This window comes from Myodes glareolus, chromosome 17 (genome assembly GCF_982192425.1).
Source record: "Myodes glareolus chromosome 17, mMyoGla1.1, whole genome shotgun sequence".
NCBI classification, from domain to species: domain Eukaryota; kingdom Metazoa; phylum Chordata; class Mammalia; order Rodentia; family Cricetidae; genus Myodes; species Myodes glareolus.
In genome coordinates this window covers 19,116,161-19,688,063 of record NC_142042.1, presented here as the reverse complement: position 1 = coordinate 19,688,063, position 571,903 = coordinate 19,116,161, and the positions used below count along the sequence as shown (strand labels likewise).

At 37.9% G+C, this 571,903-nt stretch overlaps 1 protein-coding gene, 1 long non-coding RNA gene and 1 pseudogene across 2 annotated transcripts; all 3 read left to right on the top strand.

Moving 5' to 3' along the window:
* The first annotated feature begins 2,951 nt into the window (after positions 1 to 2,951).
* LOC125414801 (uncharacterized) lies at positions 2,952 to 22,648 on the top strand. The gene is made up of 5 exons (XR_007236380.3): positions 2,952 to 3,037; positions 3,344 to 3,503; positions 16,036 to 16,131; positions 21,779 to 21,832; positions 22,362 to 22,648. It is a non-coding gene; the product is annotated as an uncharacterized LOC125414801 (long non-coding RNA).
* Positions 22,649 to 108,453: 85,805 nt separating this feature from the next.
* Stpg2 (sperm tail PG-rich repeat containing 2) lies at positions 108,454 to 536,075 on the top strand. Its single transcript, XM_048456939.3, has 14 exons — positions 108,454 to 108,680; positions 114,423 to 114,535; positions 118,976 to 119,104; positions 121,859 to 122,023; positions 136,988 to 137,100; positions 139,294 to 139,405; positions 189,917 to 190,024; positions 192,692 to 192,848; positions 207,064 to 207,227; positions 219,857 to 219,949; positions 271,623 to 271,782; positions 353,977 to 354,095; positions 528,623 to 528,768; positions 535,648 to 536,075. Coding segments are annotated over exons 1-14 (1,689 nt in total). The 5' UTR covers positions 108,454 to 108,571; the 3' UTR covers positions 535,649 to 536,075.
* On the top strand, positions 143,299 to 147,288 carry LOC125414785 (tubulin alpha-1A chain-like; annotated as a pseudogene).
* Positions 536,076 to 571,903: the final 35,828 nt, after the last annotated feature.

Below are 571,903 nucleotides of genomic sequence, written 5' to 3'. Positions count from 1 at the left end.
GCTGCAAGCATGCTATGGCCAAACTATAGATGGACATCTTTGTTTCTTTCTGAATTAATTGCATAACAATAAATTTGCAAGCTGCATCAGTTTTATTAGCACAATTTGTCAAGTAACCCTGATTTTCCCTTGATTGCTGGGTGTTGCTAATATGTTATTTAATTCCAATTTTAACTAATAATTGTAACTCTGATCCGAAATATCCTCTACAAATCTCTTTCTTTCTTTGTCTCTGTCTCTGTCTCTGCGTGCATGTGTGTGTATGTGTGGGTGTGTGCATGTGAGTGTGAAGGCTACAGAGTGGTTACCAGAAGGTTAAACAGTGCACTGCAGAATTTAGAGAGTTCAGGGACCTTGTTGTAGACGCATCCAGAAAGTTAATAGAGATGGAAAGAAAAATCTCTGCAGGCATTAGATAGCTAATCCTGTTGGAGATGGGGGTCAGCAGTTTAAGTCAACAGAGCTTTAGGGTTCAGTTGAGCAGCAGAAGCAAACTGTGGAACTGTGGAGGCCACGGAGGCAAAACATCGGACCAGTTCTCGCCAGACAGTTGACCATGTGGATGAATGATGTCATGGTTAACTTATTTTGTCTACTTGGTCCAGATCTAGAGTGAGCTGGGAGGAAGAAATCACAACTAGAGGGGCTGGAAAGATGGCTCAGAGGTTAAGAGCATTGCCTGCTCTTCCAAAGGTCCTGAGTTCAATTCCCAGCAACCACATGGTGGCTCACGACCATCTATAATGGGGTCTGGTGCCCTCTTCTGGTCTGCAGGCATACACACAGACAGAATATTGTATACAAAATAAATAAATAAATATTTTTTTAAAAAAAAAAAAAAGAAAGAAATCACAACTAGAAGCATCGCCCTGGCCAGAGTGTCCCATGGCTATGTCTGTGAAGTATTCAATTAATTACTAGTTGATGTAGGAGGGTCTGGCCTACTATGGGAGGTGCCACCATAGGCAGATGGGCCTGAGCTCTATAGAAAGCTATCTCCTCAAAACAGGGGAAGCAAGCTAGTAAGCAGCCCTCTTCCACGATCTCTGCTTCAGTTCCTGCCTCCAGGTTCCTGGTTAAGCTCCTACCCTGAGTTCCTTCCACGATGTCTGTCAGTTCCTTGACCCATCCACTTAGAGGTCAGATGACAGCACAGTATTAGGCATCCCTCCAGTGAAGGTGTTACACTTTTTCTTGCTGTTGTGTGTTTGACAAGTGCCTGGGGATTTTGTTGTTGTTGTTGCTTTGTTTTGTTTTTCTTTAAATATAGGCACAGGTGCTGATATGGTCTCAATCTATTTTGATAAATTTATAGGGTGGCATTTTTTCTTTTAGGACTACCTTCCTTATCAGTTTATGCCTCGGTGCAGACAGAGGTGCTTCATGTGTGTTTCCGGTTATCCTGTCTCCGTATTTGTCTCCAGATGGACTCAAATGCTGCTTGCAAAATGGAGTGTCTCATGGCAAGGCACAGCCTGAAAACTCACTGTTTTACACAATATTGGGACAGTCTGATTTCAACATGAGATGCCAGGGGAGAGGACTCTACCCATCTCTATAACTAAGGTTAAATTTAGTTTTGTTTCGTTACATTTTTGAAAATTAAAAGCCTACATGTATAGAAATACCTAAGTGAAATATATGCAAATTTACTTGACAAAAATAAAGTTTTCTAACATGATGAAAAATATATACCTCATTTTATATGTGTACTTTAGTTATTTCACTTGTACACATTTTTATTTTTTCAAATCCAACATAAATGTCTTTATGATATTCTTTCCTTCTATAAAAGTTCTGTTATAAAGAGGTCTCCATGGGGATGGGAATTCAACTCCATAGTAGAGTGCTTGCTCTATCTTCACTATTAAAAAGAGTTTTATATGCATATATTATAAAAAAATCATTGAACTGGGGTTATTCTTGTTAAGGTGCTGAGGTCAAAGCTAGGGCCTTGTGCATGCCAGGCAAGTACCTGAGTTACATCCCCAGTTCAATTAAGTATTCTTTTTTAAAATAAACTTTATGAGAAAGACACTTGGAAATAAAAGACATCACATACTGAAGTTAGCCAAACAAAAGACTATACATCTCAATGAACTTCAATGAGTAAGGATTCTTAAAGCAAGCATCTTTCTAAGACATTTGCATTCAGGGAAGTCTATTTTATGGTTGTAAAAGGTATTGCTTTGTCCTGCACTCAGGAGGCAGGGGCAGGAGGATTTTTATGAGTTTAAGGTCAGCATGACCTAGTCTACAGAGCAAATTCCAGGACAACCAGAGCCACACAGTGAGACTCTGTCTCAAAAACAACAATCACAAATATTAACAATAATAAAACAGGCATGGACTGCTTTGTAAGAACAAAACAGTTATGGGAATGAGACACTTTCACGTGGAAATCAACTGAAGCAAACGCTTTGTAATTATCAAGTCAGCAAGCTACTTCCGTGTGATCATTCTAGCCTGTGACTGAAACCTGACGGAAACGCTAGTGAGCCAGGTTCTGTTTCCTCCCCTTGACCATTTCAATGAGGATGGACTATAATAGCACGGATGGCACGTACAAGATGTCAGTACTGCGAGGGATGCAGACGGGGGGACCCAAAGAGCACCTGGGAAGCAGCGCAACTTTGCAAGAGGAAAGGCCACTCTCCGATAGTGATACTGAAGATCAAGGAGTTCGTCATAGAAGGAACCCGAAGAGGACCGTTTCAGGCAGAGTTGAGCTCAGTCAGGAAACCTGGCTATTTGGGGAAAGGGGAGAAGGCCAGAATCCCTGAGACTAATAAATATGAAAGTAACAAAAGCCAAGTTCATAGGTGTGGTGATTTGAATGGGGGGGGGGCACAAGCCGATAGGGAGTGACACAATTAGGGGTGTGGCCTTGTGTCACTGTGGGGGCGGGCTTTGAGGTCTCTTCTCCGTATCACAGTTCACTTCCTGTTGCCTTCTGATCAAGATGTAGCCAGCATCATGTCTGCCTGCAAGGTCCCATGATCCCCACCATGATGATATTGGACTGAACCTCTGAACTGTAAGCCACCACCTCAATAAAATGTTTTTCTTTATAAAAGACACTGTTTCCTTTATGGCCACGGTGTCTCTTCACAGCAATAGAAGCCATAACTGAGAAAATGGGTAATAAAAGCTTAAATACATAGAATTGAGGGTGCTGTTAGGTGCCAATAAATAACCAAGTGAGAGAAATGGGACTCAGGCCTCAGCAGATGGGAATCAGAACAACATTGCTTCTGCTGGTTGAGATGCTAAAGCCAAATAGTCTTCCATGCATCCCTCACTGGCATCAGTGTGGAAAAATTTCCCTCTTCTGTTCACCTAGGTGGAGCGGATCTGGATCTGCGGCCTCACCGTCACCACTTCCAGAGGCAGCCATGGCTGAAGAGAATTAAGCCCTTTGTGAGAATTCAAGACATCTCGGAGTCAAGTGTACTGCCTCTGTTCCCATCTTATCAGTGAGAATTCCCTCCTTCCCTAAGAGGGTAAGAGGGGAGTCCTGAGGGATGAAAAGAGAGATACAGTTGCTGAGAGAAGTTAGAAATAGGTTCGTGATATTCCTCCTACGGAGAGAGCATTGTCTCCTTTCTGTGAAGTTCATAGAGAGGAAGATAAATGTTAACCGGACATTCTCACAAGATGGATCTTACTGGTCATAAAACTCTTCATATTTGATTATAACTGCAAACAATCCCTGAAAAAAATCATTGGTGGAGTGATAAAAACAGATTTACGGTTTGATAGACTACTCTGCTGTAGAGACAAAGGGGTAGGAAGGTGACATCTAAAAGACTCTTGCCTCATTTATCGAGGTGAGATATGCTACATGTGTGCCAGGGTAGCCGCAAGAAGAAAAGCCGGAGATAAAGGTGTCTACAGTGAGAAAGGGTGAGCTGGACTTAGGGAGAATGTCAAGGAGGAAGCAGACTAGACATGAGATTTCTCATTTAAAGAAGCAGTTAGATGGTGATGCCATGGGTGGGGGAGAATAAGACAACAACAGAATCATTACACCTTAGATTTGGTAACATAAATACTGTCGGTGATTCAAGAATAGCTTTGTGCCTAATAAGAAGGAAAGACAAAGACAAAAACGGTTTTGTAAATGATTGTTTATATACACACAATAGAAATCTTCCATTGGAAGTGAGTGGAGGAATAACAAGGAAAGGGGTAAGGACTTAAAGTTTGGTTTTACATTGAAGTGGATGATCCAGTGGCTTCAAAAGAGGCAGAATAATGGCAGATAGAGAACTTTAGGAGAGGCGAAGGGGACTGTGACTAAGAACTGTTGAGGGGTGCTGACCCATGGAAAGAGCAGCTGGTGTGAACCTCAGATCTGAAGGCAGGAATAGCCAATAACAACTTCATCTCAGAAGCACAGGCAGGGTCATCAATGGTGAATCAGAGGAAGGGAAGGGGGCGGGTAGCAGGAAGAAGAGAACATGAAGCAGTTGAGTCAAAACATGAAGTGAGGACGGGAGAGATGGCTCAGCTGTATCTGGAAGTTTCGCTGCTGACTGCCAATTCCCAGATAACCGTTCAGAGGCTTAATATTAATTACATACTGTTCTGCCTATTAGCTCAGGCTTCTTATTAACTAGCTCTTACAACTTAAATTAGCCCATTTCTATTATTCTATATTTTACCATGAGGCTTGTGGCTTATTATGTCACATCTTGCTTCTCTGGCGACTACCGGTGTTTTCCTTCTTTCTCCCTGCATCCAGTTTGGCTTTCCCACCTAGCTATATTCTGCCCTGACTTAGGCCAAAGCAGCTTTATTTGTCAACCAATAAAAGCAACACACATTCGCAGCATACAGGATATCCCACATCACTCAACCAGTAAAGGCTAGACTCATAACCAAAAAAATTATGAACTGAGACCTAAAGCACCAAGTACTGCTGCTGGGCAGCATTGACTGTCCATCTGAGGTCTATAATGACTGAAAAGTGAGCTGTTTTAGCCTGGCTGTGTCATTGTCTTCAGTGACACAGTGACAGTCATCCAAGAGGCTGATGTGCTCAAGAGTAGTCGCAGAGCAGGTAACAGCACAGGTTAAACAGAAATCATCAGCATTTAACATTGCACTGCAGAAGTGGTAACGTTTATTACCCTAAGGCATGATGGTGGTAGAGGTGGCTGGAGATGGGTGGAAGGGTGGCTAAGAAATGGGAAATGGAGGGAAAGGACATAGGTGTCGTCCGTGTGATTTCTGAAAGCACTGGGTATGGTGAAGAAAGAAGGAGAGCGTATGGCAGGAGTCAGGTTATCTGTGAGTGAGGAAGAATGGCCAAGAAACTTGCAGGTGGCAGCAACAAGATTTAGAAGACCAGGTAGCCAGATGGCATGAACTCTAAGAGATCCGAGGTCTGTACAGGAAGACATGGGGAGCAAGGAGAGCAGCTGTGCTCTCCATGGGTCCTGCGGGTGGTGAAGGATGAAGCACACGTCCCCTGATGGGGTCTGGGATAAAATGTCCTTCAGTAAAAAGTTCCTCAAGGCAGAAGATTGACATATGCATGAGGAGTTTGTTATCTATTGCAGTTTGAGATACGAGAACAAACAGTGATTATTTCTCAAAATACTGTAGGCTGATTGGATCCAGCTGAATGAGTTTTGATTTGCAATATTCAAATGCAGTTGAAATATTATGGAGCTTTGAATGGGTTAGGGTAAGAGTCATATGTGTGTCTGGTGGCTCTGTAGAGATGACTCGGTTTTCTGATCTCTTCGTCCTGGAGGCCTCCCCCTCCCCACAACATATACACACTTTCTGGGAGTATACCTGAGCATTCTACCTGGCAGTTGAGCATCCTGTCAGCACAGGAGCAGAGGCCACTAGGCCTTCCTCAAAACTTTAGGCTGGAGTTGGAACAGGTTAGTTGTGTCATTTCCTCTTTGTGAAGTGAGTCAAGGGACCAAACAGAACCAAGGAGAGGAACTCACAAAGACAACAGGAAAGGAGGGACCATGGGACAAATGTAAGGACAGTAGCTACAAATGGAAGAATTTTGTTCTTGGTGACAGAATTTCTGATAGTAGAGTGGAAAGATGGAGGCGGAAGTACAGATTCCGCCGGTTCAGAAAGCGGCAAAGGACTCTAACCATGGAAGAACAGATGTACGGGATGAGAAAGGGACCGTAGGGGTTTAAGGCAAGATGAGACTAATTCTAAGAGAGCAGTGCTCTCCAAATCCCATTTTAATCATGTATTCCTAAGGAAAACATTTTAAACACTCCTCCTCTTTAGTAATTATAATTTTAATTGTGTGTTCAATAATGTTCTGCTGTGAAATGCACTTTGTAAAACGAATGGGAAAATAGAAATAATTTTTGTCAATGCCATAATAACTAATTTTTGACCTGTCTAGAAAGAACAATTTGCTTCAAAATGCTTCATCCATTAAAAGTTTATAAGTCAGGTCTGAGTTATAGTGGATCAGAGGCTCTGCTTTAATAAATCAAGGCTGAGTTATAGTGGATCAGAGGTTCTGTTTTAAAGCTCAGGGTTCCGGCCATGCCATTTCTGACGAACACTTTAGTTCAAAGAGCAATCTCACAAAACAAGTACGGCTAGATGGAGAAAGGTACCATTGCTGAATTATAACAATCATTTTCCGGTATCATCCCCATCATAGAAATTCATCTATTAACAGTGCAAATGTTGAAATTCGAGCAGTGAATATATATTAATCTTCATACCCGTTCTGGCAACGAATTAGAAACTGCTATGGTTTAAGAAAAATTTTAAGGAAGTGGATTCCAAACCCACTGAAAGAAGATTTTTTTTTAAGTTTTAAAAATGACATTCTCAGACTTTAATTATGTAGGTATTAAAAGGTTTTCATTTTTAAGTTGTTTTCAACAACAAAATGGCATAATGAGGGAACATTCCTATTTTTAAAATGCTGTTTTTGTAGCATAAGTGTCCTGAAGAACAATTGTTTTCTCCATCTTTGTCAGAAGTATTGCCTTGCCTGAAGGAACCCATTAAGAATATTATCGTTTTAACAATATGGCAGTCACTTGTGTTTATAGCAAATGTCAGCATATTGGGAGTACATTAGCTCTTGGGAAATAGAAGCGTTTCTTAGCCTTTAGTTTGGGAATGCTTTCTCCAGGAGGTCAGTGAGCTGGTTATCACGTGACTTTCATGGTCAGCCCACATCTCTTTACAAAGTCTCTGTTGTTATTTGAAAAGATCTTATTTTAAACGTTTGCCTCACTGGCAACATCCTGCAGAACATACGGCACTGTATAAGACACGGGAGGATGATAGACTTCCGCAGGCGTTGCTGCCAAGCTCCTCTGGGGCTGGTTTACATACCCAATTTCTGAACAAGTGAGGAAAGCAGTGGTTTTTTTTTTAAAAATATATTTAGTGGCATTAGTAAAGCATAAATCTATTCTTATAGAGTTAAGCAAATATCACTATAAAGCATTTTTTTCCCTTTGATTCTCGCTGCTAATTTTAGATACTCTGTTTTGCCAACTACGTTCTTTGAGGAGAATGAAGAAGGATGTAGATGCATTGCACTAGTGATGGGTGTGACTCCAAGTACAATGGCTGAATGACAATGTCAAGGTGACTATCTTCTGAAGACATTTAGAGAGGTGGGGGATGTAGTAAGATTCATAAAGATACATATATGTGTATCTTTATGTATATATATAAATTTATTAAGGGGTGTGAAGGAGAACAGACTCATGGAGTTGAGGGTCAAGGCAACTCAAGAAGAAAGCAATCGAATGGCTATGCAGTTGATTGAAAATATTTTAAAAGACAGAAGAGAGAGAGTATAGCAGCATCAGATACAGATACAGAAACAATGGCAGAGTTATTGAGAATCTGTAAGCGTGATAGACGCAGAATTGCAACTTTTATTGCTTACAAAATGGTTAGGAAAGGTGAGGGAAAAATGACCTTTGGCCCAAGAATCACCAACTTACCGCTGAGATTGAGGAGCCATGTGAGCACACCACTTCACACCTCCTCACTCACTGCTCAACCTAAGGGAGCGTTTGACTTCTCTCTCTCTCCTTTTAAGAGATCACTTGACAGACAAGAAGCCACACCTTAAGGCTGCTACCCCAAAGCTATTGGTGTAATGAATTCCCACCACAGAGGGATTCCTACCAAAGAGCTTCAATGCAGCCCAATTATTTGGTACCAACTATATGCCAAGAATGGTTTTTGCAAGGACTTTGGCACTGAGTGACAGAAGCTGGAGAGGGGAATGAAGAGACAGATATCAGTAGTGCATGTTTTCTCACGTGAAATTTGTGACTACCAAGTGAGAGAGGAAGGAAACTAGGAAAGCTGAGGCCTGGGAAGACATCTCAGTGGGTAACCCTGACTGCTGTGAAAGACAGAAGGCCTGTTTGAATGAGCAGCACCCACATATCAGCCTGGTGAGCCATGTCTGTAACCCCAGCATTGGCAACTACAGAGCAGAGATAAGTAGATCCTGGGAGTTCATTGACCAGTCATTCTAGCTGAACCTAAGAGCTTTGGGTTCAGAGAGAGATCTTGCCTAAAACAAACAAACAAACAATAATGAGGTAGATATTCTGAATCTGATATGGGAGAAAGTACAGAAGATGCTTCAACTCAGGCACAAGAAAGGACTATCCTGGCAGGACTCTGGTAGAGCAGGCGCTAAGACAAACAATTGACGATTAGGATCTCATGATCCTTAAAAGTGTCTCTACAGCAAAGGATGCTATCGTTTGAGGGAAGAGGCAGGCTCAAGAATAGGGAAGTATCTTTGCTAGCTATACATGTGACAGAGGTTTTTTGTCTAGAGTATACAAAGAATTCAAAAACCCAAATACCAAGAAAACAACCCAACTTAAAATGAGGCCAGGAACTGAACAGGAAGTTCTCAAAGGAAAAGGTACAAATAGTTGAGAAATCTTTTTTGGAAACATCCCAGCAATTGGGGACATACAAATTAAAACTACTCTGATATTTCAACTAATAAATTGGCTAAGATTTAAAAAGAGAAAAAGATAGGGCTGATGTAGATGTAGGAAAAGAAGAACACTCTTTGTGGAATTTCAAACGTAAGCCACAACCCTGGAAATTAGTGTGAGGCATCTTCAAAGGCAAGACATAGATCTGCTATATGATCCAGCTATACTATTCCTGGGCATCTTCCCCAAGGTCTCTATGTCCTCCACAGAGATACTTGCTCATCCATGTTCCCTGCTGATCTATTTGCAACACACAGAAAATGGAAACAGCGTAGATGTCTATCAACTGATGAATAGATAATAAAAATATGGTATTTTATGCAACGGGCTATAAAACATAAGTTATAGAAAGAAGAATGAAGTTGTGAAATTTTAGGTAAATAAATGGAGCTGGACATATTTATTCAGAGTGAGGTACTCACGATCTAAAAAGATAAAGGCTACATGCTCTCTCTCATGTGTGGAAGCTAGCTCTGAATCTTTAGATCGATGTGTTTAAATTAAGATACCCATGGAAGGCAGGACACTAGTAAGGGAGCATGGGGAGGGTACCTCAAGAGAAAGGGCAAGGAATGCAGGTAGTATGGATGGAAAAAGAGGAATAGTGGAAGAGGGAGTGCTGAATGGGGTGAGGGACTAGGAGAGTAGGGCAGAACATTGAGTGTGCAGAGGGATAACTAACACTAAAGACATTCAAAAATGCCACGTGGCAACCTTTTACTCTAGAAGTTTCCTAGAATATATACATGAACATATATAATAGAGTTTAAGTGATAGTACATATAACAGGGGGACAATGCCTCCCACACACACCATAAACTATCAAAAAGCCCAATTATAGGTAGGGGCTGCCTTTTCTCAAGTTATTGGTTGGTGGGGTTCCATAGACCTCTGCAAATATTACAAGATCTTGCTATTGCTTTTGGTTATCTGTGCAAACTTAACGCTAAGACCCTATTGCTGAAGACACCATATACTTGAGTCATAGAACATGAAGAGATCATGCTGATATGGACCTAAAAGTTTCATCTCTGCTGACTAGCTTTCATGGTGCGAGAAGGTGCTAGGCATGCTGGGGGTGGGGTGGGGAAATCGACAGTGTTACCCAGTTGTGAGCCGTGCAAGTCACAATCATGACTAGCTTGGTAAAATAGGCCCCTTTGTACAATAGTGGCATATATGTTATGGGAGTAACCAAGTACTTTCTGATTTAATTTAAATTCTACTTTACAGGATGATTTTAATTTAAATCCTACTTTACATATCTGAGTCAAGAATTCATGGATGGCTAGATCATAGTACCTAAGTGAGAATCTAACACTATTATTTGGCTTTGTGGAAACCATAATAAACTGCCCCTATGTTCTCATCCTTATGCCCATAGATTTACATATGTCTTAACCTTCCTCAAAGAAGTATCTCTGCACAGCAGATAGCAGTTCATCCAGAGACTCCCAATGGTCAACATGCAGAAAATAAGAGGCTGTGGAGCGATCAGATCTAAATGGGACATCCGGACTATACCTTCTTTCCTCAAGGCTCAGGAATAATTGTGGAAGAGGGGGCAAAAAGACTGTAAGAGCTGAATAAGTAGACATCTGCCGTGAAAAAGTATTTCCCCAAAATAACAGGGGTCACAGTGGCTGTGACTGCATGCATAAGGCATGTACAAGATCGAGTCAGCCAAAATCTCAGCATTTGTGGGGGAGGAGTTCATGAAGTTCCACCCTTAGCTGAAGAGTTATTGACAACTGATGGCTGTTGAACTTGGATGAGAATCAGTTTTCTTTAGAAAAGTGGCTCCTGAGAGGCTACCCAGGCCCCAGGAGGTGGTGTTACTCCTATGTACATACAGAGACACAAAGTGAACTCAGAAGGATTAAGAAAAGTTTTTAGAAAGAACATATGAACCTGGGAGAGAGGCAAAAATGGTCATGGGATAGGGAGAGAATTGGAGCGGAGGGAATGGGGAGTGAATTTGTTCAAAACTCATTATATACCTGTATGAAATCCCTAATCAATAAAAAGGCAGCACAAACACACACACACACACACACACACACACACACACACACACACACACACACATGTCCATGTCTTTTTGACAAGACTTTATGTGAAAAAAATACATATCAAACCCACTTATTGCTTTGGTTTTCCCCGCCCCCAGGACTTTGCATATATACATTTTAGAAGTGAGACAAATGAGCTTCTAGCACTTACCAAGTTTTACTGTGTCTGTGGTGCCACTAAGCCAAGCACCCCAGTTTTCTATCCAACACCCATCTTAAGAAGCACTTCAAGTCACTGGGATGGAATTTAATCAGGCTTGAAATGCTAGGAACAAAAAGAAAGCATATATATCCTCCTCGAAGCAAAAGCCCAACAGGATATACACCACGGGGGAAAGTCTGAACATCTGAATGTCAAAGCCAGATAACAGTGTGCTGAGTTCAGAAATGATGGGTGGGTGGTTTGCAGCACAGGCAGTACCGTTTAAACGAAGGAAGTTGTCAGAAACATTTGTCTACTTGGAACAAGAAAGCACGTTGAACCAGTGGCTCCCAGTGTGGTCCTGGGATTTCTAAACAACAGGAAGACAGGAAAGGGGATCTCGCTGACTGATCTAGGGTGGTTATCAAACTGGCAATGGACAAAGGTGTGGGAGCTCAGAGAGGAGCACTCTTCCTTCCTCAGAACCCTGAGGTGCCTTCTGTATTGAACTCTGATGTTGGTGGCCCCTTCCCTCTCCTTTTCCTCTTCCTTTCTCTGCAGATCTCCTTTGACTAGGTCTACTTTGTTTCAAGGTCATAAGCCAACTTCCATCCGAACATAATTCCAACTGTGTCTATCAGTTGCCTGTAAGACTATTTCCTCTAGATGTCAAAGACTCAAAATGTATGTGATTTGAACAGGAAGTCTGATTATTTTCCACCTCCCAGTTTGCTCTTGCCCTACTTTTTATGATCTCATTTCGTTCAGACAATGACCTGGAAGTTGTTGGTTCCTTTCTTCCGTCCTTTGTTGTCTCTGGCCCCCTCTAATCTACCACCTTCCAAAAATATTTTCACAACATCCACATCTACCATGACGCTATCTTTATACAAGCCACTTCCTTCTCATCCCAAGACTTCAAGTGCTTTCTAATCATTCTCCTTCCTTTCCCCATTCTGTCCTCTTCTAGCCGTGGTCTGATCACTACTCACCAAGCCATTGTCATCATAAGAAGTAAATTAGACCTGTTCCTGTAATGCTTCAGGTCTCCCCTATATGTCCCAGCATACACAGAAGAAACTCTAAACTTTGTGCCCTGCTTCCAAGAGCCCACATAATCTACCCCACACTTACTTTTGTGTCATCTTTGGAAATCTTTCTCCGTAGATCCCTACTTTGAACAACCTTTTTGTTTCCTTACATGCCAAGTTCATTGCTGTTCTTGCAGTCATGGAAAGGGGTCTTCCCTCAGACAGCAATGCCTTTTCCTCCTACATTTCTATAATCCTCTCATTGTTAAAGTCACAGATCAAGCATCTCAGAGAAGAATGTAGTTGCTTCTCTTCGATAATATGCACAAACAAATAAGTCTTAATAGTCCCAGTATCACTGTTTCATTTTCTTCTTTGTCTAGTTGTTTTATATTTCATTTTCTTTATGTGTTTGCTTCCTCTCTGCCCTGAAATATAGCGACAATAAGAATGAAGATTTTGTCTTTCCTGTTGACTGGCACTATCAGGATAATGCCTGACATGATTTCCTTTCAAACATCAATTGCCTGCCTAATTGACTGCAGTGGAAGAGGGAGCTTTAGAGGCAGACTGTTAGAAGCCTCATTAAAAGTATCTCGCATCTAATTCTATTTAATGGGAGAAAGGGCCATAGCCAGCATCAGCTGTTTGGTAGTGGGAGCGATGTCTAATGGAACAACTGTTTTTTTTTTTAAAGAATCTTAATAGCTTTATACTTGGGATCAGGGACTGAATGAATAGGCTCGGGAGCTCTTCTGAACATGTACTGTGCTTGCTGATGGTGACAAGATTGTGTACAGATAAGATTGTGGAAGGGGGCCCACTCATCTGTCCTGCTGATTGCATGATGAAGGATTGGGAGACTAGAGTTGAGAGGTAGCATTAACATAGCAATTGTGGGAGAAATACAGGATAAAGCAAGGTAGAAGAGAAACCAGTTACACAATAGAGATCAGTTCCTGTACAATATGATTCATGCTTTCCCGAGGATTTACAATGTAAAGATGGAGCAAACAAATTCTTAGCTAAAAGGAATTCAAGTTCTTGAATTCATTTTACTCACACCTCCTATTCAAGCTATTATTCATTTTTAATCCTTAAATAATGTCAGCTATGAGAGCATTACTTAGAAATACAGACTTACTAAATATATAGTCAGAATAACAGGGTAAAATGATGTTCTTCCTGTGAAATTTATCTCTTGAAATTGTTTTATTCCTTCTGGTGAACACAAGGTGAAACTATTTTGAAGGTCTTCAATGATGAGGACATAAAAGAAGATTGGAAATGACATGGGGGAGGCCATTTCTAAATATATTTTTAAACTGGAGGTCATTTACAGTTTTAAGGTTAGGGTTCAGAGCATCCTCAGGAGCCTTTCTGACAATGTTGATCAGGCTTCTTTTTCAAAGTCCATTTAGCTTTCATGAGTTTTTCCACAAAACTTTCTAACCAACACATGTACACAGCACACGCACACACACACACACACACACACACACACACACACACACACACACACATGATGTGGGATTCCCCTCTGTATGCTATGAATATGTTTTATTACATTGCTTATTAAAGAAGCTATTTCACCTAGTGACTTAGTAAAGTCAAGTGGGAAATCAAAACAGAGATATGGAGAGAAAGTAGGCGGAGTCAGGAGCAGCTGACTGAAGGAGAAAGATGCCAGCTGCCAGCCAGAACCTTCCCTGTAGGCTATAACCTTGTGGTGATTCACAGATTAATAGGAATGGGTTAATTTAAGATGTTAGAGTTAGCTAGGAGTATGCCTAAGCTATTGGCCAGGCAGTGTTGTAATTAGTATAGTTTCTGTGTGATTATTCAGGCCTGAGCAGCAGGGAAATGAACAAGCAGTCTCCATCTGCACACACACACAAACACACACACACACACACACACGCACGCACACGCACGCACGCACACACACGCACACACACACACGACTAGTTATTATCTTTCAAATGCATATCTGCTGACATTCTACGTAGCATGTGTGGGGAGAAGGATCAGCTCCTTCTTAGGCTAGAGTTCCATGGTGGGATTTAGTTGGAAATTAAATCTGGAAAAGTATTTGAGGGCATAATTATTTTCTAATGCCACTCCAAACAGTTTTTGTTTTGTAGGTCACTGTGAAATCTTGAAGATTTCTGAAGAGATGGATTTAAGGATCAAATTTATATTACAGAAAGATAACACTGGAAACAGTGAGAAAAATAAAGTTGAGAAATAGCCAGCTAGGACAGGAACACAAGGTGAAACTATTTTGAAGGTCTTCAACGGTGAGGACATAAAAGAAGATTGGAAATGGCATGGGGGAGGCCATTTCTAAATATATTTTTAAACTGGAGATCATTTACAAATTTATGTTTGATTGGGGGTAGATGGTGAGAGCTTCCCTTGTTTCTGGTTTTAGCAACCTGTGGGAGAATGATACAATTAAGTTAGGACTGTGAACAATGAATAGCTGTCTTGTTTTGTGTGTGTATTGTGATTTGTTTTTGTGGACAGAGATTATGATTTAGATGTCAGGCCAGGCAAGCGTGAGCAGAAACCCCGCACGCCCACGTGAAGACACGCAGTCTTCAGAAATGGTGCTGTGAGGTTCTACGGGCAGGTTCAGATGAGAGGAAGTTCATTGTACTGAAAGCCATGGACGCAGATAAATGAGGCCTGAGCAAGCGGGGGAGCTGGAAGAATGTCCTGGGAGAACTTTGGTGTGTGTTCCCATAGTTAGGGAGATTGCGGAGAGCGCAGAGCAGAGGAATGGGCTGATAATGAGTTGGAAGAAGGAGGACCATCGATAAAAAGAGGACTTGTGACGCAGTGGGAACAATGAGGCTTCAGGGACAGAAGAATTGGGCTGAGTTATGAGTAGATAGGAAATCACGACTTGTCAGAGGTGGAATTTACGCAAAAGTTCATGGTCTTTTGTCTTTGTTGCTCTGAGGTGGAGCTAAGAACCCCAGTTCCTAAGGGCTAGAAGTTAGATGGCTCTGCTTTTTCTTTCTTCTTGACTGCAAGCATCAGTAAGCTAAAGAAGAAGAAGAAGAAGAAGGAAAAGAAGAAGAAGAAGAAGAAGAAGAAGAAGAAGAAGAAGAAGAAGAAGAAGAAGAAGAAGAAGAAGAGGAGGAGGAGGAGGAGGAGGAGGAAGAAGAAGAAGAAGAAGAAGAAGAAGAAGAAGAAGAAGAAGAAGAAGAAGAAGAAAAAGAAATATTAAATATTATCTCCTTTAAGTTCATTGTGAGCTCTGTTCCCTAGCTACTTAACTCATTGCAACATTGCAAAAGCAGTCACACGTGGACAGTACCTAAACAGATGGACATAGTTTTATTCAACAAACTGTAGTTGTACAATCAAATGATGAGCTGTTTTTGGTCCACTGGCTAAAGCTCTTCAACATCCATTTCTGATAAATTGATGCCCACGAGATTCATATCTGGTTATATTGGGACAAGTCTGATCTTGATATGAGGGTTTTTTGGGGGGGATTTCTAAATGTGTGTATGAGTGTTTGCGTGCATGTCTGTTCACTATGTGTGTGCAGTGCCTGTTGGGGGCAAAAGAGGGCATTGGATCCCCCTGGAACTAGAGTCACAGACAGTTGTGAGTGGCCATGTGGGTTCTGTGAATTGAACCTCTGTCTCTGGAAGAGCAGCCAATGTTTGTAACTTCCGAGCCATCTCTCCAGTCCTGATACAAGTATTATTTAATTATAAATTAACAGAGTTTGGGTATATCTGTCTAGGTAAAACTCCCTTTTGTAATTTCAGATTTTGCTTTTTATGTGATAAAAAATCAATCTGGTGACCTTTGAAGACTAAAGAATGAATGATGGTATCGTTAACTTTGGAATTTTTGAGGTAAAGGTCAGTATCGTTAACTGTAGCCACAGGACTTTTGAAGTTCCTTGGGATCTGGCAGCCACATGAATTGCAGCTCCTCTATTTTCTTTTTAGCCTTGATTTTACTGGATTAATCAACATGGCAACAAAGAGACCAAGCTCACTGATGATGTGCTTAAATTATAATATTTGCCTTAACTGATATAATTTGCTTGCACACTATTAATCACTATGATTAAATCAGGTCTCATAAAGTGAATTATTACAACTCTTTATTATTTTTTGACCAACATTTCCTATGTGGTTTATTTCTTAGCTGATAATATGTACTCATTCATTTATGTGTTGACATTTCATTGAGTGACACATGCCATGTGGAATGAAGTGCTCTGAGAATACAACAATGATTCTGTTCAGTTTTTAACCTCCTAGATGTCTAAGGAGAGTAGAAGTTCTCTCTGGATGGAAGTCCTTACTTTACTGTGACCCAAATACCTGAGGGAACAATGTAAGGAAGACAGATTATATTTTGGGTTCAGTTCATCATGGTGGCCAGGAGGTAGAGCGATCGACATCACAAAGGACAGAAAGTAGAGAAAGGGAACACAGGACAGGGCCAGACAGGATATAACCACCAAGGAAGGACACTCCTCCCCAGTGACCTACTTCCACCAACGAGGATCCCCTTCCTGTATTAAACTGGTTCTCAGTAATGCTATCATCTAATGAGACCCTCAAGTTAATAATTCTCTTGCTAGGATGTGGTTCTCATAAGCCTAATTGTCTCATAACCCAATAGTCTGATCATAGATACCTGCTTAGGTCTGCTTTACTTATCTCTGGGAATTTCTCATTTCACTTAAAACGAAAGTTAAAACCTACCACTGCTGAGATAGTAGTCCAAAGTCTCAAATATGACAGAAAGGTTAATCCAGAGAAATGAACAGTTAGATTTTAACAGGTGACCTTAAAAGGGAGGTTGTTCAGTATATGTGTGCACAATTCTTCATTCTTCACACTCTATACCACTATGATGTGATCACCAATAACAGCACCAGAGCAGAGCATTTGATTTTCAATAGGGCAGGCATGTTGAATAATTGACTTTTCTGGTAGATTGGGATTCTCAGTTACAACCAGAAGAAATCAGCTTTGCTAAGGATAGCGCCAAATGAATACAATAAAGAATATGGGGTACCTCTCAGAGTCTCTAGAAAGACAAGAGAATCAAACTTAGAGACACACAAAGAGCTCGGTGGTGGTGATGTACACCTTTACTTCCAGCACTCAGAAGGCAGAGACAGGTGGATATTGTGAGCTCAAGGCCAGCCTGGTCTACAGAGTGAGTTCCAGGACAGTCAAAGGAACACAGGGAAACCCTGTCTCAAAAAAATCAGAGATAGAGATAGGTGATAGATGATAGAAGATAGATAAATAGATAAACAGATAGACAGATAGACAGACAGACAGACAGACAGACAGACAGACAGATAGATAGAAATTATATAGGTAGGTAGATAGATAAGTAGATAGGTGATAGACAGATGATAGATAGATAACAGCAGCATCTAACATCTAGAGCTAAGCCAATCTCCTAAGGGCCCATTGCCCAGAAGTAGCACCTTGAATATTGGTCAACGCCAGTGAGAAATAGGCATTGTTGTTAGACCCACAACCTAAGTGACTTTTGGCTTGGATAGTACACAGTTTCAGCTTCTGATACTCATTCTTGAGTCAAAGTAGAGTTTGAGTGCATTTCATCCTACCCACAAGAAAGACTAAAAAAGAGAGCATTCAGCTCTGGATTGGAAAGGAACATTTTGTCTCTCATCAAGATTCAGAGGTTAGAACACATAAATCCATATAAGGGGTCAAATGTCAAACAGCCGAAACATGCAGCTATGAGAATTTAGGAAGACATGTAGAGGTGTCCTTTTTTGACTCAAATCTGAGTCAAATTTGAGTCCTTCTTTGACTCAAATCTAGAATCAATGTTGAACAGCTTGTCCTCTACTTTTTCTATCCTTGTATCTTTAAGAAAACAGCACTATTGGGGTGGTGATGTAGTTCAGTTGGTAAAGTGCTTGCCTAGCAAGATGGAGCCCTGAGCATATCCCCTAATCCTGTGAAGAGAGCTCCTACCACCTCCCCATGCCAAGACAAAAGAGAAAATAGCATCCTTCAGAATAGAAGGTTCAAAATTGCCACAAATTCCAGGTCTTCAAAAGATCTCCTGAAAAATTCTTTTGCCCCAAAGACAAACTCTAAGACCACAAAAATAAAAATAAAAGGCTGCCTTGCCTGGTCTTTATGAAATGTTGTAGTAGGATCTTGAATGTCTCTTAAGGATACCATGCTTTGCAGGTCTAACCCCAGCCTTTGACACTATAGGGAGGTGGTAAAACCTTCAGGAGGTAGGGTTTAAGGGAAGGAAGTTAGGTCACTGGGGCTGTACCCTTGATGGGGATGATATGGGAATCCTGGCTCCTTCTTGTCCCTCTAGTTTTGTTCTCCTCTATCATGGCATGAACAAGCTTCTTCCACTACATGCTACTTACCATGATGTACTGAACTTCCATTGGTCCATACAGCAGCATGAGATAATCATGAACTAAAACATCTCAAGCTGCGAGCCTTTGAAAAACCTTTCTTCCTTTAAAATAGATGGCTTCCGGTAGTTTGTTATAGAAAACTGTTCAAAGCAAAAAGGTTTCATTGTTTTGCCCTGTTTTTCTAAAGGCCCTAGTACTAAACCTGGAGTTTGGATATTTTCTGAAGAATGGCTCTTCATTTCTTAGCCTATAACTTTGTCTTTGTATTTGTGATGTTGTCCATTCATCTTTCTGCGAGGTTAGTATAAGTGAGGCAGATGTGGGATCAGTAAGCCTGATTCTTAGTAATACCAATGTCTTAGGGTTTCTGTTGCTGTGATGAAACACGATGACCAATGCAGCTTGGGGAGGAAAGGGCTTATTTCAGCTTACAGTTCTATATTACAGTCCTTCACCGAAGCAAGGAAGGACAGGAACTCAAACAGGGCAGGAACCTGGAGGCAGGAGCTGATGCTGAGTCCTTGAAGGAGGGGCACTCACTGGTTTGTTCCTCATGGCTTACTCAGTCTTCTAGAACCCAAAACCAGCCCCACCCATAATGGTCTGGCCCTTCCCCATCAATCACTAATTAAGAAAATGCCCTACATGCTTGATTGCAGAGAGGTTTTTTTGGAAGGCATTTTCTCAGCTGAGGTTCCCTTCTCTCAGAAGCTTGTGACAAGATGGGATAAGAGTATCCAGCATACCCAGTTTCAGAAAAGACTAGGCAGTTCTTGCTCTCCCACAGCCTCATCCTCCATACACACCGCATGGTAGACTAGATGGCCATGAGGATGCTCAGTGATTAGGCCCTTGAACGTGATCGCAGTCGGTGTCAGTTGTGTGCAGATGTTAGGCTGTAGTCACCATGATTTTTTATCTTATCCTTCTCAACCTCGTAGTAATTTGTCAGTGAGTTCGTAAAACTGTTGTTTTAATAAGAGTTAGTTACTTCGGAGTTTTGATATTCTTTCCTTTGGATCCCAAACAGAGATAACTTGGAATTTCCTAAAAATTCTGTTTATTGATTTTCATTTTCTCTGTTTTCCAACAAGGTGGCTTTCTTTATCCCTAGACAAGCTGCAGATGAAGCGAGGCATCTGATTAGGCATCATTAATCCTTCTGCAGAGCCTGCGTGAGACCCAGGCTCCGTGTGATTTCAGGTCTGCCTGTTCCGGGAGCCTTTGCTTTGCCCCCCCCTTCCTCCACCTCTCCTCTTCCTGCTGTGTCTCGAGAACACTTCAAGTCACATCTGCCAGTTTGCCACCTATCTTTAGATTGCCAGCCGACTCCTTCCTGCTGGCAAGATTCAGATAAGCCGTTCACAAACTCTTCTAAAAATATGGATCATCTATGGTTATTACATTTGACTTCAGAGATGTTTTGGAAATAAATATATTTTGTCTGTCTTTCCTAATGATCAAAAAAAGAAAAAAAGAAAAGAAAAAAGAAGCAAGTCCTTTTCTTCCCTCTTCCTCTGCCCTGGAAGGGGAGGAACCTGCAAGGTTCAAGGATGTAAATTGCACCCTGAATTGGAGCCATGTTCTCCACCTTTCCTCTGCCCCTCTACCCACTTGGCACGTGGACCATGCCTCTCTTCCTGTCACTGGAATAATGACATGAAGGCTGGATGAGTTTTCAGGCACTGCTTGTTTTGGAAGGCTACCTAGAAGAGGTGATAGCCCACCCTTGATGTGGCCTCATGCTACAGTGCCCAATCGAGTCCTTGGGCTTTTATGTAGCTTAGGTGTATATGATCAGAGTGTGAAACAAACAGCACACAATCAAGAGAGCTTTTGCCTGAAATTGCTCGCTGGGTTTTGAGCATGGCAGCTGGCTTGGAAACAGGGTTTAGGATGTGAGCCATATGTCTTCAGAGACAGGCTAAAAACACATTCCATTTCCTGGACTTTAAGTCATGGTTGATTTGCTTGCTATAAAAGACACATTCTGTTCTATAATTTTATACTTTCTATTCTGAATGTCTAATTTCTATTATAAAATGGTAAGGCAAACTTGCCACAATTCCAATAGTGTCCTGCTTGTGTCGCTGAGAATAGTTGTCTGATTTGCTATGCTGGTCTTGCTGTGAGCCCTCAGAACAGCAAAAAATACTTATATTAATTATCATTGCCCACTTTCTTTTCTGCTTTTAATTATAAGGTAAAATGTACTATTTTAAGTTTTTATCATCATGCTAAATTTCTGTCTCAAAATTAGACTTTGACCTTTTTTGCAGTGCACATCCAATATAGCTCCGTTAAATTTAAGATAGATCTATTGCAGAATATTCCTGCACACTCTGTGAAAATGTACTGCTGTGGTTGGTGTAATAAAGAGCTGACTGGCCAATAGCTAGACAGGAGGTATAGGTGAGACTTCGGGGCAGAGAGAGAACTCTGGGAAGAAGAAAGTCAGAGTCGCCAGTCAGATGGAGATGGAGCAAGACATGCAGGAAGACAGGTAATAGCCATGAGACATGTGGCAATGCATAGATGACTGGAGATGAGTTCATTTAACTTCTAAGAACTAGTGGGACAAGCCTAAGCTATAGGCGGATTGTTTATACTTAATAATAAGCTTCTGTGTCATTTTTATGAGCTGGCAATCCAAAGAAAAATCCATCTACATAGGTTCCTCTCTGATCCCTCACTTGACCAGCTGTTATATATGAAATAATTTGCTCTTCAAGGTAATTATTCAATATACATACCTAGGTATTTCTTATTGTAGAGGATTCATAGTTTTAATTTTTCCCACTTTTAATTCTACTAAAGAGTCCTTATGGAGGTGGGCAATGGTGGCACATGCCTTTAATCCCAGCAATCAGGAAGCAAAGGCAGGCAGATCTTTGTGAGTTTGAGGCCAGTCTGGTCTACAGAGTGAGTTCTAGGACAGGCTCCAGAGCTACACAGAAACATCCTGTTTTGAAAAAACAAACAAAAAAAAAAAAAAAAGAAAAAGTCCTTTTGGAGATAAAGAAGAAACAAAAACAAGCTCTAATACTACTATCCAATCCATTTCCTACAATAGTAGAAATGTTTTAATGTTTTCTAATTATGTTACTCTATGTTATAAGCACTAGGTGTCGTGGTGATTGAGAATTTGGATGGTGACCAATGAAATCAAGGAAGTAAGTTTTTAATTTAAATGAAATTGCTTGTTGTGACCACACTGGTCGGAGATACTGAAGAGACAGGGGCAAGGGGATCGTAAGTTCAAGGCCAGCGTGAACTACACCTTAGAAGCAGAAGAGGCAGCTCAGTGGATACAGGCATGGAGTTCCATCCCTGTTACCCACATGGTGGAGAACCTTAGATTTCCACATACACTGTGCTGTGGCACACATATCCCCCCCCCACAGATGCAGTACATACTTACCTAAAAATGTAAATTAAAATAAATTTAAATAGTCACATAGAACTATGGGGTAGTTTATCAGGCAGTAGAACATACCTTCTGAATCAAGATTTTCATTTATGCCTTCCATTTCCTCTTTCACATTTAAATGATGTAGCAACAAAATATTAACCTTTCCCTCCCCCACCCCCAGCCTGTGGAGAGCGGGAAAGCAACGGAGTAAGAGCAAGGGAGATTAAGATCTCTAGGCTTACAGATAAAGTTTAGGTCTGAATGATTCTCTTGTTTCTCTGTATCCTCAGGATCATCCAGCTTCAATCAAATTGAAAAGCATGAATAACTTCATTTTGAATGATACAATCATGGTTTCAATTTTGATTTCAAACCAGCATACATCTCACCTCTGTGCAAGAAGCTGTGGAAAGAGCTGGGGTAGCCTTGGAAGACTGGTGTTCAGTTTGCACCTCACCCGTCTAGTTGTGTGGCTTTGGCTAGATGACTCTTTCATCTGGGCCTCAGTTTCCTTATCCGAAGCATGGAAATGATAATCTTTGTTCCTCTTGAATGAAAAGCTTCTCCGAATATTAAAGACTGAATAAATACACACCATCATCTTTAAATAAATGATTATTACATTAAATAGATGATTCTCACTGTAAGGGTTTGAGTTCATGACTTTTGGATTTTATTTGCTATTTTCTCAAGCCAACAGTGGGGACACACCGGTTTTTAAAATTTCAAGTAATTTTAAATAGATGCAATAAGCATGAGTTGTAGAAAAAGTAACAAAAAGCTATTTTTTAAATATTAATTTTATTTTTTAAAAATCAGTCTTTTCTCATTTTACATATCTATCCCAGTACCCACTCCTTCCCCTCCTCCTGCTCCCACCTTCTCCCAACCCCAGCCCACCATCCACTCCTCAGAGAGGGTAAGGTTTCCCACGGGGAGTCAGCAAAGACTGACACACCACTTTGAGGCAGGACTGAGGTCCTCCCCCAGCATCTAGGCTGAGCAAGGTGTCCCTCCAAAAGAATGGACTCCAAAATGCCGGTTCAAGAACTCAGGATAAATCCTGGTCTCAGTGTCAGTGACCCCACACACTGCCCAAGCCACACAATTGTCACCCACATTCAGTGGGCCTCGTTTGGTCCTATGTAGGCTTCCCCCCCCCCATAAGTCCAGAGTCAGTGAGCTCTCACTAGCTCAGGTCAGTTGTTTCTGTGGGTATCACTATTATGGTCATGACCCCTTTGCTCATACTGTGTTCATAGCAGCAGGAAATGTAATAGCCACCTGAAAGCAACCTAGGTGCCCCTCAACTGAAGAATGGATAAAGAAAATGTGGTACATTTACATAACAGAGTACTACTCAGCAGTAAAAAACAATAACATTTTAAAATGTGCATGCAAGAAAAAAAAATCTTGAGTGAGGTAACCCAGACCCAGAAAGACAAACATGGTATGTACTCACTCATAAGTGGATATTAGATGTAACGCAAAGGATAACCAGCCTGTAGTCCACGACCCCAGATAAGGTAAGGAGTACCTTAAGAGAGACATACATGGATTCCCCTGGGAAGCGGAATTAGACAAGATCTCCTGAGAAAATTGGGAGTGGAGGGGGGAGAAGGGAGGGCAGAAGGAAAGGGTGAGGGGAGAGAGGGAGGAAGGAGGAGAACATGAGGGAATGGGATGGTTGAGATGGGGAAAGAACAGAGAGAGCAAGGGAAGAGATATCTTGATGGAGGGAGCCATTTTGTGGCTAGAGAGAAACCTGACACTAGGGAAATTCCCAGGAATCCACAAGGATGACTCCAAGCTAAGACCCTAAGCAATAGTGGAGAGGTTGCCTGAACTGGCCTTCCCTTGTAACCAGACTGATGACTGCCTTAATTGTCATCATTGAACCCTCATCCAGCAACTGATGGAAGCTGATAAAGAGATCCACAGCGAAGCACTGGGTCGAGCTTCCTGAGACCAGCCCAAGAGGGGGTGGAGTAATAATATGAGCAACAAGGTATCTTTTAGATTCAGTACATGTAAGATTTTTTCTCATATTGCTAAAAATGTCTTCTGAACCACAGACTAATGAATTAGTCCTCATCCCAAGAACGTACCGTCAGCAACACCATTTTAAGACTACATAGTTAAGAACATGTTCCATAGTATTGACACCATCTCATCCACTATGCTTAAGTTATCACATTAATTATCCTGTACAAATGAAAGAATTATAGATGAATTAATCTCTTTATCATTTCTTTAGAGATCAGTTTTTCACTGAGCCTTGAGTTCGTATTTTCTCTCTCTCTCACTCTCTGTCTTTTTCTCACATACATTTTTGCTTTCTATTTTGGTGATGGCAAGGATAGAACCCATGTGAGCCCAGAATTCCCCCCACCCTAGTTCTGGGGACTAAATCCAGAACCTCATGCATATTCTGGAAAAGCTGTCACACAGAACAATAGCCCACCGACCCCCAGAATCATAGAATCCTAATAATTTGCGTGTAATTTCTCATTGAAGTAGAGAATATATATCCCTATTTAAAAAACTGAAGAACTGGGAAATCAATAGCACTACAGAAAATAGACCTTAGAGTAGCCTGCCTCCATACTGTTCCTTATAAACACACAATCACATGATATCCGGTAATGTGTTTGTTTACACAGATTTTAATACGCTGTGTTAATAAGTTGAGACAATTGCTTGCACAACAGCACTTAACACGGCTTCTGTTGGTATTTTAAAATATAGCTTCTATCTGATTTTTATATTGTTCTAAATATAAATAAGTACGTTCATAATTAAAATTTGTAGATGCTAGAAGAGCTTACATTTTCACTGATTGCAATATAATAAAATAAGCACATATACTTGTAGTGGCATTTCATTTGTATTTTAATAAATAAAGCTTGCCTGAGGATCAGAAAAGTTAAACAGCCACACTGGTCAGCCTTATAGACCAGGCAGCAACGACATGTACCTTTAATCCAGTAGCCATACTAGCTTTTCATAGAAATCAGGTGGTAGTGGTGCACACCCTTAATCCCAGAACTAGAGAGGATCATAAAACGGGAGGAGACAGCTCTCAATCTCAGTCTCATTCTGAGATTCCTGGAGGCAGGGTCACCATTTTTGGACTGAGGTTAAGGTAGGGGCAGTGGCTGGCTGCTTGGCTTTTCTGGTCTCCAGGTTGAACCCCAATATCTGTCTCGGATTTTATTAACAGTGCTACATATTCTTTCCTCCCAGCCTATTGATTTCTTATTTGAAACTCAGCACTGATGATAAAACTATATAAATCTTGCTTTTTAATCAAACTTATCACTTGGATCCAGAGAAAATGATACATGGGTTTGACTGGGTTATTCTTAATAAGTCACATGATCCTTGTTACAGTTTTGTTTCTATTACTGTGATAAGATGACCAAAAGCAACTTGGAGAGAAAGGGTTTTTCTTAGCTTATTGGCTATAAACTGTCACTGAGGGAAACAAAGGCAGGAAATCAAGGCACTGACCAGGAGACCATGTAGCAAAGCTGTTTCCTCATTCAGCCTCCTTCTTATATAACCCATGACCACCTATCCAGGGTTGGCATTGCCCACACTAGGCTGGGCCATACCACATTAATCATTAATCAAGAAAATGCTCAGCAGACTTGCCCACAGAGTAATCTGGTGGAGGCATTTTCTCAACTGTAGTTCCCTCTTCCCTGATGATTCTAGCGTGTGTCAAGTTGACGAAAAGCTCACCAGCGCTCTGCTCCTCATCTAAGCCTCCTTGCATGCAGAGTTTCTAAACAACTGCATCTCACAAAAGACATAAAGCCAGCCAGGCGGTAGTGGTGCATGCCTTTAATCCCAACACTTGGGAGGCAGAGGCAGGCGAATCTCTGTGAGTTCGAGGCCAGGCTGGTCTACAAGAGCTAGTTCCAGGTCAGGTTCCAAAGCTACAGAAAATCCCTGTCTCAGAAAACCAAAAAGAAAAAGAAAAGACATAAAGCTAATGGCAGACTGGGTAAGACTGGGTAGTGACTTTTGTGTAGGTTCAGCTTCCTCGGTTCACTGAAAAGGTAAGCTTCAGGAGCTCGTCGAGGGCCTTAAAATATCAAGACTTTAGACGGGTTTTAGTATTGTGTTTTAAATAGGTATAGACCTTTGTCTGGAAAGTACAATGCCTGCTTTGGTGATTTGTTACAATTTGGTAATCAGCAAATCTAGATGGCAGATGTATTATGAGGCGACCATAGTTATCAATCCTGTAAGCATTTTCATCTATTTACTTAACCTTCTGTGTATTATTCACTTATTGAAGGTGTTCAAATGACATTTGTTCATTTATATTATGACACACTTCAAAGCCACAGAAAGTACAAATAATAATATAATGAAAACCCTCATTCATTACCCAGATTTATGAAATTCTAACATTTTGATAAATTTGCATTCGTTTTTTTAAAACATCACAATTGAAGCTTTCTGAGTATCCTTCCTTATCTCTTTTCCTTTCTGGCTTTATAGTTTTATTCTTGTAGCAGAGGGCGGTACAGGACTATTCTCTGAGCCAAACGAACACCGTCTTCAGACATCCGTGTGGTCCTGCTCACCAAAGATCATCATAGCTGGGTTTGTTGACTGTTGCCATTCCCTCTTGGAAGTACAGGGTGGGGATTGTCATAGGACCCTCCTCTGAGTCTTCAACCACACTTCCCAACCAATTATACTCAATTTTACACCAATTGCGCATGGCCTTGGGGTCTCTGGGAAGAGTTAGAGTATATAGACAGGGAAAGATGAGAGAAAGTGGGTTCCATCTAAGCCCCCATGGGAAAGCCACTGTCTCTGCAGAGTGGAGACTTTCCAGAGTGGCGACTTCAGGGTTGCTGATCTTCCTACTCATTGCCTATTGTTCTGTAAATAAGCCTAATAAACTTATTGGTTCTCCCTGGTAAACTTTGGTGTTGTGAATTTTGGTAGACTCATCTCCGTTTGTTACTGAGAGCTCAGGGGGAAGAGCAGACACTCTCTATGTCCCTGCCCAGGAGAAGGCATTCTAATAGCCAGTTGGGCCCCGGAACCTTAATATGCGTCCAGATCATTCTACCTAAGCATGCGACCACATGACTTAGTCACGGTGCTCAGCTTCCCCTGCAGCAGGAGGAATGGCTAAAGCATGCCTAAAGATGGGACGATGGCATTGAGCTGCCATGATGTAACCTGTTAGAAGATGCTTGCACTGGAATTCTTCCTGTCCCAAATGTCTGGAGATGTAACCAAAACAACCATTCTTGGATAACCTCAAGGAAAAAATAAATCTGCCTGCCCTGGAATGCTGCTGTAGAGACAAATAACCCTTGCTCTCTTTAAAGAAATTTAGCTAAAATAAAAAAAAGCTAAGTTTCATTAGTATGAACCTAATTTAAAGGTTCATGCATCTCTGAAGCGATATGTCTCTAAGGATTTATATTGCATAGCCATGAATCGTATAACACTGTTTGGCCAAATGGATCACACCATGTATACAACAGAGGTCCCATAAGAATATAATGGTGCTGTAAGCTTCCTCTTGTCTAGCGAATGTGTAGCCAATGAAATGCCAAGAGAAAGATAAGCATTGAGAGAAGACACACTTTTTCGTAAAATTTACAGAAAGAATTCAGAAGAAGTTTCTTCAGATCCCTAACAAAGTCCTTAAAAAGTCTGAAAACATTGGCTGAAGCAAGCGAAAGGTCTCCACTAGCAGAAAAGTGGGTATCCATGGGGCACGAACCACTCACAAGCAAATGTGTGGTGGGAAGTAGAACAAAGCAAGAAAACCACTAAGGACAGACATTTCTGCTTGGGGAGAGCTCAGGCTGGCCCTCAGGAAGTGTCCTGAAGAAGATGTCACTGCCCTAGGAGACAGCACCGTGTGTGTGATTGCCCATTGAACTTGCTGTGGGATGTAAGGTGGACATGGAAAACAGTGATGCTGATGATCCTGACTCTGTTAAGTGTGTGATATGTCTTCATTTTTAACTAAAGGATAATTAGATATTTTAATTATCTGTGTATCTCATATCAAATATAAAATAAATATTTTAATTATATAAAATAAATATTTTGTACTTATGCAATGTGTTATGTTTTGAGCTATTATTATTAATAATAATAAATAATAAAAAGTTAAAATAATAAACAAAGTAGCCAGATGGTGCTGGCGCACACATTTAATCCCAGCACTCCAGAGGAAGAGGCAGGTGGTTATCTGTGAGTTCAAGGCCAGCCTGGTCTACAGAGTGAGTTCCAGTACAACCAGGGATACAGAGATTCTATTTTGAAAAGAGAAACAACAAAAAACAAAACAAAATTGAATTAAAAGTTTTAAAGTAAGTTAAATTTAATTCATTGTTGGGAAGAATATTTTAACATAAACTTGGTATATAGGGGTATGGTTCTTACATTCTATAGCAGTACCGTTCTTACATAGCCTCTAGTGATGCTCAGGGGCCTCCTCATCCTTCCTGTCTACTCACTGCTTACTCACTAGCTCGCCCAGAGCGGCTTCTAGTCCAGCAGCTCCACTCATATGAATCGGTGTGACACAGACTCCAGGGACCTTGCAAACATGGGCTCTACAGATTTAACACTTCCCCCAGAGACCTACACTGGGGGAGCCTAGAGAAGGAAGCCATCTCCCGGGAGATGCCTTCCCTCACAGCTCCCTCTCCATGTGCATATGTTTTGGCTCCTCTTCCATCTTCATCACAGGAAAGGCAGAGAGAAGCTAAAAACTTTTTTCTCCCTGGTTCTGAACAAACTGTAAATGAGCATGGTTCCCTTTGCCAGTCCCTGCCTCCTGGTTTTCTCTTGGTAACAAGATGAGCAATGGGTGGAGGCTCATATTCTGGATCTCCATGACAGATGTACTTTTTTTTCTTTTTAATCTTTCATACCATATTTTCCTTCAACTTCTTTGTTTTGATATATTTAGATACATCAATAATATATTTATTTATATACTATATACATATATATGTGTGTGTATATATATAGTATATTTATATGTTATAACTGGCTATATTATTTCGCACACTAACATGCCGTGCAAGTTGGCATCCTAGGAGCAATGACCTAGCCTGGGTGGGTGGTGGACCACACCATTCACATTTGTGTGAATTCACTATGATGGTCCCACAATGATAAGTGTGTAGCTATGCTTGGTATTGTTGTGATAAAACCATGACCAAAAGCAAGCTGGAGAGGAAAGGGTTTTATCTGGCTTACCCTTCCCATCCTAGTTTATCACTGAAGGAAGTCAAGACAGGAACTCCAACAGGGCAGGACCTGGAGGCAGGAGCATCATGATGGAGAGAGCATTGAAGAGCGCTGCTTTCTCAGCCTGCTTTGTCATAGAGCTCAGGACCACCAGCCAGGGTGGCACTACCCACAGTCAATACATTAGTGATTGGCCACCATCAATTACTAATTTTAAAAATACTCTACAGGTGAATCTAATGGACGCATTTTCTTAATTGAGCGTGCCTCCTTTCAGGTAACTCTAGCTTGTGCCAAGTTGACATAAAACTAGCCAGCACAGTGAGGTTTTTTGTTTTTTTGTTTTTTTTTTTGCAATTTCGTGCATGTCTACTACGAACTGAGATCAAACTCACTACCCCCAAGTGCCCTCTCTCACCTCTCTTCCACTTCCACGAATCTCCTTTCCCCCAGGTTTCTCTCCTGTTTTCATATCTGTTTATGTGTAGGTCTTCTGCAGGCTGTGTGCTCATGACTGTAACAGCTCTGTCACACCCAGAATGTCAGATTTCAAAGCACTCATATTATGGGTGAGTTGATAGGTGAATTGACAATTTTTAATATCTCTTTTTTTTAAAAAAAAAATCAACTTTTCTACAGTACTGAAAACAGTCTGGTATCGGCATAAAAACAGACAGGAGGACCAATGGAACCAAATCAAAGATTTGGATATCAATCCACACACCTATGAACACCTGATTTTTGACAAAGAAGTAAAAAAATATAAAATGGAAAAAGAAAGCATATTCAACAACTGGTGCTGGCATACCTGGATAGCAACATGTAGAAGAATGAAAATAGATCCATATCTATCGCCATGCACAAAACTCAACTGCAAATGGATCAAAGACTCAACATAAAAACCAACCACACTGAACCTAATAGAAGAGAAAGGAGGATGTACACTTGAATGCATTGGCACAAGAGACCACCTCCTAAATATAACCCCAGCAGCACAGACACTGAGAGAAATAATTAATAAATGGGACCTTCTGGAACTGAGAAGCTTCTGTGAAGCAAAGAACACAAGCTTTGACAAAAATGGCAGCCTACAGAATGAGAAAATCCCACATTGGACAAAGGGCTGATCTACAAAATATACAAAGAACTCAAGTAATTTAATTGGTCATCAAAAGAACAAGTAATCCAATAAGTAAATGGGGGTAATGGTGTGGGAGAATGGTCTGCAGCCATACTAATCAGCCATACAGACCAGTGAGTGGTGTCACACACCTTTAATCCCAGGAGATAAGAGGCAGACAGACCTCTGTGAGTTCAAGGCCACCCTGGGCTACACAAGATTAAATCTGTCTAAAAGAGAAGCAGAGCTCATACAGAGGTGATTCCAACACTTGGGGTCCCACACCTTTAGTTCCAGCACTAGGGAGGTGTAGACAGGAGTGATATGGCTGGGTGGAAAGAGGAATATAAAGGGGAAGAGACAGGAACTCAGTGGAGTGTGGAGCCTGAGGTTGGTGGAGAGCATTGTAGGATCGCCCCTTGGTTTGTCTGAGCCTTGGGAGAGGTAAGATCTCTCTAGCGGTTGGTTGCTTTGCTTTTCTGATCTTCAAGTTGAACCCCAATATCTGTCTCTGGGTTGGTATTATTCGGCTACATGGATTATTGCTTCGATCAGCTTTGGCTGAAGAAGCGTCCCTTTGCGTCAGGTAGGAATTACTGTGGTCAGAGCACAGAGGATAAGCGACTGCTGAAAGCTCATTCCCAGACGGATGTTTCCAAGGGTGAGGGAACATCCTATAGCAGGGAAGAAAAGAACGTATGAGCTGGAGGAAGGGGCGGCGTGGTATGGAATGCTGTTTTCTGGTCATGATATGGGCATTTCACTCTTGAACTCTTGGCTTGTGATTGTTTGTAAAATACGTACAAGACTGACCTGGTCTTAGGGGTTTCTGCTATAACTCCTGTAGCAGTGTTGGACTCTACTGTAGTTGCTTCATGTCTTGGTTACTTTTCTATTGTTGATTTTATTATCTGAAAAGTTTCTGAAGATCAGAAGTCCAAAATAGATATCCTGGACTAAAATCAGAATGCGGGCAATAGTCACTCCTTCTGGAGAGTCTATAGGAGAATTATTTTATTTTATTTTTTCACCTTTTCCAACCTTAGAAGCTTCCTGGCTTACATTTCTCCTAACTCTTTCCTCCATCATCAAACTCAGCAACAGAGCATCTTCAAAGTCTTCTCTTATCTTTTTCACACCCTCTTGTATTAGAAACATCCTATGATAGGTTGGACCCACCTAGCTAATCCGGGATATTTTTTGAGTTACAGGTTCGTGAGATCAGGAATCTTCATTCCATTTAAATCCTGTGCTGGCTAGTTTTATGTCAACTTGACACAGACTAGAGTCATCAGAAAGGAGGGAACCCCAATTCAGAAAATGCTTCCATAAGATTGGACTGTATAGGCAAACATGTAAAACATTTTTTAACTAGTGATTGATGTGGAAGGGCCTACCTCTGGGCAGGTGGTCCTGGGTTCTATAAGAAAGCAGGCTGAGCAAGCCATGGAGATTAAGTGAGTAAGCAGCACCCCTTCCATGGCTTCTGCATTAGCTCTGCTTTCAGGGCCATGCTCTATCTTCTTCAGTGATGAACTTCAGATGTGAAGCATAAGTCAGATAAACTCTTCCCTCCCCAGCTTGCTTTTTGGTCGTGGTATTTGATCACAGCAATTGCAACCCAAACTAAAAGAAATAATTATTCCCATTTTACATGTGACTAAATATACTTACAATTTCTGGCAAATTAGGACCTGTGGGAAATCAAAAAGTAGAGAAATGTCTATCTACCAGAAAAGGTCTTAGTGTTTGAAGTTAGAGGGGAAATGTTATTATAAATAGTTAGAAAAGAGTAACTTTGTCATATGCAAAAGAAAATGAAAGGCCTGTATTTATGGGTGCCATATTTCTGGTGATTCATTAAGTACTGCAGCAGCAGTACACGTATTACAATATACCTAATATTAGATTATAGCACATACATATTGTATGCACACACACACATACACACACATATACATAGGAAATGAGACAAGTACATAAAAAAAGGAACTTTCTTATACTTGTTTCTTATAATAAAATTCACAGATGCTAAGCTACAGAATATACTTACATGCTTAGTAGTGAATGAGTGGAGAAGGAAGATATGGCATATATACCCAGTGGAATATTATTCACCTATAGAAAAGAATGGTATCTTAAGTTTTATAGCAAACTGAATGAAGCTGGAGGTTCATTGTATTGACTGAAATAAGTCAGACATAGGAGACCACCAGCATGTGTTCCTGTTCATTTGTGGATGCTGAAGGGAGTTGGTCTGAATATATAGTAATTTTATAGAGGCTATGGAAGGAGAGAGGAAGGGAAAGAATGACTGAACTATAGGTACCAAAATGCAGGTAAAAGTAATAGATAGGTAGTAGGGGCTGAGGAGCTAGCTCAGTTGGTACAGTGTACACAAGCATAACTATCTGAGTTGAGATTCCTCAGCACCCATGAAAAAAACACAGTATAGCAGCACATGCCAGCGCTGGGACGATCCTAGGGGCTCACTGGGGAGCCAGTCTCATTGGCTCTCTAAAGCTCCCGGCGGTGAGAGGTGAACAGATGCCATCTATAGTTAGATTTTCAACACAGCTAATTTTATACTTCAGGAGCCAGTTTTCTACAGGTTTCCTAGTAAATGACAAAGTTCTCCATGTTCTAGTAAGGCTTCCACATTCGTTAGTATGCTGCGCAGTGGCCATGGTTACCCATGGAAGACGACGGTACATATGTACTAAATTATGCAGACAAATAGTACACACAGAGAGTCTCACAAGATTTTTAGATCATGCCAAATTCACAGAGCAAAAACTCTTCTCAGATGCCTTAAAAGAGACAAACACCAGAGTGATGATTTTCTGTTCATAATTCAGAAAGCGGATCATTATCATATATTAACGTTTTCAACTGTAAATCGAAATGAGACTGAGAACTCTTTGCACTTCCAGACAGTTACAAATTAAAACCTTATGTCTGCGATAACTTGTCAATGATCCCTTCATCCTAACGGCTTGGGAGATGCTCAAGAACACTATTTAGTGAAAGGTTTTTAATTCCATTTTCTCTACCTTGTTAACTTGTTTTGCTCTTTTAAAAGGCTGGAGCAAAAACGTGATTGTTTCTCAGAGGAACATTCATATTCAAATTCACAAACATCTTCTCAAGTCCCGTGGGGTTTATTGTGAAGATTAATCTCGAATGAAAATGTTTAGCTGTGAACAGTCAAATCAGGAGCTTTTCCTACATACCTTTGAGGACTCCCTTTTTATCATCTTATGACCCAAGTCAGAAAGGCAATACTACTTTGTTGAACCAGGAGAGTCAAATAACTATTGCTCTCACATTTCAGATAAAGAATCTGTCCTTGTAACCACTACAGAGTCCAAACAGACTAATTTAACAGGGATAGTGCGAGATCGTTTTAGCTTCGTGACCCAGCATTGTTTCTAGAGTCGGCACTGGGGCTTAAGTTCTTTGGCTTGATTCATTTGCTTCGTTTGTTTTGTAGATGTTGTTTTCCCTGGTGGATTTTTTTTTCTGAGTATTGCATCAGCCTTGTTTCCTAAGTGCCTGTGTCTGAGAAATGGAATGAAACCTCCTTATGAGATCTCATTACATAAATATTTTGGGTTTGAATGTACACACTAGATTTCAATCCATTATTGTCATCCCTCTTCTGATCCCAATTATTAAAGTAATTCAATCTTGTCTAATCATCGTTTTTTGGTAACATAATATAAAATAAAATATTATATAAAAATCTTGAAACACATCTATCTTATCGAGAAGGCACCTAAATATAGCTCTATCATAATTAAAATAGAGAAAGATGATTTATGTTTATCTATTCAATTACATATATTATATTACTTACTAAATCACTTGGAGTATTTTAGGCCATAACATTGCACAATTTTCTAGACATCAATCAGAATAAATAAATTATTCTTGAGAGGTCCAAAAGACTCTTGGTTCTACCAAAACATGCAGGTGTCCAACTGTCGTACAGACGGGGAACGGACGTAAGCTGTCCTCTTTCTCTACAGCGGCACCTCTATTTGTTAAAACCTCTAAAGTATTTTAGTCACTTAGATTTTCTTTTCCTTATTTTTTTAAAAATAAAGAATTTTTTATATTTTAAAATGAAAATATAGTAAATTATCATTTCCCCCTTTCATCCTCCCTCAAACCCCTCCCAGATACCCCTTTGCTGTCTCTCAAATATCATTTTCTTTCATTGTTCACATATATATATATATACACATATACATACATACTCATAAACATATTTCTATGCTCTCTGTCAAATATCATTCCTTTCATGGTATATATAATATATATTATACATATATAAATTAATATATATGAATGCAACCTGCTCAGTCAGTATGTTACTTGCACGTATGTGATTTCAGAGCTGATCTTTGAACTTCAGGCAACTAAAGATTGATGAGAGTTTTCCCCAGGGAAGAACCCCTGTTGGGGAATATTATTTTAACTGGGCAAAGATGTGTTACAGTTGTTCATGCTGCAGAAAGTTATTTTAATGATGTAAAGGTGTGTTACCTTTGTTTATGCTGCATGTGTTTAATTATGTAAAGATGTGTTGCATCTGTTTCCCCTTGCCTGCCTAAGGCTTCTGATTTGTCTGATAAAGAGCTGCACAGCAATAGCAAGGCAGAGAAAAGATAGGTGGAACTGGCAGGCAGAGAGGAACAGGAGATAAAGGAGGAGGAGGGAGACAGCAGGGGCCAGAAGCCAGGCCGCTGCCAGCCAGCCAAATAAGAGAAGCAGTGAAAGGAAGATAGAAAGATAAACAGCCCCAAGGTAAGGGGTAGGTAAAGAGAAACAGGTTAATTTAAGTCAACAGAGCTGACTAGAAAAGAGCCTAAGCTAGGTTGAACATTCGAAACTAATAATAAGTCTTTATGTAATGACTTGGGAGCCAGTTGGTGGCCTAAAAGAAAAAGCCTAGAACAAGCCCCTAACTGGTTATCCAATACTGAGTGGTCAGCATTTAGCTCTTCTTAATAGCTGCATGGATTTGGAGGAGGCTTGGGAACTCTATGAACTTTTTAACTCTGAGATGTTTTTAAAATATAGTCGAATGTTGAACATTTTATTTCTACTTAGCCTGAATGACATTTGTTCTATTCAATGAAGGGAAGGTATAGGTTGTTAGCTATGGGTGGATCTGGGAAGAAAGTTCAGAAGGTGATATACATGCTGAGTTTTCCAGCTGGGAGTTAGAAAGAATTAACTTTGACATATTATTATAAAAATTTAGAGAAATACATGCCTGGCTGGTAATATGTACAGATTCACAAATGTGTGTTCCAGGCATAATTGTTCCTCAAGCACTGATATAGTAAAATGCATACCATTTTATTATAAATGATTTCTTTTCATTTTTCTTATGTTTTCTGTTTTGCTCCTAATGGACCATCCTTCACATCACATCCCAAACTGTCCTCTCGAGTAAAATGCCCCGCTATGTGCATCTCTTCCTTGCCTCCCAGCTGTAATCAGAATAAGACATACAGCTTGTTATCTCGGCCTACTGGGTACTATGTCTTCTGGTTTCTGTTGACTTCGGCTTCACCCCCTGTCCCTGTGCTCCTCATAGCAGGGCCTCAGCTGATTGACTAATCTGTTGTAGATGGTCCCCCACACTGGTGACCATCCACATGCCCTTTGGGTGGGGATGTGCTGACACTGGCCACTCTAGCTTTGGCATTTTTCATAGACCTTAGAGTCCTCTCACAAAGTGTTCTCTCCGAAGGGACCATAGGCAATGCTGGCTTAGTGTCCTTCTCAGCCAGTTTCTGTCTCCAAAGCACTCAGAAGCAATGGGGACTCCCCAAATTCTCCCCCTGTTGATATATTTGATGCAATTGGTAGGATCTTCCAAGACATTGAAATGTGAACTGCCTTTCTGTTATTTGTCTTTTCCTACAAACTGAAATACATCGCTAGTTCTCAGTGGAATTTGCACTCATCTCATGCCGTTTGTCACGCACTGAAGAAATGAATGAGGTTCGCCTAGGCCTTGTGACTTCCTTACCACTACTCCTCAGGCATCGCTACCTTCAATGGCCTCGGCCTCTTTCTCCAAGTGTTCTTACCCGCCCCCTTCCCCTCCAGTTCTTCGGCTGCATCAGAGCTTGTGTAGGTGGGGAGAGACAATGTGTTCTGGACACTCTCCTCCTCATACTTCCTGTCTCTTTTCTCTCTGCTGTAGCCCACAGGGATGAAAAGGCATAGACTCTTTTTGTTGAAACTTCGTGCTTAAATGAGATCTTTCACACGCAAACTGTAGACAGTAATCTTTTGAAGTATTAAGGGGAGAGATCAAAGAACTTAACACACCCCTTTTATTTCTCTTACAAAACATGGTTCTCTCAAATAGTATCTTCCAAAAGAAGATAAAAAAAAAAGGTCTGCTTTGAGACTCAAAGATAACCAAAACTGCTTTATTTTGCTGTGTTTCTGCAATCCTGGTTTGAAAGGCCTTATGACTTGACTTTAGAAGTGGGGGGGATGTAGATGAATATACTTTAACAAAAATGCTGCAGTGGATTAGTGTTTATAAAATATTATCCCTACCACATGGATAAATCACACTAAAACCTCATCTCAGTCTGCTTTGCCATCTTATCCCCTTTTCTTCTTACAGTTCATCTGCACAAACCCACTTCTTTGCGCACAATACAATTCTTGCCATTTTCTGAACACAGCTTAAAGCATGAATTAACACAGAAGTCTATTTTGTCTAGACTATTCTCTGCCATCTTACCCTCTGTGTGGCATAGTTTTGCTTATCCTTTCTGATTCAGTTGAACTGTCACTTTCCAGGGACGCCTTCTTCAGCCACCTTATCTGTAAGAGCAACATGCGGATATCATAACAGCAAATACGTAAACAACCACACAGTGGTGAGCATCACATTCTGCACTTTCTGACTGTTCGTTGGCCACTATCATCTTCAACACATCAGTGGCATGGCTAGAGTCTTACTCCTCTCGGCTCCGTGTCCTCGGCTCTTGTTTACCTGAGACAGCAGAACAAATTTGACCTTACACTTAAGAAGGTTATTCGATTTTTACAGTGATGTAATTGATTTTTGACTTTTGTTTTTTTTAGTTTGCTACATGACAGTAGTTTGGAACCAATGAAAGATTAAGAAGGCAGTTCTATTCATCTAAAATCCCTTCTCAGGTGAACCTGAAGAAAATCATATAGTTATCCTCCTGGATATAGGAAGTAGTCAAGATTGAAAGGCAAACTTGGGTGCACTGGGGGGGGGGTGGGGGGTGGAAGTTAGGGGAGATGGTTAGAGAGAAGGGAGAGGGGGAGGATTGGGGATGGTTTGGGGGAATGAGATGCGGGGAGGAAGGATGGATATGGGAGCAGGCAAGTATATATCTCAACTAAGGGAGCCATTTTAGGGTTGGAAAGAGACTTGTTTCTGGAGGGGTTCTCAGGCCCAAGGAGAGGTCCCCAGATTGTTCCCTGGGCAGCAGAGGAGAGGGCGCCTGAACTGGCCTTGGCCCATAACCATACTGATGAATATTTTGCATATCACCATAGAACCTTCATCTGGCGATGGATGGAGATAGAGACAGAGACACATATTGGAACACTGGACTTAACTCCCTAGATCCAAATGAGAAGCAGAAGGAGGGAAAACGTGAGCAAGATAGGCAGGACCAGAGGGAACCTTCATCTGACGATGAATGGCGATACAGACGGAGACCCACATTGGAGCACCGGACTGAGCACCCCCAAGGTCCAAATGAGGAGCAGAAGGAGGGAGAACATGAAAAAGGAAATCAGGACCGCGAGTGGTGCGTTCACCCACTGATACAAGGGGACTGATCGAATGAGAGCTCACCAAGGCCAGCTAAACTGGGACTGAACGAGCATGTGATCAAACCGGATTCTCTGAATGTGGCTGACATGGGGGCTAACTGAGAAGCCATTGACAATGGCACTGGGTCTTGTTTCGTCTGCATGTACTGGCTGTTTGGGATCCTAGTCTGTTTGGATGCTCACCTTCCTAGGCCTGGAGGGAGGGTGGAGGAACTTGAACTTCCCACAGGGCAGGAAACCCTGACTGCTCTTAGGACTGGAGAGGGAGGAGGAGAGGGAGTGGGGGGGAGGAGAGGGAGTGAGGGGAATGGGAGGGTATCAGGAGGAGGGGAGGAAGTGGAAATTTTTATAAACAAACAAATAAAAAAAATAAAATCCCTTCTCACAACAACTCCCCCTTTTATGCAAGAATAAAGACTAAATGTCATGCAAAAATTGTGATGGATTTTGAAAAACTCACCATTTTATGCAAACTTCAAAAAGATTTATAAACTAAAATCTTAAAAGTCTATTGTACATTAATAAGCAATTAGAATGCTTCTGGTAAAATATTCTAGTTATGCTTGATATGCTAAACTAAAAAATAAAGGAAAGATAGAGATAATAACTATTTGTATATTTTAAACATCAATTAAGAAAAAAGGCTTTTGTTTTATTAAAAGAGATAACATATTTGTAGAATTATAACCTACCTTATGTCATATTTTTTTAATTTCACGATGAATAACACCAAAGATGTTTCATAAAGCCTTAAGAAATAATATTGTTTCATATTTACATAAATTATGCACAATAAATGTTCATATATAAATTAAGTCATGCCATTTGAGCAGATAATGTTCCACACAGGAGCCATAAACTATCGAACAAAAACTCAAGTACCAGGCCTGAGAAACCTCCATTTGAGTAGTTGGTCAGGGTAGTCCAAGTGACGACCAAAACAATAGAGGCTATTGCTTTTGTCCTTGGCTGTCTTTCAGAGACTGAATATAAATCCCTATAGTTGAGGACACTGAAAGATTTGAGTGGCTCTAACCTGAAAGTTCTTCCTACAGTCTGGCTGCAGGACCAGAAAGCGCTACATAAACAACCAAGGAAGGGAAGCAGTCAACAGTCACCAGCTCTGGTGTCACCAAACTGTAATAATCAACATGGCAACATAGTGATATTTCAATTGTGTTTTGATAGATAAAGCTTTCCTGAAGATCAAAGAGTAAAACAAACACCCTGGTCAGCCTTACAGATGAGGCAGTGGTGACACACACCTTTAATCCCAGTAGCCATACTAGTTTGCTGTAGAAACTGGGCAGTAGTGATGTATGCCTTTAATCCCAGCCCTCAAGAGGAATATAAGATGGGAGGAGACAGCTCTCAGTCACAGTCTCATTCTGAGATTCCTGGAGGCAGGATTGCCATTTAGGAATGAGGTAGAGGTAAGAGCCAGTGACTGACTGTTTTGCTTTTCTGAACTTTAGGCTGAACCCCAATTTCTGTCTCTGAGTTTTTATTAATCATGCTACATGGCAAGATGTGCCTAAATGTGCAATGGTGTTATCTTACCAACAATCAAGAGCTGTCAGGTTGAACTGAGGACCCACTCAACAAGAGGGAAATCATGCCTCTAGTAGAGACTTAGCCAATGACCCAGGGTTAGTGAGATCATGGATCCAAAGAGAGAATCCGTCATCATCACTTTCCTGGACTACCCTAATTCCTAACCACACCCTAAAACTTAACCTTATACCCACAGATAAGGGCAACTCTCACCCCTCATCAAAGAAGATTCTGTTTCCAGCAAATGAAGATGGCTACAAACAACCACAACGGTTCATAATGCAGAGATCAACAGATCGTGTGGACTTAGTCCCAGCAGACAGGGCTACAACACAGTCGAAGGCTCAGGGATCGTGACAAGGAAGCTTGCGACAGCATGGCTGTCTATACAATCCCTGAACAATGAGTGTGTGAGCAGACATGGTAATAGGAAGGGGGACCTTCATAACGTCCCACCCTTAGGCAAACTGACTACTAAGAGAAAATTAGCCTCCCTCAGGCAAGAGCCCTCTAATTGGTTGTCCAATACACAGCGGTCAGTCCCGAAACTGTACACACATAGGCGGCACTGAACAGACTCAGGGGGTTGTGTCTATGATTTGTGCATTTATATATAACAATAATACTTTTAAAGGAGGATATTAATTTTAGAAGGAGTGAGTGAGTACATGGGAGGGGCTTGAGAGACAGGGGGAGTGATTTAATTATATTTTAATTACTAAGAAAAGCAGGACTTGTCTGTTACACGTAAGGAAAACCGTGTCCGAAGAACATATGGCGAATAGCATTCCTCAAGGGACGGTGTGTGCTGAAGAGGTTAGAGCAGAAGTAACTGGAGATCTTGACCTTTCTCCCATGCTCTGTGCCCCTTTGTTCAAGACAAGCACTCTTTCTGTAATTTTACATCCCTACTGCAGCATTATGGCTGTGATTTTCCTATTTGAGCCTCAGCACCAAGACAGACTCCTTCTGCATCTTTGCAAACCCCAGAAACTGTAAAACTGAAGCATTCTCATTAAGAGACATAGAAGCACAGCTGTGAAATATTAGAGGCGTTCACAAAGGTATAGGAAGTGGATTAAATAGTGTTTGCCCCCAAAGCACAGAGAAACCCTGTCTCAAAAAACAAAAACAAGAACAAACAAACAAACAAAAAAGTAGTGTCTTCCCGCTATTCTGGTCCACCCAGACTTTCAAATGTAACCTTGCCTAGCAGCAGATCTTGAGAGGGGGTCAGCATGGACTAGAGCCCTAAATGCAATGACAGATGTCTTTTATAAAAAATTACAGATGTGCAGAGAGACACACAAAGGATGTGTGACGAATATTATCATCCAGGCAAACGCAAAGCTGGCCCTGCCCCTTGGGGACCTACCTGACAGAGGCAGAGTAACTTACCCTTGCATGTATGGCAGACAATATTCAGACTCTACGCAGGTGCAAAGGTCCCTTTAAGAGACAAGCTCCTCCCACTCCTACTCTCTCTTTCTGCCATTTCTCTGAGGAGGCAGATCACTGCCTCTCTCTTTCTCTCTCTCTCCCTCCCTTCCGCAATAAACTTCTTTCCCGTGTAAGTTCTGTCTGATGGTGTGTTTGTCCTCCACCATGGGATACCTGGTCCTACCACATGCTGGCATATCATTACAGCACATACGATAACAAGGACCGGGCAAAGACTGCAGAGAGGCAGCTTCCAGCAGGGGAACACCGTGGACCTCAGCAAGTCATCAGAAGCTGAGAAGAGTTGGCAAGGATTTTTCTCTGGAGCCACCAGGGAGGGCAGGCCCTGCTGACAGCTTGGTTTCAAACTTCAGCTCTCCAAACTGTGGGAAAATAAATTTCTGGTGTTTTAAGCCACCAGAGGTTGTGATAAGTGGCCCAAAAAAACTTTTGTGGTAGAGTACATAATTCTTAACCTCAACTTTATCTTGGCTATGATTTTCTTTTAAAAAAACATACTTACACAAAAATAGCTCTTTTTGTTACATTAATAACACCATAGTTTGGGGTGTTCTTTTGCTTTTCATTTTGCCATCCATGCTAAGCAATCTCTAAGCTGCCCGAGTGCTTCTTGAATGCCATTTCCCTCTGTGTCACAAGTCCCTTTTCTCCAGGTGTTTAGTAATGGGTATGGTTAGTCTGACCAGATTCCCACGCCAGTTAGTTTCTTCTCTCTTGACTACTATTTATTTGTGGCCAACTTTGCGGAGTCCTCTTGGAAGTGTTAAATATTTTTATGTCGGTCCCCAGTTCAGGAACTTTTCCCTGGCTTTTCCTTACTGGTGCAATGAAGTTGCTTGATCTTCCATTCAAAGCTGTGACTTATTCTCTCCGAGCCCTCGCTCTCCATCACCATTCTTTGAAGTTGGTGCAAACTTATTCCCCAGTAATGCTAACTAGCAACGGGAAATTTCTGATTTCCCTCTGCCGCGTCCCCTTTCAAGTTTTCATCCTGCCATCACCTCAAAGGAAGATCTGGAAGGAGAGCCTGCTCACAGCACGGAGATGAAGATCTGGCTCCAAAGGATTTATTCATTGATGACTTCGGAGAGCCTGCTTTTCTTGAAAAGAAACATACAGAGGTGCAGAGCTGTGTTTTGTTGGAGTAGATAATGTGAATTATCAGCAATATTTATCAGTAATCACCAGTTATTAGATTTAATCATAAAGTAAGTAATTAAAGTTAGATTTCATGAAACTTCCTGCGTTTTGGAAATACAAGTCTTAATTTTCAGAATCTAATTTTTTAAAGAAGTACATCTTGCATGTTTTCCTTTTTTCTACCAGAGGAAAATAGATCTTCACACAAAAAGCAATGGCGGTAGTCCTTCTCAGGCTACTTTTAATACTAATTTGGAGCTTTCTTGCAGATATCTCATATTTGGGTTTATCATGTGTGAAATATGAACTACTCAGAGATGTCATTTGTATAGTACAACCTTACTCAAGTAGGGGATTAACATGTTAAAAGAAGTTGAGAAGTTTCTCTAGGTACACACTCATATGTTCCTGTTAATATGATGCTTTGTAACGACTGTCAACACAACAGGATCTCTTGGGAGAGAAACATCTGTAAGGGGGATTGTAGAATGAGTACTTGAGGAGGGAATTAATATTAACCCTAAATGTTAATAGAACCATACTGTTAGCTGGGGCTCCTGACTGGGGAAAAAGAGAAAATGTGCTGAGCCCCAGTGTTCAGTGCTCTCTGATCCTGATGGGAGGCGATGACTGGTTGCATCACATTCCTGTGGCCACGCCCTCCTTGCCACAGTGGCCGTTACCCTTGAACTTTGAGTCAGAATGAATTTTTTCTTAAGGTGCGTTTGTCAGTTCCTCTGTTGCAGCAATGAAATGTAGCTACCACAATCAACGTGTTTAAAAGTATAAGAGTTTCTAACAGCGAAGAAATGTTCGCCACAGCTCTTTGCCCATGAATGTTTAATGCCTGAAGACTGCTCTTTACAAAACGGGCTCCTATTAAGATTAGCTAAACCCACCTCTCTCTTCAGCTGTATACAATAACCCTGCCTCCCAGTTCAGCTGTATGCAATGACTCCACCTTCCTCTTCAACTGTGTACAATAACCACACTGAGCTTTTGTGTTGCTATGTCTTCTGCACCTGAGACTACTGGATTCCAGTTTTTCTCCATGCTGTATCTTTTTTTTTTATTTTTGATGTTGCTTTTTTCTTCTTACTTTTTTTATTGCGCTATATATTTTTCTCTGCTCCCCTCGCTTCCTCTCCTCCCACCTTCTAACCTCCCTCTGCTCCTTCCTCAGGGAAGCTTTGCTACACCCAGGGTCTGAGGCATTGGGGTCATTGGCATGGTTGTGCCCACATTAAACAGTACAGCCACTCGTTTATTTCACTCACTCACAGCCAATGGGCATACGGAGAAGGATTCTGTCATAAAAGCTGGCTCTGAGCTAGCAGTGGTGGCACACACTTTAATCCCAGCACTCTGGGGCAGAGGCAGGCAGATTTCTGTAAGTTTGAGGCCACCGTGGTCTACAGAGCAAGTTCCAGGACAGCCAAGGCTACACAGAAAAAAAAAGTATAGGAGATTGAAGACTTCTATGTAGAACCTGAACATACCCCACAAAGAAAAGATTTCTAAGACTTGGCAATAAAAGGGAATAATTGCTAATGTCTGTTCTAATGTTCAAAGTTTGAAGGGAAAAAATTAATGATTGCTAGATACAGTGATGATCTTAAATACATGGACACTCTTCTCCAAGACATCATGTTCACAACAGCAACCTCTTCCTACATGAAAGGTTTTGATGTAACCAGCTGAGGAATTTGTGTTCTGTGGTAATATTCATCTAATTCTTTAAATAAAATAGAAAACAGAAGTTCTCCAAGTTAGCTTTTAAGAACATTCAGTAGTATCTCATCAGCCTTTAAAGAGTAGGTGGCCTGGATAATTTTGATACTGTTTTGATACAATTACTGGAAGAATAATTGTGTTTGGCAGCAGATATTCACATGTATTAATTGGCGCTTTCATTCCACTACTGACATTGGCAGAATCAGAACACACACACACACACACACACACACACACACACACTCACACCCCACACCAAAGCCATATGTTATTTAGGCTGGTTGTGAACATCTGTTTTCTTCCTCTGCAGTGTTTATCCACTTGCAGCTCAAGGAAGTAGAAAGGCCAAATGGGAAGCTGACAGTTATTCCGCTGGAAGATGTCAACAAATCAGAAAATATTTTAGCTAGAAAATTGCTCAGAAATAGATGTTAGAAAGCCAGGGAAAAACAGTTTAGAAAAAGCATGAAATGAATTTAGACATCAAAAATCCCCTTACAGGTATACCTCTATACTTTGTATTACTCGTTGGAGAAGGCCCTAATGCCAACAACTCAGCCGTGCACTGCAGAGTTGAGAAACACACAGACTGAGGTGAGAGTCTTGGTCAAGAAAGTGATGTTTAATACCAGGGAGGAGAAACCAGCCCCAGGTTACAGACAGCAGTCTCTCTAAAGTGCAGATGGGTCAGGTGTTGCAACACATGTCTGAAATTCCAGCACCTGGGGGATGGAGGCAGGTGGAGCTCTGATTTTTAAGGCGGGATCCTCTAGAGAGTGAGTTCTGAGCCAACTAGGGCTACACTGTGAGACCTTTTCTCAGCAACTGCAAAACCAAAATGAAGCCAGTCAAACAACAGAACCCCACAAAGCCTCCTCAAAAACAAAACAAAATCAATCTCCCCCAACCCCAAACGACAGATGGTCTACCTCATCTTGATCTAAAACAATATTTTCATAGTCTCTGACCTAGGCTGTATAAAAATGAGCCCTGGAAAGCCAGGAACAAAGTATAACCGGCATTATACACACATCTGCTCACAAAGCCTGAAGTCATAGAAAATTGGTAATCACCTTACAATTATATAATAAAAGCAGAACGACTGCTACCAGTTTTATTTTTATTAATAAATAGGATACAATGCCGTTACTAAACATAGTTCTAAATTATGTGTCTCTGTGTGTGCTCATGTGTGTATGTGCACGTGTGTCCTTATGTGTTGTGTAAGGGTGGAGAGCAGAGAACAACCTTAGGAGTCACTTCTCAGGTATCTTCTTCCCTGTTTTGTGATGTTCTCTAAGGAATCAGAACTTGCTGACTAGGTCAGGCTGGCAGTCACACAAGCCTCAGGGCTGTGCCCGTCTCTGCTCAGCACTGGAATTATGAGCAAGTGCCAACCTTCTTGGCTTTTATTGAGAATACCCTTGAAAATTTCTTAAAATGTTTATATATGACATAGATTTCCACCCTTCCCTCTTCACATGTAGCGTATTGAGTTCATGAGATGTTGCTTGTGTGTAGATGGCTTTAGGGCTGACCGCTTGGGGCTGGATAACCATCAATAGCCTCAGTCTTGGAGAAAAAGCATTTTCTCTTCTTCAGAGCCTTTAGCTCTTCAGACACTGGTCCTGTCGTTAAGCAGGTTTTGCTCAGACAACCTTGTTACTGACCTTTCTTGGGTGCAGTCTCCAGTCACAGCTAGAAGACACTCTCTCACGGCAGGCTTCCTGATCCTCTAACTCTCTTAATGAATTCTTCTTTTAAATATTACATTAGCATTTCCTACAGGCTGCTGTTGCTCGATTTGTCAGTTTTTTTTTTTTTTTTTGAAGCACTGGCAGAAGGCTCGGAGTGTAGGTGGATCACAGGTTAGAGCCTAAGAGACAGTTACTCGCCGCTCTCGGAGGAGCGGAACCCTGAGTGAATGCAGAGAGCCTTAGAGAACCGTAATAGCCGAGAGAGCCAAACGTGTTTGTATTGGATAGAGGTCATCCCGAGAGGTGAGCCCATAAAATGCTCATCAAATACCACTTCTACTCACGCTTTCCAGCGACAACCATTTTACTTGAAAAATTATCCTATTTCGTTAGAAAATTACACTCAAATAAAGGATATTAGAATGTCTTTTAAAAGGAGGCTTATTGGAGCTGGAGAGAGGCTCAGTGGTTGGCAACACTTGATGCTGCTGCAAAGGACCTGGGTTGAGTTTACAGCACCCACATGGGGGCTCAGAGCCACCTGGAACTCTGGTCTCAGGGGCTCTGACACCCTTGTCTGCCCTCCTTCAGCACCAGACATGCGTGTGCTACACATGCATACATGCACACAGATAATAAAAAATTAAAAAGCAGGTCTCAAATGTACACCTACAAAATTGAACAAAGACAGAAAAATTAAGTTCCATACAAAAGGAACCATTCATTAGTAAACATTTTTATGCTCAATGAAAATTACAGGGAACAGACCACTTAATGGGAACCAGCTAATGAATATATTTAGAGCAAGCACATGCACTTAAAATAACAGTGGGATGATGCTATAAACAGTTTTTGGACATAGATTTATCTTCTTAAACTCCAATGCTTTTTTTAGAGATTTTTGCCTTATCAGCTTACGTAGATTTACCTTAAATTTTTATTGTTGTACAGTTTCTGTTAACTGTCTTGCTATGATTTTTATAATCGATCCATTACTATTCAACACTTTAAATAATGTAGTGTTACAGTCAGTTTCATAATATGTTTTTGCACACATGTGCAGGTAGAATTATTCATTAAGTTCTTTGCAAGTGCAATTACTGCATCGATCTTTAAATTTTAATAGGTATTGACAAATTGTCCTGCACACAGATGTCCCCTTACCTCTATGGAGAGCAGAAAAAGGTACTTGTTTCCCTAAAAAGTAACCAATGTTTTAGCTTTCTAATCTTTGTTAATGTCCCAAATGGAAAAAGGGCTACATCAATTTTTTAAAGTGCTTTGAATTAATTAAACTGAAGTTGATTATTTTTTCATAAGATCCTTGGCTATTTTTATTCATTTTTCCCCTGTTAGCAGAATCTAGATTCTCTCAGTCTTCTCCCAAATTCCTCCTGTGACGTTTCGTTTTACCCAATTGCCTTAGTTAGGGTTTCTATTGCTGCAAGGAAACACTGTGACTGAAAAGCAAGTAGGGAAGGAAAGGGTCTACTTGGCCAACACTTCCACGTTGCTGTTCATCTGAAAGGAAATCAGAACAGGAACTCAAACAGGGCAGGATCCTGAAGGCAGGAGCTGATGCAGAAGCCATGGAGGAGGACTGCCTACTGGCTTGCTCAGCCTGCTTTTTAATAGAACCCAGGACCACCAGCCCAGGGATGGCACCACCACAGGGGCTGGGCCCTTTCCCATGGATCACTAATTGAGAAAACGCCTTACAGCTGAATCTCGTGGAGACATTTCCTCGGCTGAGGCTCCTTTGTTTATGATGACTCTAGCTTGGGTCAAGTTGACACAGAACCAGCCAGTATTCAGGGTTTTTTCTGTGACCCACAGAAACCTAAAAGATCTGACCCTTGGTAAATTTGTAAATTCCTTTCTCTGTATCTTTGCTGGCATCCATGGGTCCTCACTAGTCCTTAAACTTGCAGATACACACACATTCCAGGGTCTCTGCCCTTGCTGTCCCTTCTGCTTGGAACTCTCATTCGGATAGGGCAGCGGGGGCAGGGGTCCTTTGCTCATCTGTCCTGGCACACAGCTTTCACTCCCCACTTCAATGTAAAGTAGCGCATGCCTCCTTTCACATTGCCCTTCCTTACCCAGCCTCATTTTCTTCATAACACCCTGCCTGGTATGTTAAAAAACAACATCAGTTGTTGTCAGTGGCAGGGCAGCAGTCGACAGTGTCTAGAAACATTTTCACATGTTACAACTGGGTTTTGAGAGTCGCTCCTACCAGCATCCAGTGGGTAGGGGCCAGGGATGCTGTAAAGTATTCTACAATGCACAAGACAGTCTCTGCACAAGGAATCATCTGTTCTATAATGTCAGTACTGCAAGCTTGATAAACTCTGACACACAATTTTTATGTGTTGTTGTCTTCACCTACTAGCAGAGATGCTGCTTAAAATATCTGGAAGGGACCTGTCAACAAGCATTGGACACAAGCTGTAAAAATCATGTGTGGCTGGCTATTCAGATGCTCACCAGTTAAGTGGTAGTTCTGCTTGCTAGAAATTAGACTCATTAGAAGACAGTTCCCTGTGTACTTCACTTCTTTATTAAATATATTTAAAATAGATAGGCTAGTCTGTGCTTTTTGTCTTGCTTGTTCTTTTCCAATACGTTCATGTTGTTATTCATATATTAAAGAAACTATTTTAATTTTTTTCTTTCAGTGAATTGTTGTATTTTGTCTTTAGTTGTAGATATGTATTGCTGTTGTCTTTGGGAACCTCAATGCAGTGAAACACATATTTCTGAATGACACCTAGGTTTCAAGTCATTCTGAAAAAAAATCTTGTGCTCAGCAGGGCATGATGGTGTGGGTCTATAATTGTAGGACTCAAGAGGTCAAGGGTCTGAGGCAGAAGGATTGTGAATTTATGGCAGCCTCAGCTACATAGTGACAAGTATCTCATCAAAGTAAAAGCTAAGCAGAATAAAAAGTCTCCTACTCTAAGGAAAAAAAAAATAAGATGAACCATAACCTTTTGCTTCCTTTATTTCTCTTAATTCTTTTTCTACAACTAAATATTCATACAACTGGAATTTATTCTGAGATTGTTCTAAAATGCTAGTGCAAACTACTTCACTGACTAATCCATTTATTAAATAATATGAAGACTTATGATCATCATATGCTGGTTTTTATGTGTGGGTTTATTTTTGAACTCTGTTTAACAGATGTTGTCTAGCTGTATCCAGACATTTGTTTTTAACGTTTAAACTGGTTAAGTGTTTGTCAGCTATAGCTGTTGTATTTGTTTAACTATGTAAAGATGGGTTGCTTGTGTAATTATGTAAAGTTGTATTTATCTTGCATGCTGAAGGCAATTGTTTGATCTAATAAAAAGTTAAACAACCAATAGTGAGGGATGAAGTATAGGTGGGACTTCCGGGCAGGGAGAGTAAGTAGGAGGAATTTAAGCTTGGGGAAGAAAGGAAAGGAGACACCAGGGAGACACCAGGGGCCAGCCAGCCAGATGCAGAGGAAGCAGGAAAGTAGCACGTATAGAATGAAAGAAAGGTAAAGAGCCCTGAGGCAAAATGAAATGAAAAGAAACAGATTAAATTAAGTTATAGGAGCTAGTGGGACAAGCCTAAGCTAAAGCCAAGCATTCATAATTAATAAGTCTCCATGTCTTTATTTGGGAGCAGATTGGTGGCCCCCCAAGAAATACCAATTATATATAGCATTATTTTCCAACTTCAAAAACCAAGAAGGACCATCTACTTATTCTCATTACAGTGATTATCTTTAAGCCCTATAAATATATCATAGACAGGCTTTAGGCTTATACTTACATATATATTGTCCTTGCCCCCCAATCCAACAGCATGCCTGGTAGGTAGGAACTGAAGTCCCACTTGATTATGCTGGATAGCCAGCTTTGAATTGCCTGGTTCATAAACTCAAACTCCTAAAGGAAAATTCTTCTTCAACATTTTAGTATTCAAAATTTTAGTATTGAAAACTATAGTTTGAATGTGGACTGTCCCCTATATGTATGATATTTTGTTGATATTTTAACAAACAAAGCTTGTCTCAAGATCAGAGTGTAGATCTAAGCCACTATAGGCCAGGGAGTGGTGGCACACACCTTTAATCCCAAAATTCAGACAGAGGCAGAGGGATCTCTGTTAGTTCAAGGCTACCCCAGGCTACACAAGATTGAATCTGTCTAAAAAAAAGAAGAAAAACAGAAGGTAATCCCAGCACTTGGCATCCCATGCCTTTAGTCCCAGCACTAGGGAGGTCGAGACAGGAGTGATATGGCAGGGTAAAGAGAAGAATATAAATGAAAGGAGACAGGAACTCAGTGCAGTCTGCAGTCAGAGGACTAAGCCTGAGGACAGGACTGCCCATTCAGTCTGAGCATTGGTAGAGGTAAAAGAACTCTCTAGTGCCTGGTTCTCTACTACTCTGATCTTCAGTATTAGCCACTATATTTGTCTCTGGATTTTTATTATTAATACCAATTAGAATTCCTGTCACCCCCATAGACTCATGTGTTTAACACTTGTTTCCCAGAAGGTGGCGCTTTTTTGTTGTAGAAGTTTCAAGAAGTGATGCATCACTGGAGGAAGTGGATTACTGTGGGCGGGTCTTGAGGGTCTATAGCTGGGCTTCACTTCCTGTCTGCTCTCTGTTTCTGGATTTAGATTCCAATGCCACCAACAGGCTCAACTCTTGCCCCATGCCTTTCCCATGGTATTGGACTGTACCCTCTCAGATTTATTTTTTTGAATCAGCACAAATCCTTCCTCTCTTAACAACTTGTTCCCAGGTATTTTTTTAGTCAGAGCAATGAGAAAAGCTAGCACTGCAATGCCAATTAAAAATCTTGGAAAATGTCACCTCAAACTTAGAAATTTGTTAACCATGCTAAATCTCAACAAGAACTTGCTCAGCTCCTAAGTCAGTTTTTTTCTTTTCTCAAGTGGCTCCTTCATTAGCATGAAAAATTTCCCTCACTGTACCCCAGAGGCAAGCTTTGTATACCAGAAGATTTAGGGCAAACATCAGGATGTGAGCCTTCCCCCAGGAGAAAAGGTCCCTGTGCATGTTACGCAAGTAAACAAAACAAAGATCTCCAAGGAGGGCAGGCCATAGGAACCTAAAGTAAGAGGTTTCACCAGAGTTTGAATTTAGCCTCACCAGGAGCTCTGTTAAACAATCGGGCCAACAGAAACCAAAGGAGCCTGGGGACGGGATTCAATCAGTATAGTGCTTGCCACACAAGTGTAAGGACCCAAGTTCAGATCCCCAGTGCCCACGTAAAAAGCTGGGAACAGAGGAGAGTGTCTATAAACCCAGTGCTTAAGGGTTGGGGGGTACAGAGGCAAACAGATCCCTGAGGCAAATTGGTCAGCCAAACTTACTAATTGCTAGGCATTGGGTTTAGTGAGGGGAGAGAGATCCTGTCTCAAAAAAAAAAAAAAAAAAAAAACCAAGGTGGAGAGTGACTCAGGAAGATATCTGATATCATTCTCAGACCTCCACATGCACACGCACATGCACGTGCGTACACATGCATGCATGCATGCATGTATACATACATACATACATACATACACACACCACATACATACAAACAAGCAAAGCAAAAGGATTTCAGAGAGATGGGATTTGTGGAAGTGTTTGTCTAAAGCTTCTAAACCTTCTCTTGGTGTGTGGGTGGATCAGCCAGGTGTTAGCGATCACAGACAGCAGGAACACTGTAGAAACCCAAAGGCAGCATGCAGACAGCTAACAGGGCTCACAAGGGCTGCTGTGATTGGAATGCAAATGCCTTCTCTTTCACGACGAAGTTACACCCTGTCCCACGCGGTGCTTCAGGCGTCTCATTTACCAACACGCTGGCACATCAGATAGACATAAATTAAATAATTTATAGTGCAGAAAAGTTAGAGAAATACTTATTGATTCCTAAATTAGGGTAATGTATTTTAGCTGAAGCAGTCTTTTATCGATAAATCTTAATTGAATTTTCAAGGAAGAGCCTACAGGGTAATGTGCTTTAATTTTTTTTTAAGACTTCCCAAATGTTGTGAATATTCCCTGACATAATGTAACTGGATAAGTCCGCAACAAAGATGAGTCAATTTTCCTAATTTACTCAAATGAAAACCATTCACACATTCAGGGCACAAGGTTTTCACCTACTGTAGGAAAGTAATCAGCTTTTCTTGTAAACCGCATTCAGGGCAGCAGAATATTACTCCTTTGGATGCATTGTTAAATATCAGGATTTTCAGTGCCATATTGAGAAAGCTGCCTGACTCCATTTTGTCCATTAATGACAGGAGCCATTATTCTGTTTTGTTAAACATAAGCTTCTATTTATTAAGAAGTGAGTTGCTTTCTGTAGAACCTGGCCTTCCCCAACTCATGACCTTAACCTGGTTTTGAGACTACTCCTGCCCTGCCTGTCCTTCTCTAACCCTCCCTAGTCACATGGAGACCACATGGTGTAGGTTTTTTTTTTTTTTTCAGATTTCTTTTCTGTATTTTCTGATTGTTCCACTGTCTGTCTCTCTTCTCTCTTCGGTAAAACTCCTCATGATTTTATTCCTTAAAATGGGCCCAAAACATGTATTTTGGGGTCACTCTTTAATCCAATTTAGGAGGCAGTCACTGGCCAGCTCCTGGGTGCACCCCAATAAAAATCAAGCTTGCCTTTGTTATGCCCATGTAGTGGAACTCCTTCAAAGAGCACCAGGGAGTCAGTTTCTGATGCAAGCCACAGGGGTCTTTATTGTCAGGTTCGAACCCCACCACAATCCAAGAGTCCAATGCAGGGGATGGAGGAACTCAGCCTGAACCCAGGGGAGGGAGAATTTTTAAGGAAATAAAAAACACAAGCAGGGAGTTACATGCCTTGGTGGTTCAGGATTGGGCCAGGAGATGTGGGGTAACATGATTTATAAAATCATTGGTCAAACTATTGGCATGAAACCGCAAATACTGGCCTACAGGATATCTGCAGAAACATCTGGACCTCATTACATTTTATTGCCCTTCTCCTAACATTGACTGTGTTAGGGTATCTGCTGAAATTCTGCTGTTGTAGCACATTCTGCTATTTTTTTCTTCTGAAACAGAGTTCAACCCCCATGGCTTCAGATGGAGGCCCTTCAAGATGGAGTCTGTGAGGTTAAGTTTTAGATTTTTTCACTTCAAATTTGGCTCAAGTTGTGATAGTGGTCTTATTCTCACCATTGGGATTAACAATATGCATTGAACTTTCAGCTCTATGATAAGTAAAAAGGATGGTTTGGTATGTGTATCCATTACTTTACTACTGCTATGGTAAAACATCTTCACTGCTATGGTAAAATATCTTCACCCAAAGCAATGTATAAAACAACAAGTCTATTTTGGCTGATTGTTCAGAGGGAGAGTCCACAGTGGCTGGGAAGGCAAGGCATGGCTGCAGGAGCAGAGAGTTTGGTGGTTCCATTTTCATGCACACACTGGAAACAAAGAGAACAAACAGGAAGTGGGGTGGGTTGGGACTATAAACCCTCAAAGGCTACCCCTAGTGATGTACTTCTGTAGTTGGTTGTTTGTACTCTTTGCTTTTTGGGGGGCCCACCACCCAGCTCCCAAATAAAGACACAGAGGCTTATTCTTTTCTATGAATGCCTGACCTTAGCTTGACATGCTTCTAGCCAGCTTTCCTTTATTTAAATTATCCCTTCTACCTTTTGCCTCTGGGCTTTTTCCTTTTATTACTTCTGCATATCTTACTTTCACTCTTACTCTGTGACTGGCCCCAGCATCCACCTCTCCTTGTTCTTTTGTTCCTTGATCCTCTCCCCCACCACTCCCCAAACCTCCCCCAATTCTCCTCCCATTTATTCTTTCTGCCTGCCAGCCTTGCCTATCCTTTCTTCTGCCTAGCTATTGGAGAGTCAGCTCTTTATTAGACCAATCAGGTGTTTTAGAAAGGCAAAATAACACAGCTTCACAGAGCTAAACAAATGCAATATAAAAGAAAGCAACATATCTCTGCATCATTAAACAAATATTCCACAGTAAACAAATGTAACACATTTTAAAATAATATCCCACGACATATTTCCTTCAACAAGGCCATAAATCCTAAACCTCCATAACCTCCCCAAACAGCACCCTCGGCAGACCAAGTGTTTAAATGCATGAGCATGTGGGGTGCATTCCTCATCAAAGGCACCACAATATACAACTTTCTTGAAGGAATAAACAAGGCACTGTAGCTACACTAATGGAATGAAATTCTAATGATGAATCTGTCTCGAAACCCTCCCCCCCACAAAAAAAAGAGGTGGGACAAGGTTAGTGCATGACCTTTTAGGTATCCAGAGAAAAATGCCAGGTGGCTCAAGGTTCACTCTCTCTGTAGTTCCTATGATCCACAGCTGAGATTGGACTTATTGTTGCTGTCTCGTGAGTTTTCCCCTTATAATAAACCATATATAATTGATTTGTCTTGGCATAGCCTGGGATTCTTTTTTTTAAATATTTATTTATTTATCTATCTATCTATCTATCTATTTATTTATTTATTTATTTATTATGTATACAATATTCTTTCTGTGTTTATGTCTGCAGGCCAGAAGAGGGCACCAGACCTCATTAAAGATGGTTGTGAGCCACCATGTGGTTGTTGGGAATTGAACTCAGGACCTTTGGAAGAGCAGGCAATGCTCTTAACCACTGAGCCATCCCTCTAGCCCCCGCCTGGGATTCTTTTAACTTGCTTCATTCAACAGTTGGCGCTGATTCTGGGGCTTGGGGATTTGGGTCCCCCATGGCTACAGCCAGCTGTCGCCAGGCTCCCAGTGGTGCATTTGGATATTTGGGTAGCATCCCCATGCTGCAACCCTGAGAAGCTGCTCTGCAACAGCCTCTGGTCTCGGGTAGCGGGTAGCACTGGTAGCATCTCAGAGCCGCTCAGAGTTCCCAGACACCTGTGCCACCAGCGGACTGCGCAGCTGGCTGCGGAAGGGCTGTTTGTCGGTCGAGCTTCCCCAGCGCTGCTGAAGCTCAAGCAGGTCGCAGGCTTCCCCAGTGTTTCTGTTGGTATATCTGCCTTGCTGTCCCTACCCTACTACTGACCAGTCAGGGATCTCCGTGGCGCATACAGTATGTGATTTACACTGAATAACTGCTTTTAATTTGAGCATAGTTTTTAGTACCTACTGCACTAAAACCAATTTGAATTGTTTAAGCCAGCCACGCAGCTACAATTCCTACACCTACTGGCTGGTATGGTTATTGCACCTATTTCAACAGTTGAGATTTAAAAGGTCAAATTTATAATTTATAAGGTCAAGATTGTAGATAATTTAACAATACAAGAGTTCAGCAGCTTTTTTTACTTACACCATGAATAGTATTATACAAGGCTTGTGTGAATTGCCTCCTACATTCCTATATCTAATTCTAGGAATTAGCTTTGTCCTTCATATTTTCTCCTTAAAAACATGATTTGCTAATAGGGCCAAGAATGAGGCACTTTAGAAATGATACATTCTTTACAGACTGATAATGACCAGCTATAAGGGAAAATCAGCACTCTGGAGAAAGATAGGACCAATTTGATGGCTAAAACCCAGACAATGACAGAGGGTGCTGAGTTATTGTCTGAGAGAATTTGTGCTGTTGACTGTATTAATCAGAATCCCTTGAACAGATGTGATAGATTGATGGATAGAGTATCTCTTCAGGAAGGTAATATGTACACTATAAAAATTCTATCCAAGGATGAGACATTATCTTTACTGTACAGACTTCATACCTTGGAATCCTCAATGAGGGCATTAGAACAGAACACCAGACAGGAGATTTAGACTTTACTAAAGGCAGTGGTAAAATGATTTGAAAAGACTGAGAAATTTATCATGATAATCAGGGATAAAAGTTACAAATACAGAATTTAGCCTCGTCAGTATATACTAAACAGCAGGATAGCATACTCAGAGTTCTAACTGCCTATCCAGTGATCTACTCAGAAAGACCATCTGACACCAAGTACCCTAAGTTAGTCAAAGAAAATACATGGGAATCCATACGTATGGGTGATCTGAAAGAAATTAAACAAGCAATAATTAATCATGACATACATTCACCCTTCCTTAGAGAAATGGTTAAAACGTGAGCTTCAAGCAATAAGGAAACCCCACAAGACTGGCTTCAATTAATCTCAGTGGTCCTAGAAAATGGACCGCAGCCACTTTGGAAGTGTTATTGGAGAGAAGAAGCAAAAATTTTAGAATAAAAAGGAAAAACAAAAGGACTTGAGATTTCCCTAGATCAAATTCTGGGCAAGGGCCATTACTCTGATCCTCAGGATAAGGCTTTTTATGATGAACACACTGTCCCTGTGTAGCACAACAGCTTTAAATGCTTGAGACAGAATTCAGGAACCAAAAAAGAAAAATGAATCACATATTAGGGTTAAACAGGGTCAGAGGGAACCCTTCAGTGATCTTTTACAAAGATTAACTAAGGCTGTGCAAGTAGGAGTAACAGACCAAGAAGCTAGATGTGTACTCATTGAGTCTTTGACTTTTGAAAATGCCAACTTAGATGTAGAAAAGATCCTTGGGCCTTTAAAGGTCAGATCAGTACCAATGGATGAAAGGATCTTACGTACTATGAATATTGAGACATTTGACTATAGCACTGAAGCTTACGTAGAAGAAGCAATTTCCAAAGGTATGAGAAGAGACCAAAATGCCAAATGTTTTAATTGTGGTAGGATAGGACATCTGAGAAGGGATTGTAGACAAGGAATTTTTAGGAATAATATTTTCTCTGGAAATGGCAAGAATAGATGAACTCAGCATTCGGGTGTATTTTGAAGGTGTGACAAAGTCCAACATTGGACCAATGAATGTAGGTCGACAAAAGACAGACAAGGCAGCCCAGTACCATCAGGAAACTCCTTGGCCCAGGGTTTACTTTCTCTGTGGTTCCTGCACTTTACAACTGAGGTTGAACTTACCGTTCCTGTCTCGTGAGTTTTCCCCTTGTAATAAAGCATATATAATTGGTTTATCTTGGCATGGCCTAGGATTCTTTAACCCACCTCACTAAATAAAAACTCATAGGAATAGCTCCACAGTTAAAAAAATATTAGGTGTTTAGCACTTTGACACAAAGAAAGCAATGGTTGAGGCATTCCTTTGCAATTGCAGTTTTAAATACCCCTGAAATGTCCAAAATTAATGTGTTTTTTTTTCCTTTAAGACTGGGTTTCCTTCAGTCTTATCTGTTTTCACTGGATTCCCTCAACAGCAGACCCAGTATTTAGATGCTGACAGTGGATTGGGGAGATGATCCAAGGTAGCGGGCAAAGTAGAGAAGCCAAATTGAGATAAACCAAGGGGGAAATGCCAATAGTGGGAGCATTAGTGAGCAGAGTATACCAGCCTGCTGCTGGAAGTCCAGCGAAACTAGGAACAAAAATGTATCTTATAAATTATGTTACATGAGGGGCAAAACAGGCAAAATTAATTTAGGGTTAATAGAGCTAAGGATAGATTTTTTTTCAGTGGCATAATGGAGGTTTATTTATTTATTTATTTATTTTTGGTTGGTGATGTTTGTTTTGTCTCATTATTGTTATCATAGTGCTAGATACATTCCATTCCTTTGGGGCTACAGTTATATATGTATGTTCATATCAGTCTGTTTTCTGCTCCTGTGATAGAATGCCCAGGGTAAATACCACTGAGTAAGAGAGGTTCATCTTGACTCATCCCTGGCTGCTGCTCTGAGACCTGTGATAGGTGGGGCATGCTGAGAAGCTCCTGGGAGCAGAGACAGAGGAGGTGCCAGGACTTCAGTTAAGGCCCTCCAGGCAAGTCCATGATGATTCGGTTTTCTTCCTATAATGTTCCACCAGCTCCTAATAGCATCACCAGTGGGGCCAAGCCTTGATATCCAAAACTTTAGGGGGCATATCAGATTTAAATTGAAATAGTATTCAGAAGTAAAAATTCATCTAAGTACATTGAAAGACTTTCAAAAAAAAAGGTGAAACTTGAGTTAGTGTTCTAGAAGATATGCAGGAATGAATAATAAAGCACGTTTTCCGGTTATACAGATGCTTTGAGATGGGTGCTGGAAATACAAAGAACAGTAAAGAGTAACAGAGAGGGTCATATGCGGAGCAATATTAGATGTCTAAATAACAGCACTCTCGTGGCACTTACATCACAGAGAATTAGTTTTTTTGACAGCAATAGTATATAAGGAAGGGAGAATTACATAGCAGAGTTAATGGTTTCTGTTCAATTTTGTTTTTTTAAACATGTATTAGTCTTTAAAGTCTGACTTCTAGTTTATGTCTTCTAGCACCACCTCCATTTAGAATAGACACGTGGAAGTTTTCACAAGTGGCTACTAGCTGCTATATTGGACAACGGAGTTCTCAGGAAGGAGGATCTTATACCCAAGAGGATATTTGATAATAACCTAAGATAGTCTTTGATTATTGTAGGTTCAGAATAGGGATAATGCTAGTGATGTCTAATAAATAGGAGCCACATATGCTGCTAAGACTTCTAAAGATCACCTGTTCTTAATCTCGATAAAGAGTTGTTCTATCTAAAATGTCAATATCCTGGGGATATAGCTCAGTGGTGGATCACTTGCCTAACATATGTAAAACCTGAAGTTCAATTTCAAGAACTGAAAAAGTTAACAAAATAAAATGTCAACTGCCATATAGCTATGAAACTGCTGCACAATAATCCATAAACTAAATAACACTTTAAAATGTGTAACTAAGAATCAAATGATGAAAAGGAGAAAATAATGACTAGAAATTGCTTGACTAATACAAAGGAGTAGAAGAATTGAAATAAAAAACATACCACAGGTGGCTTAAAAACTGTAATAGAAAAATTACATTAATAAAAATGAGCACATATCCCAACTCAAGACTAACATTGTTAGGGAGAGTTTAAGTCTCTAACAATGTATTGCAAAGGAGATTGATTTTGTATTTACTTATGGTGCCTTGGACTAAAGCCTGGCCGCGTACATTACTGGCAAGAGCTTTAACACTCAGCTGCATTTTCAGCCTCCATAAACATTTTATTTTATTATTTTGAATTTTATTCTTCTCTCAAATATTACATCTCTTCTTCAGTTTCCACCCCCTCCACTTCTCCCCTACTTCCCCTCTTCCCCAGATCCACTCCTCCTCTATTTCCCTGCAAGAAAAAGAAAAGAAAAGAGCAGGCCTTCCAGCAATATCAAACATGGCATAGAAGTTACAATAAGACTAGCCACAAACCCTCTTATCAAGATAAAGTGACCCAGTAGGAAGAGAAGGGTCTCAAGCATATGTGAGAGTCAGAAACAGCCCCACTCTCACTGTTAGAAGTTCCCAAGAGCACCAAGGTACACAACCAAAGGAAACACGTTGAATATAAGGAGATGAAAAGTTAAAGGTAAGTAAGTGGCTGACCAGTCAGGACCATACAGTATCCAAAACAAAAGTGGCATGGCTATTCTACTATCAAAACAGATTTTAATGCAAGATGTACTATTACAAGCAAAGGAGATACTTCGTATTGGAAACAAGGTTGGTGTGGGAGAATTGTATTCTGTCAATCATGTATTTAATAAAACACTGATTGGCCAGGCAGGAAGTATAGGCAGATCAACCAGACAGGAAGTAGAGGCAGGGCAATGAGAATAGGAAAAGGCTAGGGAGGAGAAAGCTCCCTCTGCCATTCCTGCCCAGATCACCGAAGAGGCAACATGTGAGCTGTCACACTGAGAAAGGTACTGAGCCGTGTGGCTAACATAGATAATGATAATGGATTAATATAAGTTACAAGGACTAATAAGAAGCCTGACCTAATGGGCCAATCAGCTTTATAATCTTATGGAGTCCTGTGTGTGATTTTTCTTTGGGGTTTGCCGGTTGTGGGGTACTGGGCAGGAGAGAAACCCCAACAAGCCGGCCTTTCATACTATAGATGGCGTCCAACGTGGGGTGCCACTCTGTAACATGAAGGGCCTGATTGTTGGGGTTTCTGTCCCGCCTGAGCTAATGGGCCAATCAGTTTATAACCTAATGTAGACTCTGTGTTATTTTCTTTGGGAATTGCCGGCTGTGGGGTACCAGGCGGGACAGAAACCCCAACAATCAGGCCCTTCATGTTACACAAGGTCTTCCATCAGAATGGTGGAAGTGAAATAAATACCAGATGTTATTACTTTGCTGATGAAATCTTCCAACATCTCTTCCTACATCTTTGCATTGACCTTGGATAAGGCTTTGCTGCAATTGGGGATGAGATTCTCATGCATTACCCTGGTTGCCTCTAACAACTTATTACTTTTTTTCCTTAAAACTTATTTTTAAGGGTGATAAAGAATGCACAACTGTGCAAAGTCACCTACTCTTTTTATGCTCTGTGATTTCTGCTCCTACTGGTTGAGGCAACACCTTTCTTTGTAAAAGTAATGATGTAAAGGTGCCTTCTGTTCTCCTCTGTCCACACTCACCATGCAGTCCTTTCCTCAGCAAACACCTCTGTACTTATAAACACTTGAAAAGAATCATTTATTTTACTGAATTTGCTTACAACTTCTGCTGTTCAGCTAGCTGGGAGGAAGATAGTAAGTGCCCATCAAATTTCAGTGAAATTATTTTTTGTGTGCTGGTAAATGCAAATACTTACAGAATTACTTGATGAAAAATTGCTTAATTTTCTCCTAGTATAATTTGGCAATAAACATAGCATTCTTATAAACTATATTAATTATAATTGTACATAATATTGTTTATATAACTTTGGTTAGATTTTAAAACTAACATTTTGTGACTCTTTTATTTTATTAATTTTATACTTAGAATAGAGTCATGTAAATAGTAAATACTATTACTATGTTATTACAACATATAAAAAATCTGTTCATATTGTTCTTCTGCTATAGATTGCTTTATTTGTGTGTGTGTGTGTGTGTGAGAGAGCGCATGAGTGAGTGTGTATGAACATTATGATTGTGTGTGTGTGTAGACTAGAGTTTCATATCCAATGTCGTCTTTAAATACTTCTCCCACAATTTTTGAGACGGGGTCTCTCATCAAGCTGAAGGTTGTCTAGTCTGGCTAATCAGCAAGCACCACGGATGCTCATACCTGGATCGCAGGCACACATCCCTGTGTCTAGCTTTTTGACTCGGGTGCTGGTGTGATGTGTCTGGTCCTCTTACACGAGCAGCAAGCACTTTACTAACACATACGTATTTGCAGCACAGTTGTTTAATTCTTCTCACAATGTTGTTAGTTTTCTAGGCCGACTTAGTCAAATTATAATCAGTACATGAATTCACTTCAAAATTTACAATTTTAGGTATTCTTATAAAAAGTACAAACACATACATTTTGAAAATTTAGAGCAGAATTTTCAGAAATTACTTAATGCAGGGCACTGTTATGTAGAAAATCTACTCAGATGAAGTTTGACTTTCTGGATATGTTTCAAAAGTTATTCGGGTAATTCTACAATTATTATTGTTAGACTTACCAATTAAAATCGTTAGAGTAATTTTGCATATGAATTGTTTTTTAACCCGACTTATGCTGTTTTTATAAGTAGACGAATTTCATATTTGTGTTGTGAACTGGCTAAGGATGAGAACTTCAGGTCAAAATACCTGGATCTTAATTGACATTTTCTACATCCCTACTATAAAATCTTGAGTAATTCACTCACCTTTCTTGTTCTCTGGTCTTTGTATCTGTAAAACTTAGTTGATAGTTCCCCATCTCAGAGGTTATTTTGAGACTTAAATGACACTTCCTTGGGTTCTATTACATAGTTGTGGCACCTGCACCATGTGGAACCATGGTAAGTCAAGGGTCTAGGGAATAAGGAACACACAAAGACACAGGTCACTCTTGAAGCAAGAATGCCAATTTTGTTATGTTCCAAGGCACCTTATATAGTGCTCTCCTTGACTAGTGGCCACACTCTAGTTCTCAGGATTTTCTACTGCAAGTCCGCCAGAAACCATTTCCTTGTTATCAGGAACACATGAGGGTTTTGTGCTTAGAGCAGCTGCAAGCATAGAAAAAAGAATTATTTACTCCAGTAGGCAAGAGGTCATAGAAAGTTCAGGGTCTGAGGGTCTGCAGCTCCCAACACATAGTAAATGCTCAGTGAAGATTAGTGACTATGGAAGTCTTTGTGAAATCAATAAATCATACAACTAATTAAAAGGATTATTTCTCTTGTCCTGTTTAGCCGTGTACCAAGACAAGACTGAACAGTTGGACCTGGGATTCAGAGTGATTACCTTGCATGAACAAAACCCTGGGTTTCAGTCAGCATCACTCGGTAAATTGGGCGTGGTGGTACATACCTGTAATCCCAGCACTTAGTAAGTGGAGGCAAGAGGATCACAAGTTCACAGTCATCCTTAACTATACAGGGACTTCAGGTGTAGACTGGGCTACACGAAGCCCTGTCAAAGAAACAAATTAAAAGCAGAACGAAATGAAAATGAGTGCCACCAAACAAAGAAGAAAACCCCTAGTGTTTAGTGGCAGTGCGCTGTTTTACGCATACCATGTTGCTTGAACTGTAGCTCATGATAAATAAACTTGTAAGTTAGGTAAAATGTCCTCAATGTATATCTAAGTTGACGAAATCTCAGAGAATTTATAACCAAAGTTCTGTATTCATTTAGAATATTTTGACAGAATCACTTGAAACTGACATTTTAATGTCAAAGATATTTTGATGAAAACTATAAAGGCAAATTTTTAAATTTTCTGTTTCTTGTTAAATTTTTCTAAAATGACAACATTAGTTCCCTGACCAGAAAAGGCTCTCATGCTGTGGTGATGGGAAAGGATCAGGTGCTTTAAGCCCTAGGGATTCGACTTGGATCCAGCTCAAACAGCATTTTTCCAGGTCCAAGAGTCTCCTGATGGTTCTACAGCACCTGGACTGTGAAGCGAAGAGGCAGTTACTCTAGGACGTGGCTACCACCCCAGCTTTCTCAGGTCCCCCAAAGGTGAACAACACCTCCCAGGTCAGCAGAAAGCAGTCTTGAGAACATGGCATCCTCATCCTGCCTCATCTGCTACTGCTTTCTAACTCCTCATCTTTTTATAATAAATAAGAAGGAAGGAATGTTAGTATTCAGGCATCTGTATTGGCCTGCCCTTGGGGTCCTGACAGGAAACGTCCTCAGCTGCATCCACTAAGAGCATCTTCTGTGCACATTCACTATTTCGCTATGTTCTCATTTATGTCTTTCTGTTTGTTCCCTTCTCTCCCTCCCGCCCTCCATCCCTCTATCCCTCCCTCTATCCCTCTTCTTCTCTGAATGTCTCTGTCTCTCCCCACCCCCGCCTCTCTTTTCTTGTCTGCCGCTCCTGTCCCAAGAAGCCAGTCTCCACCATCCCCTTCCCTCTTTTTATGTTCCCTTTCCCCTGATAAAAAAACCCCTTCACATGAACTCTGTTGCTTTCTCCCACGCCACTTTTTAAAGTGACAAAAGATTTATTATACTCTATTCAGGTTATGTTAGAAAACACATGTTAAAGAAGTTTTAAAAATTCAAGAACACACAAGAATCACTCATAATTTTACCATCAAAGGTAGTGAATGTTAAAACCTTTGGTAGATTTAGGCCTGGGCACTGCCAGCTATCTAGTAAATACCTAGTTTTCTGCATTTCTTGTTAGTAGAACCAAAATTTTATACGGCTCAAACTAAAATCCCCAAAATGGGGTGGTTGAGATTTCTCAGCCTGACACCAAGTCTGAAGGCCAAAGTTCAACTCCTGGGACCCACATGGTGGAAGGAGGCAATCTATTCCTACACCTTGTCTTCTGACCTCCACACGTTAGTCAAAGGCAGCACTATATATTTTATTTGTATATTTACATGTTTGAATTTTGAAATAAATATTTAGCTATACTTCACTCTGGTAAGTATGGTTGGCTTTCCTTCCTGCCACCAATTCTTTAACAGATTTCCAATTTTGTTCAAATGGTCTTTTGTCTTACCCATGGAATGCATCACACTTAGCGTATATTTTAACTGTAAGCTGTCCTCTTCTGTCAATAATTTATCTGAAAACGACAGTGTGGTACCATTCTGGCCAATGAGACCTAAGAAGTCTACTGAGGGCATTTGGAAAAGACTTACTTCCCTGAGAGCACATTTGCAAGAACATTTTCTCCTTCCTTTGCCGTTTCTTCAGCTTGAGGCTTTAAGAAGGCACAGTGTTTGGTGCTAAAACAGACACATCCAAAAATAAGGGGAGATAACACTGACGTTCACATGAAACAATGCAGACTCTGATGCTAACCAGTCTTCTATGTCACAACCCATTGATGGATTTCTTGAGCTTCTCCAGCTTTTCATTTGGAGACAAAAGAATATTAACTGCAAAAGCATCGTGACCTTCTATATGTCAGATACTTCTATATGTCAGATATTATCCACTGGGAATATATCAGCAGACACAACAGATTCTTTTGGTCTCATTGAACTTACTTGCAAAGGGAGAACTATGCTGAAGAAATAAATTATGGACTGGTGAGATGGCCCCGGGGGTGAAAGCCCTTGCTGCATAAGGCTGACAACCTGAGTGTGGTCCCCAGAACTCACAGTGGAAGGAGAAAACGGACTCCCAAAAGTTGTTTTCTGACTTCCACATGGATGTGTGAGCATATGTGAGCACACAACATGAACACTGATAAATAAGAAAGATAAAAATAAATGTATTTTAATCAAGTGACATTATATATTAAGAAGCAAAAGGGACAATGGAGAAGACAGGGAAATTACCCAGGCAGTGGGAGAGTGTGAGGTGACTGGGGACAGTCCACTGAGAAAGACACTGCTGAAAAAGTCTCTAAGTTGATAAAAGAGTTAACTTTATGGATCTCAGGATATAGAGTCCCATGCAGAAAGAATGGCAGAAGGGGATACCCTAAGGTGGCAGAGTACTCGGTATGTCCAAAGACCACCAAATAGGCTTCTTTGGCTAGAGCAGGGTCAGTGGGAACAGAAGTCATGCCAAATGATGGACAAAGACAAGGCCTAGCCTTATTAAGACTTTGGCCTTTACTCCAAATGAGAAGACTAAACTCTCAAGGATTATTTCCCACAATATACATGTAGCACAAGGCAGCTTACAAATCTTGCTGAATTCTCACAGGGCACAGTGTAGTGCCAGAGTACATGCTTGGTATGTGTGAAGCCCTTGGTTCAATCTCCAGGGCCAAAAAGAGAAAAGAAATAAAGGAAAGACTCTTGTGCGCTGTTATTTTGAGAAGAGATAGGTGCATGACGCACAGTAGCTATGGTGAAGTATGAGTTACTTAAACAAAGGTGGTTCCAGGAAAGTAAAGTAAGGTTTGCCTCAGTTCTAATAGTGTAGCTCTGTCCATCAAGTCAGAGATGAGATTCCGTACATTCTGTTTTCTTCTATCCTTTAGCTGTTGTCCTCTCCTACGTGTACTCACAGGACCACGGCATCTTAAAGAATAGGGAGCAATAGTTTCATAGTTTCCATGGCAAAGTGGTTTGCATTGGAGCCAAACACTAAATTGCACACTTCATCTCTTCTTGTATTCCATCAGACTTAATCATCTAGCCACATCTTGTTTCAGCTGAAGTTAGAAATACAGATTTGCTGATGGAGGTGGGGATGGCAATGGTCTGCGGGAAGAATTTAAAATCTGTGGAAGAAATAGAAGCAAAACTATGGAAGAGCTAGTTAGAGTTTATGGGACCGGGTAGATGCGGAGGGACACCAGAACTCAAGCATGATAATGCTGTTATACATTGGCGTTCTCGTTCTGCAGTAGTTACAAAGAGAATAGTGAGTAGTGGTTAGATTCTGAATACGTTTAAAAGGCATGGATGGCAGGATTTGCTGATAAATTGGATGTAGTATATGAAAAAGGGAATCAAGAATTTTCCTACTGTTTTGACCTGAGCAACTAAAAAAATGAATTGACTGAAACTAAATCAGGATAGGGTAGAGCTGACTTACGAAGGTGGGGTATGACTTTTAGAATTAATAAATGTGTACCAATTCTATATATAAATGGAGATGAGAAGTAGAAAGTTGGGTATCCTTTGTCAAGAAATACATATTTATACCATTCATTTAAAAGAACTACATTCTTTTTATTTCATAAATACTTATTGACTGATGAAAGTTTAACTCTTTTCCCTCTTGCTTTTCTTTTTTAACCATTAGCAATAATGTTCTGATTAACATTATTGGATGCTAACTTTAGGTGTTTGCCAAAGAAGGATTAATATAACCAGCTCAAATCGTTCACAGAAATAACTGCTTTTGAACTGGGCTTGGCGTGCATGCCTGTAATTCCAACACTCAGGAACCTGAGGTGGGAGGAGCATAAGTTTGAGGTCAGTCTGGGATGCACAGTGGGTTTCCTAAATGGGAACTGCACAGTGGGCTTTATTTAAAGCCCTGCATTGCATTGTTTTATCAACAGTTTCTAGGAATTTAGATTTAGGGTGGGTTTCAGTCAATAACAGTGGCTCACTGAGCCTAGACCACTTGTACAAATTATATGATTTATGTTCATGTGATGCCTTTATTTTTATGAGACAGAGTTTGTGCAACAGCTCTGGCTGTCCTGGTATTTGTTTTGTAGACCAGGCTGGTCTCGAACTCACAGAGATCCACCTACCTCTGCCTCACGAGTGCTGGGATTAATGACGCGCTTCTCCACTGCCTGAATTTCTGTTTGTTTTTAACATGAATCTACTACCAGTAAAACTGATATTGCTAACTTTTTAAATTCTCCCCAATCGAATGACAAAACTCGATATCTCTTTGTTGCTTTAATTTCTAATTTTTATTTCTATTCAAAACCTCTTATATTTTGACCATTTATTTCTTAGCAAAGAACCATACTTGATATTTTTTATATTCTATTCAGAAGTCCATTTGATTGTGTGCATATACAGGTGTATATATGTGTAAGAAAATGTATGTGTTCATGTGTGTGCATAGACTGATGCACCTATGTGCATATACATGTACACATGTGTCATGTGTTTAGGGAGGTTAGAGGTCAATATCAGGTGTCCTTCTCAGTTTTTCTTCACCTTAATTTCTCACTCATTGCTTTGTCTGGCTAGCCCCCGAGCCTGGGGCATCCACCTATCCTCCCTCCCCCACCTTCCAGTTCTGAAATTACATGTATATGCCATCTAGTCTGCCTTTTTAATATGGTTTTTGGATATTGAATTCTGATCTTCACTGCTTATGCAGCAAGAATTTTACTGAGACACCCATCTTCCCAGACCCCATTTAGGTTTTTAATCCCACAATTTAATTTTTGTTCCCCCCTCAAAGTTGTTTAAGGTCTGAGAACAAAGTCAGAAGTTACTGGCTGCTCTTTAATGTGCCTTTGCCTCTCCTTCTCATTAATTATCAAAGAGCTGAATGAGAGAGATCCAAGAGGGGCAAAGGTTTTTAATCTCTCAATTGTTAATTCCAGGTTGAAAGGGAAAGCTATCTGTTGAACATATGCTTGATAGGGGGCTTCAGCCTCTGCCAGAGGCCTTGTTGATGTCTGCTGTCTGTGCTGACACCTGAGGCCATGTGGATGTCCATGATCAGGGTGAGACCATGTTGATGACCGTGGTCCATGCTGCTACCCGAGACCATGTGGATGTCCATGATAGGGGAGATCATGTTGATGACCATGGTCCATGCTGCCACTGGCTGCTATGGGCAAGGAAGCTTCATTTGTTTGGTGTTGATGTCAATGGCCGCAGACTCATAACTGAGAAAGAGAAACATGGAAGACTTCTGTGACAATGACCCCCCAAACAGTCCAGTCAGGAAGCTATTGGAGAGTCCTTAAAAATTGTGATAAAGATTCTGAAGTGTAGCTCTTCACAGTGCAGCTGGGGAAGGGCTCAGCTTTCTTTAAGGAACTGGCCACTGGTAGTTTGACTATGCTCCAGTGAGTATATGGGCAACACAAATTAGACTTGGAGCATTTTTCTTTTGGTGTGGGGGAGGGGCACAGAGTGGACGGGTAGACCTGAGTGGAATAGGAAGCAAGTGTGTTCCAGTGCATTGTATGAAAGTCCCAAATAATTAACAGAAAATATGTTGGGGGGAAAAAGGAAGGGGTCTTCAGGAGTGCTAAATGAAAGGGGCCAATGAAAACGCTTCGTCGTTTTCTGAAAACGACGTTGTGCCTGAAAGTCTGTTGTGTCAGTAGTTGCAAAACGGGGATTCACATATGGAAGTCTGAAGTAGCAGCGCCAGGCGCTAAGGTCTGCTCATGATGAGTGTCAGGCTTCTCGTCTGACATGCCGCACACCCTCAGTTCTCCAACAGCATCTTTTCCCTTCCACTGCTTCCCAAAATAACTGCGAAGATGAAGCTGTGACCCTTGACACTGGGTTTTGTGGCACCACTGGAAACATGAAGGGTGAGCCGGCTCAAGGCCTTTCATGGGCATTGCCCACAGAGCTTTTCATGGTCTCAATTGCGTTTTACTGGGGCAGGCCTTTGTTCTCTGTCTGTTTGTCTGCTACTGTCTTCCAGAGGCCATTTGCTTCTCTTTAACAGCCCGCTGCTCTCCCCAAAGCCCAGATCCCTAAGCTCCCCAACTCTAGAAGCAAAACTCTTTTCTTTCAACCCTTCTAAGATCTATCCTTTATGCCCTATTTTTATTTGCCACCATAGTGTGGGAGAATTGTCTGTATTCTGTCAATCATATTTTAATAAAACGCTGATTGGCCAGGCAGGCAGTATAGGCGGGAAAGCCAGACAGGAAGTAGAGGTGGAGCAAAGAGACTGGGAGGGAGTATTCTGGAAGCAGAAGCTCCCTCAGCCACTCCTGCGCAGACCACTTAAGAGGTCCAGCTGAGAAAGGTACGGAGCCATGTGGCTAATGTAGATAAGGATAATGGGGCAACATAAGTTATAAGAGTTAACAAGAAGCCTGACCTAATGGGCCAATCAGTTTTATAATCTTATGGAGTCCTGTGTGTGATTTTTGTTGGGAGTTGCCGGCTGTGGGGTACTGGGCAGGACAGAAACCCCAATAAGCCGGCCCTCATGTTACACCACCAGGGCCTGTTCCTAGGAAAATTCACACCAGGGACACAGTCCAAGGGCCCATCAGGACAAGCCTACCCCTGACAGGTGGTCTAGCCTCAGTCTTCTCTAAAGTGTGAGTGTGCTGTGGGGCTTCAGGCTTCACAGATCTGCTTTCCTCAGTCTTGAAGAATGCCTGGGCCACAACCACAGTGTTCTATGCCATCCATAGAGGTCAGGCCCAACCCAGTGCTTTGCAACTTTACACCCAACAAAGAATGCTCCGTCTTGCATTGCATTCGACATCTCCTTGTATATTCAAGAGATGCAAGGACTGTTGGTGATTTTCTGAGTCTGGAACCCGACACCATTTTACGTATAAGCAAAAGTACTTCCAGGAGGTTTTTAATATGTTTGGAATTTTTTCAGGAATGCAAATACTGGGCATATTTTGGGAAAACTGTATAATTTTTCTTTTTAATCTGTACCAAGATTTGCTTTTCATTGTGGAAAATCATGCCATTGACATCCAACACCCTTCAAGGCATTTGAATTCTACTATAGCTCTGATCAGTTTGCATTTGATGTTCTTTTCATGGTGATTTCAGAAGTCAAGCAAATAGAAAAGGGTCAAAAATATTCAGCTGAATATTTCCTTGTGTTTTTCTAATTGTAACCTATTCTTTGTAAGCATGTACAAACACCTACTGGCTTGATGTCCCCTCTTGTTAGTTGTGTTCGTGCATTTAAAAAAGTTTTACATGCATCTGTAACATTCTACATATGTAATTTACACATACATACATATTGAACTAATTTATTTTTATTTCTCCTATGTGCTTTGTTGCCTTTCAGGGTCATGCCAGCAATGAGTTACATTTCAAGATGACAGTAAAGTGCCTTGATTCTAAGTCTTTCTTGTACTTAAAAGAAAGGGTATTGGATCTGACACAATTAATGCCCGCCAGTGGAAAGGACTATTTATCATCGCACTTTCTCCACTTTTTCTTCTTTTTTAAAATAACTGTGGACAGATGACTATGCAGCTTGAAAAGAAAATCTTGACAACCAAGACTTCAGAAATAAGCACTCTGAATTTGCAAAAAGTCAATTTGACACACAGCTAATAATAATGTATAATGTTATTGCCATGGAATGATAATTAGGGATCTACTGTAAGCAATTTTAATGACTGTAATTAGACTACTGTTGCCAAGTCAACCCCTCCCCTCTTTTTTAAATCATGGTACAAAAATGTTTTAGAAGAGACACATAGGTACAGGAAACACATAGTTTGCCATCCATCCTATAATACCAGAGTAATCGAAAGTCAATACAGATTTATTTTTAAAATAAAGTATACCATTGAAATTGAGCTACTATGCTGTTTTCTTTCTTTCTAGAGATGTCGCATATATGTATATTTTTTCCTCTGGACAATAATGGTCTACCAAAGATCAAAGCAACTCTCAGAAGATCTGACTAGCAAAGCTATTCACTACTTCCCACACCTGTCAAGCTTGTATACCAGAGGAGTACAAACTAGGCAGGAAAGATCTTGGAAGAAGCAAGAGATTGAAGAGTTTCATGCATCCCAACAGGAAACCAGTTTATAGAGAAAGGATTTTAATTAAACATTCCAAACACATTTAACATGCTACAGGAAGAGAATAGCCTTTAGTCTTTCTCTGGCGTTTAGCATCGTCTGGGTACATTCCCTTGTACCCAGTAAAAGAGAAGCCAACTTGAAACCATTTTCACATCCAGAGCACCAATAATGAAAGAGCTCTTTGAACGTCTGCTCCTTTGACCATGAAGTAGAATGTTAATAAACTTTCTGTTAGTTTAACAATTATCTTAGGCTCACAGAGAAACAGCTCATAGAGAAAACAGGCTTACTTGGGATCACAGTTTTGGTAGATTCGTCTATGATTAATTGGTCTGGCTGTCAAGAACTTCAGAAGATACAGTGAAACAAAGACCACAGGTATAAGACTCGGGATTTTCAAATGTAGCTTGCAGGTAAAAATGTCTCTCTCAATTGATTCCTACATCCAAGACATGCTCAAAGGAGATTAATAACTATAGGACAGGCTTCTGCTTCAAGCAAATTCATAGAGAAACATTTCCAACAACACCTCATGGAAGTTGAAGTTCTGACATTCTGATTCAGGTGTAAAAAGAGCTTGTTGGTTGTGATGTCTCATGACTGTAATGCCAGCACTTGGGAGGCTGAGGCAGGAGAACAGCTATGAATTCAAGGCCAACCTGAGCTACAGAATAAGAGCTTGTCTCAAAACAGTACAAACTAACAATACATCTTAACGTACAAAGCATTCACACAAAGTCACTATAACAGAAGGGCTCATGGTAGCAGTTTATTCTGCACTGGGGATACATCAATACTAACACTTGGTAGAGGAATGGTCCTACCAGAGAGATAATTTTTTTTTAGCAAGAGTATTTGTGATGGTTAGCATTGCCAATAGGCAACAATAGAGACTCACCAGTGAAGTGGGTCTCAGTGAGGCGTTGTTTAGGTTAGGTTGGCCTATGGACATGTCTGTGAGAAACTGTCTTGAATGCTTTAGTTGAGGTGAGAAGAACCAGTCTTCTTCCCATTGCATTTGTAGGTAGCACCACTCCATGCTTTTGGGTCTCAGACTAGAGGAAAAGAGAAAGTGAGTTGAGTGTATGTAAGCATGAATTCACTCTCTCTCTTCTCTCTCTCTCTCTTTCTCTCTCTCCTGTGGATGTGACTAGCTGATTTAGGTTCCCAAAACTTTGACTTCTCCTATATTGGCTGCTGTAGGATGTTTAGTCACACCATGATACCCTGAGACTATGTTAATAAAGTGAACCTTGAATAAGGGGGCTGAGCCAAAGACTAGTTGACAAAAATTAGCCATAGAGAACATGGAGGATCCAGGATACAGATAGAGAGGCACAGGAAGGAATGAGGAGGGACTTGGAGATTCTCAGGCTTTTGATCCTTCCTTTTTGGTAAGGGAAATGTGGAGAGAAGGGTCAACTGGTCACTCCTCCACCACTTCTTTGATCTGTCAGATTTTCACCTCAATATCTGACTCCCAAGTTTTATTGATAAGAGAACAACTTAGATAAATACAACAGTGGACTGTTAACCTGGTATTATGAACTAAAATAAATGCTTTCTCCCCTAAGTTGCTCGGTCAGGGTATTTGAACATAGAAACTGGATATGATACTAAGGCAGTATTTTTGGAGAAACATGTTCAGGAGGGATCAGAGAAATAACACAGAAGGCTGTGGATATAACTCAGTGGGAGAACACTTGCCTAGATGTCCAAGGCCCTGTGTACAATTACTATTAGTGTTAAAAATGTATATAACAACCTAACATGAATGAAGAACAGTGAATGGAGTCAGACTTTCTATGATATGTTCTGTCATTAACTGAAACCTCTGTGAGCATTGTGAGCTGGTCACGTCTAGCATAATCCCACCCATTATCTCCAAAGCAAGTTCCAGGACAACCAGAACTACACACTGAAATCCTGTCGGTCAAAACAAAAACACAAAGAAAGCAAAATATATGGTTCAAAAGGAAAAAGTACTTACTGAAGAAGAATGAAGACCTAAGTTCGAGACACCAGCACTCCTGTGGTGCCACAGATGTTTGTAACCCTAGCATGGTTGGGGGCAGAAAGAGGAGGACAGCTGAGGCTTTCTCACTGCCTTCGTAGCTCCAGATTTGGGGAGAGACAAGGCAATCTGTGGGGAGTGTGAATAGGACAACCAACAGCCTCCTCTGGCCTCCACGAACACCCAAACAAACATGTGCACACACCCCGAACACATAAATAAGTGAAAAATGGTTGTAGAGGGCTGGGGGTAGCATGTTGAGGTTCAGTGGTAGCATGTTGTAAAACCATGTATGAGGTCCAGGGTTCCATCCCCAACATAGGAGAAGGAAAAAAAGAAGAAGAAAATCATGTACATGAGTTTATTTCGTTTATGTCTTTATACTCCTGACAGTGCTAGCCAGTTCATAACTGGAACTCGCCATTCATGACACAGTGGCTTTAGATATCCAGCCAAATTAAGTAGCAGAGAAGGAGAATGGCAGGAAACTGCTGTCTCCTTGCAGGTCAGTTGCCAATAGACCTTCTGTTATTTCCACACCCTAGCTCTGTTGTGTAATGATCTTTTTGTACACTGTGAAGGTGTGTCTTTGCCAAGGCGCCTTCTGATGGGTTTAATAAAGAGCGGAATGACCAATAACTAGGCAGGAAGAGGTTAGTCGGGATAGCCAGGCAGAGAGAAAAGAAACAGAGATGAACCTAGGCATGGGGCAGAAACTAGAGGAGACTGAGAGGAAGCAGGATATGCAGGGGGAGAGGTGTAAATCAAGAACCAAGTGTCAGCATGTCGATGAACAGAAATAGTTTCATTTAAATTGTGAAAACTAGTTAAAACAAACCTAAGCTGAGGCCAGGCTTTCAGAATCAATTAATTAATTAAGTCTTTGTGTCTTGATTTGGGTGCTGGCAGTACAGAGAAAGATTGACTTCATATCTCAGCCATCAACCTGGTCCTAGGAAGTCCAGGCATATATGGGGCACGCTCTGTGTCTATATACCTTCTGTTATTTCCAGTTGTCAACCTCATCCAAGGAAGTCCACGCACATACAGGGCATGTTATGGAAGACGGGCCTCTCTCACAGCTCAGATTTTAGCCCCCTCAAGGCCTCCAGCTGTCGGCACATGCATGACAAGCAGGACATCCTAGTTCAGTGTTCCATCTGGTCAGCTGGTAACAACATTACCCCTATGGGTAATAATGTTTGCTATTTCTCTCTCTTTTCAAGTTAATTTTCCTACAAAGAAAAAGAAGTAAGATCTTGTAAGTAAGATCTTGATATATAGTTGTATTTGTCACTTTAAGGTGCTATGCCAAAACACTGATCAGAAGCAATCAATGGAAGAAAGGGTTTTTCTGTGTTTATGGTTGCAGAGGGTACGAGTCTATCATGGTCAGGAGGTATGACAGCAATAATGGCAGGAGCTGGTTACTGAGTGATCATAATTTCAACGGTAAGCACAAAGCAGAGAACTAAAAGTGAGTCAAGACTATAAACTCCCAGAGCCCTGTTTCAGTGATGTACTGTCTCCAGCAAGTCTGCACCATCGACACCTCCCAGAGAGCACCATCTACACCTCCCCAGACAACACCATCTACACCTCCCCAGACAACACCATCTACACCTCCCCAGACAGCACCATCTACACCTCCCCAGACAACACCATCTACACCTCCCCAGACAGCACCATCTACACCTCCCCAGACAGCACCATCTACACCTCCCCAGACAACACCATCTACACCTCCCCAGACAGCACCATCTATACCTCCCCAGACAGCACCATCTATACCTCCCCAGACAACACCATCTACACCTCCCCAGACAACACCATCTACACCTCCCCAGACAACACCATCTACACCTCCTCAGACAGCACCACCATCTACACCTTCCCAGAATGCACCACTAACCTTGGATAAGGTGTTACTATGCATGAGCCAATGGGGACGTTTCTCATTCAAACCTCCACAGTAACCCAAGCTAGGGCTTAACTTGAGACTTGATCCCCTCCTGCCATAGCACTGCTGTGTTGTTTTTTATATTAAAAGTGTATCATACTGGGTGTGGTGGCCCACACCTTCAATTTAGCACTTGGGAGGCGGAGGCAGGCGTATCGCTGAGATTGCCTGGCCAGTCTGGGCTACATATTACATTCCAGCACAGTAAGGACTTGTAGTGAGAGTATGACTCACTAAACAAAACCAGATTTTCATCAATTTCTTCATTCACAAGGATTCTTGTGTGCTTCTTAGTGTTCATGTTCTAACAGATGTTAGACAACTCCCTTCCTTAAGGGCTTGTCTGAGAGCAGCCGTCCAGGTGGAGCTCTGAAGCCGGTGCACACCAGAAGAGCTGGCTGTAGATCTCACTTAATGTCAGTGCTATAGTTCTTAGCTGCCAGGTGCTTCGGGCCGACCAGTAGCGGACTCTGTGCTTTCTGCTGATGAGGATCAAACCCTGGGGCGTGGCTCTGATCATCAAGGATGCTTGTTTCTAGGCAATGTAGAGCCTGTGACCCTCCTCGGACCATCTCACTAGGATTAGTACTGAAGGAGGTGGCAAGGAAGACCCTGTTTTTGAGTAATACGGTTAGAAGTATGTGAAAATTGGTGCTGGTTTCCTGTCTTCTATGCCTGCTTTCAATAGGAAGTAATAACACCACCAGATGTGTTGGGGGGGGGGGGTAAGAAAAGTAAAGAGAGGGAGGGAGGAAGAGAGAGAGGTGTGTCAGTAAGTGCTTCTCGTTCTGAGGTTCTAAACACTGGCAGCAGTATGGGGCAGGGGGCGGGGTGGCTGATGAAAGATTCTGGGCAGGGGAGCTGCCTTCTCAACTCCACTTGACACTTCACCATCTGGAGCTCAGAGCTGTTTTGCTCCTGCCCAGGGCTCCAAATGTACCTTGTAAAACAGTTCTTCAACCTCTGGCCCTAGGTCTTTATCTTCTATCAGTAATGCCATCAACTTAGACTCCTGAGGGATGCAGCCGCACCAGGGTGTGGAGGAGTCCATCTCTAGGATGACACCCTCTCTTGAGGGTGGGGGAAGTCTAGGGTATAGAACTCCTGTCTACCAAGTACACAATCATATATATATATATATATATATATATATATATATATATATATATATATATATAAACAAACCCTTTTATTGTTAATTGTGTATACAGTCTTTGCTGTATATTTATATAACAAAATTTCAAGAACAAAGGAGTAGCTTGTCCCAAATCTATTTCCATGTCTTTCTAGAGGGAAAAAAAAATAGTTGGCAGGCTTGGAATGACAGCCCTCATGCCCCTGCCCCTCCCCCATCCCCTAGCTTTTCCTCTTCTAAAATCCAGGTGCCAAGATTCAGTCCAAGTTCAAGCCTAAGGGAGCTGGCATCGTCCCACGCAAGAAGTTCTTTGAGGTTTATGCCATATGAACCGGAACAAGGACTGTCGGGATGGGCGGGCGCTTGACTCTCTGTTCCGTTCTATCCAGCTCTTGCTGCACTGTGCCTGTGAAGACCATAAATATCCGGTGGGATGGTAAGATGAAAATTTAAGACTGAAACATAGTAAAATGTCAAGGGGGGAAAAAACTCAGAAATATAGGAAATTCAGCAGAGCTAAGAGTTGACTTAATCTATTATGTAGCAGTTTTAGGTGTGACTTGAAGGACAGTTTGGGGCTCATTATTGAGGGCCAGGCCAGAAGTCTCCATAGGAGACCAGGTTGAAACAGAGTAGTCTGTAGGGCCCTGGTAGAGCTCTATGCTCTCCTAGCCCCCCCCCCCCCACCTCCTCACATGTTTCTAAATAACAGCTGCAGCCTCTCTCTGCCTGGTTCAACTTCAGTCCTCACAGCAGGCCTCTGCTGGGTTTGAATGCTTCTGCGTTTGGTCTGGCTACAGAAACAGCCCTATGGATGTGTCTACTTTGGATTTGATATGGGATTTGAATTATTGCGACATGCTATATGTCACACGGCAGTCTAAATAATAGTTTTTTCCTATGATGAATAGAAATGGGTATTTAAAAGGTAGATCCATGACAACCACAATTTAGATTATGCCAGGTTCAGTCAGAAATGCACCTGCTGTGAAGAGTTGAGTACCCAAGCTTGGATCTCCAGCATCCACACAAAAAGTCAGGCATAACCAAGAAAAGCTTCCAGGGTCAGGAACGGCTTACATCTTATTGCATCATTATCCAAAGTGGTCCCATGAACAACCCCCTCCCGCCCCCCTATTGTCAGGGCTGTTGGATGCTATCCACAACCTGAGAGGGCGTCTTTACTTACAGCACTCAGTCTCCAAAGGCGGTATTCATCAAATCCCTCTCCTCAAGGTACAACAATCTATGCAGAAGAGGGGGTGGAAAGAGGCTAAGAGCCAGGGATGGTGGATGACTCAATGACTCCAAGGAAACGGCCTCTTCTAGACACACACACACACACACACATGAACTCACAGAGACTGTAACAACATGCACAGGATCTGCAGACCTTCAAGCCAGATGGTGATCTAGCACTGAGAGGGAGACATGGGCACAAGATCTCGCCCCTAAGAAGCTATTTGTAATTAATACTCACTGGCAAAGGGGAGATTAGTTTTCTCCAATGCAGAGATATCAACCACACTCCAGGGCAGGTCCCATGTCTGGGAGTAGTTGAACAATACAAACTCATTGTTTCTTAGGGGGCGGGGGAGACTTTTGGTTTTGTTTTGGAATTTTTGACCTTTATTATTATTTTTTTTATTCCTGGGTCTTTTGTTTCTTTTTCTTTTTTTTTCTTTCTTTCTTTCTTTCTTTTTTTTTTTTTTGAAAGAAAGAGGAATATAAAGTTGGGTAAGTAGGGAGGTGGGGGAGAATGAGGGGTTGAGGGAGGAAAACATGACCAAATAAGTTGTATGAAGAAAAAAATTTAAAAAAAATAAAAAAAACAGTCATGCATGTCAGAATGCACCAGGGACCCCAGTGCATTCCTCAGAGATAGCTAGATCCCAGGGGCTTGCTGGCCAGCCACCTTTGCTAAATCAGTGAGCTCTAGGTTCAATGAGAAGCCTAGGTTTTTAGGTAGAAGCACTGACTTCTGACTGACACATACACGTGTGTACACACATGAATTCATTTACACGTAGACACCAAAGATTATGTTAGAAAGGGAGGCTAAGCTGCAACAAGAGTCAGAGTCAGATTTCAGTAAAGAAGAGAGAATTATAGTCAAGTTGGCCTTGGTTTTTCTCCAGTGTCATTGTGTGCTGGAAAAGAGGAAGAAAAACACTAGGGAAGAGTCAGGTTGGGCATATGCCATATGCCCCATGCAGGCTTGGGAGAGTGAAGGGTGCTGAACTAGCAGAGCTAGCTGTATCAAACACTGTCATAACCTTGCTGTGTCGGATATTCTGTGCCGACTCACATCATGTACAAGCTACTCCCCCTCATTCTCTACCTCTCTTTTTCTTTATATGTTTCACTGGCCTCTTTTAAAACAAAGATACCCATGTGATAAGGTTCTGGACATGAAATATAAGAAAATATCATTTAGTGAGATTTACTTTCTCAGTCTTTATCCACTCATTCATCTATCCACCTTCATCCATCCATACATCCGTACATCCATCCATCTCCATATATACATACATACATTCAATCATCTATCTATCTATCTATCTATCTATCTATCTATCTATCTATCTATCTATCTATCTATCTATCTCATATTCACAAGTCTGTGTAATTTTTCTCTACATTATTTTGTGAGACAGTATTTGTTTTTTGTTTGTTTGTTTGTTTGTTTTTGACACATGGTTTCTCTGTATAGTCATGGATATTCTGGAACTCTTTCTATAGATCAAGCTGGATGGGAACTCAAGGATCCACCTGCCTCTGCCTCCTAAGTGCTGGGATTCAAGAGATGCACCATCACTGTCCAGCAGAAACAGTCCCCACACTTTCTTTGCTGGTGTTGGTCTGGTGGCCTTACTTGTGGTTTGGAAGCCTACAGGTGTTTGGTGACCTAGACAACTGGTAGTAAAACAAAGGACAATATGATGACGATGGTGGACCAAAAATGTAGAATGTGTGTATGGGTCAAATGGTATTGTAAGTACCTGTTATAGGGGGATGTTTGTTTGTTCCTGGCTGCTCAGCCCTAAAATAACCAATAAAAGCAACACATATATAGAAGAACTTTCCATATCATCTCCCCTTTTCTGTCTAAATAAAAAGAAAGGTTTTAACTTTAGCATAGTAAAATTGCATATAACAAGATAGGTATCAAGCAAGAATTACAGTTACAATATTTATATCTATTTTATCTTTTATCATAATTAAGGAAAATTATAATTAAAACTATCTATTCTTCAACTCCTTCATGACTCCAGAAGAATATAATATTACGGAAGTCAACAGCAAGTGCATTGTAAGCAACTTCCAAAACTCTAGAATTGACAGGGATATCTTACTGCCTGGACAGTCACCCAAAGTTCTTCTATAACACGGAAGCATCCATCTTCAGCCTACAGGCTCATAGTATCCAGCAGACTTTTCCACAAAGCAGGAAATTTTGAAGAGAGTTCCACCTATATTGTCAGTTTGTCAGTCACTTTCTTCTGTGTCCTGCAGAATGTCTGGCAAACTCTTTCATGAAGCAGGAACCCTGAAGGTCCATCTCTTCTTTGGGCAAGTTAGCAGTTACTTCTCTGTGGGTCCTTCATGTCTAGTTCATACAGCATAACATCAAACAGTTCAGACAAAAGCAGTTTCTGCCCAAATGGCTAACAAACTCCATAAGGAGCCTCATCGGTGCCCATCTTCCTCTTGAAGTTATTGGTGTTTCCAGGAGAAAATGTGTGTCATTGTCATGAAAAGTACTAAGCTCTTAAACATTTTAAATGTCATATTCTGTAGTCTTTGAAAGGTTTGGAAAATGTTTATCCTTCTGAAATACATCTCTGTACATCTAGAAAATCTAACTAACATGAATACAAGCTTGACTATCACAGATGATTATCTATTAACCTATATTTCTTCATTATACATTACATTTTTAAATGAGCTGGGCAAACTCAATACCTTAATCAAGATCAGAAATACATATAGACAGTATAACAAAATTGACCTTAAATTTGTATCAATAAATCAAGATCCATACGAATGCAAAGTATTCATATCTATAGCATATCCCCCCTTTAAATGTAAACAAACATTTGTAAGCAATATTTGGGAATATGGGCATAGTTCTCTTCAAACTTCTTACTGCTTTTTGTTGGGTGAAGTATTTTGGGGGGTACTCACAGTAACTTTTTGGGTGGTCTTGGTCCATCAAACCACATTAGTCTGAAGGATTCCACAGGTTCTCATCCTTTGTAGAAACAAAAGAAGAACCTCTTTTCTAAACAACATATCCTTAGACCCAAATTTTGGAATCAAGGTACCTTTATGCTGGTTTATCTTAGCGTCTTCTAGAATCAAATATCTTTCTGCAGCCAAAAAATTTCAAAGAAAATACAATAATATACATAATCCAGACTCTCTGTGCATATTCCATCTTTTCATGATTTATTTTTCTTTACTCTTTTTAATCTATGTCTTTCTATACTCTGTCTCTTTAAAGACTTTGTTTTATTTTTTTAAAAAATTATTTTCTTTTTTTTAACTCTCTATATTCTTCTTCTTCTCTCTTCCAAGCCTAAATACATTTTAAAAATATACTGTGACACATTTAGAGGTCTTTTTCATCTGAATCTGTCTTTATTGTATATCTGTAATTATTTTCTTACCAGGACTGCTTCTTAAAATGCTAAGTGGGTGTGGCTAGGGCCAACACAGCCCTACCTGCTTGCTCCTCCCAGTCCAAGATGGTGAAGACATGTTCACTGCCTTTGAGAGCCATGTACATTGCTCCATTTTTAGGAATACAGTGTGTCTATGTTGCCAATAAGCAAGTTGTAGCACTCTTTTCACAGACTCCATTGAAATACTCCATAGCTGAACCTCCCAAAAGAGTCAGAGCTGTTTGTGCTGGCAAACCAGGAAACTGCCATTTTGAAACTGAGTTTTTTTTCCTACCCTGAATCAGAATGACCTATCTTAAAGGAGCTACAGCATGCTGCCAGCAGCCAGCAAAATGTTGACTACCAAGAAGCCATGCTTAACTCTGTTCTTTTGTGTCTTGAATTACTTCTTAAGCTTTCTCAGGTTTTACATAGATATAGTCAACCACACTGTGTGCCAATTTGTTGTTAGAGGCTGCTTGTTTATTCCTGACTGCCCAGACTCCCAAAATAATCACTCAGAAACTATATTATTTAAACCACTGCTTGGCCAATAGCTTGAGCATATTGCTAGCTAGCTCTTACATCTAGAATTAGCCCATTTTCATTATTTTATATTTTACTATGAGGCTTGTGGCCTTCCAGCAAGGTTCCAGCTGACAGTTTGCTGGTAGCTCTTTCTGGTAGCTCCGTGCTGTCTCTCTGACTCTACCTAATTTCTCCCAGCATTCAGTTTAGTTTTCCCCACCTAGCTCTACTCTGCTAAACCACTGGCAGAAACAGATTTTTTTTTTTATTAATCAATGATATTCACAGCATACAGAGGGGAATCCCACATCAAGTACCAGCTCAGAACTGCTTTCTTTGGGGATTGTCTCAGGCAAGAATTTAACCTCCTATTCCCTTAAAGCAATGCTCTGGTTCTTTCTGTCTTGGCACACATCTATGTATTGCACATGTGCAGATGGATAAAGGTGCTTGGGACTGAAGACACTCTCCTGGACCTCAGGGGGCCACATCCGACAAAACGATCAATTAGCTTAGCGTGGTTTTCAGTTTGCAGCATCGACAGTATCTGGTTGGAGTCATTTTCCGTCACAGCTTCTTTTCTCTGAGACCGAGGAATTCATGGGCACACTGGAGCTTAATCATCTCAGGAGATAAGGAGGAACCTCGGCAAGAAGAGTTGGGTCAGTGAGTGAAAGTCAAATAAACAGAAAAAGCAAGTTAGTCTTTATGTGGTAACAGCAGGAGGTGGGGTAGGAAAGAAATTTCATTACATCAGTGGTTTCTGATTTCAATAAGCTAAAGATTGGATTTTGGAAGAAAGGGGATCTCCAAGGAAAGGTTCTGTGGGGTCCTGGCTAAGAAAATGGAGAAAATGGTACACATAGCCAAGAAGAAAACATGACACAGCCAGTGCTATGTCACTCACTCAGGTGGCCCTAGGGGTTTGGAGTGTTCAGGAAAAGTGTGCTGTTATAGACTCAGGTATTGAAGAAAAATGAGGTTTCTATCAGGTGAGAATTATGATACTATGATGAAGAAGACTACAACTGGAAGGGAGGATTCTGGCTATGCAGTCTGGAAGTAGCATTGGGTGTCTAGAGAAAACTAGTTCCAAGGAGTGGGTCATCTTTTTACTTTCTCTCGTCCATGTACCATTAATCTTCTCCCTTGAATTTTTTTCCTGTTTCTCTTCCTGTGGACAGTTTAGGTCAGAAAGTAGCACTATAAATAAAACAAATAGATGAGCATGTTCCTCTGTATTACCTTTCCTATTTAGGAGTTAGTTGATATCAATTAAAAATAATTATAACCTTAATTACAGTAGGGATATATAATTTAAACATTATGTACCTGATGCATAGACAATATAGGTTTCCTGGAAAATTCAGAATGGGGTGCAGTTGTTAGACCAATTTAAAATGGGGTCAGGAGGCCTTTGTTGTTCGGATCTCAGATGCACAGCTGAGATTTTGAACAGGGCTACAGATAAATATACCCTGCAAATGGAACTGATGTTAGGCTGGGCTCTGCTAACCATCTAGAGCAGTGGTTCTCAACCTTCCTAATGCTACGATCCTTTAAAACAGTTTCTCATGCTGTGGTGACTCCCAACCATAGAATTATTATGTTGCTATTTCATAACTGTATTTTTGCTACTGTTAGGAATTGTAATGTAAATATCTGAGACGCCGCTCCCCTTGAGGGTGCAATCACAGGTTGGAAATGTACAACAGAATAGTCCCACACTGTACAAAGACTGAGACCACACCGAATTTTTCTTAAAAGACAACTTAACCTTTGCTAGAACCAGTCAAAATCCTTGACTAATGAGTAATGTAATTTCTGATCCCTCTTACAATTTGATCTGTTATAGTCACTATTTGTAATTTATCCTTTCAAAATTTTATGTACACACATAAAGAACTTTGATCAAGTCACCCTATTATTCTCTCTTGTCGCCTTTTGCTCCCACCCACCCATCCTTCTTCTTACCAGTAAGGGCCCCCACCCGCTTTCATGTTCATTTGTTGTTATTTTTTTGTAAACTACTGTGTTTAATTACAGTGGTCTGCATGGTCATGGGTAGGGGTTATATATTTGTTCTTAAGCAAAGGCATTTACTAGCGGGCCAACCTACCGACAAGTATAACTCTACTTCTCCTGCCCCCAGCAACCATTAACTGCCTATAGCTCCTCAGGGAGGAGTGGGCCTCATAAGCTCCTCCCTGGCCCCAGTGTTGTACTGCTCCAGTGGGAAAAAAACAAACAAACAAACAAACAAAAAACATAGCTGCAGCATCCTTTTTATGAAATTTGGAAGGATATTTTCCAGACTGTCTGGATCTTGTTTCCCCAGATTTCAGTCTAATGAGTCCCTAGTTATATCAGCTTGTTTGCTATTGCAGTGAAAACACATGCAAGCGAAAATAACTGGAGGAGAACAGGCTTATTGGGCTTACAGATTAGAGTCCATCAGGGAAAGCCAAAGGAATTCAGGGTGGGAACCTGGAGGCAGGAACTGAAACAGAGACCCTGGAGGGGTGCTGTTACTGTCTCACTCCTTATGACTTGCTTAACCTGTTTCTTAAACAACCCGGGACCACTTGCCCAGGGGTAGCATCACCCACAAAGAACTGGGCCCTCTCATGTTAATATTAACCAAGAAAATATCCCCACAACTTGCCTGTGAGCTAATATAATAGAGACATTTTCTCAATTGAACTTCCCTGTTCCCAGAAAACCCTGTCTTGCGTCAAGTTGGGGGGGAAAAATCTAAACAAGACACAACTAACTATAATTTTCTTTATTCTGTATTTGATTGGTTGATTTATTCTAGATTAACATAGATATTACAGATAATTTCACTGTTGAGTACATAATAGATGTTGAGCACCATTCAAAGTCTATACACGTGTTAACTATGTATTAACTACATATATACCTCATCAAAATACTGTTAAATTTGTGTGTGTGACTTGGTACGTGATAACAAAATGTACTGGACAATTGAGATAATTTTGTTTGAGCAAATTACAATAAGGAAATCATTTGTTAAGGAGGAAAGTCAGACACCTCAAAGGATAGGGAGGAGCCTACGATTTTATAATGGCAGATAAATAAAAGAACAACAGAAAGGATGGAGACATCTCATGATATGGGAAAAGTGGCGTCCCTGAGATCAATGGTGATCTTTTTATCTATGGTGATCTGAATGGGAATGTCCCTCATATGCTCGAGGATTTGAAAGCTTGGTCAGTTGGAAGTGTTGTTTGGATGATTTCAGATATATGGCCATGTTGGAGAAAGTTTGTCACTGGAGGTGAGCTTTGAGAGGTTAAAGACTCTCGCCAGTCCTGGTTCACTCTCTCTACTTCATGCTTTTAAGGTAAAAGATGTGTAAGCCTGAGCTTCCTGTTCCTGCTGCCTGTTCCTGCTACATCCCTCCCAAGACAGACTCTTAGCCCTCAGAAACCTTAAGCCCAAATAAACTCACTCTTTCTGCTATAAGTTGGGGTTTTTTTCAAGTGATAGAAAAGTAAGGAATATACTATGTTGAAAGCCAAAGTGGACAAAAATTAGTGTTCCCTGGGGCTACCCTCAATCCTGTGCCTTCTGGTTCTTTAGTCTCACAATCTCAAAGTAGGAAATTTGCAGGCAGTGCTAGGATGAGTTCAGGCAGGAATGTATAGGTTTATAGGTAAAAGAAAGACAATAAAGCAACAACGGCTCTCAACCACTGAGCCATCTCCCTAGAACCAACTTGAAAGTTTTTAAGAGGTCGTCCAATGCTATATTTTTGGTATTAACAAAGACAGACCACCAAGATTAAGACAATAAGAAAATTAAGATCTCCTTCTGAGAAATCCACTCTAAATGGCTTAAAACAAAACAAAACAAAACAAAACAAGAACTCTAAATCCAAACCAACCACCCAAACAAATATCAAAGGAACGGTGTCCACTTAGATTAGGTTATTCTCAAAGCATTAAATTACACTTTTTTTTTTCCCAAGGAGAAACCTGGCTATTGGCTTAAATTGTTGACTCTGTGAGAATAAATGTGTGGGGGGTGGGGTGTAGAACTGCAGACCCGAAGAGTTTGAGAGCACCCTAAATTCCAGTCGGACTCTCCTATGTACAATCTCATGAGGCTCGTCTGAAGTGTGCTGTACAATAAGTAAAACTCTAAGCAGCGGTATTAAACCTTGTTTAGAGAGATTATATAAATGAAAAAGTCAGTTCTATTTGGAGTAGAGAAAATGGAAAGCCTACATGAAAAGTTATTAATATTCATCAAGGTACTGTCAGGTGGAGAATACACAGACCGATAAAAATGGCCTGGGATGGTGAGAGCTCCCAGCCTCAGCCAGAGGCCATTAACCATGCGAACTGTATAACTAATGTTCCTATTCTAATTCCGTGCTTATTAAGCAATACTGTAATTCTAATTTGGCTCCCTGTGGCTGTCAGGGAAACAAATCTTGGATGTCTTGAGAATGTATTGTCTGTACTAACCATGACAAAATTGAGCTGCAGCCATGCAGCTAGCTACCTCTTTTCAGATATTAGCTATTCTGCTTTGGAAACTAAGAGAGTGAAATATAAAAGCAATAACTTGGCAAAATTATATTTCCGAAATGTATCTCAGATTTTAGTGAGGACACAGGAGTGAAGAAATAAATGCATGACTGAACTCAGGCAAATAAGATAAATAAGGCGTTTTTCTATTAAGGAGGACCTGAATTAGGAGTGTGTAGAGCTACGAGAATGTGGACTTGAAGAGGGAATATTTCTCTGCACTCTTGTTAGTAATAGTATTATTTTTGAAACCTGCTAATTTTACAGTTGGGCCATGTTATTTCTTTATTTAGGATTTAACGTTTCTTATTTCTGATGAAGTTGGGAAACTATTTGGTTGATTAATATTTTATTTGAACTTACTTTATCAGAATGGTGCCAACGGAAAGCTTGTATTTAACAATGAGCTGCATCTTGGCTCCTTGTTTAATTTTTTGAATTGATTTTTTTCATAGATGTTTTTAGCCCTTAAATTTGTAAGACATTCAAACTATTGAGAATAGCCAGGTACTGGCAAGGAGAGCATTTAACACTGCAAAGCCAAATAGGACCAACTGAAATGCAAAGCAGTTCTATTTTATTTTAATGTAATGCATTAACATTGCTTTGACCTTCAGATTTGATTTACACAAAGCTGCCTGGAAGAGAGAATTTACTGACTCAACAAAGACCAAAGGATTTGTGCTCTCACAGTTAAAAAAAAAAAAATCAAACTAAAGAGTTGATGAAATTCTCTCAAATTGAATCAGCCTTCAGGTTTTTGTTTGTATGTTTTTTTTAAGACAAATGAAAGTAGGAAAAGCATCTATAATCAATCCACCACAGTATTTTTATTCCTTGTGTTTACTTATTGCATAATAATCAATAGCAATAAATAGCGATAATAGCAATAAAGGACTTTTTCTTTTTTATTTAAAGAAAGCTAAAATGCTCACAATTCCATCACTATAACACATACCTTATTATAATTTTTTTATAACTTGAGTCTTTGTGCTATGTGGTTGGTGTGCCTGACAACCTGCATGACATTTGGAAATCCACTCCAATGGATATCTTCTCTCTCAAGTGCCCACTTCTTTGAAGCTGAGGGATTTTCAGAAGCAGTCAGAGCAGCTGTTCCATTAGCACTGAAGTGGTGTGATGAACAGTTTCTTTCCATGGACCAAAGATTTTTATAACCCAAATTTAAATATGAAAGATGTACATATAACCTCTTCTATTCGCATTACAGATCATCTTGTCCTTAGCAATTTGTTTTCTTCCCTTGCTTTCAAATATTTCCTAGTATGAAAGTAGTGGTGCATCCATTGTAACATTTTAGAAAAGTATAGACTCCAGTCTGGGCTTTTACCTTAATCCCATAACTTTTAAGTTCCACATTTACAGCAATCCTGTTGAACTTTAGTTTTGTCTTCTTTTGGTTTTTTAGCTATTTATTTATTTATTTATCATTCATTCATTCATTCATTTATTAATTATTTTTCTGAGACAGGGTTTCTCTGTGTAGCCCTGGTGGTCTTGGAACTTGCTCTGTAGACCAGGTTGACCTTGAACTCATAGATCGGCCTGTCTCTGCCTCCTAATGCTGGGATTACAAGTATGAGCCATCACGAATTAGCTAGTTTTGTCTTCTATAAATAGAAAAGACACATACTTTGCTGAGGATTAGACAGTGCCAAATCATGATTTATGAGTTCAGTAAATGTTAAGTTTTAAAATATACGAGTTGTTTTTAATACATTGTTTCTTGATACTGACCTATAATTTGACTTTGGATGCCAAAAAGTTAATATAGAAAAATTCATGCGCAGTTTAGCTTTTCTGGGCTCTTATGAAATGATTATCATCAAAATCCAAAATGTTTTCACTGAAGGGACAAACCAACAGCTGAGCGGGAAGTTCCCTAGACTGGAGCCCAGCTGCTGAAGGTGGCTGTCTGCAGAGCAGGAAGGTCCCTAGACTGGAGCCCAGCTGCTGAAGGTGGCTGTCTGCAGAGCAGGAAGGTCCCTAGACTGGAGCCCACTGCTGAAGGTGGCTGTCTGCAGAGCAGGAAGGTCCCTAGACTGAAACCCACAGCTGAAGGTGGCTGTCTGCAGAGCAGGAAGGTCCCTAGACTGGAGCCCACTGCTGAAGGTGGCTGTCAGCAAAGGGGGAAGTTTCCTAGACTGGAACCCAGCTGCTTGAGGTTGATATCAGCAGAGTGGAAAATCCCCTGCACTGGAGCCAACCAGAGAGTTGCCCCCTATGCCCATAATAATTGATTTTTTTTTTTGCCATTATAAACCCTACCAAAAAATGGAGGGATACCTCCTCTGGCTCCTGCTGCCTCCATGGCATCTCTCCAACTCTGCCTTCCTCCTCCCATGCTATAGGCCAAGCCAGTTCTTTATTCATTAACCAATAAAAGCAACACATAGACAGAGGGACCTCCCACACCAATAGAGTTCAATCAAGACTCAGGGTCAAACAGAGATGGAGAAGCAAGGTGTAGGACTGTGCTGATTATAAAAGCAAAGGGCAGGGTAAGACTCATATGGATGAATGGATTGACAGAACAAGAGTAATCTAAATAGGTTGTATCAGCAGTAGGCATCAAGCTAAACTGAAGCCCCTTGGGCAACTGAGAGTTCTCTTTCTGTCTGTTCCTTGGTTTGCATACCAGGTAGATGACAAGTCAGTGGGAGCCACTGCCATTATATTATTAGGTGTTCTTTTTAGGAGGTTTGTCCTTGGTTTGTTGTGTTTGATGAGTTCTCTTACTATGGTTTTCCTGGTATGATTTTAATAAGATCATATAGTCCCAATTTACTTTGACAAATCTATACAGTGGCACCATTTTTTTTCTTTTTGGAATAGTTATTTATTGGTCTGCATCTCATGAATGATACAGATGGTTGTTTGTGTGCACACTAGGGTGCAAAGTTGTCTTGTTTTTATATTTTCATTCAAAATGGAGTCAAATGTTTCTTGAAAGATGGAGTCTATAGAGTAAGGCACAACTTGAAAAACTTTGACTATTTTGGACAATATAGAATAACTTAGAGTGGGGCACAGCTTGACTTCAACAGCTTCTTCTCATTAATATCATTAGTATCCCGTAGCTGGTTCTTTCAGGTTTGGTATGTTTGCTTCCTTCAGTCTCTGTCATAATTCTCCATTATAGTTTGCAGGGTTCCTAAAGAACATGACTCAACTTCTGTCAGAAACCCCTGGGACATGAGTCCAAGGAAGTCACCTATTATTGAGAATTTGAGACATCCCTCTGAAATGAAAATGTTGAAAATCTGTTGGCAGTCATTGATGTGATCAATTAGGATACAAAACTACTCTACTGATAACTAACAGGGCAAGTTTACCCTAAAAAACCTGACAGATACTACTTTCATTGAATGTTAAAAATTTATCACCAGCAATGGGGCAAATAGAAATCAAGCACTTCCAACTAGAGACACTTAAAATACAAGAGCACTTCACACATAATTTCTGCCTCAAATGTTCAATCTGTATTAAGGTCATGAAGAAACATGGGATGATTCTAAAATAAGAAACATACTACAAAATGTTATGGCTGTATTTTAAAAAATATCAGTGTTATGAAGGGCTAATGTATTGTTTCAGGTAAAAGGAGGAAAAGTAGACATGAAAAAGAAAGAGTGACCTTGGACTAGAGATGTAATTCAGAGTGCTAAGACTCCTTTCACATGGATGGCCCTCAGTTCAAATTTCAGCACCCTAGAGAGAGTGAATGACCCATAGTAAATGAAAATAAGGACATGACCACTCCTAGGTATAGTTGAGGAGAAGGATTTTATTAGACATATGAGAGAGCACCCACTTTGATATGTGAATAAACACCTCAGTTAGCCATTTGTTCTGGGTTTCTTTGGGACCTAACAGTCAGACAATAGTTTGTTTTTGTCATCAAACAAGCAAGCATGCAAATAAAAAACATTTAGAACAATTGTTAAAAGAGGATATTAAGTAATAATGACCAGAGTTAAGTGTCCTGATTTTTGTCATTTTACTTTGGTTACGTAAGTGAATTCCTTGCTAAGAAACATATTAAGGAGATAGAGGCAGGGGGATCAGGTATTCAAGGACAGCCTTAAGTGCACAATAAATTCCTTGCCAGCTTGAGTTACATAAGAGCCTGTCTCAAAACAAATAAATAAACCAAAACAAAAACCAAAATAAAACAAAACCATCACCATCACCACCAATACCATCACTACCACCACCACCACCAGTCACCCCAATAAGACCTCCAAAAAAAAGCAGAACAGCAACAGCAATAATACAAAATAGATGAAAACAATAGAAGGTACCTCTAGAGACTGATGGATGAAGGGCTGAAGGATGCAGCATGCTTGATCCAGGGGAACAATGTCTGTACCATTCTCTCAAATGGTTGGCTGGCCAATCAACACTTTCTTCTTCTTTTTATCATTAGCTATGCTAATCTATTCAATGAAATGTAATGAAAGCCTCCTGAATGGACAGAAATGCTGTTATTTATGTGTCTATATCTATAAATGGATTCTGTGAAAAAACACAGTTTAACTCTTTGGGTATAATCTTATTTACTCAGCTTTTAAACTTTTGTGAGATTGATAATCCAGCCTACCTCCATTTTAGACTTAAAAGCCAATTTACAGTAAATAAATAAATAATAAAAAAATAAAAAACAACTTGATTTATTGGCTATTTATGACTAATCTGTTTCTTAAGGATTAAGATATGATACACCTGTAACCTTAACTACAGATGGTTCTATACTGCTGTAAAGATTTTTTGGTCTGATAAACCTCTGATGATCCAATAATCCAAATCAGGCCAAATCAAATTAGAAAAAGGCACAGGTTTAATGGATGCCAGGGCTCCCGAGTGGCCCTTCAGGCCCCCTGGGGAGGAAGATGGGGAGGAGGGGAAACCATGGAGAGGGAAATGGAGAACTGAAAAGACCACATGTTTGTTCTCTGGGGGCAGTTTAAATAGCCTATGGGAGTAGTCTTGACCCTCCCTGGAAAGGAGTCACCATTTGGCAGGCTTTCTTAGAGATAGAGTTTGGACCCCAGCAACTCCCAGATTAGGGGGCTTGAAATTGAACTTTCCACCAAACATTCCAAAATAGATTCCAGGGCTGGGGTGATACTTCCAACCAAACATTCCAGACCCTTTTGAATAAGGATGCGAGGGGCTGAGGTGATGCTTCCAACCAAACAACTGCCTGTTTCAGGAAACGACAAACATGCCTTTGTTTCAAAAGGCTATTATGACTAACTTGTTAGGACCAACTTGTTATGACTACCTTATGACCAACAGAGAAGACCCCCACCCGTCTGCCCTTGCAGCTACCCCCGCCTACTTCGAGGAATCTCCATTGCGACCAGGTCAAGCTGTACCCAGGCCAGCATAAACACTCTGAGGCCAGATGGGCCCCTGATGATGAAAAAAAAACCAGGATTGTAGCATGAGGGGCCGGTTTGTTGGGGTTTCTGTACCAGCCGGTACCCCACAGCCAGCAACTCCCAAGGAAAATCACACACAGGACTCTATAAGTTTATGAACTGATTGGCCCATTTGGTCAGGCTACTTATTAGCTCTTATAACTTATATTACCCCATTATCCTTATCTATGTTAGCCACACGGCTCAGTACCTTTCTCAGTGTGACAGCTCACATGTTGCCTCTTCGGTGGTCTGGACAGGAATGAAGAGGAAGCTTTCTGCTTCCCAGAATTCTCCTGTTCTCATTGCATCACCTCTATTTCCTGTCTGGTTGACCCGCCTCTACTTCCTGCCTGGCCAATCAGCGTTTTATTAAAATACATGATTGACAGAATACAGACAATTCTCCCGCACCACAGGATATCTGTGGTCAGATACCTGGAGGTCAGCCTTTGGCCAATAGGAAGACAAAAGGGAGCAGGAAGCCCAGAGTGTGCTGAAATGAGCCTTAACTGATTTCCATGTATTCAAGATGAATAGACAACCCTGTCCCTGACCTGACCTCATCGTTTTATCTGAAATAACCACTGACAATGCATCCACTTCTGTAAGCATGCTTCTTGCTATATAATCAGCCCCGAATTTAGCCCGGCATGCTCAGCCCCCAAAAGCTGCAGCATCCACAGCCGCCCATGTAAACAATAAAAAATACCTCTTGCTTTTGCATCCATTGCGGACTGGTCTTGGTTTTTGGGTGTCAGGGTCCCCGAGGGGAGGACACCTGAATCGGGGGTCTTTCACAACTTGTTATGACCACCTTGCTATGATCACCTTGTCAAGAGTACCTTGTGACTACCTTGTTGTTATGACCACCTTGTAAACTGTGAGAGTCAAAGTTACAATTTAAGTTTTAATTACTAAGCCTTAGAGATTCATGAAACAAAAATATCTCTGATCTGCAAGCCCCTCACCCAAGGATGGATAGTTCTTGAGATGCTGGAGGCTATTGTTTCTGGGAGATACCAAATCACATGTTTTCACTTCCTTAAACAAGTTTGTTTGACCCATCTGCACCAGATATGCTTGATCATATGTGGGTGGAAGTTACATACACATGAAATACATAAAGATGTATGTTTGCCTGTGATTGAACCTGATGGGAAATGCAGTGAATTATGGGTTTTCCTTCTCAAGCCCTTGCAAAACTTGATTGAGGCCATTTCCTGGGAATTCAGGTATAGACTTGGTCAGAGCCCATTTACCTGGTCAGTATTAAATTAAAGCTTGATTCAAATTTGTCTCTAAACTATCATAGTGGTCTTATTCTGGTGGGATTAACGCAACCACATCTTTGTTTTAGCAAGTTGTTATGATTACCTTCTTATGTTCATGTTCTGCTTCTGCAACCCTGCCTACTTGCCTGCCAAATCCCCCATTTGAAAACCTCTACTCCTGAACTCCAAAAACCTTATCTTCCTCATGTTCAATGCTAATATCTTATACACTGTCTCAGGGAGAGACAGCCCATGCACATGAATTTAAAAAAGTCACAATGGTTTGGCCACAATGATTTGGGTTGGCGGTCTTTCTCTTCACATCTGTGGGATTAACAAGATCACTAACATGAACATTCTGCACTGCCAACTAACTGGATAAATTGCTGTTTTACTTAGAGCTGCCTTTGAGGTCTGTGGATCTGCTATTTTCTCGCCACAATAGTTATCCAAATTCTGTAATGCCATGCTTTAGAAAGCCTCTTCAGCATTGTTCTTCCCTGTAATTACTTCTTTTGAGTTCAGCCATCCTGCTGTTCTATTATTCTCCTGTGCTTACATTTGCAAATCTCCTTTGTGATAAACATCTGCACTTTCCTTACTTCCTCCTTCCTGTCTCCAGAAGATGAAGGATCCCTCCTACTGCTCAAGCCTCTGCAGTTTGGCTTCTGTCAGTTCCACCCTCTTCACTTCCAGACTGAAATGATCTTTCCCGAGATAAAACAATGCCTTCAATTCTCCAAACGCACTGGGGGCCTTCTAAAATTCTCTTTCTACTTATTTCTCATGTACTTCTGCTCACTATAGAAGCAATTCTCAAATTTTCTTCTTACGTTTCTTAGCTTATTCATTTTAACTCTAATCCCACATGCCCACAGATCTAACCAATTTTATTATTTTCTTTTACAGGCTCTTCTAGTTTCACCTATAACTCTTTAATTTTGATATGCTTTTGCCACTCATTTTGAACAACCAGTAACAATTTTAACAAGTCTTGATGCTCACTTCCAAATCTTTACTAGTAGACATGGATTATTACTTGTATTCTGATTGATAGAACTGTCCAGTGCCATGCCCAGATCATGAAGTCCTCCCAAAACCAACTAGGAGACCGAGTCATAAAAGCAAAGAGCCTTTATTTTTACCCAAGTTTGCAAACTCAGACTCTCTGTGTGTCCAACATATTTGCGCCCCGAGCTCAGTTTGATTTGGGTTTTTATAGTAGCAAAGAAAGGGGTGAGGGACGTCTAATGTTTAGGACCCCTGACTGACTGACATTTGTCTATGAGTGTCCTGGTGAAAAGTTATGGGTGTGTGCTGGCAGGTGATCCTGTCTACAATGGTTGGAAGGTTAGGACTTTCCTTTGAATGGTCTGTTCCTGGGTGGTCATAGTTTGTGGTCTTTCTTAGAAGCAGTTATTGCCTCAGGGTAAACTACTGAGACTCAGACCTCTATTGAGCTTGTCATGTCTGGGTCCTACATCTAGAAAATTCTCAAATTCCCAAACATTTTGCAACATAAGGTTTCACCTATATAATCAAAACATTGTTTTTATTGAACGAGCTTTAAGTTTATAACTATGTGCACTAAAATTAAGTAGAAATTCTTCACATTATCATAAAGATGTCATTTATACAATCTTTGAATTTGTTCAATTCAACTAGGTATGAATATTTGAAAAGGATGAAAATTATTTACTTTCCTTTTTTCTTTTATTGAAAATAGTTTTTTTTTCACATAATATATCCTGATTACAATTTCCTCTCCCTCTATTCCTCCCAGTTTCTCCTTTCCTCCCCTCCCGTCACATGTATCCCCTTTCTGATTATCATTAGAAAACAATCAGGCTCAAGAAATATATCATATCATATAATTGTAATGGTTGTTCTGTCTTTTTAAGAGACAAGCAACGCCCACTCCCTCCCCATCCACTGAGGCAAGCTGATCTTCAGCTTTCAGTCTGAGTTCTCTCTTTTTTCCATCTCTCTCTCAGAGAGGCAGCTTTGGTCTCTCTCTCTCTCTCTCTCTCTCTCTCTCTCTCTCTCTCTCTCTCTCTCCTCTCCCTCCTCTTCTCTCTTCTCCCCCTTTCCCTTCCATACTTCCATAACCCACTTAATAAATATCCAGTCTCACTCTGCATGGCATGCCTATCTGTCTATTTCTTTCCCGCTGCCATATGGCTCACCGCCAGGCACCAGCCACCTTCAGAGACCTGCGGCGTGGACATGCACCGTCCCTGCCTAGGACTGGCTGCTCTCTGGCCCTTCTGCCCACTTCCTGCACACCGGCATCCCGCAGCAAGCTATTCTGGGATCCACAGCAATTTTTATTTTTCCATTACAATAATTGTTAAGAAAAACCTCTCTACCGGTGCAAAGAACTCCAATCAAACCAAGTTAAGCCAAATTAAATGCTCGAGTTTAATATATGGTGGACTCCCAGGGAGAACATGGCAAGGGAAAGAGGGAGCACACATGCAAGCCCAAAACCATGTGTTTCTCTTTTTGGCACAAGCTTAAATACCCTGTTGGGTTAGTGCTTGGCAGGCTGGGAGTTGAAGTCCAAGCGCAAAGTGGTTGGCAGGCTGGGAGTGATACTTCCAACTCAATATTACAATAGTGATGAAACAAAAACAAATACTTTGGCATAGGACTTATATATACTATCACGCCATCAGGAAATAAAGATACTTTGACTTCTTCCTTTCCAATTTGTATCCCCTTGGTCTCCTTCCATTGTCTTATTGTGCTAGCTAAGATTTCAAGTACTATATTGACTAGGTATGGAGAGAGTGGACAACCTTTTTCTGTTCCTTATGTTAGTGGAATTGGTTTGAGTTTCTCTCCATTGAAGTTGATGTTGGCTGTGGGCTTGCTGCAAACTGCCTTTTATTATTTCTAATCTAATCACTCCAGGCCAGAACAAGTAGTCTGCTACAAAGCTGGGATGAGACTGGGGGATTGGCACTGGAGGAGAGGAGGGAGATTGAAGACTAGAAGCTTGTTTATCTGCTTTGAGGACCTATTTGCTACTATTCTGGCGGGCTTGGCTGGTGAGTTTCCAAAGAATACCTGCCCGAGTTGGGGGCTGGGATAGCAGGATAAGTAGGGAGAACGTTGGAGGGGAAAATCTGCATGATCCTCTGGAGATGGAAGCAGAGAGGAGTGGGGTCACAGCAGAGAGTCTGCTGAAGAGTTGGGGTGAGACTGGGAGACTGGATTTGGAGGAGCTGAGGAAGAGGTGAAGACCTGCAGCTAGCCTACCTGTCTCCTAAGTTGGCAGGGTCGATAGGTTTTCAGGGAGTGCCTGCTGTTTTGGGAAGCTGGGATAAAGTGATGAGTTGGGGAAGGAAGGTTGGAGTAGAGGACCTGTGATACACTGGAGCTATGGAGGTAGGGAGTGGAGAGGTCTGCTACAGAGCTGAGGAACTGGATTTGGAGGAGAGGAGGGAGAGTGAAGACATGCACTTAGCCTATCTGTTTCCCTGGCATACTGAAAATTCTTTTCTTAAATGTTAAGAAATTCAATGTGCAACTACAGCTAGATATACTTATATGAAAATAATTTTCCAACCACAAAGTGAATAATAGTTCAATTCAAGCAAATATTGGTAGTTATTACTAAATTTCTTCATTCTGGATAACACCAATTCGATACTATACCAAACATGAAAATACAATTGCTGAATCATTAACACTAACATTATCATTACTACAAAAGTAACTTGTTTTAGCTTAAAGGTTTTTTAAATACAAGAAATAATATATTTTTGGTGTGTGATCGAGACAGAAATAAATCTTTAAATTAAGTCACCAGGATGATCTGTAACATATGAGTGAATTCATTATAAGAAGCAACGTAGGAAGATACACAGAGAAGGAAAACAATGTGATGGAACTTTGGTAGAAGAAGACACTCCACAAGCCAAGGAGGGAGGCAGATCCTTCGCCAGACCTCAGGAAGAGCCAGTGCCTTTGTCATCTTCATTTCAGACAATTAGAACTGTGAAACCAAACATTTCTGTTGCTTAAGACATCCAGTTCACAGTACTTGGTGACAACTTCCTTAGAAAACCAATAGAGAGCTGAGTGGGGTGGTCCATGCCTGAAATTCTACCAGGGCCAGAGAACTGCCCAGACCAACTAGTGTTACATTAGCAAGACCATCTCAAAGACACCCAAAGAAAACAAATGAAAAGATACTGAGATATCTAGGTAGCTACGTTATAGGACTTGTTCTTTTGAATCTTAATACCTGCTTCATAATTAGTTACTTTTAAATTGACATCTTTTAAAATTGCAAAATAATCAGTGGATTCTTTAAAATTTAAATAAAATAAGCAGGTAACATAATAGAAAAAAATTAGTCAATATACCTTGGGGTTTTTTTGTTTTATTTTGTTTTTATTTAACTTTATTTTATGTGCATTGGTATGAAGGTGTCAGATCGCCCAAAACTGGAGTTATAGACAGTTGTGAGCTATCAGGTGGGTGCTAGGAACTGAACTCAGGTCCTCTTGGAGAACAATCAGTGCTCTGAGCCACTGAGCCATCTCTCCAGCCCCCATTATACCTTGGTTTTACCAATTGCTTTGGTTGTAAGCTACGTTTATGACTTTAGGATATTATCTAATCTTCCTTTTAATAATGAGTTTTGATTTCTATCATACATGAAATTTAATGCTTAAAATTTTTCTTTGTCAATTTTGTGTACTTTATTAGGCAATGAACCATTTTAAGTAACAATAAAATATTAGATAATATAATAATATTAGGTGATGTAATAGATTACTTTTAAAAAAATCCATGTAAGATTTAGAACTAGAAATCATTTGTAACATCATAACTCTTGTTCATTACCTTCATTCAGTTCTTCCTCATCCTCTAATCTTTAGTCTTTCTTGTTCTGTTTTCTACATATTGTACTGTAGCCATGTGTACATTTGTTTACATATGTGCATTTATTATTGGGTAAATTCCACATATGAGCAAGAAAACGTGTTTTTTTCCCTTCCGATATTGTATGACCTTACTTAGTACAATACATTCTAAGTCCACCCATTTTTCTGCAAATTTTATGATTTCTTTTTTCTTTAGAGCTGAATGGTATTTCATTTTATATGCATACACACACACACACAAATTTTCATTAACAATTCACCTGTTGATGGACAATTATGTTTATTCCAAGTCTTTGCTATAAAAAATAAGGCAGCAATAAACATGGAATTTATTTCATTTCTTACTTGCAATTTTGTTTTAAATAATAAAATAAAAACAACACAACAAATTATCACAAATCTAGCAGCACAAAACAGCACTCATTCACTATTCCTAATTTTGTGGACAGAGGCAGAGGGGGGCTTCAACTACTTTCCCCTCACAGGGCTTAAGTCAAAATGTGGGCTAGCATGGTCTGGACTTCCATGGGGGGTTATGGGGACAAAGAAGAATCTGATGTCTACTTCAACCAGGTATTAGCAAATGCTCTGATCCTGTGTAGACAGATGTCCATGATTCCTTGTTGACTCTCAGCTCTGAGTTACTGGAGACAGCTCCAGGGGGTGCCTATGTTAGTCAGCAGTTGCTTGCTTTGGATCCTTCTTCAGAGTGTCTTGCCTTAGCTTTGCTCAGCCAGCTCTTCTCTTACTTTAAGGCTAGCTGTGCCCTATAACTGTCCCCAATGATCATATTCATAGCTTTTGGGGATTTGAATGGGCATCCTTGGGGTGGTGGATATTTTAGGCAGGCCTAACACAGCTGCAGTTGGCTTTTGCTGAACAAGCCATCCCTGGCAAGGGAGATGAATTATTGTAATTTTCTCAGAGAGTCTTCAGGGATGAAATGGAAACACTGGGGAGTTATGTCCCACATTATAACACTTCCTTAAAGAATGCTGTCTTCTGAAGCGTACTCTATGTTCTTTCTTATTTTCCATAATACAATGTACATGTTGTCTAGGATATTAGTTAAACATCTTAAGAGGGATAAAAAAGAGACTCTAATGTTAAACCTGCTTGAGAGCAAAGTTCTGTTTCCCCATGCTGTTGGGGCAAACGATCTTAAAGAGAAAACCACTAACCTTGTTGAGTTGATGGATGAGAGGAGCATTATAACGGCCTTCTTAGAGAATTCTGGCAGCTTCAGAGAGAATTAGTTTAAGTGTTTAGCAACTGCTTTCTATAAGGAGTCTGTCTACTTAGCACGGCTGCTGAGCTGTCCACCCACAGACTCAGCTTTCAATGGCCTCTAGCAGGGCTGTAGAATTTCTCTGAAGTCTCTCACCTTCTTCTCTTCCCCTCTGTCTACCATCATGCTTGGTCTAGTGGACGGGGCTAACGGCAATCTATCCCTTTATTCATATCTACTGTGGCTTCAAAAAAATCTAGCTCATACGATACTGTAATTGTCCCCATTCCCATCTTCATAGGTGACCTTTCAGAGTCTGTGTCCTTTGTGCAAGATGATGACTTTCCTCAGAACAGGAGGACTTTTTATGAAGCTAGAGTATCTAAGAGGGGACTTATAAGCAAGGATCTAACACTGTTGGTGGTCCCATCTGACAGTGTTCACACCGTTCACGAATGATAACTGATGGAGGAGGGTTATCTGTCTATTGTGTTATTTTTATTGGTCAATAAAGAGACTGCCTTGGCCCCTTGATAGGACAGAAAATTAGGTAGGCGGAGTAAACAGAACAGAATGCTGGGAAGAGGGCTATGAGGCAGATGCCATGGAGCCAGCCACCAGGTCAGACATGCTGAATCTTTTCCGGTAAGCCACCACCTTGTGGTGCTACACAGATTATTAGGAATGGGTTAATATCAAGATATGAGAGTTAGTCAGTAACTAACTCTCTAGAGATAATGGGCCAGGCAGTGCTTAAATGAATACAATTTGTGTTTTGTTATTTCTGGGACTAAGCTAGCCGTGCGGGAGCTGGGTGAGGCGAAAAGCAGGCCTGCCCGCAGCCCCTCACTACAGATAACCCTTAAGGAAGATCACATCAGGAGTCAGAGACATGGCGGGGATTGGTCCAGGTGAGGTTTACATCTCCTCATTTGGTTGATGGATTGCTTCGTGTGTCAATATGAAGCGTAAGAGTGATTAAACCTTTTGAACTATAAATGATTCCAAGAAGGGAGGTGCTAGTGAACACATTAGACAGATCTGTGACTTTTGCTACAAACATGATATTTAAAGCAAATTAAAGGTCAAATGGATGTGAAAACTGGCCGACCTCTATCATTTTCCATTATTTATGCACCATTTCTTTTTAATTTTTAAATATGAGAAAGTTTAGGTCACATTTGGGTATAATTACCTTAAGCAGTGAGGCAAAAACAATTCAGATCTTTAGGCTGATACCTCATTTTAAGCATTTATCAGTGCAGTGGAGTCACTCTCTATCCCACATTATAGTCTTATGATATGTCAATATTACACAATGTGCATTTGGTACAAATGGATGGCTAATAAACATTTATGTCTTAAAGAGAAATGTCTACTTTCTTTGGATTATTTAAATTATTCATCTGGTTTTAGAATTGCCACTTTTATATTCAGGAGTAAGCATGTAAAACATGGGGTATATGAAATACATTATCAACAACTTTAAAAATTAAATTTACTTTATTACTTTTATTTTTTAAATTAAAAATTAGATTTATTTTATTTTTATGTGATGAGTGTCTTGCCTGTATATTTGTCTATATACTGAGTATATGCATGGTGCATGCAGAGGTCAGAAGAGGGTGTCAAACCCTCTAGAAACAGAATCATGGATGGTTGTGGTCTGCCTATTGCGAGTTGCGAACTAAACCTGAATTCTCTGCAAGAACAGCAAGTGCTCGCTCTTAACTCCTGAGCAATCTCTCCAGTCCTGAGTTTTAAAAAAATTATATTAAAAATAAGACTATTTATTTTTACCTGATAAACATAAGACCCATGAGAACAATATGAACATGTTTCAGAACCATATTCTCTGTACTGCCTTCTCAACTTCTCAATCTTTTTATCATTTCTAGTTGGAAAGTCTCTGCAGCAGAGAAATATTATCTCCTGTTAGCATGACCTAACCCAGTAGCTTTGTTGACTTTGTTTTAGACTGAATTCTTCGGCATCATTTAAGTGAGGCCCAGGGACTCGCCAAAACCAGCATTTGACCATCCACACATTGACATCCACAGCTTGCCTTGAGATTCTGCAAGTGTCTGAAGATACAGCTGGTGGACCGCACCATCGCCTTCTGTACCTTCTGGCTCTGGCTATGGTGAGCTAGTGTGGAAATCACAGAAACCACATGGATGGGCGGGCTGCATGCAGATACAGTTGATGGACCGCACTATCACCATCGCCTTCTGTACCTTCCAGCTCAGGCCATGGTGAGCCAGTGTGGAAATCACAGAGGCCACATGGATGGGCAGGCTGCTTAGAAAGCTTTTGTTGCTGTTGTTCTTTTTGAGACAAGGGTTTATGTATCCTTTGGCCTCAATAACTTACAAAATTGCTATATAAACCAATTGCTTAGATGCAATTATAAATTAGTTTATGTGGACTTAATAGGAATGTGAATATCTTATTAGCCTAAATTGGTGAAATTGTGCCATCTAGTGCTCTGTACTAAAATAATCCTTGTAGGGTTTAAAGCGTGTTTTAGTTTATAGAATATGAAATGTTCACAGTAAATCTAGAAATTTACCTGTCTGATGTCTAGTGTAAATTTGGGGCATGGTTAATTTTAGTGGGTGATGTTCTTCTTTATTTGCAAGTTTTCTATGATAAAGTTTATGAAATTAAAGAAAGAAAAAAATATAAGCACAAAATGAACACACTTAGGACAAATTTCTGGAAGAGTATATTCTAGTCCCTAGGAATAAGGGTGTTTATTTCAGGTATTTCAAAGATTTGCTTTATCTATCACGACCTAATAAGGGTGTTTATTTCAGGTATTTCAAAGATTTGCTTTATCTATCACGACCTATGATGTGCATTCATATAAGCAGTGCAAAGGTTTGTACACAAGACTGTGAAGACCCTTAGGTAATGCCATTCTTGGTGGCTGATGATGGATAGGAAAGAGGATAGCTGGGAGACTGAAGTCTCTTGACTTCCTTGCCTTTCACCAGGCTGCCACATGGCTACACAGGCCATTTCGGAGAGCTCTGGGAGTCAGTTTCGCCTGTGTTTTGTAGGAAGAAAATCGTTAGTTGATCACATTAGGAGAAAGAAGAAGAAAGTGAGGACGCTGACAAAACTTTTAGCTTATTGTTCCAGCAGCTAAACTTGATGGACAGAAAGCTTTGATCCTTCATCTAGCCTTGGGCTTGTGTAAATTTGGAACTGTGTAATTACTTTTGGAAACCGAGTTTTCACATTTTTTTTTAAACACATGTCAGACAGGTGTAGCAGCCCATGCTGCTAATCTTAGTAGTCCAGAGGCAGGTGGATCTCTAGGTTCCAGACCACCCTAGTCTACACAGCGAGTTCCAGGCCAGCCAGATCTACAAAGAGAGACTGTCTCAATCCCCTCTCTTGAAAGCCCACAAACAAACAAACAAACAAACATCCTAACAAAAAGTTTTTAAAAAGTACCCTAACAAACCCTAAAAATCACTAACAAACAGAAAGAAAAACCCTGTAGGTTGAAGCAAAACCAGGTACATTTTGGTATCTTATAAGACAGTTGTACAGAAGTACCAACTTCCTTGCAAAATATTAAATTATTTTTAAGTAGCAAACTTTATTTAAAAAGTGCAACTCCCTAGACATATGCATAAGACATCCGAGCATCATTTGTGCTCAGCATTGGGTCTATTTGTGGTCTCTAGTAGCTTCCCCTGAAGTAGCCATCATATGCTGTTCCATGGCTTTTATTAGTTTCTTATCATTGAATTGCTATGTAACTCACTCTTTTAGAACTTGCCCCAACAATTGTCTGTGAATGTCTATGGATCTATGAAATATTTTGCATACTTGTTGATATTAGATAATCAACACACATCTGTTAATGTTGGGATTTGTTTGAATTTTTTTCTCTACCCAGGTAAAAGACATGTCGCCATATCTTTTATATTATAGCTGTGATGAGAAAGTACACTTCATCAAATGGTTGTGAGATTTCCCAAATAATACAAACAACATGAAGTACTTACTTCTCTTTGTAATAAGTTTCTCTTTGTCATGACAGTTAAACATTTATGTGTACGTTTCAGTGTGTTAAGTATGTCCAAATTGTTGTGTAGTGATCCCAAGAAGATAATTATCATACACAAATGAAACTTCTTAACCCTTATGTAATTCTCAGTTTTACCCTCTTTAAGTCCTGGCAACCATCACTACACTTTGCTGTTTCCATGGACTTGAGTAGTATAGATTATCAAATGTAAGTAACACCCTATATCTTTTTGAGAATGGCTTACTCACACAACATGTTCAAGATTTCCTTCCTAATAGTACTTAACATGATTATTTTTAAAATAGACTATAATCAGAGGATTTATTTAATCAGTGAGGATCGTAAACTGATTGAATGTGCTGCACATACGGAGCAGAAATAAACAGATACTAACATTTACAAACGGTCCTTAGGAAGCCAGTGATCAGGCTGTTGTCTCTGCTTTGATTTCCAACCTAGTTTCCACAGACAAGTAGAAGAGTCGACAGTGGCTTTTTCTCTCAGCAGATGACTTATTATAAATGTCGACTTTAGTCGAAGTTCGCAAGAGAAACATTGCATCTGCATTTTTCAAGATACTGCCAACTGCACAAAATTCACTTAACCAATTTCTTCATGACTTAGATGTCCCTCTTGTGATCCTAAACCTCTGCAACTACCTTTTCACATTGCTCCCCATTTAGGGGCACATGTGGCTGTGCCTCCAATTAGTGCTTGCTCCACAGGGCTTTTAGAGTTTGACTTCAATCTTGCAGTATTCTTTAAAATATACTATGCCACACACTATGAGATCAAAAACCAGTGCTTTCCAGAACGTCACATGAATAGATGAAAAGTAGCAGGAGGACATTTCCAAACCCTGAACAAATGCAGAGGTCTGGGACTGATGGGTAACTTGTGTGGGTGGGGAATAGTAGAAGACTCAGGGAGAGATCGGTGAACAGGATTGTCTAAAGAGTCAATGCTAACTTTATTCAAAGTAAGCCATAGGAAATTTCCAAGCAGGGAGTGATAGTCTGCACACTCTACTCAGGAAGATTAACCTAGCTGCACTGTGTGGGATAAGCTGCAGAGAGACTGCAGGGAGGCATTCCATTTGAGATAGTAGAAAAAACCGACAGGGTCAAGAGCATCAACAAAATGACAGCAAGGCTGGGGTGAGGAGGTGGATTTCAGAGAGCTCGCAGAGGTGGGATGTGAAAGAACTTGGCAGTTGTTTGGATGTGGGAGGAGAAGTCATCTAAGAGCTTTGCAGCCTTATCTACGGGGTGAAGTTTGTTCTTTAGAATAGAAATAGGAAATGAGAGGGAGGGTCAGGCTCTCTTGAGAGGAATAAGAATTTAAGATGTAAGTCTGGGCATAGTCCACTTGAAGTGGTGGTGGGACACATACATTAGGTATTAAACAAACACCTTAATATACATGTATCTCAAAGCATAAATGAGCTATTTTTTTAAAGGTTTATTTATTTATTATGTATACAGTGTTCTGCCTGCATGCGTGCCTGCAGGCCAGACGAGGGCACCAGATCTCATTACAGTTGGTTGTGAGCCACCATGTGGTTGCTGGGAATTGAACTCAGAACCTTTGGAAGAACAGTCAGTGCTCTTAACCTCCAAGTCATCTCTCCAGCTCTGCATAAATGAGTTATAAGCAAGAATAAAATATGATGGAAGAACAACAACAACAACAAAAAGGGTATAGAAGAAAGAAAAGACACAGAGACATGGAGAATCCTTGAGAGGGAGAAGAACATACTTTTGTTATTCTTGCCTGCTATCTACAGCAGCTAAGATTATAACAAGTCACCTTTGGACCATGAAATGATTGATGTTAAGAACGGGAGTCACTCATCAAGGTAGAGAGAACACTGTGATTGAGCATGGTTTGCTCTGAGAGCCATGCACAAGTAGGACCGTGTGCCTTTAAATGCCACGAAACTAGTCTGTGGACTCAGACTGGCTTTGAAACCACCTCTAACATTCAGTAATATGTGACGTACTGGCCAATATATTTAATGGCTGTGAGCTTCAGTATGGAATGAAGAAATGAATAGAATTTTGCCCATTTGTGTGGCAGAAACGAGTTCTTCCTGGCAATGCTCGTACACTGCTTGGCCCACAGCAGATGCTCTGGAAGAAGTGAGAAGAGGACAAACAATTTCTAAAATGCAGTTTCTGAAGTGTAGAGCAGTAAAATTTTATATTAAACAAAACATGTAAAATATATTTTGTAATCTTTGAAACACTAATCATCATTTGAAACTTTATCACTTACTGTGTGACCTCCGGCAACACTGACTGGGCTTATTTAGCTTAGTGTAACTTAAAATAATTTATTATTATTATTTACAAAAAAGCAAAACAATGGAAAACTAAAGTCACAATGAGTTGAGGAATTTAGTTTTAAGCCTGATGTGGTGGCATAAGTCTGCAATCTCTGGACGTGGAAGACTGAGAGAGAAGTGTTCAAAGTTGAGGCCAGCCTTGACTACACTTCAAGACCAAGCCTCAAAATCAAAACAAAACAAATCAACAAAAAGATGAAATCATTTTCAAAATCATTTTGGCGTATTACATTATAAGGTATTCTGTGGCTATTTAAGGCAGAATTCCCAGCTTTCATTTGACTCTTGATAGAGCATACTAGTTACTTAATCATCAAACTGTTATAAAGAAAAATTGTAGCTCTTCACTGCATAGTTGCACTACATAATTTGATAAATAATCAAACTGATTTTCTGAAGTTTGCTATTAGCAAAATTCTGTTTTGGTTTTTAAATTTAAAAAGTATTCTTTTAAATCTTATGTTTATGAGTGTTTTTCCTACAATTTTGTCTGTATACCATAGGCGTGCCTGGGGCTCATGGAGGCTTAGAAGCAGGACATGATCCCCTAGAACTGGAGGTACCGGTGGCTGTGAGCCTCCATGTGGGTACTGCGATTCTTAAGAACAGCCAGTGCTTTTAACTGCTGAGCTATCTCTGATGCTCCTGCCTTTTGTTTTTTTTAAGAAGGGTCTCACTATGTAGTCCTGGTTGACCTGGAACTCACAAAAGTCAACTTCTGTCTCCTGAGACCTGGGACTGAACGTGCTTGACACCATAGCTGCACAAAGTTTCATTAATAATTTTATTCTGGAAGGACCTAGTGGGTAGAAAGAGAAGGGACATAAATTCTGAGGTCAGATATACTTTAGTTCAAACAGCTGCTACTAATACTGTGGAAACAGTGAACTAGAGTGTTGCTAATTAGCATTAAACGTCTTTGTTTTAGGCACTATGAAATGATAGGCCCAAATATTTGTTTTGTGCTTATGGATAATTATAATTAACATGTTTTTTAAAGAGTAGCACACTCAACCTGGAGTGTTCAAGAAACATCATAATGAGAGATTATAAAAAAATTACTTTTCTTATCTAAAAGTATTTTTCCAGTCCTCAAATACTGCGCCATGGTTACTCAGCCATGAAAAGAAACTTTTGGCTGGGAAAAACACAGAGAAGACCAGTCATAGTAATCAAGGAAACATATTTCTATGTTAAAAACTAAGACTTATTAGAATGCAGAATTCTTGGAGATCAAGTATTACAAAATTATTATGGGTCTAGAAGTTCTGCTATTGATCACTCATCCCTCTGAAGACCCTGAAGGAAGGCCATTCACCTAGGAGACAGACCAGGGAAATAAACAGTGTATACCAAGCTAGTACTGCACAACAGAGTCCTTTTTACAGGTTTGTGAGAGAGCTTGAGGGGCTGCCACCCCCAGGAATTTATCTAAATTAGGTTAGGCTCAATGTTCAAAAGCTTTGAACACAGAGTTCAAAGTCAGACAGACAGGAGGCAGAAAAAGGGCTACCACATCTCTTCCTAATCTAGCCCAAATCTATTCAAGAACGGGGTAAATTTACGTCATTAAAGACAAGAGCCGAAGAAAGATAAGACTGTACCCCATTGTTTACAGAAACTATGGCCTTGTGAATCATCTCTCAGAAAGATGCTTAACTACCAGGTCCCTGAAATGACCCTTCTTTTCCCAAGACTCTGAGTAAGGCCACAAAGAAAGCAGGCTGAGAAGAGAACATCAAGGGCTATCTAGAGAGTAACTGATTCCCCCTCATGCATCATGGGAATAGTGGCCAACTAGGTTATCTTCAGAGGAAACCTGCCTTTCGCACATAGGCTCATTCAGCAATTCCTTGGCATGGTGGTCATACAAGGACACAGCAAACTAGGAAGCCAGTGAAATCATTGTTTTTGCAATGTTTGACTTACGATGTCCCTTTCTGGTGTTAATTTGGGGCAAAAAAAGCGCTGTGAACACAAATACTCTTGGTGCAGCTGGCCACCACTGCACAGAGCCCCTCTCTGCAGTTGGTGGAAAAGGAACACTTAGCTGAGGAAGAGAGGTGCTGTGTGCTGTGATATGGTCCTTTGTACACTCACTGTGAGTATGGTTAGTCTCTCCCCTGTTAGTATCCCTGCGGTATATTTCAATAACTTCTTATCTGATTTACTGCCTGTGTATTCTCCTCAGTTTCTGGCTAAGTGACAGGCTACCCCACTGCTCCAGCACAATCAGGCTGAGGATGCTGCACTCTGCTATGAACTTACTGTCTGGGTTGACACACTGGTTTGAGTCATCAGGAGCAAATGATGCACGAGGACTGTCCAACAGGAGGTTAAAGGAAACACCACCTTTCACGATGCAGATTTTCCTCCTTTCATCTGTGACTCCTACTACTATGTCATGGTAAATTCATTCTAGATCTTCCGATTGAGATCTTGCTGTAGACTGGATTATGAGGCTAACATAACATTGAGAGAACTACTACAGGCTTATAAGAATGTAGGAAGCACTAAAGTCAATGAGAAAGTTTAACAATTCATTACAAAGAAGGTTCTCAAATAGTCTGTGTATCTTGCTTGCCACTTCTTGGATCATTCATGTCCTTCCCAACTAGAGAACACCCAGGGACGCGAACTTTAGTTATATTTGTATCCTTGTTAACTTAGGAGAGTAAGAGAATTATATACTTGCCAATAGCACTTTTCACGTAAGTAAATGTTTGATAGAAGACAGGAGACTGATCTTTAGGAAACACACACTTTTGTGGAGAGCACTGTAACGGAGATGGTGCAATTAATCCAGTCTATAATGTACAGAAGTAAGTTGTAAGCAAAGTACTACAGAATTTAAAAGTTAAAATTTGTATTAGGGACAGACTATGGAAAGACACTGGGACAAACTAAGGCATGGACTGCCTAAACCTTTGAGGATGCTAAAAAGCTGTCGAAGTTTCTTAATGGAAAAACAGCCAAACTGATACTGATACTTTCCGTATGTATTTTGCAAAAGCCAGGCTCCTGTTGCTGAAGGTTAAGAGGCTCAACGAGAGTTGAGCTTCTTCAGTGCCTTCACTGTACAGCAATGTTGCCGTTTTTTAGGTACCCAACACCAGAAGCATTCTCAGGCCCTGCACTTGCCTTGCTTCAGTTGGTGAACTTTCCCTTTTCCCTTGCTGTTGTCACCCCCAAGCCTCCTCGCTTCCTTTACAAGTTTTGATTGCAGGCAGGTTACGATTGGGGCTGACTTTTTCCTTGGATGCATGTGTAGCAGCCGTGAAGGGCGACCTTGCTGACCCCAAGCCCTGTTTCAGGTTCCCGACCTTTCCTATTTTTTTTCCGCCCTGAGTCTTTCCAGTCACCAATATTTATAGGGAAGAACAACTAAAGGTTTAATTAATTCCCCTCCTTCTAACGCCTTTCTAGGACTTTCCTGCGCAGTGAAAGTAGGAAGAGACCTCGCAGACGAGCAAAGACTGAGAGACAGGTGCAGCGTCTCCCGGCTCAGCGCAGAGCCTACGGGGAGGGAAGCCAGGCGGGCTCGGGGGCTCCGAGCGCTCGGCCGGAAACGCTCCCAGAGCGGGGCCGGAAACGCACCTTCCTGTCAGACTCCCGCCCGCCTTCCCGCTTCGAAGGCTTCCGGGAGGCGAGGAGTAGGCGGAGCCAGAACCGGAAGCTCTCACACTAAGTCGCTTCCCTAGAGTGGCGCTCTCTTACTGAGTGGAAGTGGCCCCGGCCGGGCGGCGGGAGCCCTGACCGCTGTCGGCGCCGGAGGACCCGGGGGAGAGCACGCGGCTCGCACGCTCGCTCCCGGGCTACCCTGAGCCTCAGCTCCCTCCGTGCCCGCCTAGGCTCCCCCCGAGCCCCGCCCCTCATCGCCATGTACGATCGTGCTCCCCGCTGGCTCAGGTTGGCCCATGGTGGCAGCACTGAGGAGCACGTGGGGCCTGGGTCCTACCAGGTACCGTTCCCTAAGCCGCGGGCCACAGGTAAGATGCCAAGGCCAGCTTCCTGCGACAGGCGTCCTGCCTGCAGCCTGCCCCTGGGAGTTAAACACATGCCAAAAGACTGCTCTTCAGACGTGTAACAAAGCACAAAGTAGGTAGGGAAAACACTAGAGCTAGGGTTTTGATTCCTTGGCTCGGTTGACTATATAAAATCCGTCTTCTGCCCTCTGTAGGCTTATGGTTGTCACACACCTTAATCAAATTTATTTACTACCATATAACTTTCTCACATTGCTAATTTGTATTATCACTTAACAGATAGTCTCATCTCCTGTCACCCCACAGTGACATTATCCCCATCTCCCCCACTTCATACCCCCACTTCATACTTACTGAGAACCTCTTTCTACATTTTATGAAAAGTTTTATTCTTGAGATCTGGCCTAGGGACTGATAAGTAGTTATTTGGTTTCTCTTCTAATTATTTTTCAGTTCACGAATTGGGCTTAACTTGTAATAAATATTTCTAATTGACTTTCTGCTTTTAAAAATTTAATACCATATAAATACCAGTATTTTCTTTTTTAAACCTGCATTTTCAATAGATATAAAATGCCATTTTTTTCCCTTAATAGCCCAGGAGTTTCTGTTTACATCCATGCTCAGATTATGGTTGGTTTAAATTTCTCTGGATATGGTAAAATTAGTCATCTGTATTTCAGATCCCAAATTTTACTGCTTTTTTTGCATCTGTCCTCGATATTTACAGGACATATGCCAAATACAGTTGAGCTGGGGACACCTGTGATGCTTTTATTGCCTTTATTTTGATACAGGTGGCCACTTTCTTCGTTGCTTTCTGCTGGTTCTTTTTCTGTTAAGTACCAATGGTTCAATGCTGAACAAAGGAATTACTTTTTTTCTTTCCTACCAATTATGCCTAGTTTTATTTTATTTTTTTTAAGTATTTATTTGTTTATTTATTATGTATACAGTATTCTGTCTATGTGTCTGCCTGCAGGCCAGAAGAGGGCATCAGATCTCATTTCAGATGGTTGTGAACCACCATGTGGTTGCTGGGAATTGAATTCAGGACCTTTGGAAGAGCAGGCAATGCTCTTAACCGCTGAGTCATCTCTCCAGCCCTTATGCCTAGTTTTAAAAGATACTGTACTTTCCATCTTTTTCTTGTTGTTTTGCTCATTGTACTTTCTTATTCATATCTATAGCTTCAATTACTACTCATATTCAGTTATTCCCAAATGAAACTACTTATATAGAGAGATATGGCTTATATCTCCAAGATAAGCTATGTTTTCTCCAGTCTTATCGTCTGTAATGCTGTCAATCATCTTCCTCTCCATCTCTGGCTAGCCTAAGCTTTAGAACACTAGCTTCCATTTTTTTTTTTTTTGCCTGACCATTTCTCTTGGCCTTTATGACCACTGGTTATATCTTCACAATCTCTCAGAAATGCTTTCCCTCTCTTCATAACTACCCAAATGTAATACAAGTCCTCATTATTTTTTCTCAGTTAAATCATTAGTATGTTGCTTTAGTCTCAGTGTTCAATTTATCTTTTTATCTTGTGGATAGACTCATCGTTTTAAGAGATATATACATTATTTAAAAAACAAAATTGCTGTATCCCACGTCCTGGCCACAACATCAACGTTAATCGTCCATACTTGGAGGGAAGTGTGAAGATTAAGAAATGGCAGGTAGAAAAATTAAAGATACAAAAGAAAAGATAGAGACACAGGATAGAGTCAGGAGGGTAACTCAGTAAATGCTGAACCCGCCCATATTTATTTCTCATGAGCTTTAAATTTCCCAGTCCAAAAAACGAGGAGGAAGACAAAAGACGTCCTGTCAAGATACAAGGAACAAACAAAGGAATCACCTTCTCAAAGACCACAACATCAAGTAACCACACCCTAGGTCAGAACATCCTATTAGTAGCCACACCATGAGTCAAACTTCTTGTCAATAACTTTGAAGGGGCAAGAATAGGCCTGAACACTCAGACTTTTGGTCAAGGTGGAACCAGTCCACATTTGTGGACCCTGACACAAAAACGTACTTTCGTAACACCGGGCTTAAAATCTGGACTCTTCAATGGCAATAGAGTTCTTTATGTTCTCATCTTGGGTTTGGTGTTCCACTTAATCCCACCTTTCCAAAGACCTGGGCATTGCTTCTACTCTTGACTACAGTTCAACAATTCTAACTTGATAATTTTCTTATGATCATTCTGTCACTTTTGTGCCTCTGTACCTGCTAATATTTGTGTCTAGTGTATTCTGTGTTCCTCTGTCACCTGGCTTGTTCCTATTTATTCTTGATATTCAATTGAAATAAAATTCTAACTTTTTCCCCTTCTGACTTATGGTGACTTCTTTTGGGTAGCAGTTTGATTCTGTAATTACTGTTAATATATGAGAGCGTCCCACTAAACCGTGAACTGCTTGAGAGCAGTAATCATGATATTTACTGCCTTGTAATAAAGTATAAACTAACGAACCACATTACACACTCCTATGAGGTGGGTGAGATGGCTCAGTGGGTAAAGACACCTGCTGCTAAGCCTGATAACTTACGTTTGATAACTGCTTCCCACAATTGTCATCTGTCTTCCACATGTCTAAACACACACACACACACACAACAAATAAACAAAGCAAGATCAATCAACAAGTCCCTCATACTAACTTAAAGGATTATTTTATTCCCCTTTAACATAAACTAGGAAATTCTGTGCTTGGGAACTCTCAGGAGGTGTGTGTGTGTGTGTGTGTGTGTGTGTGTGTGTGTGTGTGTGTGTGTGTGTTTGTGTGCGCGTGTATGCTACTCAGGACAGCATGTTTATAATTGATGGAACAGGTGTTTCTGTCCATTTCTCTGCTCAGTTCCTTGGCAAGACAGTTTTTAAACACCTACCGTGCTCCTTCATGCATCTTTTTATTAGATATCTTACTGGATCTGGCAGATCTGTGCATACTTATGTAAATGAAAGATGAGGTATATGCTAAGAGCTTTTGTAGGAAGGGTAGATGTTCGTACTTTGTATAACTTAATTATTACAGCAAGCCTCACAAGAACAACAGGTTTTGTAGCATTAGGTGAAGTTATTCTCAACCTGTTTTATCTCATTTTTATCATTTGGCTAGACCTCCAGTATAGTAACTCCACATTTTCCTCAACAAATTCTATTTAATATACTAAATATTTTAGTCATTTGATCAAGAATACCCTATCTAGGATTTGCATCCTAATGGACCAGGACTGAGTTGCTGTGCTTTTATGACTAGGAAAGAAAATGGATACTGAAATTCCTCATAAAGCAAGAGTTGTGCCTTGTTTTCTCACAACTAATCTGAGAAGGAAGCATATCTTCCCAAAGCAAAGTTTCCCTAGAAACTGTTATTCTAATCTAAAAGCAGCTACCTAACACCTTATCATGAGAAAACATTCTTTTAAAAATATGTCTATCCTGGTACGGCTTTAGGAATAGTTCATTGCTTTTTAAATGCACTTATAAAACGAATAGCTTCCGACATTAGCTCCATGTTAGTTGTCTATACGGATTGTATATTTGCTGTCTAAGATGGACAACTTCCTCGAAATATTTTCTTTTATAGATTTCTCCTTTGAGGGGGAAGGTTTGTCTGCCACCAGTTCAGGGTGTGAGGAGGTTGTGGTTCTATTGATGATTTTACTATACTAGCTAATCATAATGTAGAGATTCCACATCAGAGAATGCAGTTGATATATAGGTTTAAATAATTGTTGTTTTGTAATTGATGTACAGATTGATGTTTTCCCAGATGAGTGCCTGCCTCAATGAGCTAGTTGTTTTGTTTGTGAAGAATGCCCGTTGCTTTGTGACTGTCATTGTGACTACGTATCTCTTCACATACTGGACATCTTTTTCAAATGGATTTTTATTGCTTTGTGCCAGTTTGATTTATCTTTTGCTGTTGGCACATCAAACTCAATATATCCCAAACTGGATTCATTCCTTTCAAATCTCTTCTCCTTCTATGTTCTTAATTTCTCCTTTCTGTCAGTTTGATTTATCATTTAAAATTGGTCCTTCATATGTCAGTTTAACTGTATATCCCGTTTCAAACTCTACTAATGTGAATTTCCTAGAACTCTCTCCTGTATTTTGTACCTTAGTTATTGGCAGCACAGATAGTAATATAATTGTTTCTTTACCTAACTTGAAACTAGATTTTTGTCGTATTACTGTACCTTCATTATCATGCAGGCTTATGGTGTACATAATAAAATACTCAGTATTTTGAACAACCAACTAAATGTGTAATGTATAATACCAGTTATTTATTGTTGATTGTGTAGAATATTCTTATAAGGTGATCCATCATCCTGGCTGTATGGAACTATTCTAGTTTTTGCACTCTCAGTCCCATGTCTGGAGAAAACTAGGACAATTGGAAATTCTGAGGAACATGTAAACATTAGTACAAAGCTACAAATAAAACAGGAGAGAACCTTTCTATGTGGAAATTAGCATTACAACTTTTTGTTTCTTTGTGTGTTTTCTTGTACTCATAACTCCATGTGTGTTCCAGCTCATTATCAGAAAAGACTGTGTGATTAATGTTGGATAACTTCAGTGTAGATTTAATGAATACCAGCTTTCTTTTTCATTGCTCATTTTTATATACATAGTTTTAAACCACACATATTTGCTGTATACCCTAACATCGATAATATGAATAATGGGGATATTATGAAGTCCTGTTTCTCTTCTTATAATGAATTTATCAGTCTACCCAAATTTATGTCGTAGTATGATTGCTTTTTCAGTGAAGTTTATTAGGCAATCAAGAGATATTTACTGAGTACTGTGTGCCAAAGCATTATCAATAACTTATTGTCAATTTGGTTTAAATTCTCTGCACTTTGATTGTTTCTCTAATTTTTATTTTATTTTATTTTTTTTTTTTGGTGATGGGATTGAACCCAGGACCTAGGACCTTGTGCACTCTAGATAGGTATTCTATTGAGATACATCTTTAGCACTGTCTATAACTTTGTATGTATATTTTTAAAAAGACAGTATTTGCCATTTTCAATTACAAGGCCGTGGTCTTCTGTAGATAAGCTGTTTTATCAGCTAGGTCTCTTGTGATTAGAAGAGAAGAAAGCCGATGAAATGGTACCGTGGCTTAGGCGCTTGCTGTACAAGCATCGACGTCCAAGTTTTTATCCTCAGCGCCAGCCACAATCCACCACAGAGGTGTGGTCCTGCAACCTTAGTGCAGCGCTAGGGTGGGGCTGGGGGCTGGGGTGACAGATTCACTGACAAGCTAGTTTTGTCAAACTTTGGAGATGTCTAGGCTCCTTGAGAGACCCTGCTTCAACAAGCAAGCTGGACAGTGGCGGACAAAAACACCTGATACTGACCTCTGGCCCCATGCACTCAGGTCCAAGTCCACATGCCTGGACACACATATGCACATATGCACACAGATGGTAATTCTTATGCAATGCACACCTAAGAAAAGATAATTTTCTATTTTCTTGTTGTTCAAGATGTTCATTCCTATAGGGTCTTATATTTAATGGACATTCATAAAAATTGTGATCCTACATGAGAATTTTTAAAATGTTATAACTTGTACAAATAGCTGTTCATTCTGAAAATATAGTCTTAATCCTGAGGTACTCAATGATTATGTATATTCTGAGTATATTTTCTCAGCACTCTTTCTTTTCTAACACTATGCGTCAGTGGTGATGTTTTTTTTATAGGTGGCTATGCACCATTTCTTTCTCTGAGTTCCAGAAAAACTGCTGATGTGGTTGCCTCTGACACTGAAAAAGTTGCTCCAGGCCCAGCAGACTACTGCATATCACAAGCACAGGTGTGTTTACGATGTTATTGGCTGAGTTAATGTCAACCATGTTTTCTTAACCAGATTCACACATCCATAACCCCAGTACAGCAAGTTCAAGGCCAACCAAGGCTTAACAGTGGCACACATCTACAACCCAAGCATTGTAAATTCAAGGCTAATCTCAGGCTAAAACCCAATTAAAATCATCATACAAAAAACCCCACCAAAAACAAAACAATAATAACCAACCCATATTTTTTGTATCAATAATATAAGGTGCCACTTGTATTTTATTCTCCCCTCTTTGAAATATTTTTTTATAATTCAAATAATAGAAAGTAAATGCATTTGACATTGATTGCCAATGTGTTCATAATTATTCTATATATGCTATGATCCAAAACATGGTTGTACATTTTAGTGGTCCGTAAGAATGGCAGAATTGGATTTTTGAATGAGTTTCTAAATCTGGGAATTGTAAAAATGGTCATGATATGTAGGCAGCAGTGGTATGCTTTTTGTGCTGTGTCTCACTTGTTTCATATTTTTGTATAGCCTCATAGGTCTGTGGCTAAAATAACTTTAATGGTACTATTAATACTCAGAAATAATGTGTATTCTGAAGATACTGCTGTATTTTCTTACAGTGAATACAGTTTTATAACATTTGGAATTTTACTGGAATGAACTTCCATTAGTCTGTTGGTAATTTTTTGGTTCTGAAGAATACAGAGTTGTAGTATGACAAGTCATGGAAGATTCTTTTTAGTATGTTCTATGAATAAGCAGTTCTTCAGACTAAGATGAGCAGAAAGCTGTCTTCTAATAAGCCTGTGCATAGTTCTCTGTAAATAACCAATATGTGATACTGTTCTGCATTGAAATGCCATGACAGGAAACAACTTGGGGAGGAAAGGACTTACTTATTGACACCTAAACACCAGTGTTCATCACAGAAGGAAGTCAGGGATCAAAAGCTAATACTTGGAAGAGTGCTTCTCCCTCATGGTTTACTCTGCCTGCATTCTTATAAAATCCAGGGCCACCATCCTAGGGGTATTCCTTCCCACCATGAACAGGGTCCTCCTATATCAATCACTAATTAAGAAAATGTCCAAGGATTTCCTTCTTCTCAGCTTTTGTCAAGTTCACATAAAACTATCTAGCACAATTGACTCCTTAGCATACAAACATATCACCATTAGGTCACACCCTTTTCTTTCTTGTTCTCTCCCAAAACCATGCATTAACATCAGTATCACATTATATACTGTTTTGAAAACTAACCAAGTCTCAGTCATTACAAATCCAAACACTTTTAAATTATTCTTTTTAAAACTCTGAAGTCTCTGTAAAATCCCAAACTCCCCTTAAAATTTCAGTCTTATAAGTGTGATTTCTTGTAAAATCAAAATCAGTTGAATAATTGTTTCATGAGGGAAGAACATGGGCACAGTCATAACATGAACAAAGCAAAACCAAAGTCCAACAGTGTAAATCTCAATATCTGACTTCTGGGATCTGAAACCAAAGTCTAATGGTGTAAATCTCAGTATCTGACTTCTGGGATCCAAAACCAAAGTCCAATGGTGTAAATCTCAGTATTCGACTTCTGGAATCCAAAACAATGCTTTGGACTTCTCCAAAGGGCCCTCCCTCTACAGCCTACACAGCTTGTCTTCTAGACTCAGCCTGGCTTTACACCATAGGGAATGCTGTCCTTGGTGTTCATCCTGTGGCCCAGGAGTCTCCAGAAATCGGGGTCTTCTGCTGCAATTGGGCTGCACATTCACTAAAACAAAATATCACAACATTTTCCTCTTTTTGTCTAAAATAAAAAAGAGGATTATAATTAATATAAGAAAAACTATATACAATAAGTACATATATAATATAACTATATATGATAACTATATGCAATGTGTACAGGTAATGAGTACAGCAACAATGACTAGTCCTTTTGCATTTGACAATTTCAGAGAAAATACTCCATTATCTATCCTGTGTTGGTGAGTCCAAAGTGTAGTGATATTTTGTTTGTTTTAACTAATCAAGCTTCCTGAAGATAAGAGTGCAGAGCTAAGTCACTAGAGGCCAGGCAGTGGTAGCACACACCTTTAATCCCAGGATTTAGGAGTCAGATGGTTAGTTCAAGGCCATCCAGACTACACAAAATTGATACAGTCTAAAATAGAAAGCAGAGCTCATACAAAGATAATTCCAGCACCTGGGATCATATGTCTTTAATCCCAGCACTAGGGAGGTGGAGACAGTAGTGATATGGCTGGGCAGAGAGAAATATAAGGTAGAAGGAGACAGGAGTTCAATGCAGTCTGAGGACCAGTACAGTCTGAGGCAGTCAGTCTGAGAGGATGCAGTCTGAGGATGTACTCTGAGGACAGGATCACCCCTTTGGTCTCAGCATTGGTAGAGGTAAGAACTCTCTAATGACTTGTCACTCTGCTTCTCTGATCTTTAGCATTAACACCTATATCTAACTCTGGTTTTTTATTATAAATAACAATTAGAATTTGTGCTACAGCTGGCACACAACTTTTGAGGTACACATTCATGAGAAAGCCATTTTCCCGTGGCTTTGCAGCCACCCACAAAAGCAGGAGGCACATGTGGCCAGAGTTCTTGCATTACTGGCTAGATTTTCCTTTCTTCTCTCCTGGTGGACTACTCTCTATTCTAAATTGCATTACCAATTCAACTCAAAATTATGTTTTTATGTCTCTCAACTTTATATGCATTACGTTTTTTAGTGAATTTATTTTCTGCATCTAGTAAACAAGGAAAACTACAAATACCTAATCTTCAACACCCTCAGAGACCCAAGACCTGAGTAAGCAGGAAGTGCAAGCATTGCACAATCATACAGAGTTCTAACTTTCTCTGTTGTAATTGTTTTCCATTTTTTAACAGAGGAAATTACTCTTTTAACTAATTCCTCCCTTTAAGAATTCCCAGTTTCCTCACTAAATCCTCCGACAATGAAGATGAAGATGTGAGGATTATTGCTGCTGCATAGAACAGTAAATGCCTGACTGAATTTCAAGGCGGTGACGTAGTGTAGCAGCAGCCAGAGAAGGGGGTCCAGGGAAAGCCCACAAGGAGAGAAGAAAGGAAAACCTAGCCAGTTGGGGAAGGACTCTGGCTGCATGTAGCTCTGACTTTGAGGGTGGTTGCAAAGTCACGGGAAAATGGCTTTCTCATGAATGTGTACCTCAAAAATTGTGTGACAGATGTAGCACAAATTCTAATTGTTATTTATAATAAAAAACCAGAGTTAGATATAGGTGTTAATGCTAAAGATCAGAGAAGCAGAGTGACAAGTCATTAGAGAGTTCTTACCTTTACCAATGCTCAAACCAAAGGGGTGATCCTGTCCTCGGAGTACGTCCTCAGACTGCATCCTCAGACTGCATCCTCAGACTGCATCCTCAGACTGCATTGGTCCTCAGACTACTTTGAGCTCCTATCTCCTTTTACTTTATATTCCTCTTTCCGTCCAGCCATATCACTCCTGTCTCCACCTCTCTAGTGCTGGGATTAAAGGTGTGTGATCACAGGTGCTGGGATCACCTTAGTATGAGCTCTGTTTTCTCTTTTAGATGGATCATTGTAGTCCAAGGTGGCCTTGAACTAACAGAGATCTCTCTGCCTGGGATTCAAGGTGTGTGCCACCACTACTTGGCCTCTAATGGCTTAGCTCTGCACTCTGATCTTCAGGAAGCTTTATTTTTTTAAACACAAACAAAATATCATCACAGAAAGGATCTATTTGACTTACATTTACACATCAATGTTCATCTTTGAAGGACAGACCCTGGTGACTGGAATTGATGCTGAGGCCGTTGAGGAGTGCCGCTACTGGCTTAGCCCTTATGGCTTGCTCAATCCTATTTTCTTATAGAATCCAGAACCACCAGTTTAGAGATTTTTCTGCTGACCCCAATGGGCTGGGCCCTCCCCCATCAATCACTAAGAAAATGCCCAATAGGTTTGCCTACAGCCATTTCTTATGGAGGCATTTTCTCATTTAAGGTTCTTTCTCTTCAGTGACTGGCTTTTGTCAAGTTAACATAAAACTGTCAGCACAGAAGGCCTGACTTGTTGCTGAAATAGTCTGAAAACTCAGTTCATAAGTGCCTGTTTTTCCACTGATCTGCAGCACAGTCTATTTTGATCCTCCTTGGGAGGTTGGGAATTCCTGTCTTTGATTCCTTTATTGTACTACCTTAGAATACCCTAAAGTACAGTAAAGTTTGGTCTGAGATTGGAGTCAAAACTTATAACTATAATTGTTATCTCAGTTATTCTTTTAGAAAAACTTGTTTTCAGTTGAGGGTCTTAACTTTCTCAGGTTCTATTTTAAAATTGTTGGTTAATATTTTATATTTACAAAATAGGAATTATTAAGTACTTCTTGAATTACTTCATAAGTGTCAACCTTCAATTTAGTATAAAATAAAAGGAGGCCGTAGTCTGCAAAACCGAGAGAAACGATTTAAGAAGCTTACTTCAGATGGTCCAGGACCTGCAAGCTACGTTCGACCTTATCCTGGGACTTTGTACACCACGAGCAGACAGGTACTCCACGCTAAAGAACATCTGCACTTTTTAGTTATGCTTCTAATGGCAGTGCTTTTAGATAACATAAAAAAGAAACCCTAAGCTGTTTGTTTGATGTTGAAAAAGAAAAACAATCCTTATTATAAAGCTTGGTATATTCTTATTATTCATATTGCACTTATTTTATAATTAAATGAATATTAAATATTTATTATAAACTCTAGTTTAAACTGTATTAACATCATACTTCATTCTTTAGTCTTTTTTTATGGTTGGGGTTTGGACCCAGGGCTTCGTGTGTGCTAGATAATTAATTCAATATTGAGCTACATCATTGAGTTCTTTTCTTATTCTTGACTATTCTGTAACCACAGTGCATGAGGTGACCAGGAAGAAGAGAGGTTTAAAGCCTGGTTATCTATCTAGTTTACTTCTTTAAGTGACTGTGTGCAAATACCTGTTAACAATGCAATGATATTAGCATGATTCCTGGGCTGAAGGTGTCACCTGGTATTGGAGGGCATTTGCCTAGCCTGTGTGAGGCCCTGAGTTCTTTCTCTAGAACCACACAGAACAAAAACATGGTTCCTTGAAGGAAGAAAGCTGAAAATTGAGATGGGGGACAGAGGTAGTTGCTATTTCAAGACAAGATTTCAAAAGCGACAGATGAGTGATCATGCACCGAAATGCATAGGACGTAAAGGCTGCCGCCTGCTAGAAGACAAGGAGGACGGTGAGTTTGGAGATGGGCCTTGAGAGTGCAGAGGGACGTGTGTTCTGGGAACGGAGTGCTTTATGACTGACACAGAATTGTTTTCTATGGAAGGCAAAAGGAAGATTATTTTATTTGAAGTGAAGAATTTCTGTAAGAGAGTCATAGATACTGCATTTGGAAAAATAAATTTATGTTATAGAATCAGTTATTTTTTACACCAAAGACATACACTGGTGAAATAAATAACATTATTTAATGTGGGCTTGGTCATGTTTTTATTAAGAGGGGTTATATTTTTATCCCAAGTATTTCACATAGATCAAACTAATCATATTTTCAACAGTTCTGAGAAAAGAGCCCTTGTATTTTAGTATTAAAGTCTTAGTTGAATAATGTCAGTGCAGAGGTGAGACTGAGTTTTCTTCATGTGTAAGGACAAGATAAATGTTCATTTACTGATTGTCAAACATTGCTGAATGACAATGTCTGTCACTTAATCAACATAATGCTAGACATTCTTTTTTACATAGAAGGCAAATCACAAGAAGCACAATTTTAGCAGGGGGCAAAATTTGGGACAGTATATTTGATGAAATACTACTTTAGAGCCATAATAAAAGGTTCACCAATATCCCAAAGTGAAAGAATCTTTGGAGGAGTAGGAGAAATGATTTCATTTGGTCTTAAAGAAGAATTCCCATGGTGGCTAGAAACACTGTAGTGATGGAACAGCTCGCGGGTCACAGACTGCAGTGTGTATTGGCAGGGTAGGCTGGGGGAAGTGCAGCGTTCTGTGGACTGTTGGAAGTACAAGATCTGAGGAGATGAACATGAACAGAAACTCCAGGAAGGAAATGCTATTGTTTTTGAAACCTTTGATGTGTCGTTTCTGAGAGTGCGGAATAGAAGGAAGGCTGTTTAATGCATTCTTGTTTTAATTCTGTAATTATTTTTTAAAAACCACTGAAGCCACTTAGCTGACGTCTTCATTTCTAGCATTTCTAGCAGTACAACTTTTCTATAGCAAGTTGTGTGCATACACCATGGCATTCATTTGCTTGTCCAGAAAATACAGTGAGCAGCATAAGCTCATGTTATGTTTATCTATACAACTCAATCTTTTAAATGTCCATGTTTTGTTTGATATATACTTAAAAAAAGTATTTATCCTTGTACTTCTATTTATTTTCCATGGAAGTAAAACTTTTTTAAAAAAGCTCTCACCTAATATTAAGATTGTCAGTTTTGCCATAGTCCTTTCAGAATTAAAGTCTACATTTTATCATTTATTACATATTTACACCTGATGCACCCCATAGGTATAAATGGACTTGATTCATTTCCATCCACTTTAGCATTATCTCATAGACATTTTTCTGCATTGTAGCCTTGCAGTTAGCACATGTGTACAAGTTACAGGTCATACGAAGACAGTCAAGAGTTGCAGGGAATGAAGGCTGGAAATCTTACTAAAGGAACTAAAGGAAGGAACTCAGGATTGTTCTGTATATAGTCTCATAGTATCTGATGTTGCTGCAGCAATGCCTTGTGTTATTTATTATTTTTAAAATCAGTACTATTTGCTTTTGAGAGATAAGTAGCTGACCAAGTTAAGAGTAAATCCTTAGCCAGGTGGTGTGGTGCATGCCTTTGATCCCAGCACTCAGGAGGCAGAGGCAGGTGGATCTCTGTGAGTTCAAGGTCAACCTGGTCTACAGAGCAAGTTCCAGGACAGCTAGCACTGTTACACAGAGAAACCCTGTCTTGAAATATCAAAAGCAAATCAACCCAACCCAAACCAAACCAAACCAAACCAAAAAACAACAAAAAAGTAAATCCTTGGATCTTTTGGTGGCTTTAACAGTGCCTATGACTTTAGATGTGCAAAAGTTTGAATGCACTCCTTCAATAAGACATTTTTTTGATCAATATTATGTAGTTCATTAAGTCGATATTTAATGATTGCCTTTAGTAAATTATAATATTTTGTTCTTATTGTTTCTTCTTGTCTCTGAATAACATAAAATGTCTTCCTCACGAACATTTTATGTTTAAAGAAAATTTCTAGAACACCTGCAGTTTCCAGGAGCATTGATATTCCTTCAATCCCCTCTGCTGGAAAGTCACACGGCTATCATCTCAATGACGATGACAGTATCAGGAAGCGCACACCACCTGCCAGTGATGACACAATAGGCCCAGCGTACTACAAGCCTCAGTTTGTAAGTAGCAAACATTTGATGAGGACACTTGGACCACTGCTTACTGTTGTACGTTCCATTCGTGCGACAGCAACTGTTAGTGACAATCAGAACACTGATTTTCAGTGGCTGTGTACTGCAGAGTTTCTCTTCCTGTATGTGTGCTGCCTCTGGCTGGCAGAAGAGAAAAGAGAAAATGGATGAAAGCTTTTTAGGCTAGGGTTGGGAGCTAGAGCTCAATGGATGGCCAGTCTTAGCCACCTGGAAATCTGGGGTGTGTAATCTGACTCCACATTCAGTAAAAAGGAACAGTGGCAACTACTAGAAGTTTCATCCTCTGTGTACGGATGAAATGCAGACTTTCTCCCTGCTTTTAGAGATGGTCTTGGACACTTTATTTATAAAAGTTTGATTTGAGAATGTGTTAATCATTTTCATTACAGATTAGTATGAAAAGAAAAAGGAGCTTCTCTGATTGAAATACCAAACATAGTTTATCAGGTCCATCTTTGGAGATCTTAACTTTCAATACAGTAAGCTGTCAAAATTTCATTCAGCCAGTTGAAGTACATGATTTGTTCATAAATACATATAATGAATATAAATAGTAAGTATGGTTTTACTCAATGACAAGGCAGAAGTACATAGTACTCTGATACTACTGTATTTTTATGCATTTATTGACTCTGGGAGAAGGAATCACAGTGAGGAAAATGATAGAAATCAAGGCTAGACCTGAGGACAGAATCAACCTTTTCATGATTTTACTATTTGCGCTTCCAATGCACTATTCATTTACTTGGATCAAGTACTTCAGAATCTATCTCGTTTGTGAACAGCCACTTACTGGGAAGTTTGAGGGTATTAGATGCTTTGAATTGTTAAAAACTTTAAAACATTTCATTGTAATTTATTATTATCAAACACATACTACAGCAGTAAGGATGGATATTAATGCAGCCATCATCTAGATATAACACATGCTACAGCTTTGGCAGGAGTTGTCAGTGGGTTACAGAAAGAAATAACATGCCTGCCCAGTTATCACAGGACTGATGGTGTCAAGTAATGGTCTTATCTTCTAATTTTGTTTCTTATAAACTTACTATTTTTCCCTTTTGAATTTATAGGTATTTTTGGAGAGGTACTTTAAGTCTGTGTAGTTACCCTATTTCTTGTCAAACTGTCATTGGACATTCTTCATCTACTGGTTTTATCATCTACTAATGATATTTGAATGTTTTAGTGTGATACTTATCAAGTGTTGGCTTTCTGTTTTCATCTTCTCTATAATGTCTGTTTTGGGCAATTTTAAAATATTTTAAAAGAGAATTTTAGGTTCATTCTCATTTTTGTACTTATATCAGATTCATGCATTTCTGGTTTCCTTAAAATATTATAATTTATTACTTTCATTGTATATTTTGAACCTTAACTTATCTCATATTTTATTCTGGGAAGCCCCTATACTCTGCTACTGTGTCCTTTTGAAATTGACCTTGCACATTTGGCAGGTCAACATCACCTTGCATATTTGGCAGGTCATATCACTTCTTCCCTTCTCAGTTTCCCATTAGCCATTTCTTTAAGAGACACTGTTTTCGACAGGTGGAGATTTGATTGTATCATTGCTTTGAGGGCATCTGAGGACAGAGTTAGAAATGAATAGTTAAAGCTTACTACTGCTAACTTTGAGTCTGACCTCATAAATATACTTCTGTTTACAGTCTGAAAACATAGCCTTAGGGAAAACTTGTCCCTTTTTCATAGCAAGGAACATGACTCTCCTTACCCCAATATATTTACTTATCATAATGCTGTGATGTAATGAAAGTATTAATGGTTTTAAAATTGATAACTGAGCATAACAAAGAAAAACAGTCTTGAGAATATTTAAACTTTTATCTGTAGGTCTTGAACTACTATACTAGCAAGAGGTAGAAGGAACTGTAAGTTCATTCTGGACTTGAGGGTTTGATGGTATAGACCCATGTAAGATTGCTTTGCATTGCTACTGGTAGACTATCTGTTCATTTCTGAAGACAAATTTGTTTCCAGTTTCTTTGTTCAAGTTTGTTTGTTACCTCACAAATGTTATAACCTGTAGCACCTCTCCACATTATGCTTTTGAATAGCCAGGGGGTCATTGAGAAAACAGGCAGAAAAAAAAGTTCTTAGAATCATATAAATGGAAAAACAACTTACCAGAATCTTTGGAATGTACCTAAGATCCCCCTAAGAAGAAAGCTTATGGCTATGAGTGTTTATATTAAAAATCCTGGGTGCCAGTGAAATGGTTAGGTGAAAGATCTCCGATTTGGGTGTTTTCCCCTCGGGGACAACGCCCAAGAACCAAGACTAGTCCGCACTCGATGCAAAAGCAAGAGGTATTTTTATTCACACAGGCGCCTGGCGGATGCTACAGCCTTCGGGTGACTGCGCGTGCCGGGCTAAATTCGGGGCTGGTTATATAGCGAGAAGCGAGCTTACAGAAGCGGAAGCATTCTCAATGGTTATTTCAGATGACTATGGGAAGCGGGCTTACAGAAGCGGATACATTCTCAATAGTTATTTCAGATAAAATGGTGGGGTCAGGTCAGGGACGGGTTGTCTATTCATCTTGAATACATGGGAATAAGTTAAGGCAGCCCACTCTGGGTTTCCTGAGTGCATGGGAATAAGTTAAGGTAGCCCACGCTGGGCTTCCTGCTCCCTTTTTGTCTTCCTTTCGACTAAAGGCTGACTTCCAGGTATCTGACTACAGATATCCTGTTTTCTCACCATCAGGGACCCATCTGGTCTCAGGGTGACAGATATCCTGTTTTCTCAGTAGGGGCCCATCTGACCTCAGGGCAATTATGCTGGCCTGGGAACAGCTTGACCTGGTTTGGACTATAGCTTCAATGGGAATTCCCTGAGGCAGGCGGGTGGGGGTCTTTCATAGGTAGTTAAAGGTGCTTCACACTAAGCATGGAAAGCTGAATTAATTCCATAGATCCTACCTGTAAGAAGGAAAGAACCAATTCCTGAATGTTTTTTTTCTTATCTCAACATGCACCATGGCATACATATAAATATAAATAAATGAAAATGAAATAAAATAAAAGATCTTAAATAAATAGCCCAATATAACCAAAAGAAAGTGAAAGAAAAGATTCCGATTAAATAGACTGGAGACAAGGGAGCTGTAGGGATGACTCAGTGGTTAAGAGAGGTCTTACTGCCTTTCTAGAGCTTCCTAAAGCAATTGCCATCATCAGGTAGCTCAGGGTCACCTGTAACCGTAGCTGTAGGGAATCTAACTCCCATTTATAGCCTCAGTGGGCACATATGTGGCTGGCACACACACACACACACACACACACACACACACACACACACACGAATGCATGCATGCACATGCATAAAATAATAGCTAAATAGGATTAGAGATGGAAAAGAGAATGTAACCAGTTTCTCATGAAATCAGGACAATCATTAGAAAGTACTCTGAAAATTTACATTATTGCCTCTGGGGGCCATATTGTGAATGACCTGCACTGCCACCTGAGGCCAAGTTGATGTCTGTGGTTCAGGCTACTTCTGAAGGCCTTGTCTGGGTCTGTGTTCCTACTACAGCCAGGTTCTGTGCTGTTGACAGAAATCATGTGGAAGCCCATGACTTGTGTTCCCATTTGTTTACTTTAAAGAGCAAGGAAGCTACTTTTTCAGTGATATCAATAATTGCAGTCACACAGTTGAGAGGGAGGGACATGGAAGGCTTTTGTGACAAACCCTAACTCCCCTGCAAAAGGGTAACAGCCTAAATAAGATTCCCAAAGAATCAATTAAAGGAAACCACAGAAGAAATAAATTCCTAGACCCATGTGATCTAGCAAAATTAAATCAAAAAGATATAAACAAACTAGAAGACCTATGATAGTGTGGTGGTTTGAATAGATATGGCCCCCATAAACTTATATTTGAATACTTGGATTATCAGGACTGGCACTCTTAGGAGAAGTGACCTGTTGGAGTATGGCCTTGTTGAAGGAAGTATGTCACTGTGGGGGTTAGCTTTGAGGTTTCATGTGCTCAAGCATTGCCCAGTGTGGAAGACAGTTAACTTCCTGTTGCCTGTGGATCAAGATGGAGAACTCTCCAGCACCATGCCTGCCTGCATGCTGCCTTACTTTCTGCCATGGTGATAATAGACTAAACTGTTGTCTATAAAAACCGTTTGTTTTTAATTGTTGCTGCTTTTTAAGCTATGGCTGTCCTAGTCAGCAACTGCAGTTCTGCTGCTTCCAGCAATGGTTAGGCTGCTAGAGCCAGGGCTTGAGGAAATTCTATTCCCTCAGGCACCCACTCTTTCAGTGCTACAAAGGTAACCTTTTAAAATTTCTGTCTCTCTAAAGAACTCAGTATTCAAAGGTTGAGGTAGAATCCTGCTCTCCAGAGAGGCTGAATAGCAAGAAGCTTGCCTACCTCACCTCCTTGCTTGTCTCAAGAAGTTCTCATGCTTTTCGTGGCCCCTTCTTAAAAGCCCTGTTACACCTGGCTCCTCCCTACAACTACCTGTCATCTAGGTAGTTGATGACTCCAACCTTCTGACTGTAGGTAAATTTTATTTAATCAAACACATCTTTGCATCATTAAACAATTGTTCCAGAGCATAAACAAAAGTAATATACTTTAAAATAATATTCTACTTCACTAAACCTCTGAGACTTGTAAGGCAGCCCCAATTAAATGGCTTCCTTTATAAAAGTTGCTGTGAACATGGTGTCTTTTCATGGAAACAGAAACCCTAACTAAGACAGACAGTAAGTAAGGTTTAAAACATCATCATCATCAACAACAAAAAAATACACTTCCCCAACCCCTCAACCAAGAAAAGTCAGGGTTCAGATGTGTTCCCTGCTGAATCTTGCTAACCGTTCCTGGAAGACAGAATATTTCTCCAAGTCCTCTATAAAATAAAAAGAAAGAACACGACCAAGTAAAGGATATCTATGACAAAATGCCTGTATATAACATTGTGCTAACTGGAGAAGTGGAAAAAAATCCAAAAAAAACCATAATTGCTAAATCTGGACCCAACCTCAGGCTAAATCTGAGGTCAGTCTGATCCTCAGGCACATAGTGTCCTCACAGGAACATTTGCAAACCTGCATTGTTCTGCTTTCTCTGACACCACAAGGCCTTCTACTCCCTGCTCAAACAGAAACACCATAGTACAAATCTGTGCCCTAGGCTCAATAAAAGTTTACAGTCTGTCATATGTGCTAACAGCCGCCACAGCTGTGTCCACCGGATCTACCAAACTTGTGGATTTTACCTTACAAACCCTTGCTTACTCAGCTCAGGGTCACCTCTTTTGACTGGGTGTCACAAGAGTGTATGCCCCAGGTCGATTCTGTCCACCGTGAGTAAAAGTCTAATAAAGAGCTTGTCCTGATCTCCTTCTCTTAGATGAGAACAGTCTGACTGCAACATTTGGGGGCTCAGTCCAGATCTCTTTAATGGATGCCCTAATTCGACCTTCCTGAGCCTTCTGTATTGTTTAGGCTTCTGAACTCTTGTGAGTGCATTCTTCTGTTAACTTCTGGGTGATCAGACGTGGTCTCAAGTCCAGGGGTGCATGTCATCAGGGTATATACTCTGGATATTTGGGGATGATTCCCTACCCTGGGATACCCACTGTTGCTAGCCTGCTATGGTGGGTGAGTGAGAGCTTGGTGGGCCAGCCTTTGCTTGTCTGATTAGTATTACTATTGTATTCATTTTTGTTGCAGTTCTGTCTCCCAGCTTGCTCCTGGAGGTTGCTCAGTCTCTGTCCCTCTCTTTACCAGTGAAACCTCTCATCTCTGAGCTTTCTTTGTCCTCTATTTGTCCTCATCATTCCCTTTGGTCACTTTATTGAGTTTTACAGGAATTCAGGTGTCTTTTGGGCATGGATAATATCATTTTATGCTGTTCTACTTTATTAAAAAGCTGACTTTGGAGTTGGGTTATGGCCCTCCCTTTCCTGACTCAAGCATGCTTGTTTAAAAGATTTCTTCAAATCTCTCTCCTAGGTTAAAAGGCTAAGAAAGTGGGAGGGAGGGGTGAAGGGAGGGAAGGAGGGAGGGAGACAGAGAGAGAGAGAGAGAGAGAGAGAGAGAGAGAGAGAGAGAGAGAGAGAAGAATTTAAGAAAAGATACTATGTATTTTAAAACAGCTAAAAATTAGACCATTCCCGATAGATATTATTGTTATCTCATACTCATTTCCTTTGTTTTATTTAACTCTTTAAATAAACGTTTGCTAAATATTAACTTATCTCAAGATTTGTAAGACTTTTATATAAACTTCTGTATCTTAAGATCTGTAAACTTACTGCATATGGTTAAAATCTGTAAACAATGATAAGACTAAGAAGGGATTCTTCTTAGTACAGCACTGGGACAGCTATTATGTATACTAAGCCAAGAAAGGCTCCAGTATTATCTAACAGCCTTTTGGGAAAAATTTATTACAACAAATGGTAAATTTATTTGTTACTATTATGGCTCATGTTATCTAAATTATTTAATCAAACGAATTTATATAAAAATTAGGATGGATACAAAAAAATCTTCCCCCATTCAAGGTCTTGGATATTGAAAACTCTCGTGCTGAAATGTAAACTTTCTTTCTTTTAGGTCTGTAAGTCCATTGTGTATGGGTTGGGTAAGGAGATAACCTGTAAATTCTGAACAAAAAAGTATTAATTTAACAGGGATAAAACTGTAAAATCCTATTTTTGTAAAAACTACTAACTTGCTGTAAACTGTTAAGTATAATTAGGACATACATTTTAATTGTAAGTCACCTTATAAATTATCAAATTCCTCAATGTATTCAGAACTATGTTTGTAGTCATGCTAAGTACAAATTAATTCATTTATAGGGACAAACTTTATGTAGCTTTTAGTGATGTTTTCAAGGTTAAGCCTAAAACAAGTAAATAAAACCAAGTAAATTTTGTTTAAAAGTATTCTTAATAGATAGCTCTGAAAAATCTTCAGAGATCTGCTCAAAATGGTATTTAAAATGTTCAATTAACAAGAAGGCTTCCCTTGATAGGCAAAAAATCTTGCTCCTATCAGTCCCACCTGAGTTATGTGACACACCAACATGAGGCCAGCTAAATCCACAAAAAACCCGAGTGGTCTTGGAAATGAATTCTAGACACTAAAAAACAAAGTACAGCTGCATCCCTCCCCCCCATCCCCCCGGATGGGCTCTGCTTGCTGGCAGCTTGCTGCAACTCCTTTAAGAGGGGTCTACCTGATTCAGCAGTAGCAGAAAAAAAAAAAAAACAAAAAAACCCCAAAAACCCAAAACCAAAAATGCGTGGATTCTAAACGGCAGCTTCCTAGGTCATGCTGCCAGTGCGAATTCTGGCTCTTTCAGGAGGCCAAGCATTTAAATGGGGTTTGTGAGCAACTTGTTACAAACTGCTCATGCACCACATAGACCTGCTGCATACTTGAAAATGATATCTTGAAAAATTATCTTTAGTAATTAGGGAAATGTATGTTAAAACAACTCTGAGTTTTTAATCTTACTTGAGTCAGAATGGCAAACATCAGTTGAACAGCAGGTAACAGATGCTGGAGGGACTGTGGAGAGAAGATACCCCCTTTTTCTGTGATGTTACCTGTAAACCTCTCCAGATACTCTAGAAATCACTGTGGAGAATCCTCACAAAGCTCAAATTATATGACCCAGCTATACATATGCCCACAAAACTTGAAATTCTTCACATTTGCTTGACCAGCCATACTTATTTTATATTTTATTTCTTCAGAATTTCTTACAATGTATTTTTAAAATTTTAGTTAAAATACAATTACAGCATGTCCCCTCTCCCTCCTCCTACCCGTGTTTCACTGGAATTCACAGCTTCCTCTTCTTTAACCATTATTACATATACGCATGCTGAATAACATATAAATATAACCTGCTGCGTCCACTCCATGTTACCTGCATGTATATGTTTCTAGAATAATCAGATGGGGCTTTTTCCTGGGGAAGACTAATCTCCCTCTCTCAGCAGTTGTTAATTGCCTGTGCCTCTTCATCTAGGGTTGCAGTCCTGTGAAATTTCCCTCATCTATGTTGGAGTGTCAGCTGGTATTGGAATTATCCAGTTCTTGTTTAGGAAGCCATGCTGCTGAGGTTTTATGGATAATGCCTCTTTATCATAGCTAAAAGGCACAATCTCACAGCAGATTTCTTTGTTCTCTGGCTTCTGCCATCTTCCATATCTCTTCAATGATGTTCATTGATTCTTGGGTGGAAGATTTTTGTGGTAAACTATTTCTTTGATTTATAATAATTTGTCATATATCAGCAAGATATATGTATTACATATTAGTAATGCTTTTAAGATTTCCTAGATTAATAATATTTTTTCACATGAATAATTAATATAGTGACTTTTAAGCTTTATTTCTGGTCAAATTATTCATAGAAAATAAGAAAATTATTATAATAGATCATGAATAGACCCATTTTAGTAGATGACCTATTTTAGTAGTCATTGAGTCATTCTCACTAATATTTACTAGTCTACAAGTACAAATATAATTTAATTAAGCAAGCCATATAAAAACTTAAGTTTACAGATGACTTAAAGGCATCTTTCTCTGTATTTAGGAAGATTCAATAAAGCTCAGTTGCAAGTTTATTGTGAAAGTCTAGGAAATTTGCATCCTGAGTTTGAGACTGTGTGAAAGCTTGATAGCAGAAGGTACCATTTCTTCCTGCTTCTGCTGAATACAGATTCTGACACAGCTGTCTAAATGATACTGTAGTAATGCTCAATCAAATCATATCGAAATTTCTGATTTTTCTTTGCAGCTCTTTTTATCCTTTTTGGGGATAGTACTGTATTTAGCATCACTGTCCAGGTAGGAGCACAATGAAGCACTAGCAGAATAATATAATAGATTGGTAATTATTGTGCATTTTTCTAATGCATAAGTCATATCTCCTGAAGGTATATGATAAAGCTTAGATAGAGAATTGCTCTTTAGCTGACAAATGATAGATTTCAGCTAAGTTCATCGCAGAGAAATTCTCTATATAATTTATTTAATAAAAGATTTTGAAAGATAAAGCACAGCCTTTCTCATTTCTAAATAACAGCTAGAGATGTATTTCTAGATTTTTTTTTTCCACAAGGAGGTTGGACGTGAAATCACACTGCTGACCTCCGAGCTGCCACAGAGCATCCCATCAGTCTTCAGCTGATGCACCTCCACACTTCTCATTCTCCACAAGTCTATTTCCACATTTAATGATGGAAAGATGAGGGGTGAAAGTCCCCTCTTCATCCATCTAATTGTCAGTCAGAGTGGCAGTCAGTAATTCTTTTTCAAATTTCATTAAAGCGTTCACTTAAAGTGTCACAGCTTTGTGCTGAATTTGCTTCAATTAAGGCATATTTTATTTGTTGGTAACTTTCCACAGTGACAGTGACCTTAAAATTGGCATTGGCAACAACTCTTAACATGAAAGCACATGTGATTGAAGATTAAATGTGCATCACTTTATCCTTCGGGTTTTGTTTCTTAAGCATTTCAAGTTAAAATTGAAACTAAACGGTTACCGAGTGTGATAGAGGCTAATGAGCTACACTGGTAGCTGTTCGTTCACATGGTTTAAGTATGCCTCTTACTGTTCATACGGGAAAATTATTTTGCTAGTGTCTTAAATTTTGTGCATGCCTGTGTGTTTATTCACATGTGTGTATGTATGCATATTTAAAGGATTTCATTTTGAAATGTCCAGAGGTTGAACTGTAAAATCTCAGTATTGAAGAATGCCTCTTGGACACAGTTCTACTCAACTTCCTAAAATGTGTTGATATAATCCTTCCTTAGGTGTGTAGCTCAGTGACAGAACACTTAAGCAGCACATTTAAAGACCTAGGCTCAATCCCTAATACAGTGGGTTGGTGGTTGACATTTTTTTTTTCCTTACTGTGTAGCCCTGGTTGGCCTAGTAGTTTGCTATGCAGGTCAGGCTACCTTCAGATTCACACAGCTCTGCCTTCCTTTGCATCTCAAGTGCTGGGATGAAAGGCCTGAGCTACTTCACCTCACTTATGATCTTTGTAAGGTTAAAAATGTGATATAAAAGTTTTAATTTTTTATACATCTGTAGGCTAGAGTGAATGTATAAGATACATTGCTGTGTGCAGTACAAATATCTCAACATAGCCATATTTTTGGATTAGTACTAGGACATATCTGCATGATTATGAGGTTCTGCTTCATTTTTAATTATAAACAAAATGCAGCGTAAGTGGGAAATGATGGTTTTCCTATCATCAGAACTTACCCTGTATTTTCAACTCTGGCTTCTACCCTGCCTTGGATGCAGAGTATTCTCTGTCCAGCATATCTACATCTGGGTTTCTTAGGAGTCATGTTAACTACCGAACAACTGTCACAGTAACGGATGCTTGTGTTTAAGTGACCCTTTTTAGTCCCTCAAAGGGATGATGCCAAGGAGACACTATCAAGCACTTCCTCCAGGTGAAAGGTGAAAGTTACCCTCACACATATGGAGTTTGCAATAGGTTAGGATTAATGTACTTTCAAATAAAAGCTCAAAATTTCAGTTAAAGAGTTGACATTAGGTTTTGATATTAGTTTTTGAGAACATAATCACTAGTAAGCCATTTTAAAGAACTTTTTAAAGTAATTCACGTAACCTTGTTTTAAGGCCTTTAGATACCTTTTCTTATTTCCTTTTGTGTTAGGTTTTTATATTTTCCTTTTTGCTATTTCTAGAAGTCCCATAGCTTGGAAAACACACACACACACACACACACACAAACATACACACACTGTATTACAGAGCTTGGTTGGTAGACAGCTCTTTCACTTTTTATTCATAGATTTTTCTTTCAAGGATCTGTTAAGAGGCTGAGATTCATCATCATATATCAATTGGAACCCCTACTTGTAATGACAATAATAACAATATATCTTCCTTTGATGTAATGCTTTATGGGACTCCTTCACCCATCATGCATGGTGTTAAGGCTGAGTGCCACACTGAAGAGAAGATGACTCTCTCTTTGCGTTGTAATTCATAAGAAGGAATCTGCAACTCAGTAATTCAAGCATAGTGAGATATAAACAATACTAAAGTCATTCCAGAAGAGATAAGGATGAATCCTTTTATTTATATAACATCACATTTCCTGGTCTTCATCAAATAAGAGGACCTCTAGCCTTCTGTAGAATTTGATTTCTTGGGTGTTTCTTGAAATCTTTGGGGGCTCTCTTCTGTGTTTCCTGTTCACTATTTGCAGTGAAAACAGCTTCTGCCTCACCATGCCCTGCAATCTTTGCCAAATGGTGCTTTCTGTTGATCATCACAACCAGTGTGATCTATCACAGCCATGACAATGCCTGTTTTATATATTATTGATATTATGCCCTATTAGAAGGGGCTCCAAAATAACACCGATTTTTATCAATTTATTTATTTATTTATTTGATTTTATTTATTTTTATTTTATTTTATTTTTGCTTTTCAAGACAGAATTTCTCTGTAGCTTTGGAGCATTTTTTTGAACTAGCTCTTGTAGACCGGGATGGCAGCTTGTTATAGATTAACAGTGTGTAAACAAGCAAGATATTCTTTCACTGGTAGGCTGCCTTTTGTAGTTATGAAGAAAGAATCAATCTCTTTATTATTTATCTTGAAAGGTAATCTTATAAGGAATCTTAAAAGAATCACGAATCTTAACTTTTACACATGAAAAATAATGAGCTCTACTTTAAATCTTTTGGGTGCATACTCACTCATAAATAGTTTTTTATATTGAAACTAGGTTTACAGTACCAGGCACGAGGGCAGAAATGGGTATATGGAATTAATCATCACTTTTGGTCATCAAGCAATCCTAGCAAAAAAGGCACATCAGCCAATGATAGTTGGGTTGCTTTGTTCTTATTCCCTTACCTTAATGAGTTTCTCATTCAACTATATGCTTTTCCAAAACTTTGTTTGTCTTCTTGGGTTTTTCACCTCAGCTATTTGACAAAACCATTGTAGTCTAACTTTAACTTATTTTCAAAACCTTGTTTCAGCTGTGATGCACTCTGAAACTTGTGAACCCATCTCCCAACATTAAGGTTAAAAGAATTTAAGCTAGCTGGGCTACTAAGACTCAATTTTTTAAAAATCATTGCCCTAAGTCACAGTCTATACGGCTCCTCAATAGAAACTCGTGTTCTAGCTGTGTGACACTCCCTTGTTTTGCTTTTTTTTTTTTTATCAACAGAACTCTTTAAACTAACATTATTATTATCAATTAGACAGCACAGTTCAGGAAGAATTCATCTTCATAATAACCCACAGGTAAAAAATGCCCAGTAGAACAGTATTTCCATGAGATAAACACACTACTTTACTCTCCCTACCCATTCACACCATGCCAGATACCAGAGAAATACGGCAGTGGCAAACATAAAGGCACAGCAGAAGCAAAAGACATTCTGCAGTCTGTGGTTCACCCATCAGGAATTTTCCTCCTGGTGGGCTGACACCTCAACTTCAGTTGACCTGCTGTTCCTCTGATGTGGCCACCGGTATGTCATGGAAAGCCTACCCAGCGTAGGTGACAGCTCATGAAACCTGGAGTGCTCTGCCAGCCTGAAGGCAGTTTAACAGGGTTGGAGAGTGTCTCCGGCAGCTCAGGTTATGTAAACTCTTTCAGGCAGTTCTGCTGGTCGCAGTTTCTTCTAGATGGTTTGTTTCATCTCTGTCTATTCCAGGCAGCACAGCTTGTCTGAGTGTTTCTCAGCAATCCTGACTGCTCGTATTCACTTGGGAAAGGAGGGGCCCAGTGAGTCTGTTCAGTTTCAGTGACTTCCCAAAGCTATTGAGTTGTTTACTTCTTGAGCTTAATGAGCTTCCCTGCAGAACAGAATGTTAGAACATCCTGTTGTTTTCTTGCCTTTTCAGAAGCATCCTGTGTCTTTACAAGCTTCCTCCTTAGAACCCCTGCTGTTTTATCTCTCCTTTAACACCCTGTGTCTTGACAAATTTTTCTCTAAGATGCAAAGTTTTAATCTCAGAGGAAACAGCCACTCAACAGCTGGTGGCTCCATTATTCCACATTCAGCGCTTGTGTCCAGATGCAGTGGCTTCTTTTTGGATTCTGTCACAGCATTCCAGAGCTTTTGAATGTTGCTTCTCTCACCAGAAATCACTGAACTCATTATCAAAAAATACAACCATCATCCCCAGCTTCTGCCTTTCAGAAATGTTAACAGAGGTCAGCTGCAGCTCTTCTCACATGCTGTGGGGCCTTGTGCATGTTCTGGAAACCCTTTAAAGTATGTGTCTTTTATACAACTCTTGAAGTCTAGGTGAGGGTCAGTAGATAGGAGTTTGAACCGAAATTGTGCTTTGTGGGACTAGCATTTCTGTTTGTTGCACTGATAATGTTTGTAATGATAAATGATAGTTTATTACAATGTGTTTAGTAAATCACCTAGAACACTTTATACACTGTTTTATGTAGTTGAACTATGTTATAGGGATTTATTCAATATACAGTAAAGGTTTTAGTAATTCAGTCTTACTTTAAACTATGTTATGGTCTGGAGAGATGGCTCAGTTCTTTGAGAAGACAAGGTTCTATTCCCAGTACTCACGTGGCAACTCACAGTCACCTATAACTCTACTTTCAGCTCCAAGAGATTTAATGCCTTTTGTGGTTCCTCAGGAACTGCATGCATGTGGTACACAGACATGGATGCAGGCATAACAACAGATATATAAAAAAGACCCCCATAATTTACAAAGAGAGCTTTTCAGATAAATCAACAATAAGTAATATAGAATTTATTGTCTACCTTCAGTTAAAACAGTATTGTTAAAAAATTTAAATGACTTGTTTCTTATAGGATTTATTTATTGCTAATTTATTTATTGAATGTTTTGGCTGCTTGTATATATGTGCTTCACATTACTGAAGTCCCCACAGAGGCCATAAGAGAACTTTGGATTGCAGATGGTTGTGAGCTGCCATGTGGGTACAGAAGACTGGACCTAGGTCCCAGAGCAGTACTGCCCTTAACCACTGAGCCATCTCTCCTGGCCTCTTAAATGATTTCATTAAGAAGACTATAACACAACAAAGACTATAACACAACAAGAGAATAGAGCTGTTGGAAGGGAATTCACTATTTTTACTGCATTATATTTTTCTTGTTTTAGTTGCTGAGAAAACCAGTGCTTTAACTTTTTGTAGTTCATGCTTAAGTTTGATATCTATTCTTATCAGTGTTAAGGGAAAATGTTGGTTGATTTTTTTCCTGACATAAATAATGTAATGGTGTGTCCTGTCCCTTTAAGAGACAAGACCCCTCCCCTGTTCACCAAGGCAAGCTGATTTTCAGCTCCTAGCTGGAGTCCCCTCTCTCTTGAAAGGGCAACTTCTGTCTTTCCTTTCTAGGATAGTATTTAATTTGTTATTACCCACTTGTTATTCTTATAAAACTACATGAATATATTTTTAAATATTGTATAATTAATTGCATGAGGTCTTTTAGTTTTATTTGTATTTTCTCAATCTGCTTTATATATATATATATATATATATATATATATATATATATATATTCCTTTTTCTAAATTCTATGTTCAACCTCTTTCCAGAGGTGGAACTGCTCTTCATTGTTCTAGAGGCATTACATTGCCAATGTAATACTAAGAGCAAAGTGCTCACACTGGCTCAGTGTAGACTAATATTAGAAGCAATTCTCGGAGAATCCTGGTTGACATATGAGTCCGATGGGCAGTATTCAGCTTAAAGAGCCCTGATTTTACTGGTGGAACTTCTTTGACTAAGGATATTCTTGCTATGTAATTAGACTTCAGTCAAATTTAACAATATTTTTCAATTTGCCTCATGCTCTTTCTCTTATTTTTTCTTAATTTTAGGATTATCCTAAATCGACTTTGAAATACAAAGGTGTACATTTTGGCAACGCTACAGGAAGACAAGAATTGTTCAAACATTCAGGTCCTGGTCCTGGACAGTATGATATCATCCAGTAAGTAAAAATAAATAGCAATTAGGCATGGTTATACACACCTGTGATTCCTGTACGTGGGAGGCAGAGATAGGAATCCTGCAAGTTCGAGACCAGAGTGGGTTACATAATGATTCTCAGGTCCTCAAAGATTACTTAGTGAAACCTTGGGGAGAGAGTAAGAGTGGAACAGACTTCCTAAACACCAATAATATAGTTGCTGACTGTGAAGTGTTGTATTAGTTCAGATGAGGTTATCCTATTAAGAAGAAGGAAAATTAGCACGAAAAACTCTAAAGAGTTTTATATTTTGGAATGATCCTTAAGAAAGCTATTGCCTTCTTATGAGCCAATTTCTATCAGTTGGTTTATATACATTACACCATTTAGTATTCACAAGTCTTTGAATACTCTTTGTAGTTACTATTATTTACCTACTTTATTAGTAAAATCCAAGCATCAGAAAAGATAAGTAACATGTTCAAGCTTGTATGACTGTTTAAGTGCCAGAGCTAGACTTTAACTGAGACCTGTTTGAGTACACATCCCATGCACCCAATCAGTAAGATGTACTGTGCTTAATGGAAAATAGACAAAAGATCCTCAATATCTTAAAGAAGGTGGGTCAGAATTCCATGTCCTTTGGCTTGTCTCCATTCTCTGACAAGAAAACTGGGAAGATATTCTGAGCTAGTGAGACTCATGACCATGGCATTCTTAGATATAAGAATGAATGGCTGTGGTTGATTTGAAAAGGAGCTGCCACATAATTACCAGCAGGAATTAGCTTTATTGGGAGAAAGGGTCCAGGACCATTATCATATCTTGAGATGAGAAATCCTTTGGAAGGAAATTTTGCTAAAACCATTGTTAACAGGGCCTTCAAGACAAAGAGATGCTTCCCTTTAAAACCTGGAAAAGTGTTGTTAAAATGAGTAGCTTAAAGTACGAGTAAAAGAGAAAGCTGTCATGGATAGGAAAGCATAGGGTAGCCAGAGAAGCCTTCTGAGAAACCCCTAGAACAAAGAAAATACCTGACTTTTAAGCCCTTTTAGGGGTGCTGGGAAGTTTCACATCCTTGAATTAGGGCTGTGGTTAAGTCCTAGAACAACAAGGCTGCTTAACTGTGACTCAGGGGGCACTGGGGTACTTCTGCTATATTGCTCCATATGGTTTGCTTTAGCTGTTTATTTTTTTTTTAAATTGTGTATGTGTGAACCTCCTTTCTCCCCCATGTATATCAGAGAAGGACTTTCCAGTGTCTGTTCTCTCCTTTCACTATTAGTTCTTGTGACAAGTACTTTTACCAATACTGAGTGGTGGTTTTTTCTTCTTTGTTTATTGGATACCAGCTTCTCTGGCTCATTCCTCAGAGCATGAGTTTTCTCCTGGGAAGTTTCCCAGTGATTATTTTCTCTGTATCCAGACCCACACATCTGCATGCTAACAGTGGGCATAGTTGGAAGTTTTGACTCTTGGCTATAGCTCATTTAGTGAACAAATATTGAATCCTTACTATCTGCCTGTATTGGACTTAATCATACAATAAGAATAGAGCTTGGCACTTCCTTTGAGGAATTTATACCCATGTCATTATTCTTATTGTTTTACTCTCCTAATCTGAAAGGTACACCTTTGTATTTTATTCTTTTAGTAATTATGCTAGAAACATGACATGCACACTTACTTATGTAGTCTATGGTGGTTTAAAAGAAAATGGCAGCCAAAGGGAATGCCACTATTACTTGTGGTATGTAGAATATTAGGAATTTTTGGTTTTGGTTACCTTTGATGATGTCAGTTCTTACTATAATTCTCATATCCCATTTTCCATTTGGAATAATTATTCGAACAATTTTATAACAGTGGTCTAAATTTTGATTCCTTCCTTTTCATGTGTATCTGTATGTGCCTGTGCACTCATCCCCATGCTGAGGTTAGAAGACAACTGATAAGCTCAGGTTATCAGGCCTGACAGCAAGTGTCTTTGTCCACTGAACCATCCTTGCAGCCCCAGTGCTCCAGATTTTAAAAAATAAAGGCAACCATATGAAAATTCATTTTTATTAGAATTTGAGTATATTGACCCAACCTATTGATTTTATCAATGTCATCTAAAGCAGACGCTGTTACTGTAAAAAACTATCTTTGCTTATATAAATATTTTTGTATTTAAAATTAAAAACTCTTAAATTCTATCTGAATTTTCCAAAGGAAAAGGAGAGTGCATTATGAAAATATTAACATCAAGAAAGAGCAACAAGAAATTCCTTGTATATTTTCCCCACGGTTTTATGAACAAATAATATTGCAGGAGGAAAAAAAGGTGAGTTAAAAGGGATATTTATCTGTTTTCCATATTTATTATGTCACTGAGTCGTTGTCACCAGATTAAAGTTCTTTCAGGTATTCTGTTCCTGAAATGTAGCACTCAATGAGTATCGTAGAATGGGCTATGGTACATGCCATGTGATCACTGTCTTTGTTTGGACAGTTTCTCATCAGGAACTCACTGTACCTGTTTCCTATTTCAACAGTAGAGAATACTTTTTCTTCAAATATCTTTACACTGAATTAAGCCTCCCTAACCTGTGTAACATGAGGGCCTGCTAGTTGAAGTTTCTGTCCTGCCCAGTTCCCACAGCTGGTAAGCCCCAAAGAAAATCACACAGAGAGTCTACATTAGGTTATAAACTGATTGGCCCATTAGCTCAGGCTTCGTATTAGCTCTTATAACATCTATTAACCCATTTCCCTTATCTGTGTTAGCCACATGGCTTGGTACCTTTCTCTGCGGGGCAGGTCTCATCTTGCTTCTTCCGTGGTCTGAGCAGGACTGAGGGACTGAGCTTCCTTCTTCCCAGAATACTCCTGTTCTCATTGCCCCACCTCTACTTCCTGTCTGGTTACTGGCCAGTCAGCATTTATTTAAAATATAATTGACAGAATATAGAACTGTCCCGCACCAAACCTGTGATGTCTTTTCCATCTCACTTTCTTTAGGAAGTTTAAGTGATTATGCAGTGTTGGGTTTACTTAAATTCTTTTAATGGCTTATGGGTGTATCACAATTAATAAAAACCCAGAGACAGAAATTGAGATTCAAACTGAAGGTCAGAAAAGCAAAACAGTCAGCCACTGGCTCTTACCTCAGTCTGAAATGGCAATCCTGCCTCCAGGAATCTCAGAATGAGACTGTGTCTGAGAGCTGTCTCCTCCTGTCTTATATTTAATGTAAGATAATATTAATTAATTAAATATTAATATTTAATATTTAATCCTAGTGCTGGGATTAAAGGTGGGCATGACTATTGCCTGTTTTCTATGGTAAACTAGTGTGGCTACTGGGATTAAGGGTGTGTGTCACCACTACCTGACTGTAAAGCTGCTCAGTGCTGCTGTTTACTCTCTGACCTTCAGGAAAGCTTTATTTATTAAAATATAAGTCTAATATCACTACATATGGGGGCTTCTTAGTTTTTGAATCTTGTTCTTATTTCTTTTATAGTTTTTCGAGACAGGGTTTCTCTGTAGCTCTGTCCTGGAACTAGCTCTTGTGGACTAGGTTGGCCTCGGACTCATAGAGATCCACCCACTTCTGCCTGCCAAGTGCTGGGATTAAAGGTGCTTTCCACCAACTCCCAGCCTTTCTTTTTTTAAAGATATGGTATCTAAAACTATGTGTAATATTCTGGGTGGGTTTTTAATTGTACAAAACAAGATTGTCATCTCTTTTATTCTGAATTGTGATATATTCACATAATGATGGGGAATCTCCTTCAGCCAATGGCTTTTGAGAGGCTGGACCAGGTTGGGTGTGGCCTTGGGTACCAAAAAGGTGTGTGCATACTCTCTTTCTCCCTCTTTTGCATGTATGCTAGATTTGATTCCTGTTCCTTGTTCATGCAGACCTGTGAGTCTCCCTCAAATAAAGAACCTCTTATTATACTTAATCCTGAGTTAGTGTGGGTTTAATTTATTCACATTTACCATCAACATAAACCCATGTAGATGTCCATCCCATTTTTAGATGTATATTTGAGTTTTTTTAATTTGATAATTATAGATAAGTAAAATTCTTAATTTTCCTATTTAGTATGTTTTAACGTAAGAGGTAAAGCCTATAATGAGAAAATTTGAAAGTGGTACATTTAAAGTAAGGATATATGATCTTCCATTGGAAAAAATTAGTAATTATTTCTGTAAGATTTATTTATTTTTGTATTATTTATTTGCATTGCAGTTCTGCTTGCACTGAATGTATGTCTGTGTGACAATGTCAGATCTTGGAGTTATATACAATTGTGAACTACCATGTAGGTGCTGAGAATTAAACCTGGGTCCTTTGGAAGAGCAGTCAGTGCTCTTAACTGCTGAGCCATGTCTCCAGCCCATTTTATAAGATTTTTTCTCCTCAAAATTATTGATGTGGGAAGTGATGTATATTGTGAATATGTTTCATTGCCACTGCTTAATAAAAGTGCTGCTCTCAGCCAATGGCTTAACAGAGTAAAACCAGACTTAAAGAGATGTACAGAGAGAGTAGGTGGAGTCAGATAGAAACCTTGTAGCTGCCAGCAGAGAAAGACTTGAGCTGTGAGCTGGAACTTTGCTGGTAGGCCACAAGCCTCATGGTAAGATATAAAATAATGGAAATGGGTTAATTTAAGATATAAGAGTTAGCTAACAATATGTTTAAACTATTGGCCAAGCAGTGTTTTAAATAATATAGTTTCTGTGTAATTATTTCAGGTCTAGGCAGTGAGGAACAAACAAATAACTTCCACTAAATGGATTGATACCTACTCTCTGGGGCATGGATACACATAAGACGTAAAAAAGATTATAAAGAAAATGAGTGCTTCTAGCCCCACAAAAATGGAAGCCAACCTCAGTTTCTTGGCAACCACATTTTTTTTTGAATGGGCTCTGTTTGCTGGCTACAGGAAGAGAGGTCTTCATGATTCAGTGGTAGCAGAAAAAAAACCAGGTGGTGTCGAAATGGTGACTTCCTGGTTCACGCTGCCTGCATGAACTCTTTCAGGAGGTTGAGCACTTGAATGGGGTTTGTGGGCAGCTTGCTGCAAGTTACTTGTTGACAGCATGGGTCAACTGGTTACCAGAGTTGACTTGGTGAGCATGGCTCCCATCCAGCAGTCTCAGAGGCAGTGAACAGATCTCCGCCATGTTGTACTGGGCTGCGTCAAAAGGCAAAACAGCCTTAGTCCTAGCCATGCTGCTTTGTATTTTAAGACATGGTCCTGGTCAAAAAAGGATTACAGATTTGCAATAAAGACAGATTCTGATAAAAAAACAAAAAAGACCTCTAAATGGGTCACAGTGTTGGATAAATGTATGTAGGCTTGGGAGAGAGAAGGAAAAGAGTGTAGAGAGTTGTAAGAAGTAAATTGTTTTAAAAAAGTAAAACAGTCTTTAAAGAGAAAAATAAAGCAAAGTCTTTAAAGAGTAAAAGTACATACAGTCATAGATTAAAAGGAGTAAAGAAAAATACGTCACGTAAATATGGAAAATACTTAGAGACTCTGGATTATGTATATTATTGTGTTTTATTTGAATATTTTGACTGTGAAAGAACTAAGTACAGAGAGACATTTCATTGTACGGACTGCTAAGCTAAACCAACAGATATAAAGGTATCTTGATTTCAAAATTTGGGTCTAAGGGTTTGTTGCTTTGGAAAAGAGGTTCTTCTTTTGTTTTCATAGAGAATGACAGCCTGTGGATTCCTTCCAGACTAATGTGTTTTGATAGACCAAGACCCCCTGAAAGGTTGCCATAAACACTCCCAAAAATTACTTTGGCCAACAAAAAGCAGTAAGCAGTTTGGAGAGAACTACACCCAAATTCCCAAATATTGTTTATAAATGTTTGTTTACATTTAATGGGGGATATGCTATAGATATGAATACTTTTATTGGTATGGATCTTGGGTTATTGATTCAAATTTAAGGTCAGTTTTGTTATGTGTATATTTCTGCTCTTGATTAGGGTATTGTGTTTGTGCAGTTCTTTTAAAATGTAATGTATAATTGAGAAATACAGGTTAATAGTCGTTTGTGATAGTCAAGCTTGTAGGCATGTTTGTTAGATTTTCTAGATATGAAGAAATATATTTCAGATGGATAAATATTCTTCAAACCTTTCAAAGACTAACAGAATATGGCATTTAACATGTTTTTTTAACAACTTAGGACTTTTCATGACAATGAGACACATCTGCTCCTGGCAGCACCATGTACTTCAAGAGGAAGATGGGCATTGACAAGGCTCCTTATAGAATTTGTTAACCGTTTGGGCAAGAAACTGCTCTTGCCTGGACTGCTTTATGGTATGCTGTATGAACTGGACGTGCAGGACCCACAGAAAAATGACTGCTGAAGTTGCCTAAAGAAGGTGAGACAGTCCTGCAGTGTTCCTGCTTCATGAAACAGTCTGTCAGACATTCTGCAGGACTCAGAAGAAAGTGACTGACAAACTTCCAATATAGGTGGAAATGTCTTTGAAATTTCCTGCTTCATGGAGAAGTCTTCTGGATACTATGAGCCAGTACACTGAAGATGGGTGCCTGCAAGAACTTTGTGTGACTGTCCAGGCAGCAAGATGTCTCTGTCAATTCTAGAGTTTTGGAAGTTGCTTACAATGCACTTCTTCTTTACTTAGGTAATATATCCTTCTGGAGTCTTTGATGGAGTTGAAGAATAGATAGTTATAGTTTTTCCTAGTTGTGATAAAAGATAAAGTAGATATAAATATTGTAAATATAATTCTTGCTTGATACCTGTTCTGTTATATGTAATCTTGCTATGTTAAAGTTAAAACATTCCTTTTTATTTAAATAGCAAAGGAGAAATGGTGTGGGATGTCCTTCTGTATGGTTCCTTTTATTGGTTAATGAATAAAGAAGCTGCTTTCATCCAGTGGCTTAACAGTATGTAGCCAGGCTGGGAAAGATATATAGAGAGAATAGGCAGAGTCAGGGAGAAGTCATGTAACCACACAGAGGAGACAGATGCCTCTACCAGAGCCCACCAGAACCTCACCAGTAAGCCACAGCCATGTGGCAATACACAGCCATAGGTAAGTGTAGCTCCCACCTTTCATCAAAACAGCCTCTCATTGCAACAGACAGAGATGTGGTGCTCAACGCCGCTTGATACATTTACCACACAATTGCTACATCCAAGGAGGGGAGAAGGGCAGACATATTCTAAGAGCCAGTGGTCTAGGGCATCTGCTGAATGATTGACTCTTCTTCTATATATGACAGGGAAGCTGTAGTTGCTAATCAAGGCCTGAGAAGAGACACCACCATTGACATGCCAGTGTAGATAGGGGAAATATCAGAGAGCCCCCAGATGAAAAGCTACAGGCACTGAATGACTGGAGAGAGGGAAAATAACTTTGTTACAGGAATGAGCCCCTTGATAGGTGATCTGTCCCAAGAAGTCATCCCTAACACATATACATATTAGCAACACTAAATGAACCCAGCAGGTTGTACTTATAAATATGTATGCATGTATGTATATATGTTATAAACATAAAGAATAAGAGGCTACAAATGAGAAAGAGTGTGGGGGATACTAGAGGAGTTGGAGTGATATAAAACAGTACAGTACATACAAATGAAAAATATTTTTAAAAATCTGAGTAAAATTTCACTAGGTGGTGCCAAAGCTTTGGCTCTTTACTGGCATAGCATTCATCTCAACATTTCATTAAAACAAATGTTTAAAAATTACTTGGGAAGATGTGGTAATTTGTCATGTATTCATCTGAGCAAATACTAGTTGTTAATTTTAGTTCCTTTATAAAATTTGCCCAGCAAAAAGAGCTTGTAGCTATGTATTTTGTAATTTCCCTTAAATCACAGTTGCAATCTGTATTTATACTTACTTATCTATATAAAGTAAACAATTTCTCAAACCTTTCAAAGGCTAACAGAATATGACATTTAAAATGCTTTAAGAACCTAGGACTTTTCGTGACAGTGACACATCTGTTCCTGGCAGCACCAATCTGTTTCAAGAGGATGGACATTGAAGAGGCTTCTTATGCAGTTTGTTAGCCATTTGGACAAGAAACTGCTCTTGCCTGGACTGCTTGCTGCTATGCTGTATGATCTGGACATGCAGGACCCACAGAAAAATGACTGCCGAATTTGCCTAAAGGAGGTGAGACAGGGCCTAAGAGTCATACTGTAAGAAGCAACACCTCCTCCTCGCCTCTGCCATCCTCTTGTGAAGCAGTGAAGCAGCAACCATGCATGACTGCATCTCCATCCATATTGGCCTCACCATGGTAAATACATGGCTTGCTGCCTACTGTACCATGGTGATATGGTGTCCAGATTGGCAATGTCTGCTGGGAACTCTACTGCCTGGAACATGGCATCCAAGTGACAAGACCATTGGGGGAGGAGATGACTCCTTCAACACCTTCTTCAGTGAGACAGGTGCTGGCAAGCATGTGCCCCGGGCAGTGTTCGTAGACCTGGAACCCACAGTTATTGATGAAGTTCTTACTGGTACCCACCGCCAGCTCTTCCACCCTGAGCAGCTCATCACAGGTAATGAAGATGCTGCCAATAACTATGCCTGTGGCCACTACACCATTAACAAGGAGATCATTGACCTTATCTTGGACAAAATTCGCAAACTGGCTGACCAATGCACAGGTCTTCAGGGCTTCTTGGGTTTCCACAGCTTTGGCTGGTGAACTGGCTCTGGGTTCACTTCCCTGCTGATAGAGTGGCTCTTTGTTGATTATGGAAAGAAAAATCTTTCTGGAATTCTCCATCTACCCAGCCCCCAGATTTCCACTGCTGTGGTTGAACCCTACAATTCCATCTTCACTAACCACACCACCCTGGAGCACTCTGATTGTGCCTTCATGGTCGACAATGAGGTCATCTATGACATGTGTCGTGGAAAACTTGATATTGAGTGCCCCACTTACACTAACTTAAATAGGTTGATAGGTCAAATTGTGTCTTCCATCACTGCTTCCCTCAGATTTGATGGAGGCCTAAATGTTGACCTGACAGAATTCCAGACCAACTTGGTGCCCTACCCTTGCATCCACTTCCCTCTGGCCACATATGCCCCTGTCATCTCTGCTGAAAAAGCCTACCATGAGCAGCTTTCTGTAGCAGAGATCACCAGTGCCTGCTTTGAGCCTGTCAAGCAGATGGTAAGATATGACCCTTGCCATGATAAATACATGGCTTACTGCCTGCTGTACTGTGGTGATGTGGTTCCCAAAGATGGTGCCATTGCCACCATCAAGACCAAGCGTAATATCCAGTTTGTGGGCTGGTGCCCCACTGGCTTCAAGGTTGGAATTAATTACCAGCCTCCCACTGTGGTACCTGGTGGAGACCTGACCAAGGTTCAGAGAGCTGTGTGCATGCTGATAAACACCACAGCCATCGCTGAAGCCTGGGCTTGCCTAGATCACAAATTTGATCTGATGTAGCCAAGCATGCCTTTGTGCACTAGTATGTGGGTAAGGGATTGGAGGAGGAGGGGGAGTTCTCTGAGGCCTGTGAAGACATGCCTGCCCTAGAGAAGGATTATGAGGAAATTTGTGTGGATTCTGTTGAAGGAGAGGGTAAGAAAGAAAGAGAGGAATACTAAATTAAATGTCACAAAAAGGTGCTGCTTTTACAGGGAAGTTTATTGTGTTTCAACATAGAAAATGTGGTCTGATCAGCTAATTGGTATGTAACAATGTGTGCTTTCATACAGTTACCGACTTATGCTTTAAAATATGAAGAATTTGTCATAGACCCAGGCTGTCCATTTCACTGATGGGTTTTAAATAAAATACTCCCTTAAAAAATAAAAGGTGAGACAGTCCTTCTGGGTTGCTGCTTCATGAAACAGTCTGTCAGACATTCTGCAGGACAACTGCTAATATAGGCAGAGCAGTCTTTGAAATTTCCGGCTTCATGAAGAAGTCTACTAGATACTATGGGCATGTAGGCTGAATATGGATGCCCCTATGTTAGAGAAGAACTTTGTGTGATTGTCCAGGCAGTGAGATGACTCTGCCAATTCAAGAGTTTTGGAATTTGCTTACGATGCACTTCCTGTTAACTTAGTTAATATTAGGACCTTCTGGGATCTTTGATGGAGTTGAAGAATAGATAGTTATAGTTTTTCTTAGTTATGATAAAAGATAAAGTAGATATAAATATTATAACTGTAACTCTTGATTGATACCTGTTTATTATATGTAATTTTACTATGTTAAAGTTAAAACTTTCCTTTTTATTTAGACAGAAATGGGGAGATGATGTGGAATTTCCCTCAGTATGCTGTGAATATCATTGGTCAATAAAGAAACTTCTTTGGACCTATGGCAGGGAAGAATATAGCCAATCTGGAAGAGATACATAGAGAGATTAGGCAGAGTCAGAGAGATGCCGTGTAGCTACTGAAGGAGAAAGATGCCTACCGGAACCTTGCCAGTAGGCCACAACCTCATGGTGATTTACAGATAATAGAAATGGGTTAATTTAAGATGTAAGAGCAAGCTAAAAATATGCATAAGCTAATAGGCCAAGCAGTGTTTTAATTAATATAATTTCAGTGTGATTATTTCGGGTATGGGCAGCTGGAAACAAACAAGCAGCCTCCGCCTACAGAATTTTTATTTAAGCAGAAAGGGGGAGATAATGTGGGATTTTCCTCTGTATGCTGTGAATATGTTTTATTATCATTGGTTAATAAAGAAGCTGCTTTGGTCTACAGAAGGGCAGAATAGAGCTAGGCAGGAAAACTAAACTGAATGCTGGGAGAAAAAAGGTGGGATCAGAGAGATACCATGTAGCTGCCAAAAGAGAAAGATGCCTGAAACCTTACTTGGTAAGCCACAGCATTGTGGTGATACGCAGATGAAGAGAAATGGGTTAATGTAAAATATAAGAGCTAGCTAGCAATATGCAAGTGATTGGTCAAGCAATGTTGTAGTTAATACAGTTTTTGTGTGATTATTTTGGGTCTGGGCAATGGGGAACGAACGATCAGCCTCTGTCAACATGGTACTGTAAGCCTAATGAAGATTCTGTGGGTAGAGAATTTATAGATTTAGAGGAGAACCTACAATACTGTTTTCTTAAATCAATATAGTTTCTGTTATAAATACTCATCCTTATACCCATAGATAAATGACACTCTCACCCTTCACCTAACTAGTTTCTTTTTGTAGCAGACAGAAGTTACTATAGAGATCCACAACTGGTCAAAAGTAGAGAATAAGTGACCATATAGGGCACAGCCCCAGTAAATTAATCTAAAATGCAACCTATTTACCTAAAGGCTCAAGGCACATTGAAGCAAGTGGAGTGGAAAGATTCTAAAGGCAGTAGGAATGAGATAATTGCTGTGAAATAGTGTCTTCTAGACATGACAGGAAAGTTGTGCCCGTGAAATATGGACTGTATGGTTTCCCACACAATACCTGCATAATGACCACATCAGCTTACATACCAGCGTGGATGGAAAATTTCACCAGGTCCCAACCCAAGATGAAGAGCTACATGTCGTCAGTTGCTGTAGAGGGAGAAAGAACCCATTTTATCTAGGGACAAGTCCCCTGAGAAGTTTTCCAATTCTAAGTGGTCGCCATAAACACATATATCTTTGGGCAACCCTGATGGGACTCAGTCAATTTTGTATGTGTTTACATAGATATACAACTAGTAACTATAGAAGAAGTAATGATGGATAGGGGGTGGTGGTGGAGATGAAAAGTGGATAGGGCTGGATAGAAATGATATACATATAGTGTATTTATGTCTGAAATTCTCAGAAAATCAAAATAAAGTTGTAGCATGAGTAATAAAAACCCAATATCTGTATTGGGATTCAGATTGAAGATCAGAAAAGTAAAGCAGCCAGCCACCGACTCTTACCTCTATCTACCTCAGACAGAAAATGGATGAGATCCCGTCCCCATGAATCTTCAGACTCCACACTCTTCCCCTTTATATTTCTCTCTCTGCCCAGCCATATCACTCCTGTCTTCTGCTCCCTAGTGCTGGGATTAAAGGCATGTGATCCCAAGTGCTAGGATCACCTTTGTGTAAGTTCTATTTTTCTTTTGGACAGATTCAATCTTGTGTAGCCTAGGGTAGCCTTGAACTCACAGAGACCGGCTGCCTCCATCTCCTGAGTCCTGAGATTAAAGGTGTGTGCTACCATTCCCTGGCCTCTATGACTGACTAGTATGGCTGCTTTGCTCTCTGATCTTCAGGCAAGCTTTATTTATTAAATCACAAATAATATACCACTATAAAAGGCATAGGAATATTAATTATTACTATTTGAAAAAAAACCCTTGCCTGATTTTCTCTTAGTAATGCCCTGGGTGTCTGAAGCTGCCATGTATACTTTATATAAATAAAACTATTCACTTCACATATTTTGATACTATAACTAGAAATATATTTTGAACTTGATATTGTTCAATGATAAGTAGTCCATTTTCTTTCACTTTAAAAAATTCACACTTAAGTTTTTTATTGGGAATGGTAGATTTATTAATCTAGGGTGTTAAAGTGACTAAGCAATGGGGCTAGAGAGATGGTTCTGTAGTTAAGAGCGTTTGCTATTTTTTCAGAAGACCAAGGTTTGCTGCCCAGGACCCCTACATGGAGGGTCATAACTGTCTGTAACTCCAGTTCTAGGGAGTGTGATGGAATCTTCTGGCTTCCGTGGGCACTAGGCATGCTTGCAGTACATACACACATAAGCAGGCAAAAAACTCATAGCATCAATACAGTCTTTGGAAAATAATGGATAGTTATTAGGGTAACACACTGATTTTATACATATATATGTATATGTATATACATATATATGTATATATGTATGTATCTATACACACATACATGGTCTATGTTCACATGACTTGTGACTGTCGTAGGTTGACAGATAGTTTCAGTGAAGTTAAAACATTGCTTGAACTTACTCTACTAAGCCAATAGAACCTTCATCTGGCGATGGATGGAGATAGAGCCAGAGACCCACATTGGAGTGCTGGACTGAGCTCCCAAGGTCCAAATGAGGAGCAGAAGGAGGGAGAACATGAGCAAGGAAGTCAGGACCACGAGGGGTGCGTCCACCCACTGAGACGGTGGGATTGATCTAATGGGAGCTCACCAAGGCCAGCTAGACTGGGAGTAATGGAGCATGTGATCAAACTGGACACTCTGAATGTGGCTGTCAATGAGGGCTGACTGAGAAGCCAAGGACAATAGCACTGGGTTTTGATTCTACTGCATGGACTGACTTTGTGGGAGTCTGGTTTGTTTGGATGCTCACCTTTATAGACCTGGATGGAGTGGGGAGGACCTTGGACTTCCCACGAGGCAGGGAACCCTGACTGCTCTTAGGACTAGAGAGGGAGGAGAAGGTGGGGAGGGGGAGAGAAAAGGCAGGCGGGAAGGAGGTGGAAATTTTTAATAAATAGATAGATAAATAAATTAAAAAAAGAATAAATTACCCCAGTGACTGAAGCAACAGCAGTTGTCTTAAAAATGGATAGAAAGTAAAGTTTGTGAAATGTAGCTTATGAGCTATTGTAGTGACTTCAAACTTGATTAAAATTGCTAGTCATTGATGCTAGTTCTCTTAAATTTATTTATAAATAAAATCCACATTTAAAAACACTTATATGTTTTAACTTTAGATTATATCTTGAAGTCTTACAGGTTGTCACTTTTTTATAGAACCATTTCAATGGAGCTTAAGTATAATGTGATAAAAACTTTATTTTTAAAAGCATTTGACTCTTAAATTCTTATCTACAACAAATTTTACAAAGTAAAATGATCATTTTTGTATTTCATAGACACTGACCTGTATCTCATTAGTTGTTCTCAATAAGTGAACATTGTTTTTGAATAGAGTGAAACAATTTTAAAGAAGCTAGAGATATTCAATAATATTTTAAAAGCAGCATTTGGAAAGATTTGTGTTGACAATAAAATTATATGTAACTATTCATAAATAGTTTTATGATGGACAAATATTGCCTGCTGTGTTTTACAAATATATGTTGCTCTATCATAATGTGGAGGTGGTGACTCGTGAGTCAATCAGTGGAGAAATGTAGGAGGGATTAAGTCCTCAGAAGTGCTATCAAGTCCGCCAGAGAGAAGAGGGTATAGTCTATAGTAGTAGCAATTTTCAGGCCTGACAGACAAGTCCTAGCACTAAGTGTGTAAAGGAAATGAGAGCAGTGTCTTGGAAAGATGAATGAATACCACAAGAGTCATCTTTGCTTTTCCAACTGAACCTTCCAGGTGATCCATCAGTCAGGAGAGGGAAGCAGTGGCCGCTAGGTGGATCATTAACACTCTGCAGCCTGTGTGCCCAGGGTGACCCACATCTGTCTTCATTAGAAGTTTGCTCCCTGCCAGGAGTGAACAGATGGGTCATTATTGCCAGTGCTGCCCTCTGGACCAACCTGGAGGACATGCAAAGTCATCTCTTCCACACAAGCCACATTTACCCGTTTTGATGTGGGAAAAACACTTTAAGAGAAACCTTGTCTCAAAAAATGGGGGCGGGGGAGGGGAAATGATGAGCATTAAGATACTGTCACTAGAATTCTTATATAGATCCACATTGGTAAATAATTTATACAAAATATTCTTTCAGGGAGAATGGAAATTATTTCAGTGTCTAGTAAAATGTAACTATTGTGGATATCTGAAAAGGCTAGATTATGCTTTTATAAATAAGGTGTGAGTAGTTGTACATTGTATTCAGTTATCATTTTATTGGTATTGGCTGAATAGAGGCCTAATATCTAATTAGCATGATTACATTTGATGACACATCTGTTTTAAGATACTGTACATTACTGCATTTGTTTTCATTAATCTACGGGACTTCAGACAGGATTATGCTTCATAAGGTGCTAAGACTCCATATTTAAGATATTGCAAGCTTGGCATCATGTATACAAGAATGTGACTTAAAGAAATGAATGCTCATTCTTGAAATATTAAAATATGCAAATCTATCTATGAATTCTAGTTTTTCTTTGTTTTCCTTTGATTTTTTTGAGACATGGTTTCCCTGTGGAGCTTTTTTTTGGCTCCTGTCCTAGAACTTGCTCTGTAGACCAGGTTGGCCTCGAACTCTCAGAGAAACGTCTGCCTCTGCCTTCTGAGTGCTGGAATTAAAGGCGTGCCCTACCACTGCCTGGCAATAGCAAGCACTTTGCAAGAATGTTGTGTCCACCATGAGCACTGGGGTGTGAGCAATCAGGTTTGGATGCTGCCCATTTGTCTGTGTGTTCTTGCTGGCTTCCTGTGACTCTTCAGACAAGCTTCTGTCCACTATTCACCAGGACCGTGAGTACTTAAAACTCTAAGTTCATGAAAATACCTTATTAAACGCTTAGTCTTCACATGATGTTGTGAGCAGGGCCTCAACTCTAGCATTATTTGTTTTGAAACTTGAGGCTAGTGTCCTGGAGATCTGGAGTACAAGTTCTAGGAACCATTTTTCCCCCTTAAAGAAAACTAGCCTTGTATTTATTTACTTATTTTTTTCATGTAAATTTCCAAGAGAAACATACTATGAGGACTTTCAAGTTGTAGTAGTAACAACACCAAATATTATAATCATAATATTAAGCAAATGTATTTTCATCTAGGACTCTTATTCTTCAGAAATAACTTATTTTTTCATCTATTTTATATATCAACTGCAACTCTCCCCTCTCTTCTCCTGTCAGTCCTCCACCCCCACTCCTCCATCCCTCCTCCCTCTCCATTCAGAAAGGGTATCAACAGAACCAGGCACATCGAATTGAGACAGAACTAACCCCCTCCTCCTGAATTAAGACTGGGTGCGGCAACCCAGCATAGGAACTATGTTCCCAAAAGCTAGTGCAAGCGCCAGGGACAGATTCTGGTCCCACTGCTAGGAGCCCCACAAACAGACCAAGCTACACAACTGTCACACATATTCAGAAGGCCTAGTCTGGTTCCATGCTGATTCCCTAGCTGTGGATCCAGAGTTCATAAGCTCCCAGGAACTTGGGTCAGCTGTCTCTCTGGGTTATTCCCGTCATGACCTTGACACCCCCCTCCCCCCTTGTACATGCCTCCCTCTCTTCTACAGGACTTCTGGAGGTCAGCCCAGTATTTGGCTGTGGATTTCTACATCTGTTTCCATTAGTTACTGGATGAAGGCTCTTTGATGACAACTAGGGTAGTCACCAGTCTGATGGCCAGTTCAGTGACCCTCTCCCTTATTGCTAGGAGTCTTAACTGGAGTCATCCTTGTTGATTCCGGGGAGTCCTTTTGGCACCAGTTTTCTCTCTAACCCTGAAATGCCACCACTTTCATTGCCTTCCCCTCCACCCTACCAGCAACCCGCCCAACCCAATCCCTTTTATCTCCTCCCCCCATTTACCCAGGCGATCTCTTCTATTTCCCCTTCCTCAGAAAATCTTCATGCCTCCCCCTTTGGGCCCTCCTAACTAGCTTCCCTGGGCCTGTGGATTGTAGCCTGGTCGTTCTTTACAGCTAATATCTACTTGTGAATGAGTATGTACCATTTTGTCTTTTGGATCTGGGTTACCTCACTCAGAAGTGAAAGATTTTAAGGCTCATATTTGAGAATACATTCAAATTCTGTGTCTGAAGGTTGAGTTTTTCTATTGGGAAAAGTGTCCTTGTATTGAGTTTCAAGATGTCTAAGGATCAAGAGAGTAAAAGAATAGGAGTCTTTTGTGGGACACATACACAATATATCCTTTCTACCAATACAATTCTTATCAGAGAAGCTTAAAGTGACAGAGACCATGTCTATATTGTAAGAATCCTTGGTCCCAAGAGAAGGAATTTGCATGTCAGTGAATTTGGCTATTTGCTTTTGCTTGCATGTCTAATGAGTATTCTTGGACCCCTTAGGCCTATCAATTAAATATGATTGTTTATTATTTTATATGTATGATATTTACAAAAATGTTTCTAATATACATAGTAACATTTATTTTTCATTTTCTCTGTTAATTTGCTTTTTAGGAAATTCTCATTTTTTTAGACACTCTTAATACTATTGATGACTCCAAATAACTTGAATTAATTTTTATATATTGATAAACATTGTTTTATAAGTTGAAACTGAAAAGTGACAATAATGTAGAATAGTTAGGTATACCTAAGAAGATGAAAAAATAGTTAAATGACAATGTAATATTACTATGGAACTAGTTTTGAGCTTCAGGGTTCTCTGAAAGAATATCAGGAACTTCCAGGGGTCACTGAAATTAATATTGAGAGCAGCCATTATGAGTTGTGGAGTGAGAAAGCATGCTTGTGGCTGCTGATTAAAGGCCTACGTCGGAGCCCTTTCTATACACAGGCTAAAACGTGGTAGCAGGCTCCATTATGTTATAAAACTGTGTGCTTGATGAATATCCAGCTGTTACTGGAAGTGCGTTTTAGTTTAGAAGTTAAATGTACAATGAAGTTCTAGTAGAATGAGCATAGGTCTTCTCACTGTACCTTTTAGAAGTACAGTGACCTTTACAGATATTGCTGGCATTTGCAAGTCCTGTATAACATGCCTTCTAATCCTGTACTGTCAGCAGGGAGCACGAAGATGGGATAGTTTGAAATGGCAGTTGTAGGGAAAGACATAAACTTTGAAATACCCACAACTGCTTTTAATGTCAAAAACCACACATGACCAGTCTCAACATTTAACATCTTCAGAAAATTTCAGTATTTATCACTTTATACAGCCTCTTCTTTTTTCTTACAGTTTATTATTTATTTTAATGGACATGTAAGCTGACACCAATAGTCATATTTTTTTAAGTGTATACATGCCATAGAATGGGTGACTCTGGTTAGTTAGCAAATACAATACTTTATAGTTATCACTGTAGTGGTGATAGCACTACTAATCTCAGCGTTTTCCATGAATGTCACCATTTACTGCCATCACTGTGCTTTACCAAAGAGTTCTTGAACATATTTTTTATATGTAGCTGGACATGTATCCATGACCACATCTCCTTGACCCTTACTCCTCAAACACCTCTTGAAACTACCTCTACTTGTATCAACTTTCTGTATTTTACAGATGATTGAGGTTATACAGTGTTTGTTTTCCTTGTTGTTACTTCATTTAACATAATTTTCTGGTTCATATAGAATATTGCAAACTACCAGATTTCATTTTTTTGTGATTAAGTAATATTCCAATGTCTATTTTTTATTATCCAGTCATAGTTGATAGGTGGATTCCATAAATGGTTCCATATATAAACTCTGTGAATACTGCTACAATAAACATGGGAGGAGTACAGATATTTCTGGAACATGCCCATTTAGTATTTGTTGATCCTGATTGTGTGATTGTTGGGTCATATGGTAGTTAAATACATCTGTTATGTTTTCTATACCCTCTGTAGTAATTTATATTCCTACCCAGTATGCAACGGTCTCATTTTTCTGCATCCTCACCCATACCTTTGTATTTTTGAGACTAAGCATTCTAACATGGGTGAGGTCATATTTGACAGTGCTTTTGATTTACATTAGTCTAATACTTAGAGATGGTGAGAATTTTTACAAATATCTTTGTTGGCTCTTGTATACCTTCATTTGAATAATGTCATTTTGGGTTTTCTGCCCATTTTGAAATTGGGTTATTTGTTTCTTAGCTGTTAAATTTTTCAAAATCCCAGTGATATAAAGTATATTTCCCAGAAGTTTTCTTTAATATTTTAATGTTTTGAGTTTTATGTTGAAATCTTTAAACCAAAATAGAAGGACACCCACATTTGTAAAAGAAACATTACTAAAGCTTAAAGCACACATCAAACCCCACACATTAATAGTCAGAGACTTAAACACCCCACTCTCACTATCAAACAGGTCTGCCAGACAGAAACATAACAGAGAAATAAGAAAACTAACAGCTGTTATGTGAGACAAGGCAGTAGAGCAAGCACATACAAACTCACAATGAATAAGCAAAATTGGCCAAAACAACCTATCAGTGGACCAAAAGCATGGTAATGAATGACATGCATTCCTAGCCAATCACCACAAACCAGCAGAGACTGACAGTTTTAAAATGATCAGCCAAAAATGTTCGTGCGACAGCCTAATTTTTCTAACCCCATAAAAACCTCTGATGTTTTTTACAATAAAGAGCTTCTGTAAGTAATCTCTCGGAGTCTGTGTCCTTGCCTGTGCATCTTCTCATCCCCTGCCCCCTCCCTGAAATGGGGATCGTACAACAGGCAGCAGTAAAAAGCCTACAACAACTATAGTTGTGACTCAAATGGATTTAAGACTTCTATAGAAAATTTCACCCAAACACAAATGAATGTACCTCATGGAACCTTCTCTAAAATTGACCACATATTTGGTCACAAAGCAAATCTCAACAGATTACAAAAAAAATTGGAATAGCTCCTGTATCTTATCAGATCACCTTGGCTTAAAGTTAGAATTCAACAACAACACAAAATACAAAAAGCTTACAATCTCATGGAAACTGAATAATGCTCAAGTGAATCACCAGTGGGTCAAGGAATAAATAAAAAAAATAAAGATTTTCTATGATTCAAAGAAAATGAAGGTACAACATAGCCAAACTTATAGGACACTATGAAAGCAGTGCTAAGAGGAAAGCCCATAACACTAAGTGCCCACATAAAGAATTTGGAGAAAGCCCACACTAGTGACTTAACAGCACACCTGAAAGCTCTAGAACAAACTCACCAAGGAGGAGTAGATGACTGGAAATAATCAATCTGAGGGCTGAAATCAATAAAATAGAAACAAAGAGAACAATACAAAGAATCAGTGAAATAAAGAGTTGGTTCTTTGAGAAAAGCAATACGATTGACGGATTCTTATCCAAATTTAACCAAAAAGCAGAAAGAGAGAATATCCAAATTAACAAAATCAGAAATATAAATGCTTTAATACAATCTGAGTGTGACTTCTTTGAAGGTATATAATAAAATGTTACACATATTTTACATTTTGATACAGCCTTCTTTTTCTGTTCCAAAAACTTAGTTGAGGCAATTTAATCCTTGTGATATTGTTGACTACAGTATTATTAAATATATTATATATAGTTTTTATATGTAACTTATGTGTGGGTGTGTGTTGGGGATATCTGATTACACTATGAATCCTGAGTTTGTATTTGTGTTAATTAAATAAAATTAACCTTGGATCAGGAGGCTGCATTTAACTAACTGATAAAAAACAATCATAGAGCATCAGAGGACATACAGGAGAGGCAGAGAGACACAGGAAATACTGGGGTGCAGCTTTTGCTGGTTTGGCAAAGTGGAAACATGGGTTTTTCGGAGAAGTCAGCAGGTAGGGGAAGTTTAGCTAGTTACAGCCCAGCGTCTCTGAGCTATCAAGTTTATACCCTAGCCTTTGAATCTCGAGTCTTATTCATAAATAGATCAATGAGATTTAGTTAAAGCTGCCTTTAGAGGCAGCTGCAGGGCCGGTGCCTACAGGAAAAGAATTCCTGCCAGATTGTGGCCTGAATGGCCAGGCCGCTGCTAGAGAAGCAGGCTAGTAACTGCAAAGTTGCAATTGCTGGGTGAAATAGCAGTAGATGAAGACAAAGCCAAAGATAAAACAACATGTGTACTGATTTTACTGGGCAGAACATGTTTTCTGACTTTCAATATACAATAATTAAGACTAGTATCAGAAAATGAACTCCTGTACTTACTATCTAAATTACTAAATAGCTCTCATTGGCTCAATGAATTAAAGTTGTCTTTAAAATTGAGCATTGGTACCTATAGTACAGTTTTATAGTGTTTGTGTCTGGATCAAGTATTTCTATAGCTTTTATTGTGGGGTTTCGGACTTTGACCAAGAATTGCTTTCTGCAAATTACCCACTTCTGTCTTTCTAATAATCAAATACACAGTCGCAGTCTTCCGTTACATAATTGCTTTCATCTGAGAAGAATGATTGACTCTCAGCAAACTAGATGGATTGCTTAGATTTCTATAGAAAAGGTGAGGAGAAACGTTTCCTCGGTGCATTGTTAGGATTGATGAGGGCATGTTCGCATGCAGTGTCCTCTGACATCCACGAATACTAACCTCCTGAAAAGGGAATTGGATTTCTTCACGTTTCTGAATACTTATTATATAGCTAATAAAAAGAACTGTAACTGATATTGATTGTCAGAAATAATAAAGTTGTGAATAAATAAAGTGGGTCACTTGTATACCTACAGGTAAAGAGAATAAATTAGGCAATTTGAGTACATGCAGGGCTCTTGATAGTGAGAGTGACTTATGGCTAGTGCATCTTCTTGATTCGTGAATAGTAACATGAATAGTTATTCTAGCAGGAAGGCCATTTCTGCCGGCTTTTATCCATGTGCCTACAAATGAAGATGTATTTTTTTTCTTGTTAGATATGGATAAATGAATGCAATGTAAGCTCTTTCCCAAACAGAATAAATATTAAAGCGTGTCTCTTTAGATTTTGGCAAATAACTTCTGCATTAATTCATATGATAGTTCCTACTGGATTTCCTGAGAGTATGATTGGCTTAAAAACTTTCCACCAAATGTATGGTTTTGGAAAATTATTGGCCACTGAGAAAATTTGCACATTTAGGTTAGAGTATATACTTAATTATATTCAAATAGTATATTGATATATGAAACAAACTTCCCTCAATGTTGATAAATATGTTGAAATTCATATTACTTCTGAAAAACCAAAGACTCCTAGGCATCAGATTATTGCATTCCATACAAGTCATAACATAATCTAGTAGAAAAAAAATGAAGTGAAATTAATGGTTCATCTATTTCAACTCATTTGCTCACAAAATTTGTTTCAACTAGAATTAATATCGAAACTATACTTTGTAGTTGGTTGATATAGATATTTTTTTACTGTTCATTTTCCTCTATGTCTTTTTCTATATTATGTTTTTTTGGAAAACATAGGTTATTATTTTTAAGATAATTACTTTTATTTATATGCACATATGTACATATGTACGAATGTGTGTGACAACTGTAAACACAATGCCTTCCTATACTGCAGGTGTTCAGATTGAGGCATGGATGTATGCATCATCAAATTTACTCACAGTGCAGGATCATAAAATATTCATGAGTTGGAGACATGGTCCTATGGCTAAGTTTTCCTATCTTTTTTACATGTGTCGAATATCCCTATGCCCATCCTACTTTTGTTGTAAACATTACCTTGAATGACGCTCCAGTGGTTTTTATGGAGGCAGGATTGTCCTTATGTTCCTTAAATTGCTGCTCTCCTTATGTTCTTTATACAACCAGAGATATCTTCTAAAAATAAACATCATATGTTGTTCCTCTGTCTACAGCATTTTACTACCTTCAGAATTAAATTCATACATTTTATTGCATCTAGAAGTTCAATTATGATGCAGGGTCATTGTGCCCCTTCAGTTGCATTCTTGTACATTTTTCTCCGTATCATATGCTAGGCATTCTACTGATGTTTTTATTTTGTTTGAACATATTTCACTGGTTTCTTTATTTAAAATTTTTTTAAATTAAGTTTTGAACATGCCTGAAATAATTTTCTGTTGAAAATTTTACTCTCCCTCAAAAGAAAACCCCACTCCAATTGTTCGGTTTAAATTTCTGCTTAAATACAACTTCTTTAATCAAGGCCCACTCAATCCAATCATCAACACGTTTACTTCACTTTTTTTTTTCTCAATAGAAAACATGTTATTATGCATGATTTATTTACACATTTGTTCAAAGTTCAAGCTCCATGAGAACAGTCATTTTATTTTGCTGATTTTGTTTGCAGCTCTTAGGGGAAGAACTTGATTCTATGTAAATATGTGTTAGAATAATCAAAGACAGGGAGTGGAGATGCATTGTAATTTCTGGACTCTCAGTGCCACTGAAAGCAAATTTTCCTGGATAGTTTGGTGACAGGAGCGTGGTGGTGCCTCAGCAGGTGATCTTGGCTACATGATTAATATTGGAAAAGCAAGTGGCTATCACTTTTCATAGATATATTTTTGATGCAAACCAGGCCTGTTTCCTGTTAAAATTCCAAGCTAACCTTGGTATTTCTAACTCCTGGCCTGCCATGTGCCCTACTTGTAGAATTACCATGCATTTTGTGCTCAAGGCAAAGCTCACTAGCATACAACGGTGTGGAATGAACAGGACCACATACTCCATACACATTAACTTGATGTGTACATTATCTTGAAATTCTTTCTTTCTTTCTTTATTTTTTTAAATTTATTTATTTATTTGTTTGTAAAAATTTCCACTTCCTCCCCTCCTCCCCATACCCTCCCATTCCCCCAACTCCCTCTCCTCCTCCCCCCCCACTCCCTCTCCTCCTCCCTCTCCAGTCCAAAGAGCAGTCAGGGTTTCCTGCCCTGTGGGAAGTTCAAGTTCCTCCCCTCTCCCTCCTGGTCTAGGAAGGTGAGCCTCCAACCAGACTAGGATCCCCAAAAGCCAGTACATGCAGACAAAACAAGACCCAGTGCCATTGTCAATGGCTTCTCAGTCAGCCCCCATGTCAGCCACATTCAGAGACTCCGGTTTGATCACATGCTCGTTCAGTCCCATTCCAGCTGGCCTTGGTGAGCTCTCATTTGATCAGTCCGCTTGTATCAGAGGGTGAACGCACACCTCGCAGTCCTGATTTCCTTTTTCATGGTCTCCCTCCTTCTGCTCCTCATTTGGACCTTGGGGGCTCAGTCCAGTGCGCCAATGTGGGTCTCCGTCTCTATCTCCATCTATCATCAGATGAAGGTTCCCTCTGGTCCTGCCTTTCTTGCTCACATTTGGACCTAGGGAGTTAAGTCCAGTGTTCCAATATGTGTCTCTGTCTCTATCTCCATCCATCGCCAGATGAAGGTTCTATGGTGATATGCAAAATATTCATCAGTATAGTTATGGGCCAAGGCCAGTTCAGGCACCCTCTTCTCTGCTGCCCAGGGAACAATCTGGGGACCTCTCCTTGGGCCTGGGAACCCCTCCAGAATCAAGTCTCTTGCAAACCCTAAAATGGCTCCCTTAGTTGAGATATATAATTCCCTGCTCCCATATCCATCCTTCCTCCCTCCCCCCATCTCATTCCCCCAAACCATCCCCAATCCTCCCCCTCTCCCTTCTCTCTAACCATCTCCCCTTACTTCCACCCCCACCCCCCATTCACCCAAGTTTGCCTAGCAATCCTGTCTACTTCCAATATCAAGGAGGATAACTATATGATTTTCTTCAGGTTCACCTTCTTATTTAGCTTTTCTAGGATCACGAATTATAGGCTCAAAGACCTTTAACTATGGCTAGAATCCACTTATGAGTGAGTACATACCATATTCCTATTTTGGGTCTGGGTTACCTCACTCAATAAAGCGTTTTCTATTTCCATCCATTTGCATGCAACATTCAAGATGTCATTGTTTTTTACCGCTGAGTAAAACTCTAATGTGTATATGTTCCACACCTTTTTTAACCATTTTTCTATTGAGGGGCACCTAGGTTGTTTCCATGTTCTGGCTATTACAAATAGTGCAGTTATGAACATAGTTGAACAAATACTTTTGTAGTTTGATAGGGCATCTCTTGGGTATATTCCCAAGAGTGGAATTGCTGGGTCCTGAGGGAGGTTGACTCCCAGTTTCCTGAGAAACCGCCACACTGATTTCCACAGTGGCTGCACAAGTTTGCATTCCCACCAACAATGGACGAGTGTTCCCCTCACTCCACATCCTCTCCAGTATAGGCTATCATTGGTGTTTTTGAGTTTAGCTATTCTGACAGGTGTAAGATGGTATCTCAAAGTTGTTTTGATTTACATTTCCCTGATCGCTAAGGTGGTTGAGCATGACCTTAAGTGCCTTTTGGCCATTCGAAGTTCATCTGTTGTGAATTCTCTGTTCAGTTCAGTACCCCATTTTTTCATTGGGTTAATTAGAGTTTTAGTGTCTAGTTTCTTGAGTTCTTTGTATATTTTGGAGATCAGACCTTTGTCTGATGAGGGGTTGGTGAAGATCTTCTCCCAGTCAGAAGGTAGTCTTTTTGTCTTAATGACAGTGTCCTTTGCTTTACAGAAGCTTCTCAGTTTCAGGAGGTCCCATTTATTCATTGTTTCTCTTATTGTTTGTGCTACTGGGGTTCTACTTAGGAAGTGGCCTCCTGTGCCTATATCTTGTATACTACTTCCTACTTTCTCTTCTATCAGGTTCAAAGTGGTCAGATTAATGTTGAGGTCTTTAATCCATTTGGACTTGAGTTTTGTGCATGGTGATAGATATGAATCTACTTTCATTCTTCTACAGGTTGACATCCAGTTATGTCAGCACCATTTGTTAAAGATGCTTTCCTTCTTCCATTGTATAACTTTAGCTCCCTTGTCGAAAATCAGTTGTTCATAGGTTTGTAGGTTAATATCTGGGTATTCTATTCGATTCCATAGGTCGACTTCTCTGTTGTTATGCCAATACCAAGCTGTTCTCAATACTGTAGCTCTGTAATAGAGTTTGAAGTCAGGGATGGTAATGCCTCCAGAAGTTCCTGTATTGTATACGTTTGTTTTGGCTATCCTGGGTTTTTTGTTTTGCCATATAAACTTGATTATTGTTCTCTCAAGGTCTGTGAAGAAGTTTGATGGGATTTTGATGGGGATTGCATTGAATCTATAGATTGCTTTTGGTAGAATTGCTATTTTTACTATGTTGATTCTCCCAATCCAAGAGCAGGGGAGGTCTTTCCATTTTCTTGTATGAAAATGGAAATTTTTTTCTTCAAAGACTTAAAGTTCTTGTCAAATAGGTCTTTCACTTCCTTGGTTAGAGTTACCCCAAGATATTTTATGCTATTTGTGGCTATCGTGAAAGGTGATGTTTCTCTGATTTCCCTCTCTGCTTCTTTATCCTTTGTGTATAGGAAGGCAACCGATTTTTTTGGAGTTGCTCTTGTATCCTGCCACATTACTAAAGGTGTTTATCAGCTGTAGGAGTTCTTTGGCAGAGTTTTTGGGGTCGCTTATGTACACTATCATATCGTCAGCAAATAACGAAAGTTTAACTTCATCCTTTCCAATTCGAATCCCCTTGATCTCCTTATGTTGTCTTATTGCTATTGCTAGAACTTCAAGCACTATATTGAAGAGGTATGGAGAGAGTGGACAGCCTTGTCGTGTTCCTGATTTTAGTGGAAAGGCTTTGAGTTTCTCTCCATTCAATTTGATGTTAGCTGTCGGCTTGCTATATATTGCTTTTATTATATTTAGGTATGATCCTCGTATCCCCAATCTCTCCAACACCTTTATCATAAATGGGTGTTGAATTTTGTCAAATGCTTTTTCAGCATCCAATGAAATGATCATATGGTTTTTTTCTTTCAGTTTATTTATATGATGGATTACATTGATAGATTTGCATATGTTGAACCAGCCCTGCATCTCTGGGATGAAGCCCACTTGATCATAATGGATAATTTTTCTAATGTGTTTTTGGATTCAGTTTGCCAGTATTTTATTGAGAATTTTTGCGTCAATATTCATGAGTGAGATTGGCCTGTAATTCTTTTTCTTGGTTGTGTCTTTGTGTGGTTTTGGTATCAGGGTAATTGTAGCTTCATAAAAAGAGTTTGGCAATGACTCTTCTGTTTCTATCTTGTGAAATACATTAAGGAGTGTAGGTATTAGCTCTTCCTGGAAGTTCTGGTAGAATTCTGAATTGAAACCATCTGATCCTTGGCTTTTTTTGATAGGGAGATTTTTGATAACAGCTTCTAATTCTTCATGACTGACAGGTCTATTTAGATTGTTCACCTGGTCTTGGTTCAACTTTGGTGTATGGTACTTATCTAAAAAACTGTCCATTTTTTTTACATTTTCCAATTTTGTGGCATACAGACTTTTGTAGTAAGATCTAATGATACTCTGAATTTCCTCTGTGTCTGTGGTTATGTCCCCCTTTTCATTTCTGATCTTATTAATTTGCGTGTTCTCTCTCTGCCATTTGATTAGTTTGCAGAGGGGTTTGTCAATCTTGTTGATTTTCTCCAAGAACCAGCTTTTTGTTTCATTGATTCTTTGGATTGTTTTCTGTGTTTCTATTTTGTTGATTTCAGCCCTCAGTTTGATTATTTCCAGTCTTCTACTCCTCCTAGGTGAATCAGCTTCTTTTTTTTTCTAGAACTTTCATGTGTGCTGTTAAGTCTCTAATGTGTGCTTTCTCCGTTTTCTTTAATTGGGCACTTAGTGCTATGAACTTTCCTCTTAGCACTGTTTTCATAGTGTCCCATAGGTTTGAGTATGTTGTGTCTTTATTTTCATTAAATTCAAGGAAGACTTTAATTTCTTTCTTTATTTCTTCCTTGACCCAGGGTGATTTAGTAGTTGACTGTTCAACTTCATGAGTTTGTTGGCTTCCCAGGGGTAGCATTGTTGTTGAATTCTAACTTTAATCCATGGTGATCTGACAAGACACAGGTGGTTACTAATATTTTTTTGTATCTGTGGAAGTTTGCTTTGTTACTGAGTATGTGATCAATTTTTGAGAAGGTTCCATGAGCTGCAGAGAAGAAGGTATATTCTTTCCTATTTGGGTGGAATGTTCTATAGATGTCTTTTAAGTCCATTTCATTCAATACCTCCAATAATTCTCTCATTTCTCTGTTGGGTTTCTGTCTGATTGACCTGTCCATTGGTGAGAGAGGTGTGTTGAAGTCTCCTACTATTAGTGTGTGTGGTTTGATGACTGCCTTGAGTTCTAGAAGTGTTTCTTTTACATAAGTGGGTGCCTTTATATTAGGTGCATAGATATTCAGGATTAAGACTTCTTCCTTATGGATTGTTCCTATTATGAGTATGAAATGTCCATCTCCATCTCTTCTGATTGATTTTAGTTTGAAGTCGATTTTGTTAGATATTAGAATGGCCGCACCCGCTAGTTTCTTAGGTCCATTTGCTTGGAAAACCTTTTCCCAACCCTTTACCCTGAGTAGGTGTCTGTCTTTGTGGTTGAGGTGTGTTTCTTGTACACAGCAGAATGTTGGATCCTGTTTTCATATTCAATCTCTAAGTCTGTGCCTTTTTGTAGGTGAATTGAGTCCATTGATATTAAGTGATATTAATGACCAGTGGTTGTTGACTCCGGTTATTTATTTATTTTAGGTAGTAGAGTGTATGTGTTTCCCTTCTTTTTTTTTTAAAATTATTTATTTATTTATTTATTATGTATACAATATTCTGTCTGCATGTGTGCCTGCAGGCCAGAAGAGGGCACCAGATCTCATTACAGATGGTTGTGAGCCATCATGTGGTTGCTGGGAATTGAACTCAGGACTTTTGGAAGAGCAGGCAATGCTCTTAACCTCTGAGCCATCTCTCCAGCCCTGTGTTTCCCTTCTTTGAGCTGTGCTTGTGAAGGGTCGCTAGCTATCTGAGTTATTGTAGGCAGTGCTGGGAATGTTGGATTCCTTGGGTTGTGATTTTCCTTCTAATACTCTCTGTAAAGCTGGATTTGTAGCTACGTATTGTTTAAATTTATTTTTATCCTGGAATATTTTGTTTTCTCTGTTGATAGTGAACGATAGCTTGGCTGAGTATAGTAGTCTGGGCTTGCATCCATGGTCTCTTAGTTTCTACAGTACCTCTATCCAGGACCTTCTGGCTTTCATGGTTTCCATAGAGAAGTCTAGTGTAAGTCTGATGGGTTTACCTTTATAAGTTACTTGACCTTTTTCCTTTGCAGCTCTTAATACTCTTTCTTTAATCTGAATGTTTTGTGTTTTGATTATTATATGGCGATGGGATTTTTTTTTTTGATTCAGTCTATTCGGTGTTCTGTATGCTTCTTGAACCTTCATAGGAATGTCGTTCTTTAGGTTGGGAAAGTTTTCTTCTATAATTTTGTTGAATATATTTTCTGGACCTTTGATCTGTAATTCTTCTCCTTCTTCTATCCCTATTATTCTTAGATTTTTTTTATTATGTCCCAGATTTTCTGAATATTTTGTGATGAGAATTTGTTGGATTTGCTGTTTTCTTTGGTCAGAGCGTTTATTTTCTCTATGGTGTCTTCATAATCTGAGATTCATTCTTCTATCTCTTATATTCTATTGGTTATGCTTGCTTCTGAAGTCTCTGTTTGTTTACCTCGATTTTCCATATCTAGCTGGCTTTTAGTTTGTGTTTTCTTCATTGCCTCCATTTCAGCTTTCAATTGTTGAACTGTTTCCATTACCTGTTTGATTGTTTTTTCTTAGTTTCCCAGTGTGTCGTTTACGGATTTACTCATTTCTTCAAACCTTTTGTTATATTTCTCTTCCATTTCTTTACTCATTTCTTCATTCTTTTTGTCATACTTCTCTTCCAGTTCTTTAAGTGAGTTATTCATATCCTGTTTAAGGGACTCTATTGCTTTCATAATGACACTGTTTTCCACTTCTTCCGGAACAGGGTGTTCAAGTCCTTCTGTAGTAATTTCGCTGGGATCTGGTGTTTTCATGTTGTTTTTCAGATTGTTGGAAGAATTCTTGCCTTGACGTCTGCCCTTCTCTTCCTTCAAATGTTCTCTAGTAGATCTTCTGGTACTGGGTCAGGTTCCCCCCTCTGCTGCTAGAGGATCAGCTCCCCTTGCTGGCCAGGATTCTTGCTGAGCTGATGGAGGTCCTTCCTTTACACCACCGGCAGGCAGGCTATTGAAACACAGGCACTCCCTCCTGTCGGGTTGCACTTCTAGCCCAGTCCCAGCCTGCAAGCCGGCTGAGCTGGGTGTTTTTATGGCCCCAAGGAGGAAGGGAGGAAAAAAGAAAAGGGTTCCTGGATGAAAGGTGGGATGGGCTAGGAGGCAAGAGGGCTTAGCCCCTGCAGAGTGGCCAGGGAGTCAAGTGGGATGGGGGATGTCTGAGCTCCTCCTTGTCAGGCTTCTGCCAGGGGTCAGAGCAAACTCACCCCAATGATGAATCTGCTGCAAGATCATCAGTGCCCCTTGGTGGCCAGGATTCTTGCTGAGCTGATGCAGGAACTACCTTTCCATCACCGGCAGGCAGGCTATTGAAACACAGGCACTCCCTCCTGCCGGGTTGCACTTCCAGCCCAGTCCCAGCCTGCAAGCCGGCTGAGCTGGGTCTTTTTATGGCCCCGAGGAGGAAGGGAGGAATAAAGGCTATCTTGAAATTCTTAGTAGTTTTTGAATAAAGAATCACCTCAGATTTTTATTTTCCAGTTTTCTAGTATTAATTAAAATTTCTAAATAAAAATGATAGTTATATTTTTCATTAGCATGTTAATTACAAGAGAATGAGTTTCTTTGCTTTTTTTCCTTCCCTCCTTCTTTCTTTTTTCCTTCCTTCCTTCCTTCCTTTCTTTTTTTTTTTTTTTGGTTTGTTTGTATGTTTTGTTTCTCCAGACAGGGTTTCTCTTTGTAGTCTTGGCTGTCCTAGAACTTGCTCTGTAGATCATGCTGGCCTCGAACTCTTAGATATCTGCCTGCCACTGCCTCCTGAGTGCTAAAATATATGTGCCACACTGTCCAGAAGTGAATGGGTTTCATTTTGGCATTTTATAGTTATAAAATGTAATCTGATCATATTTCTGTATCCTATTACCCTCCCTTATATCCAATAGCCAAGGTACTCTTCTTCCCAAATAGTCCCTATTATAATTTTATGTCTGTTGTTAAAACCCAGATTCTACATACAAGATAATACAAATAATATCTGACTTTTTGCATCTGGCTCATTTTCTTAATATGATGATCTCTACTCCAACCAATTTTTCTGTAGCAATCAAGTTTTGGTTTTCTGTATGCTCCCCATTCCCCATTGTGTAATGTACCACATTTTCTTCATCCATTCACTGTTTGATGGACATGCAGGCTGACTCCATCTCCTGGCTATTGCAGTGTCCCCAGTAAATGTGATGTGCAAGTATCTCTAGCACACTGATTTACTTTAAGAATTCACTTTAGATGTGTACCAAAGAATGAGACAGCTGGGTCATAAGGAATTTGATTTTTACTGTTGTAGAACTATTATTCTGGTTTCCACAGTGGCTGGACTAATTCCCATTGCTACTACCACAGTATAAGATTCCTAGTAAGCCCCTCCTTTCTTACTAGCATGTGCAGTTTTTGTTTTCTTGATAGCATTCTTAAGAGAATGAGATTGAATCTGAATGTAGTTTCATTTGCATTTCCCTGATAAAGATATTGAAAATTTCTTTATGTACATATTGGGCATTTGCAATTTTTTTGTTTGATAACTATCTATTCAATTCATTTTACTCATTTGTTAATTGTGTTGTCTGTTCTTGTGTTTACTTTTTGAGTTCTTTACTTTGGTTATCGTTTCCCTGTCAGATGTGAGCAGGTGTCCTGGCTGTGCTGTCACCCAGTGGATTGTTTCCTCCGCCGTGAAGAGGTTGTTTACTGTGATATAACCCTGTGTGTCCATTCCTGTATTTCCTGAGCTGCTTAAGTTCTAGTTAGAAAATCTTCATTTTTGCTTCATGTTTAGATCTTGTAGCATTTTGCATATGCTTTCAAATTTCTTCATATTTAAAAAATTGTTTCAATTAGAATTAAAGTCAGAGCTATGTAATTGGTTGATATATTTATTTTATTAATAAGGCTTCCACTACATATTTTCTGTATTATATTCATTGGAAAGATGTAGGTTTTTCTTTCTAGAAATTTTTGGTTTTGTTTTATTTATGTGTATGTGTGTACATCTGTGTGAAGATATGCAACATGTGTGTTGGTGCCCATAGAGACTAGAAGATAGCACTGGGTCCTCTGGAGTTTTTTGTTTAATGGCTATTGTGAGCTTCCTGGCATGGGCACTGGGAACTGAACTAGGGTTCTCTGGAAAAACAGCAAGTGTTTTTAACCACTGAGCCATCTCTTCATCCACTATTCTTTTCACTTCCTGACAATTTGGCTTTGATGACTAGTTCTTATTGATATACTGTATTCTTTAGTGTTTGCATTTTCTATAGATTAATTGTTAAGCCTAGAGACACAGTCAGATTAATGCTCAGCCCTTTCAAGATAACTGTATTACCTGGTCACCTCAGAAGATGCAAACTGTCTGCTCTCTCTTTTGATGATATTGGTGGTCACAGGTTGTTGCAATTTAGGCCTAGTTATTTTTTGAGGTCTGAAAAATGTTGATGCTGTATAATTGTCTATTTTTTGATAGTTGAAAGACATGTTATTATTTGGATGCTGTTGGAGAATTATGCAGCAGTTCACATAGATGGAATAAGCTAAATGTTTGATTTTTTCCATTTCATTTTTTGTTGTAATAAGGTCACTTGTTTGTTTCCCGGCTACCCGGCAGCTCAAGCCTGAAATAATCACACAGAAACTATATTAATTAAAACACCACTTCACCCATTAGCTCTAGCTTCTTATTGGCTAACTCTTATATCTTAATTTAATGCATTTCTAGTAATCTGTGCATCACCACATGGCTGTGGCTTACCAGGTAAAGTTCCGGCGTCCATCTGTGGCGGGACTGCATGGCTTCTCTCTACTCTGCCTTTCTTTCTCCCAGCATTCAGTGTAGTTTTCCCTGCTTAGCTAAGTTCTGCCATGCTATAGGTCCAAAGCAGTCCTTTGTTAACCAATGGTATTCACAGAATACAGAGGGGAATCCCACATCATTTTTTAACGTAATTTTTAATTTTGATTCTTTAGAAGTTTCACATCATGCATCCCAATCCCACTCATTTCCCAGTCCCTCCATTTCCACCCTTCATCCTTGTAGTCTTCCTCCTCCAAAGGAAAACTAAGAAAGACATAATAAAAATATGATAAAAATGAAAATATAAAAATTCAAATAAAGATATTAATTAAAAATCAAACCAAACAAGCAAAAAAACTAAAACAAAACAAAAATAAAAGCAAAGAAGAAAACAGAGCCTCTTTGCTCCTCTGTCTTTCCCATCTGGTTCAAGGCCTCTGACTTCTGCTACACCATCAATATTGGCCCTTCACCAATGCACCTCTTGAATATTGTAGGTGGGGTAGATGTTGGGGGTTGCCCACTCAAAGCCTGGGATGTGTATCTGGCTGGTGGCTGGGTTGTTCTGACCAGGGCACTTGGACTCCCGCCCTCCCACTCCCAGTTGAGTGACCTTACCAGGTCTCCTATGCTGTGGTGAAGGATTGGGCCAGCTTTTCTAAGTTAAGGAAGCAGCCTAACCATGCTGTGGTCGTTAGGGTTTGTTATCCCAGGGTTCTTGGTGGCGTCAGCTCTCAGTGGGCAGGGGCTCTCCATGGCCAGCTCAGCATGGTCGTCCTACTTCAACACATGCTTCAAATGGGCACCTATGATAACATGGGCAACAGATATCAATACAGATCTCAGCTGTGGCCGGATCATGGGTCCAGATGTGGCCAGCAGCAGCAGCCTGAGCCTAGATGTCACCATGGCTCAGGGTAGCAGTGCAAACCTCTCAGATTGGCAAAGGCCCAGCAGCAGTGTGGTTCTTGGACTCCAGTATGGCCCCAGGTGGTGGTCCAGTTATGTGGCTTTCAATGGTAACAGGAGCAATGGACCTCAATACAGACCCTGGCTGTGGAAGGCCATGCAAGCAGACATGGCCCCTGGCCTCAGTTCAGGCCTGGATGTTAATATTACCCAGGTGTCAGCTCAGGCCATCCCAGTCTGTATGGTTCTGGCAACAGTGTGACCCTTGGACACCATCATGGACTTAGGTGTTGGCCCAGACCCCAGGTATCTGCACTGCTTTCAGGGGTAACCAGAGCCATTGACATTGACACAGACCTTAGCTGTGGTAGGGCCATGAACCCAGACAATGACTCTTAGCAGCAGTTGGCCCCAGATGACCCCATGGCCACAGGTGGCAGTGTAGGCCACTCACTTTGGCATGACCCTGGTAGCTCATGTCCCTTGGATCTCAACATGACCACGGGTGGTAGTTGGGCATTCTTGTTGTCTTTGGTGGCAATGCAGGCCATGGACATCAACACAGACCCTGGCTGCGGTAGGATCACAGACCCAGACATGGCTCTTAGCATTGTCTCAGTCCTGGGTGGCAGCCCAGGCCACTCAGTTTGGTATTGCCCCAGCTTCACGGTGGCCCTTGGACAAGAACATGGCCCCAGGTGACAGCCCAGACCTCGGGCATCAGCACAGCCTTTGATGGTACCAGGAGTCATGGATAACAAGACAGATATGGTCATGGCCTCAGGCTGCAGCTCAGACCTGAATATTACCATTGCTCTGGATAGCAGCAGGGCATGCTTATCTATATGACCCTGAACGCCTTGGGTGTCAGCCCAGACCCCAGGCTTCTTCACAGCCTTTAGTGGTAACAGGAACAGCTGACGTCGTTGCAGACTCTGGCTGCACTAGGGCACAGGACTCAGACATGACCCTCAGCAGCAGTTCAGCAGGTTGACATGCCATGGCCCCGGGTGATAGTGCAAGCCATGCAGATCTGTGTTGTGGTAGCATGCCCCTCAGACACCAGCATGGCTACATGTGGTGGCCCAGATCCCAGGCATCGTGAGGCCTTTGGTGGCAGTTTGGGCCATGGACATCAATAAAGCTCCTGGCTGTGGTAGGATCATGGACTCAGACATGGTCTTCAGCAGTAGCCTGGGCCCAGAAGTCACCATGGCTCTGGGTGGTAGCTTAGACACCTCAGATCAGCATTACTTTGGTAGCAGTGTGGCCCTTGGAAACCAACATGGCCTCAGATGGGGGGCCCAGATCCCAGGCATCCATACCAACTTCAATGGTAACAGGTGCCATGGATATAAACACAGACTTTGGCTGTGGTAGGGCTTTTCCATTTCATTATTGCTTTTCAAAAACTATACAATTTTGCATAACATTCTTCAGTAGGAGACATTTATTTTTGACATTAAACATATATGTATGTTTCAGTATTCTCATTACTGCCTATCATATTCCATGCATGGTATTTAGTTAAAAAGTGACTTAGCTCCTGAATCATTTTTATATTTGTTTTCTGGCATATTAAAATTATTAATACTATCCATAATTTTTATCCTTTGTGTGTGTGTGTGTGTGTGTGTGTGTGTGTGTGTGTTTGTGTGCAAGTGCATAAATAGGCCAAAGTCATCTTTCAGATGTTGTTCATTAGGTGCTGCTTGGCTTTTTTGAGACATGGTTTATCACCTTGCCCTGGAACTCACTGATTAGGTTAGCTGACTAGTAGACCAATGATGCACCTGTCTCCACTTCCACAGTATGAGGCTTATAAGCATGAACCACAGTACATGATGAGGCTTTTATGTTAGCTCTGGTAGTGACCTCAGGCCCTCTTGATTTCACAGAGAGCACTTTATTCTAGTCCTGTGTTTAAGTTTCTCTTAAAGAGGAAGACATTGAAGCCTTTATAAGTTAAGGGGTCAAGTATCATGGGCCTAAAGTGTGACACAAATTTATTTAAAATTTTTATTTCAAATATTTCATTTCAAAGCTTCAAGTAAAATATTCAGTTCTTGTCTGGTGTTCGTTAACTAACCCGAGCCCTGGAAAAACTTGCTTTAAGGAAGGGAAAAGATTACTCTAAAACTTGTGCTTTTTACTTTTGCTTCATATATCAAAGAACATACATATGATGTTACTTGCTTTTTCCGTTTGTGTATGGTAAATCCTTTTTCTTCAGCCAGCACAATTGCCTTTCTTCTATCTCTTATTATACTGAATTTTATCAAGTAGTGTATCTTAGGATTCTCAAGAGTCTAGAGTTCAATTGCACATTCTTTTTTCAATGTTATCTTTTTTTTGAGAGTAGAAAGAAAAAGCCAAAAGAACCCTTGCAAGTTATATTGCTTTGTCTGTTCTCATGTTGAGAGTTAGTGTTTGATTCCTGTCTTAGCTTTATTTTTATAATACAAATGAAATGCCACTACAGTGGTATAGCTGGACCTTGAGGTAGACCAATTCCCAGTTTTCTGACAAACTGCTGTATTGATTTCCAAAGTGACTGTGCAAGTTTGCATTTCCACAAGCAGTGGATGAGTGTTCCCCTTGCTCCACATCCTCTCTAGTGTGAGCTATCACTTGCGTTTTTGATCCAAGTCATTTTAACAGGCATAAGATGGAATCTCAGAATCGTTTTGATTTGCATTTACCTGATGGTTTAGGATGTTGAATATTTCTTTAAGTCTTTCTCAGCCATTTGAGATTCTTCTGTTGATAATTCTCTGCTTAGATCTGTTTCCCACTTCTTAATTGGATTATTTGGTTTTTTGATGTCTAGTTTTTTGAGTTTTTTTTTTTTAAAGATATATTGGAGATCAGCCCTGTGTCAGTTGTGGTGTTGGTGAAGATCTTTTCCCTTTCAGTGGGCTGTCATTTTGTCTTTTTTACATTGTCCTTTGCTGTTGCAAGGGCTGCTTGTTTGTCCTGGCCACCCAGAACTGAAATAGTCACACAGAAACTGTATTAATTAAAACACTGCTTAGCCCATTAGCTCTAGCTTTTTATTGGCTAACTCTTATATTAATTTAACCCATTTTTATCAATTTGTATATCGTCACGTGGCACTTGCTTACTGGCAAAGATTCAACATGTTTGTCTCTGGCAGCTCCATGGCATCTCTCTGACTCCACCCTTCTTTTACCCAGCATTTACTTGCATTTACCTAAGTTCTGCCCTATCAACAGGCCAAGGCAGTTTCTTTATTCATTAACCAAGAAAAGCAACACATAGACATAAGGACCTCCCACAACACTTTGCTTTACAGAAGCTTTTAAGTTTCACGAGGTTCCATGTGTTAATTATCAATATTAGTGCTCACGTGATTGGTGTTATTGCCAGGAAGTTGTTTTTTGTGTCAGTGATTTCAACACTTTTCCCAATCTTCTCTTCTTTCCTGTTCAGAGTATCTGGTCTTATGTTGAGGTCTCTGATCTACTTAGACTTGAGGTTTGTACAGAGTGATAAATATGAATCTATTTGCATGCCCTGGCACTATCTGGAGGCTCAGGATCCAGAGACTGGATATCCCAGAGATCTAGTATAGAACCAAACACAACAACTTTCACCCCTCAAAAAAGTCAATGAAATGATCCTAATGATATTCTGCTATATTTGTATATTGATGTCTAGCCCAACTGTTGTAAGAAAGAATTTACCCAGCAAATGATAGAAACAGATGCAGAGACCCACAGCCAAACTTTAGGCTGAGTTCATGGAATCCTTTGGAAAAGGGAGAGGAAGTACTGTAGGTCCCAGTGGTGTCAAGGACACCATAATAAAATCCACAGAACTAACTAACCTGGACTCACAGAACATGAATCGATAACCAGGAAGCCTGCATGGGACTGACATAGGCTCTCTGCATATATGTTACAGTTGTGTGACTTGGTCTTAGTGTGAGACTCCTAGCAGTGAGAGCAGGGGCTGTCTCTGACTCTGTTGCCTGCTTTTGGGACCCATTCTTCCTACTGGTTTGCAATATTCAGCCTTAATAGAAGAGGAGGTGCCTAGTTTCACTGAAGCTTGAGGTACCATGGTTGGCTCATATCGATGGGAGGCCTGCCTGCACCTAAAGAGAAACTGTGGAGGAGGAGTGGAGGAGATTGGTGGCAGGGAGGAACTGGAAGAGAGGAGGGAGGGGAAACTTTGGTTGACATATAAAAAAAACCCCAAAAATAAATAAACAAAATAAGAAAAAATATAACAAAGAAATATAAAAGGTTTTCAAGCTTATTCCTCACCAAGGTTATGGAAATCAAAACCATAGTGAGATATCATCTCACTCCCATTAAAGCTGGTATTAGAACAAAGTTTAAAAAAGATAAGTGGTGTTGTTGATGTATATTTCAAGCACAGTTAAAAGCGTAATACTAATATAATCATTGTGGGATACAGGATAGAAATTCCTCACACACCTTAAGGCATAATTACCAAATGATCCAATATCCCATTTCTGTGAATTTAATTCAAAATAAAATAAGCAATGTATTACAGAAGTGTGCCTTCTCCTGTTCACTGCAGTGTTCATTACAATCTATATAATATATAGTTAGCCTGTGTTGAAGGTCGAATACAGACATTGTGTGGAGCAGCATGGAAGATTCTGAAAATTGTTGATAAATGCAGTTAGTCAGGCACTAACAGACAAATGCTGAAAAATCTCCCTCAGGGGACTTACAAAGTTCGTCATGTAGAACCAAAATGGTGATTTGTTCGTGGACAGAGTTAAATATTCGGATGAATATTTTCAGTTAGACAGGAATACTATATTTAAGAGATTTTTCTCTTGAACATATCAAGCAGTGGTTAATAACTCAAATTTACACAGTAAAGTTCTTAAGAGTATATTTTAAATATTCTTACCATACCCATAAAATGATAGCATTTGATATGATGCTTCTTAGTTTAATGTTTATAATCATTTCATGATATGTGTTTATCAAAATATCACATTGTATATGTTACGTGTACAGAACTTTAAATGTGTTGGTTATGCTTCAATATCTAGACAAAAACAATATCAAAAGCTCCCAACAGTTTTGGCCACCTGTGTACATGCCTGCGTACATGTGCATGCATACACATGCACACACACAAAGACATGAACATGGGAGGAAGACTAGTTGAAAGGAGGAAGTCAATGGAAGTGGAAAAGGGTAGGAGAGGATCGTGCAGAGTGGGTATGATTACAGTAGATTGAAGTCACGTGTTTAAATTGCCAAAATAAATAATAACTCCCCTCCAAAGCTTTATTCCTTATGCTTTCTGCCTTGTATTTCAAATATAGTCAAAGTATAACTATGGTCAATACTTACAAAGTGTAGATAATGAAATGTTTTCAATTGTCGCATAAGAATGTTACATAATAATGAGAAGGCAGGTGATTATATGAATTATTGAAATGAAATATAAAGCAGATAGTAATGGCACACATCTATAATCCCATCATTGGGGATTCCAAGGCAGGTGATGTCTGTGAGTTCCAATCCAATCGGCCTATACAGTACACTCTATGTCAGTCAAGAATGCATAGTAAGACCTTGTCTAAAATTACCAAAAATAAAAAAGAAATATGAAGCTAATGTCAGTACAGACCATATCGTCTTTTCATATGGATTATTTAGTATCTGCTGTGATTTCATTTAATTACCTCCAGACCAATATCGTATGTTCTTCAATGCTGAAGGTCTTTTCTGATGACTTGGAAACTATCAAATACAGGTAAAAATAGCTTGAATCTGAGATTTGGATGTTTTCCCTGGCTCAAGGTTTTTTCCAGTCTTTGGAGAAAGAAACTGATGATGTGTTATTTAGATATCATATAAACCACTTCCATATGTTGCAGCAGAGCATGAAGAAATATTTTCTAGGACTACTTAATAGTGGACTAGACATGCATTCAACTGTTGTCTTCCCAGTGGGAACTCCCAACCTTCCAGATTTTGCTATAAAATATTCCAACTTATTATCTGCTAGAGAGCTGACAGTAGTTTTCATTGAGGCATCTCTCCATAATTTCTGGGCCATTGGTGTTTAATATGAATAGACATACTTGACAGTCACTAAACTTTTGGTGCAATTTACAGCGATCTATGGTTATGAATTTAAATTATCAAATTTCAAATAGGAACTAGCACAAGGAATCAATTTCAAATGCAACCTAAATTATCCTATCCATTGTTGAGGTGTGAAAGGCTTCAAACACTAGTATTATTCATATTGAAATATAACTACTTTGTTACTAATTCTCAAAATGTACAGGTGATTTTAATTATCAAGAGCCATAAGAATCACCTTTAAAACTATCCCAAATTGGTGATCTTAGTGAGTAGTGGCTGCTCATATAGGAGGCTGCAGATAGTAAATGTAAAGAAATTCTATTATTGAACTGTAAACTAGTGCTTTCCTTCATCTTAAATTTCAAATTCCATTGTCTTTTGCTACAAAGGAATTCCTAAGAATGGATAGTTTTTTTTTTTGAAGAAAGGAGATTTATTTTGGCTTACATTTCTAGAGATTGGGAAGCTCAAGACTGATAAGGCACATCTGGTGAGGGCCTATACTTTTTCGATTGATGTAAAAAAGCCTAAGTGGGTACATGTAGAAGAGAAGAAGCTGTCTCATGCTAGTTAACATACTCATATGACAAAAACATTGGTGCATTCCTGACATGTCAGAGACCAACTTCGACACGGATACCACAGGGTAGGGGCATGAGGATCGGAAAATAAGTAAAGAGAACAAAGACACAAGTAAAAATGATAAAAACATTTTTTTTCTTTTGGGGAACTGGGAGGGAGTTCCACTGAATACTAAAATCACCTGTGTTAAATTTCCATTTATTTAAAATTTCCATTTATTTAAAGTATTGTAGGTACCAAGGTCTTTTTCCCTTCTTCCTGGCGATTCAAGAGGGCCTTGTGACCTCCGGCTCCCTGGAGATTCTGCACTAGCACTGGCTTGAGGGGATAGTTTAGGAAGAACCTGGCTCTCTTTGTTATGGTGATTCCACCTGTATTCAAAGTTCTAGCAGTGGGCTCCACACGCCTGGCCCCTCCCAGCTGATACTGCCTGAGGCGCTGGGGCCTGTAATCTTCTCCTCCTGCTCCTGGATGGGAGGAGGCCTTGCCCTTTTGATCCCGGTTGCCACTGGTATAAATACTCGACTTGAGTTTAATAAAGTGGCCATTTACTCTTGGTAGGTGAGCAAGGTCTCTTTTGTGTGTGTCTGTTTTAAACCCGAGTTCAGGAAGGCGCGCGCCTGGATCAGGTGTGGGTATCCACAGAAAAGTGCGGGCTCCAACAAAGTATCTCCAACCACATAAGGGAGGCATAAGATAAAAAACAACAACGACAACAAAATACATTAACATGATACAAGGAAATGAACAGAGTAGTTGAAGGATTGTGGGCTACGTTCTAGGTTAAACATTCTGTTGCTAGAACAAGACAAGTAACACTCACATCCTAGACCAAAATATTCTAGGCAAACCACTCCCTGGGTGGAATCCATTGTTATCTCCTCAAGGGAGTAGGAATTTAGCTGGATTCTTAGACCTATTTTTTTTTTTTTGATAGAAACAGATCTACTTCTATATACCTGAAATACAAGGTCTTGATATTAGCCACACATGTTGACAATAACCTTGAGAAAACAGAACTCTCTGCTCTAAATATAGGTGGGACCTTTGAGGTAGAAACAGACAGTAACCTTGAAGGAGTATAAGTAAGTTCCAACTCTCTGACTTTTGGTCAGGGTGGAATGACAACAACTCTGAACAAGTTGAAACTCTCTGACCTTCAGACAAGGTGGAAATAGGCTCACATTTTTTGGGCCTCCACACTGAAGGTTCCTCATCATTACCCAAACATTGCCTACTACTCTGTTTTCCAAGATAGCAACATTGATAAATTAACATCCCTCCACTTGCTTTTCCTAGAGACACACTCAAACCAAAGCAAACGGTGTGTTTCAATAAACATTGGTAATTAAAATAGCTTAATATATTGAATCATGACTTACTCAGTGATCATGACCTTGCACATTTATATTGATATTATACCATACAGGATCATAGAAGATTCTTATTCTTGTAATTTTGTTACTTGATGACTTGATCTACAAGCGAATTAATTTGTTACGACATGTATCTATTGCACTTGCTGTATTCACTTTCATAACTTCATAACTTTGTATTTTTGAGACAGTGTTTCTCTGTGCAGCCTTGGCTTTCTTGGAACTCTCTTTGTAGACCAGGCTGTCCTTGAACTCATAGAGATCTGCCTGCCTCTGCCTCCCAAGTGCTGGGATTAAAGATGTGTGCCACCACTACCTAGGTCATAACTTTATTTTTTTGATTGCCATCAGCCTACCTCCATATACTTTGTAGAGGAATGGTGCATGAGAAATTCTAATCTGCTGTACTCACTAGTTTGTGAATGATAGGAGTGTGTGTTGTGTATCATAACAAGAATTGTGAAGACAAACCCAGCCTCTTTATAGGATCAGATAATATTTGATGTGGATCAGTTGTCTTTTCATGGCACAATAATCTACCCAAATTTAACAATAATAATCCTTTTACAGTTGTCAGTTTCTGAAAATCTCACTGACAACTAGTAATTGTTAGCATCATACTTTCACCGTGGAAACTATTGTAGTGAGTCATAGAAATACTACGTCACTTTTCAAACATTTTTATATTCCAATTTTATAATGTATATGACTATATAAAAGAATACACATAAAATTTCTTTGAAGTAGACTAAAATGTTAAAGAACAGAATGTGGGATCTAGTGGCCTAGAGGCTGAATTTAATCTGCACTTGTATGTTTATGTCATAATTAAAGTTGTTAAAATGGGGTTAGTTACCAACACTTGTAGCTTATTAGACTTTATATCAAATCTAGGTTTTCTGCTTTAAATAAGAAAGCACAAACAAAGCATCCCAAATCAACTCTTACAACAATCAGTCAAGTTTGAATAAATGTTGCTTCTGGGGATAAAGGAGGGTGATTTCCATGCAAGCCAATTTCCTTTCAACACTTACTTTCCTGCCTGGTTCCAGTAGGCGTTGGATGGCGTTTTTGTGAATATAATACTAACAATTGTACTTTGCTTCTTCAATTCATTTATGATTTGTAATCCTTAATATTACTTCATTTGGATGATTACAACTGTCCACTATTAAATTAATGATAACAATTTCTTTTTGCATGAAGAATTTAGGTTTGTTAAAGGAAAGAGGAATTAAGTGCCTGTGAAAATTAGCGTTGCCTTGCACACTAATAAATATTGGACTCCGAACATTTACATAGTACCAGTTTGCCAAAATAGGCATTTGAACCTTGTTTGCTACTAGATACAGCACATAGAGGATGTAGCAATGGCATGAAAACTATAAAAAACATTTGTTTTTGCCTTGGTAAAGAAAATTCGCAGAACAATCTTGTGTGGTGAGAGTTCCCGGATGATCTTCTTCAGCTTACCTCACCTGGGAAGTATGGGTTTGGCCTGCTATTTATGGTTTTGGCTGAGCTGAGGTGTACAAATACCAGTGCTGACATGAATTGCTACTCAGCAAATATATCATGGAATCTAACCAGCTTTTCATGAGCGTTACTGAGTTTCGTGCTGTTTTCTGTTTGATACTCTGTGTTATAAGCTCTACTCTGGAAGAGTAATGTATGGCCAGGCTCAGTGACTTACATTTATATTTTTCCTCTTTTGTTTGCTTGCCTAGATTTATATCAGAGTGCTATTTTTACTTTCTATTACTGTTACTAAACATATGGCTGGGTAACAAGTACATGATTTAGCCTACAAAGCACTTCCGTCTCTAATTTAATATTCTAGCTTGGATGACATACAGCTGAAGTGTGGCATTGAGCCCCAGTGGCAATCATAGTGCTGCTGTTGATTAATATGATGATGCTCTCCAAATTGCTTTAGAGTTTGCCTTACCATGTTTATTTGATTTTGTTCTGCTTAAATCTGATTAGTTAAAAAATAGAGAATCTTTGCTTTCTAAGATCAGAATCAAATCATACATTGTTTTTTTTAACGAATCAAAAGTTTGCATTCTAATTATACAAACAATTGTAATTGACAGATGCTCTCTATGGTTCAAATCCAAGTTACATGCTACTCTGTTCAATCCATCATGAGGATGAACTGCGAGTATTAATTATATCTGGGACCTACTTTTAAAATCCATTTTATTTCTAGTGAAGGAGCTGCTTTTTATATTATAAATATAATATCAAGAATCACATAAACATCGTATGGTATTTTAGTCATTTTATCTTTTTAATTTGTGTAGTTTTCCAGAAAACACATGCAGTTTTATGGTTTCAGCTACTCCTGTCTGTACTTATTACTTCCACTATGTGTTTATAGCACTGACTCCCCATTGAGTTCCAACCTGTATAGATTAATGCATGTATGATATGTCCACTTCAATGCCATATAGGAACTAAGAAACTAATATTTAAAATTGAACTGATCTTTCCCTCAATCTTGCTCTACTTCTGACTTCACTGGTCATTGTTTATGTTTCTTAGTCAGGATGCTTCACACAAACTTTCATATCTGAAAAAGGGAAGTTGGGATTGCGGCATATCACTCTTAATCTCTTATATACTATGGTACTTTTGGAAATCATTGATTTGTATTGTGGTTTTCATATCTGTGAATTGAAATTGAAATAGTGCCTGGAAAATAGTAGGTGACTGGTAAACATTAGCGGTCCTTTTAGTTATAGAGGATCTGTTATAGAATACTCAATGGTTTCAAAGGGTAGCACCTTTAAGACAGCATTGTGCTACTTTCATGATTGCACTAGTAACAGAAAATAGGGCTCAGTTACTAAAGTGACACAGCACCAATGAGCTTTCTGGCTGATTGTAGACAAAGAATACAAATAGCAGCAACCTTGAAGAAAGGGAATTCTTCTTCTTCTTCTTCTTCTTCTTCTTCTTCTTCTTCTTCTTCTTCTTCTTCTTCTTCATCATCATCATCATCATCATCATCATAATTGTTATTGATGAATTATTTTTGACATAAGGTTCATTACATAGCTTGCTTCGAACTCACTTTGTAAGACAGGTTAGCCTCACGATCCTCCTGCCTGCCTCGTTTTCTCATGCTCTGGGGTTACAGGCTTGTTCCCCTGGTATGGTAAAGTTTGCTTTCTTCATTGTATTCAGGAGTCTTAGCTATTGTCATGATGTTTGTTTTTTAGTGACACTTGATTGTAGCATCTAGTTGACCTTGTCCTCCACACTTGTTATTTTTTCTTCTGCTTAATCACAACTTTGGTAGTGTCTTCATTGGTTTTTGTTCTTGTTCAATTAAATTTTTTCATTTACTGTGATCATTTTTTAAATACCAAAATGTCAATTTCCTAGCTGAAATTTTCTCCCTGTTGATCAGATTTTCATCAGCATTGTCAATTTTTACATCCATTTTCCTGGATCATTCAAACTTGGCTGACTTTCCATCTCTAGGGACATTGAATTAATCTGCTTATTTGTATACTTTTTGAGGTCACTGATTATTTTTGCTAGTTCACTCCATGTGATTCTTATTTATTTAACTGTCTGACTTTAGTTGTTGAATAGTTATGGCCTACAGGAGGGGTTCATGTTGCCTTGCTTTAAAAATATTTCTTCTGTTTCTGTTAAGGTTTTTTCTCCTTTTAAATTATTATTTTATGACTTAAAAAAATACCAACCCAAATTTTTACTCCATCTCCTCCTCTCACTCCCTCCGCACACCCTCTTACCCCACCCCACTCCAATCCTAAGAGAGGACAAGGCACCCTGCCCTGGGGGAAGTCCAGGGCCCTCCCTACTACATCTAGGTTGAGCAAGGTATACATACAAAAAGATTAAGATCCCAAAAAAGCCAGTACATGCAGTAGAGACAAATCCCAGTGCCACTGTCAATGGCCCCTCAGTCTGCCCCAACTGTCAACCACATTCAGAGGGACTAGTTTGATCCCATGCTTGTTCACTCCCAGTTCAGCTGGAGTTGGTGAGCTCCCATTACCTCAAGCAAACTATCTCAATGGGTGACTGTTAAGGTTTTATTGAAGACTTTTCCCCCATCAAGGGCAACTTTTGCTTCCCAAATGTTCTTGGTCACAATATGGTGGGTTCACACGCGCAGCTACCAGCTGTGTCCAGAAGGCATTGTTTCCTTGTAGTCATCCTCCATCTCTGGCTCTACAACAATCCCCCCACATTTCCATAATGATCCCTGTGGCTTGGGAGGACGGAGTACAATATCAGTACCATGTAGGGCTGAGCATTCTGCAGTCTCTTATTTTCTATACCTTGGCCAGTTGCATGCCTTTATGTTAGTCACTGTCTACTGCAAATTGATGTTTCTGTAATGAGGACTGACAAATACAATTTGTCTATGGGTGATACAGTAGTCATTTGTTGGTTTATTACTATGTACATTTAGAAGAATAGCAATAGGTTCACTCATAGGGCTTATGAACTGCCTGGCTATAGGTTCTAGGCCTAGTAATAATTCAAGGTATTGTTTACATCTTGTTGAACAGGATGTAAATGCAGTCATAAGTGTTTGGTAACCAGTGTGGTGCTCAGGCTGCTGTTGCACCAGTGGGCATGCACAAGTCAGTCATCAATGTAGATCACAAGGGTCACTGCCAAAGAAGATTTTTTTCTTTGGATAATTCATACATTTTTGATACAGAGCATCAATGAAAGACATGTGTTTGGTCATGTGCTCACTAATTTGGTGGACTGGCTCTCATAAGCCTTCATTGACAGTGTGGTCCCTTTGCATGGTCAGGCTCTGTGAGTTGCTGTAAGTCTGGCCCTTCAACTGGACTCCATGCCTAACCATTTCACCCCAAGCTCACCCTGTTAAACTCTAAATTTCTCAGCTGAGCATTGCTTTAAGAGCAGTCCTGGGGGTTGCCCCATGCCTTCGGTTTTCATGTCATACAAAGTCTTAGGGGCCCTTGAGAAATTCCCTTGTTCAGTAATGTGGGTATAAAATTCCATTCTCCAACTTGCCCCATATCTAGTCATTCATCTAAGAATGAAGCTCTTACAATAGATAGCCTCAGAAACCACCATCTCTAGGTTTTCTTTTTCTTTCATCACTCACATATCCGTCATCTTCCTTTGTAGCAGGAGCCTCTCAAAGACGGCTAAAAGTAGCTGTGTAGGAAAGACCTTGAATAATACAACATTTATGGACATTATGGGATGTACACCAAAATTAAACTATTTTACAATGTTAAGACCTGATATTCTATCAGGATATTTACAAAAGTTTGAGACAAAGCAACCTTAGGCAGCAGTTTACCCCTGGGCTCACAATATAACTTTCATGTCTCTGTGAGAAAACTGATGAATTTCTACATGAATTTCTGTTGAACTGCAATATGAGAAAATTGTAGGAGCCAGTATTGACACGAAACATTCTACAAAGGATCTCTCTCTCTCTCTCTCTCTCTCTCTCTCTCTCTCTCTCTCTCACACACACACACACACACACACACACACAGAGAGAGAAAGAGAGAGAGAGAGAGAGAGAGAGAGAGAGAGAGAGAGAGAGAGAGAATACCATGACAAAATATTGTGAATCATGGACCAAAGATGCTGTTTATTTTGTTTGTCCAGTGACTGCTGGTCATGGGCCTGTCATTAAGAGTGTTTGTGTCCCTAGTGAGACTCTTAGAAAAACCTAATTTGTCATTTGTGAGTGGTTAGCTTCTGGGTTAGGGAATGGGGCTTGTTCCATGTCTTCTCTCGGCATTGTGATCCCATCTGACTTAGACCTGTGCCGGTCCTGTGCAGGCTGCTGCAGTCTCTATGAGTTCATACTGCTTTGGTACTGCTGTGTTTAAAAGGACCTGCTTCCTTGTTGTTTTTTATCCCCTGGCTCTTACAATCTTTATTCCTCCTCTTCTTCAAGATTTCCCGAACTTTGAGTAAAGGATTTGATGGAGACATCCCATTTAGGATTGAATGTTCCAAGGTCTCTCACTCTGTATTTTGTGGCTGTGGATCTTAGTGTTTGTTCCCATCTACCATAGGAGGAGCTTCTTTAATGATGGCTGAGCAAGACACTGATCTATGAGTACAGCAGAATGTTATTAGGAGTTATTTTATTGCTATGTTCCTTTAGTAGAACAGGTAGTGTTTGGATTTACCCTGTGTCTTGGGATATTTGATTGCACTGTGAAACTCTGAGACTGCGTTAATAAAATTAACATTGGCTCAGGGGATGGAGCCAGCAACTAGTTGAGAGGAATTAGCCATAGACAGGACAGAGGAGCCAGGAATACATGATGTGGGGTGTTCTTCTGTATATATGCTGCTTTTATTAGTTAATGAATAGAGATGTTTTGACCAATCGCTTAGCAGAGTAAAGCCAAGCTGGAAATCTGAACAGAGATAGAGAGAGTAGGTGGAGTCAGGCAGATGCCATGTAGCTGCCAAAGGAGGCAGATGCCATGTAGTCACCCAAGAAGCAACAGGTAACAAGTCACGAGCCTCATGGTAAAATATAAAATAATAGAAATGGGTTAATTTAAGATTTTAGAGCTAGCTAGGAATACACCTTTCTGTGTGATTATTCAGGTCTGGGAGGCTGGGAAACCAATGAGCATCCTCTGTTTACAAATGCAAGTAAAGAGATGCAGATGAAGGAGTAGGGAGGGACTTAGAGATTTGCTGTCTTTTTGGTTTGGGGTGAGTGGAGAGATGCTTCTCTTGCTGGATCTCCAGTCAAAAAGGAAGGTCATTTGATTTCTCATTGGCTTCTCTGATCTAGCAGGTTTTCACTCCAACATCTGACTTCTGAGTCTTTGTTGGTAAACAGAATGATAGAGACTACATTTGATGACTGTGGCCTGGCTGGTGCCAGTGAGACTGGAAACCCTGCCAGACCGTTGTCTGAGAGGCAGGATGCCAACTGAGCGATATGGGGCCGCAAATGGTAGTTAAAATATCAGTAGATTTAGGTGTGGTCACTAAGTCAATAGAAAAACAATACCCCTGTGTCTGGTCTTGGGTTCTAGGCCATATGAGCAATGTTAAGAATAGGTTCCATCTTATGCAGGTGGCCTTAAATCAAATCAGATATTGAGTGGTTACTCTTCAAATCTTTGTGTCACTGTTGCACTAGCTCAGATTATGCAGGTCATCATTGTAGACTGAAGTGTTTATATCTGGGTTTGTGTTTACCTCTCTTCTTGCAGAGTACCTTTCTGTACCAAAGACACTAGCATGTAGGGGTGAAGGCTCTATGTAGGCCCCAGCTTGACTTCTGGAAGTTCAGTGGGTTGTATAGATTTTGTCTTCAGCAATGGGCTTTACCATCAGTTTGAGGAGAGCAACCAAGAGCCTTGGCAATAGCCTAGGTTGTTTGGAAATTTCTGTGGGGCACCTGTGGTCAACCCTTTGATTAGATGTAATAAAATCCAGGATATTGGGAGCATCATTTGGTGATAAGAGATGTCTAGCTGAGACTCCGTTTCCTCAGTCATTTGGTGATTTTACTGAGGTCACCTGCATGCATGAATATATTTTAGAAAGTTTCTGCTGTAGTGTGTTTCCACATGATTGCTTAAATGGCCTACAATTTTAGCTGTCCCTCCCTATAGTTTCCTTCTTTCCTCCTCCTTCCCATTTGATCCTACCACTCCAGTCCCCACCTCATCTATCAGTACCAGTCTATTCTATTTCCCCTTTCTTGGGGAAATTCTTCCCTCCCCATTAGTACCTTACTCTATACCTGATATCTGTGGTTATATGGATTATAGCTTACTTATCAGTGACCTAACAGCTAGCATTCACATATGATATATTCACATATATATTCAAATATGGTATGCCTACATACCATACATGTTATTATGGTATGGGTTACCTCACAGAGTGTTTTTTTTAGCTCTTTTGATTTACCTGTGAATTATTATTGTCTTTTAATGGCTGTGTAGATTTCATTGTGTAAGCATATCATATTTTCTCTGTCTATTCATCTGTTTATTGACCTCTAGGCTATTTTAAATGTCTGGCTATTATGTATAGAGCAGCAATGAACACAGTTTCTCTAGTAGGATAAAGCATTCTTTGGTGAAGAGTGGTATAGATAGATATTGAGGTAGATCAATTCTCATCTTCTTGAGGAACCATACCACTAATTTCCTTAGTGGTTGTACAAGTTTCCTTTCCCACCAGCAATGGGTGAGTGTTTCCCTTACTCTACATTATCACAATCAAGAGTTGTCATTTGTTTTATTGCTTTTGACCATTCTAGTTGGTTTAAGATGAAATTTTAAAGTAGTTTTGATTTGCATTTCCCTGATAACTAAGTATGTTGAACATTTCTTTACATCTTTCTCAATCATATGTGTTTCCTTTTTAACATTCTCTATTTTGGTCTGTAGCCCAGCTTTTAATTTGGTTATTTTTTTGATGTCCAGTTTTTTGAGTTTTTTTTATATATTTTAGATATCAACCCTCTATTGGATATATAGTTGGTAAATCTTTTCCTATTCTGTGGGCTGCCACATTGTCTGAATGATGGTGTCCTTTTTTATACAGAGACTTTTTGGTTTCATGACGTCCCATTTATTAATTGTCAGTTGTAGTGCCTGTGCTATGGGGGTTCTGTTCAGAACTCTTCTTCTGTGCTAATGAGTTCAAGGTTATTACTCTCTTTCTCGTCTATCAGGTTTAGTGTATCTGGTTTATATTGGGATCTTTGATCCATTTCAAGCTGAATTTTGTGCAGCATGGCAAGTATCAATATATTTGTGTTCAGAACTTGCAGACATCTAGTTTGACCAGCACCATTTTTGAAGATGCTTTTTTTCCCAATATGTTTTTTTGCCTTCAGTCATCAATTCCATTGGTCAACATGTCTGTGTCTGTGCTAATAAACTGTATTAGATTTATTATTACAGCTCTCTAGAATAATTTGAAAGTTGGGCCGCACAGTTCTTTTATTATTCAGGATTATTTTAGCTATCATACTTTTCTGTTCATTTACATATGAAGCTGAATATTGTCCTTTCAATTTCTGTGAAGAATTATGTTGGAATTTTGGTAGGGATTGCATTAAATCTGTAGATTGCTCTTGGTAGGTTGACCATTTCCACTATATTAATCCTACTGATCCATGAGCGTGGGAGATCTTTCTATCTTCTGTTAGCTTCTTCAATTTCTTTCTTCAGTGTCTTAAAATTTATATAACACAATTTGTCTTAGTTTGGGTTTTTGTTGCTGTGAAGAGACACCATGACCACAGCATCTCTTATAATGTGAAACATTTAACTGGGGCTGGTTTATACTTTCAGAAGTTTAGTCCGTTGTCATCATGATGGGAAGCATGACAGTATGCAGGCAGACATGGTGCTAGAAAAGGATCTGTGAGTTCTACATCTGACTCTGTAGGAAATAGAAAGAGACTATGAGCCACTGGCCTGGCTTGAGCATCTGAGACCTCAGAGAGCTGCATCTCATTGACCCACTTCCTCCAACAAGTCCATATCTATTCCAATAAGGCTATACCTACTAATAGTTTCACTCCCAATCCTCCTATGGAATAATTCAAACTTCCACATAAGTCTTTCTTTTGCTTGCTTAAGTTACCCAAGATACTTTGTTTTTAGATATTGTGAAAGGTACTGTTTCCCTAATTTATTTCTCAGTTGATTTGTCTTTTGTATATAAGAAGAATACTGATTTTTGTGTATAAATCTCATATCCCACTACTTTGCTGGAGTAAAGTTGCTGAATATTTTTTCCTCTGGTAGCTATGATTTCCCATGTAACTCTTAACACAAAACTTTCTTCCAAGTAACACATTTTTTTTTAAATTTTTTTTTTAATTTTTGGTGGCAGCCTTTCTTCATGGAGCCCTGGCTGGCCTGGAGCTAGCTAGATAATCTAGGTTTGCCTTGACTTCACAGTGATTCACTTGCATCTGCCTCCCAAATACTGGGATTTGTTTAATCTTGTAATTTGCTGAGTTTAACTAGGGTTGTCTATGTGGCTATGGGTTTAGACTTGAACATGGGCTTGTGATGCATTAGTGGTTGAGTGACTGAATTGATGTCTACCTCTCCTCAGTATCCATTTGTTAATAGTTCAGTAGTGAAGGGTGGGGTCCTATGAACCCTTTGTTTATCTGTAATTGACTATTGACAATCCTAGTCTTGTGTAAGACCACTGGAGGTAGACACAGCTGCTGTCATCTGTAATATTATGATTGAATTGGGTCTGTCATGCCAGGATGGTTGTATTTCACAATATTTCAGCAAGAATTTTTTTAGCTGTGGAAAACCATCTGAGAGATATATGAAAAGATATGAATTTAACTTTGTTTACTTATTTCTATCACCACCTGTACTGTATCAAGGTAATAAGGTATTTGCTGATGAATATTTATCTATCATCTAGCTATCTGTCTGTCTGTCTGTCTATCTGTCTGTCTGTTTATCTGTCTTTTATCTATCTATCTATCTATCTATCATCTATCTATCTATCATCAATCAATCAATCAATCAATCAATCAATCAATCTATCTATCTGTCTATCATCTATCTATCATCTATCTATCTATCTATCTATCATCTATCTATCATCAATCATCATCTATTTATCTTTCTGTCACTTTCTATCATCTATTTTATCTTGTCTTACAATAATAAGGAACTCTGTGATTAATAAGATTCATTTTTATTTATTCAAGTTTTCAAGTAAAAGTTTAGTTTTTCCCATTAAGCATTTGTGTTTGAAGTAAAATATTTCCTGTTGTCCATTTGTTTGGATATTGGTTAATGGAAGTTTGAGAAGACAGTGAAGTTTTTCTTGCTGTTGTTGCTTTGTGATGAACCCTGTGCCCATGATAACTAGGAGCTCCTCAACTCCACTCCAAGCCAGACACATTCTTAAGAGGAAAGGCTAGCTCTATACCTTGAAATGAAAGGACAATTGGAATAATTTTTCTTTCTTTTTATAGTCTTGTGAGAAATGAGGAATATTTTTTGGACTTTATCAGTAGAGGGCAGCAAGGTTTCAGGTAGTGTGCTTTCAGCACTAAATGAAGCTTTGCCCAGGACATTTTTTTTAATTTTCTTTTTTCTGGTGTTAGGAAGTCCCCCCCACCTCCCCCGCCGCTTTTCTCTTAATGACAGGCTTTGGTAATAGCCTATACGAATTATCCAGTCTTTTCTTAGATATTGTAGAAAGAAAATCCTTTCTTAATGTATTTCTTTCTTTCTGTAACTTAGGGAATACCAGGACCTGGAAAGTATGAAATTAAAAGTCAATTTGAGAAGACACAGCGTATTACAGCAAATGTAAATGAAACATCTTCCGTTTTCCTTTCTGAATCCGAGGTAATGGTGTACAGCCATTTTCATCTACAAATAGGCATGATGTGAGTCTGGTGATAAATTCAAAGGTGTCTAAGGAAATTATAAAAAGCAAAATGACATATAGCAAATTAGAAATGGGCATGGCTGGAGCAAAACCGCAAAGTTGTAGGTAGACTTTAGTGAAATGAGACTGAGTAGTAACAATAATACACAGATGAATATTTCAACTGGGAATATCTGTTAAATATTTCCTATTAATCAGATTTGAATATGTGAAGATTCAGTTCAAGTGATCAGAAATAGCAATTTTATTCTGAATCCTAATATGTATTTTGCCAGTTGCATGCATGGAGTATTAAGTGTAGCCCATGTGGAAATATGTGAATTTTGGAGACTGGTGTAAAGGTGTTCTGTCATACCTGCCATTGATCATACGTGTAACTGCCACAGGATCTTGACCAGTGATGCTGCAGTCAGAGCAACTGCTTCCCATCATTCAAGGAACATCCTAAGATGCTAAAAGGTGTTTATGTATTTCTAGAGCAAGAGACTTGAGAGACTGATAAACATTTATGATGTGGCAGCCTTCAGATGAGGTGGTCGTGAAACTTATCTGCTTGTACTATATGCAGCTCTGATTATTTTATTTAACCTGGGAAAGTTATTAACTTTCAGGTGACTATAGACAACCACTTTGCTTTCACTATATTTAAGATCTCCTCCCTGGAGACAGGTAGATAGATTAAAGATATATTTTATAGATATAATTAAGATTACATTTTAATGAGTTAGATGTTGTATTGAGGGACTGAAGAGGCTCAAGAGTGAATATTAGATTTTAGTCTTGAGCAACTTAATAGTACTTAAGGCACTGCACAGGAGGTCTATATAAAGGACAGTGTGTGTGTGTGTTTGTGTGTATGTGCGCGCGTGCGCATGCGTATGCCCTTGATTTTTAAAAATACAGTTTATATCTACCACTTTCTAGCTTTTATGCAACTTTCATTCATCTAATACATAAAGTTCTAATTTTATGTTATTTGTTGCCAATCATTTAAATTATATTTTATGAATGGAAAAGAAAAAAATAATTTTGTTCAAATGGATGATAGTAAAAGACAGAATAATGGCAGAAGACACAGAGGAGATAAAACCAAACATGGTTGCCTCATAGAGGTAGTATGTTTAGTTTTTTATGAAAAGATACATTAATTATAACAATAGAAAAAGAGACAATTCAACTAAGGAGGTAGACTTAGGGTCAGATTTTCTGCTTTATAGGAGTAAGTATGGCTATGTTTCTGGAAAATTTTAGACATATTTCAGGAAAAGTCTAGTATCTTACCAAAATGCAATGAATCTCCTCATGTTTTCACATAATACTTTACAAAATGCAATTTTTTTTGTAACCATGGTTGCAATTTCTGGATACACTTTAGAATTACTCATGATACTTAAAAATTGACACACCCAGGAGCTAACCTGTCCTTCTCCTGTTCCTCTTAGAGGCCCTTAGTTGGCCTTAATTATTATTATTATTATAGAATGCAGAAATTTGATACACTACAATTTTGTGTAAGAAAGAAGGGAAAAAGGAAAACGTGCACATGACTGCTTGGCTTTATAAACACACACAGGATGAGCCAGAGAGCAATGTCATAGGCTCTCTGGAAAGGATGGCAAGGAGCTGGGATGGCTCTCGGATGCTGCGGTGCCCTCATATCAACTTCCGAGAGCTTTAGTGGTTTCCAGACCTATGCAAGTTGGTTGATATTATGCTGGCACTGTGAAATTCACCACCCTATGGATGAATTTCCACCATGGAATAAGAAAATGTTATTCATTGGGAACTACTACCCACCCCACAGGCAAGATCACGTGGACATAGAGAGAAAATGAGAGGCAGCAATGACTACTTCTTTGAACCTTTTAATAAAATGTGGTTTGTCTTTTGGAAATATGGCAGTATTTCATTTATCCACAAGTGGTAAAAATCAATAGGAATAGAAAGAGTTAAAAAAATCTTTCTAAAATCAAAAGCAAATGGAAACACATGGACAATTATTTCATTTACCATAACATAGGGAGTTAAAGGTAGAAAATGCTCCAGGTAGCCAGTATTTGACTACGTCATTATTGGAAGGTAAATACAAGAAGATTTCTGGGGCTTACTGGCCAGCCAGTTTACCCAACAAGTGAGTTTCATGTTCATGAAAGACCCTGTCTCTAAGACTAAAGGTAAAGAAGCAGCTGAAGAAGACTTCTGACGTAACCTTAACTCCCCCATGCAGACATTTGTACACACACACACACACACACACACACCCTCACATATGTGCATACACAAATATATAACACAAATCACGTTAGATCATACAGTTTATTGGGTGAAGAATATTTAGAAGTGAAAATTGTCCATATCATGTCATCTGGAACTAGAATCTCATCTCAACACTTTCTTTCTAAAGGAAGTGAGACACATGCGTGCAGAACAGTATTAGTATGTCAGAGCCTTTACCAAAAGCCACATAAGTATATTTCATTTCAATGATCCAGAGATCTTAATTCATCTGTATTGTCTTTGCTGCACGGAGAAGTAGACTCTAGATGCGTCATCACCCAGAAGGCAGCTTTTAACTAATCAATTGTGGAATCTTCTGTTTTTTTTTTATTGGTTCGTTTTCCTAGAGATTTGCATCTATCAAATCAAGTACCCCAGCTCCTGGCACATATAATGAAACACGAACTGCTTTTAAGTGCTCAAAGAAAAGATCAGGACAGAATTCTCCATTTGGGCAAAGTGCTGCCCGCTTCACAGAGTACTACAAGGCACAGGAAATGCCAGGTTTGCTGTTACTCTTCCACTCTAACTGCATGCAACTTCTTGTCCTTCACAAGATGGATATGTAGATATGTAACATGAATAATTAAAAACCCAGAAGCGGATATTGGGGTTTAACCTGAAGGTCAGAAAAGCAAAGCAGCCAGCCACTGGCTCTTACCTCTACCTCAGACAGAAAATGAGTGATCCTGCCTCCAGGAATTCTCAGATTGAGTCCCAGCTTGAGCCCTGTCTCATCCTGTTTTATCTTCCTCTCTAGTGCTGGGATTAAAGGCATACACCACCACCGCCTGACCTGTGTAGCTAATTAGTGTGCCTGCTGGGATTAAAGGTGTGTGCATCTACTACCTGACCTGTATGGCTGACCAGTGTGGCTGCTTTGCACTGATCTTCAGGCAAGGTTTATTTATTAAAACACAAATAATATTCCACTATATTTCCCTTTTTTTTTGTCTAAAATAAAAAAGGCTGTAACTAACAAGAAAAACTATATATAATAAATACAATAACTATATACAATTTATACAGGTAATAAATACATTAGCAATGCCTAGTCCATTTGCATTTGACAAATTCAGAGCAAGTACTCCATTATCTATCCTACTTGGTGAGTTCGAGTGTTGTACATTATTCCCTTTCAATTCTAACTTGTATTAGCAATTCAAAATTATCTTTTAATGTCTCTCAAACCTTATATACTTATATTTCTTTAGTAAATTTCTTTTTTCTTTTTCAGTCTGTTAAACAAAGAAAACTGTAACTTTAACTATCAGTTTTCAACTCCCTCAGAGAACTGAGAAGGAAATAATATTAACTGAGTAAATGGGAAGTGTGAGCAAGTCACTTCCAAAAAATGTGAGAATGACAAAAATAGCTGACTGCTTGGACAGTCACACAAGTTTCCTCTGCCAATCTGGGGCATCCATCTTTGGCCTACAAGCATAGAATATCTGATATACTTTTCCATGAAGCAGGATTTTTGAAGGTCTGTCCCACCTTATCTTGAAAATATTTGGCTATCACCCACTTTTGTGTCCTGCCTATCTAATTTGGACAGCATACTGTCTACAGTCGAGGCAAGGACATTTTCTTGTCTGTCACAAAGAAAGTAAACTTCATGTGCAGTTTCTTTGATGCCCAATATCTTCTCTGAAGTTGAGTGGTGCTGCCAGGAGCAGACCTGTCTCATTCTCATAAAAAAAAAACTTTGTTATTAAAACATATTAAATGCCATATTCTATAGATCCCTGAAGTATTTGAAGATGAGCAGTCTATTTAAAATATATCTCTGTTTGATCTTGAAAACATACCTAATATGACTACAAGTTTGATTATAATATGTAACATGAGGGGCTGGCTTGTTGGGGTTTCTGTCCCGCCGGGTACCCCAACAAGCCAGCAAGTCCCAAAGAGAAAAATCATACATAGGACTCCATAAGGTTATAAACTGATTGGCCCATTGGGTCAGGCTTCTTATTAGTCCTTGTAACTTATATTAATCCATTATCATTATCTATGTTAGCCATAATGGCTCAGTACCTTTTCCAGCGGGGGCAGCTTACATGTTGCTTCTTCAGTGATCTGCGCAGGAGTGGCTGAGAGAGCTTCTGCTTCCAGAATACTCCCAGTCTCTTTGCTCCACCCCTACTTCCTGTCTGGCTTTCCCGCCTATACTGCCTGCCTGGCCAATCAGCATTTTATTAAAATATGATTGACAGAATACAGATAATTCTCCCGCACCATTTCCCTCTTTTTTTTTTTTTAAACAAAGGAAAATACCCATAATCCATTTGTTGGGAATGTGGGCGTAGTATTTCAGGCTACTTCCTGATGGTTGGGGGCGCTGATGATCTTATGGGGACCTAAAGAAAATTTAGAGTTATAATCAAGTCCTGACTGAAGTATCCTGGGAGTCTTGATCATCTCAGGCTGCAGTCTTGAATCAGTTCTGGATGTAGAACTCTGTCATCTGGGCCATCTGTTCCTGTCGATTTCTCAGGTGGCCTCCCTTGGTCAAAGATGATTTTTCTTAACTCTGAATAAATCCATAGCCTCTCATTTTCTGTGGAAACAAAAGCAGAATCTCTTCTCCAAAGTAACATACCTTTTGACTTCAGTTTTGAAGCCAGGGTATTTTCAAAATACCTATCTTGGGTTAGTTCAGCAGCATTTATAAACAAATGTCTTTTGGTGACTGTTGCTCCTTCCTCAGCATTCAAACAATTAAAAGAGAGCATAATAACACACAGTATCAAGATTCTCTGTGTATTTTCCATCTTTATGCGGCTTTATTTTACTTCTATTTCTTTTATTTTTACTTTTACTTTTTGAGACAGGCTCTCTGTATATCTTTGTCCTGGAATAACACTGTAGACCAGGCTGTCTTTGAACTCACAGAGATCCTCCTGTCTCTGCCTCCCCCAGTGCTGGGATTAAAGGTGTATGCTACCACACCTTGAACTCACAGAGATCTGTCTCTGCCTCCCAGGCATTGGGATTAAAGGCGTGTACTACCACACCTTGAGGTCACAGAGGTCAATCTACCTCTACCCCTTGAAGTCACAGAGGTCAATATGCCTCTGCCTCCCAGGCATTGGGATTAAAGGTGTGTATCACCACACCCAACTACTCTCTTTCTTTCCTTTTAACTTTAAGAACTTTAACTTTTAGCCTGCATATACACACTGTAAACCATTTAGAGGTTTTCTTCCTCTTTGAATCTCTCTTTACTGTATATTTTTCTTTTTCTGACCACATGAGCCTTTAATTTACAAAGCAATATGGAAAGCCGTGGCTTTGACAGCTAGATCCAGCTCATTCCTTAGCTTTCCAGACTCATAGCTGAGATACCAGCCACAGCTGTGTTCACTGTCACAACTCTATGGTGTTTCAAGGTCCTTGCCAGCAAGTTGCAGCATTCTGCTCACAGACCACACTCAGTCGGACTGCCTGCCTGCAAGAATCAGAGTTTGTCCTGGCAGGACAGCCCAGAAAGTCGGCATTTTAAAACAGCACAACTTTTTTCCTGCTACAGCTTAAAACCGAAAAGCATGCATTCAGCTTTTCGTCAACACCATTTAAGTGTTTTGTGGCAGGACCTCTTAAAAGAGCTGCAGGGTTTTGCAGCTAAAGCTGAGTCAGGAAACCTCTCTTAGATGAGAGCCTTGCTTGCCTCTAGCAAGCAAAGTAGACCCGAGAAATTGCTGCTACCAAGAAGACATGCTTTACTCTATTGTTTCCCAAGCTTTCTCAAGCTTTCTGTGGATTCAGTTATCCACGTCTGGGCACCATATGTAGTATGAGGGCTGGCTTGTTGGGGTTTCTGTCCCTCCCAGTACCCCAACAGCCGGCAAGCAACAAAGAAAATCACACACAAGACTCCATAAGGTTATAAACTGATTGGCTCATTAGGTCAGGCTTCTTGTTAACTCTTATAACTTATATTATCCCATTATTCTCATCTATGTTAGCCATAATGGCTCCGTACCTTTCTCTGCTGGCGAGTTACATGCTGCCTCTTCAGTGGTCTGTACAGGAATGGCTGAGAGAGCTTCTGCTTCCAGAATACTCCCAGTCTCTTTGCTCCACCCCTACTTCCTGTCTGGCTTTCCCGCCTATACTGCCTGCCTGGCCAATCAGCATTTTATTAAAATATGATTGACAGAATACAGATAATTCTCCCGCACCAATAATAGGTGATTAACTACTAACCAGCATTTCCTTATTATCCTAAACAGTTGGTAATAATAATTTTCAAGGCTTAAAAATTTGCATTACATTGTGAAATGAGTTGTATAGGTACAATACCTTGAACAAGAGTAGAAATGTATTTATAGTATATGCTAACAAAATTAATCTAAAATTTGTATCAATTTAAAAAATTTGTATATAATATACAAAATTCAAACCCAATGTAAAAGATTTAAAACTAGTACTTGCTTTTTAAATGTAGATTTAATAATCTATCTTTTTATCTTAGATCTATATTTTCCCATTTTTCTTTTCATAGCAGATTCAATAATTCACCCTTTCAACCTATCATATCTATATCCCCTTTTTCCTTTTCAAAATAAGAACCTTGAATCTAATTTCCTTTGTTTAGATTTTTTTCCTCACCATTACCAATAATAAATTGTAACCAATCTCCCTAAACAATGACAAATATCTACAAGTGATTGAATGACCAAAAACCACTCACCCCACCTACTGCTGTCTGGGGGACCAACCTCCAGCAGCACAGGGTTTGATAAGAATCATAGAGTTGGTGAGGCTAAACTTTTCTATCTGAGAGGGGTTAGGGTAAAAGTCACTCACAAACTCTCTTGATGTTTTCCTTCTTTATTCTTATTCTTCTTTATTCTCTCTCTTTATCTCATGTTGTTTTACAGTTTTCTACCCCAACACAATCTTCCAGGCAGTACAAAAGTCAAAACAGTTGCATTCCATTTTTCATGTGAATGCTTATAGGTCAAAACATGTTTTTCATTTTCCTCACATGATTAAACATTTTATGTATTACATACAGGTAAAAAGCAAGTTATGCCAAGAACCCACATACATTAATACCCAAGCAACTTGTTATAGATTAACCATGTGACAAGCAAGGTGTTTTTGTCAGGCCTTTACTGGCAGGCTGCATTTTGCAGTTACAAAGATATTACTTATCTTGAAAGATAATCTTACAAGGAATCTTAGAGAAATCACAAACCTAAACTTTTATATGTGACAAAGAATCATTCAGCTCTACTTTAAATCTTTAGGGTATATATCCATTCATTAATAAATTTTTATATCAGGAGATTGAGGACAGAAATGGGCATAAGGAATTAATCATCACCTTTGGTCATCAATCATACCTAGCAAGGAGAGTACGTCAGCCAGTAATAATTAGGCTCCTTTGTTCTTGTTCCCTGACCTTAAAGAGTTCTACATTCAACTGTGTGCCTTCTAAACCTTTAGATTGTCTTCTTGGATTTTTTACCTCAGAGTTATTTAACAAAAGCATCTTAGCCTAACTTTGTTATTTTCAAAGCCTCGTTTTAGCTGTGGTGAACTCCAAGAGCTGTGAACATATCTCCCAACATTAAAGTTAAAGAATTTGAACTTGCTGGGCTGTTGAAACTCAAGTGTTAGCCATTGACTTGAGCTACAATCCATGCAGCTCCTTAGGTGAGAATCACAGACCTTGGCAATGAAACATATCCTTGTATTTATTTTTATTCATCGAAACTCTGTATAAACTATTCTTATTATTATCAAATTAGACAGTACAGCTTAGGGAGAGGTCATCTTCTTGACAATTCACAGGTAAAAATGCCCGATAGAACAGGATATTTCCAAGAGATAAACATGTTATATTACAGGCAGTGGAGATTTCTCCATGTCCACTTACACCATGCTATACCAGAGAAAGAGAGCCTCAGCAAACATGAAAGGCACAGCAGAAACAAAAGACATTCCGGGGCCTGTAATCCAGTGGCCTTGCCTGCATGAGATTGACCCATCAGAGGATTCCCTTCTGGTGAGCTGACATCTGAACTTCAATTGCAACTCACTGCTCCTCTGGCATGACCCATGACACCCACCTCTTGGGAATGTGGGCATCTTGTTCTTAAATTTTCTTCCTGCTGTCTGGAGGTGACTGCATCTTTAGAGGATCCTGGAAATAAAAAATTGGGTTAATTGTCAAGTTCTGGGAGAGGTAATGTATCATTTGCTGTCCGTTTTCTGCTTAATGAGCAAGTGCAGGGCTTGTCTCAAGTCCTGGTTTGAGTAGTCTGCTAGGCTGGACCATCTCAGCTAGCCACCTTGAAATTGGACTGAGCAGTTTGTAGTCCAAAGCCAATCTTTAGGTGGTGTTTGTCAACTTAGTGGTGTTATCACAGTCCTGGATAAACCGCTGTTGTGGGACTCCATCCTTCTTATGGAGATTTCAAAGGTTGTTGTTAGGTGTGCTCACGGTTCACTGCAGAAAACTGATAGAGAAATCATGTGCAGGAAGGTAGATGAAACCTTTTTCTGGAATTGATTAGTACTCTATATGACCATTATTATCATAACAAAAAGTTAAACTATATATATTAATCTTAAAAATCTTATACTCTAAGAAAATCAATTAAAGAGTCAATTTAAAACCAAAGGATTATGAAATTAGTTGCAATAAAGTCCTTAAATATTTATTTTTCTTTTGTCTCATATCAGGTGGCTTTTCTGACATGACAAATGGATTTTAGATTTTACTTTAATAAGCATGCTTGGGTTTAGAGAAGAAGAGAGCCATACTTCAACTTCAAATCCAGATCTTTAATGGGACTGGGAGTAGTAAAAGACTTTTATATGTCTGTAGAGCATAGCAGAAACAAACATTTGGCAAGATTTATGAAATTTTATCCTGTCAGAAATGTGATATACCAATAGGCTAATTTACTCTTTTTCTCGAGACATTTTTTTTCTAGATGATTTTTTCCTATTTCTTTAGATGTCTCTTTTGTCCAGGGGCCTTCAGATTCCTTAGCTGGATAACTTTATTCTCCTAAAAATATAGAAACAAAACCCTTCCCTAGCCCTAATTTTGGGAATATTCTCTTTTGGCAAGTTATATCTGATCAAATGAAAAGCATTTGTTAGTTTACTTTAGATTAAATGGCCTTGCTGTTTGAAATATATGCTGGACCATTGTCTGTCTTTATTTGTATAGGTATACCCATGATGGCCATAACTTTTGCCAAATATTTGCTTACTGAATTAGCCTTTAATAAACTCAAAACAGGTGCACATTGAAAACCTGAATAGGTATCAGTGCTGTGATCTACATATTTTAGTTTTCAAATTCTATAAAATGAAATGCATACATCTGCCAGATTTCAATCCTTTGAGTACCCTTTGTGCTACTCCTGCAGGTAGCAGTGTTTGGTTGTAGAAAGAGCAAGTAACATGTTTTTATAATTTTCTTGGCTCGTTGTCATGTAATGAAAAGGTCTTTTTTTTTTAAACCTTTGCTATTGACATGTTTTTTTTATGAAATTTTGAGACCTTCAGAACACTTTTAATCAATAATTGATAAATTTCTGCATTACCTAGATCCATATGGGATTAGATGGTGTTATGTATATAGGATAATTGTTATTCCTGATTGTATCTTATAAATTAATTAATAATAAAGTCAATTCTGTATCATCTGGTACAAATTCAGCGGTTTCAACATTTATAACAACTCTTTCTGCATATTGCAAATTGGCAACTATGTTGAGAGGTTCTTTAAAATCTCTCAGTACTATAAGTATAACATATAATTCAGAATTTTGGACCAAATCATAACGGCTTTGATCCACTTTAGTTAAATTTTCTGATTTTTAACCTTCCTTTCCTGATTTATTTGTATCTCTATAATGTTCCAGTTATTGGTGTGTCCCATACAATGTGAGGAAAGATCTAGTTAGTTTACTTTATAAGTTGGATTCTCTTACTTTTGGAATAGTTGTTGTTAATCTCTCCCAAAAAATTGCTAGAAACTCTTTCCCAGAGTTCACTTCCCCCCCATCATTTGTCAATTTCATCTTTATTAAAAGACATTATAATTTCTTCTGGGTCAATTCCTGTTAATTGACAAAGTCTCAATTTTCCTTCTAGAATTAACTCAGAGACATTTTCTACATAAGTTTTTAATTTTTACTCAGTTTATGTAGTAAAAAGATTCATTCTATATGATATATTTCCTCTGTATTAAAATTTTTGTAAGGAAGTGTTTGGAGGGTAATATGACCAGAATGCTGTTAAGATTTGGACCCACATGAGCCACACATGTGTTCTGTAATTTCAAAGTCAATTCTCTCTCAGCTTCAGATGATAATTTCCTGGGATTATTAAGTTCTTATAATCATAGAAGATTTTGTTTAAATTAATCAGGTCATCAGGTTTTATCCCAATAGTGCACCATAGATGGGAAATGTCCCCTAGCAATCTTTGAAAGTCATTAAGAGTCTGCAATTGATCTCTCCTAATTTGCACTTTTGCAGTCTAATTTTTTGTAAAACCTATTTTATAATTTAAATAATTAATAGACTCTCCTCTTTGTGTTTTTTAAGTAGCAATTTGTAATCCCTAACAAGGCAAAATATTCTTACCTTTTCAAATATATGTTCTAAAGTATTTAAATTTGAATCAGGTATTGGGAAATTACTTCTGTATCATTTCCAATGATTGACTTACAAAATATTGGTACAGGGTGGGTCTATTTAACATTTTCTGTGGGAGACCCTTCCATTGTTATCTCTTAGCAGGCTGAAAATTATTTTAAGTAGGCACTGTGAGGGTAAAATTTTTCCTTGTCCTTTTCTTATAAAGGTATAGTGAAGAAACAATTTTTTAAGTCAGTAAATACATTGGCCATCCTTTAGGCAATAGAGAAGGCAAAGGAATGCCAGGCTGTAAATAGCCCATTGGCTGAATCACCTTATTAACAACTCCGATTTCTGTTACTACCCTCCTTTTTCCAGATTTCTTTTTTTTTTAAATGTTGTTTATCTTTATATTTAAAAGAGAGCGCTCATATACAGTTAATGACATACAAAAGCTAATATGACAAATGCAACCCTTGGCTTTACTACTTTATTTTATGTTCTAAATAAAACTACACAATGTCATATATAGTTAATATTTTGGGGGGTCTTCCACTTAAATAACATTTAAAATACACAATATCTGATTTAATTTTCTTTCTTATATCAATTGACATCTTCATGAAATATGATTTTCTTTTTCTTTTTCTTTTTTTTTATTAAAAATTTCCACCTCCTCTCCTCCTCCCATTCCCCTCCCCCTCCTTCTCCAGGTCAAAGAGTAGTCAGGATTCCCTACCCTATGGGAAGTCCAAGGTCCTCCCTGCTCCCCCACACAGGTCCAGGAAGGTGAGCATCCAAACAGACAAGGCTCCCTCAAAGCCAGTCCATGCAGTAGAATCAAAGCCCAGGGCCATTGTCCTTGGTCCAGATTTCTTTATAACAGCAGGAGAATTCCAAGGGCTAGTTGATTCTTTAATATGCTAAACATTTAGTTGCTGTTCTAAAGCCTGCAGTTTCTCTGTTGTTAACCCATTGCAACCCATACAGATTTGTCTGCCAGCCCTTTCAAAAGTAGGACTGTTGTGTTTAAAATATCAGCAACTGTCATGCCCTGTTCTTGTACAACCTGAATGGTTGGTGACTGTTCTTTATAAAACCTTCTAATATTTTCCCCAGAAACATATGTTAATTTGTTTTATATTTGGGGAATGTTAATCTGAGTATTTCAGTGTTGTACCAAATCACATCTCCACAAACTCATTGTTATGTTAGCCACATATGATTTTTAATATTTTTCTCTGTCCTTTTGGCCCTATACATTTAACACATCTCATACTCTGCTTTGCCTGAGATAAATAAAGTTCTGATCCCCAAAACTAAACATTTATGTCCTAAAGAGGCAAATTTGGATGCCAAGATTCTGATGAAATTATTTTTACATCCACACCTGTGTCTACCAGACTTTCAGTGACTACATCATTTATTCATATTTTTAATTTTTTTCATTTATAGACGTTTGCCAAAATGCTCTCTTTATAGTTTATCCTGTATTTTTTGTTTTCTCTTTCTGTAGCTGTTCTGTTATCTAGAGCAGTATGGTTTCTTACTTAGGTTTTTAATTGCTCTGGAAATGCACTTCTTCTATGATGACAGGAACCGACTGAATCTGAATTGGTCTAGGGGCTGAATTTGGCATAAAGGCCTGCATGAGACCCCTCACAGAGTTTCTCAATGGTAGAGGATTACCTTGAATATTCCTTGTTGAAGTACATTCATTAGTATAATGCCCTCATTTGCACACCTTCCACATAATCCAGAAGGGAGGAGTATTCTTAGAAAAAAATATTGTTTCTAGGAAGGTATTGCCTACAATCCCTTTTACACTGACCTTGTTTCCTGCAATTATAGCACTTGACATTGTGATTTTTTTCCTCAAATCTCTGAAAATCACTTCTTAAATCTATCATTGGCACAGGAGTTCAGTTAGTTGTAACAGAGCCTCTCCCATTTGGCAATTTCTGTAATGTTAGTGGATATATTAAAGTTGATTATTTATAAACTTTAGATTGTTCCTCTCTATTCTTATAATGCAATACTAAAATTGGTTCTCCATTTAATTCCTCTGTTTGGATTTGAATATCTCCATTTTATAAGGTTTTTCTAAGGCCTGTATCTTAGCACTAAAAGATTAGCCAACTTTTTTTTAGTGATAAAACAAAAATGATAATGCTGATAATGTTTACAATTGACATTTTATAAATCCCAACTAAATTACATATACTCTCATTTAATTGTTTTCATTTCAAACTGTCTAGCATATTGTCATACAGAGGCCCAAAACTTTGTAATGGGTTTTCACATTTTTTGTAATGTGGGAAAAGCTCTATTTTAACTAATTCCTCATTTAAAAATTTTCAATTTTCTTACCAAATCTGACACTGATATTGATGAAGATGTAAGACTTATTGCTACTGTGCAGAACAGTAAATGCCTGACTGGATTTTACTGCAGTACTTAGTTTGGCAACAGCCCAAGAAGAGGGTTCAGGATGAGCCCGCCAGGAGAGGAAAAAGAAAAACCTATCAGGTAGGGCAGTGACTTCTGGGGGCATGTAGCTCTAGCCTATGTGGTGGATGTAAAGCCACAGGCAAACGGCTTTTTCATTAATTTGTGCCACAAATGTTGTTCACCAAATGTAGCATAAATAATAAAACCCAAGAGATAAATATTGGGATTCAACCTGAAGATCAGAAAAGCAAAGCAGCCAGTTACTGGCTCTTACCTCTACCTCAGACTGAAAATGGACAATCCTACCTCCATGAATCCTCAGATTAGGATTTAGCTCATGACCTGTCTCCTCCTGTTTTATATTCTTCTCTAGTACTGGGATTAAAGGCATGTATTACCATCACCTGGCCTCTATGGTTAACTAGTGTAGGTGCTGGAATTAAAGGTTTGTAAAACCACTGCTTGGCCTGTGTGGATGACTAGCATGGCTACTTTGCCCTGATCTTCAGACAAGATTCTTTTTTTTATTAAAACACAAATAATATATCATGATATGAATTCATGAGAGAATTCAATTTATTAAAGTTCTATGTTTGGTGGTATTAAAGTAATAAATCTGACTATTGACTATGTGGTAAGCAGACGAATCAGTGAAGTTTTAGTGAGGTCAAGTAACAGAGTCAATTCAATAGAACATGCATAACTTGAAGTACTCATTCAAGTATGTCATTATTTCTCTGATGGGTATCTACTCACCCAAACAGACTTTTCTTGAAGAAAAATCGAACTATTCAGAGGGATGATGGAAGATTCTGTCCTACCCAGTCCTGCAGACATTCAGCCCCCCCAAAACACACAGAGGTCTACATTTATTATAAACTGGCTGACCTAATAGCTCAAGCTTTCTCATTATCTAATTTTTACATCTTACATCAATCCATAATTCTTGTCTGTGTTAGTCATGTGGTTTGGTACCTTAGCTCAGTAAGGCATTCTCATCCTGCTTCCTCTGTGTCTGGGTGATGACTACAGACTAAGCCTTTCCTCTTCCCAGAAATCTCCTATTGTGGTCATCCCACCTCTACTTCCTGCCTGTCTACTGGCCAATCAGCTTTTCATTAAACCAATACAAGTGACAAATCTTTACAGGGTACAAGATCTTTGTCCAACAGCAATTCAGAGGATACTTAAAATATTTATTCCAAGTATCTGACTATCTTAACCAAGAACTTTCAACATTATAGAAAGTTGTTTATTTTCTTTTGTGTGAAAAGTATGTGAAACTTTATTCATTCAGACTACCACTATAGAAATACTCTGAGTTATACCTTTTACTGTAAAGAAAGAGTGAAAAATTAGAATGTGTGTGGTGACAGGAAAATTAGACTATAGATGATTCTTTTGCATGTTAAATACATCTTACATCACCCTTCTAACATTGTTTAGCTTTGTGATATATTCATGTATTCTCTATTGAGGTTTAGTTTACATATAATAAAAAGAATTTTAAATGCATAGATACATGATCTGATAAATGTATTAGCTGTCATTCAAAGAGGCTCATATGCTATATTAAGCAAAACAGTACTTATAATTGATAATGAGTAGCACAGATTTTAGTTGTCTTAGGTTTCTTATCAGGTTGATATAACCCTAGCTGCGGAGAGGCATCTCATCTCACTAATTGCCTTCACCAGATTAGCCTGGGAGCATGGCTATGGGACATTTTCCTTGATTGCTACTTGATGTAGGTGGGCCCAACACACTGTGGGTGGTATCATTCCTGGATATATTGGCCTGTGTTATATAAGATATGTAGCTGAGCAAGCCAGGGTAGGCAAGTCACTAAGCAGTGTTCTTTTATGGTCTCCACTTCAGTTTCTGCACCCAGGTTACTGTCTTGAGTTCCTACAGTAAAACTAGAACAGAAAACTGGTGCTGATATCTTGATGGTGTTGCTCTGATGGACCAGACTGTGTTTCTTAGGAGGTTTTTGTAGCTCAGGGAAAGACAAAGCTGTTGAATGCTCAGAAGTTATGAAAGCATAGAAGACAAGATGTTCACTGAGATGTGGAGGTTGTAGACCTGGCTTGTGAAGTTTCAGAGAGAAGAAACAACTATTGGGACTGTTTGCCTGAAATTTTGGATTAAGAATCTGGGGAAGTAAGTGGGTGGTGGTGGCGCACGCCTTTAATCCCAGCACTTGGGAGGCAGAGGCAGGCGGATCTCTGTGAGCTCGAAGGCAGCCTGGGCTACAGGAGCTAGTTCCAGGACAGGTTCCAAAGCTACAGTGAAACCCTGTCTCGAAAAACAACAACAACAGCAAGACAAAACAAAACAAGAATCCGTGGAAATAAAATGTTTGCTTTACTGGGGGTTTAAGTCTGGGTCTCAGGTTGGTAGCTAAACTTGCTTATGGGTAGTGAGTCTCCTATATGGTACTGATTTTGAAGGCATAAAGGGATTATAGAGAATAGATTCCGCTTGTCACCATGTGGGAAGGTTGGAATCCCTGTAGAGAAGCCAGGGGGTCATTGACACAGGTGTAGCCTCGGTTGTAGTGGAGGCCCCACCCAGGCTTGAAACTGTTGAGAAGTTGTGGTTGGCACCTTGAAGGAGGGTTTGAGTCCACAGAGAGAGCCCAGGATGGGCAGCCTCTGTTGCAGCGAATATCTTAGCATATTGAGATGCCAAGAGTGTGGGGTGACCACCAAACTCAGTGGAAGGTGTGCAGTTGAACCAGCATAAATCTTCAAGACAAGCTGTGTACAGAGAGTAGCAGGGCAGGAGAGGTGGAGCAGCCCAAACTCTTTGGATCCCAGACTGTAAATCTCAGATGACAGACACTGAGCTGTATGCATTGGTTTCAGTCTGATTGTTCCTGTGCCCTGGTTGCTTTTGGTCAATGTTTTTTATTACTGCAACAGAAACCAAACTAGCACACTAGTGAAGATTAGAGTATGTTGCACTAGGTATGGATTTAAGGAATCTTACTAAAGGCAAGAGGAGGATGTTTAGGTAACTTATCCTGTGAAAAATTATTTTGGAAGCAATAGTTTGCTTTGGTAGCTCTGCTTGGATGTCTTATAGGTTCAGGATCTTGTCACCAGGGATGAAGGTAGTTAGTACTGTTCCCAGGATGTTCCTTCTCAGCACATTGATTTCTTTTGTCAGTGATGTCTTTGAGTGGTCCCTGCAGCTCAGGTCCCTGCAGCTCAGTGTAGTGCGTGGCTTTCAAATGGTATCAGGCTGCCAGCTTTCTTTCCCAAGGACAACCACTGCTTTCATCACGGTTTGGAACAATCCCACCACTCTTTAAAGTTTCTCACAAGCACCCTTGACAGTAATGTCCACTCCCACGACTGTCCCAGGCAACTGTTCTGAACTTGTGTTTTCTAAATTTTTGCATAAGTATGATCATTTAGACTTTTGTCACTGCTTTTTTGCATATTTCTGACATTCATTCATATTTACTCATTAATATGAATAATAATATTTTGATATATCTTGAAAAAGTATCTATACCATTTTACTTTGGCCAGAAATATATGAATCTCTCTTTAAAATATTTATCTAATGTTATTGAGTTCAAAGAAGTTCTTAAAAGTGTACTTATTCTTATATATATATAATGTTCTTCATAATTTTAGGCCCTGGATCTTATGATATTCCAAGTAACACTGTAATTGTCAAGGTTAAAAACACCTGCTTGAAGAAACCACAGAAAACTGCATTTGGTTCTTCTGTCCCTCGAACGTTGATCTCAGATCAGAAAGAAGTTTCCAGTGGTCCAGCACCTTGTGATTATCAGATGGTATGTTAATGGCAAAATGTTACTTTTGTGATTCATTTTTATTTATTTATTTAATGTTTTATTTAAACGTTTTTTTCATTTTAAATACCAACCACAATTCTCCCACCCTCCTTTCTTTTGCTCCCTCCTCACTTGCTCCCCACCCAGTCCCTCATCCACTTCTCAGAAAGGGTGAGGCCTCTTATGGGGAGTCAACAAAGTCTAGCATATGGAGTTAAGACAGCACCAAGCCCCTTCCCCTTGATTCGAGGCTGAGCAAGGTATTCCTCCATAGGGAATGGTCTCCAAAAAGCTAGCTCATATGCTGTGGACAAATCCTGGTCCCACTGCCAGTGGCCACACAGACTGCCCAAACCACAGAACTGTCACCCACATTCAGAAAGCCTAGTTTGGTCCTATACAGGTTCCCCAGCTGTCAGTCTAGAGTTAGTGAGCTCCCACTAGCTTGGGTCAGCCACCTTTGTAGGTTTCCCCATCATGATCTTGTTCCCTTGCTCATATAATCCCTCCTCTCTCTCTTCAACTGGACTCTCTGCCCTGGAGAGCTTAGCTGTGGATCTCTGCATCTGCTTCCATCAGTTACGGGATTAAGGTTCTATGCTGAAAATTAGGTTGGTCTTCAATCTGACTGATTACAGGGGAAGGCCAGTTCAGCCACCCTCTCCACTATTACTAGGTGTCTTAGCTGGGGTCATCTTTGTAGATTCCTGGGAATTTCCCTATCACCAGATTTCTCTCTAACACCGTAATGACTCCCTCTATCAAGATAATCTCTTTCCTTGCCTCCCTCTCCATCCCTCCTTCAACTCAACCATCCCATTTCCTCATGCTCTACTTCCTCTTCCCCTCCCCCCCTCTTTTCTTCCTCCCACTGTTTCAATTTGCTCAGGAGATCTTATCTGTTTTCTTTTCCCAGTCTCTGTTAGGGTCTTCCTTGTTACCTAACTTCTCAGGGGTTGTTGATTGTAGCTTCGTTGTCCTTTTCTGTACATCTAATTATCCACTTATGTACGAGTACATACTGTGTTTGTCTTTCTGGGTCTGGTTTACCTCACTCAGGATAAGTTTTTCTAGTTCTATCCATTTGCATGCAAATTTAAAGATGAATTTTTTTAACCACTGAGTAATATTACATTGTGTAAATTATACCACAGCTTCTTTATCCATTCTTTGAGTGAGGAGCATCTAGGTTGTTTCCAGGTTCTGGCTATTACTAACAATGCTGCTATGAACATAGTTGAGCAAATGTCCTTGTGGTGTGAGTGTGCATTCATTGAGTATGTGCCTGAGTGGTATTTCTGGGTCTTAAGGTAGAATAATTCCCAGTTTTCTGAGAAACTGCCTTACTGATTTCCAAAGTGGCTGTAGAAGTTTGCACTCCCACCAGCAGTGGAGGAGTGTTCTGCTTACTCCGCATCCTCTCTAGCATAAGCTGTCATCAGTCTTTTTGATCTTAGTCATTCTTACAGGTGTTAAGATGGTATTTTAGAGTCAGTTTGATTTCCATTCATCTGATTTATTCATTCATCTGATGGCTAAGGATGTTAAGCAATTCCTTTAATGTCATTCGGCCATTTGAATTTCTCCTATTGAGAATTCTGTTTAGATCTGTACCCCATTTTTAAACTGGATTATTTGATATTTTGATGTCTTGATTTTTGAGTTCTTTATATATTTTGGAAATCAATCCTCTGTCAGATATGGGATTGGTGAAGATCTTTTTTCATTCTGTAGGCTGTTGTTTTATCTTATTCTGTCCTTTGCCTTACAGAAGCTTCTCAGTTTTAGGAGGTCCCATTTATTAATTGTTGCTCTCAGTGTCCATACTATGGGTGTTATATTTAGAAAGTGATTTTTTTGTGCCAATGCATTCAAGGCTACTTCTCAATTTCTCTTCTATCAGGTTCAGTGTAACTGGATTTATTTTGAGGTCTTTGATCTCATTGGGCTTGAGTTTTGTGCATGGCGATAGCTATGGATCTATTTGCAGTCTTTTACATGTTGACATCCAGTTATGCCAGCACGACTTGTTGAAGATGTTTTCTTTTTTCCATTGTATGAGTTTGGCTTCTTTGTCAAAAATCAGGTGTACATAGGTGTGTGGATTAGTATCAGGGTCTTCACTTTGATTCCACTGATCCACACACATGTGTTTTTATGCCAATACCATGCTATTTTTATTATTTGAGTCGTAATATTCCCTTATTCTCTGTTCAGTTTCTGTCTGGAAGAACTGTTCATTGGTTGTAGTGGGCTGTTGCAATTCTCCACTCTTTACTAAAACCCTTTACTCTGAGGTAATATCTGTCTTTGAAGTTGAGGTATGTTTCTTGTGTGCAACAGAAGGATAGATCTTGTTTTCATATCCATTCTGTTAGCCTGAATCTTTTTAGGCAAGTTGAGTACATTGATATTAAGGGGTATTAATGACCAGTGATTGTTAATTCCTGTTATTTTCTGATTTTGTTGTTGTTGGTGGTAGTGTGTTTGTGTCCCTTCTTTGGGATATTCTGGTGTTAGATTACCTATGGCCTGTGATTTTGTGGGTGTAGCTAGCTAACTTCCTTGGGCTGGAGTTTTCCTTCTAGTACTTACTCTAGGCTTGGATTTGTGGTTAGTTTGTTGCTTAAATGTGGTTTTATCATGGAATATTTTGTTTTTTCCATCTATGGTGATTGAAAACTTCACTGGTTATAGTCATCGGGGCTGGCATCCTTGGTCTCTTAGTGCTTGCAAATTGTCCAGAACCTTCTGGCTTTTCAGAGTCTTCACTGAGGTGTTGGGTGTAATTCTGATCCGTCTGCCTTTATTTGCTGCTTGGCAAGTTACTTTTGCAGCTCTTAATATTCTTTCTTCATTCTGTATGTTTAGTGTTTTGATTATTACGTGGCAAGGGGAATTATTTTTTTTTTTGGTTCAGTCTATTTGGTTTTCTGTAAGCTTCTTGTAACTTCTTAGGTTTGTCCTTCGTTGGGTTGGGAAAGTTTTCCTGTATGATTTTTTGAATATATTTTCTGTGCCTTTGAGCTAGAGTTCTTATCCATCTGTCCTTATTATTCTTAGGTTTAGTCTTTTCATGGTGTCCCAGATTTCCAGGATGTTTTCTGTTAAGAATTTGTTGGATTTGACATTTTATTTGATCGATGAATCTATTTTCTCTATTGTATCTTGATGCCTGAAATTCTCCCGCCATCTCTTGTATTCTGTTGGTTTTGCTTGCATCTGTGGTTCCTGCTTGTTTACACAGATTTTCCATTTCCAGAATTCTTTTGGTTTGTGTTTTTTTTATTGTCTACATTTCAATTTTCAAGTCTTGAACTGTTTCATTCACCTGTGTGATTGTCCCCACCTCCCCCCGGCTTTCCTGGGTTTCTTTAAGGGATTTTCTGATTTCTTTCAATTTTTGTTTATCTTTTCTTCAATTTCTTTAATTTTAATTTTTTAAAATTTTTTTTCAAAGAGGAGTTTTTCATTTCCTCTTTACGGGCCTCTATCATCTTCATAAAGCTATTTTTAAGGTTTTCTTCTTTTGTTTCATCTGTGTTGGGAAGTTCAGGTCTTGCTGTTGTATAACCACTAGGTTCTGCTGGTGCCATATTTTTTTATGTTGTAAATGCATTTTCACGCTGCCTTCTACCCACCTGGGTTTGGTATAGGTGTTGATTCTTCCTCCAGTTGGTGCAGGTGTTGTCTGTACCTCAGGGGTCTGCTTTCCCTCCAGTCAGTGCAGGTGGAGCCTGTGCCTCCAGGCGACCTCTGATGCCACTGGGGCTGGTGGGGAAGGGGTCTCGCCACCGTCATCCCCAACCATATCAGAGGTACCTGGAGGCACAACCCCCACCTGCACTGATTGGAGCAAGAGCCTCAAGAGCCAGTCAGCAGGCAAGACTACTGTGACCAGACCTCTGATACACCTGGAGATGGTGGTAGAGGGGCCTGGCCACAGGTGATTTGCTTGCTGACTGGCTGCTGGGTTTTGGATGGGGTCCATTATTCTTTATATATAATATATTTATATATGATACTAAGCTGTTAGAACTCTCTAAACTTTCATGTTGGAATATAATTGCTAGGAAAGTGTGGTGAGCTATTCTTATTACTATGTTCCATATGTTTTGAAATGTTGAAGTCTGATCACATTAATCAGTAGATGAATGACAGCAACAAAATTAACTTACAAACTGAAGTCCTAGAGATTACAAATATCACATCTGAAAAACACCTGCGGTAAAGATATATATTCAGGAAAAGGTAATCAGGAAGGTGGGGTGCTTAGGTTCAGACTAAGAAATGGAGATGTTTAGTACATGTTTTTAAGGGTTATGTAGAGCTAAACAGACAGTTAGTTTAAAAATAGTAAGTTTTCAAATGGGAAGAAGGCGCTGTGTGGGTAAGGCCAGCCGTGCGGGCAGGAGATGAGAATGGGAGCTTGAGATTGTGATTCAGTGGGGTATTAGGTGAGCTTTGGATTAGGACAGCTTTATGGAATATAACATACTTTTATAATGTATAAAATATGATATATAATTATTTAATATCCATAGATTATATATAAGTATGTACATATAATTATAGATAATATAATCTATAATTTTTTATTAGTGTATATTCACTATAATTGGTGCTGAGTTACATGAGGGCATTTTAAAGATTATGTGCGTGTGTGTTCACATGCCATGGCATGTCTGTGTGGGCCACAGTGTTACTTTCAGGAGTCAGCTTCCTACCTTCTCCATGTAGGTTCTGGAAATGAACTTGAGTTTCAGCCTTGGGAGTCAGTGCCTTTCCCCATGTAACCATTTCTTTGGTCACAAAATGACATTCTAGCACATGTATTTAATGTTAGAATATGGTTCTAAGATGAGACAACAGCACTAACAGTGCAAACAGACTTGAATATAATATGCTTAAGGATTTCAAGACTCAGTGATACCATTCCTGGGCATATACCCAAAAGATGCTCTATCATACCACGAAGACACTTGCTCAACAATGTTTATGGCAACTTTATTTATAATAGCTAGAACATGGAAATAACCTAGATGCCTCTCATCTGAAGAATGAATAAAGAAAATATTGTACATTTACATAATAGAGTATTACTCAACTATTAAAAACAATGGCATTAGGAAAGTTAAAGGCAAATGGATGGAACTAGAAAAAGAAATCATCCTAAGTGAGGTAACCCAGACCTAGAAAGACAAACATGGTATGTACTCACTCGTAAGTGAACATTAGCTTTAAAGTAAAGGATAACCATACTACAATCCACAACTCCAGAGAGACTAGGTAACAAGGAGGGCCAAGGGGTAATGGATCTCCCTGGAAAGGGGAAATACAGTCTTTGTTTGACTTATAGTCTGTCCTGCCTATGGGCTGTGCTGTGGTAAGGGTGGCACAGAGATTGTGGGAGTGGCCAGCCAATGACTGGTCCAGCCTGTGACCTATGCCACATGAGGGAACCCACCTGTCACTGCCTGGAGTGCTAGGCCACAGAGGCTGGATAGCCCAGAGACCTAGGATAGACCCAAACATGATGGAAAAAAAGTCAATATAATGATACCTAACAATATTTTGGTATACTCATAAATTGGTGACTACCTCAATTGTCCTCAGAGAGCCTTCTTCCAGTAACTGATGGAAATAGATGTAAAGACCCATAGCCAAACATTAGGCTGAGCTCAGAGAATCCTGCTGAAGAGAGGAAGGAAAGATTGTAGGACCCAGAGGGTCCTACAGAAATAGCTAACGTGGGCTCAAAGTAGCTCATAGAGTCTGAACCAATAACCAGGGAACTTGCATGGGACCGTCCCGGCTTTCTACATATATGTGACAGTTGTGTAGCTTGGTCTACTTGTGGGTCTCCTAACAGTGGGATCAAGGGCTGTCCCTAAGGTGTTGGCTGGCTCTTAGGAACCTATTCCTCATACTGGGTGGCCTTGCCCAGCCTGAATACAGGGGGAGGAGCTTGGTCTTACTGCAGCCTGATATGCCAAGCTTTGTTGACACCCATGGGAGTCCTGCCCTTTTCTGAACAGAAATGGAGGAGTGGATTGGGGGTGGGTTGATGAGGGGAGTTGAGGGGAGGGAATGGGAAGAAAGGAGAGAGGGCAAACTGTGGTAGGGTTGTAAAATAAATAAGTTTAATTGAAAAATTTGGGAATTTTATGTGTTTAATCAAATGCTCTGAATGAATGGTACAGGAGCATTTTATTATACATAAAATATGTTATTAAGCATCAACTTTTTCAGTTCTCTATTATTTTTGAAGTTTATTTTTTTCAGATTTGTTTCTAAGCAAATATATGCCACATTTGTTTCTTATGTAACTATTTTATTGCTTCTGCACATTTTTTCTCAGGGATCTCTTTCCAATATGATTTTACATCAAACAACTTTTAAAGATATTATACCTTTGCCTCAACCAGAGGTCATGCTAACTGCCCATTATAAAAACTCAGGTTCCTTATACTCATGTTGTCTTCCATAAAAAAGCCATTGTTTGCAGGTGTCCATCGGTCCCATCGGTCTGGTCGCTAGCTTGGCCCTCCGACAGGGAGGACTGGCACAGGCCTGCTGACACATGCTGTGTCAGGATGGGTAATAAGCCCCTTGTCTCTGGCTCAGGAGCCTTGTGTCTTCTGTTAGTGTTTGAAACTCACAACACTTGATAACTTGAAACAGAGTATAATAGGAGACTCTGATATCCACATTTAATTAATTTATAGACATTTTTATTTCACTCTTTTTTTCTCATTCCCTCAACCACAACAACACACACAGTGTGTCTTGACAGTCTTCAATAGTTTTCTGCTTTTGTCAACTTATCTTCCATTGAAGTCACTACTTTATTAATGAGTTGTTCAATGAAGAAGTTTAACATGACTATATCTGCTCTTAAGGCTTTTAGTCTTTTGATTGGCAGATTTTTTTTTGTATTTCAAAACTTCATTTCAAACTTTTTCTTACTTATCTTTTTATGTATTTAATAAGGTTCAGTTTGATACAAGCATATTTTAATTATGATTATAAATATAGGGCATTAAATCTACCTTAGTGATTTTAAGGAACCTGCCATGAATTTTAGCAGTTTTTTAAAGGTTTTGTTATGCTTTGTGTAAAACGTACTATTAGTTCATTAGTTTTAGTTTCCTATTATTCTTCCCATAGGAGGCTTAGTGGCATTCTCTGGTCACTGTCATCCAATAAAAATAATTAGTCTTATCATTTCTTTAACAATCCTAACTTAGAGCATTTTTACTCCATTTTACTACATCATCCCAGATTCTAAATTTGTATATTTAAGCTACTTTACATTGTCTGTGTTCACGGGCATGCCATTATCATGTGGCTCACTTCTTTCTGCATTTTCCGGTTTCTGTTGGGAACTTTTTCTGTCTTCCTGAAAAATAGACACCTCATGTTTCTCCTCGCATAGGTCGGCTGTTGCTGAGTTATTGTAGGCTTGGGTTGTCTTAAAAGGTCGGTTTTGTATAAAGCTTGAAATTTTGGGGCTGTGTGAATTTTTAGGTTGCTGGTTACTTCCAGTACTTTAGTGATGTTTATGTGTCTTCTAGTGAGACGTGGGTTGTTCTCCATATTGTTTTTCCTGTGAAGTGAGTTTTTCCTGTGAAGTGATGTTTTTGTGTCTCTCCTTTATATATTCCATATGACTAAGTGTTACTTTCCTTTCAGTACATCTGCCTCCAAATTGCAGATCTGTTTCATCTTGGCTTGCTGTGTGGTGTCAATTTGAAATAATTCCTGTCTGTTGCTTCTTCATATATTTCTTCTGCCCGTCCTTTCCCACGTCTCAGATCCTGATGCATATGTATGTTGAATTATTTGTCAGACTCTGAACATCTCTTAGTGTACCTCTGCCTTGCACTTCCCCCCTTCACGATTGTGTGTATAAATTTTGTGTTAGAAGAACCTGTCTGTGATTAAGTGTTTTTCAAAATGGAGCTATTGAATTACTTTTAAAAAATATTTCTCTCTTTTTTTATTGAAAAATTCTATGCATACAATATATTCTAATATGGTTTCTTCTTCCTTAACTCCTTCCAGACCTTACCCATCTCCCCAACTACCCAACTCCATGCCTTTTCTTATTTTTTCTCTTTTTATGCAAACAAACAGGCAAATAACAACAAAAATTGCCCAAACAAACCAGAATTTTAAAAAAGCAAAGAAAAAAAGCATAAGGCATACACACACACACACACACAATTAATTTCACATATTCTTTTTTCAGTTCTAGAATTTTTCTTTTATTATCATATATTGATTGCATAAGCTAATGAGTTTCATTATGACATTCTCATACATATATAGTATGCATTTAAGTATTTTCATATTTCCCTTTGACCTTCTCCAGTCTTCTCTTTGTTCCTGATGGTCTCTTATAAGGGCTGCTCCATATAGTCCTCCTCTAACTTTAAGTCTTGTTTTTAGAATAAGTTGAGATTGTACATAGAGAGAAAGCATGTAGTATTTGTTTTCATGGGCCTAGCTGTGTAGTTTAACAAAGTGATCTTCAGCCTTCACAGATGTCCTTCCTATAATCCCTCCAGTGACCTTCTTTCTCAAATTGATAATATCTTTTCTTTGATTAGTATTCTTACAAACATATATATGTATGTATACATATGCACAAACATTTAAATTCAACCTGCTGAGACTAGTTTTTTTCACTTATGAATAGATGGTTTCAAGACTTCCCAGTTTGTATTGAACAACCAATAAAGGGGCTCATCCCTGGGAGAGGTCAATTCTCCATCTCTCAGCAGTCATTGCTATAGTTCTTTGCCTAGGGGTGATGCCCTGTGACATTTTCCCTCCATATTAGCTTGTCTATTGATATTGGCTTTCCTCCTGTTTTGTTTACGTAGCTATTTTTAGGACAGACTGTTTCATAACAAATTTTCTGATATTCTGGTTCTTACAATCTTTCTGCTACCTCTTCTACAATGTTGTCTGGATCATAGATCCAGGCATTATGATGTAGCTGCATTCATTGGCATTAGGCTCCTGCAAACTATTGATCTCTGCATTGTGTTTAGTTGTGGTTTTCTATGGTGGACTCTGTTTGCTGTGAAGAGAAGCTTCTTTATTAAGGTGTGGTAGTTATATAAAGTATTGTATAAAGATAAGATTTAAAGTACAAGAAGGAATTATGGGGATCTGCCAAAGTGGTGGTAGTTGATTCTTTTCTAATGCCTTCACTAGCCCCAGTTCTTGGCTAGGTTCTAATTCCAGGCATGATTTCCCTAATGTTGAGTGGGGCTTACAATAGACAGCTCTTGGTTTCTACCAATATATGTGTGCCACTTACTGCCTCTTCATGGATATCTTGCCATATTGCTGAGTGCTGTGATGTGGGATGTCTCTCTGTGTGCTGTAAATATATTTTCTTACCATTGGTTAATAAAGAAGTTGATTTGACCAACAATCAGGCAGAATAGAGCCAAGCAGGAAGTCCAAGCAAAGATAAAGGAAAAAACAAGGGGGACTAGGGGAGACACCAGCAGCTGCTGGGGAAGCAAGACGTGAGGTAACAAGCCACTAGTGTCGTGATAAAATACAGATTATTAGAAAGGGGTTAATTTATGTGTAGAGCTAGCCAATAAGAAGCCTGAGTCATCAGCCAAACAGTTTGTATTAATATAAATCAGTGTTTTTCCTTCCTGGTGGGAAGGAGAGAAATCTCCAGTTGTGGTACCGGGATTCATAGGTGTTGCATCTGGGTAAGACTATGCATTGTTTCCCTCCCTTGGAAGCTTGCATAGAGTTGTCTGGTACTGTGGAAATTAGACTAAAAGAAGGAGGCTTTCAGGTATCAAGCTTGAATCTGAGTTTTGTGTCCTAAGTGAGCAGCGTCTTTGCAATAGGGGCTCACCTTCAATCTTCAAGAAGCCCTCAACGACTACACCAGTAGGGTGTCTTGTTCTGGGAGTCACCTGCAGTGTGTTGGTCAACCATTAAAAACTGTTTCTCCTGTCTGGTATTGGGGTTTTTGTTAGGCTGTGGTTCTTGTGGGGAACATTGCCAGCTCAAACATATTCTGCGGTCATCTCATGATGGCTACTTTGGATGATTCCATATCTTGAATATTTGGCTGCAGTAAGCATTGTTAGTATGCCGATGGTGATTCATTTGGTAGATACCTAAGCGTGTATACCTATAGGTGTATCATATGGAAGTGGATTATAGCTATTTAAAAGAGTCTTTATAGTGATTTTCATAATGGCTGTGTTAGTTTATACTTCCAACAACAGTTTATAAGGCTTCTTTCACCGGCATTTGTTGTTTGATTTCTTTTTGAAAAGATTTTATTCTGTTTAACACCTCTGTCTCTGTCCGTCTGTCTATCTCTCTCTCTCTTTCTCGTGTGTGTACACACGCATGTGAGTTCAGGTGCCCTAGAGGCCAGAAGACTTTGAATCCTCTGGAGCTAGAGCTATAAACAGCTGTGTTCCATGGGAACTCAGTGCTGGGAACCAAACTGGCATCTTCTGTGAAAGCAGTTTTGTGCTCTTAATGACTGGAGCATCTCTCCAGCTCCTCACTTCAGTTTTTTGATAACAACTATGTTGACTGAGATGACAGAATCTCAGCAAGGTTTTGTTTTTCAGTTCCCTGGTACTGAAGTTGTTGAACATTTTCCATGTATTTACTGATAACTTAAGCTTAATCTTTTATTTTCTTTTTATTTAATGAATGATTTGAGGAGCATTGCTGTTAGCAGCTCTCCTCCAAGGTTCTGAAAGAATTTACTAGTATATTTGTCTGGTCTGCAATTTAATTTATGTTGGGAAACTCCTAGTGCTTCAGTTTCCCGGAGTGTAATGTTTTGGTTGATAATAGATATCTCCAACTTTCCCCAGTTTTATTGGAAATATTTTAACTTTGTCTTTATTTTCTACAATGTTGGGTTTAAGTTTCTCACATGTAGTTTTTGTTGACATGAAGTATGTTCCTCTGTTCCCGTGTTTTTCAGGGTCCTTATCACTTTACTCTTAGTTTTTTTTTGTCATTTTGACACAAAATTGGGTTTTTTGCTCAAACTAGCCTCAGCATTTTGGCTAAAGGAGCAGGTAATTTTACAGAGATCACATGTGAGGATAGATTCAGCTTTTTAGTAAATTAATGTTAACCATAAAATGAATAAAGAAATAGATATATCAGACCATTATCACGTCAAATTCTGAAATACAAAATACAAATATGAAGTTATGAAGTGAAAACAGTGAGGTCTATAAAGATGGGGTTATAAACCTTTATCCTTTGTGTATAAACATAGAATGTTGCAACTGTTTATACAGTTTAAATGAATTCAGATGAATAAATTAGATTAAATTGGAAGCAGTGCCTCACAGGGATTAATTAATTGTAGATTAAAATTGTAGATTACCTTCTTCTTCTAGCCTATTGATTTGCATCTTCAGTGTTTGTGAGGAATTATTATATTAAAAGAGTATTGATCATTTTACTTAGAAACTGTATTAGTTCAGAACTGAACATAATAAGTTAAACCTTATCTAATATGCTTTATGTATTAATAATAAAGTGCTAAAAATAATGTTATATAATTGAAAATACAAATTATAGTTTTTTATTATTGAGATTGCACTATATGGTTGTGATACTGAAAAGTAATTGATATCTAAATATATTTGGATATAGCTAAAATTAATTGTAATATGTTTATTTTATTTATTTATTCATTTTCCTGTTTTTGAAGACAGAATTACTCTGTGTATCAGTCCTGACTGTCCTGGAACTTGCTTTGTAGAGGAGACTAACCTCAAATTCACAGAAATCCACCTGCCTCTGTCTTCTGAATGCTGGGATAAAAGCCATGTACCACCACACTCAGCTTGTTACTTTTAATTCTTGAAAATTATAGTAAAATTGCATATTTCCACCATTAATTGCTTCTTCCAAACTCTCTCATACACCCCTACTTGCTCTCTTTCACATTCATGGCATCATTTTCAATAATTGTTGCTATATGCATATATATATGAATATACATATAAATTATTAACTACATATATAAAACCTGCTCAGTCTGCTTAATATTACTTGTATGTTTTTTTTCAGGACTGATCATTTGTTATTGTAAACCAATTGATGTGCTCTTCAGTGGAAACTACTCTTTATCTTGCTCTCAGTGTTCCTTAGTTGTTTGTAGTTCTTAGTGTTGAGGACTCCTGGCTTTCCCATGTCCACACTAGTATGACTATTGTTGTTGCCCTTCTTCAGCTCATGTGTAGGCAGCAATTTTGGTGAGACATTATGGGTGTAGCTTCTGACATTCCTAGGAGACCCAACCTCATAGTGGCATCCCTTTATTATTTAAATAATTTATGATGCTCCATTATACTCAACTACAGGATTTATAACAAACTATTTCCATTTTATTAACTCATTGAATTTAAATTTTTTCTTATATATCCTGTGTATAATTTAAATTTTGAATCTTTGTCTAATTCTGTTAGTGGGGCAATAATATCGCCAAGCTTCATTTATTGAAAGCTTATTGTTTCTACTGCTAATTACACAAAGTAAGTGATATACTCTTTGACTCCTTGTTTTAACATGCTTTTTCTTATTTTGATTCACAGGTTGGTGGAATTCTTGATGAATTACCCAACTTGATTAACAATGATGCTGCTGTGTTGTCAAGAACAGAAAGACTTCCAGTAGTGCCAGATACGGTAAGGAGAAACCGGTAATCAAACCTGCAGCTTTAGAAGTGGAGCAGACTATGTAATGTAGGAATTACACTAGGGACTTAGTTAAGGACCTCGATAACCTGCTCTAATGTCTTTGACTAGCTAATATTCCCACATTTAGCAAAAGTACATATTGCTGTAAGAGATCAGGTTACATGGATTTGTAGAGTCAGAGACATTATTACCAGGCCATACATGAAAATTGAACTTAATGTGTTGAATTTAAAATAGAAAGTTCACTTTAGATTCAACTCAGTTTACTCATAAGGCATTTTCATTTATAATTTAATTATATTTTGAAATCCAAGACTCATTACTGATTCTTTAAGTCCTATTTGCTTGCATTTTAAACTGTGTTTATCTGAATTTTTCTAACAATTGATAATTTTGTTATTAACTTATGCTGGATAAATGGAAGAAGCAAAGCAAACTAAACTGAAAAATGAAGTTGACTATTTGTTAAAAAGTTTTCAAAATAAATGAGTTAAAAATTTAGGCCAAATAATAATTTTGCAATGGTCTGAATGTTTGTATGTGTTCGAATTCATGTGCTGATATCTGAGTGTCCACAATTATCACATTAGATGAGACTTACTGGGAAGTGATCAAGTCACATGGGCAGGAAGCACCTTGGTCCTTCTAGGATATTAAATCCAAGAGAAGCTGTCGTCTGTGGTGAAACAAGCCATGTCACCTGCTGAATCTGTCTGTGTTGATATTGTGCTTTCCAGCCCCAGAGCTGGGAGAAATACATTTCTGTAGCTTACAGTATTTTATTGCACTCCATACTAAGACAGTTGTTACAATGTCAGGTAGGTATATAAGGCATCATTCCAATACTGCAGAGTGCAGATCATCTTTAAAATATATTATTAGTGACAAGTTGGCAAAATGGGGTCATCAACCAGCATTAAAGATACAGGTGGCACCTGGGGCAGAGTGCTGCTGAGATCAAACTGCTAAGTCAGAGATGGCTGAAGTTAATTTATAATCTTTTTAGTGGCAAGAGAGCTGGTTCAAGAACAGGGTGAATGACGTTAAGGAAGAAGCAGGGACAATAGTAATTACTGTTGTTGAAAAATTTTGGAAATCATAGGAATTTGCTGAAATTCAGAAGTGAATTTTTTTTCATGTGTGGTAATCTGAGATAGGGTCAAAATTAACATTAGGTTTTATGGAATTGTTTGGTAATTATGGTTTCAAAACATGGTCCTGTTCCTATATGAAGAGTGGCAGAAGGTCAGAGAGGGAAGAATCAGCTGCCCCCATGAGAAAAATTCCCACAAAAGTTGTTTAATCCCAAGTGGTCAGCTCTAAACACATGTACATACAAGCGAAGTCTAACAAACTCAGCAGCTCGTATATTCATGTGCACGTGTATATACATATTAGTAGAAATGCAAACTGCTCATTAAAGAGGAGGTCATGAATTTGGGAGTGGGAGGAAGGAGTTGGAGACAGGTGAGTGAGAGATTTGAGAGAGATAGATGCAGTGCTCATGTGTGAAATCCTCAAAAAGTACTGTTAAAAAGAAACTATTTAGAACCATCTAGTGGCTTCTGGAGCTGTGGGTGACTTTCTGTAGTCGTTCAGTGAGTGATCCACTCCAATAGCTCATTTCTTCATCATGGAGAATTCCAGGGTTGAGCTGTTCTTCAGTGCTTAGTATATACACGGGGTCCACAGTGAAACATGCCGAAAGGAATCCGAGATTGAATGAAGACTTTGTTTCAGATGGCTTTAGATCTATGTCATAATACTGGAGGAAGCAGGGCCAAACACGTGATGTCTGGGGCACTGCAGGAGTGCACATGTGCGCTTCACTGCGTGGAGAAAGATGTTGTGGTGTTGTGGCTGAGCTCTCAGGGAAGAGGTGTCTTTTTTAAACCTCATCACACTCATGTTGTTCTTTCTTTGTATATGGGAACTTGAATTTAGTATGGTCTTAAGTTTTTAAAAATTTCTTTTGTTTTTTGAAATTTTAATATAATTGCACAATTTCTCCTTTCCTGTTCCTCCTTTCAAACCTTTCCATAGACCCCTCCTTGCTTTCTTTCAAAATCATGGCCTTCTTTTCCATAAATTGTTATTATATACATCTATGCATCTGTATAAGCATTTGTATTCCTAAATATATAAATATAAGCAACAAAGCTTGTCTGTATGTGTGTGTGTGTGTGTGTGTGTGTGTGTGTGTGTGTATGTGTGCATGCGTGCCACAGTCAATGTGGAAGTCAGGGAACAATTAGTGAGAATTGGGTTCTGGGGTACTTAACTCATGATGGTCCCCCTTTCCAACCACTTAGAGTTGCATTTTCAAGTGCCACAAACTTACTAGTAAGATATTGAATGTAAAGGAAACATTGCTTTTAAATCTCTTCTATAAATGACAACACTATAAAAATAAATGCATGTATAATGAAAGATATCAGTTACTACTCTCTAAACATATTTGAAGTAATCTCTCAATGCCTGAAACAATGGGATTTATTGTGTAATTTTGACTTCAAAATAAATATTAGCATTTTCTTTCTTTCTACACACACACACAAATATACGTATATGAAACAGGAGGATATATTATTTAAAGTTTTCAAGTATTTTTGGATAAACTAACAAAACTCCCTCTGACTTTGGTTTTGAGTAAAGACAGCTAACAGACATGCACCTCTTTCTTATATAAAGTCTCAGTGAAGTCCTTGCTGTTCCAAAAACTAAAAAAATTTTAGTGCAATAAAAGGCAGTATTTAGGTAATGAAAAAACAGAATACAAGAGATGACAGGACCATCTGTTGTAAAAATGTACAGTTATTCCCAGGTGAGCGAAAATAAGAGTTTAAATACGAGGATCCCACCAAATGCCAAGAAACATGGAATTTAAGGTCTTTTTGTACAGTCTCATTCATTTTCAGGTAAACATAAATAAAAAAAATACCCTTAAAGCTGCCACAGGGGAAGGTACCTGGACCGTTCCCAGAGAGATGGGGCACACACTGGGAGCAGGGACTGCTGCGCAGTTAGTAATACGCAGAGTGCAGAGGAAACAGGGATACAGCTGCCGATTTGTGGGAGGAAATTATTTTGGATATAGAATTTTGCCTCTACTCAAAATTTTAATGAAGTGAGCAAATAATATGATTTTCTGTAGCCAGATTTTTATTTGGGCCACCACCTCACAGGGAGACTTATTATGCAAGCTTGACCTATAGCTTAGGATTGCTTCTAAGTAGCTCTTATAACATGTTACCCAGTTCTATTTATCTGTGTGCTGCCATGTCTTGCTCCCTCTGCGGCCTTTTGGTGACTCTGCCTTTCTGTAGGTAAAGTATTCCTGTCCTGTCTGTCTGCTCTCAGCTGGCAGCTGCTCCCCAAATAACTGACTTGGAGACTTAACATTAATTATAAATGCTCGGTCAATAGTTCAAGCTTGATACTCCCCAACTCTTACATTTATATTAACCCATATTTCTTGTCTATGCTTTGTCACATGGTTTGATACCTTTTCGCAATTCGGCATGCCTATCTTACCTCTCCTTGCATCTGCCTGCGACTTGTCTGACTCTGCCTTTCCACTCCCCAGCATTCTCTTGCTCTGATTTTTTTTGCCTAACCTCTTCATGCCTAGCTATATGCCTATGAGCTCTTTATTAGCCAATGAGAGTGATACATTTTCATAGTGTACAAAAAGTTTGTTCCACAGGACCTTTCTTCTCAGAGCTCTCTCTGTCTTGAAGTTCCTGCTATATCTCCTGCCCAGCTATTGGCTGTTTAGCTTTTTATTAAACCAATCACAGTGTTTAAATATGAGGATCCCACCAAATGCCAAGAAACATGGAATTTAAGGTCTTTATATATACCTTTACATAGTATAATTAAATATCTTGCAAAAATTTTCTAGTTTGTTAGAGCACAGTAAATTTAGTACCTTTATGTGCCCTGAGATGGATTTGATCTGGTAAAAATTAACAAAAGAGACAAGAGGAAATTAAAGAAGGGTTACGAGAACACAGAGACAAGTAATTGAGCATTTCCTGCATGAAATGAGGAAAAGTGAAGACAAATTTAAAGACAAATGTACCTTAGCTCATGTGTGAATTATATATACATCCAGAATCAGGAGTATGGAGACAGAGTTCATTTACTTTCCTTTGGGTTTAGTTATACCACTTGGATCCATACAGAACAATAACAACTAAACAAACCTATTCTACATTCGAGAACTCAATTAGAATTAAAGATGTAATCCAGACATTAGAAACTTAGCTACTACTAATAAGAATAATAAAATCAAAGTGGGTTGAGAGGCAGAGAATGTGCCCAATTTCTCATTCCCCAGTGCAGTTGATGAAGGTAGGAAATGGGCCAGCACAGTTAGATCCAATTTTAACATTTTAGCCTGGAATGATGAGTGCAGAAAAAAAAAAGAAAAACAAAAACAAGCAAAACCCCACATAATTAAAATCAAACAAACAAACTGACCAACCTCGAGATCCAGTTGCTGTTAAAAGGAGTCATTTGTTAGAATGGAGCCAGGGAGGTGTGAAAGGAGGCATATTTTGTAATTTAGCTTAGACTCTATGTGTGACTTGAATTTCATATATGAAGTGAATATATTTTGAAATAAAAGTATAAATTGTGCTCAGGTGGTTGAATATACGTTTAGAATAGTACGCAGACACATCGAATCTCAACTGACTTCTTCTCTGAAAACAAAAATTGTGAATAAAACGAAAAAAGAGAGTATTCGTGAAATCTCTCAAGAGCTAAAATGAAAGGAGCACAGAGGCCAAAGCTACATTCAGGTTGGCGGAAAATGGCAAGCGGAGTTTCGGGCTGATTTCACCCCAGGCTTTTGTCCAAGATATGAACTTCAGCTTTATTTTATAGGTTCAGAAATCTCCTCGGGATGAAGTGATGTCTTAGACACCCGTGATGGGAAGTCTGAAAGGATTCATTAATACATCTCTAATGCAGTCTTAGGAGGGAAATGCACATGTATCTATGTTTCCTACCCACTCAGGGATTTAAAGGATGATTGCTTATCATGACTCTTTTGTTTTCATTCTATGATAGAAGGATTGCCCCTGAGAATATGTTATATTTCATTTATTTAATGAGATGAATTATTCGAAACATTAAATACGTGTCTTCCGCAGACTTTAATGAAATTGAGTTTATTAATATAAACAAGAGCTAATACTTACTTAGTGTTTAATTCATGCTGTACGTCATTTCAGATGATACTACGTAATTTGAATACCACTCTCACGGTCATCTTTTAATGAGAAAACCAAGGCAGAGTTTAAGGTGTAAAAGGGAGACACTTTAGTGACAAAAGCCCCTGTGATGATTTCAGTGTATTTTCCCATGAATTAAAAATTAATTTTTACAGATATAAATACCACGAATGTGATTTCTGTGATCTGCAGTGGGAACTGTCTGAGTGTGAGTGTTTTAGGGATGTAAGGGCTGCCTGCCTGCTGTTAGTTAGTGGAAACTCACAGAAGAGTCAGAGCCCAGTCATATTGCTGAGGTTAATTTTGCTCTAATTATTGAGAGATTGAAAGTTAAATAGCGAGTATGAATTCAATAGGGAAGTCATGGGAAGAGTTTAATGTACTTTCCTAGGTCAATTCATGGCTCATTTGGTGATAACCACTATCAAACTTACAAAATTTATAACAATAATTTTAAAAATGAAAATAAGTTGGAATTTATTTCAGTTACATCTTGAAAATTTTTACTACACTTAAAAACATTTACATTTTATCCTATATTCTTTATTTATTTACGTGTGTATATGTGGGGAGCATGTCATGGTAGACCTGTGAAGGTCACTGACAATTTGTTGGAGCTGCTTTTCTCTTCCCCACATGAGGGCTCTGGGAATTGAACAACAATTTTCAGGCTTGGCAGCAACCCACTGTGATAACAAGTTCTATGTCACGTTGATACAAGCTGTAAACACCTGAGGCTAAGCAAACTTGGTGGTGTAAAAGTCTCCCAGATGGTGCTGGTTTATAAGGTGTGAAGGTCTCATTGAGAGCAGCTAAGGCTTGGCACTGGGAGAGGCCAGCAGAGGTCTTTGATGAAGGTGCTGGATCAATAGCAGTTGAAGGCTCAGGACTAGGGCCATTCAGAGAAGCTGAGGCTTGGCAACAGGCAGAGAGCCCAGGAGAGGCTCCTGGTGAAAGTGCAGCCTAGTTGCAGGAGAAGATCCCAGCATCTTGGAGATGCTCATGCTTTGGGACAACCATCAAGAACAGCAGCGGTGGTGCAGTGGAGCCAGCTGGACCCTAGAAGACAAGCTGTGTGTGCTGTAGAGGGCAGAGCCAGAGAGAAGACCCAGGCCCTTTGCAGGAGCCCAGAAGACTGTGAGTGGACCCCAGAGATTGGACATTATTTACACTGCTGGAGTTTTGCTTTGCTTTGTTCAGATCATGATCATTTTCTGGTTCTTCCTTCTTGAAGCAAGAAAGTATTTATTTTTGATTTTACAGGAGCTCACAGTTGAGAGGAAACTTTTGTAAAAAAAGAGATTTTTGGGGTTTTACAGAGAATTTGCATTTTAAAACAGACCCGATACTTTAAAAGTGTTTGAATTTGTAAGGGACTTTTAAGTTTGTAAATGTTTTATATTGTGCTGTCTTTATTAATGTGTCATCTGGGGGATGCACAAGAAAAGAAAGGTTGTGGCCGAACAGAGATGTGTTTGTGTGTCAGGCTGAGAAGGGGTCAGCGGTGCTGGCCAGTGTTATGTCAGCTTGACATAAAGCTCTAGCCATCTGCGACAAGGGAACCCCAAATGAGAAAATCTTCCATAAGATCAGGCTATACACAAGTCTGTAGAGAATTTTCTTAAATTAGTGATTCATGGGGGAGGTCCCAGCCTGTTGTGAATGTTGCCACTGGGAGTTGGGGTTCCTGGGTTCTATAAGAAAGCTGGCTGGTAAAGCCATGGGGTGTAGGCCAGTAACCCTCCATGGCCTCCGCATCAGCTCAGATCTCTGTATCAGCTCCTGCCTCTAGGCTCAGGCCTCTGTATCAGCTCCTGCCTGTAAGTTCCTGCCCTGCTTGAGTTCCTGTCCTGACTTCCTTTGATAATGGACAGTGATGTGTAAGTGTAAGCCAAATAAATTATTTTTGGTAATGGTGTTTCATCACAGCAATAGTAACGCCAACAGCCATGTAGTTTCCATGTTATCAAAACTTAGAAGTAATACTGAAGATAACTAGGCTGAGGTATAATAACCGACCTCATTCTAAATGCCTTCTTCCTGTTGAACACCCATCAGTACTTAGTAGAGTGAAGAAAATAGAATAATCCAACTCTACACTAGTGTTGTAAGCTGAAGTTTTAGATTACTTTTATTTAGGTTATATAATTCTCATATATAAATAATAAATTTAAGAAGAAATCATTATGGTTTAATTCTTTGCCTGATAAAAATTTTTGCTCTTTCATGTGTTTTGAGAATGAAAACTATCCTTATTATGAAAGTGTTACATTAATTTAAAGTTAACAAGGTGATATATATTCTACATGTATCAGAGACTTAAATTATACCGTATTCATGGCTTCCATCCCAGTCTGTTTCCCACATCTTATGCTAACCAGTCATGTTTTGTAGACTGTGGTGTGGGAGTTAAAAGGACAGCATGTTCAAAACGACTTCTGGATGATTAGCTCAGACCTTGGACTTGCACTTTAATGTCCTTGATGCCAGGATAACTGTATCTGCCATCTTTTTATTTGGTGTAAGATGGTATTAATACCATTAAAATCTCTTTATAAGAATGCCTGATTAATGAAACATGACATTTAGAAGTTGACTTTAAATGTCTAATTTCCCTATTCAAGATGAACTTATTCATGAGAAATTAACTTTATCGCAGTATATTTGAGCATTAGGAATTCATTTATATTTTCAAAATTATCTTTAATGATGGAGAAACAAATGCTAACAGCTTAAGCATACAGGGAATAAATGTGGAAACCGATTCCTATAGTTAAAGTATGATTGGTAGACAAATAAAATGCTATAGGCAAAAAGAAATCAGAAACCAGCAAATTGAGGAGGAATCAAAAAAAAAAACAAAACCCAGAAATAATGAGATGTGTTCCTGCTAGAAAGCTTGTGTGAAAAATGGCAGAAAAATAAAGCAGAACTATGCTGGAAAACTGCGGCTGTGGAAGGGCTGCTGCTTCTGTTGTGAAGGGGACAGAGGATGCTCTGGCCCAGCTGTGCACATATCGCCCAGCTCCGCAGGTTGGTCCAGCAGAACAGAAACAGGACTTGTGGATCCTGGAATTTGCAGGTGAGAGACAGCACTTCAGAATCGGGCATATTTCTTTCTTTTGGCTGCTCAACCTCTTTCGACGTAAACATGACAGTTCACACGTCATTGCAAGCAGCTTTGCCTCGTGGATTATAATAGCCTTTGTATTACAAAAACATTCTCAAATTCTCTCCAAAATGAGGAGACACAGTACTGTATGATCATGTTTTCCATTTCTAGGCAAATTCATCATAGATAATCTAAATATTTTGTTATTTAAAAACTGAACATTAAGATTTTGAATTTATAATGACAAATTATGATTTAAGTACTAGATTAGCCTATTTTTTTACTGTTATAAATAACAAAATATCAAATATGGGTAATTTACAAAGAACAGAACTCTATTTCTTACAACTCTGTGAACTAGGAAGTACAAACCCAAGAGCTTTACAGTTGGCGCAGGCTTTCTTACTGTGCCGTCTCATAGTGGAAGGCAGAAGAATGAGAGGGCAGAAACAGAACAGGAAGGGGATGTTCCAGGCTCATCACTTCTATCAAGAACTCACTGCAGAGAACTATACTGCCACTGGGCTAACAGCGTGAATCCATTTTTCTAGGATTGCCTCTTCAAAGTCCTTCCTTAAAAAATTATTATTATTACTATTATTATTACTTTGCATCATGACTGCAGTTTCTCTTCCCCCCATCCCCAGTCCCTCCCCCCACCTCTTCTCTAGCCCCTCACAACCCTTCTCCATCCATTCCTCCATTTATTTCAGAAAAGGTCTGGCCTCCCATGAATATCAACCAAATATGGCATATCAAGTTACAGTGAGACAAGCTGCCTCCCCCTGTATTAAGTCTGAATAAGGCAACCCATTATGAAGAAGAGGGTCCCAAAAGCCAGTGAAAGTGTAAGAGATGGCCCTTACTCCCACTGTTAGGAGTCCCATAAGTAGACCAAGCTACACAACTGTCACATATATGTAGAGGGCCTAGGTCAATCCCATGCAAGCTTTCTGGTTGTCAGTGCTTGCCTCTTCATTTTTCTTCCCAGAGTTTCTCTGTGCAGACCTGGCTTTTCTAGAACTTGCTCTGTAGACCAGGCTGGCCTCAAACTCATAGAGACCCACCTGCTTCTGCCTCCTAAGTGCTGGGATCAAAGGTGTGTCCCTCCACCCAGCTTCATCCCTCTCCTTAACACTGCATTAGGGATAACTTTCCACTACATAATCTTTGTTCTATCTTAACATGAACATTATTAATGCCTTTTTCCTTCTTTCCCCAGCTTCACAAAAGTATAGTTAATAAGCTGAAACTGTATATATGCATGGTATACAGCATGATGCTTTGATGTATACAAATAGTAGGAAAGTAGTAAAATCAAGCTAGTTAACATATACATCATTTTGAATTTTGTACCGAAATTATTTACCACCTCTCACTAAAGCCTACTTTCTTAACAGGGTAGGCAACAAACTCTTACTCACTATGGTTGCCACGTTGAACAATAGACCTCCAGAATCCTTCATGTTGTCTAACAGAGATTTCATGCCATCTGGTACCACTTGCCTATCCCCCCCCCCCCGCTCTACATTTTTAGGCTAACACTGTTCTATTTACTGTCTCTGAGTGCAGGTTCTCCATATAAATTGAATAGTGTAATATTTATCTCAGTGTGCCTGGCTTATTCTACTTAGCATAATGTCACAGTAAAGTATTCCTTTATATTTTAGGGTTGAATATTATTCCATGGTATGTACACATATTTTCTTTAATTATTTGTCAATAAATAGATTCTGATACTTTAGCTATTATGATTAGTGCTGAAATCAGCATAGGAGTGCAGGTGTGTGTGTGTGTGTGTGTGTGTGTGTGTGTGTATAACATGAGAGGGCCTGTTTGTTTGTTGGAAGTTTCTGTCCCGCCCAGCTCCCCAGCTATTTAGTCCCCGAGAAAAATCACACAAGAGATCTCTATAAGTTATAAAGCTGATTGGTCCATTAGGTCTGGCTACTTATTAGTTAACTCTCACATCTTGATTAACCCATTTTTCTGATCTATGTTAGCCATGTGGCTCAGTACCTTTTTCAATGGGGCAGCTCACATCCTGCTGCTTCAGCCATCTGGGCAGGAGTGGGAGGAATCAACATCCTTCTCCCCAGAATTCTCCTGCTCTTCTTGCATCATTGCCACTTCCTGTCTGGTTTTCCCACCTACACCTCCTGCCTGGCCAATCAGCGTTTATTTAAAACATGATTGACAGAATACAGACAATTCTCCCGCACCATGTGTATTTCATTTTCTTTGTATGTATACTCAGAAGTGAGAGTTTTGGATCATATGGCAGTTCTATTTTTAGATTTTAAGAAACCTCCACATTGTTTTTTATAGTGGCTGTATCAGTTTACAGTTTCACTATCACTGTGAAAGGGTTCTTTACCTTTTCTTCTCATCTTTGTTAATATTGCTATTACTTAATTTTTGGAGAGGTGCTATCTCATTACAGTTTTTATTTGCATTTCTCTGATGATTTTTGATGTTGAGAAACCTTTTTCATACATTTTCATATACTTTTCATACATTTTCATGTACTTAACAGGAATAGAGTTGCTTTGTACATTTGAGACAAATAAGCCTTAGATTTTGTCTTGTTGGGTTTCTGCACATCTTTGTTAGGTGAAGCTTATTTATTGAAATTTTATTGAGATCACCAAGTGTTGAAAGTGGAGGTATCAAAGTATTTAGTTTTGTATTAGTATTTCTGTCTATATAAATTAATATATGGATAACGTGTAATATATCCATTTTATAATACTTGTGCATAATATTAAAATTCTCAATTCATGAAGAAAGTACAATAGTTATATATGTACCCATATTGGATATATCACAAACAATTGTTATATTTGATTGCTGAGTGTGGTGATTTGAATGTAATTGGCCCCATAATCTCTTCCGGAGTGGTACTATTAGGAGGTGTGGTTTTGTTGCAGTAGGTGTGCCCTTGTTGGAGGAAGTGTGTTACTGTGGGTGTGAGCTTTGAGATCTCTTTTGCTCAAGCTTTGCTCAGTGTGACCCACAACCCACTTCCTGTTGCCTTTTGGTCAAGATGTAGGCAGCACCATGTCTTCCTGTAAGCTGCTCTGCTCCCCACTATGATGATAATGAACTGAACCTCTGAACTGTAAGCAAGGCACCACAATTAAATGTTTTTCTTTGTAAGAGTTGCGGTGGCCATGGTGTTTCTCCACAGCAGTAGAAATCCTAAGTAATACAACCTTATAGAGTAATCTACCTACCTACCTACCTACCTACCTACCTACCTCTCTATCTCTCTATCATCTCTTTATTCATCCATCTGCCCACCCACCATTTCCATCGTTTGTCCGTTTGTCTGTCCATCTATCCATTTTTTCTAGTCCTTTACTCAAATTTTATTTTGTATTATATCAATCTAGATACCCTTCAGATTATTTTATGCTTTCTTTAGATTATATTTCACATGTAATTTTTTTCTTTTCCTTTTTGAGGCAGGGTCTATGTAGTATGTAGTAGCCTGTGTAGTCCCAGCTCCTGGAACTTGTTATGTAGACCAGCAAACTGGCCTTGAATTCATAGAGCTCCATCTGCCTCTGCCTCCCTAGTGCTGTGATTCCAGTCACATGTCATGTATTTTTATTTCCTTTTAACCTGTCTTTATTCTTTAAAGTTTAATTAAGATACTTTATTTTGTCATTTTTCTTAGTTTTAAATGATTTTTAGTGTGTGTGTGTGTGCATATGTGCGTGTGTGTGCAATGCTCATTCATGCCATGACACTCATGTGGAAATCATAGTGTATCTTGCACTAGTCGGTTCTCTTCTTCCACTGTGTGAGTCCTGGGGATCAAATCAGGCTGTAAACCTTAATCTCCAAATCAGGCAAGCACCTTAACCTCCAGAATCATTTTGCTGGTCTTTGTTTTTTGTTGTTGTTTTTGTTGGACACAATCTCAATATACACCTAGGCCGGCCTTGCACATGTAGTCCTCCTCCTGTGACCTCCAAAGGACTGGATTATAGACATGTACCACTTAACCCGGATACGGCGACTTGTAATTAGGCTAAGAAATCAATTCATTAGTCATGTATCTTGAACTTGTTTACATTTAAAGAAATTATAGTTCAGTAAAGATTTATTGCTGTCTTTGTATCATTCTTAGATTCCCCTTTCTGTTTTTTTTATGTATTGGTGTCTTTGTATTATTTGATGATTTTCTGTGCTGTTGTAGCTCAGGTCCTTCTTTATGTTTTCTGTGTCTCCCAAAGGTCTTCTTCCTGTGGTTAATAGGGAGCATGCATTAGATACCTTATAGTTATCTCATTGGAGCTCTCTTCCCTTATTGTTTGTTTTTAATGTCACTATTTACATGTTTTGCGCACTGTAATACAGTAATACAGTATCATAGCTATAATTAACTTTTAGTACTGGTTCCATTTGACATTTATGCTGAAGTGGTTCAGTATAAAGATTGTCAGCACAGGGCTTGTATTCAAATTTGATTATCTTCTTTTCCTTATAGTAAGCATTGTGGTTTCGAAATGCTTTGTGTTGTTTTTAGTATTCTTTGACTTCAGTCTGGTTTAGCAGTTCTCATATACTTTCCCTATAGTAATGAACTAGCACAGCTTGTGTTTTCCGAGAAGCTCTTTATTTGCCCCGTGTTTCTGAAGATAACCTTGGTAGCTGTAGTATTTGTCTCTGTTGGCTGTTTTAAGATTTAATTCTTTTACTACATCACCCAATTTTCTTCAAGTCTGTGAGGGCTTTGCTGAGAAATCCTATGGCATCCTTTCAGAGATTTGCTTTTATCTGTTGAGAGTCTTTTAAAAAAGTGACGCAGAAGCTGGGTGGAGGTGGTGCACACCTTTAATACCAGCACTTGAGAGGCAGAGGTAGGCAGATCTTTGTGAGTTTGAGGCCAGCCTGGTCTACAAGAGTTAGTTCCAGGACAGGCTCCAAAGTTATAGAGAAACCCTGTCTTGAAAAACCATTCTTTATGCTTAACTGGTTTGGTGCTTTTTGACCCCAGAAATTCAGGCTGGAAATTTTTTCTTTAAATAACCTTTTGCCCCCTTTCAATACTTTGCTTTTTTCTGTAGCATATTGGTCCAGTTGATGGTGTCCTTTGTCTATATATACTTTCTTAATACCTTTTAACTTAAGAAAACCATTTGTGTTTCTGAGCTAATAATATCACATGAACAGCTCCACCCTCCCTTTTTTTGCTTGCTGCTTCTTTCATTCCTTAATTTCATTCTGCTCTGTAATTCCTCTCCTTTCATGGCTTCTTCGTTTGGGTGGAAATTCTAATTTTGTGGCTAATTGTTTCTCTGGCTCTTTTGTTTAGATGTCCATACAAGTCACTGCATTTCTTTTAGATGAGAATTTTGAATTAATTGTCAGGCTATGCCTGAACTGGGGGCCTGACTGAATCTTGTCTTCAGGGGGTAGTTAGTGTATGGTGGAGGCCTTTTAGGATAGGCTTGTTTTAGGGTAATCCTGGCACATAAGGATATAATTGCTTGATACCTGTGTCTGTGGCCATGTGGTCATTCATTATAATCCATCCTGAAGAAGATATTTCTATTCATGGTATTGTACCCGGGTGAGTGTGATTCAGAAAATATGAAATTGTTCTTTCTATTCCATTGATATAAACTCATTACTATAATATATTTCTTTTGCTATAAAGATATTCTGGTCAGAAATAATTTCTAAAATAGAATGGCGATAACAAGTAATTCTGTAAATCTAAATAGACAAATCTTGACCAAAGAACCATGGACAGGGAAGGTAAATGTCCTTGTTTTGTTGATTATTTTATTTTGTAATTTTATTTTTTAATCTTATTTTATAATTATCTTATAGGTTTTGGAGTCCAGGTTATGTTGGGCTCCTAAAGCATAGCTTCTACACTTTCCACTCCATTCACTGGAGAGTTCTATTTATTACTTTGCAAGTGATTGAAGTATTCTTCATTAAATTTTCCAAGAATTCAGTGTTAATGTGATGGAGATTATCTTTGTTGGAAGTTTATTTTTAAGGAGTTGAGTCCTTTAATAATAATTGGGATTTTGTATTTTACAGTTGTTTTTTAAAATACATTTATTGACTCGATTTTCTGAGAAATGTGAGTATGGGTCACTAAACCAGCATTTCTGAATTACTGAAGCTTGGGCTTCAGTAGTTTTACTTCTATAGAACATATAGTAATATAAGTTAATTTAAGATTTAATTCAGACCAACAATTTTCTCTCAGGTAAATGTTATTCTGAAAAAACTCTATGAGGGGAAGTTTTCTTATGCATATCCAGTTCAGATGAATCTTTTTAAAGTTTTGATTATCTGGCATGTGTGTCTATATTTCCTGCTTATTATATATTTTAGAAATTTTATATTTAGTACCTTGTTTTAAAGGTATGGCTTTGATTTGAGCTTGAAAATTCTCAGAATTTGCAATTATAATTTTGTTATTTCAGATTAAAATAAACACTCAAAATCAGGAAGTTACCTAAAAATGTTAGTATTATAAGTGTTAAATTTTTTCTTCAACTTATTCATTTAAATTTGCTTATTAAATTTAAAATATTCTAACTTAGATTTCAAATTTAGCATTGAATTGCATAAAACATTTTGAGGTTTATGTATGTACTATGAAGTTTTAAATTTGAAACCCATTGATTCTGTCTGATACTCATTATATTTAGTAACAGGAGGAAGTCCATAGCTCAAATGGAGGAATATATTACTTGTTCTGTAATATTCATGAGTTAATGACCCTTGGGGGTTTGCCACGCTTGCAATTATATAATCACAGTTTAAAGTTTGTTTTTATTTCTTTTTGTTTTGCTTTACTCTTTTTGAGACAAAATTTCCCTATGTAGCACATACTGTCCATGAACTTGGTATGTATCCCAGGCTAACCTCAAGATCAGTGCCCTTCTTCTCCGGTAGCTTTCTCAGTGCTGGAGTTACAGGTTGTGTGTAGTGTGTACCTCTATGCTGAGCTGTTCTGGTTTACACTCCCAAGGAAGACAGGCTTTTCTATATCAAGCCCTATTTATGTTTACATTACCTCCCTGACTTCAGTCATATGTCTATGCATTCATGACATTTCCTGTTGGATTTGATTTTTATGACAGATATAAAGCACTCCAAGCAGCAGCCCCATATTTAAATCTTATGTCTTCTTCATTTGTTTCAATTCCAGAAAAATTCAAATAATTACTATATACCAGAGCTCATATTATATATCAGGTAAAAGACATTTTTGAATAAAGAAAACTTCAAGCAGACTTTTAGCTGATACAGATTAAGCTTCCTTTTGTGAAACTCCAAATCTGAAATGGCTGAAAAATGCAAAACTTTTGAGTGCCAATATGTTGTCACAAGAGGAAAATTCTTTTATCCCATTTTTAAATTTTAGTTTTGTTCATTTTCCATGCAAATCACAGTTCTCCCTTCCTCCCCTCCTCACACTCCCCCAACTCTTCCCCATCCCATCCCCATCCACTCCTCCAAAAGAGTAAGACCTCCCATGGGGAGTCAACAAAGTCTGGCACATCAAGTTGAGGAAGGACCAAGCCTTTCCCCCTACATCAAGGTTGAACAAGGGATCCCATCATAGGTAATGGACTCCAAAAAGCCCCTTTATGCACCTAGGATAAGTTCTGGTCCCACTGCCACGGACCCCTCTAACAGACCAAACTACACAACAGTCACCCACATGCAGAAGGCCTAGTTTGGTTCCATGCAGGCTCCCCAGCTATCAGTCTAATGTTCATGAGTTGCCATGAGCACCCATCAGGTGTTTTGGTGGATTTCCCCAGCATGAGCTTGACCCCACTCTTGCTCATATAATCCTTCCTCCCTCTGTTTGACTGGTCTCTCCAGAGCTCAACCTTGTGCTTGGCTGTTGATCTCTGCATCTACATCCATCAGTTACTGGATTAAGGTTTTGACAGTTAGGGTAGTCACCAATCTGATTACAGGGGAAGGCCAATTCACAATAGCTAGGAGTCTTAGCTGGGGTCATCCTTGTAGATTCCTGAGAATTTCATTAACACCAGATTTCTCCCTAATCCCGTAATAGCACCCCATCTCAAGATTTCTCTTTCATTGCTCTTCCTCTCAGTCTCTTCCCCAACTCAATCATACTGTTCCCTCATGTTCTCTTCCCCTATCCTCTCCCTTCTATCACCCCCTCCCACACTCCTGGTTTACCCAGGAAATCTCATGTATTTCCCCTTCCCAGGGCGATCCATGTATTTCTCTTAGGGTCTTCCTTGTTACCTAGCTTCTAGGTAACAAGAGCTGTGTTGATATTCTAGAGCTGTGAATGATACCCTGGTTATTCTTTGCTTTACATCTAGTATCCACTTATGAGTGATTTCATGCTTTGTTTGCCTTTCTGGGACTGGGTAACCTCACTCATGATGATTTTTTTTTCTAGCTCCTTCCATTGTCAGAAAATTTCATGATGTTATTGTTTTTTACAGCTGAGTAATACTTCACGGTGGAAATATGTTACATTTTCTTTGTTCATTCTTTTGCTGAAGGGCATCTAGATTGTTTGCAGGTTTTGGCTATTATGGATAATGCTGCTATGAACATAGTTGAGCACCTTGTGGTGTGATTGAGAATCCTTTATACCCAAGAGTGGTAGTGTGATAGATTGACTCCCAATTTTCTGAGAAATTGACATACTGATTTCCAAAGTAACTGTACAAGTTGGCACTTCCACCAACAGTGGAGTGTTCCCCTTACTCCACATTCTTTCCAATGTAAGTTGTTCTCAGTACTTTTGATCTTAGCCATTCTGACAGGTGCAAGATGATATCTCAGGGTCATTTTGACTTTTTTCCCTGATGACTAAGAATGTTGAACAATTCCTTAAATATCTTTCAGTCATTTGAGTTTCTTCTGTTAAGAATTCTCATTAGATCTGTACCACATCTTAAATTTGAATTATTTGGTATTTTGATGTCTAGTTTCTTGATTTTTTAAAAAAATATTTTGGAAATCAACCTTCTATAAGATATGGGTGTGGTGAAGATCTTTTATAATTCTGTAGGCTTCTACATAAATTCTGTAGTAAATTTGTCTTATTTACTGTGTCCTTTGCATTACAGAAGCTTTTAGATTAAGGAGGTCCCATTTATTGATTGACTATTTTCAATGTATGTGTCTCAGGTGTTATATTTAGGCAGTGGTCTCCTGTGTCATTCAAGGCTACTTCCCACTTTCTCTTCCATCAGATTCAGTGTAAATGGATTTATGTTGAGGTTTTTAATCCACTTGGACTTGAGTTTTTGTGCATAGCAATAGCTATGGATCTATTTGCAATCTTCTACATGTTGATATCCAGTTATACCAGCACCATTTGTTGAAGTTGCTTTCTGTTTTACATTGAATAGTTTTGGCTTCTTTGTCAAAAATCAAGTGTTATAGGTGTGTGGTCTTCAGTTTGATTACTTTAGTCCACTTGTCTGTTTTTATGCCAGTACCAAGCTGTTTTTATTGCTAGAGTTCTATAGTATAGCTTGAAGTCAGGGATGGTGATGCTTCTAGAAAATCCTTTATTGTACAGGATTGTTTTGGTTATCCTGGGCTTTTTATTTTTACATATGTAGTTGAATATTGTTCTTTCAAGGTCTGTGAAGAATTGCATTGGGGTTTTGATGGGGGATTGCGTTGAATCTGTAGATTGATTTTGGTAAGGTTGTCATTTTTGCTATGTTAATCCTACCTCTCCAAGAACATGGGAAGATATCTATTTTCTGATATTTTCTTTAATTTCTTTCTTTAAAGACTTAATGTCTTTGTAATATATGTCCTTGACAAGTGGAAAATTCTATTGTAGGTATCATAATTTGGGTAACAATCAAAATGAAGGAATAATAAAATTCACATAAAATTGCTTTCTGGCTATGTATACAAAGTATATAAGAATTACAACTGAAAAAAAAGCCAAATTAAAAATAAAGAGAGAGATAAAGGAATTACAACTGAATTTTGTGTTGATCTTTGGTCCTCTCCATAACATATATACTGTGTGCATGCAAATATTCCAATCAAAAAATTCAAAACTCGAGGCACATCTGATGCCAACATTTAAAATAATGGATCCTCGAGCTACATAATGGTTATAGAGTTGAAAAAAAATAAAGTCAGTTACTAACACTCCAGAGCAACAATTTATCATCCTTCTCTTTCAATCCCTAATTTTATGAGAACTAATTAGTTTTTTCTTGAAGCACAATTTATACAAATTTCTTATAGAAATGAAGCTTGATTTTAGTAGTATTATGAAATATGTATTGTATCTTCATCTCTCTTAGAATGTAAATACCAAATGCAAGTTTATTTTGCTAGTATGAATTTTTGTCTTAGATATGATGGGCTCATTCCAAGCTTTGTAATTAAGGTACACATTTCTCTTTAGAATTGTATTATTGGGTCATTATATCAACCATATTTCTTTATTTGATGGTATTATATAACAGTTTCCTTTGAGATTAAAGCCTTCTATCTTGGAAGGAAGCTTCTTAGGAAACAAAATGTTAAAAGAGGGGTGAAACAGCAAAATATTTTAGAGGGATGAACCATTCCATCCCCAGGCATCTTGTTAAACTCCTCAACTCTGTGGCTTCAGGAAATGCCTGAGAAAGACCAGGGTTTAATCAGCCCTTCCTTCTGAAACATTCATATGCAGTAAGACTTGATGAAAGACATTCATAGACAGGATGAACTGCCTGGAAGAAGCAGAGAACAACTAAACTGCCTAGAAATGATGCTTTCCAACCTGCTAAGCTGCCTCCGGATTGTATATTACACTCCATGTTTTCTATTTTAATGAGCTCATGTTGGGTGGATTTTGTTGTTTTAAGCAATTTCTGCTACCCTAAGTAACCCCACACCCATATTCCTGTACATAACTTTAATAACAACTCATTTGATTTTCAGTTTTTTAAAGCTCAGCTTTGGTGGTATCCATAATTTTATCTGCCACTGGTTCCCTTTCTAGGGTGAGTAGGTATTTGTTCAGTGCCCCCAGCAAAGCAGTAGATCCAAAAGTCCACACCTATTAGATATCCAAGTGCTCTTATCCCTGGTTTAGACATCATCTACAGAGGCCTACATGATGCCACAGTGGTGACAGATGGCTCAATAGGTACAGTGCTTACTCTGAAGTTCTGAATTTGATCTTGACATTCCAAATTAAAAAATGGATGCAGAAATGCTCTCTTATAATCTTAGTGCTGGGGGTGGGCAGAGACAGGTGGATCTTCAGGGCTAGGCTAGAGGAATCTTTACATTTCGGGTTCAGTAAGAGACTCTGTCTTGAAGAAAGGCAAAAATCAATTGAAGATGATACAGATGTTGACCTCTGACCTCTGTTTTTCTTAATATTCTCTTACTTTGAAGAGAACATGACCAAGACAAGTTATAGAAGAAAACACCTAATTCGTGACATGTTTACAGTTTCAGAGCATTAGATCCTTATCATTACAGCAGGGTTCACGGTGTCAGGGAGGCAGGCATGCATAGTGCTGGAGTATTACTTTGCATCCTGATTGAAGGCGGGGCAGGAAGAGAGTAGGGGGAGAGGCTGGGCCTTGCATGGGTTTTTGAAACCTCAAAGTGTACCCTCAGTGACCTACTTCCTCCAACAAGGTCATGCCTCCTAATCCTTCTAAAATACTTTATATATTTACTAAATAGTAAATATATGGTTCATTAATCATTTTCATTCAAAGTGCCACAACTTTCACGCACATACCTGTGCACATATGTAGTGAGGAGCTGCGGGCAGTCCTGCTTTTCATCCCGCCTGGCGCCTGCACAGCTAGCTTAGCCTCAGAAATAATAACACAGAAACTGTATTCATTTAAACACTGCCTGGCCCATTATCTCTAGAGAGTTAGTTACTGACTAACTCTCACATCTTGATTAACCCATTGCCCTCTTCCCAGCATTCTGTTCTGTTTACTCTGCCTACCTAATTTTCTGTCCTATCAAAGAGCCAAGGCAGTCTCTTTATTAACCAATGAAAATAACACATAGACAGAAGGCCAACCTACATCATTTCCCCTTTTTCTATTTTAAACAAAAAAGAAAGGCTTTCACTTTAACATAGTAAAATTACATATAACAAAACAGTTATCAAGTAAGAATTATAGTTACAGTATTTATATCTATTTTATCTTTTATCATAACTAAGGAAAACTATAACTATAACTAACCATTCTTCAACTCCATCAAAGACTCCAGAAGGATATAATATTACCTAAGTAAACAATAAGTAAGCAACTTCCAAAACTCTAGAAATGACAGAGACATCTTGCTGCCTGGACAGTCACCCAAAGTTCCTCTGTACCGTTGGGACATCCATCTTCAACCTACAGGCCCATAGTATCCAGCGACATTTCTATGAAGCAGGAAATTTCAAAGGCAGTTCAGTCACTATCTGCTGTGTCCTGCAGAATGTCTCACAGACTCTTTCATGAATCAGGAACCCCGAAAGATCATCTCACCTTTAGGCAAGTTCAGCAGTCTTTTCTCTATGGGTTTTCTGTGTCCAGTTTGTACAACAGTCCAGGCAAGAGCAGTTTCTTGCCCAAAGGCTAACCAACTCCATAAGAAGCCTCTTCGATGCCCATCTTCCTCTTGAAGTAGATTGGTGCTGCCAGGAGCAGACGTGTCTTTGTCATGAAAAGCCCTAAGTTATTAAAACATTAAATGCCATATTCTGTAGTTTTTGAAAGATATGAAGAATGCCTATCTGAAATTTATCTATGCACATCTAGAAAATCAAACTAACATTACTACAAGCTTGACTATTATCGATGATTATCCATTAACAACCTATATTTTTAATTATACATTGCATTTTTAAATGAACTACACAATCACAATACCTCAATCAAGATCAGAAATATATATATATATATATATATATATATATAAAACACAAAATTGACCTTAAAATCCATACCAATGCAAATTATTCATTTCTATATCATATCCCCCTTTAAATGTAAAAGAACATTTATAAGCAATATTTGGGAATATGAATGTAATCATTTCTCTCCAAACTTCTTCCTGCTGTGTAGGGGCACTGTTAATCAGGTCTTTCATGGTATAAACTGTGTGCTAGATTCATCTCAGTCGGCAGTTGAGCAAAGTAATTTCTTGAGGGTGTTCATAGCAACCTTTCAGGAGGATGGGGTCTATCATACCATATTGGGATAGAAGCAATCCATAGGGTCTCATCCTCTGTGAAAACAAAAGAAGAACTTTTCCAAAGCATCATAACCTTAGATCCAAATTTTGAAGTCAAGGTATTTTCAAAATATCTTGGATTAGTTAAGCAGCATTTATAAACAAATATCTTTTAGCAGATGTTGCTCCTTCCTCGGCATTCAAACAATTCAAAGAGAGCATAATAGCATACAGTATCAAGATTCTCTGTATATTTTCCATCTTTATGTGGCTTTATTTTAACCTCTATTTCTTTAATTTTTACTTTTAACTTTTGGCTTTTTGGGACAAGTTCTCTGTATATATCTTTGTCCTGAAATAACTCTGTAGACCAGGCTGTCCTTGAACTCACAGAGATTCACTTGCCTCTGCCTCCCAAATGCTGGGATTAAAGGTATGTGCTACCACACCTTGAACTCACAGAGATCTGTCTGTCTCTGCCTCCCAGGCATTGGGATTAAAAGTGTGTACTACCACACCTTGAACGCACAGAGGTCAATCTACTTCTGCCTCATAAGTGTTGGGACTAAAGGTGTGTACCACAACACCCAACTACTCTCTTTCTTTCTTTTTTTACTTTACGAACTTTAGCTTTTAACCTGCATATATTTTTAACACACTGTAAACCATTTAGAGATTTTCTTCATCTCTGAGTCCATCTTTACTGTATATCTCTCTTTTTCTGACTACATGAGTCTTTAAGGAGAGGATTAAAGTCGTGGCCTTGACGGCTAGATCCAGCCCATTCCTTAGCTTTCCAACCTCATGGCAGAGGACCTCTAGAGCCATTTTTATTGCCACAACTCTGTGGTGGTTCAAGGTCCCTGCCAGCAAACAAGCTGCAGCATTCTGCTCACAGACCACACTCAGTCTGACTGCCTGCCTGAAAGAGTCAGAATTTGCCCTGGCAGGACAGCCCAGAAAGCCGGCATTTTAAAATGGCACAGCTTTTTTCCTGCTACGGTTGAAAACCAAAAAGCATGCGTTCAGCTTTTCATCAACACCATTTAAGTGTTTCGTGACAGGACCTTTTAAAAGAGCTGCAAGGTTTTGCAGCTAGAGCTGAGTCAGGAAGCCTCTCTTAGATGAGAACACTTGCTTGCCTCTAGCAAGCAGCGCTGACCTGAGTAATTGCTGCTACCAAGAAAACATATTTTACTCTATTCTTTTCCAAGCTTTATCAAGCTTTCTGTGGATTCAGTTATCCACGTGGGTGCCATTTATAATGAGGAGCTGCGGGCAGGCCTGCTTTTCATTCCCTCTGGCTCCTGCACAGCTAGCTTATCCCCAGAAATAATAACATGGAAACTGTTTATTCATTTAAACATTTCCTGGTCCATTGTCTGTAGAGAGTTAGTTACTGACTAACTCTCACATCTTGATTAACCCATTTCTAATAATCTGTGTAGCACCATGAGGTGGTGGCTTACCGGAAAAGATTCAGCATGTCTGACCTGGTGGCTGGCTCCATCGCGTCTGCCTCATTGCCCTCTTCCCAGCATTCTGTTCTGTTTACTCCGCCTACCTAATTTTCTGTCCTATCAAAGAGCCAAGGTAGTCTGTTTATTAACCAATGAAAATAACACATAGACAGAAGCCAACCTACATCACTTCCCCTTTTTCTATTTTAAGCAAAAAAGAAAGGCTTTCACTTTAACATAGTAAAATTACATATAACAAAACAGTTATTGAGTAAGAATTATAGTTACAATATTTATATCTATTTTATTCTTTATCATAACTAAGGAAAACTATAACTATATCTAACCATTCTTCAACTCCACCTACATCACACATACACACACATATACACACTAAGATTGTGACTATGAAAGTGCTAATTCCGTGTTGTCTAATTAATAGAGTCTGTCCAGAATTGTATGCTCCTCATGATCTTCAGTTGGAAAAATGCTTGTTGTAATAAAGTTGGCTATGGACTTTGAAAGACTCAGAAAACTGTCTTCAGTTTCAACTTTACTTTTTATCCTACAGAAGTTACCTTCTCACTTCCTTTTCCATGATCCAAATGTAGATGAGGCAATTAGAAGGTGACATCTCAGCAAGGATCCTCTTGCAAATGTCTTACTTCCAGATGGTGTCACATTTTCCATGGCTCTCTGCTATTGGGAGATCATCCACAGGTTTGAGTTTCTTAGTGCTACATCAGAACTGTTGTAATGATTTTGTAATGTAAAAAATAATTTGTAATGTAAGAAAATAATGATTTTCCTGTTTTTTCTTATTCTTTGAAAATTTTATATTTTTTCATCTTTTCAGTCCCCTAATTCCTTGCAGAGCCTCCCTACTTTCTATTAGTCGAACTTCTTATTCTTTTTCTCTCTTAAAAAAAAATGCCATTTTTACTATCAACATAGTAAAAATGGCAATTCTACCAAAAGCAATCTACAGATTCAATGCAATCCCCATCAAAATCCCATCAAACTTCTTCACAGACCTTGAGAGAACAATAATCAAGTTTATATGGAAAAACAAAAAACCCAGGATAGCCAAAACAATCTTATACAATAAAGGAACTTCTGGAGGCATTACTATCCCTGACTTCAAACTCTATTACAGAGCTACAGTATTGAAAACAGCTTGGTATTGGCATAAGAACAGAGAAGTCGACCTATGGAATCGAATAGAAGACCCAGATACTAACCCTCAAACCTACGAACACCTAATTTTTGACAAGGGAGCTAAAGGTATACAATGGAAGAAGGAAAGTGTCTTTAACAAATGGTGCTGGCATAACTGGATGTCAACCTGTAGAAGAATGAAAATAGATCCATATCTATCACCATGCACAAAACTCAAGTCCAAATGGATTAAAGACATCAACATCAATCTGTCCACTTTGAACCTGATAGAAGAGAAAGTAGGAAGTAGTCTACAAGATATAGACACAGGAGGCCACTTCCTAAGTAGGACCCCAGCAGCACAGACAATAAGAGAAACAATGAATAAATGGGACCTGCTGAAACTGAGAAGCTTCTGTAAAGCAAAGGACACTGTCAGTAGGACAAAAAGGCTGCCTTCTGACTGGGAGAAGATCTTCACCAACCCCTCATCAGACAAAGGTCTGATCTCCAAAATATACAAAGAACTCAAGAAACTAGGCACTAAAACTCTAATTAACCCAATTAAAAAATGGGGTACTGATCTGAACAGAGAATTCACAACAGATGAACTTCGAATGGCCAGAAGACACTTAAGGTCATGCTCAACCTCCTTAGCGATCAGGGAAATGCAAATCAAAACAACTTTGAGATACCATCTTACACCTGTCAGAATAGCTAAAGTTAAAAACACCAATGATAGCCTATGCTGGAGGGGATGTGGAATGAGGGGAACACTCATCCATTGTTGGTGGGAATGCAAACTTGTGCAGCCACTTTGGAAATCAGTGTGGCGGTTTCTCAGGAAACTGGGAGTCAACCTCCCTCAGGACCCAGCAATTCCTCTCTTGGGAATATACCCTAGAGATGCCCAAACATACTACAAAAGCGTTTGTTCAACTATGTTCATAGCAGCACTATTTGTAATAGCCAGAACCTGGAAACAGCCTAGGTGCCCCTCAATAGAAGAATGGTTAAAAAAGGTGTGGAACATATACACATTAGAGTTTTACTCAGCGGTAAAAAATAATGACATCTTGAATTTTGCATGCAAATGGATGGACATAGAAAACGCTTTACTGAGTGAGGTAAGCCAGACCCAAAAAGAGGAACACGGTATGTATTCACTCATAAGTGGATTCTAACCATAATTAAAGGTCTTTGAGCCTATTATTCGTGATCCTAGAGAAGCTAAATAAGAAGACGAACCTGATGAAGATTATTTACCTATCCGCCAGGAGGTAGGAAATAGTCAAGAGTCCCAGGTAACCTTGGGTGCATGGGGGGTGGGTGGGAGGGTTGTTGGAAGGGGAGAGGGTTAGAGAGAAGGGAGTAGGGGAGGAATGGAGAAAGCTCGGTTGACCGGGATGGGGGAAAGGGAGGAAGGATGAATGTGGGATCAGGGAAGAATATATTTCAACTAAGGGAGTCATATTAGAGTTTACAGGAAACTTGATTATATATGGGATCCCAGGTCCAAGGAGAGATCCCCAGATTGTTCTCTGGACAGAGGAGGGGGTGCCTGAACCGGCCTTGGCCCGTGACCATACTGATGAATATTTTGCTTATCACCATAGATCCCTCATCTGGCGTTGGATGACGATACAGATGGAGGCCCGCGTTGGAGCACCGAACTGAGCCCCCCAAGATCCAAACGAGGAGCAGAAGGAGGAAGAAAATGACGAAGGACTGCGAGGGATACTATCACCCACTGATACAAGGGATCGGATCTAATGAGAGTTTACCAAGGCCAGATGGACCATGACTGAACGAGCATGTGATCCAACCAGATTCTCTGAATGTGGCCGGATTTTCTGAATGTGGCTGGCCTGCAGTCTTTCCGAGAAGCCATTGACAATGACACTGGGACTGGTTTCCTCTGCATATACTGGATTTTTGGGATCCAGTCTGTTTGGATGCTCACCTTCCTGGACCTGGAGTGAGGGGGGAGGAACTTGGACTTCCCACAGGGCAGGAGACCCTGACTGCCCTTGGGGACAAAGAGGGAGGAGGAGAGGGAGGGGGGAGTGGGAGGGCGTTGGGAGGAGGGGCGTAAATGGAAACTTTTTATAATTTAATAAAATTACTAAAAAAAAAAATAAAAAAAAAATAAAAAAAAAATAAAAATAAAATGAAAGGTACTAAAAATCGTGGAGTTTTCCTCTCCTAGAAGCTTTCATTTACAAATAGTTTCTTGGTAACGGGAGGACTTTATGTTCACTTTCCCTGCTTCATATTGAGATTTTTATCTGGCTTGAGCTTTCTCAGGACTTACATGTGCAGTCATAGTCTCTGTGAATTCATGCCCTCTGCCCCGTTGTATCTGAAAAATACTGTTTTCTTAAAATCATTTACCAGCTCCACCTCTTACATCTTCCAGCCCTATTTCCCACAGAAATCCCCAGGCCTTGAGCTGGGAGGTGTGATGAAAACATCCCACTCAGGGCTGAGTACTGCAGTATCTCTTACTCTGTTCATTGACCAGCCGTGAATCTTAACCATCATCTTCTGCGAGTAGAAGCTTCTTTCCTAAGGGTTCAGTGATTCACCGTTTATAGAAATATGTCATTGAAAGCCATTTTATTGCTATGTTCATTTAGCAGAATAATGGTAGCTTTTCTTTTGGGCCCAGGATTTATATAGTCTCAACTCCTTATCCTCAATAACCATATCATGTATACATTCCCTCTCATAGGGTGGTGCTTAAACCCAATCAAACATGTTTATTTCCCTAATATCCATGCACCTTCCCGCGCATCTTGCAGGCAGGTTGTTATGGTTGACAGGTTTCATAGATGAATGAGACTGATGATTATCTTTTCCTCTGCTAGTGTTTATAGCACCTTGTAGCACTATGCATACTAGCCAGTAGGGGTGAAACTTCCAACTGAGTACCAGCTATATTTTTCTATATTCTTTGTCCTGAGTATATGGTGTTTTCAGCAATATGGTCTTAGTGTGGAAGGTAAGCAATAATCTATTTCTGCACCTTGGCTAGATGTGCTAGTCATATTACAAAATAGAAACTTATTAGATGAGGGATGAGAAATTGATTGATCTTGGGTATAATGGTAAATATTAGGATAAGTCATGGTAAGTCATATTTAAGTATCCACTCAGCAACATAATGGTATGTGTTCTCTTCAAGACCCTCTCTAGCTATAGGTTCTTAGCCTGAGTTACAAATCGATACATTTGTATATTCTTGTTATGTTGGAAAGAAAAATAGATGTCTGAATACTTCATCTTTACTCATTAAAGAAGTGGCAATAAACACTTGAATGGAATTTTAAATAATCAAAGAGATTTATGAAGAAAAAAAAAACCTTAATCTGAAATCTAATTGTGCTCCACAATCATCTGTAAAGTATAAATTTAAGTTGTATGGATTCTGTTTACTTTTAAACATGTTTATACAATAAATATTTTATCTAGGTGGTCAGGGAAAACTCAGGAAATTGAAACTTATGCTAGTGTTTTTAAAATAACTTTTGCTGAAGCTATTTTCATTTGAAATCTGAGAGCCGTCTAAACTGAGCTGTGGTTACCCTGCTCGTTGGAATGCCCATTCCTTAGACTGTTAGTAACAAAAGCAACAAAACTCTTTGATGTTAACAACATAGTGGGACATTTTTGCTCAGATTACTGTAGGATGGGCCATTACATTTTTAAGAACTTTAGTTATTTTGGTATATGGATCCAGAGGACACACAGAGACTCTCAGATTTTATCAGTGCATGCTAGCTGACAAAAAAAAACCACTAATAAGGATTGTGGAAATCATGATTTTGAACATTGTGATTCTGTTCAACTTACTGATCCTCAAAAATAGTGATTATCAAAAACATGCTTTTTGCTACTTGGATTAGGCACAGTTTGACTCATGATGGCAAAATTCTGGGCATATAGTATATGCCATCTAAAACAAAAAGAGTGGAAACTTTTATTTGCTTTGATATGCTATTCTGTTATTTAGTTTAAATAAGATATAAGAATAATGTAACAATAAATAAAGTGAAATTTTGAGTATTTATGCCGATATGTGAAAAGTAACTTAGTGCTGCCTCTATGATTTTATTACTGTTACTTACAGAAACTTGCAAAGGCTGCCTTCAAATTAATGAACTGTGATCAATAGCACACATCACGTTTTCTAGTACTGACAATTTCCTTGGCTGTCTCTTGTGATCTTATGGCCTTTGAAGTTTTTGTTGATGTTATTGCTTCAGTGTGTCAGTATTAAATACGTAAAAATTCAGTTCTGAGTATTTCCTCAGGAAGTGACAGCTATACGGCATTACAGATGGTGTTGCCTTCTTTCACACAAAACTTCTGAGCCTGACTCATGCCTTGCAGAGTTCTGAGCCTGATGCTAATTCTCCCAAGGTCATGCTACAAAGCTCAAAAGCAATCCTGTCAAACAATTCTGATTCCAAGAGGCACATTTGATCTCCAGGACAATGTCTGGGAGTTATAAGGAGTTTGATAAGGTAAAAGTGTCCTCCGTGTCAGGAAGTGTACGTGTTTTTCCATAATACAAAGGACTCCATTTAGCAATACGGGGCTTTTGTTAAAGCAGGCCAAATTAGCTAAATCCAATTGCAGTAACTTTGAAAGTCATTGATTGACCTGAAAACCTTTCACTCATAAATCAAAAACATCTCATCTAATATCTAACATTCTCCAAACAAGCGAATATAAGCCAGGCGTTCCAGGCAGAATGAAAAATGCATTTATTTATCATTGTTGACTTAGAATAAGAACTGATGTTTCGACTAATGATTGATGGCTAACTGTGCCCTGGATTTTGTAGTCAGGCCAGGGCAGTATATTATGAAGTTACTCATGGAACCACTACATAATTTAGACTGTAAACACTTTTTATTCTTTTCTTTGAGCTTATATTGTCCATGTTATGTAGTAGGTTTTCCTTTTATTTGATCAGTTCTGGATACTAGATTATTTTCATGTAACAAACCACATTCATTCATAAAAGTTTTAAAAATTATTTTTTGAGACACCGTAAGTAGCTCAGGCTGGCCTTGAGCTTTTCATACAACTGAGGTTGGATGCTCATGGTCACCTCATGCTGCCATTCTGTGTGCCAAGTGCTAGGATTACAGATGTGCCGTATCACACCTGTCACATTAATGAAAATATGGATCAGAATTATTCATAACAAACTGAAATGATTCACAATTTGAGAAATTTATGGTAGTTTTTATATAATTTTCGTTGTAATACATTGTGATGATTTGAAGCATGAGCTGCTCGCAATGGGAGTTGGCAGCCATAGATCTGGGAGGGAAAGCCCATATGGCTCTACCTTTCTGCTGAACTATTGGCTGCTAATATATTCTGGGGAAGAAGCAAACACTGTATTTACTGGTGTACCTATTGATGAACTCGCAATGTTCCAGTTGGCATTTCCAAATCCATGGTCACACTGATGGCCCTGATTCAACACAGTGGAGGCACAAAACAGGACAAAAAGACATGAATGTGGGAAAGAATCTCAGAGAATGATGGGTAATAGGGGTGAGAGGGAGATTAGAGATGGACGGGATGAAGTTAATAAAAATATATGTGAATATATATTTATGAAATTGTAAATTAATTGAGCAAAATATAGAAAAATACAATAACTTAGAAGTTTTTACTTATATCCTCAAAGTAGTTGAATTCCATACCATATACCCTATTTTCAGATTTAATGACAATAAGCATGGCTTTGAATCAGTTAGTACATGAATTCTGTTGCTTTCTTCATGATATAGATTCAGTTACTGATAGACTAATATCTGTGTTGTGTTCCTCACATAGGAAGGAATATTTATGGATCTTTGGTCAAAGTTCTATCTTATTTGTTAGTATTCTGGTTTCATTTTATTTCTTAAAGTATACTGACCCAGTATTTTTTCCATTTTATGTGAATATTTATGCAGTTACTCTGAGGTATTCAAATAAGATTCAGTGATTTCACTTGGTGCCTTTTGGGATGAGTACATGGTATATGTTCCCATGGTGTATGTTTTTATTCACTGACCTTCGTGGACATAATTAAAATGGAATAACAGCAATTTCAGTTTTGTATATTTTTATAAAATCAGTTCCTTTTAAGTTTTAAAATGATAATTAAAAAGTCATGTATCCAAGTAGTTATTAATTATTTTTGCAAATTTTATATGTAAGTAGCATATTTACGTATTTGACATTTCACAAGTCTTGGCCTTCAAAAAAAACAAAATTAAAAGTTGTTCTTTGGCTAGTATGAATTTTATTCTTAAAAAATTAGTTCATATAGTTAAAATTTGGTTTGGACAAATCTTTTGAGTAGCAGCCATCTGTATTGTCTTCTAGTTTTCAGATATGGTTCAATTTTTGTAGACCCTTCTGAGATTTCTTCCTCTTAGTGGTCTTGTCAGGCAAGTCCTGAAAGACCTGATCTTTGCTGCATTTGACATTTGGTTGAAAATACAGTTGATTCCTGTGTTGACATGTGCAGCATCATGACAAATCTGGATTGAGAGACTTTACTGAAAAGCTAGCTAAACACTGAGTAATATTTTGATAAAGCTAGAAAGAGATCTTGAATTTGACATTTTATACTTAAAACAGAAACATGTAGCCAGTGAAACAAAAACAAAATACTGTCAGACACTTTTAATGTTATTTGATTAGTTCTAGTGTGGCCTGCATATGTAACTCACTGTAGAATACTTTCTTAATATTGATACCTAGGATCTGCTTCCCAGCACCACAAATAAAGATTAAGACAAAGAATGTAGTAACTGCAGAGGCATAGTATCTTATACAGGTAGAATAAAGTTATCAGTTTTGAGAAATAATATTGAGTTAAAAACTTACTGTTTAATTTTGCTCATAAGCTTCGCATAAGTGGCTCACACCTGTAGTGCTGGCTCTCAGGAGGCTGAGCCAGGAGCATTGCCTGTGTTTGAGGCCAGCCTGTGCTAGAATGAGCCTGTATAAAAAAATAAAAAAGGCTTTCCCCATGACTTCTAGTAGTTTTTAATTATTGTGTTAGGTAAAATTTGATCTTCTAACATTTTATGGGTCAAGCATTGTTTGAACTGCTCTGAATATTGAAACATCAACTTTCTGTTGTGCAGCTTTCAGGCCAGAGGGGGACGTGGGACATAGGACAGTTTCCTAACATATAATGGCAAATAGTCTTGTAGGAACAAGGGAGGTAAATTTGCTCTGAAGTGGTCACAGAAAGAACAAATATGGATGCAAAATTGAGGAACCATCACCTAGCAGTCAAACAGAGAAAGAATTGTAGTGGCATACATTATCTGACCAACAGGGAGGGTACTCATTTTCTCTAATCACTGTAACACACTGCCACAAATCCACTGTCTTAATAACACATCATTTATTATCTCCAATTTCCAACAGCATAGCTCAGCTGGGTTATAGAGTATAATTAGGCACAATGAAGTCTCTTGACAAAAGCATGTTCCCATCAGAGGATCAGGGCAATAGTTCATTCAGGGAGTTTGACACAGTACAGGCCCTTGTAGTTGTAGATGAGCTCTGTTTCTGCCTGGCTATTAGCCAAGAACCTCTTTCCCTTACTTAGGACTTCACTCTTCATGTGACCACTCCAACTTGAGTTTGGCAATGACACCTCAAGTTATTGCACGTTTCAATTTCTTTAACTTCTGTCATAAGCCTCTTTAGTTTCACACTGACTGTCACAACCATGTTCATTTCAGGGTATAATATCATGTTTTGAGGTATGTATCTACATTGTGGGCTGACTAAATATAGTCAATTAGCATATGAATAGCCTCTTATAGTTATTATTTCTTGTGGTTAGAACACTTTTATCTACTCAGCATTTTTTGTAATTCAATATATGATGGATTTCTTAACCTTATTTTTCCTGCCTAATGAAAGTTTTATTATTTGACTAACAGTGCTCCAGTCCATTGCCACCAATGTTCCCAGCCCTTGGTAACTTCCTTGCTATTTACTGCTTCTTCAGGATTGCAAAATTAAACTTTATACACAAGCAAGGTCATATAGTGTTTGTCTTTCTGTACCCAGGTTCTTCCCTCTAACACAATGTCCTTCAGGCTATCTTTAGTTTCATAGATGCCAGAATTTCATTATTTTCAAATAACTGAAGAGTGTTCCGCTGTCTAGATTTCATTTTCTGTTGCTCTGGTAAGATATTCTGCAAAAATCACTTAAGAGAGAAAGGGTTTAGTTTGTGTTACATTAAAAGTATAGTTTGTCATAATTTGGAAACCAGTGCAACATAAATGTGAACAGTGTCACATCCCACCCAGAATCAGGAAGCAGAGAAGGATGAAGGCTTGCTTCTGCTCAGTTCCCTCTCTCAGTTTCCACATTTCAGGATCTCGGTCATAGAACAGCAATCCTCACAGTGAGTGGGTGTCTTAGTTATGGTTTTCTATTGCAGCTCTTATAAAGAAAAACATTTATTTGGGGTGGCTTGCTTATAGTTTCCAAGGTTCAGTTCATTATGATTTTAGCAGGGAGCATAGTGACATGTAGGTAGATGTGCTGGAAGAATAGCTGAGAGTCCTATGTCTTGCAGGCAACAGGAAGTCGTCTGACTTACTAGGTGGTATCCTGAGCCTAAGAAATGTTAAAATCTGCCTCCATAGTGACACACTTCCTCTAACCAGGCCACACCCACTCCAAAAGCCACACTTCTCAGTAGTGCTATTCCCTTTGAGATTTTGGGGGCCAGTTACATTCAAACTACCACGGTGGGTCTTCCCACATTAGTGAACTTAATCAATACAATCCCCATAGGCATGTCCAAATGCATATCTTCTAGGTAATTCTAGATTCTATCCAGTTGACAAAACTTACCATCACTTGTATGTTTGTCACATTTTGTGTGGAGTCATCTATTGATTGACATTTATGTTTCTTCCATATCTCAGGCTTTGTGAATGGTGCTGCAGATGGGAATGCGGGCGTCTCTTTGGCACACATTTAATTTTCTTTGACTCTATGTGCACACATAGCATAGTTAGAGCATGTGGTCATTCCATTTCTTAGAAACAGTAAAAAGGTCCTTACTCTCTCATGGCTGTGCTCGTGTACACAGCATTCCCCTTTCCCCACGTCACTGATTTTTTAAAAATTCTTTTAATGATAATCTTGACAAATGTCAAATGGTACCTCCTGACTTACATTTGCATTTTACTCATGGTTAATCATACTGAACATTTTTAATACATCTGTGATGACTGACTTATCTTTTGTTGAGAATTTACACCAAAGCCTTTTCTCCTGTTTCTAAGCAAGTTATTGGCTTTGTGTTATTGAATTGAGTAGCTTTTACATCTTCTGGATACTTTGAACACATTTTTCCCTTCTATAGGTTGTCTCTTCACTCAGTTAATATATTATTCTGCTATACGGAAAGATTTTAAAATTAGAGGCAACCCTTTTTTGTTTGTTTTTTCATGTGCTTTTGAGTTCATATCCCAAAAAAGAATTGCCCAAACCAATATCATTGTCTTCCCTGCTACATGTAAGAAATGTTTAAATGTTTGGAGTGGAACATTTGGCTCTTCAACAGTGACACAAGTTTTCTCTTCAGTTTGTACCATGAGACATTCTTTATGTAGTTCCATTCTCTGCCCCCTAATATTCTTTGTGAGGTCACATACCATAGTGCTGTCTATGGGTGTCTGTGGGATCCTAATGTCTTATACTAGTCAACACTTACCCTTAAGCAATCCATTAAAACTTTTTTACACTTGTATATGTGCTATTTCACATCCTTACTTCTCCCCCCCCCCCCACCTTAGATAAACCAGTGCCTGTAACACCCTGTTCTTGAGACACTGGTCTTTCTTTACATGCCACTGTAATTTGTTGCACTTGATCTTGGCTTTCTCAGATGGATCCAAGAACAGTGACCACCATATAGATCATTTGGCTTTTATTTGTGGTGTGTAGTGATATTCTAGATGAATGAATATATTCAAGGCAGATGCTGAAAGTTTGACATTTAAATAATTAAGTCTAACAAAGCAATAGAGAGCAGGGCTGAGGTTTCTGATGGAGAATTCCCAGATTCTACTCTAGATGTCTTTGTATTGGATAGAAATGACTCAGATCACAGATGTGAAAAAAGTATAGCAGCCTGTGGGGACTTTAAAATGTAGAGTGATAAAGTACACTTAGTGAGGGAATTTTCTCAGAGAATGCTCCCTTTGAAATCACACAATTCATGCTAGAGTGTCAATTCTTCATGCTAATTGAGCAAAACCAGAAATTTATCCCATTTCCAATATATTTTAAGTCATCCTATTTGTGATCATAAGTATGCCCTAAATCCTTGAATAATTTATTTTTTGCTTGCCTGCTTATGATTTTTGTTACATATTTCAAGACTGTTACTGATAATCAAAAATGTTTTTGTAAAATCTAATTAATGAAGATTCAAGGGAATAATGACTATCAAATCATGATATTTTAGAATTGTAAGGGATATCAAGATAAACTTTATTTTTTCCACTGTGTATTCAAACTTATGATCAGCTCTCATCTCAGTACCAGGCAGAATCTTTGTTCCCTGGAATCACGATGTGGACCACTCTTGCCAGAGTTACTCCTAGCAATTCCATCTACCCAGCTCCCTCAGGAGCTGCACGTTAAATTCTTCTGCTGGGGGTTAGGCTTTTGAAAATTGCCTCATCCATGCTGGTATGTCATCTTAAAGTATCAGCGTTTAAATCTTGTTTAGATACCCCTGCCATTGAGATTTTATGGATGCACACATATGTAGAAGACAGTATCTTGCAGCCGATGTATTGTTCTGGCCTTTGGGCTCTTACAGTCTTTCTGCCCCTTCTCCTGTGGTGTTCTGTGATATTCCCTAAGCCTTAGGTGGAGGGGTCATGTTGTAGGTGTATCAACTAGGGCTGGGCACCCCACAGTTAGTTGTTCTCTGTATTTTGGTCATCTGTGGCTTTATGTAATGTTCTACTTTTTCTTTTTGAATTGTTTTAACTTCCTGTTTAAGGATTAAATGTATGTACACAATATTATGATCATATTTATCCCCCAGTTCCCTCCTTCAGGTACCCACACTCCCACAAAGTGTCCCCCCTTTCAAGATTATGCCCTTGCTGATTTTGAAGCTCAGTATGAGAGCACACATCTATTGTTTCGACACTCAGAAGGTTGAGGTGGGAGCCTTTGAGTGTAAGGCTGTCCTGAGCTAGTAACACACTCTGACTCAAAGAACACAAAAACAGACCACCATATGACCCAGCTATACCCCTCCAAATCAACGTATGTCAGTGATAATTGCATATGAATGTTTATTGCAAAAACCATTCACAAAAGTTATTTTATGGAACCACCTTAGTGTCTAATAACAGTGAAATAAAGATGGTGCAGTTTATATACAGAAGGGAATTTTCAGACATAAAGAAAAATGAGCTAGCCAAACAGTGGTGCTACAAGCCTTTGTCCTATTACTTGGGAGGCAGAGACAGGCAGGTCTCTGTGAATTCAAGGCCAGCTTGATCTACAGAGCAGAAAAAAATGAACCTCTTTGTGGGAGGTTCATTAGGTTATAAAACTCATTGAGTACTCAGAGTAATTAATGCTTGTTGAAAAGGGAAGAATCAGTCTGATTGAGGAACAATAGTCTGATTGATAGCTTTATCCAATACCAAGAGATCAAACTAAGTGCACAAAACAATGCTAAATCATCTCCATAGATTATATTTATAAACATATGTATGTACGTGTAACAATGATAATTAAAGAATAAGAGGCCATGGATTTTTAAAAAGAAGTGGGAGAGATATGGAAGGAGTTGGAGGAAGGAAATGGGGAGAATGATGTAAACACAGTATGAAATTCTCAAAATAAATAAAAAAGAATATGTATAAGAAAATTTACAGATAGTAGTATATCTTCAACTTTTAAATATGTTTTATTAGAAGTATTGAAAAGATGTTCCAGGAAAGTAGAACAGTTCCCTAAACACCAGAAAACCATGGAAGCAGCATGTATGCTAATGATAATTTCTCTCAGGCCTTTCTAATTACCCCTTAATATGGCATTTATACTTAGAAAATTAATTTATGCATTTTATGGTCCCATATAAAATTCTATAAAAATGGTTTTAAGATACCATTGCTTAATTATAAAAGAAGCATTAGCAGAATAGATTTTTTAAAACCTGAATTTGCACATTATGCATTTACACTAGAGTTTAACATCTTTCCTAGACCTATGATTTGCTATATACCAAAAATAATTCACATATTAAACATTTTCCAGCAATTTCCTAATGTGCATAGTAAGTACCTGATTACATTTGTTTCTTCATATGAGACTCATACTGTACACTTAGGGGCTTTTTTTCTATTGAAAGTCAATTGATTTAATTAGGCAAGCCCCTCTAATGCGCTAGTTGGAAGAGAAATTTTTTCTTTTAGCATTCACTTGAGATTACATTACATTCACAGAATCATAATGATTTTGATGCTTGCTCTAGAGAAATAGATGTATGCCAGCTACAGTTGTAATGAAGTTAACTTTTGACATAAATTACTATGCAATTTCTATTGCACATAAGGTTATTTCTACTTTTTTGATTTAATACACAGACTGTATCTCAAATACTTTAATAACATTTTGTTGTATATTTATGAGGCCATGAGGTGAAAGAAAAAGAGTATAATCTGGATGCAATCCTAGGAAATAACTAAGTATTATCCCTTAGAACACAGTTGTGACATAGACATTATCCCTTATACATTTTTATATATTACATATTAAATAGTTTCAGTAATTTTATATTCTGCATTAATTTATCTCAATTTAAATTATAAGAAAGTAACATCGAGACTTTGTTGTAGTCTATTACTGACAGCATGCAGGATGCAGAGAGCCTTGCTTTCTGTGGATGAACTTCAAAAAATATCAAATTAATATTTGCAAAAGTTCTTTGGAATATAACACTTATTTTATATGATCCAAAATAAGTATTTTCCACGTATACCTGCTATATACTTTAAAATCTTGATAATTGCTGAATATATTTTCTTAAATTTAGTCATTTTCTTTTTTCTCGCTCTCCTAATTTAGGAGTCAGTGCTCATTAGAGTAAATATATATAAGAGAATTGTGTAATTGTAAATTAATATATAAAATAAAAATGTACAAATTTAGAAACAGCTTAGTTTCCAAAGTGGAATAGTTAAAAATTCACCTAGATGTTTCAGTCATAGGAGATTTTTAAAGAGATAGTAAAACAAAGGTCTACAGAAAAATGTAACATGTATGTGACTATTTATATCAGCATTGTAAACCTAACCATTATTACTAATCCCAAGGCGTACAGCATCCAAATGTTTACTATGAAATAAAGACATATATGCCTATGTAAAACACTGCTAAACAATGGAGGTTATATGCTATAACAATGGGGGGGGATTTAGCAGCAACACTATTTCCCAAAAGTTCTAGAGATTTGGAAGTCTAAGGTGGAGGGTTTCTCTTTGGATGCAAGGTGGAGTATCTTCTTCTCAAGATCCTCCACCCGATTTCTTTTCATCTGCTGCTGACTTGGATTCCTGTTCTAGCCTTTCACTGTCAGATGTTGCTTTGCTCCTGAGCTGTATTTTCTGTAGGTAGAAAAATGTTGGGTCCCGCCTATGTTTGTTTGTTCATTTAACACCGGTCTGCTTTTGTTGTTGTTTTTTTTTATTGGAAAATTAACATTATTCTCATTCTAAATTTCTTTTGAGAATTGCATAAAAAATTATTATTTTGCTGTTTTTGTGATGATTGACTCTTTTCATTTCATGTATACATTCTCACGGTTGTGCTTATCTTTTATTTATGGAGCATTTCTTAAAGTGTTTTCTATAGTGCTGGCTTATGGATATGGATTTCCATAGCTTCTGTTTTCCATGGAAGGATTCTGCTTCAGGGTATCTTGTTTGAGCAAACCATATTAAATGATAAGGAATACACAGCTTTTTATCCTCTGTAGAAACAAAAGTAGAACCTCTTTTCCAAAGCGTCATATTCTTAGACCCCAAATTTTGAAGTCAAGAAACCTTTAAAGTGTATATGTTGATTTAGCTTAGCAGTCCATACAATGAAATGTCTTTCTCAGCTCATTACAGTCAAAAAATTCAAAGAAAACACAATAATATACATAATCCAGACTCTCTTGTATACTTTCCATCTTTTTGTGGTTTAATTTCTTACTCTATTACTTTTTCTACAAGTTTAATATTTGTTTATTATTTTTACTCCTTTAATCTATGACTGTCTGTACTCTTTTATATTATAACTGTCTATATTCCCCCCCCAAGGCTATATACATTTATCCATTTAGAGGTCTTTTTCATCTGAATCTGTCTTTATTGCATATCTGTAATGATTTTCTGACCAGGAGCGTTTTTAAAATGGTAAGCAGCTTGGTTGCAGTGCCCCTGGATGCTGACTTTGCCTCTCTCAGGCTTCAATATGGGGGAGGTACCATTACTGCCAACTGCTGAGTGGGAGCTATCCTCCACACCTCAACTCTGGGTAGCACCCACTTTGGGTTTGGATCCTTATGTGCCCACTCAGGGTTGGGAGGAAAGTAGCTGAGGACATACCCATGATTCAGTGCTTGTGTCCTGGGCAGGGGATGGGTTTGGGTCTGCAGGAGTACACAGCTGGAGAGTCTGGTGGATTCCTGCCACCACAAACAGAGATATTTCTAAATCTGCATAGCAGATTTAGCTTTTACTCATTTAAAAAGGATTTATATGCTGCATGGTGTCTGGACAGGACAAGCAGAATATAAGAAAAGTGATTGCTGAACTTGCCTAAAAAGGTGAGACAGTCCTTCAGAGTTCCTGCTTCACGAAAGAGTCTACCAGACATTATGCAGGATACAGAAGAAAGTACTGACAAACTGCCAATAGAGGTGAAACAGTCTTTCAAATTTCCTCCCTTATGGAAAAGTCTACTAGATACTCTGGACCTGTAGGCGGAAGATAGATGCCCCAATGTTACAGAAAAACTTTGGGTGACTGTCCAGGTAGTGAGATGTCTCCATCAATTCTAGTTTTGGAAGTTGCTTACAATGCACTTTCTTTTAACTTAGGTAATATATCCTTCGGGAGTCTATGATGGAATTGAAGAATAGATAGTTATAATTATAGTTTTCCTTAGTTATTATAAAAGATAAAGTAGATATAAATGCTATAAGTGTAATTCTTGCTTGATACCTGTTTTTTAAAAAATATTATTTTACTATGTTAAAGTTAAAACCTTATTTGGACAGAAAAGGGGAAATGGTGTGGGAAGTCCATATATATATATATATATATATATATATATATATATATATGTGTGTGTGTGTGTGTGTGTGTGTGTGTGTGTGTGTGTGTGTGTTTCATTTATTGGTTAATGAATAAAAAAGATGTGTGGGTCTCTGGCAGGGCAGAATAGAACTAGGGAGGGAAACTAAACTGAATTCTGGGAGAAAGAAGGCAAAATTTGGGAGAAGCCATGTAGCCACGGTAGGAGAAAGATGCCTGCCAGAGCTTACCAGAACCTTACCAGTAGGCCACAACCTCATGTGCTGCACAGATTAACAGAGATGGGTTGCTTTAAGATGTAAGAGTTAGCTAGAACCATGGATGAGCTAATAGGCCAAGATGTGTTGTAATTAATATAGTTTCTGTGCGATTATTTTGGGTCTGGGTGGCTGGGAAACAAGGAGCCTCTGCCAACAGGATTCATTTTTTTCTTAAATTACAAATTATTATTTTTTTTCAGCATAGTAATATAGGCTTACAGTTACTTGATCTTCCAGGGACTGAAGTTCATCATTACATGACTTCCTGGCTTTCAGAGTTTCTGTTAAGGAGTTTGCTGTTCTGATAACTTTTCTTTTATGTGTCACTTGGAATTTTTTTTTTATTTAGAACTTCCGACATTCTTTGTTCTTTCTTTATGTGTAGTGTTTTTACTGTTATATGATATGGAAAATTCTTTTCTAGTATGTTTGTCATACTTAAGTATGTATACACACACACACACACACACACACACACACACATAAAATTCCTTTCTCATTACTCAAGGGTTTTTTCTATTTCCTTATTAGCTCATACCTCTCTATTTCTCTTCAGCCATCTTTGATATGTTCTGTTCTTTCAATGGTAATTTACAGGTCTTGTATGTTAGGCTCACACTTCATATTTTCTTTATCCTTTTCTGAATGCTGTAACTTGTGTCCCTTTTTTTTCAAGCCCTGATAATCTGTCTTGTATTTTTTTCCAGCACATTGATGAAGTTTTCAACTGAATTTTCAATTTGACTTGAACTCTCCCTTCCAAAATTTCAAATGGACTTTTTCTTTTATTTTGTATTCCTGTCTATTGGATTCCTCTTTCATATCTTGCATGTCTTCCTGATCTCACTCAAGTGCTTGTAAGGGAGGGACCATGCACACACCTGTGTGTGTACATGTGTGCATGCGCATGTGTAGGCTAGAGGCTTCTCTGTCTTCCTCAATCACTTTCAGCTTTTTTTTTTTTTTGAGATAAAGTCTCTCATTGAACTTGGAGCACATTAATTTGGCTAGGCTGCTGGCCAATGTGTTTCATGGATATGCTTGTTTCCTGCCCCTATTCCACTGTAGTGGTAGAGTTATAGAAATGTACCATAAGGGCTAGTTTTCACATAGGTGCTGGTGACCTGAACTTAGATTCTCATGTAAGGGCAGTAGGTACTTTGCCAGCTAAGACATTTCCATAGCTTGCAACTGCTGACATATCAATTTGAACTCTTTTTAATTCATGTAGGCTTTCTGGTCTTGAAAAGCAAGCAGGAGTGGAATGGTGTACCCACTTTGTTATCATATAGTCTTTGTAAGAGTGAACCTCCTTTTAGCTTGGCTGATGGAAGGTCTTGGACATTGGTGCTGTGAGCCTTAGTCCTGGAGTACAGTCTCTTAGTTATCGGGGACAGTGCTACAAACTTTCAGGTTTCTTGTTTTGTTAATAACTAAACTGGAAGAGTAATTAATGTTCTGAAAGAAAGACTCAAAAGTACATACAAAAGAGTACATTTGTTGTAAATGTAAATGTACTCTTAGGTACATTTTGGTAAACTAGTTGTAAGTGCAATAGAAATATGAGGAGGAAAGACAGAGAATTCCAAGTGTGCATTTAAATGGAATTCTACAAGTTGTTAATTGACAGAATTTTGGAAAGAAAATAGGGAGGTCATGGCTGAGATTTTTTTCCCTCCCAATATAAAATGAAAATATGAATCTTCCAATTCAAAGAGTTGAAACAAATCCCCAGGAAGGTAAGCAGATAATACATGAAGATTCGTGCACCAAAGGAAAAGTATATTATCAATCAAAGGCAGTGAAGGCAAAAGGCTGTGCATAGTTTTGGAAAAACACTATAAAGTGTAAGTAGAATTATCTTATTGTCAATTAGCTGCTTATGCCAGTGTTAACTGGATCAATAAGCAAGTAGTCCATTGTTCAAGAATACAGAGAAAGCAGTACTTCATCAGGAAGTGTTTCTACTCTTGTGCACTTAGGAATTTACTTTGCAATGGGAGTTTGGAACTATAAGCCTTTGGCCCAAGAACCCCTCTGCTGCTGCATGATTAGGAAGCTGCATGCCTGAGTTGTTTTCTTTTGCTGAAGCTGTCAGTTTGACTCACACTGCCTTGAATACATTTTCTCCAGCAAGGAATTCCTCATGCCCAGCCTGCTCTTTCATATAACTCGTTACCATATCCAGACTTACACAAATGCATTTGAATAACAAAAACAAACCATCCTTGGATCACTAGCAGTGACAGTTTTCAGCTTTATAGTTCCTAAAATACAGCAAGGCAGAGCAGAAGGAAGTTGAAAAACATGCAAATGAGATAACCCATAGTCTCTGCCGTATGTATCAAAGAATAACTATCTTAACAGCATCATTTCGTACCAAACACGAGCCCCAAGACAGTGAGACAATGACCGCAGAGTGCTGTTCTGAAAATAGATATCCAGAGGTCTGGAATGTATTCAACAGGCCTGAGGAGCTACTGAACAGTGTACTTGGCTGACTTCATGTGCATTAAACACAGAGGGAAGAGTGATATGCAAGGGCTACTGATTACCTTTAACAGACATATTACTATTGTCAAAGAAAACATTAACTTCATAATATACTCACATAAAAGACTACCTTCTTTATTATTTTGCTTGAAAGAAGTAATTCCAGAATCTAAGCTAAGAAACATTTTAATTATTGTGTGTGTGCGCTTGTGGCGTAACACACGTATGGAGGTCAGAGGACACTTTGTGCTCTCCTTCCACCTTACATGGGTTGGGAGTGTGGATCTCAGGTTGTCAGGCTTGCGCCGACAGCACCTCTACCACCTGGGCCATCTCAACAGCCCGAACTCTAGAATATGAAACACTACCCATGTGAACTCCTTCTCCGTTCAAATAATGGTAGTTTTGAGGATTTTATAATCCCATTTCCCCAGAGTTCAGGAACACCTCCATCTGCCATCACTGCATCTGTTCTTAGGAAAGTGGAAGCAGGATTGTACATCTTCTGTATTTCTTCCCAGTACCTCATATTTTTTATACTTTCAGATCTCTCCTTGTCCATAACTGTACGAATTCAGCTGTAAAAACTTTATGTGACAATAGATTTTCAATGGATATTTCATTAAGATACTTAACAGATAACATACCGTCTCAGTGTTCATAAACCCAATTTAAGTGGTTTGCTTAAAATGATTTGTCTGTTATTCAGGATGAACCATTCTGAACGCCAGACTCAATATATATGAGCTTTTAATGGGTGTGATGCCTCTCATCTTGTGAAAAATTCTCTATTTGTCACAGATTTCTAAGATGTTTCCTAGCAATGCTGATCCTAATTTTTGAATCTGTGACTGTGAGGAAACACCATTGCCTTGGCTAAATTATAACATGGCACAAATTGATCTTTACAAACACACTTATTTTTAAAACTTCATATGATTTGCACAATTTCTCCCCTTTGCTCAGCTCTTCCTGTGTTCACTCCATGCTGCTGTCTCTTGAAATTCATGGCAATGATCTATTTTTCTTTAAATATTATTGCTACACACACACACACACACACACACACGCACACAATTATATAAATATGGTCTGCTGACCATTTGATCTTGCTCATACGTAAATGGCACATTTGAAGTTAAAAGAGGGACTTTATTCCTTATATCCAGACGGGCCCATTGTAATCATATAATTTGTCAGCATCAGGCATTTCCTTCAGGTGTGGGAAGTTAGAGAAAAGAGAAATAAGACTGTATGGTTTACCACTGCTTTGGATATGGAGAAGCTGTATGGTACGGCACATAGCTTCTAGGACTAGAGCACAGATCATAGCTACAGCATGGCAATCGGGACTTCAGACTTGTGGCTCCAAGCATGAGGTTTTACAGTGAGCTGAATATAGTAGTTTAGTACAGCTTAGTTGATATATATGCTTAGATAAAAATTTGTGCCCCTGAGAAATGTACTCCTACATTAATTATTGTTCTTGTCCCTCAAATTAGTGAAACTCCAAGTTGCAATCTAAATTATTAGAGGCTCTAATGTCACTCAGCATCTCAGCATTTCTATGTTTTCCACATTGAAATTAGGATACTCATGCTTACAATCTTAGGATACTGCCCATCTGCCCATAGCTCTTTTTTTTTTTTTACAACAGTTTCATTTAGAAGGAAAATGTAAAAAAGCAAAGAAGATATTTAATGATAATTTCACAAACTGACACAAAAAACACTCTTTTTTTCAACTTTCTCAGGCTCTAAGGATATTGGAGCCTCACATTAGTATGCTAAAATGTTTTTTTTTCAAATTTTTTGGTTCTTTGCTCTTTGGGGTGCCCACCAACCAGTTCCCAAATAAATACACAGAGATTTATTCTTTCTTATAAATTTCCAGTCTTAGCTTGGCTTATTTCTAGCCAGCTTTTATAATTTTTAAAATTTAATTAGCCTGTCTATCTTTTGTCTCTGAATTTTTATCTTTCTCTATTCTTTATTCCTTTCCTTACTTTTTACTCTGTGGTTTGCTGTGTAGTTGGGTGTCTGACCCCTGATGTCCTCTTCTACTTCTCCTTTTCTCAATCCTCAATCTTTTCTTCCCAGATTTCTCCTCCTATTTATTCTCTCTGCCTGACAGCCCTACATACTACATATCCTTTCTCCTGCCTAGATATTGGTTGTTCAGCTCTTTATTAGACAAATCAGATATTTTAGACAGGAAAAATAATACAGCTTCACAGAGTTAAACAAATGTAACATAAAAGGATGCAGCACATCTTTGCAACATTACACAAATATTCCACAGCATAAATGAGTGTAATACATCTTAAAATAATATTGCACAACAATTCAGGGCTTGTTGTAGTAGTATAGCTTGGTTCTGGTACTGACATACTGTCTTGACTATTGTTTCTTGTATTCTTATGTTGGTCTCTAGACATCTTGGTGTAGAATAATTAAAGGTCTGGGTACCAATTTTTGAATTTGTCTTTGTTGAATGGCTATTTTTTCCCATTGATTTCTGTTTCCTTTTGATTTTCTTGTTTTCTGGTGGCCTGGGCTTCTTGTAGTCTCTTTGGTCTCTGGTAGAACAGAGCATCTCTGCCCCAGTTGAAGGTTGAGGTAAGGTAACTAGGAGGACACAGGACTGGTGATCGGGTAGAGGAATGGTGAGATGTGGAGAGAGGGGGGGAGTTTGGAGGGCAGGCAGTCTACCTTTACTTCTATTTTGCTTGGTCTCTGTAGTGCAGGGAGTCTCCACCCCAGTCCCCAACTGGGGTATGGTGACTAGGAAGGTGGGGAACTAGTGATAGAGGGTAGGCAGAGGCTGAGATAGTGGGAGGGTTTTGGTGGGCAGGTAGCCTACCTGGACTTCCCCCAGTCTCCTTGGTCCCTGGTAGTGTGGGGGAGTCTGTGCCTTGTTGGCGGTTGGGGCACTGCAAGTAGAAGGGCCCAGGACTGCGGGAAGGGTGTGGGGTACTGAGAGAATGAGAGAGTGTTGAAGTTTGTGGAGAGGGTAGCCTACCTGGACTTATGCCTAGTCTTACTGCATCATGTTATGCTATATTTGGTTAATATCAATGGGGGCCTGCTCTTTTCTGGAAGGAAATGGAGAAGCAGTAGATCTGGGTAAGAGGAGAGGTTGGAGGGGAGTAGGAGGAGGGGAAGGAGGAGAGGCTGTGGTTCAGATGTATTATATGATTGAAGATAAGAAAAAAGGAATGCTGTCAGGTAAAAGAGATGTAATGATTATTATATCATATTAATTTTATATGGAAGAAAGATAGAAAATGAAGGGCCAGTTTTGTAGTATTAGGCCTGGCCAAATAAGTAATCACTACTGCAAATAGGTGAGAAAGAGTAGATTGTTGGATTGTTGTGGGTAAAGGAAAGCAAAAAGTGTATTTTGAGATGAAAAGCTGGATTATCCTGCAGTCGGAAAATTGCGACTGAAATGCCGTACTAGAGAAACCAGGTGGAGTCAGTTGCTCTTATCACATCATTTCTGTCTGTGGTACTTCTGGCTGGTCTTTCCTCAGGATCATGTGTCACACAATAGTGCATCGTTCTAGCTCCTTTAGTAAAACAGAATTATTATATAGTCTAGTATCTCATGTGCGAAGAGAACATGAAAATCAAGCCAGGGTTTTCTGTTTTTGCCTATTGGCTATCATTAACAATGCGATTGCATTTCTGTCTCTAAGTATTTTTTTTTTTGTTTTAAAGTAAGACAGTGTTTTCAAATTCAAATATTGCCACAGGTGTGTGTTTACAATGATGAATATTAGAGATGCTGAAAAAAAAGCAAGGACAACATGCTCTTAATTACAATCTGCAGTGTGTTTAACAAAGATGATCTGATTATCATCTGAATGTCTTCTCTATAAAGCCTCAATTAAGCAATGTGGATAAATGTACTGGTAAATTGCTTTAATCAAAGTCTGCTGCATATTCTAGCAAACCTCACTGTATTATGACCTGCAGTTTCTGCTGTGAAGATTTTGATTGAAAGCTTTGGTTAAGTTTTCATCTTCTTTAATCTTTTCTTTTCTTTTCTTTTCTTTTCTTTTCTTTTCTTTTCTTTTCTTTTCTTTCTTTCTTTCTTTCTTTCTTTCTTTCTTTCTTTCTTTCTTTCTTTTCTTTTCTTTTCTCTCCTTTTTTTTGAGACAGGGTTTCCCTGTAACTTTGGAGCCTGTCCTGGAACTATCTCTTGTAGACCAGGCTGACCTCGAGCTCACAGAGATCCATCTACCCCTACCTCACGCTGCTAGGATTAGAGGTGTGTGCCACCACCGCCCCGCTGCTTGAAATCTTCTTCACAAGTATGACAAACATTTTGTCAAAGAATTTCTTAGTGACTTTTTAAATTATGTATTTGAGATACTTAAGATGAAATCGTAGGCTAAAATCTTAAACTATTTTAATGTAAACTCTTAGTCATGAAATAATAACTACAATGAATTACACATTAACCCCAAGCATATAAACTCACTTTTAGGGTGAATCATAGTGAATTGCTTTTAAAGATAAAGTATATTATGAATAATAACTATCACTAGAAACAGAAGTAGGACATGTTTCTTCTAACTGGAAAGAAGTAGTTCTTTAATTGCCTAGTACATCATCTCATGTATGGCATGAGTGTTGCTGTGTGGTTTTGGTATTAAGCATGTATACCGCAGCAGGCTCTTTCCCTAGTGACAGTTAACTCCTATCTTAGTCATTATTTTAATACTGTGTGTAATGGATTAAGTAAAAATGCTGCAGATCCCCAAGTGGCTGCAGCAGCAGAAATGCTGCAGGTTCCCAAGTGACAGCAGTGGGTGGCAGGTCCTGATCAGCGTGGGGTCCTGAGAGCAGCCAGTCCCAGGCAGGGATGGCACACAAGACCATGAGGAGAGACAGATAGAAACTTTAATTAAGACAGATACTAACTTCCTTCTCACGATGGTTGCCATGTTTTGAATATGAGTAGAGAAGACAACTTGGGGAGGACAAAGTTCATTTCATCTAAAGCTTGCTGTCCATCGTCCAGTAAAGTCAGGGCAGGAACTAAAAAGAAGCAGAGGTCGTAGAGGACTATTTCTTGCTGCCTTGCTCTCATTACTTGTTCAGTTTGGCTTCTTATAGTACCCAGGACCACCTGCCCAGGGGTAGCATGACCCACAATGGGCTGGGCCCTCCTACATCGATCATTAGTTAAGAAAACACATTATAGGTTTGTCTACAGGCTGGTCTTGTGGAGGCATTTTCTTAACTGAGAGTTCCTCTTCCCAAATAACTCTAGTTTGTGTCAAGTTGACATAGAACTAGTAAGCACAGAATCTATTTGGCTCTTGCTATAATGTGGATCCTAAGAACCTCTTATCTGCAGGTGAATTTACTGTCTGCCTTTCAGAGTTCAGTCCTTTTTCCACTTGAGGCATTTTTCAAATGCTCCATGGTAAGCTTCAGCTGTGGCTTTAGCTTCCCTGGTTTTTATTCCTCTATTCTAATCTATGTGACCTTGAAAAGCTCTGTTACTTCCACTTTCTCTTAGACCAATCCTTCCAATCCTTTACAAACTCATTCTTTAAACCTTGCTGAGACCTAGTAAATGCCCACAGGAAAGGAAACAACCTGAATTCCTGGCTGGCTCAGGAAGTGCTCCTCTTCAATCCATCAAATCCCCTTGTCTTTGCAGCTCTCCTATAATCTTAAACTAAGATTAAAATGTTACCAAGTTGATACATCAGTAACAGTTTTGAGATAAAAAGCAATTTATAAAGAAATGGTCTCTGTCAGTATTATTCAAAGGTTAAATTTGCCAGAACAATCCAGTCTTAGTTGCAAAGGCACAGCTGCACACATAGGTAAAGGGAAGATTGACGGAACTCACAAGCAGAGGCATTCATTACATTCACCTAATTAGGTAGGTGCGGTTTAAAAGGTGGAATCTCACAGGCCATCCTGTAGTGCTGTATTTTAAGAGAAAGCAATAAATAGCCTAAGTAACGAATGCCAAGAATAAAAGGCTTCCTTTCTTTCCATCTGGCAGCCGCCATGAAATGTGCTGAAATGGCTGATACAAGTACATTCAGGAGCTATGGAGAAAGATAGAGTCCTATGGGGTGCGATTTTCCCCCAAGAGTTCCTGATGGCAGTAACACTAGGTCTCTTGGCTCAGTGGCTCTCTGTACCACCTAGCCTGAAAACTAGGAATAAAAGGTCGAGCGGTCATGTAACACAAGGATTGCTATGCATCCTAGTTGCCAGTTTCTCCAGGTTCAACTTGTGGCCAGTCTGTCCATCATGGTGTTAACCAGCTGAATTTGCCCAAAGCAATTTCTGCCCATTTCAGAGAAGAGAGACTGATACTGCTGTGGGATTCTGAGGGTCTTGAATTCTTACTGAGTTGATGAGGCTTCCACATGTATATTTTTTTTGACGTTATCCTCAGAAATCCATTCTATCAAGCTCCCAGAAGAAATCCTGGATCGCAGGAGCAGTCCACAGTAATATAGATTACTCAAGTCCAGTTTCCAGTTTGTTACAGCACGAGAGCTAACTGATGGGTGAGATGCTCAGTTGAGTCTTTAGCTGGGTTGAGGGTACTAACGGTGAAGTCAGTGCTGGTGACTATGGTTTTGGAAGATCAGAACCCATGCACACTTCCTCATGGCTGGGGCAAGAGCATACAGGAAATTCCGTATGTCAAAGTCACAGCAAGCACTGGAATTTGAAAATTTTGATTTTGGATGACATCAGGAACTGGCACCTGGGGTTGTAAAGTGAGCAACTTTAGAAGTTCTGAATATGAGTACTTTCCCATGGGTTTTGAACTAGAGAGTACTGAATGATGTCACAAAGTTTATGAAATGGTTTGTACAGAGTGCTAGCAGGTTGACTCCCTTACCTGAAAGGTGGTTGGAGTCAGTGAGTTTGTTTACTTCCTGGAATTTAATTGTTTGTCCTCTTTGTTTGCAGGTTAACATACTAGAGGGTTTTCATATCAATGTCCAGCCCGTATCTCTTTTCTGATGTGGGGGTCTCATTGAGGGTTTCTTCAGGGCCATCCTGATGAAGATGGTGACTGTGATGGTAGTGATCACAGTAAGCCCCAGCATGCCTCTCTAAGAATCCTACAAACATTAACTGTACCAGTGCTCGGTGGGGTCCTTAACTTTTGGAGGAGGAGGTCAGGAGCTTGACATTCACTTTTTTATCAGACCTCTTGTATCTTTCATTTGCTCTCTCATTTCTGCTTTTGTCTACTGTCCCTGGGAAGAGTACCCACTAGTTCTGCTGGGCTCCTCACTAGCATGAAATGTTAATGTTCTCTGCTTCTTTGAAAGGGTAGCGTTTAAGCCTATGACCTAGATTTGTGTCCTAGTTTTAAAAGAAAATGAGATCAGGAAAATGAGAATCAGATATTTTTAGCTTTTTGTGTTGGAAAGGAAATTCAACTGATACATGACCAGGGTTCAAATAGTAGGCTTGGTGGTGGGCTTTAAATGTCAACTTGGCACAATCCAGAATAACATGGGAAGACAGTCTCAATAAGGAAGTGTCTGAACTGGGATTGCCTGTTGTGTCTGTGAAGGAATTTCTTAGTTGGGTCAATTGAAGTGGCACCATGTCCTGGGCCAGACCCTGGACTAAGTGAAGAGGAGAGTGATTGCACTCTGGCAATCATGCATGCACTTAGTCTGTCTCTCTTCTGGACTGTGGATGCCTCTAGTTGCCTCAAGTTAACTCAGTGACTTCCCAGCAGTGATGGCAGTTACCTGGGGCTGTAAGCTGAATAAAAACCTAAGGATCACAAGAGAGGTGGCATGTTCTTGTGTACATGGGATTCTTTTCCTGCCATGGTGCTCAACTCATTTAGGGCACTAAATACTGGAATAACTACATTCTTGCTACTAGACAGAGTTCTACAATAGTCATACTAAGCGTCGTCTGGGGACAGTTACTTAACAATTAATATCTTGTTCAGGTAAGATGCAGATTAAAGATAAGTAAGATAAGTCAGGTTAATAAGCAAACAGTGAATAAGTTTTCTGGTGAGCATAACTAGTTTTTTTTTCTCTGTAGAAAAAAGCACCAATAACTCAAGTAACCTAAACTCTGTTTGGTTAGCCTTCTGTTTGAACTTACATTGAGTTAGTTTTTTCTAGAATGGTAAGGTGCATTAGTGTTCCTGTACAGTCAAGTCCTCGTGTTTTACTTTTGTAGACCTGTTTTGTCCTTGTACTATCTCTATTATTTATACAATGATTTCATTTTATTAAATAGCCAGATGGTCACAAAGTTGAGTGGTTAGCTTAAGGCCACACAGCAAACAAGCATCAGATAGTTGAAATCCACGCTTAACCAAAATACTCCCTTGTATCTCAGTAAATCATTAAAACTTATACATTTAATCATTATTTTAGTGTTTTATCATTTTTATGTGTATGGGTATTTACTTACATGTTTGTCTGTACATCATGTTCATGCCTGGTGTCCAGAAAGGCCAGAAGAGGTGTCAGATCCCCTGGAACTAGAGTTACAGATGGTTGGGAGCCACTATGTGGGTAATGAGATTTGAACTTGGGCCCTCTGGAAGTTCTATTGCTCTTAATCACTGTGCCATCTCTCCAGCCCCCAAATGTTTTAGTTTTTAATGCATATGGTAGGTGAATTGATTTAAAAAATAATATAGCATACGAAATAATTTGTGCAGAATTTTTTAAAAAAGTTTTCATTGAGATAATTAGGTAATACTTTAAGGCATTAATTATGTACCTAGTACATGGCATTTGTATTTTAGTTTAGAATTATTGTTATAGTTAATATGTGGTTCATATTGATTAAAATGCAAATGTAGCTGCGTATCATATAAAGAACAGTAAATGATGAAAGCAGAAGCTTTCCAACTTAATTGGAACCTATTAAAAATGAAAGAAGCAGCCTCATTTTGCAGAACAAGTCAAGTATGCTGGTTCAGAATAGTAAGGCAGGGATAGCTTTGCTGTCTGAAAACACATCCTCATTGTTCTGAGTCTTGTATGGAATTCAGTGTTCATCATTAAAGTTGAATATGGACATCTGATCAATGCCATGAGGTCTACTCTTTAAAGTATTCTGGACTTAATTTCATGATTCTGTTTCCTTTACTTTTGGACAATGCGTTTTAATTGTATTATAAACATGATTCTGTGGAATCTACTTTACAATTTTTGTTTGTAATTAAAGACATTTTCATATATTTATAAGCAGTGCTTTTGCTAAGAGTGAATGCTTATCTAGTGTGTAGCTGGATGTCTTTCATATATAATGTATGCCTATGCTTGTCTCTCACATTTTTTTTCTAGATGATGCCAGCTCCAGGCAGCTATGATGTTCAGAAATCGTATGATATGTCTCAAGTTAAGCACAACTACATGCCACCTCGTAGTTCAGTGGCTAAAAAAAAGCATTCTTCATTCTTGAGTGCAACTCCTCGGTGTCTGGGGAAAATCGATGATGGGCCAGGTAAGGATGACTGTTCTTTGAGGCTGAGGGGAAGTCACAGTTTCATACTGAATAAATGACCACAGTCACTTCATGGTGGTGGTCATCAAAGTACACAGGCTTCCCCTCCAAAGGAAAACAGGGAATAGTGAAAAATGTGAGACTTTTCATTTTCAAATGTAAAATTTGTCTAAGGTTTATGTCTCCTTATTATTCCAAAGACATTTTATCAATTTTAGTTAAGATAATAAATTCATCTGGCATTCTGTCTTGTGAAAAAACAGAACTCTTAGCATGTAAAAAGTTATTAAAGGAGAAAGCCACTATCCTCCAATTTGGAAATCAGTATAATACAAGAAATACATGCCAGTTACGTAAACTTATTGGGTACTCTTGAATGTCAAGAATGCCATCTCAATGGTTAGTTTTGTCAACTTATTGAAATTGTGAAATGCCCAAGGCATTGGTGAAGCGCACCTGTAAGTGTGTGCGTGTGTTCTCAGACAGGATTACCCGAGGCAGGAAGGCCTGCCATTGTGAGGATGGTGGCCTCTGAGGGGCTGAGGCGTTGAGATGGATGAAGATGAAAAAGGAGAATGTCAGCTGAATATTGGCCTTTTCTTTTCTGTTTCCTGGTCCAGGGAGATGATGGCAAGTTTTCTCATGTGCCGTGGATAGGAGCTGGTCCTGTGACCATGCCTTCCCTACCATCCTGGGTTGCATTGCCCAAAACATGAACTCAAGTAACCCTTTTCTCCTTAAATTGTTTATTGTCTGAATTAGGTCACGGTAGTGAGAGAAGTGACTAATCCAGCAGCGAAGGTACAGAGAAATATATATTTGAAAGTTGAGAGTTATAAAAATGATTTAGAGTGACCTCACTGCAGGAGGGGTCTGTGCACCCATCCAAAATCAAGGGCCAAGTGAGTGTCTCAGTCTCATACTGCCACTGGGGCAGTGGTGACATCCAGACCCAGCTGCTGCTAAAGACCATGTTGGCGTTTGTGGTCCTACCACAGCTGGGATCTGACCTGAAGTCTGGGTTCTTCACTGCCACTAATGGTCCCATAGAGGCTCAGGGTTGAGGTCACAATCTGAGTCCTTGGTAGTGTCTGGTGACCACACAACTGCTGGAATCATTCCCAGCTGAGTGACTGTTCCCTCCACCCAGTGTCAGGATGTTCTCTGGGCCTCAGCTGCTACCAAGGGCCATGTCTGGGTTCATGGTCCAGCCACAGCTGGTGTCTGTGTTGATGTCTGTGACCAGTGGCATGTCAGGAGGCCTTAGGAATCATGTGAGACGGCAGAGGGCTATACTCAGCCATTCCCACCGTTTACTGCCTTGGGAAAGCTGACCTCACCTCTGCTGCCCACTACAACAAGAGAGCCGACCCCTGCACTCAGGAGAGAGAGCCTCCATGACTCACCACAGGCGAGGATGAACCTGTCCTGAGGATAATTATGTAGGGAAGTTGACTCCGCCACTGCACCTGAGGCAGCTGGACACAGGGACTTGATCTGACCTGACTGGCTAACAGCCTGCCCACAACTGGGCCTTGGGTTGACCCACCCTAGCATCTACCCCATTTAGGTCCTGCTGGAGCTAGTGAGGGGACTGGTTCTGCAGAATGATGTCTGTGAGATCTCCAAGACACAGGATGTCCCAGGAGAGCTCCAGTGAAGTGAGGTGAGGGTGATGTGCCAAAAATCAGAGGCCTTGGGTCATTGCAATGGACAGTTACCAGTCAAACTGATTGACCAAAGGGTTTATATGACATACTGAAGCCTCCAATGCCATTAGGACAGCTGAAGAGGCAGTGGAGGGGCAGGAGAGAGGGAGAAACAGAAATTTTTGCTGCTTTGGGTGGGTCTTTTGTTCTGTTTTGGTTTAATGGGTTTCTTTGTTTTTTTTCTTTTTCTTTTTTCTTTTTTTTTAGTTCTTGCTTTTGTTTGCTTGCTTTGTTTTGTTTTCTTTCGTGGGGGGATGCAAAAGGGATGAGGGGAGAATATGGGGGGACTGGGAGGTGGACAGAACTGGGGTGCATGATGTGAGACCTCCAAAAATTCAACAAAAAAGAAATGAAGAAATGCATTAGCCTCAGATAGTCTTGAAGGACTGTATTAGTAACAGGTGTTCATAATAAAGATATCAACTTCCTGACATAAAAAATGATTTTGATTCTAAAATTTGGGATGGGACTGTTTTTAGTATTATTGGTCTAAAAGTGAAGTGCTAACTAAGGTAAGGGTACATCAGTGAGTGCACCGCGGATCAGACAGACAGCAGGACAGTAGTCTTCTACAGCCAGCGTGCTGTCACTGAGCAAGCAACTCACACTGAACCTTTGGAGAATATGAGGGAAAACAGCACAGCAGGGTTAACAAACTTTTCCTTTTCTAGAATTTTCAGTGAAGACTAGAGACTATATTCTGTTGCAGAGTAGCAGGGCACCTGAGGTCCACTTTAACTCTTTTTTCTTTTCTTTTCTCCCACTCTCCCTCCCTCCCTCCCTCCCTCTCTTCCCCCTCCCCTCCTCCCTCCCTTCTTTCTTAGCTACTGCACTACTGTTCCATTGTCAAGCTTCAGCTTTGCTCTAAATCAGAATTAAAAACCTGGCTGGTAGTGGTGATGCTTCATAACTGATTAGTCTGAAAAAAGTTCTGTATTTCTTTTGATATATTTATCATTATTGATACATATCCTGCACAGAAGGGGTTTCCTCTCAGACCCTAGATTATGCACAAACCATGCTTAAAACATCTGTTTTCGCAGAGAGATCTTTTGTTAATCAGGGAAAAAAGGTTAACATGGCTACTTTGTGATTCAGCAGAAAACAACAGCAAATGACCTTGCAGGTGTAATTTTTAAGAGGATAGAAAGGAGAGGTCTGCGTTAGATGGGCTGAGATGTGGCAGGAAAGGAGATAGAGGATGAGGGAGAAGGGAAGGGGTCAAGGAAAAGGGGGAAGGAGTATTTGTCCCAGAGGGACGAAGGACTGCCTCCGGATAGAGAGGAGACAGACATGGCACATAAGCAAATGGCTGTTTATGAAGGCAAAAGTGGAAACCTCGTGTTAGGATGCGGTGTTTAATCTTATTTGAACATGTTTATTAGGTGAACCAAAGGGGGCTTTGGTAGTCAGTCTCAGGAGGAGGAAGTGGTCAAATAACGGAATAGATCTCTGTGGCTAGCTTTAGGAATATAGTCTAATGGTTTTTCAGGCAGAGGGACTGGGGAGAAGGGCAAGGCCTGCCAGTGCCATGTTTGGAACGCTGGAGCTGGCCAGAGTCCCTTCAATCCCCATCTATGTATTTTCTGATGTAACTACCTCATTTCCACTTGCAGTTCTGAATAGTTCCAACTTTTGCCAGAGACAAATATATTTGATACTTTTCAAGAATAATAACTTTACAATAAAGTGTAATGATAAGTGTTAAGTTTGTTTTGCGTCCCATGTGAGTGCTTGTTTTATGAATGAATGGTGTCCTTTCATATCACACACCTATTCGAAATAAAATAGTGAAAATTGTTTATTCTGCTTGCTAGTTAGTCATTGGTAGTTTTGTTTTACTTAGTTAATTAAAAAAACTATTCTTATTTTATATACATGTGTAAGAGCCTGCATGTATGTATGTGCACCTGGTGTGTGCCTGGTGCCCGTAGAGGCAGAGAAGGGCATTGGATCCCTAGAGTTGAAGTTACAGGCATTTGTGGGCTGATAGTTGTGGGTACTTGGAACTGAACCCAGGTCCTCTGCAAGAGCAAAAAAAAAAAAATGGTTTTAACTGCTGAGCCAGCTCCCCAGCCCCTTGTTTTACTTTAATATCTCTGAAATGGACATTTTCATATAAATATAAAATTTATTATATATCAACACTTTTATAGTGCTATGTTATAAATAGAAATGAAACTGTAGGACTATTTATTTTTAAGAGTATGGGATGCATATTTGATATGATTATTTTGAGGGCTATGCTTTATAGAATGAAGAAATATATATTATTATCTTTTTTACTTTTAAATAAAATTGAAAATTAAAACCAATTTCTTGGCCTTTTATATTTGTAGGTAAAGATTTAAGAACAGAAGTTGGTAAATATATGAAAAATCTTGTAAGATTCACAGATTTATAAAGTATTTATCTACTGACTCGGCATTTTATTGCCATGTTTTTATTTTAAATGGCTGTAAGACTTTAACAGGTATGGAAGGATTTTGTCTTAATTACAAAGGAAGTCTTTCCTTTGACTGCATATATTTAAGAAAGATAAAACTCATTTTCATTAGTCTAAATTAAACAGGGAGAGAGTATATTTGCAATCAGTATGCTCTATTCCATTAAATGTTGTGTAACCAATAAAAACACATTAGAATCATTTAATGAAGAAATTATTAAATGAGGTGTATCACATTATAAAGCAATCTCCTTTTATTACCCCAAGTTTTAATTCATGGGTATGTAAATGATTTTGTGATTGATCCAACTCAGGTAATGTGAAATTGCTAAGTGGAAAAGTACTTAAATATTACTTTACCTCTTATATTGACCTGCTTTGGAACATTTATTTAGTGGGGAGAATGCCTAGTGATTTTAAAGAGAAAGTGGGTGGTGAAAACATTGTTGAGAGTAGAAAGTTGGAGATTCTCCTACTTAGAGGTGGATGTAATAAACTAGCAGTCTTCTTCAAGGACAAGTTGGAAGAATAGTTCAAATGTATATGACGTCTGCCCCAGGTTCTGTTTCTAAGGTCATCCTAGTGGAGTTGCCAATGACCAGCACTTTTAGCATTAGTGATGGCAGTGTTCAAATTAAAGTTTAACTCCTAAATGAAAAGCAAGGTTCGGTTGACTTGAGTGTCAACTTTAACAGAGTTCCATTTAATAAAATGTTGAAATGCTTTATATTTTGTAAAATTTGGTAATCTTGGCAAAAAAGATAAAATTAGTTTTTTATTCATTCATTTCATTCTGTTCTGAGAGCCTGCTATGTTTAAACAGTGTTCAAGGCCTGTGACACAGTAGCAAATAAAGACAAATATCCTTGCTCCTCAGTGCTTAGCTTCAGGTATTATATCTGTATATATATGTATATATATATATGTATATATATATGTATATATATATATATATATATATATATATATATATATATATATATATATATATATATATATCGGCTAAGTGAATGAGCCAGATGGGGAAGTGAATGAGAGACAGAAGAAATGGTGCAGGCAGAGAGACATCACATCTGTGGGGTGAGGTAGGAGACGCAGAGGAGTAGGGTTCAGTGTGGGATGTGAGTCCTTTAGATAGTGATATGGAAGAAAGCCGCACCGCGAAAGCATCTTTTGAGTAGCTCCACAAGGCTCACTTTTGAACAAGTTTGTTTTTCTTTTCTTCATCAATTAATAAATTCAGTCCCGGTCCAACTGGATTTGGTGAGCTCTCATTAGTACAGGCACACTGCCTCAGTGGGTGGATCAACCCCTTGCGGTTCTGACTTCCTTGCTCATCTTCTCCCTCCTTCTGCTCTTCAGCTGGACCTTGGGAGCTCAGTCCTTTGCTCTGATGAGGGTCTCTGTCTCTATCTCTATCCATCACCGGATGAAGATTCTATGGAGAAATTTGAGATAATCATCAGTGTGATTGTGGGGCAAGGACAGTTCAGGCATCCTCTCCTCTGCTGCCCAAGGACCTAGTAGGGGCATCCCCGTGGAGACCTGGGATCCCCTCTAGAGCCAAGTCTCTTGCCAACCCTAAAATGGCTCCCTTAATGTGGACACCTTCTTCCCTACTCCTATATCTGCCCTTCCTCATGTGATCAAACCGGACTCTCTGAATGTGAGTGACAATGGGGGCTGACTGAGAAGCCATTGATAAAGTCACTGGGATTTGTTTCTACTGCATGTACTGGCTTTTTGGGACTCTAGTCTATTTGGATGCACAGCTTCCTAGGCCTGGATGTAGGGGGGAGGGCCTTGGCAGGGTACCCTTACCTCACTTAAGGAGGAAGGGGGAGGGAGAAGAGTGAGTTGGGGAGTGAAAGGGGAATGGGAGGAGGGGAGGAGGTGTAAATTTTTGAATGGAAAAATAAAAATTAAAAAAAGGAAAAAAATATTTTCTCAGGTCAGCAAGATAGCTCAACAGGTAAAAGCATTTGCCCATTAAGTCTGTGACCTGAATTCTGTCTCCAGATCCCAGGTAAAGGAGGAAGGATAGAACCAACTCCCTAAGTTGTCTTCTGACCTTCACACATGATCCCACACTCACATTAGACAAACACTCACAAAGATTAAATTAAGAAGTAATTTTTTCTTAAAATCTTGAGGAAAAATTAAATACCTTAATTTTAAAATATACAAGAAAATCAATCTATAGTTTTTTTTTTTTAGATAGGGTTTTGCTGTGTAGCCCAGACGCCTTAGAAATCACACACTCAAAACCCCTTCTGGTTAAGCTCCCAGAGTGTCTGAGAAGTGCATATGCACCGTTATTCCTTTGTTTTGTTTTGTTTCCTGTTGTCATGACGTGCAGCCCAGAGCTACCTCAGACTGGAAATGCTCATGGCTCTTGTCTCCTCAGGACTGCAATTGTCAGCATGTATCATGGTACTCAGGATATTTACATTTTTAAAAAGATTATTATTACATTTTATTTATTGTAATCATCAGTGTGTGTGCGCGCACACGTGCATATGTGTGCACGTGTGTGAGCTCTCACATACTCTTGCCAGTGTGCAGCTTGCTAGAATCAGCCGTCTCTTTCTACTCTCTGTGTTCCGGGATTGAATTTAGTTTATCAGGCTTGTGCTCTTTCCCGCTGAGCCATCTTTTTCATTCTTTGTCTCATCTGTTCACACCTACCTATTGTATTTTACCTTCTTAGGGTTATCCATCCCCCTCCCTAGACCCTTACTCTATACCTAACCTCTCTGGTTATATGGAATGTAGCTTTCTTAACGACAACTAAACAGCTAATATCCACATACTACTCCACTGTGTGGATGTAACAGATTTTTCAATTTCAGTTTTCCATTAGTTTGGTTTGATTGTATTTCTGCTTTCATGTCATAAACTGTTTTCTTCATTTCATTTTATTGTTTGTGTTCTCATAGATTTTTTTAATGAATTTATTTATACCCTCTTTTAAGACCTTGAACATATCCATCATAGCAAATATGAAGTCCTTGTCTTATGTTTCAGTTCTATTTCACTTTTCAGGGCCTACTGTAGTAGTGTTGTTGGGCTCTAGTGGAGACATACTGTCCTGGCTGTTATTTATTGTGTTTTTATGCTGGTGTCTAGGATTCTGGGTATGTGATGGATGTAATTCTATCTGGTTTGATCTCTGTTGGGTGGGTGTTCCATTCCATGATTTCTGTTGCCTTCTCTGGTTATTAGGAGAATGTGGAGGCTGTGGGTTGCCTAGTAAGGAAAGCCAAGATTCATCCAGGTGTGGCCGCTGGGGGTCCCAGGCAGAACTTGTCTTTAGGTATTAGGAGCTTACAGGTGGGGTCAATGATGAGGACCGTCTGGAAGGGGGGGATGCTGAGAAGGCCCACAGGAGGGAGGATAACTGGGTGTACCACCATGTGCTGCATAAACCCTCTCTCAGTAGCAGGCAGTGACTCCACAGCCGGAGATAACTGGTGGATGGGAGTGGAGGACAGGAAGGAGAATGAATATGACTCCAGATTGCCTGGCAGATGTGATCAGCATGTTTTCAGGAAGTTGCCCTCAGGGGCTGGTGGCTGAGGAAAGGGGGTTGGTGGCAGTAGAAGACTGAGGGAGGAGGTCTGTGTGAGAGGTCTCTTGTGGGAGGCATGGAAGGAAAGAGGAAGGGAAGCTGCAGCAGGTCTGTTACAGAGATGGGTAAGATTGGAGGATTGCAGTTGGAGGGGAGGAGGGAGAGGGAAGAGTCCTTGGCCTACATCATACTCTCAAATTTCTGAATGAAGAAAAACCTTGACATTTAAAGTATAATTTTTATTAGAAATCCACTGTGAAATTGAGTGATTATCACAGCAGTACGATACTTGTAAGAAAACATTCATTGCTTAAACCTATCAGGTACTGACTGACTTTACCGTGCAAGTGTAGATCAATTCTCAGAAAGATAACATTATGATTTCTGCATCAGATTCCCAAAGGAAATTATTTTAAGAAATAAATATAATTTATCCTGGAAGTTAATTGAACGTATTCCATGAAGCTATTTTTTCACTCTTTTAATAATCATAAGTAATACCTTTGATATAAAAATCACTGTAGTGTGAAAACTAATTATTTCTTCTATTTTCTCAGTGACGTGTAATGTTCTAGTTCCCAAGTACCATAAAGCTTATCCGAATGCAGTCCTTTCCTCACACTGAGTGCTGTTAACAGATTGCAGTAAACGTGGAGTGCTTTTTATTTGTTTGTTTTCCCTATAGAAGAAATGCTTGATTACATTATTTTTCCTGAGATGCTTGAATGAATGGTAATTCTGGCATGAGGAAAAAATATGAGACTCAATTTTTATAGTATGTTTATTTCATTTTAGCATAAAACGAACAAATCTCATTACCTTTTCAACCTCAAATTGTATTTTTTTAAGTACCCTCTAATTTTAAATACCTTCTCTTTTTACACATGTTAAAGATGATTGATTTGCTAATAAACATAGATTGTGGATAAAATTAGCCACATATTAAGTACATGCAGATTAATTTAAAAAAATATTTAAAAATATTTTTCAGATAATATATTTTGATCACATTCTTTCCCCTCCCCCAACTCCTCCCAACTTCTCTCTACTTTCTACCCACCCAACTTCATATTCTTTCTTTCTCTTCAAAACAAAACAAAAATCAAAACCAAAGCAAACCAATTAGCCAACCAACCAAGCAGCCAGCTAAACCAACCATCCAACCCATCCATCCATCCTTCCATCCATCCATCCATCCATCTGTCCACCAAAACAACAAGCAAAAGCACATACAGAGTAATATGGAATCTGTTCTTTGCTGGCAACTACTCCTGTGAGTAAGGCCTGCCTGGAGTGTGGTTGTTGTACCCAGAATCATTCCGCTGAAGAAAATTGATTATCACTCTCCCAGAAGCTATTGATTTCAAATAGTTTTCAGTTAGGGTGGTATTTGTGCTAACTTTCCCCTTTTCACACTAGGATTTTGTCTGGCTTGACCCTGTGGAGGGCTTGTGCGTGCTGTCACAGTCTCTGTGGGTTTGTACATCTGTCCTGTTATGTCTAGAAGACCCTATTTTTTGGGGGTCATCTACCACCTCTGGCTCTTATAATTTTTTTCACTTTTTAATTTTTTTTTCAAGACAGGGTTTCTCTGTAGTGTTGGAGCCTGTCCTGGAACTCACTCCAGTAGACCAGGCTGGCCTCAAACTCATAGTAATCCACCTGCCTCTGCCTCCCAAGTGCTGGGATTAAAGGTGTCTGCCACCACCGCCCAGCCAGTTTTACACTTCTTCTCCAGCTTAGATCTCCAAGTCTTGAGTAAAGGAGTATGATAGATACCCCATTTTACCTAAGTGTCCCAAAGTCTCTCACTCTCTGCACATTGTCTAGTTGAGGCTTCTATGTTAATTACTGTTTACTGCTAAAAGAAGCTTTTCTGGTGAGAGTTGTGTAATGGATATGGCAATATGCCATTAGGTTTTGTTTTGATTGCTATGTTCATTTAACAAAATATTAGTAGTAGCTTTCTTATAGGGCATATAAGCTAGTCTTAGGCTCATTGCTTCTTTAACAGTGTCAGACATGAGTTTCACCTCATGGATTATGCCTTATATTAAATTAAAAGTGCTTGGCACTCCCATAAAATTTGTGCTACTACTATTGAACCAGTGCTGGGTATAACTTACCAGCCTGTCACTATTGTAGCTTTCAGTGTTTGTAGGTAGGCGAGGTTGATTATTACTTTTTGATGCTGTGAATGACAACCTTCTGCAGCTCAGAAATTGAGGAGGAGCCATGGAGTCAGTGAACTCATCATTCAATTTGATTTTTCTATATGACCAGTAACTTAACTCTCTGGGACCGGCAAGCAGGGCAAAACTTAATTCTCTGGGGCTGATGAAAAAGGGACACACACACACACACACACCCCTTTTAGGGTCTTTCTATCATTTCTCTCTTTCTTTCTTTCTTTTTTTACCTCTATCCAGATGTATCTATTCTGTGTCTCTTTTCATGTCTTCCTTCTAACTTTATTTTTTCCTTACAGCTTATAAACCCAGTAAAATATTTTAAAACAATATAAAAATTACCATGAGGTTACATTCTATTTTTCAAGTGAATGATTACAATTAATATAAGTAAAAAACTCATTTCCCATTTTTCTTACATAATTAAACATTTTATTTATTGCACGTGAAAGACAAACTTTTCCTAACAACCCATATACATTCATATCCAAGCAACTTGTTATAAATTAACAGTGTGTAAGCAAGCAAGGTATTTTTCTCAGCCAGTTCTTTGAATGACAAGTTGCATTTTAGCAGTTACAAATAAAGAATCAATCACTTTATTATTATGTTAAAAGATAATCTTATAAAAAACATTAAAAGAATCATAAATCTAAACTTTATATATGAAAACCAGTCAACTCTACTTTAATTCCTCAGGGTGCATACCCACTTATCAACTTTTTATTTATTTATCCGAAAGCTGGGGGCTGGGGGCAGATGTGGGTACAAGGAATTAATCATCACCTTTGATTACCAATCCATCCCAGCAAGGGAAGTACACCAGCGAGTGACAGCCAGGCAGTCATTGTTCCTGTTCCCTGACCTCAAGTCCCTGTACAACTGTTAAAAGTGTGTCTTTCTAAACTTTAAATTGTTCCCCAAGATTTTGTACCTCAGCACCATTAAGAAAAACATCTAAATCTCACCTTCAGTCATTATTTAAAGTTTTGTTTCAGCTATGATGCACAACAAAACCCATGGACACATTTCTCAGCATAGGATTCAAAGAACTTGAGCTAGTCTAACTTCTGGGACACAGTTGTTTCCCTTAATCAGTAACCTAAGCCACAGTCAGTAGGGCTCCTCAAGGGATACTCATAAGTCCTAGTTGTGTGACACTTCCCTGTTCTTATTTTCTGTCCCCTGCAAAGCAGGACAGCACCATATCCTGCCTTTGCCTATATTATTTTTCCCACTAAAGTTACCTCTGTCCAAATCCATTATTATATTTATTAAAAACTGTAGGTACCAAGGTCTTTTTCCCTTCTTCCTGGCGATTTGCAGGGCCCAGGGCCGTGTGACCTCTGGCTCCCTGGAGATTCTGCACTAGCATTGGCTTGAGGGGATAGTTTAGGAAGAATTTGGCTCTCTTTGTTATGGTGATTCCACCTGTAATCAAGGTTCTAGCAGTGGGCCCATAGCCTGCCTTCCCCAGTTGATTCTGCCTGAGGTGCCGGGCCTGTAATCTCCTTCTCCTGCTTTTGATGGGAGGACACCTTGCCCTTTTGATCCCCCTTGCCCACTGGTATAAATACCCGACTTGAGTTTAATAAAGTGGCCATTTACTCTTGGTAAGTGAGCAGGTCTCTTTTGTGTGTGTCTGTTTTAAACCCTCAGGACAATTGTCCATTCTCGTGGGCCTGAGTTTGTGAAAGCGCGCGCCTGGATCGGGTGTGGGTATCCACAGGAAGGCGGGGTCCTACAAAAAACCCCAATCACCAAAATTCTATTTAAGCTAACACTAATATTGCATAAAATCATTGCTTTAGTTAAATTGTACAGCTTAAGAAATCACCTTCATAATAACCACAGTAAAAAAAAATGCCCAGTAGAACGGGATATTTCCATGAGATAATCACACTACATTAATGGATTTGAGAAGGAACAAGTGAGCTATTGGGAGAGAGGAACACGGAAGGAGGGAGGACAGGAAAAAAGGTAAATGATGGAGAAGATACTCAAAAAAGAGTGTCTAACAATGAGAAAAATATATTAAATGTGAAAATCTGAGACTTTAAAAGAGGATTCATTTTAACTACATATGTGTGTATGGGTATATGCATTGGATCCCCATGGAGCCAGTGTTTCAAGGAGTTGTAGGCTGCCCAATATGGGTGTTGGAAATGGAGCTCAGGTCTTCGGTAAGAACAGCATGTGCTTTTGACTGTTAGGCTATCTCTACAGTCCCTTTATTTGTCATTGAAGTAGTTTTTGTATATATGAATCTCATACAAAGCTAAAGGAGTTGTCTGGGTTGAATAAAATAAGGAATAATTAATAATAATTAATGGTTATGATGAAATCCTTGAGATTGTAAGTAATCTCAGGAGATTATATTTATCAGAAGCAAAAAAGGAAACTCCCAGGCATTTGCATGTTTCAGATGGCCATGTAGATAACAGAAGAGAACCAACTTAGACTTGTATTTGTTGTATATCTTTCATCTAAAATTTTAAACTGGCAAAATCAAGCCAACTAATATTGCAGTGAACTGAAAATCACAATAGCCAGACTTACTCAGAATATTCATTCGAGTTTATTATAGAGAATAATTAGGAGCAACATTTTAGAACTAAAATTGCATTTGAATCCACAAATTTAGAAATATGCATGGAACAAATATATAACTTATAATAAATGTCTGTAAATTAAAGGAAAACATTGAAGAATTGTCCTAACTCTGTTTATAACCTGGCATAAAATATCCAAGAGAGAATAAAAGTCTTGCAAGTAATGATTTTGAATAACAAACTGGGATAAGTTGAACCTAGGGTAGATGAGCCAGTATCCATGAGGAAGTGAAAGTGACTCTGAGCAAAGGATGGTCAGGGTTTACTCTTTTCTCTCTGCAGTCAATTACCCTGTAAAAGACTGTGGCATTTCTTCCAATTTTTAATGAATAATGTATTTAAAAGCTTTTACTTTTAGAGAAGCTCTGTCTTGAAAAACAAAACAAAAAGCTTTTACTTGTTGCTAAAAAATGCCATTTTTAGAAGACAACAAATGAATAAATACTTGTTTTTAAGTAATTTTTTATTTATTAATTTATTTTGAGAATTTCATATATGAGCACACTATATTTACTTTATTTTTGCCCCTTTCCCTCTTTCTCCAGTTCTTCTCATGTCCTCCTGTAGGTAGACATTCTTGTCCCACTAGCCAGCTCCCAAATCACAAATCACGGGGAGACTTCTTATTAATTATGAAAACTCAGTGGATAGCTTAGGCTTGTTTCTAACTAGCTCTTACAACTTAAATTAACTCTTCTCTATTAAGTTAGGTGCTGCCATGTGGAAGGCTTGTTTCCTCTCCTCCTGCATGTCCCCTTTCCTTAGCGTCTCAGCGTCTCATGGCATCTTTGCCCATCTTCATCACAGCATTCTCTGTGCCTAGAAATCCTGCCTAGCTATGGGCCAGTCATCTCTTTATTAAACCAGCCAGAGTGACATTTCTTTGCAGTGTAGAAAAAGATTATTCCACAACATCCTCCCTCACACTTCCTTTGAAATTTATGACCACTTCTAAAATTTCTCTCTCTCTCTCTCTCTCTGTCTGTCTTCCCCCTGAGTCTAGTTGGTATTGACTGCATAGAACGTGTATTTTATAATGTAATAAAAATACTTTCTCTTTTATGTGATAATTTTAATAAAAATAACTTCCTGGAACATTTTATTAAATATGGAGTAATGGCATAATAATCACATCATGAGATTTCTCACTATATTTTCATGAGGTACATGTTGGCTTTCTGTTATGCCTTATTAATTAATTCAACAGAGGATTATTGAAGAGTGTGCTATGTCAGGCATTTAGGGCTTCTTGTAAGCAGGAGCTAAGTCTGTTTTTTTCTTGTACCTCAGAACCTGATATATGGAGAATATTAGATAAATATGTAAGTACATATTCATATGATCTGTTTTCTTTATCCTTTAATGAGAATCAGTACTTCAAGTTCTTTATGTGACAGTATACCTTATGTAGGCTCTAGGGTAGCGTTCTTGGGTAGTACTTGCTAGTACCCTGGTTATTTATTTCCTTAGGTTCCTTTCCTCTTTACAAATGGGTAGTTCCCACAAATAGCCATTCCTTTCCATGGAATTATTTGGAAATCGGAAGTTGCAGGGAAACAGATGTCATTATAACAGATGCTATTGAATTCAATAAAACCACTGAAAGTATGTGAATTTTAGCAATATCATATTACAGAGAGAAGTTGCTGTAGGATTGTCCCTATATTATGACAAGAATTGCCAGGCAATTGTGTGTTTTACACATATACAGAGTGGAAAATTAAAGCCTGTGAGTGTCTGATTTTAAGTGAATTAGTATGGCTACTGTCAGGATTACTGTCATAGACCAGTACCTCACTGTTAGAGTGTGGAGTTGTCTGTAGGACATGGTTGCCCCAACCCCAGACACAGAACTTTTAAGTTTTTCTTGTTTAGATAGGGCATCATGATTCATCTTATCCATAGAATTGCATAGAAATAATGCAACTTTTGCTAGGTGGTGGTAGCACACACCTTTAATCCCAGCACTTGGGAGGCAGAGGCAGGTGGATCTCTGTGAGTTTGAATCCAGCTTGGTCTACAGAGAGAGTTCCAGGACAGGCTCCAAAGCTATTAAGTGAATATTTATACCCATAGCCAAGAAGAAAGTCTCTTGGAGATGACAGCAGAATCACTGATGACCACTGTCCTTGAATACTAGTGTGAAATAGATCTCCCACACGTTACTCCGGCCTCTCTGAACTAGAATCACATGTGATTGTTTGGCTATTGTTTTCCTCAAACTGTGTCTGGGGCATTTGGCCGTGACTGGATCATGAGGATTTTGCCTTTATCAGGGAGGTAATGCATTGGTAGATTCGGACTTTGAACAGATATTTTGGAACTGATAGCTCAGTGGAAGTTTGGGCCAAGATAGAGGGACCTGAGTAAGACATGCCCCAGTGACCTTTTTCTTCCAACAAGAGGTAAGGGGTTAGCCCTGCCTCATGCTGCCTGCAATGACTTTCAACCTCACTACAGACTTAGAACAAAATGGAACCAACATGAACTGAGACTTTGAGCCAAAACAAACCTTCTCGTCCTTTATCTTATTTTCTCAGAGATTTGCTACAGTGAGACAGAGTATAATATACCATGTGAAAATAAACATGTGGTTTTCTTTGTTGTCACCATCTTAATGTTATCCTTAAATGTTAAGGTGTGTTTCTTAGATGCATCAGAATCTCCATCTAATGCGATTGTAAGTTTTGCTGGGTATAGTAGTCTGGGCTGACATTGATTGTTTCTTACAGTCTATTGCACATTCATTTAGGCCCTTCTGGCTTTTAGAGTCCTTAATTAAAAGTCAGAGGTTGTTCTAATAGGTCTGCCTTTATGTGTTGCTTGGTCTTTTTCCTTTGAAGCTTTAAGTATATTTTTTGTTCTGTAATTTAATGCTTTGATGCTTATGTGGTGAGGGGATTTTCCTTTCTGTTTCAGTCTATTTGATGCTCTATATTCTTTTTGTACTTTAATAGGCCATGTATTCTTTATTTTAGGGTAATTTTCTTCTATGGTTTTATTGAAAATATTTTCTTTGCCTTTTACCTGGTATCTTTTCTTCTCTCTTTTACTATTAATTGTAAACTTGGTCTTTTCATGGTGCCCAGGATTTCCTGGGTGTGGTTTGTGCCAGGAGTTTTTTAGATTTAACATTTTCCTTTTTGAGGTATCCATTTCTTCTATATCATCTTCAATGACTGACACTTTTTCTTCCATCTCTTGTATTCTGTTGGTGAGGCTAGCCAGCTTTCCTTCAGTTTGGGTTTTCTTATTGATTCTATTTCCAGGTATATGTCTTGAATTCTTTTTATCTCCTTCTACTGTTTGTGTTTTTCTAGATTTATTGACAGATTTATTAATATCCTCTTTAAGAACCTCTATCATATTCATAAAAGACATTTTAAGAACTTTTTATTGTGCTTCAGATATATTGCATTTCACGGAGCCTGTTGTAGTAGGGTTGGTAAGCTCTAAAGGAGACACATTCTCCTGACATTAGTGTGTGTTTGCACTGGTGTCTAGGCACTTGGATTTGGGATGATTGTAATTCTAGGTACCAATATCTAGTCTTATCTTTGTTAGGTAGGTGTTTTGCTTCTTGTTTTCTGTTGTCCTCTCTTGTTCTTTGGAGAGTATGGTGGCTGTGTGTTGCCTGGTAGGGGATGCTTCTGAGATCTTGTCAGGTATAGCCCCTGGGAGTTCCAGTTAGAATATGTTTCTGCTTCCCTGGCTGGCCTGGTAATTTTCTGTTTTGTAGAAATCTGTGAGAAGAGTATGCTCTCACAGAGAACTTGGGCCAGGTACAGTGGGGGAAACATCCCTGTGGAATTCCATTTCAGGAACCCTTCCCTTCACCTAGAATGTTTTTTCTATGTGCAGTTACTGGAGTAATAGCAGCAGCATATTTTCAATCATAATCCAACTTATTGAATAAGACAGGAAGCATAATGATAGAAATTAGGACATTCAAAATATCAATATCTCATGAAATGACAACTGGTCAAGGAGATAGGGAAGGACAGAACTGAGCAGCTTGACGTCTTTGACCTGCTTCTGCTTGTACATTATCCTTGCAGCTTTTTGAGCAAGTGGTGATCATCTTTACCCTGCTAATTTAACAGTCCAGCAATTAGAAAATACCAGTGACTGTTTCAGCCAGGTATGACATTCCTTTCAATCAAGTCCAATTCTGTAGAATGGCTCCTTTTTGGAAATGCTACGCTCTTGTTCTAAAATGAAATTAAAAATCAGATACTTGGAACAGTCAAACAATTCCTGTTCTATTAAAAGATAAAGTAAATTTTAAGAATTAATTTAGTGTAAGACAACTGAAATATAAAATGCAGCCAGACTCTATGCTGGCGCTTATAAGGAGGCAGAATGCTGGTTGACATGCTGGCCATGTGCAAGGCTCAGATCGTCCACTTTGTCATCCTTATCACAGCTGCATTTCAATTAAAACATGTTGCGATTTCCTTATTCTTTCTGAAATATTTTGAGACCCATTAGTGTGTCAGTGCCTTGGCATTGCTCTCTAATTGGAATAGATTTGAGTGATAAAAATTGATTTTGGTAGATACTTTGTAGAGTCAGCATTGGTTACCTGAATGCATTAGAGTATCCTATAACTTAAAATGCCACCGTGTTAGAAGTTTTCACCACCCAGACGTGAGATTAGGAGGGCAGCTTATTCTTTATTAAGAAAGATGTGCATTTAGGGGAAGTGTAATGAGATGTAGAATTCTAAGACATATTTAGACTGAAAGTGTATTTTAAAAGTGTTCTTTCCACACATAAAGCCAAATTATCCTAATGTAGGTTCAGTGTATCTATCTTACCAAATGGTAGCATTTTAGGAATCATATTTTATATGTAATATTTTATTGTAAATTTGTTACGAAGCAATTAACAGGAATTGTAATTTACATTACTAGACATCTCTCTGTCTTTACTTTTTAATGATAACCCATAACCTCAAAACCATCAGTATTTTAAAATAAACATTTCAGGCCGTGCATGACTGTAATTCCAGCACTGGAGCCCAGACAGACCCCTATGAGTTCCCAGGGCAGCCAGCCTAGCCAAAGGTTCCAGTTCAGCGAGAGATCTGAGCAATAGAGGAAGGCACCTCAAGTTCTGTTCTGGCCTCCTAAGGTGTGCGCATGTGTGCACACACCCACACCCTCATTTGTGTACCATAGACATACGCACAAAACACACCACACACCAAAATTTTGCATTATGCACAGAAGCAATGATTTTTCACTGTATCTCTCAATGCATTTCTTTCTGTGAACCACCTGTGTAACCACTGTGAAGATGAGGGAGTCTCACGCCATGACCTCCCAGTTCCAGCCTCTCCACTAACTTGCTCCCACTGTTTTGACTCTTGCACCCCTGATTTTTTTTTGGTTGTTTTTAATTCATGTATAAGGTGAATACCAAAGTATGTATTATTCTCTATCTGGTTTCTTTCTCTGAAGCTTTACATCTACAGGCTACAATCCATGTTGTTTCAGGAAAAAACAATAAACAACATTTAGTCCACCCTAAGTAGAATAATGTATTATATTTTTTTCTTTATTTATTTTACTGCAGATAGAAATTTGGTTTGCTTTCTTGGTGCTGCTCAGTATTATGGCAAACATTCATATATATATATATATATATATATATCTTGATACATATAAGCAATAAGTATATATGTATATTTCTTGAGTCATATGAGATATATATATATATATATATATTCTTGATCATATAATTATGATACATTTTCTTTCATTACATTCCTGGGAATGAAATTTCTGAGTTGTATGGTTTGTGGATGTTTTATTTAACAGACCTTGCCTAATGGTTTTTTTTTAATGAATCTAGTGATTTCATTTTGTTCAGCAATATATGAGACTTGCTTTTGTTCCTGGATTTTGCAAAATACAGTATTGTCAGTCACTTTCATTTGTCTCATCTGACTTAGAAGCATTTCCTTAAGCTTGTCATGTGCATTTTCCTTATGGCTAACTAAAGGTTAAATCTTCTGTATGCTCTCTAATTTAATATTTTCTTGTAAGCCAATTCTTCATATTTGTTGACTACTTATTAGATTGCTTTTATTGCTGATATATTATTGTTCTTTATAGGTCATATCTTTAATATGTTATATCACATTTATTCATTCATTCATTCATTCACTGTCTTGTTTATGTGTGTATGTATGTGTGTATGTGATGTGGGATTGCCCTCTGTATGCTATGAATATGCTTTATTACCAGTGGTTAATAAAGAAGCTGCTTTGGCCTGCGGCAGGACAGAATATAGCAAGTCAGGAAATCCAAGCAGAGATAGAGGTGGAAAGAAAGTGGTGTCAGGCAAATGTCATGTAGCTGCCGAAGGAGAAAGATGCCGGAACCTTATCCGTAAGCTACAGCCTCATGGTGATACATTGATTAATAAAAATGAGTTAATTTAAGATGGAAGGTCTGGATGGCCTGGAACCAACACATAGTTTCTGATTACGTGTGTGTGTGTGTGTGTGTGTGTGTGTGTGTGCACTCACGCTTGTGCCATGGTATATGTGTAGAAAACAGAGGATAACTTGCAAGTATCAGTTCTGTCTTTACACCATGTGTTTCCCAGGTATGGAAGTAAGGCCATTAGGTTTGGTATCAAACACCTTTATCTCTGACCCATCTCACTGGCATTGAATTATGGTGATATCTATGGTTATACATATATTGTAAAAGCATTTTCTGTTCTACTTCTTTCGTTTTCTTATAATTTGTTGAGTACTAAGGTACTAACATCTTCATTTAATGTGATCAAATTTATTAATCTTTTCTATTATATTGCTTTTAACATCTTAAGAACTGCTTTTCTATCAAAGTTTAAAAATACTTTTAAGAGAAACTTTGTTTTGGCTTTCAGCATTGAATCCGATCTTTTCTCAAAGAATGTCACACATGTGCTTGTTTGATATTCTTATGTATGTGTAGTTTATGTGTATTTGTGTATACATGTGTATTTTTGCCCACATGCACATGTGTGTGGAAGCCAGAAGTTGATGTTTCGTGCTTTCCTTGGTTGTTTTCCACCTTTATTTTTTGACAGGGTTTCTCACTGGGTGCTCACCCATTAACTAAACGGCGGGTCAGCGAGCTCTGGAGACCTGTGGGGTCGGGCTCCTCTCACTGTGACCATGCCTATATTTTAGTGTGAGATCTGGTGATTCCAACTCACACTCCCATGCTTGTGCTTCAGCCCCCTTTCCAACAGAGCCATCTCCCCAGCCCCTCACACAAACACTGTGTGAGCCTAGTTTATGATTCTTTTGTGATATTTCCATGGGAGACTTGGTTGTCAGATTTTGATTGTTCCTGTTTAGCTTTAACAGAAGAGCAGGAAACACATTTTTAACTAAATGATGCTCTGATTTAAATAATTTTCAGCCAGTTTCAAAACCTTACTTTTTAAAAATAGAGATAATTATTATTTAACTACTTACTTTCATTTTTTCTACTTTGTTGATAGTGTTTCAGTATGATTCATTTTTAAATATATCTTAATTTGTGATGTATTTCCTTTGATATATAATTTTTTAAAATTATATTTAAATTTTTTTATGTTTGTAGGTTTTCAAAAACCACAGCCTATTTATTTATTTATTTATTTATTTATTTATTTATTTATTTATTTGACAGGGTTTTATATGTGTCAGGCTGGCCTTGAACTTGAATTCCGGACAACCTTAAATTTCTGATCCTCTTGCCACAACTTCCCAAGGACTGGGAGTATAAACACCTGGTTTATGTGGTGCTAGAAATGGAACACAAGGCTTTATCCATGTTAGGAGAGAAGTTTGTCAATGGAGATAGCCTAATATCCTCATCCAAAACTATACAGTCTCTGACAGCTTATTAGTAAATGTAACAAATATGTTCACGTTCTGGAAATATTTAGTTTACATTCAAGTGCATAGCACTTTGTAAGTCCTCCATTTATGTTTAAAATGATGCATACGTGCAATTAGTTGGACACAAAGTTGCTGTGGAACAATGGTCTTATACCCTGTAAAGATTTGTCCCTTGTATTGGTATAATAAAATGCTGATTGGCCAGCCAGGCAGGAAGTATAGGCGGGACAACCAGAACAGGAGAATTTTGGGAAAAGGAAAGGCTCAGTCTGCAGTTGTAACCCAGACACAGAGGAAGCAAGATGAGAATGCTTCCCTGATAAAAAGTACCAAGCCATGTGGCTAACACATATAAGAATTATGGGATAATGTAAGATATGAGTTAAAAAGAAGCCTGAGCTGTTGTAAAAGGAGCAGTGGGCCGCTTCCCCCTGCCCGGATCCCCGCTAGCTTTAGCCGAAATAATTATACAGAAACTGTATTCATTTAAACACTGCTTGGCCCATTAGTTCTAGTCTCTTATTGGCTAACTCTCACATATTGATTCAACCCATTTCTAATAATCTGTATCACCACTCGACTGTGGCTTACTGGCATGAGTTTAACTAGCGTCCATCTTGGAGAGGAGAGTCAGGGCATCTGCCTGACTCTGCTTCCTTTCTCCTACAGTTCTGTTCTGTCTACTCCACCCACCTAACAGCTGGCCTATCAAGAGGCCAAGGCATCTTCTTTATTTAACCAATGAAAGTAACACATAGACAGAAGACCCTCCTTCACCACTGAGCTAATAGGCCAACCAGTTCATAATTAATGTAAGCCTCTGTGTCTTTCTTTGGGACTTAACGGCTACGAGACTGGTCAGGACAAAAGCCTCTGTTAACACAAAGTCCTGCAGGTGTCACCTAAAGTAAAGCTTATTAGTTGAAATTTCCATATTGTCTGTATCATGTTTAATAAATTAATTACTTTGAGTGAGTGTTAAAAGCTTCCACCTTTGTGATATAATTTATACTTACTGCTTTTCTTCTATTTAACTTTTGCTTAATGATTTTGGAATCAATATTATTAGTTGACTATAAATTACAGCCTTCTGGAGAAGTGAACCATTTATCATATTAAAATGGCTACCTTCATCTTCTTTATTTCTACTCCCTCCCTCTTTCTTTTTTGCTAGTAAGAGGGTAAGAACTCAATATTTCTTATTTTAAACTGTTATCTGTTTTGAGTTGGGTTATTATTAATATATTTTGGAAATTAATTTGTTAGCAACTCAAATAATCTGTTTTCAGTTTTGTTCCACCTTTTTCTTCTTTTATTGAAAATGTTCATCCCTTTATCCCCATCCTACATCCTTATCCCTATTTCATTTATTTCCTGGTTGGGAATATGTTGGCAAATACTCTGATTTTGCGTTTTAGTAAATACTTTTGGTTTTGTTATGTACACATGTGATAAAGTTTACATAACTCCAAAATCTTTGTTCCTCCTGAGCCATGCTTCTTATAAACTCAAATTTGTCCAATATGATAATTTTTTATTTATATCTATCTGTTACTTTTTCTTGTATCCTTATCTTTATTATTTTTTATATTGGTTCATCCTTCAAGGGTCATTTACATTTTTATTGAATGAAAAAAGTGAAATATCTTTGGTGAACCTTTGGTAGGAAAGAGACATTTGTTGCTAGTGATCTCAGCAGTGCGTCCAAGTCAGTAACATTGTCTGCTGAATAGTTATAAATGCATAAACTATTCACGTTATTGTGGAACTAAAATCCTAGAACATGACGTAGGCAATGAATGATATAAAGTGTAAAATACACACTAAATCATGTGTTACTGGTTATCAGAAATGGAAAAAGTGGGATTTTTTTTTCGGTAGGAGAGACGGTGATCATCTCACTGGGGAAATGACTTCTGAATATGGTGAGAGGCTTTGGGAACAGAGACTGCCAACAAGGGCATGCACTATAAGGACTGGCTAGGTAGAGCGTGAATGGGAAGCTGGGATGGCTGAAGCAGATGGATGAAGGGATTAGATGCATCTGGAGAGATACCTACCCCAGGACTCTTAGGCGAAGGACAGAAGAGGCCTAAGTGCTCTGCTCAGATAAGGAGTTTCAGAACACTTTAGGTCTGTAGCTCATACTTGTCCTTGACTGAGGGTTTCCTTGTCAATCTTGTCTATTCTTACTTAGTCTATCAGTTTTTCATGCATGCTAGTCTTTCATACACTTTTTGCTTTGCTTTTATAAGGAAATTTAAAAATATATTCTCTATATATTTATGTATGATAAAGCTTTTAATTTTTAGAACTTGTACGTTAAAATTGACAGCCACTGAAATAATTGTTTCTGTGGTTTAGCAGATACTTGCAACTTTGTGATAACCTGTCTGTTTCCCAGGTACTGTAGAGAACTGGAGGCTGTGCATTCCTGCTGCAATGTATTCACTAAGTGATTATTATGATATAGAGATGTATTATATGACATTGTTACCCATATCTATTTATCCATCATATCTGTCTGTCTGTCTGTCTGTCTCTCTCTCTCTCTCTCTATCTCCTATATCTATATATTTGTCTGTTCATCTGTATATCTGTCTGTCTATCTATCTATCTATCTATCTATCTATCTATCTATCTATCTATCTATCATCTATCTATCCATCTATCTATCAATCATCTTTCATCATCTATCTCTATAATATCCTCATTTTCAAAGTAATTCTCTTTGTGTTAGTATCTATAATGGGAATTGTTTTACTTTTAAGGATAAGTATTGATTAATTTGTAAACTTGATGTATAGACAAAATCATAAAAATCATAAATTATAGGTTTACAAAGAATGTAAGTATATGTGTTTATATATACAGGAAAAACTTGGGCTTCTCTATATTGAAATTAACTGCAAGTAAAGCTTTTTAATATGATTTCTATCTACATGACTTTATAATACTTGTTATATGATTAATTATCTTGGTCAACATAGTATTTACCTAAACTTTGTTGTTTAAATAGATTGTAACAAGAAAAAATATTTTTTGAAAAATTGGAAGCATAAAGTTTGAGACCTTATTGTGATAAAACCTAAATTTAACAGAGATTATTTGTATTCTAAACTGTTTTTGACTTTGACAACTTTAAAATTGCATTCACTGCTTGACAGAAAAAATGGTGTTATATAAAATCAAACGTCAGTACAGTGTATGAAGAAGAGATTATAGTTCTTCTTTCAGCCATTTTATTTTAGTATAAATAAAATTCATTGTTCAGCATGGCCTTCTGAACTATGTTTTTCACTCAAGTTATTCTATAAAGATTAAATTAAATTCATTGCAGAGTACATTCTTTCAGACATTGTTACAATTCCTATCTGTTTGAACTATACAATAATTTTTCTTTTCTTTGTGTGAGAAAAGTTCAGAAAGACAGTTTTCCATCCCATTGCACCTTTTCTGAACAGTGCTCATACCACAGCCATAAGGTTTTATTAAATATAAATTGAAGTGAACCTGTGTCAGTAACAAATAATAAAAACACACCTTCAAATGTCTGCGCCGCTTTCCAGGGCTTCTAAAAGTGTACGTGAAGGATGGCACAGAGAACTGAGAAAGTCTGGTGGAGTGTGAGAAACGGGTGTATTTAGAATATTATAAAATCTGAGTCGCTGATTGATTGCTTGAAATAACTGCTTTATTTGGAGAAACATGACCTCCTTTCAGATGCCCATTCCTTAATCTGTGAACTGTGAGCATGTCAAGTTTTTTCCTGGTGAAAAGATTTTATGGATGGAATTAACGACTGATAGTTTGCTGATATTAAAATAGGGAGGATTACCTGGTTTGTTCAGGAGGTCTCATTTAATCACATGATCCTTACAAAGAAGACAGAATTGTTAACAAGAGGTATATGGTAGGAGTGGGAGGCAGAGGGAGAGAATCCCAAACTGTGGGAGACTTGTGAGCTTGCTGCTCCTAAGGACAGAAGGAAGGGCGAAACAAAACCGTGAGGGAAGAATGACCCCCAAGAGAGAAATTGTGTCCGATTCAAGAACTCAACTCTTATTAAATCTGAGTCTTGAAATTGCTACTCCTCTGGAACCGTCATGAAAGGACAGGTCCCCTCAGAAGCTTTTGCTTTGGTCTTTAGAGAAACATGCAGACACACAATCTGAAACTAACCAACTTCTCACCCAAACAATTATGGGTTAACCTATCTGTTTCATTAATCAAGAATGTTGTGATTTACTATAACATTTTGTAATACAAAATGTAATACAACAATTTGCAAAACTGAAATAATTGGTCGCATTCTTTTTGCTCTGAAAATAAGAATCCTCTGAAAAGGACTGAAATCTCACCATTCAAAATAAATCAATGATTGCATTGCTATTTTTCTGTTGAATCAATACAACAAAAGCAACTTAAGGGAGAAAGGATTTATTTTGACTTATAGTTTAAGGGTACAGTCCACCATAGCAAAAAAGTCTTGCTGCCTGGAGTCTATGGCAGCTGGACACCCTGTATCTACAATGAAGAAGAGAGAGTGATGAAGCTCAACTTTAGCTCTTTAATCAGCCTGCAGATTAGGGTGAGTCCTTCTACCCTAATGAACCAGATGGATAGTCTAGATAATCTCTCACGGGTCTACCCAAAGCTTGTCTTCTAGGTGATTCTATCAAGTTGACAGTTGCTATTAACCACAGACAAAGAACCATTACACTGCAAATGTTTTCATGTGTAGTCTATAAGAATGTAGGGAAACCAGAAGAGAGATAACACTATGAAGACTTTACACTCGGGCAGAAATAATAGATAATGAATAAACAGAGGAATGCATACAATATCACAAGTTATTTTAAAGCCTGTGAACTTTTTTTTTTTTTAGTTAATTTTATTAAATTATAAAAGTTTCCATTTCCGCCCCTCTTCCCAACACCCTCCCACTCCCCCCACTCCCTCTCCTCCTCCCTCTTCGTCCCTTAGGGCAGTCAGGGTTTCCTGCCCTGTGGGAAGTTCCAGTTCCCTCCCCCTCCCTCCAGGTCCAGGAAGGTGAGTGTCCAAACAGACTGGATCCCCAAAATCCAGTATATGCAGAGGAAACAGGTCCCAGTATCATAGTCAATGGCTTTTCAGAGAGACTTCGGGTTAGCCACAGTCAGAGAATCCGGCCAAATTCCTAGAATCTGGTAAGATCACCTCCTCGTTCAGTCCCAGTCCAACTGGCCTTGGTAAACTCTTATTAGATCCGTTCCCTTGTATCAGTGGGTGATAGCATCCCTCGCAGTACTGATTTCGTTTTTCATGTTCTTCCTCCTTCTGCTCCTCATTTGGACCTCGGGGGGCTCAGTCCGATGCTCCAATGTGGGTCTCCAACTGTATCGCCGTCCTTCGACAGATGAAGGATCTATGGTGATAAGCAAAATATACATCAGTATGGTTATGGGCCACGGCCGATTCAGGCACCCTCTCCTCTGTCCAGAGAACAATCTGGGGGATCTCTCCTTGGACATGGGATCCCATATATAATCAAGTCTCCTGTAAACCCTAAAATGACTCCCTTAGTTGAAATATATTCTTCCCTGATCCCATATTCATCCTTCCTCCCCCCCCCCCCCATCCCAGGTCACCGAGCTTTCCCCATTCCTCCCCTACTCCCTTCTCTCTAACCCTCTCCCCTTCCATCAACCCTCCCACCCCCCCACCCCCCATGCACCCGAGGTTACCTGGGACTCTTGTCTATTTCCTACCTCCTGGTGGATTGCTAAATAATCTTCATCAGGTTCATCTTCTTATTTAGCTTCTCTAGGATCACGAATAATAGGCTCAAAGACCTTTAATTATGGTTAGAATCCACTTATGAGTGAATACATACCGTGTTCCTCTTTTTGGGTCTGGCTTACCTCACTCAGTAAAGCGTTTTCTATTTCCATCCATTTGCATGCAAAATTCAAGATGTCATTGTTTTTTACCGCTGAGTAAAACTCTAATGTGTATATGTTCCACACCTTTTTAAACCATTCTTCTATTGAGGGGCACCTAGGCTGTTTCCAGGTTCTGGCTATTACAAATAGTGCTGCTATGAACATAGTAGAACAAATGCTTTTGTAGTATGTTAGGGAATCTTTAGGGTATATTCCCAAGAGTGGAATTGCTGGGTCCTGAGGGAGGTTGACTCCCAGTTTCCTGAGAAACCGCCACACTGATTTCCACAGTGGCTGCACGAGTTTGCATTCCCACCAACAATGGATGAGTGTTCCCCTCACCCCACATCCTCTCCAGCATAGGCTATCGTTGGTGTTTTTGACTTTAGCTATTCTGACAGGTGTAAGATGGTATCTCAAAGTGGTTTTGATTTGCATTTCCCTGATCGCTAAGGATGTTGAGCATGACCTTAAGTGTCTTCTGGCCATTCGAAGTTCATCTGTTGTGGATTCTCTGTTAAGTTCAGTACCCCATTTTTTAATTGGGTTAATTAGAGTTTTAGTGCCTAGTTTCTTGAGTTCTTTGTATATTTTGGAGATCAGACCTTTGTCTGATGAGGGGTTGGTGAAGATCTTCTCCCAGTCAGAAGGCAGCCTTTTTGTCCTACTGACAGTGTCCTTTGCTTTACAGAAGCTTCTCAGTTTCAGTAGATCCCATTTATTCATTGTTTCTCTTATTGTCTGTGCTGCTGGGGTCCTACTTAGGAAGAGGCCTCCTGTGCCTATATCTTGTAGACTACTTCCCACTTTCTCTTCTATCAGGTTCAAAGTGGACGGATTAATGTTGATGTCTTTAATCCATTTGGACTTGATTTTTGTGTATGGTGATAGATATGGATCTACTTTCATTTTTTTACAGGTTGACATCCAGTTATGCCAGCACCATTTGTTAAAGATGCTTTCCTTCTTCCATTGTATACCTTTAGCTCCCTTGTCGAAAATTAGGTGTTCATAAGTTTGTGGGTTAATATCTGGGTCTTCTATTCGATTCCATAGGTCGACTTCTCTGTTCTTATGCCAATACCAAGCTGTTTTCAATACTGTAGCTCTATAATAGAGTTTGAAATCAGGGATGGTAATGCCTCCAGAAGTTCTTTTATTATATAAGATTGTTTTGGCTATCCTGGGTTTTTTGTTTTGCCATATAAACTTGATTATTGTTCTCTCAAGGTCTGTGAAGAAGTTTGATGGGATTTTGATGGGGATTGCATTGAATCTATAGATTGCTTTTGGTAGAATTGCCATTTTTACTATGTTGATTCTCCCAATCCAAGAGCAGGGGAGGTCTTTCCATTTTCTGGTATCCTCCTCAATTTCTTTCTTCAAAGACTTAAAGTTTTTGTCAAATAGGTCTTTCACTTCCTTGGTTAGAGTAACCCCAAGATATTTTATGCTATTTGTGGCTATCATGAAAGGTGATGCTTCTCTGATTTCCCTCTCTGCTTCTTTATCCTTTGTGTATAGGAGGGCAACTGATTTTTTGGAGTTGATCTTGTATCCTGCCACGTTACTAAAGGTGTTTATCAGCTGTAGGAGTTCTTTGGTAGAGTTTTTGGGGTCACTTATGTAAACTATCATATCGTCAGCAAATAACGAAAGTTTAACTTCATCCTTTCCAATTCGAATCCCCTTGATCTCCTTATGTTGTCTTATTGCTATTGCTAGAACTTCAAGCACTATATTGAAGAGGTATGGTGAGAGTGGACAGCCTTGTCGCGTTCCTGATTTTAGTGGAAAGGCTTTGAGTTTCTCTCCATTCAGTTTGATGTTAGCTGTCGGCTTGCTGTATATTGCTTTTATTATATTTAGGTATGATCCTTGTATCCCCAGTCTCTCCAACACCTTTATCATAAATGGGTGTTGAATTTTGCCAAATGCTTTTTCAGCATCTAGTGAGATGATCATATGGTTTTTTTCTTTCAGTTTATTTATATGATGGATTACATTGATAGATTTGCGTATGTTGAACCAGCCCTGCATCTCTGGAATGAAGCCGACTTGATCATAATGGATAATTTTTCTAATGTGCTCTTGGATTCGGTTTGCCAGTATTTTATTGAGAATTTTCGCGTCGATGTTCATGAGTGAGATTGGCCTGTAATTCTCTTTCTTGGTTGTGTCTTTGTGTGGTTTTGGTATTAGGGTAACTGTAGCTTCATAAAAGGAGTTAGGCAATGACTCTTCTGTTTCTATATTGTGGAATACGTTAAGGAGTATAGGTATTAGCTCTTCCTGGAAGTTCTGGTAGAATTCTGCATTGAAACCATCTGGTCCTGGGCTTTTTTTGGTAGGGAGATTTTTGATAACAGCTTCTAATTCTTCGCGACTAACAGGTCTATTTAGATTGTTCACCTGTTCTTGGTTCAACTTTGGTATATGGTACTTATCTAAAAAAATGTCCATTTCTTTTACATTTTCCAACTTTGTGGCATATAAACTTTCATAGTAAGATCTAATGATTGTCTGAATTTCCTCTGTGTCTGTGGTTATGTCCCCCTTTTCATTTCTGATCTTATTAATTTGCATGTTCTCTCTCTGCCGTTTGATTAATTTGGATAGGGGTTTGTCAATCTTGTTGATTTTCTCCAAGAACCAGCTTTTTGATTCATTTATTCTTTGGATTGTTTTCTCTGTTTCTATTTTGTTGATTTCAGCCCTCAGTTTGATTATTTCCAGTCTTCTAGACCTCCTGGGTGAATCAGCTTCTTTTTTTTCTAGATCTTTCAAGTGTGCTGTTAAGTCTCCAATGTGTGCTTTCTCCGCTTTCTTTATTTGGGCACTTAGTGCTATGAACTTTCCTCTTAGCACTGCTTTCATAGTGTCCCATAGGTTTGAGTATGTTGTGTCTTTGTTTTCATTAAATTCAAGGAAGAGTTTAATTCTTTCTTTATTTCTTCCTTGACCCAGGGGTGATTTAGTAGTTGACTGTTCAGTTTCCATGAGTTTGTTGGCTTCCTGGGGGGAGCATTTTTGTTGAATTCTCATTTTAGTCCATGGTGATCTGACAAGACACAGGTAGTTACTAATATTTTTTTGTATCTGTGGAAGTTTGCTTTGTTACCAAGTATGTGGTCAATTTTCGAGAAGGTTCCATGAGCTGCAGAGAAAAAGGTGTATTCTTTCCTATTTGGGTGGAATGTTCTATAGATGTCTGTTAAGTCCATTTGATTCAATACCTCCAATAGATCTCTCAATTCTCTGTTTGGTTTCTGTCTGATTGACCTGTCCATTGGTGAGAGAGGAGTGTTGAAGTCTCCTACTATTAGTGTGTGTGGTTTGATGACCGCCTTGAGTTCTAGAAGAGTTTCTTTTACATATGTGGGTGCCTTTATATTAGGAGCATAGATATTCAGGATTGAGACTTCCTCCTGATGAATTGTTCCAGTTACGAGTATGAAATGTCCATCTCCATTTCTTCTGATTGATTTTAGTTTGAAGTCGATTTTGTTAGATATTAGAATGGCCACGCCCGCTTGTTTCTTAGGTCCATTTGCTTGGAAAACCTTTTCCCAACCCTTTACTCTGAGTAGGTGTCTGTCTTTGTGGTTGAGGTGTGTTTCTTGTAAACAGCAGAATGTTGGATCCTGTTTTCGTATCCAATCTCTAAGTCTGTGCCTCTTTATAGGTGAATTGAGTCCATTGATATTAAGAGATATTAATGACCAGTGGTTGTTGACTCCGGTCATTTTTTTTTTTTTTTAGGTAGTAGAGTGTATGTGTTTTTCTTCTTTGATTTGTGCTTGTGAGTGGTCGCTAGATATTCGAGTTATTGTAGGCCGTGTTGGGAATGTTGGATTCCTTCGGTAGTGATTTTCCTTCTAATATTCTCTGTAAGGCTGGATTAGTAGCTACGTATTGTTTAAATTTGTTTTTATCCTGGAATATTTTGTTTTCTCCATTGATAGTGAACAATAGCTTGGCTGGGTATAGTAGCCTGGGTTTGCATCCATGGTCTCTTAGTTTCTGCAGTACCTCTATCCAGGATCTTCTGGCTTTCATGGTTTCCATAGAGAAATCCGGTGTAAGCCTGATAGGTTTACCTTTATAAGTTACTTGACCTTTTTCCTTTGCAGCTCTTAAAATTTTTTCTTTAATATGTATGTTTTGTGTTTTGATTATTATATGGCGAGGGGATGTTTTTTTCTGATCCAGTCTATTCGGTGTTCTGTATGCTTCTTGAACCTTCATAGGAATATCGTTCTTTAGGTTGGGAAAGTTTTCTTCTATAATTTTGTTGAATATATTTTCTGGGCCTTTGATCTGTAGTTCTTCTCCTTCTTCAATCCCTATTATTCTTAGATTTGGTTTTTTTATTGTGTCCCAGATTTCCTGAATGTTTTGTGAAGAGAATTTGTTGGATTTGCCGTTTTCTTTGACCAGAGCATTTATTTTCTCTATGGTATCTTCAGATTCCGAGATTCGTTCTTCTATCTCTTGTATTCTATTGGTTATGCTTGATTCTGTAGTCTCCGTTCGTTTACCTAGGTTTTCCATATCCAGCCGGTTCTCCGTTTGTGTTTTCTTCATTGCCTCCATTTCAGTTTTCAATTCTTGCACTGTTTCCTTTACTTGTTTGATTGTTTTTTCTTGGTTTCTCAGGGTCTCATTCACGAATTTACTTAGTTCTTCAAACTTTTTGTTATATTTCTCATCAATTTCTATACTCATTTCTTCAAACTTTTTGTTATATTTCTCATCCAATTCTTTAAGGGAGTTATTCATATCCTGTTTAAGGGACTCTATTGCTTTCATAATGGCACTTTTTTCCACTTCTTCTGGGTTAAGGTGTTCAAGCCCTTCTGTTGTAGGGTCCTTGGGATCTGGTGTTTTCATGTTGTTTTTCAGATTGTTGGATGAGGTCTTGCCTTGGCATCTGCCCATCTCTTACTTCAAATGTTCTCTATTGGAACTTCTGTTACCGGGTCAGGTTCCCTTCTTGGGCAGGGACTTCACTGACAGAATGCCCACCTTTCCTCAGGCAGGCTATTGAAGCACAGGCACTCCCTCTTTCCTGGATGCGCTTACAATGCAGGCTCAGCTTGCAAGGCAGCTGAGCTGGGGAAAATTTTATGGCCCCAGGGGGAAGGGAGAAATATAGGAATTCGTACCTGGATGGGAGCCGGGATGGCAGGCGGGAGGGGGTAGCCAGCACTGCAGGGCGACCTGGGCGACTGTGGGTTCGGGGAACGCCAAAGCTCTTCCTCACCAGGACCCTGGATGGGAGCTAGGATGGCAGGCGGGAGGGGGTAGCCAGCACTGCAGGGCGACCTGGGCGTCTATGGGGTCGGGGAACACCCAAGCTCCTCCTCACCGGGACCCTGCCACGGCCCGAAGGAAACTCCGCCTGTGAACTTTTTAAAATTTGTAAAATGTTTTTATGATTTGATGCCACTTACCCAACTGGTTAGGGTGCTTTTCACTTAAGTGGAAAATTAATGACTTCTTTAATTGCCTTGAGATTTTACATTTTTAGGGATAAGAAGGAAAATAGTTGAAAAGAAGGACGTTTTGAAAGCAAAGAAACAGAGAAACAACTGTCTTTATAAGGACAGTGAGTAGAGGACCATCCTGCTGTCCAGATACTTACAGAGTGACTAATGTTTCCACACTAATCTTCATTGGGAGAACTTATTTGAGAAACACATTAGAGAAACATGACATCTAACAGTCTTTCACAAAGAGCTGGTGAGCTGACTAACCCAGCTACCACTCAGGTCCAGAACCAGAGCTATGAATTGGCCCAACCCAACACCTACCCCATCTGTGAACTACTAGAGCATGTGAAAGGTCTGATCCTGCAGATTCAAAGCTGCAAGATCTCATGGCATAGGGCAACAATAGGATATTCAAGAAGAGTTCCATTAAGGGCCTAGTATTGATAGTGTAGCAGAAGCCAGAGACCTCAAACATGACCAATGACTCATAGCAATGAGCATTTGCAAGTAAATATGTATAGACTAAAGGATGTACTATGTGACTCACTGGGCCATACTACAGTTTTCATAATGCAATTTATTGGGGGCAAAGGTGAATTGATACTTATTTTAATTCTAAATAACGTACCTTTTGTTTGATCTAATAATCAAATAAGAAATTTGGAGCTACTTTCAGTTTACATAATCCAGTTAATTTATTCACATAAGCTAATCATTATTTCTTTCTTTTATTAATAGAAAATAAAATAGAGTACTAAAAATAAGTACGGAATTGAAAAACAAACTCAACTAAAAAACTCAAAGAAAAGCCTTGCAATTAGAATCAATCAAGCAGAAGACAAAATATCAGTACTCAAAGATAAAATAAATAATCAAGAAAAAATAGTAAATATAAAAAAAGAAAAACACAAAAAAGGAACATACAGGAAATATAAGACATCATGAGAAAGAAACCAAACTTTTGAATTGTAGGTATAGATAAAGATGAAGAATCCCAAGTCAATACCATAGATTAGATCTTCAATAGTTATAGAAGAAAACTTCTCCAAACTAAAGAAAGATATATATACCCCAAGTTACAGAACACTCCCCCCCCCAAATACCCTAACTAGATATGATCAGAAAAGAAAATCCCATGGCATAGCATACTTAAAACATTAAGTATAGGGAACAAAGAAAGTGTGCTTACTCCTGCAAGAATGGAAACACAAGTCACATATAAATGAAAACCCATCAGAATGACAACTGATTCCTCCAGGGAAACTTCAAAAACTCAGAGCTCTTCAAGTTTAGAGCAATGTGATCCAAATCCTATAAGACCATGTCAACCAGCCCAGATTAATATGCCCAGCAAAACTTTTATGCTATAATTGCAGGGGGAAGTAAGATTTCATGATACAAATAGCTTAAAATTTTTGTGTTCAACAAACCACACTTTAGGGAAAAACAGGAATTAATATTTTGGACTGATGATAGGAATGAATATAGCTGAGAGACTCTTGAAAGGAGTAGGAATCCATAATTAATGAAGCACAAAATACCCCTGAAAAAGCAAACACCACCACTAAAAATCAACATGATGACTACAATTAGCACACATTTCAATAATAACATTAAATATCAACGAACTCAGTTCTCCAATAAAAAACCCCACAGTTTGACTGAATGGATAAAGAAGCAAAATCTACCAATCTGTCATCTACAAGAAACACATCTCAATTTTAAAGATAGGCACTTTAGAGTTAAAGATAGACAAAAGTATTCCAGCCAAATAGGACCAGGAAACAAATAGTCATTCTGATCCAATATCTGACCAAATAGACTTGAAATTAAAACTAATCAGAAGAGATAAAGAGGAACGCTTCATTGTAATCAAGGGAACAGTTTACTAAGAAGACATTACTATTCTAAGCATATAAGTACAAATCTTGGTGCATGGAATATCATAAAAATGTACTAATGGATTTAAATATACAGATGACCATCAACCCATTAATAGTAGGTGATTTCAAACCCTACTTTCTCCAATAAATAGGTCATTTGGACAAAGGGAGGGAGGGAAAAAGAAAGGCAGAGAGAGAGAGAGAGAGAGAGAGCGAGAGAGAGAGATTAATTGACATCATACATCAAATGGACTTAACAGATATCTACAGAATAGTTTGCCCAACCACTAAAGAATACTAATTCTACTCAGTTGTAAATGAAGCTTTTCTAAAATAGAACATACCCTAGAACTCAAAGCAAGTATTTACAAATTCAAAAAATGAAATAAATAAGTCCTTTTATCCTATCTGACCACAATGCAGTACAATTTAAAGTTGACAGCCATAAATTTTTACTAAATACAAAAATTCACAGAGAATTTTTCAACAGCTCATTACCTGAATGGTGAATATGTCAAAGAAGAAATCAGAATTTTTTTAAAAAAAATCCTGGAACGAAATGAAAATGAACATACAACACAGTGAAGCCTCTGGGACACATTGAAAGCAGCCTTTGAAGGAAAATTTATAGCTCTGAGTGCCTATATTAAGTAATAGAAATAAATGACTTAATTATGTAACTAATAATTTTGGAAAAAGAGAAAACCAAATACAAACTCAGTCAGTTGCACAAACGAATAAGAAATGGAATAGAAATCAGTGAAGTAGAAATGAAGAAAATACAACAAATCACCTGATCTAAGAGCTGGTTCTTTGAGATCAATGGAACTGATAGACTTTTGGTCCAAACAACAAAAAAAAATGAAAAAAAGAAAATAAAAGGAAAGAAAGGAAGAAAGGAAGGAAGGAAGAGAGAAAGAAAGAGAAAGAAGAAAAGAGGGTAAAAAAGAACAGGGAAACAACAGACACCAAAGAAATTTAGAACATTATAAGGGAATATTTTAAAATCCTATGCTCTCTTAAGATGGAAAACCATTTAAACAAACTCATTACAAATGAAAAGATTTAAATAATAATAAAAAGACTTCCACTAAAAAAAAAAATCCAGGGATAGATGACTTCACTGCAGAATTCTACCAGTCATTCAAAGAAGTTCTACATTCAATCTGTCATTAATTTCTTAAAAAAAACAGAAATAGAAGGAGCAATCCAGAGGCTCTTGAGCTGGAACTGGCCTGAATTCCACTTCCCTAAAGACTAGCTTTCATCGTATTGGAAGGTGCCATACAAGCTTTCCACAGAGGGAAGTAAAAAAATAGTCCTACCTAGCAATGATGCTTCTGATCCACAACAAAGACCACCATGACACAATAGCCCCTGAGGGTGCAGTAGTGGCACAGATATCTTGGTGGTGACCAACAGGTCTTTTAGTTGGAACTTTCGTTAGTTCTCAATGAGAGACGCCATTCCCAACCCCGGAAACCTAGACAACCACCCAGGGCTAGTGAAGCAGAGCTTATAGAGAAGAACCTACAATCACTACTAAACCGGCATGATCCCCTATTACATTCTAAATAGCTGTGCTCATACCCACATGTGAGTGTTGTCCACCCCTCATCAAGAAATATAACGTTGCCATGGATGGAGACCATTACAGAAAACCATAATCAACCAGAATTCAGAAATGTGGAGCATAGTTCCAATGGATACATCTACAAAACAATTCCCACACCTAAGGTTCAGGGATCATTGCAGAAAAGGGGCAGGGAAGACTGTAAGAACCTGAGGATCAGCAAGTTTGCTGTGAGACTGTGTCTCCTAGTAATGTCAGAAACTACAGCTATAAAGGCTTTGCAACATAACCACCTAAACATTAGCTGAATGAACAAGAACAACAGTAGACATACCAGAGTGGACAGAGGAAAGTCCATAAGGCCTCAACCCTATCCAAAGAACTATAGACAGCTAAGGAATGCAGAGAGCAGGAGAAATAGTCCTCCCCATGGAATAACACACTAATTGGTTATTCAAAACCAAATATTAAAAACCTTTATATATATACATATATATGTATATATGTATGAAACATTATACACACTGAACTGATTGTTTTAAGGACTGATGTGTGTGTATGTATGGGTGTATATATATATATATATATATATATATGTGGATGCAAGAGCAATTGATCAGAAAATGATCATAAACTTTGAAGAGATCAGGGAAGTGTGTGGAAAGTTTTGGCATCAAGAAAATGAGGGAAAAATTAAAGAAATGATAAAATTTAAGTAAATCTAAAAAACATGAAAATTATTCTAAGTAATTTTGTACAGCCAAGGAGCCACTTATTTTACTGAAGAGACAACCAATTGGCTGGGAGAAAAAAAGAGACTCCTAAATGAGCACAGTTCTCAAGATGAACTCTAACTGGCCAGTAAACATATAAATGTTTTGTCTCACTAGACAGAGAAATCAAAAAAATAACAGTCACAAATACATAATCAGAGAAATAACAATTACAAGTACATAATGATTTAATCTCAGCCAGTCAGGGTGGCTAAGGAAATCATCTCAGATGCTGCTGAGTCTTTGCACAAAAGGGAACCGTGGGAATGCAAAGTCATTCAGAAGTTGGAAGTTGGTATGGAAGTTTCCTAAAGTCCAGAAATAGATCCCAATATATGTTCAAAGGACTCAAGGTGAGCACATCTCAGGGAGACTGAGACTTCACTGTCCTAAGTATGGACCCATTCTAGCTGTCCACAGAGGCATGTATGAGGAAAATGTGGCATGTACCCACAGTGGATTGTTTTCAGCCATAAGATTATAGTTATGTAATTTCCAGGAAACTGACTGAAATACTACTGGAAGTAAGTATAGTAAGTAAATGAAGCTAGTTTCAAGAAATACGTGTTAATGGGTTGCTGACCTGTCTGTAGTTCCAGAGCTTAGAAGGCAGACAGAAGGGATCCTTAGAGCAAGTTGGCAAGACAGACTAATTACAGTGACAAGCTCTGGGCTTGGGTAAGAGACCCCGAAGTAGAGAACAGGTGGAGAATGACTGAGAACGGCTTTGATATCCACCTTGAACCTCCACATGCCCATACATGTGTACACAGCACACATGCACAACACACAAGGGAACAGACATGCAAAACGTGTATTAAAAGCTCAGAAGGCACCACTTCCGTATAAATAAAGAAGGAAATATCTATACCATGTCCCTGTGTCAGAAAAGGTAATTTTGTTAAAATGAAACATATCTGACAAATGCAGAGCAACTGAGCCCCTACAGGATCTTTTTCAGATTGACAGGTGTGTACATATAGAGAGGAATGGGTTTGGATAAAAAGCAATCAGGGATGCTTTTCGCAGATGTAATGTGTACCTTGAATATGACATGTAAATTTAATGTGTGAAATAATATGTTTAACTATATTTACATTATTAACATTGATTTGTAAATTTAAAATTAGATAACCGAAATTTTTATAAGTCTTTGAATCTTCAGCTACATTTATGAAAGGACTTCTCAGAGAAAGTCATTCATTCAGTTGAATGCATGAAAATCCATAGAAATTATAGGTTAGCATAAATTATAGTATAATTTGACATAGAAAATTCTTAAGAAAACCTGCTTTCCCCACTGACTTAACAGTCATTCTCTTCATGATGCTAAGCGTAACCTGTGGTGATGCACTTTAAGGTGAAATCCTCGGAAAGACGGTCATGTTTCTGAGAATGCTGGTGACATCGGTACTGTTCTCACAGGGCTGTCTGCTCAGGGTACTGTGTGCCTCTTCATAACCGGTACTTTAGAATAGTCATGCCAGATCTAATCTAATTTCCACTAATTAAACAGTCTCTGCTGGAAAAAAATTATCACAGTTATACTTTTCTGAAAAGATGCGTCTATGACGGCTGTGGCGTGTTTGGGTTTTAGAAATCCAGGCAAGCTGGAACAGTTCTGAGAACTTTCTGCTGCCTCTGCTTTAGCTCGTGCATATTTTTCTTTACCTCTGATAAGAAAACTCAGATGCATCTCAGATTTCTTTAAAGAATATTTTTATAGCTGAATTTCTTTTTGAAGAATTACAGAAAGATTAAATTAAAATAAATTTAGTCACAATATACAGACACAATTCACAGAAGACTTTTCTGCATTTCATGGCATTATTCTTCATTGTAATGTTGTCTTTATGCTTTATTAGTTTTTGAAGCAGATTTCAAGAAATGGCATAATAAAGATCGCAATTTCCTATACTTCCTATCTCTCCTTCCTTATTTATTAAGACAAATATTATAAATACCATCGCTGAGCTATCTCAATTGTTCTCTGGACTTCAGAGTTAATTTCAGCTATTGGAGGCTAAGAAAAAAGTTAATCATTTATCTTTGGAAAATAGCCTTTTATTAACCATGGGTAGAACATTGGTTGTATGGATTCCTTTAATCACATCACTGAAAACATTTACAAATCTTCTCATGTGGGAGCATAGTTTTGCTAAGGCTTTGTGCATTACTGGAATGAAAGCTATAGTCACTACTGAAGTGGAATCAACCAGAATAAAAGTTTCGCTCACGAACCCTTTATAGTGGTTAAAATGTAACCGGTGGACTGTTAAATCAGAAGTTGTATTTGATACGCATCTAGGTCAGAGTTGATGGAAAGCCTTGTCATGATGACAAATTGGACAAATTGTTTTTATCAGTTTTAGTCATCTTTGATCAAAGTGAAAGAAAAAGAGAGACAACTCCTGAATTTTATATAAATGACTTAAAAGCTTTTGTCATCTCTTAAATTATATTGCACAGAACCATAGAGTCCTCGAGGCAGGCAGGATCCAGTTTCCCCTTACTGTCAGAAATGTAAGAGTGCAAACGTAAGAGTAAGGTACAAACTGTCACTAACTTTTGACAGAGAGAGCCAGTACTGAAACCTAGGTTTGTTAATATTTAGTCTCATGGCTTTTAGACTTTCTGAGGGGAATTTTATAAAGTGCATATGTATATAATCATGATACGTAACATGATATGTAATTGTGTGTGTGTATATATATATATATATGTTATATAGTTTTTTCTTTCATCACAAACAGGTATATTACATTAGACATATACAGTAAAACAATATATAACCATTCTTATTTTATATTCTAAGGAAATATGGTTCAATAATTATGTTCAAGGAACAATTAGCAAGAACTCGTTAAATATTATATATTAGCTCATTCTATAATTTCTCTAATCAACACACATTAGAGAATGGGTATTGATTCCATAATTATCTCAATTGGGAAACATTGTAGGTAAAGTTTTTGTTTATATCCTTTTATTTTATAAGACTTCACAGCACAAATCACTGAATTAAAAGGCAAGAGATTCAAAGGTCAAGGTTATGTTATATTCCTTCTATTTCAGTGTGCACAATTCCCTTCCCTCCTTCCCTCTCTCTTTCTATCCTTCTTTCTTTTGCTTTCCCCTTTTCACCTTTTGCTCCTTAGCACTTTGTATAATTGTTGCGATCTGGATAAGCTATATTGAGAGATGATGAATGCAAGCTTTATTACCAATGCATTTGGTTCTGATTCTATTGGTTGAAAATTTTAAGTGCTCACTGTAGGAACATTAGAACAGAAAGAAGAAAATCATTATTTAAATCTCTAATAGTGAAATTTATTATCACATATATTTGGCAGAGGCAATTTAACAGCAAATTGAGAAAATTCAGATCAGAAAAAGTGGTAAATAGTCCATTAGTAAAAATGGAATTCCTGATGTGTAGGAAATTATTCAAATTATAGAGCTACTTTGTTTAATATAATTTTAAGCAATTAAAATTTTAATTTTATAAACACAAATAGGCCCTAGAATATATATTTATAGCTCATCTTTTGCTGATAACTTCTAAAAGAAGAAATTTATTAGGTAATTATTTAATATCTTAGGGTGACTATGAGAGACATTACGTCAGAAATAATGGCGAACAGTTAATTCACTATGAGCTAACCAACTGAGTAGATATTTTAAAATTAGATTTATTGAGACTTCTGTAAATGTGTTTCGATCATCTTCATCCCGTACACCAGTTCTCCTCCGATTGTTCCCTCCCGCCCCTGTCCTACCCATCCGACTTTGTGTTAAACCCTTCAAGTCCAATTTGTGCTGTGCGAGTGTTTGTGGATGTGTGGTTTTCTGTTGGACAGTGGTCACCTTACCAGAGCTTCTACTCTTTCAGGGAACTCTCTGTCTCTCCTCACAGAACCTAACAATCGCCAAGAGCTCCTCACCTAGCGGTGGTAGTGTGGGCACAACTATCCTGCTCATGCTGGGATTTGCCATGGATTGGGCCTGCACAGTTTTTGCACGTGCTGTACATGTTAAATGCACATGCGCTGCTGCCCTGCTTTGTGGACGACAGTTTCTGTGTAGTCATCCACCAGCCCATATGTAATGACTCTTACACTCATTCTGTTCCCTCTTCACAATGCCCCTTGAGCCTGGAAAGTGTGCGTGTGGTAAATATGTTTGTTTTAGGACTGAGATTTCTGCAGTCGATTTTTCTTCCCACCTTGGCCAGGTGTAGGTCACCATGTTAATACCATGTACTGCAAATAGAAGCTTACCTGATGAGGCTTGAGAGATGTATTGGTGAAATGTTAAAACATTAGGATTTAGTTTAATATTGTGTTCCTTTAGCAAAACAGTAGCAATGGGTTTCCCCTATATGCTCTGAGCCAGATATGGGGCCAGGTATATGTTTCCCCTTGTTTAATGGGACTTAAGTCCAACCAGGAACTGGCTGGTTACTCTCTGATGTTTATGTTATTATTGCACCTGTGTGCATGTCTTCCCAGGCTAGCCATGATTGTACCTCACATGTTTCATAGCTGGGTGTGATTGGTGATTTCTTGTCTCTTCTGGTAGCTTGAATAGGATTTCTCAGCACTATGGAAAGTAGCCACCAAGGATGAAGCTTCCAGGTCCATACCAGCATTTCTCCAAGTTCTATAACTTGAGCATGTGGTATCTTCAGAAGCAGAGTCTTATAGTCACATTCAGGAGGGAAACCAAGAGCAATCGCAATATGCTATTATGTTTGGCAGCCTACAGCTTCAAAAGAAGTAGCCCATTCTTTTTATTAGCCTTGGATCTCTTGTAGGGGCATTGCTCCCCCTTATAGGGAAATTTCACTTTAGCTCATTTAAAACACACACACACACACACACACACACACACATACACACACAGGTTTCTACAGGAGTAGATTTCTATGTTTTGAAAGTTGTTTAGTGCGCTCTCTCTACTCTCTTTATATTTCCTCTTTTACTATGACTTCCACTCCCTTTCCCATTTAGCTGCCCCCTGACCCATTATTCTCTTTTAACCCTTTATACCAGTGCATTAAATTGCTCCTCTCTTGAAAGATCCTCTCCATGGCTCTATTGGATATTTCAAATTAAATACACATATCTGAAGATTCAAAGTTAACCTCTACAAATGAGAGAATACATGTATGATTTGTGTATTTGGGTCTGGGTTACCTTACTCAGAATAGTTGTTTCCAACTTCATCCATTTACCTGAAAAGCACATTTTTCTTAATAGCTGAATAATATTTCATTGTGTAAATATGCTGGTTTTATTGTTTGTTCAGGGTTTAGATATTAAGACAAAATAGATGATTCGTATGCTGTAACGGCTGTTATTAAGGTGGCTACTAGTGTGATTAAGAGGGCTCAGGTGTTGGTGTAGCAGGTGTTGGCGGCTTCAATAATTAGGTCTTTTGAGTAGAAGCCTGTAAGGAATGGTGTTCCAGTTAAGGCTTGACTGCCGATAGTTAAGCAGGTAGATGTCTAGTCTGTTTCCGTTTCCTGACTATAGTGAATAGAGCAGCAATGAGCATGGATAAGCAGGTATCTCTAGAGTAAGATACAGAGTTCTTTGGGTAGATATCCAAGAGGTGGATCCCTGGATATAAATGATATATGTAGTTTTTGCTTTTTTAAAGAGCCCCTATAATGACTTCTGTAGTGGATACACCAGTGCTGAATAAATGTTCTTGCATCACATTCATGCCAACATTTGTTCACATTTGATTTTTTTTTTACCTTAACCACTCTAATTGGGCAAGAAAAAAATCTCAAAGAAGCTTCAATTTTCATTCCCCCCAACATCTAAGGTTGTTGGATTGTTTTAAAGTATTTTTGTCATTTGTATTTCATCTTTTGAAAAGTCTGCTTGATTCTATGGCCCCTTTTTAATTGTGTAGTTTGTTTTCTTGATGTTAAGATTTTGAGTTCACATATATAACACGCACACATATTTTAAATTACAACTCTCTGTCAGATATATATCTGATAGAGATATTTTTCCCCCAGAATGTTGGCTGCCTATTTTCTTGAGTGGTAGTATTCTTTGTTATATAGAAACTTTAGTTTTACAAAGTCCCATTTACAATTTGTTGGCCCGGATGCTTGTGTTATCTGTGATCTTTTCAGAAATTAATTTTTTATCAATGAGTTTAAGTGTATTTCTATTATATTAGGGTATCAGGTCTTACGTTGAAATTCTTACTTCACTTGGAGTTGAGTTTTATGCAGGGTGAGAAATGAAGCTTGAGTTTCACTATTCTCCGTTGTACTGTCCAGTTTGACGAAGTCAGAACTACAGTTGCAAGAGACACATCTTCAGCAAGTTTGAAAGCATAGGATACATGTTTGTAGGGTGGTAGAGTTGCTGCTGTGCTGTATAGTCTCCCTCTCTGGAAAGGGTTTGTCCTTATGTTGTGGAGATGGGTGTACTTGGTGGCTAAGTCTGGTGTCTGCCTACATAAAGGACAGGGTTCATGTAGCAGGGATGGGTGGAACAGAGTTGTGGTGGTTTTAAGTTTGCTGCATTGGGATGAGGGCATGTAAGGACTCTTAACAGTGGTGATTAGGCTTAGAGGACTGAGGTGGGGTTCCCTACCTAAGGGGATATGGGGGAATGTGCACAGATAGGCAGATGGGACAGGCATACCTAAGATGGGTTTTGGGGGCTGGTGGAATTGGTGGTGTGGGTCTAGTGCCCTTACCCACAGAGTTAAGATCCTTTGGTAATGGGATATGGGTATATTGTGGTATGTCAAGAGATCAGTTTTACTTTTCTTAATCAAATATTAGGCACTTAAGCATTTATTCTCAAATAATAAAAGGTATTTGACCAAAGGCACTAATGAAAAAGGTTATGATTGTATAATATTCTGTACATTTGGCTGCAAAGCACTAGCTGTTCTATACAGAAGAAGGAAAGAAACAATTTTTTTTCATTGGCATTACAATTCTTTCTCTCATTCCCTGGGAGAACCATATCTGGTCATGTAAAATGGATAGTTCCAGGAAAGTACACTGTTTTCTTACAGCATGGAATCTGCATAGGGAACCTATGATAGAATTTGTCATTTTTCCTTCAATTTTATTCTGTTTGGGAGCATAATTAAATTATCCTTTGTGCCAGTTTTCTTTAGACTGTGTTTAAATGAGACCTTTAAGTTTCAGCCAATACAGAGGATTATTGCTTTATATTCCTGGGTAGAAATTGACAGTGAAAAAAGTCAATAAACTTATGTAGGCTGTTGCTAGTACAAGTTAGCTACAAGGTGAAGGTTAATCGGTTTCCTCTAAATAAGAGCATCTTATCACATGTGAAGAGTTATTCTTGGATTACCAGTGTAAAGTACATCAGTACTGGTCTTATCTTTATTTGCCAAGATCTGCCTGTACAATGTATTTAGTACTTAGGTTTTTCTTCAGTGTTTAAAACAGAATGGTGAATTAGTCAGCACAGATTGAGATTATTTTTCTGTCATTGTTCCTAACATTAGAAGGAAAAGAACAACTGTAGGGCCCTTGGCTTTCACTGCCGTGCTGTTCAGCACCAGTGTTGCTTCTGCAAGTCCCATTGCACTGAAAAACCAGCAACGGTAATAACAAAGGGAATTTATCTCGTGGAGGTATTCCAGGGATGTTCTGTGCTTGATTGATCTATTTAATTTTATTAAAGTGGTAGATATTAATGGCTTCAATACTTTAAAAATTGCTCATTTTCTCTATAGGCTGCATTTCCTATGGGAACCCCACTTATCACTCCAGAATTATTACATGCCGCCTCCTACAAACATTTGACAGATCTTGCCAAATAGAACTGTGTTTTCCTCATTCCCCTAATTCATTCATCTCCCTTTAGGATTTTGTTTAGAGAATAGTCACTTTACAGTTGCTGAGATTAAAGGAAATTTAATAGTATCACAACTAAGATAGATGAGAATGGACAATACAGTTAGCGAAATGGAATAATGCATACAGAGAAAGCCTAATGAGCTGGCCAAGAGTGCAGAGTTCGGGATGCAGAAGTGAATCTTAGCTTTGCCACACAAGGGTCATGTGACCATTGACCGGTTATTGCTCAATATCTTGTAATTCAGTTTTCTCATTTGTATGATGGAATAATATTAATATTATTAGGTATGTTATAGGGTTAATTGCAAATAAGGTTTGTTTTAAGTTTTACATATAAATATACAAATACATTTATATATTTATGAATCTATATACATACACACATTTATAAAATGAAAATCTTTGATTGTCTTTTTATCAAAATGAATAATGAAAACAACATTCCAAGCATCAAAATTCATCAGTGATATTTTGTATCACTTAAAATGACAGTACTGATTTCTTTACTATATATTATCAATTTAAATAGCTCTTCCTTTATTAAAAAGAGCTATAGTAATATTTTGAAGACTAATTTTGCTTTATTGTAGGAAATAAAAATATTGTGAGACACTTTTTTCTGTGATTGATTTTCTAGGTGACATTTTAGAGCCATTGTGTGTTATCACCTTTACAGTATTAGAAAGTGGGTTCCTTGAAAGTGAATATTGTACCTCTTAATTATTTCTGTAAATAGTATAAGGTAAATAAGTGTGCATTTGCCTTTATTTTGTCTTATCTTCTTTTACTTCATTTCTCAATAAATTCATTAGTTGGAGTGATATTCCCCAAGGATCCTGTTTACTTAATTTTATGTGTTTTAATTATTCTCAATAACCTCTTAATATTCTCTGTTAAAACTATATGTCCTTGTTTTTAGTTTTGAGTTCATCTGTTGAAATATGGTAGACAAAACGGACTGATGAGAGTTCAGTTTTCTAGTGAGCAGAGAATTTTCTTCAGAAAAGCGTTTGTGCTACTTTGACTGTTATCTAGCAGGTACCGCAGTGGTTTGTGTCCAGCACCATTGTGTGGGACACACGGAAAGAGTCCAAAATGTGGAGACAGACAGCAGCAAGGGCTGCATTTGGAGCTGCTTCCTCCTCTTCTCTTCTTCCTCTCCTCCTCCTTTCTCCTTTTTCCCCCTTTTAATCTCTCTCCTCCATGGAGCTCTGGTACTTTAATGTGATTTGAGGTTAAAAGATATGCCCCATTTATTGAAGCATGATTAATAAAAACTCAGAGACCGATATTGGGGTTCAACCTGGAGACCAGAGAAGCAAAGCAGTCAGCCTCTGGCTCTTACTTTGACTTAAGTCCGAAAACGCAGATCCTGCTTTCAGAAACCCTCAGAATGAGACTGAGACTGAGAACTGTCTCCTTCCAGTGTATGATCCTCTCTCATTCTGGGATTCAGGGCGTGCACCACTACTGTCTGGTTTCTGTGGCAACCTAGTGTGGCTACTGGGATTAAAGATGTGTGTCATTGCTGCCTGACCTGTAAGACTGGCCAATGTGACTGTTTTACTTTTCTGATCCTCAGGCAAGCTTTATTTATTAAAATTTATATGAAATGCCACTAAAATATATTCTGGGTGAAAGGTAGGAAAAACATTGGGTTCCTTACTAACTGAAGTCAGTACTTTGATGCTTTATTTTTGTAAGAAAGATATAAAAGCCACTTTTCCTTTAGGGTGGAAATTGTATCTATTCAACTGTAATTTTAAGTGAAAGAGTGAACAATGCAGTCCAAGAGGAAGCTAAGGAATCAGGAAGATGTAGGATGGTATCCAGCATCCCAGTTTGCATCCCATCCCTTAAGTGATGCATTATCATCATCGTCAGCCACATGCCTTTGTGGTGTGCTTGCTGTGAGTGGATTTCTAACAGGATGCTGCGTTTGCTAGGGATGTGTTGCCAAATATTGGTTTGTTCTGAGGAAGAGGAGTGGTGAGCATGAGGAAACTGGCCCATAGGCATGAAGAAGGGGAAGCACGAGGAGAAATTTCAGATTACATTTACAGTACTGGAGGAAAAGTCCTGTACTCAAGAGCTCATAAAATAGGATTGGGTGCCAAATGTACTTCAAACTCAAAGTGACACAGAGTCAGTCAAAGTACGAGAACAAGGACAGACCAAACTCGATGGATTGGGGGGGGAAGGAGAAGGCACTTTAGGCCTCTAGAACTACCAAAGAACATAAAGTACACAAAGAACTGCAGGCAGCTGAGGGAAGCTAAGAGTGGCAGAAGAGGTGTTCCCCAGAGAAGAGCACACCAATTGGCTGTCCAATGCCGGATGTCAGCCCTGAAAACATACATACAGGTAACATTATACAGACTAAGAAGGGTATATTTTTACATTAGGCAGTCATGTTGGGATATCTTTCCCATCCGTGTGAGTATATCTGTTGGTGTTCTTGGTCCTCTCATGTTTGTGCAGCCCTGCTGGTGAGACTTTTTGGGTGTGGCTTTTGACATTCCTATGAAGACAGTCTTACAGCAAACTCATGGATCCTCTGGTTCTTACAATCTCTGCCCCTTCTTCTACAGTGACCATTGAGTCCTAGGTGCAGGAGCCATATTATAGATGTATCTTTAGGGACTGGGATCCCCGAGAACTGAAAGGTCAGTCCCTATTGATGACACCCACATTTCAGACACAGGGCCTAGAGTCCACTGAGCTACAACTGATTTGAAATCCTCCACACTCAAGACAAACATATTATTTTAATTCTTTTGTCAACTACATAAATTTAAATAATTATCCACTGAAATATGGATTTGTCACGCTTGATTTTCAATGTCAGAATTCTAGTGTGAAATGTATGGTTTAATTATTTTTGCATATTGTGACATGTGAATGACAGTTAGAAATTGATTCGCTTTCTCCAATGTGTTAAATGATAAAATAATACTATAAATAATTTCAGTTTACTTTGTTGCTTTTGGATCAGTGAGATTGGACAGGCATTTGTCTTAAGAATTGTGCTTGTCATGGAGTGCTTTTATCTTTCAAGTCCTAAGTTCCTGATGTCATGTGAACATTTTTATTTATAAAATGACTTTTAAATGCTGCAGTGCATCTTACAATGGTAATGCAGCTATTTCAGTGTCATGGTTAGAAATGGCGTCAGCTGCAGTTTTCTTGTCAAATCAAATAAGTGCGTGATTGAAAACACACTCCTTTCAGCCATGGAAATCAGTATTGTGTTTTCCAAAACAGAGCGGAGGAAACTATGTCTAAGAGGAAATTAAAAGTGAGTTTGAAATAAAAATATAGAGCAGAGAGGCACACAAATATCTGTGACTGTGTGTAAGATTTATGGTAATGACACAGCTTCGGCAGTACACCAATCGGAGATCTTCCGTGGTGTTTCTGAGAACTGCCCCACTTTAGTACACCTGCTGCTCTCCGTGATCTCCTTGGAAAAAACTCGTCACTTCCCCACCAGTGACCGAGAAGTGTACCACTGGAACAGGCTTCTCAATTAACAACTTGCCTCAATTTTTTACTTGTATCTCTAATGTTTTGTTTTCTTTATATGTTTACAGCCTGGTTATCTTTTGAAGATAGCTATACATAGATGTATTTATTTTTGTCAGTTTTCTTTTCTTGGTTAATGTTGGCAAATTAGTATAGTTAGTATTCTGTCTTTACTATCAATATACATTGAATTTTAAAATATTTTTTTACTTCATACATTGTAGCTTGATTACATTCATTCTCCCCCAAATCTTCCAATATCCAACCCCAGTTTCAGGCTCACCTAAATTAGTATCCATATATATAATTGGTTACTGTATATGCTGCCTGTATACATTTGGTGTGAGGCTAAAAGCCCACCAGATGCCACACACGTAAAGACAACTATATCTCCCCCTCCCCGGAGCCGTCAGTTACTCACAGCTCTTCTGCTAGCTGTGTAATCATTCCTACATACTTTTGAGAAAAATTCCCAAATAGCACTGCAAGATCCACAACCTATCAACTCCATGTGATTACACATGTCTGTGATCCTAGACCTCAGGGACTGAGTCAGGATTGCTGGAAGTTTGATGCCAGCCTTACCCAGGTAATGAGTTTCTGACCAGCCTTGGCTACAGTGTGAGACTGTTTTACCGCTCCCACCAAAAAGATCTGTGACCTCAGTGAAATTAAATGGTTATGAAGTAACTCTGTTTACTTAGATTTATTTAATATTATGAAGCAATATAACAAAAATTTTCAGAAATTTAAGTATTATATAAGCTAATACTTAAATACTGTTTTAAATTTAAATTTCTATAAATATTTATTATTAAAAAGTTTTTTCTAATGTTATCTAGCTAAAAATATTTCTGATAAGTGTACTATGGACTGCCAGTTCACTTAAATACTTGACAGCTCCTAATACATAACGTTGTTTGTTTTTGTACAATGTTATATATTGTACAAATATCAGCTTTTACTCTTGTAACAATAAATACCAAGTAGATTTTAACTGAAGTATAGAAAGCCAAAATCATACATACATACATACATATATTCATACACACACATGGGATTTAACTGACAGTTATTTAGGGAATGCTTGCCATTATTATTAGTTGCTATTCAAATATTAATACTGATGAATATCACTCACATGTTATCAATTCATTGTCTAAGCTCAAATTAATTCCTTAATAGCATGATTTTGAAATGCACCAACTCCTTTTAGAATTCCTCTCTGCAGTAGCATAATGCTGAGTCTTCTGCATAGATGGGGGCATTGCAGGAACATTCACTAGTCTCCTAGTTAATTTAAGTCCTATCAGTTGTGAGAATGGAGAGACTCTAACAGAAGCAGCCATCTATTTGCTTGTGGCCATTTCAACAAGACTCAAACCATACTGGCCCACACTGGAAACATTTTTTCTTTTTGTCTCGGCCCTAGTTATCTCCCATTGACCTCCAAGATGGACACTTTGTGCTCCAACCCTTCTGCCATTCTCTCCCTTTTGCCCTATACATGCAAAACCAAGCACTCAGCTGTGGTTATTCTTCATGCCAACCTTCCATTCTGTGTGCATGTCTGCAGTCTCGGCAACTCACAGGGATTGCTCAGGGGCACTGTGTACTATGTGCCCTCAACTATATCAGAATCCTCATGTTCTGTATGCTTTCTCCTCTGGGTCTGCTGTGCACTCTGCCTGTCTGGATTTGTCTATGGCTCACCTGTGTATCTTGTCATTCTTTCCCTCTCTAGAAGCTTTCTTTTCACTTGGCAGCTAACTACTGGCCAACTCTGGAGAGAGAAAGCCAGCATGCCTGTTTGTCACCGACTAAGCTGAATTCCGAATAGTCGGAGCCCCAGTTCTCAGTATTATCATTATTTATGTGATTTTCTATTCTGCCTATGCTGGTTTTGAACTCAATATTTCCTTTCCTGGGCCCCTTCAAGGAGGGGATTACAACTGTGAATCAACACATCCAAATCTGAGCCCAAATTTAGGTGAGACGGTTCACTTTCATGTTTATTATATAGCTGTCTCTTTAGATAAAGTTTAACTTTTATGGAAAAATGCTTTAAAATTGTAGTTTTTATTTATGCAATGGATAACTACACAGAAATATAAATCACATAATATTCATTTCCTTAAAGTTTAGTTAAGTATACAAATATAGAATTGAAATTAAGAGAAGCTAATTTATTAGTTTAAAATGCTAGCATCTTTAATTGTTAGAGAGATCCATATAAAATATTAAAATACTTTTCCTACTAATTGAAGTGTTTTTTACAACAAATGGCAATGCCTTAGAAACATAGGTTAGGAAGAAGAAACGTTGAATCAAATGTTCCCGGGTTCAGTTACTGTTATCTTCTATTGGCTGGAGACAAAGAAGGAAACACTGGTGAAAAGGTATACACTCTATCCAACAGTTTAAGTAATCAGTGGAAGAAGTAATAAAGATAATTAGAAGTGGAGTAAACACTAAAGTATATCTCAAGTTGTCAACAACTGTGATTGGATGTTCCTCTCCATCCCCCAGTTCCCAAAATAACTACAGAGATGCTTATATTAATTGTAAATGCTCAGCCAATAACTCAGGCTTATTACTTACTAGCTCTACATCTAAATTATTACATATTCCCTATTTATGCTCTGCCATGTGGTGGTACCTTTATTCTAATGGCACATTCTTCTCTGGCTCTCTCTGTGTCCGCTGGCTCCTCTGATTCTATCCTTCTCCTTCCCATCATCCTTTGTTTGGCCGAACAACCTAACCTTATTCTGCCTGACTATTGATCGTTTAGCTTCTTTATTAAATCAAGCAGAGCATCATATTCTCTTAACTATTCTGTTAACTGAATAACAGTGTCACAGCTTGAAAAGCTTTGATATGAAAGCAGCTCATGCTGATGCTGGCATTGAGACTACCCAGGACAAAATGGAACACATAATCACCCTACTTGTTTGCTTTATATTTATCTTTAGTTATGCGCTAACTCTTCCATAGAGGAATCCAGAAAATCAAAGAACAAAAACATGTTATAGAATTGGCATTCAGATACACCTGAAAACTTTGAGTAGACCTTCTTCTAATAGGATTTGAATTATCTCTTATAAAGTTTTCATTTTTCTTTATATAGTGAATGATTATTTTCTTGATTTCTAGAATCTAAGGTTAAAGTAAAATATTCATATGATAATTTTTACGTATATGGTAAGCAAGTACACCACATAGAAAACTATATGTTAAATTTTTATTAATACTTTGGGTAGTTGAAAGGCTCATATTTTCTTGCATCAGCATTTATGCAAAAATGTAGCATTCTATTGTTAAGTGAGAGAACATTAGAAAAATTTAATATGTAAGCTTTGAATACCAGAGAAAAGGGACAGACTAGCATTTATGTAAAAATAGATTCTATTGTTATGTTTTTAGTTTTATGATTTCAAGAGTAATATCTTCTCATAATCTGATAATAGCGAAGGAAATTAAAATATTTCTTTAATATAAAGTACTTCTAAAATAGAGTCAATAGCTTTCATTTCTTTCTCATTGCCATTTTCAAATAAAGTTTTCCCCTTGACATTTTCCCCTAGACATTATAGTTATATGTTTCTCATCATTGAAGTCAGTGTGTATATTTATTAAAGGTGTGCCCATGAACAGACTCCTTGCAATGGGGAAAAGTGTCCTGTTAGCCTGGAAGTGCTCTTTCCTTGACCCATCTCTGTTCACGTTTTCCTGTCTCTCAGGGTTGAAGGCCAGGCCCTATGAAGGTCAGTTTCTAGGGAACAGCAGCAGGGAGGACCCCTCATCTCCTTATGGGAAGAAGTAAATAAGTTTGCAGATAATTTAACTATAAGGTGGATCAAGTGGAATCACAGAGGTTCCTATAAGTCAGAGAGGGAAGCAGGAGAGCCAGAGTGATGCCCTGTTAGAACATCGCTTGCCTTTGCTTGCTTTTTGAAGACTGAAGTTGAGAAATATGTGAGGGCTCTGAAAGCCAGAAAGGCAAGAAAATGGTTTGTATCTTGAGCCTCTAGAAAGGAATATAGCTCTGGTGACAGAACAGACTCCTGATTAAGGCATTCTGTGCTGTGCTGACTGCAGCTGGAAAGACTTCTGGTAGAAGCAGACAAAATGACTCCGTTTCCTCCAGTTCTGAGCACCACTGTTCCCTGGAGACACACTGCCATATCATGTAGATTGAGGAACCCGGTGTTCCTTGTATCTTGAGACAAAGGAAGCTCCAGGAAACAAGCAGGGACTGTACAGGCAGGTCATCTTACTCTTATACTTTAATATGTGTGTTTGACTCTTCCCTACAAGACTGACACAAACACTAAACATCTCAGACTGTTAAACTCATCAACATTCCTTTACACATAGATCGAGAAGCCCAGCCATCATCGCTGCCAGTGTGGTTCTGTTTAGCAGATGTGACCCACTGCATTGTTCCTGACCAACTCTGGTTTCTTTCCTCTTTTTGCTCATTTTGCTCATTGTCTTACTATTTGTAACTTCTTCTTCTCTTAAATCTATTAGTTTAATATATAGATAGAATCCAAGTCATTTAGTTTCTCCACAGTAATGTATAGGACCAACTTTTCTAGACGTAGTTTAATTTATTTCAAAGAAGTGTGAGAAAACCAACTTCATTTTGAACCTTGTGCTTTGGAAAGTCAGTGACAGTTATGACATCTACAGCTTTGTATTCAGGGAAAAGGCTCAAGGCAAAGGGCGACCTGGCTGTCACCCTCCATCCTTTAGTGTTACTGAGACCTGGAGGGTGTTTGCTGCCCTGTCTCTTTGACACTCTAAGAATCCTTCTCTTAAAGACTTTCTTCATTGATGCCATGGTCTCTGTCTCCGTAGTAGCTTGAATAAAATGTCTCATTTGACCAGTGCATTTTGCTCTTTTTTGTCTATAAATAGTTTAAAAGTAATTATATCAATTTTATGAACCTATTTTGCTTTTCTCAGATATTAGTCTCAACTTCTTGTATCTTGCTAAATTTATTTTTTGCCCTTTTCACCTAAAATTTCTCTATATCTTTAATTTCTGAGTTTTTTAAAAATGCTTTTCATATATGGAACACCAAAAAAATAATTGAATCCCTGTTATTTCCTAGTAAAGTTCACTTTCCTCACAACTCCTTCTCTTTGGCTTCTGTACTTTCACAACAGCCTCTAAGATGCTTTCATGAGCAAAGCTTATTAGTTTTGGAAATACCAACCATCATAGTCATTCTCATTGAAAGACAGCCATTTCCTGCACTGCTAACACCCAACCCCAAATCTTGAAATTTTGTATAAACATAGAGATGATAAAATTATAATTACCATTGCTTAATATTTTGTACTTTTTCATTTAGCCACATTTCAGAACATGTTTATAAAGTAGATGTCTTATTGAAGGTGGTAATGTTAGTTGTTTTGGTATGTTGATCTTTATACTATGTGGTGAATTGGAGCTATGTCACGGTGACATTGTCACAGATGTCAATCTCTTAGCTTATTCTAACTCTTGACTTGTACTAACAGCTCTGGCAAATATGTACAAGAGAAGGAAAAAGATATTTAGACTACAATAGGATGAATTTATTAGTTTTCTATACACACACATCATAGTATGTGAATGCATTCCTTTGGAAACCTTGTGGTTTTAAATTAGCAGATACTCTAATTTATTTCTAGATAAGGCGCTGCTAATGTTAATCAGAAAAAGATCTATTTTGTGTTAAAGATATAAAATTTGGATATAAAAATAAAGTCAAGTCCTTGAATTTTATGAGGCGTTGAGAAGATAAAGAATAGTCTGTGTCTAAGTTAAGCTGCATTGCACATGGGAGTCTATCTAATAGAGTGGAGCACTCACCTAATTGCAAACCAGAGCACCTCATTCTATTAAATGAGAGAATGCGTTTATGCTTTAGGTAAGCTTAATTAGTAGATGAGCTGCTTGTGATCTAATTAACTTCATTTGTGGGGAGGGTCTGGTTTTGAGGAAAAGATGAAAAGATGAGATAATGAGGGAAGAGGTAGAGCTGAGTTGAACATGGAGGAATGGCCTAGGTTTTCAGCTGTAACAGGCGACAGGATTGCATGTTACAGGCTGCAGGATTGTGTGTGACAGGCTGCAGGATTTCGTGTGACAGCCTGCAGGACTGCGTATGACAGCCTGCAGGATTGTGTGTGACAGGCTGCAGGACTGCGTGTGACAGGCTGCAGGACTGCGTGTGACAGGTGGCAGGACTGCATGTGACAGGCTGTAGGACTGCATGCGACAGGCTGCAGGACTGCATGTCACAGGCTGCAGCCAGTGTCGGTAGCATGTGTGTGAATTCATATTTTCTCCTGCATTTCCCTTGAAGGTTTGACTGCTCGGAGAAAAGTCCAGGGACAGTGAAATGGTGAGATCAATACTAGTGGTGGCTCTTATGAAGGTATTGGTTAGGGTAAAATCTAGTGTATTAGCTTGCTGACCTAATCATTCTCTTACTTGATGATACCAAAAGCACTCTCATGAGCAAATAGCAATGTAACTAAGTCAAGTCTGCCAGAAAACCAGGTAGGCCACAAACCTCCTGTCTCTGTTTCCCCAGACCCAATCCCATATTCACTCTTGTCACTAGCACTGCAACAGATCACCAGCTGCAGCCTCCCTTACCCATGCACACATCTCCTACGCATTCCTTATACCATTTCTTCCTAACTTCCCTCACCTCTGCATTGCAGCATCCCAGCATCCAATAGCAGCAGGCATTCCTTGTGAACACACCAGCTGAGAAGGCAAATAAAACAGGCGGCATACAGCAGTACACTCTCCAAAAACTCAGAGAGGAAACAGAACCAAGGAACAAAATAACCACTCAGAAAAGACAAACCCAGATGCCTCGATGCAAGCATAAGAACAAAATCATTAATAGCTAGGACAATATGTCTCCATTACAGCTCAGTTACCCTACCACAACAGGCCCCGAGTATGCCAGCATAGCGGAAACACAAGAAAAAGACCTTAAAACCACCTATCTGAAGATGACAGTTTCTTAAAGAAGAAATTAATAAATCCTTTATAGAAGTCTAAGAAAATAGAAAAAAATCAATTTGAAGAAATGAATAAATCACTTAAAGAAAATCAAGAAAATGCAAACAAATACTTGTAGAAAACAAAACTATTCAAGTTTCAAAAATGAAAATAAAAGCAATAAAGAAAACATACAAACTAGGGGAATTCTGGAAATAAAAAAATTAGGAATTTGAACAGGACCTGCGGAGACAAGCTTTAACAACAGAATACAAGAGATGAGAGAATCTCAGATATTGAAGATACAGTAGAAGAAACAGATACATCAGTCCAAAAAAATATTAAATGTAAAAGAAAAATTCTGACACAAAATATACTGGTAATCTGGGATACCATGAAAAGACCAAACATAATAATAGAGGAAGGAGAAAAATCCCAACTCAGAGGCCCAGAAAATATTTTCAACAAATCAAAGAAGAAAATTTTCCTAACTTAAAGAAAGAGATGCCCATAAAGGTACAAGAAGTATGCAGAACACCAAATAGGTTGGTCTAGAAAAGAAAGTCCTCTAGCCACATAATAATCAAAACACTTAAAGTACAGAGCAAATAAAGAATGTTAAATGTTTCAAGGGAAAAAGAGCAAGTAACATATAAAATCAGTGGAGATTCTAAAAGCCAGAAGGGCCTGGACAGATGTGCTACAGACGCTGAGAGATCACAGATACTAGCCCAGACTACTATACCCAGCAAAACTTTCAATCACACTGTTTGGAGAAAATAAGATATTCCAGGATAAAGTCAAATTCAAATAATATCTATTCAGAAATCAAGCCATACAGAAAGTGCTAGAAGAAAAGCACTAATCTAAGGTCATTAACTATACTCTTGAAGACACTGAAAATAAATAACCTGACACCAGCTAAACAAGAGGAAGGAAAACATACACCATTACCAAATATCCAAATCACCATAATCAGAAATAAAAAGGGGTAAATACCAACAGACATTGAAGAAATCTAGACTATCATTAGGTCATATTTCACAAACCTTAACTCCACAAAATTGGATAATCTAAAAGAAATGGACATTTGATAGATAACCACTTACTAAAGTTAAATCAAGATCAGATAAACAATTTAAATAGACCTGCAGTTCCTAAGGAAATAGAAGCAGCATTTAAAAGTCTCTGTCTCTGTCTCTCTCTCAAAAAAATCCCAAACAAACAACAAAACAATAACAACAACAACAACAACAAAACCCCAGGGTCGGATGGTTTTATCACCGAATTCTACAAGAATTTAAATGAAGTGTTAGTGCCAAACTGTTACTTCTTAAATTATTCCACAAAATGGAAACAGATTGAAAATTGTCAAATTCAGTTAATGAGGTAATGGTTACCCTGACCAAAAAAAAAAAAAAAAACACAAAAAACAAAAAACAAACAAAAAAAACCAACAACAAATAAAGGTTCAACAAAGAAAGATAATTATAGATCAATTTTCCTTATGAACATAAATGTAAAAATACTCAATAAATTACTTGCAAACTGAATCCAAGAACACATCACAAAGATTACCTCCCATGCTCAAGTAGGCTTCATCTCAGAGATGCAGGGATGGTTCAATATAAGGAAATCAGGAAATGTAATCCACCATAAAAATAAAATTTAAAGTTTGTTACTTTTTCTTTACAAAAAATCACAAATAAAATATGTTTTTGAAGTTTGAAGATAAGCAGAAACCTTGATGTTAACTTATTTTTTTTCCCTTAGCTTACCTTAATTTATGTAGAGTGGTGTTTCAAAAACATATCCAGCAAAGCCAGACACAAGATACTATAGCATGATAAATGGTGTTTTAATCTGAATGACTATGGAGGAGGAAAGAATTTCACAAGGAATGAGAAATAGAATTTACTCTTATGAAGAGATAAAGGAGAAACAAGAATAGTAGTATTAAATAGAAAGGGGGTGAAGAAGAAGGGTAAAGGAGGGAATATGGGAAGGGATAATTATCACTAAAGGTCATTTGAAAAAATATGAAAATCTACTACTGTAGAAGCTTCCTCAAGTATATGCGTATATGAAAAAAATCTAAATGAAGTCACCGAATAATAAGTTAGACAATGCCTTCAAGTAAAGTCTCCAGTGCCAGGAACGGGTTACATCCCCTTGAATCATTGGTTAAATTGGTACCATGAAAACCATCCACACATCACAGATTCTTGCCAAGGCTATTGACTGTTCCCTACAACCTGATGGTAAAGCCCTGTTGCCGAAGACAGTATCTACTATGTCATCAAACATAGTAGAAACATAGAAGTCAAGCTGGTGCATGAGTGACTAGAAGCATCACACCTGCTAATTAGCATTCATGGTGCTAGAAGGTACTCTGCACACTACCAGAGGAGAGAGATAGTCATCAGTATCACCCAGCCACAGACTGTGCCACCACAACAGGCTGGTCTGCAAAGTATATGTGTGCAACAGTGACACATATGCTATGGGAGCAAAACACCCTTTTTATGATTATCTTTAAGACTCACTCCATGATATGGAACCCACTCCTGACATTGCTAAAGTGCCCAAGAACAGGAGACTAGCTAGACCATAGGCTAGGGGAAAACATGATACTAGCATTCTGTTAGAGGATGATAGTAATTAATAATTCCTTATAATATACTGATCTACTCACATATAATGCCTCATTCAACCCACAGCAGAGAAGCTTCTGGCGGTAAATGGGGGTTAATACAAAGACTTTCAGCTGGACAAATGACAGAGACCAGCAGACTTTGTAGCACTCAGTTCTAACTGGGATGTCTTTATCAATTCCATCAAGGCTCAGAGGTCTACGCAGAAGAGGAGGCAGGCAGACTGTAAGAGACAGAGGTGATGGATGACTCCCATGAAACAGTGTCTTCCAGACACATTAGGATGGTTGCACATGTAAATTCAACAGAGCCTGTGGCAGCCTGCACAAGGCCTGCACAGTTTAAAGCCAGACAGGGTAACTCCACACTGAGAGGGGCCACCATCCCTAACTAAGAAACTATTTGCAATGGTATCTGTTGGCAAAGGTAAAATCAATATCCCCCAATGAAATGTCACTGTATGTATCAAGAATACTTTAGGGCAGGTCCCATGCAAAGAATTATTTGTACAAAAACAAAAATATGAAAGTGATGTTTTTGTGTCTATATTTTGTTTGATTTTGTTCTGGTTTTACTTTTTTTTGGTTGTATTGATGATTTTGTTTGTTTGTTGAGAGACAGTGAGAGGGAAGGAGGGAGGGAGGGAGGGAAGGAGGGAGGGAGAGAGAGAGAGAGAGAGAGAGAGAGAGAGAGAGAGAGAGAGAAACATGAAGTTGGGTGACAAGGGAAGTGTGGTGGATCTGGAAGGAGTTGGGGGAGGAAAAAACATGATAAAAATACATTCTATGAAAAAAATAATGGTTCAAAGTAATGACCATGATACATGAAAGGTCAATATACAGTTGATAAGGAGGTGACCATCATTGGTCACCATGAAAATGCAAATAAAAGCTACCAGGAGATATGGCATCTTACTCATCTGGATGACTACAGTTCCCAAAGTCTAAACTGTAGGCAAAAGTTTGGAGAACGGGGAATTTTGAACAAGTCTGGTGTAGTGCTATGTAAAACATGGGAAAGAGTTTTACGGTTTTTGTAATGTTTAAATGTAAAACTGCCATATGTCTCAACATTTCAACTCCAGGAATCTAAAATATTTGAAGTTAGAAATATGAATGGAAATTTGTATATTGTTGTGCATAGCAAGAAAGGTAATAAATCTAAGGGTTCATCAGCAAAGGAATGGATCCGCATAGTCTATTTCTTGACTGTAGAATGATACTAATCTATGAAAAGAAATAAAATTTTGTTATGTTACAGGTTGGAAATAAGGTTGTACATTTAGTGAAATAAGTTGACATAAGGGAACAGCTATTACACAGTTCCTATTATATTGGAAATCTTTAGGTATATGGAATAAACAAATACACACTCAGAAAATGTAAGTTACCAGAGGCTGAATCAAGTGGGAGGGGGTAAGAGAGTTATTATTAATGAAAAAGTTTTATATAGAGATAAGAGTTATGCTAAAATACATTGCAAATTAATTTAATGCCATTTGAAAGTACATTTACAAATGGTAGGATTATGGTATTTATTTAACCACAGGAAAAAGTACACCATTTACATTCATGATTTTGAAATGAGGGCAGTCAGTACAGTTTTTTTTTTTTTTTTTGCATTGCAGGGGAAATTGACATGGGAGTGAATAATTGAGATAGTTTAACTCTAATGGGAAGATACTTTATATTCATTTGAAAGGGGCATTATGAATTCAGAGAATGAAAAAGATTAGAGTGGGGTTATTGTGATTGAACAAAGGCTTTATGAAGGATACATGATCTGAACAGAGTCCTAAAAGATTTTAGTATTTCTGTGTATAAAAGAAAAGGAAATTAAATCTTGGCAAGGGAAACAGGTGCATAAGTATTAGTGTCGGCAGCTAGCCTTCTAGCTCCCGGGGTGCAGTGCAGGATCGTTCTGAGCAAGTGACTGATGTAAAGTGGCTGAGCTCTAGGGCACTGGGAGGCGGGGCAAACTACTTTGCAAATGGTCTTGAACACTCCTGTTAAGAGTGGACATTTTCCTTTATAGGTCCGGGAACAAGTGCTTTAAATAAAGCAGAGAGATGCAAGAGTGCCTTCATTATTTAGGACCAGTGACGAGGAGTATTATGCAGGGTAGATTAGAGTGAGGTCAGAAATATTACTTAAGAAAGCTGGAGAAACTCTATCTAGGTTTACGGTGACTAAGGCTGCTTTCTGCAGTCTTTTGGGTCTCCAGTAACTTGTGAAATGAAGGAATCAAGTGTTTTGTCATAATGGAAAAAGATGAAGTTAATTAAAGGACACTTCAGCCTATATTTAATAGTGTTATGGTCAAATATTAGATACAGAAAGAATTTATAAAATTTTCTACTGAAAAATGAATATAACTAAAAATGTGCAGTATAGTGAATGTTATTAAGTTTTAGAGTATGTAAATAAAAATTAAGAGCTGTATGAAGAAGTGATTTCTTCATTACATACGATATTTTAAACTTTCTAAATATAATTGCCACATATGTTTTATTAGAATTAAAAATAAGTAGTTAGAAATTACAAAGCATTTTCTTTTTTTTTCAGTGTGGGATCATTTTTCTCTTTTTTTAAAATTTATTAATTTATAAAAGTTTCCATTTCCGCCCCTCCTCCCAACACCCTCCCATTCCCCCACTCCCCCCTCTCCCTCTCCTCCTCCCTCTCCATCCCTAAGAGCAGTCAGGGTTTCCTGCCCTGTGGGAAGATCCTCCCCCCTCCCTCAAGGTTCAGGAAGGTGAGCCTCCAAACAGACTGGATCCCCAAAATCCAGTATATGCAGAGGAAACAAGTCCCAGTGTCATTGTCAATGGCTTTTCAAGAAAGACCCTGTGCCAGCCACATTCGGAGAATCCGGCCATATTCAGAGAATCTGGTTGGATCACATGCTCGTTCAGACCCAGAATATTTTGTATATCACCATAGAACCTTCATCTGGCGATGGATGGAGATAGAGACAAAGCATTTTCTTGTTGGTTAGAATTTGAGCTTCTAGAATCTGTAGAATTATTCTTGGCAAGCTGAGCTGATGATAAAGTAGGAGGATGGTGATGTATGCAGAGAAAGGTCTATGACAGAAGCTGGGGGGACTCAAAGTTCCATTCTGCAATTAAGGGAGAATTTGAAGTCCCTCTATGGACTAACATTTCTTCCTTCAGGATTTTACTTAGAGGAGTTCTTAGCCATTTACATTCAGGGAACATGTCCATGCCTCTCAACCATGAAGTATATCTTTTGGGTACCAGTTGGCAATCAATAGGTTCTCTCTACATTAGTGTTCTGAAGTTTTGACTCTTTCTTAAAATGCCCAAATGCAACCAAAGTATTTTGTCATTATGACTTATGGCAGAAATTTCTTAGTAGAAATGTGCTCACTTTGGCTTTGATATTCTCTGCTGTATTGTGTTGTTATGAGTGGTGCTGGTTTTACTAAAGAATGCGCACATTTGGAAGATGACTTGTGTTGTCCCTGAACTTCTGCAAGCACACAGGACTCTTGTAGTCATCATGAGAGAGGACCCAAAGACTACTCAAGACTGATGGTTCACTACCATATCCCTGGACCCCAAAGTTGCTAGCCACATAACCAATGCTAATCTTAGGAAGAGACTACTGAGTGAAATCTAAGATAGGAGAAGGCACAGCGAGTGAGCGGCGGTACAAGGTGTGAGCGGTTTCCCTAGTGAGGTTCCACTGAACTCCCTGGTAATTCTCTGTGAGAGATGTTACTGCCAGGGAAGTTCACTTGCTCAAGGGTCCCTGCAGCTCATTTTCCACACAGACACACTTCTCAGTATTAAATGACAACCTATCAGTAATCACACACACGACAGGAATTCCAGTTCATCTCTAGAGTAGGCCCACTGCCAAGTAGGGTCATCCTGCATAATATAACTCCAACAAACATTTTCATTCAGAGTTCCTCCATATTAATAATGAAGTGTGTTCACTAAGTTATTTCATTTCATTTGTAAATTCATTGATTCTGATTGAGCTGTTTCCTGATGTAAGCCTGTAAGTTTTCATTATCTTGCTTTTAAACCCTTCCTACAGATATTTCCCTTAAGATAATTACCTACTCAAATACAGAAGAAAATGGTGAATAATGGATGAATTGAAGTCACTGATAGAAACACTGAATAAGAAAATGTAGCTGGAACGTATACTTTCTAATTTATGTAACAAGTGATTTATAGAGGGAAATACTATTTGCCTCTTTTGCTTTGTCATGGATGGAAGCTTTCATATCTGAGTAAAGCAACATAAACAGCAGGTATAAAATCTGACTTTTTCCACATGCAGATAATTTTGTCTCAATTTGATACAACTTGATACAACACATTAAATATCCTAGTAATGAATTCTATAGAAACTAACCTAGAACAACTACTTTATGTAAGACTCTTTCCCAGAGAGCAAAGCAGACCTCTAAATTATTAGAGATCTTTTCAGTATACTGGAGAACTAGATATAAACATGACAGTTTAGGAAAACTTTTTATCTCACACAAGGGCTGTCAAGGTAAGGATTCTAAACCAAACCTGGAAGTATTTTTATAGCCCATGAGTTTAAGATGTGAAAAAGATAAAAAATATAAGAAAACTCTTTTGTACTGATTCACATGAAATTCAAACTTCTGTTGTTGGTATGTAGAACCCTTTGTGGAATACAGTCATGCTCATCCGTTTGCGTGTCAGCTGTGACTATTTTTCTGCTGCTCTGCCGCAGAGACTGCGTGGCCCACACAACTTCAAGTTGTCTGGGCAAACACAGGGATCCAACTGTTGGGCATATCATATTTTGCCGCCTCCCCCCTTTGCTCTTTAATGGTTGCAATTAGAAGTCTTCTCAAATCAGAAGTGGAATTACCCTTGTGAGGAAAGCTTTTCGTTAGTCAAGTAGCAATTCAATTTACTTTCAACTCTCTAACCTTTCTGTGCTTTCTGACTTGTGTTTCTATTATCTGGCATCCACTGTGTACTTCAATAAGATTCCCCTTTCACTAAGTCAAACAATGACAAAATAATGGCATTCACATTAAAACTATGAGGCATGCTTGCTTAGGGTTTATCTTCCTACTTAGCAGTAATACTTGAGATTTGGCCTCTGTAATGCTCCTTATCTTGTTCTTTCTCAGTTATTCATGATATAAAGGTAAATAATCTCTTTCCTATCCTTTTGTCAGATGGGATTGATTACGTAACTGTGCTTATTTGCGAAATTCAAGAGAACTCTTTAGGAGCATTTATGTAGGGGGCTGAGTGGGTGTGGGCACATGTACACTGGGAGTTGAACTCACGGTTCAGATACGTGCTTCAGCCAGAATGCTTTCAGCACATGTTTTGCTCTTTATACGAAATGAGAGAGATCAGTCATGCTGTTCTAATTCCATTTTTCTTATTAAAGTTTCATTCTTTATATATATTTTTAGCTAATCCATAAGACAGACACTGTGAACTGCAATAGACATGGTTATCAGAAAATGTAATGTGTGTGGAAGGGGGTTTTAGATTTTCCATTTTTATGATAATGGGTGGGATATCTAAGGACTGGGCAGATGGTAAGGAAAAGCTAAGGAAAACTGAAGCATTTTCTGCCGTAGTAACTAGCTTCAGCCTCTTCCTATTATTCTCTGCTAATAACGGATGCTTATGTTTGCTAATTAGAGTTGGAAAGACTACTCGCTGGATCAATTGCTTACCCTGCAAGCATGACCAGTCTGGATCCCCAGAACCCACAAAAAGCCAGGCAAGCACAGCAGTTGCCTGTAATCCCAGCAGTGGGAAGGAAGATCCCCAGGGAAAACTGACTGTTCACCAGCTGGGGTCAGCTCCAGGTTCAGCCAGAGACTGTGCCTCAGGAAATAAAGGAGAATGGTGGAGTAGGACACTATGCAACTCCCGCCTTCCGCGTGCATTCTTGCACATGCACACATGCATACATTCCATACATACATATGCCAGAATAAAACGGCGTATATACTGCCTATATTTGGGTTGTGTTTCTGTATCACAGCTTATTCCCTTCCTATTAGCTGGGCACAATCACAACAAAAGAATTCTGCATTTTACTTGTGTTTTACTACTCAAAGTTGCTTCTCACTGTTTTGTGGAAAAAGTTGCTTTTTTTTTTTAAGAGTTTTTGATAATCATTTTGCCAATAGGAGCAGTTTAACTATGAGAGATTGAATAGTCACATGAGCATATTGCAGGGGGAGTGCCACCATGTTAAACCTGGGAAGACAAGGGTGCTTGATGTTATAACATGTGAACTTCTCGTGAACATCAGCACAGCTGAGTCATGTACAATTTTCAAAACTTTTTTTTGACAAAAACCTTCATTTGAGAATGTTGACGACCCAGATTGATAGTGTTTTCTGTGTATAAGGTAACAGCATGCACGGAAGGAATGTGGCATGTCTGCTTCCTAACTCTTTGTCCAGCCATATCGATTGAGCATGTTCAGGTTGCCACCGTGTGAAGCAAACTAACCATGAAGCAAAGGTTGTGGTATTGCACACACGGCTACTGTGTCATCCGGAAAAGCAGAGCTGTAGAGGTGGTGCTGAAAGCGATGTGAGCTCTGATGACTGCCATTGTCTCCTCCTGTATCCTGTGTGGAACCTTAGCATCCAGATGTTAGGTCTCTCGTTTTCCAGTAAGGGTTAGCAGTGAGATTTGGGATGCCATTGTGATACATTTAAAACATAGTTAAGTGGATCAGATAAATGTTTTTTGAACATAAAATTGTGTACTTTTTTTCTAGTTTCTTAGTTGGGTTTTAGTATAGGTTCTCTGGGCAGTAAAATCCTATATAGATTGGCTACAAGCACTGGGCTGTCTCTCAGCTAAGGGCTTGCTAAATTCTAAGCATGCTTTCACAGACACATCCACACAAAAGCTTTTCTAACATTTCAATCATGACATTATTAATTTTACTGATGATATTACATGGAAAATATTTATTTTAATTGCATATATCAGACTATACTATTTTATTATAGTACAGTTGAAAGGCCCTATGAATTAATATGAGATGATTTCTGATGAAATCAATAGACTGAGGGAGAAAGAAAGAAGAAAAATACTTTTAGTTAAAAAGATAATCTTTTGTACAGAAATTAGTACTGAAGTTAATGAACTAATTTAAAACGAAATAGGACTGAATATGTAATAATGGCTTTTTCCTAATGACTTTGATTTGATTGGAGCAGTTAGGGGTATTTTCTTCACAGTAGTAGCTGTGAGTGATGATTTCTGGGAGAGAAGGTAAACAGACTTAAATTTACCTGAGAGCATGCCTACCTAAAGTCCTTCTTTGAAGCATTAGTGGAGGCTCATAAATTGTACCTAAGCCACTGGTAGCCTGTTTCTAGATTGACTGTACAGGCAATCTCGTAAGGAGGACTTTCTGGAAATACCTCCCAGCATTACCCAGAAAGGAAAGCCCTCCTGTAACTGGAATAACACTTCTAGATGATAAAGAAGAAGAAAGGGATTTACTGCAGTCTTCCCTCTGAACTTTATAATTTGATTTAAATCTGACTCTGGTAATAGAAATATACCATAAATAATCAGCTCATCCAGTTAAACTATTATTAAACCCGACTCTCTGGGAGAATGTTTAATATAATGAAAATGCCTCCATATAACATTTTGCAGATCTTCTCTGCTCCCTCGCAGCAATTAAAGAACCATGTGACTTCAAGAGAAGACCCCATAATAATTTTCCTGTGGCTTATTCTGTCATAGCCTATCATGCATTACTCAAATGCTGTTCATGATTATGGTAGAACTGTTCAATTTAAACTTTAAGAAATAATGTTACTGAAGACAGAAAGAACACCATAATCTTAGAAGCCTTTGTTTATTGTCTCATGTATGGAAAGACAAGTGGTTCGAAGGTGTTCTCCCACACAGCTCTGATTATGCCTTTTCTTTGTCCTTGGGCATATTTCCTAGATCACTATTGTGTTATGCAAATGCATAGCCTTCATCTTCATGTTAACAGCCTGAACTTTCCATGCCGGCCTGGCTTATCTATTCTTCACTCTTCCTACATTCTACTTTTCTGTTATGAGATAACAGAATATATAATTGATATATTATATAATTAATATAATATAATTAAATGAGACATTTCAGTTCTCAAAATATGCTTTTACTTTGTCAGAACTTCAACTTATTTATTTTCCTTGGGAGTAACTTGCACTTAATTAGCAAAACCCTACTCACACTTTTAGGCATGTCAATCTAAACTGCCCTCTTGTGAAACCTTTTTAAATTCTGCCAATCATATGAACTTTCTTAGTTGGAACCTCTGAGAAATAATGGTACTTATGTTATTCAGTATCACACTGTTGCCTTATTTATAGTCTAATTTCCTTTATCCTACCCATGGGAATTTTCTTAAGATATAACTTAATTTGTTTCCTCCTCTTGGCTTTTTTGATAGCACCAGGAAACTATAAACTAGCCTCTTGTGTATAACAGAGACTGGGTAATATTTATGCAAGAGATTTTTTGAAAAGTCCACTGGTTCAACCATGTTGTTTCAAATGGCAGGATGAATAATAATTCCCACCCATCTCTATGTATGTCTGTTTATTTGTATAGCAATTTCTTTGTTATTACCTCTATGTATAAACATGGATGATTTTCATATATTGTTTATTGGAAATGATATGTAAATAATGTGTATAGACATCTCTGTGGGGTAGTGATTTTTTTGGGGGTGTTTACTTAGAAGAGAGATGTTGAGTTAAAGAGTAGTTTTATTTCAAACATTTTGAGGAATCGGATTTGTAGCATAATATTTTCTACATGGCTATGCTTAGTTTTATTCCTACCTGTAGTATAGAAGAGTTCTTTTTCACACACCCATCTAGACACTAGTTATTTTAAGTCATTTAAAATGCACACCCAACAAGTACAAATTGATACATATTGTGGTCTTGATTTTTTAATGATTGATAATACTGAATATTTTTCATTCATTTATTGTCTGTACATCTTTGAGAACAAAAATTGTTCAGACTTAGGTCTTTTACAGAATTAAATTAGGATTTTTCTTCACTTGCTATTGAATGAACTTCTTATTTTTTTTAATAATAATTCTCTAAATGCATATAGGATCTACTGAGGGGTGTGTTCAAGTTTGTCAAATAGGTTTTAACTCCAAGTTGATTTTTTTCATATATAGTCTTCCTCAGCTTGTGCCAGTTGTTTCAGCATATGTGGTCAGATTTGAGAGTGTCATTTTCCTTAGCTAAATAGAGTTTTCACCAAGATTATATCTGTAAGGCTATTGGACAAATCAGTATGGCATCATGAAAGAGAAGGTAAATTTTAAGGATCGTTATGAAGAGGAAAGTCATCTGCCCAGAGATTGCACACATTGTTTTGCTACTAATAGCATCATAGATTGCTTGTAACACAACTTGGAAATAATACTCAAAATTGAGGTATTAATATATATGTTCTGAAAATAAAGTTCCTAGAGTAATTTACAGAAATACAATTTTATTTGTTCTAATTTTCCTCAAATTTATTTGATAACAATGTTAAATGTAATAGCTATTAAGATTCTATGCAAATGTTCCCTTTGCAAAAGAAACCTGTGGGAAATAACTAATTCTTAGGAAAAGAAGAGTTCCAGTTTTTGTGTGTCAGATCAGTGATAAAATAAATGTTGTCATCCTCACCCGAGTCTTGTCTATTCTTACAGAAATCTGTCATTCTTTCATTTTCCCAGTGAAACAGCAAAACTCACACTGAGAAATTGAGGATAGGTGAGCACACTCACATAATGGAAAGTGTATTTTAATTTTAAATTAATATGAAGGAATATGAATATTAATATAGTCAATATTAATATAGATTATTATGTAACACTGTAATATGATGCTTCTTTACATGCTTATAAAGTTGGAAAACTAATTGTATATATATATATTGCTCTATGCATAATGTATTTATTTTATAATTTTTATTTTTGAAATGACACTATACTATATAAACCAGTCTATAAATAATCATGTCTAATGCTCTTTTTTAGGACTTTTGGGTTCAAATATATTAAAGACTTGATGCTTTTGCATGGACCTGTATGAGTCACTTTCCTCTGTGACAAAATGCCCAAAGGCAGAATCTAAAGTGGGGTAGAGTTTTCTTTGGCACAGGGTCCCTCATGGCAGCAATATGGATGCTGTAATGGCTCAATGCATTGGCAAGAGCTTGTATCACTGCTTGTCACATCTGGTCAGATGAGGAAGCAGCGCTTAGACTAGAAGTAGCAGCAGATGTTACCTTTGGGGACTACCCCCAGCATCCATTTCTTCCAGCTTGGCTCTAGTTCTCAAGTTTTGGGTGCCTCCCTCAATAGCCCCAAGGCTGGGATCAGTGTGCAGTCACCCAAACCTGTGCAGGACATTTTGCCTTTGGGTACTTACAGAATCACAACAGCTTTTCACAACCTCCCTATCTCCCTGCAGGACATAATCTTAGAAACATATGCCATAAAGATGAGATTGCAGTCTAGCTGGCACTTCAGACTCTATGTATTTTCTTTTAACCCTTATTATCAAGCTTAGGATACATCATAGGAGACTGGACAAGAGCAGTCTGTTGGAGGAGTCATATGAGAACACTGATATAGTGTACGTATAGATATGTTTGTACTTAGTGTGTATATATGTGCTTAGCACATGCATACAATATCAAATGAAATTCTACAAAGAACTTATTGAAAATCAGAAAATTTCTGCTTTAGGCTTTTAAACCCCAAGAGTCAAAATTCACCCAATGATGAGGCTAAAAGGAAACAGGGGCATTTTATTTATATTTTTATAGCTTGAAAGCCATTATCATTTTTTTTTGAAAACCATTATCTTTAGATTTGCTACAGGAAAAAAAATCACTTGGTTTTCTTTCCTACAACTAATGGAAATTAGTTGATTAAATTTTTGCTACATTTAAATTAGCTTCATATACACACCATTACTATCTTTTCAGTCAGTGGAAACTTTGTAAAACATGTAGCACAACAGAATGTAGAATGTATCCACTTAACCATTTTTAAGTGTGTGGTTCAAGGGCATCGGGTAAATCCAGTATGCTATCATCACTGCAGGTTTCTCAGGAACATTGTCATCTTCCCAAATTTGGGCACTGTGCTTGTTTTGAAGATGGTGTGTCACTATGATGTAGCACAGACTGACCTCAAATTGTTGATCCCTCCCCCTCTATGGCGGCTCCCCAGTGCTGAGACTGTAGGGAACTGCATAAAATTCCATAGTTTCACGATCTTTTGTTCATTCATCTGTTGATGGGTATCTAGGCTGGTTCTATTTCCCCATCGTATTGGTGGCTGAGGCAATAAACAAAGATGTGCAAATATTTATGTCTGTGTTATGAAAACTTAGTGTATAGTCCTTTGTGTATATGTCCACAGATGATACCAGTGGGTCATATGTTTATTTTACTTTTACATTCCTGAGAACCCTCCATATTGATTTCCACAGTGACTGTACCAGTTTATGAGTCATAAATATCATTTCTTTCTTTCTCTACATAATTTTTAGCATTTTTTATCTGTAGACTAAAGTTGAGAGAAAAAAAATAAAAGCCACACTTGTGTTCAATTTTCTACAATAAAGTTGGATATTTTGGTGCATGCCTGTCTTTCTGCATTTACGAAGTAGGGGCAGGAGAATCAGAACTTCAAGGTTGTCTGTAGATATATAGTGTCAGTCCAGCCTGAGCTGAATGAGACCCGGTTTTCAAAAGAAACCTGCATTTGGCATTTGGTACCCAATTTGTACTCTCTTTCCTCGGGCACACCGTGTTCTCCACTGCCAGCATTCCTTAGCTGCTTTGTCTAAGGCTGAGGCTTTGTGAGCTTTTGCCTTCTGTGTTATCATGTTGATTGGTGTCGCCGTTGTTCGTGTCACGCTTCACAGTCGTGCTAGGAAGATTTGATGGTTGCAGCGTCTCTGAAATTTTTAGGAGACACAATGTCAAAGCAAACACACTGTCCTCCTTTTACAGTGACTCATGAATCCTGGTTGCAGGATTGTTCTGTGATGTACCAGAGGATCTAGACTCCACAACTCTATATTTTGATTGGTTATGTTTTTTCTCTAATGGTCTCCATCTGTTGCAAAGAGAAGGTTCCTTGCTGAAAAGTAAGAACTACACTTATCTGTGGGTTTAAGGATAAACATTTAGAATGTAGTGAGGGATTCTGCTGCTTAGTGAAGTAGTGGTTGTGGCTCCCCGCCCCCCCCCCCCCCGCGACGCCCCCCCCCCCCCCCCCCCCCCCGCGAAGATTCATGACTCTACTGGAGCTGGCTAGTTGGCTGGATTCCCAGTACCAGGTATGATTTCCATCTTGCTGAGTAGATCTTAAGTACAATTAGGAAGCTGTAGATACCCCGAAGATACATATGCATGCTATTATACTTGTAGGATTATAATGCCATGCTGGTTGTATCTGGGTAGGACTATTGGTCACAAAATATATATACAAGTAACATTATTTGTGCTGAGAAGATTACATTTAAAAATGTACTTATATATACATACATGTTAACAACACTTAAGGAAAAAGAAGCCACATATTTGAAAGAGAGCAAGGGGTCATGGTTTTGTGGGACAGTTTGGAGGGAGAACAGGGAAGGGTGAAAATGTTATAATTATAATTTCAAAAAATTAAAGAAATACTGAAAAGAAACCTACAAGGCCAAATGACTGAAATTCATGTTACAGAGGTTAAATTTTTGCAGAAAGAGCCAAATTATTTTGGGTTATTTTTATTCCTTATAAAATCTTTATATTGCCCACTGTCAAATCTGACCTAATACCATTATGACCATCAAAATCTTGAACAAGTATTCTTACAGAACCCTACCTTATTCTGACCCCTCCAAGCTAAGACTGTCCTCAAGAAGCACCTGACTGCACAGAGATTGCCATGCTCTGCTGCTACTAGCCTGCAAGTGGACAAACAAATGTGTTTGGTAAATGCTTCAATTTATGACTTTCTTTATTCTGTAACTCTCATGTAACACCCACCACAGGGGAACATGTCCATTGAACCAACCCAAATCCTTGTCACTTGGGCCATGATCATTTGTCTTTTGCTCAAGAATAAACAATCTTTTATTCTCATGGAAAGCTATGCTTTTATGTAGACAGGCCCCCTGTTTCCTCAATGACAGATGTTCTGACTAGGATAAGATGGAATCTCAAAGATGTTTGAACTTAAGTTTTTCTTAGGGTTAAGGATGAACACTTTTTCAAACACTACTGGCCATTTGTAATTCTTAATTGTGAGCCGTCTATTCTGTTCATTGACCCATTTATTGATTGGGTTGTTTGCTTCTTTTGAGAATAACATTTGAGTTATTTATAGATTCTAGATACTAATCCTTGGCCAGACGTACAGCAGGCCAAGGTTTCTACCATTCTGTAGACTTCTTTACTCAGTTGATCATTTTCCTTGCTGTGTAGAAGCTTCCTAATTTCATGTAATTTCATTTGCCTGTTTGTAGAAGTATTTCCTGGGCTATATTATAGTCCCAATCAGCAATCCCTTCCCAATGCTGATATCTTGAAATAGTTTTGCTTTCTTCTGGAAGTTTCAGTTTTAGGTCTTACATTAAAGTCTTGATTCATTTAAATGGAATCTTGTATAGGTTGAGGGGTATGGATCTAGTTTATTCTGCATGTGGATATCCAAGTTTCCAGTACTATTTGTTGAAGATAATCTTTTTACAATGTATGCTTTTAGCACATCTGTAGTCATATGGGTTTTCTTTTTAAATAAGTTCTCTATTCAATTCTGTTTTATCACAGAGATACCCACTTTTACTATATGTTCTTAACTAAGTCAGATGCTCATATCAGTTCCTTAGGACCGAGTGCATAAGAGCACAGAAGAAAAAGAAAGTTTATAAGGAAAGACAAAGCTGCTAGAATCTACAGATTATAGCATCTTGTAGCAACTGATTTTGGCCTTTAGTTTGTGTGTTTAAGTGTTTTGTCTGCATGCATGTATGTATGTGTATTGCATGTGTGCCTGGTGCCAAGATCAGGCTTGTATTACATATACTGCATGAATGCCTAGCGCCAAAATCAGGTGTGTTTTATGTGTGCTGCCTTAATGCCTAGTGCCAAGATCAGTGTGTTTTATGTGTACTGCATGCATGCCTAGTGCCGTGATCAGTGTGTTTTATGTGTACTGCATGCATACCTGGTACTGAGATCAGGAGGATCTCCTGGAACTGGAGCTACATGTGGTTGTGTTCCACCATGTGGTTTCTGGAAACTGAACCTGAGCCCTGTGCAACAGCAATAAGTGCTCTCAGTTTCGCATGGGGTTGCTTTGTATCATAAAGCTAGCAGATTTTCCACTCTAATCTGTGTAATAACTTATGATTTCTGTTGGAATTTTTGAAAAAATTGATAAACACACTAGCATATATACAAAATAATGGTAAGTAAATATATAAGAAAGGAAAGTATGAAGAATTAGAGTAATCACTGTAGCACTTATTAAAACATATGACAAACGTATATTAATATGATACCATATCTTTTATACTAAAGCAAGACAAATGGATTACAAAGCAGGAAAAGCCCAGATAGATCCACACATATGAAGACAATTGAATGTTAGATGTTACTGCTACGTAACCAAGAATTAAAAGGCTAATTGTTTAGCAAGACATAGTATTTAATATGACACTCTTGTTGAAGAAAATGAGAATAGATCCTTACAAAGTACCATGTTCAAAGATGAAATACAAAAAGTAGAAAGATATTAGGAGGAAATATGGATAATACTGTCGCACTAAAAATGTCAAAAGTAAAAAGCTTTAAAAAAGTGGGAGCTTATATAAGATGAGAATTTCAGTTCCCCTTGGGACATCTTATGCAGAATTAAGGAGATGGCTGGAGAAAGAACTACCTGCAAAGTTAAATACAGAGCCATTTACCCCTACCAAAAGCAGGACTTATAAACCAAACAGTAAAGTAGGAAACACACAACAGAAAGGCACCAGGCATATCAAATTACATTATAGGTCTCTTAGTTGTCACCATCTTCTTCCTCTCCATGGAAAATCAAGTCGTACTTGTAAGATTTCCTTTCTTCTTAATCTCATCTAATTGTACATGGCTACTGTTGCAGCATAAAAATGAATGCTAATGTTTTCAACCCAGAAGAGTAACAGTTATAGCAAAGCAAACTCCAAAGTCTGGCAATTATGTGATAAACACATAGGCTTTGATTTCAATGATGAAGTTCTCTGAAGAGACTTACTGGAACTCCGTTTGTCATTTCTAAGCAAAGGATAAATGCATTATGAAAAGCAAATTGGCATGGGAAATAATGCAGCATCAGGTTTCGTCTATGTGCGGACCTCCACCATTTCCCCTCAAGGCTTAAACAAATATGACATGAGTGAGGGCTCTTGTAAAATGTTGTTTTGAAATAGATTTCATTAATGGCTTCTAGTGATAATTTATTTCTCTCTTTATGCACAAGTCTCTTCTCACAGTAATAATGGATAAGTTATTTGCATATAAATAGATTTCAGCTGAAGCAGAAACCAAATATGTTTCTCCCCACCACCCTGGATATGGTTAAAAAAGAGAAAAAATAGAGAAGGGAAGGAGATTTTGTAATAATTAGCAGGCAGGATTTATAACATTTTCATCAAAACTTTTTTTAGGCAACCTTCTTAGGTGTTTTTATTGGTACACTTCATGTCTGGACCTTTGTTAACTCATAAAGGAAATAATTTGCCATTTACTCTCTGGTGCTTTTGTTAAACCTGTGATAGAACCGTCATAGGAAGATGTACTATGTTTTTATATGCATTGTCTCATAGTTACATTTCTTTCTGACAGAAGAAGAATGTTCTGTTTTTGAGAGGTAGATGCCAATTCTGTGTCTGTTTTCTTAATTAAATAAATAATTTATTTGTGAAGCGTAATGAAGCATATGTTTATGATGGAGAGGAACAGTTTGCCTTTCAGTTAACAGTGTATAAATGTGTGTCTTTTGGCTCTTGTTTGGTTAATAATGTCAAAATATTGAAATCCTTTTATTATAGAATATATTTTTCCTAAGTAAGTACTATATATAGTAGGACCTTTTTGTATACTTTCATTTCAAGCAAAAATGTTCACTAGGTGAAAAAGAACAAGAAACTAGTATTTTTAGATTTATTTACTTGATATATGCTCTTGTCTTTATTATCTGAACTATGATACACCCTGTATCATTTTTATTGTAAGTGAATAACAGGTAACATGTATGATGCAGTATATATGAGTCATTTGTTGGCACAATTAAGATGCCAGCTGCTTTCTGATGGGTACGCTGTCTATTAATGTGTCTTTCTGGCCAGTAGAGGTCACTCAGTGTAAAGTGAATAATGACTTCTATTTTCAAAAGCGACAGCTAATGTGACCATTCCATTTGAGCAAGTCTATTACACTTGATATCTGTTACTTATAGAAATGCTATTTCGTCTTTGGTTGTGCATACTTGCTTAGGTGAGGAAGGCTTGCTTCTTAAATTCAGACACTTTTAAACATGAAGTCAAAAATATGACCCTGGTCAAAATACTGTATTTAAATCTTGGTGCTTTTGAGCATTATGCGGATTATTTTTGCAAGTTTAAAAAGGAGTGAGATATAACATTGTCCTTCAGATAACAGGACACAATTGGATTCTACCACAGAGAGGCAGCCTTTCCCATAAAATAGAGCAAGGATTTGGGTTCAGGGAGAACAAGCACTTAGCCTTCATGTTTTTTCTCATTGTCAATAGAATGGAATTAGAAAGTAGTTGTATGTGGCAGCCTTGGCATCCGGCATTGTGGCAGCTGGAAAGGTTTTAGAACTGGGACATTTTTGTTCTCTTTAAGTGTGCTCATACTTTTAACTTTTAAAGTATTTGTGTAAAGTGAAAAGTACACCCAGGGGCAAAATCAATGAATTTACCAGCTTTATTCTAGCTAGTGATGATCATCCCCCAGACCCACCTCTCAGGCACATGGCACACTCGGGGTGGAGGGTGCTTTCCATTTGTTCATTTGACATTCCTCTAGTGATTGGGGGAGGTTCTAGCAGTTCTGAAGTCACTGTGAAGTAACAAGAAGAGGCAAGGCACATGGTAGCCTTGGAACTTGGTTTCTCTAGACTCTAAGTGATGTCTGCTTTTGTTTCCCTCAGGAATGCTCTAAGGACTGCATCAGTGTGGCCGTGTGCTCACACCCATAGTATAGCGTCCTGAAGGGGGCATGACTTCTCTGGGCCATTCTACCCTCTTTCATAGAGGAAGAAATCACAGCTTAGGAAGTTTAGAGGATTTAGCAAGGTCACACGGTGAGGATGGAGAAAGTTTGAACTTGAAGTCAGGTTTAAGATTTATTCTGGAGAATATAAGGGTAAAATAATGGAAGGATGACTTCTTAAAAGACTTAAAACATGAATGAATAGAATAAATTTACAAGTTTTGCTCAAGATATTGCCTGTGACTACATCAATGTTGTTAAAAACAGCAAAGGGCAGGTTACATTCCTGTTTCTAAAATACCAGTCTCTATCAGTGACTTCCTTCTTCGAGACCCCATTGTTCTTAAAGTGCTTGCAATCTAAATATGATTATAGCGTTTGAAATAGAAAAATGATTTCAAGCTGTTTCTGCACCAGACAGTCACTAAGAAAAAAATGAAACACTTTAGAATGCTATGCATGGGTCAAAGGAACTTTCCCTTGCCTGATGCTGGTTTGTCCTGAGGCTAGTGAGACTCTGCCTTGGGTAGGTGCAGCTCAGCTTTCTAAAAACAATTAAATACTCAGCTGGGTTTTCAGAGGCTAGGTTCTTAAGATCACAATTTCTTTTTATATTTGAGGGGAGAAGATTTTGATACTTAAATGTGTTTTGGACAGGAAAAATTCTTAATTGTTGTCTAAAGGGTTTCAGTGAAATTCTGTTTTTATGGTCTGCCTTGCAGAGGACACAACTTATTTTAGTGGTGTGAATGGATTCACAAACTCTGCCTTTGGTCATAGCTTTGTGATAGCTCACACCTGTGACCCCAGAATTCCAGAAGCTAAAGCATCAGCATCTGCAGGCTAAGGCCAGATTGGGCTCAGAGTAAGACGTCTCAAAACACCCACAAAACAAAAACCACCAAGACACAGTTGGGTGATTTTGATGCTTGTGGTTTGTAAACTACATTTTGAGGAGGATTGGGCTAAAATGCAGAATGCTAGATATGAATATCTTTGTTTTCAATGGCCAACATTTTAAGCTATATGCCAGGTCTGTATGGAATGAGTGGTCTGTAACAAAGAGGCCTGTAAATTATAGGTATGACACATAAGAAAACTCTTAACTGTTGGCGTACTAAAGAGTTCTACAAAAGCCCAACATGGAGTATAATGAAGATTTATTTATCTGGGGATAAGTGCACTGAAAGAGTATTAGTCTGCAGTTTTCTGCATGTGCTGGGAACTGGAACCGAATCCAGCAGCCAAGAGGCCCGCATGCACATATTTCATCTGCATTTATAGTACATGAGACCCCAAAGTGGACTGGTATCTTAAAGGCTATTGGTTGAAGGAGTTCCCACAGCACTTAACTATTTTAAAGATAATATAATATAAAAACTCCTACTGCCATTGGTGTTGTTTGACTTGAACCTGTAGGACTTGGGAAGAAGTCTTAGAAGAATACTTGCAGAATTCTTATGGTAGCCATCTAGAGTTCTAGGAAAGAGTTCATATCCTCTATTAATTAAAGAAAGACATGAAAGATGTGTTACCAGGAGTCCTGGAGAAGTCATCACATGATAGCATAGAATTTGGGTAGGTATCCTTCTTGAGGTTCTTAGTTTCATTAATGAAAAAAAGCAGGAAGACTCAGATGGAAGCTCAAGGAAAGACAGTTTGTTAAGAGCTTAAAAGGAAAACACCAGCACAGACCAACTGTCCATCTGGAAACCGTTACTTTGCTATGTGAGATAAGCTGACATGAAGGTCTGCCATCATATAGTGGAGATGCCAGCTTTACAGAGGATCAAAAACCCCAAATCCTTGACTTGTTTGAAGGGGACTTAGAATTTAGCTATCATCTGAGATAAAAAGAAGACCATACAAGGGAATGGTCACACTGTTTGTCGATCAGGCCATACCTCATGGCCACTCATAGGACCACTAGCTTAATAGGGAGGAGACAGGGCCTGTCCCACCTAGATGTAGGTTCCAGCCTTTACTGTAACAATGGGCTGTAGCTCCTTATGTCAGTAGAGCATGCTCTGGGGATCATGGTAAGCACAGGGCTCTGTTCCATGAAGGAAAGGTCTTATTCCTACTTAAATCTTCACATACTACACATATGTTTTGGCCAAAAAGGAGCACAAAACTTTCTGAGATACTGGATTTTTGTCAATTAACAGTTTGCTTATTTATCTTTGAGATGAGACCTCTGTATACAGGCAGACAAGCCTCAAACTCATAATTCTTTTGACTGTAGGCATGTACACCTGCATCTCAATTAATGAAAAAAATAGATGCGAAGCACAAAGGCTATTCTATCGTTTTAGTTATTGATGAACGCAATTCATGAGTTGCATATTTGTAGACTGCCGCATAGTTTTAAACGAAAAGTGGCTTCCTATAATTCATATCGGAATACTGTGTTGTGATGCATACATCTTTAAAGTCTAGTGGAATTTATTTACAAAGTAACTATATTACCAGACACTAAAAATACCATTGTTTTAGAAGCGGTTTAAAATTTCTTTTGACAGGGCTGATAGATGCACATTTTGATAAGTATATACTGTGAAGGCATACATATAAACAACCATTGCTTACTGATAGTCAAGATAAATCCATATGGTCATGTATTTATATGTTACAGCTGCAACAGCCCCTTTGCTTGATCAATATGAAGAACAAGTGTTTAACAGGAACATGGTTTAGATAGACTAATCCCCTAATCTATTTGGTTTGGAGTGTACTATTATATTCCATTTCTTAAGGTCTCATTTGCCAGGAATCCCTTGATATTCTGTAGTAATACCCTAAAATATCAATGAGAATCATGATCTTTATGCTTTCTGTCTTTGAATATGTAACAGTGTTGTGCAGGAGACGTGACTTACCCATTCATCCATTGTAAAGCTAAGATCCAAAACCAACAGAACAAGTATACAACAATATTTTGATTTTGGACAATGAAGTTAATGAAATAGTAAACACAGCCATGAGAATTTTTCTTAACATTTATATAGTTTTATACTGCATATTTTCTTATTATTGGCAAGCTCAGTTTCATAAGCTGAAACACTGTGGTCATTGTCTGAAATGCCTTTGAATCAAATTGAATCTTAGATACAGTAGAAAATAATAAATCTCAATATGTCTCTAATATGATGGCGTGCTTTGAGGACTCATCTTTTCTTTCATATTCCATCATTTGTAATGCCAAATAATAAATTCATAGTGAGAAAATAAGTTGTATAAAATATGAACCCTCTACTTGATATTTTAAAACCATGCTACTTAAATGTGCTAATCCCTCATTTTTTAAAAATTCCTGAAACAGTGCCTACATATAGAATATTTACATTTATGTAGTCTTTATCATGTTTACATGACATAGATCTCATGATTCGTAAGAATAATTTCATGATTTCTAAATACTGACTTCGCATGGAGTCAGTCATTTTTATATCAGAGGTTTCCGGATTTATTCATAGAAGTGGCTAATTTAGAGTTCACTCTTATGTATGTACCAAAGTGGTCACACTGAAGGGCTGTAAGCACAGATTTTATTTTAGATTACTCAATGTTTCTGTTACCTTCTATTTTTGCCCTGTGGCATTGGGTGACATTTCATAGAGACTGAACTGGCAGAGGGTTAGAAAATATGTAATTATAAGAAGCACCTGCTATGGAATTTCCTATTATATACTAGCCATGATTCAAGATGTTGGATGAGAAGTTTTCTTCTTTCAAAACTTGTGATTAAAACGTGGCATTTTGTATATAAATAGGAGACGGATTCTGCACAGTCCAGCTGTGATTCAGACCTGGTGTAGCAATGCAAATCTTTGACCTGTATCATATAAGCAGCAATATACATAATTGGAAATATATTTTAAGATTAGGTGTGATAAATCTTTTTAATATTCCAAGCTTGAAACAGACCAAGTGCTAAAATGCAGGAAGATGAGTGGAGAGGTGGTTTTTTTCTTTTACTTAATGCTCCTCAAAGGAATTCCAACAAACAAATATATCTACTAATTATACTTGAAAAGTTTCCTCTCATTGTCTCTCTATATATGACATATATATGATGTATATATATGTATATACGTAAAGAATCTGTTTAACCACAAGTGAACACATTTATCAGTTGCTGCAGCATAATTGTAAGTGCAGAGGATAGATTATGTTTCTTCATAATTGAAACTAAAACATAGCCATACAATAGTGTTTGGATAATAGATTTACCTGTTGCATTAACTTTTGTATATCTGGGTCAGTAAAGTTTCAATTGTCAATTAACTAACGGAATTATGCAGCCAGTTCCCAATGCTAGATTTTTTTCCTGGTTACCACAGTAATACAAGCATTTTTTTCTATGCATAGCTTAGCTTGTATATGAAAGTCTGTCTCTTACAATATTTTGTTTAAGTATTGTGTGTTATTCTGCTATAGTCTAAATGCGTACAAATGATATCATTCTACTGTCATGTATACTGTTATTTCACAGTGAGAAGATATATGAAAAGTATACATGCCATGGTGGTCACTACCCATTCGCTTCTTGCAATGATGCTTTAACTTTGGAGAGCTGTTAAGTTGATATCGGTTGTTTGAACTAGAGACTGGATGTTGTCTTCTCCAAATTTTGAAATGCTCTCTACAATGAAGAATGTGTTAAAATGATTCATATGAATGTATTAGTTCTAAAAAGCCATTGGATTTAAATGCAAAAGGAATGCATGCTCATAAGTGTATAGCTTTGAATGAGTGTTGGCCAGGGATACAGAAGCAGTAGATTTATACTCCGTCACTATCTTTGTATTTACTCTGCTAGTTCACTGTTTACATTCATTGATGATGTTTTATGCCCCAAACTATTTTTATATTCCTAGAGTGTCTCCTGAATTCTCCTGTCGTAGTTTCACTCATTCCAACAGCTTTGAAATCTTCCATACATACATGAGTAGGAAATCTTCATGAAGTCTGTCTTTTTTGAAGTGTTTAATTTCATAGAGCTCCTTCTTGGAACACAGGATCTGGCATGTGACAGACTTCATGAGCACTGGTTTTACTAGGAGTGGAGCAAATTAGCCTGTCTGTATTTACACCATCAAGTTGTGTAATCTAGACCCAGTCTGTTTATCTGCTCACTAGGTTCTCTTCCTCCTTTTCTGCACTCCCCTTTCTTCTCCTACTGCTTTAACTTTTAGTTTCCATCCCGTGTATAGCTTTCTCCTTCCCTGGGAGCACCATCCCTGGGAGCACCATCCCTGGGAGCAGTTTCTGCCATTGCTTCTATGTGATTAACTGAATTCTTTGTCTCCAGATCGACTTCCTATTGAGCTTTTGAAGTTACAGTTGTCTTTTGGATTTTTATTACTTGTGCATCCTTTCAAATATTAGATAACTTATTCTTAGCAAAATCATGAGAGCTATTTAGATGCTTTAGAACTGGAAGTGAGCCACCTTACCTGAATTCTGGAAATCAAACCTTCATCCTATATAAAAACTCCACGTGCTGTTAACCTGTAAGGCTTCTCCAGCCCAGTCACCTAGGGTAAAATCTCCAGCCCAGTCACCTAGGGTAAAATCTCTGGCCCAGTCACCTAGGGCCATTTTTTCCAGTTGAGTCACTTTAGATTACTGTCTTTATCTGGTCACTCTCCATGCTTAATGTTCTTTGTATCTCTTCCATACCTTACAAGTGTTCATGTTTTATTGCTGTTCCTGAAATGGACTGTCTTCAACTTGTCTCTTCCTATAATGTACTATCAGACTTTACTTCTTTTTTCAATTATTATTTATTTATTAAAAATTTCCACCTCTTCCCCGCCTCCCCTTTCCCTCCCCCTCCCTCTCTAGTCTTAAGAGCAATCAGGAAGGGGAAGTCCAAGGTCCTGCCCCATCCATACAGGTCTTTAAAGGTGAACATTCAAACAAACCAGGCTCCCACAAAGTTAGTCCCTGCAATAGAATTAAATCCCAATGCCATTGTCCTTGGCTTCTCAAATAAAAAACGCTTTACTGAGTGAGGTAACCCAGACCCAAAAAGAGGAATATGAACCTTCCTCTGGAGATGGATGGAGATAGAGACAGAGTCCCACATTGGAGCACTGGACTTAGCTCCCTATGTCCAAATGAGGAGCAGAAGGTGGGAGAACCTGAGCAAGGAAGTCAGGATCACAAAGGTGTGTCCACCCACTGAGATGGTGGGACTGATCTAATGGGAGCTCACCAAGGTCAGCTAAACTGGGAGCGATGGAGCATGTGATCAAAATGGACACTCTGAACGTGGCTGACAATGAAGGCAGACTTTACTTCTTAAACTACAACTTTCTCATGAGTCTCCTTTATGTTAACATTTCTTAAATGAATTTAGTTGTTTTAGACAGTTAGTGTGTGTGTGTGTGTGTGTGTGTGTGTGTGTGTGTTTGTGTATCTGTATACTCATGTGTAGATCACTGGAGGTTAGAGGACAACTTGTAGGAGTTGGTTCTCTCCTTGTACTATAATCGGATGTTTCTCTTCCACTTGCCATTTCCAGAATAAATAGTCAAAGGTCTAATATTACTTATTAATGTTTTGTCTTTACATTATTGTTATCAGGCTTATTATTAGTTAGCTCCTACATATAATATTTTTAAATCTATGCTTTGTCGTGTGGTTTGTGGCTTGTTACTACATTATTTTACATGTCTTGCTTCCTGGGTGGCTGGCTGGTATCTCCCAGACTCTGCCCTTTTCCTATATCTCTGTTTGGATTTACCATCTGGTTTTATCCTGCCTTGTCATAGTCGAAAATAGATTTATTTATCAACCAATGAGAGCAACACATATTCATGGTGTACAGAAAGATCACTCCCACAGCATTCTACCACATGGGTTTCAAGGATCCAACTCAGGCTATCAAATTTATTGCCAAGTTCCTTTATCTACTGAGCCTTTTTGACTGATCTGTGTAAAACTCTAAGAGCTACTTACAACCTATGGAAGTAGGACACCTTGCGTTCTTTCTTGTTGCTTCCTTCCTTCTTTCTTTCCTTCCTCCTCCCTTCCTCCCCCATTTTTTCTTTCAATAAAAGGCTATGGATAAAACTATGGAGTCTGAACAAGTAAAGGAAGGAGTCTGCTTCTGTTTAAGTGCAGTATTCAATTTCCTGTACTCAGCTTTATGTGAAAAATAGCTTCTGGTCACTTTATTATAACTTAGGGGTGTTATAGCATGCAAGTTGGGATACATTAAGTTATGGACAACAATATCTATTTAGTGTCATGTGCTTTCCACTCTATAATCTGTACTACATTGTTCCTTTTAAACTCTATCTTGGAGCTGTACTGTATTTATATACACACACATATGTATTTCCCAGAATGCTCTTACATCATGTGTCTTCTGTCTGCCTCTTCAAATCTTCATTCTTCTAAATGCAACGGTCACTGCTCCATTACTGAATGTGAATGAATATTTGGGAAATAAATGAATTAAGTATATTTTATATGCTGTGTCTCTTCAGGAATTACAGCTTTGTCTTCTTTTTGGAAATTGTTTTCATACTACATTTAACAACTGAACAAATAGAGATAATTATTTTATACTTATCATGGTTCAGAGTCCTCAATTCTTTAGAGAACTTGCATAAGAATGGTTGCTTCTAATTTTGTAGGTTATGAATACAAACCTAGGAGCTAATTGACTAAAGTCAGTAAGTATAAGCCTACTTTAAATTTATGTTCTTTTCTCTTAGGACCTGCAACATACAATCCTGTTTTATTGAAGTCTTCTGCCATAATCTCATTTTGTAAAGGATCAAAGCGTTTTGGACATTTTCGCCAAGAGTTTTCTCCTGGTCCAACGACATACGAGGTTTGTCAGCTCTTTCTCTTAGCTCTGACATGAATAGAATGTTTATATAAATTTCAGAACTTATGCACAGTAAGTTCTTCCTATGTGTTTACCGAGAGCACCGACTAATCAGAATTTTTTACTTGTGTAAGACATTTTTGAAGTTGCATTTTGACAACTTAAGAAAAACTATTGCAGAATTAAAACTTTAACATTGTATTAATTTTATATTGGTCCTCTATAGAATTAATACATAAAACATCCATACTTTCCTGTAAATTTAAAAACTTCTTAGATATTTTTTTCTTCTTTAAGTATATTTATATACTTAATTTTAAAATATATATAATTTGGTTTCATGATGAATGAAGGTCTTCTAAGCTAAGGCCTTCTGAATGTATGACTTAAATCTGCATAGACGTTTGTGGCAATTGTGCTTGTGGTAGAGCTTTATAATTATTTTGAGTGTATTTTATGGGATTCTTTTTCAAGACAGGGGTTCTCTGTGAAACAATCCTGTAGACTGGACTGGTCTCGAACTCACAGAGATCCTCCTTCCTCTGCCTCCTGAGTGCTGGGATTAAAGGCATGTGCCACCACCACCCGCTAATTTTATGGGATTTTTGAATGAGCACTTGTAAGCACCAGTGCTTACTTACCAATCTAAGTTTACCTGGTATGATCGAGGAGAAGTGAATCTTAGCCAGGCCATAACAGAGGGGTCTCAGCAAGACTGAGACTGAGACAAGTTTATTGTAAGCACTGAGACTTTTTATACCCTTATCCGAAACAAAGTACAATGGTGATTGTCAGGATCAGTACAATGGTAGTTGCCAGGATACAATGATGTTTACAAGTTATACAAGGGTACACAAAGTTAATGTCTAAGAGCAATGGGTCCTGTCAAACTTCGCTGGCTTCTAAGGAACACAGAGGATCACAGGGTGACCTGAATAATTCACTGCTAAAGGGAATGATTTCTTGGGAACTGAAAGGCACTCAGAGACCTAGAAACCATGGACTTTAACATTAAAAAAACCTATAGACATGCCTCTCAAGACAGCTAGACCAGGCCAAGCCCCTGACTCCCCGTAAGTGCTGGTGTTAGTTATTTTTGCATTTGGTATGGAATCTTCTTGTGCTGTACTTACAGTGGAATAAATGCCCTGGCTCCTGCAGTCAGCTTTGCATTCCTACTTCATGGCACGTGCCAAACGTGTTCCTTTGGGTGTCCTAAGGAAAGTGATGTTCTTGTCGCATATCATTTTGGCTTGTATCTATGTTCAATCACATAAATCTTTAAATGAAAAGTTTAATGTTACATTTTCATTCAAGGCTATTATTTGACAGGTAAGTTCTTTTTCTTGTAATTTTAAAGCCTTTTTCTGGATGCTTAACATGTATGTCCTTTGCTTTTTTTCTTTCTCTGATCTTTTTCATTTGTGGTTAAGCAGTGTACACAGGAAGTTCTGATTCCATTCTTTTATATCCCATGGTAACAGTGACTTTTGTGCTTTCTGTTTTTTAATGATGTTAATTATTGTCCTCTTTCTTCCCAATCTACGGCTCCTTTAAGTTGTGATGTGTGTGTGTGTGAGTGTGTGTGTGTGTGTGTGTGTGTGTGTGTGTTTGTCTGAGTGTGTGTGTAAAACTTCTGTTGTAGTGGTATGATTCTTCTGGTCTTGATTTATTTCTCTCTTTCTGAATGGTAAGTTCACTGTTTCATTTCCTTCATTCCTAGAGTAGATCATACTCTCTCCTTGTCTGGTGGAATTGCTTAGTTTCTTTAAAATTTCTTTTGTGTGTCTTGATGCTTTTCTCTTTGCCTTGGATTTTAAGATTCTGAGTATAAAATACCTCCAGAATGACCTTTTGTCTGAATGTAATTAAGACCTTTTGCACTTTCTGGATGTAGATGTCTATATTTTTCTATGATTTGAGTAAATTTCTGCTATTATTAATTAAATAGTTTTCCAAAGCCCATCGCTGTCCTCTCCTTTTAGAACATTAGTAATCATAATATGTACTCAATGGTATCTCATAAGAATGTCTTCATTGTTTTCTTGTTTATTTATTTATTTTCTTACTTATTTATTCCTAGGGGTTATGTCTCAGGACCCAATCACTTACTAAATATTTCACTTCCTAATTTTCTACCTGGGGATTTTCAGATTTCAAAATATGATTTGACACTGGGAAAAGATTTTTAATGATTAGAGGTGTGGAAATTAATTTTTTTAGAGAACTTGAGAGTCTGTTTTTATTCCAAAGACTTACTTTCAAGAAGTAAGGAGACATTCAGTACATAATCTAGACCTCTACTTTTAGGAAACTGTTTCCATTTTTTTTATTTAACATATGTATGTTAGTATACATTACATTATAAAAATAAGTTTCATTGCTTAAAGCTGAAAGCAGAAAAATTTAAAGCTACATGTATGGAATGGGCAGTCTGATTGAACTAAGAGAAAACTGACAATAAATCTTAATAAACTTAATTATCTGCAACAAGGATAAAATCTTTCACAAATATGGATGATATTTGTGATATTGTTCATAAAGGTATTTGGTGTAAGAGTTGACTATTGGAAGCCCTAGGAGTTCCCATTATTACTATTATTCGTGGCTCATGGCTATATCAGGTTTTTTCTACCTTATAAGGTAGTGACTCAGTTTGATCTAGGTGCTGAAAATCTGAAACAAAAAAATGTTCTTTAAAGTCTATAGCAATCTGGTAAGGAGAATATATAAATATTTTAATTATAATAAGATATTTATGTAATTGAGAATAGATGAAGATTTCAAGGTGTATCGAGTAAGGAAGTTGGTCAAAAGGAATCAATAACTTTCGACAGTATTTTCTATGAAATATGAAAATGTTATGGGACTCTTCTTTTTAGAGAAGCCAAAAAGCATGATATAAAAAAAAATGAAACGACTGATGTTGGTGAGCTCCCTTTAGCTCAGGTAGACTGCCTCAGTGGGTTTCCCTATCATGGTCTGGACCTCTTTGTACATATTCTCATTCCTCCCACTCTTCAACTGGAATTTGGGAGCTCAGACCAGTGCTCCGATGCGGGTTTCTGCCTCATCCATCAGTAGCTGGATGAAGGTTCTATGGTGACATTTAAGATAGTCATCAGTCTGACTACAGGGTAAGGCTAGTTTATGTACCCTCTCCACTATTGCTTAGGGTCTTAGCTGGGATCAATCTTGTGGATTCCTAGGAATTTCTCTAGTGCCAGGCTTCTTGTTTGCCCCATAAAGTCTCCCTCAATCAAAGTATCTCTTTCCTTGCTCTCCATCTCCTTTCTTCTCCCATCTTGACTATGCCATTCCTTCAAGTTCTCCTACTCTTTCCCTTCTCTCCTCCTCCTCCCCTTCGTTTCTGGGGCTTGCAAGAAACCTGCCACTAGAGAAATTCCTAGGAATCCACAAGAATGACCCCAGCTGAGAATTATAGTAACATGAATCAAATTTAAATAAATTTAAATTTTAAGTATTTAAAATATGACTATAATTTCCTGCTAAATTGCAAATAAAGAATAAATATTACACGCACACAGACCTGTATATATATATATATATATATATATATATATATATATATATAATTTTAATATTGGATAAAAGATAGTTCTAAGATTTTTTCCCCAAATATATGTATTAATCTGTGCAGAAATGGTTTATTAACATATTGATTTTAAAATCTGACAAACTTGCTATTAAATGTAAAATCTTTTTAAGGTTTGTAGGTGAGTATTGCACAACTGTGTCTTGCAGTTTTGCTTTTAGTGTAATTGTAAAAGTAAAATGCTGTGGATCCCTGAGTGGCAGACAGCGGGCAGTGGGTCCCAAGTAGGGATGGCACAGTTCCCCCAGTGGCTGCAGCCGGCTGCAAGTCCCAGACAGGGAGTCTCGTGGTGGATGAGAGACCTCAATGGGGCAGCCAGTCCCACGAGGAGAGACAGACAGATGGGCATGCCACAAGACCATGCCGCAGGTCTCCACAGGCGGCTGGTTACACTTAGGATTTGCACTTCAAGCATAAAATCCTCACCTGTTGCTTAACAAGGGTTCTTGTATGCTTCCTATCACTTGTTATTATAAAAAGAATGTGTATGTCTCTCCACGGACTCTGGCCTTCCTTTAGTTCTTCTTCATTTGTGCTGGTAGCATCTGGGTTAGACCAGACCTTCAACTTTCCAAAATTCTGAATTTTGGAAGATTACTTTCTGTGTTAGAAAATATAAGTCTGTCATTGTGGGAATTCTGGCCCAGTCCAGAGTGTGCTATGCTCTGTGTGGTGTTGAGAAGTTTCAGGTTAGTCATTTTAGTATACGGAGGCACAAAAATGTGAGCCTATTTCCACCCTGACCAAAGGTCAGAGAGGTGGAACTTAACTTCTATTTCTTCAAGGTTATTGTCTATTTCTACCTCAAACAAAGATCCCACCTAGATTTAGACCAGAGAGTTCTCTCTCAAGATTATTGTCAACAGGTGTGGCTAATATCCAGCCCATGTATTTCAGGAACAGAGAAGTAGATATGTTTTTACCCTAAACAAAATCTAAGGATTCAACTATATTCCTCCTCCCTTAAGTATATAACGATGGATTCCACCCAGGGAATGGTTTGCCTACAGAATGTTTTGGACTTGACTTGTCTTGTTCTAACAACAAAATGTTTAACTAAGAATGTAGCCTGTAACCTTCAATTGGTGTGTTCATTTCCTTGTATCATGTTAATGCAATTTTTTTTTAAATCTTACTCCTACCTTTTGGTGTTGGGGTATTTTAAGCAAATGGAAATTAAATGTGGGCAATTTTAGCATTCAGTGGATCTCCCTCCTGGTACCATTCTATGCTACTTGCTTTATCATTTTTACTTGCTTCTTCATATTCTTTATTAACTCTTCTAATCCCTATGCCCCTACCTTGGGAAGTGGTATTTTTGTTGAAGCTGATCTCTGACATTAGTGGCACTTATATTTGAAGAGAGATCGATCAACTGTATCCTAATGACAAACTTTTTAATTTAGAATATTGATTGATTATTTGTTTTGATTATTTTCATTAAGTCATTACCTTTTCTTTTATTGTTATTTTCAGGTATATATCATACACACACACACACAATAACTGAGTTCATTAGTATTGCGTATATGTAGGTGTGTTTATTGTTGACTACCTCTGATTGGATAACCTGTTGTGGGCTCTTCAGAAAATTGATTCTCCATTCCTCAGCAGTCACTGATTGATTGATTACAGTTCCTCTTTTGAATGTGAAACCTTAAGAAATCTCCCCCAACCACTTTGGTATATCCACTCTGCAGGTCTTTTTGAGATTTTATGGGTGGACCTTTCTGTCATGTCTAGAAGATACTATCTCAAAGCAAGTTTTCTGGTCATCTGGCTCCTACAACCTTTCTTTCCCCTCTTTCATGATGTTTCATGAGTGTTACGTGTAGAACTTGTTTTGTAGTTTTATCTCTTGAGATTGGCACCCTATAGTTACATATTGTCTGAGTTTTGAACAGCTTTGGATCTCTGCAGTGGTCTTCATCTACTATAAGAATAAGCTTCTTTAATGAAGGGTGAGATCTATATTGCTGTGGGCAGAAGGAAGAGCATGAATAAAAGATTTAGAAATTGTCTTGGTTTAGGGAAAAGGTAGTAGTAGATTTTTCTCTATGTTCTATGACCTCTCCAGCCACAAGTAATCTTTTAGGTTTGTTGTATCAGGCATTGTTGGCTGGGTTTTCTGTCCTGCCCAGTTCCTGCAATCATTAGTCCCAAAGAAACCACACAGAGGTCTACATTAACTATGAACTGATTGGCCCATTAGCTCAGGCTTCTTATTAATTTTTATAACTTACATTAGCCCATTATTCTTGTCTATGTGAGCCACGTGGTTCAGTACCTTATTCAGCGAGGCAGTCACATCTTGCTTCTTCTGTGGCAGGCACACAATAGCAGAGGAATGGACTTCCTTCTTCCCAGAATTCTCCTGTTCTCATTGACCTACCTCTACTTCCTGTCTGGTTGTCCTGCCTATACTTTCTGCTTGGCTACTGACCAATCAGCATTTATTTAAAATATAATTGAAAGAATACAGACCATTCTTCCACACCAAGGCATGAATTTGATCCTGTTGACCAGGTCTTAAGTTCTGTGAGACAACTATTAGTCTCTAATAGCTATTAGTTACAAGACTAAAAATGCTAGTATTTTATCATTGGTGATATCTTTCTAGGCTGATTATTGTTATGATTGTTATTCTATTGATGAATGAAAATATGGTACATGTACACAATGGAATTATATTTATCTGTAAGGAAAAATGAAATCAGACATTTGTAAATAAATGGATGGAAGTAGAAAGATAAACTGAATGTGGTAACTCAGATACAGACCTGGAAAGACACGTGAGACATGTCCTCTCTTGTTTGTGAATCCCAGCCCCAAATCACTAAATTCAGGTGTGTAATATGATGTCACTGTAGAAGCTGGAAAGTTGAAAGGGACGATGAAGGGAAAGGATGGAAGTGGCTCTAGAGAAGGGGAAAATAGGACACAGATACTGTGAAAGGGGAAATGAGAAAAACAGGATAGAGGGTGTTTGTTGTAGAAGGCCACTTGTTTGTTCCTGGCTGCCCAGAACTGAAATAGTCACACAGAAACTATGTTAATTACATCACGGCTTGGTCTATTAGCTTTTGCATATTTCTAGTTTACTCTTATGTCTTAAATTCACACATTTCTATTATTTTAAATTTTACCACAAGGCTTGTGGCCCGCTGGGAAGGTTCCGGCTGGTCACTTGTGTCTTTCTCCTCTGGCGTCTCCATGGCATCTCCTGGTGGTGTAGGAGGTTTTTCTCTGTTCATGTGTTGCTTTGATTGGTTAATGAATAAAGAAACTGCTTTTGGCCCAATAGGGCAGAACTTAGGTGGGCAAAGAAGACAGAACTGAATGCTGGGAAGAAGGGCAGAGAAGATGATGCCATGGATCTTCTGGCTGAGACGGACACTGGTTAGAATCTTGCTGGTAAGCCACAGGCATGTGGCGACACACAAATTAATAGAAATGGGTTAAATTAAGATGTAAGAATTAACCAATAAGAAATTAGAGCTAATGGGCCAAGCAGTGTTTTAATGAATACAATTTCTGTGTGGTTATTTCAGGTGTAAGCTAGCCAGGCTGCTGGGACAAACAAGGGGCTACCTCTCCCTTGCAACATCCTGACTCCACCTTTTTTCTCCCAGATTCAGTTTAGTTTTCCCCACCTAGCTCTATTCTATCCTATTACAGGCCGATGCAGATTCTTTTTTATTAACCAATAAAAGCAACACATATAGAAGGACATCCTACATCAGGTGTTAACTGAGAGTTGGGGAAGGGAAGGTAATACAGAAAAAAAGGAGAAAGGAAAGATGAATAATACTTAAGGTACTTAAGAATATTTGAAAATATCATAGGGAATTATTATTTTATAATCTTACTTAAATACATAAATCATATATGTGTATATATGTGTATACATGATAGTTTCCATTGAGTTATAGCACAAGGAGTGATAATACTTCTCAAGGAGTCATAGAATAACTCACACAAAGCTCTGGGTTAGATATGAGACATGCCCCTTTGTGTTGTTGGTCAGAAGAATCCAAGAGACTCCCCAAACCATATATGTTATTGCCATTGCCCTTGGTTGCCTCTCAGAGCTTGAAGGTAAGTCCATGTTACTGAAATCAGACACTGGACATGGACCTAGGGGAATCCAAATTAGGACTGATCTGGGAGTGTCATCCCGGACGACTAGCTCTCATAATTTATAAGGTGCTATGCAAGCAGCTAAGGAAGAAAAGCAATCCATAGCCTTACATAGTAATAAATTTTTATATCTGGTTTTTGTCATTCATGTTTTCACTTTCATAAGCCTCTTAAACTTTGATTAACCAGTCAACAATCTTCTTGTAAGATGAGGTATATGGATTAGAATCTTTGTTAGAGGTTGGCCAGTGTTTATACATGTAGTGAGAAAAGCAATTTTCTTTTTTTAAAAATGAATTTTCTTTAGCTAAATCATAGAAATAACAGTTATTTTTTTCTCCCCCAAAGCTTAAAAGGAGACTTTTTGAATTTTTGATGATCAAACCAAAAATTTTCTAGGAAGTATCACCCTTTTAATCCTCATTCTCCTGATTGTGATCAGTTCCAATGATGGAGCCCCTCATGACTGGTGTTCTTAACCACCTGCTTTTAAGTAACTCTTTACATTATAATTAGACATTCATATTTGTACTTGGTGTGGTATGGTTTCATTATCATTGACTGGCATTGATATGACTTGTTCATTCCTGGGACAGTTGGAATTTTGGCCAGGTTAATTTTCAATAGCTTTATTTCAATAACAAGAAAAGCAAGCAAGTATCTTAAAATAACGCATTCTTCTACACATACTTTTTTCAAGTCTCAAGTGTTTTGTTTTTTGAATCATTTTTCTTTTTTCTTTCATCACATCTTTTCTTATTTATTTTAAAGACTGGAAAAAAAGATCTGTCCATGGGATCCTAAACCCACAGTCATCCATAGGAAGCGGTTTTATCTGTACCCAGCTAGGGCTGCTTAACCAAGAGTGAGCACAAGTACCTGCTGCCTTCACTGCTCTGCTTGCTGGCGCTGTCGTAGGAGGCTGGTTTTGAAACAGTGGTTAGGAACACTGGACCCTGAAGTTGAATTTTTCTATTAATTTATGTAATTATTACTGATCAGTGATGGTCATTGGTTTTTGAATAGATAAGGCTGTCTACCAACTCTTTTTATCCTGACTTGCTCAAATAGGTTGAAAATGTTGCCCTGAGGGCTGAAATTGGCCAACTTTAAGTACCTCCTGTATCAGCAACTCTACAGTCTTGTATTATAGTCCATTTTATGTCTTGGAAAACACTAATTTCATGATAACTGATTCTGATATATATATATATATAATATATATAATTAAGTTTATATATATAAACTTAATTATCATGGCCTTGTGTCATGTTGAAAAATTGTCAGTACAGTATATAAAAACAATAATATTACATGCATATGCATTACTGAGTTTCTTTATTCTGGACATAAAATTACAGAAAATATTAAATATGCTATTTGAGAGGAAATATATATTTGGAAAATTAGTCAAAAATCATTTAGAGAAAAAAATTAAATGTCAGTTGCTAACACCAAATATGAGTATATTTATTATACCACTCTGAAGTATTTCATATAATAGAGGAAGAAGAGTCTTAGCGAATCAGGAACTCTAGACCACTGAGAGACCCTTCTGTCATGTGGCATATATGAGGCTAATACCCAAGGCTATCAAATTACCCACATGTATGTGCATATGCACTCATATGCAGAATTACTCAAAAAAGCTAATTAAACATCAATGATATAAAATCATACTTTGTCAAACAATGACTTTAGCTATTATTAATATGAAAAGGAAAAACATATAAAATACGGAGACCAAGAAAATGATGCCTCATCACGGCAGGGGATACCAGTCCTTTTCTTCACTATCATGAGGCAGGCCTCTTAGATTCTGACCTCTATCAGGAGAATGAGGGATTTTTCCTCTAAGGAGTCAGTACTGAAACAAACAAACCAAAAAACCGCAAAGTCACCCAGTTCACAATGTGAGGTTTTGCTAATAAAATGTGTGAGCCATATCATCCAAGATCAGGTTGATAAGTCTCACTTGTGTCTAAATAGCTTCTAATTAGCTTTCAGGGTCATGGGAGATGGGGCAAAAATGTCAAACTGACAGCAAGAATCAAAAGACTCAATACAGCTGAAGGATTGAGAAAAAAAGAAGCAATAATTTTTGGGTGAAACACTGTACCCACTGTTTTTCACATTTTGTAAATAAAGTTATTATTTTATGGATTTGTCCATGGAACCTATGTATTGATTTTTGTGCCTAGCAGTAACCTTAACCAAGAACTTTTATGATTAAAACCATTAATCCCCAAAGAATGAAACTGTAGAAGTTATTAGAGGATAGAAAGACCTGCCTTGTTTGGGGATCAACAAGACTCATGTTAAAATTGCTGATTTTTTGGCTGTCTTCTTAGTTTTTCTTTCTTGAGAATTCCAAATACTTAAAAATACAGTAGTTGCTTTTTTAGACTGGGCTTCTTTTACTTTGCAGGCATGTAGATTTCCAGATTGTTTCGTAGCTCGATGAACATTTCCTTCCTTGACTTAATTCCCTTGTATAGATGTTTTGTGGTTACTCACTGTTGAAGGAGAACTCTCTTTGTTATTTTGTGTAATTATGAATAAAGTTATCATAGATCTTCACATGTGTCCAGGTACAGGTTATTTGAGCAGATAGATTGCTGGAAGAAACGGCAAGGTTATTCTCAGTGCCTGGAAAACTGAAGACTGTCGTTCAGAGTACTGAAACTGTTATGTTAGGTCCTAAGTGGGCTTCCAAAATGGCAGTTCACCTGGGCGCAAGCCATGCTGGCTTCTTGCCAAGTAAACAGAAGAAGCATTGGTATCGGGTAAACGGAAACCAAAGTCCAACATTCCTCAGGAACCTCATGAAGTGGGTTCCTGGTGATCAGGAAAGGTATTACTTCCCTTATCTGCCTCCTACTGTCAACTACCACCATCAAAGGACCTTTGGTTCCTGATTAACCCAAAGAAGCCTGCAACAGATCAAAGTCCCCACCCAAGCCTTGGGCTTTTCTGGCCTGTACCTTCTCCCCTGTTCTAACTCTCAGACTGTTCCAACTCTTATGCACCTGCCCCCATCCAATTAGCTGGTCCCTTAACACTGATAAGGTGTTTCCTGCTTGTTTTGCTGTTTTCTCTCCCAGGGAGATAGCTTGGAAGTTGCCAGTAAGCCTTTCTTTCTACCCCGTGGAGTGGTGTAGTTCAGTGCTTATAGAAGCTGCCTTGGATTCTCACAATCAGTGAAGGAGCCTGTCACTCTACATATTCTGCATCATTTTGTGGTGCTGTGTTTCAGGTTTTAGTTTTTGTTGCTGTTCTTACTTGAAAATCCTGTATTTTATTTTTTAAAAAAGAAAGTAAATATCTTTTTTTATTTTACATGCTAATCCTAGTTCCCACTCCCTCCCCTCCTCCTATTCCTTTCACCCACCCCCAACTCCCATCAACTCCTCAGAGAGGATAAGGCACATTGCTTTGAGGAAGGACCAAGGCTGTCCCTACTATATGTAGGCTGAGTAAGCTATCCATCCAAATAGAATGGATTCCCAAAAAGCCAGTACAAGCAGTAGGGATAAATCCTAGTGCCACTTCCAGTGGCCCCTTAGTCGGCCCCAGCCATGTAACTGTCAACCACATTCAGAGGGTCTTGTTTGTTTCTATGCTGGTTTCTTCCCTGTCTGGCTGGAGTTGGTGAGCTCCCATTAGCTCAGGTAAACTGCTACACTGGGTGTGCACATCATGATCTGGAATAGTCAAATCATCATTTTAAACATTTTTCCTTTGCTATTTATGACCTCTATATCTTCCTTGATGAACTGTCTTTTTTTGTTGTTGTTTTGTTTTTTTTTGTTTTTGTTTTTTTTTTTTTTTTTTTTTTTTTGAGACAGGGTTTCTTTGTTGCTTTGGAGCCTGTCCTGGAACTAGCTCTTGTAGACCAGGCTGGCCTTGAACTTACAGTGGTTTACCTGTCTCTGCCTCCCTAGTACTGGGATTAAAAGGCGTGTGCCACCAACGCCAGGCATCTTTTTATGTTTTTTCCCCCACTTTGTACTTTAAAATTTGTTTTCACTGTATACATTTTTTTTTTGTGACAAGCTTTGGGAAAACAAGATAACACACATATCTCCTTACTCAAGAAACAGAGCCCATGACAGACCAAAGTAACAATGGCAGAAATGTCAAGTTTGGCAAACCAGTGCAGGTTTTTGTTTGTTTATTTTCTTTCATTGGTTGTTTGTCTCTTTTGAGGTTCTATTCAGGAGTATGGTTGCGGGATGACTTACAGGGAACAGAGATGACTCAGAACCAGTTGCATCGCCAGAATGCCCATCCCAACATGGGTGATGAGTAAGTTGCAGCCTGTAGCTGTCTGCACAGTTTTCAGGGAGTTCCATAATCTGAATACATCTTTCTTTCTGCAGTTTGCTTAGTCAGACTTTCCACCCTCAGCAAGCATTCACTGTTTGCTGTAGTAGGCTTTCTTGACCCACCAGCCCCCAAATCATGACAAGGAGATTTATTATTAGTTATGAATGCTTGGCCTTATCTTTTACTTGTCCCACTAGCTCTTTCCAATAATATTGAAACATTTGTTTTTAAAGTCCCACTGACTATTGATTTATGACTGTAAATCAAAAATACTCATTTTTTAAGACTAAATGCTAAAATGTTGTTGTATGTCTGTATAGCCTACATTTTATTTTAGATACTGACTGTGTCAACCACACTTAGAACATCAACAGGAAAATCCTTGATGATTTTTCTGATGGTTTTCTTAGCATGTGGGTGAGGTTGCTTTTTAGGTTGCATTGTGGGTTTCTCCCTACAAGCTTTCTTATAACAAAACAAATGATTCTAATGCACCAATTTTTGGAAAATATCACTAGTGTGAGTTTTCTTCAGGTGGTAAAATATTTCTGCTGGGATGATACCATGCTCAGCTTAGTTTTTATATTTAATATTACAAAGAAACTGATTTCCCAATTTTAGTTTCTAGGAACACAGTAATATTATAAAACTGTTATTTAGGGTTTTTTGCACCTAAGCACTAGTCTAGCTGTTGCTAGCAACAACCCTAAGAGATGGAAGGCATCAGAAGATGCTGTTAAAGATATAGACCCTGAGATACAGTTTTAAGTCCATGTAGTGACAAAACAAGGATTTAGCATTACACAGCTGAGTTCATATGAAGGCCCATGCCATCTGACAGGTATTCAAAAATAACTGTTAGCCAGGCATGGTTGCTCGTGCCTCTGATCTTAGCAATCAGGAGTCTGAAGTAAGAGGATGGTCACAACTTCAAAGTCAGTTTGGATTCTTCTGCAGTGAGCTCTAGGTTAGCCAAGACATAGGAGCAAGACACTTTCTAAAACAATAAAACTTTCTCGAGCAATGCTTAACAAAAATTGTTTATTGAAGCTGTTCTTCATATGGCATAAAATTATGTTTCTGTTAATAATCTCTCTCTATGTATACATCTTACATTATAAATTCAGTTTTGTAAAGAACAGAAAAGGAGTGTCTGATGTACAGATACTTGTTTAAAGGTATGATTGCTTTCCTGATAGGAAGACTTGGTTACATATAACTTCATCTAAAATCATAGAGCTTGTATATGGAGCTCATAAGGATATTATGCACTTACTGTTTATTACTGTTGCTTGTGCATTCCACATGAGAAAATTGGTCCCATCAGTTTTCATTCACATCTCTCTTCAAAGTATAGTTCATGTTTATGGTATGAGGTAGCAGAACAAAATATTTGGGATGGATGGTACGAAATATGATTTGCTTTTCTGATGCAATCTTTTGATTTTTTTTGTGACAATTGGATCCACTTTTAGGAAATCTGAACCTAAGTGGCAGGGTAGAGTCTATTGTTTGGTCTTATTACAGCCATTAACCGCAGTCAAGGTGCCTTTCAGGAAGAAAGGATGATGGATAGGCTGCGTTCTCATGCTCACATCCACTGTCAGGAGAACAAAAGTCAGGTAGGTGGGAGGCAGCAGAAGACAGAGTGCAGTGGGAAACAGGTGCAGCGTTGCCAGGGAAGACGAAGATGAATGCTCCCACTGTCACTGCGCCTTGCATTTCCTTGGTCATTAGTGTGACAGGTCCCTAATTGATGACATGACATGGGACCTGTTGGGAAACTTCTTTTCCTCCTTTGAAGCCACCCTGTGTCCAATATCTACCGCATGGCTATCCAGTGTGTCACTACGTCTGCTCTCATGTCTTAATCCAAGCAATCTCAGTAATGATAGAAAATCACACCACTTGTAAGAAGGGAAGATGGTATTAAAGTTTCATAGCTGTGTTAACTGCGATTCTCAGCAGTGGTTTCTCATGTAATAATAGGCAAGGTCAAGAGTAAATTTATCAGACTAAGAGAAAATAGTATAATTTGAGCTCTCCATATACTGCAAAAGAATGCTTTAGAGTCTAAAACTTATCTTTTTACTCACACGTCTTTTCGACTGCAGTTTTTAGATTTTAGTTTCAAAGATCTAATGAACAAATGCACCACCAGGATCATTTGGATAGATTATTTAAACGAATTTCTTTATCAAATTCACTAAATGTCCAAATCATAACTTTTTTGATTTTATCCTAATAATTGCCTGAAGATTATGAGACCTTTCAGGAGGTACTGCTATATATTTGATTTTAATTATACACTTATGTTTATAATTTCTAATTTACCAGTATCATTCATATGGGATTTATTAAGAAAATCGTTGTAAGAAATCACAATGGTCAACCTAGACCCTCTGCATGTGTGTGACAGTTGTGTAGCTAGGTCTGTTTGTGGGGTTCTTAGCAATGGGGCCAGGATCTGTTTCTGGTCTATGAGCTGGCTCTTTGAAAGTTATTCCCTATGGTGGGATGCCTTGCCCAGCATTGGTAGAGGGAGGAGGAGCTTGGCCTTCCTCAACTTGATATGCCATGCTTTGTTGACGCCCATGGGAGACCTCACCCTCTGAATGGAGCCAAGGAGGAGTGGATCGGAGGAGGTAGAAGAGAGGTGGGGAGGAAATGGGAGGAGAGGAGAGAGGGGAAATGGGTTAGTATGTAAAATAAATAGGAAATTAATAACAAAGAAATCACAGTAGTGCAATATCTGTACATATGTATATTAAAATTTTTAATATGAATCCTAAAAGTTGAAATTTTATTCCTAATCTGAAAATGTTACCAATAATTTACTGGTTTGTTTTTCTTCAAGAAGGTTTTTTTTAATTGTTATAATAGATACCTTTGCTGGCTACTTTATGCCAACTTGACACAAGTTGGAGTTACTTGAAAGGAAGGAACCCTAATTGAGAAAATGCCTCCATTAGATCTGGCTGTAAGCCATTTTCATTATTAGTGATTGATGGGGGAGTGCCCAGAGCATTGTGGATGCTGCTGTCCCTGGACTGGTGGTCCAGGGCCCTATAAACAAGTAAGCTAAGCAAACCTTATTGGGCAAACAGCACCTGCTCTGGTTTCTACATCAGCTCCTGCCTCCAGCTTCCTTCCCTGTTTGAGTTCCTGTCCTGACTTCCTTCAGTGATGAACAGTGGAAGTGTAAGTCACACTCTTTCCTCCCCAAGTTGTTTTTGATTTTGGTGTTTCATCACAGCAATAGGAATCCCAACTAAGACAATATCTTTTTCTATTTGACTTGCAAGGAATAGAGTAGAACAATAGTAAAAGTGTGCTTCACAGAACGATTATTTGTAATGAGAGGTTCTCCACGTTGGGAATAAATCTAATTTGTTATCTGTTAAATTTGGCTCCTGAACATGTAGACTTTCTTTCATATAGATCTTTTAAAATGTATAACCCCATTGCTATTATAATGGCTTCAAGCTGAATCTTGGAGCAATGAGCTTTCAAAGAGAAACTTTTCAATAAAGATAAATAAAAGATCAGTGATGATGTCAGAGCCAATTAATGTCAGTCTTCCACTTCTGCTTCCTTGTTCTCCAGACTGTACTACCGTATATGATTCTATGAATGTGTCTTCAACGAAGCATTATAAGTCACATGTTTCAGACATATTTAGTCAATAATGTATGACACACAATACCAAGACATTTACCATGCATGTGACCTTCGGTGTCCTCAGTGGCACAGGCCATTACACAGGGGATGACTCAAGTGGTGAGGTGGGAGATTTGCTTGACAAAATGCCTGAGAAATTTCAGAAGTTTTGCCAGGGTATTTGGTCGCCAGCATGCTGACTCCACTTTTCAGTTTTAGGAGCAGTTGCTTGTATAATGGGGACTTTTCTACTTATGCAGCCCCCAGGGAAATATGTTCATGTTCCAGAGAGAAAACTCTGAAGACGGGGATCATAACCAGATAGGAGATCACAGAGGGAAGAGTTTCCTTGTACCCTAAGGATTGTGGGACCAGTGTGGGTAGATTTTGAGAAATTTTTTGCTCAGCTCTGGATACTAGATGTTACAAGGGTATCCATTGCCCCATGCTGAAACCTATTTAGAGGGAATGAGAACAGTGTAGGTTAATGGAAAAACAATGAGATGTCAGGATCTTCCTTTCTGAGCCCCTACTATAAAGCTAAGGAACAGAAAAATACTATAATTACCTGGTTTAAAACTTATGAGATGTTTTTTAATGCTTATATTTTAGAAAACATCAAATGATTCTCATAACTTGGTTGAGGTAAAAATAATTTCAGACTGTCTAACATCTTATAGTTACATGAGCAGCCAGTGTAGACACAGGCTGTAAAAACAGAAGGTCTACACTTTGCAGACCCTGAGAAATTTGTAACTTCCTGATGTGACAGATGCTGACTGAGGATGCTGTTTCAGAGAAGACTATCTGTTTTGTACTTTGCTTTTGCACCTGCACATTTCCTGGGGGCATGAAATGAAGAAGAGATCTGATGCTTGCCACGTGACTCCTGTAATCGATGTGCTGTATAAAGTCTCTCTGATGGAGGAGGGTTATCTGTCTATTGTGTTATTTTCATTGGTCAATAAAGAGACTGTCTTGGCCCTCTGATAGGACAGAAAATTAGGTAGGCGGAGTAAACAGAACAGAATGCTGGGAAGAGGGCAATGAGGCAGAAGCCATGGAGCCAGCCACCAGGTCAGACATGCTAAATCTAAAGCCACGGCTCTCCATATTGATTAGTAAGTTAAAGGCTTCTGAAGTCAGAAAAGGAGAGATATACAGTAAAGAGAGATTCAAAGACGAAGAAAACCTCTAAATGGTTTATAGTGTGTTACAAATAAATGCAGGATAAAAGTTAAAGTTCTTAAAGTAAAAAGAGAGTAGTTATGTGTGGTGGTACACACCTTTAATCCCAATGCCCGGAAGGTAGAGGCATATTGACCTCTATGACTTCAAGGGGTAGAGGTAGATTGACCTCTATGACTTCAAGGTGTGGTAGCACACACCTTTAATCCCAATGCCTGGGAGGCAGAGACAAAAGGATCTCTGAGTTCAAGGTGTGGTAGCACACGCCTTTAATCCCAGCACTGGGGAGCAGAGACTGACAGATCTCTATGAGTTCAAGGACAGCCTGGTCTACAGAGTTATTCCAGGACAAAGATATACAGAGAACCTATGTCAAAAAGTAAAAATAAAAATAAAAAAATAGAGGTTAAAAATAAAGCTACATAAAGATAAAAAATACACAGAAAATCTTAATACTGTATGCTATTATACTCTCTTTAAATTATTTAAATGCTGAGGAAGGAGCAACAGCTGCTAAAAGACTTTTGTTTATAAATGCTGCTGAACTAATCCAAGATAGATATGTTAAAAATACCTTGACTTCTAAATTTGGATCTAAGGATATGATACTTTAAAAAGGAGGTTCTTCTTTTGTTTTCACAGAGGATGAGACCCTGTGGATTACTTCTATCCCAATATGGTATGATAGACCACGCCCTCCTAAAAGATTTCTGTAAACACCCTCAAAAAATTTCTTCACTCAACTGCCAACTAAGATGAACCTGGCAGACAGGTTATACCATAAAAGACCTGATTAACTGCGCCCCTATACAGCAGAAAGAAGTTTGGAGAAAAATAACTACGTCCATATTCCCAAATATTGTTTATAAATGTTCTTTTACATTTAAAGGGGGATATGATATAGATATGAATAATTTCATTGATATGGATTTTAAGGTCAATTTTGTTATATGTATATATATTTCTGATCTTGACTGATGTATTGTGATTGTGTAGTTCATTTTAAAAATGTAATGTATAATTACAAAATATAGGTTGTTAATGGATAATATCGATAATAGTCAAGCTTGTAGTAATGTTAGTCTGATTTTCTAGAAGTGCACAGATATATTTCAGATAGACATTCATATCTTTCAAAGACTACAGAACATGACATTTAATGTTTTAATAACTTAGGACTTTTCATGACAATGAGACACGTCTGCTCCTGGCAGCACCAATCTACTTTAAGAGGAAGATGGGCATCAAAGAGGCTTCTTATGGAGTTGGTTAGCCATTTGGGCAAGAAACTGCTCTTGCCTGGACTGTTATATAAACTGGACACAGAGAACCCACAGAGAGAGGACTGCTAAACTTGCCTAAGGGTGAGATGATCTTTCGGGGTTCCTGATTCATGAAAGAGTCTGCGAGACATTCTGCAGGACACAGCAGATAGTGATTGAATTGCCTTTGAAATTTCCTGCTTCATGGAAATGTCTCTGGATATTATGGGCCTGAAGGCCAAAGATGGGTTCCCCAACGATACAGAGGAACTTTGGGTGACTGTCCAGGTAGCGAGATGTCTCTGTCATTTCTAGAGTTTTGGAAGTTGCTTACTTGTTTACTTAGGTAATATTATATCCTTCTGGAGTCTTTGATGGAGTTAAAGAATGGATAGTCATAGTTATAGTTTTCTATTATTATGATAAATATATAGTTATAAATATTATGACTGTAATTCTTGCTTGATAACTGTTTTGTTATATGTAATTTTACTATGTTAAAATAAAAGCCTTTCTTTTTTGTTTAAACAGAAAAAGGGAAAATGATGGAGGAGGGTTATCTGTCTATTGTGTTATTTTCATTGGTCAATAAAGAGACTGCCTTGGCCCTCTGATAGGATAGAAAATTAGGTGGGCGGAGTAAACAGAACAGAATGCTGGGAAGAGGGCAATGAGGCAGAAGCCATGGAGCCAGCCACCAGGTCAGACATGCTAAATCTTTTCCGGTAAGCCACCACCTCGTGGTGCTACAGATTATTAGAAATGGGTTAATATCAAGATATGAGAGTTAGTCAGTAACTAACTCTCTAGAGATAATGGGCCAGACAGTGCTTAAATGAATACAATTCATTCATTCAGCGGGAGCTGGGTGAGGCGAAAAGCAGGCCTGCCCGCAGCTAGTCACTACAGTTTCTCTGGCGGAGAGAGCTGCTGGACCTTCAGATGTGTGTTCACTGCTCCCCTTCCCCGCGAACTCCACTCCACCTCCTTGGGACTGGAACCCTGCTGAAGCTGTACTTCAACACCAAAGACAATACACTTGGGCTTTTCCGCACATGAGTTTATGCCACAGGTTGTGATGTTTTATCCTAATATGACAGTTTCCTAGTTAGCCAGTTATTGGAAGGTTTCTTCAAACACACACAGATACTCTCTTCCTCATGTACTCTTTTACTTATTGATATTTCTTCTGCCTGGCATTTGTCTGCTCTTCTGCCTTCCATATTGTCTCTTCCTTTGTCTGGTTTGAATATCGGTCTACAGACACTCTTCAGGTTCTCATCATCTCTCTTACCTCCGGTACCCTAGCTTTATGCCCAATTTCTGGTATCTTGTGCAAGATTTAAAAATTCTTATGAATGTATTATTTTTCTAATCTTTTATTATGATCTGCTCCTTAATAATCTCCTGATGATAGCATTCCAAATCCCCATTAAATCTCCTCATTCCCCTGCCATCATTTCCAATTTAAAATCTTGGTGTCGGCTTACATTTCGTCTACTGTCTGGACTCTTCAGTTCTACTGACTACCGAGCCCTGTGAATTTGGCATCCACAACTGTTTTTGAATTCATGCCACTTTTCTCTTCTCTGAAAGAGACACTGATTTTTTTTTCACTTATTGCAACAAGCTTTTAAATCTGTTACTGGCCTCTCCAGCTGACAGTTATCTTTCTAAGCCATTGATTTGATCATTTTATTCTTTTATGAATTCACTTTTCTGACTCTCCAGTTTTAATGGCAAAGTTCAGATTCTATAGCCTACCCATCATATTACTTCATATTCTAGTTAGTATCTATCCGTCCAGCCTCATTTCCTGAATTTCCTATGGAAGACTGCTGCTACCCTTAGAATCTCTCTCTCTCTCTCTCTCTCTCTCTCTCTCTCTCTCTCTCTCACACACACACACACACACACACACACACACTGTCTTTCACAAAGAGTCTCTCTCTCTCTCTCACACACACACATACTGTCTTTCACACAGTCTCTCTCACACACACAGACACACGCACATATGTACACATATGCTGCTGATCACTTCTTTTAATGCCTTCCTTATTTGCTTTCATCTTCTTCCTCCTTATTCAGTTTCCAAATACTCATTGTGTATTGCTATTTTATACATTTAATTTTCACATAAATTTTCCAATATTTTGCCTAACTTTACACTTAACTCTTATACTTCATCTAGTTTAGTATTTATCCATTCAATACATGAAGATTCTACATTTTATTTTTTTTAAAAAAGAAAACAAACTATTATTTTCATTTTATATACCAATCTCAGTTCCCACTCCCTCTGCTTCTTCCATTCCCTCCACCTTCCCACCACTCCACCCCCCCTCCTCTCCTCAGAGAGGGAAGGCACATTGCTCTGGGTAAGCTGTTATATTTAATTTTGATTGGTATGTCATCCAACTGTATAAATAAATTTTCATTCTGCTACTGAGGGACAAAATAAGTTGCTACTACCTTTTATTTTTATGTAAGAAGTGCTACACTGAACAGTCTTGCCATTATACCTTTGAGCATATGTGCACAATTCATTAAGTAATTAATGAATTAGTTTCGAGTGGCTAATCAGGAACTTCTGGAGAGTGATGAGAGAATGCCTCCAAGTAGACACCTGCCATCAGTTTGCAAATTTTCTTTTCTTGAAATGTCCTTGTATGAAGTATGACAGTGCCAGGATACCATGATATGCTTGGCTTGGCATGTAGTTATAGAATGCAAATAAATGGAGAAAGCGGAAGGTTTGAAAAAAATCTTTCGTGTTATTTTCTGTGTCATGTCAAAGTATGATACCGTTATACCTATTATTGCTCTCACTAATTCGTCTCTGCTGTTGGAACAAATACAGAATACTGAAAGTCAACGTATGTTGCACTGTCTCCTTTGTTATAAACTTTGGAAATCAATTAGTTGTTTTTGTTGATTTTTACCAAAAAAAACCTTACCATTTACTCACCTAAAAGTAAAGTACTTCTTTTCCAAGTGTTATAAAATGAAGAGATAAGAAATTACATCTCGACTTGTGGTGCGGGAGAATTATCTGTATTCTGTCAATCATATTTTAATAAAACGCTGATTGGCCAGGCAGGCAGTATAGGCGGGAAAGCCAGACAGGAAGTAGGGGTGCAGACTTGAACACTTTCTACTTTTTCTGTTTTATATTATTCTGTTTTATATTATTATGCAGTCTTAATTTTTTTTTGAGGATTTATTTTTTTTGAAAGTAATTTTATTAAATTATAAAAGTTTCCATTTCCGCCCCTCTTCCCAACACCCTCCCACTCCCCCCACTCCCTCTCCTCCTCCCTCTTCGTCCCTTAGGGCAGTCAGGGTTTCCTGCCCTGTGGGAAGTTCAAGTTCCTCCCCCCTCCCTCCAGGTTCAGGAAGGTGAGAGTCCAAACAGACTGGATCCCCAAAATCCAGTATATGCAGAGGAAACAAGTCCCAGTGTCATTGTCAATGGCTTTTCAGAAAGACTTCGGGCCAGCCACATTCAGAGAATCCGGCCACATTCAGAGAATCTGGTTAGATCACGTGCTCGTTCAGTCCCAGTCCAACTGGCCTTGGTAAACTCTCATTAGATCCGTCCCCTTGTATCAGTGGGTGATAGCATCCCTCGCAGTCCTGATTGTTTGAGGATTTAAATAATATTTGAAGATTTTAGCAACTGACATGTATGAAATGAAAAGTGACTGCATGCTGTAGCGGTTGTCACTTTACCGGTGACTGTGTTCGTGTGTTCATAACTAGTTTTCAGTTAGAGAGGTTCTCTTGGATTGGCTGGGGGTTTTTACTTGAATTTGTAACTCACTGCGCTTACTTTGTCAGTCACTCCCACGGATGTGCTTTCGAAACCACCTTCTCGACACGCTGAGGGCAGGGCATGGAGTATTGATGACTGTGATGGTTGCAGGGTGCATGGTGGTGGTAGAGGTGGGAAAGGTATTGGTGGATATGGTAGGGTGGTGGAGAACAGAGCTGGAACAGAGGAGATCTTTAGACACTTCCCCACGTCTGAATCATACATCTAATTTAATTTCCTTATGTTAGTGCTTAGCTCACTTAACTTCTTTAGATTTCACAGTTCTCATCTGAAAAAAAGCTCAGTGGTTTCCGTGGTCACATCACTAACCTGTGGTCAGTGACTTGTTACATATTTCTGAAGAATCTTTTTTCTTTAATATTTAAAACCTCATTTTGAGGCTATATTTTCGATGGAAGAATGGAAATAAGTCTGAAACTCTAGGTGTCTGAGTTTTATAAATAAAAACCACAGAATATATGAATCCTTTAACATTCTTATTTCTACAAATGTCTCTGGCTAGTGATATAAAATGTTTCCTGGGAGACATGAACAAATGTCTGCTTACCTTAGACAGTACTACAACAGACCAAGGAAACACATCCATGCAAGTGTAACTGGTGGGTCAATGAGTTTATTGCAATTGCTTGTAGGACCATGGGTGAGAGGTTACTGACTGATCATGGCAGATTCACACAGTAATTGCATCATTTAACATCCTATCTTTGTTCTGAACATGAACTAGTAAGAGGCCTAGTGTTGTACTGTACATTCAGCAGACTAAAGTTTATCTGGACCTTTCAGGCCCTGAGTATCATGCTTTCTGATGAGGTAGTATTGCTGAAATCTTCAGAAACACACACCCATGCACACACACCCCCACCCCCACCCCCACACACACTCGAAAGCTGGAACACCTCATAGAGGAACTTGCTAAAATCCCTTGCCCCAGTTCTAGCATCTCTTTCCTTGGAACTCATGCTCAGGGATCTGATTTTGCAGTATCATTTGATAACTTTTCAATAGATTTTCCAAAGACTATTCTTTGAGAAAACTGGGAAAGTAAAGAAAGAAATCTATAACTTTAATACTTTCAAGTAACAATTTCTGATATTTTCCTATGTTTTAAACTGAGGAAATCCATGTGGTATCTGGCACAGTTAATTTTTTTCTGGAGGAAGATGGATTGAAATCCGAATCAAGCCTACCTCCTTGCTTGACCACTGCTGACCTAAGTGACTTTAAATAGCACATGGGTTCACTATGTGCAAACTTCTAACTTGTAAAATGAGAGTTATAATTATATCAATATTTTACAACTTTTGAAAATTAAATGGGATAAGGAATGCAAAAAAATTGGGGAAAATTTTCTATATTGTATCTGTACTATAATTTATGTATTTCCAAGACAAACATAAGTTATTGGTTTTTTACTTCTATGAGAAGGCACTAAACCATAGTGTATTGCTATATTAAGGAAATGAATCTATAAGTCAAAGTATATTGTTTTATTAGCAACAAAAGACATAGTTTATGTAAGCTACATTATATCATCATTAATTTAAACAAAATTTTACATCATAATTTTTATATTTAATGATTTCAGATTTAACAGATTGATTACATGACAGTAGATTTCTTATGCTCTACTTTTGCCTGTTTTGGCTGCTGCTGTAAATGCTATCAAATGATATATTCCCGAAATCACTACTCTAGGTCAATAACAAAAAGACAAAACTATTTAGATATTGTGAATATTCCAGAAAGAGCCCCTTAACACGTTGCTGTCTTGGGTATAAGAAGAATTGGTGTGCGTGTGTGTGTGTGCCTGTATATGTATCTGTAGTGTTGGAACTAGAATCTAGTGCTTCAGCTATGCTACAGTGTTGCTGTACAATTCAGTTACAACTCCAGTCAATCTACCTGTATTTATGTTAAGGTAATTATTTTCTTCGTAATTCTAAAAACACTATAAACTTTCAATATACTCTTCTTTTACATTTACATTTGGATGCACAAAGGTAGTTTGCAGACAGACATTATGCCAATAATGAGAGACTTCGGAACACTCATCCTTAAATGAGAGGTATCAATCAAATTCCTTCCCTTGGGGCTTAGGAAACCAGGGAGAAGGAAGTGGAGAGACTGTAAAGAACCAGAGGAGTTTGGGGATGCCAAGAAAATGACTCCCTTCAGATCAACACGAGCAAAGCTCATATGAGCTCATAGAGGCTGAGGCAGAATGCGCAGGTTCTTCATGGGTTTGCACCAACTCCTCTGTGTATGTATTATGGCTTCCGGTTGAGTGTTTTTATGGGATTCTTGAGTGTGAGAACAAGTGTGTCTCTGATTCTTGTGACTTCTCTTGGGCTTCTCTCTTTGTTTGTCTTATCTGACTGTGATGTGATAGTTTTTGTTTTATTATATTTAGTTATTATCCTTTTAGGAGCCCATTTTGTTTTTTTCTAATGAGAGACAGAAAAGGAGTGGATCTAGATGGGAGGAGATTTGGGGAGGAACTGGGTGGAAAGGCAGGACAAATGTAATCAGGATATATTTGGGAGAAAAAAAACTATTTTCAGTTAAAAGCAAAGGAAAAAGTGACAGAGGCAGATATCACAAAATGGTTTAGGAAAATAATAATTTCGTTATCTATATACAATATTTAACAGGGCTGGTTAAAAAAACAAAGTGGTTTGAATTTATCAGAAAAGTAATATATTTCAGAAGAAAATGTCTGTTTAAAACAAAATTCAATATTTAACAATGTGTAATTATTATCTATTCTTTTGCACAAACACATTTAAAGATGTCTGGGCCTGGAGAATTGGGTCAGTGGTTAACATACTGTCATTTTTAGAAGAATCAGTTTGGTCCCTAGTATACATATCTGGATGTTCACTGTAACTCCAGTCTCAGGGTACCTGATGATAACCTCTTTTGGCCTTTGCAGCCACCTCTACAAACCATGCACACACACACACACACACACACACACACACACACACACACACGTATGTGTATATACAAACACAGACTCATATAGCTATATCTATAAAATCTGTATCTATGTATGTCTTTAATATTTTATGCTCTTTGGAATTGAACTATCAATTTGAAATGCATTATTATAAATTGATTTACTCTTATGTGTATATAACTCTCTTTCAAAATTTATTTTAATTTTACTGATTTACTTTTCTTTCTTTGGTTTACTTCCTAGGAGTCTAAGGATGGTTTATCTTTCTAGCATGAAATCATAGTAACAGTCACCATGGTGATAATAATGGCTGACATATGGTGACTGCTAAATTTGCTCAGGTACTATGCAAAGGCCCTCACCTCCATTATCTTAGTTTATTCCCAGAATAGTACTAGGAGTTAGGTACAATTATCATCTTATTCTGTGTGATTTAAAGTGATAGAGCATGCATATGAATGTACTTTTTAAAGTGATAACACAAAACATTATTAAATAGAAACAGATTGAGTTCTGTAAAGACTTGCCTTTATTTTATTATCTTTTATATGGTTCAGCCATTAAAGACTAAGACTCACAACCAAAATATAAATTTCAATTCCTCTAAAACTGATGGAATATTCCAGTTTGATAACTGAAAAAAAAACTAGTTAGATTTCTAGCTTGAAGCTTCACTTGTTCTATTATATCAAAAAAATAGAAAATAAAAGAAAGAAAAATCACAATTTTCTACAAAGGTTTTTTTTCTTTTTAACCATGCAAAACTAGGAATGCTGTTTTATATTTTTTCAGTTTTTGCTGAGCTATTTTAAGATGTTGTTAAATTTTTTTTATATGATGGGTATGTATTATCTTCTTTTCTCATTCTTAAATTACAAATACATACAAATTAAGAGCATTTACACCCATGAAACATCTTAAACAGTAGTGTTGCGATTGTGGAGGTGACAGGAGCAGATGAGGTCATTAGAGAATAGGGAACGGCAAGGGTGTAAGCTGGAGTCATCCCTCAGTGTGGAGGTGATGGGGGCAGGTGAGATCACTAGAGAATAGGGAATGATCAGGATGTAAGCTGGAGTCACACCTAAGCACTCAAACTCAGGTACAAATCTTATCAAATACAATGGGATGAAGAAAGTTAGAAGATGGGGATATGTTTAAAAAGTGTGATCCAGTACTCAGTTGTTAATTGCAACTAGTGATGTCCATAGGATATTGTATTAATATATATTCATCATATGGCAAAGAAATAAGTACTGGTTAACATGATGGTATAGTGATAAAAAAAATCCATCAGGTACATTTGAGTTCTTTCCCCCCTATACTTATCTTTTTACTTAATATTCCTATTAAAAATATCAGTCTTCTCTATGGATTATGACTACAAGTACAGAAAATACAGACCTTAGCCATTTCTAACTTTATTCTAAACAATTTGGAGTGGCATGTATTCTGTGTTTTCTAATTTTGTTTTGGAATTATTGAAATCCTTTGTTGTTCCTTATAATAGAAGTTCACAAGAATTGTTAATTACACTTTTGTTTTATATAACTCATCTTAGAAAATAACATGGTGACTCTGGGGACCTGATCATGTCATAAAGACTTTTGCATCCAGATATTAATCCTAAGTACATCTTGCCACATGGATGCTTAGATCTTCATTCTGTTGCTAAGAGACAGGGTTTGAGTGAGAAAGGAGCTTGCCCATGTGTGCGGTTCATTAATAGCTAAGCCAGGTTTGTGAAGGGTTTTGTTTTGCTTTTCACCATACTAAGCTCTCTTCAAATAAATTGTTTCCTTATTTCTTAGGAATGACTCCATTTTACCCACATAGATTTTTGTAATTGCTACAAATAGGTGTTATCTGGGATTACTTTAAACACTTCAACAAGCTTGACATTTAGGACATCTGTGCATTCAGAGGGATATTTTGGCAACAGAAGCTTTAGAAAATAACTTCTGTCCTCTTTCTGATTATTTTCTGTGGTTTAGCCAGTTCATTTCACTTGTATATAATTGGGCACTTCTAATTGAAATAAATATCAATTGTATATTGTTAAAGCACATACATATGTGAATGATTATAACAAAAAATCTACCAAACTAATCTCTTTCATCTATTAACTTTGTGACTATGTTTTCTCATTTATGTGGTTAAAATGCATGACAACAGTAACTTAAGGAGGGAAGCATTTATGTTGGCTAATGGTTTGAGGATGCAGTCCATCATGGCAGGGGAATTATAGCAGTGGAACCTGAGGCATCTGGCCACACTGTGTCTGCTGTCAGAAATCTGAGAGTGATGAAAGCCTGTGCTCGGCTCTCTTTTTATTCAGTCCAGGACATTTTCCCATGAAATAAGGTGGCCTACAATAGTGAGGTTAACACCATCTCTGTTAATTTAGCCTAGAAATCTCTCATAGACATGCTCAAATCCTTGTCTTTTCAGTGATTCTATCTAGGTCAACACTGAAAAGTTGATAGTTGATATTAAATAACATAGTGATGATTTTTTGATCCTTTTGAACCCTCCCTCTTCATATCTATAAAATTAATATAAACACATATCTAAGGTTCTGAAAAATACACATAGGTCACTTATACCTCCCTAATAAGTAAGTTCTCAGAGAATCTTCTAATCAGATCTTATTTATTTTGTATGAGGACTGGAGCATTATAGCAATAACTTCTAATATAGTAATGTTATTATTTTGTAGACATATTCCATGGAAGAGCTATAAATCAAGAAATCACTAGTTTTCATTCATTATGGGATCTAAATAATCTCTTCCATCATGGGTCACGTATCTTTTTAAATTCTGCTGGAATAGTTGTTGTATTTTTATTCTAGTAGTTATATGTGATGAAGCATTCAATAATTCATGTCAAAATGTTTGTTGGTGAGCTGTTTTTATAGCTTAGTTGCTCAACAACTACAAAAGAAAGCCTAATTTGGTAGATCCATCACTATAGTACAAAGCTTCATCTACCAATACCCCTTCTCTCTCAGGAGAAACAGGTCCAGATTAGTGGTGATAAACATAGAGGAAGAATATTGTGATGAATTGTCATTTAGATGATAGATATGTTCAGTCTCAATACATTCTAGCTTATATTGAAGTCCTTTCAACACATGTCCATTAGTTTCAGAACAACTAAGTCTCTTTTCCTCCAGACCTACTATTTAGTATAACTAAAGAGGTCATGTGCAGTATTCTAGGCAGACTGTTTATAAGCCCCAAATAGTCCTATTATATCATTGAACTGACACTGAAATCTGTCAGGCATACAGAGAGACCAATGCTCTGCTTGCTGTACAGACAGATAAAGCTTTGTCTGAAGGAGCTACTTCATAAGCAAAAAGGTCACCTGTTCACATATTTTCCAGCATGCTTTATGAGCTGACATTAAATGAGGGTATGTGAGAACATGTTTTCATGTGAGTTCATCTAGAAGACTGTTGCTGTCTGATATGTAGACTGTCCTCCAATTCTGTAGACATCTGGTCAGTTTTGTTAATGAAATGAGAATACTTTTGAATTAAGCTATACTTGTACCCTTAATAGTTTGCAAATAGTCTAGAGCTAGCACATGTTCAATTCAGCCAAACAACAAAGAATGCATTGCCAAACTTGTTCTGTTTTGGTGATCTATTTCACCATCCATCCATCCATCCACTCATCCATCCATCCACCCATTCATGACCTCTTTATATCCACCTAACTGACATCTAACCATCATTTCTTTGTCTCTGGATAACAGAATTTTATTTTTGTGGTGATGATCTATTACAGGTCCTCTTTGATTCCATCTAAATAAAGATATAAAGTCATTTTGAGTCCTATAGAAGCAAGTCAGAAAACAGATTTGCTTTCAATGTCTCATTATACTCTATGAGCCACTGAAGACCTCAACAAGGTTACTTTATGTGAGTTTTTTTCTATTAATATTTACTATATGAATTAAAACAGGCTTCATTATTTATTAAATCAGTTTTCTGTCTGGACAGTCCTCCAGTATGGATTGATTTGTCAATAAGTAGGAGAAACCTAGATGTGCTAGACCATAGCTATGATCCCAGCACGTGGGAGACTGAGTGTAGCCAGAGTATGTTTTATGAACCTTATGTTTTAAAAGGAGAAAGTCTCATGAGGCAGAAAAGAATAATTGGAATAAAAATGGTGAGTTGATATTTTTTAAATGTTATCCCAAATAAGTTGATTGATTGATGTTTATATTTCTTTGCAGTGGTTATAATAGGACCTACTATGTTAATATTTGAATTTAGTGCATAGTTTCACATTGTATATGTGTGCATACATGTATATATATATATAATGATATTTATTCTGTTGATTTTTTTATATATAAAAGGCATCTTCGTTTATTGTGAAGATCAATTTCTGTGACGGTAGAGTACCCCTTGCAGTGTAAAGTATAGTCCATTGACCATTCTCGGTCCCTAGTTAGGCTGATATCCAGACTCTGTTGGTATCTATCTCTCTTCATCCAGATAACATGGCTATTTCTGAGATACCCTTTTTTTACTACAGCATGCTTTATGAAGAGACTGGATTTTCAAGAAAACAGATGGTACAGTCACTCTGAAATGATCTATGAGAGGCAGATGTCTATTTGCAGATGTTCTTTTTACCCTTGTCACATTTCCTAACTGTATCCTAGGCTATGCTAGTCTCTAAATCTAGGTATTGCTCTTTTTTATATGTCCTGATGTAGACACAGATTAGTCTGCTTTATCTTGTATCTTTCAAAAGTTTTCAACCGAATCTTACAGACTTCGCACGAGAATTGTAAAACTGATTAATGATTCATAGACTGGAAGGGAATGGCTGAAATGTATCATATATTTTTCCTCAAGAACACACTTTCAAATGTTGACAATTGCAGCCACATACAATACTTAACACTGACGCAGAACGAGGAACACATTATAGCAGCCATTTGTTTATCATTTTGAAATACTGGCATGCTTATTATTTGAAGGCCTGCCTTGAATAGCGTGAGGGAAACAGTGCAATTTGGGTACCTTATAGCTTCCACTGTCATGAAATTTTCCTGCTTATCATCTCATGTAATACTTGCGTATATTTTGTATGCAGTTTTGTCACTCTGGTCAAGTTAGACTTCTTGAAGAAGCCATGATCTTAACATGCCTCAGACAATATGCTGCAGCGAGTCATGCTGCTTTGTCTGATATTCAAACATAAAGTATATACAATGCCAATAGATGTGTCATGCAGCAGGCTTTTCTTTATATTTGTAGTTGTTTATGAAATCATACTTTTTATAATAATCCAAATATATAAATTGTAAACTTACAAATGATTTACCTGATAAGTTTGAGGTATAAGTCAGAATTTGTTGAATACCATGAAAATTAAATAGGTATAGGAAAAACTTGCCATCTACCTGGTAAGAGTTGGATAATTGAGTCTATAAATTATACTGTCAGTAGAAAGATCAACCTGAGAAAATAAATGCTGTCACACGTATGTGAAATACGTGTGAAATAAAGGCAACTAGCCAAATTCATGAGATCTAGTTCTGACAGCATTTCTCCATGAAAAGAGGAATGTAGAAAATGGGAAATTTGGGATGAAAATAATGATTGGAGGGAGAGATGAATGGATCCTGTGATATTTAATCTTGTTAAGCTGACTAAATTTACAATTTAAGTAAACCGAGGCATGTCTGAGTATATGTAAAAGAACTTTCCAGAAAGGAATAGCATAGAGGAAGTAAACTTTCTTTACTGTAGATGGTACCATTGCCTGAATTTGGTACTTTGAGGGGTTAAAAGGAAAAAAAAGAAGACAGCCAGTATAATACTAGCACCCCTTCCCTTGTGTCTAGGCCATGCTGTGAATTGAATTCTTCAGCCAAGCCTATCCAACTGGTTGGGTGGAGTTGTTTCAGTCCATAAGACTTTTTTTACTGCTGAATCATCAACAAAACAAATAAAAATCTCTAAGCCTACGTAATACAGGCATTTGGAAGAATCAGTGGTAACCCGTGACTACAATTCCCAGGTGTGGTGTCAGCTTCTATTTCCACTTAATTGTGCTTGACAGATGAGATTCCCAGGAAGGAAATTCATGATCTTTAATTCCTTTTAGAGGCTACTCCTCTAAGAAGATGAGGGGACTTCAAAGAAAGTTTTTGCCAAAGTAATTAAAATACAAAACTGGAATATTTTATAGTAGCACCATGAAAATTTTTTCATCTATTTTGGCTGAGGTGACATTTTGAGTCCAAGTTATAAAAAAAATGTTGTAAAGCTAAAATCTGAAAGTAAATCAAATAGTGTCCCACTATTTGAGAAGTAGATACAGGTTTATCCTTGAGAATGCACAAGACCTGCATAGGATGAAGCCACACAACCCAAGCATGGGGTGAGCACATCATTGTAATTATAAAGTCCTATCCCTTGCTTGGTAGCCACGGACAATTGATTGCTATTGGAAGAGGGGGAGTCAACTTTCTTCAAGGATGCAGTTTCCTAAGTAGATAGCCTGATGCCCAGGCACACAGGGGTAGCACTGGAAATTCATGAAACTGGAGAAGTGCTGGATGGTTAGGAGAGAGATTGGAGTGGAGGGATTTGGGACTTTATTAGAACATGTTCTATGCATGTATGAAATTCCCTAACAGCAAAAAGTATGCATCTTATTTATTTCTGTTAAAATATGACAAAAGATTAGAAAACCATTTTAATATGAAGAATGGCACCATTTATGTTCTTTTAAATGAACTAGTTTTGTACCAAAGTAGTGAAATTTGTAAAGTTTTTAAAACTCTATTAAGAAATAAAAGTAATTCAAACTGCTTCAAGGACATTCCTAAAATCTCTAGTTATGTGCTCTGGGCATTATTAAAATATACTGTAAGTTTTACACATTTTTTTATTTTTCTAAACAAACAATGGAACTATTTTCATCTTTGGGAATTGTATCTACTTTATATATCCAAAATAACAAGGTAAGAAACTGACATTAATATGCATCACAACATTAAGTGAATTGAAAGATTGTATTTGGTTTAGTAGTTTTATCAGATCTTCCAAAGAATGAGAAAGAACAGCTGAGATATTAGTATGTGTTTTTTTCTTATAAAATGCAGATAAATAGATCCTATTTGAGAGCATCATTTACTGTTAGCACAGTAATCATCTCTTGCTACCAGTTCTGTTTTTCTTGTGTAAAGATTAGACTACATAAATATTCCCAAGCTGTATTATCAGATATTTCATAGATATATGTACATTTTAGCATCCATATATTGTTTGCTTCTTGTCAATTTCCAAATCTGTTTCACTTTTGTTCAATTTACTGTTCTAAAAAAATTAAAGATTCAGCCATCAGCGAATTTCAGGTTTCCTATATTAGATTCCTTACATTCTCACAATGAAAATAACTTGATAGATCATTTTGAGTAAAAGCACATTGTTTAAAAAAATTAGTAGAAAGATTTAAAATCATTTTTATTTCTTCCAGCCAGAGATGACTTTGGTTAAATATGAGATGTTATTGCTTTTTCATAAACTACCTTGGTGCTTTACTGATACATGGTTGTTTGGGCCAACCATGCGCATCCCATTGCATTTTTATTTTCACAATTTATATGCATATTATATAGTCAACAACTTTTGGTATATTAATTTTTATTTTTTCACTATTTTAATTGAATTTTATTTTATAAACTTTATTATAAATTCTTGAAAATCAATAAAGCATCACATATCAAAATTAACCGAACCCCATGTCTTTAAAACTTACATAGAGTTAGAATTGGCATTTGAAATGGAAGCTGCTAAGCTTCATAATAAATACTACACTTTTGTTAGCAAATATAATTTATGCCCTTACCCGTCATCAAAACTAACAAAATCATGGCAGAATTAGAACTAGAAAATAATTAGCTTCCTTTTTTTCAAAGCTCATGTCACTTATCTGTTCAGTCCTCCCTCATCCCTTACATTAGCCTTTCTTGTTCTATTTATTTCATGGTATACTGTATACTCACATATTCTGTTTACATATAAATTGGAGGGACTCTGTGCATGAAAGGGGACATGCATTGTATTATGAGATTGTGTGACCTTGCTTAATAGTATACTTTATAAATCTACAATCAATTTTATTTAGAGTGGAGTGGTATTCATATATATATATATAGTGATATCTATATCAATATCAGCCCTATATTAGTATAATTTATATATATATATTCATTCATTCCAATTTTTCACTATCCATTCATCTGTTGATGGCATATAGGTTGATTCTAATTATTTGCTACAATGACTAAAGCTATAACAAATATAACAATATTCATAAGTTTAAACACTAAGTTTCACTGAACTTCATTTTGAAGAGTTTTTCATATTTCTAATTATAAAACCATGAAAACTTACATACTCAACAAACTTAGTTCTAGTTGGTAAGGACTAAGTAAAGTCATGAGCCTTGTCTTCAAGTGGCATATTGCTTTTTGTCAATAGTGCGCTATGACCATAATAACATGATTATAAGAAGCAATGCCATTACCAGATGGTGGCTTTTGCCTTGGAGAAAAGGAAGTGCGTTGATGGAAATGATAGAGCAGTAGAGATCCAGGGTGGAATGCAGCTGTAAACAGGTTGGTAGGGAGACAGGAATACAGGGCAGAGGTGCCTCAGGTATTATGACACAAGTGGGTGATTTTTTTCAGAGAAATATTTGCCAATTGCATATTTATGATGCATGTATTTTCTCACATTAGTACTAGCAGTCTTTACAAATTTAATTTGAGTTTACCTTAAATTTCTCATGCTTTTGTCTTTTCATGACCACAAACCATTGTTATATTGTAAGGTACACCGGCAGTTTATTTCTGCTTTCTGGATCAGGTACTGCAGATCCGTTTCCCTTTGTTTTTATGCACACCCTGTCAGTGAATGCCACACGTCTTCCAGCTGCCTGGATCCAAAGCTCTTCCCTGGAAGAAATTTTCAGAAGACAACTCTGCCTTAATATTCTGCTGAGAATGAGAAAGGGAACAAACTAACATATTCTCTATAGAAGCTGCTTCTTTTTAATGGCTGATGTCTTTCTTTTTCTTTGAATTTGTCTTTGTAAGGTTTGTGTTTTAATCATGATCTTTGTTTCCTTTTAATTTTTAAGTTAATTCATTGAGAATATCATGCATGCATACAATGCCCACACTTTTCTCTAAAAATTCTCACATATACCTGTAACACAAATAGTAAAAATCTAGAGACAAATATTGGGGTTTGGGCTGAAGATCAGAAAAGCAAAACAGCCAGCTACTGGCTCTTACCTCTACCTCAGACTGAAAATGGATGAGATCCTGTCTCCATGAATCCTGAAGACTACACAGTACACACTCCACTGAGTTTCTATCTCTTCCTCTATATATTTCTCTCTCCACCCAGCCATATCCCTTCTGTATTCAATCCCTAGTACTGGGTTTAAATAGATGGGATCCCAAGTACTGGGATCACCTTTGTATGAGGTCTATTTCTCTTTTAGACAGATTCAATCTTGTGTTCAAGTTCATGGGTGGCCTTAAACTAACAGAGATCCGACTGCCTCTGTCTTCCGAGTTGAGGTGTGGGATTAAAGGAATGTGCCATCACTTCCTGGCCTGTATGACTGACTAGTATGGCTGCTTTGCTCTCTGATCTTTAGGCAAGCTTTATTTATTAAAACACAATTAATATACTACTCTATTTTTCTACATTTTCTCCACTCCCCTCTCTACTTCAGAGAAAAATGTAGAGCTCAATAAAAATAATAAAGAAAAAATATACTACTATATACACCACTATCTCATCACTCCCTTTCAAAATCATGTTCACACACAAATGTATGTGTATACATACATGTGAGCACACTCACATTTATACCACTGTGCCCAGCTTGTGTTGCCTTTATATGCATGCTTGTGTGGCCATCCACTAGAGTATTGTTGACCTACCAGGGGCCATTATCCTTAGAAGAAAATGCTTTTTCCTCTCCCAAAAGCCATCGGCTGCCAGTAGGTTGCAGGGGTTGGAGCTCCTGAGCTCTGTCCTTCAGTGTGCTATAATGTCAACTGGTTTAACCTTGTCAAGCTGTGAGCAGGCGAGCACAGCTACTGAGGGTTTGTGGGTTAGGGTTAGGGTCTGAGTGTAGCACAGTCTGACCTTGAACTCATAGAGACCCACCTGCATCTGCCTCCTGAGTGCTGGGATAGTTCCTTAATCTCCACCTAGACTGAGGTCTAGGTTACCTTCTAGACTGAGGTAAAAGAACATTTTAAAGAAGTTTTCATTTGCATTTTCCCAATGGTTAGGTATGAGGAGCACTTTAAAAAAATATTTCTCAGCCATTTGTAATTATTCTTCTGTGAACCATCTGTTCAATTTCATAACCCACTTTTAAGTTGTTTGTTTTGCTGGTGTTTAGTTCTTTGTAAATTTTGAGCACATTTCTTGGGTTCTTTGTGTATTCTAGACATGAAAATCCGTCAGATGTGTAGTTGTCAGTATTTTTTCTCGTTCTGTATAGTGCCTTTACAGTTAACTAACTGTTTTCTCTGTGGTACTGAAGCCTTTCAGTTTCATTAAACCCCATTTGTTGCCTGTTGGTTCTATTGCTTCATGACTGGAGTCCTATTGAGAAACTCTTTCCCTGAGTCTATATCCCGAATGTATCCCTTCTCTTTCTTCTAGAATTTTCAGAGTTTGAAATCTAACATTGAAGTTTGATCAGTTTGGAATTGATTTGTTTACTCATGAGAAAGAAGGATGGGAGTTCATTTTTCAAATGTAGATATGGAGTTTTCCCTGCATGATTTGTTGAGGACACTCTCTCTTCTCTACTGTGCAGCATTAAGAACAATGGCTTATAGAAGTTCCACCTATGGGACTATCTGTAGCACAATTAATAAAAACCTAGGACAGATATTGGGGTTCAACCTGAAGGTCAGAAAAGCAAAGTAGGCAGCCACTGGATCTCAACTCTACCTTAGTCTGAAATGGTGATCCTGCCTCCAGGAATCCTCATAAGGAGATTCTCTGAGTGCTGTCTCCTTCCATCTTATATTCCTTTCTAGGGCTGGGATTATGGGCGTGCACCACTACTGCCTGGTGTCCATGGCACACTAGTGTGACTACTTGGATTAAAGATGTGTGTTACCACTGCCTGGTCTATAAGGCTGACCAGGGTGCCTGTTTTACTGTCTGATCTTCAGGCAAGCTTTGTTTATTAAAATAAAAATGAAATACCACTACAGCTATCCATTTCTTATAGCTCTTCTTTTCCCTATCTCACTTTTTGTCCTCCACTGCCATTAAGTTCAAACCCCTTCCACAAGTAATAAGGGTGAATTCATTGTTATGTCCATCCTGTGGCATTGTACAGAATTTGCACACTTACTTTCCCACCTCCTCCTTTCAACAGCTCTTGCAGTACTCATAGAAATATTTTTATCATTTTCATATAATTTTCTAGTATTTCCCTTGTAATATTGTGTTTTGGGGGGGAATTTTGAGATTTTATTACTCTAAGTACAACTATTTTCTCTGTTTTATGAATTTAGAGACATGTAGTTTTATTAACATACCACAATATAACAAATAATTTTCTCTTTGGCTCTGTTTTGGTCTCTGCCCCTCACTTTCTCCTTTCCTTTTTCTTCCCTTTCCTCCCTCTCCTCTCTGGTACATGTGTGTGCTTGTGTGAGTATGTGCATATGTTTGTACATAGGATGATCAGAGGTCTATGTCAAGTGTCTTTCTCATTTTTTTTCCAACTTACTTTTGATATTGGGTGTCTCAGTGAATCTGGAGCTCACTAATTGGGCTAGATCTCTTTTCCTCAGTGCTGGGATTACAGATGTGCATTGTTGGGCCTAACCTTTATTGTTGGGGCAGCACTAATTGACTAAACTATCTTCACAGCCCACAAATAATTCTATTGCTGGTCTCCTAGTCATTATTATTTTATTTTCCTTCATGTGAAACATGGTAGAACATGAAAAGTATAAATTCGTGATTATATTTTTAAACCATTGATAACTATGTCTCAATACTGTTCATTTTAAATCTAAGCCACCTAACATTTGGTTAGCTATTAATTAAAAAATTAGATCCTCAAACCATTTGTGTTTCTTGTCCCACTCTGTGCTGTTGTGTTGTACCCTAATTACTGACTGTGAAGCTTGCATAATACTTGCAGTATTGAGTTTTTAGCACCCAATGACATCATTAGAAGCAAATCTCATATTAATCATTTGATTACTTTGTAAATGAGTTCTCTACTACTGTTTCCATAGTTAAATTGAACTTGTCCTAATGAACAAAATTTTATTTTCTGCAGTGGTATCTCAACATCCCAGTGTTACTCTTGTACAGAAAGGCCTCTTAGCACCGTAGATCACACCCAGTGATAGTAGCTTTAGGTGATCTAGCATTAAGAATGACCTATAGGCATCAGTCAGGAAGTTATTAGATAACCTACTTAGTTATTGCTGATCTTATCTTGGAATTTTTTTTTGGGGGGTGGTTAAAGTTCTCATGCTATGATCGAGTCTCAGTTTCTAATTTAGTCATTAAAATTTATCTCCCTCCTTTTTCCCTCTCCTCTCTATTTTTTGTCTTGTCTTCTTTGTGTTTGCCATAATAAACAAGTGTAGGTCAGGGAACAACTTGGGATTGGTTCTCTTCTTCTGTGTGGGTTCCAGGGTTTGAACTCAGGCCATAGACTTGACAACCAGTGCCCCTGCCTACTGAGCCATCTCATCAGATCTTATTTAAACATTTAAAAATAAAATAATAGTTTCTTTCGAATTTTTTGTGTGTAATGACTGTTTTTACACACATACACACTCTGCTGAGTCATTTAGTGTTGTTCTTATGTATATGTTTATAGAGATGATCAATTACTCTTCATTAAGATTTTTAATGATAAGTTTATATTGTTCTATGTCATTAGTCTCTACCAATGTACACTGTTTATCCTTTAGGATGTACATTTAATTTTATTTCTAAGGGTATCCCAACATACAGTGCTGAGAGTGAACTAGAGATACCATCTCATAATTTTTAGATAAAATGTGTAAATGTAAACCATTAAAGTTATGTGTTTCATTTGACAAAATACCATTAATTCTAATGTAACCAGTTTATGGTGAACGTCAATTGGCAGTGGCTTTTTTTTCCCCTCAAGAATATATTCTTACACCACTTTTCATTACTGCTTTCTTCACTTTTTAAATCATGAATAATAAAGGGATAAGACTGGTTACAAAGATGTACTCTACACAGGAGAAGGACACTCGTATTATTTATATTCATCAGATTTACTGTTTTCTACACAGACATCAGAACAGTACAGAGCAGGGTGTGCGGAGCGGAAGATGGTGTGCTAGCCAGTTCAGAAGCCTTTCCTAGGCCTGGCTTTCTTCATTACTGTGTGAAAATGGAAGTGTTTATCATAACCCCATGAAACCTTTATCGCAAGTGATATCTCAGGCCGTTTAGATACAAATACCTTTGTGCTGAGACAAACCTGTATGGTACTGTTACCACAGAGAATCTGTTTATGCGCGTAAGATCATATATTATTTCTGTTGCCTGTCAGGACCTCCAGTTCACATCAATGAGCTGACTGAAAATTTCACTAATGGCATTTTTGGCCAAATTAGCTTTCAAAGAATATGAGTCTTTTTTGAAACAAGAACAATTTCATATGGATTTATCTAGGAGTCAGTGAAGAAAATTCAGGTTTATTTTACATTATGCATTATGTTTTAAAATGCAAAAACTATCTGTTAAATGGTGTAAACCTTGTTTTTCATTTCGTCTGCGTTCACTTTTTAGATTCAGTATTTTCATTTTTAGTTCCGCAGCTGTCACAAGTTTACCTCCAATTATTAATCATCTTTTGTTACTCTGCCGCCTACCTTGCTTGACTTATCTGTTATACACTCGGTCATAAAAGAGAAGTTGCTATACATTTTAGGATGTGCCAGTGGCTATGTTGTGCTGTTGGAGGCTGGTCCCCCAGGCAGCGATAAGGTGGGAAATAAAAAATTTGTTGCAAAACTTAGAATGAAAATTTGTTTGAATGAAGAGTATGATTCTGTTGTTTAGAAATTCTAGCTAAAACAATTGTATTATCTAGATTTTTTAAAAAATTCCACATCTATTGCATTAATTTCAAATATACTAGACACCATAATTAGTGACATGAACTAATGCAATGTAACTTGTTTTAAAATTTTTTAAATAGAATTTAAATAAATTGTTTTAAATAGAATTTAAAATAGTCACTGCTATTAGAATTTGGGTGCTGACTATTTGTGATTACATGTTCTTTATTATTTGATAAAGTCTATTCATAATCTGTTCCAAAATACTGTTCTATAAAGATATGTAAGCAGTAGCAACTCTTTTGTATTTTGCAAACAATGGTTGTCTCAGAAATTGTACATATATTCATACATGTGAACATTACTGATAAATGCAAGATTTAAAAACAGTAATTAATTTAAGAGCCTGTTAATTTCATTTTTACGGTGGGAAAAAAATGATGAGGCCATGGTTTGCCCCCACTGCCTTCTGCATACACACAAGTAGACGTTTGGTTGGAAGGAGCAAGTGTTCAGTGATGACATGACTTGAGTACCATTTCTGAACTGCCATCAGCCAAACTGGCCTTAGTTACAGATGTGCAGCCTGACACCCTGATCCCTGAGCTGGAAAGGAATTTAGCACTTAGTTAAGTAAAGGTAAATTAATGGAAAATTAAGTTGAACATTAAATCTTGATATTCCTAAAAAGACAGTGCTGACGCCATACATGCATTATATTGATAGCATTACTGGTAGTGCATCAGCAACAAGGGCTGCTTGTTTTGTTCCAGGAGACTAGTTCCTATACATCCTATACATTTCCTCAATCTCCAGAAAGCATGCACAGAGAGCTTGTGTAGTAGATATCATTATTTTTGGTAAGAAGAAGAGTCTTATTGTCTCACATCTTCAAAGAGCAAGCATGATTTGTTCCCAATCACTACAGATGGTAGAAACAATGGCGGGATTGGAGCTATGATGTATTTGAATTCAAAACATAGGTTCATCTTATCAGTCTTCTGCTTCATTGTTAAACACACCTCAGACATCAACGCTGTCTGAGTGTCCTCAGATACTGATGCTAAGTGGCATAAGTTTCCTAGGAGGGCAAGGCAGGAAGGATTTCTTGGCATTGGCATGTTTTAACTCCATCCCTAACTGAGCTATCTGTTTAAAGGCAGTTGGATATTGGCACTACAGCTCTTCCGGGTTTGTATATTACAGCAGAACCCTTGTTTGTGCCTCAGGGTCAGGATGCAGTGGAAACTCTTTGCTGTTTTCTAGGTAACAAGGATGTTTAGTCAGTATGCATTTTGTGACTTTGAATGTTTCTGAAATATGTCTGTGTCTCTGAATAAATATCTTTGGCCTTAAGTTCACCTAAAAAAAATATCCTTTGCTGTTCATCTACCTCAACCCTTGAGATCTCTTTAGGCCTCCCCAGATTCTGAAGATTTAATGCCGACTTTTGTTTTGTTTTATAATATATGTTTTTAAATTGTAGTGTAATTACATCATCCCATCTTCCTGTCCCTCACATGTACACCTTTCCCTCTCAAATTCATAACCTCATTTTCTTTATTGCATGCGTGTGTTGGGTTATATAAGTATATTTATTAAAATACAACCTCCTCAGTCCCCACGATGGTGCTTTTCCCTATATGATTTCAGGGCTGATCACTTACATTTGCACCCTTTAGGCCCCTTCTCTAAGACTGATATGTTGTGTGTAGTCGTTGTACCCACTGCCTAATCTCTGCTCAGCCTCAGGTCGGAATGTGGCTAGTGCTATGTCAGAGTTTACTGTTGTCTCGCGTCCCTGTGCCGTGTCCGAGGGACTGTTTGAACTGAACGCCCCTGTCCGGCTGTCAGGTAGCTCACTCCATCACCGGACTGGCTCATCTACTCCTGTTTCTCTTTGCTTAGTGTAGATTCCACACAAGAATTTGTCGGTTCCATTTTGAAGTAACAAATCAAATTGGTGTCCTGCTGTTGCCATGAACTTGTGACCATCCTTTGGCATTTCCAACCCTCCTCATCCTCATCCATCTTGAGTAGATGGTAGCCTCTGTGGAAATTAACTTCTAAATCTGAGGCAGAAAGGGAGCGTATTGATAGGAGCCGGGGATCACCTCAGACACAGACCACGGACTACTGACCTCTGTAGCACTGAGGCCTGAGGAAGAAGCAGAAGATTAAAGGAGCCTGTGAGGGCCATGGCTGGGAGGTGTAAGAAATGCAAATGCTTGTTTACACCCACGTGGTTAAATGTCACCTCCAGGTACTTTGCTGCATGAAAGCTAATCATAGTCATTAGTAGTATTGATGTTTAAAATAAAAAAAAAGAAACCCCAGTATAGTGGTACATGCTTGTAACCCTCCATTCTCAGAGAGAGGAGGGAAGGGCACTGTGAGTTCACGGCCAACCTGGGCTAAATGGTACGCCTAGTGCCAATCAATCAACCAGTCAATAAGTGAGGGCAAAAGGTCATAGTAGGATGTTTGAATCTTTCCCATTCAATAAACGGGAACCAGTGAGAACCAATTTAAAAGTTTAACAGCTCAGAAGAAATTCGGTTCTCAACCTCATTCATCTTTTCAAACGACTAGAATAATTAGCTTACTTTTGTAAATATGAGATTCAGATTTATTATGCTTTGATTATAGAGCACTAAATATGCAATTCTACTTCAGATATGAGCTAGAAAAAAAATTAAATGCCATTGCTGCTAATTTAGTGAAAGCTGAAAGGAGTCAGCCTTAACAGTGTTAATGCCAAGAGAATTCTCTACTCATTGAGACCCAGTGACTGTTCTCATAATGCCCCATAATTATCAATTTTATGGATAAATTATGAGAAAATATTCTCTTTATCAAATCATGATCCATATAGAGGCATTACTTAGTTTAAAATCCTTTCAAAAGATTGTACTAACTTTTCCAGAATTCTCCAAATGATTGAAATTATCAGAATAATTTTGACTAATTTTCATGGTAATTTACATTACTCATGATTGTGTTATTGTTTAATATATATTATTCTTTTAGATTAAATAATAAATATGAATCTATTTTAAATTATACATGTGTATATTAGTTTGCATAAATCACAAAATCTTTTGTTAAGCATATAATGTAGTGCAGGGAAATTAGGAAATATTAATAGGAGTTGGAAGTATTGGTGAATATGGGGCCTTTATAGACTCTTGTATTTTTAGTTTCTATTATGTAAGCAAGTTCTGTTGTGGGTGATGTATTATTTAAGTTTTATGTAAAATGCAATGTTTAAAAGTAATGGATTATTGATTTCCTTCATGAAATGAAGCAGTTATACTAAAATGAAAAATAAACATTAAGTGTACCCTTTCAATTCAAAGAGAAACTAATGATAAGAATGTGGCTACTTAAGAAGCTACTGGCATTTGACTGCTACAAGGCCATGGAAAATCCATTTGCTTCAAAGGATTGTCACTTGGATCACACACAGAGCACCTGTACTCAGCAGTGGTTGGCAGCACAAACTGAACTCGTGATTTTTTTTTTAAATTTTGTTTTATCTTTTGTTTTTAAAGATAGTGAGGGAACGGGAAGTTGGGGGAGACTCTGGGAGGATCTGAGGAGAGGAATGTATACAGTCAGAATAGAAGCGACAGCTCATGCTGGAGAGAATGCGGAGTACGAGGAGCACTCCATGCTGGTGGGAGTGCAAACTTGTACAGCAGCACTGGAAGTCCGTTTCACAGAAACTAGGAATCAGCCTATACCACTGTCGGGCATATATCCAAGGGATGTGCAATCATACCACAAGTACATTTTCTCAACTATGTTCATAGCAGCTTTCTTTGTAATAGCCAGAACCTGGGAACAACCTAGATGTCTCTCAACTGAGGAATGGATAAATAAAATGTGGTACACAATGGAGTATCATTCCACTGTTAAAAAACAAGGACACCAGGAAATTTGAAGACAAATTGATGAAACAACAACAACAAAAAAGCATCCTGAGTGAGGTAACCTAGGTGGAAAAAGACAAACACGGTGTGTACTCACTCACAAGTGGATATTAGCTGTAAAATAAAGGATAACCATGCTACATTCTGCAGACACAGAGAGACTAGATAACAAGGAAGACAGATAGGAAGTTTCCTGGATCTCCCTGGGAAGGGGAAATAGAAGAGATTCCATGAGTAGACTGAGGGCAGCAGGGCTGGGAACATGAGCAATAGGTTGGGGTGGGGAGAGAGGGCGAGTACTGAGAGACTATTGGAAGGGGGGCATTTGGGGGTCAGGTAAACACTTGATGAAGAGAGGCAAATGTAATAACCGTTGAAGAGGGAGAATTAGTGGGCTACAGAAGAGTTCTGACAGGTGATCAAATCCCATGTGGCAATCCTTAGATACACTATATACATGGGAATATATATTTACCTGCAAACCAAAAAATATATTCTCATACATAAGCACACACACACACACACACACACACACACACACACACACACACACATACAAATTGAGAGATCATGAATTTGAAAAGTAGTGTGGGACGGCATGGAAAGAGTTGGGAGGAGGAGGTGATGATTATATAGTATTCATATGTGAAATTTAAAAAAGAGAACACACACACACACATTTAGTCTCTAACCAAGACTCTCAGAGTCTAGAATTGGAAATAAAATTTTGTCAGTTGTGTAACAAGTCACTTTTCGGTGCTTTGGATGAAGCTAAGAATGTCAGTTCTGCAGCCTGTCAGGATCAGCATTTAGGAGGCTAGGTGCTTCTACACATCTCTCCTTTTGCATCCGCCTGTGTACCTTGTGAGGAAGGCTCTCGTAGATAACTTCATCTCAAAGAGGAAAACTGCATCCTAGATAACAAGGGATATTTCCAGGAGAAAGGGATTGCAGCTATAACACCATTCTGGGGAAGCTGGAAAATACGACTGTGAGAACGCTCTCTGCTGATCCATGTGGATCTCAATTCATAACTTTTTGGTAGGGTTCTTTTACTTTCAAGTATTTCTTGAGGTATGCGTTTTAAGCTGAACTTCCCTCTAAGGTCAATTTTTCTGTTATTATCAGAACAGAGTTAGAACCCCAAATAAAAATAGCAGTGCCACTGCTCTGATGAGGCCTGAGGGAGTTCTTTAACAAATCTGTCATCTGTCATACAGTGTGTGACATATCCATGACCTTGGTGTATCTCACATCAAGTATGTATCCATCTATCCCTCTTGTAAACATCAGGTATGTACACATCCATAAATCCATCTACTTATACTTATATATTGTCATATGTGTGTATATATGTCTGCCTGTCATCTATCTCAGTGTGTGTGTGTGTGTGTGTGTGTGTGTGTGTGTGTGTGTGTGTGTGACTCCAACTAAACTCCTGGCAATAGTGGATATGTCGCCTGAACTGGCCATCTCCTGTGACTAGGCAAGACTTCAGATGGAGGGAGTGGGAAACCAACCCAGCCACATAGCCTTTGACCTATAGTCTGTCTGCCTATGGGATAAGGGATAAGGGATATGCTGGGGTAAGGGCAGACTAGAGATTAAGGAGTGACCAACTAATGTTCAGTCTAGCCTTAAGCCCATGCCAGGACAGTAAGTCCGCCCCTGACACTGTCTGGAGCATCAGGACCCACAGGCTGAATGATCCAGAGACCTAGGATAGAAAGAAACATGACTAGAGGAAAACATCAATGTAATGATGCCTAACAATATTCTGCTATACTCATAGATTGATGCCTAGCCCAAATGTCATCAGAGAAGCGTCATCCAGAAATTGATGGACATAGAATCAGACCCACAGCCAAATATTAGGTGGAACTAGGGGAATCCTGCAGAAAAGCGGGGGAAAGGTTTGTAAGAGTCACAGGGGTCAAGGACACCACAAGAACACTCAAAGAATCAACTAACTTGGGTTCATAGGGGCTCACAGAGGCTGAACCAACAACCAGGGAGCCTGCATGGGACTGACCTATGCACTCTGTGTATATATTACAGTTGTACAGCTTGATCCTCTTGTGGGACTCCTAACAGTGGGAACAGGGGCTGTCTCTGTTGTTTGTTGTTTATTCTTTACTCTTTTGGTTTTTTGAGGGGCCTGTCATCCAATTTTTAATTAAATCACACACGGAGTATTGTTACTATTTATGAATTCCCAACCTTAGCTTGGCTTGTTTCTTGGCAGATTTTCTTAGCTTAAATTATCCTGACTACCTTTACGTCTTGTTTTTTTCATTTTCATAGTTCTGTATATCTTGCGTTTACTCTTACTCCAGGGCTGGCTGGGTGACTGAGGGGCTGGATGGCTTGCCCCTGTCTTCCTTCTCCCCTTGTTCTATCTTGTTCCTTCCTTTTCCAGATTTGTCCTACTTATATTCTCTGCCTGACAGCCCTGTCTATCCCTTTTCCTGCCTCGCTATTGGCTGATCAGCTCTTTATTAGAACATCAGGTGTTTTAGACAGGCAAAGAGTCACAGCTTTGCAGAGTTAAACAAATGCAGCATAAACAAAACCAACACAGCTTTACGTCATTAAACAGATGTTTCAGAGCGTAAACAAAGTAACACACCTGAAAGTAATATTCTACAACATGTCTCCAAATCTTGTACTGGTTTTGGTAGCCTACTCCTTACTGGGTGGCCTTGTTTACCCATCATATGTGTCTTACTGCAGCTTGATACACGATGTCTTGGTGATACTCATAGGAGACCTGCCCTTCCTTAAATGGAAATGGAGGAGGAGTGGATTGAGAGTGGGAACAGAAGGGTGGAAGGAGAGAAGGGAGGGGAAACTGCGGCCAGGATAAATAAGTAAATAAATATAGATTAAAAAGTCTGAGTAACATTAAAAGTGCCAGGCAAGTTATGTGTGTGTGTGAGTGTGTGTGTGTGTGTGTGTGTGTGTGTGTGTGTGTGAGAGAGAGAGAGAGAGAGAGAGAGAGAGAGAGAGAGAGAGAGAGAGAGAATTTATGGAACAATAATAATGAAAGAGAGGTCATGAAATTTGAAAGAGACATGAGAACATGGGAGGAGTTACAGGGAGGAGAGGGAGGGGTAGAAAGGATGTGAATAAAATATTTATGTATGGAATTCTAAAATAAAAAATAAAATATAGAAACAAGCGACAAACATACCCAAAAATATTGTATTGAATTCTCAAGAATAAATAAAAATTCTATTTTAAAATAGTAAAGCAGAGATTCACTGAGAGGCAAATGATGCAGAGTGCTAGATTTCTTTTTCCATAATCAACTTGAGTCTTTCCCTGAATATAACTTTGGAGTATATGCAAACACAGTTTGTTCCTTGGGAAACTAAAAAAAATACTACTTGTAGAAACTTAAGGGCTTTTGAAAAAATCTTCAAATTCTCACATTTTAATTTGTATAACTGAAGCAAGATTCTATATGAAGAAAAATAAAGCTTGTGGCTGACTTTTTGCATGAGACTGGCGGAGCCTTGATGCTGTAGTCAGGATTATTACACCATTTGACTCTCCATCTTTTCTGACGTATTTATTTTGACACTAGCTATTGAATCCAGGCCTCAGACATGCTATGGGCTCTACCAGTGAGCCATACTTTCCTTTTTCCATTCATTTGGAAGGATTGAACAGGGATGGAAGCAGCAGAGACCAAGGATGATCCCTGGGCTCAAAAACTGTGTTGGTTGCACGGCTTCTTTGGGATTTATGTAGAATGGAAATACTTTTCAGTGTAATGGGAATAACCTTTTCACCATGATAAAGATAATAGAACAAAGGAAACTTTTAAAAATACTAGTTATACCATAGTGGAATCTAGACAATTAGAAATGATCAGTATAGGGTAACCAATTAAGTGGCTCATCCCTGGGGAAGACTAATTTTCCTCTCTCGGCAGCTGTTAATTTCTGCACCCCTTCCTCTAGTGGTGGAGCTCTGTGAGATTTCCTCCATCCATGCTGGCATATCGTCTGCTGTTGTTACTGTTAGGGTTTCATGGCTGAAGTTTCCCTGTCTCATGGCAGACTCCCCTGTCCTCTTTCTCTTACAATCTTTCTGCCTCTCCTTCTGTGATGTTCCCGAGTCTTAGCTGTAGGAGTTATATTTTAGATGTATCAATTGGGGCTGGGCCCTGTATGCTCACTTTTCTGTGTATTTGTGGGTTGTGGCTGTCTGTAATGGTCTTAGCCTGCTGTAAAAGCAGGCATCTTTCAATAAGAGTGAGACTACCTGTGTGTATAGGGATAAGGGTTTAGAATGCAGTTATAAATTATACTGGTTTAGAAAAGTGGCAGTAGTAGGTTGCCCTCTGAGATTCATGACATCACTAGCCAATATATTTTATATCTTGTATTATGCAGTTAGAATGGTAGCAATACTGAACCTATCTTGTATGGTGGTTACAAAGCTTGAAGGAGTTAACATATGTAAACACAGACATTCTAACATTTAGTTAGTGCAAAGTAGCGAATGGTTTCATTATTATTATAATTTTCCATTATCGTTTGTGTATTTTAATTTTCTTTTCAATTGATTATATATTTGGAAATTTATCAGTGTACATATTAAGATTTTGGGGTATAAATATATATTATAAAGTTTTATATTGTTATATATACATATATGTAAAATCAATGAGATATGCATATTTCTAAATTTGTTATCATAAAAACATTAAAATATTATCATAATTTAAAAAAATATTTTGCAATGTTAAATATTGTGCTTTCGTGTTTTTATTTTTTTTAAATACAGTTTATGTCTAGGGTTTGTTTCAATATTTTACTAAGTATCAAAGTACATCTTATTTGTTTGAAAATTATAATATGTTTTATTTATTAAAAAAGAATTTTACATACAAATTTGTTATCTGATATGTTTCTAAATCTTCCACTGTAGTTGCTGCATGAAAATGAAAATATAAATTTAGATTTTTCTTTTGGGAGATTGCACTTGAAATGTTTTATGTCTTTAGGTTTTATTTGAAATTAAGTCAAAATAAAACAGTAAATTTTGTTTAAAACTTAAGAGTATCATTATCTTAACAATTTAATGGCATCTTTTTCTATATGCTTTATATAATGATTCACTTACTGTATTATTATAAGAAGTTATAAATAGTAGGAAATGATAATAAATGATAATGTGTATAAGGTTGATATTTCCTAATGCTTGGAGGAAATACCCCTTCTACATTTCTGTCTACTTATCTACCTGTCTATCCATCTATATCTACATCTTTATTAAGTATGACTGAGCAATGCTTGGTTTATAGTACATACTTAAATTGAGATGAAAAATTGTGTGAGTCAATGATGAGGTCTGTTTTGTTGGGTCATTCTGAATGTATTGCCTTTCTGTATGTGTTTGTGTGTGTGTATGTGCAACTGTGTGGATCAACATGTCCCCCTGCTTTTACAGGCAAGAGATCAACATCCAGAGTTGTTCCTTGAGGGGCATTCATCCTATTTTTTAAGCCATGGTCTCTCACTGGGATTCTGACTTGCAGGTTGGGTAAGGCTGGCTGGCCAGCAAGCTACAGTTTTGACTTAACTATACTTATTCTGGGATTATAGGAATGCACACATTGCTGTGTCTGTCTTTTTCTGTGGATGATGGGGGTCTGACTGTAACCTCATGGTTACACTTTGAAAATTTTCCCACCTAAGATATCTCTCAGCCCCCGACATCATGATTAGTAACATTTTCAGTTATAGGATATATGCTTTGCTTTCTGGTTTCCATTCTTTCATCACTGCTATTGGTATAGGAGCTGGCACTGTTTTAGCATCATTTTCTACATATGGCCATTTTCCCCACAAGATCTTTATCTCACTGTCTCTTCATTTTCTCATTCTACAGCATTTTTGCTGATGCATGTTAATTCCAGCCTTGTAACAGATCTTGGTTGTAATGGCTCAATAAAATTATGGTTCTTAAAAGTTGAATTTTGCATGCATTTATATTATATTTATGAGCAAGGACTCTAGTCCATGAGAAAGTCATTTTATTGATACATGTAAAGCAAGGAATAATACCAGCAATCACATTTCTCTCAGTGAACGTCAGCAAGAACTCATGATCCTATTGTTTTTTTTCACCATTTCCATGAAAATATTTTGTTAAATTTTTCTTTAAAATTATAGCTTTTACCCAACTGTTCTGATTTTTTCATAGCAGTAGAAAACTAAACTATACAAAATTTATTATAAGATTTTGGTGAAATTTAATAAACCTAAAAAGAAAGTAAATAAAAGGCTATTTTTGCTATGTGTTAAAGCTTCATAGTTATTTTAAGAATGGCATAGTTTTTTTCATAACAAGGATGAATGATTTTCCATTATTATAGGCTGAAGAACAAGTCATAGTTTAAGTGAAGAAAGTGATTTTGTTGTTCATAAATACCCATGTGAACATAAGAAATATTTTCATTTTAATCTCATTTAAACTGATTTATATGATATTCCTTATTAAGGATTTCTGACAGAGGATGAAATTTTGCATATAGTAGGAAAACATCTATTATCCAAGAAGGGAGGCTTCTTCTGATTTGTTGCTGTCTTTCATGAGAACATTTCACCTATCTTTTCTCATTTCTATTATAAGTTGAAAGATAGCAAAGGAAGAAAGCCAGCTTTCTCACTGCACATGGCCTTGCACTGTCAGAGATGTCACAGGTTAATGGCATAGCCCAGCTCCATTTATCTTATTCTGACAACTCATCCACCCTACTACAGTCTAACAAAAACATTCCTCCTGGGCCAGGGACATTCTCTGCCCCTGCTCCCTCTGTAAGATGTCTGAGGGAGAACTGGGTCTGCAGAAACTGCAGAGGAACTTCTGCTGCAGGTCAACACTCCTCACTGAGGATTAGGTGTTCTAGAATTTCAAAATTACTCATCAAATTTAAGTTAATTGAGCATTCTTTACTTCAACAAAGATGAAGACCGTGTAAAAAGAAGTAAAGGTGTTTGCTGTTTTATCTTTCAGCAGATGTGAATGATTTAAAGACATATTCTAAATTCTCTGAGTCAATTTAATTATTTGCCAGAGAAGTTCATTTGAACATCAGAATCGCTGTAGAGTTTTGTAAGCATTATCTAGGTAACTTGGTAATGTGTTCCAGTAGCTCACAGGCTTGTCTTCACTGTTTTGATGGAATGTCACCAACTTGTGTTCCTTGAATTACATTAAACCCATTTCTTGTTCTGAATTTGATACGTTGCAATGCATTGGTTTCTTCTTGAGGAGATCATCATACCAAAATGGTTTATCTGCAGTAGTTTTCTCTGGTTTTGATGACCAGGATTGGTAAGACCTATATTCGCCACTAAAATATAAAAATCTATCCCAGCAGTTGGGAAATATTATTGTTGTTAGGTATGGTATCTGTTTAAGTGTAAGTGTATATGTGTTATTCCTATTAGTGAGAAAAGTTTTATATTTTTTAAATAAATTTAAGGTTGTAATTCAAGTGCTTTTATTTCTTCTATTTGATCACAAACCCCAAGCATTTCTCTTGTAGTCTGAATTCATTATTAATAAAATGGTTGTCTCACAAGTTTGTCATTTACCTTTTCATGCACACCATATAGTCTGTCACTTTTTAAGACATTACATTATTTCCAGTGTTATTTTCCTCTTTTTGTGTGTGAGAGTTTCAGGACTGATAACAAAAAGAGGCAAATCACTTTTGATTTTGAATGTCTCCTTCAGTAGAATATTTTTAAAAATCTGTATTATAATGGACTTAATTTGATATTTCTTTTTTCACTCCATTAATTTCGTGGAGAAAGTTAATAATTGTTTTTTAATTGTCTCACATTATTTTATTTCTAATATGGATTTCATGTTAATACTCTTTAAAGATGTATAAATGCAATTGTAGTTTAAATATATGCTTAAATAATAACATGCTAATGAAGTTATTTTTTGTATTAAAAATGAAACATTAGACCAACAGAGCCATACTTAAATATATTTTACAACAATTTCTGTTGTTTAAAAATTAGACTGGCTTCTATATAATAGTATATAATAGGCATAGTGCTTTTATAATAATTGTGAGACAACAGCCAAATTGTTTTGCATGTCCTCTTGAAGCAGACTTTAAAAATATTTTTCTTAATTCTTTAAAAATTTTATTAGTTCTTATAGAATTTTGACCAATAACTCCCTCCCACAACTCTTCACAGATTCACTGTTGCTCTGATTCTTCCTCGGGATCACTAGTACATTGGTCCACAGGTAGAGGGAGCAGAAGCAGGAAGAGGATTTGGATGACTGTGGATATGATGGAGATAGCCCGCTTTGGTTAATCAGCTCGTTATTCCAGAGTATAGGCAATATATTGATTGGGAAGCCTGGGGACAAACTCTCATTTGTATTAAGTGCCAAGTTCCTATCATAAAGCTTTGTACGTGGCAGTAGGGTCCTATAGCAAAGCTCCTAGTACAAGTTAGTTACCATATGTGCAGCAGGGGAGACTTTCAGCAGGAAACTGTTCCAATAGTCACGCTACAGATGAATCAGGCCTTCAGGCTTAGGGACAGTTTTGAGATAAGGTCAGTCCTCTGAGCTTGGAGACATTATACGGATAACAGCAAGTAGAGAACAGGAAGTCTTGCTGGGAGGGAGTTCCTCATGGTGTTGAACTTTGGAGAGAGCTGCCAGGCAATGATGGATTGCAATAGCTGGCCATCAAGGCCTCCCAACCATCCACTTCCTCCATATCTAGCTAACTGTGTGCCTTTTTATCTACTTTAAAAATCTTTCAAGATCAATTTGTGGTGCCTAAATTCTATACTCTTGAATGTGTCGTCTTTCACTGGGGTATGGTCAACTTATCAGGGGCTACACTATTAGGGAATACAGTCTCTTCCTCACAACAGCTAATATGCTGGTGGATGGGCTTTTGGGCCCACCTTCCCTCTCCATGATAATGTATTGTCTGGCTTATACATCTATAGATATTATAATTTTTAACATTTTTAATTTATTCTTTGTGTCTTTAACATCACGTATCTTTATTCCTTTCACTCTCCCTTTTCTTTGTATCCAATCTTAGCCCTTGAAACCTCCCTTCCAAATAAAATAAAATTTAAGAGCAAAAAAGAAGAAAAGAAGTAAAAATCAATCTTGGCACGGAAGCTGTAGTGTGACATAGTGAATCATGCAGAACCTTTTGTTCATATATCTTTACTTGCAAATGTTCTTTGCTAAGAGTCATGGGTCTGGTTCATGGCCTCTGGTTTCTGCTACAATATTGATGTTAGGCCCTCACTGAGATTCCTCGTGGATATCTTGTTGTGGCCCTGTGTCAAGGAGATCCTGCAGCTTTGGGTCTGCAGGGATGACTCATGCACATTGCACAATTTTTATATGTGTTGTCAAAACTACTGTGAGTCCAAATGTACAGCTGCCCTGCTGTGTTCAGAAGATAATGTTTCCTTGTAATTGTCTACCTTTGGCTTTTACAATCTTTCTTCCCCTTCTTCTGCAATGATTCTTGAGTGTTTGTGGGAGGGTGTAGTCTATGTGTTCCATTTATGGGTAAGTATTATGCAGTCTTTTATTCCCTGTACCTTAGCAGGTTGTGGGTCATGGGGTTACTCACCATATACTACAACTGGAGGATGATTGATGATGAGGGATGAGAGATGCATTGATCTATTAGTATAATGGTAAATCACTAGAAATCAGTTTAATATTGTATATATTTAGCAAAATAAAGCATTATGTTATCTCTTATGACCTATCTAGATCTTGGTTCTTGGTCCATTAAAGGTGCCAGGTATAAGATTATTCTCGTAGAATGGGGCTTAAGTCTAATCAGAAAGCGGTTGGTTACTCCTATGACGTTTGTACCACTATTGCATCAGTGGGCATGTCTTGCCAGGCCAGACCAGTCATTATTGCCATTTATAGGATTCATAGCTGAGTATGATTGATAATTACCTTTTTTCTCTGTTAGCCTGCATAGCATCTTCCAGAACTATGAACGTTAAATCAATAACTATGGTGCTTCTATATTCTTAGCAGCTTTGTTTCTGCCATATTCTACTACTCAAGTATGTGGTATTTTTAGCTTCAGGATCTTACTTTCAAGTTCAGGGGGCTAGCCAAGAAAATTACAAAGTGCTTGTAATGTTTGCATGCGTCAAACTTTCTGGCCAACAACTCAGAAAGAAGTACTTTATTTCTGAAACTGGGCTTTTTATTAATTAGCTCCTAGTATCTACTAGTGGGGTTTTCTTTGTATAATAAGGTAACTCCATTTGTGTGTATATGAACTTATTTAATTCTTACATCTCTGTCTGTCTGTCTGTCTGTCTGTCTCTCTCTCTCTCTTTCTGAATGTTTCTGCAATATTAGGTTTCTGTGTTTTTTTTTAAAGATCTTCAGTATTACTGATGTTTCTCCATGCTGCCTACTCTACCCTATCTCCCTGAAGCGGACTATTTATACAGCAAAATAAGTGACAAATTTTGGGGGATATTTCTAGTAACTGTAAGAAAACAATAAATCAATTAAGTATAGTTCTTAGATTTTGTGTTTTTAGTCAACCTAAGCTTTAATTTGTAGTTCAGGACAATCTACATGCTTCTCTGTATCATCATTTTGTGTTTGTTGGTCATTGAGCCCCCTTGTTTTAAATAGTGACATAATGAGATGAATGTTCTAATATTTGTATAGGCCTAACAGTTGATGATGCTTACTATGTAGATAATCATTAATTTGTTTCACAGTCAGTCAATATTGTTGAGATTGATTTCCATCAGGATGAGCAGTTTTATTTATTGGTTAATAAATCATTTGTTTCACACAAAGCTTTCTATATTTTAGTGCCTGTGCAAACTCTGACTTAGACTTCATCCTGATAATGTTCCTGTCTACTGCCTCCTTGTTTGTTCTGCAGTTGGAACTTCCTTCCTGTGTTGCTCCTCTCTTCTCTCAGGGTGCTATTGCTACTCCTGAATTCCACGGGTAATTGTTCTGTTGCTCAAGTGTGGGCTCTCTGTGTTTAGTGCTCTGAAATAGCCCATCATTCTTTCCAGCTTCTTTCTGCTAATAGTTTTAGAATACTTAGCTGTTAATTGAAAATCAATGTTCTCATTAATTCACTGTATTGCTTAAAGTATTTTTAGATTTTTAACTCATTTAATATAACTGTTAGCTTTTATAAGTATGTTTAAAACTGATAATTTAATTTTGCAAAAAAATACCCTTAGTATTATCTTTATCTTTTTGTTTCTTAAGGACTCCCCATTTGTTTATCAATATGTAGTATGTTTGTATGTGTGTTTTAATCCATTTTATCTCAACAATTTAGTAGTAATATATTACTAAAGCAAAAACTGTGAAATTCTTTTCATAATGTCCATGAAAGTCATTGATTGTATTGCCTTTTGTATAGGTACAATGTGTTACTAATTCTACAGTCAAGAAGTAGTTAACATTCTTACATAACATTCATATTTAAACTAATTACCCAGTTATTTCAATGACTTGTGCTTTGATCAGTTTTCAATACTTGTCTTTTATTATTAGAAATTCATGACTCCAAATTTATTTTTGTAATCAACACTATATGACATATATGTATAGTGTTTGACTTTTTAATTTTGTATGTATATACATATGTGTATAGACACACACACACACACACACACACATTAGATCAAATCAGGCAACACTGCTATATTTAAAGACTTAGATATCCAGGCAGAAATAAAATGCTCCATATGGGTTTCCTTTGGAAGTCTTCATATAGTCTTAATATGTATAAAATGGATGTGCTTAAGATTCCAAACACTCAGGAGTTTGAAGCAGGAGTATCTTTGTGAATCTGAGCAGTCTATATTATACATTCAGAAACCAGTTTGGTCAACAAAGTGAGAGCTTGTCTGGAAAAATCCTCAAATTTAAACCAACCCCTAAATACAATGTAAAGGAATGATGAAACATTGAGATTGCTGCCCTTTGGTTGGTATCCCAATTCTAAGTTTCCTTGAAAAATTACTCAAAAGCAACATGGTTATGAATAAGAACACTGTATCACTTGCTGTCATATGGGTCACTAAGAGGGAAATCTGTGTACCATCAATTTTGTATTTTCTTTTGTTTATTTCATTTTACATAGGTTTGTTTGAGAATAAGGTCTTGCTGTGTAGCCTGGGCTTCCTTCAAAGCTGCTCTGTGTGGCCCAGGCTGTTCTTGAACTCACACTCCTTCCTCAGCTTCCTGAGTGCAGGGGCTATAGGCATGCACCACCTGTTGCTTACTTAGCTTTGATTTAGACAGATGTCTAACAATAATTATGAGATGGTCCAGACTTTAAGTTTAAAATAAGAGGAATTAAGTACTTTAGAATTAACTGATTATTAGATTGACTATGAAGTGACGAATGGTTTGCTGGACACAGCTAACATCCAGTAAATGGTAAAGTACTGTTATTAAAAAATAGAAAACAGAAATCTATACACTATAAAATTTAAATTAGTGTCAGTAGTATTTGTATTTATTGGTAATGCTTAATAAAATTTAGATTTACCATTCAGAATTGTGTTGTGTAAGTTACTTGACTTGGTTCAGCTTTATTTCTGAGTAAGCAAAAATGATTAGCAAAAAAAAAAATAGCTATATACTAACAATTTATTTTCAGGTTAAATTTTTTTTAATATCTGATCTAAACTCCCAGAGTTACTATTAGTTATCCTGTTATACTATTAATAAGCTATTTTTCTCAGAGTTGTATGGCCAACTTTAAGGGGCCTCCACCTTCTATATCAGGTGAAAGATCTTGTCGGTCTCCCCAGATATGTGAGTCAGTTCATTGTAATGCATCATGTTATATGTGAGCCAGTTCATCGCAATACATCATGTCCTGTTGCATCTGTTTTTCTCTCTTGAGGATCCTGAGAGAAAAATCTTCTTCCTATTAACAATTAAATATAAACTTTCTCTTATAGAACTTAAGAAGAAAAATGGAAATTGAGTTTTATGTTGCTGCTTGGCCAATGAAGCAATAAATATATACCAATAAGTGTATTTTGCAGAACCTGCCCAGATACTTGACATTATATTTTATCTTCATGTGTTGTATAAGTACTTCAAAAATGGATGACTCTTCTCATTCAAATTTAACTTTACATATCTGTGCTAGTTTCAGTCATTGCGTTATAGAGAAAAATTGTTTTCCAATTACATTCAACAAAATTTTGAGCACTAGATTGGCTTACTAAAATAAATACTTTTTATAATTTCAGATTTCCACTAATAGCTTAAAAATCTCAGACAGTGGAAAGCTTTTCTCTCTGGATTCCCAGTCACTTACTCTGATGGTCCATCTTCATTGGCAACTTGATTAGACTCAGAATATCCTTGAAGTTTAGTGAGGTAAATCAGTGATGTGTCAATAAAGGCTGTTCCTTGGGGTTTACTGGGAAAGGGAGGCATACCCAGAAGACAGGTGGTAACTTCCATCAGTTGACAGAATAAAAGAGGAAATGAGCTCCAAGCCTTTCTCAGCTTTCTTGCCTATCGCCATGTGAACTTCTCTGCCAGGTCACTCCCTTTCTCCACGATCAGTGAACATCTCTGAATCCATAAACTAAAATTTATCTCTTTCTGTTCCATAACAGAATGTCTTGTTGTATCTTTTGCCTTAACTATAAACATCCCTGTTTATTATGTTCAAAATTATTCAAGTATATCTATTGTTGGCAGAGGTTTCTGTCCTGCCCAGTCCCATAATAAGCACACAGAAACTTTATCATTTAAATCCTTTCTTGACCAATCACTTAAACATATTACTAGCTGGCTCTTATATCTTAAATTAACCCATTTCTATTATTTCTTATTTTACCATGAGACTTGTGGCCTACTGGCAAGGTTCTGGCTGGCGGCTTTTGTCTTTCTCCTCTGGCGGCTCCATGACTTCTCACTGACTCTGCCTGCTCTCTCTACATATATCTTTCCCAGCCTGATTCTATTCTGTTAAGTCATTGACTGAAAGCAGCTTCTTTATTAACCATTGATAATAAAACATATTCATAACATACAGAGTGTAACAGGAAGGCCTGCTTGTTTGTCCTGGCCACCTGGCTAGCTTAGCCCTGAAATAACCACACAGAAACTGTATTAATTAAATCACTGCTTGGCCCATTAGCTCTAACTTCTTTTTTTGTTTGTTTGTTTTTATTATTAATTTATTTATTTGTTTATAAAAATTTCCACTTCCTCCCCTCCTCCCCATACCCTCCCATTACCCCCCACTCCCTCTCCTCCTCCCCACTCCCTCTCCCCCTCCCTCTCCAGTCCTAAGAGCAGTCAGGTTTTCCTGCCCTGTGGGAAGTTCAAGGTCCTCCCCCCTCCCTCCAGGTCTAGGAAGGTGAGCATCGAAACAGACTAGGACCCCGGAAAGCCAGTACATGCAGACAAAACAAGACCCAGTGCCATTGTCGAGCTCGAACTTCTTATTGGATAACTCTTACATATTAGTTTAACCCATTTATATTAATCTGTATATCACCACGAGGTCGTAGCCTACCAGCAAAATCTCAGTATGTCTATTTCCGGCAGTGGGTCCATGGCCATTCTCTGACTCTGCTTTCTTCCTCCCAGAATTCAGTTCTGTCTTCTTTGCCTACCTAAGTTCTGCCCTATCAGGCCAAGGAAGTTTCTCTATTCATTAACCAATACAAGCAGCACACAGAGGGGACTCCCACATCAACAGAGGGGAATACCACATCAATCTGTGATAAAATATAATTATTTTCTTCATTGAAAATGAAGGTGCAGTTCCTAAGATGCTTGCTATATTCATCTATTTACTGCTATGAAAAAAATACACCCTACTTCACAGCTTAAGCATGTAAGTTTTCATTGTTATAGTTTTGGAGTCTGGAAGCTCAAGGCTAAGCTTTTGTTCAGTTTGAATTCTGGTGCAAGCTTCGTGGCTCTTTTTCTCAAGTAAGCCCTCAGCTAGCCGTCCCTTATATAACAGGGGGAAGGATGTCCCTCCATCCTCACCAGTGATGCTGTAGCATCTGGACTCCACCTTGTGATTCATTTAGCACAATCATGTTGAAGGCTCTATCTCTGATTACTATTACATCCAGTGTTAGGGCTTCTGTATTTGGATGTAAGGGGGTTAAAGTTGAAGTCATGCTATGACAGTGTAAATTGCTATCACATTGCTTACACCCATTCATTAGTCTTTCTCCTCACCTTCTCATAACTGTTCTCATTTTTATATTCTAAACTCCCTTTCTATAGAAAATGTTTGCAGTTAAATTAGTAACTAAAAGTAACTCAAGGACAGAAAGGACACCTCTCAGATCTTAAATTAAACTAACTATCTAGGAAAAGGTTTTTTGGAAAGAGAATAACATAAAATATTGGGACTTCATTTTATTTATTTTATCATGTCTTTCAAAATAACACTGTACTATACTACTGTTCAAAAACCACTTATTTGAAAAATATCAGCCAAAGCCAGACACAGTGACACACACCTGGAATCCTAGTACTCGGGAAGCAGAGGCAAGTAGGTCTCTGTGATTTTGCAGCCAATGTGGTCTACAAAGTGAGCCAAGATGACATAGTAACACCCATCTCCACCCCTAAAAATCCCCCAAACATATCAGAAAGAAATTATTTTTCCTAGTTTCTCAAATTCTCTTTTTAATAAATATTCATTCTAAGTTTATTTTATAACTGTCCTATGTGATTTTTGTGGTTTGAATGTGAAACGTTCCCATATTCATTTTTGAACAGTTGCTCCTCAGCTGTTGATGCTGTTTCAGGAGTGTTGTGGAGCCTTTGTTACAGGAAGCATGTATAGCAATGACAGGTCACTGTGGGTGGGCATGTGAGTGTGACAACCTGAACTGTGTCCAGCCTGAGCTCTTTTCTTCATGGTCAGCTTTGATGTTAACAAGCTGCACATACTCACCAACCAAGAAAAACAAGAAAACAACAATCAAATAGATGAAAGAAAAGATTGAAGACTTGAGAACCAGAATTGAGACAATAAAGAAAACATAAACCAAGGGAATTATGGAAATGGAAATTATGAGAAAATGATCAGGAACCACAGATTCAAATATAAACAGCAGCATACAAGAGATAGAAGAGAGAATCTCAAGTGCTAAAGATACATTAAATTCAACAAAAGTTTAGCAAAAATATTTAGGAAATATGGTGCACTATGAAAAGACTAAACCTAAGAATATTAGGGATAGAAGAAGGAGAAGAAGTCCAACTCAAAAGCACAGAAAATATATTCAACTAAACATAGAAAAAAATTTCCCAACCTAAAGAAACAGATGCATATGAAGATACAAGAAGCTTACAGAACACCAAATGGATTGGATCAAAGCAAAAGTCCCCTAGCAACATAATAATCAAAATATTAAACATAGAGAATAATGAAAGAATTTTAAGAGCTGCAAAGGAAAAAGGCAAAGTAACATATACAGTCAGACTTATCAGAATTACGCCTGACTTCTCTGTAGAAGAAGGGCCTGCTTGTTTGTCCTGGCTGCCCAGAATGGAAATTAATCACACAGAAACTATATTATTTAAATCACTGTTTGGCCCATTAGCTTTAGCTTCTTATTGGCTAACTCTTAAGTTAATTTAACCCATTTCTATTAATCTGTGTATTGTTACATGGCAGTGCTTACTGGGTAAAATTCTCAGGGTCTGTCTTCCATAGCAGATCCATGGCATCTCCTGGCCCTGCCCTTCTTCCTCCCAGCATTCAGTTCTGTCTTCCCTGCTTACCTAAGTTCTGCCTAATAAACAGGCCAAGGCAGTTTCTTTATTCATTAATAGTAATCATCGCACACAGAGAGGACTCCCACATCACTTCTCAGTCAAAATAATGAGCCAGAAGGTCCTGGTTAAGTGTTCTGTAGACATTAAGAGAACAAGAATACTATACCTGCTTGCAAAGCAGTTGAAGAGACTCAGGAAAAGTTGGTTCTCATACCTTTAAGGCCCTAGATAGCTATATTTTACTGAATACACAGTTTTGTTTTTGGTTTAGAGGTAAGCTTAGCCTGGTATATTTTTAACTGCTATATGAGAGAAAAAAATCACAACAATGCCAAAATCAGTAGTCCAAACTTTGTTTTCTTATTTCTATGCTTTAGATTTTCCATGGATAAAAATGCAGGAAACCCAGTTAAATGTGAATTTTAGTTAAGTATCTTCTCATTTTTGATAAGTACAATATGATATTTGAAGCACACTTACCCTAAAACAAACCCCACAATTTATCTGAAATGTACTTTTACCTGGACACCATATATTTTATCTGATAGCAATATATGGGCCGTGTAGGACCCATGAGGGAAATCTAACCATGCACAGACTATGTCATGGGAAAGATCAAGGCTTGGTAGAGTCACAACTTTTAGGCTAAGTGGAAACAGTTACTCTTGGAGAGAAATGTTGTTCCTTTTGCTTGAGCCAGTCAAAGAAAATTGGGAAATGGGAAGGTAAAGAGTGGTCAGTGGCTTTATATTTTTGAGTGCACAACAAGCATGAACAGGCATCTTCATGGTCATTTGTGGGTTGTCTCTTCCCACATACAAACACAAAGTAAATCAGCCTGAATTATAACGTTAAGAACTGTATGTGTACTGTATGCTTAATAATTGTGCCTTTAGTTCAAACTCTTTTGGTTTATAATATGCTGCGTAAACTAAGGTTAGAGGACAATCCCTGTTTATTTTTCTATCTATCTATCTATCTATCTATCTATCTATCTATCTATCTATCTATCTATCTATCTATTTGGTTTTTCAAAACAGGGTTTCTCTGTAGCTTTGGAGCCTGTCCTAGAACTAGCTCTTGTAGACCAGGTTGGCCTCGTACTCACAGAGATCCTACTGTCTCTGCCTCCCGAGTGCTGGGATTAAAGGCGTGCGCCACTACCACCAGACTATTTTCAGAATATACCATAGCACCTTTTCTACGGTACATATGTTCCTGGATGGTCTTAACATAGACTTTTGTGTTCCATGTTTTGTTTACAACTTTAGTGATAGTGTAAACCAAGAATAAATTCTTTGGAAAAGCATATGTCTTCATCTACTTTAAAGAGCATTTTTTTTCTTAGCACTCAGGAGTAAATAGCCTTAAGCTATGATCTATAATAAACAAAGCATTTTTCTTAATTACCTAACACCTTTCTGTGTTATACTTTCATATATATCAGCATTGGAAATGAAAAACTCCTCATATTCAGGTTTGGTTTGTGATGTTTAGTGGTCAGGTTATAGTCTCTCTTTCTTATGGAACAAGAAATATTTTCCAGGTAAAGGTGATGATAATCAGATGTGTTAGGTACTGTGTGATCCTTTTCATCCTGTTTAATGTCTGTGTGATGCTTAGTAATTTACAAAGACCAGAAATGCATTTACTTCTGCTCTGGAAGATGGGAAGTTTTAGAGAGGGTAAAATTGTATATTAAGGGTTTCCTATGTCAGGGATACATACTGTGTCTTCACAGAAAAGAAGGAAGGACAAGGTAGTCAAAGTTTGAACCCCCCTTTTTAAAAACAGTTAATCACATTCATTAGGAAGGAAACCTCATGAGCTGATCACCTCCTAAGGGGCTCCTAATACTAACACACTAATACTAACATTCCTAATACTAACACCTCCTAATACTAATACACTAACTAACTAACACACTAATACTAACATTCCTAATACTAACACCTTCTAATACTAACACACTGACAACATCTGACTTTTAGAAAGGACGCATTCAAACCATATCAGAAATGAAATGCACATATAAGCACACAGAGTGTGTGTGCATTTTTGTGCACACACGCACACACACACAAACACAAGTTTCCATCTCCTTTTATTCTGTTCATTGATTAGAGTTTCAACAGCATCAGAAGCTTTATGACGTTGTTCTTTATGCAAAAGCAGTTTTCTTAGATTCTCTTCATCTCATGCCTTTCCATCCCCAATAGAGGGTACACACAGTTTTAGGGAAGTGAGACACAGCATCTGTGATCAGGAGTAGAAAAGGGAGATGAGAACAAATACATTTGCTCAGATCTTACGCCAATCACAAGTCATTTTGGACAGATAACTGTAACGACCGCAGTAACGAATCGTTGGTATTTGCTGTATCTCATATGAAAATGGGCTTTATCTTCTGTTCACTCCTAACAGCACTGTGTTGTGGATGTTTAATAACATCACCACAGTAAAACTCTTCCTCTTACTGGTGACCATTGCTGTGTGTTCCAAGTCACCTAACAACAAATGTGATTAGACAAAATTTGTAAATTGAAAGTATTCATTTGCTCATTTTATATGAGGGGGTTTGGTTATGTGTATGTCTATCCACTAAGTGTGCCCATTTCACAAGAAAGCCAGAAGTGGGGATTGAATTCCCAGGAAATGGAACTCAGGCAGTTATGAGCTATCATAAGGGTGCTGAGAATAGAATTGGGGTCCTCTGGAAGACCAGCCTGTGTTCTTCTGCACTGAGCCCTTCCCCTGCCCCTAGGTAAGAATTCTTATTGGAGGAATGGAAAACCCACACTGCAAAAGTGGCTGTTGTATGGTCTTTGGACAATAACTTTGTGGACAGTTACCCACAGTTACTAGGGTTACTTTGATTTACAAGCAAATATGGAATTTTTTTAGAGGTTACTTGCTACCAATGCTGACTACCCAAAAACATGAATAACAAGAGACCTACTTGACAACTATTCTTACAAACTCTAAGATAGTATGGCCATTATCGCCTGAAGTTCTCTGTTAAGGTTATTCTCAACTTCCACCTTTATTAAGTGTAGAATCTCTAGGAGACACACCTCTGGGTAGGATTGTGTGGGTGATTCCAGGGAGGATTACTTGAGGATGGGTGGGAATGCCTCTGTGTGTGTGCCCTTATTTACATGAACTTAAATAGTAGAGATAGAATTAAAATTCATATATAATGTGGCTTATCAGATATTTAAATTAATATATGATAGCTACATTATTTCTAAATAATCTCCTTTATTTCTTATTTTTTTGTTTCAATGGGTCTGGAGATATAATAGTTTGATTAGTCAGTTTATAATCTAATACATTAAAATAAGTGATTAGTGAGTTTATAATCTATTAATTTTTGTTTTTGTTTTGTTTTGTTATGTTATTTTTGAGACAGGGTTTCTCTGGTTGTCCTGGTACTCACTTTATAGACCAGGCTGGCCTCAAACTCCCAGAGATCTGCCTGCCTCTGCCTCCCGAATTACTGGAAGAAAAGGTGTGTGCCACCATTGCCCAACTATAATCTAATATATTAAAATAAAATAAAATTAAAAATATTTAAGTCATAGGCAATTTGACATTTGTTTAATTGTATATATAAGATTTTATAATACATACATTTAGGTTATATAATCATTTTCTCTTACCCAGAAAGTAATTCCTACTCTTGGTTATATAATGAGAATTTTCTGAGGACATTTAAGACCTGTCTCTTATCAGATTTTGCTAAGAAACCTGTCTCTAAAATTTGGTCTCTGTTATTGTCCTAATTTGAATCCTGGGGTGTGGGGGGCAAGGTGGGAATTCAGAAGTAATGCATAGTTGAACCTAAGTTAGCAAGTGTTCATCCCTAAACCTTACCGATATGTTTTTGACAAACAACAAATTAAACAACCAGTTCTCGTGCAGTTCTGTGCTCAGGAATAAATGAAGTAGAGACAAATCAATAATGCCAAATAGAAAAAGACAAAGGCACTAGTACAATAAAAGTGATTTCCTAGTCTCCAAGAGAGTGCTACAAATAATAGAAAGAAAACTCGTAAGCATGCCCCTAAAGAATTTTCTTTCTAGATAGGTGAGAAATCATGTTATTTTTCCACATTTGTTATGGATAGTTACTGTTCCATTGCTACTTTGCCTGTGAAAACAGGGCGATAAAAATCGAAACCTCTGTAGGGAGAGAAAATGAAAAGTTAGGACAGTATTGATTCCATTTCTTTCCTTACTAATTAAGGTTATATTGCATAGTATTTTTCCTCCCAATCTCGTGAAAAGGAATTATAAAATAGCATGGAACGTTTCCAAAACCAAAACATTTACTGGGTATTTTAATCATCATGACTTTTTAAAGAGCCTTCATATTTTCTATGATTTTTTTCAAATGATCTCATCTTTATGTCATCTTCCACTAAAGCCATACACTGAAAGACTTAATTTTGTCTTGTAATTTAAGAATGCTAAATCTCTCTTTTTTGCCAATTCAATAGTTCAAACTGTGTTATTATACTATTTCAAATTCCCCTAACGAACATATAAAATATCAATAAATATATATAATTTACTAGATGATATACCGTGGAAAGGTCGTATTCAAAATATTATGGTTAAGACAGCAAATACAAATTATAAAAAATAAGAACCAGACATGGTATCACAAAACTGGATTGAAATCTCAGCTTATAAGAGGCAAAGAAGAAGGATCATGAATTCAAGACCAACCTGAGCTACATAGTGAGTTTGAAGCTAGCCTACTCTTCATGGAGAGACCTTCTGTGGGAAAAATAGAAAGAAAAACTAAGTTAAACTAAAAAAAAACCAACCTAGGATGTATTAAATTCATGAATGAAATTGTCAAAGAAAAATCATAAAATTTAAAATTAAAAAGGCAAATAAAGCTTAAAACAAAACAACTGAAAAATAGCATAAAATGAGGCATTTTTGCTATGAAAGAATTGAAAGTTAGATTTAGTCCTCAACCTTTAGCAGTGTGTGTACACAGTACCTGTTCAAGCTAACGAGTTTCCATTGATGTTACACTCTTCGCCGTGTAGCCATCAGCAATGAGCATTCATTAGCTGTAGCTGTAAATGAAGACAGGTGTGGACAGAGACCTTAGTTTCCAGATGTCATTTCTCAATAAAACAAACCAGAACACCTCAGAAAAATTATTGATTTTTAGGACTGTGTTAAGAAGAATAAAGAATGACAGTAGAAAATCTTATAAGGCCATGGACTTAAAATGTCCTGGAGACAATCAAAGCATGGAAGTGCCCTATGGCCTGCACTGGTGACTAAATGTTAAGTAGTGGCATAGATCTTTCTTTTTTGATATTTCATTAAAATCCACAGTATAAGATAAATACACATTAATAATTGAATGAATGAAGGAGGGATGATTTTTCCTCAAGGAAACTTTAAATATTCTATATAGATCGTTCTTCCTCTAAGAGGTAGCCTGTAAGTCACCTCGCCCCTCCCCCCATGCCACTATGGACACATATATATATTCTCTTCTCTCTCTCTCTCTCTCTCTCTCTCTCACACACACACACACACACACACACACATACACTTGAAATTTTGTGGGGTTTCCAATTCTTTTTCACATATTATAGAAAACAGAAATATACAGTACCTTTGTTCGTGACAGAGGCCAGTGTTAATATCACTCAGATCTGTGTAGGTGGTGATAACAGCATTGCACATTCTAGGTACTCTACACCAAGTCCACAACCTCACCTTAATCCGGAGAATAGTGGCACAAAACCACATAGCCATTGAAATTCTGTGCTTGCACAGGTCTGTTGCTAGTCGTCAAATGCTAGACTTTCCATGTCACAATAAATAGCTAAAGGATGAGAAACTGATAGAGCAAAGGAAATGGAAGACAGATGACTCATGCTTAGTGTCCTCCGTGTCCATCCTGGAATGGAAAAGGGACATTCATGGAAAAGTTTGTGGAACGAACTTCTGAAATTTAATTAACAATGATAAGCTAATATTAATTTTGTAGTTTTGATGAATGACTAAGATATGAAATGTGTGTGATAATCGTCTGTATTATATTTACAATTTAATCTGAACTTAAATTATCCCAAGTAAGAATTTGGAGTATTTCATGAAAAATTAGCATTTTAGAGTACATAACTGAAGGCACTTTGCCTTGTAAGCCTGGTTACTTGAGTTCGATCCTCAGAACTACTAAAGGTGAGAGGAGAGGATTGACACCTCAAAGTTGTCCTCTAACTTTCTTATGTGACAACTAAAACTTGTTTTATTCCCTTCTGGGCACCACCTCACTGTGTAACCTGTCCTGTTTTGTAGTTAGACAGCAGGGCGCATGACACACTGTTTCTGAACAATACCATGTGAACAAGGTAATGCAATACCACTTTAAAGCAAGACCACATAAACCTCATATCCTTGTTCATCAATTTCCCCTTCATCAATTAGTTAGCGGGAGAAAGAAAGAGAGATCTCCTGTGCCTCCGATGGCAAGTGTCCCTCAAAGTTATGTATGCAATGGCACTACCTTTACTGTGATATTAATATTGGGAGATAGCTTCTTACGAGCAGGAGCAGTCCTCAGTTGATGGGGAGAGAGCATCAGTAGGACCTGTGGGACCCTGCCTGTCCTCTCTGTCTCTGCTATGGCTGCAGAGGAAGTGAAACTGTGCCTAAATTCATTGCCATAATATGCTGTCATGATCATCCTTACCAGAGGTACAACCAATGACTGTCTTTTTACCTTAAACTTCGATCTTTTAAAACTGTGGCTATATAAACCTGACTTTATAAGTAGGCCATGATAGATGTTTTTTTTTAAGTGAAAACAAGGATGATTAAAGCAATACTGGAGATTTAGAGCTGTTTCTTCAAGAATAAATTTATTTGCAAGAGAATTACAGGACAAATACTTTCAGCATGACAATGTAACTTTCGGCATAACTAGTATCTCATCATTGATACAATTCTTGTATTAGTAACCTTCTGGTCAGCAATAATAAATTCACGTTTTGTAGAATTCACATTGTTTTTCTGAGTAATTGTTTAGTTCTTTTAATTTATAGAGTTATCTAGTTATGATAAATTGTGTAAATGTACATTTTTATTATTCATTCAGCAGTTTATGAACATTTAGACTGTTTCAGCTGGATATTGTGAATAGACCATTGAAATGAAAATGAATGTGGTAGGATATAGAATTTTTTGATTATATGCCCAAGAGTGGTATAGCTGGATCATATGGTAGATTTATTTTCATCCTTTTGGCGTGATCTTTTCATTATCATTATGATAATGCTATATGTTGTTTATGAGTATTAATTTTTATTAAGTTAGCATTGTTATTAATTAAACAATTTGTGTGTTTGTTCATTATCTTAAGATTTTTTTAAAATCATTGATAAGCAAGTGAAGGAATTTGAAAAGTTTAAAGTGTTAGAGCTGGTATCCACAAATCAGAGGGAATATGTGATGTAGAGTTTCTCTTTCTAGGCCTGGTTACTTCACTTCGCACGTTTTCCACTTATGTCTATTTCCCTGAAAGTTTCATGATTTCATTTTTCTTTACAACTGATTACTTTTCTATCATTTATTTGTACCACATCTTGATCATCTACTAATCAGTTGAAAGACATCCAGGCTTTCTCTGCTTCCTCGCTGTTGTTACCAGAGCAGCAGTAGTGTGGCTGAGCAAACATTTGTGTAGTCGGATGCTGAGTCCAGTGGGCGTTTGTCAAGGAGTGGAATAGCTAAATCATATAGTAGATTTATTTTTAACCTTTTGTTCTTTATTAGAATGAAGTATCCTTTATCCATTATGATTTATTTTAGTTTGAAATCTGTTTTGTGTCTCCATTAAATTCTTTGTTGGTGTGGATTGATGTTCGCTCTCTGTATTATATTGCGAACTCCATGAACACAGGGAAATAAATATTTTGTCCATCACACAGTGTTTAGCATCTGAGCAAGCACCTCATAAATGACATTCCATAAACAAATTTACAAAGTGCATTGTTGTTAGTTTATGAATAAAAATAGTAGAATTCTGAGCTGATAACCTTGTAAAACTAACATTCTGTAACATTAAAAATTAATCTCCCATGAAAATTTTGTTTCATTCATGTCATATAACATTAGCATAGATTCACAAATATTATCTTATGTTCAAATACTCATTCCTCTGGTTTCACAAATTAATATTTATTGATTATATTTCATATCATTAAGGAGCAAAACTTTAATTCCTACAATGCAGACTCAGTCTCTTTTTTTTATATCACAATTGATTTGTTGACTTTGTTCTAACAGTTGAATGGAAACAATTGGATCACCATTCCTAGTACATTAGTGTAATTACCATCTCTCACTATTACCTGAGGCCATTAGAACCTTACTGCCAGATCTCATACTAAAAGGCTCTATTGTTTAGTCTCTAATCCAATGACTTTCCCTGGACCGGGCTTACATCCCCTCCTTTACGACCTCATCAGCTCTGCGATTGTGCAGATAGGATCATTTTAGAGAGTTGGAAGCAATTATCGAAGCTGTAGTGCAGAGAGTGCAGTCTTTTGTACCTGTTTCTACCTTCCCTTTCCTGTTATGTCTTTCTGAGGTTTACTTTTTATTTCCAGTTGAGGGCTTTTGTAGGTACTGTTGACTGTTGGATTTAATTTGTGGTCTCAGTTGTAGTAATGGCAGACATAGGAAATTGTCTTTGAGTTGCTTGGAACACTGTTTCTAGTCATTAAGACAAGGGTTTTGATTTTGTTTTCTGTACTCAGGGATGTTACGACGTCTCTGAGGCAAGAATATACATTAAGAGTTGATGAGCATAATTTACTTTCTCCTTATTAAGTAATTCACTTAATAGATTGTTGTTACCTTCAGTTATTTGAAATCCAGTGAGGTCTGGCCATTTTCAATGATTGCCATTGCTTTCAAAACTTTGTTGTCTTTCTTAAATTTTGGTGTCTTTTAATAGGAGAATTGGGGAAGACAAATTAGGGCATCTAAAGTATCAAACATTTAGTCTCAAACTATTTAGAATTTTTTTCAGTTGAACAAGATTTTCTTAGTGATCTATAAGTTGTACTTTTATATATTGAGAGTGCCTATATAATAATAAAAATAAACATATATTTTACATATGTTTTGATCACTTTTCAGTGATGATAAACCAAGATAGTAATCTTTTATTTGTGATCTTTAATTTAAACTGAGTAGGAATAGAGAACTATTAGCTATGAAATTAATTCACTATAAAAATGAAATTAATTAAATATAAATTCTAAAGTAAGTAGAATTATTTTTACCCCACAACTTCTTGATGATTATTTGTTGTACAGAATGAATGTTATTTTTATTTACAAATATTTGGAAAATAGAGTCAATAAAAATGTTATTTTTATTTGTAAAAACTTGGAAATTGGTAACTTTATTAAGTAAGTTTTTAAGAAGACATAGTATCATTTGTTTAGACAAATGTCAAGTAAAAAACCAGAGACATTGAATTTAATAATGTCTAGTTCTTCCATGTTAACTTAGAACTTTTGAACCTTTCATGTATACAATGATGTGCCCAAGATTTGATGGTATTTAACCTAGTAATCACTTGCCTTTCTCATTTTTATTTCAGACTAGACAGCAGATAAACAAAAAAGATATTTGTGCAGGTAGCATGCTCGTTCAGCACAATGTGAAGATACTGTCTTTTACTTTCCCTTTTTTCCTTAATCAAAAGTGATATTCTCTCCCCCTTCTGAAAACTCGAGATTCACCACTAGAAGTGCTGAGTCTTGGTTTAAAATTTCACTTAAAGATCTTATCTCAATGACAACCATTCTGCTCTAATCTGTGGGGCTCCCACCCATTTCCAGCATCTGAGATTCTTTGAAGGCCTTGAGAACTGCAAAACTGACACACAAACACAGAACTCAAAACCTTTCTAAACATAGATTTTAAAATGTGAGTCACCCAAATAAAAGAGAAACACACACACACACACACACACACACACACACACACACACACACACACACACTTTATTTCAAAGTGAAAGCTACCATTTGCTAGTGTTTTCAGATGAGACCAGGCACATCCTAGCTGGTTGTTAACAGTCTTCAGAAAAGCTGTCAAATGCACAATGTCAGTGAGTGACACCTCACACACATCACACATGCCTTCTGCTCAGTTTGGTGAGGACAGGCACCTTGACGTCCTGATCCACTCAGGGTTATGAGAAGCCCACTGGACTTGCTTTACTTTCTCAGTAGAATCTTAACAATTTGAATGATTGGAAACATGAGGTTTTCTTGGTTCTAGAAGGTGCTTTGAACAGAACTGAAAGGAACCAGAAGGCCGGGAATGCATACAATGCTCATGCATGGTTGACTTATTGCTGCTTCCTTGCCACTGTGGCTACGCTCACCCATGCCTGTGGCAGATTTTCTTCTCCAAATTAAGCATGGAGGCTGGTTTTATTCTTAAACTGTCATGCACCCAAGTTTCCTGTTGTGATACTAGTAGTATCACAATGACAAAGTTTGGGTGTGATTTTTTTTTCTCCCACTTCTTAGATAATGCTATGCTCTACCATAGCCTAAAACAATCTCCAAATGAGAAATTAAGAAATTCTATTGTTGTACACAGTCCTCCAGGTAAGGCTGACTTGATTTTTCTCCCTTTCTCCAGCTTTAGCCTGAAGTATGAAGAGGCTGTGGTGTGGCTAATATCCTCTCCTCACTGTTCTGAGTGCCTCCTTTCCTGTTTCTGTTCACCCTTTAGTGGTGGTTTGGAGCTTCCTAGAGATGAAAGTGTGGGCAGAGAGAAGAAACAGAAAAGAAGATTTCTTCTCTGAAATGTCCCATAGCTCAGCTTCAAGTCCTGAGCTGACAGAATAAAGCTGGTTCTCACATGTACTTTGCGGAACCTGGGAATTTTCTTAGACCTATCTCTTTGTTTTCTTGATGCAGGCACATAACTGCCTTTTCTCTTCTTTGACCACTGTCTGTCCAGTATCCACTTTCACTGATGTCCCTTTTTCTGTAAGATTGACAAACAACAATCAACAGAACTTCATTTTGCTGTCTCCTCTCTTTTGACATAAATCTAAGTCGTGAGACAATTTACGTATTTTTGAGTCATTCAAAGCCATGCAATAGAGAACAGCTCAGGTATCATGAGGGTGGGGGTAAGTAGTTCAGAAAATGGTCCCCAAAAATCTCAAGTGCTTTTGTTAAAGTTTCTTCCTGGATGTGTTAGAAGTTCTGAACTGTCTTTCTAGGATAGGAGGGTGATCAGTACAGTGATGACTTTTCCACAGAAATCTACCTACCCCTCTATGATGTCTTTCTGTCTTTCATGTGTGCATTGTACCCAAGAGTCAGGTCTCTCACCATTGTTCTTACAAATTTAGCTGGGAGAGCTCTTCTTCTGTGATTGTGGGGAAAAAGATAGCGAGAAAAATCGGGACCGAAGGAACATAGTCATGAAAAAATGTTTTAAATGTCTAGATGCTGAATTGGCCATTTGCTATTATGACAGCTTTTGCTGTTAATATAACAAGCAAATACATTAAATATAACCCATATTAAATTGTGGATAAAAATCAATTTAAGCGAAGCTTGCAATCCAGATGCAGTTATGTTGAAGCTGAAACTGTAAGCCCCGCTGTAGCTGAACAGCGGTTATATATCAGTATTGTTCTCAGCTTGTCATTCAGAAGAGAGACAACCTCAGACTTATCTGTACTGGTACAAGAGATGTTACTTTTAGCCAAACTGTACTTTTTAAAATTTAATTTTAAAATCTGTGCTGCAGTCCCTTATATCTGTTGAAATTGTCTGTCTAAATTATAGGGATACAGCTATAGGCTTTATTCTATATATAATAGAAGAGACGTGAGTATATAATAAAATGTAAATAAAATACCCTCAGAAGTTAAAAGATAATAATAATAATGATACAAAGACTTTCAAGCAAATGAATTATGACAAGCATCTATTAGTTCACTTAGACTAGATGGAAATAGTGGTATAAAGAATATGGTAGCACAATGTATTTAAATAACATCTTTCATAAAAGTTTTATGTTAGAAAATAAAACAAGCAGTCTGTGGATCAAATGTGTATTTCATTTAATTCATTTTCATGTTGAAAAATATGTAACAGAGAAAATTTGTATCAAAGAATGTGATCTTTGCGTTTATGAGATACTTCTTTCCTTTTTGTAAAATATGATTTCATTTTACTGTATTTTGGATAATTCAGGTCACTTGTTAAAAGCATACTTCAAATTTGTAGAAAATGTTCAACCTAGTAGAACAGACCTTTTACATGTATATTGGGTGTTGTGATTTGAAAGAAAATGGCCCCCAAATGAAGTGGTACTATTGGAAGGTATGACTTTGTTGGAGTAGGCATGGCCTTATTGGAAGAAGTGTATCACTGTGGAGGTGGGCATTGAGATCTTTTGGTTAAGTTTTGCTTAGTGCCACAATCTCCTTGTTGGCTGCAAAATGCAGGAATCTTGGCTCCTTCTCCAGCACCACGTCTGCCTGCACAATGCCATGCTCCCAGTCATGATAATAGACTGAACCTTTGAAACTGTAAGCAATCTAGCACAATTAAATGTTTTCCTTGTAAGAGTTGCGTCGGTCATGGTGTCTCTCCATATCAATAACAGCCCTGACTAAGACACTGGGTATATTCATATTCAGAAAGAGTTTTGATAAGGAGTAAAACAAAACTTACTTGCAAATAGAGGTGCACGACACAGTCGTGATTTAGAAGGGCAGCGTGCACGCAGAGAGCATGCATGGCCACCTTTTGGACACACAGCAGGATGCAGCAGAAGGTATCCAGGAGACCACAGAATCAGATCCCAGGCACCTCTGGGATGGGCAGAACAGAAGCTTTAAAATAGACACAGTCAACACTGCGTGTTCTGAAAGGTCCCAGACCGTTTCAAATCGTTCTGAAAAAGATGAATAGAGCTGAGCTGCTGCTTAAAAGTAATTTGTCTTTCAGTTCTTCTCTGGAGATGAAAATTAGATCTAAAAATTCCATAGCAGGAAGCTTTTATGACACGTGCAAAACTCAGAGCAATGAAATTGCCGTGACTTTGAACTGGCTTTCAAATGCTTCCTGAAAAAGTGTTTTAAGATGAGACAGAAAAACTTCTTTCTCATTTTTATTTTTCAAGTAAAAAAAATTGTTTTCATTTTTTAGTTTTCTGTAAAATCAAACGAAATTAAATCTTTTTGTCACTTCTAATAAATGCCTGAGTTAATTAACAGACATTGACTCTCTTTTGGTATTTAAATACCGGTTTTGATTCCAGTTTAAGTCTCATGCTTATTCTGTTATACTCCTACATTGTATAATTACTTAATTTTATATTATCATTAATAATTTTCTGTTAGAAATAATACCATTATGTCAAATGGCAGAATAATTTATTCAATATAAAACACACAGTGGTTTGAAATCTTGAACTAGATCTTTGTTTTAGATCTCTCAATTAAAAGTTTTGAAATGTTGGATAACTAAGAATTTTCTGATAGGTACATTTTACAAAGATTTATGATATTTAAATTTAATGAGATAATATACATTTAATTAATGTTGGAGATTCTAAATCTTTTCAGTGCATTATAGCATCGTGTTTATTGAAGTATATTATGCAGTATATATTTTTTTGAAGTGGATATTTTATAGGAGATTTTTAAAGAAACTTCTTTGGGCTCTCTACTACTTATCAGTCTGTCTATCCGTCTGCCTCCCTCTCATTTGTGTGTGGAATGTTGTATGAGCCATGTGTCCCATGCATCTGTCAGAGGACAGTTTGTTAGAGTCTGCTCTTTCCTCTCATCATAAGGGGTCTGGAGATTATTCTTTGGTTCTCAGGCTTGGTCGCTAATACCTTCGTCTGTTGTAATGTCTTACAAGCTCTAGACCTTTTTGTTTTTAATTTTTATTATCATGTATTGATTGCGTGTATTGATGGGGTTCAATGTGATGTATTTACCTCTGTTGACAGGTAGCATGCTGAAATCCAAACTCCCCTCTTCTATCCAAATACTCTCTCCAAACTTTAACAGTCATGCAATTTTAAATACCCTTATAGCAAATTTATTAATTTGTAAATAAATTAATAAGTAAGTCTGGTCTCACCTCTCATAAAGGAAACTTTTTTCTGCAGCAGAATGAGACCATTACAGAAAGCCACAACTGGTCAAGTTACAGAGAACACCAACACTGTATATTTGTGAATTACTTATTTGAATTTATCAATTGATATCTTGTAGGCATGAATCCAAGTATAAAAAGAATATACATATGATTATTTTGTTAACATACTAAATAATTAGTATTGATGAAATTTCTAAGTGTTCTGTTTTATTTATATATAAAATGAATGATATGTATATGTGATCTATATAAACAAATTGAAAACAAATAATATCAGTATCATCTATGTCTATATGTAGTTTTGTTGTGTTGTTGAGTCAGTTTCATGTAGTCTCAAGGCCAGCATCACATTCATTCTTTAGCTGACGGTGACCTTGAACTTCCGATCCTTTTACTCGGTCATTCATTTTCTGTGATTTTAGGCCTCTACCATGACACCTAGTTTTTAAAAAATGTATGATATATTTAATTATGTGCATATATCTCTGTGTAGGTATGTGCATGTGAATAAATATGTCCACAGATCCCCAAAGCCCCAAATACCACTGGGGCAAGAGGTACATGGTTGTAGTCCTCTGACATAGGTGCTAGGAACAGACCTCAAGTTCTCTGCTAGAGAGCTACACACACCTAACCTGTGAGCAATCTCTCTTGTCTCCTAAAGCCATTTTAAGTGGTGCTGGAGAGCAAATTCTGGGCTTTGTGTATGTTTGTGCTCTCCGGTTCCAATATAGATACTGGAAAATTTGATATATATTGTTTCATTATTTAAAGGTTAATTTTATTTATTATGATAGTTATTATTTTTTTCTTTCGCTAATTGCTTTTCCTTCTGAACTTCCATTCATTCTAAATTACGTCTTAGAAGAATTTTAGTATTTGTCTTTTAGTACTTTATATTTTGAGTTAAATATTTGACTTAATTACAAATCTTTTTAAGTCATTAGAATTTTTTTCCTATATTATTCATCCAAGGAATAGTGTTCTTGGGAAATTACTTAAAAGTGCAAGTAAATATCATTTAGCACAGAGAATATTTTTAAACATTCTTTGAGATTCTGTAAATCTTCATGTATATCCTGTAAGTGGGAACATGGATCAACTCCCAGTAGCCTGACTGGTGACATTCACGGGATTAATGAGAAGGTTAGCAGATGCCTGCTGAGCAGACCAAGATTTGGATATTGATACAGGAAGAGAAAACCAATTTTGTTTCGGTGAACCATGGCAGATGGGGGTACTGCATGTTCTTGAAAGAAATGAAAGGTGCCTCGTTCAGAGTTCCGTCCCTCTGTCTGATCCCACATCATTTCTCATCCTCCAGTGTGATGATCTGTGGAAGAATCAGGTTACCCAAAAATTGAACCATTTATTTATAACTACAAAAAAATTTCTAAACTCTTAAACCTGACATTTTGTGTTTCAGAAGTGGAGCAAGTGTGTATGAGTTGACTCGCAGGAGATCATATGTTGCAATTTGGCCTTCAGCATAGTGTAAGCTGACTGCTTTTGGAGAAAACTGAAGAACAGGTTTCATTCTTTGCTATCAGATTTGTACCTTTTATACACACACATACATGTATACGTACACACACACACACACACACACACACACACACACACACACACACACACACATCCAGCAATGATTTTTCTCTGGTCTAATTTCAAATTTTAGAGTTCTTTAGTAGAAATTGATTTGTGAACCACAAATACTACAGTTTTATGTAAATTCTTTGAAAATTCCGGTAAGTGAATCTGTTGTCACCTTTTTTCTTATTGTCATGCATTCATTCCTTTTTTTGCATCTTTATCATTTCATCTATAATTCGTCTTTGTTCTGTTTTTTTTTTTAAATCATTATTCTCTAGCCAACTTATGGGCTGGTGTCTCTGCTGTCAGTCCAATCCTTATGCTTTTTTTTAAAATCTGAGAATAAATATGCACCATGTTTTTTTATTTCTTTGTATGTTTGTAATGGATTTTACATCACTTAAGCTTATGATAATTGTTATAATACATCTTTACACCTTTTTAATAATTTCATCTGCTTTCTATAATTGAATCACTTTAAACCTCTTATATAGTCTCTTGGTTGGCTTTTCACTGTGTGTTTGTGTTGTAGGAATATTTGAATTTTATAAGCATGTTTTTATTGTAAGTATTCATAAACATTATATTTGTAAGCTAAATAACATGGACAGACTAAATATAGGCTCATGGACTAAATCTAATCTTAGCAATTGTCTTTGTAGGTTTATCAGGAAACCATGGCAGCCAAAATCAGCAAATCGACTTTTGCAGATAAAGTGGCAATATGATAAAGGCCTAAAAAGTAGCATCACAATGTAAGGGACTTTTCAAGGGATACTGTAAGGGATATTGTCAAGTTGTATGCTTATGAAAAAAATCATCCCTCAAGATATTTACTGATAAGATTTTGACAGTATTTTAAAGCCATCGGCAGACTCTCACAGTCTAGATATTGTCACTTTTTAAAATCTTTCCCCACAGTTTCTGATAGCATTGCAGATAAAAATGGCCTCATTTATCTACATGCTGCAGAGTAAAGAATACAGAAATTGCCAGTGAGTCAGTTAACCTATCATTTTTACTTGAGTAATTTTTCATGTTACTATTAACATTTAGTTGCATTTAGTAAATGCAGTAAATGCTGATAATAAAGTAACTTATTGTTATAAGCTATCACCTTTAATTAGTTATGATATCATCTTTTTTTTCTTATTGTCATGCATTCATTCCTGTGACTTTTATCTGTGGCTTTATTTAGACCTTGTTTTCCACATACCTCAATGTTGTTCTAGTCTTGTAAATTAAAACATATTTGAGTAAACTGGTTGATTTTTGTGTTGCTGGGCAAATCTATGGCCTTCAGAGTACGAGGGGGAAAGAATTACTATTTAGTGTTTACCCAGCCCTTGGATTTAACATTTGTTAAAAAAATATTCATAGTTTATAAGGATATAAATTAGAGGAGGCATATCTTGTTATTGGCATACAAAATAGTTCCACAATAGCCCAGAATTGAGTATAACAAAGGTTTATTTATCTGGGGATAAACTCACAGAAAGGGTAGCAATCTGCAGTCTTCTGTGTATATGTTTCAATAGTTACCCTATCTTAAGGAAATTAAGTCTTATATTAAAAATGACTTGGACATTAGTAACTATGACTATCAAGTCTTTGACCCCATCAAAGACCTGAGAAGGAAAATAATATTACTTAAGTAAACAGGAAATGCAAAAAAATCAACTTCCAAAGGGTGCAAGAAATGACAGAAACAACCAGTTTCATGGGCAATCACTCAAAGTCTCACTTGCAATTTTGGAACAGCCTACTTTGGTTAAGGCCTAAAGTATCTGAGAGACCATTTTCAGAGGCAGGAAATTTTGAAGAACCATCTTACCCTGTCTTGACAAGGTTTGGCAGTTTTTTTGCTTGTATCCTTCTTGTCCAGTCCAGTCTGGACACCATGCATTTTGTCAGAGGTCAAGGCAAGGACAGTTCTTTGCCCAAAGAAAACAAACTCCAAGTGGAACATCTTTGGGGCCCAACATTCTCTAGGGAATAGAGTGGTGCTGCCAGGAGCAATTGTATCTAATGTTGACAGAATTCACAGTTATTTAAATGTCATATTCTACAGTTCTTTGAAGTATTTGAAGATCACCTATCTATGCAGAATACTATCTCTATGCATCTAAAGAACCTGATTAACCATAAGTATGACAAACATGGATGACTATCAATCTGTAACTTTTAATACCTATATAGCTTAAAGACTAAAACTTCATATTAAAAAATTAAACAATATTTACACAAATGTGCAGTAAATGAGGACAATGAACTCAAAATGTAAACAGTATGTAGGTATCTTGATTAGAGGTAGAAATATGTAATGCAATATGTTAAATATATTTTAAAATTGCACCAATATACAAAATATCTTAAGCAGAGGTAGAAACATGAATGCATACAATATGACCAAATAACTTTGCTTATGTGCACAAATATTGTAAACAGAAATAGGAGCATATTTCAATATTCAATATATTCAATAAAACAAATACAATTTGAAGTTTATTAATATACAAGAATCTATATCATTGTAAGTTGTCTGTAAATAATAACTCACAAGTAATCTCACTATTGCTCTCTATAATTTAATAATTATATTAAAAATTAAATTTATAATTTAATAACTAATGTGTGAGCTTATTCACACTAATCTACCTATTATCCCATCCCATCCATCCCCCTCACGTTTTTATCAAGAGGGATCCCAGAGCCTACTTCATTCCCACCCTCAACCCTATACCACTCAACCCCTAATAGATGTCCCTAAACTTGAGGACAAACTTCGTTGGGAGAGGGTATGTCATTTTCTATAATTACTTCCAGCTGTCATGGGATATTGGATGTTGATGATAGTATTTTTCCCCAAAATTTAGGCATCTGGAATTATGATGTTGAAATAGATATCTGGTCTTGTCTTTGGTGAGTGTTCCATTCTTTGGTAGCTCTTGGCTACTCTGTGCCCTATTCATGTGTTATGTCTGTGGGGTCCCTAATAGAGGGTTATGATGAATCCGAATTAAATATGGTGGATATGGTGTTCCTAGTAGGGAGTCTATTCTGTAGGTTTTAGTAGTCACAAAAGAAGGGGGGCAGACTAGATGGAAATGTTGCATGAGGCATTAGAAAAGAACTCGGGAGCCCTGGTTTCACACTAAGAGGCTGAATCCCAAAGGGATGGGATGGGCTTAGAGGAGGGATTCAGGAAGACATGTGCAACAGGACTAAGTAAAGTTCAGAGAGACCTGCATGGAAATCACAGAGGAGAACAATACCTGGTCCCACTGGTGAGTAGTCTGTGTGTTCCTGGTAGAGAGATGTTAGAAGGGTTAGAAGAACAAAGCAATGGAGACAGACTTGAAGGCTAAAGTAGTAGCAGGAAAGAAGGAAGCCATGCTAAGTCCTCACCAAGAAGCTGAAGCTGCAACCTTATTGCTGTAGGCTCTGATGAAGCAATTTAGCCAAGGCACAAGACAAGGACTTTCAATAGCAATTGTGAATATATTCAGGAATCTTTAGCAAATCTTGCAAGAAAATTTCTACAATTGAAATAAAGAGATGGCTATCAAGGTACAAGAGTCATACAGAACAACAACTAGTTATCAAGGCGTAAGAGTCATACAGAGACTGCACAAGACACATAGTAATCAGAGCAGATAAAGGATTTTAAACTATACAAGGAAAATAAGACCAAGCCATATAAAAAAAAGCAGGCTCTTTAGAATAACACCCACCTTTTCACTGGAGATCCTAAATGCCAGAAGATCTTCTGCAAGATCTGGGCAGACCTTCTATAAACTTTGAGGGACCACAGATTCCAGCTGAGACTACAGCTAGCTAAATTGCCAACCAGAATGAACAGAGAAAGAAAAACATTTCATGATAAAAATAAAATTAATCAATTTCTGTCCACCAGTCCGTCTTTACAGAAGGCAATACAAAAACAACATATGAAGCATGATTAATAAAAACTCAGAGACAGAAATTGGGGTTCAACCTGAATGTCAAAAATATAAAACAGCCTGCCACTGACTCTAACCTCTACCTCAGTCCAAAATGGCTCCTGCCACCAGGAATCTCAGAATGAGATGGTGACTAAGAGATGTATCTCCCATTTTATAATCCTCTCTATTCTGGGATTAAAGGTTTGCAGCATTCACCACCTGGTTTCTATGGTAAACTAGTGTGGCTACTAAGATTAAAGGTGTGTGTTACCATTTCCTGTCTGTAAGGCTCACTAGTGGAGCTGTTTTACTCTCTGATCTTCAGACAAGCTCTTATTATTAGAATATAAATGAAATGACACTACAAACATAAGTCTGAGGAGAAGGTTGGCTATACCCAAGAGGACGCATGGAATGAGTAATCCCAGAACAATTAATCAAAAAAGGAAAAATAAGACAAAACAAACCACCACAGCCACGTAACAGGAATTAACAATCAGCATTAATGATTCTCAGTATTAATGGTCTAGATGCCCTAGGAAAATGATGCATACTAAGAGACAAGATTAAAAAACAAGGTTCATCTTTCTGCTGCAACCAAGAAACACACTTCATAATGAAGCATAAATATCACCTTAGGGTAGGTAAATGGATGGAGAAAAGCTTTCCAGGCATAAGAAAGCAGGAATGTCTTTTGGTCATTTGAGATTTTTTGTTGAGAATCCTCTGTTTAGATCTGTACCTCATTTTTTAAATGGATTATTTGGTATATTGATGTTTAGTTTCTTTTTCCCCCACTGTCATAATTTCAGCCTTGTTTGTTTTAATTTTTTATTATTCTTTTTTTATTTTAAAAATAATCTTATTTTACATACCAGTTCCAGTTCCCTCTGCCTCCTGTCCTCTCTCTCCTCCCAACTTTCCTGAGCCCAACACCCCATACACTCCTCAGAGAGGTTGAGGCCTCCCATGGGGAGTCAACAAAGTCTGTCATATCACTTGAGGCAGGACTAAGGACCTCCCCTCTGTATCTAGGCTGAACAAGGTATCCCTCCATAGGGAATGGACTCCAAAGAGGTATTCTGTAGTAGAAGGAGAGCGGGCTGCATCCTGCCACCCAGGTAGCTTAACCCCAGAAATAACCACAAAGAAAATGTATTAATTAAATTTCTAGCCAGTTATTGGCTAACTCTCACATATTAGTTTAACCCATATCCATTAATGTGTATCGCCACTTGACTATGGCTTACCGGCATAAGTCTAACCAGCAGTCTTGGGCAGGAGAACCATGGCATTTGCCTGACTCTGCTCTTCTTCCCAGCATTCTGTTCTGTCTTCCCCGCCTACCTGAGTTCCACCCTATCAACTAGGCCAAGGCAGTTTCTTCAATAACCAATGAAAGCAACACAAATACAGAAGGACCTCCTACACCATAGTTCAGGCAGTATAAATAAATACTGGTTCCCATGCTAGTGGCCCCACAAACTGCCCAAGCCACACAACTATCACCCATATTCAGAAGGCCTAGTTCTGTTTTATGCAGTTCTTCAGTGGTCAGTCCAGAGTCAGTGAGCTCTCACTAGCTCAGGTCAGCTGTTTCTGTGGGTATCACCATCATGGTCTTGATCCCTTTGCTCATATTATCGCTCTTCCCTTTCTATGATTGGTCTCCAGGAGTTTGGCCCAGTGCTTCGCTGTGGATCTCTCCATGTGCTTTCAACAGTTACTGGGTTAAAGTTTGGTGATGACAATTAAGGTAGTTATCAGTCTTATGACAGGGGAAGGGCAGTTTAAGGCACCCTCTCCACTATTGCTTAGACTTTAAGCTGGAGTCATCTTTGTGGATTTTTGGGAATTTCTCTAATGCCTCATTTCTCACTAGACCCATAATGGCTTCCTCTTTCAAGCTATCTCTTTCCTTGTTCTCCCTCTCTGTTCTTTACCCAACTTGACCTTTCTGATCCATCATGTTCTCCTCCTCGCTCCCATTTTCCACTTTCTACTTCCCTAGAATCTTCTCCCCTCCCCCCATGATGCCAATTTACTAAGGAGATCTTACCTACTTCCCCTTCTCAGGGTTAACTAGAAAAAACAATCCTGAGTGAGGTAATCCAGACATAGAAAGATAAACATGGTATGCACTCACTCATAAGTGGGTATTAAAAATAAACCAAAGGATATCTAGCTTCTTTAGTTATTTATATATTTTGGAGATCAGCCCTCTGTCAGATGTGGGATTGGTGAGGATCTTTTTCTGCTCTGTAGGCTGCCACATTGTCTTATTTATAGTGTCCTTTGTCTTACAGACACTTTTCAGTTTCCCATTTATTTATTGTCTATCTCAGTGCCTGTGCTACTGGTGTTATATTCAGGAAGTGGCCTCCTGAGCCAATCAATCCACAGCCCCAGAGAGGCTGGATAACAAGGAGGACCCAAAGAGAGATGCATAGATTTCTCTGGGAAGGGGAAGTAGAAAAGATCTCCTGGGTAAAGTGGGAGTAAGGGTTGGGGAATGGAGGGATGAGAACTTTTCTTTATACAAATGATAAATTCAATGATTAAGAAATCAGCGGATAATGTATTTCACACTAGCCTCTGAAGTATCTTGGGATAACTCTAACCAACCAAGTGAGTGACATGTATAATAAAAACTTTATGTCATTAAAGAAAGAAATTGAAAAAGACACCAGCATATGAAAAGATCTCCCATATTGGTAGATCAATAGGATGAACATTGTGAAAATGACCATTCTATCCAAAGGAAGCTTCCAAGTCATTGACATTGCCAACAAAATTCTTTGAAATTTGAAAAAATAATTCTTTAACATTATGTTGAATACAAAAAAATCTACATAGCTGAACAAATCCTAAATAATAAACTAACCAATAGAGGTATCATCATCCTGATTTCAAATTTGTGTTACAGAGTTGTAGTAATAAATACAGCATAGCATTGACATGAAGACAGTTAATCACTGAAATTAATTTGAATACTCAGATATCATTTCATATTCCCACAGACAAGTGATTTTTTTATTAAGAAATAAAAAAAATGCAAACTGTAGAAAAGGCAGAATCTTCAGCAAGTGATGCTAGTCAAACATGGTAGCTGCATATAGATGAATAAAATTAGATCCATATCTATCACCCTGCACAAAACTCACCTTCAGATGGAACAAGGACTTCAGCATAAGACCAGATACAGTGAATGTGAGGAAAAAACATAGTAACAAATAGGCTTAAACTCATGACCATAGGGAAAGACTTCTTGATCAAGACACTGAGAGCACAGATATTAAGGCCAGCAACTAATAAATTGGACCCCATGCAACTAAAGTGCTTCTCTACAGCAAAGGACACAATTATTTGAGCAAAATAACAGAGTATAGAATAGGAAAAGGAGTCTTTACCAGTGATTTACCATTGGCATAGGAGAATACTTCCTTAATATAACCCCAGTAGCAATAACACTGAAAGAAACAATTCATAAATGGGACCTCCTGAAACTGAAAAGCTTCCGTAAAGCAAAGGACATGGTCAACAACAAAGCAACAGCCTACAGAATGGGAAAAGATCTTCACTACATATCAGATAGAGGTCTGATCTTCAAAATATACAAAGAACTCAAGAAATTGGTCATCAAAAGAACAAATAATTCAATAAAAAATGGAGTACAGACCTAAACAGAGAACTCTCACCGGAGGAATCTAAAATGACTGAAAGACACTTAAGAAAATGCTCAATATCCTTAGCCATCAGAGAAATGCAAATCAAAACAACTCTGAGATTCCATCTTAGACCTGTAAGAATGGCCAAGATCAAAAATACTGATGACAACTTATGCTGGAGAGGATGTGGAGTAAAGGGAACACTCCTGCATTGTTGGGACTGCAAGCTGGTACAGCCCCTTTGGATATCAGTGTGGTGGTTTCTCAGAAAATTAGGAAACAACCTTCCTCAAGACCCAACAATACCTCTTTGCGGTATATCCAAAGGATGCTTAACAGTACCACAAGGACATGTGCTCAACTATGTTCAGAGCAGCATTGTTTGTCATAGCCAGAACCTGAAAACAACCTAAATTCCCCTCGACTGAAGAATGGATAAGGAAAATGTGGGGTACATTTACACAATGGAGTACCGCACAGCAGAAAAAAAATGACATCTTGAAATTTTCAGGCAAATGGATGGAGCTAGAAAACATCATTTTGAGTGAAGTAACCCAGACCCAGAAAGACAATTATCATATGTACTCACTCATAAGTGGTTTTTTTAACATAAAGCAAAAAACACAAAAAACCCCAAAACAAACAAACAAACAAACAAAAAAAACAGCCTACAATTCACAATCCCAGAGAACCTAGACAACAGTAAAGACTCTAAGAGAGACATACATGGGTCTAATCTACATGAGGAGTAGAAAAAGACAAGATCTTCTGAGTAAATTGGGAGCATGGAGACCTTGGAAGAGAGTTGAAGGGGAGGGGAGGGCAAGGAGGGGAACAGAGAAAAATGTAGAGCTCAATAAAAATCAATTTTAAAAAAAACAGGCACTCAGAGAATAAAAGAGTCACACTAATCTAAAAAAAAAAAAAACCAAGTGTTTTTACAAGTTGCCAGATATTTGGCTGTTATATGCAATAGTCCCAAGCCATTCTGGAAAATAGACTGTGTCCCGATTTAATGGGTTTCTATCATCTATATTAGTAAATGTAAATTAATTTAAGCCTGATGTGTTTTTAAAGTATTTTGCATAGATTATAGCTTTCAAATCAGGCCAAATAAAAGTTTTTATTTCTTTATGATTTCATACATTATGTTTTGCTGAAGCTTTACAAATTAACAGAACCTTTTCTCATGGGAAATATTGTTTACCAAAATCCAGGCACACTGGGAAAATTCAAGGTTCTTTTAAAAATTCATTAACTTTCTTTTTGAGAATTTTATATATGAAACTGCATATACACCAGTGTTCCCCACTCACCCCTCCAATTCCAGTATCTCTCTCTCTCTCTCTCTTCAGATTCACGGCTTCCTATTCTCTCTCTGTCCCTCGTCCTCTCTCCCTTTTCCTCCCCTCCCATCACATGCTCATCAACACAGCCTGCTGGAATAATTTAATCTTGCTCATATGTTTTCAGAGCTGATTGTTGGGATCACTTAACCTATCAGGGGTTCATACCCGGCGAAGACTGATGCTACTTCTCCCAGAGACGATCAGTTGCATGCAGTTCTAAAGTCAGAGACTCTAGGACACACCTGGGGTTCAGCCTTAGCTGCAACAGTCAAGAAATGCCACTTGTCCAGTCTTATGATCTTGCCTCCCAGGCACTTGTAGAGCAGCAATGCTCAAAAGAGCATTCTGAGATAATGGAAACATTCCATTTAACTTGCCAGCTGAGCAACTAATGTGTGATTAGGCTAATGAAAGAAATGAAGCTTTAATTGTGTTTAATTTTAATTAATTAAAACCTAAATAGCCATTCATGACCAGTGTACACCACAGCTCTAAAAGATAAGAGTGATAAAAAAATATTGGTAATTATGTAATCACACCCCAAATTAAATAAGGAATAAAATAAAGTTTTTACTGAAACTGTTTGATTTTTTGATTCTATAGTTATTTATTAATAGGTAAATAATAAAGTATTTTCAGAATATGAACTTGAAAATGAGCTTTAATGATTATTGGGATTAATTTTATCTTTATGAAATTTTAATTATATTGCACTTAATGAGTTAGAACCTCCACCAATACATCTGAAGAATTAGTGAAGACAAAGTATTTAATGACTCAATCCCCATGAAATCATTATTGCTTTACATTTAAATATTTATCTTGTATAGTATAGGATTACATTTATAGATTATCTTGCCCTCTGAAACATCTGGTAGTTATCTAGAAATGGAAAACATTTTATTCTTGAATAGGAATTAAAATAGAATTTCCTTGAAGAAGTGAAATGACTCCGTGCGCATGCGAGTGCGCGCACATACTCACACACTCCAATTGTCATCACAGCTTCTAATAATTTATGTAGTAGACCATCAGAAATTGATCCTTTTAAATCAGTCAAGCTAATGTATAGGGAATTGTATTAATTTTCTTAAAAGATAAGTATATAATTTTTACTCAAGTAGTGGTCTATAATTCATATTATTTGTTCTATATAATAATTATTGTGAAATTATAAAGTATAGACATGCATAATCTGGCAATCTCGATAGAGAGCCAATAAAATAACTGAGGAAGCTGTCTTAAGCCATCATTGGAGACTACTCAGCATTACCTTTACTTTGACCGCGGCTAAAAAGTTGAGTAATTAGTAAATGGGATGCTGCTATTTGTCTTTATATATTCATTATAGTGTATGATACTCTAGTGAATTAGTCATTGTAATATATACTTAACTGAATGTTAACAGTTGTAAGAATGCTATCAAACCACACTTATTTACATTACATCTTTTTACTCATTGACTATTTGTAATAGGAACTAAACTCCCAGCATCCCATAGACTTCCTCTAAAATAGAACACATACTAGGGCACAGATAAATTTGTGAAGATCAAAAGTTTATTTCTTATAATTGTTGAAGGTATAGTTGATTATATTATTCAAATATATAGTTATATGTAATTATTACATAATTAAATTTTTTTGAAATTATTATAGCCTTTGTTGTTTATTTCAACTTGTTTCATGTACATACTTTATTACCAATTGCCCATGAATTATAAGTCTGTAGCAATGCTTATTTACTAATAATTTGACAGAGAATTTACAGCAAAACTCTAGCTTCTATGGAGCTCTGATATTTGTTTCTCATCCACATTAACATTATTCTTTACATATAGCCATAAAGATGTATTTGACTTGTTCAGGAATTTCCTTAGTTTTTTGTAATTATGTGACACAGTTTGAGGGAAATAAATCCAGTTAAGACAAGATTTTCAAAGAGTGTATAACGTGACAGTCATTGGCTAGCCTTTAGTGTCTTCTTGCCACATTTGTTATCTAACAGTTTCTTTGGTGGCGGAATCACTGAGCACCTCAACCTGGTGCTCTGGCACAGTCTTCTGCAAAGATGTGGCCCAGGTGTCTCCTTGTCTGTGCTCACACTGAGATTTGATTGGACCAGATACCATTTCCAGTTGGCAGGACTCAACTTCCTCCCATGAATTTTGAACTGAGATCTTTTCTCTCTGCCTACTGACTGAGGGTTGGCCTCAGTTTTCTTGCCATATGGTTTTTCTTATGTAGCAGCAGCACTCAAGACAGCCAGCTACCCTTTGGAGAAAAGGACAGGATGAGTCAGATGTAGTAGAATCAAGGTGGAAGTCACACACTTTTGTAACATATGCTAGAAAGTGAGAGCCCATCCTTTACATAGTTACAACAGAGTCATTAGAGTCAAGCCACAAGAAAGGGTTATACAGGTGGTGACTAAGGATTGTAGGTGGTCACTGAGCCCATATTAGAAAGCATACATATCATGAAGATTTTACTATACTCTCTTCAGTATGGGATGTTAAATACAGGATTTAAAAGAATCCATAAAGTTTTGAGTGACAATCATCATGTTTATTATCACTTTTATTAACTAATGGATAATATACATTAATTGAAAAGTATTTGAACCTACAATGTATAATGACATTGTAGATTGCATTATATGGCATTTATGACATAGTCTGATACATACATACACACACAAATGTATATAAGCTTGTATTTATGAGGAACAGCCATATACTCTAAGAGATACACTATAGAGTTCTGATACAAAGTTAAAATTTTCTTTATTAAAAAAGCACAGCAAAGGTTAGTTTTGGTTTAAGAATGTCTGCATTCTGATTTTTTTGTCTCATCTTCCTGAATTTTTTCTCTGGTGTTCATATCTCTGTGAAGATCCTGTTCTTTTCGCAAGAGAGACTCAGCTTCCGCTAATACAATTGCTCACAGGTCACTCTAAGCACAGTCTTTATATATTGATTTCTGTAGAGTCAGTTTCCTTTGCTCCAATATGCCCTGCAAAATGGTTTTGCCTGCATTCACTGTTAACCTGGGAATGACTTTAGTCTGTTTGTTTGGCCCCAGAGCTCCTTCTCTTGCTTGAAAAAACAAAAATCTGTGTCGGCCCTGTGTCTTTTTTGCCATCTCATTTCTCTTCCTGGTGGTGAGGTTAAGGGATGTTTTACATTCTATTCCCTTCAGCAAGATGAATCAGTTTTGGGGTGTATGAGTTGAAATGTCACCCTTTGAAGTTTTTAGGAGCATGACACTGGAAGAATCACAGAGTAACCTTCACTACTTCATTGTATAGTCAGTGGTGTTGTATGCCACACTGTGGTAAGTACAAGATAGAAATGATAGGCACTGTGCTCTTCTTGCTTGGAAAAATAAAGTGTTTGGGTTGGAGACAATTGTGCAAATGATTGACTTCTTTGAGGGTTGTCTAAAGTGACACGCCAAGTAACTTTACTTACAAGTTAAATATTTTAAATGAGCAACTATATTCATCGTATTTAATATTTGCATAAATAAGTACATCAGGAAAAAGCATTATATAAGAGAAATATTTGCCAATAATGCAATTCACCTCAGCCCGTGTGACTCCCTCTGTGAGAAGAAAAGGGTGATGATGAAATACCTGGGTCCCAAATCAGTGGAGAATGCATCTTTCTCTGGCTGTTACTTGGTAGTCTTTAATTCAAAGGAATTTGAATTCAATAATATGACTATATGCATAACTTAAGTCCTTGTTCTTTTTTATTCATTCAGTATTATAAAATAATAACATATTATTATATATATAAGATTTATATATAAGAGATAAGGAAAGGCATAATTTTATTGTGAAAGCAGAAGGGAAACGATTGCAGTGTTTTTATAGTTAAACCATTTGTTTCTCAAATCAAGCTAGATGTCTTATCTTCTGCTTCAGTGTAATGTAGTAAAGCATTTAAGTTGGCGTTCGGGCTTGTTAAAGACTTGGGTTTTCATTGAGAGAACCGTATAAAATATGCAGATTATGTGAATTCAGGTGTATGATGTTTTCAGCAGCCTGCAAATCATAAAATGCAATTTTCTCCTTTTAGTGCCAAGTTCATGATACTAAATGGCTTAGAAAATTGTATTAGGTAATTTTCTCTAGTGCATTTGATGCAAATTGCACTAATATTGTGGAGTACCTTTGTTGAACACATTTTAAGTTAGATGAATTAAAATTTCTGAAGGACAGAATTAGATCAAGATGATTATGATGAGAAAGACTGCTTATTCACCAATAACATTAAATATGGCTAGTTCCATGCATTATTATGTAAATCTGAGTAAGTTCACCGTTTATTCTAATGACCACTTTCTTGCTTCTCTGTTAGTAAGTGAAGAGTGCTTTGTTTAATATTTATGTAATAAAGCTTCTTATTTCTGCAGATGTATATAAGAGATGATGCTAGATATTTCCATAAAAATGTTTTTATTACTGAAGGTGACTATGTTCACAGACATATGAATCCATTCTTTTAAGGCTTTTAAAAAACATGACTCAAGATAAGCCTCTCTCTTAGACTTCATAATGAAGAGGGGAAACCTATGTGTTATGTTAAAAAGATGGACTGATGAAGACCTTGTAAGTGACAAAGTTTTGTAGCTGAGAGTGGAATACTGCCAGAAATGAGTGATTTACGCAAAACAGTATTGGTCTTTGCTACCCTGACTCTGTAAGAACCAGAATCCTCCCACCCACCCATTTCTAGACAGTGTATTTCATGTCATTCTCAATCTGCCTATCAAACATATTTTGGAGATATGATTAGACAAGACTTGGAGTATGTTGAATGCTTATCTCTCAGTGATTAATCTCAGGAATTATAATCTTTATTCACAGGACAAAACAGCCATAAATAATTATTCTTGTCTACCTTTTAGGTGAAAATTATGACATTGAGTTTTTAATGTGGATGTTTTATCTACCTCACTTCTATGGTTATTCTTTCTTTTTTCTTTCTTTCTTTCTTTTTTTTTTTTTTTGGTTTTTCAGGATACGGTTTCTTTGTAGCTTTGGAGCCTGTCCTGGAACTAGCTCTTGTATACCAGGCTGGCCTCAAACTCACAGAGATCTGCCTACTTTATGGTTATTATTTCTTCATTGCTTTTGCAGGGAAGAAATCTTATTGGAAATAAATAAATTTGCATAAATTTCTCTCCCTTAGGAAGACTAAGGTTCAATATGTCCCACCTAAGTTTTGAAGCACCACATAACCTAGCTTAAGGGAGGAAAAAATAATCTTTCCTCTATTCTTCTTAAGGTCTTAGCTGGACTTGCTGTAATGAGACGTGTTAAGAACAAGAAATAGAAGGTCAAGAATGTATGTTCCTATGCACATGGATATTCCCTGGAGAAATTAGGAAATCTCTAGAGTAGGTCTCTAAGAGTTCTTGATCTCTGACGTAGTTTTCATATTTATCTGAAACAAAGGAAGGAGAATGTGTACTGCTTAGAATAAGACATGCAACAGAAGCACCCAACTACATTATGGAAAGTCAGGTACACACATTTTCCATTGATTTAGTCTAGAGAGATTTCATCAGCAATTCTCTCTGTCACAAAGAGGGAATCACAGGAGTAGGGGAGGATTTCCTTTATGGGCAGATATTTCTCTCCTAAAAGACTGACTTCAGAGCTTATCTTGTTTGTGCATTATCTCAAAATATCCTTATTCAGAAGAAACCTCTTTGCTCTGCTGTCCTTGTTTGTTATGGTCATGTTTTTATAATGTAATATTGTGAAGCCCAGCATTAGCCAGTGCTATCTATGGAGATAAAAGGAGAAGGAAAAAAAGAGAAAGAAAACCTGTCATCACGACTGCTCAAAGGAAAAGAGACACACACCTTAAGAAGTAGAAGTGACTGGGTTGTCAGCTGGATAGTATTAGCTGCTGTCATCACTGTTTAGTGCTGGAGCTGTGGAGCGTTCTTTGCACTTCCTTAACTGGGAGGGCACATAGGTTTACATGGGACCACCGGCAATAGAACAGAGTGTTCTGTCTTTTCATCATTTGTTGAGAGATATTACAACTAAGACTTGACAAACAAAAGCGTGGTGACAAGATGACAGAGCACGACTCTCTGCTCTTCCTCAAGGCGCACTGATAGAACCAGAGCCTTGGGCAGATCCCGTGGTGGGACACCTAGAAACGAGGATAAAGGTCTCTGCACTTCCAGTGAGCACAAAATCACTCTCCATACCCCAGAATTGTATTGGGGATATTTGGGACTATAATTACTGCGCATGAAGGAAGTGACACTCAGATCCCACTCTCTTACAGAGGTGGGAAGGGTTTGGTTTGTACAATTAGATCCCAGCCTCTCCACAGGGACTCCCTGGGTACCGCCTTTTGTATAATCAGACTAGAGACTGTGATGAGATGACTGTGTTGTTGCGGACCAGGAAAGAGAGGATGGAAGTTTGTGAGCGGGATGCAAAGGAGAGAACAGTGGAAAACCTCAACTCCCAGTTTCTCCCCAGAGTGGGAACAGGCTTTTCTGTATTTTGAAAACATCAACTTCTGAGCTGACTAACACATACAGAACGAAACTAAAGCAGTTGGACTTAGCCATTGCTGTTTTTATTAACGTTTTGAAGATTTAACAACTATAATAGCTCAAAGGGACAATGTTCCAACCGAAAAGGATCAGCCTCATGCTTGTTGACAGCTGACTGTCATTGGTCAGGAAGACTCAGGTTGACTCATGCTAAGCTAGTGTTAGATGAGAGTTCCAAAGAGGATTGAGGGAGCTTCCACAGAATATGCAGAATCTGTGTATATGAATTACTTTGATACCAGTTACCAAAAATTCAATCCGTGGTTCTCTTCTTCTAGGTGTTCAGGTGCCTTTCTCACCAAAAGAAAAATAACTAGCAAGCTTATAAACTAAAGAGACTTAGAAAGGATGTGCTCATATAGAAATTGGTCATGTGAAATGCTAACAACTGTTATGGTTTAGAATCAACTTCCTATATACATGTTTTGTATAGCCATTAGATTAGTTTCCCATTAAAATTTTTATAATATTTGATAGTGATTTAAAAAGAGCAGCTTGCTTTGCATGCATATACACCACTTGTCTGGGGACTCTCTTCTTATGAATGTATAGCAACATGTTATTTTGTAACAAAAATGAAGTGGTCATGAAATACAAGTATGTAAGAAGCCATTTCATTTTCTGTCTTGATTTAGAATTTTATCCAACAAAGCCATTCAATTCCACTTTAGTCATTATTCTTCAGACCTTTGTTCTTAGCATTCACGTCATATAGAAATAGAATGTAAGCCATTAGCTGCCTCCATGCTAGAGAAAATTGGAGACATACTTGAGAACTCCAAGGGGGACCATTGCTACGTTTCCATAATGGGGCTGGATTATTCGGAGAACAGCTCCGTTGAAAAGAGCCTCATGATCGCACTTATCACTCTGACAGAAAGCAATTAAATGTTAAGATGGTCAGTCCGCCTTGATTGGCTTTAGAATGTAGCTCGCGACCTGCCTTGAACTTTTCTAAGACCTGAGGACCCAAAATCAGTAGTATTAAATAAAATAATTTATTTGAGCTGCTGCTGCTATGAAAAGCAACTGCTTATATGCCTCTGAAAACTTGAAACAAATGTTCTCAGGTTTTGTGTGCTGTTCCTGGAACATTTTTCTTGTTTAGGATCTGAAAATATATCATTTACAGCATGGTGGTTATGGATTGAAGAACTCCAGCACATAATATTTTACATTCCTACAGAGTATTTGTTTACTCTGGTATAATTGCATTTGTCTTATTCGCTTACAGCTTCTGTGCATTACTCAAATCCACACTTTTATAACTATTTTTGTTAAAATATTTAGTTACAGAAAAGTATGATTAATTAGAGATCAGAATGAAACCTGGCCAAATTTAGCAAGCAAGAAAGAGGAAGGTGTGGCATTGGCTAGGAAAGTTAATTACTGTCGGAATTTTCTAGCCCATCACATTTTAATCACTCAGGCAAATGTTTATCATATGAACATCTGTTTCTGAGGCTTATCCTGTGTTACAAGCATTCTGAGAGCTTTTCAAGTTTGCGTGTTCTCATAGCCTTATGTGGTAAGTGCGCTTATTGTATGTAACTTATGGTAAGGAAGCTGAGACCAAGAAAAGAGGATTTTTTTTTTTTAACATAGATACGGTTAGGTTAGATCTTTTTTTCTTTTGATCGGTCTCTGTTCCTTTTTGGCACCATTAGGGCTCCTTGACAACCCAGTGTCCAAGCCCTTTGATTCAGAGGGACTTTTGCAATAAAAAAATTGCCTGTTATGCTTTAGCTGTAGTTTTAAAACTCTGTATTTAAATTTATTATCATGACATTTCATTTTATGACATTTCTGTCATCTCATATTACAAATGTCTGGAATATTAAGAATAGCATGTCACAATACTAATTAACCGTCTAAGCTTTAGGTCATCTCTGAAATTCATCTAATGAACACAGCAAAAATAACTTCCTGTAAAAGTACATACAAGAAAGTACCTAAAATATGGGGGTCCAATAAAACCGAGGAACTCACTTGAAAGCTTTTTAAATCTATACTTATATGTTTGATCATTGTCATAGAACTCTAGAAAGAACTTTTAAAACAATAATCACACTCATTTTCTTCCAGGTTCAAGATTAGGAATTCCTCACTTTTGCAGTGCTAATTTGCATAATAAAGATCACAACTGCGAAGCTATTGAAGGAACTGAGACTAGAATTAGGTCTCCTGTGGGGATAGTCAATAGGAATTGAAATTTGCTTTGTTCTACTGCAAACTGAAAGCATGTACAGCAGCTGTTGATCCAACGCGATTGGGAGACTGCATTTTAAGACGCAATTACAATGCAGAATCTCAGAAAAGGCATGGTACACAGTGCCATACTGATTGGGGTGGTCTGCATAAACCTATTTTAACTAGAATTTATCATGATTCTATTTCAGAACACCTTTATTTACTAGATTTTTTTTTGTTATTCAATTATAGCTGCACTTAGATTTTTTATTCATTTAAAATTTGAAAACATTTTATTAGCCTTTATATATGTTGGTGTTTGGCAGCCTCACATGTGTGCCTGGCGCTTTTGAAGGATAGAAGAGGGTGGCAGGCAGATCCTTTGGAGCTGCAGCTATGGTGGTTGTGAGCTGCCATGTGGGTGCTGGGAATAGAACCTAGGTCCTCTAGTAGACCAGCCAGTGCTTTTAGCCACCGAACAATCTTTCCAGCTCCAGATTTTTATTAATCTTGATTAATATTAAATTAGAAGTCATAATATGCATCATTTTTCTCCTTGTATGGGCAATCCTAACATATAGGTAATTGATTACACCTACTCTGTAACATTTTGTATGTGATGGCAGGTAAAGAATTATAGATTGCCCTAACCTCTCTCATATTTTAAATCTAATCCTCAATTTTCAGTATCCTTTTTATTCCCTATATACCACTAGATTGATTTATAAGGCATACGATGTATTATTCAGTTTTTATGTTTTTTTATTCTTTACTTATTTCTTAGGCATGTGCTATCCTTGCCTCATTGTATTATAAATATTGACACTCTTTCACTTTTTCTATTTTTCTACCCTATGCATTTTATAAGTCTTCATCCCACAGTTTAGAAAACATAATAAATCTTTAGTACTAAATATCACTCAAACTACTTTTATATAAATAATTTCATTTAATTAGCACAATAATCCTGTGTGACAGGACATTATTTTACCATTTTATCAAGAAAGGAATTAAAGCTTGAACAGGTTAAAATCCTTGCTCCTCATCATGAATACATTGCATCCATTTCTGACACAGTTATTGTGCCCTTGATTTAGAACAGAAATATACTCTATTGCAGTACTGCGGCTAGGAGTGTGAGATCACATGTTTCATCCAGGGCTATGCCATCCTAGAGCCCTGAAGAGTGCTCTCTTCCTCATGTGATTTTCCTGTTTCTTCCAGCTTCTACAACTCTTAGAATTCTTTGGCTTATGAAAGATTTTCCCCAGGCTATGCATCCATTCTCACACAGACTGCTTTTCTTTCTATCTTTTCTTTTATGTCTTTTTTTCTTTCTTTGAGTTTTTAGTTATGAAATCGAAGTCCTGTGTCCCAGCTAACAGGTACTTTTAGGTTCTGAAAACAAGATGAAAAATCTGTAACATTCAAACCCTCCCAGGGAGGGCGTTTCATGTGGAGTTTGATCAACATTCATCCAATTCATGGCATACAACTAAATCAAAAGACCAGAAAAAAGATCTCAAACAACTTCAACGAATTAAAACCACAATAAACACTAAATTAGCAGATGGAAAGAAGTAGTGAGTAATGGGAGTAAAATAAAATAGATTAAAAATATGCACGAAACACCAATGGTGCAAACATGCTCCTCAAAAGTAACAAACAAGTGAGATAAACTTGCATAAGACACCAGTGGTACAGACATGGTTTTTGAAAGAATGTACAAAGTGTACATACAAAGACCAATGAAGAAAAACAAAAGCAGAAAGAAGAAGTGATAAAATGTGAGCCATTACAAATGATCAACCACTGAGGATGTCGAAAACTTTAACTGTTACCTAGACACTTATCAAATCTGATTCTTCAGAAACAGAAAATCTGAATAGACCAAAACTGTGTAAAGTGGGCAAATCTGTAACAAACACCCATACAGGATAATTCCAGGATAAGATGCCTCCAATGTTGATGTCCACCAAATATTAAAATAATAGTTAATGAATTATTATTAAAATGTTTGTTGCTGGTAGTGAAGGAATTTGTTGCCACATCATTCTTTAAGTCCCCAATATGAAATTCAAACATACATGTAACATGAAAAGACTTAAACATCATTGATGAACAAATTGAGAGTGTCCTCATCAAAATGCTAGGGAACCAAATCCAACAGCACATTAAAAAGAGCATTTACCAAGGGCATGTTTGGATGGTTCGATAGATGTAGATCAATACATGTGATGTAACACATTAGTATATTAGAGCAAATCCATCTTACCATCTCAATAAATATATAAATAACATTGCATAAAACAGCATTAATTTATCATAAGATATTGAATGAATTATGTATACAAAGAGTGTGTCTCAACAAAATAAAGGCCATATAGCAAGCCAACAGAAAGCTCTCTGAAGTGGTACTAGCTGAAACCTACCAGTATGAAATCTGTAACAACCCAAGGTGCCCAACTTGCTCTGAGTTTATTCATCATCATTTGTAAATCCTCTTTAGAGCCACCAGATATAGAAACTTAATAAGCGTCCATACTGGAAATGAGATAGTAATATTTGTTAGTGCTAATGGCATAATCAGATACATAGAAAACTCCAAAATTTTGTCTAAATTGTTTACAACTAAAAAAATTAATCAAGAAAGTTGTATCTTATAAAATCACATAAAACTGGTAGTGCTGATAAATAGCAAGTTACCTGAAATGCTAATCAGTTCCATTTACAAAGGCAAAAGCTACTTAAAGCTTCACTATAGATGGGATTTCTGAATGACCTCTTTGCAACATGGTTGTTGTAGCAAGTGATTAATAAATATTTGACCCATGAATGTGAAGATTCTGGATTGCTCCAGTTCTGAACTCCAATTGCAAGCCTGAGGCAAATCTCTCATGGTAAGAATCTAAGTCAGACCACTCACACAAGCAAGGACCCTGGGCATTCTGAATCTGTTATGTTCCCTGAATACACAGTTTTACAAGCAAGTCTTTCCTTTGTTGAGTTTGCTGAAGCATGATTAATAAAACTTAGAGACAGATATTGGGATTCAATGTGAAGAATAGGAAAGCAAACCAACCAGTCACTCAACCTTAGACCGAAAATGATGATCCTGCCTCAGAATGAGAAAAGCTCAGAATGAGAAAAGCTCAGAATGAGACTCAGACTGAGAGCTGTCTCCTCCCATTTTAAAATCCTCTCTAGTTCTGGGATCACTACCACCTGGTTTCCATGACAAGCTAGTGTTACTACTGGAATTAAAGGTGTGTGTCATTGTGGCTACCGGGATTAATGGTGTGATTTGCTGCCTGGTCTGTAAGGCTGGACAGTGCGACTGGTTTACTTTTCTGATCTTCAGGCAAGTTTTATTTATTAAAATACAAATGAAATGTCGCTACAGTTTCCGGTACTCAATCCCTCAGAAAACTGTTCACAGTCCTTCTGTGATGCTTGCAGCAGTTATAGATGTAGAAATTATTGTTACTATTTCAAACTAACCTTGCATACTGGTCATTTTGTCTCTCAGCCCTCCCATTTGTCTCCAAATCTCCCACTCTCATGTTACATACATTCATTTTGTTTGGTAAACACAGTGATTACCCAGGAGCGTCTCTCCGTGATTGCTGGTTGGGTTGTAGCTAGCTGTTTGACCCTATTGGCCAATCTTTTTAATTCAGACATTTATCGTTTGTTCGAGGATCCATTCTAATCCACGGTCATCTGGCGAAGTCATACCCGGTGTGAACAGCAAAAGTCATAAAGCCAGCACAGCTGCTTGGGAAAGATCCAGCAAAGCTGAGCCATGCCACTCTTGGTTTTGATCTCTATGTGCTGCATGGCTGCATGCTTTTAATATTTGTACAACATGGGGATATTGGATTGCTAGAAAATTCCTCATGAATCATTTATACTTTCTCCCAGGAATACTGCTTCTAAGCTTTACCAGGAAAGTCCTGAGCATGAGCGTACTACCTACCTGTCCTGCTTTTAGGGAGATATCCTTATCTACTTGAAGGTCTTCCTTACGCGTTAAAGGTTGCGATGTACATAAAGAGACCTCTTTATGAGACTCTGAGATATTCTTAAAACATCTGCCCCTGTACTTGCTCTGGAACAAGATAATTGTGACCAAGTAAACTTAAAAAGGTCAACAACATTCAGCAGACTAAGGGAGTTGACACCAGATCATATTGCAAGCCTCTTCATACTATACACTCAGGCGATTCTGTGACATCTACAATAACAAAGTTAGATTACCTGAAGTTACCTCTGCCCTACACACAGACTTCTATTGATGTACATAGAATGGTGTGGAAAGACGATAAAAGAATAAGTGTCAGGACCTCTGTTTCTAGGGAAGTTAGTTTGTGCAGAGCCACTGTGGATGTCATATGACCAAAAAATGAAAGAATGCCAGGATTGGATAAATGATTCTATAAAGATATAAAGTGTAATCATTATATTATGCCAGATATTTAATAATTGCAGCATCTTTGGCCTGAGAATTTTTCTTGGGCACTCTGACCATCAAGATTTAATAATACACTGTTGGGAAAATGTCAGTTTGCCCCGACTGGCTTGCAGATTTTCTTTCTCTCTAGTGTCCTTGAAGACAAGGAACTGCCAGCATGAGAACAGGCTATAATATGCCTCTAGATTATTAAAATTTGGGTTAGGGGATTCATGCATAAAAATGATTATAAAAGGTAGTTGTGTTTATCAATGATGACTAAACTTAAGCTAAAACGATTGTAAAAGATAACTCTCTTCTGTCATGGTTTATCAATGATAGCTAAACTTATGACCCAGATGTGGAAGAGAAAAAGTTAAATGTGTCCAGAAAAAAAAATGATCTGATCCATGTTTTGGAACAACAGGAATCTATCTCTGCTTGCTTGGTGTGGGATTACCTCATGTATGCTATGAATGTATTTTACTACGATTGGTTAATAAAAGAAGCTGCTACAGCCTATAGCAGGGTAGAATATAGTCAAGATGGAAGAAATATATAGATTAGGCAGAGTCATTGAGATGCCATGTAGCCGCCACAGAAGACAGATGTGCTGGAACCTTGCCAGTAAACCACGAGCTTCATGGTAAAATATAAAATAATAGAAAATGGTTAATGTAAGTTGTAAGAGCTAGTTAGAAATATGCTTAAGCTATTGGCAAACAGTATTGCAAATAATATGGTTTCTGTGAGATTATTTCGGGTCTGGGCAGCAGGGAATGAATGAGCAGCCTCCGTCTACATTTCTGTATTCTTATTGCTAGTAAGCATTCTGGCTGCTAGTTAGTCTGGCTGTGATATTTTCTTAACTACCATGACCTGGCTCACTCTTTCCCTCATCTACTCCTTGCCTCCTCTCTGTGACTTGTCTGACCCCTGGCAATTATTTCACCTTAAAAGCCTTAATTTAATTCCATCTGCAAAGATTCCCTTTCCAGGATAAATTTGCAGGTTCTGGGGTATATCTTTTGGGGATATTCCCAATTCAATCAATCCATTCTTTTAAAGTATGCTAATAGATAAAAGATAGGTCTTGATCCCAGTCATTCATACTTTATACCCAATGTTATTTCACTGATTCTGGGTTCCAAAGTTACTTATGAAAAACAGGGCATTCAGGGTGATTGTCATTTGTGTAGATAGTTTACAATTATTTTTGACCAGGTCAGAGAAAGTTTACATGGTTGTTCTTGCTCTTCCTTAATTTTAAGAATTTTAGATATTGTGGTAATAAACTAAATGGATATAAAACATATGACATTTGATTCTTATAACAATAGTATAAAGTATAGTTTACTTTAGATTTATGGTAAAGAGTTTAGTTTCATTGAATATACTAAAGTTGCAGATGGGTAAATTATAGTGACTAATTTGTACCTTATCTGTTCACTGCAAAATTCACCCATAATATCATATCTGAACTTATTTGTTCTTTCCATATTCTGAGTACAGTCACGATAGATGTTCCCTAACCTGTTAAAGTCAGTTTGTTCAATAAGAGTTGTCTTTAAGCCACCCAGTTTCCGATGGTAGACCCCACCCCACCCTTTCTTTATCCATACTCATCGTCTGTACTCCATCTAAGCAAGTTCTGTCTTAGTTTCTTGAGCATACAGTGACCCACTGACAACAGCTCCCTTTCACCTTGTCAGCCCACCCAACTACTGTATTCTGTTTCTGTTTGGATCATGGTCCTTATCACAGCAGTAGAAAAGTAAGTTGACAATGGATAATCTATCCTGAATATTTATGTTTTATTGCAGAGTTAAATCTTCATATTCAAATAGCTACCTTTTAAGCTGTCCTTTGCATATCTCTGGGGCTATGTGAAAGCAACTGTGACTCAATGTATCTTTGCTCCATTTCCTCCCTCCTAGGTTTTCTTGTTTTCTGTCTCAACAAAGTATACCACACTTGAGTTTGGGAATCATGTCTTTTTTATTCAATACTGACACTTTCTGTTTACTCACTTGTTAGCTAGTGTGTTCTTCCTACTTAATAGCATTTGAATCTGTCCACAATATCTAAATTCAGTGTCAACTTTCCCATGATCATCTGCCCCGCAGAAGCGCTGAAGCTTTCAGCTTTTACTGTTTACACACATATCCTCTCCTAGTCTGTATTCCACAGTATGGTCAGCGTATGTTTAAAAGTAAATGTAGACACACCTGCTAGTTAAATGCCAGTCAGGAGTTTCTCACCTATTCAAAACCAAGCTTAGCCGTTACTACTAGGGTAATTATTGCCAGGACTTGATTTATGACCCTCGTCTTTTTGTTTCTTTTTTTTTCTTTTTCATTTTAGTTTGAATATACTGAATCCTTTATTTTTTTTTATTTGTAAGGCCATTGATGGAATTGTTTCTATTGATAAAGTGTCTTGCTGCCTTTTCGTTGAGCAATGTCTTTTGAAGTTCTTTATATCAAGACTTATGTCCCCACTCCCAAGGCATTCTGTGAAACCTTCAGTTTGAGTTCTGTATCTCCTCCATGAGGTCTCTAGCATCATTCAGTCACATACATCCTTCGTGGTTCTGTTCTAATATTGTGATGTTAACTACCAGTTATGACTTGCTTGAAGCAATTCCTCTGTCAGTGTCTAGGCAGTACTTGGTACAGCACATCTTATTCATTACTGAGTGATTAGGGCCTCATGGTTTCATCTTTTTTAATGACTTCTACTTAATCTGGATTTTTTATGTTTTAATCCCTATATGGTGGTAGGGATTATTTTCAGGGCCCTGCACGTGTTAAGAAAATCTTATTCCATTGAGTTATATCCCCAGCTCCAGTATCTACTTAATTCCCAAGACATTTCCTCTATAAATAGGAAATTGCCTATAACTGAAGTTGCAGGTCATCGTGAACCATCTGATGTGGGTACCAGGAATCAAGCTCAGGAGCTCTAGTTCTCCAGAAGAGGAGAACATCTCAACACGCAGATATCTCTAGCCCTTGGTAAATGAGTTTTTATAAAATACTTCTTTCTTCATTTTGCTTTAGACATAGTAGATCCAAGAAACTAGATCCTGTGTACTAGTCAGGTTAAGCAGACACACTTCCCTCTCTCCTTTTTCATTATCTTTTTTCTCTATGCTACAAAGTACTATAAGAGCTGAAGAAAAAAAAAATCTCCCTCTTCTAAATGACCACATTACTCAATACTCTTCAGTTCACCTTCAGTTATTGCTAGAGGTCATTTCTCTTAAACAATGTGTGCTAATCTTGTTCTGTCATTATATTTACCTTGATAATATAATACATTACAATGCACTTTTCATAGAAAGACATTGTTAATAGCGATTATACTACTTCCCTATAATGTTTATATATCTTCTAATATAATTGAGTTATTTCTTTTCTATTACCAGAAAATAGTCTTTGGAAATATGGGTAGATCAGAGTTCCCAATTGGTTTTGCCATTAGTATTCATTACCTTGTATACTATTATACCTTTAATTTTCTTTTCTCAACTAAATGTGTCCTCTGTGTCTTTGATCTTTTATTTTAAAAGATACATCATTTTCCTTTTGCATGTAACAATTTCTCATTGCTCTTCTTGTTTTCTGGTTTTCATTTAGCCTCAAAACAATGAGACTACTAAGATAAATTCTATTTTACCATAGCTAAGATAAGGAGATAATATTGATTCAGAAATGGGATATCTATGTGTCCTAGTTTGGTCTCCTTTTAAATATGACTTAATGCCTCATTCCATTTTTATTGCCTTTAGGTAGTGAACAAATATCTTTACTGCACAAGAAGGCATACAAATCTTATCCCAGAGAAACCACTTTCAGTTCAGACCTCATCAGTGTGTATGAGTAATTTGAATTTATTTTTCAAATGTACTTTGCCTTTCCATATTTTGAATAGATTTTATAAACCTTTGTATTTCTTAATTACTTCACATTGTTAAGACTTTCTGGAATTCAGCCAATTTCCCTAATTTCAAGAAAATTAAAATAAAACTTTCCTGCAAATTTCGAAATGTCACCTTCTTTTCCAGATTATTAAGGAAAGTATTGAATCAAGGGCCCAAGGTTCTGGATCCTGGGCTAGCCCTGATAATTAACCTCTTGTCTTCTTGAGGCTTTGAAACTTATTTCCACTCAATTCCTACCACTTAACCTGTTTTTAATGGCTTAGGGCCATTCCCAGGTGGGTAGAGGGCCCTGAGCAAATCATTTTGCAATCTCATTGCCCTAACAGTTTTATTCATTTTAACTCCTGTGAAAGTTAATATAAAGGACATTTGAAAGTATAAAAGCTCCCAGGAGGGAAGTGCAAAGACGGCTATTGTTTATAGGTAACAGGTCTACTTTCAGCTTCTCCTTCAGGGGCTGCTCCCCACCCCCACCCTGCTCTACAGCAAAAGAACATGTTCAAAATGTGGGCCTCTCCTTGTTTGTGTTGTGTTGAAATCTAGCATGGTTTCCTTAAACCACTTTCTACTTTCAGAAACACTGAGCTGAATTCTAGTCACGTAAGCTTTCAGGAGAAACAGAATCAACTGTGATTTTCTTAGACTTGTGGAATTCCAGAACCTTCCAGACCACTGAGTCAGATCTGAGTGGGGGCTGTTTTAGATTCCGGACACACTGGAAAAGTGCAGTATAATAAAACAATGAATTCATTATGCAGTAACTACCACAAATGCCCTTTCTTCCTCAAGTCCCATGCCTCTAACATCAGTGTTTCTAGACATAGGTTCAGGATTATGGAGTGCCTGCATTGCCTGGATACTGAGTCGAATGCCAGGCTTAAAATTCTTGCCTGGCAGAATTTACTACCTAGGACTCTATGTTGAACTTCATGTTACAATTTTTAAAAATATTTAAGTAGAGATTAATAACTTGTCTTTTATATACTGTTGTTGCATGTATATTTTATAGCGTTTGATATATTGGAAAATGTAAAATGCCATGCTAATTCCCTACTTTTATAATATTGTGGATACTTAAAAATTGTCCTTTCTTCATGTTTTATAAAGTTTGTGTGTGTGGAGGTCTAACTGCACAACTATAATTTCCATAGAGTATTTATCACAAAGTTTATTTCCCAGATATTGTCTTCCATCATTTATGCTACAGTGTACACAGTTGCTGTTTCCTTCATGAATGTCCTTTGAATATTTGAAGATAATGATGTTATTCCCATTATCCTACTTAAAATTTCCTAACCCATATATCATGACTTTCTTCCCACAAATAAATTTCTTAATGAGCTCTACAGTTTGTAGATGTAATCTGTGAAACCTAAATCCAACACTGTGATCTGAAATTGTACACTTTGGTGGTTATCTCCTTAGATCACATTAACTGTGAGATCTTGTAGTCTAAGATACTAACTTAAATTTAAATTAATTGTAATTGGCACTTTGTATTCACAAAACTTATTTTATAAAAATTTTTTCCAAACAATATTTTCACATGTGTTTAACTCCGTTATCAGGAACCTACTTCGTAAATCTGTTTAATTTTGAGCTAACCACCCCTTGACCTCTTTATAGCTATGTGATCATCTTTTTCATAAATGAATTTATAAATGATAAGCAATTAATTTTTTTCTAATGACAACTCAGAAAATTTGTTTTACTCACATTTTCTTGGAAAGGTTCTGTCACAGGGAGATTCTTTATTTTTTTCTTTCCATCACGTTATTTTATTTAAGTAAGTATTATACAACAATGAAAATATTATGATAAAGGATTATATTCTTTCCAATATAGTATTTTCATTGGTTTTTTAGTAGTTTGCACATAATGCTCCCAATCACACTTACTTCCTAGTCCTCCTGAGTCTGACCCTTCACCTTGTAATCGCCGCTGGGGAAAAGGAAAAAAGCAAAGAAATATAAAACAAAACAAAACCCCCACTAGTCCAATTTGTGTTCCGCATATACTCACTGGAGCATGGTCAAACTCCCAGTGGCCAACCCTTTGTAGAAAGCTGAATCCTTCCCCACCTGCGCCCCCAACAGTAACCACCACTTGTGAAGAGCTATTGCAGCATCCCTATCATAATTTTTTTCTTCTTTTTCTTTATTTTTTTTCATTTTACATACCAATCACAGTTCCCTCTCCCTCCCCTCGTCCTGCTCCCCCCACTTCCCCTCAGTCAACATCCCCATCCACTCCTCAGAAAGGTTAAGACCTCCCATGGGAAATCAAAGGAGCCTGGCATATCAAGTTGAGGAAAGACCAAGCTCCTCTCCCCTGCAGTAAGGTTGAGCAAGGTATCCCACCATAGAGAATGGGCTCCAAAAAGCCTGTTTATACACCCAGGATAAGTCCTTGTCCTACAATCAGCTCCTCTAAAGAGATCTAGCCATATAACTGTCACCCACATTCAGAGGGCCTAGTTCAGTCCCATGCAGGATCCCCAGATGTCAGTCTAGAGTCTGTGAGCTCCCACTAACTCAGGTCAGCTGTCTTTGTGGTTTTCCCCATCATGATCTTGACCCCCTTCTTGCATATGATCCCTCCTTCCTCTCTTCAACCTACTTCAGGAGCTCAGCCCAGTGCTTGACTGTGGACCACTCTATCTGCTTTCATCAGTTTGTGGATGTAGGTTCTATGATGACAATTAGGGTGGTCACCAATCTGATTACAGTAGAAGGCCAGTTTAGTAACCCTCTCCACTATTGCTAGGAGTCTTAGCTGGAGTCATCCTTGTAGATTCCTCGGAATCTCCCTAGCCCCATATGGCACCCCATATCAAGATACCTCTTTCATTGCTCTTCCTCTCAGTCCCTCCCACAATTTGACTATTTCAAATCTTCATGTTCCCATCCCCCACAATTTTTAAGAGTTCTCTTTGAGGGAGTTTTTTAGATACTGAATTCATTTTCAGGAAATGGTTCTGCGTGTGACCATAAGAAATCTCCAGATCACTGCTGTGAGAGTTGTCAATTTCTGTTAATCAAGAACCATAGATTTGATGACTTGTTTGTCAGAATGAATGTCTAGTGACTGCATTTGCATGAGATCTCAATGGCCTTCTAGAAAAACAGTGACTGGGAAATGTTGTTATGAATGAACAGATAGTGTTATGTGAGCTTGTAGTCCCTGTAAATTAGAAGATATTTTAGATTTATAGGTACCATGATGGAACTATTAGGATATCAGTGGGGAAAGTGGATCTGCAAACCATGTTACTGTTTTTACCATCTATGCACAGAGCTAAAGTGTTTCATGTTGTGTATGTTTTTTTTTTTCTAAAAGAGGAAACCATGTATTAGGATCTGAGTTAGACTTATTAACATCTATTTCCAGTCTCTGTATAATATGGTTTCTACCACATTTTGGGCTCTTTTTTTTGATTCATGGTAGTTCAGCCACATGACTTCTTCATGGAGGTTCTAGCTGCTTCTGTTCCAGGAGTGGATTGGCCTTAGCATTCATGCCAGGCAACTGTTCTGTGTCTTAGTGTCTGCTTTCCTAGTCACATCCCAGAGAGCCCTGTCCTTGTTGCTCTGTCTCAGCAGCTATCATGGTTACCCTGTACTGTCTAATTCATTATGTTACAAAATATTTTACTAATGTATTGCTTGTATTACACGTTTTGTCATTTCTGCTCACTAATACTTATGATTTATAAAAAGTTTAATCAGTTAGCATCTATAAAGCAAATTGAAAAAATTAAAATAAATGATATAATATCTTTTACGAAATAAATATCCTCAATTTTATGGCATTCTGATGTGGTATTTCTGTTCTATGAGGGTTTTCTTTGTGGTGATTAGAAGCACTGATTGGCTTCTGAAATAAATGGTAGTTTTGTTATATTCTCCTCCCCCCCCGACCTGAAGTATAATAATAAAGGAAAGGATATGCTCTTGTGAAGATGTATATATTTTATATTAAGAGGAATCTGAATATGATGTCAGTGATTAAGTTAATGGCCTAGTTCTCAGGGAAATTCTCTTGAGTTTTCCACACAAAGAGAGAATGCTAATACATTAGACCTCTACAGTAAATATGTTTGCTTTTATAGGCATACCCAAGCCCCCCATATATTTATATATACACACATATACAAGGGGGTGAGAAAGACAAGAGCAAAAATCAAATCACTCACTATACACTTCAATATTTAAATAAGGAATTACCAAAATATAGTAATAGTTTATATAATTAGACTACTTCAGAAATATCTAGAAATACTCCAATAGTTAGACAGGCAATTTTCAACACAGAAAGTTGTTTCAGTCAGTGTTCTATTGCTTTGAAGACATATGACCACAGAAACTCTTAAGAAAACATTTAATTGGGATTTGCTTATAGTTTCAGAGTGTAGTGGTTTGAAAGAAAATGACCTCAAAGGGAATGACACTCTTAAAAGATATGACTTTGTTAGAGTAGGCATGATTTTGTTGGAGGAAATGTGTCACGGTGGGGGTGGGCTTTAAGGTCTACTTCCCATTGCCTACAAGTCAGGATGTAGGACACTTGGCTACTTCTCCAGCACCATGTCTGCCTGCATGCCCATCGTGTGGCACCATGATGATAATGGACTAAACCTCTGAAAATGTAAGCCACTCCAATTAAATGTGTTCTCTTTATAAGAGTTGCTGTGGTAATGGTGTCTCTTCATAGTGATAGAAAGTCTAAGGGAGACACAAAGATTTAGTCTATTGCTGCCATGGTGGGGCACACAGATATGCATAGTGCTGAAGAAGTTGTTCAAGAGTTCTATATCCAGACACATTGGCAGCAGGAAGAGCTACTGTGCCTGGCTTGGGCTTTCAAAACCTCAATGCTCACACACAGTGATACTTCTTCCAACAAGTCCTTACCTGTTCTAACAAGGTCACATCTCCTAATCCTTCTCAAGTAGTGCCATTCCCTAATGACTAAGCACTCAAATATATGAGCCATTATTATGTATGAACAATATTTAAACCACCACAAATGTCTAGCAATAGTTAAGTCAGATCCCATATTGGCTAAATACCGTAGGAATATGCACTTAATTAAACTGAAGTATATTGAATGGTTTGTAGTAACTCAAAAAGACATAGTTTAAATCACAATTTATATGGTTCAGATTTCCAAAGTTAAAATGTTCATATAGCGTATAACATGATTGGAAATATTTATTTTTCCAACAATTAAATGAGTGCTGTGTTCTCTTTCATTTTAAATATGTTATTTTTCTTTAGTTTTTAGTAAGCATACAAAGTAATACATTTTATTATAACATTTTTACATATAACTTGTGTTTTTTCCTACTATATTCCCCACTCTTGTCTCTCTGGCATGCCTTTAACCCTGCTCATTTCCTTTCCATTCTTCTGTCTTCTGTTCTCTATTGTCCCTCCCCAGTTCTTTCAAACCTCTTCTTGCCACTTACTGTCCCCCTTTTCAGCTTTCCATAAAGCAGCTCATGGTATAATGAAATTAGCTGCTTTATTATCAGTCACACAGCCAAAAATAAAAAATGTGCTTTCTTTAAATTAAGAAAAGCAAGTGGAATGTGTGGTTCTTGAAAGACATGCTGAAATATAATATAGATTAATTATCCTCATTACAGCACAGAAGGGAAATAAAACGTACCCCAAAAGGATGATGGAAATGATTTGGGTTACTAGCACGTGCTCATGCTGGGTTGGAGTTCACAGAAAATACTTATGCTACCAAACAGTGGATGAGAAATGAAGTTTGATATTTTTCATAGGGGAAAAGCATTTAAATACTCATACGTGGTATCATATATTCCTGGCACCATTTAGAAATAAATATTTATTGAGAATATTTTCTTTTAGAATATTGAAATATAATCACATGAATAGTCAGGAAATTGCATGTTAGAGACTCAAAACACAATGTGGCTTATGAATAAAAAATGGTAAGTGAGTATATTTTTTAATTTATTTTTCCATCATGATATCTAATATCTATAGCCTCCAGGGATATCAGGTTTCTTATAGAAATGGAGGTTAATATTTATCAAATAATTTTTTAATCTGTAATCCTTATTGTTTCTCAAATGTATTTAAGTGACAATTACATACAATAAAATTCTATGAAATTTCTATGTGTTTGAGTATTTAACTAAATGTATGTATATGCATCCTGTGTATGCCATTACTCATAGATACTAGAAGGGGGTGTTGGATCTCCTGGGACTGAAGTTATAGATGGTTGTGAGCTACCAAGTGGGTTTTAGGAATGGATCTCAGGTCCTATGAATGAGCATCATGCACTTTTACTGTTGAGCCCCTTTAAAATTTATTTTTTTATTTATTTTATTGATTTTTATTGAGCTCTACATTTTTCTCTGCTCCCCTCCCTGCCTCTCCCCTCCTCTTCAACCCTCCCGCAAGGTTCCCATGCTCCCAATTTACTCAGGAGATATTGTCTTTTTCTATTTCCCATGTAGATTAGATGTATGTGTGTCTCTAAATTCATTTTCAATACACTGGTTGATAAGGTTTTCAAATGTAAATACACATTTATCCAGTAATCTAATCAGGATGTAACTTTTCCTTATGACAGAATTTTCCTTTCAGTGCTTTGTGCATCTTTCCCTTTTTCCTAACATTAGGCTCATTTCATGTTTATTTTTTTTGAAAGTAATTTTATTAAATTATAAAAGTTTCCATTTCCGCCCCTCCTCCCACCACCCTCCCACTCCCCCCACTCTCTCTCCTCCTCCCTCTCCATCCCTAAGAGCAGTCAGGGTTTCCTGCCCTGTGGGAAGTTCAAGTTCCTCCCCCCTCCCTCCAGGTTCAGGAAGGTGAGTGTCCAGACAGACTGGATCCGCAAAATCCAGTATATGCAGAGGAAACAAGTCCCAGTGTCATTGTCAATGGCTTTTCAGAAAGACTCCGGGCCAGCCACATTCAGAGAATCTGGTTGGATCACGTGCTCGTTCAGTCCCAGTCCAACTGGCCTTGGTGAACTCTCATTAGATCAGTCCCCTTGTATCAGTGGGTGATCGCACCCCTCGCGGTCCTGATTTCCTTTTTCATGTTCTTCCTCCTTCTGCTCATTTCATGTTTCCATGTTCATTGTCACTATGGTGTCAGGAACCATGCAGTATGAACTCTTTGTCTGAAGATTTTAAGTGTTGCTTTTTAGTGCTTTTATGTTGCATGTATAAAAGAATTCCTTTCTTCGTTATTGCTGAGTATGTCGCCCACTGCGTAAATTTATCAAAACTTTTCTATTCTTTCTGTTAATAAATTTCAAATATTCTTTGAAATTGATTTTCTTTTAATAAAGTTACAGGAACAATTTATATGCAAAATTTTTCTTTATCAGTATAGTATAGTTTCAGTACTTTGAAATGTAATTACTGGGTCATGTAGTGAAATTTTGTTAAAAAGAAATTACATTTTTTTGGTTGTGCCATATTATTTTTCTACCAATAGCATGCTAATTCCAGTTCTATATCCTACCCATTGCTGTTGTTTCTTTCAATTTTGGCTGTGCTGAAATGGATTTTAATATAGTTTTAATTTTTCTTTTAAATATATTAAGCAGTTTTATATTAGACATTCACTATTCTTTCTTTTGTGAGATATATGCTAATTAATGTGTGTAATCTTTTAAATTCTTTATATTATAATTGACTTACAATTCTGTGTATATACTCAATATATATACATGTTTGAAAAGAATCATCCTACACGGATTCACAAGGATTTTATTCTAAGTCCTGTGGATGTTATATTCTGTTGACTTTTACATTAGTGGCTACAATTGATTTCAAGTTAAAGTTTTGATTGTTGCAACTTAGGGATTTATTCCCATATTTTTGGTATGTGCATTTAATAGTACCAGTAAAATGATTTGAAGAGATGTGGTTACCCCATGTAATTCCTTTGAACCTTTTGCAAAGATATGTTGACTAAGGCTCCATTAGAAGTTTCTAATCTTGTTTTTTTTTTTTGAATTTTCAGTGGTTATACATTTTTTTAATTTACTTATTTATTTATTTATAAAAATTTCCACTTTCTCCCCTACTCCCAATACCCTCCCATTCCTCCCACTCCCTCTCCTTCTCCCTCTCCAGTCCTAAGAGCAGTCAGGGTTTCCTGCACTGTGGGAAGTTCAAGGTCCTCCCTCCTCCCTCCAGGTCTAGGAAGGTGAGCATCCACACAGACTAGGATCCCAAAAAGCCAGTACATGCAGACAAAACAAGACCCAGTGCCATTGTCAATGGCTTCTCAGTCAGCCCCCATGTCAGCCACATTCAGAGAATCCAGTTTGATCACATGCTCGTTCAGTCCCAGTCCAGCTGGCCTTGGTGAGCTTTCATTAGATCAGTCCCCATGTATCAGTGGGTGAATGCACTCCTCGCAGTCCTGACATCCTTTTTCATGTTCTCCCTCCTTCTGCTTCTCATTTAGACCTTGGGGGCTCAGTCCAGTGCTCCAATGTGGGTCTCCGTCTCTATCTCCATCCATCGTCAGATGAAGGTTCCCTTGATCCTGCCTTCCTTGCTCACGTTCTCCCTCCATCTGCTTCTCATTTGGACCTAGGGAGTTAAGTCCAGTATTCCAATGTGTGTCTTTGTCTCCATCCATCGTCAGATGAAGGTTCTATGGTGATATGCAAAATATTTATCAGTATGGTTATGGACCAAGGCCAGTTCAGACACCCTCTCCTCTGCTGCCCAGGGAGCAATCTGGGGACCTCTCCTTGGGCCTGGGAACCCCTCCAGAATCAAGTCTCTTGCAAACCCTAAAATGGCTCCCTTAGTTGAGATATATACCTCCCTGCTCCCATGACCATCCTTCCTCCCTCCCCCCATCCCATTCCCTCAAGCTATCCCCAATCCTCCCCTTCTCCCTTCTCTCTAGACCTCTCCCCTTACTTCCACCCCTCCACGCTCCCCCTCCACAATCCACCCAAGTTTGCTTGGCAGTCTTGTCTATTTCCAATCTCCAGGAGGATAACTATATGATTTTCTTCAGGTTCACCCTCTTATTTAGCTTCTCTAGGATCACGAATAATAGGCTCAAAGACCTTTAATTAAGGCTAGAATCCACTTATGATTGAATAAATACCATATTCCTCTTTTTGGGTCTGGGTTACCTCACTCAGTAAAGTGTTTTCTATTTCCATCCATTTGCATGCAAAATTCAAGATGTCACTGTTTTTTACCGCTGAGTAAAACTCTAATGTGTATATGTTCCACACCTTCTTTTACCATTCTTCTATTGAGGGGCATCTAGCTTGTTTCCAGGTTCTGGCTATAACAAATAGTGCAGCTATGAACATAGTTGAACAAATGCTTTTGTCGTATGATAGGGCATCTCTTGGATATATTCCCAAGAGTGGAATTGCTGGGTCCTGAGGGAGGTTGACTCCCAGTTTCCTGAGAAACTGCCACACTGATTTCCACAGTGGCTGCACAAGTTTGCATTCCACCAACAATGGATGAATGTTCCCCTCACTCCACATCCTCTCCAACATAGGCTATCATTGGTGTTTTTGACACTAGCTATTCTGACAGGTGTAAGATGGTATCTCAAAGTTGTTTTGATTTGCATTTCCCTGATCGCTAAGGAGGTTGAGCATGACCTTAAGTGTCTTTTGGCCATTCGAGTTCATCTGTTGTGAATTCTCTGTTCAGATCAGTACCCCATTTTTTAATTGGGTTAATTAGTGTTTTAGTGTCTAGTTTCTTGAGTTCTTTGTATATTTTGGAGATCAGACCTTTGTCTGATGAAGGGTTGGTGAAGATCTTCTCCCAGTCAGAAGGTAGCCTTTTTGTCTTACTGACAGTGTCCTTTGCTTTACAGAAGCTTCTCAGTTTCAGTAGGTCCCATTTATTGATTGTTTCTCTTATTGTCTGTGCTACTGGGGTTCTACCTAGGAAGTGGTCTCCTGTGCCTATGTCTTGTAGACTACTTCCCACTTTCTCTTCTATCTGGTTCAAAGTGGTCAGATTAATGTTGTTGACTTTAATCCATTTGGACTTGAGTTTTGTGCATGGTGATAGATATGGATCTACTTTCATTCTTCTACAGGTTGACATCCAGTTATGCCAGCACCATTTGTTAAAGATGCTTTTCTTCTTCCATTGTATACCTTTAGCTCCCTTGTTGAAAATCAGGTATTTATAGGTTTGTGGGTTAATATCCAGGTCTTCTATAAGATTCCATAGGTCGACTTCTCTGTTGTTATGCCAATACCAAGCTGTTTTCAATACTATAGCTCTGTAATAGAGTTTGAAGTCAGGGATGGTAATGCCTCCAGAGGTCCCTTTATTGTATAAGATTGTTTTGGCTATCCTGGGTTTTTTGTTTTGCCATATAAACTTTATTATTGTTCTCTCAAGGTCTGTGAATAAGTTTGATGGGATTTTGATGGGGATTGCATTGAATCTATAGATTGCTTTTGGTAGAATTGCTGTTTTTACTATGTTGATCCTCCCAATCCAAGAGCAAGGGAGATCTTTCCATTTTCTGGTATCCTCCTCAATTTCTTTCTTCAAAGACTTAAAGTTCTTGTCAATTGGTCTTTCACTTCCTTGGTTAGAGTTACCCCAAGATATTTTATGCTATTTGTGGCTATCCTGAAAGGTGATGTTTCTCTGATTTCCCTCCCTGCTTTTTTATCCTTTGTGTATAGGAGGGCAACCGATTTTTTGGAGTTGATCTTGTATCCTGCCACATTACTATAGGTGTTTATCAGCTGTAGGAGTTCTTTGGTAGAGTTTTTGGGTCGCTTATGTACACTATCATATCATCTGCAAATAATGAAAGTTTAACTTTATCCTTTCCAATTCGAATCCCCTTGATCCCCTTATGTTTTCTTATTGCTATTGCTAGAACTTCAAGCACTATATTGAAGAGGTATGGAGAGTTTGGACAGCCTTGTCGTGTTCCTGATTTTAGTGGAAAGGCTTTGAGTTTCTCTCCATTCAATTTTATGTTAGCTGTCGGTTTGCTGTAAATAGCTTTTTTTATATTTAGGTATGATCCTTGTATTCCCAATCGCTCCAACACCTTTATCATAAAGGGGTGTTGAATTTTGTCAAATGCTTTTTCAGCATCCAATGAAGTGATCATATGGTTTTTTTCTTTCAGTTTATTTATATGATGGATTACATTGATAGATTTGCGTAAGTTGAACCAGCCCTGCATCTCTGGGATGAAGCCTACTTGATCATAATGGATAATTTTTTTAATGTGTTCCTGGATTCGGTTTGCCAGGATTTTATTGAGAATTTTCGTGTCGATATTCATGAGTGAGATTGGCCTATAATTGTCTTTCTTGGTTGTGTCTTTGTGTGGGTCAAAGAAGAAATAAAGAAAGAAATTAAAGTCTTCCTTGAATTCAATGAAAATAAAGACACAACATACTCAAACCTATGGGACACAACGAAAGCAGTGCTAAGAGGAAAGTTCATAGCACTAAGTGCCCAATTAAAGAAAATGGAGAAAGCTCACATTGAAGACTTAACAGCACACCTGAAAGCTCTAGAAAAAAACGAAGCAGATTCACCAAGGAGGAGCAGAAGACTGGAAACAATCAGACTGAGGGCTGAAATCAACAAAATAGAAATACAGAAAACAATCCAAAGAATCAATGAAACAAAAAGCTTGTTCTTGGAGAAAATCAACAAGATCGACAAACCCCTATCCAAACTAATCAAACGGCAGAAAGAGAACATGCAAATTAATGAGATCAGAAATGAAAAGGAGGACATAACCACAGACACAGAGGAAATTCAGAGAATCATTAGATCTTACTACAAAAGCCTGTATGCTACAAAATTGGAAAATGTAAAAGAAATGGACATTTTTTTAGATAAGTACCATATACCAAAGTTGAACCAAGAACAGGTGAACAATATAGATAGACCTGTTAGTCACGAAGAATTAGAAGCTGTTATCAAAAATCTCCCTACCAAAAAAAGCCCAGGACCAGATGATTTCAATGCAGAATTCTACCAGAACTTCCAAGAAGGGCTGATACCTATACTCCTTAAGGTATTTCACAATATAGAAACTGAAGAGTCATTGCCAAACTCCTTTTATGAAGCTACAGTTATTCTGATATCTATTCTTGTTTTATTTTAATTTTATTGTCATGTAATCTTCATGCCTTAAAAATTTAGATGTAAATTTTGAACTTTGAGTATTGCTGAAATTTTGAAATCATTATTAAAATTTGTAGCTTTAAAAATATGGATTTTTTTCTTGGCAATTTCAAACATTTATATATTCATTCTAATTATTTTACCCCCATCCAGCCACTGTTGCCAGTCTCATCCTTCTTCCCTACAAATATATTTTTCATATTCAAGTTCTTTTCATTTTCATTTTTTCCCCACCAAATTGATTTTCTGACCATTGATTTAGATCTATCCATTATAGCTATTTAGGGACACTGGTGTGTCCAAACTTGCTACTATGCCTAATCCTCTTCAATAATCTGTTAATTGCCAATAGTTCATAAATGAGCCTCTTTCTCATTCATAGCTGACTGTCGAGTGGGGTCAACTTGTATAAACCAATGTCAACAGGAACAGCTGCTCTGAGATCATGATTGTCATGGACGTATTGTGCTCAGACAGTGGATTTTCCCAGCCTTACTCCCTCTTTTCTAACTCATGCATTCTTTCATGAAGCATTTTCATGCAGCATGATTAATAAAAACTCAGAGAGAAAAATTGGAATCCAACCTGAAGGTCTGAAAGCAAAACATCCAGCCACTGGCTCTTACCTCAACTTCCGTCCAAAATGGGGCAATCCTGCCTCCACGAAACCTCAGAATGAGATTGTGCCTGAGAGATATCTCTTCCTGTTTTATAATCCTCTCTAGTTCTGGGATTAAAGGCATGTACCACTACTGTCTGGTTTCCATAACAAACTAGTGTGTCCACTGGGATTAAAGGTGTGTGTTATTGCTGACGGGTCTATAAGGTTGGCCAGTGTGCCTATTTTACTCTTCTGATCCTCAGGCAAGCTTTATTTATTGAAATAATAGTGAAATGCAACTACATTTCCCCTTTATGTCTAAAATAAAAAAGAAGGCTATAACTTGGAAATGAAGTCTGCTTATTCCTGGCCACCCAGACCTGGACAATCACACAGAAACTATATCAATTGTAACACTATTTGGCCTATTAGCTCAGGCTTCTTATTAACTAACTCTTTAATATTAAATTAACCTATTTCTATTAATCTGTGTATTGATATGAGGGTGTGGCCTACCAGTAAAATTCTAGTGTTTAGGCATCTTTCTCCTTTGGCAGCTACATAGTGTCTCCCTGACTCTGCCTACTGTCTCTATATATCTCTTCCAGCCTAGCTATAATATTCCCTGACATAGGCTAAAGCAGCTTCTTTATTTATTTAACCAATGGTAATAAAACATATTCATAACATACAGTGGGGAATCTTGCAAAATAACAAATATAAGAGAAACTATATACAATAGACACAATAACTATATACATACAATGTTGAGGTATTTATTACCTTTCAATAATGTCTAGTCCTTTTGTATTTGACAAATTCAGAGAAAATACTTCATATCTATCCTATCTTGGTGAGTCCAAAGTCTTGTACCTAATTTACTTTCTCTCATGACTTGCTTTCTGTGTCAAGTAAATAAGGAAACAAATAACTGTCTAGTATTTACCTCCCTCAGAGACACAAGAAGGAAATAATATTAATTGAATAATCAGGAAGTATACTAGGCAATTAATTATTTTTTCTTATTATCATAAACAGTTGGTAATCATAATTTTCAAGGGCTAGAGATTTGCATTACATTGTTAGGTGATCTGTATAGATACAGTACATTAAAAAAATTAGAAATTTATGTACAGTATGTCTTAACAAAATTAATTTCAAATTTGTATTAATATACAAAATTTGTATACACAATATACAAAAGTCCAATCCAAATAAAACATTCAAAACTTGTAGCTGCTTTTTAAAAGTAGATTCAAGAATCTACCTTTTTATCTTATCAATATTCCCCTTTTTTTCTTTTCAAAACAAGAATCTTGAATCTTTGTTTAGCTTTTTTCCTGACCATTACCAATAATAACTTGTAACTTACACACTAAACAAAAATGAACATTTATAATCCATTTTTGAGAAATGTGGAATATTTTTTAGGCTATTTTCTGATTAGTGTGAGCACTGATAATCCAATGGGGATGCAAAGAAAATTTAGAATTATGGTCAAGTACTGACTGGAGTATTTTGTGAGGATGTATCATCTCAGCCAGCAATCTTGAAGCTGTTCTGAGTGTAATACAACAGAGGTACTCTGAGATATGGGCCATCCACTCCTGTTGGAGATTTTTCAGAGGGTCTTCCTTGATCAAACCTGATTTTTCTTAACAGAGAACGAATCTACAGCCTCTCATTACCTGTAGAAACCAAAGTAAAACCTCTTCTCCAAAGTAATGTATCTTTTGAATTTGTAGGAAGAAGCCTGCTTGTTTGTCCCAGCTGCCCAAAACTGAAATTATCACACAAAACAATATTCATTAAAACACTGCTTGGCCCATTAGCTCTAGCTTCTTATTGGAGCTAACTCTTACATTAACTTAACCCATTTCTATTAATTTGTATATTGCCATGTGACAGAGGCTTACCAGCAAAGATTCAGCATGTCTGACTCTCATGGGTCCACGGTGTTTCACTCTGACTCTGCCCTTCTTCCTCCCAGCATTCTATTCTGTCTTCCCTGCCTATGTAAGTTCTGCCCTATCAACAGGCCAAGGCAGGTTCTTTATTCATTAATGATAATGACAGTACACAGAGGGAACTCCTACATCATGAATTAAATTTTGAAGTGAAGGAATTTTCAAAATATATATGTTGAATTAATTCAGCAGTATTTATAATCAAATGTCTTTTAGCTTTTGTTGCTCCTTCCTCAGCAGTCGAACAATTAAAAAACAACACAATAGCATACAGTTTCCAGATTCTCTGTGTATTTTTAATCTTTACATGACATTTTTTTTACTCTATTTCCTTTATTTTTATTTTTAAATTTTGTTATTCTGAGACAGGTTTTTCTGTGTATCTTTGGTTGTCTTGGAGCTCACTCTGTAGATGAGGCTGGCCTCAAACTCACAAAGATCTTCCTGCCTCCATCTCCCAAGTGCTGGAATTAAAGGTATGTGCCACCACGCATATTTTTTAAAGGACTTTATCTATTCATTTTCTTTCTTCTCCCAAGCCTATGTACATTTTCAAACACACTATAGATCTTTCAGAAGTTTTTTCTTTTTCTAATTTTCCCTCTAAATCTGTCTTTATTGTATATCTCTATCTTTTTCTGACCACATGAGTCTTTCTTTGGTGATTGGAGCTCCACTCTTTGGCTTCCTGAGAGTATAGCTTCATGCTGGATGTACTGGCAAGAGCCATGTTTATTTTTATATCACAATTCTGTGGAGTTTCTAGGCTCATACCAGCACCAAGAAGCCTGATGCCAGCTGCTCATAAACACCATTTAAGATTTTGGTGACAGAGCCTCTTTCATTTCTCATCATCCTTCCCCATCTCCCTGTATCCCTCCATTGTGTGATTTTTGCCAGAATACTTACAAATTTATAAAGAAAGCATTTCTCAACAATCACCATACTTAAAAACATGAGTCTGCTACATGTGATGGTTTTCCTTTGATAAAATGGTTTATAAATGAAAGCAATAAAGTAAGAAGGCCTTCCAGGTATCCATCTTTTATTTAATGTACACTTGAAATTTGTCCACTATATTACAGGCCTCAAACATATTTGAGGAGATTTAACGAATCAATAGTTTCATATAATGTGCATTCACCTTTTGTGTAGCAGATATTAAATTCATGGGTCACTAAGAAAAAAGTTATTCCACAAAAATGGAAAAAAATAGTTACAGCAGTGTTAGAAGCTGGTCCTCAGTTACATTGGAGAACCTGGTGGAGAGACAAAGCAAAGGTCATCGAACAACAGGGTAGGGCTAGATGTTATGAAGTTTCCCAAGATTAAATCCTTTGTGAGGGCCATTATGCTGATTTGGAAAGGCAGGTTGTATTTGATGATCACACCTTAGCCCTCTGCCATACACCAGCTTTGAATGCTTGGGACAACATTAAAGTATCAGGAAAGAGTACTGAGCCATTTACTAAAATTATACAAGGCCCAGGTGAACTATTTCACTAATTATTCTTTATCAATAAAAAATTATGAGTCAGACATTGGGGTAAGAACCTGAATGATCAAAGAAGCTGCAGAGAAGCCACCAGTCACCTCTTACCTCCTCTGTTCTTTTTTCCAAAATGGCTCAGATTCTCTCTCAGTCCCACCTAATACTTTCCAAACCACTAGGACTATTTTTGCTCAGTTCAGTTAGTCACTAGCTCTCTCCCTCTCACTCAATGAAAGCTTTATTTTCAAACTGAAATCAAAATATCACACAACACTAGTCATCAACCAAGTCGCTTTCCTTGAACTTCCCTGATATGAAAGTTCTCTTATCTCCATATGACTGCTAGGTATTGTTCAGGCTATGATGACCTTGGATTTTCCTTTTCAGGTATTTTATATTTAAGAAGTCTTATCATGCTCTTTTACTGTTTATAATTTAGACAGACACAAGGGACACATTTCTAAGCTTGTGAGGCTATGTCTTCCAGAACTCTAGTCTTTTACTTTTTTCTTATTTTCTGTTTTAGAGTATCTAGCTGCATGATCAGACAGAAACCAGGAACTGATCAAATTCAGTTGCTATGTTATTCTGCTCTCAGAAGTGATGTGTACCTCTATCTCTTTTCTATCATTTCCAATTGTGAGTTAGAAAACTTTTTTTTTCATCGCTTATTCAGTAAGACTAGTATGGTGTAACATGAGTGGAGGCTTGCTTGTTTGAATTTCTGTCCTGCCCAGCCCCCCACAGCCAGCTGTTTAATCCCAGAGAAAAATCAAACAGATCTTATAAGTTATAATGCTGATTGGCCCATTAGGTCTGGCTACTTATTAACTAACTCTCACATCTTGATTAACCCATTTTTCTGATCTATTTTAGCCATGTGGCTCTGTACCTTTCTCAGTGGGGCAGCTCACATCCTGCTTCTTCGGTGATCTGGGCAGGAGTGGGAGGAATCAACTTCCTCCTCCCCAGAATTCTCCTGCTCTCCTTACATCATCTCCACTTCCTGTCTGGTTTTCCCACCTACACCTCCTGCCTGGCCAATCAGCGTTTATTTAAAACATGATTGACAGAATGTGGACAATTTTCCCGCACCACTTCCCCCTCTTCCCCCCCCCCCCCCGCACCAATATGGTGCCTGTTGCTGACTTTAATTTTTGTTAAAGTGGAACTTTCAGAGGTTTTACATGTTTTTCTCTATCACAAATCAAGTATCATTCTTATCATTTATTTTTGCTACAGTGACATATATTTGAATCAAGGTCATCAAAATTTATGCATTTTTTTTTCAGACCAGCATGAGCTTAAGTAAAATCACTGCCTTGCTAGGAAAAAAGTATTCATAGACAAGTTGGCTGTTGAAAATGCCATATTTGAATAACATATTCTACCTCTTGAAATAGCTGCAAGTGATGATCCGTTTACTCAATTTTCAAGGTTTAATTCCCTTGTAATCACAATTCTTATAAAACAGCAGTAGAAATGACATTTTTAAATAATTATAAATTATACTCAACTTAAAATATTCATATAAGATCATGGATGGATTTAATATGTATGATTGAGTTCTCTAAAGCATATCATGGTAAAATTAGAGTGAAAAGGCTGTTTGAATCTAAAATATTGATCTTTCTATAAATATCTACAAAGAATCACTCTTGGAAAGATGATCACATCAGTATGGTTCTAGAGAATATTTGAAAATCAGATGAAATACAGTTTGTTTTTAACTGTTAAGTGATCAGTTTTTCAGAGTACATGTTCTATGGTAAGCCAGGTTTGTAATTTGAAAGTTAATTTATATTTCACTCAGCTTGGGGTACTGAAGTTGAATCTTGAAAGGGAGGGACATAAACATGGGCCACTGAAAGGATGAGAATAATTTTGTTTGAAGTATCATTTTTGAAATGTTAGTTTGTGCCATCTCAGAAGTCTAGTGATTGGTTATATAGAGCTTACTGAGACTGAAACCCTGGAGTGGAGACAAGACCATCACTAGGAAAAATCTCAGAATGGTGATTCTATTAAAGAGGAAGTTGCTGTAGTGTGGGCTTCATCATCCCTTCCAATTAAACAAACGGGCTGATTTCTTAAAAATCAATAATAATAAGCAACCTTACATGAGAGTTTTCTAACCACCCAGCAAGATGTGGTGATTGGCATGAAGCTAAAGCAATGGGAAGCAAGGAGGAACTAGTGGAGAATAAAAACCATAACAAAAAATAGATCTTGCTCATCCAACACATTTGAAAATGTTCTCTCAAGATCACAAACACAACAAAACTTTCATAAGTTTAGTTTATTCTCTGTTATCAAGTTGAGACAACCAGACAAAAGGAATTACTCTGATTCTGCTGCTGTGATTGATGGGAGCAATGTAGACAGAGATGACAGTTAGAAACTAGACACAACATATTTATCTGTAGGTAGTCAAGTTTATCTGAATTCCTTTCCTTCATATTGCGTTTTTTAAATACAAAGTAAATACACCCAATTGCCTCTTTTCTGTTTCTCATCTTCGCAGTCTACTGTGATATTTACATGGGGTCTTTATCGTGTCTCCTACTACCAAAACAATTTGAGCTTGTTGGCTACATCAATTAAAGAAAAATCATTCTTCAGAAAGTCCTCCACTCCACTACATGACAGATTTCTCTGTTAGAGTCCAGGTTTCTTATCTATGGTTTTAATCTCATAAAATCATTGATATGGTTTTCGGAATGACTTCTGTTGCTTATCTTCATGTTACTCCTATGATCTTAGTGTCTGTTCTTGTCACTGTTTCGTGAACATCATGTGCAGTAAAGACAAGATATGGTTCCTGAACTAATGATGATAAAAGAATGACCTTCATTTGATGTTGAATTAAACAAGTGATTTTTAAATTCAACTTACATTTTCTTGTTGCTTGCTTTTATATATATATATATATATATATATATATATATATATATATATTGAGTAAATAATACTTAGGTCATATTATCAGGTTATTTTCTGAACTCTCCTTTCATAATATAATCTGGTGGATAATCAAATAATTACGCAATTACATTTATAGTAAACATTTTTCTAATACTCTTGTGTCTCAAATCTAACAGTCATTTATTATTGATTCGCCTGTTACTAACTAGCAGCAAAATGCTGAGAATCAGAAAATCACATTTTATGTAGCCTCGTCTTAGGAGGATGTGAAACTGGTAGAGTACAATCACAAAAAAGATATTGATTGACCTTCTCTCTTTTTTTTACTAGATAGGTCTTTATGTATTAATTGTTGCACTTAATAATTACAGCTCCTAAGCGCATATTGGCACTGTTGCTCTCTTTACTGAAGATGAACATGGGTCTACATATGGAAACATTTGTCTTGCTGACACATCAGAAAGACCTATATTGCAGTTCAGATGATTATTTGATACTGAATTTCCTAAAGACTTTCTACTCTTCCAGCATAGGGACTCAACTTTTGTACTGTGAATTTCAGGTTATATATCTAAAGCCATAAAACAGTAGGAAAATGTCAAGTGTCATGTGCTATTTATATAATAGATGAAAATGCTTTGCATCACATTAAAGTGTAACTTTAAAAGCAGCATGACATTTTAAATTGTTTGACTAATTCAGTTCTAGAAGGAGCCGTTTTACCATTGTCTAGGGAGCCTTGCTATTCTCGGGTGACAAATTCATTATAAGCTATAAGAGTATACAACTTTTCAGGAAATGAAAATTATAATTTTATGAATTTGATAATTATATGAACCCCTTCCTTTAGATGAATATAGAATTCAGGTAAGATGATAAGCCACTGTCCTCGGGCTTGTGTCACCTCAGGCCATAATCCTGTTCTGTTTACTCCTCATACATTTACTGTTGGTACATAGGACAGTGTCCTAACATCTCTCTGCATGTGTACCTCAGTCTGCCCTGTGTGTGACCTAGGTCTGCCAAGGTTAGTCAAGGAATGCATAGTTTCTGCATTGGGTAGAGTGTCAGGTTGAATAGTAGAAAAGTAAATGTTAACAAAGGTCACTAAAAATTGACATACTAATGTAAAATCCTGGGAAAGTGTTTATCTTCCTAAAATTATGAAAGTTTCCCAACCTATAAAATAAACTTCGCAGGTTCTACACAAAAGAAAACATATAGTGGTTTTAAACAAAACAGAAATGCTATTCTTACTTTTTCTCAAATAAAAAGGAAAAGCAATAACGAATACTATACGAAAGTTCTGATAGTGTGTGTTTTAGCACTGATGCTCACTTCCTGTGTTAATTATGGAATTAAACTATTCAGATTTGGGCCCCATGCAATCTGAGTAACAATCTGAGGACTTTTAGTAGACATGACTTACTCCTCTGTGTCTTTTCATCGTGATTGTGAGTTGTCAGGTGTAAAGGAAGTGGTATCCACCACTGAAAGAAGATAACAACGTCTGTGCTTTACTTTAAAAAAGATGTTTACTATGTTGATCACTGGCATATTTTGCTTTTTAATTGATATTTATTAAAATATTCTTGGATTAAAAGTATTATTTTTAACTTACTTTTTAAAGTGGAAAATTAAGTTTTCATCTCATAAATACTTTTATTAAGTATCTTTTACTTTATCCTGGCTTTTTACTTTAGCGCTGTGTTTGAGATGCTTGAAGCATACATGTTATTATTGGCTCCTGTTTAAATATGGTTTTTGATGTAAATTCTCTCTGGACAAATTGGATAATAGGCATATTTCTGTTGAAAATGAGATTCTAGCTGAATTTTTCAGATGCCAGACTGTCTTAGTCAAAGTACTATTGCTGGGAAGAGACACTATGGACATGACAATTCTTATAAGGGAAAACATTTAATTGACTGGCTTATAGTTTCAGAGTTTTAGTCCATTATCATCTTGGTGGGAGGTATGGTGACATGCAGGAAGCCATGGTGCTGAAGAGGTAGCTGAGAGTTCTACATGTGGATTGGCTGGCAGCAGGAACAGAGAGCGACACTGTGCCTGGCTTGAGCATTTGAAACCTCGAACTCCACCCCCAGTGACACACTTCCTCAAACAAGACCACACATCCTAATGCCACCCCCTAAGCATTCAAATTTACAAGCCTATGGGAGGGCTATCTTATTCAAGCCACCAAACCTACTAAAGAGAATGAACTAAAAGGAAATAAGTAATAGGTGTCTGCTGCTAATACCCATTTTGTTACTGTATTTACCTCATGGTATATCTGTGTTACAGTTTTGAAATTTGATTTGCTCACTTACCAGTTCTGGACAATGGAGCCAAGGACTGAGAAAAGCAGGCCTGTGAGCATTGTGAATCCCCCTTCTTTACCAGCTCTGTTTCTAATTATACCAAACTTGGCCATTTAATAAACATTTGAGTGGTTCTAGTCTGCGAACTTAGTGGGATTCATTCCCCAGTTTTGCAGGTTTCTGTAATCTGTAAACTTCTATAAATTACTGATCCTGCTTTGTTTTCCTAGCACCGGGTTATTTGCTGTGTATACAGGTGAAAATGAGTAATCACCCAAAGATGAGCACAGCTATCTCAGAGTTTACACTCATTTTGGATTACATGGACTTGGATGTGAAAGTCCCTCATAGCCTCTCATGATTAAACACCAGGCCCCTAGCTGCTGGTGCTGTTTGTAGAGGTTGTGGAACTCTGAAGGAGGAAGTGGATTACTCGGTGTGGCTCTTAAGGTTTTACAGACCAGTCCCACTTCCTGTTCACTCTCTGCCTCCTGAATGTGGAAGCAATGTGACCATGCTACCTCCTACACCTGCTCCCATGTCTTCCTCACAATAATCGGCTATTTCCCTTTGTAACTGTGAGCTGAAATAAAGCCTTTCCCCATAAGTCACCTTATCAGGTAATTACCACAGCATCAGGAAAAAGAATTAATACACTAATTATTCTCTTCAATATATATTCAATACCATAAAATTCTTTACAAGAATGCCAATAAAAGATATAAAAATATCACAACTACAAAATTTAATAACGTAAAGAACAAAAGCTTGTACTTTTTGAAGATAACAACTGTTCTTATTAACAGGTGGTAGTGGCTCATACCTTTAATCCCAGTATTCGGGAGTCACATGCCTTTAATCCCAACACAAGGGAGGAGAGCTCAGGAATAGATATGACCAGGTGGAGAGAGGAGTATAAGGTGGAGGGAGACAAGAGCTCAAGACATTCAGTCTGAGGACATTCCTAGAGATGGGATCGCCCATTTGGTGTGATATTTTGGTAGTGATAATATCTAGTAGCTGGCTGCTTTGCTTCTCTGATCTTTCAGCATTTACCTCTGTATTTGATTCAGAGTTTCTATGATTAAAACCAATTAGAATTTGTCCGACTTTCTCTCTTCCTTCTGTTTCTTTCTCTTCACTCTTCTTTTATATTTTCAGGCTCTAAGTTCCCAACTGGGTTCTCTCTTGACTAGAAGAAGCTCTATGACATTTTATTTAACGCTCTTTTTGAGTCTAAGTTTTCATTTGCTGAGTTAGTGAGTCTTTGGAGGTGGTGCTTTTCTTCTGGCATTTTTCAGATATGTCTGAACTGCTCTTCTGCCACTTTCTTCTGACACATCCATTGCCATGACCAGGGTCCTTCCATGTCAGCTAGCTCTGTGTTGTATTTCTCTTTCATTGCTTTTTCTTCCCTTCCATTATCCCTTTCCTTTCCATTTTTCGTTCTTTTTTTCCTTTCTTTTCTTTCTCTCATATTAAAGGATATTTAGGAGTTTCCCACATCTCGGAAGAGTTCTGTGTGTCTGAGTGGGCTTTCCCACACAGGTTCCCCCACTTTGCTGTCACCTGAAATATGAAGAAAATTTCTTGAACTTAATGTCTCCCAGGAAAAGCAGGTTAGAGGCAAGCACTGATATCTCACAGTCTAGATCATCACACTATGGTACCACTCTTTCCCATCACCTCTGAAGGTTTCTCTATAGCAGAAGGAAGTAGAACATGTGGTACCTAAACTTCTTCCCTCTCACTGCCTCCCTGTGCTTTGTTAAACATGAATCAATCAATCAATCACAGCATCAGTGCATTGTATGTCTATATTGGAATTCCAGCATTTTTATTTTTATTTTTTTGTAGTAGCAGACTGCCACACATCTGGGTTGTTCACAGCATAGGAAGCTCATGGGAGTAAAAAATAAAATAAAATAAAAAACAAAACAAAACAAACAAACAAAAAACAAAAAACACTTTTATGACAGGATACCTATCACTTGCTCATACCAGCATCAGACTGAGATAGGAGAGAGTACAGGTGCCAGAAAGCTTGCCTTAATGTAATAAAGTAAATAATAGGAAGACGTATTACATAACAGAACTATTATAAGAAATTTATTGGAAGAAATTTATTCATTTAGCAGGAATAGGACCAGATAGAAAAAGGAGAGTAGAGAAAGTAGATTGCTAAGTATCCTGTTGGCAGTAGCAACTTTACTTCACATGCAAACTGCATTTACTAATTTATATTCATGTTTTATTTGCTTTCACCGCAGAACTGTATGTATCTTCCCAGTAATGGCAAAACACTTCTAAACACAATTGCAGTTTCGTCAAAATCACGTACTTCTTAAGCATACAGTTGATTAATTTAAGACTGTCAGTACCTCATAGACTCTTAGCATGGTATATGCGATTGTGTCTGAAATTTTATTCTTATTTAATAAAATAATATATATATATATAATATTTCTGATTTAAATGACAAGAAATGCTTGATTGTGCCTCCCCTTATTTCTAAGTGACTGTCTCTTTTATTCATCGTTTGTTTCCTCTGATGAGGTTCTTAGCAGACGGTTTTTACCTTGATGTTTTTATAGTTTCTTAATTATTCACTGTCATTTTAAAGTGGGTGCTTCAGGAATTCTTGAGTATTTACATACTCTTTGTCACCTTGCGTAACTTTGCATGTCTCATAGGGTTCTGATAATTATTGTAATAGAACTCGAAAGAAGTTATGTCAGCCTGCACATACCATTAGTGCATTAATGTGTCAAAATAGCAGTGAATGACACAGCTCTCAGCAGTCTTAAAAGCTCCTAATGGCAGCCCAGGTCTAAGGAATTGATTTGTAAGCAATACTAAAGCTATAAAACTTTCTTCTTGATATATAGTTTCAGAAGCTTGCTCTGTTATTCACCTTATTTTTAGTAGATGAGTAATAGCTATTTGAATAAGAGAGCAATCTATAAAGACACCATGGTTGATGTTCCCTCTGCTAAGAGGAATAGAAGCCTTCAAATGGGAAAACCAGCAAGGTGGCCACATATTAAAGTTAATTCAGTTGTTAACATTTTAGCTGCAGTTTAATCATGTGGACAATCTTTTAAGTTATTGTTTTGTGGTTAATAGAAATGGATTTGGTGATGCAGTTTGTCAAACTAATACCTTTTGGACATGCAGAATCATTGAAGAGAAAAAGATATAGATAATAGAATGTACTTAATAAATATAAATTTATAATAAATAATGTAATAAATATAATGAGGCTAAATATATTGTGTTTAAAATTTGAAAAAAATATTTTAAAACTAATACCATATAAAGTTCAAATGCTAAAAGCCTAAAGGAGTTGAACTTGAGGTATACTTTAAATTTGTTTCATTTTCTTTATTTTATTGATTTTTATCGAGCTCTACATTTTTCTCTGCTGCCCTCCCTTCCTCTCCCCTCTCCTTCAACCCTGTTTCATTTTCTATATGATTGCGAGAGATTCTCATGATACTGATACTGCTATTTGGATCTAGACATGCCCCGGTAAGGACCCCATAAATCTGCCATCTCCTTCATGCTTATTACAATGTAGCTTTCAGGACTTTATGTTTTTAGCAAAAAAAAAAAAAAAGGAGTTTGATTTTTTAAAAAAAGCAAAACAAATTTACATCCTTTGCCCCAAGCTTGTAAATTTAATAAAATGGCAGATTTTTTTACATACCCAAGAATGGTATATAGGAGTTAAGTAAGATTATCTTAGATGGCCTAAAATTGTCTAAGTTTTATTGTTTGCTTTTCTTATTTTTGTGACAGAATACCTGTCAAAAGCAGTATGAGGGAAAGAGTTTATTTTTGCTTACAGTTTGAACAGAGAGGGACAGTCATAGTAATAGGAACTTGAAGTAACTTTTTTATTCAGTCTTGAACTCCAGGCCATAGAAGAGTGTTGCCCACGCTTATGGTGACTCTTCCCCCCTAGATAAATCCACCCTAGAAACCCCTTCCTATACATGTCCAGAGTTCTTCTCTTTACTGAGACTAGATTCAGTCCTTAATAATCAGTTAACCTCCATGAAGATGACAACCAAGCCTTATGAATGTCAGTAGCATGATGTCTCGAGCATTGCTATTGCTATTCAAATTTGTGTCCACAAAGAATCCATTAGACTAAATTGTTTTCCAGAGTTACTTTCAGTCCTTAAATTTGTAACTAAATTCATCACCAAAGGTAATACAGATAAATAAAAATTAGTGAACAAAATGGATATTTTAACTAAAGACAGGCATACTTTATTTATTGGACACTCTACTTTCTCCTAATGTAATCTTATTTTACTGTGAATTACATGGAAGGAGGTTTACCAAGGGCACTCTAAAGAACTTTGAAATTTCTGAGAGTACACTTGAAGCCAGTCCTGAATGACAAAATGACTTACTTGGCCTAATTTTATTTATGTCCTCCACTCCTGCCAACACCCCATAGTGACTATTTTGGCTATGTCTTTAATATGTCTAAAGGTATTATATACATCAATTTAAGAGTAACTTAAGGAAACATTTAAATCAGTTTTTTAAATTTAGATGCCAATAAAATTATATACCCGTTTATTGATTGCATAAAAGAAAAAATATTCACTAGCGTGCTTTGCTGGAAGGTAGAGTTCATAGGCAATTAACTATGTGAGGGAAGGAAGCATAAAAAACCCAGATATGAGGAAAAGAAAAGAATATGGCTCTCAAGGTTTTCATGGCTTAGCATTGCCTTAAAATTCTGTACTTGAACTTTAGAAAACATGGATTCCATCCTAAGTTCCTATTTTAAATTGGTCCCTCTACTTTCCTACAGATTTACTACTCCAGAGTCACTGGTTGACTTTTTATGGGGTGATTATTTTCCAGTTGTTTTGTCTTCCAATCCCCTTTCCTACCATTTCCTCCTGAGCAACCATGAATGTGTGTCTACATCTTTTCTCATTTACTTTGTATGTGGTCTCTACAAAGAGGTTGACTTTCTGTGAAAATTAAACTTTATATCTTGCTCAAAATCCCCGAATACTCTGTCCCAGATGGTTGTATATTGCTGTATACAGGACCCTAAATCTGAAATGCCAGAAGGATATATGACTTGCTAGTAATATCCATAACTATTAATAATAATGTGACCACATGGATTCGCTAAAGTCATGATTTACAGACATGTAAATTCCTGTAAGTAAGTAATGTTTTCATCTCTGAAAGTGTTCCACAGCACAACAAACCAGATGTGTAGTGCAATTTATAACATTAAGTCCTCATAACATATATTAGTTATGTCTCATTCACTTTTGGGAGATCATGACTCACAGACATTTTTTATTTTGTTCAAGAGTCTGGTTATTTTGTAGTTTGCTTGATTTCATTAAAATGGCTCAAAGACCATTGGATTTTTCTTTCAGTATAAATGTTCTAAATCTGCTTTTCTTTTATTTAAGTGGAGAGACATTTTATCTCTCTTATAGGTGTGCTAGGATTACATTTTTGAAGTAAATTTTAGTGGCCTTGTGATATCGAAGTTTATAGTACAGTGTTTGTATTGTTGCATGGCATATGGCTTCTTGAACTTTGTACTTTTGGGAATGAGATGTATCTGTTAGACACTAGTTAGGATACTACTAGTTTAGGGTCCCTAAATGCTTTCAAGATAAGGACTGGTTATGAATACTAAGACACAATTCCTAATTAGAGTTGGTCATTCCAGCTCTATCCTTAGCTTCTAGGAAGGGGATAGTCACTGAATTCGTTACCAATAACCACCAATTTGTTGCTGCATAAGGGAGTCTCCGTAAGACAATAGAAAGGCAAGGTTCTGATGAGCTTCTGCATAGTTGAAGACATGTAGACCCGTGTAGAGTGCTGCACTCTGTGAAGAAATGGAAGATCTGTTTCTCCTTCCCTCTTCTCCCCTCTCTGCTGTTCATCTCTTACTTCCAGAAATGTTCATGTCTCCTTTTCATATTCTTTGTTATAAACTTAAGTATTTCCCCTAGTTCTATGACTGACTCTAATAAATTTATAGATTAAACTAGCGGTCAAGGTAATACTGATTTGTAGTTATGCAGGCAGAAGAACAGACTACAGCATGGTTTGCAAATAGTGTCTGAACTGGGGAGGGGAGAATCTTCTGGAACTGAGCCTATGTTGTGTGATGGTCTTATAACTGAGTTGGAGGACAATCAGCTGATGTTATTTGCAGAATTACTGGATTCTCTGTGACTGTCCTAGTTTCATAGGGTGTTTTGATAGTATAATAAAACAAACAAAAGACTGAATTACCTGCTAAATAACATTATTATGCTAAAATACACATAAAGTTACCACAGCAACTATTTATTTTTAATAGTGGGACTGGGAGCCAGGGTCTTGGCCATTGTAGGTAAACTTTCTCCCATTGAGCTCTTCATGTCTGGATGGACCAGTGTAACTTTTTTTTTTGTCACAGGATCTAGATTTCTTTTTGCCCTCAGTCCTTTATTCTCTTTCCAGGGTCTCCTCTCTTTGGCATTTTCATATTCTCAGCCGTAATGACTGCTTTATCTGCTGAGAAATGCAATATATATTGATTTGGTTCAAATTTTCTTCATGAATGTCCAGACTCTATTGATTTTTGCTAAGTATTCCATCTATAGATTTCCACACATGCCTCAAAGACAGAAAGTTCCACCTGGATGTGAACCAGCTTCATTTCCCCTTACATCTTGTGCTTTGTCCATTTGTCCTGTATTAGTTATAGATATAGATCACCTAGTACTATAAATTCTCTACTGTTCATCACTTAAACCTATAACACCCCACCCATACTTTTTCTCCCTTGCTTTACATCATGGTCTTCTTATTCTTCACTGTAGTTGCTATCTAGGACCTTATACATCCCTAATCCAATTTCTAAATATTGCCAGTATGAAAGTTTCCACCAGCCAGTTTGATTTTCCTCCACATCTTGTGAATATTTTATTTCTCTCTACAATCTTAGAATTGAGAAAAGAAACATTCTACAAGCATTGCACGTCATGCAGGGTGGCTGCCTGTCACTCCAACCCTATCTCAAATGCTCTTCTCCATGTAAAATCTTACTTGCAGATCTCAAGAAGTAACCTGCACTTTAGAGCTTTCTTTTCTGTTCCAGAAATAGTATTTTCTTTCTTTGATTTGCCTGTAAAGCCTATTCATACATGAACATTCATTTTAGCATGCTGAAAAAAATCATACAGTTAATTGCATTATTTTCTTTCTATATTTATTTTTGTACTTATTGCCTATTTATTAAAAGTGATCCTTTAATAATACATTTTTGTCAGTGTTGTACTTATACTAGATAATTGTTACATTTACTATATAATCTGTTTTATAAATATCCTTTATAATAAGCTGGTTTTTCATTTAATTTTTCTATAATGTTACCATTTTATAAACCTGTAAGTCCTACCAAATGCTCTGAAAGAAGTGGCCAAGCAGTAGAGAGGGGTACAACTCAGTTCTATTTAAGGGGCAGGTCACTGAGAGTTTGACCATGTTCAGTGAGTATATAGATTACCAAAATTGGACTTTCTTCTTTTTCTGTTCTTTTTTCCTTTTCTTTTAACTTTAATCTTTTGCTATTTTTGGAGGGGGATGTTGTAAGGGTAGGGAGTGGATCTGTAAAGACAGGGAAATGAGTGTCATCAGGGTGCATGAAGTGAAATTCCTTAAGAATAAATAAATAGATATAAAAAGACCAAATGGGCATATTCTCCTTATTTCTTGTAGCCACTTCCTTTTGCTGTTTTGGAACTTGTAAGTTACATAATAGCTAATATTGTCTTATCTTCATATTAATATTACTGAATCATCACTTGAATTATCATACTTTTTATCCCATGATTTTTTTCTTATCTTAAAAGTCTTCTTATTTATCAAACCGTCTGATCTTCCTTTAGCTCATATGTTTGGTACCATTTTCCCATCCCTTTTCTTTCACTTTTTGTAAACTCAATGATTTCTTTGAGCACATTTTTCTTTTTATTAAAATTTTTTTCTTTATTTTCTTACCAAACTCAATTTCCCCTTCCTTCTCTTCTCCTGTTCCCTCCCCACAATCCAGCCACTCCTCCTCTGTCTCCATTCAGAAAGGGGCAGGTCTCCCATAGTCTTGGACATAGCATGGCACATCAAGTTGAGGTAGCACTGAACTCCTTCCCCTGTATAAAGGCTGGACAATGTAATCCAGCGTGGGAACATGTTCCCAAAAACCAGCTAAGCTCCAGGAACAGGTCCTGATCTCATTGCTAGGAGCCTTACAAATAAATCAAGCTGCACACACATGCAGAGGGCTGAGGTTGGGCCCATGCAGGCTCCCTAACTGTACCATGGTCTGCTCTTCAAGAGGTTCTGAGCTCAATTCCCAGTAATCTATGTGGTGGCTTACAATGATTGGCAACTGTAGTTCCATGAGATCCATGCCCTCTTCTGGTGTTAAATGTACATAGAACACATTTCTTGTGAATAACATGTGTTTGGTATGTTTTGATACTCTTATAATTTCAGTTTTTTTCATTGTAAATTTTAATATTTTTAGATTTTATAAGATTATTAATATAGCTATGTACAAATCTGCTGTGTTGTGATACATTTCCATGCCTCCCATGTTATATTTGCTTTATCTTTATCTTTCCTTTACTAATTGATTACAGAAGAATATTTTTTACTGTTATTTCATCTTCAACATTATTTATATATGGCTATATTTATAATCTTTTATATATTCCACTCAGGGCTTATCCTTGAGATTTCAAAAATGAATCTCTGACCCTTTTACAGTCCACACTCAATACCAACTCATAAAACTGCTTAGCTTCACTTTGCTCCCTCCTACTTTTTAGACTATGGTGATACCTTCTTCAGCCCATGCATACATCCATAAGACACAAGAATATTTCTCTTTGAAGCAGCTATTTTTTTTGTCTATCTAAGATGTCATCTTTTCCACTGCTATTTTCTCGTTTTTCCTTTCTTCTGAAATCATTTCTCATTCAACTTGAGAAGTGACCTGTAATATTTCTATTCAGCCCCCACAAATTTTAGCTGCTGCTAATAATAATAATAATAATAATAATAATATCATGACCAAAAAAAAGAATGTTTTTACTCTGTTAAAATCTCCAAAGGTTTTTGTTTGTTTGTTTGTTTGTTTAGGAGTTCTTTAAATACTGTTCAGCACTCAGTATATTTTGTGCTGACTTGCTTATTTCTGATGATGAGTCAACCATTGTTTTACTACTACTGCATCAATGGTTATTTTGGTTTCTTGACTTGCTCTGTCAAGATTTTCAATTTATTTATTGTCCTTTCACCTTGTATTCTCCTAGAATATGTGTATTGATACCTTAAGGAGCCAGAAAAATTTGGTTCCTTCCTGGGTCAAAATATCTTTGACTAAAAGTTGTCTGTTATTGCTGTCATGTGGTGGAATAAAATGCGCTGGAACATTGCCGTGCCTCATGCCTTCTCTACTCTGCTGTATTCTTTCTCTGTTTTTTTTTCCTGTTCCGGTTTGCACATTTTACTGATCATTTTCTTAGTTCACTCACTCTGTTTTCTTCTCTGTCCAGTTCACTCCTAGCTTCATCGAATTGAATAATGTGCTATTGATATTGTAATTTTTAAAATTATGAATGTCTACTTGAGCATTATTTATGGATTCTACTTCCTTGTAGAAGTTTTCGTTCTTTCCATCCATTTTGTCATTCTTTACCTTAGCTCTTAATAACATATTGATCTTAGTTATTTTAGTGTTTTTCTTGGGTAACTTTCGTGTCTAGGTCATTTGTTCATGTGCCTCCATTACTCACTTCTTGTCTTGATTGATGGCCATATTTTCCTGCCTCTTTGCATCACCAGTATTTCTGATTATATCTCAGATCATGTGTATAAAACATTGTAAAAGCTTCAATGCTATAATTTATTTGGTGAGAGGAAGGTTTTCCCATGAGAGTCTAACCATTTTGTGCCAGTCCAGGACTCAAGAAGATCAAGTCTAGGCTCCAGTTTTAGTTTAGATAATTCGCTTTGGTCTATCTCTGTTCCTTGACATTTCCTCTCAGAGCTCCTGAATGGAAGTCAGAAAAACCTTTGTCTCCTTCCTTTGAAAGAGCACATGAGATTTAGCTTTGGATTGGATCCTTTCCAATCTCAACAGGATGCCAAGTGAAACATCTGATGGGGCTCTTAGCAGCACTTTGATTCATAAACAAGCATGATGTAAACAGCTTCATTCTGACTTTAAGCCCCAGCTTTATATTGGACCACTAGTCACATAATATACCCATGAGTAACTGAATGCTTTCATGTGTTTTCTAACATTCCAGTGTCTTACTTCATCTGTGTAACTCACCTGATAACTTCTTTCTTCTTATTTTGGTAGACTGCCTTTTGTGATCATGCCCTGATCCTCAGATCACACACATGAATGCTCCTTAGAAGTAATCAGTTAGTGAGCTAGGTAGTGAAGTTCATTGGGAAGTTAATTGATCCAGCATTGAATAAGAGCACTCCAGTGTCTTGAGATAGGCAAGTATTACAAATGACAGTTCCACGTTTTATACAGAGCAGAAACAATTAGGGATTTTCCGGTTGTGCTTTTCAAGTGTGTTTATAGCATGGAAATAATCTGTGCTATCTTTGTCATTGGACTTATTTGATAACAATAATGCTTTATGGAGGGGTGCTGAGGTGGGAATATTGAAGATGAGTACGGGTGGTATTTACCCGCCTCTACAGACTCTCAAGACTCTAGTCCAATATCCCTGGCATTGTTTCTACGCTGTCCAGAAGGTGAAGAGAACACATGACATGAAAATGTAGTTACCTTCCTATGTTCCCATAGGTGACTAAAATTTGTTCCTTGTGATTCCCTATATTTTCAGTAAATGTTATCAACTGAAATATTTTGGATGGTTTGTTGAAGAGGTTTTCCCATGTTTATTCTAAGGTGTAATTTATTGCCCAGTCTGCAACTTTGACCTTGACAAGAGTTAACCAACTCGCTGTGCTGGTGGTATCACTTTCATTTCCCCTTAGTGGCCACTTGGTAGTGTGTATAAGTCAGTGTTCTTATCTCAGAATTAGGTCTAGTAATCAGTTTGATAGCGTGGTACCAGAAATACATCTTTGTGTTGCTATTCTGTGATTCTGAAATACTAACAACTGCTTTTTCTCCTAAAAGTGGATGGAATCTTCCATTTAATTAAGTGTGACAAAAATGTGGTAAACAATGGTAATGCATTGAATTTTGTTTGGTCTTTAAACACACAAATTGAAAGTTCAGGTTTATATTCATATTTGCCTACTAGTTACTTTCTAAAGTTAACACCTACAATCACTTTTCAGATTTTCTTCATATTGTAACCAAATGTCCTCATTAAGCTGTTTTTTTTTATCACATTTTCTTTCCTATTTGTAACTTCTCCATGACTTCCTGAACAATGTGTTAATGAAATTTCACCATTCTTTACAGTTTATTTTGAGATAAGACACTTATAATGTCTTATAAGATTTCTTCTGAATATAATTAAAATTTAGAACATCAAATCGTAGTTTTATTTATTAGATTTCTAAAGTTCATAGTGATAAATATGATTTCATTTTCAAAATTTAAATAGGAACTTTGGTCTGTTTTTATACATTTATATAAGCTTTTAAAAGTTTTCCTTTGAGTTGGAATAAATTGGTCAGTTGTTTCGAGATGCATGTGTCTCAGATAACCAGCATTATACTATGCTTTTTTTTTTTAAATACTAAAACTCACTTGATAATTTAAATAAAATCTTCTCAGTAGTTCTTTAGGAAAGTGATACTTGGCTAATGAGAAATAATGACTTAATGCAAGTGTGTCAAGTCAGAGTCTAGGAATGTTCCAGGAAGCTTTCTACTTTCCTCTTTTGCAAAAGTTACTCAGCTGTGATGTAAATCACTTAATAAACTATGACATATGGTTCTAGTTTTTAATAAAGACAGTATTGATGTCTATAAAATACAGAATATGGTATCCTGTAATCTTAATTATATACTTATATAGTATATTGCAAATATTTGCTAAAATATTGACATGAAATTTTTCATAGTCTCCAAAAAAACTGGACCACTTTGCCAGGAACAAAATTATATTTCAACAAAGTCTCAGGTGTTTTTATTTTCTCTCTCATGTTAACTCTGATGATTTTCATTCTCTACTTCTGCATTACATATTCACCATCTTTAATCATTTCTACGACTGCCATTTCAAGTGCCATATAAAATGATTAACATTTTTATTTGTTTCTTTTCTTTTCTTTTCTTTTTTAAAGCAATCATTTTTCATTTTAGATACCAATCCCAGTTTCCCCTCCCTCCCTTCCTCCTAATCCCCCACTTTCCTTTCATGGCCTGCCTATCTACTCCACAGAGAGGGTAAGGCCTCACATGAGGAGTCAGTAAAGTCTGGCATATCATATTGAGGTAGGACCCAAGACTCTCCTCCACCTGTATCTAGTCTGAGCAAGGTATCCGCCATAGGAAATGAGCTCCAAAAAACCAGTTCAAGCACTAGTGATAAATCCTGGTCCCACTGCCAGTGGCCCCACAAACTGACCAAGCCACACAATTGTCAACCACATTCAGAGAGCCTAGTTTGGTCCTATAGGTTCCCCAACTGTCACTCCAGAGTCAGGGAGCTCCCACTACCTCGAGGCAGCTCTTTCTGTGGGTTTCCCCATCACGGTCTTGAAGCTTCTGCTCATAATATTGCTCTTCCCTCTCTTCGCCTGGACTCCAGGAACTCTGCCCAGTGCTTAGCTGTGGATCTCTGCGTCTGCTTCCATCAGTTACTGGATGAAGGTTCTATGATGACAATTAGTCATCAGTCTGATTACAGGGGAAGGACAATTCAGGCACCCTCTCCACTATTGCTTAGAGAACTTGAGGGAATGGGATGGTCGAGTTGTGGGAAGAACAGAGAGGGAGAACAAGGAAAGTGATATCTTGATAAGAGGGAGCCATTATGAGGTTAGTGAAAAATGATTAATATTTATTTACATTTTCCTCCTATAGAAAACATTAAGAGTTTGTATTATTAATTTTCCTTCTAAGCCCCATACACTTCCTTTTCATGGCTTAACACGGACACTTACTCCCCCATCAAACCCACCATCACACAAGCCTTTACCAGTAGCCCTAATACCACCGTAAAGACCTATGTTTGCAGATTTCATTGTAGCCATTGATATTTGTCACTCTGTTCCATATAATGATTTTAATTAACTAGACATGCATGTAATGTGTTTTGATCAAATCCATTCCCCCTTACCTCCCCTTTAATTTCTCCCCTATTCTCCCTCTATTTTTCTTCTGAAATTAATGTCATTTCTCTTCAAATTTTATTTATTACCTACTGATTATACTTAGTGCTGCATATATGTACATGGGCATAGGACACAGGACCTTCTAATGGAGCATAGATAGCCAGATGCATAAAAAAAAACCTGACTCCCTCTAGCCCCTGTAGTCATCAATTGCCATCATCTCAGCTACAGGTAGGACTTCATGAGTCACTTTACATCCATGCTGAGATTTTGGATGGCTTGATCTTGTGCAGGTCTCATCCCTTGAGAGTTCATGTATGCCTCTGTGCTGTGCTGTCTGAAAGACTATTTAAGTGAAAATAGAGCCTCCTTATGGCTCTTACCATTCTTAGCACTACAACACCACCAACGTCTTAACATTTTTGGAAAAGAATTTAAGAGAAGGACAAGGAATGCAATAAGCCTATGGACTTACGTGGTCCTAAGAATCATGCGTTACAGTACAGATTTTTCCATAATGCTTGAGTGTTCCTTCTAGGTACATGGTCACACATTACAGGGCTAAAGTGCACAACAGGAAAGCAGCAATCTAATTACAGTAAGTTCAGAGGTGCAGTATGCAGACTCAGGAAGAAAATGAAGAGTATAAAACTGTGACAGGTGCCCTTGGTGAGAAAGGTGGGCAACAACAGTGCCGAGTTCCCACAGAACATTAAATACTTTGAAACAGTGTAGACACAGGTTTTGTCAGATGATTATTTTATTCTAATAAATTTAGCTCAAAATACTGAGTTCTGTTTAATATTTTCATACTGTGTTGTAAAATTTGTTCAAAAGACAATAAATCCCACTTATTTTGTAACTTATTGTAATTTCTAAGCAAATTTATTAAGTGAATGAAATAGAAAACAAAAAGAAATATTTTGTATTATGTGACAGCAGATTGATTTTTGTTGTTGGGTGCGTGCATGTGTATGTCTGTTTGTGAGTGTGTGTATACACATGTGCTTATACGTGCTCATCTGCGCATGTCCTCCTAGAAGCCAGATACCAAAGGTGGAACTCTTCCTAGATTACTCTCTACCTTATTTTTTGAGACAGGGTCTCTTACCGAACATGAGGTTTTTGCTTAAACCGTCTGGCCAGTGAGCATGCAAGCCTGTCTCTGCATCTCCTCCTCTAGTGCTGAGCTTACAGACACAGGCCCCCATTCTGCACGTTTGTGAGGGCTGGAGATCTGAAATTAGATTCTCATGGATGCTGCTTGCATTGAACTTTATCTACTGCACCAACTCTCCAGCAGCTAGTAAGTATTTATTTCTCATATGCCCTACATAATTCTGAGGATTAGATAACTATGGCCCCATGTGATTTATTTTGTTTCATTGGACATTCTGATTCCCGTATATACTATTATGACTTTGTGTGGTAATCATTGCACTAAAGCTCATTACATGTGAGTTACATTTATTTATGTGGTAAGCAATGTATTTTTTCTGCTGCCTAAGGAATTACTTTTAGTTTTTCATTTGACCTACTGCACCAATTTTTGTCAGTTTTAGTTTGTCTTGAATTGCTCTTGTTCTGCCTTCCAATGGGAAGGATTTCTAACCTGTTGCAGAATTCAGCTTTGAAGCTTTGCTTCTGCTTCCTTCCTTCCTTCCTTCCTTCCTTCCTTTCTTCCTTCCTTCCTTCCTTCCTTCCTTCCTTCCTTCCGGTTGTCTTTGTTTCCAGTGTTTATATCAGGATGTCAGCTACTATTTTGCCTCTCACAAAGCCACTCAAGAATAGTCGCTCTTCCTGTTTCCGGTTGCTTCCATTTGGTATCAAGCAGTTATGATGGAGATGGAGAAAGCTGGAGTTATAGGTGGTTGTGCGTCCGCTGATGTGGGAGCTGGGAACTGAACTGGGGCTGTCTGGAAGAACAGCGTGTTCTTTTAACCACTGAGTCCTTCCTCAGCTCTGTGCTCACCTTTCATTGTTTCCCATCCTTTATCTTTGAAAGGCTGCAGAAAGTGATGTGACTCTGGCTGTTGGCAGCATCTTCTGTCGGCTTCTTAACATTTTACATGAAAAAGCAAATACTTTGAGGTGGAGAAACTGGATAACGTTAAGTTCATGTTTGGTACATGTGGTGATCAGATATTGTCTCCAGTTGTGTTTGCTGCCTTTCCAGAGCTTTATTCTCTTATCTGATTTTGCTGGTTATCTTCAGTGGAAGATGTGATGTGCTGTGATACAGTTAATTGTGAAAAAAAAAACAATCAAACACAAAAACTCCAGAAATTTATATTTCTTTTAAAATCATTTTTTTCATACATTTTTAGCATCATTTCATTTAATATCTTTAGGAATCTTTGCTTTACTACATAAGGGATATTTTTTGGCTTAACCTCCTTCCTAGGCCTAAGGAAGGTAAATCGTGGGGTAGGACAGCAGCTAGCTAAATCACTAGCACCAGGGTGGGAAACCCTCTTGGAGTTGTTGGTCAGGGTTTTCCAAGAGACTCCAAAAACACTGAAAACTATTGCTATTGTTCTTGGTAGCTCTCCACCCAGAGGTGTAGGGTAAGCTCCTATTGCTGAAGACACAATGCACTTCAAAAACAGAGCCCAGAGGTTGAACAACAGCCTTGAGCTGGAATTGATCTCAAAGTCTCCTCCTTGAGGACTAGCTTATATGGTAACAGATGCCATGCAAGCTTCCAAAAGAGGGACACAGCCAGCAGTCCTACCCAACCATGACAACTATGAACCACAAAACTGACCAGCAAGGATGACATGACAATTCTTAGGGTTTAGTGGTCACGTGAATATCTTGAAGGTAACAGACAGTTTCTGATTGGACTCAAGATTTATTCAGCAAGAAGAAAGCCATGCCGGTAATCGAAGCTACTAGCAAAAGCATTTATTTTTAGGTATGTACATTTTTAAAATCACACAGAGAATTCCATATAAGCAAGTACATTATTCATTTGCAATAGCGTAAGTGATGTAGACTATAGATTTCCTTCTCTTAATATTTTAGTATAAGTGGATAAAATAGAACATTCAGACATTAAGATGTTAGGAAGCATGAAGTTTACCAAAGAAATGTGTGTATATATGTATGTTGGTTATTTAGAATAATATAACTTAGAATTTTAAAAATAAAACTTAGAGTATTTTTCTCATATTATTTCCCCTGGGTATAATTTAAGTTGTTCTCACAATAATACCAGTATTATTGTTTTTTTGTACCATGTTCTTTCCAAGCCTGAAGTTCTTCAGTTTATTTCAATGCAGCAGTATAATTTGAGGTGAAAACTTGAGTCTTCAGTAGAATACAGACCAGTTTCAGTTATATGTAGCAATAAACTTGAAGTTAATATTCTTTACTATAAATTTAACTTATAATATACATTTTAAAGAAATATCAAAATAGAAGGAAAATGTGTAACTGTGAATATCTGAAAATATTGATGCATTGTACAAACCCAGGAAAATTATATCACTCAATACTACATGTGAAATATCTTAAGATATTTCTTAATGATTAAATAAAGGTAGATATTTATGTTATAGTAAAAACTATGAAAAGTATAAATTATATCCAATTTCTATGAAAATGCATATTAACATCTATAAAGAAATATACCAGAGATTCTTAGCATTGTGATTAGGGGTTGCATTTTGAAATACATTTTTTGTTTTCCTATTTTCTTAATTGTTTCTGAAAAGACCTTTTAAATGCAGGTATTATTTAAAATTTCAGATCTAGCTATTGCAAACAAATGTAAAAAGTACTTTTAAATGTAGTGTTCATAAGTCCTACTTCCTTGACATATAACTACTTCTGACTTTTGGTTAAACATTTAAGTAGAAGTTCTAAGTATTTGAACATGTGTGTGTGAGCGTGTGTAAACAATTCCCTCACACTATTGCTGGTGTCCTATCAATCTTTCTGAAACTTAGGTTTGAAAGTGATATGATATTAAGAACTTACCATTCTATTACACCTGAAATATCTTCCCAGCAAGCAAACAATATATAACTATTTTCTCATAAATTATTATTCCAGCTAAATAAATATAAACTAATAGAGTAAATAAAGCAGCTATTCTGTCCTTACCAGTTTATGGGAGCCCAGCCTTGAGCTTAACTGGGGTGGGGAGAGTGACGGACTGGGGTGGGGAGAGTGATGGACTGGGGTGGGGAGAGTGACGGACTGGGGTGGGGAGAGTGATGGACAGACTGCTTGAGAAACAGCAATTAAAGAAATGATTTTGAATTTTACTTTTATCAAATTCTTCCAAATATCAAAATTTAAGAATATGGCATCTGTCATTGGATTATATTAGACTTAAGTTCATTTCCTCTTGTTTAGTTTCTGATCTTTCCTTTATTCTTAGCTTTGCACTACCTCTAACACATTTTTGTTTTCTCTACAGTACTATGATTATGTAGTTCATATATATATTATTTGCAATATTATAAGTGATATTGGCGTCGGATTCCCTTCCCTTAAAATTTCAGTATTATTTTTTCTGCTGCACTCTCTCTCCATACACACACAAATACACACACACATATATATCCTTTAAAAATATGTTTTGCTTTTTTGTGTGCTATAGGACAATGATCTAGTACCTCGCAAAGATGTGTTACTTGTATTTTAATAAGATGCTGATTGGCCAGTAGCCAGGCAGAAAATATAGGCAGAGCCACCAGGCAGGAAGTAGAGGTGGGGCTATGAGAACAGAAGAATTCTGGGAAGAGGAAAGAGTCAGTCTGTAGTCAGCACAGAGGAAACAAGATGAGAATGCCTTACTAATAAATGGTACCAAGCCATGCGGCTAGAACAGACAAGAATTATGGGCTAAGTTAAGGTGGAAGAATTAGTTAATAAGATACCCTGAGCTATTAGGCCAACCATTTTATGATTAATGTAGACCTCTGTGTATTTCTTTGGGACTGAATGATTGTGGGACTGGGTAGGACAGAAGCCTCTGTCAACAACACTGTGTGTGTATATGTGTGTGTTTTTGTATTTTCACAGTTGCCATGGGATATGTGTGGAGATCAGAAAGCAACTTGTGAGAGTCTGTTTTTTTTCTTCCACCATGTATGAATGACCTGGGGATCAAACTTGAGTTGCTAAGCTTGGCAGTAAGTCCCTTTACCCACTGAGATATCTCTTCCTTTTTTGCTTTCCATCTTAATACCTGCCTTCGTCTCTCTCAAATCCCTGCCTTCTTTTTCTTTAATCATTGTTATATAACCTGTTCAGTTCATACAGTGTTACGTGTATGTATATGATCCAGTTGCTTGAAGTTATTTGTGTTATGCTGAGGCCTCCTGAACTTCCCCCTTCCATGTTAGCATATCCAGTGGTATCTTCATTGTATAATTTCTAACTACATTCTAAATAATCTTATCTGTATACCTCACCATTTCAAACAATGAGCAGATTTGTTGGGGCCTTCAATTTGACTTTGACTATATGTAGCTTTTACACATTTTCAATCTTTCAGGCCGATTTTTATGTATCATTGTATGTAAAGGCTAAGTAATCTGATGTCCACAATTTGCTTGCTTTGTGTCTTTGTCAAGGTCCTGATATATCTATTCCCTTCTAGGACTTCCTCTCCAGTAGTGGACAGCAGAAAGTCCCTCCTCAAGTGAAAGCTGTAAATGGATGCTTCCTGTCTTTACTGCTTGCTCCCCATCTCACACCCACTTCCAAATAATCACTCAGAGGCTTAATATTACTTATTTATGCTGGGCTAATATCTCCGGCTTATTACTAGCTAACTCTTACTGGTAAATTAACCCATATTCTTTATTTACACTCTGCCATGTGGCAGTACCTTTATTAGCATGGCACATTCATTTTCTGCATTCTCTGCATCTGTCTGGTGACTCCTCCCTCTGCACTTCTGCTTCCCATCATCTTTAATTCGGTTGCCCCACCTATACTTCCTGTTTGGCTACTGGCCAATCACTGTCTTATTAAACCAATTTGAGTGACAAATCTTTACAGTGTACAAGAATATTATTTCACAGCTGAAAACATTGCTTTACAAAAGTTTCTTCTTCCCCTACATAACTGTGTTTTCATTTTTTGCTGTCAGCAGTATGAAAGCACATTCTTATATGTCACATGTTAAAAAGTGTTTGGTGAACTCCTTTCCCATATACCTGTCTCCAGTCACTGAGAACTCCAGTCATGTGTAGTTTGTTCTCTCTCCCTAACTCCTCTTGTTCTTGTTTGACCCTGGGAAGGTTTCACTTTCTGCACTACAGACAAAGCACTTTAATGTGGTACACAGCAGCAACCATGTGACCAGACTGTCTCTTCACTCCTCAGTCCTCTCTTATCTAATTATTATTAGCAGCATTTAATGCAGTACTTGACATCCGTTCTTCCTGGAAACATTTGTTCTTGAGACCAATAACTACATTTTATCTTACACAACAAACATTTTTCAATTTTTTTTTTGATTCCTTTCAATCTTTTGAACTTGTTGAAGCTGAAGTGCCTTCCAGAAGTGGATGGTCCTTCACATCTTTTATTTATGACTTTGGTGAGAGCTTAAGATGTCTGTGTTGGCCCTATGTTTTGTTTTTGTTTTTTTGTTTCTTTTTTTATTTTTTTTTCTGAAACAGCTTTTTATTAAACAGCAAAGCATAACCTGAACACAATTTTAAATATTTGTAATGTAGTCACAAAAGGGTTGCAAAATATCTGCAATGTGAGGATTATATGTCCATATAGCTAAAGCCACTAATACATTAGATAATTCCACAAGTCAACACAGCCCAATCTAAGAGCCATCAGCTGCATTAGTGGATCTTCCCTATTATAACATTTCAATATTACTTTCAATATCAACTCCTTTATCAAATGACAGCTACAAACTAAATTTTTAAAAATTATTGAAAGAAATGATTAAAACTGTGCAAACAACGTGGCTGAGTTTACAAAACTTCTGGGAAAACAGCAGAGATAAAATACTAAGGTTAAAAAGTATCACATATACAAAACTCTCTTGTATTCATGATTCTGATACTAATATACTCTCAATTCATTTTGCAAAAGGTCTTCTGGGTACAAACAAACCTTGAGACCAAATTCTTAACTGGTCTCTCTCTGACCTGTGGCTTACTTAACCCGCTTATGTCAGTCAGACTTAGTCTGATCTCATACTGTCCCAAAAGTGCAGCTGTGGGCCAGAGGTGTGCCTCTCCTCCATCTGCCTCTTCCTGCCCATCTCCCTGACAGTAACCTGAGTAGTTGTCACCTACCAGAGCAACCTGAAATATAATTGTTGATTCTTAACCAAAATAAGACACCTTCTTGGCTAAAGCTTGCCATTTGTGATATTTAGTAATAAGATAGGATTGCTGGTTTCTCTTTAATCAGCTGAAAATAGATTGAGCTATAAAATATGAAGATTTTCTTTGAAATGTAAATTGGCACATTGAGAAACTCAACACTCTCTTTTGCACAAAATAGCCCATTTGGTGTTGGAAAGATGAGAGTGCTTGTCACATGTATGTGAAAAATAGAAAATCATGAGGAAAGATGGAAAGGGGGGGAGCTGGATAAACAGAAGTAGCCAGCTCCAAATACTTATTCTCTAGGTCCTATGTTTTATCCTTAGTCCGGAACTCTGAACTAAAATCCAATGAATGCCTCTGCTTGATTGAGTGATAGGCACTTCACTGTTTGAAGCTAAGCTTAAATTCATACTTCGCAATTGTTTATTGCATTTATTTATTAAACGTGTGGGTAAAAGGGTATGTATACATGTGTATGTATGCTCTACAGCATGAATATGGAGGTCAGAGAACAACTAAGAGTCAGTTGTTGCTTCTATACTCTAGATCCTGGGATTCCACTGTCTGAAGGCTTGCAGCAGCGCCTTATCCTGGTGAGCTTTTCAGCATGACAGAAAACTCTTGATTCTCAGGAACTGTTTTCTGCTGTTCATTCTCACCTCAACAGCCACATGATCCTTCCAGCTTTAGGGAAACACTTTGCAGGCAAACGTGACTTCTCTTTCCCATCTCTACTTTCCAAACACATTCAAATTTTGAGGTCTTCGTACAGCCTCCACCTCACTTTCATCATCACCTCTGCTTTGAACAGCTTTATAACTGGCTCGGTTTCTTTGGTGCCTTTTGCTACTATTATTTATTATGATAATCATGATCAGAAGTGTCCCAACTAAAATGTATGCATGTGTTGAATTATGACATTGTGAACACTAATATGTATGGTTATCATGTGTCAAACATAATGTCTGAGTTTAAAAGCTGCGTGTCTTGCTTCAAAATCCTTCCTGTCTTCACTTCTGATTCCATATGAAAATGAAAGTAGTTACAGTGGCATAATGCATGCCCATTATTTCTGCTCCCATGTCCAGCTCAATTAATTTTTGTCTCACTGTTTACCATGTCCAATTTGCTCACTCCACATAAGTGACACCATCTGAAAGGTTCTTTCTCACGCCTGCCTTTGTATCAACCATTTCTGCTGGAACCTCCACTTCCACCTGTTCACGTGGCTTGCCCACCGTCTTCCAGCCTTTGCTCCTATGTCACCTTCTCCCAAAACCTTCCTTAGTCACCCCCATTACATGTTGGAATCCTTTGCTTTAGAGTCTCTGTCTCCTCTCTTTAATTGTCTTTACAGCACCCATTATAGTCTAGGAAAATATAGTTTTAATTAATTTTTGTTCATTTTTTAGTACATTTATTATGTTTAAATTCCCTAAACCTGGAATTTGTGTATTTGTATTTACTGCTATTTTCTTAGTGCCTAGAACAATGTTAGATAGGTACTACATTCTCAAGAAAGCGTGGTTGAAGGAAAAAAAGAACAAGTCAATGAATTATGGGAAGAGTAGGCCTATGCTGCAGCTGTGTGTGACATATCCTATGTGACATGGCTGCTTTCCACAAAGTCACCTGCCCTTCAAGGACGCACTTTTGCTAGGAACTCCTGGTGAATTGGAAACACTATTTTCTTGCATCATGTGAACTTCAATGTTCTTAGAATATCCCAATTTGCCTTTGCTTCCCTCAAAATTAGACAGTATTGCTGAAAATGTCAAGATCTACTTGCCTAATTTTTATGTAAATAGTATCTTTTCAGGACAAGGAATGGATCGAATATGACCTCCATGCCTGTTTTCTTGTCTTAGATGTTGCTTTTCTTGCCTGTGCTCTACACTGAGCATGTTTCACAGTGATAGGCCATTGCAAAACTCTGGCATTTCTTTAAAAAAAATACTGTCTTTGTATTTTGTTAAATATTGAGAGAAGCATTTTTCAATCATGCTTTCATCTCATCTTTGTAAGAAGTGCATTAATTGATTAATTTTTAACATTTAATATTTATTACACCAATAATCTGTGCCATCAGCATAGTTCTGTTTCATGGTTCAGTTAAAATGTGTGTTGATTAATCACAAGTTTTAAGCTCATGACCTCTCTTAAGATTAAAAATCTAAGAGTTGTAGATTTTAAATATTGCAATGTAGCATTTATTTCTAAACTTTGTGATTGTGCATTTATTTTGTTTAACTGTGAACAGGCATGCTTCACGACTCGTTACAGTCTTTACAATGAATACAAGCATGCTAACTGTTAAATTGCAAATAACACACAATTTCATATAATAAAAATATCAGTTTTCCAAATGCTAAGGGAGACATTTGTGAGGAGAATTGACTTAGCCTTCGCCTTAGTAATATTATATAAATGCTGAATAAAAACTAAAAGACAAGCAAACAAGCAAACAAAAACATGGCTTATATTAAGCTATGTTTATGCCATGTATGGAAATGAGATGAATCAGTAAAAATACTTTCACTACTCAAGGAACTGATTCGGGAGAACGATCTCTCATATGTGAATGTTCCCAGGAGGGTTTCCTTTAGAAATCAAACTTAAGTTGTTAATTGATTGACTCACAGTAGTTGTCCACGACTAGGTTAGTGCTCACTGGATGGCTTCATTTTAAGCACACACACACTGGTCACATAACCCTCTTCTCAGGGAAGGAAGGTGCTCCTGAATCCTGGTTTTCATAGATCCCATTAAGGGAAATGTACAGCAGCAGCTTCTTGCCGGACTTTCTGTGTACACTAGCTGGGGACTCACTCTTAGTCCATTAAAATTTACCCATTAAAATGTATTCAGTGCTCCTGTCAGTAAAGCACACTGAAGCTGCACCAACAACACAAAATCGAATAAATAATGAGAAGTCTAGGAGTCAAGTGACCAGCTCCATGAGTATGAGAATCCTGACGGATTTACAGTGTCCACTTGCTGAGCTGTGTGGTTCTTATCAGTGTGAAAATCAAACACATTTACCTGATAAACTATATCACCCTCCTCTCAGAATGCTATAAAAAGGCAGAGTCGTATGATATGGAAAATTACGTATTATTACAGAATTTGATAATTATTCTTAAAACTTCTAACAATCTAATAATCCTTAATTGTACTTTCTGAGAAATTATTTTGTATTCTGTGCAAGATATTTCAAATTAACTTCATACAAAGAAACTTACCATAATGTGTGTGGCTATGTAAACTGAATATTTAAAAATTCTGTGCTTGCATTTGTGTGTGTGTGTGTGTATGTGTGTGTGTGTGTGTGTGTCTTTGTGTGTGTTCATTCACCTGTGGAGAGGCACATGTGCCATGGCATTGTATGAAGGTCAAAGGGCAACTTGCTAGAGTCTGTACTTTCCTTCCAATATGTGAATTCAAGAGGAGGCCATTTACTTTACTCTAATCAATTTTAAACTGAGAATTATGGCTGCTATGTCGATTGGAAGATTTCTATGGCTATATGGTTTCTAAAAGTTTGCAAACAACAAAGAAAACACGGTAGACAGAAATGTGTTGCCTTCTCTTACTATAGGTATTTTTAAGTGGAAAATTTGTATTACTATTATATATTGTGTTTAGATAATGTGATTAATGATACTCAAATTTATAGTTATTAAGTGTCTAGGCCCCGACACTGGTGAAATGACCAACATGGGAGACATGGAGAGTACTGCCATCAGTTCAATGTGATCTAGCTTTTATGCATTGAGCTTGGCAAGTGGTCACAATTACATATGCTGCCTGCATGTGGTGTTTCCTGTTTGAATTTTCCTTCACACCTGAGAATAAATAGAAGGAGCATTCACAGACTATTTCCTCATTTTCATTTTAAATACTTAAGCAATTCATCTCAATATTCTGTGCAGTTGATCACAGAAGCTTCTTGTGTTTAAAAGATGATGGGATTAATCATGAACATTTGCTTACTTTTCTTTTTTCCTTCTTTTTTTGTGACCTTGTTTCTTTTTGTGACCCTTAGCAACACATGTTGTTGATAGGTGTGTAAAATTATTTTAGTATTTTAATATGTCTTAATATAGATATTGCTTTCCCCTTTCATGAAATCCTGAACTTCTATCTAAAGTTTAACAGCAGAAAAACAAACAACTTCTGGAGAAATATTTGGCAGGCAAAATGGATGCCCCATAGAGAGTTTCACCTCTCAGGACACTTGAAACAACAGCTGAAGGTATATTTGCAGGCAGTTATTAGATAAGATGCAAGATTCAGCTACTGCTGGGAGACACATTGTGCTCTGTGGGAACTTCCTTCAAGTTTAGGGTACTCCTGAGAGAATGTGTGGAATTGTACCAATGCCTGCAGGAACACAGGGGGCATGGCTGTGCCTTCCCAACAGTTCATTTTATTTTCCAAACCTAGTTCTCTGGCTGCCTTCGAGATTATTCGTCTGTTTCACGTGGTGACCACGGCACGCAGTAATTCTCAGGTTAAAGCTTTTCTGAAACAAAGCTTACATTTTTTGCAGCAGCAGGAAACAGATGACTGCAAAGAAAATCACCATCTTTTGTGAGAAGAAGTTACAGTGTAATCCTGAGTTCAGCGTGTGTCTTGTGGGAAGCATGCAGGATAATTTTTCCCCTGGGCAGCTCTATTTTGTTTGCCTAGAGTTACAAAAGACATTCTGTTCTATGTTAAAATTCTATATTGATCTAAGCAAGAACTTACAGTTGTTAAGATTAAAGAAAAAAATGAAAATTATTTTAGTTACTTTGTTTAAATATCTATAGCTAGAGGAAACACTTCCATCCATACATATAAGTGGGAATCTTTTAGGAAGTGTGTTGTTTTCATATCCAGAGTAATAATGTAAACACAGAAAATGAAATTACTCAATAACTTTACCTTTATTATTTTAACATATTTATAACTTATATATTATGTATAAAATGTCTTCTCTTAGTTTTCAACATATAAATGTTATATATGAAGGTGTGTGTGAGTGCATGAATCATTTTTAACTGATGTTAAATGTGTCTAAGACATATATGAGCACAGTGAACATTCCTTTTTCACCTTTCCTCACAGGAAAATCTGTGGAAAAGTTATAAACATCTAGGAATTGCAGCTGTTCATTGATGTAGGGATATTCAAAAGCTCAAAATACAGTAAAACACTATACTTTGTATTTGTGTGTGTGTGTGTGTGTTTGTGTGTTAGTGTGTATGCACATGCTTGCGTGGGTGTGGGTGTGTATGCATGGCAGCATATGGATGTCAGGCAACAATGTATCCACTCTGTTTTCGCTTTCCCTCATGTGAGTTCTGGGGATTGGCTTCAGAAAGTTAGCAAGAGATTGGACCTGCTAAACCATCTTGCTACTCCAACACTGCACCATTTTAACTTCATCTACTTTAAGTCTGAGGATAGAAAATTTGGTGTATAGTTGTTTTGGTTATTTTTTTTTAACTTTTGCCTAAATATTTCTTTCTTAAATAGCTAATTTATAATATTTAGTAAAAATAAATGACTTTATTCAAAATATAATTCATTTTAAACATTTTAAATCAAGATGCTTAATATATTTATCTGCTTCTATACCATTTTTGATTAAAATTAAAATTTAAATTTATATGTATAATATATTCTCCTCAAAGAATGAGAGACAATTTTGCTACATGAAGCTCAATACTAAGTGTAAGAAAGAAAATTTAGGAAGACTAGCTTGTCTGATGTAAAAATGAGAGATATAATTGACATGGGTTGTTTTAAGATTAATGTATATCCATCCTATTATTTAAAGAGTATTTTAAAATCCTGACATTGCCAAATGACCTTTTGTGTTTTGTATATAATATTTTATGCTGTGTTTTAGTTTAGTTAGAATTATGGAAGACATGAAGATAAGCTCAGGGGGAAAAACTCCAAAGATAAAATTTGTTGACTGAAGCAATTATATAAGTATAAAGCACTAAAAATAACAGAAAAGAAAGAGGAAAATCTACTAGTAATACTATTTGTATAAAACAATTGTATCCAGCCAGAAGAGACAAATGGTTTTTGTCTTAGTTAGGGTTCCAATTGCTGTGAAGAGACACTATAACCATGACAACTCTTATAAAGGAAAAACATTTGATGACCAATTTCTTGAGTTCTTTGTATGTTTTAGAGATCAGACCTCTGTCTGATGTGAGGTTGGTGAAGATCTTTTTCCATTCTGTAGGCTGCTGTTTTGTCTTATTGACAGTGTCCTTTGCTTTGCAGAAGTTTTCAGTTTCAGGAGGCCCCACTTATTAATTGTTTCTCTCTAAAAATCACAATCCCAGAGAACCTAGACAAAAAGGGCTTCCATGGATCTAATCTACATGGGAAGTAGAAAAGGACAAGATCTCCTGAGTAAATTTGAAACGTGGGACTCATTGGAGAGGGTTGAAGGGGAGGGAAGAGGTAGGAAGGGTAGCAGAGAAAAATGTATAGCTCAATAAAAAAAATAAAGGAAAAACATTTAATTGGGTGCTAACATTATCAGAGGTTTAGTTCATTATCATCATGGTGTGACATGGTAGTGTGCAGGCACATATTGTGCTGGAGAAGTAGCCTACATCTTGACTAGGCAACAGGAAATGGCCTGTCTCACCAGGTGTGACTTTAGTGTATTTGAGACCTCAAAGCCCACTTCAACAGTGACATACTGCTTCCAATAAACCACACTTACTACAACAAAGCCACACCTTCTAATAGTGCCACTCCCTTTGAGGGCCATTTTCTTTCAAACCCGCACAGTCTTTAATAATCCATTTTCCTTTCAAATTGTTGATCATCAGTCTTCAAGGATTCAGTTTTTCTCTGAAACAAACATTGAGGATATTTCTAAAGAATTGCTTTATAAAGATTAACAAAAACATAGGTCTTTGGCAAGCATTTTAAAAACATGTGTCGCCTTTGCAACCTCTTTTTTCCCCAAATTCATTTTATCAATAATGGTATAATTTGTGATTAAGGATGTCAGTGTAAGTTTATGACATATTATTGTCTTTGCTTCTCTTTATTTTTAGTTGTAATGGTTGGATACAGTATCTTGTGGGATAATAGATATTGTAGCTATCATTGTTAATAGAGGCTACCAGCATCTGTTCTGACCATGCATATTCAAATACTTACTTCCTTTCCATTATAATACTGGAAGGATGTACATCATGCATGTTGTATCATTTTGTGGAGGAGACTTTGGGTCTGGTCCTTGCATTCAGTTCCTGTATGTAGTTTCCATTTTTTAATTGAAAATTTGCAAACTAAAAAAAATAATTTATTTGCCTTCCTTTCCTCCAACATAAAGTGGGAGAGAATGGCAAGATAACTTCACTGGGCAAATAGGGAAAGAGGCATGTAAAAAACATTGCTGTTTGCTGCAGTGTAATCTCATAGGGAGTGGCATTAGAAGGTACGACTTTTTGGAGGAAGTGTGTCAGTGTCGGGGCAGACTTTGATGTTTCCTATGCTCTGGATACTGCTCAACGTTGTCAGTTGAGTTCCTTTTTCCTTCAAGCCAAGCTGTAAATGTCTGTTTAAAGAGTTTTGAGGTTCATCTGTATAAAATTACAAAACCATTCCACTTGACCCTTATGCTACCAAATCTCTTTGTGATGATCTTTTAACTGCTTTAATTTAAGGTGTTTTGTCTAAGTAGTTCACTGTGATTTTTTTTTTCATTTAGAATTCTCAGATGTCCATCTCTCTAGGTAGCACGAGATTGCACAGTAGGCTTTGGGTTTAATCTTCACATTTGCATCACCATTTCTTTCCAATGAAGTCTCTTTTTAAAATTCTAGTTAAAATCTGATTATATCCCTTCCCCCTTTCTTTCTCCATTCAACCCCCCCCCATGAACCACCCGAGCTCCCTCTCAGTTGATGAATTGAGATCTCTTTAACCATGCTAGTTGTTTGTAAGAGAGCCCAGATTTGAAAAAATCTTTATTTTTTTATCTGCTGAAATAAGGACTCTTGCACATTTTTCAAATTCTGCTTGTGATGGTACAGTTCCTCATTATCTCATCTTGTTTTTCCTGATTTTTTTGTTTTTATTTTAGTTTATTCTTTTTAAATTTTGCTTTACATTCTACCCACAATTCTCACCTACCATCTTTACTTCACCCCTCGGCCCTCTCCATCTTTTCATTCCAACAGGTTAGGGCTCCCATGGGAAGTCAACAGAGAGGGTCCATGTAGTTCCAGATGATTCTTCTTCTCTCTATGATGCTCCTATATAATACATATATCCTTTTTCTCTGATTCATATGATAGAACTTTATTTCTATGATAACACACATAGTTTCCTTGTATAACCTCATAACTACATTGCCTAGTTTTTATTGTTATTGTAGTCCAATTATAGATATCAATTCAATTTTCTTGTCTGGTTTTACATGCAGATCACCTCAGACTTTACTAAGTTAATGACTCAGTCCTGTCAAGAACTGAGAACAGAATTTACAGAGCTTTATTTTGTTTGTGGTCAAAAAAATGAGATCATCATTTCTTCTGTTTTTGTCCAGACAGTTGCTGTAAACTTTCTAGATTTGAAAGAAGGAAAAAGAAAGAATTGTTTGATTGGAAAGTATTAAGACATCATTTTCAGAGATCAGGAGTGAGGAAAGGTATAATATTTATCTTAGAATTGCAATACTACAAAACACATGGAGTAGTAGACCGGTATAGATCTTTGAACTTATGTATTTCCCATTCAAATCACCACATTTCCTTCCCTGTGGACCTATTATACTAAATGCATTTAATACAACTTCAGAAATCTCCAGTCTTTAAGTTTCAGCAGTTTCAAAATTGAAAGCCTCATCTGAAACTCAAGACAGTCTATTAATTGTAACAACCTGTAAAATTAAGATGTAAATTATATACTTTCAACATATAACAGCATAGAATAGACATTGATATTCCAAAATTGAGAAATAGGGCATAAGGAAGTGTAACTGAATGCATAAAAGGGGTAAAGACATGAGTCAAATAATTCCAAGCTAACTCTAAAAGATTTTAGTTACTATTTTTTATTAATGGGGAAAACTCATGGAACAGGAACAACCTCAAGGCGTGTAATATGGAACAAGAAAGCAAGAGCAGGGCGGGCTGGCAGTTTTCTCTGGATACCCAAAAGGTCACGCCCCAGCCTGGTCCAGCCTCTTGAAGGTCACTGACTGAAGAAAGTTTCCTATTACTTCCCCCTTTTGTCTAAATAAGAAACTTCCGACCCAATACAAATTATATACACTAGGAACAGATATCAAGTATAAAATTAGGATAACAACCATCATGAACAACATTAAGCAAAGAACGTATGCTAAATGCTTTAATAAACATCCTATCCTAAGGAGTCTAAGTTTTGCATCAGAAATGACTATCTAATCTTTAACTCCATTGAAGGTCTGAGAATGGAGGTAATATTACTTGAGTGGGCAGGAAGTGCAATCAAGCAACTTCCAAAATATGCAGTAATGACAGAGACAACTAGCTACCTGAACAATCGTCCAAAGTCTCATTTACAATGTTAAAGCAGTCAACTTAGGCTAAGGCCTAGAGTAACTGAAAGGTCATTTTCAAGGGCAAAAAATTTTCAGAACCATCTTACCCTGTCTTGGCAGGTTTTGGTGGTCTTTTTCTTTGTACCCTGCTTATCCAGTATGCACTTTGTCAGTGGTCAAGGCATGGGCAGTTCCTTGCCCAAAGGCCAGTTTTGCAGGAAAAGAATAAACTCCATGTAGAGTGTCTTTGGCACCTACCATTCTCTTGGGAATAGGTTGGTGCTGCCAGAGCAATCATGTCTCATATCAGCAGAACCATAAGTTATTTAAATGCCATATTCTCCAGATCTTCAAAGTGGTTGAAGTTTATCTACCTATGTAGAATACAATCTCTATGTAGCTAAAAAACCTAATTAGTCTGACTATAAGTATAAAAAACATGAAAGACTACTGACCTACAATACTTAATACCCATATAACTTAAAGACTAAGAGACTTTATTTCAGAATATTAAATAATCTGTAAACAACTGTGCAGGAAATGAGGACAATGACCTCAATATGTAAACAATGTAGAAGTATCTTGATCAGAGGTAGAAATATATAATGCAATATGAGAAATATATCCTAAAATTGTATCAATATATAAAATGTCTTAGACAGAGGTAGAAACAAGCATGCATACAATCTAACAAAATAACTTTGTATAGGTGTGCAAATATTATAAACAGAAATAACAAATATAATTTGAACTTGTATCAATATACAAGAATCTATACCAATGTAAATTGGCCATAAATAATAGCTCACAAATATTCACTCTATTATTCACTACTATTATTATTAGTGTGAGTAAGTTCACACTAAACTACATATTATCCCATTCAGTGTAACTGAATTTGTAAAAGGGGTGAAGACATGAGTCAAAATAATCCCAAGCTAACTCTAAAAGATTTTAGTTATTATTTTTTATTGTAAGGGAAAAACTGATGAAATAGAAACAAGAAGTCCAACCTTGAGGTATGTAACACAGGAACAAGCGATCAAGAGCTGGGTGGGCCAGCAGTTTTCTCTGGGTACCCAAAAGATCATGCCCCAACTGGGTTCAGTCTCTTTAAGGTTATTGGTTGAAGGAGGTTCCCTATCAGGGAAGAAATACTGGACCAAAGCGAGACTGAAGCATAGCACGGGAAACTCCAAATCCTGCAGTTTCAAATTTAATGTCAAAGTACTTAGGTAGCTTCACTCTTCCAGCTTTGCTGACTGCAGCATACTTTTATCCCTTGATCTCATTCTCTTCCTGTATGTAGATGTTCCTGACAGACATCCCACTGCTCTGGTACCTAGACATCCTGGAGTCTCCGATGCCATCTAAAATTTATTTCAAACTTCATACAAGGGGCACCCAGGGCGTCCAGGCAAGGACTTCAGTACCACATGTCTGTCCTTGGATTTTCCCTAAACCTGGAGGAAGACTTCAGAACCCCTCTGTTCATGTTTTGTCCATGACTCTATAGCCAGAACCACACAGAGGACACTACCAAAATTGGCTGCCCACTTGGAGTAGAATCTGGCCCTCCCTTTGAATTGCATTTGTATACACTTTCCTTTGTAGATGTTGTTCTGTGTGGAGAAATTTTCTTGGGCATTTTCTTTCACTAATAGTCTGGGTAGGGTCTTGCTCTGAGGACCGCATTCCCGGTTGCTATCCTCTTTTACATCTGTGTTTTCCTTACCTCTTTCAGCACAGCCCTCCACTCCAACATTAAATTTCCCGTGGCTCATTTCCTCCCAGTACTATGCGCTTCATATTTCTCTTTGTCCTATTTGTACTTCTCATTTTAGACCTGCGTAGGAGTGATCACTAATAGCCATACAGCAGAGTCAATATTAGGCTGTCTTGATATCGCCTCTGCCAACAAAATTATTCCCCAAACCCTCAATTTAGTATCAGGCAAATTCATCAGACAAAGACTAAAAGCAGCCACAGAATTTGGCAAAATATCACAAGAATTTTTGCCTGTATCTGAGTTGTTGTCTCTGAAAGCTTTTGGACTGGGCCTCCACATTGCTCTTAACACTTGCTGTCTTCCAAGCTCCTATTAAGGTTGCCCTTAGGCCCCACTTACATCATCCAACTGCTTTCCTAGTTCAAAGTCCCATTAAATAGTGGCTGAATTATTAAATTAAAAGAATATTTCTTATCAAATAGAGTTTATATCTGAAAATAGTACTATAACTAATTTATTCATAAGCCATAAAGGTCATAAAAAATTTGACTTCTAAAGGATACTGCCAAGTCACTTCTAAAATTCAAGAAATTGTTCCACAAAAAGCTTTGCTATATTATGATTTGAGAGTGCATTAAAATAAAGTGATTGCTACATAGAACATCCTGATAGCAAACACAAGAGTATGTTTTAGAAGAGTCAATCTTATTAAAGTTTGAATAAAAAAGTGATATTGTAAACACTGTAATTTATTTTTATTCTTGAGCTTCTAACCAAATATAAAAAATATTTTTTTAAGAAGAATTTTGTGGGCTTTATAGAGAGAATGGATTTGCTTCTCTGTAGTGCTTAGAAGATGAAGGGAAAATAAATGAAAAATGAGCAGCTTGAGACTGTGTTTCTAATAATCAGAGACACCGACTTCTTAAAAACTGTTTCTAGGATCTTATCTTATAAAATGATCGCAGACCCAAGAAACGTAACTTTAGGTGTGCATGACCCACACTTGGACCGCAGCCCTCAAGAAGAGTCAAGCTTGTGGGGAACACACATTCTTGTTGTCATCAGCTGTAGCAATTGAGTCAGAAAGTACAAGTGGGAGGTTTCCTTCTCTTGACTCAGAGGAGAAAAGTTTTGTTCCTGATTAATTAACAAGAAAGGAGCAAACATATTAGTTCACCATGAATTTTTGAAATACGAAGAAATAACTGGGCATTATTACACGTGACGTTCAAAACTTAATAGGTAACTTTTCCACTCTTACACAGTCTTTATGAATTTTGAGAAAATGTTGATGCAAAGATTTTATTCACCAACTAATGTCTTAGAGTATTTTAAACATTCCTCTTGGGGCAGAAGTATTTTTTTAGTCTGTTAGTTTTAAGTGAAGTCCATGATAGGCTTTGTTTATGATTTAGCCATAGAATCCATCTTTAAGATGGCATGTTATGAAATAATGCAAGCGTCTTTGGAATCATTTCCTATATTTTGATCTTTTATGTTTCTAACTAGACTAGAAAGACTATCGTTTATAGCAGTCTGCATAAATGCCTGATAGATATCTTGCTTCCTAGAAAACCCAAGCTCATGGAAGTATATTGAATTGCCTCTTTAAAGAAATTTCAAGAGCAGTCTTAATGGCTATCAGACATTTTTCCATTCAGATATGTGATGACTTTCATTTCTTCTGTGTTCCTTGGCAGTGTTCCTTACTCACAATCTAATTATTTTGCATTAGTACATCAGGGTTTGCATATATCTCTTGACCCAGTCAACAAAAATCTAAACTTTTTAACCTATATACTTGCTTTTTCATTTTTCTCCAATTATATTTATAGTATAATCATCTAACAGACTGGTCTCCTTTTAATAGATTTTTAAAAATCACTTTATTATTAATATACTTTTTGTTTCATATGATATGCATACTATATGAATGTAAAATGAATTCTTGAATCCATTATACGTGTAATTTATTTTAAACTTGAACATTTCTTTTGGTTCATCTGGTTATTTTGTTATATTTTGCCATTAGCATTTGAAGATGATGATTTCAGTTTTTAAAACATGGATAAAATTAAAGCCTTCAATTATGCTAACATATAATTAAGATTTTAAAAATAAGAATTTGATAGTTAAGACATTAAAACTATCAAAGTAAAAGCTTATACTTTTAACATTTTAACTTAAGAAATGAAAAATCTCTTGTAGTTGCCATGAAAACTAAAGAGTAATAATCATGTTAAGTTCTGAATATAATCAATGGACCTGGCTTATCTTCTCCATCTGTAATAATGTCAATGCTCTGTCTGGTTTTGACTTTCTGGCAGATGGGTGGATTTAGTAGGTAGGCAGTCCTCATGACCTTTTGAACGTACTGGAGATAACTTAGTCATTTTCCACTTCTCAGCTCCAGTATTTCGTTTGAATGCTGTGAACTTTTAAAAAATGTCACTAAAATGTTAACTATTTTTTTTTCTTTACACATTTGTGAATTTTGACTACACTAGCATTGGTACCAAAAAGTCTACTGCAAATATCTTTAACAAATGCTATAGTTATTTCTGAACTGATAGATAATCACATTTCCTACTTGAATGCATAATTTACTACATCTGAGAAGATATGAAAGTGATCCCCAGTTTAGTTTCTTATATTAACTAATTTCACACTTTTAATTTTATCCTACCACTTTTTGCTTATTAATTTCATGTGGGTGTGAGTATGTGATTGAGAAAGAGAGGGAAAGAGGTAGGTTGAAGAGTTGGGGGTGGGGAAAGGTGTTCGAGAGGATAGCAGAGGGTATTGGATCCCTGGGATCTGGAGTTATAGGTGCTGGTGAGCTGAGTGATATGGGTGCTAGGAATTGAACCTGAGTTCATTTTTAGAATAGGAAATTCTCTTAACCAATGAGCCATGTCTGAATCCCCATTCTAAACTTTTTTACTATGTTTGTGTCCATTTTGGAAAATTTTACAAAGCCCTGGGAAATTATGAGTTACATATGTTAACTATGACTACAAATGTAAGAATCCCACAAAAGAATTTAGTCAATTTAGCATTTTAAGATATTAAAACTTATGCGTGAAAAATGATGACATTTAACATTTGGAAATAAATAGAAATAACATTTATAAAAATTATTATTAACAAATATGACAAGAATGGTGAGACAGCTCTCAGGTCAGTGGAAAAGCACCTGCCACACATACCTGACAGTCTGATTTTGGCCCCCAAAACCAATGTAAAATATGAAGACAAGAATGACCCCATGAAGTTGTCCTCCGACACCCACATGCACACTATGGCATGCAGAGTCCCCCCTCCCCTTGACACACTAACAGTGATAATAGACTTGAGTAGTAGATCAAAGATCTCTTGCTATAAGCCAGTCATTCTTCTAACACAGCATATTTTTAGTGATGAGAAAGGAGACTTAGTGCCCACACCCACTCAAAAATTTAGGAGGCAGTGAAGTGACTCTAAATATGTAAATTATAGCTCAGATTGCATACCCTTCTTAACTAATCCAGGAAGAATGGAAGGTAAAGTAAAATCACCCTATCACCAGTAATCAAGTTGTATTCCTCAAAAACAACCAGTTAAGATGAGCAGTGGTGGTGCCTTTAACTTATCTTGAAGCCCAACACCCTAACCGCCCCCCAAAGAATCAGTTAATAGTGAGTTGTAATTACATTAGCAAGAAATTGATCAGAAAATGTTAGTGGTAAGAAGTAAAAATAAAATAGAGCAATGTGAGTCAAGCTTCTTAAATTCAAATGTATGTAAACATAGTATCATTTTGAACAATGCTAAATTATGCTTTTAAAGGAATCCAATAGCCTTTAGTCAGTTTTAGCATCATGCATGAAGTCTGTGGATCACTGCCATAAAACAAAATAAAGCATCCCCAACAACAAATCCATACAGAAGTCACGGAGTAGTACTTGGGAAATAACTAGATATTAGTAAACACAAGTGATGGGGATGCAACTGTCAACTACACACTGGCAAAGTAGACTTACAGAAGTTGTAGCACTTGGCAAGGATTCCTATGACCTTGGTGCTGCAGGCTGGATATGGCTAGTATTTAACAGGCAGCTTCAAAGTCTTAGACCTGTTTAAATCAGAGGCATGAATAACATTCTTATTGCCCCACGATTTAATAATAAGTAGATTTTTAAGGATTGTTTAAAAACCCTAGACTCATGTGAAGATAAAACACTTTGGTGAGATTGTTTTTCTTTTTCTTTTTGATGTTTTTTATTTGAGCTTACTTTTCATCCCTAATCAGTGAGATTGAGATGACAAGAACCACAACCAAATCACAAACCACTATGAAGGAAAACAACCATATATAAACGATAGGGTAATTAACACTCTAGCATAACACAGTGTAACACCTTGATAATAGACCATGAAGTATGCTTAATTAATGCTAGCAAACCTTTCATATAACAGAACTCTGAATGAAAATTCTGGTGAGCACAGACATTATCTGGAGCAGAGGCCATTGGAGCCAACAGCTGACTGGCATATATACAGGCTGGATTTTGCTAAAAGAAAGTGATAATTCCTAGAGACTGATGTCATCATGGAATACAAAAGCATGGTTTGCCTCCAGTGCTTACTACCAACTTCTCTTAGAAGTAGAGAACTCAGCCCAGAAAAAAGGTAACTACATCCACAATAAAGGACTACTCCTTAGGAGAAGGAACATTACCTGACACAATTGTGGCAATTTTCCAACTGAAGACCAGTAGGTGACTTTTAAGAGTAAGAGCACAGCAGAGGCATAAATGTATCCAAATGTATCCTTTCACACTGCTGGCCATCTGTGCAATAATGAAGTTTACTTTCTGCATCCTGTTACTATTATTTCACAGCATTGTGAACTGAGCATTATGACCAGCAAATAAGCATTTAAAAACATGATCCACATTTGTTAAGAAATACAGACTAAAACAACACTAACATTCTTTTTTTTCAAGTTTATTAAATTATAAAAGTTTCCATTTCCGCCCCCCTCCCAACACCCTCCCACTTCCCCCCACTCCCTCCCCTCCTCCCTCTCCATCCCCAAGAGCAGTCAGGGTTTCCCGCCCTGTGGGTAGCCCAAGCTCCTCCCCCCTCCCTCCAGGTCCAGGAAGGCAGCATCCAAACAGACTGGATCCCAAAAACTCCAGTATATGCAGAGGAAACAAGTCCCAGTGTCATTGTCAATGGCCTCCCAGAAAGACCCCGGGCCAGTCACACTCAGAGAATCCGGCCACATTCAGAGAAACTGGTTGGATCACGTGCTCATTCAGTCCCAGTCCAACTGGCCTTGGTGAACTCTCAACAGATCAGTCCCCTTGTGTCAGTGGGCGATTGCACCCCTCGCGGTTCTGATTTCCTTTTTCATGTTCTTCCTCCTTCTGCTCCTCATTTGGACCTTGGGGGGTTCAGTCCGGTGCTCCAATGTGGGTCTCCGTCTGTATCGCCATCCATCGTCGGATGAAGGTTCCCTCTGGTCCTGCCTTCCTTGCTCACGTTCTCTTTCCTTCTGCTTCTCGTTTGGACCTAGGGAGTTAAGTCCAGTGTTCCAATGTGGGTCTCTGTCTCTATCTCCATCCATCGCCAGATGAAGGTTCTATGGTGATAAGCAAAATATTCATCAGTATGGTTATAAATGGGATCCCAGGTCCAAGGAGAGATCCCCGGATTGTTCTCTTGAAACACTAACATTCTACTACATGCCCATAACAATTACTGAACCCGAACTCTGATGAGACCAGTGGCTGGTAAGGCTACAGAGAGACAGAACGAAGGCAGAAAAGGCATTTTCCTTAGGATGCACCTGGGCAGTGGTGTTGAAAAGAATTCTGCAGTTTCACTGAGCATAATGATCGCATCAGCAACTGGGTTCCTGGGCTGGAGCTACTGATCAGAGACACACTTCCATGGTAATTCTGAACAACTGAAAATGTGAGTAATTCCTAGGGACTGCAGACTGAGTGAGATGCAAATCAATGCTTTTCTTCTAGTAGTTACCATGAGCTTTTCTGAGGTTCCTTCCTCCTCTGAAGTGTATCTTCTTGGGTTTTCCATTCCACAGCTATAGAAACCTGACTATTTCATTAACTTACTGTAAAAACCACACAACCTCTTAAACTGAGGTAGAAGGCCATGGACACAATTAAATAAAGAATATTAAAAAGAATGATGGTCCTAAAATGTAAAAGCTTATCATTAGGAATGTATATTAGTTACAACTTCTATTTAACCTGGCAGTGTAGGTATAAAAAGGAAATAGAGCTGGGCAGTGGTGGTGCATGTCTTTAATCCCAGCACTTGGGAGGCAGAGGCAGGCAGATCTCTGAGTTTGTGTGTAACCTGATCTGCAGAGCGAGCAAGTTCCAGGACAGCCAGGATATTACAGAGAAACCCTGTCCCAACCCCCCTCAGAAGGAAATAGAAATTAAAATTACAAGTATAAATATTGGGAAAATTAAATTGTGATAATTTTCTAATCATATACCATAAATTGAAAATTCACAATTATTTAAAATAAATTATATGAGTCAATGTTAATAAAAATCAATAAAATTTAGTTATTAAATAATTGTGAAATAAAAGAAAAGCTTTAATTTTAATGACATAAAATTATAAAATATACAAAAGTCATTGCTGAGTTGAATATTAAAAAAAATCAATGTCAAAAATTATGACTGATTCAAGAAACTGGAGGTGTATGTTTATGTTTTGGGCTTTGAGCTTAACCTGTCCTTGCTAAGAAGTGTAGTTTCTGGTTTCATCAGTTTATGTGTGTGAATGATTGACAGGGTGTTTTGCAATCTATTTGTTTCTGTACATGGAACTCTTCAGCCAAAGCAGCCACGTGTCAAAGCACAATTAGTGTGATTATAGCCAGTGCCCCAATTTCAAGAAATTCACTTTTAATAAGACAATGTCATAGGGGTAAACAAATGGAAGAGTGTATTTAACAAATATTACCATGGAGATTCTATGAAAATACAGTCTTATAGGGAAGTTAAAAGTTGGTCTCATCAAGAAATAACACTCATCCATCTGGCTTTTCATATGGGAAAAAAGTGAAGTGCTACCTTACTTACAGACAGAACCAGTTCTAGATGTGTTGTGTGTCTAAGCATGAAAAGCAAATTCAATGCATCTTCCAGAAAAACTGAAATAGAAGAATGTCTCCAAGAGTCTTTGCCTGTTGCTATGATAAAGCACCCCAACAAAAGCAATTTAAGAGGGAAAGGGTTTATTGTAGCTCACAGCCAAGTTCATTATGGTTGAAGTCAAGGTAGCTGTAGCCTGAAGCAGCTGGTCACATACATTCCATCTGCATTACAGAAGAAAAAAGTAATGAGTTCATGTTTCTGCTAACTTCCCTTTTTTTGTTTATATAGTTCACAATCCAATCCATGGAATGGAAGCTGAAAAACTTTGGGCAGGTCTTCCTGCCTTAATTATGGTAGTCATGATGACTCCCAAAGGCATCTATCCCATGTGATCTAGATTCTTTCAAGTTGATAGTTAACACCAACTGCCAATGGCACATTTTATACATACATACAAACATATATATATATCTTGTGATAATTCAGGATGCTATCACAGAATAATACATAGTGAAGGGCTTATAAACAAAAATAAATGTGTTCCAAATTTTTGAAAGCTGGAATGCTGAGATTAGACCTTAGTGTGGCTGGGTTCTGGTGGGAGCTCTCTCCAGCTGCATACAAGTTCCCAGGCTTTGCATCCTAACAGAGCAGAAAGCTAGCTACCTGCCTCTCCATCGTAGAAGAGCGCTGGTCCTTTCATGAAAACTGCTCCTAAAAACAAGTATTTATGTATTGAACCACTTCATAGAATGTGAACTTTGGGGAAAGACAAACATTCCGTTCATGGCAGTATCACAGCACTTCATTTCCGTGAACATACCTAAAGTACAAGACAGGGATGGAGACAAAAGGCACAGGACACCGGGGAAGTGTATGCAAAATGAAATCCCTAGATAACTGCAGAACCTCCTTGGTCACTTCTGTAAATCTAAATGTGCAGATATTATCACAGAAGTGTGTATGCACTGATGGACAACAGCACTAAGCTTTATGGCTGAAACAGACAACTGCCTGCAATTGATCATCAGAAACAGAGTATATAAAGTACTTTATTTTAGTGTGCTTATAAAATGCGTATGGGGAAGAACTGAGAAAGAATGTCATACTTAACCATAGACTCTATATCCTAAGCCTAATGTGAATGAATGGAGCCAGATCCAAACAGATCTCTCTGTGGTTGCATTAGCTGGAGATGTGAGGTAGATTGGGAGGCTGAGCTTGGACAGAGACATGAGCTTTCTAGAGTATGTGCAGTGATCTTATTCTTGACCCGAGCTGAGGCCTGCTTACACAGCAATGCTTTTCTGAACGTGGTTACATCTTGTTTGCATACCCTTTCATATGCATGTAATACTTTACATATCAAATGACCTAAATACATGAGCAGTTTCTGATGGGTAAGTTTGAGTAACAGAAATCTAAAGTGGGAAGTGGTGAAGATAGAAAATTATACACAATACAGTTTTCCCTGTGGGTTTTCTAGAAAATGACAGTGACATATGCTCTCAGAACTTATATCAAATCAAAAGAAAACAAAAACTTCAGATGTGAGCCATGTGGTGGTGGTGCACGCTTTTAATCCCAGCAATCGGGAGGCAGAGGAAGGCAGAACTCTATGAGTTCGAGGCCAGCCTGGTCTATACGAGCTAGTTCCAGGACAGGCTCAAAAGCTACAAAGAAACCCTATCTCAAAAAACCACACACACGAGCGACATTCCTGGCCAGCAAGGGGCACTGAGCCCCTGGCGGACATACATCGGAGGGGTGAGTTTGCTCCTGGCCCACGGCAGAAGTCTGGCTAGGAGGAGTTCAGACTTTCCCTGTCCCCCTTGACTTACTGGTCACCCTGCAGTGGTGGCTCCACCCTGCTAAGCTCTCCTGCCTCCCATTCCAGCTTTCATCCAGGTACACCTTCCTTTTTCCTCCCTTCCCCCTGGGGCTATAAAATTTCCCCAGCTCAGCTCCCTTGCTCGCTGGGCCTGGGCGGGAAGCACAACCCGGCAGAAGGCAGTTCCTGGGTTTCAATAGCCTGCCTGAGGACAGGTGGACCCTGTGTCAGATCAGCCACATTCCTGACCAGCAAGGGGCACTGAGCCCCTGGCGAACGTACATCGGAGGGGTGAGTTTGCTCCTGGCCCGCAGCAGAAGCCCTGCTAGGAGGAGTTCAGACTTTCCCCGTTCCCCTTGACTCCCTGGTCACCCTGCAGTGGTGGCTCCACCCTGCTAAGCTCTCCTGCCTCCCATCCCAGCTTTCATCCAGGTACACCTTCCTTTTTCCTCCCTTCCCCCTGGGGCTATAAAATTTCCCCAGCTCAGCTCCCTTGCTCGCTGGGCCTGGGCGGGAAGCATAACCCAGCAGAAGGCAGTTCCTGGGTTTCAATAGCCTGCATGAGGAAAGGTAGGCCTTCTGTCAGTGAAGTCCCTGCCCAACAAGGGAACCTGACCCCATATCAGAAGATCCAATAGAGAGCAGTTGAAGGAAGAGATGGGCAGACGCCAAGGCAAGAACTCCTCCAACAATCTGAAAAACAACATGAAAACACCAGATCCCAACGAACCTACAGTAGAAGGACTTGAACACCTTAATCCAGAAGAAGTGGAAAAAAGTGCCATTATGAAAGCAATAGAGTCCCTTAAACAGGATATGAATAACTCCCTTAAAGAATTGGATGAGAAGTATAACAAAAAGTTTGAAGAAATGAGTAAAGAAATGGATGAGAAGTATAACAAAAAGTTTGAAGAAATGAGTAAATCTGTGAATGATACCCTGGGAAACTAAGAAAAAATAATCAAACAGGTAATGGAAACAGTTCAAGAATTGAAAACTGAAATGGAGGCAATGAAGAAAACATAAACCGAGGGCCGGCTAGATATGGAAAATCTAGGTAAACGAACAGAGACTACAGAATCAAGCATAACCAATAGAATAAAAGAGATAGAAGAATGAATCTCAGAGTCTGAATATACCATAGAGAAAATAAACGCTCTGATCAAAGAAAACGGCAAATCCAACAAATTCTCATTACAAAACATTCAAGAAATCTGGGACACAATGAAAAAACCAAATCTAAGAATAATAGGGATTGAAGAAGGAAAAGAACTGCAGATCAAAGGCCCAGAAAATATATTCAACAAAATTATAGAAGAAAACTTTCCCAACCTAAAGAACGATATTCCTATGAAGGTTCAAGAAGCATACAGAACACCGAATAGACTGGATCAAAAAATAAAATCCCCTTGCCATATAATAATCAAAACACAAAACATACAGATTAAAGAAAGAATATTAAGAGCTGCAAAGGAAAAAAGTCAAGTAACTTATAAAGGTAAACCTATCAGACTTACACCGGATTTCTCTATGGAAACCATGAAAGCCAGAAGGTCCTGGATAGATGTACTGCAGAAACTAAGAGACCATGGATGCAAACCAAGACTATTATAGCCAGCCAACCTATTGTTCACTATCAATGGAGAAAACAAAATATTCCAAGATAAAAACAAATTTAAACAATTCGTATCCACAAATCCAGCCTTATAAAAAGTAACAGAAGGAAAATCGCAACCCAAGGAAGCCAACAATGCCTACAATAACTCAGACATCTAGCGACCCTACACAACCACAACTCAAAGAAGAGAAACTCTACTACACACAAAAAATAACAATAAAAAAATAATAACTGGAGTCAACAACCACTGATCATTAATATCACTTAATATTAATGGCCTCAACTCACCTATAAAAAGGCACTGACTAAGAGATTGGATACAAAAACAAGATCCAACATTCTGCTGTTTACAAGAAACACACCTCAACCACAAAGACAGACAGCTACTCAGACTAAAGGGTTGGGAAAAGGTTTTCCAAGCAAATGGACCTAAGAAACAAGCGGGTGTGGCCATTCTAATTTCCAACAAAATTGACTTCAAACTAAAATCAATCAGAAGAGATGGAGACGGACATTTTTTAACTCATAACAGGAACAATTTATCAGGAGGAAGTCTCAATCCTGAATATCTATGCCCCTAATATAAAAGCACCCACTTATGTAAAAGAAACACTTCTAGAACTCAAGGCAGTCATCAAACCACACACACTAATAGTAGGAGACTTCAACACACCTCTCTCACCAATGGACAGGTCAATCAGACAGAAACCCAACAGAGAAATAAGAGAATTAATAGAGGTAATGAATCAAATGGACTTAACAGATATCTATAGAACATTCCACCCAAATAGGAAAGAATATACCTTCTTCTCTGCAGCTCATGGAACCTTCTCAAAAATTGATCACATAATCGGTAACAAAGCAAACTTCCAGAGATACAAAAAAAATTAGTAACCGTCTGTGTCTTGTCAGACCATCATGGAATAAAGTTACCATTCAACAACAATGCTACCCCCAGGAAGCCAACAAACTCATGGAAGTTGAACAGTCAACTACTAAATCACCCCTGAGTCAAGGAAGAAATAAAGAAAGAAATTAAAGTCTTCCTTGAATTTAATGAAAACAAAGACACAACATACTCAAACCTATGGGACACTATGAAAGCAGTGCTAAGAGGAAAGTTCATAGCAATAAGTGTCCAATTAAAGAAAACAGAGAAAACACACATTAGAGACTTAACAGCACACCTGAAAGCTCTAGAAAAAAAAGAAGCTGATTCACCCAGGAGGAGTAGGAGACTGGAAATATTCCAACTGAGGGCTTAAATCAACAAAAAAGAAACACAGAAAACAATCCAAAGAATCAATGAAACAAAAAGCTGGTTCTTGGAGAAAATCAACAAGATTGACAAACCCCTCTCCAAACTAATCAAACGACAGAGAGAGAACATGCAAATTAACAAGATCAGAAATGAAATGGAGGACATAATCACAGACACATAGGAAATTCAGAGAATCATTAGATCTTACTACACAAACCTGTATGCCACAAAATTGAAAATGTAAAAGAAATGGACATTTTTTTAGTTAAGTACCATATACCAAAGTTGAACCAAGAACAGGTGAACAATCTAAATAGACCTGTCAGTCGTGAAGAATTAGAAGCTGTTATCAAAAATCTCCCTACCAAAAAAAACCCAGGACCAGATGGTTTCAATGCAGAATTCTACCACAACTTCCAGGAAGAGCTAATACCTATACTCCTTAATGTATTTCACAATATAGAAACAGAAGAGTCATTACCAAACTCTTTTTAATGAAGCTACAGCTACCTTGATACCAAAACCACACAAAGACACAACCAAGAAAGAGAATTACAGGCCAATCTCACTCATGAACATTGATGCAAAAAATTCTCAATAAAATCCTGGCAAACCGAATCCAAGAACACATTAGAAAAATTATCCATTATGATCAAGTGGGCTTCATCCCAGAAATGCAGGACTGGTTCAACATACGCAAATCTATCAATGTAATCCATCATATAAATAAACTGAAAGAAAAAACCATATGATCATTTCATTGGATGCTGAAAAAGCATTTGACACAATTCAACACCCCTTCATGATAAAGATGTTGGAGAGATTGGGGATACGAGGATCATACCTAAATATAATAAAAACAATATATAGCAAGCCAACAGCTAATATCAAATTCAATGGAGAGAAACTCAAAGCCATTCCACTAAAATCAGGAACAGGACAAGGCTGTCCACTCTCTCCATACCTCTTCAATATAGTGCTTGAAGTTCTAGCAATAGCAGTAAGACAGCATAAGGGGATCAAGGGGATTCGAGTTGGAAAGGATGAAGTTAAACTTTCGTTATTTGCTGACGATATGATAGTGTACATAAGCGACCCCAAAAACTCTACAAAGAACTCCTACAGCTGATAAACACCTTTAGTAATGAGGCAGGATACAAGATCAACTCCAAAAAATCAGTTGCCCTCCTATACACAAAGGATAAAGAAGCAGAGAGGGAAATCAGAGAAACATCACCTTTCACGATAGCCACAAATAGCATAAAATATCTTGGGGTAACTGTAACCAAGGAAGTGAAAGACCTATTTGACAAGAACTTTAAGTCTTTGAAGAAAGAAATTGAGGAGGATACCAGAAAATGGAAAGACCTCCCCTGCTCTTGGATTGGGACAATCAACATAGTAAAAATGGCAATTCTACCAAAAACAATCTATAGATTCAATGCAATCCCCATCAAAATCCCATCAAACTTCCCTCGTAAATTGATAGCCCCTCTATGAACATATGTGTGTGCATCTGCATGTGTATGCATAAACATGTTAATACAGCCTGTGGAGTCCATTCTTACGTTTCATGTGTATATGGCTCAGTAATCACCACTCAAATTAGACAACCAATAAGGAGCTCATCCGTGGTGAAACGAATTCCCCCTTTCCCAGAAGTCTTGTGTTACCTGTATTCAGTGTCTAGCAGTGGAACCCTCTAAACAATTGCTTCCTCCTTATTAATATGCCAATCATCATCACCATTGTTCCAATCTTGTTTATGCCTCCATTTCTAGGAGTTACTGCTTACAGAAGACCCTCTGGTATTCTGGCTCTTAAAATCTTTCTGCCCCATATTCTGCCATGAACCATGGGTCTCTACATTGTGTCCAGTTCTGATTTTCTGTGATGATCTCCATTTGCTATCAAGAGAGGATTCCTGATGACAGGTGGCAGTTATACTTATCTTGGGTGTAAGGGTATGATGCAGAGAGATTTATACCTGTAAATTAAGGATATATGCAGACATAGCAAAGCGGTAGTGGTAGATTATTGTTTCTGGTCTATGGCCTCATTAGCCCTGGGGATTTGGTTATGTTTTCAGTACTAGGCATGAGATCCCTACTGTTTAGTGGGCCTTAAGTCTAATTAAACTAATATGTGAGAGCCACCTATTGCAACTTCAGGGATATCTTGCTATGCTCATATTTGACAAAGTGCCATTTTTTTAAAAAGTACACACTGGGGAGAGAATAGCATCTTTAACAAATGGTGTTGGAGAACTGGATAAGCAAATTCAGAAGAATAAAATTATACTTAAATTTATTATCCTGCACAAAATTTAGATCCAAGTGAAACAAAGTAAGGACCTGAAACCTGAAACACTAAAATTTCTAGAAGAAAACATAGGCAGCGCCCTATGTGATATAGGTGTGGGAAAGGACATTCTGAACAGGACACCATTTGCTCTGGAATGAAGGCTAATATTTGACAATTAGGAGTTTATAAAACTCAAATGCTTCTGAACAACAGCTAATACCACAACCAGGTGAGCAAATAAGAAACTCACTGAAAGGGTGAGAATCTTGTCAGCTATATCTGGAAAAGGATTATTATCCAGAATATTCAAAGAATTCATAAAACAAAGAGTCAAAGGAACAAATGACCCAATCAAAATATAGTCTAGTGATCTAACTAGAGCTCTCAATCAAAGAAATAAAAATGGCTAAGAAATACTTTCAGAAAGTGTTGCTTACCCTTAGCAATCAAGGAAATACAATTTAAAACAGCCTTGAGATTTCATGTCATTCTTCTCAGGATGTCCAAGATCAACAGAAAAACTGTCAACAGAGGTTGTGGAGAAAGAGGGCCCCTCATTCTGTTAGTGAGAATACAGATTGGTGAATCTTCTCTGGAAATCAGTGCAGAGAGTTCTCAAAAATGTAGATCTACCACATGAAGCAGTTTTACTACTCCTTGACGTTTGCCCTAAGAGCTAAACCTAATAGCCGGTGCTCTTAACTGCTGAGCCAGTGCTCCAGCCCAGAGCTTCCATTTCTCGAGGAAGACAAATCATAGGCACAGAAGCTGCAGAGTGTCAGACTACTGGGAACCAAGAGAGAATGCTTCACTGTAGCACTGCATGTTATGGGGCTGGAGAGATGGCTCGGGGGTTTAGAGTACTGTTGCTATTCCAGAGGACCCAGCTTCAATTCTCAGCACCCACATCATGGCCCAAAACCAGTTGTAACTCCAGTTCTAGGGGTGCCTAGTCCACCTCTTCTGACCTCTGAGAGCACCAGAAACATTACAGTTCACTTACATATGTGCAGCTAAAGCACCCAGACACATAAAATGAAAATTTAAGAAATGAGATTACACATTGTTGCAATTGTTTTGAAACATATCCAAAGGTTGATATTTTGATTGTTATTATAAAATATGTTTTAAATTTCGCTCCCTTCTCTCTCTTTTATTCTCTCATACACATAAATAGCTTTGCATTTTATATACTGTATTTTATGACACTATTGGATCTATAATATATCATAATCTTTCACTTTTAAGTACACGTCAGAATTTATTTCCTTTTCAGGAAGGTATTATCTTCTGAACCCACAGAGCAGTGATAAAAATCAGGGATTCTCATTGTTACTATGCTATTATCTGTAATAAAGATCTTATTCTAATTCTCTCACTCTTTGATTAATATTTTACATCGAGAATCATGCATTAGTCATTATGTTCCTTTAATCACCTTTACATTGGAACAGATATTTTATCTTAGTCTTTCCTGGCAGTGACTTTTTTGAAACTATTTGCTAATAATTTCAATATTCTATCTTCTAATATGCATATACCACAAAAGGAAACAGCTCCTTACCTTCTTATTGTCTCTTCTGACAAGGAACAAAGTGCTGCATCTAAGAAAAAAAGTATTTTTTACAGAGATTTGGGAAGTCTTTCGTCAGTCTGGAGAAGAAAATATATGCATTTAATCCTAGCAAGCATTTTAACAAATATGCACTAATAACCTTTCATGACTAAAGTGATTTAAGCAATGTATTTTAGAGCACATAGTGAATATATACAATATTACTTATAAGTGTACTGAACTATAACCAATGGAAAGTTAGAGTATATTCTAATTTATTTCATTAGGGATTTGAGACAGAAACACAGCTTTAAAAGGTGCATTGATTTTTCCACAGCTGTAATTTATGATTCAAGTACATTCATCATCGTGTAAATGAAACAACATATAGAAATTGTTCTTAGTTCAGATTAATACTAAATCAGTTTTGCAAGCCATCTGATCTAGAATATAAAACTCCGAGGTGCACGTCAGGCTGCTCTTTGCTACAGGGAGGCACTTTCAGACTTTTCCATTCTTAAAGTTACAGAGTGCACATGATTTCAGGAAGCAGCTCAAATACACGGAAGGCCTATCTCATGTTCAATACTATCTTAAGGCATAAAATGATGGATACAAAATGAGTGATTCCAAGTCCCTAGTAAGGGTAGCAGGCTTTCTTCTACATGCATGTGCCTTAGGAAAGACAGGATATTTGATATTTGATATTTTCTTAGTGGTTTAGAATTTAGGATTAGGTGTGGTCCTCTACTTCAGTGTTCTCACTCACTGTCAAATTCTTAATGGCTGCCTCTTTGGTTATCATCACATCTTCCTCAAAGTTAAATCACTAATTCTGCTTCCCTCTGTCTTCCTGCAACCCTAACAATTGTCTTTGTTCCTCCACTGTATTGCTTTGCTGCCTTGTCAAAGATTAAGTGGCCCTTGGTGTGGGTATCTTCCAAAATCTTGCTGCTGTCCTCAATGCTTTGTCACCTCTTTCCAGTGAGTCTTAAAATCCTCCAGAGCCTACATATACTTGATGTTACACAGTATCAGATCCTACATGGTCTACGTATCCTTAGATGTTACACAGTATCCCATCCTCCAGAGCCCACATATACTTGATGTTACACAGTAACCCATCTTACAGAGCCTACACCATCCTGAGATGTTACACAGTATGAGATCCTCTGGAGTCTACTTATCCTTAGATGGTACACAGTATCAGATCCTCTGGAGTCTTCTTATCCTTAGATGTTGCACAGTATCAGATCCTCCAGAGCTTACATTTCCTTAGATGTCACACAGTATCAGATCCTTCAGAGTCTACATATTCTTTGATGTTAAGCAGTAGCATGTTTGGAAGCCTTGTCCTCTAACTTAGTAAAATAATTATAGCAGCCTTTTCATTTCCTTGTTTTAGTAACTGTAAAAACCATTGTGCAAATTTCTTTCTAGACTTATTATTTTTTTGTTTAAAACAATGTGGTTAATTTCAGTTACCTTTTTTATAATCAGAATGACTTTCTAAAATAAAATCCTAGGTATAGTAACCAGTAGTATTTTCATCTATTGATTTTGTAATACACTTTAAACATTTAGGTATTTTAATTTAACTAGATACATAATATCTAGATGATATGTAGTCATTTATTTTTATAAATACGAAACTTATCACTCTAACACATGTGTCCTTTGAATGCACCCATTTTTTGTTGCTTCAATCATAACTTTGTCATATGATGCTAAATGCTTCTAATTTAAGATACAGTTTTATTCATTCACCACTGTTTGCTGAATGAGTCACTCCATCTTAGATAATATAGAGCTCACTTTTCCTCTAATGTATGGTGCCATCAACTCTTAGTAAGAGAGACCTCCCATATCAGAAGTCTTTAGCGTGGGAGCCTTTAAGGAAGGACATAGAAAGAACCTGTGCCACAGTAACCTTAGTAAATTGGTCATTTCTTGCTTCTGATGTAGATAAAGCCTTTGCACTTCCTCTCTGTTTCTACTTCCTTGTGCCCAAATTCAACTCTGTTTGTATCTCAGCTCCGTTATGAGATTATTAGAGACCTACTTCTATGATTGTGCAGAGTAACTAGCAGCTCGGAAATTTAGGGCTTCATGACACATTTTTATTCCAGCCTTTGGTTTCTAATGGTCCTCTGCACTTAATCATTTCCTAATAATGACAGACTCTTGACCTTCTGAAGTCAGTGTGTTTGCTTGGAAGTTGGTAAGGAATAAGCAGTAGGTGGTTTGAATTAACTCTCTTTTCCTCTTTCTAGTCCATTGTGGTCCCCAATTTTACACACACACACACACACACACACACACACACACACACACACTGGGAGTTTTGGCAAATAAGTGACAAATCTGTGGTTTTAAGAATCAGAATATAATTGCTCTAATCTTGTATTTCCTATATGTAAGGTTGGCAGGGGGAGCAACAGACAAGGGAACAAGTAACTTGAAGATACCACAGGCTTTTTTTCAGATTGAACCAACAGAGGGGGAAAAGAAATCTTCAAAGAAGCAGTTCTCAACCTGTGGTTTGAGTTATGAAGTAGCAATGAAAATAAATTCATGGTTTGGGGTCACCATAACATGAGGAACTGAATTAAAATGTTGTAGCATTAGGATGGTTGAGAGCCACGACTCTAGAGTAAGTAAGCAGAGCCATTGCAGAGTGGTTGTTAATTATCACATTCAGACACCAGTGAAAATTCTCAGCTTGTTGGCTGAAACTTTTAGCCTCAGTTTCCAGCTCCTCTATCCATCCTACTGTGTGTGTCCCCTGGGAAGGCAATGTAAATAAGAAGGGGGTGTTGCAAGGGCTGTATTCAAACTGTGTGTTAAGCTTGATTCGTTCACGCAGTTGACTTCAGTTAATACTTACAGCAATACCAAAGCACAGTCACAAGTTCATCATTCTGATTTTGCAGAAGTCTCCCAAAAGACACTTAGATAACAGTGGGGAAATGAATATTGCCTTAATTTTCGTTTTGATCACTTGTAAAGTTGTTTCGAACTCTTTTTCTTCTCTGTGTTTTCATTGGTCTGTTGCCTGGGTCAGGTAAATGGGCTGTGTCTTGCTATCTCATGTTCACATTACTAGAATAGTCTTGGAAAGATGATATTTGTATATTTTCACACCAGATATTTGTCAGAATGGCAAATGTTGGAAGAAAGCATATGTGAAAAGTTAGTATCTGCTTTCACTGGAAACAAAATATTAAAAAAATAAAAGTTACACATCCTAATGCACCCATTCATTATTAGAGAGTTGTAGGTTTTACCAGAGAGTTTGGTTTCTCTCAGATACATATAACTTTTGTCAAGAATATTAAGTACAGTTTAGTTAAGGTCATAACTAATAACCTTTTGTATGTTAAAGAATACTTATGGATATCAATCTAAACATGTAGGGTATTAATGAATGAAATCAGTAAGTTAGTTTGTATTAGCAAGACCACTGTTCATTTATCTAAACAAATTCTTCAAAGTATGTGGATGATGTAATTAAAATAAGTTGCTCTGTTTCTCTCCTCAGCTCAGTCCATTTTTAAGACATTCTGTTCTGAAGAGAACATACAATGTCACTCTACCATATTCATCCTCTAAGAGAGAAAATACCTGTCCTTCAGGTCAGAAAGCCAGACAGAAACATCGAAGAGACAGAGTGCTGTATTCTAACTGGTGAGTATGACGGACCCACAGAGTCATAGACATGCATGTGCGTCACCCCCTTCCACTCTGGGGTGATATCTTTGTCAGATCCTTAACTTCACTCACTGTGATCACCTAGGTTGATGGTGTCAAGCAATCATTAAAATATTATAGTGAAGATAATCTTCATGCTTCTACATTTGACTGCTAATCTGATTTTGATAGTTTTTTTTTTATTGTTAAGACAGGGGAGTTGCCTAAATGTGATTAAGTAGCAGCTTCTTAGTTGACATACTTTTCCATTACAAAGAAGTACACTGTATCTTAATAAATTATAATAAATTAAAATTGTGCTTTAGCCAAATATTTTGAAATTATATAATATGGCAGCTTGAGTATTTTCTGGACAGATTGTAACTCTGGGAACATTTAGACAAATGAATAGATATTCTCATATAAAACATTAACAGATAGTAGCTGTAAACTAACAATAATGACTATGATTGTGCCTTAGATATTGTTTTTGTAAGGCAGTACTGTATTTAAACATTTAATGATGCTGTATCCAAAGATTCTTTCTCATTTCAGTGCTTATACTATAATAAGACATTGTACTTCAAGAGTTGACTATGATTATATTAATTATTAGGAACTAGATTCTAAATAGACAACAGTTATTTATCAAAGCAATAATCCTCTAAACCTAAAAGGTCTAATAAATCACAGGCTATTAGAGGAACAGAAAAATTCTTTATTAGTATCACTGACATTAAATATAAATTCTTATATTTATATTTAAGGGGGCAGGAGATATTTGATTAATAATATTATACATTGTGTGCTAGAATACTATTTCAGACCTATTAGGCCAAATAAAATATCCTGTTTTCATTTCTTTAATTTTTATCTGGTAATTATATAATATAAAAGTACCTACGGTCAAAGTTATAATTCCATTGGTTAATGATGATCTAGATTGGAATATCCACATTTTAGGTTAGTGACCACATCAGTATTGTCTATACAAAAGTAATGTCCTTATTTCATTTTAAGTTTTGGAGGATTTTTGCTAAATTACGAAAAAATTTGGAATATATTTTCTTTCTGCATATTGAAACCGCCAGTGTATTATCATCTCTCTCCCATGCTCTTAATGAGCTGTTTTTGCTTTGAAGATTGTGTCTTTTATCTTCTTTCAGAGATAAGAAAAAACAAAACATAAGCCAACATACAAACTTAATATTCCTAGGTTTTCTTGCCTTCAGTATATGCCTCTGTGTTCTTTGATGTTTACAATATTTTGCATTGTGTGATTTGGTGCTTTTTATCAGTCATAAAAATTATCACCAATTGTTTTTTTTTCAAGTATTGCTGTTCCAAATCCTGTCTCATCCTAATTTGGCAATGTGATTATGAGCATTCTTTGTCTTTTGTTGAATGTACTTTTGTACTTATCACTTCTCTATCATCTAACCTGAAGTTAAGTACATCTACTATAGTCTTAAATTATTGCTTATTTTTTCAACTCTAAAACTTTCATTTGACTAGTATGTGTAAGCCCTTTTTTTAATTTTATTTTTTTAATTTTTATTATTTTTTGTGTAAGCTCTTTGTCATGTTAAAATGTTGTAAGCATTCCATTCTCCATCATTTTACACTATAGAAGGCACCCTCTCCTCCACTGTCCAGGGTCCTAGCTAGGAACATCCCTGTGGACATCTGGGATGCTCTCTAGAGTCAAGCCTCTTGCCAACCCCACAATACCTCCCTTAATTAAGATATCTTCATCTCTGCTTCCATATCTGTCTATTTTCCATCTTAACCATCCCACTCTCCCAAGCTCTCCCCAACCCTCCACTTCTCCCTTTTCTCTCCCCATCTCGCCTTCCACCACCCCACCCCACCCCCATGCTCCCAAATTTTGCCTGGGGATCTTGTCTGCTTCCAATTTCCAGGAGGATGTATATATGTTTTTGTTTGGGTTCACCTTGTTACTTAGGTTTTCTAGGATCACAAACCATAGACTTAATATCCTTTGTTGATGGCTAGAATTCACTAACGAGTGAGTACATACCATATTCATATTTAGCTGCCATATTTAATGCTATATTATGGTCTGGTATACAAATGCACATGCATTTGACAAATGTCTTCCATTAGAAAGTCATACAATATCAGGTTCCATCATGTTCTTCCCTTCTGTTAGGTTCTTCCTATAGGGCCCCAAGAATGCCACAACACCAGCTTAGATTCTTGACCATTTTGTGGCGTCGTCTTACTCTTCGGCCTTGTCTTTACAGGGATGGGGTAACATAAGTTATAAGAGCTGATAAGTAGCCTGACCTAATGGGCCAATCAGCTTTATAATCTTATGGAGTCCTGTGTGTGATTTTTATTGGGGCTTGTCGGTTGTGGGGTACTGGGCGGGACAGAAACCCCAACAAGCCAGCCCCTAATGTTACATGTGGCGCCCAGACGTGGATAACTGAATCCACAGAAAGCTTGAGAAAGCTTGGGAAAGCATGTTTTTCTTGGTGGCAGCAATTTCTTGGGTCTGCACTGCCTGCTAGAGGCAAGCAAACGCTCTCATCTAAGAGAGGCTTCCTGACTCAGCTTTAGCTGCAAAACCCTGCAACTCTTTTAAGAGGTCCTGCCACTAAACACTTAAACTGTGTTGAGGAAAAGCCGAATGCATGCTTTTCGGTTTTCAGACGTAGCAGGAAAAAAGCTGCACTGTTTTAAAATGCCAGCTGTTCTGCCAGGGCAAACTCTGACTCTTTCAGGCAGGCAATCCGACTGAGTGTGGTCTGTGAGCAGAATGCTGTAGCTTGCCTGCTGGCAGGGACCTTGAAATACTGTAGAGTTGTGGCAATAAAAATGGCTGCAGAATTCAAGATGTCATTGTTTTTTACCGCTGAGTAGAACTCTAATGTGTATATGTTCCACACCTTTATTAACCATTCTTCTATTGAGGGGCACCTAGGTTGTTTCCAGGTTTTGGCTATTACAAATAGTGCTGCTATGAACATAGTTGAACAAATGCTTTTGTAGTATGATAGGGCATCTCTTGGGTATATTCCCAAGAGTGGAATTGCTGGGTCCTGAGGGAGGTTGACTCCCAGTTTCCTGAGAAACCGCCACACTGATTTCCACAGTGGCTGCACAAGTTTGCATTCCCATCAACAATGGATGAGTGTTCCCCTCATTCCACATCCTCTCCAGCATAGGCTATCATTGGTGTTTTTTAGTTTGGCTATTCTGACAGGTGTAAGATGGTATCTCAAAGTTGTTTTGATTTGCATTTCCCTGATCGCTAAGGAGGTTGAGCATGACCTTAAGTGCCTTTTGGCCATTCGGAGTTCATCTGTTGTGAATTCTCTGTTCAGTTCAGTCCCCCATTTTTTAATTGGGTTAATTAGAGTTTTAGTGTCTAGTTTCTTGAGTTCTTTGTATATTTTGGAGATCAGACCTTTGTCTGATGAGGGGTTTGTGAAGATCTTCTCACAGTCGGAAGGTAGCCTTTTCCTCTGCATATACTGGATTTTTGGGATCCAGTCTGTTCGGATACTCACCTTCTGGGACCTGGAAGGAGTGGGGAGGAACTTGAACTTCCCACAGGGCTGGAAGCCCTGACTGCTCTTAGGGATGGAGAGGGAGGAGGAGGGGGAGGGGGGAGTGGGAGAGTGTTGGGAGGGTGTTGGGAGGAGGGGCAGAAATGGAAACTTTCATAATTTAATAAACTTTGAAAAAAAACCAAAAAAAACAAAACACAATCAAACCAAAAAAAAAAAAAAACCAAAAAAAAAATGGCTGCAGTAGGTACCTCAGTCATGAGGATGAAAAGCTAAGGAATGGGCAAAGCCACGGCTTTCATCCTCTCCTTAAAGACTCCTGTAGTCAGAAAAAGAGAGATATATAGTAAAAGAATGATTCAAACTTGAAGAGAACCTCTAAATGGTTTACATTGTGTTAAAAATATATGCAGGCTGAAAGTTAAAGTTCTTAAAGTTAAATGGAAAGAAAGAGAGTAGTTGGGTGTGATGGTACACACCTTTAATCCCAATGCCTGGGAGGCAGATTCATATTGACCTCTGTTACTTCAAGTGTTAGAGGTAGATTGACCTTTGTGATTTCAAGGTGTGATAGTGCACACCTTTAATCCCATTGGGAGGCAGGGACAGACAGATCTCTGTGAGTTCAAGGTGTGGTAGCACACACCTTTAATCCCAGCACTGGGGAGGCAGAGACAGAAGGATCTCTGTGAGTTCAAGGACAGCCTGGTCTACAGAGTTATTCCAGGACAAAGATACACAGAGATCCTGTCTCAAAAAGTAAAAGTAAAAATAGGAGAAATAGAAGTTAAAATAAAGATGGAAAATATACAAAGAATCTTGATACTGTATGCTATTATGCTCTCTTTGAATTGTTTGAATGCTGAGGAAGGAGCAACAGCTGCTAAAAGACTTTTGTTTATAAATGCTGCTGAACTAACCCAAGATAGGTATTTTGAAAATACCTTGGCTTCAAAACTGAAGTCAAAAGGTATGTTTCTTTGGGGAAGAGATTTTGCTTTTGTTTCCACAGAAAATGAGGGGCTATGGATTCATTCTGACTTAAGAAAAATGAGCTTTGATCAAGGGAGGCCACCTGAGAAATCTCCGACAGGAGCAGATGGCCCAGATGTCTGAGTTCTTCATCCAGAACAGGTTCAAGACTGCTGCCTGAGATGATCAAGACTCACAGGATACTTCAGTCAGAACTTGATTATAACTCTAAATTTTCTTTAGGTCCCCATAAGATCATCAGCGCCCCCAACCAGCAGGAAGTAGCCTGAAATACTACACCCACATTCCCAACAAATGGATTATGGGTATTTTCCTTTGTTTAAAAAAAAAGAGGGAAATGGTGCAGGAGAATTGTCTGTATTCTGTCAATCATATTTTAATAAAACGCTGATTGGCCAGGCAGGCAATACAGGCAGAAAAGCCAGACAGGAAGTAGAGGTGGAGCAAAGAGACTGGGAGTATTCTGGGAAACAAGAAGCTCCCTTTGCCAGTTCAGCCCAGACCACTGGAAAGGAAAGATGTAAGCTGCCCTGCTGGAAAAGGTACTGAGCCATGTGGCTAACATGGATAAGGATAATGGGATAACATAAGTTAAAAGAACTGATAAGTAGCCTGCCCTAATGGGCCAATCAGCTTTATAATCTTATGGAGTCCTGTGTGTGATTTTTATTGGGGCTTGCTGGCTGTGGGGTACTGGGCGGGACAGAAACCCCAACAAGCCAGCCCCTCATGCTACACAGGGAGTACAAGACTTGCCTTGCATTACTTTCTCCTTTTCTTTCTTATTAGGTTCCTGGTTCTTTTGATCTTTCTCTGTGGCTTCTTTCATTTATGTGCATTTCGATAAAAAAGTTCTTAGTAATACATTTTCAGATATATAGTCTACAATATTTTGCTCATTGCCATCTCTAAAATTTCTTTTTAATCACAATTTTCAGGCAGTTTTTTGCAAGGATATATTCCCTTTAAGTTAGCATGCCTACTTATTGGTTTCATTTACCTCTAGATGTATTGTGTTTGAAGGTTATGTTGTGACAGCACTTATTACTATTTAGGTGTTTATTGACCTCTTCTACATGGTGTGTTACAAAAAAGGTTCCTTTAGAACCATGCCAGTGCTCTAGACTTGCTTATCTTAAATAGAACCATCTGAGTGAAGGCGCCCTTAAACAAAGGCCCTATTTAATTTCAACTTTATAGATGGACAGAAAGATTCCCCGCCATCTTCCCTGTGTTTAGGCATTTCTTCATTGTCATTGCAAACTCACAACAAACTACTATATTTGCATGCAGGATTATTCTGCAGCCCAGTAAATATAGTGCCACTTGGAGTCTCTGTCCCTTAAATGACTTTTATGAGAAGTACATGGTTAGTTATGTCACAATTAGAGAGAAAGTTAGAGCTTGACTGAGCTACAATACTAACTCTCAAGATGAGTGAGCTGATAATATGTTCAAATGCTGACATCAGTCTAGCCCTTGTCTATGAAAAAGGTGAACAATAGAGCAGTGTCCTACGGTTGAAAGTAAAAACATAACCACCTCCTGAGTTGGAAACACATCAGACAGTAAAAGAGAAAGAATTTGAACAAGTTCTTATACTCCCAGTTTTCCCTGTGTCAGATAATCTATGTCCAACTGCTCCTGGCCACGAAGGTGTCAAACCATTGTTTGTTATGTGTACTCTCGCAGACACAAAGCTTAGACATAGACTAGAGTTTCTCCACAGGTGAACCCTAATAGAACCTCTTACATGCTGCAAGTACATTATATAAGTAACTGTACTTTACTCCCATACCATTTGTCCCTGGTAAAATCCAGTGTATTAAGTTAGACCATGAAAGTTTTAAGTGCTCATTTGCTGATGTTTTCTCTTTCACTCTCTCTGAGGTTCATCTTATTAGATGTGCTACAATTTGTATATGCAGCAATGTGTATGTAACTGCTGTTCCGATGCAGCAATGTCTATGTAACTGCCATTACAATGCAGCAATGTCTATATAACTGCTGTTACAATACAACACACAGTTTCAGGTACAGCTCACACAGTAACATCCATTTTTAGAAAACTCATGTCTCCAATAGACCATTAGGACAACCCCAAAAGTCAGGTTTATGGCAACTACTTGAAGATACTTAATAAATTTGGTTTTTAAAACAGAGCATGTAATGACATTTATGATGTTTGATTATGATGTTATAACAATTATGATGTTTGACTGAGCAGCCACATTGGCTTCTTGTTTGGGATAATGAAGACATAATGAGAAAGAATATTTGGGTTTAAGTAGAGATGTATATAGTAGAGGTACCAGTTATTTAAACAACTTTTCTCTCCTCACAGATGTAACACAAAGGTAACATCTTTCAACAGACGGGTAAGCTGACAGTCTCCTCACAGAGACGTTCTTCCTACGTTATGATGTCATCCGTCAACTGCTTAAAGAACAGCTTCCATTCTAACCTCTAGTCCAGAACCATTTGTTGCTGTAACACATTTAATTCTTTTCCCTCATTGCATTCTTTCTGAACACATAATGTTGATGCCTCCACAGGACATAAATAAAGACGACTGAGCAAAGCTTTTCTTTTCAACTTTAGAATCTCTCTCTAACTAGAAAATGTGTTGACGTTCTGAACACCAACATGTAAAACAAAACAATGCTGTTACTGTGTGCTGGCTAGCTACCTGGTTGATTTTCTTATGCTTTGTGTCTCTGAAATTCTATAAGTATAAAATTACAAATAATCACAAAAGGAATATTCACCCTGTTTCATTTGCTGTTTATTTTATGTACAAATACAAACATCAGGAAAAAGTTATTAAATTGTGACATATTCTTTTCCATGGCCTATATGTTTGGGAAGATGTATATTGATTTGATTTTGTGTAGCAACACTATTTGAATACCTTTATGGGGAGCCTTAAGACAATTCTGCACATGTTACATGTGAGTATTGTCTTTGATCCCTAGGACAAGACTAAGTAAGTATTGCTTATAGAGCTGATATAATAGTGATGAATTTCCTCAATTTATGGTTATTTGAGAAATTCTTTATTTTGATTTCAGTTTTGAAGGATGATTCTGCTGAGTAGAGTCGTCATGACTGGCAGCATTTGATGCTAGCCTGGGAACTTTCTATTGGAACCATACTGGAAGTCTAATGGGAATTTCTTCATGGTTTTTTTACTCTTTCTTACAATTTTGAACATGACATGTGAGTGAGCACGACACATGAAAGTGACAGTCCATTTTGGGGTAAATCTACTCAGTTTTGCTCCTTAGAACTGCTTTATATATGGGTATCCATATTGGTTAAACTTTCTAAAATCTTTAGTCATTATTTCATTTAAATTTTTAGTTCCTTTCTTGACCTTCTGAACTTATTATAATGGGAAGATTCAGTTAATTATATCACAGCTAATATGTTTTGTCCAGTTTTAAAAAATCTCATCCCATGCCGTCTCTTTCTTTTCTTCCTTTCTTTTATCTAACTAGATTAATTCAAATGACTTGTCAGATTCCAAAATACTTTCTTTTCTTTGTTCTAGTCTGCCATATAAGACAAGAACAAATGTTATCACATTGATTCCAAACTAGGCTCCAAAGTTCTGACATTTTAAAATATGTACGTTTCTTTGTTGAATTTCGGATTCACATATAACTGTATTTTTAAAACTTATTTGTATTGCCTATCTGTGTTTTCTTGGCATTTCACTGCATTTTCTTGGGATCTTTTTTTTGAATTCTCTTTTGGATATTTCACTTTGAAATCTAATACTTGAAAATTACTGATGTTCTTTTTTGGAGAATCCATGTTTCCTTTTATATGTGTTTTCCTGCGCTGATGTACATTCATATGCTTTGATAGTCACATTTTCCCGTTTTATGGAGTAGCATTTCTGAAAAAAACAGTTTGGCTGTTAGGTGAGATACAGGACATCAGTGGGGTGGGTGCTTTAACTTGGTAATAATGGATCTCTACATTTAGCTCTGATGTTATTTCTTCATCTTTCAATGCTGTCAGTCTCTCTGAGTATATCATTTGTCTAGACTATGGTAGTAAATGAAGTTAGTTGTATAATTTTGCCATGGATATAGGACCCCATGCATATATGTCCCAAGTTTCAATGAAGTGAACACTTGTGACACTTGGTTACATCCCAGTATCTGCTATAGTCTCAATTGTGTGGTAGTACTATCTATCTCCAAATCCCTGAAGAAAAGTATCAATGATGCCAAGTGTTATAATCTCAGCATGCGTGGTTCCTGAGCCCAAAGATGTAAAGTTTATTTCCTCTATGACCCTTAATCAGTCAGAAGTTTCCATGGCACCAGCATTTATAAATCTGAAGTTACAGAAAGGGCAAGTCTGAGTAGGACTCAAGCTTGTGGCTCTGAAACCGACTACACCTAAACCAACAAGATACTGAACAAGGGTACACAAGCCCATGATTCTGCTCCCATCAGGGCACAGCTGCAGTTCCAAAGGAAAGGTGCAGCAGAAGTGACATTTGTAGCAATTTGTCTTCTATAGAATGAAAAATTTATAAAGTATATTCCTAGGTAGCAAAACAGATAGGAAACTTCGCCAGCCCCCAGAATGGATGCACTGTGTGACCATGGCATTCTTCAGTCAGCATTTAGAGGTCCCTGCCTGCTGCTATGATGGGGTTTGTTGATCCTGTTCTGCTTGCTTATTCTCTAGCAGAAAAATGGTATGGACCCTACGGAAGAGTGAGGTTATAGTTGGAACTATCTGTATTATTTCCTTTGTATTGCTTTTCTAAATAACTCTCCCTCTTTTGAGGGTTCCAGGCACTTCTTTGCTGATTTACAGAGTTCTCTCTCTCTCAATCATTCTCAAAATTCAGTTTTCTTTTCTTACTCTGGTTTCTGCTCTGTCATATTCTTATTTAGCACATCCATAGTGGAGGTTTAAATATTAAATGTCAAAATCTTGGTAGATGCTCTACTACTAATAGTATTTTGGAAAACAAATCAGTCACAAAGAATGACTTAAATAATTGCTTACATTTCAGAAGGATCATTGACACTTTGAGTTTTGACAAAAGCTACAGAAATGACATAGACAGAATTGACTTATCCATATAATGAAAATTAATGCAATTTTCGAAAAAATCAAGCACTTTGGAGATGTTTCAGTGTATTCTGACTCAAGAAAATCTATTGCAAACATCTTCACTAATGTATCTAAGAAGAATCACTAATGATTAACATAACAAAGAGGATAATTCATGAATGAATAAGTATTCTTCCACTGAACTGAGTAAATTGAACTAAAATGATTTTTAGAAAATACTTCAAAAATATGAGATAATTGAGAGGAGCCCTAGACCTTATGTCCTAGCCATGAAATCTCCCGTGTATGTGGTCTGTGGCTAAAGCATGAATATCTTAGTATGGCCATCAGTGGTTTTCCATCACGGATGCTGAACAACTTCATATGTCACAGCATGTGTTATAAAGAAAAGAATTCACAAGACAATGAAAATCTTTCTGCAAAATGTGGAGCTTGCATTTTTAAAAGAATAATTTAAAGAATATTATAAACCATAAAATGTATTTTGAATGTTCTGAGCTGCCCAAATTTTCTGAAAGAGGATTGTAGTTTATATGGTTTATATGAGACAGAAGGAAGCAATGTTGAAAGAAATACAGCAGGAATAAGCGGGATCTTGAGAATCATGAAGTTGAATTTTCACTATGACAGTTACGTTTGTAGAGGAAACAGAGTCTCTGGAGCCCTATGCACAAGCACATTTTCTGTGATTAAGCAATTAGCAGCCTGTAGGATGGAGAATGCTGGTAATCAGATTGGGGTTTAGCTCAGTGTAACTGTATTCTTGTAAAATATGCAAATTTGGGTATAGAAACATATAGAGTAGAGCACCATATGATAATAAAGGCAGAGGTGAGGGTGTAGCTGAAGCCCCAGAAAATCAACCCCAATGATAAGTATCTTTTGAACTGCCAAAGTTTCTGCTGTTTGAGCTCTTTTTTTGTGATATTTTGCTATATCTGCTCAAATATTCTGAAAAAAAATGTGTGAGACTCACAAGCGACTTGAATTTTTAGATGTAGTTACTTAAGCTACAGAAGATGTATTCAGTTATTAGCTATTAAAATAAGCTTTTGGAAGCAAAAAGGATTGTGAGTGATTTATAGTCAGCAAAAATCTATGTTTAATATTAGAGCAATTTTATGAACTAATATCAGAAATGAAAACAGAAACAAACCACGGGTGAGCCAGTGCTATAAATTAATCATAGAATTTATTTTTCCCTGCTCTTACATTTTATGCCTGTATTTTATTTTATTGATATTTTTCATTTTGTCTACCAGCAGAAAAGTACATATATACATGGAGAAGAAACATCTTAAAATTTATGAAACAATCGATAAAATTATTCAAAATAAACTCATGCCTATTTCCTTTGATTTCTGTATTTAAATAGCTTGAACCTTAATTCTCTGTTCTATATTATCTATGACTTTTAATTAAAAAACTAATTCCTCCTACCATCTATTACTAATGATTTATTTATTTTCTTACTTATTTATTATTATCTAATATTTATCCCTTCTCTTTCTTCCCACCAAGCCCTCCTATGTAGCTCTTCCCACTCTTCCTCAAACTCATGACCTCTATTTAAGATTAATAGTTATTGCATTGATATATTGACTTGCACATGCATATATTCCTAAATATAACCTGTTAGGGCCAACTGTCAGTGGACCACCAATTGATGTGCTATTCCCTGGAGAAGCCCACCTCTGCTGCTCCAAACTTTACCCAGTTACCTGTCGTTTTCTGTACAGTTGAGAAGGAGGCAAACAGCAGTCCTGCCCAGCTATGACACCTCTGCTCCACATCAACTATCAGCACGGCACAAAGGGTGCAGTAGTTGCACACCTGCCTTGGTGTTGAACAAAGAGTTCTCTCATTGGACCTGAAACTTGATCCACAAGAGAGATACCTTGCCTGGTACTGGAAACCTCACTCACTACTCAGTGCTAATGAAGTCATAGTTATTGGAGAAGAATATACAGATGCTAATTTGCTACAGTAGCAAAATCCTAATAATGATTTATAAACATGTCCGTATGCCCACAGTTAAGTGTAGTCCTCACCCCTCATCCAAGAAACCACTCTTTGCAGCAGACAGAGACTACTACAGAAAATCACAGCTAAGAGAGACATACATGGATCTAATCTACATGGGAAGTAGAAAAAGACAAGATCTCCTGAGTAAATTGGAAACATGGGACTTTGGGAGAGGTTAGAAGGGGAGGAGAGAAACAGGGAGAGGAGCAGAAAAAAATGTAGAGATCAACAAAAGTGAATAAAAAAAGAACGAATCAGACGAGGATCTACCAGAAAAAAAAAACAACAACAACAAAAAAAACCAGAATGAAACTGCAGATGTCAGTCCCAATAGATACACCTACAAAATATTCTACACTGAAGAGTCAGGGTACTCTGTGGAAAAGGGAGAAGAAAAATTTAAGAGTCAGAGGATCAGGGAGTTGGATATGAGACTATTTCTCCTTATAACATCAGAAGCTATACCCGTAAAGCCTCACCAACATGACCACCAAAATGTGAACTGAGTAAGAATGATACCAATGAACACGCCAGACTGGATGGAGAATAGCCAGGAGGCCTCAACCTTATGTTTGGTTAAAAAATAATTTTTCTGTAGCCTGCTTTCCTTGGCTATGCAGCTTAACATGGTGTGTGTGTGGGGGGGGGCTGTTGGAATATAACATTGAGAAGGGAATGCAGAAGGAGAGAACAGGGGCCAAGGAAGAAGTGAGGCATTGCTCTAGATTCTATGGCAGCCTTGTTTCTTTCTAGGGTGATCTGGAAATGGGATGGAACTGCAGAAATACGCGGTTGGGTTAAGCAGGCGACCCTACTTTGGAAACAGCAACCCTAGAATGAATGTGATCTTGTTCCAGGTGGCTCTTTGCCACTGAGTCAATCGCTTGAAGTGTCTGATGGAACAGAGCTATCTGGTGACATCAGCACTCAGCAACGGAGCTTTGTATGGCAGCATCTACCCACCATAGGAATACCAAAAAAGTTTATGAAATAATTTTTTTAAAAATAACATTAATTGTTTTAAGTCTCAGATGAATTATGGCATATGTTTAAAAACTTCTATAGATGAAAAACTATTTCTTTCATAAATAAAATATCTACCAATTTAAGCATTTAGATTTTTGAACACCATTGTGTTCACATTAGCTTTGGTAGAGGCAGAATTCACCTCTCCATGTAAATGCCCATGAGATGTTGAGTGCTACTTACTACATTTACAGACTCTGATAAATAACTTTTAAATGCATTGATCCAGCATATGTTCCCTTAAAGAGAAGGTTCTGTTGTAACATATAGGCCTGCTTGTTGGGGTTTCTGTCCTGCCAGGTTCCCACATTCATTAACTCCCAAGGAAAATCACACAGAGAGGTCTATATAAGTTATAAACTGATTGGCCTATTAGCTCAGGCTTTGTATTAGCTCTTATGACTTATATTAACCCATTTTTCTTATCTATGTTAGCAACGTGGCTAACATAGATAACCTTTTTGGATAGATAACATAGATAACCTTTTTCAATGGGACAGATCACATCCTACTTCTTTGGTGTCTGAACAGGATTGGGGAGGAATGGGCTTCCTTCTTCTCCAAATGCTCGTGTTCTCATTGCCGCACCTCTACTTCCTGTCTGGTTGTCCTGCCTATACTTCCTGCCTAGCTACTGGCCAATCAGTGTTTATTTAAAACATAATTGACAGAATACAGTTTTCCCACACCACTCTGTGTTATTTCTTAGCCACTTATCCATTGCTGTTATTTAAGAGAATTTTGGCTGTTCCTTAAGCATAATTCACTGTAAGTCAGGGGCCATTGATAGCATAAATTGTGTTCTTACTTTACTATTTATAAAGTATATTTTAGGAAGTTACTTCACACTGTACCTGAGACCTCAGGTGCTTTCTGTGTTTCAGCTAGGTAGGCTCACAGGTTTGTAATGATGTTCATTTAGTTTCTGCACACATTGCTGAATTAGTTTATGGAGCGTGTATTTGAATCCTGCTTCATTCCCAGTTTCTAGTCTCCTATACCTGCACATGATTCGTTTTCCTTATTTAGTTGTTCCCTATGATCATCACTGAACAAAATTTTCAGCCCTTGGTCTCTTTTTCTTTAGTGATAGAGAATTAAATGCTCATAATTTTTGCTTCTAATTTATAAAATTATCCCATATTATTTATGTGGTATTTGGTCATTTTTACCTCATCATCCTTATGCTTTTAATTTTATTTTGTGAATCTTTCCTGATTATTGACCATATTTGCTTATTCTTTTATAACATTATTTTTTTGTATTTTTTGAAGCAACAGTTTCTTATTCATAAGGAATCATTTCATCACTTTGTTTTGTTTCATTTTGTCTTAGTCCAGTGTAATAATATTTGCATTTATCCTAGTTTCCTGGGCTAACCGACATCTGTTCCTGGTCATCCAAGCAGTGTCAGGTATGGGTTCGATCTTACAGTTTATTTTAAGACAAAGAAAATACTCCCACAAGCTTTACTGTACCCTCACCCTAGCATATCTTGCAGGCAGGATAGATCAAAGGGTTTATGGCTGGCATGGTGTTTATATTTCTCTTTTGGTGAAATGGGGCCTACATGGGTCTTCACCAGTAGTCCTCTGAGTATAGATTATTGCTTCCAGTTTAGTGTTTTAATGGAACTCTTGCATATGCAGATGAGAGGGTCTCTGATTCTTGTGCCTTGTCTTGGGCTCATTTCCTTTGGTTTGTTTGTCTAGTCCAATCTTAGTGTGATAGTTTCTGTTTTATCTTATTGTATTTTACTTTATTATTATCTGTTAGAAGCCTGTACTTTTTCTAGGTTATTTTTTTTGTTTTTTTTAATTGAGCTCTACATTTTTATCTGCATCCCTCCCTGCCTCTCCCCTCCCCTTCAGCCCTCTCCCAAAGTCTCCATGCTCCCAATTTACTCAGAAGATCTTGTTGTTTTCTACTACCCATGTAGATTAGATCCACGTATGTCTCTCTTAGTGTCCTCATTGTTGTCTAGGTTCTCTGGGATTGAGATTTGTGGGCTGGTTTCTTTGCTTTATATTTAAAAACCACTTATGAGTGAGTACATATGATAATTTTCTTTCTATGTCTGAGTTACCTCACTCAAAATGATATTTTACAGCTCCATCCATTTGCCTGCAAAATTCAAGATGTCATTTTTTTTTTTACTGTGTAGTACTCCATTGTGTAAATGTACCACATTTTCCTTATCCATTCTTCAGTTGAAAGACATTTAGGTTGTTTTCAGGTTCTGGCTATGACAAACAATGCTGCTATGAACATAGTTGAGCACATGTCCCTGTGACATGATTGAGCATCCTTTAGACATATACCCCAAAGTAGTATTACTGGGTCTTGAGGAAGGTTGTTTCCTAATTTTCTGAGAAATCGCCACACTGACATCGAGAGGGACTATATCAGCTTGCATTTCCACCAGCAATGCAGGAGTGTTCCCTTTACCCCACATCCTCTCCAACATAAGTTGTCATCAGTGTTTTTGATCTTGGCCATTTTTACAGGTGTAAGATGGAATCTCAGAATTGTTTTGATTTGCATTTCTCTGATGACTAAGGATGTTCAACATTAAGTGTGTTTCAGCCATTTTAGATTTCTCTGTTGAGAGTTCTCTGTTTAGGTCTGTACTTCATTTTTTATTGGATTATTTGTTCTTTTGATGACCAATTTCTTGAGTTTTTTTGTATGTTTTGGAGATCAAACCTCTGTCTGATGTGAGGTTAGTGAAGATCTCCCATTCTGTAGGCTGTCGTTTTGTCTTATTGACTGAGTGCTTTGCTTTACAGAAGCTTTTCAGTTTCAGGGAGTCCCATTTATTAATTGTTTCTCTCAGTGTCTGTGCTATTAGGGTTATATTTAGGAAGTGGTCTCCCATGCCAATGTGTTCAAGTGTACTTCCAATTTTCTCTCCAGTGAGGTTCAGTGTGGTTGGCTTTATGTTGAGGTCTTTGATCCATTTGGACTTGAGTTTTGTGCATGGTGATAGATATGGATCCAGAAGCCTGTAATTCTAATGTTAGGCAGAAAGGGGTAGCATCTAGATGTGAGAGGCACTGAAGAGGAACTGGGAGGAGTAGAAGTAGGGAAACCATAATTAGTGTAATTCATGTGAGAAAAGAATCTCTTGTCAATAAAAGGAGGGAAAAAAGAATACAACCCAAGATGTGAGACCTTCTATGGTGACATCATAGCAATGCTTGTCACATCTGGATACCAAGACAGTGGCTGTGGACATATCCTGGAACTCCATCCCCTCTCCCTTCTTTACTCCATCCTCTTTCCCTTCTTCCCTCCCTCCCTCTCTCTCTTACTCTTTTGCTTCCTTTCTCAATTTATTCCTCCCTTTCTTCTTTTCTTCCTCTCCTCTCTTCCTATATCATTGTTGGTTTGGTTTTTCAGTATTTGGGGTTGAACCCAGGATTTTGCAAATGCCAGGCAAGCATTTCCCAACAAGATACATCCTAAACCATGTATTAATTTTTTAGTTTGATACAAGGTCTGTAGTAAGTTAATCAAGCTGGTCTTGAGCTCACTATGAAGCCAAGGAAGACTTTGAAATAGTAATCCTTCTGCTTCAGTCTTTCAATGGGATGGGATTACATCAGAGAACTCCAAAATTGGCTGTTAGCCTTTTTTGTATACTATGAATATATTTAAAATTTTCTGTAAATCTAACTACTCTAAATCTGTGTATTAAAAAGAGTCTAAGGGGGACAAGCATAATAAAACAGGAGGTAGATTAAGTTAAAAAAGTAATAACATGAAAATAAATGAAATAATAATAAATATTTAATAAGAATTAAAACTATAAGACATCAAATCAAAAAGCTAATGAGGTGAAAAATTATCCTGGACTCATGAATTTTAACATTTAGTCCTATTTTAAATAGAAATAATTTGCCAAAACACAACATAAATCAGCCTAATTACTACCAAGCACTAAATGATTTATGCATGAGAGAAATCTAAAATTTGTATAAAATTTAAAATATTTATTCTTGACAATGAACAATGAAGCTTTTCAGTTAAATTTTAATTCTAAAACTTATTACAAATCTATAGTAATAAAATCAATACTGTTGTGACATAAAGAAAGATATTTAGATCCATGGAACAGACTTGTGAATGCAGAAATAAATAAAAAATCTATTATGAACTACCTTTTATCAAAGTACCAGGACCATCCAATGAGAAAAAGTAGTTTCCTTATTAAATAAACTGGATGCTCTCATACAAAAGATTTAAATTGTGCCCTTTCTTCATAATAAGTATGAACTTTAAGTCAAAATAAAAAAAAAGATTTAAACCAGTTGACACTATGTAACTCTAGAAAAAAATGTAATTTTGGATTCATCCTTAGATTTTTGGATACAGTACTAAAATATAAATGACAAAAGAAAATATATAAACCTGACATGCAATTCTATATCAGAGGAAAAGCAAATGGAACTTCCTAAGACTAAGAAGCTTCTGCACAGCAAAGGATACCCCCTTTCAGTGAAAGAGGCAGCCTAAGAATGAGAAAAGACCTGTGCCTGCAGCACATTCAACACAAGGCTACTATCTGGAGGTCTAAAAAGGAATGGGAGAAATGACATAATTATCTCAAAGTCATAATTAAAAAGCATAAAAATGGGGCATGGAAATAAGCCATGAGCTTTTCCAAGATAAAATACAAATGTTTGAAAGGCATTTAAAAAGCATTCAACATCCTTAGCCACCAGAAAAATGCAGATTAAAATGACTTTAAGATCTCATCTTACACCAGTCAGAATAGCTGAGGTTAAAAACAAACATATATACATAGTATTGTTTACAAATGCTGGTATGGATGCTGGTATGGATGATGAGATAGGGAAACACTTACTCAGTGTTCCTGGGAGTACAAACTCTTGTAGCTATGAAATGTGGAAGCTCCTCAAAAGGCTAAAAACACATGATTTAGCTGTATTACTCAGTATGTATCTTAACTACTCCATATCCTATTCTAGAGACATCTACTCATCCATGCTCATTACCATTCTGTTCACAATAGCTATTAAAAGAAATAAACCTAGATGTCCATAAATGATGGACATATAATGAAAATGTGCTATATTTAACAAGGGAATATTATTCAGCTACTAAGAGAAATGAAATTATTAGGCTAATGAATGGTGCTGGAAGTAATTATACTGAGTGATGTAACTCAAACCCAGAAAGACAGGTGTTATTATGCTTTCTCTCATCTGTGGATGTTAGCATTGACTCTTAAGATATGTGTGTGTTTTATGTGGAGTAACCACAGAGGTCTGGAAATCACTAAGGGACCATGAAGTTGGATTGACAGGTGAGGTAGCGTGAAGGTGTATAGAGGGTTAAAAAGAAATGATAGCACAAGAAAGACAAAATTGAACTGGGTATGAGAGTAGAGGGTAGAATCAAGAAAGGATAGGGGACCCACAGTCAAGCACTGGACTGAGCTCCTGGAGTGCAGTTGAAGAGAGGGAGGAGGGATCATATGCACAAGGGCAGACAAGAGCATGATGGGAAAAACCACAGAGACAGCTCACCCAAGCTAATGGGAGTTCAGGGACGATGGATCAACAGCTGGGGAACCTGCATGGGACTGAACTAGACCCTCTGAATGTGGGTGACAGTTATGTGGCTTGATCTGTTTGCGGGGGCTGCCAGTCACACCAGGACTTATTCCAGATGCATGACCTAGCTTGTTGGAGCACATTCCTTATGATGGCATAGCCTTGCTATGGGATAGAGGGACTCTGTCCTACCTTATGTTGGTATCCCAGATCTTGTTGATTCCTCAAGGAAGGCCTTACCCCCTCTGATGGTAAGATGGGAGATGGGAAGGGGAAGAGGTGGGGAGTGGAAGAAGGGGAGGAGGATGAACTGGAGTTGGTGTGTAAAATGAAGACTATATTTTTAAAATAAAAAATATGAAAAATGAAAGCATGTCCTACAAATAAAGGAATCATTTGAAGTCTTTAAAAGTTTAGCTTTTTCTTCAAACAACAACTCTTGTCAAGTATTTATGATAGGTAAGATCCTGTTTTAATGTATCAGTATCCAGGAGCTCATGCCTGTGGATGAGCTCATATATGTGACTGAACAGTATTAATTGCTCCTTCAGTCAGTAAGTTACTTGGCTTATCATATACTACGTGATTCCACTAATAACGGGAATTCTGTAATGTATAAAAGTGAATGAACTGGATGGCAGAATACAATTTTAATTTGTGTTCCTTTATTAAATTGTAAGTTTAATGGAACAAATTTGTTGTATACGGTGCCATAGGTTTGCACCAGTTACCCCTGCATTTGTCAGCCACCAAACTGTAAATTCAACCTGTGCATCTTTACAACAGTAGAAACTGAACAACTTCATCATAATTAGGTCATCGCATTGATTTTAACTCTTCTACTTCATTGTGGTAAAAATTGATCAGACTCCAAAGGACCACCTCTCCTGCCCAGCTCGCTTTGAAAGAGCAATCATAGTCTTAAACACCAGAGTACTGTCATTGATTCTAGAATCAATGGGACATCAGGCAAACTAGGTCTCTGATTGGCAGGGGGAAACTGGGTTAGAACATCTGAAACTTTATGAAACCAAAGCAAGTAAACATTAAATTATATAAAGTCTCATCTCCTTTGGCTGTCTGCATCTCTGGATTTAGCTTAAAATAGACATGAAATGTTCAACATTCCACCTCAGAAGTGTGGAACTCAGCCAAGCACTTGACCTTTAGCCCAACACTCGGATTCCAGTTGAGAATCAAATGTTGACTCACTCTGAAGGGGTTTCTCGGACTCTTCATTTTAAATTCTTATCCACTTTCAGGGACTGAGATCTTAGGAGTGCAGTTCCCTCAAACACGACAAAAAGCCTAGCATTGTTTGACAATCAGTATCCAGACAAAATGCCCTTGTTGGAATGCTTAATCACAGGTTGATCTTAACATTAGTAACAAATTAAAAACTGTGGTATTTCCAAGTTTATATAATATTTTAGATGGAATTTTACTAAGTAATAGAGAGCTGCATCCTTTCAGGTTTTCCCAAGCAATCTGAGACCTCTGTTTTGATTATTCTAACTATTTGCTGTCAAAGCAGTATAAATAGTAAAGAAGGTTGGTTTTCACTCCTCTGGTATAGTTTCAGAGTCAATGCTAAGTTACTATGGATTTCATTTTAATTTTATATGCACCTTTAATCTTGAGTAGCTAAAATGGTAACACACAGCACATAAATTTGTGCTCTGCTTTCTGTGTACGTTTAGTCTTTGACAGATGGTTGCTGACAAGAATCAGCTTGGGTGGGAAGCTAAAGTTCCAAGAAACACAAGAATCTGTATGCATAGCTGATATCCCTTAGGTTTTTCTCCTGTACTTCACGTGATGAACACAGACCTTCGCCTTGTCTTCTGGGATGGCCCTTACCAATGATGGCTTTGTCTCTTGTTTGAGCCCCAGTTCCCTGGTCTGTAAATCAGACATAATTGCATTTGTCACCTCCTCTACTTCACTAGGGGATTTTAAGGATTGCAAAACCACATAGTGCTTGACAATATAAAATGCCATGGTAATGGTTAAAATGAAGAATGACCTTGTCATGCCAATGAGCGATCTACTCCCAGGGAGAGAGTGAGGCATCTGGGATATGAATTAACTCTCTCTGACCATTGGGGCACCATTTTTGGCCGAGTGCTAGAGAGCGTGAAAGAATAAACATAGTATTTCCCTTCCCACTGTGACTGTCTGAATTTTTGAAATACCTGGAAATATGCACAGGTATATTAAACACACTTAGAAGATTCAAACTACTAAATCTGCAAAGCCATCTTTCTCTTGCACATAATTAGTAAAGAACTAATCTCTGAGTATCATCCTTTTCAAATGTACACTAAATTCTGCATGCTTCCTATCAAGGTCTCTCTGAATTTGCCTTCAGAGCTTAGATTGGGGAACAATATTGCATTTGTCCTTCACAGCTCATTATGTTCTGGGGGTTTAAGGCAGAAGTCCTGGCTTAGGGAGTCCCAGCAGAGGAGGCTGAGCCACCTGTCCCAGTTATGTCAATTAAAGAGAAGAGTATTGGTGAAAGGCAGCTAAAGGAGATTGAACCAATCTAGCTGCACTGGGAGGAGGGACAGATAAAGGGTTCAGTGACCTCCAGTCTGTCATTAGGGTACTGATTTGAACGTCAGGTTTAAACAGAGCAAGGATCATTGCTGGGGCAAGATGTATACACAGTTAAGCAGTCCTATGTAGGGTGGCCTAGAGAATCATTGTGTTACTTCTGGTTCTGCAGGGCCTCTCAAAAAGTCTTCATTGCCTATGAGAGGTAATCTGATCCCACTAATGTGATAATTCCTGCTCTAGGGTGCAGCCTCAGCATCATGTACAAATGCCTCATTTGGGGGATGATGTGTCTCATTAGGTTCTCTGGACTTTAGGTGTTATCTTTGTCACATCATAAAGATGCTTACTAACCAAACCCTTTCTTCCCAGAATCTAAGGTAAGGGCAGGAAAGAGGAATTTTGGGAGAAATATTAAAGAAGCAAAAACTGAGCCAGACAAGAACAAAGTGAATTGAGCTGGACCAGTTACTCCTTCAATGACAGTGCTGTGAACTATTCTTTTATATAGATTTCTTTTTCTGTACAGTGTTGTGACTGCTTTATGTTTAAAATCTATAGTCTAAGCAGATCATTAATTTACACTATCTTTCTAGAGCTGTTCGAATAAAGAGATCTGTGTGTTTTAAACAAAAGAGACATTTGCCTTGTAGTTTTTTTATTGATATTTATTGAGCTCTACATTTTTCTCTGCTCCCCTTTCTGCCTCTCCCCTTCCCACTTCAATCCTCCCCCAAGGTCCCCATGCTCCCAATTTACTCAGGAGATCTTGTATTTTTATACTTTGTACTTCCCATGTAGTTTATATCTATGTAAGTTTTTCTTAGTGTCCAAAGGATGCTCAATCGTGGCACAAGGACATGTGTTCAATTATGTTTGTAGCAGCTTTGTTTGTCATAGCCGGAACCTGGAAACAACCTAAATGTCCCTCTATTGAAGAATGGATAAGAAAAATTTGACACAGTGGAGTACTACACAGCACAAAAAAAATGGCATCTTGAATTTTGCAGGAAAATGGATGGAACTAGAAAACATTATTTTGAGTGAGGTAGCTCGGACAGACACAGAAAGACAGTTATCACATGTACTCACTCATAGGTGGTTTTTAAACATAAAGCAAAGAAAGCCAGCCTACAAAACCACAATCGCAGAGAACTGCCTTGTAGTTTTGCAGATAATAAAACTGAGTTCAAGTTACTCTCATGGTGGTAAGAGTTAGCTTTGGTCATTGCCAATCTCCTAGCTTCCTTCTAGTGGCTAATAGACAGCTTGTGGTGATTCCAGACTCCTGTTGTACTCTCTGACTTCTGTCCCCATCTCAAAGTGTGCTTTGTATCCAAGTCTGCAGCTTCATTTCCTGTTCCTAAAGCTACCTTCTCTAATAGGTTAGAAGACCACTGTACTCCAATATAACATGTTCAGCCTATTGTTTGCCTCCACAATAACCTTCAGCTCATAATAGGAGATATTCTGCTGCTAGAGGTTGGAACTTCTAGGATTCTAACCTTCTAGGTTTTAGAAGAAAGAATTTAGCTAAAACACAATTTTATTATATCTAGGTATATTTATTCGATAAGTAATAACTCCTTATACCCAAATATACATTGGAAATTATTGTTTGCAAATGCCTTTAAAGCATTTAGAGTATTTCAGCCATTTTTACTCAGTGGTTCACAGCTGCTACTTTCTTCTGCACACTGAGTTCTGCCTCTCCTGCATTTATGTCATTTGCTTTAACTACTGATTTTAACTAAGGCTGTCTGTGTGCCCTGGTTTTGGAGTTAAAAGAAAAGCTCCTTCTTTAAGTGAATGGCAGTAATGCAGAGAATCATGGCTGCTCAATGTATTAAATGAGTAATATTTATTAAAAATTATGAATTTCAGAAGATTTATCATTCCTCAGACTTGCCTGAATTATTTCCTTAACTCAAGACATTACAAAAATATAAATTCTTATCCCTCCTGAGTAAAAATTTCAGAGTAGAGTAGAATTCAGAAAGGAATGTTTTATGAAGCTTTCTAGGTGATAATGATGATTGGATCAGAAAGTTTTCTCAATGTTGATGTGGTAACAAGACTTTAGTGAACAAAAAAATCCATATAATGATGACTTTTTAATGTAGCCACAATGGTGAAATAGACCAAGATTTATAAGGCCAGTACAGACTAGATGTGGCTGCTCACACCTTTAATACCATATCTTGGGAGCCAGAAGATCTCCCTGAATTTGAAGCAATTTCTGGTGTATATAAAGAACTCTAGGACAGCCAGGGCTAAACAGAAAGACCCTATCTCAAAAATAAGTAGATAGATGTAAGGCATTATGTGCTTATTTGCCAACTATAAGTACAGATTTCTCAGAAGTAAAGTGTCATGAGATATTTGACATGTATAAAGATATGTCATTGTGATTGATTTAATAAAAAATAAATGGCCTATAGCTAGGCAGGAAGCATAGGAGGGACTTCTGAACAGAGAGAACTCTGGGAAGAAAAAAGTTGGAGTCACCAACTGGTACAAAGGGAGCAAGACATACAGGGGGAGAGGCAAAAGTTATGAGTCATTTGAAAGCATGTAGATGAATAGAAATAGGGTAATTTAAGTTATAAGAGCTAGTGAGACAAGCCCAAGCTGCAGACCAAGCTTTCCTAATTAATAATAAGTCTCCGTGTCATATTTTGTGAGGTGGTGGCCCAAAGAAAAATACGTCTACATTGGGTACCCAATGTCTAACCACATATATCCACATAAGGCCTGAAAAGTTTTAAGAAAATTCAGAACACGCAGTAAAATGATGCTTCATGCTGACTATGGTCTCTTGAATAGACTCAGTAGCATACAGAGGCACAACTACTGCCGTTGCCAGTGGGCTAGAGCTAGCCACCAGCACTATCTGTCAGCACCATGTGCCAGTTTCATGTGCTAAACTAAGTTACTTTACAACTGAGATAATAATTTAAGATTTGTCTCATGTGATCAGAGAATTATGTAATAGCTGAGTAAAGACCGATCCAGATGAAGACAAAACTTCTGACTACATTCTTCTTCCTTCTGCTTCTCGCTTGGACCTAGGGAGTTAAGTCCAGTGTTCCAACGTGGGTCCCCGTCTCTATCTCCATCCATTGCCAGATGAAGGATCTATGGTGATAAGCAAAATATTCATCAGTATGGCTATGGGCCAAGGCCAGTTCAGGCACCCTCTCCTCTGTCCAGAGAACAATCTGGGGATCTCTCCTTGGACCTGGGATCCCATTTACAGTCAAGTCTCTAGTAAACCCTAAACTGACTTCCATAGTTGAGATATATTCTTCCCTGAACCCATATCTATCCTTCCTCCCTCCCCCCTCCCAGTCCCCCGAGCATTTCCCATTCCTCCCCTGCTCCCTTCTCTCTAACCCTCTCCCCTTCCAACTACCCTCCCACCCCCGCCATGCACCCGTGGTTACCTGGAACTCTTGTCTATTTCCAATCTCCAGGAGGAAAACTACCTGCATTTTCTTCAGGTTCACCTTCTTATTTAGCTTCTCTAGGATCACGAATAATAGGCTCAAAGACCTTTAATTATGGCTAGAATCCACTTTTGAGTGAATACATACATTATTCCTCTTTTTGGGTCTGGCTTACCTGACTCAGTAAAGCGTTTTCTATTTCCATCCATTTGCATGCAAAATTCAAGATGTCATTGTTCTTTACCGTTGAGTAAAACTCTAATGTATATATGTTCCACACCTTCTTTAACCATTCTTCTATTGAGGGACATCTAGGTTGTTTCCAGAACGTGAGCAGGGAGGGCAAGATCAGAGGGAACCTTCATCCGGCGATGGATGGCGATGCAGAGGGAGACCCACATTGGAGCACCGGACTGAGCCCCCCAAGGTCCAAAGGAGGAGCAGAAGGAGGAAGAACATGAAAAAGGAAATCAGAACCGCAAGGGGAGCGATCACCCACTGATACAAGGGGACTGATCTAATGAGAGTTCACCAAGGCCAGTTGACTGAGACTGAAGGAGTGCTTGATCCAACCAGATTCTCTGGAGGAGGCTGGATTCCCTGAATGTGGCTGGTCTGAAGTCTTTCTAAAAAGCCATTGACAATGACTCTGGGACTTGTTTCAGCTGCATATTCTGGATTTTTGGGGATCCAGTCTGTTTGGATACCCACCTTCCTGGACCTGGAGGGAGCGGGGAGGAACTTGAACTACCCACAGGGCAGGAAACCTGGACTGCTCTTAGGGATGGAGAGGGAAGAGGAGAGGGAGTGGGGGAAGTGGGAGGGTGTTAGGAGGAGGGGCGAAAATGGAAACTTTTATATTTTAATAAACTTTACAAAAAAAACCTTCTGACTACATTATAGTATGCTTAAAAATGTGAAGGCTTAACAAAGAAAAGAAAAAGAGTAAAGACAGTCATAAAATAATTTATAAATAATATGATAAAGTCTCTAAAGAGAATAAAATATTAAATAAAATAATATAAAAAGGATAAGACATGTGAAGAGAGAAAATACACAGAGAGTCTGGATCCTATATGGTGTCTTATTGATTTTGTATATTTTGATTGATTATAAGCAAATAATACCTGCTGAGACACATTGTATTATGAAAAATGTTAAATTAAACCAATAAATCAATAGTTTTAAGATTTTTTAACTTGAAAATGGAAGTCAAAAATATGTGGCATTGGGGAAGAGGTTATGCTTTTGTTTCTACACTCTGCCAAAAAAAAAAAAAACCACAAAAGAACGCTGTGGATTCATTCAAGATTGAAACAGATCAGATTTGATTGGGGTTGTGGGAGAACCCCTGAGAATCCTGGCTATAGACAAAGGAAATAAACCTTAAAAAACTAGAAGACAAGTGGCATATATTTAACTGCTCAAACATAAAACAAAGAGTCATCTTTGGCTGACTTGTGTAGAACACACCGTCCCTACTTGTGTCAGTACAGATTCTTATGTTACCTTTGAAAGTTTGTGTTTTCAGAGCAAAGAGATCAGAAACCAGTAAAAGTAGATGGTCCAGGGGATTCAGCCTCTCAGATCACGTCAGTTGCAGTTTCCTGAGAGTTCTAGCTGGAACAGCCTCAAGGCTGCTAACTGAGACGATCCAGCTTCACAGACTATTCTTGCCAGGACTACAAGTAAGCCTTGCATTTTTTCCATTGCACAGAGACTGGTCAATAAATATTATAGCTAGCTCTCCTAGGACTTGACAATTATTTTAATTTTCTCAGATCCCCTAAGATGCAACCCCCCTAGACAACAGGAATTAGTCTATAAAGCATAACACTCACATTTTCAAGAGGTAGGTGTGTGGTTTTTCGTCATTCAGTGGGTTATGAATGTTTGTCATCATTTAAGGGGATTAGTTACAAATTGTTACTTGCCATGGTCAGGGAGAAAGCTAAACAAAAGAGGTTAGATTCAGGGAGCTCTTTCTAAAGGAAAAAGGGGGAATATAGTATAGAAATGATGGGATAAAAGGATGGATTGTTGAGTCAACTTTTGAACAACCACTAATCTCAAATATTTTACATTTGGTAGATTTTTATATATTGATATAAGTTTGTTCTTTTTGTTGTACTGTATTATATGTTTCTATTTCTTTTTCAAGGCATTATACATGGGCAGCTCATTTAAAAATGTAAATTTCTATTCCTTGAAAGTTATTTAGAATAATAAAGAAATTCAGGTTAGTAGTTATCTATAATAATCAAACTTATAGTCATATTAGATACATTTTCAAGGGCATACAGAGATATATTTTAGATAGATAGGTGATACTCAAACATTTTAAAGACCACAGAACATGGCATTTAAGTATTATAATAACATTAGGCTTTTCATGTGATTGAGGCACATCTGATTATGGCAGCAGCAATCTACTTCTAAAGAGGATGATTGGCAGAGAAGAATTTACATATGGAGTTTGCTATCTTTGTTGCAAAAGCTAGCCATTTGTGTAATCAACTCTCTTTGCCTCAATTGCTAACAGTATGCTGTCCAAACTGGGCAAGCAGAACACAAAAGAAAGCAACCACCAAACATTGCCAAGACATGGTAGGACAGTCCTTCAAAAATTGCTGCTTCACAGAAAAATATTTCAAATATCTTGGGCCCATATACTAAAGATGTATGCCCAAAAATTACTGAGAAACCTTGCAGTGACTGTCAAGCATTCAAGAGTCTCTGTCATTTCTTAGTTTTGTAAGTTGATTACTCTGCACTTCTTGTTTAATCAGATAAATTTATATCATTATGGCATCTTTTATGGAGTTGACAACTATATATTTACAAGGCTAGGATCAGCAGGTCAGGTTTCCTTTCAAACAAGAAGCTTTATTTGAAATATCCGAGGTGTGTGTATATGTGTGTGTGTGTGTGTGTGTGTGTGTGAGAGAGAGAGAGAGAGAGAGAGAGAGAGAGAGAGAGAGAGAGAGAGAGAGAGAAAGAGAGAGCAAGATCTTAATTTCTTAATGGCAATATGAAAGTGATTCACTATGAAGTTTTTCTGGCAAATAAATTAAGTTTGAAAACAGAGTGCCTGTTTGTTGTGCTATTTCTGTCCTTTGGATGTTTCAAACTGCAGCTTCCTGCTTCATAATTAGTTTGGAAAGCAAAGTTAAAAAAAGTATGTGGGAAAGATTAGAACCACAAGTGTTAATGCTATTTGCAAAACACACAACATTCTTCAATATGGATTTGGAAACGGAGTATTGATTATCTACTAGCTATCATTTAATTAAAATTTATGTCTTCTATTTTTTGAAATTATAATGTAAGTATATCATTTTCTCTTATCATCTCCTCCCTCATAACCTTCCCATATATACTTCTTGCTCCTTTTCAAAATCATGGCCATTTTTCTCATTAGAAATATTATATTATAATATTATAATATAGAGACTTTGTGGGTGTAGCTTTTAATATTCCTAGGAATTAGAATCAAACAGGAAATTTCCTGTTCCTCTGGGTTCTAAAATCTTACTGTTCCCTCTTCTGCAATGATCCCTGAGTCATAGGTGCTGGAGTTATATTATAAATGTATAAGTTGGAACTTGGCTGCACAACTCTTGGTTTTGATAAGTTGTGCTTTTCTATAATGGTCTCTATCTATTGCAAAGGGGAGTTTCCTTAGTGAGGAATGAGGACTATACTTACCTATGGCCGTAGGGACAGATGTTTAGTTTGGAGTTAGGGTTTATGCTATTGAACAAGGGTCAGCTTTTGACTTTCCTCCAAGATCCATCATTTCACTTGCTTGAGTACTTAGTTGTCAATTATTAGCATGATTTATCACTTGTTTTGTGGGGTTCAATTCTACTTAAAGAACTGTTAATTACTGTCAAAGAAGTCATGCCATGCTGTACCCTTAGGGTTATTGTGTCATACTGGTTTTTGTTATTATGCATAGGTATCATAACATACCTATCATAGTAGGGAGCAACTGTAGTTTGCGTCTTTGCTTTGGAAACCTTTATGAGGTCATCTGGTACCTTGAAAGCTAGTCCTTGGTGAGAAGACTTTGAGGTCAGTAGCAGTTCTGGAACCTTTTGGTGTCTTCAGCAATAGGGACTTGCCTTCTCCTTATGGGGTCAACAAAAGATATCAGTAAACTATAAGGATGTGAGACTCTCTTGGACAACCTGATCCACTGCTCAAAACAGAGTTTTTCCTCCCTGGAGGGATTTTTGTTAGTTTGTCTTTGACTTTTGGAAGGAAGATTTCCATCCCAGATGGAAAATTTTCATTAACTATGTATGTATAATTATACTTCCACTTAGGTGTATAATAGATACTTTTACATAGATAATTAATTGTATGCCTTTTATTTTCAAACATCCTTCCTGTTCCTTTCTGTAGAACTAGAAAAGAACAACACACTTCCTTCTTTTAACATGATTGCTGCAATACATTTTTATTTTTTATTTTTTTATTATTATTTATTTTTTTATTTATTTGTTTATAAAAATTTCCACTTCCTCCCCTCCTCCCCATACCCTCCCATTCCCCCCACTCCCTCTCCCCCTGCCACTCCCTCTCCTCCTCCCTCTCCAGTCCAAAGAGCAGTCAGGGTTTCCTGCCTTGTGGGAAGTTCAAGTTCCTCCCCCCTCCCTCCAGGCCTAGGAAGGTGAGCATCCAAACAGACTAGGATCCCAAACAGATTGCTGCAATACATTTTTAAAAACAGAGACAGCTTTTCATTTCCCTGCCACCAAGACCCAAATAATCAAACAAAACCTATATTAATTACGACACTGTTTGGCCAATGGATCAAGCATATTCCTAGCTATCTCTTAATCTTTAATTAACTTATTTCTATTAATCTGTGTATAACCTCAAGGCCGTGACTTACCTGTAAGGTTCTGGCATATTTATCCTTCGGCAGCTACAAGGCATCTCCTGACTTGGCCTTCTTTCCTCCTCTATCTCTGCCTGCCTTGCTGTATTCTGCCCTACCATAGGTCAAAGGAGCTTCTTTATTGACCAATGGTAATAAAACATATTCACAACATACAGAGGGGAATCCCACATCACATTTAATCACATTGTAAGTTTGTAACAAGTATATTAGTGCATTGTTTGTCAAGAATCCATAGATTTCAACTATCAGTTCCTTGCCTTTCTTTTCTTCCTTTCATAGTTAATTTTGTGGTCAGTGAAACACAGATTCTAAGACCTCAGATCAGGTAAAACAATTTCCAGCTTATTTCGTACTTATGGATGTCATTTGGAGACTTCAAGATGACATAAAAGAAGTCCTGGACTGTACCTCATGCTTCCTTCCACCAAACTAACCTCATAAATTCTAGTGGTCATCACCAGAGAAGTTATGTATGCAGCCTTTCCTTGATTTCTTACCAGTTCCAATGTTCAGATAGCTGCTCACAGCTAAGCTAGCTAAAGACTTTTCTGATTAAATCCCAGGCTTCTTACTGTGGCCCTACTATGACAGCAAAACCAGCCTTTAGGGCCTTGTGTGGCATGACCATCTCCAGTGATTTATGCAATGCCACCTTTTTGACGATTAGCCTGAATAAATCATGTTGGTATTTTCAGGAGTGGTCAAGCTGCCCTTTATGTTCTTATCAATTTTCAGGGCAAGAAGAAATTAGCTCAGTACTCCCATTGATCTTGTGAGAAAAATTGTTCTTCACACCAGGAGTTCTACTGATAAACAATGAACACTACAAATAACTTGCCAGTTCAATTTTAATCAATAAAGTTTCTGACGATGCATTATTCTAGAGTTCTGTTTAAATCACCATGACTGTAACTGTTGTTTTCTAAACCTTTTAATCTAATTGGAAAATATTCCTTTGTACTATTAATAAACACTCACTAAACTGTCTGCACCTAATTGAGCCATAGTAATTTATGGGTACTCCCTACTGTTCCTTGCCTCTTTAATCAGACAGACTACTTTATGTCTTTAACTAATGAAATCTCAGCACCCACCCAGAAGATCTGATCAACTGTCACTAGTGAATAAATCTTCATTAGCACTGGAGGGTTCCAAACCTGGTCTCCATCTTGACACAATTATCATCTCTCAGCTCTGCTCTTGTCACATAGCAAACACCTTTCTACCATCTCTCAAATGATGCCTTTATCTTGGTAGCAAGACTCTGTGCTGGTCCTCAGTGTGGAAATGGAGCTGACTGTGAATAACACAGTGTTGACTTCAGCTTCCTCTGCAACTTCCCTGCCTCTTACTTTGTCATGGTAAGAGCACACTCTATTAGGCCACTCAGAGTGTTCATACTCTGGTGAAATACTATGTGATATTCATATAAAGGAAAGGATCATAGATATATCAAAATATTATTAAGAGAAACAGAATATTCTGCCAATTGAGTCTTTACACGGAAGTTTTCCTGGGGAGGACTCCATTGACTATATTAACATTAAGAAGACAGAGCACTGACTTTGGATAATTATTCTCCGAAAATAACAGAAGAAATTTATTTTTAAAGTTCTTTCATCCCATCTATTTCTTTTTACAGCATGCCCTTATGATATCATTTATATAATCCCCCAAAGGCAGGTCAGCCACTAATGACTTTGGTACATGAAATTACTAAAAGAGAAATATATGCTGACAGGCAAAGGTCAAAAGACAAGGCAACAATATCAACCACAGAAATTGCTTAACTTCTCTATTAATGTACACTGAGTGCTGTTTATATAATTCCAGGTGGTATCCTAAACATGTCATAAGTGTTCGTCTTCAAAACAGCTCTAAAAGGTTGTTCTTATTGAAAAATTACATTTTCAGAAGAGCGGTCCAAAACACGGTAAGTAGAGTGTCTCCCAAGTAAATATGAGTACCTAGCAAGTGGAAGAAATGGCCTTGGAAGGCAAGCACTTGGCTTTCACTGTTAATTCCTGTCCTTCTTTGCTATGCTAACTCTGCACAACCAGACTTGTAGTTGATTCTGCATCTTAGTATATAAAGCAAAACTTCAGCAAAACTACCGATACCTCAGGGTATCTTGACGTTCAGTTATGTAAGTATGTCTTAACGTTCCACAGAATCCCAGTGGTATGGTTTTGAGGTTTTTGTGTCTTCAGGGTTCATGTGTCAGAGGCTTGGTTCTCAAGCATCGTGGTGTATGAATATGATGTAGACTTTTAAGAGGAAAAAACAACCAAGAAGCCCTAGAAACACTGGGGCTGTGGCTTTGGAGGGAATCAACACTCTTGTTTAGCACTCTGTTAGGGCTCAGGAGACAGGCATTTAAAGTCTGATCATGGCCCAATCAGACTTGCTGGCTTTCTGTCGTGTCCACTCACAAGGCCCTACCCACAGCTGTGTACTGAATGATGCAGCCAAGGGCTGTCACCAGAACCCAGTAGACGCTTATGCCCTTCTCTTGAATCCTGGACCCGTAAGCTACTTAAACCATTGCTTCTCTTTAGTTATCTCATTTCAGATATTAAGTTATAGAACCCCCAAATTAATTAAGAATCTCAGTATCTCACATAGTCATTCAGAAATGCCCCATGCATTTAAGAATTTTTATCCCATAGCCGGATGGTGGAGGCACATACCTTTAATCCCAGCACTTCAAATGGGACTGTAAAAACGCATGATTTCCATGAAGGTTCAAACTCCACTCACAGTTGCAAAATACATATGCCTTTCTCAAGTCAAGAACTCTATAATTATTGATTAAAAATATGTTTCAAGTTGGGTGGTGGTGGCGCACACCTTTAATTCCAGTACTCAGGAGGCAGAGGTAGGTGAATCTCTGTGAGTTCAAGGCCAGGCAGGTCTACAAAGAGCTAGTTCCATGACAGGCTCCAAAGCTACAGAGAAACCCTGTCTCAAAAAAACAAAAACAAAAGGAGAATGTTTATTCCACTATAATTTCTATGAAAATTTACAGAACTAACATCTCTGAGAAGATATACATCAGAGACATGAATACAAGTATAATTGAGTGTTCACAGACCTCATCAACAGAACAGTGATTTTTATTCTGGGAGATTCATTAAATTCTTGTGGAAACAGTGTCTCATGTGAATAACCTTATGAAAAAGTCCTCCTAACATGGGATTTGATATGGATCTTTAGAGACTCACTAAATGATATATCCAGCGTTTCTTATATAAAATTTCTAAAAAAATAAATGTCATACATTTTATTGTTTGTATGTGTTTCATGCTTGTTTTTAAAAATTAAGAAATAAAAAAATATTAATATACAACGTGCCAACGATGGTCCACAGGGGAGCTGAACTACATATAATTGTTCTATGGTCACTAGATAGAATGAAGATAGACACGGGCTACCCACTACACTTTTAAGACTGTAGGTGATAAAATTTATGTCAAAATTCCTGCCTCTTTGTCGGAATTTGGAGAAATATTTATTTTCATGTTCTTATATTTTAAAATAGGGCATATTTTTAAATCAATGCAGGGCTTTGTATTTCTGTCATAGAAGTCATTTCTTGCTCTGCCTTATGTCAATCATTCTTTCTTTTTCCAATATTCATATTTACTATATATAGAAAAATGAAATAGTAGATATATGTATATAATATACTAAAATTAATATATGATAAATATATTTATGGTTTCTTTTATTATTTTATGTCTGAACTTGCCTCTTAAAACTTCCTTAAGTATTTCTATACAAAATTGGGGAGGTTATTATATTTTTCTTTGTTTTATGCATATTCTTAAGTGATTAAAAGAATGAGCAAGTGACTTTTCCCTGTCAACTCTGATTCCTGGCCTACAAATTTAGTAACAATATGTTTGTCTACCTAGTTACTGTGAAGATATCTGATTCAAAAGTTGGTCAGGAATCTAGTTCAGTGTTCAGCATCATCTTATAATTAACTATATTTCTATTATTCTAACGTTAGATCTTAGTTACTTGAAAACTTGTGCCTGCCAAGCATCTCTTTCCCTTTCTCATAATTGTTGTGCTCCCCTCCATTCCCTGCTCCTCTCTACCCCCTGCTCCCCTCCACTCCCTGCTCCTCTCTGCCCCCTGCCTGTCACCATTGCCACATCCATAGGCTCAGACCCTTGGCCTCCAAATCTGCTTTGTCCAAGAGTCACTTGGACCTTTCACGTTTCACGAACTCCTGCCACCGTCTCCATGCCCATAGGCTTAGCTCCAGACCTGTGGTTTGGAGTCAGATTTACCTGGTTCAATAAAACAGTTCATGTACCAGGTTTGGTGACTTAGCTCTGGTCACACAGATCCTGTGCTGACTCAAGCTAAGACTTGACTCTCACACATCATACACTCACAGAAAGACCTCAAATACCTGGGTCAGATTCCAAAATTGACAACAATGTGAGGGGCCAAGACAACATGCCCCTCACCCTGGAGGACTGTTAAAATGGGTTTCTCATGCTATCTCCCAAGTTTCTCATTGAGTTAAATTGGATGAAGCTGGAGGAGTACGTTTCTAGTAACATCCAAGTTTATATTGAAGCTGCCACTCTGAGGACTTTTGAAAATTGCTACTGTAACTAATTGACAAATATCGATGCAAAGAAAAGCTAAAAGTAGTCAAGTTGAATCGGGGACATTCTGCAGGGGAATTTATCAAATGCTTATGGAAGATAAAATCTTTGGGCAGAGTTGTCATCTGACGTCTTTGCTTTGTGTAGGGCAGTTGAAAAGTTTTCACTGCTGCACTGCCCTTGGTTGCTTCCCCTCTCAAGTGTGCTGTTTTCCAGGGGATGTGAAGTAGAATCAGCTGATCTCCCTGTTGTTTTCAACTCTAGCTGTGAATAATGAACATATTGGAGACCATTTTTTTTTTCTTTTGCAGGTCTGTGTCACTGGAGCCTAGGATAGCTCTCCCCTAATAGGAAGTAACACTCATGAGTCACTGTGGGCTTCCTGAGTGCACAGTCTAGACTAGAATCATTGGATAGTTCATCTTTTCACCTTTGAGCAGATGGAAACAGCCAGGGTAAATGATAGACAGAAGGAGAACAGACTTCATTATCTCTTCTGAGTTATTATTGACCTGGGAAAAATATGAAGATTTCAAAATTTGTCCTGATAGCTGAGAAAGCCTTCTTAATTGGAGGTAATGTCAAAAAGGTGGCCATTCCCCCAATTTTTTGCTCACCTACCATCTGCTACTAATGAAGATTTGTCAATTAAGGAATGCTATTTCTGATTAAGGAGTAAGTTCTGATTGCCTCTCTTCCTCTGTGCCTTGTTCCCTTGATGCTCCTTGATGGACTTAATTGAAGCTCATGTGTGAATCATATCTTCTGCTACATACCTATGCCTGGCTGATATGCAGAAATAATCTTAACCAGGAAGTGCCCTATGGTAAACCTCTAATATACAAAAACATGATTAGCTTTCTTCCCTTTTCTCTGACTACATACCTTATTGCACATGAATTCCTCTGAGCGTGATGTTGATATTAGTCCTAAAGTTAATTTCCTAGAAATAGAGCTTGTCAATTGGCCTAATCCTCATCTTTGGTAAATTTGCTGATGCGGTGGAACGGCTAACTTCTCCTACAAAAACATACGGATTTGCATCCCTGTGCTCCTAATTTATTGGCATCAGTTGTTTCAGTTTCATTCTGAAACCATAAAGATGAATTTAAGAGTGTATATTTTGCTCTCTGTGTTTTGGGTAGTATTGGTAGAAAACAGAAAACAGAGTAGCACCACTTTCAAAGTGGCTGAAGAGCACTGTGTCTCTGGTAGTGCAGAGAGAAGAGCTTGCTTACCTCCCAGTGCCAGGTAGAATGTTGACATCAATATCTTTGTTGTCTCAGTGTTAGGGTGAAGAAGTTCACCTTACTGCACTGAGCTGGAAAAGTACAAAATAGCGCTTTCACCAAAAGCATTGTAAGTACATTTCTACAAGTGATGCGTAGGATTCACCGAAGTTCCCACATGTGTGAATTTATGAAATTTATTTATATATATAGCATCTGTTCAATTTTACAATAACTATTTTTGCAAAACTAGAGAAACAGATCTTGATAATTTTCTACTTTATCACAAAATAAAATAAAATACGGCAAAATAAGGCAGCTATTCTTCAAGAAGTACTTACAGGAGAAAACCATATGTTATTCTTTTTAAGGAAAATTATTAATTTCCCAAAATATAAATGTTTGTCTTTGAAGCTGATATCAACTCCAAAACAATTTAATGTGAATAACTCAACACAAAGAATATCAATGAGAAAAAAGTTAATTAGGCTCATGCTTGTAGTCACATAAAAAATTACAAATGGCATTTAAATGCCCACATGAGTAATTGTGGTGGAACAATAAATTAACATACTTTAAAAATTTCACCAGGGGTTGAAGACATTGAAGGTTAGAAATAATGTTTCAAAGTCATCTAGTTCAGTGTTCCTAGCCTGGTCTATTGATTATTAGCTGTGTTTACCTTTATCCCATGTTTGAAAGTCTTGTTCATTTATAGCTGTTCAACAGAAATCTGGCATGTATATTTTTATATATTGCATGTCAATCTCAACAATTCTATATTATATCCTGGAGTTGCTATAATATATTTTATATTGGTCAACTTAATAAAAAAATATTCTTGTACTATTCTAAATCTTAGAAGTCCAAATCAAAGAGCCGACAGCCACACAACTTTTGAAACCTCTTGGCAAGGCTCTCCCTCCCACACTCCCAAAGCCCCTCCCCTTTCTGAAAATGGCAGTATGTGGGTCCCCTGACCCTGATCCACTGCTGCACACTGGAGGTCACAGGATGCAGAGGAGCTGTGTAGTGGGGTCTCAGGCTGCGGTGACTATGGCGGCTATGAACTACCAGGGGAAACATTTGGAAGTACTGCAGCGGGGGCAGGGGTTCTCCAAGTGTATCAGTCAGGTTAGCAGCATGCTTGCAGGTCACATAATTACTGAGGAGCATGTCCCCTGGTGGGGCGGGGGGCAGAAGCGTGACTGACTTTGTCATGATGTGGCCATTGTCTCTTTTGGGTAGGAGTGGCCCCACTCCTGCCGTGCTCCCTGAGAGCTGTCCTGTGGTATGGACAAAGCTCTACCATCCCTCACATGGCTTAAGAATCCACAGCTGCTCACCCTGAGCCTTCCTGGGCGTGTGACTACATCACTCCATCTTTTCTTTGTGATGGTTGACATGGAGCCATCTTTCCCATGTGTCTGATAATACTGGATTTAAAACACAGAAGTTAAGCAGTAAAACAGTTCCCTATGTGTAAGAAATTATCCCCTAAATTTATAAGCTAAATCATTTTATATTCTAGGGATTTCTGAGGGTGGCAAACTTGAGTGTCTGCAACTCTGGCTCTCTGTGGAAGTTGTGTGGGTTCAGTAGAAACATTCCCATCACAGTTCCCTGTTGTCAGTGTGTCCTTATCAGGCAGTTAGTATCTGACTGTGTGATCTTAGGTAGAGAGGAAAGGGGTTATTAACTAAGGCTGAAGCCACAGAACCATTGGCAACCAAATCTCGAATCCATTATTTTGTTTTATAGAGCCTCTCTGGTACAGTGTTGATCTGTATATAAATGCTAGGGATTGTGGATTAGTGGGAGTTATTTGGAAGTTGGCTACCATAATAGGGGGCCAGCAATTCTGCTGTCAGAGCTAAGAGACTGAACCCTCAAGTGTGATCCAAGAGTGATCCTAACTTTAGAATTGAGTAGAAATGCTTTCTCTCAATAGCACTTTAGACATACTGAATCTATATTTTAATATTTTAGCTGACTATATTTTAATATTATCCCATGTGATTTTGTGTATACATTATGTTTAAAGAAGTACAGGCAAACAAGAAAAATTAGTCACCCAAACATACTGCCCTTTACAGCGTAATTGCGTGAGTATTACTCCTAATCCAAAAACATTGTCATTGGTTGAAATCTTTTATGGGGCATATGGCAGTTTGAATGTATTTGGACCCTATAAGTTCAAAGGACGTGGTAATATTAGGAGGTGTGGCTTTGATGGAGTAGGTATGGTTTTGTTGGAGGGAGTGTGTTACTTTTGGAGTGGGCTTTGAGGTCTTATTTATGTTCAAGCCACAACGAGTGTCACAGATCAATTCCTGTTGTCTACTGGATCAAGATGTAGCTCTTTCTCCACTCTGAGCTCCTTCTCCAGGGCTGTGTCTGCCTGCACACTGCCTTGCTTCCCGCCATGATGATAATGGACCAACCCTTGAACTGTTAGTGAGCCAACCCAATTAAATGTTTTTCTTATAAGATTTGCCATGGTCATGGAGTCTATTCCCATAGATTTAGTTGGGGCTTTTATTGCAGAACAGATGACACATGAAGAAATCAGGATGTTTTTGTTGTGACCACACTACCTTACTGTGATTGTACCAAAAGTTTTTCCCTTTGGGCATATTCATTTTATCAGTTTTGATGCTAAGATATTTTACTGAGTTTTTAAAAATACTTTTTGAAACATTAAGCATGTCTAAATAATAAACATGTGTTCGTCAGTAAGATTTTAAGAAGTATGTTACATCTTGTAAGGTCATGCACAAATCATAATGCTGTTTTCAAAACATTACCTTGCATTTCTGGCCTCCCTCCTTCTAAAGGAGAGTGTGTCACATTGCCATGTAATCTGAAGCCAGTGGTTGTGGCATCTAATTGGAAGTACAAGACAGTGCAAATCCAAATAAAATACATGTCAAATTAATACATACTAGCAGCCTTGTTGACAAAGAAGAATAAATATTTGGGGGGTGATAAACATCCTATAATTCAATATTATAGGATATTCGGTGTTTTTAAACACAAAACTATCGTGTAATGAAAGCTAAGATACACAGAAAAGGGGTATAATAGTGAAAAGAGTCACCAAAATTAGATTCAAAGTTGGGCTACGTGCTGGAACTTTCAGGCACGGACTGTAAAATAGCTTTGTGAAATATATGACATGTTCAAGAGAAAAGGTCAGAAATCTGAGAGGAGAGCAAGAAAGAAATGGAAAATAAGGAAATGGGATTGCCAAGAATAAAAACAATCATAGGAATCTTAAAGGACTTGATAAGCTAAGGTGATCTTGGTGTAGACAGTGAAGGATCATGAATGTGATCTCTCCCAAGAACTTATCAGATCTGAAACCTATGAAACTAAACACAGGTTCTCAAAGAATACCCATAAATTAAGCCAAGCAATGCATGAAAAAGGTGATGATGAGAGTTTATGCCAGGATGCTAAATTTATCCAGCACTAATTTTTAAACCAATTTAACTCAAAAGAATAAGAATGAAATTAAAAATAACACCAGTAGAATTGGAATAAGCATTTGGTGCAATTCAGTACCCCTTTAATAAAATTTTTAGAAAAAGCAAAAAAGAATTTTTTCAGTATGAATGAAGACATCTCCTGACCTACAGACCCTACTGTGTTTAATGGTGAAACACTCCTCATTTTTCTGTTGAGGTTGAAAATAATGCAAGAATATCAGTTGTGTCCACGAGTTTATGAAATAATGCTGGTTGTATGTTGAAATTTAGGTTCTTATAAGTCACATAAGACATTCTTATCCAGGGAATCTTTCATCTTCTTATTTTGCTCTCTGTCCCCCACAATATGAGAAAAAGTATTCTATAGTGATTGTTCCAAACTTTGGTGTCATTTAAGGTCTCGGGACTTCATTTCCTTAAGTCAGAAGTCGTGATGTATTGAGCATGTGGGCGATGATGGAGTATTATTGGTAGTTATCCTTAAATAAAACACAGACAAGCGGGGAGGGAAAATACTAACTGGCTACTCACAATAGAGGCTGATGAAACCACAAAGATAAGCACTGGCTACTAAGCAACAAAAGATAAGGCCAAGAAATCTTCCAGGAGCAGGAGAGCAGCAGTCATCAGATGTGACTGCCAGTACTTCTCTACTGTAAGGCCTCAAGTCACAAGCACCAAATCCATCACACTTGTTGGATTCTTGGGAAGCCTGTGTGTGCTTAGGTTTCTTCTTTTTTTTAAACCTGGATATACCCCAAGTCAACACAAAGAGAAGCATATCCACTGGTTTCCACTCCGAGCAATGGAGTGGGTATCCAGTTTAACGTCAGCGGGTTTTTTTTTTTGGAATGTTCTTCCATCTGGGTATTGTGCGCGGGAGCTTGTACACCTCAGTTCTTCCTGACTTGTTCTATTGCTATTTTGTATAGAACCATATTATGTGTTCACTATCCCAGTTCCTGTATGCGGGAGGACCAGGCAGTGGTCAGATTGTAATTCCTTCCTAAGCTCCCACAGGAGAAGAAAGGAGTGTGCTGGCAAAAAAAAAAAAAAAAAAGTACAAGGACTGAGCTTAGGAGGCCGGAGAAACTGGTTCCACGGAGCCTGGTATTGAAATGGAGACAGTAGGTAGAGAAAAAAGGACTAAAAGTGAGAGTGTGTGTGCAGGGACTTCCCTTTTAGGCCCTGGATGTCACTCAAGGGAGTTTGTGCTTTTATTTCCCTTAGCGCATTAGAGAGCTATTGAAGAGTGTTAAGCAGGGACTTGTGTCTCTGTACGCTGCACTTTCATTTTAAGAAATATTACTCAAGTGACAATGTCAAAAGTGACTTAAAGGGGCAAGATAGGAGTCTTGGAAACCATTTAGGAAATTATTACCTTAGTGGTCTACAAAATAATGATGGCATCATTTAAGATGCAGGGTTGGGTGGAGAAAAATGGACAGACTCAAGATGAACAGATAGCACTTAGTGGTTAATTGGACATGAGACATGACACAGGATAATTGTGCCCCTTTTTTCCTTCATCATTCATCAGAGGGCATTTTTTGTAACAATGTATGATCCCCTCCAGCGTTTTATACTTCTTCACAAAAGCATGCCTTTTTCTCAATTACCTTGTTAAAAGCCTGAAAATGTTCATCCATCTATACTGTTTTTTATTGTCAGTTCCTAAGATAGTAAAAGTAAAATGTATCTCTAAGCTGCTATCACATCATTTTCTTGCACAAATTCTGAACATGATGTTCAAGCATAGATAGGTTAATGCAAGAAGTAATTTTCATCTACGGCAAGGAAGCTTCACATGCTTACCTCAGTGGAGCTATGATTCAAAGAAATACAAGCCTAGAGATGTTTAAGAATGTGTTCTGGTTGGCCCTAAACTAACCAGTATTGTTTTCTTCAATACATAACTATTGTTGAAATTAAATGCTTATTCCTTTCTTTAATAATTACACCATACAAAATAGTTTAATTTTGTGAGTCAAATATCTTTTCATGCACTTAAGTCATTATTGTAAATATCAATGATAAATTTCCCTTCCACTCACTTTATATTCAGTAATGACTTGATCCATTAAGGAAACCAAAGGAAGAGCAAGATTAAGTTTCCTTAAGAAATGAATAATGGGGTATACAAAATAGCTTAGCTTCTGGGGGCTTCTTAGACTTTGCTGGCAAGCACATTATCAATCAGATATAGATAGTGTGTATGTATGCTGGGTGGTGTGTGTGTGCGTGTGTGTGTGTGTGTGTGTGTGTGTGCCAGAGAGAGAGAGAGAGAGAGAGAGAGAGAGAGAGAGAGAGAGAGAGAGAGAGAGAGAGATTTTCTCTTATGGTATAGAAGGGAGACTAGTGCAAGGGCGAAATAAGAGATAAGCCTACAGTGTTCCAGAGATAGCACAGAGGTAAGGAAGGCTACAGATGAGGAAGGAGAGGCAAAAGAGATAAGGCCTAATAAGTAGCCACGTATGGCTTCTGTGTACTTCTGTTGAAGTGATCCTGTTCCAGTATGCAGGTCTTTCTGAACCTTCTCCTTTCTGCCCCCAGAATGTTTTCTTTTGGAACACAGGCTTCCGAGTAGAGAGGAAATAACAGTATAGATTTAGGAATTAACCTCACAGCCTTCCGAGTGCCAGCATCAATTTTATTGCTAGTTAATGGCAGCTGCCTATCGACCCCCACACCACCAGACTCTAAATATGTCCAGGTCCTCTGAGAGGACCACCTGTTGGAGGAATCAAAACCAGAGCCAGGCAGTCTGGTAAGGGGATTCGTGTCCTCTTGCTACAGGAAGTGTGGGATGAGCAGTTGTTACACAGCAATAGGAAAAAAAAAGGTCAAAACAAAAAGCTCTAAGTTTATTCAACAAGTATCTTTAGGCAGCTGTGAGTCTTTGTCCATGTGAAAGAAACTGAGCTTCAGATAGTCTTGCCTTCATTTGGGTTTTTGAAAGACTCACTAAAAGAAACTTTAAAGTGTGGTAGGAAAGGGACCTCAAACCATGATGTATTTGAGTCACACGCTTACAGTGATCCAGACCAAGCTGGTTGCCTAAGTCCATCAGGACATGTTTCAAGGAAGACTTTAGGTACTTAAGGATTTCCTGGAGGTATTAAGGTGAGAACAGTCCATATCAGTGTACAGATGCATTCTCCCAGGCCTGAACCTCACGTAAAAACATGCCCTTAGCCCAGACAGACCATGTACTCCTATTTCCAGCTTCTTTTAGTCTTTTATGAACACCTTTAAAGGAAGCTTTGTTGTTCAGCCAGGTGTTTTCCTATACATTCTCCTTGGTTCTATGGCGTGTAGTTCACCTGGCCACTGGAGACTACTTCCATAGCTCTTTTTAAACTTCCAGAAGCAAGTACTCCTTCTTCTCTCTTTGTTTAAAGTAAGATGGATGATGATTAGAGACAGAAAGGACTGTGTGCTACCTAGAGCCCACTTATATGATTTCCCTCAGTATCGATCACCTAGAGGAGAATTTCTTTACGTGTCTTTTCTTACTGTAATGCCAGGCAAATGTTGTTTCCAGCAGGTCACTTTGTTCAGTAGAAAAGAAATACATAATTGAGGCTTCTGGGAAATTCTGAACACTTGGTAGGGGAGTGTGCATTTGTTATATTCTTGTAAAGATGTAATATACTAATGCAGTAATGTGCCTTCTTTGAGCTCTTTTTCCAAAAATTGAGAAAAAATGCATAAGGGCAATGGCTTAGGAGATTAAAAAATGATATTGGAATGAAAATGTAAGTAATATACAATAACAGAGGAAGGAAGGGGGCTTCATTTGAGGTATGCGAATGTTTAGAAAAATGGAGCTAATCAAATTACAACCTGTCACCAAAGATAAATAGCTAAGCCCTTTGAGGCCAACTGCTTGCAAGCTGTACTCTGACACTGAAGGGCAAACGTGAGGATTGAAGTATCATCGTGTCATGCCAGAGCTCCGTTTGTCTCACTCGCCATGATCACCAAATCATTTCCATAATTACTCACAGAACATTTCAAACTCAACATTCCAACAAAGAGAACTACTAGCCTGCTCAGTATCGCTTAATTTTTCTAGGTAAGATCTCAAAATTCAATCCCTAGTGCACCAAATGAGAGGCCCCATTACATTTAGCACCTGTAAACATTAATCACAGACAACAGGAAAGTAATCACTTACTTTGACTTTGCATTGAAAAAGTAACTAGATGAGAGTTTCTCTTCTAATACCACATATAAAAGGAAATTTTGATATCCATTAGCATAGAGGGGCTGCGAGCAACACCATTCAGAGGGGAGGTGTGTAAGAAATGAAGCTTGAGAATCTGGTGGCCTCTATCACAGGGCCACTCAAGAAAATATTTTGAAATTATAATCTAATTAGGCCCTTGGGCAGAGAATGCCTCTCTAAATGCAGGTACTCATCTATCATATTCTGAAATGCCATTTTCTTCTCTTCATTATTCAAATGTGTATATGGAGAATAAGCCTTGTAATCCTTGTCAATAAAGAAGAAATGAAACACCATATGGTAAAAAGTATTAGAATTCTAGTTCTTTGTAATTCATGACTTATCAGTTTCCCTAGGAATAA

What these genes read in the sequence shown, in the direction of transcription:
- Stpg2 (XM_048456939.3), top strand. Translation starts at nt 108,572, where the DNA reads ATGTACGATCGTGCTCCCCGCTGGCTCAGGTTGGCCCATGGTGGCAGC. An exon ending in CAAGGCACAGGAAATGCCAG is followed by an intron (nt 192,849 to 207,063) that starts GTTTGCTGTTAC and finishes TCATAATTTTAG; the next exon opens with GCCCTGGATCTTATGATATT. An exon ending in GAAAATCGATGATGGGCCAG is followed by an intron (nt 271,783 to 353,976) that starts GTAAGGATGACT and finishes CTTTTCTCTTAG; the next exon opens with GACCTGCAACATACAATCCT.